This window comes from Homo sapiens, chromosome 1, assembly GCF_000001405.40.
Source record: "Homo sapiens chromosome 1, GRCh38.p14 Primary Assembly".
In the NCBI taxonomy this organism is placed as follows: Eukaryota; Metazoa; Chordata; class Mammalia; order Primates; family Hominidae; genus Homo; species Homo sapiens.
In genome coordinates, this window is record NC_000001.11 from 207,854,845 (window position 1) to 208,429,258 (window position 574,414).

General features: G+C 44.9%; 2 protein-coding genes and 8 long non-coding RNA genes across 17 annotated transcripts, besides 32 other annotated features; 7 read left to right on the top strand and 3 right to left on the bottom strand.

Moving 5' to 3' along the window:
• Positions 13,398-13,447: an enhancer, noted in NCBI's record as "active region_2456". NCBI's record gives its function as "activates an Ori minimal core promoter by ATAC-STARR-seq in GM12878 lymphoblastoid cells {active_cell/tissue: GM12878}" and the evidence as "EXISTENCE:reporter gene assay evidence [ECO:0000049][PMID:35858748]".
• Positions 13,528-13,707: an enhancer, noted in NCBI's record as "active region_2457". NCBI's record gives its function as "activates an Ori minimal core promoter by ATAC-STARR-seq in GM12878 lymphoblastoid cells {active_cell/tissue: GM12878}" and the evidence as "EXISTENCE:reporter gene assay evidence [ECO:0000049][PMID:35858748]".
• Positions 13,978-14,367: a silencer, noted in NCBI's record as "silent region_1776". NCBI's record gives its function as "represses an Ori minimal core promoter by ATAC-STARR-seq in GM12878 lymphoblastoid cells {active_cell/tissue: GM12878}" and the evidence as "EXISTENCE:reporter gene assay evidence [ECO:0000049][PMID:35858748]".
• Positions 18,237-18,296: an enhancer, noted in NCBI's record as "active region_2458". NCBI's record gives its function as "activates an Ori minimal core promoter by ATAC-STARR-seq in GM12878 lymphoblastoid cells {active_cell/tissue: GM12878}" and the evidence as "EXISTENCE:reporter gene assay evidence [ECO:0000049][PMID:35858748]".
• Positions 18,447-18,496: an enhancer, noted in NCBI's record as "active region_2459". NCBI's record gives its function as "activates an Ori minimal core promoter by ATAC-STARR-seq in GM12878 lymphoblastoid cells {active_cell/tissue: GM12878}" and the evidence as "EXISTENCE:reporter gene assay evidence [ECO:0000049][PMID:35858748]".
• Positions 18,637-18,706: an enhancer, noted in NCBI's record as "active region_2460". NCBI's record gives its function as "activates an Ori minimal core promoter by ATAC-STARR-seq in GM12878 lymphoblastoid cells {active_cell/tissue: GM12878}" and the evidence as "EXISTENCE:reporter gene assay evidence [ECO:0000049][PMID:35858748]".
• On the bottom strand, positions 26,128-56,281 carry CD34 (CD34 molecule). Of its 2 annotated transcripts, none has more exons than NM_001025109.2 (8): positions 56,158-56,281; positions 44,977-45,159; positions 44,129-44,382; positions 42,649-42,729; positions 34,621-34,777; positions 34,317-34,369; positions 33,838-34,002; positions 26,128-33,079 (listed from the first exon to the last, which is right to left on the bottom strand). In NM_001025109.2, the coding sequence occupies exons 1-8, from the start codon at positions 56,234-56,236 to the stop codon at positions 32,894-32,896; spliced, it is 1,158 nt and encodes a 385-aa protein (NP_001020280.1). In that variant the 5' UTR covers positions 56,237-56,281; the 3' UTR covers positions 26,128-32,893. The 2 variants fall into 2 exon arrangements, with proteins under 2 accessions (NP_001020280.1, NP_001764.1); NM_001773.3 differs by having other exon boundaries at positions 31,694-33,274.
• Positions 55,524-62,271, top strand: LOC107985253 (uncharacterized). Of its 3 annotated transcripts, none has more exons than XR_001738424.2 (4): positions 55,524-55,713; positions 55,811-55,994; positions 59,139-59,309; positions 60,744-62,271. It is a non-coding gene; the product is annotated as an uncharacterized LOC107985253 (long non-coding RNA). The 3 variants fall into 3 exon arrangements; XR_001738425.2 differs by having other exon boundaries at positions 60,695-61,326; XR_001738423.2 differs by having other exon boundaries at positions 59,139-61,326.
• Positions 63,161-63,792: an enhancer, noted in NCBI's record as "NANOG hESC enhancer chr1:208091350-208091981 (GRCh37/hg19 assembly coordinates)". NCBI's record gives its function as "activates a minimal SCP1, AML or CMV promoter by ChIP-STARR-seq in naive H9 embryonic stem cells {active_cell/tissue: H9 hESC(naive)}" and the evidence as "EXISTENCE:reporter gene assay evidence [ECO:0000049][PMID:30033119]".
• Positions 103,618-104,119: an enhancer, noted in NCBI's record as "H3K4me1 hESC enhancer chr1:208131807-208132308 (GRCh37/hg19 assembly coordinates)". NCBI's record gives its function as "activates a minimal SCP1, AML or CMV promoter by ChIP-STARR-seq in primed H9 embryonic stem cells {active_cell/tissue: H9 hESC(primed)}" and the evidence as "EXISTENCE:reporter gene assay evidence [ECO:0000049][PMID:30033119]".
• Positions 104,120-104,619: an enhancer, noted in NCBI's record as "H3K4me1 hESC enhancer chr1:208132309-208132808 (GRCh37/hg19 assembly coordinates)". NCBI's record gives its function as "activates a minimal SCP1, AML or CMV promoter by ChIP-STARR-seq in primed H9 embryonic stem cells {active_cell/tissue: H9 hESC(primed)}" and the evidence as "EXISTENCE:reporter gene assay evidence [ECO:0000049][PMID:30033119]".
• On the top strand, positions 104,147-113,298 carry LINC02767 (long intergenic non-protein coding RNA 2767). 2 transcript variants are annotated; one of them, NR_167982.1, is made up of 3 exons: positions 104,147-104,231; positions 105,271-105,395; positions 110,784-113,298. It is a non-coding gene; the product is annotated as a long intergenic non-protein coding RNA 2767 (long non-coding RNA). The 2 variants fall into 2 exon arrangements; NR_167983.1 differs by having other exon boundaries at positions 112,613-113,298.
• Positions 108,421-108,520: an enhancer, noted in NCBI's record as "active region_2461". NCBI's record gives its function as "activates an Ori minimal core promoter by ATAC-STARR-seq in GM12878 lymphoblastoid cells {active_cell/tissue: GM12878}" and the evidence as "EXISTENCE:reporter gene assay evidence [ECO:0000049][PMID:35858748]".
• Positions 108,581-108,640: an enhancer, noted in NCBI's record as "active region_2462". NCBI's record gives its function as "activates an Ori minimal core promoter by ATAC-STARR-seq in GM12878 lymphoblastoid cells {active_cell/tissue: GM12878}" and the evidence as "EXISTENCE:reporter gene assay evidence [ECO:0000049][PMID:35858748]".
• Positions 109,327-109,856: an enhancer, noted in NCBI's record as "H3K4me1 hESC enhancer chr1:208137516-208138045 (GRCh37/hg19 assembly coordinates)". NCBI's record gives its function as "activates a minimal SCP1, AML or CMV promoter by ChIP-STARR-seq in primed H9 embryonic stem cells {active_cell/tissue: H9 hESC(primed)}" and the evidence as "EXISTENCE:reporter gene assay evidence [ECO:0000049][PMID:30033119]".
• A 54,099-nt stretch (positions 113,299-167,397) lies between the features above and the next one.
• Positions 167,398-389,540, bottom strand: PLXNA2 (plexin A2). 3 transcript variants are annotated; one of them, XM_005273164.4, is made up of 33 exons: positions 388,799-389,540; positions 361,891-363,158; positions 355,436-355,618; positions 287,485-287,619; positions 248,303-248,403; positions 244,002-244,125; positions 241,886-242,039; positions 241,185-241,281; positions 237,942-238,056; positions 229,536-229,736; positions 227,568-227,664; positions 224,416-224,606; positions 205,842-205,993; positions 199,577-199,694; positions 197,483-197,619; positions 196,412-196,579; positions 196,165-196,258; positions 191,034-191,273; positions 190,223-190,366; positions 189,664-189,898; positions 188,217-188,359; positions 187,254-187,522; positions 185,148-185,214; positions 184,777-184,923; positions 183,981-184,140; positions 183,527-183,630; positions 179,649-179,748; positions 178,475-178,665; positions 177,136-177,330; positions 176,746-176,915; positions 173,986-174,198; positions 173,165-173,315; positions 167,398-172,494 (listed from the first exon to the last, which is right to left on the bottom strand). In XM_005273164.4, exons 2-33 carry the CDS (start codon positions 363,121-363,123, stop codon positions 172,399-172,401), a joined length of 5,925 nt encoding a protein of 1,974 aa, XP_005273221.1. In that variant the 5' UTR covers positions 363,124-363,158; positions 388,799-389,540; the 3' UTR covers positions 167,398-172,398. The 3 variants fall into 3 exon arrangements, with proteins under 3 accessions (XP_005273221.1, NP_079455.3, XP_005273222.1); NM_025179.4 differs by lacking the exon at positions 177,136-177,330; XM_005273165.5 differs by lacking the exons at positions 167,398-172,494; positions 173,165-173,315; positions 173,986-174,198 and adding an exon at positions 175,523-176,494.
• On the top strand, positions 252,046-255,946 carry LOC105372887 (uncharacterized). Its single transcript, XR_007066850.1, has 4 exons — positions 252,046-252,115; positions 254,896-255,014; positions 255,440-255,509; positions 255,903-255,946. It is a non-coding gene; the product is annotated as an uncharacterized LOC105372887 (long non-coding RNA).
• Positions 264,564-266,338, top strand: LOC124904499 (uncharacterized). The gene is made up of 3 exons (XR_007066849.1): positions 264,564-264,651; positions 265,643-265,754; positions 266,254-266,338. It is a non-coding gene; the product is annotated as an uncharacterized LOC124904499 (long non-coding RNA).
• On the top strand, positions 271,678-278,897 carry LOC124904500 (uncharacterized). The gene is made up of 2 exons (XR_007066851.1): positions 271,678-271,787; positions 273,080-278,897. It is a non-coding gene; the product is annotated as an uncharacterized LOC124904500 (long non-coding RNA).
• Positions 304,549-305,061: an enhancer, noted in NCBI's record as "H3K4me1 hESC enhancer chr1:208332738-208333250 (GRCh37/hg19 assembly coordinates)". NCBI's record gives its function as "activates a minimal SCP1, AML or CMV promoter by ChIP-STARR-seq in naive H9 embryonic stem cells {active_cell/tissue: H9 hESC(naive)}" and the evidence as "EXISTENCE:reporter gene assay evidence [ECO:0000049][PMID:30033119]".
• Positions 305,062-305,572: an enhancer, noted in NCBI's record as "H3K4me1 hESC enhancer chr1:208333251-208333761 (GRCh37/hg19 assembly coordinates)". NCBI's record gives its function as "activates a minimal SCP1, AML or CMV promoter by ChIP-STARR-seq in naive H9 embryonic stem cells {active_cell/tissue: H9 hESC(naive)}" and the evidence as "EXISTENCE:reporter gene assay evidence [ECO:0000049][PMID:30033119]".
• Positions 319,786-320,286: an enhancer, noted in NCBI's record as "H3K4me1 hESC enhancer chr1:208347975-208348475 (GRCh37/hg19 assembly coordinates)". NCBI's record gives its function as "activates a minimal SCP1, AML or CMV promoter by ChIP-STARR-seq in primed H9 embryonic stem cells {active_cell/tissue: H9 hESC(primed)}" and the evidence as "EXISTENCE:reporter gene assay evidence [ECO:0000049][PMID:30033119]".
• Positions 324,342-324,898: an enhancer, noted in NCBI's record as "H3K4me1 hESC enhancer chr1:208352531-208353087 (GRCh37/hg19 assembly coordinates)". NCBI's record gives its function as "activates a minimal SCP1, AML or CMV promoter by ChIP-STARR-seq in primed H9 embryonic stem cells {active_cell/tissue: H9 hESC(primed)}" and the evidence as "EXISTENCE:reporter gene assay evidence [ECO:0000049][PMID:30033119]".
• Positions 325,022-325,975: an enhancer, noted in NCBI's record as "H3K27ac-H3K4me1 hESC enhancer chr1:208353211-208354164 (GRCh37/hg19 assembly coordinates)". NCBI's record gives its function as "activates a minimal SCP1, AML or CMV promoter by ChIP-STARR-seq in naive H9 embryonic stem cells {active_cell/tissue: H9 hESC(naive)}" and the evidence as "EXISTENCE:reporter gene assay evidence [ECO:0000049][PMID:30033119]".
• Positions 343,162-343,667: an enhancer, noted in NCBI's record as "H3K4me1 hESC enhancer chr1:208371351-208371856 (GRCh37/hg19 assembly coordinates)". NCBI's record gives its function as "activates a minimal SCP1, AML or CMV promoter by ChIP-STARR-seq in naive H9 embryonic stem cells {active_cell/tissue: H9 hESC(naive)}" and the evidence as "EXISTENCE:reporter gene assay evidence [ECO:0000049][PMID:30033119]".
• Positions 346,480-346,774: a silencer, noted in NCBI's record as "tiled region #4965; K562 Repressive DNase matched - State 8:EnhW". NCBI's record gives its function as "represses a minimal TATA promoter and a strong SV40 promoter by Sharpr-MPRA in K562 cells {active_cell/tissue: K562}" and the evidence as "EXISTENCE:reporter gene assay evidence [ECO:0000049][PMID:27701403]".
• On the top strand, positions 351,946-371,072 carry LOC105372884 (uncharacterized). Its single transcript, XR_001738428.3, has 5 exons — positions 351,946-353,805; positions 354,706-354,824; positions 361,791-361,874; positions 369,805-369,863; positions 370,860-371,072. It is a non-coding gene; the product is annotated as an uncharacterized LOC105372884 (long non-coding RNA).
• Positions 364,820-365,114: an enhancer, noted in NCBI's record as "tiled region #12529; K562 Activating DNase matched - State 5:Enh". NCBI's record gives its function as "activates a minimal TATA promoter and a strong SV40 promoter by Sharpr-MPRA in K562 cells {active_cell/tissue: K562}" and the evidence as "EXISTENCE:reporter gene assay evidence [ECO:0000049][PMID:27701403]".
• Positions 388,078-388,579: an enhancer, noted in NCBI's record as "H3K27ac hESC enhancer chr1:208416267-208416768 (GRCh37/hg19 assembly coordinates)". NCBI's record gives its function as "activates a minimal SCP1, AML or CMV promoter by ChIP-STARR-seq in naive H9 embryonic stem cells {active_cell/tissue: H9 hESC(naive)}" and the evidence as "EXISTENCE:reporter gene assay evidence [ECO:0000049][PMID:30033119]".
• Positions 388,580-389,079: an enhancer, noted in NCBI's record as "H3K27ac hESC enhancer chr1:208416769-208417268 (GRCh37/hg19 assembly coordinates)". NCBI's record gives its function as "activates a minimal SCP1, AML or CMV promoter by ChIP-STARR-seq in naive H9 embryonic stem cells {active_cell/tissue: H9 hESC(naive)}" and the evidence as "EXISTENCE:reporter gene assay evidence [ECO:0000049][PMID:30033119]".
• Positions 389,598-389,657: a silencer, noted in NCBI's record as "silent region_1777". NCBI's record gives its function as "represses an Ori minimal core promoter by ATAC-STARR-seq in GM12878 lymphoblastoid cells {active_cell/tissue: GM12878}" and the evidence as "EXISTENCE:reporter gene assay evidence [ECO:0000049][PMID:35858748]".
• LOC105372889 (uncharacterized) lies at positions 397,898-480,763 on the top strand. 2 transcript variants are annotated; one of them, XR_922508.2, is made up of 6 exons: positions 397,898-397,983; positions 398,285-398,338; positions 399,650-399,777; positions 405,843-405,931; positions 479,517-479,668; positions 480,643-480,763. It is a non-coding gene; the product is annotated as an uncharacterized LOC105372889 (long non-coding RNA). The 2 variants fall into 2 exon arrangements; XR_922509.2 differs by having other exon boundaries at positions 399,653-399,777.
• LOC124904501 (uncharacterized) lies at positions 410,575-415,805 on the bottom strand. Its single transcript, XR_007066852.1, has 2 exons — positions 415,004-415,805; positions 410,575-412,927 (listed from the first exon to the last, which is right to left on the bottom strand). It is a non-coding gene; the product is annotated as an uncharacterized LOC124904501 (long non-coding RNA).
• Positions 415,747-416,328: an enhancer, noted in NCBI's record as "NANOG hESC enhancer chr1:208443936-208444517 (GRCh37/hg19 assembly coordinates)". NCBI's record gives its function as "activates a minimal SCP1, AML or CMV promoter by ChIP-STARR-seq in primed H9 embryonic stem cells {active_cell/tissue: H9 hESC(primed)}" and the evidence as "EXISTENCE:reporter gene assay evidence [ECO:0000049][PMID:30033119]".
• Positions 452,746-452,946: a silencer, noted in NCBI's record as "peak670 fragment used in MPRA reporter construct". NCBI's record gives its function as "represses an SCP1 promoter by STARR-seq MPRAs in K562 erythroleukemia cells {active_cell/tissue: K562}" and the evidence as "EXISTENCE:reporter gene assay evidence [ECO:0000049][PMID:32103011]".
• Positions 519,273-520,038: an enhancer, noted in NCBI's record as "OCT4-NANOG hESC enhancer chr1:208547462-208548227 (GRCh37/hg19 assembly coordinates)". NCBI's record gives its function as "activates a minimal SCP1, AML or CMV promoter by ChIP-STARR-seq in naive and primed H9 embryonic stem cells {active_cell/tissue: H9 hESC(naive and primed)}" and the evidence as "EXISTENCE:reporter gene assay evidence [ECO:0000049][PMID:30033119]".
• Positions 519,500-519,794: a silencer, noted in NCBI's record as "tiled region #8874; HepG2 Repressive non-DNase unmatched - State 24:Quies". NCBI's record gives its function as "represses a minimal TATA promoter and a strong SV40 promoter by Sharpr-MPRA in HepG2 cells {active_cell/tissue: HepG2}" and the evidence as "EXISTENCE:reporter gene assay evidence [ECO:0000049][PMID:27701403]".
• Positions 523,591-523,927: a silencer, noted in NCBI's record as "fragment chr1:208551780-208552116 (GRCh37/hg19 assembly coordinates)". NCBI's record gives its function as "represses an EF-1alpha promoter that drives an FKBP-Casp9 reporter gene in an ReSE screen in phorbol 12-myristate 13-acetate-treated (for megakaryocytic differentiation) K562 erythroleukemia cells {active_cell/tissue: K562(+PMA)}" and the evidence as "EXISTENCE:reporter gene assay evidence [ECO:0000049][PMID:32094911]".
• Positions 558,272-558,464: a silencer, noted in NCBI's record as "fragment chr1:208586461-208586653 (GRCh37/hg19 assembly coordinates)". NCBI's record gives its function as "represses an EF-1alpha promoter that drives an FKBP-Casp9 reporter gene in an ReSE screen in K562 erythroleukemia cells {active_cell/tissue: K562}" and the evidence as "EXISTENCE:reporter gene assay evidence [ECO:0000049][PMID:32094911]".
• Positions 561,667-561,836: an enhancer, noted in NCBI's record as "experimental_1772 CRE fragment used in MPRA reporter constructs". NCBI's record gives its function as "activates a minimal promoter by MPRAs in K562 erythroleukemia cells, with activity observed for the introgressed 1:208589941 or rs1991539 variant allele {active_cell/tissue: K562}" and the evidence as "EXISTENCE:reporter gene assay evidence [ECO:0000049][PMID:34662402]".
• Position 561,752: a transcriptional cis regulatory region, noted in NCBI's record as "Neanderthal adaptively introgressed variant 1:208589941 (GRCh37/hg19 assembly coordinates) or rs1991539 in the experimental_1772 CRE". NCBI's record gives its function as "modulates activity of the experimental_1772 enhancer by MPRAs in K562 erythroleukemia cells {active_cell/tissue: K562}" and the evidence as "EXISTENCE:reporter gene assay evidence [ECO:0000049][PMID:34662402]".
• Positions 564,572-564,741: an enhancer, noted in NCBI's record as "experimental_1780 CRE fragment used in MPRA reporter constructs". NCBI's record gives its function as "activates a minimal promoter by MPRAs in K562 erythroleukemia cells, with activity observed for both the introgressed and non-introgressed 1:208592846 variant alleles {active_cell/tissue: K562}" and the evidence as "EXISTENCE:reporter gene assay evidence [ECO:0000049][PMID:34662402]".

The following is a 574,414-nucleotide window of genomic DNA, read 5'->3' on the forward strand; positions in this document are numbered from 1 at the left end:
TCCTGCTTTTCCAAGAGGCCTGCGAAATACCTCCTCCTCCAGACAGCCCTCCCTGATGGATGAGGACAGCTAAGGAATTCTACAAACCCTATGCCATGGTAATATAAAACTCTAATGACTCCTTTCCACACTCACCATTCCCACAAATGTAACATGCTGCCTCTCTGAATCCATCATTATGGCCTGGGTGGGTATCTAAGTTGGAAATCATGTTACAGAAAAAAACTTAGCATAAGCATTCAATATTTTGAATCAGTAAGTTGTAAAGGTTATTTTTTTTTTATTTTTTCCAAGTAATAGAACAGGTATTTTTGTCCCCTGCTAAGTGGAGCAAACGCTGGATCTCTCCATTTGTGTCAGTGTGCAGACTCCCATTCCCCACTGCTTTCCCAAGCTCCTCGGAACCACTGTCATGCTTGCTGCTTATCAGCGCCCTCCAAACCCAGAATGTCCACTCAGTGCATTTGGGCAAGTCCCAAAGACTCCAGGAGAAAAAGCATCTTATCACCACCATAAGAGCGCAGTGAGCATTTGACGGCTCACCAGCCTATAGCAGGATTTTTTTTGTTTTTGTTGTTGTTGTTGTTGTTGTTTTGTTTTTGAGATGTAGTTTCGCTCTTTTTTGCCCAGGCTAGAGTGCAATGGTGCAATCTCCGCTCACTGCAACCTCCGCCTCCTGGGTTTAAGCAATTCTCCTGCCTCAGCCTCCCGAGTAGCTGGGATTACAGGCACACGCCACCGCATCCAGCTAATTTTGTATTTTTAGTAGAGACAGAGTTTCACCATGTTGGCCAGGCTGGTCTTGAACTCCTGACCTCAGGTGATCCACCCATTTTGGCCTCCCAAAGTGCTGGGATTACAGGTGTGAGCCGCCGCACCTGGCCCCTATAACAGGTTTTTATAACTTGGGATCTGTGAATCCTCTGACGGTGTATGCCAAATTGGGGCTTTTATTATTTTTTTCTCCTGGAGAGACTATAGCTTCCATGCAACTTCTAATATGAACTGGCAGGAAAATAAGTTAAGAGCCACCAAAACCAAATTCTTAGAAAGTTAATCGAGGGCCTCCCAAGACTGCCTCTACCTCTCCAATACACAGCCCTTCCTCTGCCACTTACACTCTCTCTGAACATCCCAACCTCCTTCTGCCAACAAGCCATTTCCTCCTTCAGTTTTGTGGTGGTCTGGCATGAACTTTCAGGTGAAGTCCTCTCATCCTTGAACACTTACTTATTAACAAACACCTATTTACTGAGCACTTGATGGGGCCAAGCATCATGCTAGGCTCTGAGGATACAGCCATAAACAAGATGGATGAGATCTTCCTTGTGTTTCCAGAGACATCCTCCAGCTCCCAACCCCATTTAAGGCTAATACAACAGTTTCTTACACTTCATTTGTGTCACATTTACACACTATTTTAGGTGAAGGTATCTGTCTACCTCACTTATTCCTTCTCCATCCCCACCCCACTCCATCCAAAAAGAGAAACAGACACAGAATCTTTCACAGAGGCCATCCTAAGTAAATGCACATCAATCCATGAATGCTGATGGGCTCACCAGTGGTCCAAGCAGCAAGACTAGCATACCAGGGCAAGCCTGACTCAGCAACACAGGGTCCAGGGGACCTTGGGAGATGTCTCTGTTGCAGCAAAGAGAGCATGGGGCCTCTGTTCCTCAGCCACAGCCTGCAGTTCTCATTCCAGCTGCTGATCTTTCAAATTGTGCATGCAGTCAGGGAAGTTAGAAAAACAACGCCCAAGTAGATGTGTCTGGCTGACCTACCTCCTGGACTATCCAGGTGGAGGAGAAGCATACATCTCAGATATCTGCACCAATACTTTCAGCATGTAAACTGATGGAAGACATCAAACAATGCATCAAAGACATATACCCCTCTCATGAAGAAGAGAGCTGGCTGCTCTAGATACCACAGCCATCTCTTCTAGCAATCTCTGCCAGCTCATTTCCAGAGCATCTGAACACAACCATCTACTTCCTAAATCACAACATGGCAGTGACTAGAGCTGCCACCATCCCTTTCTACCTGTCAGATGCAGAAGGATGCACAGCCAACAGTAACAGGACCACAGAGCTGTTTCTCTAATATCACAAAAGCTTTCAATACTGTTAATGAAATGGCTCTAGCAGCCACCAAAGAAATCTGCTACTGGACTTTGTTGTCCAAGAAATATGACCTTATGGTACTGAGGTCAGAGAACAGGACACTCCTCAGCACTATTCAGTCAACAAATATTAGTGAAACACAGCACTGTCAGGTACTATAAACAACAGAAAAGACAAGACTCAACCTTTATGTCAATCAAAGGTTGTTAGGGAAGCAAGGTTACTATAGAAGAAACAATCAGAGCAATCATCTCTAATGTGGCATGTATAAGCAGATCCACTAGGATGAAGAAGAAAATATTACAATGTTTATACTTTACCAAAATACAAAAAATTAAATTTTACTATTATTTAATACGGGAATTGACACTGACACACTCCTTCAATTTGTGTGTTGGGTGGTTGCTGTATTTAAGGTACCAGAGGAATCCTTGTGTCTGAGTAGGAGATCCAGATGCAGAAGGGTAGACAGTGACACCCCCAGTTGCCTGTTGATTTAGTACAGTTTACATCTGCCCAGTGAAGCAAAGTTAGAGACACCATCTTCAATACAATAAACAACAGTCCTTTGTAATAAGACGGTGAGACCCGAACGTCATCTGACCACATTGTCACTAATTATCTCGTGGTAAAAATATCTAAGAGTTGCTCAGCTTAGAGAAGAATCAGGCCAGGTACGGTGACTCACACCTGTAGTCCCAGTGCTTTGGGAGGCCCAAAACAGAAGGATCTCTTGAGACCAGGAGTTCAAGACCAGCCTGAGAAACACAGCAAGACCCCCGTCTCCACAAAAATTTAAAAATCAGCCGGGCATCATGGAGCACATTTGTAGTTCTCACTACCAGGGTGGCTGAGGATTGCTTGAGCCCAGGAGTTGGAGGCTGCAGTGAGCTATGATTGTGCCACTGCACTCTAGCCTGTGCAACAGAGTAAAACTCTGTCTCAAAAAAAAAAAAAAAAAAAGAGGAATTATACTTTTTTTAAACCAGAAAACAAGAGTTCTAAAATGTGCTGACCTCTTCTGTAATGAGTGCCAGTAAGTAGAATGCTACTTAATGGGTATTTTTAAACAAACAAATAAATACTCTGTATCTTTATGGTGAAAGTAGAATTTTTTTTAATGGGTAAGAAAGCCATTGTTCTTTTAAAACAGGCACTTGGAAATCATTTCTACCATTATGTGATAATGTTGCCAATTTCAATGTAAGGATGTCATCTCTAAAATCTCCTTATCTGCACACACTCAAAACAGAACATCAAAACTTGTTTTAAAATCTCCCAAAATGAAGTATTTCAGGGGTCTTGAACCCATTTATTAAATTCAACATATAAAAGTATTAAATTTTGCAATGAGTTTGTAAGAACAACTGATTGATATCAAGACTGACTGAAATATATTAGCTGGATTTCAACAAAAACCTTTGCAGAAAACAGTGGATGTGACTAAAAAACAAGTTATCAAGATTTCGTAAGTATAATCCAGGATGAATTTCTGCCATGGGCATCTGCATATCATTGTGAGGTCTCTTTTGAAATATCCTGACTCAAAACAGAACTTCTAGCTGCAAATGACACCAAGCTATTCTGAAATAATAAATTATGCTCAATTGCAATGTTCTTAGTGAAAAAGAATCATTCTTAATAGATAATTTCACTTAATTCTTCAACAAATATCCATCTCTTATATACACATGTCAGGCACTATTCCATGCTCTGAGATATAGCAGGGGACAAAACTCACAAAAATCCCTTCTCTCATGGAGCACATATTCCAGTGGGGAGAGAGAGAAAATATACTAATATAAATAAATAGTATGCCAACTGGTGAAAAAAACACTACATGAAAGGGATGCAAGGAAGGCTAGAGAATGCTGGGGGCTTGGGGGACCCTCTGAGAAAGTAACATCTGAGCACAGACCCAAAGGAAGTAAGAGATTTAACCACAGGGCTATCTGGGGAAAAGCATTCCAAACAGAGGGAACTGGAGGTACAAAGGCCCTAAAACAGGAAATGCCTAGTATACCTAAATAACAGCAGGAGGCCAGTGATGCTGGAGCGAAGTGCAAGTTGAAAACAGTAACAGGAGATAGATACAGAAGTAACGTAATAAAGCCGGGTAAGGTCGTATGGACCTGTATTGTGCAAGATGGCAGCCACTAGCCATGTAAGGCTATGGAGTACATGAAATGCAACTAGTTCACATGGAGATGTGCTTTGACTATTACTTAGTACAACAAACAAACAAAACAAAAGCAACGTAACATATCTCAGAAGTGAAAATACTGTTAACATACTGGGCTAAATAAAATACATTATCAAAATTAACTTCGAGTGGTTCATTTTCCATTCATTTTTCCTTTATCAAAAACTTTTAAATTACCTACGTGACCCTCATGTGTAGCTTACATTATATTTCTATTGGGCAGTGATGAGATAAGCTATGAGGTCTTATGGACCACAGTAAGGGTGATTGCTTTTACTGAGAGAGAAGAAAAGCCACTGCAGGGTTTGGGCACAGCAGAGCATGATGTGACTTAACATTTCACGGATTGTTTTCGCTGCGGGGAGGACTACAGCCTCTAAGGGGCAATAAAGAAGCAGATGAGAGAGGATGGTGGCTTGGACCAAGGTGGTGGCAGCGGAAGTAGTTCTGATAGATGAAATTTTGGATATATTTTACAGGTAGAGTCAACAAGACTTACTGATGAACTGGATGAAGGACAGATGAGAAAGAGGGAAATCAAGCATGACCAGAGGTGTTTTCGATAAGCAACTGGAAGAACAGCATTCCCATAAATGGGATGGGGAGACTGCAGGAAGAACATATTGGGGAGGGAAACCAGGAGTTCCATTTTGGACACGTTTAGTGAAATATCTGTTAATATCAAAGCTGAAATACTAAACAGGCAGATGGAGACACAGGTCTACAGTTCAGAAGAGAGTTTGGGCTGCAGACAAATGATTAAGGGTCAACAGCATATAGACTTTTTAACTTTCCATTATAGAAAATTTCTGGGCTGGGCGCGGTGGCTCACGCCTGTAATCCCAGCACTCTGGGAGGCCAAGGTGGGTGGATCACGAGGTCAGGAGATCGAGACCATCCTGGCTAACACGGTGAAACTCCGTCTCTATTAAAAATACAAAAAAATTAGCTGGGCGTGGTGGCAGGCACCTGTAGTCCCAGCTACTCGGGAGGCTGAGGCAGGAGAATGGCGTGAACCCGGGAGGCGGAGCCTGCAGTGAACCAAGATTGTGCCACCGCACTCCAGCCTGGGCGACAGAACGAGACTCCTCAAAAAAAAAAAAAAAAAAAAAAAAAGAAAGACAATTTCTAACATAAGTAAAATGAGAGAGAACCGTATAATAAACCCCCAGGTACCCATCACCCAGCTTCAACAATGATCAGCTCATGGTCAATCTTATTGATCTCCCAGGATTACACTGAAGCAAACTCTGGAGATCACTCATATAGATGGTATTAAAAGCCATACAACAGGAGAGGATCACAGACAGAATGAGAGAAGATAGAGAGGAGGTGCCCAGGGCCTTTAATGTTTAGAGGTCAGGGAGATGAGAAGCCGAGAAGGAATGGCCAATTAGGCAGATGGAAAGCCAGAAATACACACCCTGGAAGCCAAGTGAAGAAACAGCGTCAAGGAAAAGGGTATGATCAGCGGTGCCAAACTGAAGAGCTCCTGTGAGGAAGATGAAGAAGTGACCACTAGAGTCAGGATCATGGGAGTTACCATGGACCTTGCCAGGAGCACTTTCATCAGAGTGGTGTGAGTCAAGAGAGGATGTGAACACAGCAAGGACTGAAAATATGGAGGGACAGATGATGGGGCAGTAGCTGGGAGAGGTGACCAAAGAAGACTTTTTGAAGATGAGAAAGCCTTTGGAAACGATCGAGCAGGGGGAAAAAGTGGTGATGCAAGGAGGAGGGGACAGGCTGGGGCAATGTCGAATATGTGAGAGTAACTGAAATTTAGGGCAAAGTAGAAGGCTGCCCTCGGACAGAACCATGAAGAGTTCATTTAGGAAGAAGGTAGGGAATACAATATATCCTAGCCATTTGAAGTCTTTTGTTTTGTGTTTTATAATACTATAATGTATTTTAGCACAGCACTACTTTTTATAAATTATAAATACACACACAAACAAGGGGAATTGCTCAAAAGTTTTAACTGATATGGGCACACAATCAAAACGATTAAAGACCACTTAACTGAAAGAAAACAAAACATATCATCAGAGGCTGAACATGCCTTCAGTGACAAGGAGATATGTATCATAAGGATACTAGGTTTTATATCTGAAAATATACTTTTATTAACTAAGATTTTTTTAAAGGCTCAGACACTATAATCCAGTAACTACAATACAGTTGCATTTGAACTGAAAATGCAAAAATATAAGAAGAATCATGGACCATTCTCAAAATCAGAGCATCACAGGAGTCAGAGTCTGATTATTTACTTACATAAAGAAATGTAAATCAGTTAAAAGTTTTATCAGCAAGACAGGCCTGAATTGTATCATCATATTTAGCTACTGAGGCAGACTGGCTAACCAATACACAACGAACAGCAAATCAAGAAAGTGGGCCTGTCATCTGAAAGGCTGGCAGGTAGCCTAACTGGAACAGGCAAAAGCCCCAAACCAACCTGAAGTCCACAAAGCCACAGAAACATCCAATTTGCTCAAACATATTAGCAACACTTGGCTTTTGCCAAGCCCTGTAACAATTCAGAGCCCCCCTCTTTAAACGTGTTCATTTAGCCTCTCCACAATCCACCAATTCAGGAAGCTCTCCATTTTAACTTTCAGAGCTATCCACACTCAAGCCCAAAAGTGTTACATGGATACACACAAGGCCCAAGCAGCACCACAGTTAGAATGCCGGGTCGTGTGGCTATGAGACACAGGCCTGCCACAGAAGCCATGCCTGGCTTCTTGAACATTCTAGGCGCACCTTTGTCAACCACATAAAATGACAGCATGAGAGCATGAACACCAAGCTATAAAAACGTGGCAGGTCTGCCTGCACAGAAGTGACGGTTGTGGTCACACTGCTCAGCTGGGGTGAACGCACGGGGAAAACTGCCAAGCAGCAGCTCTCCTGTGGTCAAACTGTAAGCTCCAGGAGTTGGGCCCTGTCTGTCCTTTTCACAGGTGTAGGCCCAGTGTCCAGTACAGCTCCTGAAACAGAGCAGGCTCCCAAGAAACATCTACTGAAGGAAGGGAAAAATGACTAGCTACATTAAACCATAAAGGCAAGAGGGATCATGAAAAAATGCTCAAAATCATAAAAATCATCTAACAAAACTCAGGAAGCTGTTGATGGCAGCTGACTGGGAAGAATCGTGGGTAGCTAAGTAAATCTAAAAGGTAGAATTGCAAAACATAAATTCTTTTAAGAATGACCATAATCTTTATTAACAGAGCCTTGAAGATTTGTCATCAACTAAATGAAACATGAGGATCTTGTTTGGAGCCTGACTCAAACCAACTGGCTGTTTTCAAAAAAAAAAAAAAAAAAGAAAGAAAGAAAGAAATTGAGACATCGAAGGAAAGTTAAACACCATTTGGATATTTGGATGACAGGAGATATTTAGGGATGACTGTGCTTTTTCAAGGTGTAATAATACCACTAGGGTTAAGTTTTTAAAAGGTATTATCATTTAGAGATATATTAAAAAGTATTTATAGATAAAATAATACAGGATCTAGGTCTTGCTGTAAAATAATCCAAGAAGGGAGTAAGAAAAAGGTGGGTGAAGGTATAAAAGAAATGAGAAAAGCCATGTGTTGATTACAAGTCGAAAAACTGGGGGATGGGAACATTGAGGTGTATTACGCTAACTCTATCTTTGTGTACCTGTGAAAATTTCCATTGACAAATTTGAAAAAAAAAAAAAAGACTAACCATAATGTCAAACCATAGTTAATTTCCTCGCATTTGCCGCACTGTTGGAAAATAACTGAGAGGCATTTTTAGTCATACATGGACACAGTGGTTTCTGAGGAGACCAGCAGAACAGAGCTGAGAGTCCCATCTTTTCTTTATCCCTGCCATCATGTTCATCTGAGACTCACTTGTGTCATTTCTGCTTTCATCCTAGGCCTGAAGAGGTCTCCATGTTTCCTCTCACAATGGCTCCTACTCTCCTTCCACTCTTCCCTTCTCTGCCGCTGGTTAGTTCTTCACAATTCTGGTGGCCCTCTGCTATACCCAATGATCCTGACTACCTCTAACCCACCTTTGTAGCCAGGTTATATTCCTTCCTTCTCATGGCCCTAATGCCAATGGATTCTGTCATGCCCATACAGCTTTAACCCTTCTCTTTTCCTTAAAGGCAGTCACTTAAAGGCACTCATCGTCATACATCCAAGTATGTCCATCTTCCCCCAAATTTGTCACACTTGCTGCGTTAAGCACCTCTCTTCCTCCACTTACCCACTCAGATTCCTCCTGCACATTTCCAGGACAGATCAAACAAGGATGGGTCAGCCAATAAATATCTGAGGCCTATTGTGTGCCAAGCTCTCCACTCAGCACTGGGGTGACAGCAAAGGACAAGACAGATACAGACATGCTCTCTTGAAGCATGTGATCCAGTGCAGATGGAATTAAAATTGGTTCAGCTGCCCATAAACCTTCCAGATCAAACTGTGAATCTTTTATTTACCTCTGTATCCTGAGAACTTCACACAGCGCCTGCCATATAATAGATCTTTAATAAATATCTGATAAATGATATTTATTTATCCAAGTCAGTGCAGTTGTCTCAACATAAGTTTAAGACCATATAGTATGGGGTCACCCTAAACCCTACAAATGAAAAGATATTTAAGAGAGAATGTTTTCTTTATAACAGCCTCTGGGGAAACTGTGTCGGGGAGGTATGAAGGAATGCTCCTAGAGCCAGAGTTACCATTACCAGCTAAAAGCAGCTCTAGGTGTGCTCGACTTCTGTCTTCTTTGCTATTATGGATTGTCTGCTCCCTCCTCCTGCTGCTGGCCTCCTCCCTATCAAGTGTAACGAGAATCAACCTCAGTCACCTCCGTTCCCCCTGCTACTTCCAGCAAGTGGTTTCCTCCTGCTACCAACGTGTCTCACTTCCTATCTGAGCAGAACTGCCCCAACTGCTGGGCTGCTGCTGTTCTGCAGCAGCGAGAACTTTAGCCCTGTTCCTAGCTAGGAGTTTCAGCAAGACTCTGGCTTGAGGACCAGGTCAAAAAGGTGGAAACTAGGACACAGAAGGACTCCATGAAGGTTGGCTGCAGGAATAATGAATGCTGATTCCAGTCCCAAGCCAACACAGACACATGTCCCACAAACGCCAAGCCCAGGGCCTTATTCTGACAGAGTGGATGAGTGCCAGGTTCAGACAGACATGCCAGGCTGGGTTGCAGGCTCTCTCTGTGGCGGCATCTCCAGGACCTTGGCACTAAAGGTGCCAGTAAGATCAGAAACAATAGAGATATCAGGGGAAAGATCCTACAGGACAGGCGGAACCAATGAGCCTCCTTTCTCCTCACTCAACACTGGGCTTGGGTCAGTCCAGTATATCCTTGACCCAACACTTGGGTCAGTCCAGTATATCCTCTGTACTGCCCAGGGAAATCAGAATGAGAGGGACAGTAGCTTGTCAAACCCAGTCCTGCTGAGGAACTCAGGCCTCCAGGCTCCAGGGAAAAGGCTGAAAATGAAAGAGCTTTCCTAGATACAGAGTGACTATTTTTGAGCTGACTCTAATAATCTACTATTTCAACTACCAGATCATCCTCTCATGGGATCACAAAGACAGGCCCAATGCAGAATCTTTAAGAACCCTAGAAATCTGAAATAGCCATCATAAGCATCCTCAGTAAAAGGCCAAGCACTTTTCTGGTAGTCTACAGCAGGGGTTGACAAGTTTTTATCTTTTATCCTAAAGGGCAAGATAGTAAATATTTTAGGCTTATGGGGCATACAGGCTCCCTTGCAGTTACTCAACTATGCCCTTGTAGCATGAAACCAGCCTCAGACAATACACAAACAACGGGCGTGTCTCTGTTCCAGTGAAACTTTATTTACAAAAACAGGAATCCGGCCCACGGGCCACAGTTTGCAATCCCTGGTCATTGGGAAAACCTGCTCTTCCAGTATTTCCATGCTCCAAAGAGGAACAGAGGCTCCCATCCACCCGGAGGGCTCCTATCCACACTGAAGACAGGGACCCACTCTGGGGACTAGGCCTCCATCCCTACTAGTCCCTCCCACAAGGTACTAAGAAATCTAGGCTACTTGTTCAAAAAGCCTGGTCTGCATCAGAAACCTGGGCAAAGGTGGAAAAAGCTTTCCAGACATCAAATCAGAGGGCTTCAGAACTGGAAGAAGCTAGATCCCTAAGACTAGACACTTAGGCCTGGAAAAGGAAGTGGTGTGTCCAAGATCACGTAGCTAGCAAAAGTCTCCTGACTCTGTCCAGTGCTCTTACTCCTCCAGGGTGATAAACAGCTTGCTAGAAGAGGCCAAAGACTTGTGGCACATTTCTACAGCACGTCCCCGAGCTATAAGCAAATGGCACAAGACCTTGGGGGAAATAAGTGCATGCGTGTGTGTGTGTGTGTGTGTGTGTGTGTGTGTGTGTGTGTGTGTGTGTTTTTCCAGGTATACCTGGACATAGTTACTAGGGAGAGGAAAACTTAAACAAAAATCCTAACTTTAAAAAGGGATATGGTTTGGTAGAAGATGTGGGTTTTTGTTAGCAGAAATGTCCAGGGTCTGGGCAAGCCCTGGGATAATAAACCAGTACAAGGCATACAGCCTCACTCAATTCCAGGTAATGCCCCAGGCCCTAGGATCTACCTCTACCCACCTTCAAGCTTCATAATCCAATATCCTTCAAATCTTTTCCCAGAACTGACTTCCATTGCATATTTTACTTGCCTGACCATAAACATTTTTATTTGGATACCCTGCCATCATCTTGAAGGCAACATGTCTAAAAGAAAATCAAACATGACTCCCCAAAACAAGTTTGAACTCTAATGTTTCTATTTCTATAAATCACTAAGGTTCAAAATTTCAGCACTTTCTCTTCCCCACGTCCTGTCCTCAAGCCAGAGTAGCACTCCAAATTATCTCTTCTTCTTCATTTCCACAGGCTCCACCCTAACCTATCACCTCCGATCTGGTATGTTGCTAGTCTCCTGCTGGGGACCCCAGATTCCAGGCTTGCAACAATGCCAGATCTTCCCCCATATACTCATCCTCCTTTCATTCACCACAGTCTCTTCAAGGTCAAGGTCCAGTGCTACTCACCTTCGGCTTCCCAGTTCCCAGAACCTCACCTAATATGGGGGGCACACAATAAATGCTGAATGAATGAATCACGGTTTTCATCACAAGATGAAAGAAAAAACTTAAACAAAAATCTTAACTTCAAAAAGGGATACGGTTTGGTAGTTTTCATCACAAGATATCTGCACAAGAAACCTCAGGCCCTTCCTAGTTCCTACTCCCTCGAACCCAGACTGCTGAACTCTGAAGGCCCACCATCATCTCACCCTGCCCACCTCAGCTCCTACCAGCCCAGAAACAGGCTTTTGGCTCCATCTAGCTCATCAATGCTGGACCCTCCTCATGTGCCAGGCATTCCTGCATCCACATCTCTGCCCACGCTCTGCTCACCCTGCCCTGTGATGACGTCCATGCCCTTCCCCCTGCATCTACTCCAACTCCTACGCAACTGCCAACTGCCGAGCTGTGGGGGGAGACAGGGGATGCAGGAAGAGGGGAGATGATAAAGAAGACTGGGGAAAGGGGAGCATGATGAAAACATGCTGGGGTCTCTCTCTGATCCTTGGAAGCATAACCCTCTCAATGGGTCACAGGCGATTTAGAGAAGGAAGAGCCGGGAGGAGGAGCCAAATTTTTCCACTGAACGAAAGGCATGATTTTCATCACTGCTTCTGTTGCCCCGGTAACCAGGGACAGCCCAGTGGAGAGTACAGTAAAAGAACACCATGTTTATCTTTGCTGTCTGATCTACTTCCCTGTACACCCTTCCCTGACCATCCCCTAGCCCCAGGCCTGCTCCAAATCTCTTATAATGCCACCACCATCCTTCTAGTTACCCTTGCTCCTCAAAGGCAGAGCTAATTTCTCCCTCTCTTTATCCAACCCTAAGTACCATGTGTTCTTCCACTGCAACATTTTGGGGTTCATCTCGCCATGCCACCTGCCATGCCAGGGGTCCCCCAAAACAAAGAGCTGGTATCAAAGCACAAGGATGGCTTCTGCTCTACCAGACAGGGCAAGTGGGACTAGTGGGGCAGGAAGGTGAGGAAAACTGCCCAGCCAACCGTGTTCTCATCCCACACAGCTGGTGTGGAGAGGGACCTGGCTCTCCCAGCCCCCCTCCTATGGCTGAGATCAGGAGAAGGAGCCAGGTTGGGGATCGGGGGAGTAGGTTCACCCACAGGCTTCCACAGATCCTGCCTCCCACACGGACACCGTGTCTGCGTGACCTGAGAGCGGAGACACAGTGCTCGCCCTGGAAGATTATATAAGCGTTATATAACATGGTGGCACCAATAAGCACACAGGAGCAGTTGTCGAGTGCCAGGGACAGGCCAGGGGTGGAACCAAACCCAAGGGGCTGGAGGTTCAGCCCTCCTGCCACCAATGCCAAAGCAGCACCAGGCCCTGGCTGCCTCGGCCCTGTCTATACCTGCTCCTTCCAGCCCAGAGGACACAGAGAGAAACTTGCCAGGCTCTGCGCTCTTCTTCCCACTCTGGGCAGCAGGGAGGGGCCGCAAAACCGTCACCACCCTGGGCCATGGCAGCCTCTGCCCATCCGGCCTAAGGCAGCCTAGCTGCCTTTCCTGCAGGGGAGCAGCCATGGGGTCCTCGGCAGGGGAGGGGTGTGGACCAGTAGCCCCCTCCTCTCTGTCCTCCTACCAGAATGTAGGAGCACTTGTTTGGGGAACAAGTGCTGCAACAGCAGCTCCAGGATTGGCTGGGCCAGCCGTTCCTCTGCTCTGTCACTTGCTGTTTCTCTAAAAAACAAAACAAACCGAAAGGGAAAGAAAAAAAAATTAAGCACATTTGACAAATGCCAGATCCCAAATTTTGGTCTACGGTTGCAAAGCTGGAAGGAAGGGGTCCTAAGGAAATTACCCTATTTCCCTACAGCCCCCATCTCCCACCATTCCTGGCCAATTCACCATCTATGAACTTGGGCTGTGAGCCTGAAGATTGCTCCGCAGCCCCTATCTCTGGAGCTGCCTCAGTGGCTGTAGCTCCTTCGGGTAATATTCCCCCTCCCTCTACAGAATGCTCAGAGTCTGCGGCTCCCGGATATACACGCGGGACTAGGCGGCCGGCCTGGGGCAGTTCTGGGCAGTTTGGGCCAGGTCTTAATCAAACTCCTCCACCGTCATCACCACACCCACTTTATTAATTTGGCAGGGGTGGGGGCAGCTGAACAGAGACAGAGCCAAGTGATCTCCCGCAGCACCTGCCCTCTCCTGAGCTATGCCTCTGGCCTTCCCGCCTCCTCCTCCACACGGACCTCCGCGCCCCCTGAAGAAGGGGGGAAAAAGAAATACGCATTAATACCTCGAGCCTTGGCGCACCAGCCCTCGCCCCCTCAACCACCTGTCTCTGCGTTCTCCCCCGCAGCCTTCCTCAACTCTGGGCGCCCCCTCTGCAGCAAAGGGGCACCACGCCCACTGCGGAGAGGAGAAATGCAAGGTGGGGAGCGGACAGGGGCTCACTTGAGGGCCCGGGGGCTGCTCACTCACCCCTGCGCGCAGCTGGCCCTGGCCCCAGAGCCTGGGGCCCGCCCGGAGCTGCTCCAGGCCGCGACCGCTCCCACCCCCGCGGCGAGGCCAGCAGCGCCCCAAGGCCGCGCTGCAGCCGGGGTGGGGCGCGACCGGAGCGCGGCCGGGGCCCTGGGCATCGTCCCCAGGGAGCCCACCCTACCCCGGGACGCTCGGGGACCGCCCTGCAGGCCCGGCCCAAGGTGCCCACTCCCACCTGGCCGAGTCCCGGCTCTTACCTCGGCGGCCTTCCGCCCTCCGGGGGTACTGCGCAAACAGGCTCTCCCCCGGCCCCCGCCCGCCAAGCGCCCCGCTGCAGGCCCGAGATGCGCAGCCGCTGCGGACGCCGGCTCCGCGGCGGCCGCTTCCCGGGCGTGTGAGCTCAGCCTGCCCGCGCGCCCGCGCTTCCCACGCTCGGCGTCCCGCGCGGCGCCACCCAGCGGCCGCGTCGGGCGCTGCACGCTCGTGTCCGGGAAAATCTGCAGCAGCCGGGCCTGCCAACTGATTCGGAAATTCCCAGAATTTGACCATGGGCTTGCGGCGGGGCGGGAGACCTGTCAGGCCGTGTGGCCGTCGCTAGACTCGGGGCAGAGCAGCTCCCACCCACCCTGTCTCTGAAGGGGACTCCAGAGTCTTTGCAAGATATTCTGATTTCCCCCCTGTTCCTCTGACCTTGCCTCGCCATATTTCTTCCAGGGCAGTGGAGACTGTGGGGATGCTGGTGACTCCTTGTAAAATGGGGGTGGAGAATCGAGGGGTGGGAAATGGGTGGGAAGCGCTCGAGGCTGGCATCTCAAGGCCTCCATGGGCCCGTCTAGAGATCCGAGGTGTGCACTGAGTCACTTCCCGAGCTTGTTAGAACACACATGCACAGATGCCCCAGCCTACCTGTAAATTCTAATTCGGAAATTTCAACTGCTGTTTTTAACCTTTTCTTGTACCTACACCCTTCTGAGAATTGCAGAAGAGCTATGGACCCTGTCTTCAAAAAAAGCACATGCATACAGAAATATAATTTTGCACAATATTTCAGGGAATTCTGAAACTCCTCAAAGCTCCGTGGATCCCAGCTTAATATCTCACTTTGTGCAGATACCCTAAGCAGAAAGAGCGAGCTGGTGATTACCTGAATACGCTGCCATCTTATCTCATGCTTTTTCCTCCTTCAGGGATATCTCCACTGGACGCCCAACCTCACATTTCCGCCTGTAGAAATTCCACCTGTCCTTTAAGGCCAACTCGAAAACCTCTTCCTCTCTGATTTTCCCAATCAGCAATGTCATTTATGACCTCAGTTTTCTGAGAGTATGTCTTTTATGGCTGTTAACATGTTATAAACACACCTGTATTTATTTCTGTGGTTGGTTTTCTTATCTCCTTCTAGATAGCAAAACTGTTTTAAGATCAGTTTCTCCCTCTGCAACTACTAAGGGCCTTACATGGTATGCCTTCGACAAACAGTTCTTAAGTAATCAGAGAGATTGGATTGAGAGAATAGGAGGCCCAGCAAATGCCTTTGCTCTACCTGCACCTTTCCTCCCTTCCTGATGCTCCACCACATGGACCTCTAGGCGTCTGGAAAACAGAATCCTCAAGTTGATAGGCTTATCTCATTCATTCCTGCTCCTCCAGGCAAGGCAGCCATAATTTAGGGGTTCCTGGATGAAGTTGCAAGACAAGTTCATGCAGGACACACATACCAAATAGCAGATATTCTACCACCAGTGTCTCCTAGTCCAGTGAGGGATGTCCCCACCCGCCTGGTGCACAAGCAATGTGGATGTCATCCTTGACTTTTCCATCTCACTTCCCTCCTTTCTTGCACATATGCCAATCAATCACCACATCCTGATTCTACTTCCTAAATCTTAAATCTCTAAGATTGGCCCTCTCTTTATTCCTAGCTCATTCCACCATTATTTCTTGCTGGGATTTCTGCATTTGTCTCTAGCCTAACTCGCCTACCTGCCTCCAGCCTCACTAGGCCCAGATCCAGTCTCCACATCTGCTGTGTACTGAATGTCTGTATCTCCCTAAAGCTTGTTTGTGTGCTCTTTCTCTCTCTCTCCCTCTCTGCTTTCCAACACGGGAGGATACAGTGAGAAGATGGCCAACTGCAAACCAGGAAGCAGACCTTCTCCAGACACAGATCTGCTGATGCCTTGATCTTAGACTACCTTGCCTCCAGAATGGTGAGAAATAAATGTTGTTTAAGCCACTCAGTCTGTGGTATTCTGTTGTAGCAGCTTGGACTAAGACAATATCCCATTTAGAAGGATCTTGCAAATATATCAATCCTTTCCCTACGTAAAACTCTTATGCAGTTTCATTCTGGACTAAGGATGAGGTTCAAACTCCTTTGCCTGGCTCACAAGGCCTCCTAGATCTGGGCCCAACTGACTCTCCAGCCTCCTGTCTTGGCACAGCCTCCACTCTTACCTATATGCTTCACTTGTACTAAACACCATGTTTCTCTCCATCTTGATAAAAGTCCTCCCCCAATTTTTTTTTTGAGACGGCCTCACTCTGTCACTGTCACTGGGGTGCAGTGGTGTGATCTCAGCTCACTGCAGCCTTGATCTTCCCGGCTCAAGTGATTCTTCAAACTCAGCCCCTTGAGTAGCTGGGACTACAGGCATGCGCTACCATGCCCAGCAAATATTTTTGTATCTTGTAGAGACAGGGTTTTGCCATGTTGCCCAGGCTAGTCTCCAATTCCTGAGCTCAAGCGATTTGCCTGCCTCAGACTCCCATAGTGCTGAGATTACAGGCATGAGTTGCCGCACCTGGCTGTCCCCGACTTTTTGAGACTTTGTTTCACCTATTCCTCAGGTTTCCCAACTGTCTCCTCCTGCACCACCTGGCCCTTCCTCTGCTATAATATGAAAATCACAATATTGTTATTGTTCTTATATGACGTCTGCTTTCCCTGCCACACTAATACCTCTGCGATAGTATCCTCAATGCCTAGCACAATACCTAGTGCCAAATGGGAACACATAAATATTTATTAAATGAATGAAAGCTTTGAACATGGCACATAGCCCAGATGAGAGACTCTGGGGGTAAATGCAGTGGTGCTTCATAATCTAAAAGTCAGATAGGGTGGGACAGGCCTACTGCTTTTTAATAATAGCACTATTCACTGTTTTCAAGTGAATTTCAATCTTTCTGAGTTTTTTATTTCCTTATCTAAAAAATGAAAATAATAATAATTAGGGTTGCTCTGAAGGTGGCCAGAGATATATGTGTAACAAAGTATTTTGTAATTTTAAAATTCTCTCTCTCTCTCTCTCTCTCTCTATATATATATATGTTAGAAGTATTGTATTACTTCACTTGATCCTCACAATAACATTTTGAATAGACAGCTGACATTTCCTACTTTGCATATAAGGAAACTGAAGGTAGACATGGTAAAGCAATTTGCCTAAGGTCACCCAGATGGTTGCCAAGGAACAGAGGCCTGACATGGGATTTCAAGCTCAGACTCTCTCCGCCACATCACCACTGCTCCTCTCTCCATCCCCAAAGTAGGTATCGATGTTGGGACACGTACATGTTGACATCCTGAGGATCATGCAGCTCATAAATGTCACCACTGACCGCTTCTGAAGGGTTTTTATGTGTGTGTGGATGTGTTTGTTGAGGCACAGGGGGCAGAGGTGAGTTGTTGGTAGAAAATGGACTATATATCAACAGTTACCAAGATAGGAAAGAATGGGGTGGGGAGGAATTGGCCTTGGCCTTGGGTCTGACCCTATGCTCTCTATCTCTGCCCCTTCTCTTACTCTAATGGGGCTACCTCAATTGACAGCCCCCTTTACTGTGTAGTTGGACCCCCGCAGGCTCTGAGCTTCTCAGAAGCTGGAGATCTTCCATTTCCTCCATATTTTCAATTCTGTCCATCAGCAAATGTTTATTGAGCTCTTACCAAGTGCTTTGTCACAGCCCATGGAAGCCTGGCCAAATTGCTTAACCTCTCTGAGCCACAGTTTCCCCATTCTGCAAAATGGGATTGATAGCCCATCACATGGCTGTTGGGAGGATTAAGCAAGATAACCTATCAACTGTTGGTGAGCTGTTGCTAGTGGAGACACCTGCCCCCAAACCCCACCCTGTGTCTGCTATTTTTCATATGAATGCAAGGGGATGTCTGCTTAGTAACTAGGGGACAGAGCAGATCGGAGGAGCTGGGAAAGTGAGAAAAGGAGTATGAAGGCTGCAGTACTCCTCAATGTGCATTTGTCGGGGATATGTAGATGGCTGTGGGGCTCAGAGCTTGTTGGAACTCTTGAAGAATGACTTGTGAGTTTCTGGACCCAGGCAGAGCCCTTTGAGCTTGCAAAACAAGGTCAGGCACGGTGATGAGAGGCTTTCCCAAGCTCTTGGTGGGCGGGGAGCACGAACCACTGAGAGCCACAACAGGAGAGGCAGAGCAGAGCAGCCATCTTTTGGTGACCACAGCTGTGAGGGCTCATCTGAGGTCCCTTTTTGGGAACTCCCAGAAATAACTCAAGGGCATCTGAGAATGTAGATGAAATCATCAGACAAGATATTACAAACATAAAGAACGGAGGTGGTGCCAGGCACATAGTAGGAGCAGAGTGCCTCTGCCCCTCGGTCTTCTGATTATGCTGCCTTGGCACTAAGCATGTTTGTTTCTCACTGTGTCCTGTGCTGTAGGGAACACCCAGTGGAACTGCCCTTCACAGATCCCTGAGTGTGGTTACAGTGGTTTTTCTCTTTAAAGATTAAATCTTTTTTTCCCCTTTCTGCTCAACAAAGACAACAGCCTTTTGGTTTTTGATAAACGTTCTTTTCCTACTAGCAGGTGGATATGCCCGGGGCACTAAGAACTGTGCTTTTAAAACACACACAAGCCCAGCTGTTTGAATCTGCCACTTCTGTATGTCTTACTTCTCTTATCTCCTGCCCCCGGGGCTGAGTTTTCTCTGCCTTGGCAGGCTGATAACATGTGGAAGGAAGAGAACAGTTCTAATTAATAGACTAATTAGTGGTACAAGTCTTTAATAGCTGATTATAGGGAAGTCATTCCCCACCCCCCAAGTGATTGATTTATTTATTGCTGTTGTGCTGCATTATTGCAAAATAGTCAGCTTCTAATTATCTATTGGCTGGTTCAATCAAGCCTTTTCCTTCTCTTCCATCTTGTTCTTTCCCTTGCTAAGGGAAGGCACAGGCAGAATGGGAGAACTCAAGCCAGCTGATGACCAATTCTGGACAGATATAAGTGTTGGGATCCTACTGCCACTCCATCTTGAGTGCTTAGAGCTGGAAGGGGAATATGAGGTTCAAGGGAAAAGAAGGCAAGAAAATCCCACTCATTCTTCTAGGATAACGTCCCCATGGTGGCCATTCCCTCATCATCCCTCTGACTCTGCACGCCATAACTCACACACATTGTCAGTTGCATTAAAAAACAGTATAGTTAGGAAACAAGCATGAGAAGACACAAAAAGAAAAAAATTAAATACAAAATAGTGTAGCGTGGAGCTTAAAAGCATGCACTAGGCCGGGCGCAGGGGCTTACGCCTGTAATCCCAGCACTTTGGGAGGCCGAGGCAGGCAGATCACGAGGTCAGGAGATTGAGACCATCCTGGCTAACACGGTGAAACCCTGTCTCTACCAAAAACCACAAAAAATTAGCTGGGCGTGGTGGCGAGCTCCTGTAGTCCCAGCAACTGGGGAGGCTGAGGCAGGAGAATGGCGTGAACCCGGGAGGCGGAGGTTGCAGTGAGCCGAGATCACGCCACTGCACTCCAGCCTGGGTGACAGAGCGAGACTCCGTCTCAGGAAAAAAAAAAAAAAAAAAAGTGTGCACTGAAATTCAACAGCCTGGGTTCCACCTTGGCTCTCCCACTGGCTAGCTGTGTGATCTGGGGCAAGTCTCTTGACCTCACTGTGCCATATTCTCTAACCTCATTTGTAAAGTAGGAATATAATTGTTCCTCCCTAGGACTGTTGAGGATTAAATTTAAAAAGCTATGTAAAGCACTTAGCACAGTACCTAGTATATACTAAGCCCTCAAAAACATTAGCTATGACAATTACTACTGCCTGAAATTATTTAACTTACCTGACACATCAAAGGACTTTGGTAAATGTTTGTAGAATAAATGAGTGACTATATCGAAATTTTTAAGTAGATTGTGAGCCCTTGAAGTAAAAGGGGTGAAGAAAAGAGGAAATTGAACATTAAGTCATAATAATAAGGGCTATTTTAAGTTGAAAGCTTATCAAGAAGTGGGCTCTGAGCTACTTGCTTTAGTACATTCTCTCATTTAATCCTTATGTAACTTAATTTTTACCCGCGTTCTTGAATCATGTTTTATTAACAACCCAAGTCTGGAAAGTCCATGTTTTCCCAAGATATATTTTTATTTTATTTTATTTTTTTTACTTTGAGACAGAGTCTTGCTCTGTTGCCCAGTCATAGCTCACTGCAGACTCGAACTCCTGGGCCCAAGCGATCCTCCAGCCTCAGCCACCTGAGTATCTGGGGTGAGAGGTGCAAGCCACCATGCCTAGCTAAATTTGTTGTTGTTGTTGTTGTATTTTTTGTAGAGACGAAGTCTTGCTTTATTGCTCAGGCTGATCTCGAACTCCCAGCTTCAAGTGATCCTCCTGCCTTGACCTCTCAAAGTGCTAGGATTACAAGTGTGAGCCACCACACCCAGCCAAGATTTCCAAAAACTCTTGGGGCATGGAGTGACATTTTTTGTGATCACTTTTCCTTATGAATTCCTGCTCCAGCTGAATTTGGGCACTTTCACCTGCCTGCTGACAATGTTGTCCTCTTATCACATCACTCTCATTCATGGCAAGCGGGCCCCTTCTTTTCTTCTTTCCCCAAAGACTCCCAGGACTTAAGGTCATTTTGCCTGGAAGACTTTAACTAAAGGTCAGGGCAACATAGGACTGTGACAGCACCACTCGGACCAGGAAGTGCTGAAAATCGTCACACTAGCGTGCCCAGCACCCTTTTTCCTGGCTGCTCTGCCTCCCAGAGCCCTGCCTGCAGCCATTTCTCCCTTTCCCCAATCCTTTCCCTCCATCTCTCTACTGCCCTCCACCTCTCCCTGAAAATATCTGATTACTGTTACTTTATTATACAAAGGAAATTTAACTCTTTTGAACAAACATCTCCATTCTGGGCTATTCTCACTCTGAGATCAGAGAAGGAGCTGAGAATTGGATCCTCAGCTGCTTTTCTTAACCAAAAAAGTTGAACAAAGTGTTTATTCCTCCACAAATGAGTGAAGCACCTCTGTGAGGAATCCTGCTCCCCCCAGAATGAAGAAATATGGCAATCATTTTTTACATTACATTTTTTTCTTCCTGTTATACATATGGTAATACTATGAGGTGGATATTAGCCCTTGCCCCCTTTTTTTTCAGATGAGGAAACCAAGGATGGAAAAGGTTAAAAAAGTAATCTGCTCAAAGTGACATAGCTAACATGTCAGAGCTGGACCCCAAATGCAGGCATGTCTGACTCCAAAGCCAGAGGGGGTGACCACGACACCATGTGGCCGCTCGGTGCAGCTCAAGCAGGTCTGAAGTGGGTTGCATCCCCAGGGTGAATCTTACTCAGGAAACCTTTCACGGGGGACACTGTATGGGTCAGAGGAAGGTGAATTGATTGACTGAAGGCCAAATACATTAAAACAGAGTTAGAGCTAGGAATAGCTACCTATGTATAGCTTCATGTCTGAGACCCAAGAAGAGATGTTGCTATTAATCACTGCTGAATGATTACCCTGATTGCTTCATTTGTTGATGCTGCAGTTGCTGAATTTTACTGTGCTCTATTCAACCTTGAGTAGGGCCCCCCTCTCTAGGAAGCTAAGGCAGATTTTCTTTTGCTTGTGGAGTGCTGACTTCACATGTAAAACTGCCAATGACAAGTTGGTTGCCCATTGATGTCTAAGAATGCTAGCCAGGTAGCTGAAGCTCTTCTAAGAAGCTCAATAAATAGCTATGGAATGAATGAAAGAATGTCTCACTTTAATTTGTCAGTTCTCTTTCTAAGGACTTACCCAAGGCAGTGGGGGCTGAGGGGTGAGTTAGGCAGAACCAGATGAAGGAGCATCCCAGCTAGGAAGCGGGCTGGGTCACCACAATCATAAGGGATTCAAGAATATCACTGGAAATGGAGCAAGGTTGCAAAAACTGAATTTATCAGAACTCTTCCCAGAAACGGTAATGAATGTAGGTGGAGAGAATCTTTTTTTTCTTTTTCTTTTTCTTTTTTTTAAGACGGAGTCTCGCTCTGTCGCCCAGGCTGGAGTGCAGTGGGGCGATCTCGGCTCCCTGCAAGCTCCGTCTGCCGGGTTCACGCCATTCTCCTGCCTCAGCATCCCGAGTAGCTGGGTCTACAGGCGCCCGCCACCACGCCCGGCTAATTTTTTGTATTTTTAGTAGAGACGGGGTTTCACCGTGTTAGCCGGGATGGTCTTGATCTCCTGACCTCGTGATCCGCCCACCTCAGCCTCCCAAAGTGCTGAGATTACAGGCATGAGCCACCGTGCCTGGCCAAGAATTTTCTTTTTTAAAGACAGGGTCTCACTGTGTTGCCTAGGCTGGAGTGCTGTGGTGCGATCATGGCTCACTGCAGCCTTGACCTCTTTCCTGGGCTCAAGTGATCCTCCCACCTCAGCCTCCTGAGTATCTGGGACTACAGGTATGCGCCGTCACACCTGGCTAATTTATTTTTATTATTTTTTATTTGCATAGAGACAGATCTTGCTATGTTGCGTAGGCTGGTCTTGAACTCCTGGCCTCAAGCAATCCTCCTACCTCAGCCTCCCAAAATGCTGGGATTATAGCCATGAGCCACCATGCTAGCGGAGAAAATTATTTAATATATCACTGGTGGAACGGTCAGGAGGATTTTGCCACATATTAGCAATGTGACTTTGGCTTTCTCATACCTAAAATTAGGATTGTGATACTCATTGTACTTTTCCCCTCAATAAATGTGATAATGGAAAAATTACAGCTTTTCTAATTTGCCCTTTGGCCTACTATAATCTGGTCTCTGCCCTCCCCCACTCTCCTGACTGCTTTCACCAAGGTTATAAATCACCTCTTTGTTGAAAATTCCAATCCTCTGCCATTCAGTAGTATTAGCCACCGTATTCCAGGCTGTCTTCCATGACATATTCTCAAGATCCCAGGCTCATGGTTCTCCTGTCTCGACATATTCCCTTCTAACTCACCTTTGAGGTTTGTCTGTGTTCGTTATCTGTTGCTGCATAACAAATTACCCCAAAATTCAGAAGCTTAGAACAACATGGATAAAATGTGGCACATATACACCATGGAATACTATGCAGCCATAAAAAATGATGAGTTCATGTCTTTTGTAGGGACATGGATGAAGCTGGAAACCATCATTCTCAGCAAACTATCGCAAGGACAAAAAACCAAACACCGCATGTTCTCACTCATAGATGGGAATTGAACAGTGAGAACACATGGACACAGGAAGGGGAACATCACACTTTGGGGACTGTTGTGGGGTGGGGGGAGGGGGGAGGGATAGCATTAGGAGATATACCTAATGCTAAATGACAAGTTACTGGGTGCAGCACACCAGCATGGCACATGCATACATATGTAACTAACCTGCACATTGTGCACGTGTACCCTAAAACTGAAAGTATAATAATAATAAAAAAAAAACATGGATTCTCTCACACAGTTTCTTGATTTTTTTTTTTTTCTGACAAAATCTTGCCCTGTTGCCCAGGCTGGAGCGCAGTGGCACAAACACAGCTCACTGCAGCCTCAACCTTCTGGGCTCAAGCAATCCTTCTGCCTCACCTCCTGTGTAGCTGGCACTACAGGCACGTGCCATCATGCCTGGCTAATTTTTTAATTTGTTGTGGAGACAGGGGTTCTCATTATTTGCCTAGGCTGGTCTCAAACTCCTGGCCTCAAGCAATCCTCCCACCTCAGCCTCCTAAAGGGTTGGGTTTACAGCATGAGCCACCATACCTGGCCTCACGCAGTTTCTTAGGGTCAGCAATCTGGAGCAATTTAGCTGGGTGGAATGGCTTACCTGAGTTGTCTCGCTTGGGATGTCTCATGAGATTGCAGTTGTACTGTTTATGTATTTATTTGTGTTTAATTTAAAACTTTTTTTTAAAGGATACTCTTCTAAGGTTTTCCAAGCTTCCTCACATGGCTGTTGGGAGGAGGTTTCAGTTCTTCCCCACATGGAACTCCCTGTAGCCTACCATGACATGATAGATGGCTTCCCCCAGAACAAGGGATCCACAAGAATGAGCATGTAGCAAGCCTAGATGAAAGCCACAATGTCTTTTATGATGTAATCTCAGGAGTGACATGCCATCACTTCCACCCCTCTTGTCTGACAGGCCAACACTGATACAGTGTGAGAGGGGCTGACTACACAAAAGCCTGCCTGTGAAGAGGTGGTGTCATGGGCCACCTTGGAAGTTGTCTACTCCAATATCCTTCTTTGCTGACCCTGAAATGTCAGTGTCCGCCAGGATTTCATCCTCACACCTCATCTCTTCTCATTCTCCACACATGCCCTTGATACTCCAGGGTCCCCCAGTACCTTCCATTACCATCTAGATTCTAAAGACACCCATGTCTGCATCTTTACCACATTTCCCTCTCAAAAACTTCAGGGTTGCACGTTGCCTGTTGGAGCCCAGAGCACCTCAAAGTCCACACACTCCATAACGAACTCATCATCCCTCCAATTCGATTTCTCCTCTTGCACTTCCCTCTTGGGAAGGACAGTGCTGTCTACTCTGTTGCCAGGCAAGGAACCAGAAAGTCACTCCCTTTCTCTCATATCTAATCAGTGATTACCAAGACTTTTTAAAGTTTTTTTTTTCTTTTCATTTTTTCCCCATCTTTTTATTTTGAAAATTGTCAAACCTACAGAAAGGGCTGGAAGAAGACTAAAATGATTCATCATTTACTAGATTGCTTTCATGTAGATTCAAAATTGCTAATATTTTGTCTCATATTTGCTTTTTCTCCCCTTTCCCTCTCTCCATATATATTTTTTTCATAATACTACTAAGATGCTATTTACCTTTTCACTCTTATTATCTCACAGATATACTGTGTATGTGTGTATGAATATGATGGACATTTGAAAGTAAATTACAGACATTATGGCCCTTCATCCCTAAAGATTCCTGTGTGCATCTCTTAGAAATAAGAACATTCTCTTACATAACCAAAATGCCATTATTACACCTAAGAACCAAATCCAGTTGATTTCATCTTTCCACTATGGTCTCCAATTTATTTATTTATTTGTTTGTTTGTTTGTTTATTATTTTTTTGAGACAGAGTCTCACTCTGTTGCCCAGACTGGAGTGCAGTGGCATGATCTCGGCTCACTGCAATCTTTACCTCCCGGGTTCAAGTGATTCTTGTGCCTCAGCCTCCTGATTAGCTGGGATTACAGGCAGGCGCCACCATGCCCGGCTACTTTTGTATTTTTAGTAGAGGCAGGGTTTCACCATTTTGGCCAGGCTGCTCTCGAACTCCTGACCTCAAGTGATCCACCTGCCTCAGCCTCCCAGAGTGCTGGGATTACAGGCGTGTGCCACTGCGCCCAGCCATATGTCTCTGGTTTAGCCACTTTTCTTCAGGCCACAGTCTTCCTACCCTTCAATAATGCAATCACCTCCTAACCCTAACTGGTTCCTTCTTCAGTCCATGCTCCACACTGAAGCCAGAGTAAGCTTTCTAAAATGCAAATCTGATATGTCACTTCTCTACTTCAGACTTTTCAATGGCTCTACATTACCTTCAAAATAAAGAATAAGCTTTACATGACACACAAAGCCTTCATCATCTAAATTCATCTACAGCAGTACACTCCAGGAGAAATAAAATGTGAACCACGTATGTCATTTTAAATGTTCTATTATCCACATTCTAAAGATTTTAATAAATATAGCTTAAATTAATTTTAAAATACATTTTATTTAACCCAATATATCAAAAATATTATCATAGCAAAAAATACTCAATATAAAAACTATTAATGAAATATCTTACATTATTTTTTTCTAAGTCCCCAAAATCTGTCATGTATTTAACATATACAGCATATCTCAATTCAAATGCTAAATTTTGAAGGGTTAAAGTGAAATGTATTCCTACCAAAACTATAAGGTCATGTTTAACAACAACAACAAAACATTTTATGAGGTTCCAGTTTTTAAATTTGAGTTTATTAAATTACATATAGCTGGAAGTCCTGTCTCTCATTTGCACTAGCCACATTACAAGTGCTCAGCAGCCACATGTACTTAGATGCTACTGAAATAGTAACATATCTAGAGCCGCGGTTCTCAAAGCATGATCCAAGGTCCTCTGGGGGTTCCCTAAAACATTTCCAAGTGGTCTCTGAGGTCAAAACAATTTGAATAATAATACTACAAATCTATTTTCCTTTTTCACATTCATTCTTTCACAAGTATACAGTGGAGTGTTTCAGAGGCTACCCATCATATCACAACAGATTGAATACAGAAGCAGATAAAAGAATCAGCATTCGGGGGCTGGGCGCGGTGTCTCACACCTGTAATCCCAGCGCTTTGGGAGGCTGAGGTGGGTGGATCATGAGGTCAGGAGATCGAGACCAGCCTGGCTAACACGGTGAAACCCCATCTCTACTAAAAATACAAAAAAATTAGCCGGGCGTGGTGGCGGGTGCCTGTAGTCCCAGCTACTTGGGAGGCTGAGGCAGGAGAATGGCGTGAACCCGGGAGGCAGAGCTTGCAGTGAGCCGAGATCACACCACTACACTCCAGCCTGGGTGACAGAGCGAGACTCCGTCTCAAAAAAAAAAAAAAAAAAAAAGAATCAGCATTCTTCTCTTCAGCCAGATATTAGAGAGATTTACCAAAGTCTAAAACAATGACACTCTTTTTCCTAATTGTTTTTGTTTTGGAAAATATAATTATTTTTCATTAAGAAAAGCATTACTTACATTATCATGTAATTGAATAATTATTGTTATTTTTAAACAAATTAATAAATAAAATTTTCTCAATTTTAATTTTTGAAACAGTAATAATTGATAGATGTAACTTTCAAAATCAAAAGCTCTTTGAAGTTCTAAATTTTTAAGAGTGTAAGAGGGCTTTGAGAATAGCTGGTGTAGAACCTGCCTAACTCTCCAGTCTCATGGCTTGTAATTTCCTCTCCTCTCTCTTATATTCGACTTGAACTTCCAGTTCCAGACAAGATGGAGTGGACACACTTTTTCTTATGCCTCCTGTTAACTAACTCTAAAAACCCTGGACATTATATATAAGTCAAACATAGGGAGACTCCGATATGTAGAGAGAAGAAGGCAGAATTGGGAGGGACTTTTGGACTCAAGGAATGACATGGCACCAGGGTGGTATCAGCAGAGATCTACTGGGAAGCCTGAACTTCTAACCTGGGCCAGCAATAATGAGGTACCCCCTTCACCCCATCCCACCTCTCTGCCCTGAAGGTGTCAACAGCTGAATGGGGAACCTGGACCCACCAGTGTGGTATCAAAGGAGGGGTGCTAAACAGAATCTTTCAATAAGATCCAGTCTTTCAACATAAATCCCAAATTTCCAGATGCAATTAAAATCACTGGTAATACCAAGAACCAGGAAAATCTCAATTTGATTGAGAAAAAACCATTAACAGATGCCAACATTGAGATGATAAAGATGTTGAAACCATCTGACAAGAATTTTAAAACAGACAGCCATCATAAACATGCTTTAATGAGCAATTGCAGCATGCTTGAAACAAAAGAACAGAAACACTCAGCAAAGAAATAGAAGGTATAAAGAAGAATCACATGCTTTGCTTGAGCCTTAAAAGAATCACTCACATTTCTGGAACAATCACCCTCACTTTGCTCCTGGGACAAGGCTTCTTCCTCTCTCGGGAACACCCATATCTCTCCTTTTCTCCTCTTTAACTCCTGCTTGACCAAAGGATCAGTCCAGACGTCACTTCTCCTGGGAAGCCTTCCATGGTCTTCCACGGCTTCCATGCCCCTCCCACTCAGAGCTTCCTATACCATAGCACTTACACTCAATGCATATTGTTCTGTCATCTGTCCCTCCCACATCCACCCAATGTAAAGACTTGACAGAAGGGACTATGTCTTATCCCAGGTGCCTGGCATAGTACCTGGCTTATAATAAGCACTCAAATATTTTTTGAATAAATGAATAAATTAATGAATAAATGGAAACTCTTCTGTGGCTCCTCTTCTATTGGATAAAATTAAACTCTGTGGTTTAGCTTTAAACACCCTACACAAACTGTGACACCCGGATCTTTCTGGTACTCGGCTTCCCTTAACACATTCTACTTCTCTGTCATACCAGAAAACACATTGTCCTTTGACAGTACCTTATCTTTCCCCATCACTACATATTGTATGTACTCTTCTATCAGTCTCAAATGTCCTTACTCATTACTATCATCAAAATCGTATTCATTTTTACAGGACCCACTCAGAAACCACCTGTTCATGACCCAGTCTCAGATCTTCTCAGCTGGAAAGGGTCCTGCCCACATCTAGATACAAAGCACTTCATTTAGTCTTTCCTCGTGTTATTTCTCACTTTCTGTTGTGCATTTTTTTTCTTGCTTCTTTGTTTAAATGTGTGTTGTATTATCCCCAAGATTTAAACATTTGGGGTTCAAATAAACTCACATCCTATTCATCTTTGCCTCTGCCACTGTGCACGTAACACAGTCCCTTGTTATTCTCTGAGTTTCAGTTTCTTTTTCTGAGATAATAGAACCTACTTCACAGGGTTTCTGTGAATGTTAAGTAAAATATGCTATTTAAATATTGGCACCATATCTCAATTTTCATACAGTAAGCACTCAAAAACTGTTAGCTACTATCATTGTAAATATGATTATTATTTGAAGAAATAAATAGACTGAGCAAGTCCTGTTACCTCTACTTTGAAACCACTTTTTGAATTCTGCTTGATCTCATCACTGCCAATATGATCACCTGCTCCCAGCCATGATCGTTCTTCTTGCTACGGTCTCCTTCTACTTTCTTATCCCTCAACCTCTATTCTCTACTCAGCAGCCAGCATGATCCTTTTAAAACATAAAGCAGATGATATGACTTCTCTGCTCAAAACCCTCCAGTGGCTTCCCAATCTACAACTAAAAAGGCCCCATGTAGTCTGACCTCCTGCCTCTCCCCACCCCCACTCACTGACACAACCTCATGGCCATCTTGCCCCCTGCCATCTGAGGCTTTCTGCACTTGGCAGCTTTTCATCATAGGGCTTTGCACTTGTCCTTTCCCCTGTGTGGGATAATCTCTCCCAGCTTGGCATACAACCTGCTTCTCCACTTCATTCAAGTGAAGCTGTGCTCTCCACTGTTATTTTTCTAAAAGTAACCACCATATGTAAAATACCAACCATTATTCTCAATATATTTTATGTTTTTCATAGCTCTCAATCCTGAAAACACATGTATATACTTACTGAGATGACATTGTTTACTGTCCTCTTCTGCTAGAATTATAAGCTTCATGAGTGTTTGCTGTATCCCCAGTCTCAAGAACAGTGTCTGGCACATAACAGATGTTCTGGCACATTTCGCGCAGTGTCTGGCACATCATAAGACTTGATGAATGATTGAATGGTGGCTGGAAGCCTCTTCGATGGGGGCTTTAGGAAGAGAAGCAGCATCCTGTTGCACAAAATCGATGACCTATTACTGGTTTTGTGTGAAGAGGAAGTGTGGGATTAATCTACCTAGAAGGGATGAGATGGAAGTGATCTATTTATCTGGACTTAGATGGTATTCCCATTTATCCATTCAGATGAAAATCTGGCTGAAGATAATTCCAGATATGCTCTCCATAGTCAACAGTGTAATACCCTACAGCTAATTTTCCTGGGCTCACTGTGGGCGCCGAAGAAGCCGAACCTCATGGCCTCCTGTGATCTTTGTCCTGGGGCTCCTCCAGGACCTGCTTGGCTGGCCAGGCCTAGGATAGCTTATGTTGATGAAATGCTCCAGAAGTGAAGTCCCAAACCTATCTTCACACTGCCACACTGGCTTCATGACATCCAACTGGAGTAACACGGAGGACTCGGCAGAAGAGTAGGATGATATGATGGAAGGGAAAACTACAGATTCAGGACTTTGGAATTCTGGGTGATTGGGCAAGCCACCTCCCTTCTCTGAGCCTTAGTTTGTCTTTAACTATACCATAAGGGAGTTTAATTAAATGTATCTTTAAAGTTCTCTTCAACAGTGACGTTCTATAGTTATATGAGCTTTGTGTACAAGAGAAATTGGACTAGAGGGTGGGGCAGCCAGGGAGAGAAGCCCAACATGGAGGCGATTGAGCTGAGGCTGAGCAGTAGGACCTCAATAAGGCCAGCAGGTGGCGCCATTGCTGTACCAGGACGCTCAGGCCCACGGTGGGAAAGTTGGATTTTTCCAGAAAGCAGGCAAATTCTTCAGGGCAAGCTGTCCAGCTGTCAGAGGGAACCAGCTGCCCCACCCCACCCCGCAATACACACACAGCCCTTCCTCCCAAAGCATACATACACATTCCAGCAAACTCAGGGTGAGATGCATTGCAGGTTGCTAGGCCTGAAGCTGGAGGTGCATCCAAGTTGCCTTTTCCTCTCCTCCCATATTTCCTAGGAATCTGAACCCTGAACCCACCCCTCCTACTTGATGTCCTAGCTGGGACAGACCCTCACTGGATTACTCTCAAGGCAAGATGTGCAACTAGATGCAAGTGGGCTGGACTTCCCTACTGATTACCATCGTCTTTTGCTCATCATCCTTTGCTCCAACCCTCAAGGCAGCCATCGCCTTTGAGGGAAGACTCTGAACCTCATCATTTCGCCTCCCCTCTGTCCTAGGGAAGAACCTATGATTAGAGGAGTTGGAGAAAAGCAAGAAGGAGATGGGGGTGGAGGAGTGCTGAAGGGAAAGGTCTGGCTTTATGGAGATAAGAATGGAAGAATCAACCTTTGTTTGGCCCCAACTGCCTCTGCCACTGTCGACACACTTGGGAGTGTTTCCTGGAGCTCCTCAGCACTCCCTCCCCAACTTCCTATGGCCTGGTAGGGGTGGGGTGGGGGTTGTTTTGGAAGCTGGGGGGAGGTACATGCTTACAGATTTTTTTTTTAATTAGGCTGCTGTCTTAATCTTGAGGGTGGAAACCAGCCCCCTCCCTGAGTTGGCTGCCAGGTCTCTAGAACAACAGTCCCCACATAGTCCTTCACTGTGTCTACTCTGACCTGGGGGGCTGGGGAGGGGGGTGGCCTGATAATAAAGGGTGCACAGGACATTGCCCCTTCCCTTTGTTTTGCATATTTTGCAGCAGTGATCAGCATGCTCCTCTTCTCAGAAGGGTGTTCATGAAGGGTACAGCTCCTAAGAACCCAACATACCACCCTCCATTTGGAAGCTCCCTGGTACATTCGGGTCTGCCTTTCTACCACTGGAAATGGATGTTTCCTCTCCCCATGGAGGAGAATAGTTGGCAGACTTGGCTAAAGGTCCTTAGCATCCTGGCTGGTGCCTGTGTCTGCTGAGGTGCTCCCTCTTCCCTGGCTGGTCCTCCCCACCACATCACTGCACAGTCTAGCTAGGTCTAATGGAGGGTGTCACTCTTGCATGCAGACACACCCAGCTAAGACAGAGTCACATAACAGATGTGTTTCAGTATCACTTTAATTGCAGTATTTAAACACATCACTTTGTATTCAGAAAAAATATCTACCCAATACTCTCTTCTCTGGAAATTTCTATTTCCAACCGTCATTGAAACCAGGATCCCTGCTCAACCCCTCTGGAAAGAAATCAACAGCAAACAAGGACCTGGGTCACCCACAGAAGAGGCAGCTGGTGATAAGGGTTAGGAGCTGATCTGGGCTATGACCATATGGGGGTGCAGAGCAAGGAAGGGGCTCAGGGTGAGGGAGGCAGAGACAGAAAAGCATCTGTTGGGGGACTGAGGCAACAGCTCAACCCAGGAGTCGGCAGGAGGGAGGAGGAAGCCATGGAGATCAGAGGATAAGGCTAGGATCCAGCCTCAGAGGAAGAGGATTTTTCGGAAGAGTACAGGTGAGAGGCTCAGCTCCAAGACCTGGTCCCATGGTCCTGCCTACTTTGATCCAGAGGGAGAAAAAGGAGCCCAAAAAGAGTTTCTGTGTGGCCCCAGAGAGACTAGAACTGAGCTGTTTGTCCTAAAACTTGGGAGGCCTGTTCTAGGCTCCAGCCAGAAAACTGTGCAGGACTCTGCAAATGGTAGAGGGGGCACATGGAGCTCAGTGGAACTTAGAGAACAAGGGAGGAGCTGGTGACCAAGTCCACAGTGTCTTGGAGGAGAGATGAGGGAAGTGGTTCAAGGCAACACGTTTTTCTGGCTATATCATTACAAGAGAGCAGGTGCAAAAGGTTACTTTGGTTTCCTCAAAGTAGAGAAAGAAAATACAGGGAAGAAACGGTAAAAATCAAAGCTTCCTGGGAGAAAATTGTAGCCTAGAAAAGCTCATCTTTCCCCTGGGGGTTCCTGTATTGCGGCAGAGAGGAGGGGGTAGGGGAAGGGGGTCCTGTGTGAGTGCTGCAAGGCCATCGATTGTTCCTGGGAGCTTCTCCAGACCTTGGCTTTCCCCCGTCACACGTTTACCCAAAGAAGACCAGAGTCTGGCTCCAGGGAGCCGAATGTGTAAAGGACAGGAGTTTACCTGCCCCTCCTCAAGGTGTAGGGCCCCAAGAACAGCCTCTGAGGTGTGTGCAGTGGGGAAGGGTTGGGCGTAAGAGATGTCACCTCCAGCATGGGGGTAGCACGTGGTCAGATGCAGAGAGGGGTGCTCTCTCGGACACTGCCCAGCCTTGCCCCACCTAGCCGAGTCACAATTCGGTATCAGCCACCACGTGTTGTCTTGCTGAATGGCCGTTTCTGGAGGTGGCCTGGCCGGTCCCGTTTTCCTGAGCCCCTCGGTTCACACTGGCCTTTCCCTGAGCCTCAGGGGAGGTCCCAGGTCCTGAGCTATAGCCCTGGCCTCCACCGTTTTCCGTGTAATAAGGGTCTTCGCCCTAGACAGTGTATAAATAAAGTAGCATTATCTGGTAAGCAGGGCTGTGAGACACTGGATGGGAGAGGGGCCCAAACAGGAAGTGGGGGCAGGGGTGGGAGAAGGGGGAGGGGGAGGTGGGAGGAAGGATCGGAGGGAGGGTGCAGCTGCATGTGCAGACTCCTTTCTTCCTGAAGAGTGGTCAGGGTTCCAGCTCCTAGAGGAGAAAGGACATAGGAGAGGCACCACACCATGCCACCGCAGCTCGGCAGCCAGCTCCCGCAGGAAAACGGGCAGTTCCAAGAAGGGTGGGATGACCTCCCCAGGGTAGGGGACAGGCCAGAGGCCAAGATTCAGACCTCAGCCTTGTCCTCCCTCATCCAGAATGGCAAATGGGGATTCTCCTTCCGTATACCTCCTTTTGAGCAAGGGGGCACCCACTGGGCATTTAACACGGTTGCAAATACAGTGTGGCTGATTAAACAGCCTGTTCTGGTGGCCCCAAGCTGAACTATCCCAGAAAACATAATGAATAGATGACACGAATCATCTGCTACCACACCGAGTAGGTGGGCTGGCACCATTACTGTCCCCTCCCCAGTTTGCTACATAATATTTTGAATCTTCCACCGATTACTGTGTGTGCACACATGCATATCTTTATGTAAGCTCACAGAAGGGCTTTTTCTAGTATTTCTCCTCCTGCTCCATGACATCCACTGAACTCCCCAGAAACCCACTATCTTCCTCATTTCCTTTACCCTGGCCCCCAGAACTGACCAGCCTTTCTCCTGTGGGGCTCCAGCTGCGGCGATTCATCAGGAAATAGCCAGTGATGCCCAAGACAGCCAGCAGGGCTCCCGAGGTGACCAGTGCAATCAGGGTCTTTTGGGAATAGCTCTGGTGGCTTGCAACATCTTGCTCAGTGAAATCTAGGATCCCCAGCTTGAAAAGAAGACAAAGAAGATACAGCCTGTCACTTGCCAAAAGTGGAGCCCAGCCCGCTCCAGCCCTCTGTGTGTGACTCAACAGTGAACAGATGCTTGAGGGCATTGACCTCAGGAATTTTTGAAATGGGATTTGAGACTGACGTCTCTTAATTCAGTCATACCCCACCATTTTTGGTTCAAGACTAGAAAGGAGAAGACTCAGAGAAGGATGGTAGGTAGAACTGGGGAAGATAATGACTTCCCCCCTTACTCCAGGGAGCCCCCCTGCCCCGGCATTCCCTCTCAGGCCCATCATCTCAGAGGACTTACCTTTTTCAGGTCAGATTGGTGCTTTTTCATAAGTTGGAGTTTGCTGGAAATTTCTAGAATTAGAAACAAGGGTTGCTAAATCTAAAGAGAAACCAGCTTATCCTGCTCCACCCTCCCATGCTGTTCTAGAAGATGCTCTGATGGCCAGGGTGGTCCATCTCGGGGGGACCGCTCCCAAAGCCAGCCAAGTCCTTCTCCCCAGCACCTGTGGTCTCTCTGGATCTAAGATGCCCCATCTCCACCCAGGATTCTCTAACCTCAGCCCTACTCCTTCCCTGTTCCCCCAGGCAGAGGTGCACCTTACCTGTTCTGTTGGCCAAGACCAGCAGTAGACACTGAGGCCTCACCTCAGACTGGGCAAGGAGCAGGGAGCATACCTGGGCCCCAGCATCAGCATCAGCCTGCTCCTCCCCACACAGCACTCGGGCCAGGCCCTCTCCCCTGTCCTTCTTAAACTCCGCCTGGGAAGACAGAGAAACATGGAGAGCAAGAGATGAAATTACTGCTCTGCCCTAAACTGCACCCAGAGTCTCTGATTACAGTCATACTCTTACCCCGTCCGCAAGAAGGATCCTTGTTTCTAAAATTCCAACAGAAAAAAAAAAAACTGCTAACTGTATATGTGCAACAACACAATAAGAAAAAAACCTAAATAATCTCCCAGGACCAAAATCCATATCTTCTAGTATCTAAGATGTTAGAGAACAAACTTAAAAAAATTGTCTCGTTGAAGCATTGCCCATGTACACATATGCAAATTAAACTCAAAAGAAATGGCCAAAAACAGAAAATATTAATAATGCAATAATAACTAAGAGAAAATATTCTGTTTCAAGATTACAGCAGTCCCCAATGATGGAAGAAAAGCCAAGGGAGGTGAGGAGGAGAGAACAAATCTATAATATACACTCAGTGGAAACCTCAGTGGCCTCCTCCCTCTTTCTACCCAAAGGAGTCTCAAAAAGTGCATTGCTCAAACTGAAATGGCATTTTTGTCTCGTCTTCCATCTCTGTTTTCCATTAAAAGCATGGAACCCAGTTTTAATGAAGTTCATAGATTTTTCTTCAGGTTGCTGACTGGGCCATCAGACCCAGGAATTTGGACTCAGAAGAAAAACTCTGATAATTCTTCAATAGTGAGTCAGAATTTATTCCAGCAGCCTCCAATCAGAGTGTCCTCCTCCCCTGAACAGGAAAGGAATTGAAACTAAGACTTTCTCTTCAGTCCGGATGGCAGATGGCAGAGAAGGAAATGCCTGAACAGCCCTGACAACTTTCCTGTTAGGGGAAAACTGCTGGGGTGTGTGACCATCATCAGAACTGGGTCTCTGTGGAGGAGAAAGCTTCCTGTTTGCGGGCAGGGCCGCTGCTTGCAACAAGGCCACAGGGTCCTCCCAGTTGGAATGGAGCCTGGGTATTTTCCCACTGCTGTGACCCAAGGCAGGAAAACCCAGGCTCCTTTGCTCCTACACAAAGCAAGGTCAAGATTGGCCTCAGGACCCAGCTGGAATTTGAAGCAGCTGAGGGAAAACAACTGGGCTTGGATAAGGCCAGGAGAGTGTGGTTAGCCAAACTCCAGGTCACAGAGACACGAGCCCAAACTGGAGCCTCAAAAAACCCCCAGGAAACAAGGCTACAGAGAAATGAGTTCTCAGGCCACTGCTGCTTCATTCCTCAGGAAAAGGAGCAATTCTGCAGGTCTCCCAGTAAGTCCTTGGATAGACGTTCTAACTCTGGAAAAATCCGTTTTTCTGAACAGCATTTGAACTAAGTAGTCTGAATGCCACACTGAACCAATCAACAGTCTCCACCTCTCTAAACCCAGTTGTCTCAGGGGAGCCTTACATGGCTTCCCCTTGAGCACCCCCGCTCCCCAGCACCGAGAGTCTGGATGAGGAGGAGGGGGTTTCTTGCCTGGATGACTCTGGGCTTCTGAAGTATCTCCAGTTGAAATAGGTCTGCTTCCCAAGAGAGGCAGAGGGACAGGGCTCCTGCAGGTTGTAAACTAGCCAAACCAAATGGCACCTTCCTCCACCTGCTGAGTGCAAGAAGCCACACCTTGACAATGTATCAAGCCCTGAATATAGGACACTGCGTGAAAGCCTCTGTGCAAGTGTCATGTGTATGTGTGTTGTATTCATGTGTCATGTGTAGGGGGGTGGGGATTGGGAGGTATCTATGAATTCCACCTTGTCAAAGCTTTCAGTTTGCATGTACGGCAATTAAAATGATGGATGCCAACCAGGCGCGGTGACTCATGCCTGTCATCCTAGCACTTTGGGAGGCTGAGGTGGGAGGATTACTTCAGCCCAGGAATTCGAGACCAGCCTGGGCAACACAGGGAAACCCTATCTCTATAAAAAATTTAGAAATTCAACCGGGTGTGGTGGCATGCACTTATAGTACCAGCTACTTGGGGGGCTGAGGTGGGAGGGTCTCTCCACCCTGAGAGGTTGAGTCCACTGTACTCCACCCTGGGTGACAGAGACCCTGGCTCAAAAATAAAGAAATAAAAAATAAAGTAACAGATGCCTATGATATCCAGGCACAGTTCTGAGTGCTTTCCATATATTAACTCATTTAGGCCTCACACGACCTACGAGATTGGTAGAGTTATTCTACTAATTTTGTAGATGAAGAAATGGAGGCGTGAAGAGACTCCAGAGGCCAGAGCTACTGCCATGGTAAGCACCATAAGAAAGGTACAACCAAAGTGCTATGGACATACTAAGGAGCGTGAGGACACGTCTGGTTAAGGTTAGCAGACACATGTCACTATAGGCCTTGAAGAATGGCTGGAGGGTGAGCAGAGGAAGCCAGTGGGGAAGAGCATTTGGAACTGAGGCCCCACCTCCAGGAAGCCCAAGATGGGGACAGCATGCATTATTCCACAACCCTCATTTCAAAGAGAATGAAGAACACTACCTTCTCCCTGGTATTCACTATCCTTCAAGACTCAACTCAGTTTCTACCTCCTCAATGAAGCTGGTCCTACCTTCAACCAGACTGGGCATCAATCCTTACTCTGCTCTTTACTGGATTCTTTGCAAGTCATGCAACTAGTCTGAGTGTCATGTTCCTCAGCTGTACACTAGGTTGTTGTGGTGACTAAATAGATATTGTATGAAAGTGTCCAGTTGGGTGCAGTGGCTCATGCCTGTAATCCCAGCACTTTGGGAGGCCGAGATGGACAAATCAGATGAGGCCAAGGGTTCGAGACCAGCCTGGCCAAAATGGTGAAACTTTGTCTCTTCTAAAAAATGCAAAAATTAGCTGGGCATGGTGGTGGGCATCTGTAATCCCAGCTACTCGGCAGGCTGAGGCACGAGAATCGCTTGAACCCAGGAGACAGAGGTTGCAGTGAACTGAGATCACAACACTACACTCTGCACTCCGGCCTGGGCAACAGAGCAAGACTCTGTCTCAAAAAAAAAAAAGTGTCCAATGTGGTGTTGAGAATCTAGTGGGCACTAGATAAATAGCAGCTGCTACTATCATTATTAATAATAGTAATACCTTATATACCATATCATCTAGAGTCTACATATTGATCATATTCTATGCATTGTTATTGTCATTTTTCTGTGACTAGATTGTAAGACTCCTAAGTGTGTGTTGGGGGGAGTGCACATTATAGCATTTACAACCCAGACTGCATGAACCGTGGCACCAAACAAAAGAACTCAGGGAATTGTTGTTCAACTTAACATCCCAACCAGTTGGCCTCCACACAGGGTCCCTCCACCCCTTGCACAGTTTCTTGGACTAGATTCAAGGGAATAATAGCGGCCAGCCTCCCACTCTGGAATCCAACCGCATCAGTGAATTGTGTTTGGGCCCCAAGAGGAGCAGGTGGATCCTGAACAAAGCACAATGCTTCTCCGGACACTTGGAATAAACATCCTCCCCCAAGAGAGGCTGTGGGCAAACATCACGGGAGAGTGGGCAGGAGGAAGACACAGCCTCACCATTTTGTTCATGAGAATCAGATTTACAAGCTCCTAACTACATCAGCTCACACATGTTTCTCTGCAAACACAATAAACCCATCTAACCTCTCTAGAGTAGCATTCTCAAACTTTGCAAAGACTCTTAACATCAAGCATTGCAATGGGGACGGAGATGGGGGTGAGGGAGGGACAGGTATTTTTCTAATGACCTTTAAGATATTTAAGATATTAAGATCCTAGAACGCTGAGATTCTAGGATCAATCATCTCCCCCAACCCCTTTTAATATAATTTTATCTATTTTGGTGTGAGTTTGACAATGCAGGTGAAAACGCTATTTTCACATAGAAAATGGAATAATGAAGGGACCTGTTTCAAGTCACCTAACAAGTGGGGGCAGCTAACGAAGGATGAGAAGTGAGATCGTTTCCAGATTGCAGGCTTTTTCCAGTAGACACACCATCTTCATAAATCCTTCATCTGTAACTTATGTTTTCCGCATGGAAACTGACCTTTAGTGCAAGCTGGAGGCAGCCTGCCTCAGATGAAGTCAATGTGAATAAGAGTAAAGTGAGCTAGCTGAGTAATTACAAACTCTGCATATAAACAGATGTGGTACTAAAGATAGGTATACAAATTGGCGGACAAAGGACTTGACTAGACTTTTCCCCAAAGAAGATATACAAATGGCCAACAAACACATGAAAGAGGCTCAACATCACTAATCATCAGGGAAATGCAAATCAAAACCACCATGAAATACCACCGCATACCCATTAGGATGGCTGCTATTTTAAAAACCCAGAAAATAACACGTGTTGATGAGGATGAGAAGAAATTGGAACCCTTGTACCCTACTGGTGGGAATGTAAAACGGTCTGGTGGTTCCTCAAAAATTCAAAAATAGAATTCCCATGTGGTCCAGCCATTTCACTTTTGGATATATCCCCAAAAGGACTCAAATCAGGTTGCCAAGGAGATATTTGTACACTTATGTTAAAAGCAGTATTATTCACATTAGCCTAAAGGGGAAAAAGCCCAAGTGTCCATCAACAGATGAATGGAGAAGCAAAACAAGGTTTACACTTACAATGGAATATCATTCATCCTTAAAAAGGAAGGAAATTCTGACACGTGCTACAACATGGTTGGACTTTAAAGACATTATACTGAGTGAAATCAACCAGTCACATAACAAGACAAACACTATGACTCTACTCATATGAGGTACCTAGAGTAGGCAAAGTCATAGGAACATAGGAACAGAAAGTTGCCAGGGTCTGGGGAGAGCAGGGAGTTGTTTCATGGGTACACAGTTTCAGTGATGGAAGATGCAGACAGTTCTAGAGATTGGTTGTACAATAATGTGAACGTACTTACTACTACTCAATGGTACCCTTAAAAGTGGTTAAGGTGATGACTTATGTTATGTATATTTTACCACAATTAAAAATATTTTGGTGGGTTTCTCTGGACAAATGGGTGTAGCATAATAGTATAAAGTAATCTTACATTTTGGAAACTATTTGGGGAACCACAACCACAAAAACTAAATTAAGCTGACACTGCTGCCAAAAGAATGACAGTTAGACTCAGGAAGACACATCCTACTAATGAGGGTGCTGAGATATGGTAAAAGGTGTTTGAGATGAGAGTGGTATCACCTTCCCTTCCCCTGGCTGCCTAGAGATGATGGCTGGGGAGCAAAAAAAAAAGAGTGATTGGGATAGACATGTCTACAGAATGCACATACAGAAGACACGCCTACAGAATCCACATAGGGTGAGCTAACATATTGGTACTCACTATGTGTCAGTGCAGAATGAGTGTCTGGATAGCTAGACTCATGCACATATATTCCTGTTATGGGCATATATTAGATGAGGAGCATACCAACATACATCAAGGATGTGATGCTCGGGGAAACCAAATCCTTCCTGCTCTTCACCAGGGTATTAGGTAGGGCCTGAGGCTCCCAACATTAGAACCAATACCTTAAGGCCCTCTGACACCGAAAGTACAAATCCAACCTAAGGAAAATTAGGAGGCTCTGCAGCATTCGCAGCTTTTGGAACAGATTGTTTATCAGACAAGCAGGGAGTAGGGACCAAGGAAAGGTCATCTTGGACATAATCGGGAGCTGTGGCTAAACATTTTGGAACAGGATAGCAAGCTGAGGATAAATTACCTTGGGGAGTAGCAGGAGGCTTTGCCGCATGGGGGCTGAGGATGAGGAGCCCTCAGGAAGAAAGGGGATCAACACTGGTGGAGAGACCAGGGGAACAAAAGCACTCATATGAGCTGCCACAGAGTTGCTTTATGAAGGGGCAGTGTGGATGGAAGTCTTCTTTGGCATAGGAACTGGAGGGGAGCTGCTCTCTTTTCACATCCCCACTCACAGATACTACCTCAATCTTAGAGGAACATGCAGAGACCTTCTCAGCTGTGGCACGAAGTAGGCCAGACAGCAAAGACCACAGCAGAGTTAGGAGGAATTATTTCTAAAAGAGCAGTAAGTTTCTGGCACTTTTCTCATACAGTGACCCAAGTTACATGTGAGCTTTGAAGAGCAACAGAAAGGCAAAGGCTCTGCAGTTAACTCTAAATTCCAGGCACAAAGAATTAGCATTCTGGCACATACCTGTGTGATACACAGCAAAATGTATGCTCCACCAAGTCGATGGGGTTGCAGGGGGAAAGATCGTCATTTTCCTTGGCTACAACTAGCAAAGAACTTGACAATTTTTTTTCTAATGAGTTGAGTTGAAAATCAGCATCAGAAACATGCTGCATGTTACTTGTACATTGTATGTTCATGTTTAAGTTAACTATTTTGCAGACTGCATTTAGTTATTCTACTATGCAAACTCATGTCTTCACTATTTCTGTTGTTTTTAGATGTCCTAAGTTAAATTCTTTCAGGTATAATTTTTACAAATTTGTAAGTCAGAGAGACCCAACTGATGATCGTAGTAAAACTACCGAGTTAGAATGGAAAAAATAAGTAATTTAAGCCCTCTACAGGCTGCGATCTTTCCAGTCTATGCATGCCAGCACATCACATATGTGATTCCCTTAGATGGATCCCCAACTTGTAAGAAAATGTTTTCTTCTGTAAGTAAATACCACTCTTTCCTTCACCTCATCCTTCCTCCAGAGCCATGTTACTGTTAGGAAATTAGATTTACTGAAACAAAGCAAGGTCTGCCAGAATCATTTAAAATAACACAATTCCCTGTACATTCTTTCCAATGCAGTAAGACATGAAACTGAAACAAGAGGCATAACTACTAAACAGGAGGAGAAAAGCAATATATTGTAGTAGATAACAAGATAGCTTACCTTAAAATTGAAAGGAATCAACTAAAAAGCTCCTAGAATCAATAGGCAAATTCAAGAAACTGGCCAAACCCAAAATAATTGTTCAAAACTCTATTAACTTTTTAATCTATCAGTGACAATCAATTTGAATATATAGTGGGAGATCTATGTGACAAATAGGCCTATGACATCCATCAAATCTAGAGAAAAAAGCTAAAGAAACAAGATGCTGAGAGATGCAAAAGAAAACCAGAAAAAATGAAGAAATTTTAGAGCAATTACAATTCAAATTTTAAAGCATTTTTTTTGCATTTTTTTCAAAAAGAAAAAAATAATTTACATTTTTTACAGTGTAATAAAAAAAGATCTGCCTGACTGGATATTACAAATACTGTAGTAAAAACATACAATAATTTTGAAAATTTAAAATAGGCAAAAGTACAGACAAACTGAACAAATAAAATATGTCTGAAGAGTATGCCCTAAGACATATAAAAACTTAATATAAGCTAAAGGATACATCCCATGCAACAGAAGAGGGAGTCATTCAACAAATAATGTTAGGAAAAACGGTTACATGGAAAATATAACATTACAGCAAAATAAATTCTATATGGATTAAAGAGTTACGTGTAAATATTTAATAATAATAAATGAAATAATAAATGAACTGACATTTTAGGTGACTAGTTTATATCTGGTGAGTGAGAAGGACTTTCTTAACCAAAAAGCAACTTAAATCTGACTCTCTCAGATTTAAAAGTACTACAGAGGAGGGGAAAATTTAAAAAGTACTATAGAGGAGGGGGAAAAAGTACTATAGAGGATGGAAAAATAACAAAATTTATTAATAATTAAAATTGTTATTGTCTTTTTTGCCCACCAGATGGGGCCTCTTACTCCCTAAACAGAAAGCTCAGTATTAAAGGCAGGCTGACCAAGCTAAACTCCCCGGACCCCTACTCAAATCCAGTGCAATCCAAGAAGGTTTAAGGGTGTTCAGAAGGGATGGAGGAAAGGGACAGGGGCGGGAGGAAGAGGTTGGGTGGGGGGTTGACTTACACAGCTGGAGGTCTTATTTTGCTCCAGGCAGATGCCCTGAGTCAATTTCACTTCTCTGATGCCTGAACATTTGATTTCTGCCTGTATTAAAACAAAAACAATAACAAAAACAAAGTAAATAAGCCAGTATCTTTGCTCCTCATTTCTTTCCCAACTTTTTCCAGTTTGCTTTCTGTGAGGTGCTCTCTTAGGAGGTTTTAAGGAAAAGGACATTTAAAATTTGTCAGGGGACTAGAGATTTCTAATAGTCATACTCTCGTCTATTTCATATCTATCCTCATCAGATGACAAAACTTTTGTTACTAGCCTGGGCTTACTGGCAAGCAGCTATTTGCAACCTTGGTAAACACTGGCTTGGATGGTGCAGGACTGGGAGAGGGGAGGATCTTTTCCCATTTGGGTTGTTTTCTCTCCAGTCAATCACAAACTTGCAGGAAGGCCATATAGGCAAACAGGGATAATGGGGTGGACCAGCAGATGCTGGGGTACCTGTTTTTTCTCCTGGCCTCCAGGACTCTCCAAATTCCCATTTTGGCTCTTTTATTTATTTATTTATTTATTTATTTATTTATTTATTTTGAGATCGAGTCTTGCCCAGGTTAGAGTTCAGTGGCATGATCTTGGCTCACTGCAACCTCCACCTCCCTGGTTCAAGTGATTCTCTTGCCTCAGCCTCCTGGGTAGCTGGGACTACAGGTGCATGACCACACCCAGCTAATTTTTGTATGTTTTGGTAGAGACGGGGTTTCACCATGTTGCCCGGGCTGGTCTTGAACTCCTGACCTCAAGTGATCTGCCCACTTCAGGCTCCCAAAGTGTTGGGATTACAGGCATGAGCCACCACGCCTGGCCCTGGCTCCTTTAAAAACAGAAAGCAGAAAGATCCCTCGGGCATATCTCATGACTGAGGCCCTCATATTTTCTGTCCTGCATGCTGAAAGCTGTTGACAGTCATAGGCCCTAAGGCTGAGAAGGCCAGGCTGAGCTCACCATCCCTGGTCTGCCCAGTTCCTGCCATTGCCAATGCCCCCCTTTACTGCCTCTCTGTGCCTGGCACAACCACCAAACCCTCTCATGTAGAGGAAATGTTATTTGTCCTAACCATTGTGGGAGAAGCAGCCCCAGCAAATAAGCAATAGTTGCCAAATATTCCCAAAGGGAAATGGTGTCCTGGTCAAAGCCCCACTGATAGGTACTAGAAAGAACCAGAGGATTGGATGGATCTCTGAGAATCCCGTTTACTCTCTATTCCCTAAAATGCAATACCCAAAGCCTGGATGGGCCTTACCACCTAACTCTACCCCTTTCCTCCTCTTTCTACTTCTCCCAGCAATATTTAAACTGTGTATTTCCGTGCTGATTCCCACATGACCCAAATCCCACTGGCAGGGATGAGGAGAGGGGTGGAGGGAAAGAAACAGCTTGCCTGCATACATATGAAGTGAGGGGCAATCTGCCATTTTTGGCCCAATTCACCCACCTTGATGTCACTTAGGATAGGAGAAGATGATGTATAGGGTTTAGTGGGAGATGTTGCAAGGCTAGTGCTAGTGGTTGAAAGGTCTGAAACATTTCCAGGTGACAGGCTAGGCTTCAAGGTTGTCTCTGGAGTTGAAACGTTGGCTGGGGTGGTGAACACTGTGCTGATTACAGAGGTCTGTGACTGGACAGAAGAGTTTGTGTTTCCATAAACTGAGGTTATCACAGAGGTAGATGTGAATTTGACTGTCGTTTCTGGAAGAGACCAAAACATGGGTGTGCATGTGTGCATGTGCTCATAGATACACAAAATCTCAGGTCATGATATGGGCATGCACTTCAACACAGAAAAGGGAGTTTGGGGAGTTAACAGTTACTTCGTGTCCCATCCCTGACCAAACTCATTTCAAGCTGTTGGAACAAGAGCTAGAATCTAGAATGTATTAGAGGTGTCCTGAAACTGAAATAGATGCTGGTCTACCTTAGAGAAGCCAAAGACCCCCAGTTTGGACCTGTACCCACCTTCTTTCCTTTAGAAGAGATCGGAGATCTCTATTGAGTCTTCTGATCCTTATTTTATCACTAAGCTAGACTCAGCATGAGAGAAGGGGTATGGAGGCATTACTGATCAGGATCAGCTCCCAAGACATGGGCCTGAGAAAACTGTCACTGAAGGAAGAATTATCTAGAACTTACTTCAGGGCACCCTAAGCATGATACTCAAGTCATTAATACTAGGGACTTGTATAATTTCCTCTGTGGAGAGGGGAGCGGTCTGAAAACATCCTAAATGCTTTACCCAAGCATCACCAGCATCTCTCCGGGATCTGACACAAATGCTGTTTTTACCTGTGATGTTTGTTGTGGCCTCATTGCCATGTTGAGACACAGGGTGCAGGCTGGTACTTCCAAGGGTACTAGGTGTTGTAGTTTCTTGGTAGGATACATTTGTAGAAACATTTGAAAATGTTCCCTGGGTAGGTAACTCTGGGGTAGCAGTACCGTTGTTGTCAAGACTCATGAACCCAGAAGCTATAGGGAAACGAGGAGGAAGAATCAGAACCTAAAGATATCAGCCTGGTGATATCACCTGATGCAATTTCCTGACTTCAGGTAGAATTCGTCTAGAACATTCCCTGCTGCCCCTTGTTGGCAGCAACAAGAACATACTCCTGGACAGTGGATTAATTTCCCACTACCAAATTTGCCCTGAGGACATAGGGAAGGAAAGATTTATATGCATACAAATGTCTCATACAGTATTATTTATAGGAGGGAAACGTGAACAACTAAATGAATTATGATAGGATAAGTGATATATGCACTTAATATACCATAATCATTATATAATCATATAAACAAACATTAGAAAGAAAAAAATTATAAAAACTGTAGCAACGTGGAACTATGAGGTGATGTTCATAGTATGTTTAGTTACATACTAAAATATAAAATTACACCTGCATAAATATTGCAAAGATCTAATGTGTGCAAAAGGTCATGCTTCTTTTTTCTTTTCACTGTATCCTCTTTTTTGGTCACTCTCCATCCAGTATACTAACTCTTGGAATAATCACTAGACTCACTGTCTCTATGCGATCCCCTTAAAAATCTATACTTCTCAGACTTCCCATTCCCATACTCCCCTCATCCTTTTGCTCATGGCCTTCAAACCCATTCGCCTTTCCTTTTCTTCTTTTAGCATGCTCTGACCTAGGAATTCAGCTAATGAACCAGGGAACACAAGGTCTGGTTTCTCATCAATGTAGTGGGAAGGTAGACAAGCTTTGTTCTGGCTCTTCCAATAACTAACCATGTAATTTAATGCATGTATGTATCTCAGCTCTCTTACCTCTTAAGTAAGGGTCTTTTCTGGCTACCTTACATGGATTGCTGGGATAAACAATGAGATAACAAATGCTAAGTTATTATAGTATTATAGTATAATGTTTTGGATCTCATTTTTCTCTGAAGATCTTCATGAGTGTCTTTGCACATCTCTTCTGTATATCCTGGGATACATACTTTTTTTTTTTTTTTTTTAAGACAGGGTCTTGCTCTGTCATCACAGCACCCAGGCTAGAATGCAGTGGTGAGATCATAGCTCACTGTAACCTTAAGCTCCTGGCCTCAAGTGATCCTCCTGTCTTGGCCTCCCAAAGCTCTGGGATTACAGATGTTACTCACCATTCCCAGTCAGTATCCTCATTAGACACAGGAAGGAGAAGCTTCTTGACTGAACCCTATGCCTCAAAGAGCCCACACCCTGTCCTGCTTCCTGTGAGGACCAATCAGGATGTACCCTCTCTTCTAGGTCATACTGTGGGGACCAGAAGTCCTAGCACTTCTTGATCAAATGGCACTTTGCTCACATCCACGATGGGCCGCTTCTCCCAGTCCATCCTGCTAAGGGGAACTGCAGCACAAGGGTGTACACCCCCAAGGCCCAGTGGTGGCCAAATGATGACTGCTTGCAGGGAGAAGAGTTAGTGCTTAGTGCTTAAGCCTGTGGGTGGGGTGTCCCAGGCACACATGCAATTGCCTTGCAATGTGAGCCAGAGTCATGGGTAGAAAGTAGATGAAGGGAAGTGGGCTGGGGCCAGGAGCCATCTCTTCCTGCTAAGCTGCACTGTGGCAGTGAATTCCAAGAATCTGAGCATCCCAAATTGAAACTTGGCCTTCCAGGTGATCACGAAGATATGTTTGTCAAGGTAAGAGGATAGAAGATATTTTATTAGTTAGTTGGCCTGACTTACAACCTTGAAATGTTTAGAAATATAGTATGTAGGCCTCTGTTGTACTCTTGCCTTGGGCCTTGTAAATGTTAAGGGTGAACTTGGTATCCAGAGTTCATAAAGGCAGTTGCATCTTCAAGGAAGAGCCTCTGAGGGTCCCAGGCCACCCTAAAGCTTGTCTCTAAATTTTCCTGATTGGGATCTAGATCTGTACTTTTCAGCGATTTCCAGGTAAACAGCAAGGTAGAATGACATCTCTTGTTTCCCTCAGGATCAAGAGGGAAGTTAGACTTTTGGCTTCACGGCCATCAACCTGGGGCCAAGAACGGTTTCCCTAAAGGTGATGACAAGGGTTTCACTCTCTCATATCTGCTTCCTTCCACAACCTGCTGCAAGCAGATTGCTATTAATGGTGACTGCAGCAATCGTGTCTTACTGTTATGTGTCAGGTAAGCAGTGGGGAGAAGGAATATCACTATCTCTGTCTTAGAGATGAAGAGCCTGAATCACCAAGGTGCTGCCCAAAAGGAAGGCCATAGTTCATGAAGGGAAGCAGCAATGGAACACTGACGTTTAGCTGACTCTTGAGTAGATGCAACAAGGAGGTTAGGCTGGGTCTAAACTGCCAAAAAATCGGAATTTATTCCCCACATCTCTGTAGAGAAAAGGATGGGCTCCCATCTGGCTTAAACAGGAGGTGGGTTGATCAAAATAAATTGATGCAGAAGCCAATCCAGGCTTCTTTCCTGTTTAGATGGGACCCTCTCACCACTCTGACTTTAAGGTCAGATTCATCTGAATTCATCCAAGGGGGCAGTATTCAGACACTGAATTAAAGGATCACCTTCTCAAGACACCATTCCAAGACTCCTCTTCTTGCCTGCTCTCTTCCTCTTCGCCCCCAGCATACTGATTACTGGGGACCCCATCTGGTCCACCCTGGCCCAGCCCTTTTCTCTCTCCAGAGGAAGCTGGGCCTGACTGAGATGATGTCATGCTTTTGAATCCCCTCCCCCGAAGGGCCTCCTTCACCTAGACAAACACTTTTGAACTTTTCCAGATGTGGAGTGAGACCTGCTGCTAGTTCTGAGGACAGAGGTGCCTGTTCCAGAAGAGCAAAGCAACTCTGGACCCAAGCCAGCTACTGACCCACTGGGGCCAGGCTCGCAGCTGCAGCAGCCCCTCCACCCACCACCAGGCCGAGCGCTGTGGAATGAGTAGCAGGATCCACCTGCAAATGAGAAAGGGACCCCAACTTCAGAGTCAGGGCTCTGACCCCAGGGTGAGCAGAGCACCCTCTGAGACACCAGGGGGACAGGACAAGTGGGAGGGCAGAAAGACCAAACTGAGTGACTGGAAATGCCTGAGCTGGTGCAGAGCAAGGGGACACCTTAGCCAGGGGCCTGGAGCCAATCCTGGCATAAACACTGCGGCACAGCAGGGAGAGTGCATCTTTTAGGTTCACAGTCTCTAGAGCCCTGGAGGAATGACATTTATGAGAGTCAAGACTGACCACAGATCTCTTTTTATCCTGTCTTCCCACACACATCCATGGCATTAAACCATCAAACACTGACCTTTCTTTATCTGACCTTCTGACTCCCAACTCTGTAGGGGAGTAGCAGGAGCCTACCAGTCAGTGAGAGCTTGTCACATCCTAAGAGACAATTGATGAAACCTCCACTCTTTTTCATTCTAGATGGGAGGAACGGTCCCTACCCACAAGGCTACAAGAATTATAGTACAATTTAAAGTTGAATAAAAAGCTCTCTTCTGTTGTTTACTTCTCAGTCCATCCTTATTAACTGTGTTTCCCTAGGGACTCCATTTGACCCTTAGTTACTCTAGTTGATCTCAACTTATGAACTGGGAGCAAGGGAGGAGACAAGGTCTCAAGAAATTAGTAAAATGAGGATTCTAAGAGATGTCACAAAATTCATGTAGTAAAAGTCATGCACTGAACTTTCAGGTACTTCTTCAGAGTCAATTATTCTTGTTTTACACATAATTCTAATAACCCTGGTTATCTGATATCCTAGCTAAAGTTGAAACGTAGGAAGAGCCTATTAGAAGCAAATAATAAGGAGAAGCAACAGCTGAAAACTAAGAAACAGAAATAAATGAAAAGCAGACATAAGTATGAAAACTCACACCAGTTTTCTTGAATCATTTATGGTAGGAGTGAATAGGTTAGATATCTATACCTTAATAAGCATTAATGATGTCACTGAGTTGCAACATAGCCACGACATGTTCATGATACATCTGAGTCATAAAGTCCTTTTCGGGGGGGTATTCTAAGAAAGCAAAGACATGTGCAATACATTTTGAAAATATTTCTACCTGCCACTAGTAAATTGAAGACTCTTTTGTTCTTTAAAGTGAGTTTGCAAATCCTCAGCGATCCAGAAAGCTCTGCTACCAAAATAACTAAATCCCCATATTTTAAGAGACTGAGTTTTCCTATACTTGGTCTTGCTTTTCACAGCCCTCCTTAGTTTTTTCCTGGTGCTGTTTCCTGATCTCCTAGCCTGCCAGTCTTATTTTGCCCATGCTTTCATATTCTAGCACCTGGATCAAGAGGAGTATCTCGAAGGAGTTCCTGGGAATCTTAGTCCATAGAGTTACAGAACTAGGATGAAGGGACATGCCAGCCTCTGCCAGGAAGTAGGCCGTTGGGAGCCACAGACTGTATCACCAGGAAGGCGGTATAGCCCAGAGACAAAGAGCTCAGGCTCTGCAGCCAGACAGGCCACATTCAAAGGCTTCTTTACCATGTTTTAGCTGTGGTTTGGGAAGTTACTTCAACTCTGTAAACCTCACCTGTAAAACAGAGATAAAAGTAGTCCCTATGTCTTAGCTGTTTTGAGGAACAAAGGAGCTAAGAAGTAGAAGCAGTTATCCTGTCTGGTAAAAGTTCAAGAAATAGTGGATATCTTTTGTTTTAGGCCCCTTCCTTCTGCTTCTCAGTGGGCATGAGATACTTATTTCTGTGACTCATCTGCCACAAAATCATATATGCTGCTTCCTCAGGATAGGTCTAACTGTCACCTCAGTAAGAATATAAACTTCTAAAGTGCTGGAGCCATTCTTATTCTTATGTGTTTTACTCCTGGTGCTTAGCACAATCCTTGGAGTTTAGGAAAAGCAATAGGATTGGAGGACAACTGTGGCAGGTGTGTTCCTGCCAGCTACCTCTAGTCATGGCAGTCTTGTTCTCATGTTATATTTTAAGGGGGAATTAATTAAATTGGGGAGTGTTCATGTGAAGATAACCAGGATTAGGAGAGTTCTAGAAACCAAGTCATATTGTTGAGGGTCTAGTGTTATTTCATCTAGATGGGGGGTTGGCAAACTATGGCCAGTGAACCTAACCTGACTCAGGGGTTGTGTTTGTATGGTCAGTCAGTAAAGAATGGCTTTTACATTCCTTTCTTTCTTTTTTTCTTGAGACAGTCTCACTCTGTTGCCCAGGCTGGAGTGCAGTGGCACGATCTTGGCTGGCTGCAACCACTGCCTCCCAGGTTCAAGACATTCTCCTGCCTCAGCCTCCCAAGTAGCTGAGACTACAGGCATGTGCCACCATGCCCGGCTAATTTTTGTATTTTTAGTAGAGACGGGGTTTAGCCATATTGGCCAAGCTGGTCTCAAACTCCTGACCTCAGGTGATCTGCCTGCCTCGGCCTCCCGAAGTGCTGGGATTGCAGGCATGAGCCACCGTGCGTGGCCGGCTTTTACATTTCTAAAAGTGTCGTAAGATAAGACAAAGTAGACCATCCATCAGAAACCATATATGGCCCCTAAAGCCTACAATATTTACTCTCTGGCCCTTTATAGAAAAAGTTTGCTGACCCCTGATATGGAAAAGAAGAATTTGGGGAGGAAAAATAAATAACTTTCTTTAAGATGCATGTTATTTACACTGGTTGAGCACCCCTAATCTGAAAATCAGAAATTCTAAAATACTCCAAAATACGAAACTTTTTGAGTGCCAACATGATGCCGCAAGTGGAAGATTCCACACCTGACCTCATGTGACAGGTCACAGTCAAAACACAGTCAACACTTTGTTTCATCCACAAGTTTATTAAAAATATTGTCTAAAATTATCTTCAGGCTATGTATATAAGGTATACAGGAAACACAAATTCATGCTTAGACTTGGGTCCTATTGCTGAGACATCTCATTATGTTTACACAGATATTCCAAAATCTGAAAAAATCTGAAATTTGAAACACTTCTGGTCCTAAGCATTTTGGATAAGGGATACATTCATTCTGTGTATTCATTCTCATTTTTCTGCAGTGCCAGTGATGTGCAAAGGATCTCGCTCAGTGCTGTGGAGAGTACAAAATGAGAGCTGGATCTCTTTCCTCCATTAGGTGTTAGTGTCATTGTCATTTAAATCAATCCCTCAAGGAGTTTGTAATCTAGTGGGGCCCACTAGAAACATCTTCAGGTATTGTCATGAAGGACCAGATTAAATCTGTACCAGCCCAAAGAATAGAATTAGAACTAATGATTAGAAGTTATGGGAAGGCCAATTTCACTGCAATCCAAGGAAAAAGTGTAAAATGATGTAGCTATTTATAAGAATGAAATGAGCCACTTTGGGAGACAAGTGATCCATCCATGCTTCCTGCAAACACTCAGGAGGCATCCGTGTTAGGGGGCTGTCCAACTCTGAGGCCTACCATGAATTTCAGTCATCCTAGACTAGAACAAGGGACTGAGCAGATGCCTTCTTAAGCTTCAAAGGCTAAGCTAAGGTGTGAGTATATATAAACCAAGGGTCTGTGGCCTGAGGGTTCCCAGTGTACCGAGATTTCTGTTTTATATTCAAATAGCATGTCTTGGCCAGACACCATGGCTCACGCCTGTAATCCCAACATTTTGGGAGGCCGATGTGGGTGGATCATCTGAAGTCAGGAGTTCGAGACCAGCCTGACCAATATAGAGAAAACCCGTCTCTACTAAAAATACAAAATTAGCTGGGCATGGTGGCGCATGCCTGTAATCCCAGCTACTTAGGAGGCTGAGGAAGGAGAACTGCTTGAACCTGGGAGGCAGAGGTTGCGGTGATCCGAGATCACACCATTGTACTCCAGCCTGAGCAACAAGAGAGAAACTTCTTCTCAAATAAATAAATAAATAAATAAATAAATAAAATAGCATGTCTTGGACCCCATCCACTTACTGTGGAACCCTAATTATTTTGAAGATTCTCTGGGCACCTACATTTCTCCCTGTCACCTCTTCCTCCATTTTACCAGCACCACAGACTCCTGGGTTGTGGCTCCATGGCTCAATGGCTCCCTGTCCGCACTAGTATACCACTTCACCGTAAGTTAGCCAAGGTAAAGTAAGTTACTTTACCCTCCCCAGAGAGCCACTAACACAAGGCTAGTGTGTGTAGCCAGTATTTACTGAAAGGTTGAGGGCATGGAACGAGATTACAGGGCAGCCCAGGGGAGACAATGGCATAACCCTGAAATATTAGACATTACTGTGCTAATGAAGCCATGTATTAAAAAAAAATTTCCTCCCAGGTCTTTTCCATCCTCCACCCACCACTGTCCTGCTATGACTCCAGGCACCTCTCCACCCTTTATATGCTCTTCCTGGGCTCTGGAGTCCTATCAGCCTTGTGTCTCTTGTGCCCACCTAAACACAAGGCTTCACTTCATTTTATCATGCTCAGCAATTCAGCCTCCTGCCTACCTTTGCTCATCCAGGATTGTCTGGGGTTCTAGGCTTTGTCACTCAAAGACCTCTTAAGACATTTTCTTAAATCAGCTGCCTAGGGATGCCACTCCTCTCTAAGAAGTATCAGTTTGATTTCATTTTTCCAAATAAAGAAGAAGCCTACTTCCCAATTAAGCCCAAAGGCCTTTTCCGTTGCATCTGAAGGGAAGTAACTCATTCCGACGGACTCCAAGAGCACAGGTACTAAGAAGTACACCTTTATATGCATCCCTATTTGTTTGTCTCTCCATCTTTCCAACATGCACGCATCTTTCTCCTTAGCACAACGTCCAGCTCTGGGACTAAAAGTCATAGATAATATGTTTTCATTTATTAGCTAAGGAGGGAAGAGAATGTTCTCATTAGAGAAGTCCAAGCCCACAAAAATATGGAATTCTCACAGCCCTGGCGACTGTGAGAATTTTCTTCTGGAGGGTGGTGTTGTGTTCTTTTTCCATACCTTCTTATTTTTAATTCTCCACACTGCAAGCCATTTAGTTAGATCAACCAAAGTCAATGAGAGAGGGAGGCCCAAGTACCTGAGAGTGGAGTTGGGTAACCATCCAGCCCTGAAAGTAAACCCAGGCCCTCCAGCTCAGGGTCTAAAGGAAATCAGGCAATGAGACCAACGGTAAGAAGTGGAATTTGTTCCTCATTTTCATTTGTTTTCGTAGGACTCTGCAGCTGAGTTTATCTGCTGCAGTTTGGCACTTCTTGCCCTAAGCTTTTTGAGACAAAGATTGCGAAGGAAGGAGATGAGGACAAGGGAATGAGGAGGCCCAGGAGGTGGAGCCAAAGGGATAAGAAAAAGAGGCCCCAGGCCCCTGTGTGTTTTATCAGCCGAACAGAAATGCTGCTGAAGACATGCATCTGCAAAGGTGGTGCCAACTGGGTTGGGTCTACAAGTGCGGAGCACTGGGGACCACTGAATTAGTCAGAGGTCCCCAAGCCTGCTCCTCCTCTGTCGCCATATGGCAGAGATTCAAAGGGTGGAGTCCTCTCCCCTCTGGAAAATAGCTGATAAAATTCTTTTCCCTTTTATTTTTCCCCTCTTACATGTAGCCCTGGACAGGATATGGGTGTGGGGTCAGCAGGCACGAAGGACCCAAAGGAAGAAGAGGAATGTGACGGGGAGGGCCTGGGGGTGTTGTTAGAGTGAGGATAGGGACAGGCCTTGGAAAGCTTGGAGGAAATAGATACCCTGAGCCTGACAAAGGGGTTCCCTAATTACCTGAAAGGCTTCCTGCTCCAGCCAGCACTCTGGCAGTGCTGCCTGGTGGCCCTTGAGCCCCTTACCCTGACTCTGCTCTGTGATCTCCCCCACTTCCAACAAAGACAGCCCACTTCTGGTTAGTTGCAGTGCCTATGCACATGCCACCTTCTCAAAGGGACAGAAAAAAAGAACTTCCCAAAACAAGCTCTTTGTTGGGGTAAATGATGAGAAAACAAACCACAGAAATCCCCTCTACCCTAAATTTTACAATAATAATAGCATTTCTGCAATGGCCCTATGGTAGCATTTCAAGGTACACTCAGTTATCTCATTTATCCCACAATGTATCCCAGGACTGAAAATGACTCCTAGTATTAACAAAACAAAACAAATCCAAGCAAAAACCCTAGAAAGCTCTTGGGAAGGGCATAAAACTACAATTGGCTCAAGTAGTCTGGCAAGGCTGGGAATGGGGCCTTGTGCCTCATCCCTCCCCACCAAAAGCTGGGATATTCTCAGCATATCAGTCCAAAGTTTTGCCAAGGTTGTGTTGCTCCCCCAACCCCAACCTCGGCAGGCCAAGGCGAGACTGGCACTTACCAGCTGAGGAAATAAGAAAAGGGTGGACCTCATTCGGCTGAGGACCAGGTCATCACAAGCTGTGTAGCCAAAGGAGAATGGAGCATCTGATTGGAATCTGCACCACTGGCCAACTCACCCCTGTTTTTTTGTTTTTTGTTTTTTGTTTGTTTGTTTGTTTTGAGAAGGAGTCTCGCTCTGTCTCCCAGGCTGGAGTGCAGTGCCAGGATCTTGGCTCGCTGCAACCTCCGCCTCCTGGGTTCAAGGGATTCTCCTGCCTCAGCCTCCCGAGTAGCTGGGACTATAGGGGTGTGCCACCATGCCCAGCTAATTTTTGTAATTTTAGTAGAGATGGGGTTTCACCATGTTGGCCAGGATGGTCTCGATCTCTTGACCTCATGATCTGCCTGCCTCGGCCTCCCAAAGTGCTGGGATTGCAAGCGTGAGCCACTGCGCCCGGCCGACTCACTCCTGTTATGAGGGCCTAGTCTAGCACCCACTCTAGAATTTTGAAACCTCATTGATAGCTTTTCCTTGCCCCAAAGCACACATCCAGGACTGCCAAACAGGGCAACCCAAAACTTCTCTCAGAGCTTCCTCCAGCCCAGGGGCAGCTGTCCCCAGCTGGGCGGACCCAAAGATGGACAACAGAGGAGACTGGGAACAAAGAGGTCTAGTCCAGGTCACTCTGCAGGGCCACAGTGGGTGGCCCTTAGGATGTAGTGAGAGTACAGAATTGGGAGCCCTAGAGTGCTGTAAGCAAAAGGGAGAGCAATGTACAAAGTTTCAAAAGTTTCAAACCTTCCAAGTGCAAAGAGATGAGGTGGAGAATGTCATTCCCCAAGGAAAGTAATCGAGTATAAATATTTACCGGGTGCCTATTTTTTTTTTAACCGAAGTGAGAGCAAGACCTTAAGAGTAAGGATATGTGTAGGTGAGTGGGGGCAGTGTTCTAACCCATCCACTAGCTTTAGAACTTGGAGCAGGGGCAGAGGAAGAAAACTCCAAAAGGTGACAAGTTTTGAAATTTGTGCAGGGGTGACGGTTTTTGGTAAGGCGAGCGAGGCTGGGCGCAGAGCAAATTCTGTCTACTTCTACCTCCTCCGCGGTGGGGTTGCTGAAGTGGGAATTCAAACTCAGCTTCCCAATCTTAAATGCAAGGTTTTTGTTTGGTTGGTTGTTTGGTTTTGTTTTTCCTTTTCACGGACTGTTCATTCCGAACACCCCTGGCCTGGGACCTGGAGCCTCATCCCTGATTCGCTTCCCTCGAATTCCTTAATGTCCACTTCTGGCTCTCCCAGTCCCTGTGCAAGGTGGGCACACCGGCCCCTTCCCAGCAATCCGCTCCGTGTCTATACTTTCTGAATCAACCAAGAGCCACAAAACTTTTCCTGCTTCTCTCCTCCCCAGTCTCCCGGTTCTGGCTGCAACTTCGCACTCCGCGCCTCTGGCAACCAGAAGAGACCCTGGCATCTCCAAAGCGCTTTATCTCAGTCCATTGGAACCAGTCGTGCTGACCGATTCACACCTCGGCTAACGCACACTCGCGGGGGTGATGGCCTTCCCTTCCCCTCCCACCCCCGTCAGCTCCCAGGTGAGGCGCTGGCCCCGGGGGGAAGCAGCTGTGGGCGGCAGTGCGTGGGTTGGGCAGGGGTCCCTTCCCTCCGTGAGACTCTGCTCTGCTGTTCAGCCTCCCAGAAAGCCTCCACCCTCCCCGCGGCGAAGCCAAGCGGCCGCGGCGCGCGGGCGGTACTCACGCAGCAAACTCAGCAAGCAAAGCGCGGTCCAGCCCCGCGGCATCCTGGGCCCTGCGCGCGCGCCCCTGCGGACCAGCATCCTTCCCGCGCGGCTCCTAGAGAGACGCACCGAGTGGAAGACACTACTCGGCTTGGCCAGGACGCGCTCTTCCCGCCCCCTCCGCCCGGGAGAGGGGTGGGGGATTCTTGCTTTTTTCCTCTCTTCTCCCCTCCCTTTTTAGTCTTGGCAAGGCAGCGCCTCTCCTTGGCTGCTACTAACTTGAGCTCCCCTGGTTGGTCCCAAAGGCGGAGGGCGTTAGGAGGGAGGCTGGGTTGCCGCCGTCGAGGCCAAAAAAGGTGGAGGTTTGTTCGGGCTCCAGATGCCTCGTTCAGCTTTCTGGAGAGGCCCCATCCCACTTCTTCAAGCTCCACTTCCACTTAACTTTTAACCCCTTTGTGGCAGCCTTGCCGGTGGCCAGGGCAGGGGCAAGTTTCCTCCGATTTTTTCCCCACTTTTCTTTCCTTGTGATTTTCCTTTATTTTTAAGTTGTAAGCCAGTAACAATCTTGCAAAAGGAATCTACTGTAAGGACCTCAGTTTAGAAGTGTGAGCATTTCGTTAATCAGGTAAAACTTAACCACAATGTGGCACATTTAGTGATAGCCTCACCAGATCCTGTGCTGTGTGTGAGTGAAGCGTCAGGAGTGAGCAGGTATACGTGACTATAAGTATTCATTTTGGCTGTCCAAACCATTCTTGGAGACTTTTTCTTTCTTTTCTTTTCTTTTTTTTTTCCTGCAAGACCTTTTTGTGTTATGTTAACTTTTTGCTAACTTGTGTTAACTTTTCCTGTGACCTTCCATATTTCCCCATTTAGTTCCCCATCACCATCATCCTAAAGAAAAAGGACTTCCCTGGATGCCTTCTCACCAGTTATCCCCTCTCCAGCCCTGGGTCTAAGCCACTAGGGATTTCACCTTGCTCTCCCATCAGAAAAAGGACTTTCTGTGACTCCATCCTCCACCACTTGATAGATCCTTGAGCTTCCTGTTCCTCACCAGTTCCTCTGGGTGTTGGTTGTACTGAATAGAAGAAACTCTGAGCCGGGTAGGCAGCCTAGTCTTGGGGACGTAGAGACGGGAGAAAGGAGAAGCCAGCCTGGGCAGATGATGGCACCAGGGGAGGATCAGATAAGGTATAACCTGGGAGAGGCTGCTCTGATATCCAGAGCAGAATCATGAAATTATAAATACTCAGTTCAGGCTCTTCCATGATGTCTGTACCACATAGCCTAAAGGGAAAAAAGAGAAGCCAGACCAGCACTCTGTGGTCCTTTCTGATTTCTCCGCAGACACTCTAGCATTATAAAAGTAGCTTTACCTTTATAGTCCATCTCAAACCTACTATGCGTTGGGGTTGCACAGGAGAAGGATCCAGGTCTAAAAACAAACCCAAAATCTCCTTATTCTGGTCTTGTTGCCTAGCATTCCTTTAAACAGGGAACAAAGTCTTTCATCACACAATAAGAGCAAAGGCCTGATATGCTAATTTGATTGAATACAACGGAATGGTATGAATCTGTTTCAAAGTACAAATGATGATTCAGAACTGATCACATAGTGATGGCAAGGGCCTGGGGACAGAAGGAGTGGCAAACATGCATTTTAAAATCAGTCATTGGTCCTTGGGACTCCCAATTAACAGGGAAAAGGAGTTAGTTCCAACACTGCCAGGCCCCCCACTCCCCTCAACTTCCTCAGCTCCAGGGACCGCTCGGTCTGCTTCAGGCATCCAGTGTGCAGTTGAGAACAAATGTGGGGTTGTAATCCCTGCTAGATATGAAAGCTAATTTGGTCCACTTTAACTTCCATTTCCAGATTTTTTTTTTCTGGTTACTTTAAATACCATTTGTCTCCCATAGCTGGACCACGGGAAACAGGGGAAATAACTTGTCTTTCTTTAGTACCTGAACTTCTTAACTAGCTTTGGGAGCAAAGAGAGAGAGAATGATTCTGTGGAGCAGAGTTTTCTCAAAGCATGGTCTACACAGAATCAAGGGTGAGGGCCAGAATCTGTACTTTGAGTAAGTATTCTCCATGACTCATGCACACTGAGGTTCAAGAAGCCCTGGTATAGAAAGAACACTTGCTGGGTACAAGGAGCAAGGGCGAAGTGGATGTCAGGCTTCAGGGAGGAAAAATAGAAGTAGGGGATATGGGAGGCTGGCAAATCCCTTCCTCTGAGAGACCAGAGCTGTTTCTTCTCTGGCTTGCAAAGGTTATGGATAGCCCCAGAACTACAAAGCTAGACAGTGATTGGCCACTCTTCATATTTTCCAGGGTCACTGAGACTCATCACCCCAAGCACACACACCCTTGCCCAAGCCACCCCCAAACACACGTTCTGGCCACTGGACACAAGGGTACCCAGGGACCCCAGCCTTACATTTCCTCACAGGCCAGGTAGAGTTGAGCTATGTAGTCTCTTCAAAGTTCTAGCCTTTCTGGGCTGCTCCTCAATTCTCTGCTCTCCTGCTTCATAAGCTGTTGCTAGAAGATGTTAGCTACACCGCACAAAATGGAGGATACAACAGAAATACACTGAGTCAGAGGCTGTCTCAGGCCCTTTACAGACCCTTGGAGGTCACAACCACTTTTACTATTAAACATCCCTTACCTCACCCCTCCCCAAAATACACACGCATCATGTCAATCAACCTAAAAGAGGACCTCATCCTATGTCAAATATGTCTGATGTTAAAAAAGTAAGGAAAATGGTTGTTATAATTCTGAATTTTAAAATATATTCATTTTGTTCTTATAATTCAAACTTTATTATATTTACATGAAACTATGAAAGAGTTGAATTGCAGTTTACAAGTTGAGTTGACATTTTTGTAGGCATTTAATGAAAAATTTGTGAATTTTGATTTTCCAATTTTATATTTTGGAACCAAGACTTTTTTCCCACATTGCAAACTTTTTTTTTTTTTTTTTTTTCAGTTTGGCAGGGATCCTTAGCGGTAGAAGTGTTCAGATGCTGGACTGATGCAGTGACAACCTGCAAGTCCCTTTTTTCCTCTTTCCACCTTCTAGTCTCCCTCCAGTGCCTCCTCTTGGCAGAACCTAACAAGAAATCAGCTGACAAGGGAGTCTGGGAACCAGTGTCCTGTGGTAAGTCACCATGATGCAATGTTTGCCTCCATGATAGGCAGGCTATTCCAGAGGCCACAGATCAGGAAGACTCAGACCAAATTATGATGATCAAATCACAAGGGTTATGGAATCTATTTAAAGCATAGAGCCAGAACCAAGGGGACAGATTTACACAAGGTTGATACACTTGGGAATGCAAGCAGGGCAAAAGTCCTGCACAGTCTCACAGCCTCAGTCATGTGTTTCGCTCTGCAGTGGTATAGTTATGAGGACCAGAACTGAGATTGAGTAAGGGGATCAATATGAGGAAGATGCTTAGAACCAAGGTATACTCATTCTATTGAGAGATGTTTAAGGGTAGGTAGGCTTGGCCACAGGTCTTTGTCAGTGTTCTGGGAAGCCATACTTTTTGCCAGTATTTCTTGGGTAGAGCTTATGGGGGGCCAGAAGGTGCCACCAGTAGGTAGTCAATTTAGGGATGACATGGACACCAGCCAGAAGGTGGCATAATCTATACCTCATGGCTTATGATTTGTTTTTTCCTATCCTTTTCTGCCTGTAAGTAGCACTCTTGTTTGTTCCATCCTTTTGTAGTCTATTCCATTTATTCTGTTTTACATGTCTTGCAGGTTACTAACTTACTATAGATTGAGAATCCCAAGTCTGAAATTTGAAATGCTCCAAATTCTGAAACTTTTCGAGTACTGACATGGCACTCAAAGGAAATGCTCATTGAGGCATTTTGGATTTCAGATTTCTGGAATGGGGTGCTCAACATATAAGTGTAATGCAAGTATTCCAAAATCCAAAAAGTATCCCGGATAAGGGATACTCCATCCTGCATTTTTAGCACATCTTCTGAATTCTGCCTATGTCTCACAAATGACTTGCTTACTTTGTATCTATAGTTAATACATCTGATGAGTTTCACCCACCTGCTTTTCTTGTCCTCTGTATGAAACTGAATATTCTCATGTAACAGAGCAAACACACATTGTAGCCAGTATTATAGAGAAAAGTACAGAGGAGTAGGTTGGGGCTGAGGGAGACAAAATAAATAACTAGCAGAAAACCAGTTTTATGTATTTTTCATACAGCTAACCATTTTCCTAGTTGCATTTACTGAGTAGTCTCTTCTTTCCCTTCTGACCTGACATGCCATTTCTGTCGTGTTCCACATTTCATACGTATGTGGGTCTGGCTCTAGGCTCTCTAGCATTGGTCAGTATGGACACCCCAAGTGCCTTCGCCATTGCCTTATTTACTGTAGCATTAAATAAGTTCAGACATCTGTAGGGCAAGTTTTCCTCTCCCAAATTGTCTTCAGAAATGCCCTGACTATTCTTGGCTCTTTGTTCTTCCAAATAATAATAATAATATACAATTTTATAAATGCTTATCAGATTTCCTTCCAAAACAGCCTTTTGGATTTTGATCAAAATTCCTCCATAGATCAACCTGGGGAGAACGGAATCTTTCCTTCAGAGAACTTGGTATATATCTCCATTGTTTGAGTCTTCATTAAAGTTTATAATTTTCCCTGTAATGGTTTTAATTCATTCATTATTGTTAAGTGATAAATTCATTTAATTCATTGTTAGATTTATTCCTAGGTAATTTATGTCCTCTAAGACTATGGCAAATATTATCTTCTTTTTAATTATTTTTGTTGCTGGTGTATGAAATTGCAATTTATTGTTTTATATTAATCTTTTATTGAGCTACCTTATTAACTTATCTTATTAGATTGAAGTATTTCTAGATTATTTTGGGTTTTATATGTAAATGATCATATCACAAGCAAATAGTGATAATTTTATGTTTCCTTCCCAATCCTTCTGCAACTGATTTGTTTTACTTAAGTTAATATACTGGCAAGAACATCTAAGGATAGAAAGGAGTGGTGATCATGCACATCCTCACCTCATTCCAGATTTTGAAGTGTAAGCTTCTAATGTTTCCACATTTGCTTAATTTTTTAAATGTGCTTTTTATTTATTTAGTTATCATTTTTAAATTATTATTTTATCTTAGAGACAGGGGCTTGCTATATTGTCCAGGCTGGTCTCGAACTCCTGGCCTCATGTGATCCTCCCACCTTGGCTTCTTAAAGTGCTGGTATTATAGGAATGAGTTGCTGCAACTGGCCTATATGTGCTTTTTATCATTTTAAGGTTATTCTCTTCTATTCCTAATTGACTAAAAGATTTTTTTCTTTAATAATGAACTAATGATGATTTTTTTCAAATGCCTTATCTATACCTATTAAAATTACATATGGTTTTTCTCTTTTAATATGGTAGTATGGTGAATTACATTTGTAGATTTTCTAACATTAAATCAACTTTGCCTTCTTGAGTTAAACCAAACTTTGTCAGTGTATTATCTTTTTTATACACTGTAGAATTTAATTTACTAATACAATCTTCTATTTATGATTTTTGCTTCTATAGTCATAAATGAAACAGCCCTGTAATTTTTCCTTTTCTTCTTGTCATAGTCTGGTTTTGGTATTGGGGTTACAGAGTCCATATAAAATGAGTTGGAGAGTATTTCCCTTTTTTTCTATTCTCAAGAAAAGTTTTTTATGAGACTGGGATGATCACTTCCTTTTAAGATTTGTGGGAACTTGCCTGTAAAATCATTTGGGCCTAGTATTTAATGTGGGATTATTTAACAATACTGCTTGCATTTTTGTAATTGTTGAATTCTCAGATTTAAAAAAATTTCTTCTTGAGTACATTTTGTTATTTTCCTAGGAAACTGAGTATTTATCAAACCTTTCAAATTGTTGTTGATAAAATTCCTATTTGCTTGTTAATCTGTACTTTATCTAGAGTGTGTTCCCTTTTTAATTTGTGCTATTACTTCTTTGTGAATAATTTGTCTTAATTTATTACAGATACTTAAATTATAAAAGTTTTCAAATTACTTACATGTATATATACATATGTTAAATATACTTATATGTTACTTCCAATGGGTTGGAGGTGATTCTTATGTTGTGAAAACGCCCTTCTCTTGCGCTTGAGCGGGTGGAGCTGTTTCTTAGAAGGGAGTGAGCTTGGACTGATCAACCAGTGCAAGGCGCCCAAGATAATCTGTTGGTGTGTTTCATAGACCCCTTGGGATGTTAGCAAAAGCAAAAATGTAATGATGTTCAGAACAGAGCAGTAAAATGCAATGCCTTGTGTCCCCCTCCCCTCCAAGCATAATTCTAGGGCTGCCATCCCAGTTTTGCCTCCTAAGGGACAACCTTGTGAGTGAGTGAGAAAGATGTGGTGTTTCAGCTAGACTACTACAGAGTCCACAGCTTTTCTGTCATTGCTACAGCTATTAAGACCTAGTGACCTGAAGCCAAGAGCGGTGGTTCATGCCTATAATCCCAGCACGTTGGGAGGCCGAGGTGGGTGGATTACCCGAGGTCAGGAGTTCAAAACCAGCCTGGCCAACATGGCAAAACCTCGTCTCTACTAAAAATTACAAAAATTAGCTGGGCGTGGTGGTACGCGCCTGTATTCCCAGCTACTTGGGAGGCTGAGGCAGGAGAATCGCTGGAACCCAGGAGGCGGAGGTTGCAGTGAGCCAAGGTCGCGCCTCTACACTCCAGCCTGGCTGACAAAGTGAGACTCTGTCTCAAAAAAAAAAAAAAAAAAAAAAGACCTGGTGATCTGACATATAAGTGGGGAAGAAAAGCATGTCACAGTATGACGCTATTTTGTTGTGGCAGAGGTAAAAAGTCAGTGTCAGTGGTAATACATGTCTCATATACACACATAATGATTTGTCTCAGTGTTGGAAGTGTGGGTAATTTTCAGTTTCGTCCTCACTCCAGTATGCAACACATACATTTGTTTTTCACAATAAACATGTGCTACTTTTACAAACAAAAATACATAAAGCTATATTTCTGTGAAAAGGAGAAGATGTGGCAATTATGCATTACCGTAGTTATTTTCTTCGGATTTGTCAGGTCCTGAGCTGTCCACAGGAGCTGTCAGGTGACAGGGGAAACAGCTTGGCCAAAGGGCGAATATGTCAGCGATAAGGGAGACTTAAGTAAAGATTCCTTACACCCTGGGAAGCAGCTCCCTGAGAACAGCTCAGAAATCCATTGTTTGTGGATTTGTGTCTGTAATTCTGGTATTGTCTCTGCTCATTTCCCTCTGTAGTAGCTAAGCTTTCAGTCAATCTTCCTGATGGTGTAGGCCTAACTCAACATTGCTCATGAATACTACCGACAGCATTTATACCTCCATTAAAGCCAGATATCAAAGGGGGTTCAGGTTACCCTGGGGGTGATGTTGTCATTGATTCAAGAAAACTCCATAATGAAGGATTTATTCAGGAAAACAAAAATAGAACTACTTTGCGAAAGGTCCTTCCCCACTTGGAAATTCTCTTTCTGGTGCTACCTAATGGTAGGTATAGGAAAGCAATCTTTTTTCACTAAAGTGTCCAGGAATCTGTCTCAAGGGGCTGGATCTTCCCGAACCCAATATTGCATCAGTTCACGGCCCAACAGGCTGTGAAAGCCAGGGACTTAACAGCCTTTGTCTCTGTAAACCCAAATAGAGAGCTTTAATGGCATACATCTTACGGAAGCCAAAGCAAAGAGGATGGCTATTTTTAACTTGAGGCAGGAAAATGTGGCTGGAAAGGAAACATCTGTCCCAAACTATTCTCTTGAGCTTTATACAGAGGTCCCATCTATCATGAAGCCATCAAAAATAAAATAAGGTGTTGGTCCAGGCCTGGGTCCGAAAGAAAAAGGCAAAGCTTCCCTACGTCACATTTCTCCCACTTCTAGGCTTTTGAGTTGGGCCTATGGCCTGGAAGAGACCACCTCAGAGGCAGAGCATGGGGGCATGGCTCAAGGACAACCTAATTCCTGTGAATTTTATGGACCCCTCCTAGTTTAACATCTTCATCCAAAATGGCCCCACCCTTTAAGGTTCAGATTTTGCAGACTCTCCAGCCAGGAGCCATCAGAGGTCTAGTACTAGGAGAGTAAGACATTCTAAGGTCTCGGTGCTAAGGTCTCAATTTGGAAATTAGGTCTTGGGACCTTAGAAGGTCTTATACTTCTAGCACCAGACCTCTGGTGACTCCTGACTGGGGAGTCTACAAAATTTCCTTGGCAGTTCTGGCTGTTGGTCCTTGAGCAGAGAAGCCATTCTTTCTTCCATAAGCAGCAAGAAAGTTCCTTATTTTTCAAAGACACGCCAGTCACCTGTGTGTCTGACTGAGGTGACAAAGGGGCAAGTGTGAGCCTACCAAGCGTCAGAGATGTTTTTGCCTCAGTAGAAGCACTATACATCATTCTGAGCACATAGAGCAAGGTCAAATTCACCCATCAGAGGCTCAGGATGAATTAAGTGTTGGAGGAGGTAGGGTTGCAGCAGATAGTGCTCAGGTTGTGCACTGCACAAAGCCAGGAGCTCCATATAGACTGGAATCTATGTCTATTCACATAGACAGCAGATGGAGAAGAGGAGAAGCAAGACAGTGTGTTGTTGGCTCAGGTGGTTCTCAGTCTTTGTCTTGGAGAACTGATCAGAATATTCATGGTGCAGTTCTGTGTTCTTTTTCCCATTTTCTCTTCCTCTTTTTCTTTTTATTTGATTTTTTTTCTCTTTCCTGTTTTCAGTCAAAGATTTGGCTAGGAGAAGAACACTTTACTTTTTTTTTCCAAATTGAGTAGAGAGTTGCCAGGAGAAATGACAAGGAAAGAATAAGAGTAAAAGAGCATGTAGGGATCCACTCCCTCCCTCTCTGGGTGTACTCTCTGCAGAGCAGTGTCTGAGCAGCAGGGCTTGGAGGGTGTGAAACAGGGTTGCCAAATTGCATAAGTCTCTAAAAAGATCCATATGTCTGGGCTCTACCAAGCCTCTGAGCTCAGGGAGGGGGCCAATAACATCATCTGCTGGATGGGAGTGCAGTTCTCTTCCTCTGGGGAGGATTAGATGTCAGCTTGAATAGATGCTGTTAGGCTTTTGATGACCCAGATTGGGAATTCGGGGTGTCGGTGTTTGGGGAAGGGAGGAAAGAAGAGGAGCACAGAGCAGAGCAAATAGGAAAGATGAAGTTTGTAAGCTAGAGTCTGTGAAACATTGAGTAGGAAGGGAGTTTAAAAACCCTGGGACATTGAGTTTTCTTTGAAATTTTTTCCCATGCCAGGACATTTTTGGGGAGCCACTGTGCAGATGAATGCCAAACCATTTGCCCACTTCATGGGAAGTCTAGACTCTTTATTCCCACAATTAACTCTCTATAGACAAGGGAGAGCTCACTGTCTTCCCCGCCACTTCTTCAAGCTCTAAACTATAGCTTCCTCTGGGGTAGAGGGTAGCAGATGGTGTACAGCTGTGGGACACATCTGGTCTTGCGGGGATCAGAGGAAGACACAGAGGCCAGTTGAAATCCCAGTGGCTACCCTGGAGGCCTGTCTACAAAGATCAGGGGTGGTACCCCTGACATCTACCCAGATCCCATCTTGGGCAGACTTCACATTTTTCCTTAGTCCCCCATGCCTCCTCTCTACTCCAGCTTTAACTGAATTACAGGGAGATGATTTTGTGAGAGTGGCCAGGCAGCTGCTTCCCAGATGTGTGCATTCTGCAGAAATGGTCATATCCAAACTGGAGAGCTTTGGGAGGATTGGTTGGGGATATTAGGGACAGGGCCTTGGAAATTCCTCTGAGGATGTATTAACCTATGGGGAACAAGCCCAGCGACCAGCTGATGACCCCAGGGTAAAAGATTGGAGCTAGAGAGGGATTGGGAAGGTCCTGGAATGTTCTCAGCTCTCCTTTCCAAAACTCTGTGTCCAAACATATGACTTTACTACATTTGCCAGATGACCTGATTCATTTAGCATGTATGTGTGTGTTTTCTCAACAAGTAGAAAATTATCTTCTCTAGGAAGGTCTTGAACCTACCACTTCTCACCTGGAATATCAGTGGCCTCTACTCTGGTCTCCCTAGGACCATTCTTGAGTTGCTCCTGTCCATTCTTCACACAGCAGGTAAAGAAAAGCACAGTTGGCCCTCCGTTTCTCTGGGTTCTGCATTTGTGGATTCTAAAAATATTCCCCCCAAAATCGCATCTGTATTAAACATGTGCATACTTTTTTCTTGTTATCATTCCCAAAACTATACAATATAATATCTATTTACATAGCATTTGCATTGCATTAGGTATTATAAGTAATCTAGAGATGATTTAAAGTATCCAGGAGGATATGCATAAGTTATATACAAATACTCTGCCATTGTGTATCAGGGACTTGAGCATTTGCAGATTTTGTTACCCACAGTTGGGGGAGGGAATCCTGGAGCCAATCCCCCGTATTTAAAATTAAAACTGGACCATCTCATTCCCCTGCTGAAAACACTTCAATAGCTTCCTTTTTTTCTAAAATAAAATGGAAAACTTTTCTCCATGGCTTATAAGACCTCAAGGGGTTGGACTCCAACCTGCTTCTCCCACCTCATTTGGTAGATCCTTCCCCTCGCTCCAGCTCCTAAAACTCCCCAAGCTCTTTTCCAACCTCAAACCTTTACTCAAGCTGTTCCTTTGCCGAATTTCTTCTCTCCCCTGCTCACTTTCTGCAAAGTGGCTCCCCCTCCTCTTCTGGTCTTCCCTAACCACCCAATTGAAAATAAGCATCTCACCATTCCCTTTATTCCCTCTCACAGTACTTTCTTCTAGAATCTCATCATTGCCCTTACCACATTTTACAAGTGACATTCACTTGTTTGTTGCTTGTCTTCCCCATTTGATTGTAAGCAACATGAGGGTAGAAACCAGGTATATTTTGTGCTCTGGTGCAGTGTACACCAAAAATAGACATTCAACATTTATTAAATGAATGAATAAAGTGTATCTTTATTTTATTTTGAGTATCCTCCACTCTATTGCTTCCTAAATATATATTTTTACTTCACACATCAGTAAAAAAAAGTTTTAGTGTTAGGGACTGTCCTAGGATTGTCATATACTATTAGAGTCATTTCATAAAGCAAGGTCTTTTTTGCAACCTCGAGATAAGAAGAGCATACATTCAGAAAAAAATAAAACCCTCTCCATGAAAGCACAGTTGGTAATATGACACGAGTGGTCTTCGTTTTACTGAGGACCTGCAAAGATGTTGGCATAAATAGCCCCTGTCTGCTGACTGACATTTGGAAACCTTAGCCCAAACGTATAGCTTGTATTCTATGACCCCACCTGGCCCTGGTAGAGTTCTTAGTAGAGTTCTTAGTGACTCTGAATGTCCGTGTGGCCCCATACAGATCATTTCCCTTCTGTGGGGCTCAGTCCTGACCTATGCAGGGTGCTAGGGTTCTAAGAAGAAAGTGAGGTGGTGACTGAGGCCCCACTCAGCTTTAGATATACCCACAAACTGTAATATAAGAGAGAGGCAGAGCTGTGCCTTCTACTAAGGGGACTACGGGTGACCCATATCTGAGCCATGCACTGCTGCTGGTTGCAGGGAGTGGGGTGGTCATTTATTTGTGTGAAGGGCAGCCAAGGGAGAGAGGGGAGGCAGCCAGAGTGGGTGGCCGATTCCTGTCTCTGACCCTTGGGGCAGCGCCTGCAGCTCCTGCCAGGCTCCCACACCTCGGCTAAGAATAGCTCAGCTCTTTCCTGCTGGCCTGCAGTCCTCCGGAGCCCAGAGGAAAGAGAACTGGACTGTCTAACCTCAGGCTAGGCTGTCCCTTCCGGCGATTCTCTCCTTCGCTCTGGGGACAAAGGCCTGCCAGGGATTTCAGTTCTAGCCTCTGATGTTCCCATCTAATAATAGTGCTGTGGGGTACAGGGCAGGGTGGTATTCAGGCCACCCTCTAAGGGGTGGGAAGATGGAGGCCTTCAGACTGAAATCAAATGGTTCCCAGTGCTAAGGGTTGGAGAATGGATGCCTAGGGAAGAGAAAGTCATCGGGGACTTCAGCGTAAGCTGAGGTCAGAGGAGGGAGCATCAGACTGAGTCTCAGAGGGAAAAGAAGTTCCTGGTTCTGAGTAGGACCAAGGTGGGCCTGGGCACTTGTGTGGACACTCAGCTCACAGCTGGCTCTGAAGCAGGTGGCCTGAAAACTACACTAGGAGAAACGCCCTAATGACAGATGGTTTACTGGTCCAGAAAGCAAATCTCTGCATCAGGGACTGGCTCCCGTTCTGACTCCTGAGGTGACATCAGGACCAGCATTAAGCCCCAGTGACTAAGGTGACCATATAATTTATCGCCCAAACAGGGGCACGTTTGACCATGAACAAAGACTGTCAACAATCACACCAGGATGGTGTGCACAGGTGGGGATTGTCCGGGGAAAGCCAGGACTTCTGCTTGCTCTAACCACTATACATTGCTGAGTGTCTGTGTTCCTCTCTCCATAGATTTCTCAATAAGAACACATGAGATGCAATCAATTAAAAAAGAGCTTTAGAGACTGAGGCACCACAGGAATACAGGGATTATAACCAAGCTTCCCTGCATTTCACGGGTCCTGTCCCTTCTGCATAAATCAAGTGGAAGGAAGTTAATTATAGCCACAGAGCTGTGCTCCAGGGCTAGGAAAGAAAGGAGAACCTTTCTCAGGAAGTCCCATTGCTGGGCTGGGCTGGGGGCCGCCTGGGCAGAGAGATAAGCTGCGCCGATGGGTCGGGAGCAGCAGCCTTGGTGGTTTTCTGCCGCCGAAGTCCTGGCCTGCAGGAAACCCCAGGGAGGACCCCTGCATCCTCTTTTACAGCAGAATAATCTTAGCACCCAGTTAACTGCCCACAATCTATACAACTCACTTGAACAAATAGGCTTAATGTATATTAATTAAGGAGTTTGTAAGGGGCAGATACTCTGTTATGTGTCAGATTCTGGGTTAATTTCTGCAGATTTAACAACAAATAGGACAACAGTCCTGTCTTTTAAGGAACTCACAGTTGAGCAAGGGGAGGCAGAGGGCTAAATAATTTATGAAGTGATGGAACAATGCTGTTTTGATGGTGATACCTGTTTAAACCACTCTTTAAACGGATGATAACTGTCTATATAGGAGCACATTTGCCAATGCAGTGAAATTTACTGAGAGGCACGGTGGAATATTTGTGAGGAATATAGGTTTGGAGTCAGTCAGACCTGAATTTGAATTTCAGCTGTTCTAACTCACAAACTGTGTACTCTTTATCCAGTTTCTTTTTTCCATTCTCTCAGAATGTGATCAGTAAGTTTCTTAACCCTTCAGAGTTGCCTACTCTGTAAAAGGTAGATAGTAATAGCACTCACTTTATAAAGCAGTACTTCTACATTTTAACGTATGAACAAATCACCTGGGAATCTTGCAGAAATGCAGATTCTGACTCAGCAGGTCTGACCTAGGGCCTGGGGTTCTGCATTTTTAACAAGCTCCCAGGTGATGCTGCTGCTGCTGATCTGAGGACCACACTTTGAGCAGCAAGGTCATAGGATGTTGAAAGATCAACTAAGTGCTGAGCACACATCTAGCAAATAAGTTTAGTGCTCAATAAATGTGCCCTATTACTACTCAAATGTAATGTGAAAAATGGTCATTTATCTTCATTCAAATATCTCCCCCATGTTATCATAAATTAAAAGAAAATGTCTTAAGTCAGGGAAGCACTCCCTGCCACATCTCTAGGGTACCATATGAGGCCAGTTCTTTTCATCGTCCATGACATTGGGAAGAAGAGAGGAATGGAAGATTCAGAATGTATTTCTCATACCATATAGTTCAGCAGTAACTTTATGACCCCCAAATCCTCCTGATGTGAGGAGTGGTGGGAACTCTTGCTGAACTGTGACATCTCTCCTGCCAAATGTGGAAGCTGTGAAGGCACCACTCTCAGACCCAATATGAACAGTAAATACTAACGGTAAAGTGCAGATATCCAAAACATGACTAAAATCCACATATTTTTGTAAGCTTTGGTGGTTTTAAGATATGGCCCCAAATTTGTCAATGCCCTTATTATTGAGAGGCAGGCTCTAGGTCCCCCACCCCTTAAATCTGAGCTAGTGTGTGACTGCTTCAACTGAGTAACACAGCAGTGCTGCTGTGTGACTTCTGAGACCAGAGCAGAAAGCGCCCTGCAGCTTCCTCCTGTCTCCTTTGGAATGCTTGCTCTCCTGACACACTCCCTGTCTTGGATCCAGCTGCCGCGTGCCACATGAGAGGTCCTGCCTAGGCGCTCTGGTTGACAGCCTCAGCTGAGCCCAGCCTTTCAGTAATCCCAGCTCAGGCGCCGGGCATGTAAACGAAGGAGCTGCCAGATGCTTCCACCTCCCAGTTGTTCAAGTTACCCCCAGCCATTCCAGTTTTCCCAGCTGAGGCCTCAGGCACGGTGGAGCAGGGACAAGCCCTTCCTGCTGTGCTCTGACCCACACACTTCATGAAGAGAATAAAATGCTTGTTGTTCTATGCCAGTAAGTTCTGGCATAGAGCAAGTAATTTGTTCCTCAGCAACAAATAATTCAAACATAAACATTATTTTTTTATTTAGTATAAAAAATAAATCTGGTACTTAAGCAGAATACGTATGGAAAAAAATTTTAAATATCGTATTTAAAAATTAAAGATAATATAAAATTAGCTGGGCATCGTGGCACATGCCTGTAATCACAGCTAGTAGGAGGCTGAGGCAGGAGAATCGCTTGAACCTGGGAGGTGGGGGTTGCAGTGAGCTGAGATGGCACCACTGCACTCCCGCCTGGGTGACAAGAGTGGAACCCCATCTCAAAAAATAAATAAATTAAAAAAATAAAAATTAACATTAACATTTATCTTGATAAATATATCTTATTTACATATATTAAATATTATACATATTATTCAATATTATTTATTTGTTATACAGTTAATAGTCCATTAGGTTTTTGAAAGTAAACATCAAGAGCTGGGCCTAGTGGCTCATGTCTGTAATTTCAGCACTTTGGGAGGCCAAGGCAGGAGGATTGCTTGAGGCCAGGAGTTCAAGACCAGCCTGGGCAACATAGTGAGACCCTGTCTCTACAAAAATAAAATTAGATGAGATTTTGAGGTTACGTTGAGCTATGATCAGGCCACTGCGCTTCAGCCTGGGTGACAGAGCAAGACCCTATCTCAAAAAGAAAAAGTAAGCATCAAATCTCTAACAAATTAAATTTAAATTCCACGATTAAGTATTACATCATTAGCAGAGGGAGAGTACATAGTGGGAAAAAAATCAGGCTTTGGAATCAGACAGAACTGGGTTTGAATTCTAACTTTAAAATTTACTCAGTGTGTGATCTCAAGTGGTTTATCTTTCTATATCTCAGTATTCTAATCTATTAGTTTAATAATATCTACTGCATAGGGGCTGTGGAAGATATTGAATAAAAGTAATTATAGCACATAATATAATTATTGTTGTTAGTATTTCCAGAAAGATCTCTCAAGAAAAATGTGTAGTGGTAATTACAAGGTAGTTACAAGGGCAATAAGTGGTAATTGTAAGATGGGAACCTAAGCAACCTGTCGTGAGGCAGACAGAGAGGTTTCTGAGGAAGCCACCCCCTAAATTGAGTCTCAAAATGAGTAAGAATAACTAGGTTAGATATTCTCAGACTTTAGAATTTTTTAAATTTCCAAAAAATGTTGGGGACAAATCTAGGGAAAAATACTTTTAAAAAATCAATTTTCTAGGATGAGAGCAGTGGCTCACACCTATAATCGCAGCACTGGGAGGCCAAGGCAGTAGAATTGCTTGAGGCCAGGAGCTCAAGACCAGCCTGGGCAATATAGTGAGATGCGCTCTCTCTCTCTTAGAAAAATTTAAAAAAGCAATTTTCTAAAATTTTATGTAAATTCAAAGGGCCAATAATAGCCAAGCCAATCTTGAAGAGAACAAAGCTGGAGGTCTTATATTTTTATAAATCAAGATCTATCATAGAGGTAGTAACTAAGGTAGTGTGGTTTTGGAATGAGGATAGATAAACTGATGAATGGAACAGAACAGAGTCAGGAACACACTTACCTGTGTTTGGTCACATGATTTATGTCAAAGGTGACAAATCAGAGATGATGACGATACAGAAGAGCAATAGACAAGTGTGCAGAGAAGAAGAAAAGAGTGTCACAGAACCCAAGGGATTAAGGAACTTCAAGAAGGAAGGAGAGATCAACAGTGTCAAATACAGTAGTTGTCTATGAAGCTGAAAAGTTACTTTGAATTTGACTTGCAATGCAATGTTAATGTCTTAAAATGGGCTCTTCCAGTCAAGTGGACAGGAGTCAGATTATAGTGTTTTGCAGAGTGAGTAGAAGTGATGGGTTAGACATAGGAAGCCTGGGCTGTTCCTCCAAGAACCTGGATGAGAAGGGAGGCAAAAAATTTACAAGTGTATAAGGAACAGGTGTTCCTTATTTATTTGTTAAGGCTAGCGGAGACTTGAGTATGTTTCTAAGCTGAGGAGAAGATGAAAGTTGAGAGGAAAAGGAAAATACATGTCATTGAAGATGTATTATATTGCTAGTCCAGAGGAAATCCAGTGTATTCCAGGAGAGAGGAAGATTAAGAGTCAAGAATAACAGGTGGATAAACTGAATTTTATGTATCTTTAAATGTCTCCAGAAACTATTATAATAACATTTCAGTTAAAATAGCCTCAATGCTTGGACATTCTCAGTTATGTCTCAAAGGTCTTTTAGCTGCCTAAAAAATGTATTTTGAAATACTTCAGGCATAAAAAAGACTATAAAGAGCATTGTAAGGAACTTATGAACTCTCCATTCACCTTAAGAAATGCGACATTACCAGAAGTGAAGAGTCCTTTAGCTCTCATTTCTGATCATGACTTCCTCCCCTCCCCAATATCTTCAAAGGGAATCCTCATCTGGAGTTTGCTGTTTATAGTTCCTGAGCATTTCTTTATACAAAACATATATTTGCACTTATCTCTAAGGGATATATATATTGTCTTACAATTTTGCATATTTTAAGTAAATGGCATCATGTATATTCTGCAACTTGGTTTTATTCCTCAATATTTTTGTAAAATTGACTTTTGCTGACACATGCAACTCCAGTTTATTAATTTTTACTGGTGTGTGGCATTCCATTATATGGATACAACATAATTTATTTATCTTCTCACCTATTGATATTTCCAGTATTTTTCAATTACAAACATTGACACAACGAACATTCTTGTACATGTTACCACGTACACATATGCAATAAATTATTTATGGTACATACATACCTAGAGGTAAGATTGCCGAGTTGTTGACAAGTGAATATGCTCAGCTTCAGTAAAGCTAAATTCACAAATTGCTATTTGGTGTGGTTGTTCCTATTGATCAGGTCTGGAAAATTCTCAGCAATTATCTCTGCAAATATTCCCTTTGCCCCATATCCTCCATCCTTTCTTTCTGGAGCTCTAATTGAATACTGATCAGAACTTCTCAATATAGCCTCTATATCTCTTAACTTCTCTTTCATATTTTCTACCTCTTTGAATATCTGAGCTGCATTTTAGCAATTTTTTCATTTCAATTTTTTGTTTTTTAGTCAGAGTCATATTCTGTCCCCCAGGCTGGAGTACAGTGGCACAATCTCGGCTCACTGCAATGCCTGCCTACCGGGTTCAAGCGATTCTCATGCCTCAGCCTCCCGAGTAGCTGGGTTTGCTTGCACCACCATGTCCGGCTAATTTTTGTATTTTTAGTAGAGATGGGTTTTGTCACATTGGCCAGGCTGGTCTCAAGCTCCTGGCCTCATGTGATCCACCTGCCTCAGCCTTCCAAAGTGCTGGGATTACAGGCATGAGCCACTGCCCCTGGCCTTCATTTCTGTTTTAATGTTTTATCACTTCTTCACCTTTTGGTTAAGAGCAAGTGTATTATCTATTTTACTATTTACTAATTCAACTAATTATGTCTTCAGTTGTACTTTATTTTGAATCATATATTTTAATTCTAATCTTTGATTTTTATGTTACAAAATACATCACACAGGTAGAGTACTCCAAAATTGGATTGCTTCAAGTGATGTTTATATTTTTAGGGTACAGATTATTTATCAGATGTATGTTGTAATATCTTCTCCCAGTCTGTCATGTGTCCTTTTTAAACATGATTTCTTTTGCTCTGTAGAAGTTTTCAACTTTAGTGTAGTCTAATTCATCAGTCTCTTCCTTTACGAATTGTGCCTTTTGTATCTTGTATAAGTTTTTTTTACATTGTAATCTTAAAAATATCATCTTAGAATTTTATCCAAAAATCTTAAGTTTTTTACATTTTGTCTTTAATTCTATTGGAATTAATATTGATTTTGTAATGATGTTGGTATCCAGTATTACTACTTTACATGAGGCTCATTGGTCCAGCATTAATTAGTTACAGGCATACCTCAGAGATATTGTAGATTTAGTTCCAGACCACTGCAGTAAAGCACATAGCTCAATGAATCAAGTCACACATTTTTTTTAATTTCCCAGTGCATATAAAAGTTATATTTACCCTATACTATAGTCTATTAAATGTGAAATAGCATAATGTCTATAAAAACAATGTACATACCTTATTTTAAAAATATTTTATTGCTAAAAAATGCTAATGATCATCTGAGCCTTTGGTGAGTAGTAATCTTTTTGCTGGTGGAGGGTCTTGCCTTGATGTTGATGGCTGCTGACTTATCAGGGCAGTGGTTGCTGAAGGTTGGGGTGGCTGGGGCAATTTCTTAAAATAAGACAACAATGAAGTTCACTGCATTGATTTAATCTTGCTTTCATGAAAGATTTCTCTGGAGCATAAGATGCTGTTTGACAACATTTTACCCACAGTAGAACTTCTTTCAAAATTGGGGTCAGTACTCAAACCCTGCCCTGTCAACTAAGTTTATGTAATACTCTAAATCCTTTGTTGTATTCCAACAGTGTTCAGAGCATGTTCACAAGGAGTAGAATTCCATCTCAAGGAACCACTCTCATTGCTCATCCACAAGAAGCAACTCAACTCCTCGTCTGTTAAAGTTTGATCATGAGATCACAGAAATTCAGTCCCATCTTCAGTCTTCACTTTTAATCCTAGTTCTCTTGTTATTTCCATCACATGTGCAGTTACTTCCTCCACTAAAGACTTGAACCCTTCAAAGTTATCCATGAGAATTAGAATCAACTTCTTCCAAACTCCTGGTAATGTTGATATTTTGACCTCCTCCCATGAATCACGAATGTACTTAATGGCATCTAGAATGGTGAATCCTTTCCAGAAGATTTCCCATTCACTTTGCCCAGATCCACCAGGGGACTCACTATTTATGGCAGCTACAGGGTTACAAAATGTATTTCTTAAATAATGACTTGAAAGTCAAAATTACTGCTCGATTCACAGGCAGCAGAATAGATGTTATCTTAACAGGCATGAAAACAACATTCATCTCCTTGTACATCTCCATCAGAGGTCTTGGGTGACTAGGTACATTGTCAATAAGCAGTAATATTTTGAAAGGAATCTTTTTTTCCTGAGTGGTAGGTCTCAACAGTGGGCTTAAAATATTCAATAAAGCATCATATAAATAGATCTGCTGTCATATCTGGGCTTTGTTTTTCCATTTATAGAGCACAGGCAGAGCAGATTTACCATAATTCTTAAGGGCCCTAGGATTTTCAAAATGGTAAAGAAGCATTGACTTCAGCTTAAAATCATCAGCTGCATTAGCCCCTAACAAGAGTCAGCCTATCCTTTGAAGCTCTGAGGTCAGACATTGACTTCTGCTTAGCTATAAAAACCCTAGATGGCATTTTCTTTCAATGCATGGTTGTTTCATCTACATTGAAAGTATGTTGTTTAGTGTGGCCACCTTCATCAATGATCTCGCCTAGATCTTCTGGATAACTTGCTGCAGCTTCTACATTAGCACTTGCCACTTCACCTTGTATATTTATGTTATGGAGATGGCTTCTTTCCTTAAACCTCATTAACCAGCCTCTGCTGGCTTCCAGCTTTTCTTCTGCCACTTCCTCACCTTTCTCAGCCTTCACAGAATTGAAGAAAGTTATAGCCTTGTTCTGGAGTAGGGTTTGGCTTCAGGGAATGTTGTGGCTGGTTTGATCTTCTATTCAAACCACTAAAACTTTCTCTATATCAGCAATAAGGCTATTTCACTTTTTTATCATCTGTGTATTCATTGGCATAACAATTTTATTTCCTTCAAGAACTTTTCCTTTGCATTTACAACTTTGCTGTTTCATGCAAAAGGCCTAGCTTTTGGCCTTTCTCAGCTTTCAACAGCCGTTCCTCTCTAAGCTTAATTATTTCTAGCTTTTCATTTAATGTGAGGCATGTGTGACTCTTCCTTTGTACTTAAACACGTAGGAGCCATTATAGGATAATTCACTGGCCTAATTTCATTATTGTCATATCTCAGGAAATAGGGAGGCTTGGGGAGAGGGAGAGAGAAGGGAGAATGGCCAGTCTGTGGAGCAGTGAGAGAACACACAAGATGTATCCATTAAACTCTCTGTCTTTTATGGGCACAGTTCATGACATCCCCCCAAAATGACATTAGTAACATCAAAGATGACTTATCACAGATCACTACAACAGATATAATAATAATGAAAAAGGTTGAAATATTGCAAGAATTTTCAAAATGTGACACAGAGGCAAAGAGTGAGCACATGCTGCTCAACAATGGTGCCAATGAACTTGCTGGATGCAGGGTTGCCACAAACCTTCAAATTGTAAAAAACTCAGTGTCAATATGGAGAGACACAATAAAGTGAGGACTGCCTGTCAGAGTCAGTCTTTTCTTTATCAATCTTAAATGTCATTCCAATCTTAGATAAATGTTCCATGTATGTATATTTCTAGATGCTGTAGTCTATTCCATTCATTTATATTTCTATCCTGTGTCAATACCTCACTATCTCAATTACCATAGCTTCGAAATAAATCTTGATATATAGATGGTAGGGGCAATCCCCTCCACTTCATCCTTTTTCTTCAAAAATATCTGGACTATCATTGAACTTTCACTCTTTCATATAAATTTTAGAATCAGCTTACCCAGAAAAACCATGCTGGCTTTAAAAAATTATAATTATGGCAAATAAAAAGATTAAATTGGAGATGCAGGAGAGTTTATGATATTAAGTCTGTCTATCTATACATGAACATCACAAAGCTAATTCTTTAAGTTTTTTTTTGAAATGAAGTCTTGCTCTGTTGCCCAGGCTGGAGTGCAGTGGTGCCATCTTGGCTCACTGCAACCGCCACCTCCCGGGTTCAAGCTTTTCTCTTGCCTCAGCCTCCCCAGTAGCTGGGACAACAGGCGTGGGCCACCATGCCCAGCTAATTTTTGTATTTTTAGTAGACATGAGGTTTCACCGTGTTGGCCAGGCTGGCTCAAACTCCTGACCTCAAGTGACCTGCCTGCCTCGGCCTCCCAAAATGCTGGGATTACAGGCATGAACCACTGTGCCTGGCCTGTTTAAGTCTTTTTTAATGTCTCAAGACATTTTATCATTTTCTACCCCAAATGAATGCAGTTTTGCTGTTAGATTCATTCCTGGGTAACTACTGCTTGCCATTACCAATGATATCTAAATAATTTGTTGTGTCGTATAGGAAGAAACCCATTTTTGTACATTCATACAATCAGCAACTTGGAACTTGGATTTATTTTAAATATACACAATCAAATCAACAGTGAATATGACAGTTTTATCTCTTCTTTTACATTTATTTCTTTTTCTTTTCTTGCTGCGCTGGCCAGAACAGAAAGCATGATGTTAAATAGAAGCAATGAATCTGGACATCTTTGTTCTGTTCCTGATTTTAAAGGAAATATTTCTGACATTTCACCAGGAAGAATAATTTCCTTTAAGTTTAGACCAATGGTTCTCAAACTTCTGTGTGTTTTAGAATTTCCTTGACCACTCAATCACAACAATCACAGATTGCTGGATCCCAGCTCCAGGATTCCTGATTCAGTAGGTCTAAGGTAGGATTGGAGAATTTTCATTTCTAACAAATTTCCAGGTGCTACTGATGCTGCTGGCCCAGGGGCCATGTTTTGAGACTCACTGGATTAGACATAAATTTTGTTGGAGACTGACAGCTGTTTTCAATTCTCTTACCTATTCTTCCCTTCCCCCTTGGTAATAGAACCCTGAATTTAGTTGAGAACATTGCAGCCCAGGGAAAAGACTACAATTCCCAGACTTACTTATCGTTAAGTGTGGCCATGTGACTAAGTTTGGGCCAAGAAAATTAAAGCCAAGTGTTGTTTGAGATTTCTGGAAGACTCCTTAAAAGGGAGATGTTCCGGTTATATATTGCTATGAAGGAAACTGCATACTCTCAGAGGCTCAAAACAAACATTTTACTTTGCTCACAGTTTCATAGATCAGGAATTCAGAAATGGTCTGGCTGGATGGTTTATCTCTGATCCACATGGTGTCAACTGAGATAGCTAGGGCTGGGGCATCCACTTCCAGGATGACTTCTTCACTCTTATGTCTGGCACCTCTGTGCTCCTCGATCTCTTATCACATGACTTCTCTTCCTCCAGGGCCTTTCTATGGAGCTTGGGCTTTTCTCACAGCATGGTGGTCCCAGAATAATCACCTTGAGCCCGGCTGCTAGGAGGAAGGAAGCAGTAGCCATGAGTCCAGTTAAGGGATATGCCTGGAATTGGCACAGTGTCATTTCTGCCATATTTTATTGGTCAAAGAAGAAAATCCTTCAATATTCATGGGAGTAGAGAAATAACTCCATTCTTTGGTGGGAGAATGGAAAGGTCACATTGCAAAAGAACATTTGGGATGAGAGATATTGCTGTGGCCATATTTGGAAAATAGGAACTGCCACAGGAGGGATGGGAAGCAGAAGTATGATGGCTGTCTTGGACCATGAAATTGAAGCCAAGCATTGTGATGGCAAAGTAGAGAGAAGCCTAGGTCCCTGATGATGCCATAGAGTCACTATACCATCACTGGTGTTTGAGAGAAATGATTTTTTTTCTCTTGATATTTGAAGGAGATTTCTGTTATGTGCAGATGATTCTAATCCTAATTAATACAATACTCTTTTTAACATAAACCAGTATTAACCTTTGTTAAATTTTTTCCAGAATCTATAGCAATAATCATATTGGTTTTTTTTCTTTAATTGGTTAGTATAGAAAATGCTGTTAGTACATTTTTTTTTTTTTTGAGACAGGATCTTGCTCTGTCACCCAGGCTGGAGTGCAGTGGTACCATCTCAGGTCACTGCAATCTCCACCTCCCAGGTTCAAAGAATTCTTCTGCCTCAGCCTCCTGAGAAGCTGGGACTACAGGTGTGCACCACTGCGCCTGGCTAATTTTTGCATTTTTGGTAGAGACAGGGTCTCACCATGTTGGCCAGACTGGTCTCAAACTCCTGGCCTCAGGTGATCCACCCACCTCAGCCTCCCAGAGTGCTGGGATTACAGGCGTGAGCCACCACACCTGGCCAGTTTTCTAGTATTTTGTCTTGAATTCTGTATCTCTGCTTATTAATGGGTTGATATGTGATTTTTCTTTCTTACTGTCCTAGTATGCTTTTGCTTTAAAGTTCTATTAGCCTGGTAAAATAAGTGGTTAGTATTTCTTCTTTGTCTATTATCTGGAAGTATTTATATAAATTGGAATTACTTGTTCCTTGACTGTTTTACAGAACTCACCACTAAAATGTCTGAGTCTTGGGTGAGAATGTATCTGTGTGGGTAAATTTTTATCCTTATTCAACTTATTTAATAATTATAGCAACATGCAGATTTTCTATTTATTTTTTAGTCAGTTTTGATGTGTAATATTTTCTCTTTGATCTGTTTTCAAACTTTAAAGTACATAATTGTTCATACTAGTCTCGGTATTTAAAACTATCTTGTATATCTACAGTTATGAGTTATTTTCAAATTCCAATATTTATTATTTTCCTTCTTTCTTTTTTAAAAAAATTAAGGAAGGAGGCCACCTCTCTTATTGTCTCATACCTCAGAAAAAGAAAGAGGAAGTAAAAGTTAAAGAAAGGCAAAAATGAGATCAATAAACAGCCCTGTGCTGCACCCCAGACCTGGTCTAGTAGTTAAAAATCAACCCCTGACCTAACCACTTGTATTATCTATAGATTCCAGGCATTGTATGAGAAAGCACTGTGAAACTTTCTGTTCTGTTCTGTCTTGATTACTGATGCATGCAGCCCCAGCCACGTACCCCATGCTTGCTCAATCAATCATGACCCTTTCACATGGACTCCCTTAGAGCTGTAAGCCCTTAAAAGGGGCAGGCATTTCTCTCTTGGGGAGCTCTGTTTTTTGGATGCAAGTCTGCTGAAGCTCCTGGCTGAATAAAGCCACTTCCTTCTTTAACCCAGTGTCTGAGGGGTTTTGTCCACAGCTCATCCTCCTGCAAAATCAATCTAGTTACAAAGTGTCAGTCTTTAAAATCTCAAAACATCAACTTTTGGCTTTGTTCTCTTTGTGCATTCTGTTGTTCTTTTTGCAATTTCTTAAGACATTTAACTCATTAATTTCCATTCTTATTTTCTAATATAAATATTTAAGTCTGCAAAATCGCCACCAATATCTCCTTTTCTGTGTTACACATAATTGGATATGTAGTATTTTACTACCATTTAAGCTTACGTTTTTTCCAATTTCCACCTTGATTTATTCTTCAGTACATGGATTTTTTAGAAGCATTTTTAAATTTTCAAAAATCTTGGATTTGTTATCTTTGTAAAGAAACCACTTAGCTCCATTTTGGTCAGAATAGATAGTGTCTATGATATGACAACTTTCCTACTTACAGAGACTTGTTTAATAAACTAATAATACATGTTGATAAGTGTTCCTTTACTTGAGCAGATGTACATTTGCCAGTTGGTAGTTTCAGAGTACTATATACAGCTACTGGAATAAATATTGATTATATCACTTAAATCTACTGGTAGCTGATTGACTGCTTAATCTATTAATGTAATATTGTTGTGATTGATTGCATTAAAATCTTTCACTAAGTATATAGATTTTTGTTGTTTTCTTTTCATAGTTCTATCAATTTTGCTTTGTATGTTTGAAACTATATTATTAGGTATAGAATGGGATAGAATTAAAACAATATTTAATTATATTAATCTTCAGTAAGCTTTTTGCATTAAAGTCGATCTTGTTTGATATTAATATAAATACATGAGTTTTTTTCTATCAGTATTTGCCTGAATTACTAACTTGCCTCTTACTTTTGACATTTCTGCATCTTGTGTCTTTACATTTAAGATGGGTCTTTTGTAAACAGTATTAAGCTGACTTTTTATTTTAATCATCTCTATCGTTTAATTGGTAGGTTTTTAGTCTACTTACAATTATTATAATTATTTATTCATTTAGATTTATTTCTATCATTGTATTTCATGTTTCCTATTTGTCCTACTTTTAAAAACTCTTTTTTCTTTATTTTCATTTTTTTAGATAGGTCATTTTTCTTAATTCAATTTTTTTCCTCTTATACTAATTTGGAAGTTCAGTGTTCTATTTCAATTATTTGAGAGGTTAGACTTAAACTTTTAGCAGTATATTAATCTTAACAAAGTCTAAGATTAATACCTTCATTTTTTTCAAACATTCAAGGATTTCCCCTTTTGTGTTACAGGATATTGTATTCTGTTAATTGAAATCTATTTTCATTCATTTTTCATCAGCAAATATTTATTGAGTGCTTACTGTATGCCAACACTGTCATAGTAGCACACAATACATCAGTAAACAAAATCTTCCAAAATAAGAATTCTTAACCCCCACCCTTATAAGGTCAGCCTATAGTTAAGAGTTCTAGGGGAACTTTTTTTGTCCCTACTCCACCACACCCCCAAAGTCCAGATGCAAAAAGAAAAATTTCCTTGTGATTTATCTTTATATAAACTGTCAGAAATAAAAGTGGAAATAAACAATTAAATAGCACATACATACACATTTGTAAAATATGTATAGATATATGTATATGTGTGCATATCCATGCACGCATATAAACAAAGATTTTATCAGAATATATCCCTGTGTACTTTAAAGACTCCTATTTGTCACAAAGCTGATTATCAAAAATAAAAGGAAAAAAAAGCAGAAAAAGAAAAAAAGCATACCTTCTCCTCATTTCCCCTGTCTACATCAGCCACATTCCTCTCTTTTTACAAATTCTTTTGGCATTTACCTCCATATTTATTTTAAAAACATGCTTATATTACTACTTCCTGATTTTTTCTATTTCTGTCATTACAAGTAAATTCCCGAGGTTGGCAGAGGAGGTTTAGCTGTTTTGCTTTACCTCCTCCATTATACCATTTACTCTCCTGCCCCACAAGGTTAATTCCAGGGATGACAATACGTGGTTCATTTTGCACAGTTATATCCTAATACTGATGTGGACAATCTTTATTTCGCATCTACTATTTTAAAATTATACAAACTCTATAGGTGAACAAAGTAACTTAAATATTTTCTGCCTTTTCTGAACTATTTTTTTATTTTCCCTGCTAATAAACATAGTCTTGAGTTTTTACTTGGTGTGGGTTTTGTTCATCTATATAGCTGAGTGCTTGATAAGTCTTTTGTCTCTGGAAACACATAACTGGCCATTTGGGGGTGTTAAAAGAAAAACTTTAGACAAATTCAATTTAGCAGAGTTTATGTATTTATTTATTTATTTTCAGACAGAGTCTTGCTCTGTCACCCAGGCTAGAGTGCAGTGACATGATCTCGGCTCACTGCAACCTCCGCCTCCCGGGTTCAAGTGATTCTCCTGCCTCAGCCTCTTAAGTAGCTGGGATTACAGGTGCATGCCACTGCACTGGGCTATTTTTTTTTTTTATTTTTTGGTATTTTTAGTAGAGACGGGGTTTCACCAGGTTGGTCAGGCTGGTCTCGAACTCCTGACCTCGTGATCCGCCCGCCTCGGTCTCCCAGTGTGCTGAGTTACAGGCGTGAGCCACTGTGCCCGGCCAGCAGAGTTTGTTTAAGCAAGAGTGATTCACGAATCAGGCAGTAGCTAGAATCAATAGAGGTTCAGAGAGCTCCACTCAGCAAAGTGGAGCTCTCTGAAAGTGGAGCTCTTTATAGACAGGAGGAAGTGACACACAGAGACAGCTTGCTTGGATACAGCATGGCATTTGCTGTATTTGAACATGGTCTGATTAGCTGGCAGCCTGTGACTATTATTTGTTATAAGAATACTCTTAAGGTGGTTTGCCATTTGTGTACACGCTGAGGTTGCAGTTTGCTATGTAAAAATTCAAAATACAGAGGCAGCTTAGGCCAAATTTAATTGAATTTAATAAGGGAAAATATCTTGAACTATTTTGTTGTCTGGGTATTGGACTTTCTGAACTAGCCCTCTGGCTTTCTTTTCTTTTCAATAATATTTTCCATCTTGTGTTTTTACTCTATCCTGGGTGATTTTCAACTCTTTTATTACGTTTTGTTTTCTGAATGTTGTTTCTTTTTTTTGTTTTTTGTTTTTGGCATTCTGGTTTTTTTTTTTTTTTGTAATATCTTTTCTTCTCTCATTCCTTTGAGAAAAGATATTAGTATCTTTCCACATCTCTGTGAGAATATTAATGATAGTTCTTTTAAAAAATGTTTTTTCTCCCTGCATAGTCTCCATTTTTTCTAAGTTGCTTTACCACCCTGTTTACATGTTTGTTTGATTTGGTTTATATGTATCATGATAGAGGCTTTCTTTGATATCTGATGGCCCTTGAGTGTCTGTTCATATTTACTGGCTATGGGAGCACCAGTGACCTGATTGGTGAGGCTCTGAGAGTGAGGGTTTGGGTTGCAGCTGAGACATATCTTTGGGGAACTCCTTGGCATCAGTAGCTTTGGATCTTTCCTCTTGTGTTTGTCAGAGGCTCCAGGAAGTTTTCCATTCTCCTGTCTGGGATGTTTAGTGCTAGCTGCATATGTCCTGGGAACTAGTGAGAGAACAGGCTAAGGATCTCAGCATTCAACTGATGTTCTGTTTTCAGAATTATGCACCTGTCCTAAGCAGACGCTGATGTCTGGCAGTCTAGTGATTCTTACATCCTTCAGTGACTAGATCTCTGGTCATTTTTCTGCATTTGGGAAGGGACAGTTACCTATGGTATGGGAGGAGGAACAAGTAGGAGGTGGGTGGAAATGTGGAGATTAACTGTTTCTTAAAATGACCTGCAATCAATTATTTCATTTTTAACTTTAACTTTACCTTCACTTCCTAGAGGTTCCTCCTGCCAGTTCTAAGCTTTTGGGAGATTTTAAAATTAAAGGTCTGTTTTTGTTTGTTTGTTTGTTTGTTTTAGCTTTCCCCAGTACAGGATTAGGATTCAGCCTTCTACAGTTCTTCTAAGTCAGTTACTGCTCTTCCATATGTTTTTAAGCTTCCAATGTTTTACCATTACTGATCTGTCCTGCACCTCTTTATTCTTGTGAAAAAATTTTCTTTGCTCCCATTTTAGTGGGGTTTCAGAAAGGCATAACAGTAAATGATAAAATAATCCTTTGTATGCATCCAGAAGTAGCATGCATTTTTTCTGATTCTCCTTCAGTGAGTAAGTATGGTTCTTCAGTAAGTGTGGCCCTATGGTTCCACCAATAGTGCTCTCCAGAGGTCTTGGTTCAGGTACCACAGAAAAAAGGCCTTCTTTCTTTTCCTCTTTGTTATGGTTTAAATCAAAACTTCTATTTGACCAATTAAAAAAATTCCTCTGGACAGCTTGGCATGGAGCACGGATTTATAAATCTGATTTCTTGTTCCTTTAGGGATTTCTTTTACTTTTTTGTGAGCTCAGCTTTGTATTTAAAAGGATGGATGTCTCTCAGGACTGGCAATGGTTACTTAGGCAGATAATGTCATATTTATCCATTCATTTTACAAGCAGTATTTAACCCTATATATACCCTGTGCTTGAAGGTATGGAGAGATATGTCCCTGTTGTACATGTGCCCAAGAGGACTAGAGAATTGAACAGAATAAAGCAGATTTGAGCAGTGTCCCTAATTGAGCACAAGAGGGTCGCCAACCCAAGGTGTTGGAGAGAACCACGAAGTAACATATAAGGAAGGGCACGCCCACAGGTTATGGTCAAAGGAGGCTTGGAAACATGGCAGGAATTGGATCACTGGAAGGAGACATTTTAATTTGACACACACACAAAATGGAGAGTTAATGTTTCCTGAACCTGAAGCTGTTATGATCAAATAGTGTTTCACCAGAGAATTTTGAGAGCTTTATATATTGACCATGAGACAAGGAGGGACAGGGATGACTAGAGATAGAGAAACCAGCTAGGAACAACCACAATAGTCCATGGACCAACTGTGGCTTTCACACTCATTTTTTTTTTCTTTTTGGGAGAAAGATAATTTATAAAGGTCTCAACTATTTCAAATGTGTGTGTTGGTTTTTTTTTAATTTGATTTAGGATTCAAACTTTACTTCAATATCAGAGGACTCTGAAGTTCTCTTAGAAACATTATCTAGAGTCATTTGCTTGCCAAATATTTCTAAGTAGCAACAACAAAAACAATTAAATTCTTTGTAGTTAAAAGGCCTTTCTAGATGTGAAAAAGAACATTTGCTCATAATACCATTTAATTCTACTTTCAGTCTGTGACCTCAGGCATCCTGAGACATCCAAATCCAATTTATTCTGGAAAATGTTTTAGATTTCAAAATTTCAGATAACTAGAGCCTATATTTCATTTTTTTAAAATTTGCATACTCTTTTAAAGTTTAACACAAGAAAATCAAAGAAGCCATAATTACTGTAAATAAAAAAATAAAAATGCATTTTTTAAAACCCCAAGAAATTTCCCCAAATTTCACTAAAACACTGTCATTAATCTATGTATTAATCCATAAAGATTTCTGAAAGGTATAAAGGATTTAAAATGTCAATTACATTTAATTCTCATTAGTTCTAATTAGTGAGTACAGACAAATACTACCTTCAAAAATACCATTTTTTTAATATCCAATACAAATTAGGTTGTCTTTTTACCGGCTTATACATTTTTTTTTATTTATTATCCTTTCTCAAAACGCTTTTTCACTCTCAACCTTCTTTTTAGTGATTGGGTTTTTGTTCATATACTTTCTTCACAGGCTTTTCCACTTTTTTAGAAAGCATTTTCACTTAACAATGTGGAGAAGATGACAATGATAACACACAGGTTTAAACAACACAACAAGCAATGCAAGCAAAATAGAAGCCATCTTACAGGCAAAGCAGCTAGATCCAACTACAGGGCACCCTATACCCTCCTGCCCAAACTTGTGTTCAAATTATAAGTTTTCACTGGCCCCAGCATGCAGATATTTTATAGCAGGTTTTCAATTAGGGTACTGCATGTGGGATAAAAATGGACGCAAGCCATTACAGGGAATATTTGCAGAGTGAGAATTCAGGTAGTAAGGGTTATCTATATTGTGCTCTGTGCGTCCACTGTCTTCTCTAAAAAAAACTAGGTGAAAAAAATTTTAATTAACAAAATATATACAAACAAAATACAAAAACACAAAAAGGAAGACAAATTATTATATTTATTTTCTTATGGTTTGCATTCTTTCTTCTGATCAGACAACAAATCCCTTTGTGGAAGTGACCTCATTTTACAATTCAGTCCAACAAATGATGCTGGCCGCCCACGTGGTGCCAGGCACAGCGCCAGGCACTGGAGGCAGGGAGCTACTTATGACGCAGATGGAGCACCAAGGCTGAGCTTGTCAGCTTGCTCCGGAAAATGTTTGTTTCCTCCCAGTTTCCATGTCTGGATGCCTTGTATCTGCCGCTAGGTAACTGGGTTATTTCTCCACAGCACTCCCCTCTCCAAACAAAAGCTTTCCCCAACCATAACCAGCAAGACAAAATAGCAATCTGGTCGTTTATGTTGATATTCACCCAAAACGTGGTCATTAAAATAAGAGCATCAATTTTTACGTCGCTATTAATTACTTATCATTGTTTATAATGCTTATATATTTTAGAGCGAAATATAAAGAAATAAAAACAGGGAAGTGCAAACTGAGTATCTACCTCCCATTAAACTTCAACTTTAGTTCTAACCATTTCTTTATCTAACCCAGTTTTTCTTATTTTGTAAAAACAACCTTTAAAGTGTCCAGTGCCACAAAATCCTAGCTTTTCAGAGTTTCAGAAACTAGAGTCTCTTTCTCTCTCTGCTTCAGGGCTTCTGATAGTTCTTGGGTCAAAAGCCTGTAGTTATTTACGTATACTTACTAGAGAAAGGGCATTCTATTTTACTGTTTGCTGCCATGAATAGACTCTGACGCATTTTAACTGGCCGGCTAGACTTTCAGAGGAAATCTGGCTTTAAGCTTTCAGAAGAGACCTTCCTCTTTCTTTTTCTTTCATAGTTAGAAGAGGAGTCCGGGCACGGTGGCTCACGCGTGTAATCCCAGCACTTTGGGAGGCCGAGGCCGGTGGATCACCTGAGGCCAGGAGTTGGAGACCAGCCTGGGCAACATGGTGAAACCCCGTCTCTACTAAAAATATAAAAATTAGCTGGGCGTGATGGCGCACGCCTGTAATTCCAGCTACTCGGGAGGCTGAGGCAGGAGAATTGCTTGAACCCGGGAGGCGGAGCTTGCAGTGAGCCGAGATCTCGCCAGTGCACTCCAACCTGGGTGACAGAGTGAGACTCCATCTCAAAAAAAAAAAAAAAAAAAAAAAAAAAGGAAAGAGCAGGAAGACAATGGCAAGCACTGAGAAGCACTTATATACACAGTCAGGGCAAAGATTTCTTGCAGTAGTCAGGGTCAGACTGGCTTCTTCCCCTCCTTGCCCTTGAGACAGAGTCACCCAGGCTGGAGTGCAGTGGCGCGATCTCAGCTCCCTGCAACCTCCGCCTCCTGGGTTCAAGAGATTCTCGTGCCTCAGCCTCCCAAGTAGCTGGGATTACAGACGTGCGCCACCACACCTAGCTAGTTTTTGTTTTTTTAGTAGAGGTGGGGTTTTGCCATGTTGCCCAGGCTGATCTGGAACTCCTGAGCTCAAGGGGATCCAGCCCGCCTCGGCCTCCCGAAGTGTTGGGATTACAGGCGTGAGCCACCGTGCCCCACCCCTCCTTGCCTTTTAAAGCCCTTAAGTGCAGTATTTATTGAGGAGGCAATTTGTATATATATATGTATATATATACAGACTCCCCATACCAGTGATCCCTAGAAATATATCACGTCACATTTGTCATTTAAAACTTAATAGTAGCCACATTTTAAACAGTTACCAAAAAAGGGTGAGAAGGGGGATGGTAGGGACTGGGCGAGGTGGCTCACCCCTGTAATCCCAGCACTTTGGGAGGCCGAAGTAGGTGGATCACTTAAGGTCAGGAGTTCGAGACCAGCCTGGCCAACACAGCAAAACCCTGTCTCTGCTAAAAATACAAAAATTCTCCTGGCTGGTGGCGTGCACCTGTAATTCCAGCTACTGAGATACAGAAGGCTGAGGTGAAAGAATCACTTGAACCTGGGAGGTGGAAGTTGCAGTGAGCCAAAATCACTGCCACTGCACTCCAGCCTGGGTGACTCTGTCTCAGAGTCTTAGCGTGAAACCCTTTCTTAAAAAAAAAAAAAAAAAAAAAAAGGTAAAAAAAGGACAAATTAATTTTAATAATATAACTTTATATAACTTAATACACTTAAAATACTGTATTTCAATATGCAATCAATCTAAAAAATATTGAGATATTTTAGATTTATTTCTCCTTACTAAATGTACTTTACACTTAGAGCTCACCAAATGCAGAAGCTCAATTTTTACAGGAAATAATTGAGTTGAAGTGTATGATTTTATAAAATTTACAGTTGGAAAACTATATTCACATACATAAGGTGTTCCAAATATACTTAAAATGTTTTCCGTTAAATGAAAAAACATTCTCCTTTAATATTTGCGTCCATATGTACAAAACTGGTCCAGCTTTTTTTCTTTTAACCATAATTGCTTTAAAGTCAATTTAAAGCAAAAGCTATCAGTTTCAAAACTATCAAAGTTAATTTATTAACTCTTGTGCGAACTCGGCATTATTAATATTGACTCAAAATGATATTGATAGATTGAAAAGCAACTGTTTATAAGTATCCACAATGAGTTCTTTACACTTTTTCTTGCGGTTTTGGTAGCCAATTTAAGTAATGCTATCCATTACAATTACAATCTTCTGCATATTGACTCATATAAGAAAATAATAAAGATTGTTATTATTGATTAAATTATGAAAAGTTTTAATTTCATTTTAAAATCTTGTATCTGTCCAGAGAGGCCACAGATAAGCATTACCTTTCCTTGGAGTTTCAAGTTTAGCTTATTTATATGCAGTGTGATATCACTGTGAAAACTTAAATCACATCGCCATCTTTTGTCTTTGATTTTTGAATATTTGGCAATTTTTCTTTATTTTCAAAAAATATTGGATTGGAATTAACAGTACAGTAAATCTTCGTAAAATTCTTTCACGACTCAACCAAAGAGCACTGTCAAAGAAGGCATGAGGTCATTGAACTCATTGTCTTCTATTTCTTTCAACAGTTCTATAAACTTGTGATGATTCATTGCACCTGCATGTATGCACTGAATGATTTTAACAATGTATCCAGGACACATTTCATGGAGTTTGTTTCAGAAAATGAGCATAAATATTTTTAAGATGTATCATACAGTGAAACAAAGAAGTAAAGAAAATATCAGTCCCTTTAGAAAAATTCCAGTAAGTCCGATTTTTAGCTTAACATAGATGGAAAACTGTTTGTTGTGTTAGAAGCTAATTTTTTAATAACTAGCTGAAATTCTTCAACAGATGTAAAATATTGAAAAATACTCATGCCATGAGTTTAATATTTTAGGCCACGAATAGACAATAATTATTAGTAAATTAATAAGTTGTTAGGGACAAAATATACCCAAAGCATTAATTTGGCAGTGTATTTTATATCTCATGATTTATCAAAAGCTAAAAACAACAACCACAAAATTTGCAGTTTTTTAGATTTTGAATCAGCTGATCTCTGTTGTAGTTAAAGAGATCTGGTATTTTATAAGCAATTTTTTGGTGGCTTAGTTGAATTTCTTACTTTTGTGAAATATCTTTTTTGTCTTTATCTCATAATTTTCTTAAAAAATTATATAACTGAAATAGTTTTTTTTATTATCCTTCCATGTAAAAAATGTGTGTGTGTGTATGTATATGTAAGAACCAAAGCAAAATTATATTTGGCCAAAGTGACAAGCTGGGACCTGTAAAAAGTCTTAATTTTTTCTTAGATATGTAATTCTAATTTCAGGTAATACATTCCATTGGTTCTTTTTTGAATGTTGAGAGAAAATTTATCAAATTCACTATGTAGTTGCCAAAAAATCTCAATATTTTTGTACTTTATTATACTTAAATAAATTTTATACAACAGCTTTCTCATTTTGCGCATTAGCAAATTGCAGTGCTATTCATTGTGAAATTTGCAATATACTTTTTCCAGTCTCTCTTTCTTTCTTTTTTTTCAGTTCCCATCATAGTACTAGCTTCTGCACCTCCATGCAATTCTGCATCAGTAACATGTCTTAATTTGAATTTTAAAATTTATCCATACTTTTTTTTAACCAGACAAATAATTTAAATGTTACAATTACAGTAATAATATTTTCATTTCATTACCGGCTATGATTTATATAGTGTCACTCTAACTTTTTGTGTCTACATAAAATATTCAAATAAGCATATTATAATGTTACATCACTATATAGCAAACAATTATTTAAACTGGATCAATACGTGGACATCAACTAAATTAATGATGCATTTACATCTAATACTAGAAACAATGCATGTGCTCTACATATACAGTATAATACAATAACATCTTTTTTTTTTTTTTTTGAGACAGAGTCTTGCTCTGTTGCCCAGGCTGGAGTGTAGTGGTGCAATCTTGGCTCACTGCAAGCTCTGCCTCCTGGCTTCACACCATTCTCCCACCTCAGCCTCCCGTGTAGCTGGGACTACAGGCGCCCGCCACCACACCCAGCTAATTTTTTGTATTTTTAGTAGAGATGAGGTTTCACTGTGTTAGCCAGGATGGTCTCAATTTCCTGACTTCATGATCCGCCTGCCTCGGCCTCCCAAAGTGCTAGGATTACTGGCGTGAGCCACCGAAATGTTAACCTACAAAGGGATCAAGCTATGTTATTGGAAAACTCTTTTACACAGTTTCAGCTTTTAAATGTAAATTAATTACAATTATGTAAAATAAAAAATTTAGTACCACAATGGAACTATCCATATTTCAAGTGCTCAATAGCCATATGGTAGCTAGTGTTTACCATATTGGATACTGCAGCTTCTAATTATGTGGTAACTAGACCTGGTAGACACCTAGCTCAGTCCCTCAGTCAGGGATTTTGATTCCATTTCCTTGAGTGAATATTTAAAAACACACATGAACAGATATTTTAAAAATATGATTAAGCTATTATTTATCGTGACTCCTCTAAATAAGGATGTAATAAAATCACAATGTAAACTAAGAATAAAAAAAATCTCAACTTGCAGAAATCTAGCTTTCATACTTTCCACATTATTTTTTATAACATAGTATATTGAATAAGATTTCCATGTAAACCATTAAGCACAATGTCTGGAACATAAGAAGTCACATGCTTGTTTGTTTTTTCACTATGTCATCTGATTGCTAATGATTTTGAGCCAAAAAAGGTGGTGGCTGTTGTCCATTTGTTGATGCTGCTGGGGATGAGGGGATTGATGCTGCCCCGGGAGATTGATGGTTGAGAGCCAAGACTGGACTTCTAAGACAGCAGATGTCTCCACCCTCAACCTCTCCCCCAACCCATAAACCCATCTCCTGACTGCCAGGGTGTCTGGGGCTTGCTCACCACATGGGCTTAGCATCTTAAGCTGGTGTCTTCCTGCTAGGCCCCCTCTTCTCTGACCATATATATAGAGAAAGCTGGCCACTGAGTGGAGGGCCTTGCTCAAGGGCAAGCTTGTGGGGAAGAGCAGACTAAGCCTTCATTCAGTGTTTTTTTCAGAAGTAAGGAAGGGAGATCTCCTTCCTCTGCCCCCAATCCCTGTGTATCAGAATGTCCTGCAGAGGGTCAGGGAAGGGACTGCATAGCTTTACTCCCCTGGTCCTAAGGATTACCTTAGGACCTTACCTTAAGGAGAAGCCTCGAGCCCTTCTCCCATAATCACAGCGGTTTCTACCCTGGCTAGTTGTGCCTATTAAAGATTTTTATATGCTCTAGGTTACTGAAGTTTGAGTAAGGCAGTCTCTACAGGAAGCAAAATTAAGGATTTTCCAATATTTTGCATTTGGGGAGGATACCTCATCCCACCTTAAAATTGGTAAGTGTACTATTCAACTTTTGAATACTGGACTTCTAAACATTGTCAGGATACAGTGTTATCATAAATGAGGAAAAGGAAGTTTTAAGAGTAAACATCGGTATTTATTGAGAGCTTACCATATCCTAAATATCTCATTAATCCTCAAAGCAAAATTTATTGAGGTTGCTTTTATCTCCAGTTTGGGGATGATGAACCAGAGGCAGCAAGAAGATAAATAACTTTCCCAAGGACATACAACTATAAAGGGTGGAGTGAAGATTCAAACCTAGGCAGTCTGACTCTAGATTTGAGTTCTTTGCTCTTACACACATGTGTGACATGTATCTATATAAAATATCCCTAGCTTGGTGAAGTAGGAATAATAGTTTAATTATATGCTAGGCTCATGCCTATAATCCTAGCATTTTGGGAGGCCGAGGTGGGTGGAACGCTTGAGCCCAGGAGTTCGAGACCAGCCTGGGCAACATGGCGAAACCCTGTCTCTACAAAAATTACAAAAATTAGTAGGGCGTGGTGGCATGCACTGGTAGCCCCAGCTACTCGGGAGGCTGAGGAGGGAGGATCACTTGAGCCTGGGAGGTCACGGCTGCAGTGGACAGTGATCGTGGCACTGTGCTCCAGCCTGGACAACAGAGTGAGACTCTATCTGAAAACAAACAAACAAAATCCCTATTATTATTATTATTTTTACTTTTAAGCCTTTCTGAAAAGAAATCTTAAATATCTATACAGTGCTTTACTTACGTTTGCTTATAATGCTGATCCAATATTTTTGTTGTTGTTGCTATTGTTTAATTAATTTAACTTTCTTCAATTGAGGTTTAAAAATTGTCCTGTCTCCTACTTTAGAAAGGACTCAAGATTAAGACATAGGGCAAGATAAGATAATTAACAGTAAAGTTCTGCAGACTACATCTGAAGGAACAAGAGAGAGTGGCAATGAGGCGCTGAAATCAAACTGATTGGCACACGTGGGCAATAAACTGACTGTAAGCTTTCTGGCAGCCAAAGCAAAAACTAAACATGTTGGATTGCATAGTTTTTGTTTCCTGACAATAAGATGGATAAAATTCAGCTGCAGACAACTTAAGTAGGAATTGATTGCATGAGGCTTTAATAAAGGGAATTCAACAACAACATGGAAAATATTTAACCCAGGTTTTTATGAGACACAGAAGAGTCATTCAGATACTTGGTTGTCATATTGTTCTTAAATAAGAGCAGATGCCCTTACATACTAACTTGATACTTGTTAAATCGTCTCTCTAAGGCTGTAAAAACATAATGCTGTGTTTTTTTTTAAGACCTAAAATCATGATTAGAACTTGGAGATTCTCTGATGGGTAATTTATGTGCAATTCTCTCAAATACCAGATTCTTTAACAATCACTGGTCGCATGCTAAATACCTGTAAATAATGAGCAAATCCTCTAAACAATACAGATTTTTCCGGTGTTTATGAGAGCTGTAAGCTTTAGATGTAAGATAGCAAAGAAATAAATATGTCATTGTGTGTTGGAATGTTAAGACCTCAACTTGTAATCCTGACCAGACAGACTGACCACTTCAGGTCCTACACCCATGTGATATGTATCTATATAAAACATCCCTAGCAGGGTGAAGTAGGAATAATAGTTTAATTATATGCTAGGCACTGTTTGAAAATATTATCCACATTTTTCAGATGAGATAACAGAGGCTTAGAAAATTAGAAAGTTAAAGGTCCTATGCAAGCAGCCTGACTTCAATGCCACTGTTCTTCCCAGAGCACAATACTGATACCCAGAGAGGCCTAAGAATTCTAGTCCAAACTACTTGGGAAAATGTGACTTTAGTCTGACAAGTCATTGGGTTTGATGTTCCCACCTGTGTACACCTTCTCAAAGAGAACTTCTCTATTGTTCTGTTGGTGTTTTTCTGAAGAAGGCATCTATTAGATGCCACAAATAAGTAAAAGGGTGAAAAAGTAACTTAAATAGCAGAATAATTCAATTTAACTAGTTGCAGAAGATTGTCTGAAACTGCCCTTTTAAATGTGGGTGAATGATTACTTGTTTCTATGATTTAATTATGGCATAATTAACATTATTAATGTTCCTTCTGGCAATAGCTGAACTACAAATTCAATTGCTCCTTAAGACCTCTCTTGACAAAGACAATAAAACAATGCTCCTGGTTCAAAGGAGAAAGGCTGGCCTTCCTGTTTCCTATGGCAGAGACACATGCACCAGCAAAATTAGTTTTCTTAGTACTAGAAAGATTTAAAAAGAAGCAGTGCTAGGTCAATGCCCCATGCAAGGCCATTTAAAGTTGGTTCTGTATCTGCTATGAGAATCTGACTAGTCTAACATTGCTGGTTTGTAGAGTTGCTAAAGAAACAGGAGGCTAGCCTGGGTCTGTATTATGTATTAAATGATGTTATGTTACCAGGTGCCCTTGATGATTTCACAATGTGGAGGAAATGTATTCTTTAATAGAGCTTTGTTTCTATACAAAGCACTTTGTAGTAGTAGCAGTAGGAATAGAAAAGTGGGTGTAGATAGGAAGTCAAATTACTGGACTGAGGGACCATAATGATTGGGGGCTACGGAAAGAAACAAAAAGGACAGGGATTTTAAAATTCAGCAGCTCGGGTGATGCCGTAATCAGCAGCAGTAGGAAAGGTAAGAACCAGGTAGGTTTGGATGGTAGAGGGTAAGGAAACTTGTATATAAATCTATTTGAAAGTGGATGGTTGGGTTCAGCAAAGGTCCTAAAAAATTAACAGACACCCTGCCTTCCTTGTTTGGGACCTATGCCGTCCGTTACTATTCCCTATTAATATTGACACAATATCAAGAGTTCCCTAACAGTCTGATAAAGGTCTGAAGGAGGCAAAAGAGCTGACACTGCCATCTCAAAACCTGATCCAATTTATAGAACCAATACCAGGTTATCCATCCATCTATTCTTCCATCCATTCAGGTTCATTCATACTCAACTAACAGGTGTTTATATGAGCCAGGCACTGCAGGCTAGATACTGGGGATGAAATGGCTAATAGTGCAAGTTGCTTATAGTCTTATTGGAGAGACACATGAAAATGGGCAGTAACACCAGTATGCAATGATGGGGAATAGAAGACAGAGCATTATGCAAGCACATAGGAGCATCTAACTCAGCTCAGGTAAGTCAGAGAAACCTGCCTGGAAGAGGTGATGTCCAAGTGAAGACCCAAAGGATGGAGAAGGGATGGTCAGGTGAAGTGGTGAGGTAGGAGCCTTCCAGGCAGAGCTGTAAGCAGTCAGCAAGGTTGGAGCATAAAGGGTGAAGTGAGGTGTAGTGATAGTTTGGATGAAAGAAGTAAACAGGCAAGATCGTAAAGCACCTTGCCTTATTCAACTGTTTGGACTTGATTCTAAGAGCAGTGTGTGCTGTTTACTAAAGGATTAGATCCATATCTCTCCCTTAAGTTGGAGGGATGGTGTGGGCTTGGGTAGAGCTTCGAGTACTTTGTTGTCTTATGATCATCTGGGGCTAGAGTCAGAGCATCAAGACCTTTGGATCATGTCAGTGGGAGCATCTTAGGAACTCAGAGTCAAGGGTGATAGGAAATTTGGCCCCAGCATCATTTGGCACTCTACTGTCTGACTCCCTCTACCTTCCACTACCACTTGAGCATGCTTATCAAGGGATAACAATACCTACCTGTCTTTTGTAAGCACTTGCTTTGTACCAGACACAATGTAAGCATTTTACAGCTTCTTCTTGACAACTCTGTGTTGTAGGTATTATTATATCCATCTTACAGATGAGGCAACTAGGCTCAAAAACTTTGAGTACCTTGCCCCAGGTGACATGGTAGTAAGTGATAGAGGGAAGATCTGAACCCAAGCAAACTGATCCTAGAGCTCACGTTAATCACTGCAGGAAATATAAAAATGCAAGTAGCGTTCATTTCTTTAATTTGGATGTTATATTGCAGGGAAAGAGTCTGAGATAGAACTACATGATTTTTTTGTGGTTTTATAAATATAACCACATGTTTTATATGTGTAGAACATTAAATATGCCATTTAACAATTTTTAAGTGCAAAATTTAGTGGCATTAATGACATTCATACTGTTGTGCAGCTATCGCCACTATATGTCTCCAAAACTTTTCCATCAGCCCAAACAGAAACTTGGTACCCATTAAGCAATAACTCCCTATTCTTCCTTCCCTAGCTCATGGTAAACTCTACTTTCTGTCTCTATGAATTTGCCTACTCTAGATATCTCATGTAAATGGAATTGCACAATATTTATCCTTCTGTGTTTGGCTTCTTTGCCTGGAACAATGTCATTAAGGTTTATTCGTGTGGTAGCATGTATCAGAACTTCCTTTATGTCTGAAACAGACTTCATTGTATGCACATACCACATTTTGTTTATTCACTCATCTGTTGATGGACACGGGTATTTTCCACATTTTGGCTATTGTAAATAATGCTGTAATGAACACTGGTGTACACATATCTGCTTGAGTCCCTGCTTTCAAGTCTTTTGCGTAACTGCCTAGGAGTGGAATTGCTGGGTTATATGGCGATTCTGTGTGTAGCTTTTTGAGGAATCACCAAACTGAATATTGGCAAAACCACAAAACTTTAAAGATGGAAAGAATCCTGGAGAGAATTTTGTTAGCTCCTTTACTATACAACTGGGGAGATAATTAATTTTTAAATTAATTATCATTTTTTGAGCTTTGACTATATATGGTAGCCATTTAATATACATTATCCTATTTAATCCTCTCCAAAAGCCTATGGTGTGTTCATTATCTTAGTTTTATAGATCAAGAAACTGAAGCTCAGAGAGGCTAGATAACATGCCCAGCATCTCCCAAATGGCAAATGGAGGAGCAGAGCTTTGTACTCAAGCCTGTCCCTATTGTCAAGTTAACTGAAGACCCTAAACGTGGATCTGCTCATGTTGGAAATGGTTCTTAGTTTTGTCCATCTGTAGATGGAGTACAAAACGTTGTGTACTTGTGAAAATGTTTAATTAGTTCTTTAACTATATTTGGCATTTTACTTTTTTTATTTGTGGGTTTTTTTTTTTCATATTACCTGGGTTCACATTTTTAAAATGCACCTTCATTGTCAGTGAATGATGGAAGACGCAGGAAACAAAACACTTTGTTGTTATTGGGTGTTGGTGCTGGTTTTCTCTTTTTTGAATTTTCTCCAAAGTATTTCTCTGTATAGCTACTGTAATCTGATGCTCAGTAAACATCCTCTTAATTGGAATGCTGTTGGTAGTTGGGAGAACTCATCTGACTTTTACATCTTTTTGTCCTCCTTGGGTGTGCTTATCATTCACCTCTTGTCTAATTTTCTTTGTTATTTTATAGATTGAATTTTCAAATGCTGCTTCATAGTGATGACAGCCTTTCTTTCCAAGGATTCCTTTCCTGTTTAAGACGTTTCACACACCATTGTTTAAGCACAAGCACATTTAATCTTGAGCCATTGATAACATCTCCTGCAAGACTTCTGCTTCTCCTCTGCTTTATGGGTGTTTGATTCCATTCATTCGTTTTGTGTAATGTCCTTATTACATAATGTATTCTGTTGTGGCTTCCTTTTTTCTTTTGCTCTCTAAGCAATTTAATTGGCCATTTGGGGGGTCATATTACTTTTTTTCTGCTTAGGATTTTAAACTCTATTCTTGATGAGGCTGAGAATTAGTCTAGCATGTTTCTCAGTCTGCTTTTTCATTTTTACTTGCATAATGAAAGCACACTCAAGAGGAGAACTAGCCCTTGCAGCTATTCCCCATTGCCTTCTCTAAGGGGCTCTACTTACTAATTTTTTCCTCTCTGTCGGGTTTCTAGGTTTTCAAACTGGGACTTTCACTGCCTCTGGCTCACCTGCTGCCCTGAGCATCTTGCTGGTTATTCTGTCTGAATAAAAATAGTAGCTCACATTTATTTATTAATATATACAGGTGTCTATTTTATAAAGCACATTGAAATACATTATCTGACTTGAGTCTGACTTAAATACAGTAAGTAAACATTATTATCTCTATCTTATAGATGAGGAACTAAGATGTAAGGAGGTGAAGTCATTTTCCCAAAACCAGACAAACTAAGTGGCAGATGCAGGATGTAGACCTTATATTTTTCTAATATTTTCTTATTTTTTTTTAACACTTGGGTGTAGTCAAATTCTTTCTGGTTCCTAGTAATCAGATAGTGAGTTTTCAAAAAAAAAATGTATAAAGAAGCTAACGGAAAATAAAAAGGAAATAAATGTGGGAAAAAGCAAAGTATAAATCTAATGAAGATTGACACATTTCTAGCCCTAACTCTGAACCATGTATTTCTTCACTGATTTGAATTCACTTTCTTTTACTACATAAGAAATCACCACAAACTTAGAAGCTTAAAATAACACCCATTTGTCAGATTTGTCAGCTCACAGTTCTGTGGGCCAGGCAGGTTTTGAATCTGGCATGGCATAGCTGAGTTCCCTGCTCAGGGTATCATAAGGCTAAAATGAAGTTGTTAACCAGGCAGGCCTCTTACCTGGAAGCTCTGAGGAAGACTCTACTTCAAGCCCATTCTTATTCTTGGCAAAACTCAGTTCCTTGTGGTTGTAGGACTGATATTCCTGTTTTCTTGCTGGCTGTCAGCTAGAGGCTGCTTTCAACTCCTAGAGCCACATAAATTTCTTAACAGGTGGTCCCCTCCATCTTCAAGCCAGCAGTGGAGCCTGAAATCCCTCTCATGCTTCAAATCTCCACTTCCTCTTCTGCAACAAGCTAGAAGAAACTCTCTGCTTTTGAAAGGCTCAGATGATTAGGTCCAGCTCACCCAGATCATCTATCTTAAGGCTAACTGTGCCAAATTAATATAACCTAATGATGGGAGGAAAATCCATCATATTCATAGTCCTGGGGATTATGTAGGGTGTGTATACGGGGGTCAGTGTGGGAAGCGGGAGGAAACATCTTAGAATTCTGTCTTCTGGAAAAAATACTATTTGAGGTACACAGGCTCTGCTTTTTTTTTCTACCATCTTAAGTAACACCACAGGCTCTAGAACCCCTACTGTAAGGCCTGTAGGGATCCCTAAAACCTCTCCAACACTAATTGTTGATTTCCTCTCTGAGTGGGGCCTCAGACAGCCTCACTGGACTTTCAGGTACTCTCAGGTGTGTAATAGACCATTCCTGACTCTAGCCCCAAGAATTCTTAAATCTGCCTTTCTACATGCTGCCAAAGGTCCTTTGGCTCCCAAATCTTGAAAATCCTACTCTCATTCCTGACCCATCTCTTCCTGTTCTGGGTGGCTTGCCAGCAATCACTAACTGATAACAGTGGTCGTGGTCTCTGCTCCATGGGGAACTTGAGTGTTTTCCTTTAGGGTCCTAGCCGGTAACAGGCCTGGTCCTGGTCCTATCCTACTTTCTATGTAGCATAAGATAATGCATTATACTTGGGCTCGGCTCTGGAAGCTACTGTGACTTTCTCTCCATATCCTGGACAGATCAACATTAATGAAAGTGTCATCCTCCCAACTGCCCACCACCCACTTGGCATCTCCCAGCCATTTCTCATTTCTAATGAGGACCTCACTGAATTCTCACTGAAACCTCATTTGTTGAGCTGGGTGACAGACATCACAGGATCTGGTCAATACCATAGTCTGGTGCTTCTGACCATGATTCCCTCTAAATAGTAAGGTAGAATACCTGCCTCAGGGAAGGGATCTTTTAAAATGACAGCTTTAACATGTTATATTATGTGTCCAACACTTTCTTCACTGACTTACTGTATACAAGGATTATGGCCATACTACGGGGGAAGTATTATTAGACATATTTTACCAATGAACAAATTGAGGCTCAGGAAGTTCAAACCACTTGCCTAAGGATACAGAACTAATAAGTGACAGAAGCAGCATAGTTCACACCTCTTCCACTCCCGTGACAACTTGTTCTTAGAGAATCACACACACTATGAGAATGCCAAGAATACAGCGAAAGAAAGCGGTGTTGTGCTCTCACACTTGGGCTTCTCAACACTTGTGTCCCATGTGTTTTTTAAAACCTTTGTTTTAGGAAACGTTCTGCGGCAGTCGTTTCTTCAATCTGCATCTGGTTCCATCACTGTGGCTGCTGCTTGCACATCCCAACAAAGTGCTGCACTGCGAAGCGTTTCACAGGGACTCAAACAACAAAACAACTCTTAAAAAGTGTCCCATAAAGTGCCATATGCAAACATCATGTGTGGCGTGCACATTTTCAGCAGCGGCAGAATGTCTGCTTCCTGTGAGGATGCATGGGTGGGTGCACTGAAGGCAGGGATATTTTCTGAGTAGTGTGTTTGGGGGCAGCGTTAGGTACCCAGGCACACATGTTGGCCCGACACCCCTTACTCTTGGGTGTGGAACAGATCTACAACAGAAAGGGCTTGTGGTAGGAGTAGATTCCTTTGTTCTGACCCTGGTAGACTCAGCACTGCCATTTCATTGTTTCTAAGAAAGGCTCTGCTGGTAAATCAGTCTTAGTACCTGCCAAGAGCACTGTTTCCTTCTAGGAGAATCTTCCCAGCCCCTGGCCTCTGCCAGGGCCTCAGGCTGAGTGGGGCTGGCCAAGTCCTATATCCACTCTTCTTACCTTAGACAAGAAGGAAGAAACTGATTCAAGGACAGCCAGTCCATAGACTGACCAGCAACCTGTAAGATGGTCAGGTATGGAATCTCTTTCCTACCACAAGCAGTGTGGTTAACTAGGCCAATCAAGTTCTCATTCTTGGAAACCTGAATTTGAGATTATAGAGAGAACCAGGCAACTGGCAGAAAGAGAAAACAGCAGACAGAAAAAGGGAGACTACACGAGAGTAATGGGGCCACATTCATGGTGAAACACTCGGAACTAGGAACTCCTGAGATGGATGAGGGAGATGAGGCAGCCCAATGCTTAGAGTGGCCAGGGATCCCGAATGTCCTCCTGACACCTCCCTCTGACACCTGGCTTGATTTTTGTCTCTACTCTGGTATTACAGTGAGATTTTAGTCTCTTTAATTACATCAATTAGGATGCTTTGGGCTGCAAGTAACACAAAACCCAACTAAAAGCAGTCTTCATAAGAAAAATAAGTCATCTCACTTAACAAGACAATCCTAAGCATTTCCCCCACTCCCTGGGTTGGCTAATTTAGTGGCTCAACAATGTCGTGAAGATCCCACATGTTTCCTGAATTTCTTCTCATCACCCTCTATTTTGCTTGTCCTTCTAGCCTACTTTCTCTCATGGTATCAGAAGCCTGCAAAAGTTCCAGGCAATGACATCCAGAGATGAAAAAGGAAAAAAAAAGGGAATGTACCTTTCCTTTGCCCCTTTTAAAGCAAAAGGAAAATACCCCACCAACTCCCCAGCAAGCTTCTCCCACGTCTCATTGGTCAGAATTGCACCCTCTACCCATTCCTAAATCAATCACTGGTGCCAGCAGGGAGGAATGCAGCCGCCTGAAGTACAGGGTAGCTCTATCCTTTAATCCAGTCAATGTCAGTCCTCTGTTAGCCAGGGAGAAGGCAAACAGCAGTGTCTGCTCCACTTACTACCTCATCTACTGAACAATAGAGCTCCATTTCATGAGATGACCTGGTTACATCTGTTTCCTTCAACTCAGAGAGTTGGCTAATACCCAGATCAGCCTTAGCAAGTTGAAGACATGATCTTCAGTAGGTACTCTTTGAGAGTAGTTGAGAGCTGAGTGGTTATGTAAATACAATATTATACGGAGCCCTAAAATTTCCATCGCTTTCTAATATTTTACGGGGCCCCAAACACACACAATAGACTCCAAGGAATGAACCTATCATGCCACTGCTAACTCTGGGCTTCTCAGTTCATTTCTTGCCTCCTTGGGCCTCTTAAGCAGTGATGGCATTCTGTCTTTCCATGCAGGCTTGCTTCTAGCTGATACACAGGCTTTTCTGGAACAGTGGTTTTCAAAATTTCTTTGTGCATCAGAGAATCTCCTGAAGGGCTCCTTAAAAATTGCTGGGCTCAAAAGGACAACATATGAAGCTTAGGAGTGAAGGGACTTCCTGAGCAGAAATGGGCAAACTTCAGTCTTTTTACTGTGTCTTTGCAGTATTCTATAGATAATTTCCTTAATTTGTAAATTTAGTGACCATTAGCTAGTGATCATTTGATGGGCAGCGATTCTAACAGTATAAAGTCCACAATGTTCTATGTCCCTAGCCTGCCGTTTTTCAGCTGCATGTAAAAGGGGGTAGGATGAGATAATCGACCATTATAAAGATTTAACTATTTTATGCTGAAGCGGCCATATTTTCAAGGGATGACACCATCTTGCACACAACAATGAAGGTACTCGGCCATAGACTTGGAGTGAGACCATATATGGGGATGAGATTCTTCTAGATCCTAATACTGCTGTACTGGCCTGTGTGTACATGGGGTCCTTCAGCTGAGGCCTTGCAAGGCAAGCCAGCTGTGCCATGTTTGTAGATGGGGCAGAGGAAGCTAGAACAATGGAAAAGTAACCTATTTATGCTAGGTCCACCTATTGAAACGAGGTAGGAATGAGGCTAGGGTCCTTAACTTCCTTCAGGCATACTTTTCTAGCTACCTTCTGCCCTGTGTCTGGTACCTACATCCTTGATGATTGTTCTCTTTCATCCATTGTGGAGATATATATATGTATGAAAAGCAAAAAAAATAAATTGCTGGGCTGGCACTACCTCAAAGCTTCTGATCCAGGAGGCCTAGGAGGGGGCAGTTAAGATGCATTTCTTACTAGTTCCCAGGTGATGCTTCTGCTGCTAGTCTGGGCACCACACTTTGAGAATCACAGCTCTAGGGCTAGGGGTGCTAATCTTCATTCCAAATGGAAAGGAGGCTGCTAAGGAGTCCACTTAAGTAATTTTTCCTGCGATAAAGACTTGCTTCCTTGTCACTTGCTGTCAACACCCCTCCACACAGCAGCGACTGCCTGGCTTAATTCTTAAAGTAGAGGCCTCTCAATAGACAGGGTGGACACTTCTTCGCCTCCTGGCAGGAGAGAGAAAGAACGGACTTCAATCTTTGGTTGGCAGGGCCTGACTAGGCAGTCGGGCACAGAACCCTAGGGCTTTCCCACCCCTTTGCTTTCTCACTTGTAAAACGAATAAAGGTACTGGTCCTGCCAGCTTCACAGGTTGCTGTACATAGAGGAATGGTTGGTTGAAAGTGCCCTGCATAACGCAAGCTCTTTAGGACTCGCAAACAGCCTTAATCGCAGTAAGGGGGCACATCAGGGCTGTGAGAAGGCCCCCTTGAGGGCTCGGCACAGGTGATTCTGGGCTCTCTGTGCTTGCCAGCCTCCTAAAGTAGGTGCCCACTTTCAGAAGCTCTGCACGCCCCACCTGGGCGCCTCTGCTGGAGGTCTGCCTGGCCCGGGGCACCCGTGTGCGCGCGAGGATTTCTTTTGCAGAGAATGAAACCACCGTTCCTTTCCGTCCGTGGTCTACTCCGGGGTCCCCATCCCACGTAAGTGCTGTGGAACCCCGGGGTGATGAGCCCCGGGGGAAGCCAGCATCTCTTGCCCTCCAGTGCCGGCGCCCGGCAGAGCCCCGGGACTCCTAGTTTTTGCCGCCGCTGAGGACGCGGCGCGGGCTGCTGGCCGCGTCGCCGAGGGAGGGCCCGGACAGCCCTGCAGCGCGTCTCAGCGGAGCCCTGGGGGCCGCGCCGCTCCTCCAAACATGATTCAGAACCGCCCGTCAGCCTTGGCTCCAGCGCCTGGCGCGAGCGAACCGGGCTTGGCTGTCTCGGCCCCGTCTGAACCCTGCGGGCCGCGGGCCAGGGCGCGCCGGGATCCGCTGCGCCAGGACCCTGCAGACCCGGCCGCGGCCGGGCCGAGTGCCTCCCGCCGGGGCCTTACGCCCACGGTCCACGCTTGCAACACCAGGGCTGTACGGCGGGTCCGCAGCTGGGTCTGCGCCTGGGACTCGGGGCTCCCTGCGCTCCTCGTGCCGCACCCCTTGCCTTAACCCCAAGCGGACGGGTCCTGGGGCTTCACCGGCCAGGCCGGAGCCCCAGCCCCACAACTCCCCCCCTCCCACCGCACTGCCCCCTCTGCGCTGTGGCGGGAGTTGGGGACTGGGGCCGGAGAAAGGAGACGCGCCGGTCCTCAAGTCTCTTGAGCCATTTCGGTTCCGGGCGCGCCCCCCAGGGCTGCAGTCGCGCGAGGTTCCAGATAGTGCAGCTGTGTGGCGCCAGGCTTCCAGCGGGTTCTTGGTGGGGGTTCCCTCTCTGTGAGTCGGTGGGCAGAGATTTGCCTTGGAGGGTCGCACCTGGCTACAGAAGTATGAGACTTAGTTTCCGGGGAGCAGAGGGGCCTTGGGATAAGGAACTGAAGCTTCTGGGGAGTAGTTTGGAATTTTGGTTCCACCAATTATCAGCTGTCCAACCTGGAGAAATCCACTCCCCCTGTTTTCTTGGTTATAAATAACTATAGCTACCATTTGAGTGCTTATTATTTTCCATGTACTTTACGTATGTTATTTTTATCTTTCCAACGATTTTACAGGCCATATTCTGCTGATGGAGAAATGGGATCTCACCCAAGGAAAGTGACTTGCCAGGGTTACACCACTGGTAAGTGGAGACCTATGACTTGAACCTGTCTCTAACTCCAGAGACTGTACTTTCTCGGTAAGTGAGAACATTGACGCCATACAAAGAATTTTAAAACTGTAAGATGGTGACGGATACCATTCTCTTCTGACCTGTCCTCAGGCCACGTCCTGAAGTCCAGGCTGAAAGCATGACCTTTCTTTCTCCCTACCTCCTCAGCCACGCTTCCCTAGGCGGGTCAGAGTGCAAGAGGTAGGGTCTGGGACTGGGGACCCCTGGGTCAGCCTTGCACACCACCCCCACCTGGACCCTTCCCATCCTCATTTCTACCCCACACTGCTCAATGTCCTTGAGAGACAAGGTGGTGTCACTGTTGTGGCATTTCTCCTCCACTACCAGTTGCACAAGAGGATTTTCTCCTGTGCTCAGAGTGGGAAGAAGACCAAGAAGGTCTGTACAGTAACTCGAGAACCCTGGGGCCCAGTTTGAGCTCTTAGGACGCCAGCAGTGCCTCAACTTTCTCATCTGTGTTTAGAATTCACTTTGCAGAGAAAATGAGTGGACTCTTGGGGAGAGGAGGGCCTGGGTGTCAGAGAAATTTGGGTGCCAGTCTTTTGTAAAATGGAATCTATTGATAATGCCACCACCAGTCTTGCCTGACCCCACAAGAGTTGCGGTAAGACTCAAAATGGATAATGGCCACACAGTGCTCTGGGAAGTGTGAAGTGCCTCATAAACATAAGATGGTATTATTCATAGAAGCCATTGCAGGCAACAGGAATACAAAGATGAATGCCATCTTGGAAACTTTCAGGCTAGCAGGGGAAATATGAATGGCCATACAGTTAAAATATAAAACAGGGCATGCAAATGCTCCACCAATATGCCCGCGTGGTGCCAACTCATACTGATTTTGTAATAACAAAGAATATATACAGGTCTATCTGGGTGACCTCTACTACTATTGCAAGAACTCCTCTCCACAATGGCTCTAGCCAATCTGTCTCCCCTCTACAATTAGCTTCCTTCTTACCACCTGCGTGATCTATGGCAGGATTTTTTTTCCTTTGGAGTGTGTTTGTATTAGTTCCCTATTGCTGCTGTGATTGATAACCACACACGTAGTGGCTTAAAACAACACACGTTTGTTATCTTACAGTTCTGGATGTAAGAAGTCCAAAATGTGTCTCACTGGGCTAAAATCAAGGTGTCAGCAGGACTGTTCCTTCTGGAGGCTCTGGGGGAGACTGTTTCCTTGACTTCTCCAGGTTTTCGAGGCCACCTGCATTCCTTGGTCTGCGGCCCCTTCTCCATCTTCAAAGCTATCAGTGACCAGCCGAGTCTTTCTCACATTGAATCACTGCCACCTCTGCTTCTGTGGACACATCTCCTTCTTTCCCTAACACTGTTTTCTCCCCATCTCAAGAATCTTAATATAATTATATCTTTAAAGTTCCTTTTGCCTTGTAAGGTAGCCGTTTCACAGGTTCCAGGGATTAACACCTGGACATCTTTGAGTCGGAGGGAGCATTTATCAAAAAACAAAAACCCTAGGGCCTCAAACAAAACATTTTTAAAAGAGAAATATAAAAGCTTCAACTCTTCTTCAAATAAGTAACATAGCAACTTTTTCTATAAATGTAACAAATTCTGAAAAAAAAAACCAAAAAAAACAAAGAAACAAACTTTCAGTTCCTAACTACACCCATAAAAAATCAGACTCCCTGGTGTCAGGGAAGAAGAAACAATGGGTGACAATAAATAGACTCCACATAAAAGGGAAGGGAAAGGCTCCCTAGGTTGAGAAGTTATGATATGTGCTTCACTGGGAATGTAGGTACAGCCTTTGGAAATGATTAGTTGTTAACAATTGTCCACAGCTCTTCAGCTGCTCTACTTTATAATCCTTTAGTGTAGTGACATCTAAAACATTTTTTAAATAAATCAATCAACTGTATTTTTTAGAAAAATTTTAGTTCACAGCAATATTGAGCAGAAAGTAGAGTTGCTTGTCCCTTCACCCTCCTCCCACTTAAAACATTTTTAAAGCATTAATAGAATTCTTGGCTCCTTATTTTCCCCCCAAAAGAAATTCCTACCTAAAAAATAAAAATCGTGCTGCTCTGGTTCAAGTGGACTCATGGAGTCCCTCAACCTCTGTAAATCCTACTGCATGGTTTAACACCTGTTTTGCAGTTACTTCTCTTGAGTGGAATAATGAGAATAACTCAAGTTAGAAAGTACCCTCCGGACCACAGAAGTAGGGAGACTGTCATGTTGGAAATTATTCTCCAGGCTTCAGAAGCAAGAATTGTCATAATATTCTCCCAGGAATTAGAAAAGAGCAGGCTCTTGTTCTGACGTAGAAGCATAGAGTCTTCTAGGCCATAAATCTGCTTATTTTAGTTACAATAGTGAAAGGGCCAGTGGGCAACACGGTAAAAAGTACATGGGCCCAGAAATTGGGGACTTGGATGGGGCAGCTGGGATGTAGGGGACATATTAATTAAGACCTAGTGTGGGCCTTTCGTATTCTGGGTCAGATAAGTGAACAAGCAGGTGAGGTTCTGTGTGGGCTACCCTGGAATACAGTGTTGCATAGGGTTGTGTGAGAGGTGCGGGGAACGCCTAGAAAACTTTGCAGGGAGAATGTTTTCTAAGCCAACACCTAGAAGACAAGCAAGAGTTTGCTGGGCAGAGAGTGAAGCTGGGCGCGGCTGGGATCATGGAGCCGGATGTGCACAGCCGGGACATGGGGAAGAGCTGCAGTGGAGAGTGGGGTATGGTGGAGAGCAGTCAGGGCCAGACGATGCTGGCGGGCCTGGAGGCCTTGGGAGCGCTGACTTTCTCCAAGAGCTGGGGGTGCCAGGACAGGGTCCCAAGCAGCGGCCCTACGTGGCCTGGTTTGCTCTTCACTGGCAAGCTCCATGGCCCTGGGCAATGTGCTGCTTCTGTTTTTCTTCTCATCGGTGCCTGGCTGAGCTCTGGAATCGTTTCCTGCTCTGAGCCTGAAACTTCAAGCAGTAAGAAGACGGTCCACAGCCCGGTTACTGGGGCTCTGCAAATGCGACGTTCCCAGTGGCCCTCTCCCAGGCTCCGGGCCTCCGGGTAGAGGAACTTCTGTCTGTAAAGGATGAAGGCGACCTTGCTCAGGCTGCAGCGGGATGGAGAAACGTGACCCAGCGGAGGGGCTTTCGGCTGCGAGGTGCGAGAGGCGACCCGAGGGGTGAAAGCAAGGCGAGTGCGGTCAGCGCACCGGGCTGGGCGGCCTCCCAGCCGGCCGGGGAATTCGTTCCCAGCTCCAGCCGCATCTCACCGCCTCTATCGCGCCTTTGGGGCCTCAGAGGGAGGCTGCATGGCCCGGAGGCCTGAAATCCGCCATTTGTTCCCTCCCGGGGCGGCAGAGCCACAGCTCACTGAAGGCTGCAGCCTCGGCAGCCGGAAGCGCTGGCCGGGCGCTTGGCCAGCGACCGCCTCGGGTCGGCCTCGGGTCTGCGCAGGCGCAGGCTCGGGAAGCCGGGCGCGGTGGTGTTTCTGCGGCCCGCGGCTGCCCTCTCGTGGCCGCAAGGCGCCATGGCACGGCCGCTTCCACGCAGCGGAGGTGCGCTGGCCGGAAGGCGGCGGGTCCGGCCAGCCAGGGAGACCAGCCAAGCGCTGTGTTTTTCCAGGTCCGCGCGGGCCAGGGGAACCCTGCGTGTTTGCTTGGTGGGAGTGGTTTACTGGGAAAGTAGACGGAAGGTACCCTGCAAATCGGCGTGCACTGTATTGTTTGGGAGTCAACAGCCTGGAAAGTAAATATCAGGTGAGGGCAGTGCTGGGAACCACCGCCTGCCCCCTCCCCTGGCCTTGGCCCTGACTTTGAGCGGGGCACCGCGGGCCAAACAGCTCGGCGGCCCAGGGGAGAGGGAGGAGGAGGAGGAGGCAGGCAGCGGGGGAGGTGTCAAGACTCAGAAATAGGAGCCAGCTAGGCCCAACATACGCCTGCCACCCCAGGGGCTGCAAACAGGGAATACCATCCCTTCTGCCCACCCCACGAAGACATCGTACACCCCGACGAGTCACCATTCCAGAAAGGCTGGCTTTCTGCAAGCGTGCGGGGGCGGTGAGAGTGGAGGGTGGCGGGGTTGCTCGGGGCCCACCCAAGCATAACTGTCTGAAGGGCACACCTCACAACGGAAGGTTTAGGCGAGAGGGGTGAACCCACACTCTGGCACGAGAATCATATGTTCTGTTCCACCCAGGGAGCCGCACTACATAGAGTTCTCTTTAAATTCATCTTCACTGGCTGGGTGTGGCTGAGTCTTCTCCTATCTCCTGATTCTCAGTTAACTTTTTGCGTCCCACCCTGTTCTTGTCTCAAGCAGTCGCTTTGGAATGTGTTTCCTCTCGTCCGGGGTTTGAAGATTAGTCATGAAAAACATCACTCTGCCCTTGCTGAAGTGCATGTTGGCTACTCGATCATTCCACCTGTGTGCCCCAAGACGGTCTGCTAAGGAGGGCTCCCCTCTTTTCCATGCCCTCTCAGCTCCAGACTCCATCCCATCCATCAACATTATCCTGTGCCCCCGAGGGAGGAGGGCGGGGGAGGGTTTCTGTGCCTGGATTATTGGTGAGAGGAGAGCAAGTGCAGAAATGAAGCTATGACTCTTGCAGAAGTCATGCATTCCGTTCAAGGATATTCCTTTCCGTAGCCTCCACACATTCCCTCTGGCTGCAGGCCCCTGGGATTTTTCTGTGTGACCCCGTCACATTGCATCTGTATAGATTGTCAAAGCACCTCATGACTGTGGAGGAAGAAGTCGGGGACAGAACATGGATCTGGAAGGCTCACAGCATGGATTTGGTAGGGTGACACAATGTCCCATGTTCTTCAAGAAATGTCTAGACTAGGTGATTGATTCTATCGTAGATCTGGCACAATGCTCCTGCCACACAGGGGGCAAATTGAGATCCAGAGAGAAGTGACTGGCCCAGGTCACTCAGCCAGCTGGTAACTTAGCTGGAATTCGTTCCCAGGTCTCCTGACATCCAGTTCATTCATTTTTTGCACGTTTCCTGAGGACTTACTGTATGCTAGGCACTGTTGTAGGTGCTAGGCATATACAAAGTGCCCGTATAGAGCTTGTGTCTTGTAGTGTGTGTGTGGGGAGATTGTGGATAAACAAATAAACAGATTTATCCAGAATGCCACATGGTTAAAAGTTTTTATGATACTCAGTGCCTCTTTTCCTCTTGTTTTTGAAGGGAATGGGTTTGAGGCTTGAGAAGAGATGTTCACTCATACACTGGGTCATTAAATAAACATTAGAGGATGCCCCACTATGTGCCAGATGCTGTGCAGGGCACACAGATATAAAGGCAGGGGTCTGTCTTCAAAAGCTGCCACCAGCTGGGCAGATAAGGTATTCCTCTTAGCATCTTTACATGGATTTCTGTAATTGTTATGCTAATTGTTTTTCTCCCCAGATCTCTCCCAAAAAGGATGCTTGTAGAAAACGATGATTCTGAAATGGTACAAATCCCTTTCCCAAAAGGCATCTCAAAGCCAGCCGCTGCTACTGACTTATTGATGGCTATCACCCAGTGGCCTTGGGGAGGCGGTGGGAAGCCCAACCACTGCCTGTAATAAGGAGAGACAACTCAGCATCCACCCTGCAGTGAATAATAGAACAAAAAGCTGCCGGCGCCTGCAGGATCAAAGCACATGAGCGATCACAGTGTCTCTGGGTTAAATAGATCCGCGAAGGCCAGGCAGCCAGCAGATGTCATGGAACTTTTTGGGGGAGAAGTCTGGGTTATGGAGGAAGCCTCAGCTGGATTTCAGTACCTTACAAGATGCTCTTCTGTGGCTCTCTCCTGCTAACCTTCCTTGGACATGGAATAATCTTCCCTTTATCCTCCCTCTTCACCACTGCTGTTCCCAAAGTCTAAAAAGATGGGGGCAGGAGGTGAGACAGGAGGGGATGGGAAAAGAATACTGGACCAGGAGGCAGGAGACACTGGATCTGTGAGTGAAGGCAATGCTGAATGACTTCCATGGCCTCAGTCTCCCCATCTGTAAAATGGGAAGGTTGATATATGGCCTCAACCTTTCTGCCCACTTTGATAAACCATATTTCACCAAAAAGAGGCAGAGGGGATCTGTTGCTTTTCAGATTCCTGTCCAGTTACTTCTAGGTCAGACAGAATGATTGCCCCAATGATTCTGGGTCCGCAGACTCAGTCTGTGAAACCCCATTTCTTGGAGGAGTTGGGATCAGGACAGGCAAGAAGACTATACTATTCCTGCCTCCTATTTGCTCCCTCTTGCCAGTGGGGAAATCAGTGGCAACCTTAGAGTAATCTTGGAGGGGTGGGGGGATGAGTTATTATTGGGATTTTTATCTGCAAAGAATATTTTCAGATGTTGTTTGTGCATTTAAATGTACATGCAGTTCTAGAGGAGAAGACTCTAGTGGTTGCGGTGCTGTGAGGCATTTTGCATATATTTATCTCACTCAAGAAGAACTGTGGGGTCCTTGTGAAAGTAAGTGTGTATGTGTGTGTGTGTGTGTGTGCGCATGTCCTGAGTCAGCCTGAGTCCTGAGCCTTTTGTCTTTGCTCCTGAGTAAGCCACTGGGGGAGGTAAATATATAATTGGAGGAAGAAATGTGTCAGAAAATAACTTCTTTACTTGTGGAAAGTCATTGAAAACCCTTGGTTTTGCGTATGAGCACAGCACCCTGTAGGCAGGTGAGGAGTCTTAGAACACGGCGGGGAGCGAACCAGACACGTACTAAAGAAACCTCCATGTTTGATATAAACCCAATGCACAGGTCCACACAGACAGGGCATGGAGGTGTGCTCCACAGGGCCACCACACGGACCTCTGTGATGGCAAGCCCGGATGCATGTACAACTAAACATCCTCACAGATACACTTTAATGTAGGTGGAGACCTGGTGTTATGGGTTAGACTATGTCCCCCCACAAAATATATGCTCAAGTCTCATCTGCCATCTACATTATTTGGAAATAGGGTCTTTGCAGATGTAAACTGGTTAAGATAATAAAAAAAAAAATAAATAAATAAAGGTAATGGCAACAATGAAAAAAAAAAGTAAGTCATCCTGGGATAGGGTGGGAGAGCCCTAATTCAATGTGACTGGTGTCCTCGAAAGAAGAGGGGAATTTGGACACAGAGACACAGCTGAACTTACTGAGCAGAGCCTCCCAGATGCTGCAAACTCAAGGAGGCCTCTGTGCTCATATCTTTATTCTCTCTCTCTCTCTCTCTCTCTCTGTCTCTGGTACAGCGTTTATGCTTTTTGGCAGTTCTTTCCTCTTCATTCCCCCATCTCTCCAATTACACATTCATATACACATAAACACTCCGATACCCTCAAACTACCAGAAGCCACGTCAGAGACTTGAGAACTTTGGACCAGGAACTGATGGAGACAAAGATGACCTAGGAAGATGGCTACATTGGGAATGGAGGCAGAGATTGGAGTTATGTGGCCACAAGGGAAGGAACTCCTGGGGCTCCCAGAAGCTGGAAGAAACAAGGATCCTTCCCCTATAGGCTTTGGAGGGAGCGTGGCTCTGCAACACCTTGGTTTTGGACTTCTAGCTCCAGAAGTGTAAGAGAATAAATTTCTGTGATCTCATATTCAGTTCATGGTGCTATATCATGGTAGCCCTAGAAACTAAGATACACAGGTATGTTGGATGTATGGGTCAGGCCCACACCCAGGGTGCATACGGCCTTTGGTTAAAAAAAAACTCTCATTTCTGTGGGGAATCCATTGCCAGTGGTCTGGATGACATGGCCACTGCCTCTCTTCAGGGATGTGCACAAGACCCTGGCCTGGCCAATCAGAATACCTCATGCCCAGGACCACAGTAACTGGGTCAGGGGTTGTCAAGATTTATATAAATGATTTACATAAAATGTTTAAATGTTTTGTTAAAATATTTAAAATAAAAAATGTTTCTAAGATTTCAGTTGCCAATTGTTTTTTGTGAGTATATACAAATACAACTGATTTTTACATATTGGTTTTGTATCCTGTATACTTGCTAAATTCATGCATTAGTTGTATTTTTCTAGATTTCTTAGAATTTTCTATGTACACAAATCACAATGTCTGTGAATATACACGACATTACTTCTTCGTTTCCAAAACTTATGCTTTTCACTTCTTGTTCTTGCCTTGTTGCACTGGGTAGAACCTCAGTTGTATATTAAATATATTTTTTAAAAAGGTAGACATTTGAGCCTTGTTTCCAATCTTGGGAAGACACTATTCAGTCTTTTGCCCTTGTCTGCTTCTAAGCTGCCAAAGCCTGTGCTGTGGTGGGGAAATGTCACTCTGTGGGCCAGCCATGGTGTGAGTGTGCAGATGGGACAGCAGCAGCAGGTGCATTCTCCTGGGAGGCCAGGCCTGGTGGCAGGCATCTGTAATCCCTGCTATTTGGGAGGCTGAAGCTGGAGGGTGGCTTGAGCCTGGGAGTTCGAGTCCAGCCTGAGCCACACAGCGAGACACTGTCTCTTAAAACAAAAAATAAAAAACAAAACCAACAACCCCCACGCCTGCCTGCCAAATTTTCCTGGGGAAGGCAAGACACACAATTAAGAAAGTAAACATTATGTCATCCTTGTCTGTATCTCAGTAGCCATAGTTGTGGATTCCTTCAGTTCTCTCTTGGTAGAAGGTGGGGCCTGAATAAATGACGACATAAAGCCAGCTGAACTTAGTGAGCAGAGCCTCCCAGATGCTGCAAACTCAAGGAGGCCTCTGTGCTCAGATCTTTATTTTCTCTCTCTCTCTCTCTCTGTCTCTGGCACAGCGTTTATGCTTTTTGGCAGTTCTTTCCTCTTCAATCCCCCATCTCTTCAATTACACATTCATGTACACATCAACACTCCGATACCCTCAAACTACCAGAAGCCACATCAGAGACTTGAGAGCTTTGGACCAGGAACTGATGGAGACAAAGACGACCTAGGAATGGTTGCTTGCCCTACCCTCAGGAGTTTACAATTACTGATAGAGACAGAAGTCTTTGCAGGAGGTGGGGGGCGGGGGGTAGGAGAAACTTTACAAACACACCTGTCAGCATACACAGGGATAATAATAGGAAAGGGGGTTTTCATACAAGGGAAGCATCTGGAAACTGGGAGGGTCCTACAAAGCTGTATAATCCAGCGTCTGTTGAGATGCAGGAGACCACCCCAGCTCCCAGGCCTGCCTTGATAAACACCTTGAATTTGCAAGATGAAGTTTGAGGATGGGTAGGAGATGCTAATTATAGCCTATATTAATGAAGCTATAAAGTAAATAATTGTAGCCTCCTATTACCAAGCACGAAGGGAATATTTTGGGTAATCTAAGTGGAAAGTCCAGAGCGTAGGTCTGGCTTTAGGCATGGTGGAGTAGTAGCCTAAGGCTCACATCCTACCAGTTAGCAACCAACCCCAGGAAGAGTAAAGCTCCTTCCCCACTAGCTTTGGCAGAAAAGTCCTATAGGAAGATCTGATTAGCTGGGTTTGGGTCACATGACTACCCCAACCCAATCACTGTGACCAAGGGCATGAGATATTCTGATTGGCCAGGCTAGGGTCTTGTGCCCATCCCTGAAGAGGGGCAGTGGCCATGCCATCCAGACCACTGGCAATGGATTCCCCACAGAAATCTTTTACTGGAAGAAGTAGGGAGCTCAGTTCCGGACAGGCAGCACAATTGCAGCCTATGACACCCTCTAAGCCTTAACTCCATGTATGACTGTATGAAGCAAATGACTTATCCTCATGATGCATGTTTCTTCATCTGAAAGAGCGGTCATAGTTTTGATTTATGTTATATTTACACAATGCATAGCATGAAGCCGATGGTCAAGAATGCACTCTGAGATGTTAGGGGGTATTCTATTCAACTGGAGCCCGTGGCACAGACATTTTCTTTGTAGCAAGCCACAGAGTAAGTGGTTTCATTCCCTGAGCCTCAATACCCGGTGGCCAACTAGGGTAACAGATTACTGTCCTTGGAAAGGCACAGAGCTCATCAGAAAGTGCAGGCAAGCCGGGCACAGTGGCTCATGCCTGTAATCCCAGCACTTTGGGAGGCCATGGCGGGCAGATCACAAGGTCAAAAGGTTGAGACGATCCTGGCCAACATGGTGAAACCCCGTCTCTACTAAAAATACAAAAATTAGCTGGGTGTGGTGGCAGGTGCCTGTAGTCCCAGCTACTTGGGAGGTTGAGGCAGGAGAATCGCTTGAACCTGGGAGGCGGAGGTTGCAGGGAGCTGAGATTGCGCCTGCCTGAGCCATGATCACATGCTTGTAGCTCAGAGCATGGTCCCTGAGGACACAAAGACAGGTGTCAAGTAGGTGGGTCTTGGGACACGCACTATGTGGCCCTCTTTTCTCCAGCTATCCCTGTCCCAACTCAAGCACAAATAAGATTACAGAAAGCCACAGAAGGCAGTATTCAGGAATTTAAAAGATAAACATGCACGGGGTAATTGAATAGCATTCTGCTGAAAAATGAGCTCTCAGAGCTCATAATCGAGGCTATGCTTTAGTGGAGGGGCTCTCCCCGTCTCCCTTTGCAAACCCAGGAGGCCAGCAGCTTTAACCCTTTGGGAGGGCTGTACTAGGGAAGGGCAGGCTTTGGCTTTGTGAAGACTGAGGAGTCGTGGGAAAAGTCCGATGATGGAATGAGGCGTCGGTGTTAGAGGGAGCCGCTTGTTTAAGCTGAGGGTGGAGAAGTGGGGTAGGCCCTGTGATTGCCAAGGGCCCATCAGCTCTGAGATTCCGATTCTACCATTATGATTTTTCAGATTCAACCATCAGAGATCTGCTGAGAGTGTACCATCTGTCTCGTCAGCACTGGGCTCTGCACTGTGGAATAAACATACAAAGAGTGAGAATACAGCAAATAGTTTATCTAGCATTCAGTGTGTGCCAAGCACTATTTTAAATGCTTTACATATAAGAACTAATTTGATCCTCACAGCAGCCACAGGAGGTAAGTTCTATTATTGTCCTAATTTGACCGTCAAAGAGTTTAAAGCAGAGTTTAAGTAACTTACTCAAGTTCATATGCTAGTAAGGAGAGAAGCAGGATTTAGACCCAGGGACAGGAGAAATAATATGATATGCATATTTAAGTATAAAAATATGATAACACAATCCCTGCTCACTTGAATTCACCATCTTGTGGGGAGCAAGGTGTCTGAAGGTTTGAAAACAAAGGGACATGATATGAGACCCAGAGTGGAAGGGCTGTCAGGGCCCTTTTTGTCAATCCCCTGCCTCTAAGGCCCAGCCTTTCTTAGCCACCCTTGGTAATAGCTGAGGACGGATGTTGCCCTTGGAACCATTACTCACGAACGTGCCGCACACCCCTACTCCCCCAAACCCACCTCCCTCTCCCCTTTTCTCCCTTTCTCTGGTTATTGTAATTATTTGGGAATTTACAGAATAATCTGTCACCAAGTCCTCCAGAACAAATTGAATGTCAGGTTTATAAAACAACCTAATAAAGCAGATGGCATCACCCGCTGGTAAATCTCTTCCCCGTTTCCTGCCCCACCCCCTCCCCACTTCAGTGTCTCAGAAGGCTGACAGATTATCCATTTACAGCCAGATTAATCCTGAACAGTATAAACATGGGGAGAAAATTACACTTTCTTGTCTCCATAATTGATAAGAAGGATACATTAATCTATAAAGCCCGGAGGAAAGGCCCATCTGTTTGCCCAGACAATCGTGGGGATGTCTGGGAAAGAAGGAGACCCGTCCATCTCTCTGTCTGTCTGTCTGTCTGCCTTTTTGTCAGAAACCACTTTTTCAGAAGCTGCCCTCCCCTTCCCTGGCCCCAGAAACTGGGCACCTGTAACCTTAGACAGTCCCCTGGCCCTGCGTGGGAGGTAGCAAGGTTCAAGGACCCACATCTCAGGATTCCAGGCCAGGGACAGAGACTCTGCCTCTCTCCAGCTTTCATCTTCTTTCCAGAAGTTATGTCCATTGCAGAGATGTCCACAAGCCCAGCTCTGTGGTGTTTCTAAGCTTGCCTTTGGTTTCCTCAGACCAGCCCTTGAGGAGATTCCAAGCAAAATTTGTTCAGTAAGATTCTCATTCAATTCCCTGCCTGCTCTCTCCTATTGCTTTATAACTTTTTGCAGATTTACACACTTCCTTCCCTGTTCCCCCCCTCTTCCAGCACCTTCTCTGTTAGTGGCAGCTGCGAGGCATTAATTGTCTCCTTGAGGCCTGTCAGAGCTGTCAGGAAATGTCCCAAGGGCCGATTTCTGCCAGTGGAGGGATGCGGTGGAGCCAGGGTTTCTGGTAGACTCTGCTCAAGAATTGACGGTCCCCTCCCAGCTCAGAGGTGATACTGAAAGGGACACATAAACATTGCCCCACTCCCTCTCTGTTTGGAGGATTTCCTAAGGCTCGTCCAGTCACTGTGCTTGGGATGGCTTGAGGAGGAGATGAAGGGAGCATGGCAGGTGGGTGGATTTATCTAGAGTGGGAGAGAGAGCCAGGGAAAGTCCTGAAAGGTCCCAGCTGGCCAGAAGAACCTCATTCGCCAGAAGGATCTCAATGAGATAAATAGAAAATTAAAATGAAGATGGGGGAGGAAGACAGGCAGAGCAGACCTCCGGAAAATGCCGAGGGGCCAGAAAAAAGGGATATTGAGAGATGGAATAAAAGAAATACAGAAGTCTATGGCAAGAGCTCGCAGTTCCTGTCTCCAGCATGGATGGGCATGTTTTGGGGTTTGGGGATCTCTGCTCCCTTAGTCTCTACTGTGTTATTTCCTCCGGAGGAGAGAGGGGGTGCTGCCTCCAAAGTGAGGCACATTCCTGACGCACTCCCTATTTTGTGTGGAGGTGCACTGAGTGCCCAGGGTCTGAGTAAATAGCAGGAATCTCACAGGTGGGTTGTGTTTTACCAAACGCTTCACACCCACCCCCCAGACTGCAGACTACCTTTGGTTAGGCTTTTCCAAAGAGGTGGACTGTGGGAGGAAATGCTGTGGACTGAAGTGTGGGCTCCCAGGGCCACTTGTCTCTGCGGGAATTGGTGGACACAGGAGGACTTCCGACAAATGTTCCAGTCTTTGTCTTGCAACTCCCAGCTCTTTGTACCAATGGTGCACGCTACTCCCGGCTGAAGTTTGAGGATGACGCTAACCAGGTTGTCCAGACTGGACTGTAGCTCTTAGAGCACTGATGGTGCTTGGGCTGTTCTTTGGGTTCCAGAGTTGAACAAAGTTAAACAGTGCTTCTTCCCCTGACTTACTTTTTGGTATTCTTTGCTTTCCATCTCTTCTCTACTTTGGCTAATTTTTCTCCACTTCTTTCTGTTTTTTTTTCCCTCTTGCTCTCTACATTCTACAACTTTGATTGTGGGTTTGATACAATCTCAACGAAATTGTAAATACTAACTCATTTTGGTTTCATGCTTTTCTTTTTAAAATAAATGATTAAGTTCTACATATGTGTATATTTTAAATTGACAATTGTAATTTTAAAGGAGAAAAAGATTAGTGACTCTGATTCCAGGGTTCTATAAACTTGGATGTAATATTCCATTTTCATTTACTAATTTTAATAAAAATTATTACAACATGAATTGTAAAGTAATAATATGTAAATTATCTAGAGAAACCAACAAAGCACTCAATTTTAGCCCCTAAATGTAGTAATTAATTCTGGATGATCATCTAAGGTTTGGAGGGTGAATTTTAATAGGTGTACGTTTGGGTAATAAAATGAAATTTTACTATTATTTGAGAGTCTCAAACTGCTTCAATCAATTAACTTGTTCTGTCTAAAGAGGCAGCTTTTGTGCTGTTTTAACAGTGAAAGCTGAGTTTCTTGGTTCTATCACTTCATTTTCATAGAGCCACAACCAGCATTAGCCTCCCACATGCTGTCCAAAGAGCAGGTTGCTGGGTTTTTTTTGTTTGTTTGTTTATTTAAATTGAAAAGCCTTGTGTTAGACATCCTCAAAAGATACAAGGAAAGTGAGAAATGCTACTTTTGTCCTTAAAAAGACAAGGCAGAGTTAGAAAATGTGCCTGTCCCAAAGATGTCATTAAGAACGTTACAAAACAAAACCAGCTGTTAAAAAAAAAAAAAAGTGACGTGACGTGCGAGAGAATTGGAGAATGGGGAACTGGGTTTTGTATTTGTCATATCTCACAGTTTTTCTCACATTGTCCCCTGTGCCTAGACTGCCTGTCCCATACTCTATGTCTCATACATTCCTGGCATCCCTTCCCCTTCCCCTCCTTGGTAGAAGTGACTGCTCCTCCTTTGGGTGGTCACTGTGTCTGCTCCATGCTTCTATTAACATCTTCTTGCATTTTAATATTATTCCATGTTTGTAAATTTAAGATTCAAGAAGCTCAGTAAACCACAAACAGGATAAACTCAAGGAAAACTTCACCTAATCTCATAGTCAAAATGGTGAAAATCAAAGCAAAGAAAGACTCTTTAAAGCTGCTAGAGGAAAAGCTACACATTACATATACACAGGTTCTGAGGGCTGCAGGTTTCTTCTTGTCCCATGAAGGTCAGAAGATGGGATCAACATCTCTAAAGTACTAAAAGAAGGAACTGTCAACTCAGGATTCTACATCCAGCAGAAATATCCTGCAGGTGTGAAGTCAAAATAGAGCTACTCTCAGATGCAGCAAAAGTGAGATAATTTATTACCAGAATACATTTTCTGTAATAAATGATAAAGGAAATTCATCAGAGGCTAAAAGATAATGATAACAAAAGAAAGTTGGATTTTAGGGAATGAAGGAAGAGCAACAGAAGTGGTAAATATCTGGGTAAATATAAGAGACTTTTTAAAAAAGTTTTAAAAAACACCTAGGACCATTGGAAGCAAAACTTATAACATAAGCTGGTGGAGTTTTTAATGTGTGAGGATATAGTCAAATGACAATTATAACATAGAAGTCATTTGAAGGGAATATTAAAGGACTTTTATGTGGTTGCAAAGCTTCTATATTTTACTTGAATGTGAAAATATATATATATAGTAATCTCTAAAGCAACCACTAAAAAATAATACAAACAGATTTAGCCACAATGCTAATGATAAATTTAAAAAGACTACTAAAAATTATCTAAGTAACCCAAAAGAAGGCTGAAAAAGGGGCATATAGGAAAGAAACTAGAGGGAGGCTGGGCACAGTTGTTCATGCCTATAATCCGAGGACTTTGGTAGGCCAAGGCAGGAGGATCACTTGAGCCCAGGAGTTTGAGACCAGCTTGGCCAACATAGCAAGACTCCATCTCTACAAAAAATTAAGAAAAAAAAATTAGCCAGGCATGATGGCATGTGCTTGTAGTCCCAGCTACTCAGGAGGCTGAGGGGGGATCACTTGAGCTCAGGAGTTTGAGGCTATAGTGATCTATGATGGTGACACTGCACTTCAGTCCAGATGACAGAGCAAGACACTGTCTCAAAAACAGAAAAACAAATAAAAAAAGAAGAGACAAATGGAAATCAAAGAGTAAAGTGGTAGAACTAAATCCAACAATATGAATAAGTACATTAAATGCTGATGATCTAAACCCTTCAATTAAAAGTCCAGGATTGACAGAGTGAATAAAAAGGCAAGTTGTTATTATATGCTGCCGTCAAATGACACATTTCAAATGCAAAGGCACAGATAGGTTTAAAGTAAATATATACCATGCAAATAATAAGCATAAGAAGCCTAGAATGGCTATTTTTAAATCAGCTAAAATAGATTTCAAGACAAAGAGTATCACTAGAGATAAAGAGGGACATTTCATAATGATAAAAGGGACAGTTCATCCAGAAGACATAGCAATTATAAATGTATATGAACCTAGTAACAGAACCATTCCAATCCTGGAAATAAAAACAATAAAAAGGAATGAACCTTGATACATAACCGAGATGAATCTGAAATCATTATATTTAGTAAAAAAAAAAAAGCCAGGCAAAAAATAGCACATACCATATAATTTCATTTATATAAAATTCTGGAAAATACACACTAATTTATAGTGACAGAAAGTAGATTAGTGGTTGCTTACAAATGGAGGTAGAGGCAGGCATGGATGTTGAAGAACACAAATAAGTTTTTGGAAGTGATGGAAATGTTTGTTGTCTTTATCATGGCAATTTTTTTGAATGTAAAATGGTCAAAACTCAACAAACTACATTTAAATATGGAGTTTAGTGTACTTCAGTTATAACTCAGTAAGATTGGAGAAAAATAAATGCCTAAAAAAAGTAATGAGTACTTACTAAACACTTCTAACTTCAATCTAATACTACAGGAGTTTTCCTCTTCTTTTTCCTTTCCTTATTTGTATCTTGTTCTTCCACAATGATTCTCTCCAAAAGATTCTTAGCCTCCCTGGTTCTCAACAACATCAGCATATATAGTCATTTGCCAAAATAGTTTGGGAATTGTTATTGTATATCATTACCAAAACAAAACAAAGTTCAAACTTTCTTTGCAGTTCTTATTTTATTTAGAACATGTCCCCCTGAGAATGTACAGTTCAAATACTATGTTCTCAAGAGTTACTTGGATTGGGGGGAGGAATAGCATTAGGAGATATACCTAATGTAAATGACAAGTTAATGGGTGCAGCACACCAACATGGCACATGTATACATACGTAACAAACATGCACGTTGTGCACATGTACCCTAGAACTTAAAGTATAATAAAAAAATATATAAATAAGGTACATTATATGCAAAGTTAAAAAAAAGAGTTACTTGGATTGATGTTTCCCTTCTGTATAGACACCTTGTCAACTACCAAAGGTATATAGATAAATTCATTTGTTTCTGTTTATACAATTTTCCTCATCAAACATGAGGAAAACATTTGATGATTTAATTTTATTTTCACGTATAGTAAAATATTTGGTGGGTCAAAAAGTAAAACTAAACAAAAGGTACATTTAAAGAACTGTTCCCCTTTCTTAGCATTTTCTTCTTGTTTCAACTCACTCCCTGCCAGAAACCAATTTCCCTGGCTTCTGATTTATCCTTCCTATGTTTCTTTTGCAAAAATGGGAATATATTTTTATTTTACTTTCTTTCATACAAAAATATAACATACTATCTATGATTTTTACTTTAAAATATCCTGGCAATCACTTCACATCAATTTACAGAGCTATTTCTCATTTTTATAACTGTGTATTATGCCTTTGAATGGATATACAATGACTTATTCTACCAATCTATCATTCATATATGCATAACAGATTCTTCCCAATATTTTGTCCTTATAAATAATACTATAAGTTGAGAATCTTAATTAAAACATCTGAAATTCAAAATGCTCCAAAATCCAAAACTTTTTGAGTGCCGACATGATGCCACGAGTGGAAAATCTCACACCAGACTTTGCTTCATGGGTCACAGTCAAAATGCAATTAAAACCTTGTTTCATGCATAAAATTATTAAAAATATCGTATAAAGTTAACTTCAGGCTACATGTATAGGGTATATATAAAACGTAAATGAATATTATATTTAGACTTGGGTCTGATGCCCAAGATAGTTCATTATTTATATGCAAATATTACAAAATCCAAAAAATATCTGAAATTGGAAACACTTCTGTTCCCAAGCATTTCAGCTAAGGGATACTCAACATGTATCATGAATGATCTTGTACATATTTTGTTTCACATTTTAGGATATGGATCTTCAAAGTAAATTAATATATTATTATTTATTGGATGAAAGGTTAAATCCATACATAGTTGTGTTAGATACTGCCAGATATTAGATATTATATTAAATATAGCCAAATCCCTTCTGTAGAGTTCTACCATTTTGCATTCCCACCAGCATTGAAATTGAGTGCCAATTTTTCCATATCCTGTCAACAGAATGCTTTGTGAAGCTTTTGAAATTTTGCCAATCTTGTAATTGCAAGATGGTATCTATGTGATTTTAATTAGCATTTCTCTTATTCTGATGCTCTTTTTATATATTTATGGATGATTTGTATATCTTTCTTTGTTTCCTTGATTTTTATGAGTTGTTTGTGCAACAGGCGTGTTAAACCTTTATCTGTGATATGCATTGCCAATTGCTAATATTTTCCCATTATATAATGTGTCTTTTGACTGTGTTTTTGGCGATTTCAGCCATGTAAAAGTTTTTTTTAATGTAATTGTATTAATCAATATTGTCTTTTATTGATTCTGAATTGGGAGTCATAATAAGACTTTTTAATAAGCCAGATTATAAGATAACTCACCTGTGTCCTAGTCCATGTTACTATAAAGGAATACCAAGGCTGGGTAATTTCTGGGTAATTTATAAAGAAAAGAGGTTTATTTCACTCATGATTCTGCAGGCTTTTTAGGAGAAGCATGGTGCCAGCATCTACTTCTGGTGAGAGCTTCAAGCTGTGTCCACTCACGGCAGAAGGCAGGGGTGAGCCAGCTTGTGCAGAAATCACATGATGAGAGTGGAGGCAAGAGAGAGAAGAATCAAGAGAGGAAGAAGGTGCCAGGCGCTTGTTAACAACCAGGTGTCTCAGGAACTAATAGAGTGATAACTCACTCATTACGGGGAGGAGGCCTCAAGCCATTTATGAGAGATCCGCCCCCATGGCTCAAAACACCTTCCAGTAGGCACCCCCTCCAACATCGAGGATCAGATTTTAACATGAGATTTGGAGGGGTCAAATATCCAAACCATAGCACCCTGTTTTCCTTTAATCCTGTGTGATTTCATGTGTGCATCACACATCTGATCTATTTGCAGTTTATTCTTGGATAGGGTGTGAGGTATGGTTCCAATTTTATCCTTTTCCAAATAGTTATCCAATTGCCTTAGCATTATTTATTTTAAAGTTCGTCTTTTCTCCGGTGATTTGATATGATACCTTTTTCATATAATACGTTTCTTATGGACTTCATCTATTTCTTTATCTCCTGCTTTATTAGTCTGCCTATTAGTGCAGCAGTACCATACTGTTTTAATTTTGGACAGAGCCTCTGTGTTTTAATTGATGCACTAAATCCCTGTATGGGTATTGTAATTCTATTAATTGAGGAGTTATTTCTGCTATGTTATTTCATATTTTATTTTTATTCTACATTTATTTTTTATTTGTTTTCTTTATGGTTTCTATTGGATAGATCAAATTTTCTTATGCTTATTTAAAGGTTTTATCTTCTACTTTTTTATTATGGTGGCTGCCTTTAATCCAAAACCTATAATTATATTTATTTGTCTTGATAATGTCTACAATTTTAGTTTTGAGGGGTTAGAACAGCTAGGGGAGCAAACCAGACAAGTACTAAAGAAACCTCCATGTTTGATATAAACCCAATGCACAGGTCCACACAGACAGGGCATGGAGGTGTGCTCCGCAGGGGCACCGCACAGACCTGTGTGAGGGCAAGCCTGGATGCATGTACAACTAAACATCCTCACAGATACACTTTAGTGTAGGTGGAGACCTGGTTTATGGGTTTTTCTGTTTCTTTTTTTTCTTTTTGTTATTTGGATATGCTTTTTTCTTACATTTTCTTTGATCCTTGCTTTTTTTTTTTTACACAATAATTTGTACCAAGTAATTTGACCATTCTTCCATCATATTTCTCTCTCAGCACTTTCCTGAATTTATTTCTCTTTTTATCGGGTACTCTTCCAAGAGTGTTTTCAAATTGGGATTTTGTGTGGCAAACTTTCTGAGGCCTCATATTCCTGGAAATATGTTCATGGCGTTCTTGCATGTAAGTGACAATTTGGCTGGATATGAAATTCTAGGTTCAATATTCTTTTTCCTTTAATACTTCAAACGTATTTTTCTCCATGTTTTCCTATGCCCAATGTACTCTTCAGAAATCTAATAAATTGTGATTCCTTACTTTTTTAGGTGACTGTTTTATCTTTCTGGAAACTTTTAGAATTTTCTTCTGATTTTTTTCTTTTTCAAGACAGAGTCTTGCTCTGTTGCCCAGGCTGCAGTGCAATGGCTTGATCTTGGCTCCCTGCAACCTCTGCCTCCAAGGTTCAAGTGATTCTCATGACTCCACCTCCCAAGCAGCTGGGATTACAGGCATGTGCCACCACACTCAGCTAATTTTTGTACTTTTAATGGAGACGGGGTTTCGCTATGTTGGCCAGGCTGGTCTCGAACTCCTGTCCTCAAGTGATCTGCCTGCCTCGGCCTCCCAAAGTTTTGGGATTACAGGCGTGAGCCACTGCTCCTGGCCTTCTTCTGTATGTTTAATATTCTTAGTTTCACTGAAGTATTCTAGGTGTGGGTTTTTCTTTATTCTTGTTGGCACTGTGCAAGTCCTTTCCATCTGAAGTCTTTTGTCTTTTATTCTTATTTCTTCAAATGTTTCCTCCCCTTCATGTTTTTCCTCACCTCCTGGGAATCTCATTGTTTGGATATTAGCACCTCAGTTTACTTATAACCATATTGTAAGTAAATGTAAGTCACAACATTCTTAGCCTTTATTTCATATTTTCTATCTTTTCATCTGCTGCTGCTGCCCTGCGGGAGAACATCTCGACATGATCTTTCAGCTTAGAAATTCTGCTTTCAGGGATGTCCATCCAGTAATTTATCCCTTCTGTTTGTTTCAAATCATTCATATACAATATTTCTATTTGTTTCCTTTTTATAATTTATTCTACCTGTTCCATATTTTAGTATCTTCTCTTCTGTTGGGAATATTTATTATGCTTGTTTAAAATCTTGGTGTATCTGTCTCAATTATCCTGGTTCACAGGATGCGTATTGTTCAGTTTGTTGCCTTTCTTTTAAAGTGGTTTTATTCCTTGAGGTCAAATTAATTTGGCCCGTAAACTTATGTTCCCTTGGGGCTGTCAGTTATTCTGCGCAGTACTGTGTAGTGAAGGAGCATCTGAAATCTTAGTCTATTACTTCCTGCTGAATTTAAATAAGAGGGGAGGGAATGAGCTCCAAGCCAGAGAGCCCCTGGTTCCACAGAAACCCTCTTGATATGTTCCAGCAACCTGCTATCCCCCTTCCCAATTTAGGATCCCTTTTAGATGCTACTTTCTTACTGTGCAACCCCTCTGTCCAGTATTTTCCTTTCAAAGAAGCAGACTTGGGAGGTGGCCATCCCTTTAGTAGATCCAGCAGGCTTCAGGGTTAAAGGGGCAGCAGAGGATGTAGGATGGATGAACGAATGCCCAAGGGCAGACAGAAGTCCATTTCTGGTCCCATTAGCTCTTATCCTAATAGGGTTTTTGGTTTTCTCTGATTATATTCTTGGAATCTCTGAGGACTTGGTTATGATGCTGCTTGTTCTAGGTAGACAATGGTCACCTTGTGTGTGTGTGTGTGTGTGTGTGCATGTGTGTGTAGAGGGGGTACAAGACCACAACTTTGGAGCAACTAATATCCCACTGGGGCTTCTCCCTTTTCTATTCCCATTCATCCACCCACCCGTCTCCTTCACACACACTGGATCTCTGTCTTCAGAAGCCTTTGGTCTTCCTGGAATTTCTCACTGTTTTATCTTTGGATCATCAGATCCATGGTATATTTTCTCTGCTGTGGTTTCCCCAAGATTAATTTTGGAGGTGGGAGCCAGTAGCCTATGCTCATTGGCCATCTTGTCAGAAAACAATGACTCATTCTTTTGGGGGGTAAATGCTCAGTCTTCGAAATGTCTTCTCCCTCTCCCTGGTCCTCTTCATTGTGATAGTGAGTTTACAAGACCTTGTGCAGCTGTGGAGAGAAGGATATCTTGAATTTACATCATTTCAAATTGCCCAGCTTTCTCCTGCAGAATGGCTGATCTGGGCTTGTGCTCAGCCTCATGACCCCTGGAGGTTTGGCTGTTTGGGGGATTATGCTGGCACCACTGTCAGAGTTTATGGTCTGGTCTGTGACTCTAGATGGGAAGCAGCTAGAGCCCTTTCATCAGACATCAAGCTTCAGCTGGTCCATGGCCCACCAGGCACCAGGGCATGGGGTGGTCCTATACCGCCCCTGCAGGCCATCAATAGATGTAGCAGGGAAACAAGAGCACAGCCTCATGCTTGCCCAATGGTTGCTTGTATGCTCTGTGCCATGTCGGATGTGCCTGTGTGCTGGACTTCTGTTAGGCTGAAGCTTCCAGCCTCCCCTAACCTACACCTGACAGTGTAGTGCCATCCTTCTAATATTCTTGATTGCCCCACATTTATATAGATGCTTCCACAGTGTTTCCCTTAACTAAAACCTGTAGAGTTCTGTACAAACTTCTGTTACGACCTCTCTCCCTTTGCATCGTAAGTATTTATGTTTCTGTCTCCCCAGCTAGAGAGTGAGCTCCCTTAGGGGGGAAACTGTGTAATATTTTTCCTTGCACTTCTCAGCATCTGGCCTAGGGCTTGGCATAAAATAAGCACCAGGTAAATGTGTGTTGAACCAAACTGAATAATACAAACTAAAAACAGATAAGTGCTTTAAAAGAAGTGTTTGGGGGAGAAAGGCTTTATTTATGGTTTGGGGATATGGAATGGTTTCTTAAGAAGGTAATAGTGGAGGGTTTAGACTGATGGAAAGAGAACATTCAGGGTGAGGGGAACACTGTGAGCAAAGGCACAAAGATGGGAAAGCGCAGGATGTTCATTTGTTCCCTTTCAGGGCAGGAATTATTCCTTGGGCATCTTTGCAAACTCTCTGAATAGTTCCTTGAACGTAAGTGGTGCTAAGAATAAACTGCGCCGAGTGGAATAAAATCCCCATCTTCTCCTGCATCCCTCAGAAGTGGGGGTGCCCAGTGGTCATAGAAGACATTAAATCAGAAAGAAACAGGTCTTTCTTTGGTACAGACACATCCAAGATTATAATATTACACACCCTATATAGTCAAGGTTGCTGCAGGAAAGAAATGACATACTCAGACAAGTCCATTGAGGATAATTTAAGGGAGTGCTATTTACAAAGGTGTGGCTATTAAAGGAAACCAACAAGTGGGGTAAGGCACCTTGGCGAGAGCAAAGTTCCATCCCTGGGCATGCTGGGACCAGGGAAGGAGGAGTTACTCTGCATGAGACCGGGGCTGTCCAACCCTTAGATGCATTGCCAAACTGTGTGTGCATGTGTGTGTGCACGTGTGTGTGCATGTGTGTGTGCACGCATGTGTACACATGCATGCATGCAGCAGGGTGATCAGCCCTCTCATCTTCTTCCTCTGGAGTCTCCTGGAAGACCCAGTTGGAAGCCTCCAGGAGCACAGAGCAGGGTGGGGAAGGGAGGAGAGGAGATTGGCAGATGCAGAATATCTAGTACACACCCAAAGTCTCATTTAAATCTCACAACAGCCCAACGAGGATGACTTTAGTATTAACAACCATGTATTATTGGTGAGGAAGATAAGCCCTAAAAGGTTGATTTGCCCAGGATGAAAATGCTGCCACTAGGAAGACATTGATTTTCACTCCATATAGGACCAATTGTTCGGTGTGTATGTGCATGTGTGTCTATGTGGGCAGGGGCAGGTGGTAAGGACAGTGGGACACACAGCAGTCTGAAGCTCTCATGGGCCACCCCAAAATGGAATCCCTGGAGGGGGCTGGAGTAGTCTGGGCCTGGCATTGTGGTTCAGAAACTTAACCCTGGGACTTGGACACAGGAGAAACATTAGGGCTCCAGCCCCAAAAAAGGAGATAGTGGTGAGGAACAGTGAGCTACAGCAGGGACTCTCAAACTTTTGGTCTCAAGATCCCTTTACAGTCTTAAAAATTATGAAGGACCCCAAAGAGCTTTCGTTAATTGGGTTGAATTTCAAACAGTATTTTCTGTATTAGACATTAAGACAACAAAATTTTAAATACTTATTTTCAATTAATTTAAAAATAACATTCTGGCTAATACGGTGAAACCCCATCTCTACTAAAAAATACAAAAAAAAAAAAAAAAAAAATTAGTGGAGCATAGTGGCCAGCGCCTGTAGTCCCAGCTACTCGGGAGGCTGAGGCAGGAGAATGGCGTGAACCTGGGAGGCGGAGCTTGCTGTGAGCCGAGATCGCACCACTGTACTCCAGCCTGGGCGACAGAGAGAGACTCCATCTCAAAAAATAAATAAATAAATAAAATAAAATAAATAAATAAACAAACAGGCCAAGGCAGGAGGATCACTTGAGGCCAGGAGTTAGAGACCAGCCTGGGCAACATAGTGAGACCGTGTCTCCACAAAAAATGGAAAAAACTAGCCATGGCAGAGCATGCTTGTAATCCCAGGTACTCGGGAGGCTGAGGCAGGAGAATTGCTTGGGCCCAAGAGTTTGAGGTTGCAGTGAGCCATGATCTTGCCAGTGCACTTCAACTTGGGTGATAGAGCAAGACCCTATCACTAAAAAAATAAAAAGTAAAATTGCTGGGCACGGTGGCTCACGTCTGTAATCCCAGCACTTTGGGAGGCTGAGGTGGGAGAATCATGTGAGCCCAGGATTTCGAGACAAGCCTGGGCAACATGATAAGACTTCATCTCTACAAAACATACAAAAATTAGCTGGTAGCATGCACTGTAGTTTCAGCTACTCAGGAGGTTGAGGTGGAAGAATTGCTTGAACCCAGGAGGCTGAGACTGCAGTGGGTTGTGATTGCACCATTGCACTCCAGCCTGGGTGACACAGTGAGATCCTGTCTCAAAAATAAAAGAAAATAGTAAACATATTAGATACTAATATAAATAACATATTTTTATGAAAAGTAACATTTTCCAAAACAAAAGAACATCAGTGAGATGAGTGGCATTGTTATACATCTTTACAAATCTCTCTAATGTCTGGCAGAATTTTCCCACCACCTGCTTTTGCAATCAGTCTGTTGGGATATGTTGTTTTGGTTGAAATATGGGAAGAAAATCTGGCCTCATCCAGATATGTAGTTGCAAAAGGTAGGATTTTTTAATAGTTGTTTCAGATAATTGTGGCTATTTATCTTTGATACTACACTTAAACTCAATAAATGGTAGTTTCTTAAAGATTATTTACAATGTGGAATTTGAAACCATATCGACGAACATTTTACACTTGATTTTATGTACTGTATGAAATGCATGAAAATACACTGGTGGTTTTACAGCTTCCAATGATTCCTTTATCCATGTGTAAATCATGCATTGGACATTTGGAAAGTATTATTTCACTGAGTTATGAAGATCTTCCAAATGTTGACACATTTCATTATACAAATTTTTTTTTAAAAAGCCAAGACAGATTTGTTACTATTACCACTGACCTCATCAGGAAAGATCTTAAGTATTGGGATGCTATCAAGTTCATGGTGGTGAACACAAATTTTCCAAAATTCTAATTTTCATGTGAGAGCTCAAATGTTATCGTTGGCCACAAATCTGTCAATCGTTTTGCTTAAAGTGACAGGCTCACTTTGTTCATTTTCAAGACAATTTCTACCAAAAACACAAGTATTAATAACTGTGGCATGTCAGTTGTTTTTTCAGGTAAGAATGGTGTTCTGTGAAAGGAGTGGCTAGCTCAGCTCAAAGCTCAAACAATTGCACAAGCGTTTCTTCTGTGAGACAAGCATCACGTTTCAGCAAAAACGCCGTGTGTGTACTTCTAAGGTAGTCACACAGAATATTAAAAAGATGTGTACTCAAGGGTTGAGATGGAATAAAATTAGTGATTGCTACTGCTTCGTAAAGAATATTCATAAATAAAAATGGCTTTTAAAAAAACTGTGAGGGTGTAGTGACGAGAAAATAAAATGACTATTATCAGACTTCGTACTCTCACTTGGTTGATGTGGGTGTCAACAGTTTCACCCACCAATGCCTTTGCATCCCCAGTGCAAATGTCAGCACCATGAAAAGGACAAATCATGTGTTAGTATTATCATAAACATATTTTGATCTCATGGTCCCCTGAAAGTGTCTCGGGGAACCCCGGAGTCTTCAGCCACACTGAGAAAATCAGGAGTAGATGGCATGAGACCGGGGACGGCAGGGCCCCCCTGCTGGAGGAGCTGCTTCCGGCTTCTGCCCCATGCCCCTCATGGAGGCTGGGCTTTTGTTGCCCACACAGACGGCAGCATGCAGGAGGGTGGGCCAGTGTCGGGTTTGGGGGTTCTGTGTGTGCCAGGGGCCAGGCCATTCATCTGAAGTCTGTGCAGGTTGGAGGACACAGCCTCAGTGGAGAGTGGGGATTGAAAATAAAGGGGAGATTGTCTGGGGCAGCAGTTGCTAGAAGAGGAACCCAGCATGGACACTGGGTTGGGGGCTATTTTCTTAGAAGATACTCAGGAGCCTGCAGGCTGTAGGTGTGCTGAGGTGGCTCAGGGTGCCAGCCCCGCCGGCCTGGTCCAGGGCCTTCACCCCTCAGCGTCTCAGAGCTTTCATTTCCTCCTTTAGGTGCACAGAAATGGGGACTCTGTGAGTGGAGGAAGTCATCTCCCAATCTAGGCTTGTGGATCTGAAGAGGAGATAGGAATTCGTTTTAGGATCTGGATTCAGTAAAATCTTACGTACATATTACAGCTGGTTGGAACTGCACAAGTCCACTTATTCAAGGACTTTTTCCCACCCCTGCCGCCCTGAGACAGCAAGACCAATCTCTTCTCTTCCTCCTCCTCCTTGGCCTACTCAGCATGAAGATGACAAGGATGCAGACCTTTATGATGATCCACTTCCGCCTAATAAATAGTAAATGTATTTTCTCTTCCTCATGATTTTCTTTTCTCTAGCTTACTTTATTGTATGAATGCAGTACATCATACATATACAAAATATGTGTTAATAGACTATTGGTAAGGCTTCTGGTCAACAGTAGACTGTTAGTAGTTAAGTTTTGAGGAGTCAAAAGTTATATATGAATTTTTTTTATTTCAATAGGTTTTTGGGGAACAGGTGGTGTTTGAGTACACGAATAAGTTCTTTAGTGGGGATTTCTGAGATTTTGGTGCACCCATCACCCAAGCAGTGTACACTGTACCCAATGTGTAGTCTTTTCTATGGATTTTGAATTGTGGGGGAATTGGCGCCCCTAAATCCCTCATTGTTCAAGGGTCAAGTGTTCTTTTTTATAAGCAGAATCTTCATACACACAACCCTAATTGATTCTGAAGTCTGATGACTCACAGTTCCCCCATTCAAGCCAATGTTTGGTCTATTCCTTCCTGCCTCCCACCAGAAATTCCTGACACCCTCCTCTTCCACCCCCATGTCAATCCACTTCCCTCCCCTGCTTTACACTTGGCTGAGAATTCACGTCTTCCAGAAATCTTTCTCCATTACTCTTCCCCTCTGTCCTCCCTTGTAGAAACCGCTCTGTGATTAATTTCTAATCCCCTCAGTGTTCATAATACGTGAAGTAACCATCTTTGAACACCACTGTGTGCTCGGTACTATGCTGCCCACCTTACATGTGTTGCTTCTAATTCTCTTAAATTTTTTTTTCTCTTTTTAATTAGAGACGAGGTCGCACTATATTGCCCAGACAGGTCTTAAACTCCTGGGCTCAAGTGATCCTCCCACCTCGGTTCCCCAAAGTGTTTGGATTACAGGCATGAGCCACTGTGCCCGACTCTTCTAATTCTCATAATAAGAGTTACTCTCCTCTCCCCGTCTCTTCCTCTGGCTCTAACATCCAATCTATCAGCAAGCCCTGCTGATTCTACCTCCGATACATAACTTACATTCATTCTCTCTCTATCTCCACAACCACCTCCCTAATCCAAGCCATTTTCCTCTCCTGCCTCTACTACAGCATGGCCTCTTTCTAGTTTCTCTTCCAGCCTCCCACCCACTAGAATATAAGCTCTATGAGAGCAGACCTTGTATGTCATGTTCAGGACTCTATCTCCAGAGCCTAGCACAATGCCTGGCTCATGGGATCTGTTCAATGTTTACTTTTGAATGAATGAATGAATGAACAAATGGAAGAAGTGAATAAATGAAGGAATGTATAGCCATTATGCAGATCCATGAGGCTTATTAACTAATGGGATCCTGATCTCATGGCCTCACTGTGCAAAGGGGCACACTGAGATTCCAGCTATGAGTCTGGGCCACGAAAAGGTACAATTAATTGTAAGCTCCCTGAGAATGGATGATGGCTAACATTTGAACAGGTCCTTGGACCCCAGAACTGCTCTGATTTTGAAAGAGGAGACTCAGATTTCTGAATAGAGTCCATCAGTAATAGTTGTGTGATCTTTTAAATGAGTAATATCACTTACTAGAGTTACTTTCCCAGTCAATTGGGGATGATGATGTACTCATCTATACCTCAATGTAGCGACAGGGAAGCAGAGGGGCTGTGCCTTGGACAGGGGTGGTGGCAGTGGAGTTAGAGAGAAGGCATGAGGTTGAGACATGTGTTGGAGGCAGAATCAACAAGGCTTGCCAGCGTAAGGGGTGATTGTCATCATTCCTGACTGGGGGACTTGGGCTGGACTGCAGTCCAAGGTGAAACACAGCTTCCATTATTTGTGCACCTTTGTTTCAAGGTGATAGTGTCCCTGGTGCTGCCACTTTCTTGTTTGTCCATGAGTAAAGCCTTGGAGTCTCTTTTGGCCTCCCTTTTGTCCAGTGTAGCCTCAGGAGCACTGCGCCTTCCTGGGTGAGGCTGCCTTCCTTTTCACGCTCCAATTCCTACTCCACTCCCCGCCATCTTCTCCTCCTTCTCTGTAGGAGCGTCTCCTCAAGCCACAGGTCATCAGCCACTCCCTGCTCAGGCCCTGCAAGGGCTTGCCATTGCTTAGAGACACAATCCAAGCTCTTCAGCTTAGCCTCGGCTAAGCTCTCCTCACCCACTCCTACTTCTCTTTTCTAGCCTTGGTGGCCTTGTTCCTCCTCAGGTCCCCTGCACTTCAAGCAGACTCATTTACCCACTTCCATTTTCAGAGAGGGCTCAGTTGTTGTGGAATCTTAAACTCTTCGCTCTGGAAGATATCCGAATGGCACCTAATCCAGCCTCTCATCCGATTCAGGAATCCCTGCTGGAACCATCTGTGATACAATTGTTTTCCCTGGGCTGGGAATGTTGGCTCATGCCTGTAATCCCAACACTTTGGGAGGCCAAGGTGGGTAGATCACCTGAGGTCAGGAGTTCGAGACCAGCCTGGCTAACATGGCAAAACCCCATCTCTACTAAAAATACAAAAAAGTTAGCCAGGCGTGGTGGTGCACACCTGTAGTCCCAGCTTCTCAGGAGGCTGAGGCACAAAAATTGTTTGAACCCGGGAGATGGAGGTTGTGGTGAGCTGAGATCGCACCACTGCACTCCAGCTCTAGCATGACTCCATCTCAATTTAAAAAGAAAATTATTTTCCCTTGATTGAAACAGTCTCCACAGATTCCATCCTCCAAGTAGACACCAATGTCTCTCTTGCATTTTGTTTATTTTGCCACCTTGTCCACCCTTACTCCTTTCATTCAAATTCCCCCACTCTTTAAGGTCCCATTCAAATCTCACCTCCAAGCAGCTTTCTCTGGTCACCAAGCACACAGGAATCTTTCTTCCTTCTCTGTTCCCTTGGCATGATAGTTAGCAACACAAGTTTTATTAAACATTGTGATAAAACACATACAATTTGCCATCTACAGTTCTTTGGCTTTAAGTACTTTGACACTATTGTGTAGCCATCACCACTATCCATCTCTAGAACTCTTTTCATCTTGCCAAACTGTAACTTTATACCCATTAAACAGTAACTCCCCATCCCCTCCTCCCTACAGCCACTGGTAAGCACCATTCTACTTTGTCCTTACAAATTTGCTACTCTAGGTACCCCATCTAAGCAATATACAGTGCTATACAGTATTTCTCCTTTTGTGACTGGCTTATTTCACTGGGTGTAATGCCCTGTTCATCTCTATTGTAGTATATATGATAATTTCATTCTTTTTTAAGGCTGAATAATATTCCATTGTATGTATATGCCCCATTTTGTTTATCTATTCATCTATCCGTGGTGGAACACTTGGGTTGTTCCAGCTTTTGGCTGTTGGGAATAAGCAACACACATTTTGCATCAAACAGAACTGAGTTTAAATCCCAGCTTCGTTAACTTCCTAACTTGGGTAAGATGCCTAACCTTCAGGAGTCTCAGATTTCTTAAATGTAAAACACAATGGTCTGATCTGTCCTTTACTAGTTTTGTAGGCATGTGAAGTGGCTGGTGAGCACGACTGACAATTGGTAAGTTCTCGATGCATGCTAGGAAGCTACTAGACCACACAAGTGTCCCTTACCAATCAGGGCTCTGTATTGTTAGTTCCTCTGTATAAAATCTCAGGCAGTTCTATTTCCAGAACTAATGCTAGATTCTCAAGGTCTCAGTTCCAAGAACTTGACCCTAATAAGTAGCCAGTAACTCTTACTTGATTGTTTGACTTGGAGATGGTTGTATGGGAGTGTGTAAAAGTGTGAGTGTGTAAAAGCATGAGTGTGTGCACTGTATGTGCTCCAATAGGGAGCACTGGAGACGGCGTGAGGGTCTGTGGGTGGTAGGCAGGACTGGCGGCATACAAATCAGTGGGAGTGAGGGCTGGGGTGGGGTTGCAGGTGGGTGTTTTGTGCCCACTTGCTCTGCATTCGCTTGTACCTCAACCCCTTAGGGTTGCACATGCTACATTCTCAGTAGGGCTGGGAATGTGTGCAGAGTGTGGAAGTGAGCTGGGAGTTAGGGAACAAAGTAGGAGCACATACAGTCGCAGATTCTTTGTTCTGTTCAATGACTTCCCCTGCCCCATCTCTATGCAGACCCTAAAGAGTTGTTTTCTGTGCCAGCCTGGCCTGCCCATTCCTGCAGCCCAACAGAAGGACGATCCTTACTTGGCTTTTGCAAACCCCGGCCTGGTGGCAATGCGAGTCGCCTTCCAGCGTCTCTTCCTCCCCTTGCAGTTGCCACTTTGCTTTGGCAGGTGTGAAATATTAATTGCCTCACTGGGGACTGGGCTCTTTCTGTCTGTCGTGTCTGACCAGAATATCATTCTCTCCTGCAAATATAATTATGGGGTAGGGGAGGCGGGCTGAGTGTACGGGGGTGGGGGGTGGGCTGCCACATGGGGAGGTGGGAGCGCATGTGGGAGGGGTGATGAGAAGGGACTACAGCTTTTTTTCTTAATCGCCTCTCGACTGTCTGTTAATTAGGAGCCGTGCTTTGCTACATGCTGTGATATTTTGGTTAATTATAAAGAGAAAAGGACAAATTTGTCACGTCTTTTGTTTTCGTTCCACCACGTCTCCTGGTGACAGCGGTGTGAAGGCTGATGGACTGCTCAGGCAGCAGCACCAGATGCTCACACACACCCTCTGCCAGGGGCAGGCAGGGAGGGGTCCTCAGGGCTAGGAGGCAGCCAGGGGGCCACCAGGCAGGCTGGTGCACATGGGGCTGGTCTGGACTGGGTTCACAAGGGGTCAAATGGAGAGATTCACATTCTTGAATGTGAACGTGAAGTGGATGCCAGGAAGGAGTCCCCAGTCCCACTGAAGGAGAGGAAGGGGGAGATGTTCATTCCTCCGTTGTCCAGTTGGGTGATTGGCCTGACACCAATGCCCCAGGGATCAAGGCTGAACTTGCCGATAGCAATCAGAGCAGACAGGCAGGCTGTGACCCCTCCTAGGATCTTGAGGCAGTGGGGGGCATGTTCACCTTGCAGAGTGGGGCTGAGTAAAATATAGCATAGTATTCTATGAGCCTGTCACAAACGGGCCACCCAGGGATGTGAAAGGATGTGCTAGTTCTCCCTGCTACCATTTATTAGCTAAAGCCTATTTCAGGCTCCAGCTTATACATTATACCCCATCCCCCAACACACACACACACACGTACTGGGTTAGGAGTCACCTTCTCTGGGCTCTGAGGCTTACTAAGCTTCTATCATGTGATGGTTAATTGTATGTGTTAACTTGGCTAGGCTACGATACCCAGTTGTTTAGTCAAATACAAGTCTAGATACTGTTCTGAAGATTATTTTTATTTTTACTTTTATTTTTTGAGGCAGAGTTTTGCTCTATTGCCTAGGCTGGAGTGCAATGGTGTGATCTCGGCTCATGGCAACCTCCGCCTCCCGGGTTGAAGCAATTCTCCTGCCTTAGCCTCCCAAGTAGCTGGGATTACAGGTGCATGCCACCATACCCAGCTAATTTTTGTATATTTAGTAGAGATGGGGTTTCATCACATTGGCCAGGCTGGTCTCGAACTCCTGACCTCAAGCGATCCACCTGCCTCAGCCTCTGAAAGTTTTGGGATTATAGGCGTGAGCCACCACACCCGGCCTGTGAAGATTATTTTTAGATTGACAACCAATACACTGAATAAAGCAGATTACCCTCCATAATGTGGGTGGGCCTCATCCACTGAAGGTCTTAAGAGCAAAGACTGAGGTTTCCTGAAGAAGGAATTCTGGATCAATACTGAAACATAGAAATCGTACCTGAGTTTCTGACTGCTGGCCTGACCTACAGATTTGAGACTTGTCAGCCCTGACAATTGCATGGACCAGTTCCTTAAGATCTATCTATCTGTATTTGTTCTGTTTTTCTGATGAACCCCGATGGATACATATCCCATTGCATCTGGTTGTGGACTTTCCTGCTTTCCTGACCATCTCCTTCACTAGAATGTGAGGACAGAAACTAAACTGGGTCCTGTGTACCACGGCATCCCCTGGGCCTCGTGTAGGCCCTGCTTGTAATAGACCTTAATATGTATTTGTTGCACATTGAATGAATTCATTTGGGAAACAAGAAAGACGTACATCCCCGCACCAATCAAATAACCATCCAAGGCAGTACAGGCAGTTCCTGACTTATAAATAGGTTTAGTTCCAAAAATTCATTTGAGTTAGTTGTCTGAAGCTTTTTCCCATAACAACAAGGATATCAGTGCTGGCAAGCCTCCTGGGCTGGCTGCCAGAAACCTATTTAACCCATAGTATAGATTAAACACTGTGCATTTGCCATGAAAAATAGTAGAAAACAATATTCTTGCAAGGCTAGTAATTAGAAGAGAAGTATGATAGTATTGAATAAAAATAGGTAAAATTTTTCATTTAGAATATTGGAGTTTTGAAGAAAAATGGTTACAAAAGGATGAGCAAGTAGAGAGAGACTAATGGAAAATCGGAATGGAATTTCTGAGTATTTTCCAGGGTTTTAGAAGTCGATGGGACTGATTCTCTATTTGATCTAAGTTCTGCTCAGAACTCATGGCTGCTCCTCCCGCTCCCCTTTTGCTATAGAAGGAGGCCAGCTCTTATTGGTCTCAGGTAAGGGTGTTAGTTTGTTCACACATGTAACAAAAATAATAAAGAAATGGTGGGCTGTTTGGACAGGAGAGAGAGGGGGGAGAAAACCAGCACGGACAAGGATGTATATTTATGTGGGAATGAGATTGTCCAGGGTGAAATTAACTGAGCCATGAGGGGTGATTGCTGAGAAGGAGTGTGGGACAGAGGTCTGGAAGCCCAGGCTCTGAAGGGAGCTTAGGGAATGTGGAGGAGACGCTGAGTTAGACAGATTTCCACATTGGTCACCAGGAGGCACTGTTGCTCTGTTTTAGCCCAGGGCTGGGGGTGAGCAACATTTGAGGGGTTGGTGGGGCAAGCAGCATGCAGGGTGTGTGGTGGATGTTTCCAAGGTGGGGGTTAATCCTGCAAAAATACTCTCTGGTTATTGAGATCCTAATAAGTAGTGTGGACAACAAATGCCCAGAGAGCCATCGGAGGGAGTGCGGACTGTGAGAGAGCCACTGAGGTGAGCCTGGGGCTGGCCTCAAAAGGCGGCATAGTGGGGTCAACAGGAAGGCAGCTAAGAGGGAGGCCCACAGCTAGGAGGGCCAGGAGGAGCTCAGCTCCAGAGGACAGGGGGAGCCTGCTGTGTTGGGGAAAGGGAAATAACTCCAAGTGCTGACTTTGTGAAATAAACCAGCATCAACAATAATTTTAGGGTGGGGAGGGTTTTTTTCATTTTTTATTTTGATGAGGAGGAAGCAAAACAATAAGTTCTTTTTAAAAATCAAAAATTTATTTTGAAATAATGTTAGATTTACAGAAAGTTGCAAAGACAGTCTTACAATGCACCCTTCATCCAGCTTCCCCTAAGGTTTCTATCTTGCAGAACCATGATATATTTATCAAAATGAAGAAATTAACATTGGTACAATACCATTATGTAAACTCTAGACTTTCTGCTAATTTCTCTAGTACTCTCACTAATGTTTTTTTCCTGTTCCAGGATCCAATTCAGGATACCATGTTACATTTAGTCATCCTTCATCTCCTCTGGTTTATGACAGTTCTCAACCTTCCCTTGTTTTTCATGATCTTGACAGTTCAGAGGAACACCAATCAGATAGTTTGTAGACTGTCCCTAGTTTGGGCTTGTCCGTTGTCTTCTTATGATCTGAGTGAGGTGATGAGTTTTTAGGAAGAATATGACAGAGGTGAAGTGCCCTTCTCATTCTATCATATCAGGAGACACATGACATCCACATGACATGACTGCAGAAGCCAGCTCTGCAAGGTTCTCTCTTGGGATAGATTCAGCCTAATTTTCCAGAATAATCTAGCATTCCTGCCTAAGATGTACTTTATTATCTAGATAAACTAGAAAAGATTTCTTGCTTTAGAAAAGCTGCATATTTCAGCCATAAAAAAAGAATGAGATCATGTCCTTTGCAGGGACGTGGACGAAGCTGGAAGCCATTGTTCTCAGAAAACTAACACAAGAACAGAAAACCAAACACCGCATGTTCTAACTCATAAGTGGGAGTTGAACACTGAGAACACATGGACACAGGGAGGGGAACATCATACACTGGGGCCTGTTGGGGGGTGGGGGCAAAGGGAAGGGAGAGCATTAGGACAAATACCTAATGCATGCAGGGCTTAAAACCTAGATGACGGGTTGACAGGTGGAGCAAACCACCATGGCACATGTATACCTATGTAACAAACCTGCACGTTCTGCACATGTATCCCAGAACTTAAAGTATAATTAAAAAAAAAAAAGAAAGGAAAGTTGCATACTTTACCATGTCTGGATCCTCCACTGAAAAGTTACTATTTTCCTTTTCCTTCTTCTGTTTGTTTAGACGCCAGTCACTAAGTCCATCCCATACTCAATGGGATGGAAATTAAACTCCCACTCCTGGAGGAAAGCGTAGTAAAGAATTTATGGAGATATGTTAAAATCCCCAAGTAGTTGATATCTATTTTGAGAGGAGATGCTTTGAGGCTATGTAAATATCCTGTTTTCATGGGTTCATTATGAGGTAAGTTGATTTTGCTGTGACTACAGGACAGAGGACATATTTAGGAGGGAGGGAGAGACACAGGATGAGAGACATATGTGAGAGCCAGAGAAGTTAACTTTTTTTGCCTATGGCGTATCACCTAGCAACTTGTTCCCAGAGCTGGGACTAGAACCGAGTGTTGAGAACCTGGCAAGTCCGTGAAGAGAGGAAGCTATGGAGCTGGTGGAACAGGTGGGGGTGCAGGTAGGGGAGGAGTAAGGTGCGATTAGCATTGGTTTCTAGTGATGAATTCGTGGCCATCTTTTGCAGGGGAGGGATCAGGAACTTGGTCAGCTATAAGGATTCAGGCTGCCTTGTCCCATGACTTTCCCTGCTTTGCTGTGGGACTGACAGGGTTGAAGGAGATGCCCTGTGGCTTCTTTGAGGGCCTTACCTCTGACCTGTAGTGGGAGCCTGCCCCCCTGCCCACTCAGGAACTGTAAGCAGCTTCCTCTTTAGGGCTGCAGCTTCATACAACCCAACTTGCTGGTCCTCTGATTGATGGTCTATTCTTGATCAGCTCCCCCTGCCGCATCTCTTCCCCAGATTTGAAGCATCAGTCAACAGCTGGGATTCACTTTGGACCTGCTGGTGTGTGAATAGTGGCAATAGACTGTGACAGGAAGCTGATAGACCAGCGTTGGAACCTTTAAGGTTTTTCCTCTCCTATTTTGTTTTTCCATATCTCAGCTTTAAACACAGTCGCTGAAATTAGGAAGCTGTTTGTTTTTGCAGAGCTAGGCTTGGATCAGCAGCAAGATGACCCATGAGCTGGTTAGGAACCCCTTTTGCTGGAATCACTAGTTGCTTTAGGTGCACGGCAGGTGCTCCCCGCATATATGTACGTATGTATGTTTGTGTGTGTGTGTGTGTGTGTGTGTGTGTGTGTGTGTGAAGGGAACCATGTATTGTCTCAGTATCTTCAGCCTATCTTTGATTTATTTGATTTCATTGATCTGACCTGGCTCCAATTTACGTCTTCCAAGAAACCTTCCTTGATTAACTTAACATCAACCTAATTTTAATAGAGCTAATTTAACTGCAGTTCTATCCTGTCCTGTAAGTAGTACCGAATTGTTTCGAACGTGAATATTCAGACTCCCCATCTAGGGTGTAAGCTCTTTGAGGGCATCCCTTGTCTTTCTAATTCTGTGTTATTCACAGGCAGACTGAAGAATGAATATGTATGGTGCTTTTTTAAAAAAAAATCTTTTTTGACTCCTAGTGACTTTTAACTCCATTCATCCTCTGGAAGGGTTGAAGGTCTGGATCATACTGGCAGGAATCTAGGGTTATCCTGTCCATCCTTTGCCTATGTATGTGTTGTGAGAATGTCAGGTGCATGGAGAAAAGTGCTTCTTAGTCTAACCACATGGCCAGGCCTCTGTACTGCACTTCTCTATTTCCCCAAAGGCAACAGCAGAAAGCAGAAATAGCCTTCCTCAAAAGAGGTTCAAAGAATTCTTCTTATCTGAGTCAATGCCCCATCCCCAGTCTCTGCAGAGAAAGGGTCCCTGAGCCTGGAATAATGACACTGTGGACAGGCATCTTCCATCTATCAAGAAAGAGGAAAGAAGCACTGTTTCAATCCAGGTCTGTCTTTCTTTCTTTCTTTTTTTTTTTTTTTGGCCTTCTTATTTGCATTCAGTGAGGAGGTGACACATTGTAGAACATAACCTCCCTTTTTCATTCCATGAATCTAATCGTTATTTCTGTGTTTGTGAAAGATAAAGGATTAGCAAGAACGCTTTGCATTAAGTCGACATTTGTAAATGCTTTATAATTATTTATGAAATTATCCTGCATTTTATAGCATGGGAGATAATAACTTAAATTGATGTATTAAACATGCATGATCATTATTTTAACAATATTAAATTCACCTCTGTAGAATAATCATTTGATAAATATGAAGAAAGCATTCAGAAGTGGCACCTTAATTTAAGATATTACAGGATTCGTGACACCCAAATCCACGACCCTTTTTCTTGAAGACAGATGGAGTTTCTTATCTGGCTGCAGTGTTCCTCTTTCTTGAAGTGAAAATGAATTCTTAAATTAAGAATTATATTATCGAGGTAATTTTGGCAATGTGATGAGGCAATGGGAGAGGAGATAAGAAGCAGAATTTCCTGGGACCAGAACAAATTGGACAAACCTTATCTTCGCTTGTCTCCATCCTCCCATGCCCAGGGTACTGGAAGAGTCATCCAGTCTCTGGGTATCTTGCAGGGCTTTGGGGCAGAGGTAAGAGCTGACTGATGCTGGAGATGGTTACGTTATTTTCCCCTAATGCCAGGGCTTTGGGGCTGTTTTGAGCAGGGGAGACCTCAAACCAGAAGACCCATTTTGCACAGCAGGAGATCTCTCCAATGAGGGGGAGAATCCAGAGGAAATTTAAAATTCAGCAAAAAGGAGTGAGGAGAAAGAGGAGAGAGGAAAACTGTGAATCCCAATCCCTCATTTGTGCGAAGCTAGTTGGAGCCAAGCCAGTCTCCCCAGCAGTGCAGCTCCACCGTCTTCTACTGATGGTGTCCTCTGCTGGTCACTGTCAGCTTCAACACCATGCGTTCTAAGAGTATCATCAGTGGGTGTTAACTCCACCAGGAATGAGGCGCTTTCTAAGTTTTCGGCTCTGTGCTAAGTGTTTTATGAGGATGATCCTGTTTAATTCTCACACCAATCACTGGAAAACTGAGTTCCAGAGAGTTTAAGAGCAGGTCCGACCTTCTTAACTAATGGGCTATCTGGAGTCACCAGGCTAAAGAGCTGACCTGTGTGGCCATGTTATCCACCCACTCCAGGCCCAGGAATGAATGAAAATCTATTCTGCATGTAAAGGCCACACTCCAGAGTTTTAACGATCCTATTTGAAGTGCATCTTAGTCTCTAACTTAAATCCAGGAATATCTCAAGTGCACGTCCTTTGGGGTAGTATGGGTCTTAGAAATGGATATAATTTATTCTGAGGATTTAATACTCGCCTCTCTGGCTTCAAGTACTGGAAGCCATGCTGATTCTTCTTATTTTTCTCACGCCTTTTACCCAAGCCCCATCAGGAAAGCCTGTCAGCTCTACCAGAATCCAGCTTTCGTCACTCCCTACACTGTGACCATCTTGGCCTATGGGACCATCCTTGCCTATTTGTGCCCTTGCTATAGCCTCCTGGCTGCTCTTCCAGCCTCTGTGCTCTCCCTCTCTCCCCACGTCATCTATTCTGAACACAGCAGCCACAGTGACTCTGTTAGGACATAAATTGAATCATGTCCCTGCCTCCATCTCATTCCAGGTAAAAAACATCGAAGGACCCTACAAGGGTCTACAGAGCCCCTACATAACTTGACCTCTCTGACTACTTTGGTGCTTTTCTCCCCTTTGCTTGTTCTTTGCTCACTGTGTTCCAGCCCCACAGACCTCCCTGTGGGGCTCTTTGAATATGCAAGTCAAGCTCTGCCTCTGAACCTCGGCACTGGCAGAGCACTCTGCCTGGAATGCCCTTCCCCCAGGTATCTCAGGACTTCTTCCTTCTCCTCCCTCAAACTTCTGCTCAAATGCCACCTTCTTAGTGAGGCCTACCCTGACCACCCTATTTAAAATTGCATCCTCTGCCCTTCATTACCAACCTTCCTTGCCCTTTCATGTTTCTTCACAGCACTTGTCATTTTCTAGTACATCATACAATGCGCTTATGTATCATGTGTATTGCTTGCTCCATCCACTAGAATGTAAGGTCTCTGAGGGCAAACTTGTTTTTTTGCTTCTTCTTCTTCTCCTTTTTTTTTTGTTTTTTGTTTTTTGAGACAGGATCTCACTCTATCACCTGGGCTGCAGTGCAGTGGTATGATCATAGCTCACTGTGGCCTGGACCTCCTGGGCTCAAGTGATCTTCCCACTTCAAGCAGCTGGAACTACAGGTGCAAGCCACCGTGCCTGGCTAATTTTCTAAATTTTTTTTGTAGACTGGGGTCTCACTATGTTGTCCAGGCTGATCTCAAACTCTCAACCTCAAGTGATCCTCCCACCTCTGCCTCCGAAAGCACTGGGATTACAAGGCATGAGCTACCACACCTAGCTCAGGCAACGTTTTGGCCTGCTTTGTAACCTGCTACTTCCTAGCACCTGAAAAGTGCCTGGAACATTGTAGGTATTTAACAAATCCTTGTTAAATGCATGAATGATGGGCTGCTCCCTTGTCCCCAGCTGGTGGCAGTAGGGTGACAAACTGTCCTGGTTTTCCTTGTATTAGCCTGGTTTTAGCACTGAAAGTTCAGCCTCCTGGGACACAACTAGGACAGTTGGTCACCTGAGTGACAGGCAGGAAGAACACTAAGAAGGGACAGCTGTGCTCAGGAACCAGTGAGGCCTTTCTCCCAGCCTAGAGTCTGGAAGAGGCACCTGTCCTCCCCTACATCATCAGAGGATGAGGTGGGGGTAGGAGAATGGCTCCATCTCAGAAAAGGCCTTTTGAGTTATTGAAATTGCAGCTTACTATGAAGAAGAAAGTGAGTTTCTATTGCCCTGAAAGTGGCACAGGAATAGAAAAATGATAGTGTAATGATGTTCCAGTGGAACAATTATTTTCCTGAGATGGAGCAACATAAAGTATCACTTTGATTATGTGCTGCCTTCTTAGCCCACCCTCTCTGGCCTAGTTTAGTAGCCAATAAATCTTTGAGCCTCCCTGACCTGTGGCTGCTATCTCTGCAGGGACTCACTGGCTGGGCCAGTCCTCTCCTCATCTGCCCAATCCCTGCTTCTCCTAACTATGGTTTTGGATGATTAATCCAGGCCAGGGCTGAGGGCAGAGGTGAGAGGAGATGGATGCAGAGGGAGAGAGTGCTGCTTAAAGGCTCAGGCAGTAACTTGAGAGAGGAGCAGGGATCAGAAAGAAATTTTCAAGGCACCCTTGTTAGGATTGTCTGGGCATGAAAACAAAGAAGGATCAGTTATAAGGTGAAGGTGGGTCTGAAAGAGCTGGGGGCCAGAAGGGAGTCATCTGTGTTGCCACCTTGGGGGGTAAACATGAAGACCTTTCTATTATTACTATTATTTTAATTTCACTATTAAATCAGGTTGTTTGGTCCCTGAGTCTGCTGTCTTAGTTTGCATAGGCTGCTACAACAAAATACTTCAGACTGTGTGGCTTAAACAACACAAATTTATTTCTCACAGTTCTGAAGGCTGGGAAGTCCGAGGTCAAGCTGCCAACCGGTTTGGTTCCTGGTGAGGGCTCTCTTCTTGGCTGGCAGACAGCTGCCTTCCTGCTGTGTCCTCAGGTGGCAAAGAGAGAGCTCTGGTGTCTTCTTATAAAGGCACCAGCCCTTTTGGATTAGGGCCACATCCTATGACCTAATTTAACTTTTATTACTTCCTCACAGGTCGTGTCTCTTAATACATTACATTTGGGAGGACACGAACTTTTAGTCCATAACATCACTTCTATAGATCAAATGTTTGCATCCCCCCCTCCCCCCAAATTCTTATGTTGATGAATATGATAGGAGACAGAGGTCTTTGGGAGGTGATTAGGTCATGAGGGCAGAGCCTTCATGAATGGGATTAGTGTCCTTATAAAAGAGACCAGAGGAGCTCCCTCATCCCTTCTGCTATGTGAGGTTACAGTAGAATAGGAAGTGGCCCTCATCATGCAGCACAACTGCTGACATGTTGCTCTTGGACTTCCCAGCCTCCAGAACTCTGAGGAATAAATTCTGTTGTTAAGCCGCCAGTCTATGCTATTTTGTGATAGCAGCCCGAAGAGACTAAGACAACTGCCTCACTGGAATTGTTCCTCCTCAGCCTTCCTCTTGCCCTCTGGGCCCAGAAATTTGGTTTGAGACTAGCCATCTTTCAGCCTGAGGATTATATCTTGTGTCCAGATATTTAAATCGGTGGATGTCCAAGTGTGGTCTTTGGACCAGCAACAGCAGCTTCACCTGGGAACTTGTCACAAATACAAATTATCAGTCTCACCCCCAATCTTCCCAGGCCTCCTGAATCAGGGATTGGGCTGAGATCCAGCAATCTGGGTTTTAGCAAACTCTTCAGGTAGAGTAACTGCTTGAATAAAAGAATGCCTCCCTTGAGAACTGGCACTTTGTTTTTAAGCTTTAGAGTCAGACTTGCCTAGAATGCTGATAAAACACAGATTGCTGGGCCCCATCCTGAGTTTTTGATTCAGGCGGACTGGAGTGAGGCTTGATCATCTGCATTTCTAACACATTATTGGGATGCGATGCTGCTGGTCCTGGTACCACTGCTTTAAGTGAACCCTTCTGGCACCTTCCTGAAAAACTGCTCTTGTGGCCATGGTAGGACCCTCACTTTGGATCCAGTTCCAAAGTGTTCTCTGTTTCCTTTACCTGGATTTGACCGATCCTTGCATCCTGAGGTGACCTTGGGCTGTTGCTCTCTCCCCCATTGTCCAGCATTGGCAGTGGGGTGCCTGCTGTTTCCTGGCCAGAGCTTCCAAAGCACCTGCTTCCTCTCAATTTAGACTCCAGCTGGAGAATAGGTCCACATCACCTGGGCTCGAAATCTGGTTCTCTATCCCTGACTGGACCTCTTTCCTTGCCTCTTTCTCCTTCCAGGTACCTGGGTCCTCCCTTGCACCCAGACCTCACACATCACTGGATCTTTGTTTTAATTTCTATTCCTGAACCTTGATGCTAGAGCCAGAGTGCTACAGGATCCTACAGATGGCCAGACTTCATTGACACCAACTCCTGCTTCCCAACATTTCTGAACATGGCCTGCTGGGAGGTGATTCCCAGCCACTGTGATGTTCCTTGTGGCCTCCTCCCAAATGCATCTGGAGGGCCTGGGCCACTGGCTCCTGCCATTCTCTCCACCACACCCCTGCATCTGCTGGCTGCACAGTCCTCAGCACCAGCGTCAGCTCCAGTCTCTATGGGTTGGCCCATCACGGTGGGCACTTCTAGCCCCAAGTCCTCCCCGCTCTTAGGCTGCCTATCCCGTCATTCAGCTGTGGTACTTCTTCCAGTCTGGGCCACGTCTTTGAATACGACAGGTCTCAGGTTGTCCCTGGGGTGATGCGGCATTTAGAGATGCGGTGGTGCTAAATTCCATGTGGCTGTGGCCACTGAAGGATGTGCTTAGCTGTCGGCCAGGCTGCCAAATCCTCGAGATAAAGGACAGGTGGTGGGCTTTTTATTGCATTGTTATCAATTATAGGGGTCCTGCAGCAATTGCTGGCTGGGAATGAGGGGAATGAAGAAGCCTGTGGTTTTTGTCCTAATTTGTTTGGTTTGGGGCTGGACCCTAAGCTTGGGAACCACGGTAATCAGCCCAGCTGCAGAATTGGGCAAATGTAGCACATGGCTGTCATTGCTCTAAGGGGCTGGCTGGCATTGGAGCCATTGGCTCCAACAAGGGCTTTGTCCGCTCTGGGTTGGAGGGTGCTGTGATTGCGGTGGCGGATGTGGAGAGGGCCGCGGCTTTGATTTCCCAGTCTCTCCCTTCCTGCTCCCTCTCCGCCCCTTTTGGCTTGAGGAGCTGTCCCGTTGCTGAGTCTCAGGGTTGGGGGTTAAGGAGGGAACCTTGGGATTAGGAGGGCAGAGGAGTAGGGACCACACAGACTCTGAGTGTCTGGAAGCTTGTTTGATGGGGAGGTTGGAGTTTGGTGCTTGCTGAGCAGGGAAAAGTGGAGAGAGGGGAGCATCACAGCCACATAACAAATGGAAGCTGTGCATAGGCCCAGAGCTCTGGGGAGAGAGCATCTGCAATCTACCGAGCCAAGCAGAAAATTAAAAGATGACTCCACATGCACGCTAAAGCTCTGGGTGGAAGTGGGTAGGCAGGAGCCAGAGAAGTCATGACACCGGGTCTCTGGAGAGGGGCTCTGGGTTAACCACTGACAGGACTGGGGCTGGGGGCATCCCCCAGGGTGGGGCTCATCCTTTTCATCTGGGAGTGCATTCACAAGGCCTGTCAGTGGAGCTCCGGCTGTGGGAGACATATCCACTGGGATATGTCCCCCGACTATCGGGGTGCCAGGGCCTCTGGGGACCCCTCCCCACCCTGGCTTCCCTCTGTCCTACTTGAGATGCCTCACCCTCCGCTGACCAGTGTGATCGGTGGGTGCCCTCAGGCACGTGGCTACAATGTGCTGCAGTGTCCAGAATCTGTGACATTTGGGTGTGACTCTAGCTCTTTGCTTATAATTATGAAAAAAATAACAGGAGGAGGGATCTAGGGCAGACATCAGGAAGACACTCTCACTTATGAAAGTAGGTTGAGTACTGGAAGAAAGGACCGAGAGTTGACTGGATGGTCCATGCCGGAACTTTGGAATGCCGGAAGGGGAGGAGCTGATAGCCGGCCTTACTGCAGGCTGGGAAGGAGCTCACCAATCTAAGACAGGTAGGGTTCTCTGGGTAGACTTGAGGTCAGTGCCCACCTTGGAGCTATAGACTCCCCAGCTACCATTTTCTTCCTTTGTTGAGAATCTTCCCTGTAGCGAGCCCAGAGAGTCAGCCCCCATGGTTTAATGGGGCACAGGGCCATTAAGAGATGTGTAAGTTGGGAGCAGACGCTGGGTCTCAGTCTATTTTAGGCCAAATGCCCCTCTATGTCTTCCACGTAGAGATCTGTTGGATATAGTTCCTTCTTCTTTCTGTCGGCCAGACTAGAGGATACTGCTCTTTTCCAAACCCATGGCAAACACCAGCTGTTGGATTTTTATTGTACCTTTGACATTTCCAAAGAGTCTGAATGGACGGAAGAAGAGGCAATGACAAGATAAAAAACACCCAAATCCTGAGAGATGGACAGCACAGTGAGAGGCTAAGGGAGAGGTGGATCTGTGAGCAGGGCAGCAGTTGACACGAGACTCATGGGCTGTGGCCCAAAGCCAGGGCTCAGGTTTGGTGTGAGGAAGGTGCATTTTCCCCCACCTATGTCCCCTTGCAGAAGGGCTGCAAGCCAGACCCTGCTTTGCTGGTGGGGTGGCCTCAATCTCTTTAGCCCTACAATTTCATCCTGATGACCGGCCATCTCCCTTGCAAGCTTTATCACACTGATTCCATGTCTGTTATTCTCACTATGGTGAACAGCAACTATGTCTATTTTGTTCATCATTGTATCTTCTGGGCCTAGGCCATAGTAGGAACTCAGTAAAGGTGGTAAAATGCATTGATTCATGAGGGACGTAGTGCTGCTGGGTTCTGAAGGCACAGTGGCCGCTGTGGGCCCTGAGGGCGCAGTGGCCGCTGTGGGCCCTGAGGGTGCAGTGGCTGCTATGGGCCCTGAGGGTGCAGTGGCTGCTGGGGGCTCTTTCATCTTGTTTATTTTCCTCTCCCTTCTCTGTCTTCTACTACCCTCCATTTCTCTTTTCTCACTTTCTCTATTTCCTCTCCATAAACCTGGCCTGGTCACTGGCTATTCTTAACCATACAGGCAGATGTATTTATAGCATAGAGTCTCCACTGGGAATCTCCCAAAAGTCCTAATCCCAGTATGGAAATATGTGGCCAGGGTCCCAATGTGTTCCTTTCATGGACCTTCCCAGGATCCCCCTTCCCCACGGTCTCCCCAAGGCATCATGAGAGGACTGAGTCAGACTTCTCCACAGGGCAGGCTGGGCAGCCCAGAATAAGATTTGACTTGGTGTGTGGTCATCATGACCATACATCACACCCACGTTCTCCTAGACTTGCTGATTCTTAAAATTCTTTTCAAAGAGTAAAGAAACCAACTCGATTTTCCTAATGTGACTGACTGTGCTCTCAGAGTTGCAACTCTGTTCCCAGAAGATTTCTCCATCAAGGTAGCCCTGTGAGCTTTGTGCAGAAAATTTGAAGGTAGTGTCTTTTATAGGAGAGACTAATTTATAGCACAGAAAAGAACAGTGAAGTTTGTTTGTGTTTTTTTGTTTGTTTGTTTGTTTTTTGTTTTTTTGAGGTGGAGTCTTGCTCTGTTGCCCAGGCTGGAGTGAAGTGGCATGATCTTGGCTCACTGCAACCTCCGCCTCCCGGGTTCAAGTGATTCTGCTGCCTCAGCCTCCTGAGTAGCTGGGATTACAGACAGTTGCCACCATGCCCAGCTAAATTATTTTGTATTTTTAGTAGAGATGAGGTTTCACCATGTTGGCCAGGCTGGTCTCGAACTCTTGACCTCAGGTGATCCACCACCTCGGCCTCCCAAAGTACTGGGATTACAGGTGTGAGCCACCGTGCCTGACCTAGAATTTTTTTAAAAGGAAAGGTCAGTGGGGAAAGGGGAACAGATGTCAGGATTCCATCAGTGATTTACTCAAAAAGTCAACTGCTAGAGAATATCTGAGAATCAGTACATGGTTACCCTAGCTGTCTATACCTTCTATCTTGACACCTGCTGTCATGGAAAATAATAACCGACATGGCCCAGAAATTCTGTGAGACTCTTATCCACCAAAGAAGAATTTGGTGCCACATTCTGCTGTCCAGCGTGTGATAGCCATTTTTTGGTTTTGTTTTGTTTTGAGATGGAGTTTCGCTCTTGTTGCCCAGGCTGGAGTGTAGTGGTGCAGGCTCTGCTCACTGCAACCTCTGCCTCCCAGGTTCAAGAGATTCTCCCGCCTCAGCCTCCCAAGTAGCTGGGATTACAGGTATGCACTAGCACACCCGGCTAATTTTTGTATTTTTAGTAGAGACAGGGTTTCACCATGTTGGCCAGGCTGGTCTTGAACTCCTCACCTCAGGTGATCCACCCACCTTGGCCTCCCAAAGTGCTGAGATTACAGGTGTTAGCCACCATGCCTGGCCTGATAGTGTTTTTAATAGACCTGGCATGCCCATGCACTCAGTCCTGCCTTTGGGACCTGAAAAGTAACCCCACTGTGGCTGGCAGCCTTTAGGGTTGCCCTCAGCATTCTCTGCCCCTTGGTGTTCACTCACTTGTGTAATCTCTTCCCCTTTGGTGTGGGCTGAACTTATGGATTTGCTCCTAATGAATGGAATGAGACAGAATTGATGACATGTCACTTCCAATATTAGGTTATAAAAAGACTGTGGCTTCCACCTGGAACACTTGCTCTCTCCTGGTTTCTCTCTCACTGTTTCTTCCTCTCCCTCTTTCTCCAATCGCCAGCTCCCATGTTTGAGGACCCTTAGGCAGCCTTTGGGAAGGCCTATGGGATGAGGAATTGAGGCCTTCCTCAATCACGTGAGTGAGCTTAAAAGTGGATCCTCCCTCTCCATTTAGAGGCTTAGAGGAGGCAGAGCTCCCATCTCCACCTTGACTCAATCCTCAGGAGAGGCTTTGAGCCACTGGCATCCAGCCAAGACATTCCCAGTTTCCCCACAAAAACTGCAAGATAGTGAATGTGGGTTGTTTCAGGTCTGGGGTAATTTGTTATGTAGCAATGGATAATGAATATCCCCAGATGTTGCCAATTCTTGAGCACTGGGGATCTTTCAGACTCCTTCCTATTCACCACTGTCCCTATGTCCTTTCCTCCAGCTTCCTGACTGTTCCCATCCCTCCCGTAGCCTCCTTTAGGCTCCTTCTCTAATGGCTTTAATGGCTGGTCAGGTCTTGGCCTTATCATGTGGCTTTGAACTTGGTACCTCCCCAGACATAATGTTGGGGATCTGCCTTCTGACTTCACACTTCATAATCTTGTGTAAGAAATTACCTACGGACACCAGGCGCTGTAGCTCATACCTGTAATCCCAGCACCTGGGGTGGTTAAGGCTGGAGGATTGCTTGAGTTTAGGAGTTCAAGACCCACCTGGGCAACATAGAGAGACCCTGTCTCTACGAAAAAAAATTAAAAATCAGACAGGCATGGTTGCGTGTGCCTGTAGTCCTTGCTACTATGAGGCTAAAGCAGGAGGATCGCTTGGGCCCAGGTGTTTGAGGTTACAGTGAGCTATGATCTTAACACTGCACTCCAGCCTGGATGACAGAGACAGATCCTGTCTCTAAAAAAAGAAAAAGAAAAAGAAAAAAAAAGGAACTACCTTCTGAATTCCACTCTGGCCAGGCTTGCCTCTCACCTTCCCCCAGGTCTGACCAGAAGCAGGATCAGAAAATAAGCTGACTTACTAGAGCAAGAAAGCTTAACCAGACGCCCTGGCAAGGTTTTCAGTGAAAGCTGAAACAATCTCCTTATCATGAGAAAATTCATCACATTGTAACTTTCACCCCAATCTTAGTGTGCCTATCAATCAGGACTTTCCTGCATTTGTTAGCTGATGGATGGCAAATAGTGGGCCCATTACTTTGTAAAAACAAGATGTTGTTTTCAGATATTTTTCTTTCCTTCCTCGTCCTTCCACCCCTGCCTCACTTAAAAGCTTTCATTCTTTAAGTCCATTCAGCATTTCATTCATTATTATCATTATTTTTGGAATTTAGACATTAAAATAATTGAGTCTGGATTTCATTACCAGGCTCTGGTGACTTAGGGTAAATATTCTGTGAAACTGAAAGAGTACTTGGCTACTTTTTCTCAGAGCTCCTGGTTTCATGATAGGTCAGGCGTTGAAGTAAATTGGAGGTCAAGCCAAGGTTTCAATTCATGTTCACTGGATTGCCAACAGATACTGATGACTCACATTAAATTCCATGTTTCTGTGTGGGTTGGAGGATGTCTAGCCTTGGTTGGAAATTGGACGTGACATTCTTCATCTATTGTCGCTAAGGAAATATTATACTAATAGACGAAAATGCTTGGTGACAAGAGATGAGTGGTTTGCATACAGGAGATGCATGGCGCTTGTGGACTGAAATGATGAACGGAGATTAAGACCTGTGTGGCCACTCCATCCCTTCCTGGATGATTTAATCTATGATCATACTTGAGTCATCATCTGTGACCTGATAATTTCCAAAGCATTATCTCCAGGCCATTATTTCTCTGGAGCTCTGTACTCATGAATCTAACCACTCACTGGACACCTGACCTTGAATGTTCTTAAGAAACTGAAAGCTCTTCATGTCAAAATTGAACTTACTATTTTCACCCAAAACTACTCCCTCATCCTCTCTTTCCCACCTTCTAAAATCCCTCTGCTTTGCTCAAGCCAGAAAAATGGGGTCAGACGTGGCTCCCACCTCTCCCTCACACTGTACTTGTGGTCAGTCACCGTTTGGACGGTTCTATCTCTTGCCTGTCTCTGGAAGGGGCCACATCTCCCCATCCCCACTGTCACTCTCATCTCTCTTGCATGACTCCTAACTGGCTGTTGGCTTCTAGGGTGGCCTCTGGCCAGTCCGTCCTCTACACTCCTGCCAGAGGGATGAACACAAAAAGTGCTTCTGTTCACATCATTCTGCCAAAAACCACTCAAAGATGCTCAGTCACCCCTGGGGTAAGCTGCCTAAGCTGTGAGCACAGCCGCAAGGTCCTGCCTCATGTGATCTGGCCCTTTTTACCTCTCCAGCTGTATAATTTTTTCACAACACACTTTGAATTTTATATTTCAGACACAGTAAACTGCTTATAGCTGCTCTCTCTCTGGTGCCTTTGCACACAGGATTTCCTTGCCTGGAACTCTTTCCCTCAACTCACTTCTTGGCCTGGGTTTCTTCTCTTTGTTCTTCCAAACTCAAATGAGATGCCATCTCCCCTGAGAAATCTTCCCTATTTCCCAAGCCCAGGTTGGATATTCCTTGGTGTGGTTCTGCGGCACCCTACACTTGCTCTGTCGTTGTAAATACCTGCTTGCCTTCTTGAAAGCGGGCTGGCCATCGTATCCAGCACCTAGAACAGTGCCTAACCCATGGGAGGGGATCAGTAAATACATGATTGGCCCACAAGGGATGTTGAAGATCTACTGAAGGGAAGTTTTCCACCATCTAGGTACTGGTCCATAATAAAAATCTGCCACCCATCCAACCCACCCAGCCCATCCATAGTAAGGCTAATGAGCTGCTGTAATAGAATGAATGCTAGACCCAGGGTCCTGAGGTTGCAGGTTTGAATTCGAGCTCTGCTTCTTATTAGGAGAAGTTACTCAACATCTAAGCTTAGTTTACTCAGCTGTGAAGCAGGAACCGTAACACACACTAGACAGGGTTGGTGTGAGGACCACACAAGACGGCGGGCGCTAATGCTCCCACCTCAGTCAACTGTTGGATAGGATGGAGCTGTCCCCTCTGCTCCCACAGAAGCCCAGACCTGGGGCCATGAACTTGTGCTTTCAAAAGCGGGGCTGACAGAGCAGACTTGATAAAGACCCTGGTTGTCGGATATGATAATAATAGTCTCATTTATTAATATAAAGGCCTGCTAATAGAGGCGGCACTTTTAATTAGCCAACACGGCCACGATATTAATTTTTATCCAGTTATTTAAGTCCAGGAGCCTTCCTCCCCTCTCTGTTAGCACTTAGCTGGAGGGTGATTGAGAACACTTGTAATTGGATTTCTGTGCAGGACTTAATTATAAGGAGACAATAAAGCCCCTGAAATGCGGCAGGTTCTACCCTGCTAACTATTATTTTCCAGAGACACGCTCACACCAATGAATGCACAGATTTATCTAAATTATAATTTTTAAACTTAACAAAGCTTCACTTCCCCCTCCCCCACCAAGCCTGAGAGGAGTCTGCAGGGAGTACAGATTTGCAGGGAGGAGGGCACAGAGGCAGAATACTTCATTCCTGTAATCAAGTCTTTCACTCCATGGGCCACTGAGCGGCTTCCCCAGGCCCCTTGGGATCTCCCAAGTGTATTTTCTTCCCTTGGCCAAATGGCTTATTAATAGAATTGGCTTATTTATATCTCACCTAGAAAAATCCCAAAGTGTTACAGCAACAGGGAGATATTGAGCCAATTAGTTGTTGGGCTTGTTGTCATGGGGGGGAAATTTAGTTATTAATTTACTGCCCTTCACCAGTGGCGGAATCGATTCAGAGGAAACCAGAAGGGAAAAAAAGCCACGTGTCTCAGACCATCTGAGAAAACTCAGAGACAAGGCTAAACCATTTATACCTCCAGCGAAGCTGTCTAACTTTACGAGAGCGAGGAGACTGAGGCCTCTGCTGTGGTCAGCTACGTGTGGCATGGGTACCAACCTCTACGGAGCATCTACTGTGGCCTGACTGTTTACAAACATCAAACCACTCTGTGAAACAGGCTTATTTCATCCACTGCATAGAAGAAGAAACTTGTGCATCCATGCATTCAATATTTGCTGAATCCTATATCATAAGATAGGCCTCGGAGACACAGTGGTGGACAGGACAGAACCTGCCCTTCTGGAGCCTACGTTCCTGCTCAATGCAGAGATAGTCCCAAGGTCACTGATCCACATTCATGCTTGGCCGGGCTTAGATAGGAAACCAGGCAGGTTCTACCAATGCCAAAGTCTGGGGAATTGCTTTTCCTTTTCTTGAATGCTAGGTTTTGGGGTCTTGTGGCCTCCTACAAAGCCCACACTGTGAGTCACCATCCACCTTCTTTGCTGGGCAACCTCAGAGGAGGAAAAGACGTCACTAATTTAGTTTAGGACCTGGGAGGTGGAGTGGAGTTTCCCTGAGATAAGGGAATGGGAGAGGACCTTCTGCTATTCTATGAAAGTAATTGTGGCTGATGAGGAGTTTTGGAGTACAGTATTTTTTTTATTACAATTGTCATTACACTTGTAGATATTTGGGAGGGTGATTGGGAAACAGAATAAAGTAACAAGTAAAATTCTCACATAATCCTACTCCCCTATTTAGACCACACTGTAACATGCTGTGAACAGTTTTCCAAATCATTAAAAATTCTCTGTGGACATAATTTTAAATCAGAATATAATATTTCATCTTGTGGACATACTATAATTTATTTAACTCTCCCATATTGGCAGTATTTAATTTGTTTCTACTTATTATTTTAAATAAAAGACATGTACATATATGTTTGTCCTTGTTTTTACCTGCTCAGAATGGAAGTGAAATTATTACCACAAAGAGAATGAATATTTTAAAGGCCCTTGAGACTTACTGCCATCTTGTGTTCTAGAAATATTGTACAAATTTCTAATAGTGTGAGAGGGCCCAGCATTGTAGTACACCTTCCTTCATCAATAATCCACATTGACTTTTACAAGTATTTGCTAATTTAATAGGGCAAAAATTGTATTTCATTATTGTGTTTTTTTCACATATATTGATTGCTAGTGAGCTTCAACATTTCTTTGTGTGTCTAAATAATCATTAGCATTTCTTCTGCAAATAGTCTATTCTCATCCTTTGCACATTTTTCTTTTGGGTTTAGTGGGGCTTTTTATGTGTATAAGTGCTATTTTGTATTTTAAGAACATTAACTTTTTGATGTTTTTGTTGAAGACATTTTTTCTCAGGTTGATTTTGCTGTTTACTTTATTTTCTATGATGTTTTTTATAGATATGGTTTGAATTTATATGCAGCCAAATATATCTATTCTTTCTTTGTGATTCCTCCAATTGCTTTTATACTTAGAAATTCCATCTCCACACTGAGATAAACATACTAATATTTTATTCTAAGTATTTTATGATTTTTTTTTGAGGTCGGGGGACAGAGTCTTGCTCTGCCGCCCAGGCTAGAGTACAGTGGGGCAGTCCCGTCTCACTGCAGCCTTGACCCCCTGAGCTCCAGTGATCTTCCCACCTCAGCCTCTGGAGTAGCTGGGACTACAGGCCCACACCACCACTCCTGGTTAAGAAGGTTTAGAATTGTTTTTTCTTTTATTTTTGTAGAGGTGATATCTCCCTATGTTGCCCAGGCTGGTCTCAAATTCCTGGGCTCAAGTGATTCTCCTCCCTAGGCCTCCCAAAGTGCTGGGATTACAGGTGTGAGCAACCCCACTGCCCAGTCAGGTTTGATTTTTTCACATTTAATTTTTTAGTTTATTTGGGATTTATTTTGTTCTGTGTTGCATCATGGTAAGGATTTAGACTGATATTTCCCCAAATAGTTAAACATTTATCCCTGAATCACTTATTAAGGAATGCTTTTGGCTGGGCGTGGTGGCTTACGCCTGTAATCCCAATACTTTGGGAGGCCAAGGTGGGTGCAAGGCTTGAGCTCAGGAAATTGAGACCAGCCTGGGCAACATGGTGAAACCCCATCTCTACAAAAAATACAGACATTAGCTGGGCGTGGTGGTGTGCATCCTGTAGTTCTAGCTACGTGGGAGGCTGAGGAGGGAGGATCCCTTGAGCTTGAGAGGCAGAGGTTGCAGTGAGCTGAGATCGTGCCACTGCACTCCAGCCTGGGTGACAGAGTGAGACCCTGTTTAAGAAAAAAAAAAACAAGGCTTCCTTTCCCCATTGGCTTAGATGCTGCCTTTGGCTTACGCTAAATTTTTAAACATATATATACAGTAGACTGTTCTGAGCTGTCTTATTCTGTTCAGTTGGTTCTTCTATTACAATCACACTGTTTTAATTACTGTATCTTTATTCATTCACACATTTAAAAATACAACATATTTGTGTATGAAATATAGCATTTTAATATCTGGCAGAAAAATCTCCCATAGTTACTCTGTTTTTTAGGAGGAAAAAAGACTACTTCTGTTCATGTATTTTCCAGATAAATTTTAGAGTCATGCTGTCTAGAAAAAAAAAATCTCATTTGGGATTTTGTAAAGGATTAAATTAAATATATATCTTAATTCATGAAGCATTTGCATCTTTATACTATTCAGTCCTACCGTTCGGGAAAATGACATGCTACTTTCTTTTCCCCCTTATGTTGTTTTTGCAGCTTTAACTCTTTGATCTAAATGGGATTTTAGTGTGTACTGTGAGATGAGAATCAAAATTAATTCCCTTTCAATTAGTCAATTTTCCCAAACTCCAGTTTTTGCATAACTCACACCTTCTCCAATGACTTATAATGTTTCTTTTATCATTTATTAAGTCCTTATGTATAGGAGGGTCTGTTTCTAGGCCATCTATTTATTCTCATTGATCTGATTACTGTCTGTCTTTCCTAGTACTAGAGGGAAGTGCCACCCCCCTCCAGATGGCTCTCGGAGTCACTATCTGCTTTCTGCAAAACCAGGATTCATTTCGTGAATACAGAGTCAGCTCCTTGGTCAGAGGCTCTGCTTGGAAGCTTTCTAGTGCCTCAAGGCACTCAAATGGAGCAGGTTGATGCCAGGGCTTTGGTTTTAGTTCAGAAAACACCCAGGCCAATGGAGACTGATTCCTGATCCCTGCCACTTTCCTTCTCTCAGTTCAGTATGGCCAGATGCTGGCTGAAAGGGGGTCCCAGACTCCAGACTCCCCAGGCAAGAGTGAGGGCCCAGAAAGCTTCAGAGAGGTGTACAAGATAATAATGCTATACTACAAATCTCTGCATTTCTCAGCTGCCTGCTTTGTGCCAGGCCTGTGATGAGGACATTATATACCTTAGTTCTAACTTTTACCATAACTGCCTGAGCTAATGCTAGCCACATTTTCCACATTAGAAGATGCTCAGAGGGAGTAAGAAACTTACCACATATCACCCGACTACAAAGTGGCTTATTTTTCATCCCAGTTGTGTCCAGTTCCAAAATCCACAATCAATACTTCCGAGCCACTGGTAGTTGACTCAGCCAGAACGACCACCACAGCCCCTCCCCTGGAGAAAATGGTTTAGGCTTGTTGAGCTTTGCTTCGTCTCCAACTCCAGCTCTCGTGGTAACAGAATCTGGTGATGTGAGGACAGAGGTTTGAAGCTGGTCACCTGAGCCTGAGCTCAGTGGCCATCTCTCTACCCAGGGTAGTGGGGTCCATACCACGCTTGGTGGGGGTGGGAGCTCTGCTTCCCTTCCTCACCCCAGACCACCGCACCTTCCTCGTCCCAGTCAGGCAGGCGAGTTTCCTTGTTACCTGCAGATGCTAACTTCTGTGGTGTAGGGGAGAGAGCTTGTGTATGTAGCAGGGTAAGGTGGGGCGGGGTGGTAGGAGGAAGACAGGCAGAAGCCCATTGCTTTAAAAAGGGTTCTGTGGGACTGGCCACCTTCTATCAAAACAGTGGTTGAGAGGGCTGAAACAGCCAGAATCTGAAAATAATAAGCACTCACTTATTGAATATCTACTAATAAAAACCACAATCTCAATTTACTTCTAATCTTGGTCAGTAAATAATGTGCACATGTTTGCTTTTCTACACATATACACAACTGTGTACTCCGTATGGTGGAGTCTCCACGTTTCCACTTGAAGTTACCCCATACTCACATGTTCACATATTGACACAGTTGTCCCACTCAGTTTTTAATGGCCTGTAGTTTTCCATCATGTGAATTCATAAATTAAGAAAACATATTTTAAATGCTGTCTGAAAGGGTCAACATATGAACAGATTTATAGGGAAGGGTCTCGTCGTGGGAGTATAAGGCAGATCCGCTTTGTGGGGAAATTTATCACTTTGGGGGGCTTGGGAAATGAAATAGCACAAAGTATTATTCTTACAGTCTTCCATCTATGCAGACAGAACCTTGGGCTAGGGATCTAGGCACCTGGCTCTGACTTTGACTTTTTCTTTTGTTTACTTTGAGTTTCTTTGTGAGATGCTTTCTTTCCCAGGTTCCCAAATTTTATTTGTGCTGTTCTGATAATCACAGGAGTCACAAAAGCACAGAGATGCAGGGCTCCTCAGAGGTTGAGTGACTTGCCCAAGGTCACAGAGTCAGCCAGTGCCTCTGTGGACATCACCTCCACCAGCTTCCTAGTTTTGGAGAATTAGGTCAGAGATGGAGGGTTTGGTCCTCTGAAGAAAGGCCCGGAGGGAACCTTCATTAAGACCCATGCCCAGCCCAACCTTGAGCCTTCGGCATGTTTTTCCATCTAGGGAGTTGCTGTGTGCCTCTGCTTCTGGATGCTCCATGGGGTCTATTTGACCTTGCTTTATAGAAGGGAGAGGAAGGGCCATGAGGGCCCCCGGAGCCCCGAGGCTGTCCTGTTTCTCACTCACAGGACTCCTTCCTCATGTCTTTACCTTTCCCATCTGTTTGAGCTGGCCCTTCCTTTCAGCTGCTCTTGGAACAGGCCAGAGTCATCACCATGTTGCTATTCTGTGCTGGCAGAGTCTGTGGACTGTTTGACCTGTCGTAATTATCTCACCACCTTGCTCTATTTCTGTCTCAGTTCACAGAAGACTCAAAGCAAACCAAGACACAGGCACAGGGGGCAAGTGTAACCGGGGCAGGGTGCGGCTTGGAACCCTAGGACACTAATTCCAGTTTGACCTGGACACTTCTCGTAATGTGGCCTATATCTCAGCTGTGGTCAGAGGCCCCCTGCCTGACAGGGAGGGTGGTAGACTTTCAGAACCAGGTGGGACCTTAGAGAACCAGTAGCATTCCATGGAGCCGTAGGGTTGTGCAGAGGCATACAGGGCCCAACACAGGGAGTGGGGGCAAGGTCAAGGGAGGCCTGGTGTGGGAAGGGAAGGTGGAGTGAGTAGGGCCTTGCCTTCCCATCTGTTTCCATCAGTGTAACTGCACTTGGATCTGGATTCTGTGTGAGCCTTTCTTTGATACAAAGTTGGAAACTACTGATCTTTTCGAAGTCCCTTCAATTTATGAAGGAGAAAGCTGAAATTGAGCAAAGAAAAAGGCTTTGCCAAGGCCACTCAAGTGGTTTAGTAGCAGATAGGGCTTTAGGAGGAGACAGGCCCAGTGGCAGGGGCCGATTGCTGAGGACATTGACTCAGCAACAGGACCCACTTCTCCAAGAGTCTTGTGGATTTCTGTGTCTTGTCCTAGCTCTGGCTGGGAGGGGCCAGAGGGCCAGTGCTGCTGTCACAGGCTGGCTGTGAGCAGGAAGAGCCATTCTGCTTTGGTCACTATGTGCTCAAACAGGGAACAGCCCTACCCTGAGCCCCAAAGAGCAACGGGCCTTTCTTCATGGCCACTGAATCCACAGCTTGTGAAGATCTGGTCAAATCCTAAGGATGTCGCTGACCTCTGTGTGATTTTAGATTTGTTATATAATCTCTCTGAGCCTCAGTTTCCCCATCTCTAAAATGGGAGTGAATGCCAGTTGTTTCCTCTGGCCTTCATAGGAGACAATCAGATCATGTCTGTGAGGTGCTAACCACAGTGCTGGTTACACAATGAAAGTGCAATAGACACACTAAATCATTGCTACCAGATGAACATCACTGCCAGGGAAGCTCACAAGAGTAAGAGGTCAGGTCCTGGACCTTTCTGCTTAGCACACAGCAGAGCATATAAGTGACTCGCTAAAGATTTAGTTAAATAAACAAATGACCAGGGAGACTCCTTAAGGTGGAAGAAAAACATTTTTGGGGAAATGGCCAAGAGGAGTGACAATGTGTGCTTCCATTCTCCCTCAGCATCCTTACCATTCGAACAGGGAAATGGAGTTGAAATGAAAACCAAGGGCTGCCTCAAATGAGGAGGGGCACGAGCTGGGTTCCCACAGCCACTGAAGCTCAGGGTTCATGAAGTCACCCACATCTCAGCTCTGAAAAGATCCTGTGGCCTTTAAAATCACTCAGGGTCAGTGCCAGGCAGAGGAGAAGTCAGGTACCGTCAGGCTGGGGAGCCTCCCTTCTTACCCTCCAGTGTGTGGCACTGTAGGCTCTTCTGTGGGGCCAGGGGCACTTTTGGGTGCTGCAGCATGCTAGAGGATGATGATAATGATTGTGGCAAAAGGAGAGTTCCAGGTGAGCTTTTCTAAAATGGGTCATGGAAGTTAGGGACACCTGTGATGGCAATTAGAACCTGCAAAATGGAGCCACATGAAGATGGGAGAACCAAAGAGAGAGGAGCCTGGGAGGATGGATCAGGAAGATTGGAGTACTGCCCAATTCAGGAGGATTAAATAACCAGCCATATGTTTTTGTTGTTTACTGGTTTTCTGGTGTTTGCCTCTTAGGTGGGGCTCTTCTAAATGGGCTGGGATAATTCAGACATTAATGATTTCTGGAAGAAAACCAGATGGGGGATGGCTTCCAGATTTTCCCTCTTATTATTTCCCATGATGAGTCCAAGAGTCGTCCACTTCCCTGATCTGGAGCCAGTACCCTCTCTGCCTCTCAAGGGCCCTCCATACCCATTGATGTCTGTTCCTCTTCTTCTTTGGTTACCCAGTAAAGGTTAGGATCGTTCAAAAGCATCTTCTACTCAGAGACTAAGGGCAAAAGAAACCAGACAAGAAATCATCAAAGTGAATAGATTTAAGGATCACAGGCACTTCATTTAGTTTCAGCGTTCGATGAACGGATTGACTGGTCTTTTCCTCCCTGTGATGGTTAATTTTATGTATCAACTTGGCTAGACTACAGTGCCCAGTTTTTTGATCAAATACCAGTCTAGATGTTTCTACGAAGGTATTTTTTAGATGTGATTAATATTTACAATCTGTAGACTTTGAGTAAAGCAGTTCACCCTCTAAAATGTGAGTGGGCCTCATCAACAGTTGAAGACCTTAAGGGAAAAAGACTGAAGTTTCCCGAAGAAGAAATTCTCCCTCTAGACTGCTTTTGTACTCAAGGCTGCATCATCAACTTTTGCAGGAATTTTTAGCCAGCCTGACCTGCAGATTTCAGACTTGCTAGCTCCCATGATTGCATGAGCCAATTCTTTAAAATCTCCACCCCCTTACACACACACACACACACACACACACACACACACACACACACACACACACACCCTATTGGTTTACTGGTTTTGTTTCTCTGGAAAACCCTGACTAATACACTTACCTAAAACCAGCTCAGTGTGGAGGTGCCCAGACTCCTCCTGAGGGGAGATAGGTGAATCCCCCTCTCAGGTCTGGTGAGTGCTCCAGCCCGTTTCCTACTCCACTTCCTTGACTTCTTGCTGGGAATAGTCCTTCTGGGGTCCTTCTGTGCCCTCTGCCTCCAGCCTCTTTGCTCCCCTCTGTTGCTGTTATCCTCTGCCTGTGGGCTGGCCCTGCCCTCTGGCTCTCAGGGTGAAGAACTACCTTTCCTAGTAGGCCCCAAATCCTTTTCAGACCCTTGATCTGGGCATGCTTTCAGGAGGCCATCAACAGACTCTTGTAGCCAACTGAGCCCTGTCTGTGGCCTTAGCACATGGAAATTAGGCTTGATCCACTTCTGTCTGCCACTTCCCATTTACCTATAGCATGTTCACTGGCAGGTTCATAGCTGGTTCTGCCATTGGGTGAAACCTTGATTCATCTTCTATTTTCCTATGTTAGCATCCATGACTAGTCTCCTAAGGACTTAACTCTCAGGCACCAACTTTCATCTCCAAAACTTCTATTAATTCAACTTCTTCCCACAGTCAGATGGAGATGCTCATCAATTCCTGCCTGTAGGTCCTCCTGGGCTGCCTGTAAAAGAAGGATGTATGGTGGCTGGGTGCAGTGGCTGAAGCCTGTAATCCCAGCACTTTGGGAGACCGAGGCGGGCGGATCATGAGGTCAGGAGATCGGGACCATCCTGGCTAACATGGTGAAACCCCGTCTCTACTAAAAATACAAAAAAATACAAAAAATTAGCCGGGCGTGCTGGCGGGTGCCTGTAGTCCCAGCTACTCAGGAGGCTGAGGCAGGAGAATGGCGTGAACCCAGGAGGTGGAGCTTGCAGTGAGCCGAGATCACGCCACAGCACTCCAGCCTGGGTGACACAGCAAGACTCCATCTCAAAAAAAAAAAAAAAAAAAAGAAGGATGTATGGTTCATTCTCTCTCCTGCTCATTTACCTATTGTAATACTTAGTCCATTACATACATTACCTTATTTAACCCATATAAAAACCTTATTGGATGCATATTATTATCCTCATTTTATTGATTTGAAAATTGATGCACAGAGAGGTTATATAACTTGCCCCAGACCATACAGCTTGAGGATGGAATTCAACCCGAGGCAATCGGAATCCAAAGCTTATGCTCTTAGCAGGGGATACATGAAACCTAGCAATTAGAAAGGAGTAGGGGTGAGGAATCAAGATAAATGAGACAGAGACATAAAGCAAAGCCAGGAATAAGATGAATGCAATTACATGCAGTAGAAATTTCTGTGCATGTGCTTTGGTGGGCTGCTCATTTGGCTGCTGACAGGTGGAAGCCTCCTCTGTCTTTCAGCTCACTTGCTGAGCTGAGATGTTTGGCAGCTCGTGGTGTTGATATGATCAAGCGCAGACAATCAGCAGCACCCATCTCCCTAAATTCTCTTGAGTGTCTTATCATGCAGGTTTTACCCTCAAATTGAGGAAAATAGGTCTCTGAGAATTCTACTGACACAGTTTGGCAAAATTATTTTGCATTTGTGGTAAAAATGAGATAGAAATACCCCTAATAAAAGGGATGAATCTTTTTCTTATAGAATAATGATTTGGTATTGGCATTAGAGTGTAAACCCAGGGAAAGCTGCAACTTCAGGACTTAGCTTTTCCCTCCCTTTGTGTTCCTAATAGTACCTAGTCTAGTGTCATGCTCATAGCAAGTGAGGAAGAGATATCAATTGCATTGAACAAACATGACTATTGGTGAATGAGGAAGAGTGTCTCCATAGGATCTTCTTGTTACAAGAGGAAGGATCCATTTCTGGGGTGGACTTCCAAGTATTCAATGGTTCTAGAGCTAATGAAAGGTAGTGTGGAAAGTGCAGTGGAAAAAGCCTGTGCAATGTGAAGTCTGGAATCAGACCTCTGTGGCTCTACCACTTTGTAACTGTGCAGTCTTAAGTAAGTCCCTTAACCTCTCTGAATCTCAGACTAAAAAATGGAAAACTCTTATCATGTGAGCATGAGAAGCCTACAAGGGAGGATGTTCCAGAGCCTGGCATTTGGTAGGTGGTTCCCAAGTTCCATTCATTCCATCATCTGTTTATTCAGAACATACTCAAGGGGCATCTGCTGTGGGCCAGGGTCTGTGCTCTGTTCTGGGAATACGACAGTGAACAAGACAGACCACCTGGTAGCTTCCATCCTCTTCCTTTGCTTCCTTGCCAGAGGATGGTAGTTTCTGCAGCAGGTATTTAATAATAGGGATACCCTAAGTCCAAGTTGTTGAGGGGACAGATGGCGGTGGGGTGAGGGGAGCAGCAAGAAGATTGGAGAAAACTCAGGGAAGTAAGGATCCTGTACTGAGAAACGTCCTCCTCTGTCCAAATTTCCCTGTATCCCAGCCTCTTGTGAAGCCAGGAGCCCAGTCAGGCAGTGACAGAGGCAAGACTCATCTAACTGCTCTGTCCCACATTGGAGCTCACCAGGGCCATATTGTTGCTTTTACTGAGAAAAGACACATTTTTCACTGCTAGACACTCGAGTGCCTCCAGGGTTCTAGGTTTGCATTTCAGAGAGAAGAGGAGGATGGTTTAAAGTTAGTAAAAAGCTCTGGTGCACTCCCCAGGCCCAAGGGTGCACTCCCCAGGCCTGAGGCCCACTGTGTTGTTGAAAATGACACACTAATTACATGCAGACCTCAGCACTGCACTCTTCTCCTCTCCTCCTGACTCCTCATGGTGTTATGTTTGCATTTTTCTCACCCTCAGGACCAGCTTTTGCATCTCTCCATTCCATCTGGGAAGGGTGTGTGTGTGTACATGTGTGCGGTGTGGATGGGGGACCCACAAACACTGTGAACTCAGAGGCTGCTAAGTCGGGACTAACAATCTTCCCAATTATGATCTCTTTGAAGCTGTAAGCACACACTATGTTTACCAACATGCACTTGTTTACATGTTTTGTTTTACAAGTCCCAGGCCCCATTCTCCCTTGTGTGTTGGCTGTCCATGTTAGACTGGAGGCACTCTGAAGGCAGGGCCTGCACCTCATCCTTCAGGAGGCTCTACTCTTAGTGCCTGGTATAAGGTTGAAGACCCAGAACTCTCCTGGTCCCATTATCATGGAAATAGTGAGCAGCAGTTTGCTTGCATGCTCAGTTGAGATGTCAGATGGATACTTGAGTTATTCTCATCTATTTCTCTTACCAGAGAGAAGAAGTGTCACCCACACATGTTGGAACACCAGAACGTAAAATAGATGAAAGTACAGAGGAGGGGAGGAGGCATGACCTCCTAGGGTTAAGGGACCCCTAAGGATTAGGAGTCCTAAGATCAATTCCCTACCTCTCAGGCTTACTGTGGAATTGTGATGTTTCTGCTGCCTCTGGACTTTGTCTGCCCAGCTACTGTTCTCCCCTAGGCAGGGCCCGCCTTCTTGTCTTACCTGCACTGGATCTAAAAGCACACACTATCTGGCATCTTTCCCTTTATTTACCTTTAATCCTTTAACTGAAAATGACCAAAAAAAAGCAACCATAAAACCCCTTCTCAAGGCATGGTGAAACATTCCTTTTTAAGCAAGCCTATGCTTTTCACTACACTAAAAGGTTGATGAGGACAAGGATCATGTCTTTCTCACTTATTATGTTATCCCCCAGCACTTACCACAGTGCCAGGCCGTGCTTAATACGTTTTGTACAAGCACAAGAATGCACTTTGTATACATGAATGTACAAACACATGAAGAACATGTATTAAGCATGGAGGCAGAGGAGGATCTCATTCTTCTGAGACCTCCCTTCTCTCCTGGGAAGGGGTCCTAACTCATGGAGTACACTAGCTGCCTCCAGTTGGAGGAAAGCTGTATTCTGAGGTCTTGGGGCTAGGGGGCAGTGTTCACCTGCTGGTATAAGCCACGGTATCTCGTGTGTGTGTGTGTGTGTGTGTGTGTGTGTGTGTGTGTGTGTGTGTGTGTGTGTGTGTGTTATGTTGATGATGATGACTGGTACATTAATAAGCTCTGGCTCCAGAGAGAATTCTAAAACTCCCTCAAAACAACTTAGCTCATATTTCCATGAGTACCATTCTTAAATATGCCCTTAAAATGTTATTCTGCATATATGCTGCTGAACAATCGGGTTTATTTAAAGATTTAAGGTTTTTTTAATTCAGTAAACTTTATTTATATATAACAACAGTACAAATTGTGTCCTCAGCTTGCAAAATAGGAGTGTTTCATATTTACAATAGGTACACAATAATATATTAGAATAACAAAAAACCCCACTTTATTGGAACATTTTAAATACTTAATTTTCTTACAGTTTTTATTCCACAACACCTGTAAAAACAACAAAACCAGACAACCATCATTGTATTTTCTTAAAAATATATATAATACAGATTCCAGTGTGTCAAGAGGAGTGGGTTTGAGCAGGAAAAGTTGTGGGGAAAGGCAGGTGGGCTCCGGCCCCTAGTCTCATGGGATAGAGAGCTTGTCCCTTCTGCCCTTACACACGCAAGAATATCTGTTCTGTTTGGGGGGAGTATTTCCATTCTGCCTGCCACCTTCCATGCCAAGATGAAGGCCAAATAAGTCAAAGTGAGGACTTTGAAATGCAGAAGATGTTTCCTACCTTCCTTGAGGCCAGGGTAGGAGGGAGCAGGCTGCACTGCAGCAGAAAGAAGACAGCTCAGGCTGAAGGGAGAGCTTCTCTGCTGTGAGAAGAATGAGATGTGGGTGTCCACGAGAGGCTGAGGAATCTCCAGTTTGCTTATTGGGTGGAGGCCCTGTATGCCAAGCAGTGGCTGTGATCGTGTCTCAGGACTTTCCCTAGCACTAGTTAGAAAATACCAAGAGTGAAACTTTATCCCTCATTCATGGGGATCACTGAGCTCCAGATACTAAAACGTCACACTTCAGGGAAACTAGGGAAGAGAGACTGAGTTATGGAAAGGATGCTACCATTTTTCTCAAAGCATGTTCCTGAGACAAGGCGTCGGAAGGCCCTGAAGTTCATCTCCCAAGTTCCCCGTCGATCTGCTCCCACAGCCCTGTGTCTGTGAAGCCACTTTGCATTTTCTCACCCACTGAGCCTCCTGAGTCTCAATTCTTTTCTCTCTGTGCCCAGGCCCCAGGAGTCTCATGCAAGACACAGCGTGGCTGGGAAAAAAAGACGGCCTCTCCTGGAGCAGCTGCTGGATCAGTATTTACCAGGAGCAGGTTAATGGGGGCAGGCGTGGCAACCGGGATGCACCTGGAGATTTATCAGCCAGAAGCTTTCAAATGCTCCCTATTTGTTCTGCCCAGGCCATTCTTCGTCCAGCACTCATCCATTGCTTCTGTTTCACGCTCAGCAGGGCCAGGGGTCTTGACTGCTATTTCCTGTCCTCATTTGGTGGAACTGAAGGAAGGTCAGAAGCTCAAGCAGCAGGTGAAGTGCAGCCAGAAGAGATGGTGGCAGTAGAAACAAGAGCAGCTCTCATCGCTGGGGGAATGGCCCCAGAATAAGGTAAGGCAGCTGGGTTGGTCTGCTTTCTTCCTTTGCTGGACCACTTTTCCTACAAAACTGGTACCCTGTGCCACTAGGGGAGGAGAACTGTTGCCTGCTAAGTTGGTGGCAGGAACCAGCTTCCTGAAGGATATAAATTCGCTGGAAGAAAGACCTTGGTTTTGTTCCGTGCTGTTTTCCCATCTCTAGAGCAGTGGCTGGCAGACAGTGGCTACTCAAGAAGGTTCCCAGATGAATGAATGCAGGAAACAGTTCCCTCCTCCAATGAGATTAACAGCTGATCCATGCTTTTAATGACTGAACTCTGTAAAGAGGGGAACCCTCTGCCAATGGGGGATCAAAATGGTTTTGAGAGCCCTGCTGTGGAGAGAGGTAGGACAGCAAGCACAGAAGCACCTGACCCCATGCAGAGGACGGGAGGCAGCAGCAGGGGCCAGCTGGAGGGAGTGCTCTCCATTGCCCATTAGCATCCTCTGTCTTGCCAAGCACCCTTCTGGGGTCCTCTTCCTTTTCCAGAGCATTGTCTCTTGTGCAGATCAATGAAACGAAGCGAAGCTGGATAGACTTTGGAGAGAGACTTCCCTCTCTGCCTCCCCCAAGATGAATGGCTTCTTGTGGAGAGGAGCTGTGGCTTTAACACTTCATCCTTACCCAAGGTCAAAATATCCTCAAATTGGATAACAGGGAGAAGAGAGGCCAACCAACTCCCTCTTTTTCTCATCCAAAGGGTGTGGACTTCATTGGTTCTTGGTGGCCCAAAGCGAAGAGGTGTGGAGGAGGAACAGGTGGGCAGCTGGAAAGGGGGCAGGGCCTTATAACCTTTCACCCTCATGGCGTGGCTTGAGTCCAGCTTTTTCCCTTTTCTTAATTCCTTCCTTAAGGATGCCCCAGGCTACTTCCTTTGTCAGCCCAAGTTCCCCAAGTCTCTCATGGAATCCTGAGAAATGTGGCCAAACCACTCACAGCCAGCTCCGGCTCTTCACTCTCCACCCTCCAATTGGCCATTGCCCCATCATTCTCCACGCTCTCCACAAACCTTCAAGGAAACGCCCCAGGGGCAGTGAATCGTCTCCAAAAGTAACTGCTGGGAGATGCCAGGTAGATGCATTGAGTTAAGGGCTGGTAGAGATGCTACTGAGATGTCCGACTGCCTTTAACTTCTTGGTGGAGCAAAGCCTGGATGCCAGTCTGAGCAGCCATGCGGCCAGAAAATCTTCACCCAAACAGAGCTCAGAAGTTAGATGGGGTGGGCTGAACTTTTTTACAGGTAGCATAAGGTCTCCTGGTCACACTCTTCTTACCTATATCTCCTTTCCTTTTATCTCCATAAATTATGGGCTCTGCGCTGATAAGCTTTGAGTGCTATGAAGAGCAAACACTTTGGCTTAGTGCGGAAGGCCAGTCATTAGTATTTCCTTCAGGCTACTAATAGGGCCTGAGAAACTTTAAAGAAGTGGATTTTCAAAAGAAAGTGGCCTTGGCATGGCTGGTTGTGAATTATAATGAAAACAGCAAGTTTCCTGAGTATTTTGCTGAATGCTTTTCTCTTCCCATTTGTCAGCCGCATTCAGGCAAGAAACTAGAGCTGGGGAGACCGGGCAACGTCTGCTGTGTGGTTAGACAGCGATCCAAAGCTACACGCCAAGGATGGAAGCCAGACCTCTGCGCTCCCCTCCCCCAGCCCTCTCCTGGGAATCACATGTGGTCAGCAGGGCCTTTGGAAATTGGAACCACTTGGAGGTAAAGCAGGGCACGGAGAAGCTGGAGCCCAGAGTTAATAACAGAGAAAATGACCCTGGTCTAGTCTCTCTTGGAGGAGCTGGTCTAGCTTCCCAGCATCATAGCCTAGGATTCCTGACCCTTTGAAAAGTGAGGAAGGGCAGCTTGTTCCTCTTTGTCTTCCCCAGTCCCACACCTTTGCTTCCACTTGTCCTCCTACCCCCTGACTCCAGTGCTGCTTGCAGAACAGTTGGAGCTGGCTGCTCGGATCCAAGGTAATGTGGGAGGCCTGGACACTCTGATGGCTATCCTGGCCACCAAGGTCCTGACACTCACAGAGCGCCTTTCCTCTCGATGACTCCCACTGGCTTCTATGGGGCCTTTGGACCTGGGCATGGAGCTTTGGTCTCTTTGTTTGGAATCTACACTCAGGAGAATTGGTTATCCATAGTTTTAGGCATCATCAGAAGAGACAGAGAAGGAAAGTCCAGTGAGAAGTCATCCACTTGTCCTTCACACTCACAAGTCCGTGAGAGGCAGAAAGAGAGGCAGAAGGTAGTAACGTGGGCATGCCACAGTCATTTCTACTGAGGAAGTGCTGTAGGCCCAGATGGTCAGGAGCTTCCGTATATGAGCGAAGGGTGGTCTCCCCTCTCCAGGCACGAGAGAATGAAAGAAAGAAAGCATAATAATAAATACTGCAGCTTCTGTAACCTATGCTCTTCAAGTATTGCTTGCTGTAAACAGTGTTTGATTTTTGTTTTCTTTTTAATTGCCAGGGACCACTGGATGATTGGAGTGAACTCCAAAGTCAAACACCTATGTCTCCAAATCAACTTTCAAATGGAACCTCGTGGAGGCCTGGCCCACACACCTCCAGGCCGTTTCCCCAGGGTGCCTGGTTTATGACAGGGATTGATATGAGGCAGGGCTGCCAGGTGTCTGGTCTGGGAGAGGCCCACCTCACCCCACTTCTCATAGTAACTTTAGGGAAATTGAAAGGAAACATATCAAAGACCAGCTCCTCATTTGTTGAGGTTTAGGATTAAATAAAACAAAACAAAAAACAGTAGCAAAAAGCATTGGTACTATCTAGGTACACATCTCCTCTCAAAAGATGAGAATATACAGGTGTGTGGTAGATAAAGCTCAGTTTCCAGTCAGCCAGGGTGAGCTCTTGATGGCTTTGCAATTTGTGCAAAGTTCTGGAAGTTCCATACTCCTCTGGCTGCCGGGATAATTCCAGGTTTTACTGGCCTCTGTTTTTGCGAAGTGTTTGGTGCATACTTGTGCTCATCATTCTTCTTCTCCTCTTTCTCTTTTTTTTTTTTTTTTTAATTTCAAGGAAAAGGAGACAGTCATTTTCTCTCCAATGTCTCTCAGCATCTCTGCTTTCTCTGGCATTTGGAAATAGGCATTATATAAAGAAGGAGGAATGGGAGAAAAGATGGAAGGGAGACAGAAATCAGAATTAAACAAAAGTTGGACGGGATTAACAGGGCGGCTTTTTGTTTTATTTCTGTTTTTTTCCCTTTTTCTTAAAAAAATTAAATAAAGTTCTCATTATTTCCCCAATATACATCAAATGAGTTTTCATGCAAAGCAGCAGTCACAGAGGCAGAACTGTCCCCAGCTCGTGCCTCTCGGCTTGAAGAACCACCTTCTCCCGGCCCCGGGTTCTCTGGTGTTCTCACTGAGGATGGACGACGCCCACTGTCTCTCCCAGCTGGAACTGGCTATGACGAAACTTGGCTGGCGTAGGGAGAGGAGTCCTCCCCTCTCCCCAGGATGGGGTCTCAGGGGACAGCAAGCTCTGGGGCCTGATCCCCATCACTTGTCCTTCCATCTGAGACTCCCAGTGTGACAGCTTGGACAGGTCCCTCTTCCCAGGAATGCGAGGCTCCTCCTCTCAGCTCTCAATGGACATGGCATTAATGAGCTGCTCCACCTTATAAGCCAGCCGCTGCCGCCGTGCCTGCTCATCCTGCTCTAGGGCCCCGATGAGCTGAGGAGCAAAAACAAAGGCAGGAAGACTTCAGGACTCAGAATAGAAGACACCATTTTCTGGAGTCGTTCCCTCTTTGCCCTCTGTCTACCTTTCCATTCTGCCTTCATGCACATAACCTTAAATAATTTAAATGATTAACTGAATGAATACATGCACACACACCTATATATATGTATGTATGTATGGTGTTTCAAACATTCTCTGGCATAGGAAGTGCTATGCAAGTGTTAATTATTGCTACTACTACTACTACTTTCACGTTCAATGCTAAAGAAGCTTTGTGAGTTTTCCAAAGGTATCCTAATCAATCTCTATTCATATTAGGGTCCACCTGTCTATCTGAAATGTAACTGACAGGATCTGCCCGAATGCAAAGAATAGTTTGATTCATTAAGAGAGAATGAAATTAATTATACCATACTTTGAACTGAAAAACAAATGATTAAAAGTGTTATTTATTGTGTTAACAATGAGTGAAAGACAATGAAGTGTATAAAGCCTTCAGTGAATCAGGAGTTGAGTTGCCTCATAAAGGAATGATAATTTTCGAGCTCATGGGCTTCTGACTCCCTGAATGTGTTTTCTAAATTGCCATCTATTTAAGGACTGAGTCAGGCTTCCTGCTCCTTGCCTGTTGGTTTCTGTCCCTGCTGGGGCCCTGTCTCACCTCCTCACTATACTTGCTGACATAGGAGTAGATCTCATTGAGGGCACTCAGCATGTTGAACTCCACGGCGTGCAGGCGGGACTGCTCGGCGAGGTAGGCATTCATGTCCTGGTCACTGATGGCTGGGAGCTTGGCGATGTCTGCGTAGTATCTGCCAGAGACAGGATAGGCGCCTTGGTGGAGGCCTCAGCAAACATTTACCTATAGCTACCCCGGGCCCAGGTCCTTCGAGGGCACTGATGTACCCAGTTGCTCCTGCCTCCCTATTTCTCTTCTGATGTGGCTTCCTCTGGCCTCTTGCTTCATGCTGAGGTTGAGGCTGAAGGCCAGAGTTTCTTCAGTAGATTCCATCTAGCCGAGAGCTCGTGGCTGCGGTGCCCAACAGAGTGGTTAAAAGCCCAGACTCTCACCAGGCTCTTTGTGTTCAAATCCCAGCTCTGCTACCTGCTAGCTGTGTGACGCAGGGCAAGTTATTTACCCTCTCTGTACCTCAGTTTCCTTATCAGTAAAATGGGGATAATAATAATACTGGCTTCACAACTCTGCTGGACATTTTAATGAGATGATACACACAAAATCTTTATCAGAATGCTGAATGCTTAGCACATGCTCAATGAATAGTAATTAGGATGATAATCATCTGACTTCCACGGGCACAAAGCCACCCTTCCTCCCGCAGCAGGGGGTGTGGCAGGGAGGGGAGTGGGAGGTCCTGAAGAGATGACAGACACCGTCGTCTGAGTCCTTAGTCAGTGATGACTATAGAGCGGGGAATGGGCAGGGAGACAAGGGCATGGGCCTGTCCTGAGGGTGCTACTGACCTCTCCACCCAGCTCTTGTAGCTGGGGATGTCCTTGGCATAGAGCAGCTTGTTGGAGGGGGAGTCCTTGCCCAGCCGGTGCTCTGACGTTGAACAAGAGTCCATGAAGGTCTGGGCCACCACAGAGAGGCAGGCGTCCGTGATGCTGCCCTTGTGGATGTCAAACACGAACTGGGGGTTCTTAATCACGTTCACCCAGAAGCGCAGAGGGAGGCTGTGGGGAAAGGCAGAGAAGACTTGAGAATGCATGCGGGCCGTGCCCCTTCTGCTGCCCACTGATATTCTTCCCCATCAAAGGTCAAATTGTCCACCTGAAGGGGCAAAGGAGTAAAATGGAAGAAAATGGGTCCAGCCAGGGTTAATTTAGCCAAAGCTGTTACTGACCTGGGAGAAATGGAAGGAGAGGCACTTTGTACCCTAATGGGGGCACTGACCCTGATCTCTAACATCCGAGGGGTGGGCCTGGGTGTGTTCTGTTCCCTTCTGGGAGACTTTTCTAAAGGACTCTGTGCCCCTAGGCAAGCCCAAGAACAGAGGACAGCACATTTTCTCAGGGCTTCACACAAAGCCACCAGGCTCCTGGAGTCCCTTCACAGTGCCCGTGGCCATTGTCCGGAAGAAGGCAGCCAGGAGCCCCAGGCTCAGCCTCGGAGCAGGCACAAAGGGCGCCACCTGCGCTCCCCGCCCAGCCCGGCTGCCCAAGCTACTTCCCAGGGCTGGCCTGGCCTGGCTGGGCCGAGGAATGGGCTCCCCTGGGGGAAGTTCTTTCATGACTCTCCCCAGGGCGTTCTTGTATCTGGGCAGGGGCAGAGGGAGAAGTGGAGGCCATTGTTGGCATCCTGGGAATGACTCACTGTAGCTCAGAGATTTTCCCACCCCAAGAGGAACCGATCAGTAGTTAGGAGACTTCCTTCTGCAACTCGGGAATTTATAACCAGAGGAGAATGAGTTTTCTCTGCTCCTTAGACCATAAAGCAAATAAGCCCATTTACTCTCCTTCAAAATCAGAACAGCTGCTGCTTTTACTTCCTTTTCCAGCTTTGCCTTCTCTTCCAGCTGCCTTCTGGGCTTTAACTCTTTTGACTCCTCTGTGGAACCGGTCCTGTCACAGGCTTGTCCTCCAGCCTGAGATGATGTTCCCAGCTCCCCAGCTTCTTCTTCTCTCCCCTCCTTCATCTTCTCTTGACTCTCATGGGCCCCAAACTTTCCCAAATGTCTCAGTAGTGCCAGGTCTTGGGGAAGATCTGCTTTACCCAGCCTCAAGCCCTTCCACGATGATTTCTGCCTATCTTCCAAAACACAACAGGATCCCTCACTTTCCTCTAGCCTGGGAGAAGCTGCTGCAGCTGAGAGCTGACTCATCTCTTCTACCCTCCCCTTCTTCTGGCAGCCTTGGGTAGTTTCTGGTAATCTTTCCCTGGACATTTGCTATTGAGGTCTGGTTAAGGAAACTCTCTCCACACCACGATGCCAGGGTAGTCCATTTCTATTACTTGGATCTGGCCAGCACACAGAAGGCACAGAGATGCGGATAACCCTGGACTTTCTCTTGATTTCCCCTGAAGTGCCCTCTCCCAGCGCTGGGCCGGGGATGCTCCAAAGCAAAGGGGACAGGCATGTGCTGTCCAGGGAATGCAGATGGAAGGCCTGTCCTGGCAAAGTGGACTGTGGGCTCTTAACCCCAGGGCCACCCCAGCCTGTTCGTTTCACTCCACTGTGATCAAAGCTGCAGACTGAGGAAGGCTCAGCGACCACAAGACCCGGGAGGAGGAAGGAAGAGATGGGGCTGGGGTTGGCTTTTTCCAAAGTGTTTTGTTGGTTGCTAGGACTTTTGATTCCCAAATAACAGCCTGGGCCCATCTGTGTCGGCTCTGTTTTCTGAGGAGACCGCTAACTCCAGACAGCTGCGTGGGCTGCCTGCCCAACCCAAATGCCTGGACCTCCCCTCTCCCCTCTCTGTGCTCTTTCCCAAAGGAAGCCTTTTGATGCCAGCTCTTGGCCGGGTCCTGTCTGACCTGAAAGCCAGTCCTTAGCTTGGTCTGTGGTCCAGGTTCAAAACCCATGAGGATAAAGTCTCATACCAGGGGCCTGAGGGCTTCTCCCACTGCTGGTCTGGTTGCAGAGATGACTTTAGGGGAGAGAGTCATGCCTGCAGGGCATTCTGCCTGCTGCTTCCTGAAAGCTATGGCGCCAGGATAATCACTTGGCCTTAAGAGATCAAGTTTGCAATGAAATCCTCCCTGTCAGTGGGCTCAAGTCTATAGCAGGTGTGAACTCCCTCTCCGGTGCTGACCAACTTCACCGGGCGTCTCAGTTTAATTCAGGGATTCCCCATCTCAGGAAGTGCCTTAGAACTGCCCCACTCAGAATGCCCCACGATGTCTGGCTGTGAAGCTCTGCTGCAGGCTTCAAATGCAGCTCTTTGCATAGGTTCCCCCAGCTCCCTTCTCCTGAGAACCAGAGATCTCAGAGCCAGGGGAGGAGGCTCTTCTTGGGGTACTGGTCACAACCTGGAGGGGCAGAATTCAAGGGTGCATCCTATTGCTGTGCCTCAAGCCAGGCAGGCCCCACTTGGCACAGGCAGCTGGGGACCGTGTGGGCTCTGCAGAGCATATGTGCACTGTTTGTTCCAGGAGCTTTGGATCACCCAGCCCCAGCCGAGAATAGGCTATCCTCCCACCCTCCCATCTCCTGGTCCTCATCCCTCTTAGCTCCAGGCCTCTCCAGGCTGCACCTCCTGCTGAGCTCCCCGAGGGTTTACCAGTTGCTTTTCCAGGTGTGCCGCACATCTGTGTCATGGATGCTGTGCCTGTCTGCCTGCTCATCTAGGAAATCAAACATGTACTTGATGGCCAGGGGGAGAGCGCTGCCCCGGTGCACAGTGCTGAACAAGGTCTCAAACAAGTCGTCCACAAACTTCTGCAGGGTGCCCTGGAGGAGGGGTGGGGGAGAGTAAGATGGAGGGGGGTGACGGCAGGTAGCAGACAGGCATACCAGATGGTGCCTTGGACCCATCCTGCCTTGGAAATTTGTCTGGGACACGAGGCTGTGCAGGCAGTGTTGCGGGGTGGGGAAGGGTACTATTGGTTAGCTGGGGAGGTGGGAGAAACTGGGTGGGCTGTGAATCCTGGGGAAGAATCTCTCCTCCAACCTGCAGCCACATTCCACATTCCACACAGGGTGTAGGCTCAGGGTCTTTGACAGGAAGACAGGAAGTGCCCCGGGTCCGGGCTTCCCATGGGTGAATGAGGGGGCACAGGCTGCAAGCCAGTCCGGAAACAGTGTCCGAGGAACAAGCTGGAGGACTGGGTGCCTCCTGGCAGGAGCACAGCAGGACCAGGAGAGTCTGTTAGGAAGGTATGAAGAGGCTTAGGATGTTAGTGACCTGAGACAAGTGGTATCTGGAATGTGGAATGTGGGTGAAGGGTCTAGACTCAAGAACCACCTCCCCACAGGCAGAGTGCTGATCCACAGGGCTTTGGAGGGTCTCTGGGGCAGGAATAAGACTGGGCCTGGCTCCCACAGTTTACAGGCTCATGGCACACCTCTGAGGGTCAGCAGAAACCTCTAGCTTTTTCTGTTATCTCTTTGTTGGTCTCTTGTTGTTATGCTGAGCATATTAGGCAAAGCTAAAATGGAGACATGGGGTCTCGTGGAATATTTCTGGGCCACTCTGGGAGCAAGTGTGAGAGCTGTAAGTTGGATGCCACTGTATTAAAACTTCAGTGCCATTGTTGGAGGGTCCATCGGGGAGAATATTTGAAATCTAGCCCTGCGTGGAAAACATTGGCTCTTTGATTGTCATACTTACAGGCTTATTTTGCTACCTGCTAGGAAGGCTAAAAGATGAAGCCTCACTTCCATCAACATTTGGGGGTAGCTGGGGTGGGATGGGATGGGAAGAGGAAGCCTCCCCTTGGATTACTGGCAGGGCCAGGCCTCTGTGCTTTCCCTCCCATTGTGGCCAGAAAGGGGATAGAAAGGCCAGCATATCTATCCAACTAATATCAGCAAGAAACCCCACTGCCTTCCTAAAGCTTAAGGGGTCCAGAGGGAGAGAGTTACTCCTCTGAAGTGAAACAGTAGTCTCAAGAAGTACGCAGAAAGCAAAGATATATTTGCTATTTTTGCCAAAGGGTAGAGAACAGCGGTGGCCTGATCCTTTGGAAGCCCTGCCCAGGGAACTGGACTATCTCTCTCTCTCTCTTTTTTTTTTTCCAATTTTGTCCTCTTTTTTTTTTTTCGTTAGTGGAGATCGGGTCTTGATATGTTGCCCAGGCTGGTCCCATACTCTTGGGCTCAAGGCATCCTTCTGCCTTGGCCTCCCAAAGTGCTGGGATTATGGGCATGAGCCACCAGGTCTGGCTGTACCTGGACTGTCTGAATGGGTCCTCTTGAAGGACACACTCCAGACATCCTTTCTGTGTTGTGGAGGGGCAGGATGTGCTCCTTTAACAAGCACTCCCTGGTCTGGGCAGAGGGGGAGTTACCTTGGTGGCCAGTAGCCGGGTCAGGTAGATCTCGGACACCATCTTGCTGCCCCGGTCACCCTCCTTCTGGTCACCGTGGTCATGGTTCTTCACCAGATGCCACACCTTGACCCCACTTTCCAGGTCTGGGGTGATCATCGGGGCCCGGGACCGCAGGCTGTCGGGGCTGCCCGTATACCTGAAGGAGGAGTCTGAGGAGAAGGGGTTGGTGGAGGGCTGTGAGTAACAGTCACCAGCCTTGCTTGTAGAATCCTTCCAGAATCCCTGCCCGCCTGCTGCATCCACTCAGAATAAACTCATTTCAGCTGAAAGGGGACCGTTGGGACCTCATATATGGTAGGTTATTTTAGGGATCCTTGGTTGGCATGAGGACGGAAGAGCTTGAAGGCTTTTTTAGAAAAGGATTTATAAATTTTGTGAATTAGAGACATCCTTGGGAATTTGGGAGTCCCCTCTACTCTGACACTCCCAGCAATGAATAATTAATAGGTAAAATGTCAATAGGATATTTTCGTCGGTGTTTTAATAGAAATCTGGATACTAAAGAGCTGCAAGTTGTAATTCTCCTCTTGGGAGTTAAGGGTCTCTTCTTGCATGGGGCCTGGGGTATGGGATTTCCTGAGCCCTTTTTGGTGCTGCTGGGTTCAGTCCTGTGGTGCCCTTTGGTTGAGAAGCCCAAGGCCTTAGTGCATACATGAAACCAGAGCAAATAAAATAAGGGACAAGGAGGTGCCATAACCTCATTGCCCGGAGGGCCTGGGGGCCCCAGTACTCCTCGGACTAATTTATTGATCAAACTGGGACACTTCTGAGAGTAAAAGGGGGCACTCTTAATAATTCAGCCAGGACAACAAGCATAAACTGGACTGGCCCAGGCAACCTGGGATATATGAACCCCCAGCCAGGTGCCTTCCTGGTTCTGGGCCACTCCGACTCCTCTACCAGGCTGGGATATCAAACAAAGGGCACATGGTGCCACCTGCTCCCACGGCTCTGAGGGCGCAGGCTGCCTGGGAATGCCTGGACTAGGGAGGACAGAAACCAACTGGCAGGAGCCTGTGATTGGGCCAGCAGCAGCAAGGGCTGCCTGCTGTTAGAAGGGGTAGCGAGTGGGCCCTGCTAGGTCTCAGAAGACTCTGCTCTGAGCTGCCCAGTCTGCCCTCGTGGTTCTCACCGTATCTGCTGATGGACGTCCGGGAGATGCTGGCAGAGGCAGGGATGTTGTAGGAGGAGGTCTGTTTGGGGACCAGAGCCACCACCGACCTGTCTGACACCTGAGAAGGGTACAAAAGGTACAGTACAAAAGGTGAATGTAGGTGTCTTGGGAAGTTGGATAGTCAAGTATTTCTAGAGGGTTATAAGATAGCTGTGGGGTAGAGAGCAAGGAGTACAGGAATACCAGAAACAACCATTACTGCTGTTTTTTGAGCTTTTATTGGGTTAGAGCTGCATAACCCAATCAAATAGCTACTTGCCATGTGTGTGGATTGAGCATTTGAAATGTGGTTAATCCCAACTAAGATGAGCTGTGTCTAAATTGAGATGTGCTATAAATATACATTACATGCTGGATTTCAATGACAGTATGAATACAAATATAAACTATCTTATTGATAATTTTTAAATTGATTACATATTGAAATGATAATCATTTTAGACCAGTTAGATTAAATAAAATATGTAACATTAATTGATCTTTTTATTTTTACCTTTTTAATGTGACTAATACAAAAAGTTTAAATTACACATGTGGCTTGCACATGTGGCTTGCATTAATTTTCTACTGGACAGCACTGGGCCAGACCCATTCTCCCATCCACTTGGCGAGCTATGCACAAGTATTCCCATTTTACAGATGAAAAAAAAAAATGGAATCATAGGGAGGCTAAGCAACCTCTTAAAGGTCACATAATTCATACATGGTAGAGCCAATATTTGTAGCCAGGTATGTCAGGCTCCAGAGCACATGTTCTCTTCATTATATATTCTAACTTGGAATTTTATTTCGAGTCACACTGGTCTGAAGCCCATTTTCCCTTTTGGCTCTGCTTTCTTTCTGACCTGGGTCCTATAATGCCTGGATCACTTCAAATAGTTTCATCAAAAGGGCAGCCACTCTTGGGGACTGAGCGAGAAAGATGGTGTCTTGTCCCATCCTCTATGAGGGTACCCCAGCTCAGCACCCAGCCTGCAGGAGAGGGCGGATAAGTGAGGAGCCATACTGAAGACATTTGGGGCCATTTTGATTTAAGATTGCCCTCCATCCAGTAAAAACAGAGAATCCCCAGAATCGTGGTGATCCAATTAAACCCCTAACGCAGAGGGAATAAAACAGCTATAATAATGTTATGGGCCATAAAACATTCCTATTAAACCATTTTTTATTTTAACAATTTTTATGAACTTTATAAGTTTGATTTATAGCTGCACCAGTCATAAAACCATCTTTCTGGGTCTTAAATTGTCAGTCCCTCTCTCCCACCAAAAAAGAATTAAATGTGGGGAAGTCAAACTATAAATGAACATTAGTGCTAACGAGATTCCCTGATAGCAGGTTTTAGTGGTGGTGTTTAATTTTACCCTCCCTATAAATCTGCAGAAGCCTGGGAAGTTTTTTAACATCTCTTTGTTAATTAAGATTATGCAGATTTTCTTCTGCAAGGGCTCCAAGGACCTTTGACTCCAGAGAGGGTAACAAGAGGGCAGTGCATTGACTTGATGGTATAAAGCTCCAAGGTCCTGTGCCTGGAAGGTGCCAAGGCTCCATTACTTCCCAGCTAGACCAGCTCCCTGGACTTGTCAGCTGTTGGTACCATCAGCACTAGGACTGGGAGGGGGGCAGTCTCTACCTCCGTCTTTCAGGAATTCTCCTTACAACTGACAGCCCAGAAATGATACCTGGAAAGCTTGGCAGGGGCAGGAGTTCACACTCCCAGGGAGAACAGATTACATTATCATTTATAGTTTCTTGTCACCTAATGAAAGATTCACAAGGTGACTCAAATGACCACAGTTCAACTTGATTGCAGGTCTAGTCACTAAACCGCTCCTGTCCTTGGTTTTTCTCTGTCTTAACCAACAGGTGGTGCAAGTCCATGGTCAAGATGCCTGGCTGGGTCTGACCTTGACTCTGCTGCTTACCCGCTCCAGGACTTAACCTCTCTGAGCCTTACCGGTCAGTGGGGATAATAATTGCATGTAGTTTGTGGTGAGAATTAAAGAAGTTAAAACACGGAAAGGCTGCGAGCAGTGCCTGGGATCCAGTGAGCACGCAGTAAGTGTTGGTATTAGCGTTGCTATTATGAGCATCATCATCATCATCATCACAGTCTCCCAAAGGGAAGAATACTCCCTGCTGTCCCCTGTCACTCAGGGCTAGCATGTGGGAAGTGACTTGCACTCAGTAAAACTCAGTAAATATTTGAGGACTGAATGCATACATGAATGATAAATGACATCAGGGAATTGAAAGTGCTTTGTATGATCAGCACCATGAGAACAAAATAGTCCCTTCTTCTGATTGGGAGCCGTAGGCTGGAAAGCCCAGTAACAAGCATTAGAGTATCAGAGACAGAAGCAGAAAGACCCCACTCCTGCCCTTTAGAAACTCATGATTTGGGGGCATCATGCTATTTTCTTTTGTACTTTCTTATTCAGCTTTAATTGGTTCATTACAATTGTTCTACTGGATACATTAAGCACCATATGAAATGGTGGTGTTTGGGCATGTGTGTATGTGTACAGAATTAACAGGGAGTGATGACAGCTACCTTATCTGTAAGTACAATCCTGGGCACCTCACACTTTCGCAAGTCAGGGTTGTTATCTCCATTTTACAGATGAGGAGCCCAAGGTGCAGAGAGATTAAAGTCACACCACCAAGGAGTGGGGAAGCAGGGCTTGAATACAGCTTCTAAAGCCTCTTCTCTTCCCATTACACCACACTCATGTCCTCTGGGCAGGGGTCTAGGCAGGGTGTCAGGATGGGAGGTGCAGGCGAGTCAGGGGGATGGAGCCTGGAGAAGAGCATTTTTGGGGACCCCTGTGCCACAGCTTCCTCTGTGCCCATGGAGGCTCCTGCCAGCTCCAGCGCCTGGTGGTTGGCAGCTCAGTGCCTGAGAGCCCAGCCTGCCAGCCCCTCTACAGATCCTTCTTTCCGAGACAGGGACATGGGAGGATGTTATTAATCAGACGATCCCACGGGTCTTGCAGCCTGAGGCGCTTCCTCTAGTTGGTTTAATTTCCCTTGGTGTCTCTTATTTCCAGTTTCTATTTTAGTATTTTTTCTGAATCCCAACCTGTCTACCTGTGCTTAATCTTACAGAGACCCCCAGCTGCGAGTGGTTACCATGGGAGGGGAGAAGAGGCGGGAGTAGATACCTCCTTGATCTTGTGTTCTTTTGCTGGGATTTTTCTTTTTTTTTTTTGACTGCTCATTCAATGTGTCTGCCAGTGTGCTAAACACCTCACCTTCTATCTTGAATCTATTCTATACAACTGTACGGAGCAGGGTTCACCAGGAGCCCCATTTTACACATGAGAGACAAGAAAGCCTGAGTAATTTTCCCAAGGACACCAGCTACTAAGAGGAAGAATGTAAGACCTGAAGAGAAGTCTATTCAATTCCCTGCTCCACTGTAAGTCAGAGGTGTGGGCTGTGTTAGTAAGATGCTAAAGAGAGAAAGTGCCAGGTACCTTAAGGTAGTTGTCCATGTGGAGGGCTTTGCAATATGCATTTGATTTTTGTTGTTGTTGTTGTTTTGTTTTGTTTTTTTGCAAATGTAGAGGTACACAGAATAGAAATGCCTAGGCCTTACCCCAGACCTGTTAAATCTGTTTCTGAGGGTGGAGTTTGGTCACTCACGTTTTTTATCAGTTCCCTCAGTAATTCCAATGGGCAGCCATGGCTAAGAATCCCTGTTCTATGCTCCAGCAGGAGGAGGAAAGCAGGGAGAGGAAAATCCTTTTTAGACTTTTGAGGCCTTAGAGCAAGGCTTAGCGGGAAGGGAACATTCTGGGAAGCTGAAGAGGGGAAAAGACACCCCCTCTCACCTGATAATGCATCAGTGTGTTGAGCCGCTTCCAGTCACCCTCAATCTTGGTGGTGATGTCCTCATCTTGCAGCACGACCCGGGCGATCCGGCCTTGGCGCCACTCTGGGTGGAGGGGGTGGTGCAGGGAGCGGCGTGAGAGGGATGAGGGCTGTGAGCCAGTGTCTCCCGATTGCACCTTCTCTAGGGACCTGGCAACCCGGCCCCCTCAAGCTGGTACCAATAACAGAGGCTAGAGACATCTAGGGCTCCATGGGCCCAGGCAGCAGAGGAAACACGTAGACCTCCCCAGAGACAGCCACATCTGAACAGGCAGCGCTCAAAGCGGGAAGCATTTCACACGGGCCTCAGCTGGCCAGGACACAGTCATGCCCCTGCAAGGGTTGTGTGCATGGCAGCTTCCCTTCCTTCACCTCTCAACCCCTGCCCTCACACTCTGAGTCCAGGTTTCCTACCCAAGTCCATGTCCACTGCCCTCGGCCGCTGGGAATAGGGCACATTCTTATACACGGCATCAAGAATCTTCTCCTTGACCTGTGTGATGGTGTCACAGTTTAACACCTTCACTGGGATCTCTGGACTGTTCTCGTTGTCAGGGTTGACGCAGTTCAGGATCTACAAGTAGGGGACAGAGGGTGAGCAGGACAGGAGTTGAAGGAGTAGTTTGAGGGAGAGGGTCAGGACCTCAGAATCTTCTTTTTCCAAAGTTCACCCTCCTTATAGGGGAAATAAGGGTACTTTTCTGGTCTGTGACTCAGTTTCCCTCACCTTCATAACATCTGCCAAATGAGAGTCTGAGTCATTGTGTCCAATTCTTCTTTCTCAAAGCACCAGGACTCTACTTTCTAGCTCCTGGACAGCTTAGGGGAGACTATAGTCCTGGAATGAGGCACCCTCAGTGTTTAGAGATGGCTCTACATGTATCAGAGACTAGTCATGCACTTCCCCAAAGCCTCTATGTTAGGAACCAACATACATCTTTCTCATAATACCAATTACCCAATAACTAATGATGGGTGAACTTTTTTCTCCCCCAATATTATCTAGGATAAACCGAGGCATAGAGTGCTTGGGATGGGTGGGCGGGCCTGCCACCTTGCTCTTGGTACACTTAGTTGTCCTTTGGGCTCACCCCAGACCAGCCTCCCATCCTCTTTATTGACCCCCTAGACTGCTTTTATGGACAGAAGGCAGAGCAAGGGGCAGAAGTAGAAGATACACAGGCGGGCCCGGAGCTTCCGGCTTCCTCACCAGGGTCTTGTACTCGATCTGCTGCCGGATGAGCTTGTCCTCGCTCAGGGAGTAGCGGGCCTCGCCCGTGATGGCATCAATGGGGCCCTTCTCCATCTGCTGCTTGATGGCACAGTATAGCATGAAGAGTGGCTCCCCTGCGCACTCCTGTGGGCACAGACAGGGCAGGAGGTGTGGGCACGGCCTCCTCAGGTTTGTACGTTTTCCCTTTCCTCTCTCGGAGCGAGGCCAGTGGAAGGAAGGGCTTTAGCACAGCCAGTCCAGGTTCCTGCTCCCGAGGGAGGGGGTCCCCATGCAGCCCTGTGGCCAGGATCTAAGCAGCAGTGCCATCCTGCCCTGGACGCTAGGCCCCGTCTCACTCCCTTTCTCACCTTTAGGAACTTGTGCAGGAGGAAGGCGAACCAATTGGTCAGCATCTTTTCAGCCACAGACTCTGTCCTGGGGAAGGGACAAAGGGTAAGGGGCAGTCCTTCACAGAGGGGTCTCCGTGGTGGGGCCTGGGCTTGCCATGAGGTCTCCCAAGAGAACAATGGAGCATGGGAGAACGCAGGGCGGGAGTCAGGACACCTGGGTCCCAGCCCAGCTCACCCAGTAACTAGACTGTGACCTGGGGGTAGGGGTGGCTTCTTTCTGGGCCTCAATTTCCTATGAAAATGGAGAGGTTGGCCTTTTCAGCCCTGATGGTCCGTGGTGCTCTGAACTTTGGCTGCATCTGAGACAGGGTCTGTGGATAAAGGCACCTCACTATCCCACAGGGCTATAAAGAACCGGTTCTCCCAACTCACTTCTGGCCTCAGGGTGATAACTAGAGAGTTTCCCAGTCCCTCTGGGCTTTCTTGCATGTGTGAGTACCCTGTTTTGCCTATCTGGAAGGTGCCTGGTCCCTTCCCCTCCAAAAACACTCAAGGTTAGACTTCCTTGGGTTCAAATCCTGATTCTGCCATACGTTGGCTGTGTGACCTTGGGCAAGTCATTTAACCTCTCTGGTTTCAGTATTCCTATCACTAAATGGAGACAGTCATAATAACATCCAACCCCAGTGGTTGTTGTCAGGGTTGAATGAGTTAATATTTGTAAAGTGCTAAGAAAAGTGCCTGGCACCTGCTAAGCACTATCCATTAGCTGTCATTATTGCTGTCATGTGGGGTCTTGGATCCCAGCCCTCAGGTAGAGAGCAGTGCTTAAGTGTTTTGCCAACAGGGGATTTGCTCATGCAAGGGCTGGCCCCCCTCCCCTTCCCATCCCAGGGCTACAGATCTGGGGATTTGGGAAGGAACAAAGCGGCTGTGACAGACCCTCAGTGAAGGGGATGCCGGAGGGGTATTTTAACTCCCTGCACGTGGTGCAAATTATATCCTCTGGTTGCAGTAAATCCCAGGCATTTGCCAGGGCTGCTCAGCAATCTGGGCCTGGGAGAGAGTGACAATGGCAGAAAAAATTGTAGCTTTCTCCCGTGGCTCCTCCCAGCACCCTCTCCCTGCATTGTGCTTGAGATTAGCTCTAATTTAAATACAACAGTTCTTAATGAGAGTTTCTAATGCTCAGATTGGCAGGATGGGGGCTCAGTACTCATAAAGCAAAGCCATTCTTCCTCCCTCCTCACCCCACGTGGGGCCTGGAAGCCTGAGACCTTGCTAGAGGAAGGCTAAAGAGGAGGGGTGGTGAACGGAGGTGCAGCCCTCCAGCCCCTGCTGCCCAGAGGACTCCAAAGCTGTGCCCGGCTCCCCACGGCCTCTAGAGAGGGTGGGCTCAGGGGATACTGAGGTCTCCAACCCTCTCCCCTGCCAGGAAAAATGCAGTGGGCATGTGTAGTGGATGCTGTGATTCAGATCCAGGAAGCTGAGCTCAGAAGGCACGGCCTTCTAGGCTGTCCAAATCCCTAGCTCAGTGCTGCGCAATAGAACCTTCTGCGATAATGGGAATGTTCTCTATCTGTGCGGTCCCGTATGGTGGCCACTAGCTGCAATGTGGCAACCAAGCACTTAGAAAGCGGCTAGGTGCTAGGGCAATGGAGGAGCTGGATTTTACATTCTATTTCATTTTAATTTGTAGCAGCTACCTGTGGCTAGGGGCCGCTGTGCCGGACAGCACAGCTCTAGAGGCACCGGGAGGAAGAGACTGTGAGATAGGAATTATTTTTCTCATTTTGTCTAGGAGGAAACTAAACAACAGAGTGGTTACAACACTGGCCAGAAATCACAGAGCTAGCAGGAGGCAGAGCTGGGACTCCAGCTGAGATCCGAGCAAGGGTCTGAGCTCATCCATCACACCTGGGTGACTTCAGACTCTGTAGTCTCCCTGGGCTGAGGGAAAGTCAGATTCTGCCCTGCAGAGACGTGAGGACACAGGCTGCTCTGAATGGGTGCCCCTTCTGGGGAGTGGGCCTTCTCATGCTGCTTGTGGGGCCTGCTATAATGAGGTGCTCTGTCCAGGTTCAGACTCCTGCCACCCTCTCCACCCACTGCTGCGGGCCAGACCTCCGGAGTAGCAGCTTGGGGTGGTTCTTGTTCTCCAGGTTCTTATCGATGAGGTCAGAGAGCAGCTGCTTGAGGACATCAGTGGCATATTCCAGGCGGCCCTGCAGGCCGGTCATGATGAGCGAAGCCACGTTGCCCCGGTCGCGCATGGAGAAACTGCGCTGCAGCTCCAGGGTGCGGATGAAGGTCAGCAGGAACACCTTGTTGTTGATGAGCTGGGCAAAGAGCTTCAGGGCCTTCTCCACGTGCTGCTGCCCGTTTCCTTGTACCTGGGGTGGGGTGTGGTGGAGGCGACGCCCTCAGAGGACAGGCATCGGGCCTCCTACCTGAGGGTCTCACTGAGGGCCTGCTGGCGATGACACTAGCTGTAGGACCCTATGTTTGAGGCCTATAACCAACCCCACCCCATTCCACTCACCCGTGATGATGTAGGAACAGCTGGCTCTAAGGTCGACAGTCTGCTCTGACCTTGCACTGGGCCGGGGAGGCTGGGCTCCATGCGGAGCTCTCAGAGGGGAGGCTGCCTGATTTTCCCAAGGATAGAATAGGAGATGCCCCCTCAAACTTCTTCAGTTTACTAGTCTCCCCTTAATCTCCTCTGCCTGATTTATTATCTTTAGTAAAACAAACCAACAAATGAACAAACAAACCTCATAGAATCCTGTGTCTTTCTTTAAGCCATCTTAAATCCATTTTAGAATGAGGCAGGATCTTAGTTAATTAGTTCAGTCATTAATTAAAAAATGACAAACAATGAGCTTTACCCTGGAACCATCCCAAGGAGCCTGGGTGCCCCCTCAGCCGTAACCTTCCTGATAGCTCTGTTGCTGAGATGCTGTTACAAACTACTGACCCCTCTTCCCTGCTAACCTTACTCAGTACTGCTGAGTCTCATCTGGATTTCCTAGGATACCCTGGGCCTGCATCCCTGCTGGGTGGCTGGGCCCAGGAGGCAGGCATTACCTCCAGCTCCCGCAGGACGGGGTGGTCCTCGATGCCCGGGAACAGGACTCGCATAGCGTAGGTACGATAGTCCAGGTAAGGGATTCCTGAGCGGTCCAGGTCACTGGTCAACTCATTGATATCCGTCTGGAGCTCAGCAAAAGCTATGAGAATAAGCAGACGGAGAGGCTCGTGGGGAAGCCCCAGTCGGGGGAGGAGAAAGAGGGAGAAGAAGTTTGCAAAGGACGAGGGGAGGACCTTTTGTAGAGACTCTGAGGATTACGGGAGTGTGTCTCCAGAGGGCGGGGCTACTCCCAGCTGTTTTTAGGTGGTGGGGAAATGGGTGATTTTTATGTTATTTTCTCCTCTATACTTATCTATAATTTCAAATTTTCTCTTTACATATTACAAGTGTAGTTTCAACAAGGAAAAAAAAGTATCATGATTGGGCCGTTTAGTAAAGATCACGGAGATGCTGGAGGCAGGTGAGAGACCATGGCTGAGGGGGTCCAGCAAAGACCAGAACAGGCAAAGTGCTGCCCTTTTCTAATCAAGGTAATAAATCAAGATGCAAAAGCCTAGGGGAGGTCTGGTCATGAGACGCTCAGCTGAGAGCCGAGTTTGGGAAGGCAAGGGCTTCAGAAGCCTCACCTTGGTGGTGGCACACCTGTCTTCCTGGCTCCTTCCTCTGCCAAACTCACCAGCCCTGTTGCCAGGAGGAACCTTGGCTCCACATGTCCTATTTCCCAGCCCAGCTCTTCCCTGTCATCCAGCAGAGGGCTTGTTTCTGATCTTGACATTTGCAGCAAAAGGAGAAATGTTTTCATTCCTAATTGAGCTGTTTACCCAGAGAGCCTGCCAGGTCCTCAGCCTGAGAGGACGCCAGGTACACTCGTCACCTCGAGGCTGTGGTTGCGTGGGACATGGGAGAAAACACAATCTGCACTCCCACACACGTCCACAGCCAAGGACACCAGCAAGTGGCGGCCTTCAGAGCGCTCAGCCTGCAGCACTGATGGAAAACAAACCCTGGGGGAGATGAGGCAGGTGCTTGTCTGCCTTTGCTGCCGCTGCTCCCACGTGCTGCGAAGACAGTGTGCAGAAAAACAAGAGCTGGACACTCCCATGGGGGATCTAGAGTCTGGGGCTGTGGAGCCTGGGGACTCTGACTGTGGGGACATTGAGGCCCTGAGAGGGAGAAAGTGTTTGCCAGATTGTGGGATGGGTCAGGGCAAAGAAGGGACTAGAACAATGCAATTGGACCTGGGTCCTCATGCAGTGGGCATTCTTCATTGGACATCTCTGACCCTATAAGCAAAAGAAGTTCTGGGAAAACAGGGGTGAAAGTGGAATGCAGAGGCATGGCTGGCAGCGATGGGAGTAAAGATAGGAGTTGTCTGCAGGGAGAAGGGCAATAAGGCAGGTGGAGAAAGAGGGACCCAGCAAATGAGGGTGTGCTTCCACTAACCTTCCTTGCACTCCAAGGCCACACGGGACTCCAGATTGTCCATCTGCATTTGCAGCCGCTTGAGAGTGAGGTCATTTTCTCGAGACTTGCGCTTGTAGGCAATGAGGACGATGATGACGATGATGAGGAGGAGGCTGCCGCCGGCCGCGATGCTGACGATGGCTGGCAGGGTCAGCAAGCTGTCTGAGATGACACTCACCGAGCCAGGCGAGAACACCATCCCGCCCACGTGAACCTGTGCATTGTACACATACAGACGCACATGGATGCACACAGGTGTAGAGCCCGGGCATGCCAGCAGATCCTTACAGTGCGAGGAAGGACATGACAGACCACAACCACACAGTGCAGCTCTAGATAAAAAGCAATTTCCTGCCTCGGCATCTGCCTTTCTTTTCTTGTGTTCTCAGCTTATACCCAATTTGATGTAGGACCCAGAGATGAGGAGATATGGAGGGGGTGAGTCAGGCAACGAGACAGAAGAGAGCCTTTCCTTAGGACAGATCACACATGCACCACGAGGCGGGAAGGAGGCATTACAGACGCAGGGCTCACTCACCATGACCTTGTGCTGCCCGGTGAGGTTGGGAGGCTCGCAGAGAAGCTGGGTCTCAGATACGGTGACAGCACAAGGGGTCTCTCCGATGAGCACAGTGTAGTTGAGTTTGGCCCCTCCAGAGGCAGGAGGGCAGAGGTTTTTGCCCTGTAGAGAATAGCAGTCTTTATAGGCATAATTGACACATGCACGCACAAGTTAATTGCCTACTTAAAAAGAGATTAAGGAGACGGGGAAGGGCAGCAGTGCAAAAACCAGGAAATGACTCCTTGGCAAGTTTTTGTGGAGGGGACTTCTAACAGCCATGATCTAGAGAGAAAGAGAGAAAACAGACGCAGGAGAGAATGAAAATGAAGAAGAGAGTGGGAAAAATGCAGAGGAGACAAAACACTAAACAAGAGAAAATTTTGGGGGAGGATGCATGGGATTTCACGAAAGTAGTGGGGCAACAAATCACTTGGATGGACAGTGCCAGGGACTGTGACCTCTGGAAATGTGTGTGTGGGCTCCTGTGGCCACAGAGTGGACAGAAAAGGAAACAGTTACTCCCAACTCACTGCAGTACCTCTGGTTCCCAAAGCTCACAAGAACTAACAGAAATATTCTAAAGTATTTCTTAAGAAGCCTGGGTGCAAGCTATATCGCCTGATGGGTCGATATCTACCCATGAGCTCCTTCTGTAGGAAGGAGACAGCTTTGCAAGTTCAATTGCATAGAAAGGAGAGCCAGAAAGAAAGAAAGTCAGGCCAGGAGCGAGGGGCGCCCTCTGGCATTGCTGCCCCTGGTGGCACTGCCCTCTGGCGGGCACTCCTACCTTCAGAATGATGGGCGATCCTGGCTTTTGATCCAAGACTCCAGTAGGGCTAAGCAGTTCAAAGGTCGGGTTGGGGTAGTAGATAAACTTGGTGTCGTTGTAAATTAGCAAGGATTGGACATTGTTAAAGACAAATCCAAACTCATCTGGGCGTTCCACAGTGTCCAGGCCAGGGCGGTAGTCCGTGGTCAGAGAGGGTGCCAGGCAGGTGAGGGTGGTTGTGTTCACAACTTTACACACCTAAGAGATCCAGAGCGCAGCATTCACACACGGAGTGCCTGGCACAGAGCCCAGGGGCCCACAGCCGCTCTCCCACCCTCTCTCTGCTTTTGTGCCTCGTCACTGGGTTTACTTGCTTGTCTCCATTCCATGGGAAAGCCCTCCAGGAAAGGGCAGTGAAATTTTGGGGGAGTGGGGGGCATTTTAGCTTCTTCATTAATTCATTCACCAACGCTATTTGGGCATCTAGTTTCTAGTTTGTGCTGGCACTGTGCTAGGAGGTGGGGCTATAGAGCGGCAGACACAGTCTGGAGGGAAGACAAAGAAGCATTACAATCTAGTCCTGGAAGAGGGCCTGGGGCATGGGGGGCACACAGCACTGTTGGATGCATGCAGAGATGTGAAAAATAAATGCCCTGGTAGGGAAGTACCAGCTACTCTAGGAGTGTCTGTGTGTGTGCATGAGTGTGTGTGTGTGTGTGTATGTGTGTGTGCATGGCCTGAAGCAGGGTAGGAGTGACTCATGGAAGTTTTCCCATGGAAGAAATGAATGAAATTTAATCTGAAGAATGAGTAGGACTTACCTAGATAAGGAGAGGGAGGGGGAAGGGAACAAGTTCCAAGCAGAGGGAACAGCACCAAAAGGCCTGGGGACAAGGGAGCATGGGATGTTTGAGAAAAAAGTAGGACAGAACAGCATAGTGTGTGTGTGTGTGTGTGTGTGTGTGTGTGTGTGTGTGTGTGTGTAGAGTGTGGAGCAGGAAGTGGTACGAGATGAGCACTTTGCTCAGTATGTAGTAGGTGTTCAGTTAATGTTGATTGAATACTGATGAAAAATAGGATTCTGCAACTCTCTAAATGTTTTTTGTTTTTTTGTTTTTTGAGATGGAGTCTTGTTCTGTTGCCCAGGCTGGAGTGCAGTGGTGCGATCTCAGCTCACTGCAGCCTCCGCCTCCCGGGTTCCAGTGATTCTCCTGCCTCAGCTTCCTGAGTAGTTGGGATTACAGGCACGTGCCACCACGCCCAGCTAATTTTTGTATTTTTAGTAGAGACAGGGTTTCACCATGTTTGCCAGGCTGGTCCTGAACTCCTAACCTCAGGTGATCCGCCCGCTTCGGCCTCCCAAAGTGCTAGGATTACAGGCCTGAGCCACTGGGCCCAGCCTTCTTCAAATGTTTTATGTAGGACCTCTCTCTCTTCTCTAACCAAGTGTCCCCTAACCCTGCACTGGGACAGAAGCTTGGTTTTGACACAGAGTTCATGATATCTTTTTTCTCTTGGAGGTCTCTGGTGCCAACTAAAATCCTGGCTGGGCTGGTCCAGTCCCTCCTTAGCATGAGCTGTGCCATTCTCTCCTGTGGAGGTTTAGTTCTGGGGCTGCCCAAGACAGCAGCCAGACTGCAGAAACCACTAAAGGGCCCACGTGGGGCTTGGGAAGAAAAACCCAGACTCCTACTCCCTCTCTGCCTGGCTCCCACCCAGCACAGCTCAGTTTCAGCTTTGGGAGCAGTGGGGTCCCGGCAACAGCCAGGGCATCTCTGAGAACTCAGACTGCTCAAGTACACACTGTCCTGGCAGGTCCACACATGTTATGCGTCTGGCCAACATACACACACACGAGCTTCATGTTCAGAAAACAAGACTGTGTGTGAAATTGCAAAAAAAGCTGACACTTGCATAGAGATTATGTCAGAGCTTCAAGTCCAAGTCTTAACCCTTCCTTTCCAAAGGGAATTTAAGAGTTTAAACAAAGCGGCTCACTGCGGCCTTTATGCTGTAGTGGGAGGGAGTACACATTCCTGCCCTTTTTGTGGTGCAATTCAGCAGCCCCTTATGAACCTAATGCCCCTTTCATGTTCCAGCAGGGTACAATGAGGCATGGGGAGGTTGAGGGGTGTGGTGAAATGGGTACAGCTGAGCCAGGGGGTCCCAATTCCTGGGTTCTGCAAGAAGACACCGAGCCTTGGTGAGCCTCACCCCAACATCTTCCTCTCTGCTGGTCCCAGTCTAGCTTCCCTAGACCAGGCTCCTCTATGAATAAGCAAATCACTCCCAAGCAAGAGGCCTCTGGACGCTGCCTGCCCCGTGCTGCGTCGGCACTTTTGTTTGCCAAACATTCCTCTGGGTTTGGCGGCTTCACTCTGGCCCTCCTAGCTATCCACTGGGGCAGCTTCAAAACCCAAAGATGAGGGGTAGGCCCAGGTGTGCTGAGGATGAGCTGGGGCCCAACCAGGCAGGGCTTCAGGGGCAAAGTGCCTCTCTCCTACCATTCCTGAAAGCAGAAGCACAGGGCAGGGGTTCTGAGCCTCCCATTCTGGAGCCAGCTGATGGAAATCTACATTCCTGCATCCTTCCCTCTGGGTCTGCCAGCCTGTAGATACCAGGCAGGTCACCACTGAAACTGAGGGCCCCCAGCTCCCCAGAGGGCAGAACTGCTTCTTAAGTCCTTGGAACATTGAGATCATGGTGCATGGGGCTGGAGGAAGCGCTGAGAACATTCCTGCCCAGTACTGTAAATGAGTCCTGGTGAGGGAGCAGGGGGCTTGGGACCTGAGTCTTTGGCCACAGGTGTCAGGTGTGGGGAAGGGGAGGGGCTTCCCAGCCCAGGCTTCTCTTCAATGGCTTCCTGAGGACTAAGGCTGAAGCCTTTGGAGGTCACGTACTCACTCTCCAGAATTTTCTCTGGACTGTATTAATTACGTCTTTTATTTTCTGTATGCTGATGCTTTGACATCTGGGGCCTTGCTGACTGGGGAGGGAATGTCCCTCCCAGGGCAAAATCCTAGAGATAGCAAATAACTTGCCTGTGAGCGTGCCTTTCATATGCACGAACCAATCCAGACCCCACAGCTCAACTGCCCCTTTCCACACTATCCTCATGCCCTCATCATTCTGGGACCAGGCACCAAACATCTAGGGACAGCCCTGGGCCCCAGAGCCTGCTAAAATGACTCAAACTAGCTGATCCTAAACTTGCTTACCCTGCTATGCCTGTTCCTTCCTGCAGAAACCACATAAAGACTCTTGCCACGGTTTCTCCCTCCGCCTCCAGGCAGACCAACCCTGGTGCTTCCCCCTGTGACCCCTGGGGCATGGACTTCCCTCTTCTCTTGGGATTTGATCTATGAGTAGAACAAGTTATACTCTGGCCTTGCCATACCTGAATAACAATAAAACCTATATTTTAAAACATGTACCTAATTTGCTTGCTTTTTTTTTTTTTTTAAATCCTTCCTGGGTGTGAACTTACCATTCTTGTTCCCATACCTCACCCTAGACTCTGGAGTTACCTGGGAGTTTCTGGGGACCCTGAGCTTCAGTCTGGAAATGGAGTGGGGGCCTAGGCTCTTTTACCCATGGATCAAGTTCTACACCTGGCAGAAGGAGGCATGCGCTCACCTAGCCCAAAAAGGAGTGACCATGGTGGATACTGAAGGTGTGGTACAAGTGCTCCCCAACATCTCCAGCAGGATGGTAATGTCAAGCCCACCAGCATTTCATGTGGCCTAGTTACGAAGAGTCTGGATGTTTGGGATCCACCTTGGCCCTTCCACCAGTCACCTGTATGATTGGGGGCAAGTCATTTAACCTTTCTGGACTTAGTTTCCTCTGCTACACAATGAAGGGGTTGCATCAGATGATCCCTGAGACCTTTCTATATCTAACCTTCTAACACTCTGTCATTTTGTGTATCTCTGTGTTTCTTATGGAAGCCTCAAGTACCCTGGAAATGTGTCAGGGGTAAGAGGGGAGACATAACACCATCTTCTCCATCTCCATCTTAGTCTAGTCAAGCCCCTGAAGGTCAAAGCAGTAATGATAGTAATTTCTATGAAAAATAATGGCCATAGTAGCATCTGCTATAATATAATTACAAATACAATCATGTTTCAAAAAATATTGGCTGAAAGAGTGAGATGGAGCCTAGAAAAATGATAAAAAATTGACAACATATCAGACATTCTATCCCTACGATACAGACAACTTTTTAAAAATTATAAAAATTACATGGCTATGCATGGAAGACTAATATAAAATGTCCAAACTTATCATCTTAGCAACCTAGGTGGAGTTATCTGATGCAGTGACTAGCATTTATCAACTGCCAACCTTATGCCAGCCACGGGCTGGCAGGTTATGAAGCTGAGGCAGGTCTGCTTGTCACCATTCATAGCTGAGAGGTGGAGGATCCGGAGGTTAAATGACTTGACCATGCTTGTACAGCTAATAGATGGCAGAACCCTGCTTCCTCTCCAGACATGTCTGAATCTGGAGCCAGAATTTCTCCAACCACTTCCAATATGGGTTTTCACTGGACCTCAAAGTCAACCTGTCATAAAACAGGAGTCCTTTTGTGCTGTATCATAAACTCAGAAGCCAGTACTTTGATACACTCACTATATCACCTTCTGACAAGAAATTGTACTGTCATTATAATATAAAAATCATTGTAGGGCTGAATATGGTGGCCCATGCCTATAATCCCAGCACTTTGGGAGGCCAAGGCGGGAGGATCACTTGAGCCCAGGAGTTTGAGACCAGCCTGGGCAAAAGAGAGAGACCTCATCTCTAAAATAATAATAATAATAAACTAGCCAAGCATGCGCCTGTGGTCCTAGCTACTCAGGAGGTTGAGGCGGGAGGATCTCTTGAGCCCGGGAGGTCAAGGCTGCAGTGAGCTGTGGTTGCACCACTGCACTCCAGCCTAGGTGACAGGGTGAGGCCATGTCTTAAAAAAAAAAAAATTATAAGGTTTAGGTATTTGGACCATGATTCCAGGCTCAGAGTCTTAAGCCAGTTTTCCTCTCCAGTATTCAGAGGCTCCAGTGCCTAACCCAGAGCTCATCCCATTGCAAAACATCAACACAGAGCTGTGTTTACCAAAGGCTGGGGCAGACCAACAGTTACTCACATTGACAGATTCTTTGCCATTGAATTTGACTCGGATCCTTGGCTCCTGAATGACATCCAGGTTGAAGCCTGTGATGGTCAGGGGTGTGTGGCCACTGAAAACAGGCAGAGGCTCGGTTAGGTAAAAAACCCCCTCAAATCTGGCATGGTGAACCTCCACCTTAGGGATCCCTCTCATGAGCCAGACTTGGGCTGCAGGGATCATGCTGGGTGGCTTCCAGGTGCATCCCTCCCACCTTCCACCTCACCTGGCAATGCTCCACTCTGGCTCGATGCGCTGGACCCGAGGGTCATCTATGTACTCAAACTGCAGGTTGCTATCCACATGGGCTCGGTCGACACTCACAGAAACAGGGACCGGGCCAAGGCCATTGGATGATGGGGGTGAGACACACACGATCTCACTCATTGACCTCCTGACAGGGAGACAGCAGGAGGGTTGAGAAGAAAGGCATGGGCAACAAGAGGTGCCCACTGGCTTGACAAGGGGCTTTCCTTGGTCTGCGGGTAAGGCCACAGAAGTGTTCTCTCATCCTTTTATATTCTACAACAATGGAACACATCCCGCATCAGTATAGATCAGTGCCCCAGTGGATTAGGGAGGCAGCAAATTGGAGACGGGGGTTTGAAAATGAGGGGCAGGGATAGGGTTTCATGGGCTTCGGGGAAACTCCTTTTTTCTGGATTTTTCTAGAATGTAACTATTTAGTCAGTGCTTAGAATCTGGTCAGGCAGTCAACAAATATTCACTGAGCACCTACTGTACATAGCAGTGAATGCACAGTCCTTGCCCTTGTGGAATTTACGGTCCAAGGAGATTATCAGGTAGATAATCCTGGGCAAACTGGGTTCTCATCCATGGATTCTTTCCAAATTCTCTACATCTTCAGGGCTAGGGGAGTGCTGGCAAATGGTAGGTGTTCAATTTTTTATGTACAGAGGATTCCCTAAGCATAAGTCTGTGCTTTCTAAGAACTGAGGCTATGCAATCTCCGTGTTTTTCAAGTCACCATAGTGAGGACTCAATGAATGCTTGATCCTAGTGGTGACTGGGGAGCTCCTAGGAGCCTCCTCCATCTGGTGTTCTCATGGCCCTCACTTCTCATTATTTTTAGAAGTATCCAGCCCCTTTGATATACGGGATATAAACTGACAAGTGGCATATATTTCTCACAGTGACCGGTATGGTATTTGGGTCTAGGTGTAGCAAATAACATGGAGGTGATGGGGCAGGCCTATGAATGAACATGCACAGTAACATGTGAACAGCACATGTCCCAGATGTGCAGTCTTCTGGTGGCCCTTCAAGTTTATCTCACCCGTAGAACTCGCAGGTCTGGTTGCCCAGGTAGACTGCCACGCTGCTCCCAGCCCCAAGGTAATGGCCGGTAATGGTCACCATAGTGCCTCCTGACTCGGGACCTCGGATTGGGTTGAGTGACAGCACAGAAGGGTTCTTTGGAAAGAAGCAGAGAAATGACTACAGCTTAGGTTTTCTCCAAAAGGATGGACCATGGTTAGATCTAAGGATGGGAGAGATTGTTTTCATTCTGGGCGTGGTGGTACTTGTCCTGTCCTTTTCAATCCTAAATGCTCTCTCTGCTTACCCCAGAGGTGAGACTCTTTCTAAGAATCATCTCTGGGCATGTCCGGGAAGGCAGAAGAGTCATGTGGGGTGAAATTAATTAACTCCCCAGAGTCTCATGCTCATAACAATGAAGGGAAAGCAGAGGTGACACTGACTAATCTATCAATTCGTTTACAAATTGAGAACAATTTGAAAATGCTTCTCTATCTAGAGCCTTTACTGATTTTTTGGGCACAAAATCGATAGGGCTGAATAAAGCATCCCTGCCTGGGTTGGGCCACCGAGAGGCTAAAGTCCTCCATTAATGGCCCATGCACATGCCCTTCTGTCCTTCCCTGAGCATAAGAAGGGCACAGCAGGGCACCTGGTGCAGAGAGCTGTCAGTAAATGTTAGGATGGCTTCTCAGACCCTCATCAGGAGGATGGCGCATCACTGGCTGGGGCTTTCTACTAAGCTCACTAAGTAGTAAAATTCAGCCTGAAGCTTAAAAGAATTGCTTAACCTAAAATGCATCAGGTGGCTGACCTGAATCAGAAAAGAATTGCTTCTGCCTGGAGGGCAGTGGAGTGGAGTGAATTGGAAAATGCATTTAACTGAGCAACTATACAGGCATGAATTCTAGTTTGCATCAGCCATTCATCCGCTGTGTGTCCTGAGGCAAGTTCTGAGATCATTCTTTACCCCTCTGTCAAGTGAGGAGGGTGGGCTAGGTTATCTCTAAAGCCCCTCTCCGCTCTGACTTGCTCCAGATTGTCAGAGTACTGACATTCTCCCCAGCTAGTTCTCCTGTGTTTGCTTCTCACACAAATGCCCACTGCCCCTGCCCTGGGTAAGAGATGGAGTAGGTTGGCTGCAGATAGGGCAAGGTACTGTCCAGTCTGAGAGAGGAGAGTATAAGAAAAAGGTGGAGATGCCAAGATAAGAAGGCAGAGGCTAGAAAACCTGAAACAATCAGCAAAATGCTTTACAGAAAATAGAATTTTGTGCTCCAAAGATTTTTTAAAACTCTCAGCAAGGCTGGTTTGACCCCATCTGCTAGTGTTAATGCCTTTTAATGAAATATTCGATGTAGCAATGTAGGTGTCAGAAGAGAGACTTCGGGGCCGAAGAAGCCAAGTTACTGATTCAGTATGAATATAGCCCTGGGTGGCTCCAGGGCCCCAGAAGCAAGTTATTGATTCAGTATGAATAGAGTGCCATTACAGAAAGAAAGTCTTTGCAATTTGACTACCTGTTGCCTGCGCATAAAGAGATGTTTTCAGGTGTGACTGTGTGAATGTGTGCGTGTAACCACAGTAGCGAGTTACACATACAGAGTGACTCTGGTGGTCCTGTGCAGATACACATCCCTGCCAGATTTCAGTGACTCTTCTAAACTCCCACTTAAAATATCCTTGGCAGAAAACAAAGCATGCGGATAAATATAGACTTATTTAATTAGGTCCCTCAGGCTATGCATCCTCATTAGGCTAGAATTAGACTAAGATATTACACTGGTGGGACAAGAGGCAGTTCCTCCCCGCCCCCAGTCTAGGATCCACTTTCTAAGAAAGGCTGGATTTTGCCTTATTTAGAACTCTGACCTGTGGCCCTCTGGGACTCCCAAGACTCCACAGCTTTGTTTATCACATGCCCATCTCATCCCGGAAAGACAGGCTCTCAAAACAGCAAGACCAGAAGTTGCCTTATCTGGAGGGTCCTTTTCTCCTCCTTGGTCTGCAAGAAGCCTGGTGGTGGAGGGGAGTGGGGGCTTCCTGGGAGGAGTCTGGAGCATGTGTGTCTCCTCCCTGGGCACCTGCACCTGGCCCTGGACCCAGTACTCACCACGAAGGTGTACTGCTGATGGGACTTCGTCATGAACTCTGGCTTACACTCGCCAATACACAGGCGTACTGGCCCGGAGGTGGTTCCCACGAGGGCATGGCCCATCTCACAGACAATCCTGGGGAGAAAGCAAACCTTCTGGTGAGGGACTGGGCAAGGGCTGGCATCGCTGTTCACTTGCTCTCCCAGTCATGGCAAATGACTCATCACAGTCTTGCAATAATGCCAGACCAAGACTCAGCTTGGTCATCCATCTTGCTGTGTGACCTTGGGTACAGTGCTTTCCCTCTCTGGGCTTTGGTCTCATCTGCACAGTGTGAAGGTTGAACCGGATCATCTCTAAAGCCCTGTGTGCCTCTGATATGCTCTGCTGCCTAATTCTGTGGCCATTTCTGTGGTTCCCCATGCCTAGCGCAGTGCCTGGCATTGGGTAGGGACCCAGAATTTATAGAATAAAGGGAATGTCTAACAGAGATCTCGGGGCAGCAATCTAGCTGACGCTCTCTCCTATGTAACAAGCAGACATTGCTACACTCCCTAAAGGAGTGGGTGAGGGCATGTTTGCCAAGCCGATTCAGTTGTGGTTTGCTTCCTGTAGTGAGTTTTAAAAAGGGGAGAGATAATCTGGTGAGATAGTGAGAGCTCAGAGAAGGAGCTCCCTGCAGAACGGGAGGGGTGGAGTCCTGCCGCAGTAGGCAAAGGGGTGGGAGCTGGACAAGTTCATTAGGCCAGCAGGTGACACTGGCCTCTCACTTCATCAAGGGCTGAGCACACCCGGTGGGAGAGACAGTGACACGGCCCTGAGCGAAAGTCACGTCTCACACTAACGGGAGAGCTGGAGGGAAGAAGTGTGCAGCGCTCTCTCTCGAGCAGCCCAGATCAATACCCCTAGTGATGACTTCCCTGGCGCCTGAGAACAGTTACACAAGCACATTTAGATACTGGTTGCCTTAGCCACGGTACCCTTCTAGAAAGGGTGGGCAGCTGAGGATGGGGAGAGATGAAGGCATCAGGGACTTGGGGAAACTCTTGCCTGGAATGGTCGGGCCTGGGCTGGGTGGGAGAGGGCCCTGACAGCTCAGCTAAAAAGAGCTTGGGAATGGAGGGAAGGATTTTTCCTTTCCTCCCAACATCATTTCGGAGATTCAGAGCAGTCTGGTGCTCCTGGTAGGTTTGCTTAGTGGGGAGTCAGAAAAACAGACCCCATCTCCACTAATCCCCAGCATTATCCTGGCACGGTGGGGAAGATCCGTGTTTAACCGAGCGATGCTTATCTCAACAGCTTCTCTAGGAAGGAAGGTAACTAAACAGAGATTTCATTTCGATGTAATAAAACTTGCATTAAACAAATACGCTGCATGCTCACACACATGGCACGCCACTGATCTCCATCTCCTTCATAACAGTTAATCCCAAATAACTACTTTCACTCCTAGCGAATATTTACTTAACATGCAATAACTGTCTTATTACGTTTTAGCATATTAGATTCAACAAGAAAGTACTGAACGCATATGGAAGAATAGTCTCTCTTCCCTTTCTCTATGAATCAATCAATTAATTATAAACCCAAGGAAACATGATAGTGATGATCAATTAATATTTTACACGTAACTGTCTCCTGAAACCCCATTAGGGGAGCATTCGAGAAGCTCAATTTAAGGTACTGTGTGGTTATCTTCATGCTGCTACCTGCGTGTGGTTAACGACTCTCTCATCCTGTTTCCCGGACCCTGGCAACCCGCTGCTGTTTCAGGTCCCTGACATCCTGCAAACGATGCCCACCATGCTCAAGGAGCTCCAGGGGAGAATCAACTAGCTATTGTGGGCAGTGCTGGGGAAGACAAAGGAAGAGAACAGGAGGGAGTAGGTAAGTTTCTCTCCCTCTCTTCTAATGAGGGTGTGCTTGTTACTCAGTCATCACCCTCGGACACTCTGCTGGAGTGATCTTAGAGAAGAAAAGGAGGAAGAAATCATCACAGGCTTGAAGTTAAGGAAAAAAGAAAAAAGAGAACATGTGAAGGTCACGGGCAGCATGGAAATGTTCTTCCCTGGGCCCTGGGTCTGTGTAGGAAAGGAGAAGGCCTGGAACAGCCCTGGTCAGCTGCCCCTGTGTGGAGCTAATGATGGGCCAGGGCCTCTTGGCACACTGTCTCTTCTAGGACATTTTCCTGCTTGGGGCTCATGTTTCAAAAGAAAAGCAGTATATTCAAGCACCTAGGAGAAGAGTGATGACTGAGAGATGGATGCCACTCAAGTGTGCAAGGAAGGGCACCTGTAGTTGGAAAGGCAGGATGCAGGGGTCCAGGGGCTGCACTGGGGAGAAATCAGAGCTGGCCATAGGTCTCTTTCCTCGGGCATCAGCCGAGCCCCCTTCTCAGCTGTGGAATGAGTGGGCAGAGGGCTGTGGTCAGCAGTGGGTTGTAGAAAAGGGTCTGGGCAGGAAGATCTAAGAACTGGAGAGTCCTAAGAAAATCAGGCAGCATTGCAGACAAACTCTAATCTCCTCAACTCTTCTTCCCTTTCATTCCTGGGACCCAGTGCCTGCAGGCCAGGGTGGAAAGGGCTTGAAAATATTTGTTGCAGGCACTTGTTCTTTGAGTTCAGGAAGATAGGGAGTTAAAGGAAGAAGCTAGGGCAGCTGCAGGGAGTGGAAAGGGTTATATTGAGGAAGGAGTATTATGCCAAAGCAAATTCTAGCCCTTAATAATAATAAGAACTACAGTTTACTGATTCTGCCAGGCACTCTACAAGACAGGATCTCATGCCATCCTCAGGCTCTGCTACAGAGCGGGTCTTATCTCCATTGTACAGACAATGAAACTAAGGCTCAGGGATGCTAAGTGACTTATCTATGGCCACAATTCTGGTAAGTGGCAGAGCCCTGATTCAAATCCAGGTCAGCTCGACTCCAGAGCTCATGCTTCTGACCACTCCCCTCTACTGCCAATAGATTTAATGGGATGCTCTGTATGTCTTTCAAGGAAGGGACAGTATGGATATGGCAGCAATGGTAGAGGTGAGGTTGTTGGCAGGGGTGGTGAGAAAGGCTGAGCTGGGTTCCTCAGGTTCTGAGAGCTAACCACTTGTCCCCTCTACCTTCTTGGTTGTAGACAACCATAGGCAGTGGTGTGTGCACCACCACCTCCTTCAAGCCTTGCAAGTCAGCAAGGTTGGTTGATTTCTTGTGGTTTGATTTCTTGAGGCCTCTTGTCTTCCCTGTCTCCTCCCTGTGTCTCTGGTGGCTCTGGGGTCCCTATGTATTGTTAGGAGACAATCGCTGGAGATGCCTAGATTCTCTCCTTATAAAATGGGAAGTTGGACCAAACAGCCATCCAGCTTTGACATCTGAAGACCTGACTCCTCCTGGTGGCAGGGGGCTTCCGGAGGCACCTTAGTGCCACAGATAATCTTTACAATGGGAGCTGCAGATTCCATGGGGCATACCATTTACTGGTTTGGACATCTAGAGGACCACCAAAGCAAATGTAGAAATCATCTATTCCTAAATACCTGTTTTCCAGATGAGATGTTTGAGAAGCAGGGAGCAAAGTGACTTGCTCAAAGTCACCTGGTTCATCCACAGCTGAGCTAAGGCTTGAGCACCAGTCTCCTGGAATGCAACCCAGTACCCTTGCCCCACACTACACCACCTCCCATAGACTTGCATAGATGGTGCCTCGCTCCCTGGGGCGGAAGCACACACACATCTCACATCCATCCCGCAATGGCTGAGTTCACAGGTACAGCAGATGAGAGGGAAGCAGCCTGAGGATCTAAGGGGAATCTGCTCCATGTGGAGCCCCTGTCCCAGGAGGGGCTGAGCTGCAGCCTCAACATGCATCCCATGGTCCAGGAAACTTCCTGTGACTGAATCATCCAGCCCTCCACAGACCTGTGGGGTGCTGATTGCAGGACTAAGCGGGGCCCTTTAACCGACATTAACCTAATTGCTGAGTGATAGATGGCGCAGCACAAGCATATGGTGAATCATTACCGTGCTGGCGAATCCTGCCCGCGCCCAGGACTCTGCACCGGGTCCTTTTAGCCAAATTCATCTCTCACAGACATCTGTAACGATTGTGCCTGCTGCTCACTGCCCGGGATGGAGGCTTTAATGATGTTAGCAAACTCTGAAACCTCGGGAGTGGTAATGAGCCTGGCACAGCTGGAAACCAGGGCTGCATCCAGCGAGGCATGGGGTGTGCTCTCTGTCTTCTGCCTACCCCATACCTGAAGTGGTGGTTTTCTGGGGCGACCACCAGCCTCTGCAGGAATGCATGGGGATTGTTCCCCTCCCCAGGCTCCTTTCACAGCCTCACGTGCAGCTTCTCTCGACACTTTCTTCCCCGTGGCCCTGGGTGTGGGGTGAGTGCAGTACATTTCCTTTCATAAATAGCACTGAAATTCCTTACATTTGGGCAGCACATTAGGCTAATGAAGGTCACAGAGACTGAACAGCTTGCTAAGGTCTTGGGGCTGGTCAGTAGAGGAGGCAGGTCTAAAACACGGTTTCATTCCAAACCTCATGTGATTCTGAGGGCCAGTTGCCCAGGAATTTGCACTTCTCAGCTAAAAGCCTTACCTCCCACCCTCACCCCATACCCTAGCCCTTTCCTTTGGATTCCTGTGGCATCTCACCAAGTTGGATACAGGTCTGTGTCCAGGGGCCCAAGGGAGGTCCTTGAGGTTGAGGTGGATTTGGGGTCGTGTAACTGAGCACCTTGCCTAGTCTGGCAGGGTGCGGGGCTCTGTAAAGATGGTCTGCCAGGAGGACCTCTGTGGGTGCCCTGGCTCCTGCCACAACAGCTTTCACCTCTTTTTTGGCTCAGAAGCACTATTTGTTTCCTTTCCCTTTTTCCATCTTCCTCATCTCTGTCCTATAGGCCCAGCCAGCCTTTCCTCCAGGACTCATTCCTTGCAGGAATAAGGCTGTCATTGAAGGATCAGACCTGAAGGATCTGAGAGATCAGGCCAGCTCTTTCTTCTCCCTGCTGTGGCTGGCAGGCATCACACAGCCCTCAGAGTCTGGGAATTCACCCCTTTGGACTCTGACCCTTCTCTGGGCCCTGCGAGAATCACGGCCTGTAAGCCTCAGAGCTACACACTGATTCGTGGAATTTCAGACTGCTCCTGTCCAGGAGTCGTGCCCCATCACTGTTATGGAAGGGAAGTAGCCCTGCATTAGGGGTCAGGAGACTCAAGGTCTAATTCTGCCTCAGCCACTTATGCCCTGAATGAACTGGGGAAAGTCATTTCACTTCTCATGAGTCCTTTGCTCTCTCCTGCTTTGCAGAATGATGATAACAATATTTACCTCTCAGAGTCCTTACCAATTAAAAATGAGATAGTGGATGAGAAAGTGCTCTGTTAACTGCAAAGTGCTGATGGAAGATAAAGCGATGTCATTTTTATGGTTGCCACTAAAGGCTGGCTCCGGTGGGGGGGATCAGAGGAAACAACCTGACCTGGCAGAGGGTTAGGATAAGGGAAGGAAGTCCCTGCCCCAAAGTCATGCTCTTGCTCATGCTCCCAGTACCCCCTGCAGAGCTGTGTTCACAGTGGAATCAGAATGGTTTGACCCAACTTCCCTGATAAATCATGCAGAATGATTTGGCTGCTCCCCCGCTTTCTCCTTTGGAGGGGTAGCCTCCCTTTTTCCATCCTCTGACCCCCAGCTTCGTGCCCACCTCCTGCCCACCAACTCCACAGCAGCCACCACTGCCAAATGAACACCCCAAATTGGAACATATGTCACTCCTGGAGCCCCGTTTGCCTGTCCGCAACTACATGCCTATTTTCTAATTTCCAGCTGACATTTCCCTTAGTGAAATAAATGAATTTGCTCCAGCGGAGGCCCTGCTCGGATTAAGCTGCTGTCAGAGCCCCACGCACCAAACAAATTGTTGCCTGCAGCCCACCATACAGGATGCATTCCAATGGGGGCTGACAGGGGAAGGGCTGGGGGAGACCTAGGAGGAAATGCTCAGTCACACTGGCGGGCAGGCAAAGACTGAATGAGGGACGGTCAGGGCCGGAGCCCTGATGCCAGAAGAGTCAGGGAACAGGGAATCAAACAGGATGAGACCCCCTGAGGGTGGAGGTGAGGGAGGAGGGGGCCCTGGGGAGGCTTCTGGGGCAGGTCCATGGGAGGAGAATGTAATGGGAGATCAATCATGGAAAAGGCCCAGGAAGGGAGAGGGGAGAGTCTCCAGTCTCCACTCTGAAGCTCCCATGGGAAAAGGGCTGGCCAGGGCGGACTCACTGCTCAGCGATGATGTATTCCCCTGGGAGGGGCGTGCAGGGCACCCCAGCCACCTGCACATGGTGGGCGATCTCGGAGAAGTCCAGACCCAGGTTCACGCCATGGATGGTCACTCGCGTCCCTCCTTCCGGCGGTCCAGACACCGTCAAAATCTGCAGGAGGGAAATGGGATTAGCAATTTGGTTTGGTCACAGGAACAGAAACAGCAGCACCCTTCCCCCTCCCCCAGGGAGGTTTAAGAACCTCCATAGGTTCTTAAATTCCTCCACCAGGAATTCTGGTGAGTGAGTGCGTTTTGTCCACTTTTTAGCTTATCTCGGATCTTGACATCATGTTCTGTTTTACACTGCTTCCTCGGTTCTTTAAGTCAGTCATTCATTCATCTACTTATTTAAAAAATTATCAGAAAGAATACTAGACTCAAGGCAGAAAACCATGGTTTGAGACATGTCTCTAATTCACTAGTTGCCTGATTGCGATCAGTCACGTAATCTCTCTGAACTTCAGCTTTCTTAGTTGTGAAGGGGGTATAATCATTTCTGCCAACCTCAAAGGGAGTCTGGAAGCACCAAACAGAAGGTGTGCTTGAGAGCACTTTGGAAACCAGAGGGCTTTGTAATTGTGACAGTGTTATTATTGCCCCTGCTGTGTGCTACAGCCTGTTGGGGGTACAATGATGAATATGACAGGAAATTTGGCCTCAAGAAACTTAGAGTCGAGGATGAGATAAAGGCAGTTCATGAATACCACTGATTTGGGGTATACACGGATAAGAGATACAGAGGGAAAGCAGTGGGAGTGTGGGGAGTAGAGACTAGGTGTGGCTGCAGGGGAGAAGATCAAAGATGGAAAGTGCACTTGACACTGTTCTGCAAAAAACATCCTATGACACATGCTAGGACAAAGAAGAAATAACTTTAGGATTTTCCAAATCTTTGCTGGCTTCCTGTTGGCAAGGATTGCTTATTTATTCATTCCTTAATTCAGACCCCAAACACTGGAAACAGAATAGCAGAATCCAGGTCTCTCAAGATGTAATAAAGTTCTATCTGGGAACAGACCAGGCTCTTGGAAAAATGTAGCTCTTTGGGATCCAACAGATCCCAGTGAGTAAGTTCACACTTTGTGGCCAATAGTTATCTGAAGTAGGAAAAATAACTCGAAGTGAACTCAATCCTAGATAGCAGAGGAACACAGAATTTCGTAACTGGAAGGGATCTGAGAGTATCTTATTCTAAGATACTTACTTTTTACAGCAAGACGAATGAGACCCAGAGAAGTCAGGGATATATCCAAAGCTTTGAACAACTTGTATACACAGTTGTAAAAAGGTCCAGTGTTCTTTTTACTACACCATAGGGAGGGCAGGATGGATGAAGGAAGGAGCAAAAAAAAAGGGGACTTGATGAAGATCGAGCGTCCTCTAGAATCTCCCAGAAGAGGATACCTGGGCAGAGCCACAGCCTCTCTGTTTTTGGACACTTCTGGACAGTCTCCCTCTTGACCCTGTATGTGCTGGTGGAGTGTCCGATGGGGTGGGAGGGTCAGCGTACCCTCAGGTGGAGATGATGGATGAGTACAGGTGAGCATGCTGTAGAGTGATCTGGAGACCCTTCTTATCTCCTGGCTTCTCGGCAGGTGCACTGCTCCCTTCCTGTGATGTGGGCACCATGAATTGTGCTGCCAATTCAGCCACCAACCACCAAGTGATAGTGAGCAGAGAAAAGATGCCTCCTTCCCTCACTGCCCAGCTGATATGCTGTTCAGACTCCCGGTCTCTCGGCAAGTTGGCTGCAGAGCCGGGACTTGAACCCAGACCTCCTGCCTGTCTATCCTCCGTAGGCCAAAGATGGTGCTGCCTCCTTCCCTCTGTCCCATCCAGGCCCTGAATGCTCTTATCTGGAGGCTTATTTTATCCAAGTCACCTTGTCTATGGCTCTGACTCCCTTGTCTGAAAATAAAATATCCCCCTTATGAATAAAAATAAACAGCACACATGAAATGAATCAAGGGAGATATAGTCAAGGGGGCTCAGAGGTGTCTCTGTATGCTGGGGGTGAGGGTGGGAGAAGGAAGGACAACTTGGAGAGGAAGGAGCTGGCAGGAGGAACTGACAGCCACTATAGCTCATCTGTCCCTGCACTCTAAAAATATGCAACAATAATCCACCCTGGCTGTTCCAGTCTCCCCTGGCACAGTTTCCTCAGGGACCTGGGACTCCTGGGCTCTGGGAAAAGAACCCTTGTTAATGAGAAATGGAAAGGGCTGCTTCCTTACCTGCTGCAGGAGAGCATCAGCAGGAGACAATTTGCTTTTAGTTCCTGGTTCTCTTTTAATCCACTTGGAATGAGCTTCACCAGCCCCTCCATCCCCTTCCCTAGCCACCTGGATGGCATGAACCCACCTACCCAAAGGAACTGACAAAACCTCTCCTTCCCCTACTTTTATTTCTTAAAAAACATTCTTTTGCTCGCTGCAGTTAATTACAACCTTTCAGAAAAACTGTGAAATGAAATCTTTCTGGAAAGCCTAAAAATATTTCTGTCTTGCAGGTAGCATGTGGGGACCGCATTGTGGATCCTCAGAGGCACTGGCAGGTTCCACGGGGTAGCTTCCTCCTGCTGGTAAATCACTGTAGTGTTTCCCTTCCAACATTCAAGGATCAGTGGCAGACACATGGTCGTGGGCACTGGGGTGCTGTAGGGTCTATTTGTTAGCACAGAGCTGCTCAGAGGCATAATTCAGCTTATATTGTTTAGAGAAGAAGACTTTTTTTGGGTAAATTATTGGCAAGCATTATAATCTTGGCATGAAGATACAAGTGAGATGGGTAGTTCCAGCTAGCAGCTGGGGGAATCCAAGCCGGGAGAATGAGTGTCCTTGTGGGTCATTAAACCAGGTCCACAGGGCTTGGAAAGTGTCTGGGGAGTGTAGGGTCTTTATGGGGGTCTTCTTTCTATGCAGTGTACCATGCTGCCAGCACCCAGGGTAGGTGGCAAGGGAGTTCAGGAGACAACTAAGCAACTATCATGCTCTGGGGCTTACAGGAGACACAGCTTATAGCTTCCTTGCTTAAAGCAAAACTGACGTGTAAAAGCCTGAATTTCCAAAACATAGATGAAGTGGTGATTATTTGATTTGCAAGTGGATTCCCAACGCCTCCATTACTGATGACTTCCAAATCCATAAGGTTGGCGCAGGCCCCTCTCCTGAGCTCCACAGCCATATATCCAATTGCTACTGGGCATCTCCACTTCCCCATGTATCTCCCTCAGGCGCCTCACATTTCACCACGTCTAAAAACGAACTCTTAATTTTTCCTCCTCCCACCCCCAAGCCAATTACCCTCCCAGATCCTCTTTCAAGGTTAATGGACTCACCATGCACCCAGCCAGGAATTCTGTAAGCACCTTCAACTGTTTCTTTCTCCCATCTACCACAAATAATAAAGAAGGTCGCCAGGCCCTATCAGTTCTCACTCCCAGGTGTCTTTTGAGTCCATGTGTTCCAGAGTAGGTGTTCAGGAGGACTCCATCATCTCCTACCCACACTAACCCCAAGGGTTTGCATGTAAATCTACTTTCCAGTAGCTGCCAGGGTGACCTTCATGAACACATACTTGACCAGGTTACTAGTCACTTGCTCTAAAAACCTTCCATGGCTCTGACCATTGCCAAGGCAAAGTCCCTAATTCCTAAGGCTGGCCTGGCAGGTGTGGTCTTTCTGGTTCTGATCCCTTTTACCCCTTCTGCCACACTTTCCATTCAATAGCACATCCTTCATGCCCTGCCCTATCGGTGGTTCCTTTCTACATCACGCTGTTTAAAAATCCCTGAGCCTTTGGACATGTTACCCATTCACCTCCAGCTTAAAAATCAGAGTGGCTCAAGGTGGAGGTCTGTGTGCAGAGTGCAAAGGAACAGAGAGAGGCACCCTGTAGAAGGCAGCTTCTGTAAGCCTTCCAGGCAGCTGAGAATGAGTCTAAGGGCCATGCCATCTCTGTGTTGGGCCCGGGAAGCAAGGACCCTGCATCCTGCCTTCTGTATTTCTTCTTAGGATCAAGGATTCGGAGATGGCCAGGGAGGGGAGGCTTGGTGACAAAGAATTTCTTCTCCAGAGCGGGAGTGAGCAGGATCTTGCAGGACACCACCTTAGACCAGGAAGCTGCAGGGTCCCAATCCCCCGACCCCCACCAGCCCCGCCCAACACACACAGAGACTGTGTCCCCAGGGCTCTCTCTTAAAAGCAGCTTTTGATTGCAGGGCACCCAGGGTTGCATTCCACAAAGTTGGCTCTCCTGGAAGCCAAGTCTGGCCTTTCTACATGGATCTATAGAGGGGCAATTTGGCTGAATCCCCAGCTACTGCTTGCAGGACTTTAAGCAAGTCCTTCTAGATCTGGAAGGAGCTGAGAGGCTGCAGGGGAGGGGAGAGCTTGTCTCCCACAGAGGTGAGGATGAGAGGCTGCGGTGGAGTCATACAGAGTGCCCCAATGACAGAAGGGAAACCAAAGTATGGCCAGCATGTTAGGCAGATCCATGTCTTGGTCAGTTTCAGATAGCTCTATGCTGCTGGCTACAGTCGGATAGGGAAGAAAGACCATCTGATGCTGGGACAGTGTCTGCAGAAGGAAGAGAGTAACCTCTGGAATCAGACAGACCTGAATTTAAATACCAGCTCTGACACCTACAAGTTATGTGACCTTGAATCTCAATATCCTCATTCAAAAACAGATAATAATGCTTGCCTCACAGGGATGATGTGAAGATTAAGTGAGATAACATCTGGAGAGTTCTTAGTATGCTGGTTTAGAGAGTAGGTCTTGATAATTGGTAATCTCCTTCCCTGTGTTTCCCTGCACCTCTGTCTTCCTAGATGACTAAAACATGGGATGTTAGAATTGGCAGGGTTAGAGATGATGGAAGTCTTCCTATCCGTCTGGAAGGGCAGCACATGGATGAGGGAGCGCATCACAGACACTGGGGTGACCCGGGGTACAAAGAGCTGCTCATGGGCCGTTTGGAGAATGCCCGAAGCCTGAGCTTGGGCAGGGAGTAGTGATGCCGCCAGAGCAGGGCCCTGGCTTTGGTGAGTTCTGGGCCCTGCACAGAAGCAGATTCAGAGCGAGACATCATCCTTTCACCCAAAATAAGTTTGGAAGAACACTGGCCCTGTACAAGATGTTCTTTATTCTTTCCTCCCTCCCTTGTGGCCATTTCTTCTTTCCCTGGCTATCAGCCATTCTGGGGTAGGTGCAGCATTCCACAATGAACTCAATTAATGCTTTCAGGGAAGTACTTCTGAATGAGACACCCACACAAACAAATGATTTGACAGTTTGGGGGGTGTATGTGTGTGTGTGTGTGAGTGAGTGTGTGTGTGGTGGGGATGTGGAGAGAGAGGGAAGGGAAGTGAAACCTGTCAAATCAGCAGGGAAGATCTTTGGATACTGACTCATTTCAGCCCCAAGCTTTTCTCCCCATATTATACTGTGGACTAGAAGTCTATCTGAATTCTCCCCATGTGGACCTCAGAAGTGAGAGCTAGAAGGAGGGGATTGGAGAAAGAATATCCTAGAAGCAGCCTGCTGCTGTTGGGTTGGGGCGAAAGGGGTCACTGAGGCTTTCCCCTCTGTGCTGTGCTGGCACTGCCTGTGTGCCCCTCCTCTGCCCGCCCCTCACACTTGGGACCCCCAGAGTCCTGGCCCTGTCCTCTTATGGACTACAGTCTTGTGCTGCATATTGACGTTTTGGTCAATGACGGACCATATATACGACGATGGTTCTTTAAGATCATAATGGAGCTGAAAAATTCCTACCACCTTGTGGCATTGTGGCAGTCATAAGTCATAGGAAAGCCTAGCATATACAATTATGTACAGCACATAATACTTGATAATGATGCTAAATGACTAGGTTATTGGTTTATGTACTCACTATATTTTTTATTGTTATTTTAGAGTGTACTCCTTCTACTTATTTAAAAAAAGCTAACTGGAAAACAGCCTCAGGGAGGACCTTCAGGAGGGATTCCAGAAGAAGGCATTGTCATCATAGGAGACGACAGCTCTATGCATGCTATTGCCCCTGAAGACCTCACAGTGGGACAAGATAAGGAGGTGGAAGACAGTGATATGGATGATCCTGACCCTGGGTAGGCCTAGGCTGATGTGTGTCTTTGTGTCTTAGTCTTTAACAAAACAAATTTAAAAAGTAAAAAAGTGAATTTCAAAAATAGAAAAAATATTATAGAATAAGGATATAAAGAAAGAAAATATTTTTGTACAGCTGTACAATGTATGTGTTTTAAGGTAAGTGTTATTACAAAGAGTCAAAAGGTTAAAAAATTAAGTCTATAAAGTAAAAAGTTATAGTAACTGGCCGGGCGCAGTGGCTCATGCCTGTAATCCCAGCACTTTGGGAGGCCGAGGCAGGCGGATCACCTGAGTTCGGGAGTTTGAGACCAGCCTGAGCAACATGGGGAAACGCTGTCTCTATTAAAAATCCAAAATTAGCCAGGCTTGGTGTTGCATGCCTGTAATCCCAGCTACTCGGGAGGCTGAGGCAGGAGAATCACTTGAAGCCGGGAGACAGAGGTTGCAGTGAGCCGAGATCGCACCATTGCACTCCAGCTTGGGCAACAAGAGTGGAACTCCGTCTCAAAAAAAAAAAAAAAAGTTATAATAACTAAGGTTAATTTATAATTAAAGAAGGAAACAATTTTTTAATGAATTTAGTGTAGCCTAAGTGCATACTGTGTTTATAGTCTATGGTAGTGTACAGTAACGTCCTAGGCCTTCACATTCACTCACCACTCACTGAACTCACCCAGAGCAACTTCCAGTCCTGCAAGCTCCATTCATGGTAAATACCCTATATGGCGTACCATTTTTAATCTTTTATATCATATTTTTACCATCCCATTTTTATGTTTAGATACACAAGTACTTACCATTGTGTTACAATCGCCCATGGTGTTCAGGACCAGTCACATGCAGTACAGGTTTGCAGCCTAGGTGTGTAGTAGGGTACACTGTCTAGGTTTGTGTAAATACATGCCATGATGTTCACACAAGGATGAAATCGTCTAATGACACATTTGTCAGAATGTATCCCCATGGTTAAGCGATGCATGACTGTACATGTGCTCGCTGGGAGAGCTCAAGGGCCCCCACAGCTATAGCTTTATAGGGTGTAAAGCCTCTATGCATTTGACATGCTGTTCCCTGTGCTGGTCAAGCATGTCCACTGACAAATGCCTACCCATCCTCAAGTCTCTACTCAAAAGATGCCTCCTCAGGGAGGCCTCCCTGGACTCCCTTAGTAGATTTACTAGCCCCTTCTTCTACCCTCCCACTTCCTTCTATGAACACCTCCAGGACCACAATTGCCACACTGCATTGTAACTGCTTATTCCCTCAATAAGACGATAACTATCTTGGGACAAGGGACTATCTAGCTTTTCTTAGGAAACTAATCCTTAGCACGCTGCCTGGAACGAGTAACTGTCAATAAATATCCCCAATTCTCTGTTAAAAGGAAATGCTGGTCTCAACCAGACACTAGAACAGACTGTATTCTTTAATGATGACTGGATGAGTGGAGGTACCTAACTGTTGCTTGAGAGTGATGTAGTATTTTAACATCAGGATCATTAAACAGCTCTTCCTGCAATCTCCCTTGCTTTAATTTAAGCCAATTTCTGGTTTGATTCCTCATCGAATGGAGGACTGAACAGCTGCCTCCTCATCAAACATCTTTTAGCTACTGAAGACAGCAATTAAGTCACCCCTGGCCTTTGCTTCTGCAGTCCTTCCAGCCTTTTCACCGAAGATCTTGGTTTCTAAACCCTTTGATCATTTTGGATGCTTTTCTGTGGACTCTCGGATTTCTATGCATCTTTTGAGAGTGTAGTGACCCGCACTCGGGTCGTGCCTTCAGCAAAGGCCTGATTGATTGATGTGCAGTAAGGAGGGCCTGCGAAGATGACTTCCTTTGCTTGTCACACACGCCATTAACCAGGCTGGCCCTGGGCAAAACCCAGTGGAGGATAAACATTTGGTATCTTTCCCATGTTCTTTTGTGTTTTCCTCCCTGGGGTTCTTTCCCCCACTTTAGGCACCTTTCATTCAGCTGTTCCCTCCTCCCTTTCTGTATTTGTATACAGCAAGTACGGAAAGCTGTATTTGCGTCTTAATGGGACTTTTAAGTTGTGTTATTACTTGGCCTTAAGAGCACTGATATCTATTGACTGGTTGTAGAATAAAAAGTGTGTATATCGTTTGCAGGATTCAGAAGGAAAACAAGGGAAACACTTTAGGGTAGAGAGCTCAGGCTAGCAGCCCTAAACCCTGCCCCAGGAGCAGTCAGTGACCACGCCCAGGTATAAAGGTGGCTAGTTTAAGTCCTGGCCATGCACTTCTTGATCTGTACATCTTAAGCCAGGAAGACTAGGTCAGCAGGATGTGGGATTAGGCAGGCATGCCTAGGTCATAGCACATATGACGATGGCAGGGGACTAAGTAGCAGATTCCTATCTTCTGCTGAGGCCCTCTCAAAGCTTCCAGGAACTTCTGGTTTAGGGAGTCACTTCTCCACCTGCTCAGACCCCACCTTGACAGCTGCACAGCCCAACTGAACCCAGGAGAGCGCCAGGGCACCACAGCTAAATCTGTATTCCTGCCAGACCCTGTCATGTTTGTTTTCCTCCGTGGGTGCCATGACCTGGAAAGCAGCCGCGGTGATGCTGCACCCGACCTCATTCTTGCAGCCACTAATTGAACAGTTTGGAGGGAACTGTGCCACAAAGCAGCCCAAGGGTGAGAGCAGATGCAGCCAATTAATTACAGCTGGGGAGATGCGAAGGGCTGCACTGGGGAGGCGCTGGAAGGCCCAGGGGCTTGGCAGCCTGGGGAGTGAGTGCTCAGGTGGGCTGTTCCTAGGTTCAGCCTCAGGCAGAGCCTTGTCAGGGCAGGGTTGGGGCCAACTTCAGAGTAGGGGCTTATCGGGGCAGAGGAGCTTGGTGGGAGCTTCACAAAGCCCAGCTCCCGTTCTAGAGACCCTATCTTCCTCTGGTTATATCTCCAGGCTGATAGAGATAGCGGGAAAGAAGCCAGAAGCAGGGCTTCAGCTCCAAGGTATTGAAGATTCTGAGAATGATGGCTGCTGCTTTCACGTTTGTTAAGTGCTTATAATGAGTAAGGAATTGTGCCAGGGGCTTTACATATTTTATCCCACTAAGCGCTCAAAACAAGCTGTGAGGTGTTATTATCATTCCCATTTTTCGGATGAGAAATAGTGTCCCAGAGAGGTTAAGTAACTTCTTGAAGGTTCCACAGTGAGTGGGGCAGAGCTCAGCCAGGTTTATCTAACCGCTGCTTTTTGCCTTACACAGCACTGCCCCAGGGGACACCCCCATCCTTGGTCAACCACCATGAGAATGCATGCCCTGGCCTGCTCTTCGCTTCTGTCTGCTTAGGCACTCCAGCCCCTTTCCCTTTCTTCCCATCTCTGCAGCAGGCTTAAGATGTACAGATCAAGAAGTGCATAGCCAGGACTTAAGACATGGCTAAGGCCATGCCTTGCTGCTTTCCAAGGAGCTCTGGAGTTGGCCTTGCTGGTCACTGCCTTTACTCCTGCTCTCTCTGGCTCCCTGAACTTCTCAGCATCCATCCCCACTCCTCTCTGACCTCACCCAGGCAATATCCACACTCCCCTCTTGGCCTTGCCCCTTTGTCTCTTCCTGTGCATGTCTAGTCTCCCCAAACAATGCTGGGATTGGGGACTACTGGCTTTCTTCCCATTTCTGCAGCAGGCTTGAGGAAGAGCTAGGTGCCAGCTCCTTTCTCTCCTCTGGCTCTGCAGATTGACAGTTCTAATTTGTCCAAGTGAGCTCAGGAAAGAGATGAAGGACTGGTTTGACACTGGTCAAACACAGGGGCTCTTGAGTCAAGTAGCTAGCTGCAGGTCAAATTTCAGTGCTAAAACTTATTCTCAATGTCACTTCAAGAAAGTTATCAGACCTCATAGTGCTTCAGTGTTCTCATCTGTAAAATGGGTCTAATGACAATACTAACTTCTATTTCATAACAGTTGCTTTGAGGTCGAAATGAGATGATATATGGGTGCTGAGCTAAGTGTAAGCTAAGCATTCAGTGAAAGTTAGCTATGATTTTTCTCATGACTGTTTTATGATGAAGAAATCCAGAGGGAAGCTGGGTTAGCTGAGGTCCAAAGGAAAAGTAGCTTTGTTTTCACGAGCGTCCTGTGCAGGTGGAGCCTCTGCATATTGTTCTTGGTGGGGACTCAGGGCAGGGGCAGGCAGGCTGACTCGAGGAGGGGAGGTGGTTGGTGGGGACATTGCCCAGCGTGGCATTGGCTGCCCCTCTATGGGCCTGCACAGCTCTCACCATGGTTTCCAGCAGGTGATCAGTCCCCAACACTGGATTTGTAAAAGGATACAGGAGAAACTAATGTCAGAGCCTCCCAGAAGGAGAAGAGGTGCCGAAGAAGCCACTCCAGAATGGTCTCAGTCCCATCAGCATCCTCAGCGGATGTTCATACTCTGTATTAAAAGCTTTTGTGTCTGAGATTGGGATTTCAGGAGGGTTCTGCCCTGAGGAGCCCCCTAATCAGGACCAACGAGTGAGGACAAGTCGAGGATGTGTTGACAGCTTCTCCTCTCTTTCCTAATCCTCTCACTCCTTTGACTTTACAGGGCAGTGATGCCAACTTCGTGGCTGCACATTTTCATTCCCTCCTGGCTTCTAAAGACACCTGGATGCTGGGTCTGAGAAAGCAAATTGTGGCATTCTTTTCCACTTGAAGTGTATGTGTGTGTGTCTGTGTGTGTGTGCCTGTGTCTGCACTCCTCACAGTAGGCTAGAGCCCAGCTGACGAGCTCTGTAGGAATCTATGGCATTGGCGGTGCCAGCTCTCCTGCCCGGCGTGAATCCTTGCTGGCTCTGTCTTAGCTGATAGTACATTCAAAACCTAACTGTTATCTCAGCAGAGTAACTCCATTATTCATCCTGACACCATCCCCTGTTAGCTGTTTGTTGCAGTGATGTTATATTAATGAGGCCTGCAAATAAATGAACGAAAGATCAGAGTGCCGGCTTGTTTCTCAGGAAAGCTGGCTGACTTATTTATTTATTTGTGGGGGACTTTGCAGTGAGTCACTCTGGTCCTGGGCAGGTGGCTTTTGGCCTTTCCTGCAGAGATTTGGTGCAGCCTTGCAGATAAATACTTTTAAATGTCCCACAGTTTCCCAAACAGTTTCACAAATGCATTTGCATCTGAGAGAATCTAGGCGAAACCAATCTACTTTAAATTATTTGTGAAAGTGGAGAACAGGAGCCAGCAGGAGTGATGGATCATCTCAAACTATTAAGGTATCAAAAATTATTTGAGCTTGGTTTTGGAGGCCAGTGTACATGGTTTTCTATAATTGATTTTCTTTCTCAGTTACACGTACCTAAGATGCGTAAGATAATGTTAAAGAGAATTTATATTCCCTAAGCATGGACTAGGGAGGTGTTGGAGAAGTTACTGAGGCTGAAAAATTCACAAAGTAAAAGCTACATGGTGGTCATTGGAGAAACAGCTGTTAAACTAACACCCCCACTGCCTGGCATCAATGTGGCCTTATGGTGCAATGTGCCAGGTGACTTCAGGAACACACAGTCATGTTCTTTCACATCTTAAGGGTGGTGGGTTCCTGGTCACACCAACTCTGGTGTTCATCTCCTGCATCTTAAGCCTGATTTGCCTTGGCTTCACCCTGATCTCTGTTCTTGCCTGCAAGTGTGAACTACCTGGGCCCCATTGTCTGGCCTCTCCCATTAGGCTGAGATGCTTGAGAGGTCAGAGCTGCCAGGCCAGGGAATCCAGCTTTCACTTTAGCTTAATGGCCATCTCATTGGTGGGCATAGCCAAAAAAACAACCCAACTGAGTGTGATAGCTTCAAGAAATAACTGGGGTAGAGGTTAGAATAATGCTTCCCCCAAAAGGCAAGAAATGACTGCCCCAAGCTCACATGCCCCAATATCCCCTTCTTGTTTTTCCTCCCACTCATAGGAGTAAGTGTGGACCTCATTACATTTAGGAAGACAGTTAGGTGAAGATTACTTTAAGGCTCAGTACAAAGGGTAGCCAATGTTCCCAATTTATCTGGCATCTCTTGGTAAGTTCCAAGAGGATTCTGATCCTGCACGCAGAGACATTTTAGGTACTCTTGGGGTGGGATGAGGTGGGGAAATGTATAGCCAAGGAATAGCCCTCCATCCCCCTCACCATGGTGTGGTGGAGGAAGTCGGCCTTCTGCTCTGCCACTAACCAGATGTGTGTGTGACACTGGGCTAATTCTTTACTTCTCTAAGAACTGTTTCCCCAACTCTTAAGTGAAGATAATAATAGCCAACTTGCAGGGTTGTTTGAAGGAGTAGGCTCAGAGCCTGGCACATGGGAGAGTCTTATTAAAGAGAAGCAATTATCATGAAGACTCCCAGAATTAGAATGTTGGCTGGTCTGCTCATGTCCCTTGCCTGAGGTCCTGAGGTTAGTGTCCTCATTAACAGAAGACCTGTATCCCTGCTTCAGTCCTTCTACACAGGACACAACTGCAGAGGGTGGAGATTAGAAGTCTGCCCTAGGCCTTTTGGAGGAAGCACAATGGCCTGCAGGGCAGTCAGTTTCCAGCCTCTTCCAGGTGGCCAATGTTCAAGCATAGGCTGGGGCTACATTGGAAGAGGCTGCATAACCTAGCCTCCTTAACCAGGAGTCACATATACATGTGACAGACAACTTCCAAGCCCAGCATAGTTCATGGCATACAGTAGTCATTAATTAAATATTCATTTAATGAGTGAATTAACATATTTGGAATGGTGGCATCTCCCCCCTCTGATCAGAATGCTCACTCTTATGGTTTGACTCTTGTCTCCTCAAAATTCATATGGTGAAGACCTAATTCAGTGCCTTAGAATGGCACCTTCTTTGGATATAGGGTCTTTAAAGAGGTAATCGTATTAAAATGAGATAATTAGAGTGGGCACTAATCCAATATGACAGGGTCTTTATTTAAAAAAAAAAAATAGGGAGACAGACACACACACAGAGATAGAATGCCATGTGGACATGAAGGCAGAGGTCAGGTTGATGCTTCTACAAGCCAAGGAACAGCAAAGATTCCCAGCAACCACCAGAAGCCAGGAAAGAGACCTGGAACAGATTCCCCCTCACAGCGCTCAGAAGGAACCCACGCTGCTGACACCTTGATCTTGAAGTTCAGACCTCCAAATATATTCAGGTTGTTTAAGCCACCTGTTTGTGGTTCTTTGCTAGGGCAGCCCTAGGAAACTGATACACTCGCTTGGAGTGAAGAAGACCTCTGTTATGTGAGCTCCAAAATCCCTTTACCCTCCCTGAGTTTATCTTCCTGAGAAAATATTCAGTCTCTTCCTTTTCTGCTGGATCCTGCCTACTCATGGCCCCTTAAGAAATGTTTTTCTCTGGGCCTTCCTTTCCAGTCTGTGGCTCCTAACACCCTCCTCTTTGAGGTCCCAGCAGGTCCTGAAGCATAGGCTGGGGGAACGGAAACGTGGCGGGCCAGCCATCTCATGGGCTTTCCAATCCTCTGCACGTCTCCTGTTCCTAGGGTTGAACAGGTGACACGTGCACAGACACCCACGATGACAGCTGGAAATGGGAGCAGCTCAGGAGGCCTCCCATGGGGGACAGCATCATTATCACACCACGAGCTGGCTGAGGAGCAGAAGGTAAGTCCTGAGGGGGTCCTAACCTGAAGTTTATGCAAACTGTGAAATTCAATAGCCTGTACAACTTGTTCTACATGAAGCTGCCATAAAAGATGGGTCCCTCGGGTGGGCCTGGTTGCCATGGAGAAGATGGGGTAAGGAGGGGTTAAGGAATAACACAGCTGTTTATCTAACTATGCGTGAGCCCACTTCTTTTTCTAACGTAGAACTCCTTTGAGATCATCTCATTTATTTCTCTGCTGTCCCAGGAAGGACAGCATCCATTCCAGCTTCCACTTATTTCCAGGACTGGAGATTCTGCCACCCCCAACTGCCATCACAGGCCATCTTAGAATCCTTCTCTTTTCATCCTTCAAGAAGGATCTTTGTAGTAAATGGCTTCTATTTACTGCACAGAGTGGCTGCACTAAGGAGGACACCCATTCTGAAGATGAAGGCTGGGGACAAGGAGGTCTGCATCAAAGGGTATGGGCCTCATGGAAGTCCGATGATTCAGAGGTTTGGGGAAAACATCTATGCCAGTGCAAAGGGATTAGCCAAGAAAGCTGAAGTAAAGAAAATGAGTTGGCCGGGCATGGTGGCTCATGCCTATAAATCCAGCACTTTGGGAAGTTGAGGTGGGCGGATCACCTGAGGTCAGGAGTTTGAGACAAGCCTGGCCAACATAGTGAAACCCTGTCTCCAGCAAAAATACAAAAATTAGCTGGGCGTGGTGGCACGTGCCTGTAGTACCAGCTACTCGGAAGGCTGAGGCAGGAGAATCCCTTGAACCCGGAGGCGGGGGTTGTAGTGAGCCAAGATCACACCACTGCACTTCAGCCTGGGCGATAGAGTGAGACTCTGTCTCAAAAAAAAAAAAATAATAAGAAAAGAAAATCTCCTTAAAGGTTGCTTTTAGCAAATTACATATTCTTGCCAAAAACACCATAGAAATGAGGTTGTGTCCTTCTCAGAGCATTCTATTGAAAGGTACATGAGGTTGATTTTTCCCATTACTGGCTTTGTTTACTTTCATCAATTGGTTTAGGTGAGGTCTACCACGTTTCTTCACTGCCCAGTCACTATTGTTCTTGTCATAATTAACAAGTATCTTATGGGAAGGTAGCTTAAGGTTATGTAAATATCCTATTTCTCATCATACTTTCATCTACTAATTTTAGTGTTCATTGACCATTCTTTGCCTGAAACAATTATTACTTGTGTACTGTGCCAAATGGTGATTTCTATTTCCGTAATTACTTCTACATTTTTTAGTTGGAATCTAGTGTAAAGAAGAGCTTTTCTCTCTATTTATTTATTTAGAGATAGGGTCTTGGCCAGGCATGGTGACTCAAGCCTGTAATCCCAGCACTTTGGGAGGCCAAGGTGGGCGGATCACTTGAGGTCAGGAGTTTGAGACCAGCCTGGCCAACATGGCAAACTCCACCTTTACTAAAAATACAAAAATTAGCCAGGCGTGGTGGTGCATGCCTGTTGTCCCAGCTACTCAGGAGGCTGAGGAGTGAGAATTATTTGAACCCAGGAGGTGGAGGTTGCAGTGAGCCAAGATTGCGCCACTGCAGTCCAGCCTGGGCGACAGAGTGAGACCCTGTCTCAAAAAAAAAAAAAAAAAAAGTTAAAAAAGAGACAGGGTTTTGCTCTGTTGCCCAGGCTGGAGTGCAATGGCATGATCATAGTTCACTGTAGCCTCGGACTTCTGGAATCAAGTGATCCTCCCACCCCAGTCTCCCGAGTAGCTAGCACCACAGGCATGCACCACTACACCCAGCAAAATTTAGAATTATTATTATTATTTTTTAGAGATCAGGATTCTGCTATGTTGCCCAGGCTGTTCTTGAACTCCTGGCTTCAAGCAATCCTCTCAGCTTCTGCTCCCCAAAGAACTGGGATTACAGGTGTGAGCCACTGCAGCTGTCCCCCCATTATTTATTTACTTGTTTGTTTCTTTTTTTCAGGAAGAACCATGGATTCTTATTCTATTGGTGAAATCCACGGCTATCAATTTTTATGTTCTTGCTCAAATTGCCCAGATTCGGCTTCTGAGATCCCCTTCAAGTTGTGTCAGGTGCCCTGTTGATAGGTACCATACAGGTATTTTTGGTACTTTTGCCACAGTAATATGTAACCTGAATTTGATCATGAGGAAGCATTAGACAAATCCAAATTGAGGGACATTCTACAAAATAACTAGCCTGTACTTCTCAACAGTACCAAAGTCATAAAAGACAAAAAAAGACTGAGGATTAAAAGACTAAGGAGACATGACAATAGAATGCCACATGGGATCCTGGATTGGATCCTAGACCAGAAAAAGGACATCGGTGGGACAATTGGCAGAATATTAATAAGGCACGTTTATTAGATGGTATTATTGTATCCATGCTAATTTCCTGATTTTGATAATTATACTGTGGTTATGTAAGATGTTAACTTTGGAAATCTGGGTGAAGGGTATATGAAAGTTCTTTGTACTATTTTTGTACCTTTTTATAAGTCTAAAATTATTTCAAGAATGAAAAGTTAAAGAAAGAGACAATGACTTTCACAGGGAAAGGAGGATGGGGTAGGGGTAGGAGAAAATGAAAAGAAAAAAAATATTGAAATGAAAATAATGAAATGAAAGAAAATATTCCAGATAATCATGAATACAACATTCCAGGCCTGGATGCTCCCTCCCCCATGTCCTGTTCAGAGTGACCTCCCCCGAGTGGCTTGGGACACAGCATGGATTTGTCTCTCTCCAAAGATGCTCCTTCATTTCACAACAGCCTTGACTTGAAAAGTACCAGCAGGAGATTGGGGCCTCTGATGCCTGCTGATATGTTCACTGGGAAAATCAATTACAGCATAATTACCTCGGGGGGTTAATTAGCCTCGCGTAGCCTGGGTGTCCTCTGTGAACAGAGCAGCCCGTCAGCCCCCGGTCAGCGAGCAGGGGCGGCTGAGGCAGAGGTTTCCCAGTGAGAAGCTTGCCTTCGGCTGGAAAGGGGCCCCAGCCAGTTGGGGAGTGGATGGTGCAGCTGCTGGGGCTGGCAGAGGCGGGTGGTGCTGATAGAAGCAAGTCTCTGCCTAATTTAAGCTCCCCCACACCATGGGTGCCCACAGATGTAGAGACTGACAACTGCAGCAGCAAGAATTACAGAACAGTGCAAGTTCTCAGGCCAGCAGTGGCCGGAAATCACTCGAATCAGGGGGAAGGCACGGAGCCCTGAGCAGCTCAGGAAGCTAGCTGTCTGAGGGCAGAGGCTGGGGCACCACCAACAGCCCCTGCAAACATTCTCTTCCAGAGACATAAAGACACAGGAGAAAGTCAGGAGGCACCATCCCTGGTCACGATCAAGAATAAAATGGGATTGAAGTAGCTCTGTCTTTGAAAGGCAGTGTCTGTGCTCTCCTAACTCCTCTCTGCACAGATGAATGAGGGCCTGGATGCAGTAAGAGCTCTCCCACCGACAGCCCTGCATTGTCCGGGATATGGTGTCTTGTGGATGGATTGCATCTATCTGGTCTATGAAAGGTCCGGATATGAAGGAAGGGGAAGCACCACTTCTTCTTTTATGTTACTTGGGAATATTGTAAAGAATTTAAAAATGGTTTTATAATTAAATATGAGTTCAAATGTTGGCTCTGCCACTTATCAGCGGTATAAACTTGGGCATGTCACTCAATTTCTCTGAGCCTCATTTTCTTCATCTGTACAGTGGGGGTGAGAATACTTATTTCCCATGGTGGTTGTGAGGATTAAATGTAATTTACTCACATTAAATAAATAATTTCTACCTCTTCAAATAACCTATCTGTAGGTTAGCAGCACCCATTCTATCTTGAGGGTTTCTTTTTAAAACTGATCTGGGGTTTTGATATAATCATAGAGACGTTCTAGAAGTTTCCCAATATTCTGTGACATAGGTGAGGACCAGAGTTGCTTTCCTTGGCCAGCAGGGAAAATGAAGCAGGGAAAAGGATGGTGCAGCAGCTCAGGGAAGAGGCAGAAAAGGAGCAGCCTCTTCCTCCTTTCTTAAACATGCAGATCACTGGGTACCTGCCTGGGCCTTTATTCCTAGCCACCACCAGGAAAGTGCAGTTAGTTTCAAAGCATGAGTGACAGTTATAGACTAGGGAGCAGTGAAGAGGGAGCACAGAACACAACCAAAGTTAAATACAGCAACTCCTCTCCCAGGCCATTTGAAACCCAAGCAATTGCATTTTCATCCACATCATCTTCCTTTGGAATTTGCTATTTTGGAAACATCATTTTTTCCCCAGGATAATTAACTTCCTTTTCTTTCCATTAAAATGCATGAAAAAATTGGGACGGGGAGTAAATCCTGGGAAATGGCACGGTGGCTAATGTAGTGCCTGCCTTTACTCTCTTCTTCCATTTTCAGCTTTGCAACTCCGAGCTAATTGCGGCTCCTGAAATCACATTTCTGCTGAGAAAAGCTAAACCTGTTTTCTGAAATGTTCACCCACCATGGAGCCAATTTCTCCTCCTCACTTGGCTCAGCCAGCCTGGCAGGGAGACTGGGTTGGCTCTGCCTCCCTTGTCGTGTGCACGTGCACACCAATGCGCTTGTACATTCATGCGCAGGCATGAGGATGCGCTTCCATACACTTACCTCTTATACCTAGACAGGGGCCGTTAAGACACACGCGAGAGGTTTCCTACACCCCCCCACATTAAACTCACTGTACGCCAATAATTTGTCCACAGAGTCTCAATTTGCACTCCTCTCCCACTGTCTTGGGGTCAGCTCTTGGCCACCCCTTCCTGCTCTAGAGACTTGCAGGACTTACCTCGGTGATTTGAGGGTTGGAGCACTTGACATTGTGGCTGGACCAGTCGAGCCAGGGGCTGGAAGGGCTGGTACAGTGCTGGTGGAGGGTGCACCTGCGCTCGCCGCTGCACCAGCCACACTCAAACTTCCGGTCGGCCTTGAGGCAGAGGCCGCAGCTCTCCCGCTGGGCTGCACACTTGTAGAGATGGACTGCAAAGAGAGCAGGTGGTCACAGATGAAACCAGAAAGGGCTGCTCACAATGCACCCTCCTCTTGCAGGTGTGATAGAAATGATAGAAACTCTTCCCCACCATGGATAACACCACCAATCATCATTATCATTGCAAGAATGACTGAGGAATTAGTAAATTGAGCCTCTTACCAGTCACTTAAGGGCACTAGGAAGAATAATATTATTTAAGAATTCTGGCTCTAGATTGAATCAGATTAGGGCTTTAATTGTGGCCTCACTACTTCCTAGCAATGTGAGAGAGGATTCCACCTCCTTGAACCTCACTTACCTAATCTCTAACATGAAGATAATCGTTGTTTTTTTTTGTGAGGTTGGAATAAGATAATGTATATTAAGTGCTTAGCACAGTGCCTGTAACATATCTGATGCCCTATATATGTTTATTATGTTTTCTTTGAACTCGTGCTATATTCTTATGCTGCCATCTCTCTTATTCTCCACTCTCACATATGGTCCTCATGCAGGAGGTAAGGGCTGCTTTCCTCCATTGAAGGAAAAATGAGGCTCAGGGAGAGATAATGACTCTTAGAGCTTAGTAAAATTAGTGACCCAAACTGGAATCTTCAAACTCCAACTTGCTTTGCTGCTTAATGGTAGGTCCTGAGAAGTGAGGACTGTTGTCTGGCAAACTGGAAATTGCATGGGTTTGAGACGGGAGTCAGCTTGGGGTTAAAGAAAGGCCAGGTGGCTAGCAGTGAGGGAAGCATTGCTGATTAAAAAAAAGGGGGTGACACAGTCTGTTCCCAGCCCTTATGAATGGAGAATATGTCCCCAGAGAGGGCAAACTGGCTATTTAAATAGTAACATTTGGAGTGTGCAAACCCTTTGTCTTTTTTTTTGTCTCCTGCTGACTTAAAAGTGCTAGTATAACCAGCGAATTAGTGAACTGTGCTTCAGGTTCAGGAACCTGGTCTTAGCTCCTTGCCTGCTGAGATTTTGAGTTACAAGTAGAATTCTCCAAAAGCAAAACACGTAAAAGTCATTTTTCCACTCTTTTGGTCAAGCACATGTAAGCTTTCAGGACCAGGTGGTATGCCGTTGCTGAAAGTGAGACACATGCCCCAGGGAAAGGGTAATTTTAAAATTCTTCCCATAGGTCCTCATCCTGTTCCTCTGCTATGTCCAGCATCCTTTAGTCCCAGCTGCAGGGCCTATATTTAAATACCCTCATGCTTATCGCTTTGTAAGGTAGAGGGCAGGAAATGGGAATCTTAAAATGAATGAGTACACACTGAGCATCTATAAATATGTACCACATGGTTCATACCCATGAGCTCATTTGATCCTCACGGTGACCCTGAGAAGTGGGCATCCTTCCCTCCACTTCACAGATAAGGAGACTGGATGTAAAGGGGAACAGTCATTCATCTGAGTTCACACAGCTGTAAGTGAAAGAGCCAGCAGGTGAACCCCACTTTGCTGGATTCTAGAACCTGAGTCTTTAAATGGTGTGGTCCTCTCCACCCAGCCCAATGCGCAGCCGGCAGAGACACTCAGGCTAGTGGGTGGAGGTGATACGAATGTGAAGACAACGCTGTCTGTGCACTCTCAGAGCTTCTTCAACATTGCAAGAGTCACAAGTAGAGTTTCCGATGCAACAGCTCGGATGTGGCTGCTCTCTAAGCTCCAGGTGCTAAGGCAACCTCTGGGATCTAAGCCCAGATCCCCAGCAGGGTAATTGTCTCCTATGTTTTAGCAGTGAGAAAGTTTGGCCTGGGTATGAGGAGAAATAGAAAAAAATAATCCTCCTGGCTCCGTTCCTTTCTCCCAGTCTAAGTAGCCTTGATTTTAATGGCAGCATTTGGGACAGGGAGCTACAGCCCTAAAGATGCTGAAAAACTTGCAGCCCCTGCTATGGCCTTGCCCCCTACCCCATCTCCATTGGCTGATCCGTCAGGTGGAAGCAGAGGCTTGTGACAACCCTAGCTACTTGAAGTGTGGCAAGGCTTGTGGCTGAGGGTAGGAGGAGTGTGGGGGATAGGAATATATTCCAGGGGGGAAGGAGTTTAAATCCTACAGTGGCCTAAGTAGTAGATCCTCACAGTGATGTGGCTCAGTTTGCGAGCTCTGAAATTAGACTGTCTTGGTTCCAATCCCAGCTCTTACTATCTGACTCGTGGCCCATTTCTTAATCTCTTTGGGTCTCAGTTTCCTCATCTAGAAAATGAGAATAATAATAGTACATACCTCTCAGAGTTATTGTGATGCTTAAGGAAAATAATCTCTAATAAATTACTTAGTGAGTGTCTACCCATCACGAGTCCTCATCATATTGGAGTCACTTTTATCATTCTCGAGAGCAGGGTGGAATCTTGGCATTTGCTGCACTGAGGGTCGGGCCTAACTGGCACATGGGAGGAGCTCGACATGAGTTTATAGGACGATGAATAAGGGTCACCCTCATGGAGCACCCCTCCTTCTTCAGCCAGATCCCCTTCCTGAATTCTTTGCTCCCGATGTGAGCTGGACTCTGCATGCTGCTCTCTCCCGCCCACCTCAGGAACTGGAGAGCAGCCTTAAAAACCCTCTTTGTGCAGTGATTGTGACCAGGGCCAAGGACAGGGGAACAAGAGCCTGACTGGAAACAATATCTCCATTTCCAGGGAAACTAGCCGGACGTTCCTGCCTGCTGTTCTCCTAGGTCAGGTTCCACAGACACTTCAAAGCCTGCAGGAGCCAAAGAATAACGTGGATGGGCCGGCGGCCGCCCAGCGGATGCTCTGGTTGTAATAAAACAGGGCTCCCAACAGGACTCCTTTGATGACTCCAAATGTTGCTTTAGGATCCTCTGAAGAGTTCCGCCGACAGAGGGAGTGTATTATTCATGGCACAGCGGCTGGCTGGCTCTGATCCCTCTAGCCCCAGTCTTTCCCGGGGTCGTGAAAAGATCAAACTTCTACCCGGAAGTAGCCGCTTACCTTTCAGGTCCTGAGGGTTGTCAATGATGAAATTGCCGTTCCACACCACAGCGAAATCCACGGCCAGATTGCTGATGTCCATGCCATCATACTGGTACTATAGGGAGACGGGCAGAGGCATGGGGCTCATGTGGCTCTCTATCACAGGGGTCAGGGATGCAGACAAACCCTGCATGCTGCTCAGATTATTATGACGCTCTTTCCCTGAATCCCAGTCACTAATGCCAAGAGAATCCCACCCAAGCCTCCTAGCTTGGCATTCAGTGCCCTGCATAATCGGATGCAAACTGACTCCTCCAGCTTTCTCCTCCACTGCTCTCCCGTGGAAAGCTTTGAATCTACCTTTCTCCAAACACATCTTCTTAAGCCCCTCTCTGTCTTTGTTGAGTTCCTATCTCATAAGGAATGCAACCGTCTCCCTACAACCTCCATCCTTTTAACCCACCCGTATTCTTCTAGCCCAGCTCAGCTCTACTTTCCCCAGGAGTCCTCTCCCACAACCCTGCAGATCTGCCTCAAACTGTCCATCCCCTGGTGTTGCCACTTTCTGTCTTGCACTGGCACTTTCCAGGATCTGCTGTGCCTCTTTTCACGTGTCTCCCTAAAAAGTCCATGTGTCTCCAGAGGCAGAGCTAATGCCCTCTTACTACTCTTGTAAGGCCGAGAGTCTCATCGAGCAGTCACCTGGCCAACCCCTGCGGTGGCCCTCTATTTCCGCACGAGCCTTACTTTAGCCAATGGTCCACTAGGGAGAAGTGCCCACAGCTTTCCGGACACAGACCTCATCAGCCCACAGCTTTCCGGGCACAGATCTCATCAGCCCTATCGTTAAAGTCCTCTAGCTGTGGCCAGGAGTCTATGACTTTCTCTCTTGTGCTGATCCCACAGAAGACATTTAGCCCCTTCACACTTCAGAAATAACACCCCTGGGTGGCCAGTCCTGGCACCCTGTGATGGAGACCTCGGGGCATCTTCCCGACCCCCCACTCTTCAGCTCTGAAGGGCATGTCACTGTCAGCCTTCTGCTCCCGCCCTCCCCTGCCCACTGCCTCCCTTTGTTGTGTCCCTTTTCTTTCTCATCCTGCCTTCCCCTTGCGCTTGGCGGCCTTCCACCGATTACAAATTCTATCTATCAAGCGCCTGTGACCTGGGAATCTGACAGCTCCCTGATAAGAGGCCCAGATTCCCTTTATCTCTCCCAGGCGAATTAGCTTCCCTCAACACCTTTGTCACATCCTCCCCTCCCTCATCTCCAGCTGACCCCCCACAGTCAGAGACAGGGAGCTGGCAGATAAAAAGATCTTCTTGGGGTTAGTATTATAATTAAACACCTCATGCTCTCTGTCTGCCATTCTGGATTGGTTTAACCCTTGCTGCTCCTGAAATTCACTGCTTCCTCCTACCCCTCCCCTCCCACCTCCCCTCCTCCCATCTCACTTCCTGTCCCTCTCTTCTCCAGCTTTTGCCTGTGGAGCACCCTCCTGGTTATTCACTCCCTGAATGGGGATGTGGAATGGGGTGTAGGGTGGAGTTGACTCGCTCTGGTTCAAGTTTCACTGAAGACAAAGAGGTGCTCTTTCAACTTCAGAAAGGTCCATGATGTGATTATTTGACATTGCACGCCTGTATCAAAACATCTCATGTAGCCCATAAATACATACACCTACTGTGTTCTCACAAAAATTAAAAATAAAAAAATTTAAAATTTAAAAAATCAACTTCAGAAAGGGCACAAAGATCTCAGTGTCTGCCATGAGGGTCCTCACGGAACTGTCTCCTCTGGCACCAGTCACCTGCCCTGCTCTGGCTGAGCGGCTGGGGTGCTGGCTGGCTCCTGCATCCCTGGGGATGTGGGCTCAGCCTGTGAACCTGGAAGGCTCCGGAAGCCAGGGCTGGCCATACTGAGGCCCCAGCACGAGTGTGAGAGGAAGCCCTGCTCCAGGCAGGGCCCAGCCTGCGTTTTCTTACCGAGCTGTTCTGACACTGAACGCTGGAGCTGTTGAAGCGCAGAGCGGGGACCCGGTGGATGGCTCCTTGTATGTTGAGGACACACTCATAGCCTCGCTGGCCGGACTGCGGCTGGGGCAGATTTCGCGCCTTAAGGGTGATTGGCTTTACCTCCCCGACTGGAATCAAGATCTCCTCTGTGGGCACCAGCTGGGGACAGTCCTGGGGGAACAAACGAAGAGGCTCCATCTGTCCCCTGTTCATGCTGTCCTATGTGCCTGGGACAGGCAGGCCCCTCTTGTATCAGGTGAGCTGCCCAAGAGCAGGATATTACCTCATGTAAGGCCCGTGGAATGGGCAGGGAAAATGGAATCGCTCTTAGCTCCTGGGCTTTGATATTGTCATCCCCGTCCCACAAGTTGTCCTGTATCTGCTGTGTGTGTTACAATTCAGGAATTAATTTTCAAGCACAGTGTGGCAAGCTGTGGATTTTATCTCCTGAGACACTGGATAAAAGAGCCTCCACGTGTCCCTGTCCCCAACCTGGCACCCCTACCTCTGGGTTTCATCTTGTTCCCCAGCTCCAGATACTCGGCCCCTTGCATTGTCTGATGCCGATGCCTGGGGCATCCGTTATCAGCAGCTTCAGCTTCCCAGCCCCGACTGAGCTAGGCTTTCCAGAAGGTGGATCAAGCCCTCCCAGCAATACTCTAAACACTTGCTCTGTTTTTTTTTTTTTTTAATCTCATTTCATTACCAGGCCCTGCGTGAATGCCATGTTGCTTTGGAAAACAAAACCAAAAAAGAAAGTCTTGGTAGGGAGGGGCTTTGGGAAGGACCATGAGAGAGAGACAGTGAGAAAGACAGATTGATTTATGGAGCTCCATGACTAGATGCTGATTTTCCACCAGAGGTCAAAGGGCCACCCCACTGTGCCAATCTCCTCTTTCTCCTTCTCTCCTCGGGCAGATGAGCCTGGTAGCCCCTGGCAGTGATGATGTGGGAACCACCTCCACAGGGAATCACTAGGGGAATTCTCATAGGAGGCTCCCCTTTCTCTGTCCCCTTCTCCTGGGCAGTGGTTCTTAGGGGGAACTTCTGGGAATGTCTGGGGGCTGATGCTGCTACAGGGCCTGCAGAGGGTGTTACTGGCATTGATGCCAGGGGCCAGGATTGCTGGATTTCCTACAAGGTGTAGGACATGTTCAATGACAAAAATATTGTCCTCCTAATGGCAAATGCAATAATTAAGAAGCCTTGTGCAATGCCGGCACAGCCTCACACAGGGAATCTCCTGTGGCCACCTCTTGTCATGGTGTGGCTCGGGCTGTTGCCTCTTTTCTCTGGGCCCCACTTGCAAGCCGTTCAGCATCTGGCCCTTGCCTACCTCCCTCTGAACTCTGTGGTTCTTGCACATAATAGTCCAGCCATACTGAATGTATGGTTAACTCTGAGATGCCCTCTCCCTTACAGGATCTGCCTCTGGCCCTTTGAACATGCTTTTCCGTCTATTAGAAACACACACTCCTGCCTGTCTTCCTCCTGCTGCTGCCCTGCTTCAGCCCCTCTTTTAGTTGATTACCTCTTCTTTTACTTTTTTGGTTTTTTTAAATCATCACCTTCTCTGAGAATTAATAATTGATTACCTCTTAATCAGCCTTCAAACTCAGCCCAGTTTCTTCTCTGCAAGGCCGTCCCTGCCCCTGCCCCTGCACTGGCTTCAGGATGAGTTATGAATATTCACCCATGATTGCTTTTGACACACAGAATTACAATTTCTTGATTTGCTTTCCTCACTGGGCTGTGAGCTTCTTGAGGATTAGGCTGCATCTTACTCACCTCCATCTCCCCAGTCTTTCTGCCAGTGCTTGACATGTAACGGACATGTCAAGCATGTCATTGCTTGTGGGAGGGTAAATAGAAAATAAAATAAAGCAACCTGTGAAAAAATCTTTTTTTTTTTAGCTCCAACTTTGTAGATTCTTTAGAGATGAGGTAAAGCCTGCCTTCTGGGCTTGAAGAGACTTGAGAAGGCATTTGGTTCTCAAAAGCTGGAGTTGGAAATAGTCATGGGTTTTGGAGTCACATGATTTCTAAAGTGGCATGTCCACATTTACTAAGGATAATTTACTACTGACAATTTCTGAAGAGCCGGATCTGGGGGAAATTCTGCACAGAAACCCACCTAAGAGGGTCTGGACACACCGGCAGGCTCACCAGTGTCATCCCTTGTCAGCTGGCCACCTGCATGTGAGGACTCCAGGCAGGCACGGCATCCACGAGAGAGAATCACAAGGCAACCCCAGAACAGATGGGTCCCTGTTTAGGAGCCAGTCACTCAAGCTGCCAACTCATAAACTTGCTCTTTACTGCACTTTCACTTTCATTCCCTGCAGGCACTCTTGACAGACTCTTTCATATATTTATAGCCAAAAAAAAAAAAAAAAAAGATGAGCACCACTTTAGGGAAGCCCAGGCATCTCATAGAAAAGGAGATAACACTTCCTGTTAGCAGCTAAAATATCTGCATCAAATCTAATGTTAGAATTTAAGTTAGAAATAAGGCTGGGGTATAATGGTCTCTCTCGCACTCTCTCTCTCTCTCTCTCTCTCTCTCTCTCTGTGTGTGTGTGAGAGAGAGAGAGAGAGAGAGAGAGACAGACAGACAGACAGAGAGACAGAGAGAAAGAGAGAGAGATTTTCTTACTCCGAACCAGCTGATGAATTGTAAATGACGAGCAGTTGTTTTTCATCTCTAATGAGCTTAGACAACAAATTCAAATTTCAGTAGCAGGATCTTAAAGATGTGCTTTTGGAAGTATGATGTCTGGGGTTAGTAAAAAAAGATTGTTGAATCCTTTTAATGTGGACCAAAAAAAGTATACTTTTATATAGATGTTATGTGTAATACCTATATATAACACATATGTTATCTATATGTAACACACACACACACTTTCATCTTTTAGGCTGGGCTAAGTCCAGTCCAGCCTGGAGGTTGGAGAATCATGAGTAGACTTTATGAGTACTATTACATGAGTTTTTTTTTTTTTTAAGGGATTCTAGAATTTTAGGAAATTTCCCATGGTCTGCTGTTTCAGACTTTTTAGAATCAAATGTAAGGGTAACAATTAGGGTCTTCCCAAATGCTGAACCAGGCCCCAAGATTGCCCTAGTAGAAAAAGAATGTCTTATGCTTTGTTTCTTTATTTGGCAATTGCTCTCAGGTCAGACAGAATAGGATTTTTTCCCTTCTATTCTCTAAGGCAAAGGAAAGAAGCGGTTGGTGCCCCAGGTATGCTTTCTTCATCTTGGGAAATGGGAAGATACAGGCCTTTTGGGTTATGAGATGATTCTGGTGAGTATATTCATGAAGGATCTGTGAATCTTGGGTGGAAATTGCAGTGGTAAGGGCTGAAAGTGGGTGGAGGAGACTGGACCCCAAACAATTGCCAAGTTGTTGAAACTTCAATATCTGTGGGGCTTGAGGATGGTGAAGGGTTTAATCAGATACAATAAGGCCACTTCCAACCTGTTTGCTTCTGTGGGTATACACACACACACAGGCACACACATGTGTACATACACATACAGTACCTGTCTTATGAAAAAGAAAGCAAATCATCCTAAGATGCTTTTCCTGCAGAATGTTAAGACTGTTGTTCACATTCTTAAAATACTGATTGCTACCGCGGATCCTCACAGCCTTCTGAGTGATCTCTTTGGGTCATCTTCTTTCTCCTCTGTCTCTAGGCCAACTGGAGCCAGGATCACCTTCTCAGCAGCAATCTTAGTTTAAACCAAGACTTAAACTTGTAGGAATACCCCAGGGGTGGCGGTAGGCTGGGGAAGAGGAAACACAGCTGCAGGGAGAGCAGGGACCTGGTTTAGGAGCCCTATGAGTCTTGGGCTCACATTGCCCACCTGTTCAGCTGTGCTCTGCCAGCGTTCTGTGCTGGGGACCCTTTAGCCCTCTGAAGCGACTTCTCCCATGTGGAAATGGCATTATCTTCACCCACTGGACTTCAAAGAGAGAGCAGCCAGCATCCTGGGAAGCTAATCGGATTTATTTGGTTCTATCTTTCCCCTGGGACAGGGCATAAAGGAGATATTTATGTATCTACATCTCACTAGGCCTGGCTTAGCCATGGAGGGAGATGAGCTTTAAAAGCTGAAAGCCATACATCCTCCCGTGCACACCCGCTTGCTAACACCATGTCACAGCCTGATCTGACTCAGGGAGGAAGAGATTTGGGGGGCCCCCATCAGAGATCTGCTGTGCTCTGAGTGCTGGAAAGGTCTGACTCATTACCTTAAGAGAGCTTGACAAATGGTTTAATTGAAAGTCAGTTTCCTCCTCTATAAAATGGTGCCAATAATATCTGACAAACCTAGATTGCATGAAAGAGGAAAATCAATGTGTGTTGTAAGTGGTAATATGCTGGATTGACAATTGTTAATATTACCGCCTATTTGTGGTGTGTGTGCGTGTGAGTGTGACTGCAGAATCAGTGGACTTTCACTTATTCAAGGTCAGCTTGAAAAATTGTCTCTGAATCCTAATTTCTGCATTTATTTGATGATCATAGGAAAGCTGTTTAACTTATTTAAGCCTCAGTCTATTCATCTATAATATAATCCACTTCATAGAGTACTTAAGGTTAAATTATATATATGCTGCATATATAATAAGTACTAATATTTTTATTTTTGAATTGCATTCGTTCTAGCACAGCTGTTCTTCATTGTCAAGCCTAAGCATGGAATTGGTCCATCTGCCTTCTGGAAAGATGTGGGCAGATTTACCTCATATGCTGGCTGTCTTTTTATCTGGAAATGGCACCACTGACCCATCTTCTATGGGCAGTTTCTCCATCTGTGGAGATGGATTTGTGCTGGCCCATCCATAGCCTGAATCCTCATGACCAATAGCAAAGGACCAGGTTGAAGTCAGGCCAGCAAGTGTGGCTGTGACCATGGAAACAAAGCTCATGGGCCCTGATTTTCTGTAGAAAACATACTGTACTCAGCTTTTTTGGATGCCTGAGTTCTCTGTAGCCTTGGGCAAAAACCCGAAATTTTTAGCATTCTGGTTACTACAGATGTCAAATATAAATTATATGAAATTGCAGGGCTGTTGCAAGAATCCATTGAAATGCCAAATGTCAGTGGTTCTCAATCTTTAGCCTCATCTGGGATGGGGCCCAAGAATTTGAATTTCTATAAGTTCCCAGGTGATGCTGATGCTGCCGGTCCCTGGGCACACTTTGAGAACTCCTGGCACATGTGAAGAAATTATAAATGTGTGATATATTAATGTTGCTATATTAATCAATGGAGCTAATCAGTTATATATTGTTTCTAGGAAGCAGACAGACATAAAATTTTGATTCAAAGTTGGGAAGGGAGGCTTACTGGAATTCTAAAAGAGATATTCTAGGAACCCCTAAAGAGATAGCTAAGGGATTTCCAGTTAGCTGGAAATCCAGGGGATTCTAGTTCCCCAAACTACATGAAACTATCAGCTGGGACGCCTGAGAGAGTAAGGGAAACCTTACCCAAGTTGGGCATGTGCATCTTTGCTGTTCCTCAAATTTTCAGGGATGGGGTTCTCCTAAAGCAGAACTTTGGACAGAAAAGAGGGGGGCCTGGCTGCTGTTTGCTGAAAAGGAACATGTGGCCAGCTGTGGTTAAGAGCCAAAGCAGTATTTTAGGAAGCCCCGGAAGTGGCCCTGGCAACCTCGCTGGGAATCTGCACCCTGTTTCCTTTCCTGAGCAAAGTTGGGAGCTGGATGGAGTCTGGGCTTCCCTCACAGTCCTCCGGACAGCCAATCCCTGGGGCCATGCCAGGGACCAATGCACACGAGCATAAGAGAGCAGCCGTACACCATTCCTACTCAGGGCAATGGGGAGATGAAGGGAGACAAAGGGGACTGCTCTTCTCTAACCCTAAGCCACAGACATCAAGGACAGAAAATGAAACAAAAAGGAGGTGGGGAGTCTCTGAGTTTGCCCCTAGGTCCCTTTTGGTATTAATTTAATCCCGAGTTGCAGGGAGGCAACAGCTTCTCTTGGCCCAGCTCCGGAATGTTGAATCTCTCATCCATGGCTGAGAGGGAGCTGTATTTCAGTGACTTCCGAATGGTGTGAGGAAGGCCGGGCCTGCTTCCAATTAGCCTGCAGGGGCTCAGCTCTCTGGCCTCCACACACACCCCAGCAGAGTTTATTTATCTTGCTTTGAGTGACACTCGCATGCCCTTGCTTCAGCTGCAGGTCGCTTTCAGGCTTGGCTTTGGGTTTCTCTTGGCCTGAGGTGGGTAGCCTCAGGAGAAAGTGGAGCAGCTGCTCTTTGTTGTCTAGATTTGTACTTCATCCAATCTCTCTGTGTCCTGGGGGCCACCTCAATCTATTTTATTAAGGAACTTTCAAAGTGGCCCATGTCAAGGTTAGTTTCTGAGACTGTGTCTCATACTCTCTCACTGCTCAGTCTTCACCCCTGCCCAGGCCTCCCATGGTGGCTCTGCTGTTCCTGGCTAGGTCTGCCCCTCTAAGCGATTCTTTCATTGGCTCCAAGCTGTGGTGCCCACTCCCACCTCTCCCTGCAGCTCTGTGTGAAAGGACTGCCCCCAGAGCAGTTTCATACTGTTGCAGAATTCCAGGGCTGGAGTTAATCTCCAGTGTCCAGGAAGGCTGGTGTAGGGTTTTTAGGCCAGCTGCATCAAAGCATACCAACTGGCTAGAGGAAAATGCTTTTCTGAAAGGTTCTCAGGGCACTAGATGCCTGGTTTCGTCATGCTGAGGCACCCGTAGATGGGTCTGTTTGAAAAGCCACCTGTGGCATCTATGTTTCTCCCTTTCAAGACAGGCAAATTCCATTTTTCTGACTGAACATAACACCTGTTGTTTCATAAACTAAGAAGAGTTCAAAGGGGTATGTGTTTGAGAAACCTTTCAGAGTCTATTTTCTTATGTTTAGCCATGGAAGCAACCAGCACTGCTATCAAGATTAGAAGACACAAGACTCCATTACTTGAAATCTTAGACAAGTTGACACAATTGCCATCAATGGGATTTAAATAGAAAGGTCATTCGTTCATCCATTCTTTCATGCATGCATTCTACAAACATTTGCTAAATAAGACATTGAAGATTTAAAGATAAGATGTAGTCCTTGCCTTCAAGGAGCTTGTAGTCTAGCGCAAGAGGAAGATGTGTATAGAAAGGCTATAGTAGGCCGGGCGGAGTGGCTCACACTTGTAACCCCAACACTTTGGGAGGCCGAGGCGGGTGGATCATGAGGTCAAGAGATCGAGACCATCCTGGCCAACATGGTGAAACCCTGTCTCTACTAAAAATACAAAAATTTGCTGGCATGGTGGCATGCCCCTGTAGTCCCAGCTACTCAGGTGGCTGAGGCAGGAGAATTGCTTGAACCCGGGAGGCAGAGGTTGCAGTGAGCGGAGATCACGCCATTGCACTCCAGCCTGGCGATAGAGCGAGACTTCATATCAAAAAAAAAAAAAAAGACTGTAGTTGTATATAAAAATGCTACATTGTCACTTATTACCATTTTTGGATTTTCTAAAATATAGAGTAAGAAATATGTGTATATGCACACGTGCATTTGGGCAACTATGTAATGTCTCTATAGTTGTTCAAATCCAACTGGCCATGCTGGGGTATGAAAAGCTTTCGACACAAGAAAGGGAGACTGAGCAAGCAGGCTTCACTGTCCTGAGACATGCTATGAATATATAAGAAAGTAGACTTCAGTGAATAACCATTGAATGGAATACCCATTAGAAAGATAAGCAATTTGATATTTCACTGTGTTAATAACAAAGGTGGGTCAGGCTTTAGGGATGGAGTTTCGACTGTATAATAAAACAGGACTTTTAGCAATGCCTGGTTCTTTTCACTAGCTGATTTTTTCTCACTTTCTACAAGGCCACCCACCCAGTTATACATCAGAGTCAAAGAATCATTGAATTTTAGAGTTGGAAGAGAAGTTGGCATGAAAGAATGGTTGCGAGTGAAAGTTCTATTGAACTAGACTATGTCTGCAGCCAAGCAAAGGGCTAGACTCAAAGAATAAATGCCATTCACTACACTCTTCTAGACCAGGGAGTCTGTTTGGTTGAATATGTTTCCTCTAAGCTTTCAGTCTCAACCCCCAGTTACCTTCAAGCTTTTGAATGCATAGAGTCTTAGGAGTCTAGTAGACATAGCCTCTGCCTCTGGGGTCATTTGCTGCTACTTTTTTGAGCTTTATAATAACAGGGCTTTCTAGCATGCAGAATTTCTGGCAAGACGGCCAAGATGGGCCAGGGCAAGAAAATGGCCAAGCCATTGGACTGACCATCTAAAGAGGGAGGGGCCACTCAGACTCACTGGGAACACTGCCATGTTAGGGTAAGCCCTTCTTACCTCTGAAATATTGATCCGGCCCTCCTGGAAGGAGCAGGTGGTGGGGTCATGAGTGCAGAGGTTGCGGTACTTGCACCAATGGCAGCGGAAGGCGCTGTTGACACAGGACAGGCACCTGCAAGGACAGAGATGGTGAGAGGCAAAGAGAAGAGAACAAAGAGGGAAGGTGGCATGTGTCATGATAGAAGTCTGTTAACCTGTGTTTAAATCCTAGTCTCATTCTCAGGAGGGAAGACTGGTGGGCCATCCTCTAGCACCAAGAATTGTGGATTCTCCATCCATGATATTCATGGGAACAGAAAATTGGAAAGAAAATGAGACCAGATAAGAGTATAACTGACAAAGCAGGGGTGTGCTTCTATAAGCTCATGAGAACTGATTATTCACATTTTCAGGAATTTTGCAAGCTGATAGACATCATGGTGGTAGTTTGAAATCGGCCATGGTGGAAATAGTTGCGCCACAGAATTTGGCAATGCTGCAAACTAGGTTTTCTTCTGAATGCTGGTAGCTAAACAGTTCCCAATATTTCACTGCTTGTAAAGACAGGGTAGCCGGCAGAGTACAGGGACAGGAATTGGGCATATCTGATTATAGACTTGCTTCTGCCACTGCCACTGGGGTCACACTGAGTAAGTCACTTCACCCTCTGAATTGGAGTATCTTCATCCGCCTGTAATAAAACATTCCTGTCTATGCCACAGGGCTGTTTGGTGTCAAATGAGATAATGCATAGAAAATGGTTTCGAAAAATGCCATGCTAAATGTGAGTATTATTGTCAAGCGCTTAAATTACCTGTTATTTCAACCTCTTAAATAACATTTGAGTGTTAACAATTGGTTCATATCATCTGTATTATTGGGCTTGGGGGAGCTAATAGTATTAAGTAGTAACTTTGTCCCACTCCCCCAGGCATGGAACAGTAGGATATGTGTGTGGTATGTGCTTTTCTTGCCAGGGTGAGCACTTCTTTCCTTCCAATTTCACCTGGAGACTGTGTATATTCTTTTGGCTCTCTGTGTGTGATCAGGTCATTGTAATGGAAATGGGTTTTGTAGGGGGGATTAGTCTTGCTCCTCCTCGCAGCCCCCTTACTCTATCTAGTCTTTCACAACTAGGCCAACCTGGAATGGACAGGACCAGGTCTGCAGTCTGGCGCCACCTGGTGGGGCTCTGATTACATTTGGGTGGTTGGGGCTTGATCCAGGGGTCACCGGCTCACAGGCCATAGTATGTTGGGTTGGTTAGCCCATTTACACTTCATCTTCCCATTCAGAGCATTTTTATCCCATTCTCCATTGCCCAGACTTTTTTAGTTTCTGAGCTTCATGCTATCTCATGTACTCTCAGATAGACTGGTTCTTGGTAACATCTTATGATTCAGCAAGTAAATAATGAAAATGGACCAAGGGCCTAAGGAGGATGGTTATTGGGGCTCTAGCTAGATGTGGCTCTTCCGCTGGCTACTTTTGTGACCTTCATTGTAGCACTAATCTTTCTGTGGGCCTCAGTTTACTTTTATTACAGCAAATTATTAAAAGGAGGGGACTATACTTGATTCCATGAATTTTAACTGAATTCCAGTAGAGAAGGGCAAGAGAGGCAGTGTTTGGCATTAAAATGGAATCTTTGCTGTCAAGGAGACCTGCTTTTTTTTTTTCTGTTAAAACTTGCTGCCTGTGACAGCATCTGTGTTGCCATAGCAATACATCTTTGAAAGTGGTGACATCATACTCTGTTGCCATGGAGATAAGATTGCTCTCACAAACAATGGATTCCATCACCACCATGTTGGAGTTTGAGAAGGAGGTAAGAAGTTCTGTTGCCCAGATGCTTGCCATTCCCAAAGCAGGGTTTGCTGGGATTCAAATGCAGTGGTTAGAGGGCAGCTTTGTCTATTTCAACTTCAGTCCCTTTCTGCCCTCCCTGGTTCCCACCAGGCCATTTCTATCACTTGTTCTGTCTTTCTCAGCACATCTATTTATTTGTCCCAATGGGGCTCCTTCCTTGACTAATGTAGAGACCAAAGAACTCCAGAAGATTATTCTAATTATGAAAATCAAGTTCAGAAAAATGGAGAATAAGGAGGACTAGCTTATTTGCCTCTTCTAATGACTAAAGATTCCTTTAGGGTTTAGCTGCAAACAGACCCTCTTCCCATCTTGATTGCTGAGTCCTTCATGCCCATAGCTTGGACCCTACAGACTGGATACCCCTGAAGACCTGACTATGATGTGGATCCCAAGTGGTTCCTGCCTTGGACAATGGGAAGGATGAGTCCGTAAACATTCCGAATCACTGCCTCCTCTGATATGGAGCTGTTGATTGACCTCTCCCCTTGCTGAATGTCTAGGGTTTTTGGTCCTATGACCCTTATGTGGCTCTATTACAGAGGCCTGTGTTTCCTTCTTTCTAAACCAAATGGTGTATGAGTTCCCAGCTTCTGTGGAAAGGGTCTCAGTTTCTCTACCAGGGAGGATCAGCAGAAACTAAGTAGGGGTTTCACTCCCTCCATTTCTGCTTTTTCCCTGTGAAATGTTCCCAGCTTCTCACACAGTTGTGGGGTCTCATAGCGTGTGGGCACCAACTGGCAGGCATTCAGCTGCTGGAATGGCTGGTGAGGTCCGTAGAACTAAAGTCAAGCCCCACTGAAGGCTGTGGTTTGGCCTGTCTGGTTTCCCTTCCTCTTGAAAATATTGAAGGATGGATTTAAAAAATGATGGAGTGAAGGCCTCTGCTCCACCTCCCCATCCAGGTCTTTTTATCATGTGCTGAGAGAGGCTACTTTCCCCCTTCCCTGCTCCTCCTCTGTGGGTGACTGTGTGCATAGCCGAGTCGCTATCTCGGAGTCCCTCTTCATCTGGTTGTGGGTGACATGTCCATACTCCACTCACTGTCAGCCTCTACCTTCAAAGTCACCACCAAGTGATGGAAAATGAAGAACTTTTTTTACGGTTCCTGTTCTCTGACTCTCTTTTTACTATCTTGGCCTGAGAGTTGGGGGTTAGGTGTGTTGGGGTGGCATCCAAGGATTCAGAGACTATAGAGAGTAAATACCATTTGGTTTAATATGGTAGTATTTATGTACAGTGTACTCTGTCCAAACAAAGTGTCAGGCCCCATGGGGAAACTGTGAGGTGACTACAACGTGGTTCCTGCCCTAAAGGAGCTTAGCATCGAGGGGAAGAAAGCCCATACCCACATCCAGACCCAGAGCAAGACCCTTTCTAATAAGCACTTACAGTTGGTGGGCACTGCAGTTGTAAAACTTGAACTCGGTGCTGACAAATATCTTCCCTGTCTCCTTGGACCTCAGCTGTAGCTCCAGCCCAAACCAGTCTGGAAAAACAAACAAAAAAGGATGGGGTTGGGTAACAACGTGGGGGACCCAGTGGACAGCCACAAAAATAAAATGTAAGTCATGAAGCCACCACAGGGCTCTCTTAGGATGTAGATACTATGTGGAACCTGCCTGAATCGTCTCTTCTCCTCCCAAGGAAGCCTCTTTGGGTAAATACCAGCCCACCCCTCAGACCCAGACTTCCTCTGCCTGCAGGGAGGAAGAAGCAGATTCCACGGAGCCCCTTGCCTTTGTCAGTCATGTTCCATTACTGAAAGGATTTCAGAAATATTAGGTCTGAGCCCCCAGTTCTGTGGAGAGACCTGCTAAAAAACTACTGATGGAAGCCACTCCATTCCTAGGAGGGACGGGCTATCTGGAAAGACGCTGTGTTCTGTGCAGCCTTAACTCAAAGTGGAGCAAGTGTTTTCTTTCCTGAAATTCACTTTGGGGCATGACAGTTTGCTTTCAAACGTAAACAAGTTGTCTAAGCCAATATTAGTATCTGGTATAAGAAGACTGTGTGCCTAGTTCTTGTGACCCCCAGCTCCCTCAGTATAGAGAAGCCCCTCATTTGTGGCTCTCATGGCAGATATTTCTTACCTTGATCCAGCGGGATGACAGGGACATCCTTGGGCCCAGGTGAGATGCAGATGACCTGGCTCCCGGACACCTGCCCCTCCACCTCTGTCAGGTTCCCAAAGGCACAGGCGATACCCGCAGATAGATCAGGAGCATCACTCACTACCAGGCTAAGCTGTGGGAGGAGCAAAGAGATGATGCCAAAGAAATGCCTCAGGAGACCTGGACTCCAGGTCCAGCCCTGCTGTGACCCACTTTGCTCACTGATCTCCCCTGACCTCATCTATAAAAGAAGGATGTTGGTCTAAGTGGTCTTCCAGCTTTGAACACTGAAGTTACAGTCATTAATTATTCAATGTGTGTAGGGTCAATGGTCTTTATTAATATTATTATTAATTAATGTTTCCATCTTCTCCAGCATTAGAAAGCCCTAGGGGTGGGGGCGCTAGAGGGAAAGGTACCAAAATCCATCTAAGCCCCTGTTCATTTTGACATGAAAATTAATTGCAAGGCACCACACAAACTTGAAAGCAAGTCCTGAGCCGAGCCCTTCACAGACAAGGCCTTAGCCATGGCTCATGGGAGTAAATATCACCAACCTGGAGGTTTACCAGGAGCTCACTAGGTTGGTGGAAGATAGCTAGCTCCTCACCTTGGCTGTCATTCATCAAGAGGCTGCTTCTAAAGGCTGCGTGTTCCCTAGAGTTTGTGCTTCTCTGTTCCATGTGGGCTCTCTGTTCTCTAGCAGCTCCCTTGAAATGGACCAGTAGGTTCATAAGGAGCTCAGGGGATCAGAGAAGTGGCCACCAACTGCTTGATGTCTGCTATTACCTATGGGTTCCAATCATCTAGGCCAGCGGTTTTCAGCTTTTTTGAATTTGAAGACCCTACTTTTAACAGTAAAAATATCACAGACTCTCTGAGGAATCTGTCGATTGAGAAAATATTCAATGGCAAAATGCTGCTCTAAATCCATTGCACTTTTAAATGAGTTTGTACTCAAATTACCACAATACAGCATCTAAGTGGTATTTGAATAGGTAAGAAAGGCGACTGGTTTCCTCTGCCCATGAGGTGTGCCCATAGGGTTCATGGTGGTGACATCTCGGTGGCCTCCAAGCTGAGGACCATGATGGCGTAGGTAGGTTTCCCTTTGTTTTATTTTTTAAATTTTTAGTAAAGACAGGGTCTCACTATGTTGCCCAGGCTAGTCTTGAGCTTCTGGGCTCAAGCAACCCTCTCCACCTCAGCCTCCCAAAGTGCTAGGATTACAGGCGTGAGCCACCGCGCCCAGCCTGTAGGTTTCCCTCTATCTTCCTATCAATACCCAGTGGTGTTATTTGCAGTGGGTTTCTCAGTCTCAGTGGGCATCACCTAACCTTTCCATACATTTGTTTGCTGCTGAATCTCTGCCCCAGTTTCGTTTCCATGGGGCCAAGAGACTTAGGTACAAACTCCCCTGTTTGTTTCCTCAGCTCCCTTGGAGCCAAAAGCTCCTGGTGGGGATGAATGAACTGAAATCTTGGAAGGTTCATTAACTAATTAACATTCGTGAATGCTCATAAAACCTTCAGAATGAAATAATAATGCAGGGCCTGAGGACATGAAATATTTTGGGTTGTACCTTGATAGATAGTTAAGGGCTATTTTATTCTCTTTAATATTCTCTTTAAGCATACACTGACTTCGAATTGAGGCAGTCTCTTTCTTGCTCTTATTCTTTCCTCTCTCTCTCTCTCTCTCTCTCTCTCACACACACACACACACACACACACACACACACATGCAACTCACAGATTTCTTTAAGAGTGCAGTGAGTGGAGAATTGTAAATGCAGCAGATACTAAAGAATGTGTTATTTGGTATTGGACTGCATTATGTTGCAGATGTTTGTTACTAAATGCAAAAATCTAGATTTACAAAACAGATCAATGGGTAATGAATTTGCAGGGAAACTGGAGAATGACTATGCCCTTTACAATAGGCATTGCCATACGTTTGCTATAAACATAAAGTCTCCTTACTGGATTTAAAGTCTGATCAATTTACAGATACTTGTGCAAGCGTGAATGGAGCACACCCACACAGGTGCATGCACTGTATTCCCTCTCCCCATGCCCCTGGATGAGTTACTTACCAACCGGCTGTGCTCAGATACTGAGATGCTGCTGGGATGCACTGCAAGGCTCACACACTGGCTGATGCTGGCAGCAAATCGATTAGGTTCCCAGGCCTGTTGGCATTTGTCCCTGCGGGAGCACCTGCCATAAACACAGATTCACAAGAGGTCAGGCCTCTGGGACCCATCTGTTTGGCTCCATTGTCCCCTGGGCAGGATGGGAGTTTGCTGCCCTGAGGCCTGTGTCCTGTCTTCTCAAGAAGACTTTTACTGTACTCCGGAGGGCCTTGGTGACTCTCAGACAGTCTCCGTCGCAGTTAAGGACAGACTGAGAGGGAAGAGGATTAATCCCCAACATGAGAGATCCAGTTTCGACACAAAGAATTAACAGTGGAGGGTGTTCAGGTTCTTGATGTCTTGAACAAAGAATTGGACAAAACGCACAAACAAAGCAAGGAAGGAATGAAGGGATTTATTGAAAATGAAAGTTCACTCCACAGTGCGGGAGCGGGCCTGAGCATAGGGGCTCAAAGGCCCTGTTATAGAATTTTGGGGGAGTTTAAATACCCTCTGCTTGGAGTATGTCTTATGTAAATGAAGAGGATGAAGTAAAGTTACAAAGTCATTTACAGCCAGTGTACGCCTATGGAGAGGATATTTTCTGTCAGAGCTGAAGTGTGAATCAGCCTTATGTTCCCTGCCTCCAGACCCTGTTTTCCTGCCTCAGAATGACTCTGTTATTTTTGTTTGTTTGTTTTTTTGAGACAGAGTCTTGCTCTGTTGCCTAAGCTGGAGTGCAGTGGCAGGGTCTCAGCTCACTGAAAACTCCACCTCCCGGGTTCAGGCAATTCTCCTGTCCCAGCCTCCTGAGTATCTGGGATTACAGGCGCCCACCACCGTGCCCGGCTAATTTTTATATTTTTAGTAGAGACGGGGTTTCACCATCTTGGCCAGGATGGTCTCAAACTCCTGATCTCGTGATCCACCTGCGTCAGTCTCCCAAAGTGCTGAGATTACAGGTGTGAGCCACCGCACCTGGCCCTAGAATGACTCTTTACAGCACTGTGGGATGCTGAGACCACAGAGTGAGGGCAGCCTGTGGGACCTGAGAAGCAGCACAGCCATGGAAAAGCAAATGAACTTTGGGGCCAAAGAGCCTGGGTTCCAACCTCAGACCTGTTACCTACTAGCTGCGACCCCTTGGACAAACTACTTAATCTCTCTCTGCCTCAGTTTCCTCAACTGTAAAAAAAAAATAAGGATTGGCCAGGCATGGTGGCTCACACCTGTAATCCCAGCACTTTGGGAGGCTAAGATGAGGAGGATTGCTTGAGCCTATGAGTTCAAGACCAACCTGGGCAACATAGTGGGACCCCATTCTAAAAAAAAAAATTAGCTGGGTATGGTGGCACACGCCTCTAGTTCCAGTTACTCAAGAGGCTGAGTTGGTTAGATTACTTGAGCGCTGTAGTGAGCTGTGATTGCACCACTACACTCTCACCTGGGTGACACAGTGAGACCTTATCTCAAAGAAAAAAAAAAGGAGGAGGAGGATGATAATACGTATTTCACAGGGTTGGTGTAAGAATTAAAGGAGTTAGTGCTTAGAAAATGGCCTGGCGCATAGTAGGTGCCATGACAGTGTTAGCCCTTATAATATTAATATTAATGATGCTGATAATGATTCATATTATCATTTTCCTCCAGAGAAATTTTTAAGAAAATAGGAGAGGGTCTTGGCAGTGTGGGACAGTGTGCATATGATCTTGTGGGTGGATTAATGGCTATTTGAAGGCAGTGGCCATGTTTTATTCATTGGGATATTCTACCTGTCACATGGTATATTTTAAATAAATGTTTGTGTCACGAAATAATGCCTTGAGACAGAGAGACAGACAAGGCGCTGCAGCCAGGGCTGCCTCTGTCAGAAAGCTTGTTTGGCTGTTTCTCCCAACATCTTCATCTCGGGCTCTAGGCTCCCCTGCCCACAGTAGCAGGTGGGCAGGTGACACCAGCACTCGGGAGCTTCAGGTTACTGTCTGCCTTGTCACATGGAAACCCGCTCCACGGCTGGTGCCAGCGTGTCCAAACCAAATAGCCATCGGGACACTAGTGATTCCACAATCAAGCAGTGATTCGCACCCTAACTCCCTCCAAACTCCTCCCCCTCTTCCTTTTCAGGCACATAATGGATCTAAATATGAATGCTGTCAAAGAAAAGAATTATTGAGGTTTAAGTGAATCCTTAAGATAGCTCTAAAGTGAGCTCTTGACTGGAGCCTTTATCTCATTGACTCACTGAAATGGCTCTTTTTTATCATACTATTTATGGCAACAGCCCTAACAGAGATAAATAGCCTTGGAGACAATAACACACTTGCAAGAGCAAGGCATACAGAAGAGACAGGAAGGCTTCAATTCCCCCCAACCCCTCAGAGGCTCCTCAGCCCTCGGCCTCCATTAAAGAGGCCACCGTGGGGACCCGGGAGCTGCAGCTTCCCCCATCTCCTCACGCCTGATACCAGGCTGCTGCTTGGCAGGTGGGAGAGCACTGCAGGAGGGTCTGGTGAAGAAGAGAATGACCAGATGCAGAGAAACCTCTGGGTATAAACAGCAAAAATCTTGTTCTCCGCGAGCTCTTGGGGCGGAGAAGCTGGGAGATGAGTGTCCTGGTAGGTAGGGAGGATTCTCTAAAGAGTTAAGGAGTTAAGGGGACAGAGGAAACCTGGGACTATTCTGATGTGGCTAATTCCAGCAGTCACGGCTGACCTGCACCAGGAGGAAGACCAGGTGGTTTGCGGCAGCGGGGAGGCCCAGGCATTGCTGATAGATCTATAGGCACTTGTTCAAGATGGGGAAAACAGACGTCCTTGCTGTTGAATAAATGATAATCCCCGATCTATAATTTTGGTGTGTTCGACATGGGAGAAGTGCCACAGGCACTGAAGCTGGGAGGACAGAGTGGCGGAGGCATGGGGAGTAGGAGGTACCGCTGGACATGACCACTGCAGAGCTAGAGGGCAGGCTGCCCAGGGCCCTTTGCACAGAGCTGGCAGCAGGCTGTCAGGTTCTTTGGAGAAAGAAATTCTCTCGAGGAAAGACCCTGCCTGCTGGCTGGTGGGTCAGCCTCACTGCAGGGAACCAAGATTTACCCCCTTTTGCCATTCTGGGGCACAACATTAGCATCTTTACCACTTGTCTGACCTAAATGGAGACACACTGTCCAGGTCTGCTAAGAGCATTTCTGCAAAACTTTCTGAGCAGTCTTTTACCTCCAAAACCCAAGCAGGGAACCCAGTATTCACGGGCTCAAATCCAGTCCAGATTTTGCATCTGTGAGGCACCAGCTTCCCTCCCTCCCTCCAGAGCCCTCCCAACACCTGCCGCAGAGGCTGGAAGCCAAGAGCTATTGTGCAGGACCCTGAACTCTGGCCCTCCGCCTCCGCCTCCACCCCAAACCCAGCTCATTTCATGGAGATGCTTTGCTAGCTGGCATGGAGCCCTGGAGTTTCCAACTCCATTGGGCAACAGAATTCCTAGCCAGCTCCTGTCTTTCGGGGTTTTCACCCTTTCTCTTCCCCTGGGGCTCTTCAAATTAGGAAGTTTAAGTGTGATTTAGCATTTATATTGAGTTGGTATTCAACGGCAGATCATGAGGCCAGTTGAAGTGAGATGTGAACTTCTTAGAATCATAAAATAATGAGACCAGAAGGGTCCTCCCAAGGGTATAGGGTCCATGATAATTATTCTGATTTGTGTAGCCTTTTCTGGGCTTCCTTATTACCAAAGCATTTATTATTTCATTCAGTCTTCACAATTCACCTGTGAAATAGGCATTTTCCCTAAACAGCAATGGAGAAACAGAGGCCTGGAGTTGTCAGGGGACCCATCCAGGGTCACACAGCAGCTAGCTGGAGTCTAAACCTCCCAATGCCAGTGCACCACCATCTGCACACTCTTGGCACAGAGGGGCACCCATTTCAGGCTACACTGAAGAAGTTTTGGGGAAACCTAAAGACTACAGTATCCCTTGTGAGTTCTTTCAAAGACACAAGGATATAAGCACCTCACTTCAGAGCAGCTGAAGGGCTGAATTTGGAAGTAAAATGGAAGAAGAGAGGCAAAGACCCTGCACTTAGAAAGAAGGCCCACCCATGGCCTCTTTGCCTCTTCCTGCTCTCAACACTGAAGCCACGATTAGAATTACTGCTCTGAAGAGGACAATTCCTCTCTCTGCAAAGTACTGTCATATCCCATCATTCCCGGAAAGCCCCGGTCTTCTGCATGCCAAACCCTTTTCCAGTATACCCCAAACTTACATGTTGTGCAGGGCACACCAGCCACAGTGAGGGTCCCCAGAGCTCAGGCACTCCCCACAAGTCGTATACTGCTCACATGACTCCACGGGGACCCTGGTGACCTGGCAGAGAGAGCAAAGAGGGTACAGTGAGGTTAGGCTGTGACGACTAGCAGGTGTGTGTCACACAGTCCTGTGTGTACTCACACTTGCACTGTCAACTCCCCTAAAGAGGTGATACTGGGCGGCAAGTCATGGCCTCAATGTCCCCAATCTCTTTACCTGCATAAGGCAGGTAGGCTAAGCCGAGTGTGTCTCTGAGTGGCAGCCCTAAGACTTCTTGCCTTCGCGAGAGGTAGCAGCAAAGGCTCCATCTATTTCTGCCCTCCACTAGCATCCTCCCGAGAGCTGGGCAAGCCAGTGGCAAGTACTGAAAATGGTTAACTCTGTTGAAAGGCTATTGAGTGGCACAAACTCATCTCTGAAGAGCTTTCAGCTGGGCTTGGGCTGAGACATCCTGCCTACACAGAAAACATTCAAAAAGGGAAAGGAGAAACTTTTCCCATCAAATAATATTCATAGTATGGTACAGACTCTTTACAGCCAACCAAATATACCACCTGGATCCAATTATCCCATTCTCTGATGTCTGCATTCAGTTTCTCTAGTAAATCTCCCATCCTTTGAAAAGTCTGGCTAAATGGGAACATCCACAGAAAAGAGCTGCCTGATTCAGTCTTGCCTGGAAAGTGGGAATTTGTAGATCAAGACCCTGCCCCCCAGAGAGTGTAGCCCTTGCACACTCCTCCTGGTCTTCTGCTGGGGCCCTGCAGGGGCTTGAGCTGGGCCTGTCTGGATATTACTCACCCCTACTTGCACAGCAGGGGTGAAAATAAAGACCAGGCAAGGGGGCCAGAGGACTGAAGTGTTCCAGTTGATATGTCCTAGGTATCTGTTGCTGGCTGGGGCAGGAGGCTGCTGGGCTGCAAAAACATTTGCTGTGCTGGGAATGGGTTCTTATTTGTTAGGGCATAGAGGTCCCCCACCTACCAGATGTGTAAAAAGTAAAAACATAACCTGTGGTCCAGTAGCACAGTGTTCTGCCTCTGGCAGGGGGACAAAAGATATGACGGAGACATCTCCACGGCATCCTCCTGAGAGGTTCAGGATGGATCCTAACACTGTTCACTCAGCAAATGTTTATCAGATGTCAACGCTGTGGAGCTCTGGTGCTATGCAACAGAGAAACGACAGCGAACAGCACACAGATTCTGCCCTCCCAGAACCCTACGGTCCAGTGGGAGTTGGTAATGACAAACCGAGACTTGCTCTACATTGTGCTGAGTTTTTGTTGTGTGGGATTGCTGTGAGTGCTGAAGGTTTGGGGAACTTAGCGAAGAGGTGACCAGTGGTGTAGGGGTGCCTTGAAGGGTAAGAGGGGGTCAGATGCAGAGACCTGGAAAGACATGCCAATCTGAAGGATTGTGATGAGCGAAAGCGATCATGGATAAGTTCAGTATAAACTTAAGTGTAGGGTGTACAGTGGGTGGGAGGGGAGAGAGATGAGCCTGCCTTTCCTCTCTTGGGTGTCCCCACCCATCCTTCCTACATCATCACACTTAACATTGCATATATGAGGCTTTTCTGTAAGTCAGTGACATGATCAGCTTTAAACATCCCTCACCTCCCTTTAATAATAAAAACATGAAATGCAGGGAGATGAGTGTAAAATCTTGCAATTTAGCTTTAAAAAAGACTGGTACTATAAGTTTAAGACGGGGGATAGCTGATTTGAAATAGTTCAAGTGTGATAGACCTAAGGGTTTGAGTTGACTCAAAGTCAACTCAACTCAAAATCTGATGTGACCTGATAGGGTGAGGTGATAACGAAAGAAGCTAATCTGACCATGGGCTGCATAAATAGACACACAGCATCAGGGTCGAGAGAAGCCACCCCCCACTGTGGAGTCCGGAGTTCAGGTCTCCGCAGCCTGCCCTAGGAGAGGCGTTGCTCAACCAGAGATCCTTCCTGGAGGGTGGCCAGGATGGGGTGGGATGCAGCAGATGAACCTGGGATGTTTATTTAGTCCAATGAAGAGTCTCAAAGTAGTCATGCAGGCTGTTTTCCAGTGTTCGAAGGGGAGCAGTATGGCTGCAGTGGGACTCATGGGTGAAAAGCTCAGAAAAGCTCAACATCATGCAACCGCCTGGCTTTCCAAAGGAACGCCTATCACAGGGATGCATAAGCAGTCAAGGTGACATTCGTCCCAAAGGCTGGAAGAAAGGATTTCTGCCCTCAGAGGAAGGCTACATTAGTCCCTGCCAATTCTGACATTCCAGCCTTCTATTTCCCACAGTTTCCCTAACTCCTCCTTGAGACTGTTGATGATTTTTGTCCTGTACAACTCTACAGTTAAAAGATAACATGCAGCCACCACCACCACCACCAATTCACACCGCCTTAAAGAATAACCCTTGAACCCTGCCTCATGGCCCACGATGCCTACAAGAAACACCTTTCAGACAGGTATCTGCCGGAGACCTTCTAGTGTACGTCTCCCAGGCCTGGTGACTATCAGCCCTCTGGGATAACAGAGACCCTGGCTGCCTGGGAGGCTTCCGCTGGCCCCCTCCAAACCACTCTCTGAGGCCTGAGAATGGTGGTCCAGTGCCTAGCCTCCTTTTCTTGGGTTTCGGGCTCCTTGTGAGGGATGTCTGCATCTGGCTGCAAATTAAAACAACTGTCTGCATTGCATTCGGCCCGTCTGTCAAAACACAGCCCAGCCCTCAGCAGCTGGGAAAAGGGGCCCTGAATGGGAGCAGTGTCTCCAGCAACAAAGCCCACTTTCACGCCAAGTGCCACGGAGATAGTGAAACCCTGTTCTTCTCCAAACATGAAACCAATAGCACAACTATTTTTCCTGTTTCCTGGGCCCTCCTGGTGATTTTTTTTTTTTTTAATGCACTGAGTTGAAGAGCAAAGTGAAACAGGAAACTTGTAAGTTGGCAGGGGTGGAGGGGGGGTGGTCTAAAACTTGAATTATTCTGTCCTCTAAGATGTAACAGCCACACACAAACCAGAGGAAAGAAATGTCACAGTGACCGGGTGGAGACCCTCAAAGTCAGATGTTCCCAGGAGCCTCCTCTGTCTCTTATATTCATGTGCTTCTATATTCATTTGTCAGTCAATATTCATTGATTGTGTCCTCCATCCAGGCCAGTGCTAGGCACTTCAGAATAAAAACAACGACAGCATTAAAACACAACTAGCACCTTCAAGTTGCGAACAGGCTAGCAATAAAAAGAAGAAAGCGATACGTGTTCTAAGACAAGTATTCAAAGAGGGCTGAGGGAATTCAGAGCAACGAGAAAACACTGCCTGCATCTGTGCTGCCCAGTACAATAGCCACTAGCTTCATGCGGCTATTGAGTTTGAAATGTAGCTAGGACAAATTAAGATGTACTGTAAGTCTACAATACACACTGGATTTGGAAGATTTAGAGAGGAAAAGAAAAAAGGGAAAAAATTACATCAATAATTTTTATTGACATGTTGAAGAGATATTTTGCTTATCTTGAATTAAATGTATTATTAATTTCACCTGTTCTTCTTCCTTTTTGAAATGTGGCTACTAGAAAAGTTAAAATTACACATGTAGTTCATGCTTGTGGCTCATATTTTATTTCTATCTGACAGTGCTGCCCTAAACGGAGTATACACAGTATGTGTCCGGGCCTTAAAAGGTGAAGAATATTTAGACAGATGAAGAGCATTCCAGGTGGAAAGAACCATATAAGCAGACACTGGAAAGCAGGGTTTCTTCAAACACCTTTGGTGAGGGCAAGGGAGGGATGGTGCAAGTCTGGATATGTGAGTCTGGGTGACCATGGGAAGAACTGCAAAGACCACAGAGCTGGAATATGTGATGCCTCCAAGCCTTCTAGCCTTGGCCAAAACAATGTCCTCCATGAGGCAGGTCTGGGGCCCTCAAGGAGCAATGGCCCTCAGTGTATGGTTCTCAAACCAGCACCATTGGTGTCACGTGTGAGATTACTGAACATGAAAATCCAGGGTGCACTAAATCAGAAACACTGGGGAAGAGGTCCAGGAAATGGGTCTTAACAACTCTCCAACCGATTCTTACGCAGGCCAACCACTGATATAGATGACTCCAGCTCTCCGAGTGGGTCTTTTTAAATGTTAGGTCCTGGGGCCAGGAAGAAACAGAATATCACTCTTCCTTGGTGCTATGGAAGGAATTAGAGGGATTTTAGGGGTGTAGGGGAAGGCAACAGTGCTCTGGGGACTACTTTATGCCCAGTGAGAAATTGGTTCTAATCATTCTGCATCTATGAAGTCCATAAAGGACCAAGTTCAAGCCTCCGCAGTCAGGAGCCACTTCACTTTGTACCCCAGGTGACAGCCCAGCACTTGTTCTAGGGCTGGGTCGGGTGGGGAGGGAGATGTCTTCAGAAACTCAAGAAGGAAAGGGAGCTTTCTCCTGGAGAGTGTCCACCGCGTCGGGCGCCCTCTGTCAGGGCTGACTCAGAGTTTAACGGGACACTCTATGACACTTTAATTAGCATTTGTTTACTATTATTGCATTTTAATTATGCCTGAGGCTCCTTGGCCCCCTCCACTCTGAGTGCTGGGATCTGGGGGTGGCTGGGCTGGCAGGTGAGTGTGGCAATGGGAATTATACAATGGGAGGCCCTTCTCCTGCCCCCTATGGCCTTCTCCCCAGGACCCGCAGTGCTGCTTCAAACTGGATTCCACCCTCATGCTTGACATTCTTTTCTGCTTGATCTTATGGCTTGTAATTACACCTTTAATGAATATAACTGTCCTGTTAAGTCATTTACTTAAGAAATACTCTTATTTAAAGGTGACTCACACTGTGTTCTTGGCTCTCCTGGCCCCGGGGCCCCGCGTCTCTGGTGCCTTCCTTGGCCTGATTCAGCGGGGCTGAAGATACATGTGGGAGGGACTTGGCAGGGAGTGCAGAGTGTGGGGCAGTTTTCCTTCCCTGACCAACTCTCTCAATTCAGCACACGAGTAGCCCACAGAGTGTCAGGCCCAGTATAGCCAGACACATTATCAGATAATTATTAGAGGCAGTGGGGACAAGTCACTGAGGGAAGCCACTGGACCCAGCCTCTTTCCTGAAGGTCTTGAAAAGCATGGCACACCTGTAGTGTTTGGACCATCCAAGGTAAGGCCAGGAAAGCCTCAGAGGCCCTAAGAGTGAGTCATCCTGGACAGAGCCCCTGGGCAGTTACTCCCATCAGGAGCAGACACATCACCCTTTCCACAGAAGAGTTTCCCAATGGTAGGCATAAGAACAAGCGCCCTTTGCCAAGTGAGCCTGGGGACAGAGAATCAACACTGCATCTCTGCCACCCTATATGGACACCTGGAAGGACCCACATGGTTCTGAGCTCTTCTATGGCTCTTCTGGAGAAACGCCTGAGGTGAAAGCAGAAAACCTCACATGATTCTGACAGTGGATCATGCCGGAGGCCCATTTAGTCCTTAAACATCTACTGAGCACTTACATTGTACTCAACCCTCTGTTAGGCATCAGGGCTACATTCTCTTCCCTCCTGGAGCCCATGGTTCAGTTGAGAACAAAACCAAGGAAATAGATAATCTCAATATGGTAGGACAGATGCCACAATAGAAGTAGAACCAGGACCGTCGTGGCTCAGAGGACAGAGAGTGGCAGCTCACCTCAGGGGGCTCTGGCAGGAGCACTCAGTGTTCAAGCGATCTGCAAGATTTCTTTGCAATCATGCAAGAGAGACACAGAGGGATGAAAGGAACAAGGGAAAATTGTTCCCCAGGCTGGTGGGCCCCTCCAAGATTGAGAATTTAATCTCTTTCTTCCCTGGAATCTTCCCTGGAATCTTCCCTGGAATCTGCCCTGCCAGATGGTACACCTGTCCTCACACGTGTCCCCTGCTCCTGACACAAGGGAAGAAACAGAGGCCTTCTCAGTGGCTGGGAGCCAGGTGGCAGGGGTGGGAGGTGGCACAGATGCCCGAATGGAGCACCAGTTGGCCTCATCAACAGCCTCCTGGTCCTCAGGGCTCAGGGCAGAGCACACAGCAGCTGAAGCTGATGGAGCTGGCTCCCTGGGCCTCTCTCCTTTCCTTTTTACCTTCTCTTGGTGGTCCCTCCCTGCAGGCCCACCCCTTCACCCCTTCAGGTTTATAGGGTCTCAGAGCCACTTTCTTCTCTTTCCCCCAATCCAAACCTGTTTTCAAGAAAAGATCTGACACTCATTTACACACACAGCTGATGGTGGATTGAAGAGAGACCCCTGCTGGGGCTGCTGTATGGACAGAGATCAATAACGCAGTCACAGCAATCCTGGCAGAGGGTTTTGGCATTTTTGAAATGCTTTCACACACATTATCTCATTTGATCTGCACAACTCCCCAGAGAGGAAGAGAGGACAGGTATTGTTATGTGTTATGATTTTCACTGGATCTACTGAGAAATTAAGGCCCCCAAAGAGCGCTTAAGTCCTCACTTGCAGTGAGTGGCAAAGTGGCCAACTGGAGGAGAATCCTCCACGGCCCATGATGGGACTGACTGTTCGCTCTTCTCAGATATACTGCAAGGGCTCTTTCTGAAGGATGAGGAGGGAGAAGGTGGCCCAGGAGTCCACTGCGAGATCCGAGGCAAGAGCAGAGCGGGGATCAGGAGGCTTGAAGCAACCTGAAGGCAGGTGAGGCTTCTGCTTCTCTGCACCCTACAGCTCCTAGTACCCAGTAGCTGTTAACTGATGGAATAAATGGGTGGGTGGAGTTTTTCTTCTTCACAGGCTTGCACCAAATCTTGTAAGCCCTTCTGTAAATGGGTGCAATTAACATGGAGATGTTGATTTTCTGTAGATTTTCTGCCTGGCAGCCTAGTGTACTATGCTTCCCTTGACACTCATTCAGAGTCCTCACAGGGAGAGAAATGTGGGCCAATGTTTGGGGAGGCCCAGTCCTGCCCCTGACCCTGGCCTTATTCTCTCAGGCAGAGAAGCCAAGGTAGACCCTCTGGGGAAAGTCCAGGCCCCCTCCCTCCTGACATGCCTCTTACTCCATCCCCTTTGGCTCAGCAAGTCTCCAAAGAAAAATTCCCACACCACTTTCTGTCCTTCAGCAGGAAAGAGCTGATGTCTACTGGATGCCTGAAGCAACACCTTAATCTCAATCTCCCCTGCTGGGAGCAGGTGAGGGAGGCAGCAAGGAAATCATGTCCCTTTGGATCTGCTGCCTAAGGTTCTGGGGGAAGTGATGGGCACTGAGGTCTCCTGACAGCTGGCAGGCTCCTGGCTGGCCCCACCTTGCCCTGAGCTGGGCAGTGGACCGAGCTTGTTGAATGGATTGAAGCAGCAGGAACAATAATAACAACAGCTGCATGTATCCAGTATTTACCGCATGCCAGGCACGTCACATAGATTACCTCATTTAATCCTTACACCAACCTTTCCAGGGAGGTATTCTTAGTCCCATTTTACCTATTAGAAAACTGAGTGTCAGCTTAAGTAACGCAGGTAAGGTCATATCCTTTGTAGGGTAACAGAAACAAAATTGGTGTCTAAGTTTGTTTAATTCCCACACAGATGCAGCGGGGTCCAGACAGACAGAGGCAAGGACTGCAGAGGGAAGGCCCCTTCTCCTGGAGCTGCCCCAAAAGCGGCCACCGGGGCCATTCTTCTTCCTAGAAAGAACATCTTTCTGCTTCCTAGTCAAGCTGCTGGACACTGCAGGTCAGGTTCACCCGCCTGACCACTGCAAATCTCTTAGCTCATTTTACTCCCCTCTGTTTTCTAACAGTGATTCAGCTGGGTGAATCAGGAGCCAGACAGCAAGAGAGGTGATACCAGAAGGTGAAGAGGGACATAGATTGGGAAGGGTGAAAGATTCCCTAAGGGATTTTTTTTTAAACGACAGTCTTGTTCTGTCACCCAGGCAGGAGTACAGTGGTGCAATCACAGCTCACTGCAGTCTCTACCTCCCGGGCTCAACGGATTCTCTTGCCTCAGCCCTCCTGAGTAGCTGGACTACAGGTGTGTGCCACCACACCTGGCTAATTAATTTAATTTAATTTAATTTATTTTTTTTGGAGAGACAGAATCTCCCTATGTTTCCCAGGCTAGTCAAAAACTCCTGGGCTCAAGGGCTCTCCTACCTCTGGCTCCTAAAATGTTGGGATTACAGGTGTGAGCCTTTGCACCTGGCTGGACTTCTGTTTTTAAGCTTACTAGGACCAGAACGATAATGGAAGAGGCTGTGAGCAGGCTCCACGTTTTCCATCTGAGCTTCCTACAAAATGTCACCAAGCCCTCTGTTAGCACAGCTTGGGTAGTGGCCGCAGCAGAAGTTTTCTGTCCCGGTCTTGCCAGTGATCAGCTGTGTCGCCATGGGCACTCCGGTTATGCCTCAAGCCCTCATCTCCTTATTTTGAGATAAAGACAATATCTGTCCCACCTATCTCTGGGGCTCATCAGGAAGCAGAACACCTCTGAGCCCACACTTTCAGCTTAGGTTTTTCCTATGAATCAGCTTCACAGTAATTAATGTGAAGAACTCATTATTGTTTGTTCTCAGTGTTAGATCCATTTCTTTAACAATCAATAGTCATGCATTCAGATCCCCTTAAATTCTCATAAAGTAAATACCAACCCAGCCTCCTGCCTGTCCTCTGGGCTGTGAAAGTCACGTGATCAACACCATTAAGGAAAAAGAGGCACAAAAACCCCAGAAAAACAGCTGGAGGTTCCGGAGACTGTGATTGCAACTAAAGCAATGCACAACCTTCTGACCAGAAGCTGACCCCGGTGCTGTCTCCTAAGAACTCCTGACTATCTGGAGACCTGAGGGCGGAGTGCAGTTCAAAGAGAAAATCTATTTTTAATGACTTGGGGGAGAAGAGTAGAGTGGTTGAGTAATTCAGAGTAATTAAACCTATCTATCACTCAGAGAGAGGAGACCAAAGTTGGTTGAACTTTTCAATGACATTTTTTTTCCTCCTCATTCATAAAAACTCAGCAGAGGTCCTGCAGGAGTCAAAGGGGAGAGGACAATATGAAAAGAAACTTCTGGCCCCATACAGTGGAATTCAACCCTTGGATGAGTGCTGGGGCAGTGACTGCTCCTGAAACCTGTTTTCAGGTAGAGGCCATATTTTGTACTGGTTTTGCACTTTGAAGGGGACAGCCCTCAGTTTCCAATCCAGCTTCTGTGCTTATCAGCTGTATGACACTAAGTAAGATGCTGGACTTTCTTGAGCTTTAGTTTCCTTCTCTGTAAAATGGTGACATTGATATCCATTTCACAAGGTTGTTCTGAGGCTTACGTGATGTCTGTACATACTGACTTGCACACAGCTGGTGCTCAATAGTGGTAGTTACCATGCTCAGTGTCTAGATGCAGACCCCACTGAAGGTGGCAGTGCTAGCATGGAAAAGCTGCAGAGGGCCCTGGCTTTGCTCTTCTATGATGGGTGACCTTGCTGAAGCCACCCGGCCTCTTGGAGCTACGATTGTTTATCTATGACATGGGGAGAATTATGTCTGCCCTTTTGCATGAAGAGCCATCCAGCCCCTGTAACTGCCGTCTTTATTAAATAATCCCAGTGTTGGAAGTGTGCTGAAACTCAGGATCCTTGGCTGAAAGAAGTCAAATTAAGCTCAGCGTGCTAAGGATAGAGGTAAAACTTGGGCAAGGTAAAACTACAAAGAGGGTAGGAAATCTTATGGGCAAGGCAGATACTCCAAACATCAAACCATATTTTATCAGAGAAGACTCCCATGCCAGAAATACTAGGGAGGTAGAAGTAGGACCCTTTCTAGGAAGTTCTGGTTTTTGGAAGGACCTACAAAAAAAAAAAAAAAAAAACAGAGATGCTGATACTGTGTTGTCTCCATGACAACAGTGGATTTATTCAGTTAGAAAAAGCAGCTGGGATAGGAAATGGGGGATGAGGAGGCTTTGGGAACTAGGGCCTAAGAAATAACTAAAACAGACCTCTCATCTGGGGACCAGATGCCTGGGATTAGCCAGGTCCTACAAAGCTCCTTATAGGGTCCACATTGACTGCCCTACCCCAGGAGGGGGAAAGGTGATGATGGCATGGGGTGGGGTGATAAGGCAGGGATGCCCCCTACCTACTCATTCCTACTCATTCATTCCACAATGGTTGTTTGCCCAGACATGGTTCCAGTGAGGCCCCAGGACACACAGAGCCTGAGTCTAGCCTTACCACAGAGCTTGACTTCTTCCAAGAACTGGGCATCTGCCTAACAGGACCCCATCTCAGGGCCCTGCCCTTTTGATTTCTACTTCCCTTGCCTTCCAGTCTCCAAGAGAGCATGAAAGAAGGGTTTGGAATTCCAGTTAATCCCAAATGCTCTCTCTCTCTTTTTTTTTTTTTTTTTTTTTGAGATGCGGTCTTGCTCTGTTGCCCAGCCTGGAGTGCAGTGGTATGATCTTGGCTCACTGAAGCCTCAGGCTCCCGGATTCATGCAATCCTCCCACCTCAGCCTCCTGAGTAGCTGAGACTAGAGGCATGTCATGTGCCACCATGCCTGGCTAATTGTTTAAATTTTTTATAGTGATGGGGTCTTGCCATGTGGCTCAGGCCGGTCTTGAACCCCTGGGCTCAAGTGATCTGCCCGCCAGAGCAACTCAAAGTGTTGGAATTACAGGTGTGAGCCACTGTGCCCAGCCCCAAATGGCCTTTTTTAATGTAAAGTGCTTATGGCCTTTTTAAGCATAGAAGGTGAGGTTTGGAGTGGAAATCATCAGGGGAAGGAGCCCAAGAAGAAGCTGGTCAGACAGCTCGGGTAAGAGCATCTTTGCTGTTGTTGAATAGAAGGTTGAAGCCACCTTTAGTGTTGTCTGAGATGAGGATTCAGAATTTATGTTTGGGAGAATACTTTTATAATAGGGAAAGTGGGGCCTTTAGGACATCACTGCTCCTGAAAGATACTATAAAAATTAGCTCCCTCTGGCAAAGTCCCTGGCACTGCCTCCCAACAGAGCTCTAGTTTTTGCCTCTTGGTCCCCAGCAACACTTCCTGCTCTGCTGTTGGCATTTGTGGTTATTGATAATACGTGTGGGTTCTTAGGGATTCCTTGTTTTCTAATCTTCCATCCTTGATACTTCCCTTAGAATCTGTTTCCCCAGTTATGAAGGGACCCCACGTTGATGTTCCCAGGTCGTCTTTACATAAGGAGGACAGTGTCATCAAATGGTATGACACAGAATCAGATTTGGCAAAGCCTGACTGCCCAAGGCCTTCTTCACTGCACCAGGTCAACAGCTATGTACACAAGGAAGCAGGGAGCTAGCTCAGCATTATCCATAGGTGCCGGATCTGAGACCAGACTCTACCTCTCTGCCTAAACTGTTGTATGACTCTGAGTAGGTAAGAAGCCACAGGAACCTCATGCTGTAAAACAGAATTTTGGTTTTCAGCAAACACCATGGAATGCATCTTCTCCACTATCTCGCAGCTTTCCTTTCTAACCATCCAAAACTTGGGCATCTTGTCCTCTCTGACACATCAGACCCCCCGATAGTATTCTCTCTGACTTTTCTTGGTATGCTGAGTGACTGGTTCCCTTGGGCAGAACTATAGAGAATTGTCTTGTCCATCACAGCTTCCTAGAAGGCAGTGAGTGAGTAGATGAGTGTGTGTGTATGTGTGTGAAAGAGAGAGAGAGCGAGAGAGGGAAGGAAGGATAGAGGGAGCGGGAGGGAGATGGAGGATAAGAATATGTATTAAATCTCTGCCTAAGGGGAAACAAGAGTCTCCTATACTTACATTGGAACATTTTAATTTCCTTTTGGTATAGAGCTCATTTATTCATTCCTGCCATTCATTCATTCAACTCTGGCAAGGTGGTGATATGAGGCAGGAAAGCTCCTAGGCTTTGCTGGATCCAGTGCCTCTGTGTTGGTTTGGGAACCTTTATAGACTGGTCAGTTGGATCAAGACCATTCCATGGAGGCAGCAATGACCACATGGCCTCAGTGCTTTGTACCCAGGGGTTAGTCAGTGTGGGTTGATTGGCGTGACCTTGTGAATCTGCATTCTGATATATTTGATTTATCACCAAGTCAACCTGAATGTGGTAGAAATACACCGGGCACATATACTTTGTGCATTTGCTTGTTTATTCATTCATTTACTCAATCATTAGTCTATCCGCTGAGTTCATCCATTCATCCATCCATTCATCCACCAGACTGCTATATATATAAGTTGTATAAAAGTTATCTGCAGCTGAAGAAGAAACTGAGGAACAGAGAGTCTCAGTGAAGTTGTTTAAAGTCATGTATTCAGTAAGTTATACAGCTGGGACTCGCACTCAGGCAGGCTGGCTACAGAGCCCATGTTCTCAACTTTTACACCATACCGCCTCTTAGACATGAAGGATGGCATGGGTTAGAAAATGCTAAGCCCTGTACCTTGCTGATAGCTGATAGTTATTATTAATAAATATGTATTAAACACCTACAATACAGTCTGTGTAGACATTAAGTTCACAGAATGCACAGATACAACCTTGATCCCAAAGTACTCATAGTGTTGTCAGGAAGACAGACACACCTCCCAAACTATAATGAAATATTAGCAATATGATTGAGACATGGTAAAAGCTATAGGAGCAAAAGGGAAGTACAAATCAGGGAAGGCTTTCAAGAGTCAGTGTTTTGTACCAATAATACAAAACACAGTTTCTTTCAGCTAAAGAAACACAACAATAAAAATAAAATATAAAACAACAAGAAAACTCTGCCTATCTCAGGAAGTTTATAGTCCAAACACCTCAGTGTGACATTTCAGACTTCTAAATTCTGCTCCTCACCCAGGCTGACGTTTCCACTCCTGACCCCTTTGGTCAATGTCAACTGCACTCCTGCCAGGCTGGCCTCCTCTCTTGCTTTGTGTAGTCCTGCCTCCATGCCTTTGCTCATACATTCCTGCTAATCCAAACATCCTCCCCTCTCCCGCTCATGTGCAAATCCCTGGGCCCTCCCTCCTCCAGGAAGTCTTCCTTGATCAACCTTTGTTACTTCTCTCTCTGAACTGAGAATCTGACTGCCTGCCCAATTGGCATGAGTCTAATGCACTTTTTATACTCTTCTTAGGTAGGTAACTTTTTAGATTACTTATAGGGCTCTTCTTTTTATTTCTTCTTATGAGACATCTCTGTATGCTCCCACTTCAGTTTCTTGTACGAAATAGGTCTATAAATACCTGCTGAGAAGCTAATTATACTTGCCCAATGATCCAGGTTTTATTTTAAGCTCTTTAATCAAATGCACTATGCTAAAGTTCTCTAGGTGTGGCTGAGGCCCCCTGGTATTCTGCGAGTATCCATTCGGTGACTTGAGGGCTTTTAAAATTTTTTAATAGTCAATGTTTACAACACAGCAGAGGCTTTTGGTGTCACGGAAAGGACATAGCTGTTAGGGTCAGAAGAACGTAGCTCAGCCTCACCACATACTCAACTGTACCGGGCAAGTCCCTTAACCTCCCTGGGCCTCAGTTTTCACATTTGTTAAATATTATTGGATGTTAAAATTAAGGCATCCACGAAGGCACCATGATACAATAATGCTGTGTTCTAAGGTAAAGTGCAGACTGCCATACAATTTTTCAGAGTAGATTCTCAAGATTCAGGTTCATGATTCTTCTGCCCCTGACCCTGGATCCCCTGACCCAGATGAATGGAATGAAAGGATTAAAGGGGCCAGGCAAGGTGCTTATGCCTGTAATCCCAGAACTTTGGGAGGCCAAGCTGGGCAGGATCATTTGAGTTCAGGAGTTTGAGACCAGCCTGGCCAACATGGTGAAACCCCGTGTCTACAAAAATACAAAAATTAGCCGGGTGTGGTGGTGCATGCCTGTGGTCCCAGCTACTCAGGAGGCTGAGGCAGGAGAATAGCTTGAACCTGGGAGGTGGAGGTTGCAGTGAGCCGGGATCACACCACTGCACTCCAGCCTGGATGACAGAGCAAGACTCTGTCTCACATAAAAAAAAGAGTTGAAGGAATGAAAAAGAAGAGACTGTGTGAATTATTGGAGGGAGGGCTTGGAAGGCTGAAACCTAACCACCCTTCAACAGGACCACCTGGAAGTGGATAGGAGGATGCAGGAGGAAACCCAGAGGGTAGGCTGGCGAGCCCGCAGGAGGCAGAGCGAAGCAGGAACTTGGGAGGTCACCGCTCCCACCCCAGCTGCACAATGGTGGCAGGCTAAAAAGATGGGCAAGTACTTCCCTTGCAGCAGATGTGGACACCTTAGGAGGGAGGGCTGGCCTGAAGCATTTTACAACCTGTCCAAAAGACCCCCTGGAGGTGGTGCTGTGACCCCACTGCGGACATCTGTATGGAGAGAACTGGAAAATCACGGCCAAGAGGACAGTGTCCAGTCAAGAGGAAGCACCACCCTCTTGATGACAGCTGCAGCCATGGAATGGTTCAGCAGGGGAGTTTCGAGGCCCAGGAAGAACCCAGCCCTGTAAGAGTCAGAAATATCCACCAGGCCTGAGAACAGAGGCTATCTGCTGCCAATTCCAGTTCATGTGAGAAAGAACTCCTCTGACCCCTCTCCTTTCTACAAAGTGGATCCATTTGGGGGAAAGCAAATGAGAAAGAGAGAGACAGAAGTAACTGGAGACCATGCAGCAGGCTCAGGCAAGGGGAGGAAAAAAATCTGCACATCAGTCCATAGGTTAAGTCTGGTCTGGAACTGGACATTATCATTCCAATTTGAGGCTGTGTTTGAGACTGGAGTGACGAAAGGCCTTTCATTATCTACAAGTGTGCAGAGAAGCTATGCCACCTGCCTGAGATCCAGGCAAAACTTTACTCATGATAAACATCTTGAAGAGACAGTAGGAGACAGCAGAAAGCTGCCTTGTGATGGTATCTCCCAGCACGTGGGTTGGGCACGATGATGTTAAGGACTGCTGTTCCTCACTAGCATATTGTCATGAGGTTCACAAGAAGTGAGAGCTTCAGCACCGCATTGTTCACTATCAGGCTTATTGCATACAGATGGATAACTTACTGATAAAATTGTTTAAAAAAAGAAAACTGTGGACACCAATCCTCAGATGGTTCAGCAGACCATTTTTCCTGAAATCCTGGTGTCCTTCCAGGGAGTGAATAGGTCAGGCAGTCTCTTTTGCAACGAAAGTGGCCAGAAGAATTTGAGAACAGCCACACAGGGAAGCCCCTTGACCCACTGGCCACCCTCTTCCAGGAGATGCAAGCGTGATGGTTAAATGTGACAACTGAAGCTGGTCTGCTGAAGATAAGGCTGCAGTCAGGAACTGGCTCCAGGTTAGTAGCCCTCTCTGGGTGCTTCTGCCTCCCCCACCCCGGGGTCTTGTCCTGCCTGGGCAATCAACGGGGATTAGCACTTTGCAGCCTCCCCTCACCTGGAGGTTAGTGTGGGGACTGTTCAAATCTACCTTCCTCACAGCTTTCTATTCCTGACCTCCCTGAATGGCTGCCTCAAATGTAACCAATGTCATCGAGCTTCTGGGGGTCACAGAGAGGGGAACCTGGGGGAGATAGAAGAGAGACAAAGATACATTTTTTTTCTTTTTTTTTTAAAAGAGGTGCTTAGGATATTAATTAGAGCAAATAATCACCAAGTTGTCTGAGTCTCTATTTTATTTGGTGCATGCCGGGTCCGGTGGAAAAAAAGCGGAATTTTAAATAATTTTGGAGTCATAACTGATGTAATTAGGTGCTCACTGAACACTTAGCATCGAGCTGTGCTTATTAAAATTACTGTTTTAATCAGAACATTGCCGGAGAATCATTAATAATACAATGGCTTGATTCCCTGGAACTCTAATTAGACCTGGACTTTTAACCACCTGAGCGTAATCTGGCTTCGTCTGGATACACACCACGGGTGATGCATTATCATTCCAGGGCATGTGGGGATGGGGCATCAATACTGCTATTTAGTGACTGCCTGAATGCTTCTTTTTTTTTAGAGCAGGAGAGTGTGCTGAGGTGGCACAGGAGTACGAGGCTGAAAGGTGAAAGTGGAGGAGGTCAGCCAGGGGCTTGGGGTTGGAGGTCTCCAGGAAGAAGTGGCAGGAGATATGTTCCCTGATGCCACTGGCCAGGCATGCCATATATATTGTTGTCTAGGAGAGCAACAAAGCCACCATATCACAGACCCAGCGAAAGGTGTCCGGATGCTCTGTCCGCAAACAGGCCTGTCCCTGATCCAAAGCAAACACACCTTCAGGGAGGGGTGAAGCTCTAGTCCCTGCAAAGCCCTTGAACACAAGAAATCAAATCAATCCTTCACTAAGTGATACGGAAAGGTGAGTCTGGTGAAGGGCTAGGGCCACTTCTTCCTCTTCCTGTCCAGCACTTTATGTCATCACAGAAAGAGACCAAGAGATTGGCTGAGTTTCTCTGGAACTTCCTTTTTTTCTTTCTTATTTTATTTTATTGAGACAGTGTCTTGCTCTGTCACCCAGGCTAGAGTGCAGTGGCACAGTCTCAGCTCACTGCAGCCTCCGCCTCCTGGGTTCAAGCGATTCTCCTGCCTCAGCCTCCCAAGTAGCTGGGAATACAAGTGTGTGCCACCATGCCTGGCTAATTTAATTTTTGTATTTTTAGTAGAGATGGGGTTTCACCATGTTGGCCAGGCTGGTTTCGAACTCCTGATCTCAAGTGATCCACCTGCCTAGCCTCCCAAAGTGCTGGGATTACAGGCATGAGCCACCGCACCTGGCCTTCTCCGGAACTTTCTAATCCTTAGGGACATTTCTTTGGGTAATGAGGTCCAGAACCGGAGGGAGGTGAGTGGATGGATTTGTGTCCCCTGAGGCGCCTGGCTGAGCTGGCTTTTGGGGACAGGGGTCACTGGCCCAGCTCCTAGCTCTAAGCACAGGGCTTTGGTGTCTCTGCACCTTTGGCTGGTGACTCAGTGTGTCAACAATACTGATTTAGCCCCGGCTGGGTGCAGAGTTTTCTGATGGATGTCACAAAGGTGGCCAAAACCAAAGGAAATGAAAACATGCTCTCTGCCCTCCTACAGCTTGCTAACTAGTTGGAAGAGCATAACAAAGATGTGAAAAAAAGATTCAGGACTCTTAAAAGGCAGATACTGAGATGTGAAAATTAAGCTGGAGCCAGACAAGGGCATGTGGAGTTAAGTGGTGATTAGAGTGGGGTGGGATTAATCAGAGAGGGGGTGAAGCTTTCTGAAGACAGACTGTGAGGCCAGACTTCATCTTTGACGCATGGGGAGGGGCAGGCAGCACTTTTCGGGTTCTTCATTAAGCATTCCTCTGGCTGCTACTACAGGCCCTGAGACAAGAAGATTGAACTCTCTGAGACTCCCTTTCAGGACTACCACTTGCCAATGCGGTACTTTGGTGCAATTTGAAAGAGGTGCCCCATCTAGGCACATGCCTTGGTAAGATGAATGAGGACTTTTGTTTCAGCCCCTACTTGCCCCTCAGCCAGATGCCTTTATGTAGTGCATTTCCTGAACCATCATTTCAGCCTTGAAGTCCCTAGGGAAGTAGGGAGTTGAAATATAGCTGGTGGGTCTCCCAGAGTTCTGGCCTGGTGGACTCAGAGACAGAATGTTTTTAAGTACTAAATATTGTGGGCCCTCTTATAATGTCTGTGAGGGGAGGTCAGAGGGTGCAGAGAGATGGGAATCACCTTTGGGTCTGAGAGCAGGCAAGGCTCCAAGGAGGAGGCAAGATTTGAAAAGGGGCAGGGTGAAAAGTGGCCTGGGCATGAAAACGCCATAAACCAAAGCAGAGAGAATGAGCTATGGGTGTGCACTGGGGCCAGCGAAGGACACAATATGGGATGTCACCCATGTAGATTTCCTTTGTTACTCATTCCTTAGCAGTAGACGCTTAATAACCGAAAAAGTAAAACAAATCTAATCCTCCCTCAAGGATGAAGAGCCCAATGGAAGAATTTCTCTGTAAACCAATGCTGCTGGGAAGGAGATTTCCATCCCCGGGGAAACCTAAGTAAGGTCCACCATGAGCGAGAGCTGGGCTCCGAGACTGCCTTAGGAGAGGGGGCCTGGTCAATCGCTATCCCTTTCAGGATTCCCTAAAACCCTCTCACCCCAGGAGGATTTATACACCAGGGAAGGTCAGATGTGAGGCGAAATGGTCTCTGTGTTTTAGAAGCAGATGGTTAGGTTTCCACTCAAGAATTCTCGTGCTTATGAAAAAAGAATACTGATATGGTTTGGCTCTGTGTCCCCACCCATATCTCACCTTGAATTGTAATCAAAGGCAGGACCAGGTGGAGGTAATTGAATCATGGGGGTGGTTTCCCTCATGCTGTTCTCGTGATAATGAGTGAGTTCTCATGAGAACTGATGGCTTTATAAGCATCTGGCATTCCCCCTACTGGCACTCATTCTCTCTCCTGCTGCCCTGTGAAGAGGTGCCTTCCACCATGATTGTAAGTTTCCTGAGGCCTCCCCAGTCATGCAGAACTGTGAGTCAATTAAACCTCCTTTCTTTATAAATTACCCAGTCTCGAGCATTTCTTTATAGCAGCATGAGAACAGACTAATACAAATATCATGAATGGTAGCCCCTGACACACACACATATGTACTCCATTACTCCACAAACCCATACCCATACTCGTGTACACACACTCATGAACACAAACACACATCCATACCACACACTCACAGTGCACACCAATACAGTGACACCATGCACGAACTTCACACATGCTCACATCACAGCTCACACGGATACTCCATACACACATTCATGTCCCACACAGTCATGGACAGGCAGGCCCACCACACTCATCTCCCCTCATACCCCCACCTGCACACAACTGTGAGAAGAAAAGAGCCATCAGGAGCTGTCTCTCTCTGGCTGGTAGTGAAAAAAGATTAGGGCTGCCCAAGATTAAACAGGAGAGTTAAAAATGACAAACAGACTTCTAAACAGGATTAGAGTCTTAATGAAAACCATAATGAATGGAAGAGCCACACAGATATCACCCATAAACGGCTATAAATATCAGACCAACAGATGAGATCCTAGATACTGCAGTTTGGAACCCCATCAAATTACTTCTATTATAATTCATCAATAAATAACCAGGCCCAGCCTCATATTTAAGGTTCTATCATGCTTTGGAGAATAGGCTCTGAGGCCAGACAGACCCTGGTTTGAATTCTGTTTTTGCCTCTGATTTGCTGGGTTTTCTTGAGCATGTTAGTGTTATTTCTTCATCTTTATCCATAAAAACGTCTTAATCTATAAAATGTGGATGATTATCTCCCTAATAGGAATGTTGTGAAGATTAAATTAAGTTCTGGACAGCTATAATAATAATTTTTAATAATATTAACGCTTTATTATTATGGTGATTGTTAAATTTCACTCTCTCTTGTTCCCTCTTCCATGCCCCTTTCAGCTTCCTAGGGTTAAGGAAAGCCCGTGAGATGCACCCATTGGATGGTGAGATCAGTAGGAAAATAAGGAAAAAAGGAGAAGGGAGATAGAAGGAATAGGAAATAATAGGAGAACAAGGCAGGGGGAAGAAAGCAGGAAGAAGGGAAGAGGAACAGAGAATAAGGATGGCAGAACCCTTAGATGTACACATTGATGTCATCCATGGTGCAGCATCCACTTCCTCTTTGGGTGGTGGTTGCCAGGGGAAGGAGAGGTGCTGGAATAGCCAGACAATTAGGACATGATCTTCCCAAGATTTTTAATATAAGAGCTTTAATGAGATAATTCACACACCAAAAAATTCACCAAACTAGATTGCGCAATTCAATGGTGTTTTGTATATTCAGGAACTGTACAACCATTAGCACAATCCATTTCAGAATACTTTCATCATCCCCCCAAAAGAAACCCCATACCCATTAGTAGTCACTCCCATTCCCTCCTGCCTGCCCCAGCCCTAGGCAACACCAATCGACTTTCTGTCTGTAGGGATTCACCTATTCTGGGCATTTCATAGAGATGGAATCATACAGTACGTGATCCTTTGTGACTAGCTTCTAGCATGATGTTTTCAAGGTTCATCCATATTGTAGCCTATGTTAGTAACTTCCTAAATTTCCTAATTCAGAGGCAAGAAGGTGAAAGAAAGGAGCTTAATATCCTCCCACATAAGCAAGTGTCATGATGGAAACTGTCCCACTGTTCACCCCAAGAAATCCCACTGATCCAGTTTAGTCATTAATATACACACTTAAGATATCAGGCAGCTGGATTCTTTCATTTTTACCATCAGGGAAACCGAAGCACAGTGAAATGATGTTTTCGAGTGTGGGCCTTTTGCACCCTCCACACACCTCTCATGAAAAAAAGAAAATGAAATAGGCTCCAAGTGTAAGGGTCTCTTGTCTCTTGGTTTTTATGATTTAGATTTAATGTTAAGAGACAAATAAGGGTCTCCTGGTAGTCTGTCCATATGTCTCTCTCTTACCTCTCCAAAGTGACAATTCCCAGTTCAATTTTTACAATGTAAAAGAATGACTCTCCTCTAATGGTTATCTGTCATTGTTTATGTTTAAAGTAATTTTATATGTTAAGACTGTAGCCTTAGGATGCGGGAAAGCAGAAAGCAGTACCCTTGGGCCAAACGCAGTTTCTGAGGTTGGAGGAGCTTCTAATCTGGATTGAAAAGGACGCGGCTAGTCATTGGACTTAGAAAACATAAACCACCTTTCTTCTATAACTGAAGTGAGATGTGTCCCTAAGGGAAGCTACTTGGAGAGTTACGGGAATGACCAGGTATCTATTCCATCTAGTTGACCCCAGAGAGAGAAACTATTTAAAGCCTATGTTGTGTGTGCAGCTTCACTCTGCACTGACGTCTACCAACATTGCCCCGTGGCCACTAGATGTTAGTCTAGGGCCACTGGTAAAGAAACTGAACTTCATAAAAAGTAGAACCAATCCAGTGGTTGTCAGAATAGAAAACCAAGTATCACACGTTCTCACTTACAAGTGGGAGCTAAATGAAGGGAACTCATGAACACAAAGAAGGGAACAACAGACACTGGGGCCTACTTGAGGGTGGAGGGAGGGAAGGGGGAGAGGAGCAGAAAAAACAACTATTGGGTACTAGGCTTAGTACCTGGGTGATGAAATAATCTGTACAACAAATTCCCATGACCCGAGTTTACCTAAATAACAAACCTGCATATGTACCCCCGAACCTTAAATAAAAGTTGTTTTAAAAAGTAGAACCAGGCCAGGCACGGTGGCTCACGTCTGTAATCCCAGCACTTTGGGAAGCCGAAGCGGGCAGATCACCTGAGGTCAGGAGTTCAAGGCCAGCCTGGCCAACATGGCGAAACCCTATCTCTACTAAAAATACAAAAATTAGCTGGGCGTGGTGGCGGGCGCCTGTAATCCCAGCTACTTGGGAGGCTGAGGCAGGAGAATCCCTTGAACCCGGTAGGCAGAGGTTGCAGTGAGCCAAGATCATGTGATTGCACTCCAGCCTGGGCGACAACAGCAAAACTCCGTCTCAAAAAAAAAAAAAAAAAAAAAAAAGAACCAGAGATACCCTATGTTTTAGGCAAGCCCAACTAAAGAGGGTTGAGAAAATAAATTTCCTATACATGTGAGGCCTTCTTTCTTTCCTATACATTCAAATATTGATTTAGCTTGAATTATAGGGAGAGGAAATTGTCCACAGCTAGGCCAAGCTGGTGTCACAGCGTCCTTAGTGGCCAGGCACGGCAGTAATGGTATAGGCCACAGCTAGAGAACGAGGGCAGAAGCTCAGAGAATGGGGTATAGCCATGACATTCGGGTATAAACACTGGTCACTTTCTATTTAGGCTATTCAGTGACTAGTATCTCCGGTTTTCTCAATGGATACTGTGAAAGTCTCAGAACCAAATTCATTATTAGACCCAAATTCACTTCAAAATGTAACAATAACTATACCAAATGGCCTTTTGTGTAGGGCCATATTTCATGAAATAATATAATGTTGCCACTCTAAAAAGGTCAGGCATTGTTTATTAACGATGCCCAAGAATCTCATTAAATCCGGGAGGTGAGGATAACAGGAACTAACACAATGCGTTTGAAGTGATCTGTATACCAGTGAAGGCTGGTCTGGGACCAGAGGAGCAGTTTGGACTTCCCATGGCTACTGCCCTGAAGTCCCCATGCTCTTTGAAGGGCTGTCATCCACTGCTCAGCATCTCTCTTCATTCCATCTGCCATGGGGAAGGCACTGGTTAGATTTACCCAGCCCTCAGATTCCTTCCTCCATCAGAATTTACCCCTTGGTTCATCCTTGGCAAACAAATAAGTGATCCCAGGTGAGAGAAATCGCATTCTGAGAAAAGCAAGGTGATGAGAATTTTCTCCATTAATCTGGGCATGCTCCAATTTGCACTAGGAGCATACATTTGCATGTTGAATTCCAGAAGCCCAATTCGAAGCATATTAGATAAAATAAAATTAATTCTTGTAATCCTCTGTGATCATATTCAAACCGAATATTCTCAGCTTGGCACACAGAACAGGTTTGCCTGCCCGCTTTCCTCTGTACTTTTCTATTAAAATTATTTTCTCAAACACCTGATTGAGTTCTGGCTGCACAAATGGCCCTGGGAGGGGATAGGCTGCTTCCAACCTGCATCCGCTCCCCAAGTAGCTTAAAGCCTGATGGGGGAAGACACCACATGGATAGATCCGGACAGGCAGTTTTACCATAAGAGTTAGAGAAATTCAGAGGACTGAATTCACTGTGATTGGGGTGGATTGAGATGGTTTTGAGCTCTGTTGCGGTCACAGGAGGAAAGACAACATGGAGATGGCAGCAGGCAGATATTCTGACCTTTGTGCAAGTTCAAAACACCTGCATGCTCTTTAGTCTGTACTGCATCCCCTCCTTCCAGGGAGGCTGGCAATGAGAGAGACAGCTCCTTAAGATGAGATGGTTAGCAGCTGAGCCCAGCAGGCCTCAGGGACTTGAAAAAAGGCCCACGACCATGAACGATTGGTGGGTGGGTCTCAGAGGGTGACAGCAGTGAGCAGGAGGCTAGCTTACCCTAACTCTCTGCAGAAATCTGTTAGACCCTGGGAAGCAACCTTGACCCCATGGGGTGGTTTGGTTCTTTCTGGCTCCCCCATGAGGAAACCACAGGCTTTTCCTGTGGTTCTGGAGATAGGGTCAGTCACAGACTATGTGGGCTTAGCTTGCCTGGGGGAATCAAATAGACTTTCTGCACACTAGTCTCTAGTGGTCCATGATCCAATGACTGCCCAGTGCTACCAAGGCTTGTATTGGAAAACTGAAGATCTTTTTAAAAAGATGTTCAATTTGTTTGTTGAATGTTTGCTGTGTTCTAGGCACTATGCTCATGAAGCATCTCATTTAATCCTTGCAAGAACCTGATGGAGTGGATTCTAGCATTATTGACAGTTTTTCTAAGAGGAAACCGAAGGCTTAATGAGGACAGGTAACTTGGGGAAGGCTGATGCTTAGGAAGGGTAGTGCCAGGACTCCAGATGTGCCTAACACAGAGCCTATCCTCCCCACCATGCCATCCTGCCTCCCAACAGTAAGCAGGCAATTTGGAAGCGTGTTCAGAGCCTATGGTATCTTCCTGCCTGCCCTGCCTTCCCAGAGCACAGGCCCTGCTCTCACTCTCTCTTCTGCTACTCTCCTCACCTCCCTACCTCAGAAGCACTCCTGAAAGGAAGCACACAAGAAGAGAGGCAGGCACACTGTGTCCTGGGCCCAGGGACAGGTGACCTTTCCAATTCAGCACCTTTATAAAACTTACCTAATGAAGTTAAGAGGAAAAAGGAATTAATGAATAAACGAAGGTTAAATCACTCCCTGCAGAAAATTGATGCTGACAGCAAGGGCCAAGAAGAGAGCTTGGGAAGCAGGGAGCTGACTTGCACAAGAGGCTTTTAAAACTCCTTTCTCCAAATTTGAGGGAGGCATAAGGCTTGCCAATTCCAACATGGGCAATGAAAACTTTGGGAAGTCCAAGGAGATGGCCTGAAGAAAATGGAGTGAGAAAGCCATACTCTACCTTGGATGATTGTTTTTGCAGAAGCTGATTTGGGTATGATACACATATGTGTGCATGTACACACACATACATACACATACTCCTTTTATTTACTCACAACCAGTAAATAAAAGGTCACATTTATGCTGTATACACCATTAACTCCTGCAGCCAATCAAGACATAGTTTGGGTCTGCCTGGCTCATTCCTGGCCTTCCAGGGACCAATGTGGCATGTCTTCTTGTCAGCACACACTTGTTAGCCTCCTGTCTCCTTGTCACCACTACAATTGTCCCTATTCCCAACAGCCACCCTCCACTTCCCGAGGTGCACACCTCAGTCCAATTGGCTCAGAGGAGCTGCAGAGAAATGCATGGCTGGTCCCAGGGAGAAAGAGAAGGAAAAGCAGAAATAGCTGCTGGCCATGGCCAGCCAGCCGGGCTGGGAGCTGATGTAGGGAGTAGAAGAGGATGAAGGGAAAAGGATGAAAACAACCTGGTAAAGCTCAAAAAGTTGGATGAGGGGCCAAGAGAGAGAGTATGCTGCTGACTTACGGAGTAACTCCGGGGCAGCCACTCGCTAGCCTCAAGCTCAGTTTAGCTGCTCAGTAAAACGGGGTGAGAAGAAGAGGCCTGCAGGAGAGAATCTGCAGTAGAAATCCCCCCTGGCGGGAGCAGCGAGTAGGGAAGATCAATAGCTCTGACTGCCCCTCCTCTCTGTGCCCACAGGTTTTTAGGAATCTGATCATGAAGACAGGCAGGCTCCGAGGGCCCAGCACAGCCTGCCCATCTTGCAGCATGATTCTGCCTGGGAGTCAGGGAACCCACACTGGCTGATGGAGGGCTGGGAGAGCTGCGGGGAGCCTGAGGGGCGGGCAGAGAGATCCGGAGCCAAGAACTGACTAGATCAACCAGTAAATAAAAGGTCACAATGATTTTTCCAGGCACCCAGGGAGAAGCAGACAAGAGAGCCCAGCTGACGGCAGGAGCTGACAACTGGCAAATGAGCCTCCACAGTTATCTGTTTTCCTTCCTTATTCTTGTCTCATAAGACAGAGGCTAGAAATAGATGCAACTGGCAGATGACTTAAGGATGAAAAATGGGCAACGTGTTAGTTGTGGGGGACTCCATGGTAGTGAAAGAGGGAGATTACCTTGGAGGCAGGGAGAAAACACAGGGCTTAGCTAGAGCCATGGCTGAGGGTTTGGCTCTCACACTGTCCCAGGCATTGTATAGGGATTTCACCTTCTCAGCAGTCCTATCAGGTAGGTATTATTGTTATCCCCACTTTACAGAAGACAAGACCAAGGCTTAGAGAGGATACGCTAGGCCATATCAAAGAGTGATAGAGCCAAGATTTGAATACAATTCTAATTGCCTCCCAAGATGAGGCCTTACAGTAAACTAGAATGCCTCCTTTTCATAGATATTTTCCTTTGTTTCCTTTTTCCCCCTCCTCTCTTTCTTCCTAAGCTCCAACAAGTGTTTCCTGTTTCTTTCTTTTTTTTTTTTTTTTTTTTTTTTGGGATGGAGTCTCTCTCTGTCCCCCAGGCTGGAGTGCAGTGGAGCGATCTCGGCTCCCTGCAAGCTCCATCTCCAGGGTTCACACCATTCTCCTGCCTCAGCCTCCCGAGTAGCTGGGACTACAGGTGACCGCCACCATGCCTGGCTAATTTTTTGTATTTTTAGTAGAGACGGGGTTTCACCGTGTTAGCCAGGATGGTCTCCTGACCTCGTGATCCACCCGCCTCAGCCTCGCAAAGTGCTGGGATTACAGGCGTGAGCCACTGCGCCCAGCCCTAGTGTTTCTTGAGTACCTACTAAGTACCAAATGCTGTGGTATCTCTTGGGGAGACAGAAGCAGCCCAGACAGGCAAGGTCTCTGCCTGTAATAAATGCTGCAGAAATGATACAATGAATGCCTGAAATGGGTGCACTATCTCATTTCCTTTATCCTCTTTCCATGAACCTGGGATGGGCAGAGATCTTCCTTGCTGTACAGTCAGAGAAATGGCTGTCCTGAGGGGAGGGGATTGGCAAGGTTACAACGGGCTTCAGCACTGGAGCTCTGCCAGAGCTAGCATCTTTTTTCCTGATGATGTTACTTAGATACAGGGTATGTCCAGAGGACCTGCTGGTGAGCTTGCCACAGAGAGCACCAGGGGCTGGGTGCATGATGGCTTCCTACCAAGTTCTATGTTGTAGCAGCTGGGGCTGGGGGAATCCCTCTTAGGAAAGGTGGGTGGATTGAGCCCCCCTGAAGGCTGCTCACCTGCATGCTGCAGAAATTCTGTGAGGATGGATGCCTCCTAATCCTTGCCTTCAGCTCTGCCAGTATCAAGTTTTGGGAAATAGTCCTTGAATATACCAAACTCTCTCACACTCCCAAGCTTTCCTTAACTTGAACAATATTTCTTTGCTTTTTTATTCCACTGGGTGAGCCCCTCCCCTCTCACGATTCACCTAGAGCATCACCTCCTCCAGGAAGCCTTCCTTGACTCACAGGCTATATTGGGTGGTGCCCTCTCCTGTAATCCCAGCACTCTGCATACTGTATTGTAACTCACTACTTACTTGTCTATTTTCCATATGTATGTGTGATAGTGCAAGGATAAGCTCTTTGCTGTGAGCACAGTTGGTCCTCAAAGGCTGTTTGATGAGCTATTTAATGGCTAAGTGGCTAGAACATTTTTTTCATCTCAGTTCATTCTTCCCTCTCCTGTCTTCCTTCTACCTGGCTTGCATCTCTGCCCACCTCTTTCTTATAATTAAATATTAGTTGAGGGACAGAGGCTGAACCCAGACTGTTTGCTAAGTCACCAACAGCTGATGACACAGTCAGCCTTCTCATCACCTGGTGGGAGTTTCAAACCCCAACCTGTTTGCAAGGTGGGGACCAGTCATAACTGGGGGGAACAAGGTGAGGTGAGGGAGGTAACTTGAGGCACAGTGGCAAAGGCTCAGGGAACTTAACCACAAGGCATGCACTCTATGAAGTGGAGATTGCGGCTGAAAAGCTGAGTCCCTGAGCTGGCCTGCTACAGAAAGATCAAAGGGCCAGCTGGAAATGCAGCCAAGCTGGGCTCTAAAAACAGTGTAAAGCTGGGAGGAGAAGGGCTTGAACACACATTTCCCCCAGTGGGTACATGCAATGGCATATGAAAGAGCCTAACACTAACATAGTGAAGACACTAACACTAACATAGTGTAGACACTAACACCCCCAGAACACACAGGAACGTTTGCTCTCATCTCACTCACCAACCCCACCAACTTCTGTTCTCACAAGCACATGCATACTCGAACCCAGGTCAGCCTCCGAGCGCTGTGCACACAGCCTCCATTCCATACACATTCATGGCTAGAAGGAATGCACCCAATGTCATTGCCGCAAGGGGCATTCAAACACATTTTATCAATGGGGAAAATGAGGCTCCAGTTGACCTTGACTCAGATGTGTGGTGAGTGACTCTTGATGATTGGCACAGGCAGACTCTTACCTACTCCTCCCCGGCCACTCTCCCATCACCCCTCTGCCATCCTGCCACCTCCCTCCCGCAACAAACTCCCTGGCAGTTCAAAGTTGGATTCCAAATTTTGTCCCTAGGATCAACCCCATTGAGAAACCTTATCTGACAGACAGCATGTGCCAGTGGCTGGCCAGAACTCACAGGTGGTGAGAAAAAGCCCCCCACATATTTCTGTAAATGAGTACAGCTGGTCACTTCTGGCTGAGGAGTTCAGAGGCCTTCACTAAAGAAATCAAAAAGTGGTGGTCAGCTTCCCACTTCATGGGAACCCTGTGTTCACAAAGATGTCCCTGGATAAAAGGCCTGAGAGGAGCTGTTCAAGCCTGAACCATTTGTATGAGAAATCTGCTGGGGTGGAGACCAACACCTTTCCCCTCCCTCAGGGGCACCCAGAGCCCTGGCCCACATACAGAGGGACCTTGCCAAGTCCCGGCCACGCACCCCAGGACTTCCAATTGCGCTTGTCTCCAGGGGTTCACTGACTTCCCCTTTGCCTCTGCCCCTCTTCCTGATGCATGGTGCCGCTCTCGACACCTCTGAACCTGCATCTTCACACTACAGAAACCGTCCTAGTCATCAGTGGATGGCAGTAACTTTTCATGACGGCTCCTCTGATGTTGCCATCTTTCGTGTTGATCAAAACAACAAAACGAATCAGACTCTCGGCATCTGATTGAAGCCTAATTGGAAATCCAAAGTGGCACTAAATGTTATGGTCTAAATAAAACACATTCAATTACTGAAACTCAACGCAGGGAACACAAGGGAGCGCTCCTGGAAGGAGCTGAAAAGCAGGCTGCAGAGCTCTGGGGTGTCATTCCGGGGCCCCCTGTGTCTGGCTGGATAAGACTTAAGATGGGGAACACAGGAGGCTTTCTTGAGTCTGAGAACCTCTTACTTAGGGCCAGGGATTGAGCTGATATGGGTTTGCATGGTTCACACTTGAAACAGCACCAGAGAAGCTGAATCGGGGCTTCAATGCCTCACATGTGTTCTGCAGCTGCCCTCCTTGAAAAGGTTTTTCCTTTGCCAGACCGACGAGCTTTGGATGGGGGTAAGAAAATATGCAGAGGAGTCATGATGTCTCCCGCTGGGGTCTCTGCATGGGCTCTCCTGGTGCTAGGGGAGGGCGAGCAGTCCAGGAGCTTTGCAGCCACACAGACAGGCTCCTCACTCCCGGCTATGCCTCCTAAAAGTCATAGACACACCTAGCTCAGATCCCTCAACATTGCTGCACCTGGCCTTCCTCATTTGTCAAACGGGGGAGATAATACCTGTCTTCCCAGGTTCTTGTGAAGAGGGGAGATCATGCTCGTGAGGCGCTTGGCTGGCTGCGCAGGAGAAACTCCGCGGTAACTTCCTGGGGCGAGGTGCTTTTTCTCCCTGCATTCTGACCACCTGCAGAGGCATTTCCCCTGACTGTCCATGTAGGGCCCGGGGCAGTGCTTGCTTTCCTTTATTGGTTTTTTAAACTAAACAGTGCACTACTCCAATCTCCTTGAAGGTGTCAAATGAGGAGTTACTGAGTCTGTGCTGGCCTCCTGGAGCCCAGAAAGCCGCCTCTGAACCCTTTTCCTAACTGGGAGCCGGGTGTGGGGAGAGCAGGAGGGGAGGAGCCTTCTGCAGCCACAGGGCAGCCAGGGGGCGCTGTCTCAGGAAGCTGAAGAGGTGTGGATTTGGCTTCAGAGGTGTGGGGTGGAGTCCCAGCCCTGCTGTTGGACAGCTTGGTGGCCCTGGGCAAATTACTTAGTCAGTTTGAATTTCAGTTTTGTTATCTGTTAAAAAAAGGCAAGGACAATAATACTTATCTCATAGGACTGGTGTATTAGCTGAGGCCATGTTTGTAAACTAAAATAAGAAAAACACGGCAAAAATATTAGTTAGATTTCAACACAGCTTAAATAAGGTAGGGCTGAGAGGCAAGGCAGGGTGGTTAAGCTTTTTTTAGGTGTGGCTGTTTGCAAAGCATGACCTGCAGGGCTTGGCCTGATGATGATGTATGGGGGCACAACTGTAAAAATATAATTACTACTACTACCATTTACTAAGCGGGTAGTAGGTTCCTGGTACTTTTCAGAGTGCTTTTTATGCATTAATTAATTTAATCTTCAAACAGATGCCATAATTATGCCCATTTTACAGGTGAGGTAACTGAAGCACAGAAAGGTGAAGCAACTTGCCCAAGGTCACATGGCAGTAAGCAGTAGAGCCAGGGCTTGAACCCAGGCTGGCTGCTCCCCATGGCTGTCAGGAAACTACTGATAGTCAATCATTGTCTGCTTCTCCACATTCGGCTTGGTATACCCTTTCTTCTCCGGAGTCACTGCCCCCTCAGACCTCTCATCTCCTCTTCTGTAAAATAAAGGGCTGCTCTTCACTAGAGAATCTCTGGATAAACCAGCTCTGGATTCTTGTGTTAGGGAGAGGGTGAGTCCCCCGAGTGACCCCAATTAGGGAGGGAACCAGGACAGGTCCCTTCCTGGTGGTATGCGTTTATGAGTTACTTTAATCATTGAATACATAGTACATCTCTTCTACAGCATTGCTCTGATGTACAAATAAATAACCTTATCTTGTGATTTATCTATACATCATTGCGCTTCTCCAGAATTTGACCACCTTGAGGGCAGGGATTCTATTTTATTTTTTGCTATACAAAAGCATACGTAATAGTGCTATTGTTGCATTGAAAACAGCAAAAAGAAATCAAGAAGGTACTTATCTTCCTGGCAGCCCTATTTAGAAGGAGACTTTTGCTGGAATATTACTTAGAAAGACAGCCCTATCTATATCTACATATGCAAATGACTTGTCAGTGGACAGCTCTATGCATTATACATGGTCAACACTTAATGGTCTATTGAATGAATGAGTCTGCATATGCAAACAATATGCAAATCTTTCCCTATTTTAATTTGACCCTTCGGAACATCTTCAGGAACTCTCTTGGGCCTAGGTTGTTTTAATGTTGCTAATTAAAAGTTTTTAAACACAGTGTTCACTCTTGTCTGTGCTGAGTGAAACTGTTGTCAAGTTGGGAAAGGATGCTGGGCTAGACCAGGTTACTCAGGATTTACCCTGATTCTTCTGGTAATTCAGATGATGGCCTAGGCAAATGACTTTCCTCTCTGGAGGCATCAGTTTCCCCATATTTAAAAGAATGAAGGAGGGTAAGTTTCCTTCTGGTGAGACACTGTAACTTCCCATCTCCTGGTCATAGGAACATGATTCTGGGCAGTCAGTGTCATCCTTCAGCAATACCTATCTAGAAAGAAAAATCAAATCCCTCATCAAGGATTAGAGAGTCTCCAACCCCCTTGCCCATTTAGAGAAATGAGGTTTTTGGCACCACTTCTCCCAGCCTGGGCATTGTATTCAATCATTTCTTTCCAAACCAAAGGATTTCAAAATAAGAGGCTGGAGTTTTCTCTCTTAAATACAGCAAGCCAAGTGTCTGATTAATAGGGTGGGTTTGCATTGCCTTTCCCTCATGTGAAAATATTTATTTAAAAAAAATACTCCGATGAGAATATTAATAGCCAGAGAATCAGCTCCCTATCAGCCTCTTTGTTCCTTGACATTTGAAATGGGGGAAAGAAAGAGGAAAAAATCAAAACCCGGGTTTGAGGTGGTCATTGTTGCCTGCACCCACAGCCCCGGGAGGTGGGAGGCAGGACTCCGCCCTTTCTTTGGGAAAGGCACTGATGTGAGTGCTCAGCTCCTGGGCCACACTGGGGTCCTGCATCCTTAACCAGAAACACATGTGCATCAAAGCCTTGGATTGAAAGTGACACATTTTAAAACAAAAGTGCAGCAGCAATTCGCTTATCCTCACTTTCCTAATCCGCAAACTCTGTAATTCTCCCCAAAGTCCCTCAGGCTCAACTCTCCTCCCTGCCCCCTCACATTCCCTCCTCCCCAGAGGCTCAGCCAAGGCCTCCCAGCCCAGGCAGAAGGGAGGTCTCCTGTTACTGAGTCCTTGCCCGCCTTGTAAAAATACACCTTGGCATGCTCTGCCTGCACCCTGGGAAGCCTTATCGCCTGGACTAAACAAATGTGCACAATCAAAATAATAGTCTGAGATGTCAAAATAAATGAGCAGGGGACATCTGGAAGTGTGACTCCCCACGTTTTTTCTTTCCCTTCCCCAAGGTCTTTAGGTGCCTTAGGGACTTAACAGTTCAGTAGCTTTGGCTACAGGTAGAAGACTTACTGCCCCATGTATCACAATAGCACCTCTGAAAAGGATTCTTATTTTTGGTTCTAGATCCGGGTTAGTAGTTGACAGGGCCTCCTCCAAATGGAGGAAACCACAATTAGTTTTCTGGTGCAGCTGCTGGACATTGGTGGATGGTATGCTAAGGGTCTGGCCTGTCCTTCCATCTCTCCCCAGATACTGCGTAGGGTCTTCAAACAATGCAGAGAATTTCTTAGGGGGTGGTGGGGGGTCTCTCCTGCATTTAAGACCTTCAGGAAAGGGTGGCTTTACAATCTTTCCAAATAATTTTTGTTTCTGAAACTCCAAGCTGACAGTCTCCTTGCCCCAACTCTTTTAAATTACGTTAAACAGATGTGGTTAAAAAGCCAGTTTCCTGTAATCCATGGGGATGAGGTCCCACTCCCCCACATACTGAAGGTAAGTCACTGAGAGGCCTGCTCCTGTGCAAGATGAGACAATATTGCCACAGGAAGACTGCCTGGAGAGCTATTTATAAGCAGCATACCCTCCATGGGAAAATTTCCAGGCAGTGTGATCCTGCTACTGATGGATTCCTGCAAACCCTTCCTGAAAGCATTTTCAGGGCCCACAGGCATTTGATAGACCTCAGGTAGGACTTACACAACCTTCAGCAAATCAACAGCAAGCTTTAAAGTTGTCAGTACTTCCCCACATGTTTGAAGAAATCAGTCCAGCTTTGATGACTCCAGCTGGGCGTTGGGTGTTGCACAATGCTGATGGGGCAGCTAAACAGGGTGCTCTCTGGGCCTCGTCTTTCTTATCTGGGGTCAGAATGGGTGCTCTCTACAGTCCTTACCAGCTCTGATGCTCTGTGATTCCATGACCTTGGTAGCTGGGGAATCATGTTCTTAATGTGTGTTCATGGACCACACGCATCAGAATCACATGGGTGTTGGGCAGCAGAGGGAAGAGGCAAGCAGACCGACTGCGTGACTGCCAAAGCCAAGTCACAAAAAGGCGATGCAATTTCTACCTCATTATAGGGAGTACTCACTCTTGGAGTCCTCAGCTGCCACAAGCAAGAATTCTGACTGTCTTGGGGGCCGCCTGCTGTCAGGAAGCCCAACACACATGGCAGGGACTTGTCTAAGGCACTGTGGTCAACAGTCCCAACTGATCCCAGCTTCCACTTCCCAGACATGTAGGGGGAGAAGCTTCCAAATGATTCTAGCCCCTTGTCCTTCTAGTCAGTCCCAGCCATTTGTGTCATCCTAGCAGAGGCTGCAGACATTATAGAATAGAGATGAGCCGTCTTCAGTGCACCGTATCTGAATTCCTGACTTACACAGTCTTTGAGCATAATAAAATGTGTTTTTAAAAATATCCCCAAACCTGGGGGTGGTTTGTTACAAAGCAGTAAATAACCAGAACAGTGTGCCAACTACTAGTACATCTAGGACATTCGGAACTGGGGTCTGAATGTTCACTACCTGGAGAGTGGCAGACCCATCTTTCACAATGAGCGTGAGACTTTGTTACTTACGTGGAGAAACCAGAAATGAAAAGCCCCATAGGTATTCCCTTTCTGGCCCGGTGTCCATGCATGCAGCCCCAGGCTCACAGGTTCCTCCTCCCTTCTCTCCACAGATGCCTGCTATCCTGGCCTTCTGGCCTCACACATCGGCCTGGGGCTGCCTGCCTGTATATTGAGGGGAGCGGGACTGTTTAGTCTGCCAGGCACATTCCTGGATTTTTAAAATAAATACCAGATTATGGGAGACTCAGCTCAGTGCTGTCATTTGGCCAGGCCAGAGGCTTCTGAGGCAGCGCTTGGGAGTAAGCAGGAGGAATGGCAGTTGGAGGCCACTGCCTGAAACTGGGAACTCTGTGCCAGCCATAATTTGTGGTGGAGATGTTTCTAGCCCTTTCTGAAGTTCCAAAGAAGTTCTAAGACTACTACTAGTAATAATAATTACCACCACCTTTTGAAAACACTATGTGTCAGACATGATGCTGGGTGATTTATATGCATTCTCTCAATCCTCACAACAATTGCATTAGGCCCATTACACAGATGATCAAACTGAGGTTTAGAGAAGTTGAATAACATTATCAAAACCATATACTTAGTAAGTGTCTATGGAATGGAGGTTGGCCTGACTCCCACGGGCCAGCTCTTAACATCTATGCTATTTTGCCTCTCCAGGCCTTGAAGTAGAGAACAGAATCCCATGCCCCAGCACCCACTCCAAACACACACACCCATCACCATCCTTTCTGCTGTTCCCAAGGCCCTTTCCAGTCTGTACGGAGCCATTCTCCACTGTGACTCCCTTTTTCCATTTCACCCTTCGCTGGATCATTTCATGCCTCTATTCCCTCTGCTAATGCAAACTAATTAAAGTATAAAATAGAATAATTGCTTCCATCCCTATACTCTTTTCCCATCCACCCTGTGTATAGATTTATACTCCTTTTCTAGGAGTGGCCAGCCTGACAAGTTGGGTGAAAACTGGGGCTATCAAGTTTCTTTTCATCTTGTTGCTTGGTTTTTCACTTGGCTCATAGCCTGATTTTCCCTTGACTCGCTGTCTGACTTCCATTACACACTGAGGATATGGGAGCAACTTGTATGCATGCCCATAACATCTGCTGATTCGCTGTCAGTGAAGCTGGGGCAGACTTTCTAGGAAAGAGCCAGGCATCCTCTCAGTGGAGCACCTGGGCAATTAATAGGATTGGGGAATCAGTTCCCAAATTTTCCCCTGGGACTGGCCGGTCTTAGATCTATTAACAGTACATTACCATTGACTTGTTAGGCAGTGACACTAACGACCCAACACTTACTAGTCCTATTTCTTAATTACATTTAATTAATTAATTGAGAGTGAAAGAGAATACATGAGTGCTATATTGGATTGTTCTAGCTCTGTGGGGAGATGAAAACCTCTCTAGGCAGAATGTAAGACCAGAGACTTGGTTTTACTCTCACTATGTGTTCCACTCTCACGGCCCCAAGAATATTACATGTGTCATGTTTGGAGGATGGGTGGGGGAACAGAGAGGCAAGGGTTGGGGCAGGGTGGAAGACAGGGATGAGAGTAGGTTGCCCAGAGATTTGTTTTAGAGCGAAATGATGAAAAACCCATTCCCATGATATCTTAAAAGGTCTCAGGACTTTTAGAGAACTTGAAAGTCTTAAATTGCTGTCTCAAAGTAGGAAAATAGACAACTTACGATGATTCAACTTATGGTTTTTTTACTTTACAGTGGTGTGAAAGCAATACACATTCAGTAGAAATTGTACTTCAAGTATCCATGCAGCCACTCTCTCCTTCACCTTCAGTACACTCTTCAATTCATTACATGAGATATTCAACACTTAATTATAAAGTTGGCTTCGTGTTAGATGATTTTGCCCAACTGTAGGTGAAGATAAGTGTTCTGAGCATGTTTAAGGTAGGTGAGGCTAAGCTATGAGCTTGGGAGGTTAGGTGTATTAAACATGTATTTGACTTACAATATTTCCAACCTACAATGGCTTGAGTAGGAGGCAACCCCATCATAAGTCGAGAGCATGTGTACATATCCATAACCAAACCAGCATTCCAGCTTTCTCTACAATGTTGACCCTTCAGCGAAGATGCTCATATGAGCACATGTGGCCTCATAAATCTCTCCTTAAGAACATTATGCTGACCGGGCGCAGTGGCGCACGCTTGTAATCCCAGGACTTTGGGAGGCCGAGGTGGACGGATCCCTTGAGCCCAAGAGTTCGAGACCAGCCTGGGCAACATGGTGAAACCCCATCTCTATTTCCATAAAAAAAATTTTAAATTGCTCTGGCATGGTGGTTCATGCCTGTAATCCCAGCACTTTGGGAGGCCAAGGCAGGTGGATCACTTGAGGTCAGGAGTTTGAGAGCAACCTGGCCAACATGGCAAAACCCCGGCTCTACTAAAAATACAAAAATTAGCTGTGTGTGGTGGCATGTACCTGTAATCCCAGCAACTCAGGAGGCTGAGGCAGAAGAATCGCTTTAACCCAGGAGGCGGAGGTTGCAGTGAGCCAAGGTCATGCCACTGCACCACAGCCTGGGTGACAGGGCAATAGTGAGACTCTGTCTCAAAAACAAAACAAAACAAAATAAAAAATTTTAAAATTAAAAATTGAAAAAGAGAACACTGCTTTTGGTTTAGTCTCAGGCCCATCTTTTGTGCTTTTGGTATCATCTTCTGGAGAGAGACAGAGCAGAGTCCCAATCCTAGGACCTTAAACAAATTTCTATAAGATCTGAAAGAGACTTTAGAGTTAGATTTATAATCTCCATCTTTACAGATGAGGAAACTGAGACTCTGAGAAGTTGAGGGCCCAGGTTACCCTTGAAGTCAGAGATGGGGCCAGGCCTAGAACACAGATCTCCTGGCTCAGGCTGAGGATGACTGGGTGTGTCATGTCCCCCTGCCCCCTCTTCATCACACACCATCTCTATACTCCTGAGAAATGGGATCATGAGGCATGAGAGCTAGAATGGGCCATATAGAATGTGGCATGTGGGGCAGTATAAAAAGAAATTCCCCCTTTATTGTCTCAGCTGAGCCTCACACTGACCTTGTGTGAGAAACACTGAGGTTAAGTGACTTGTGCAAGGCCATTCAGATAGAGAATGGTGAAATGAAGTCCAAATCATACCCATGGACTTCAGATATGGTGTTATCTGATGCAACTCCTCTCAGCTATAAAAGAGGAACCAAAGCTGTCAGAGGATTCTACTATCAGTGATAACACAAGCTGGACTAGAACCCAGGACATCTGACTTCATTTTGACAGATTATTCTCCTGCCACACATTCAACTGCTTCCTTGGAGACATCTGAGCTGTCTGTGAGTACTTAACTCACAGCCGGCCTCAGACAGATGGGCCTCCTGAGCTGTTCTTGGCTTTCAGCTTTGGACTGAGCCCCTGGTGAAGTCACCTGGCTACCTATTTCTACACAATTTACGGCTCTCCAGGTGACAGGCCTCAGAGCTCCACCACAAATCCCCCTCAGACTTTGCCTCGTAATCACAGCTCCATCTGGTACAGGGAGCTCCCCCTACTAATATTTCACTTGACCAGAGGCAGCCCATGGCATGAAACCCAAATTCTTCCTATCTCTGCTCATCGTGGCTGGCTACTGCTAAACCCCTCTGTTTGGTGTAGACTGTAACAAGAACTGGGTACCTGAAGCAGAAGGTGGGACAGAGGAGGGGTATTTACAGATAAGCTGTGTGGACACTTGGTGTGGCCAGGCTGATGGTCTCAGAGATGGCATCAGATATGGATCTAGGAGGTGATTATATTCTCTGAAACCCACTCATCTGCCTCCAGCCCTGACCCAGCCCCTCTTCTTTGGATACATTTTGAATGCATTTTCAGAAAGCGTTTCATTGGATAAAAAGATATGCAGCTAAAATATATGCCTTGGTACCTTCTCGGTCCCACTAAGGTCTCATTGGTCACTTCTTCCTTCCCACTTTGCTGGGCTCAGAGAATCTAAGAAAGAGCTCTTACCCAGAGCTACCCGCCTGGTCCTCTGCTACACACAGTGCCTCTTGAAAACATTGCATAAAATGTGAGTCTATTTAACCTCTGCTCATCGTTTTATCCACCAATATAGGTTGTCATCTATCTACCTGTCCTTTTTTCTGTATCTATATCTGCATAAGTGCCTGGAATGGTGCTCATCAAATGTTAACATGGTGTTATATTTTGGGTAGTGAGATTTGGTGACCTTCTGCTGTTTTCTTTTCTGTATGCATTGCTTGAATTTGTATAACAAGCGTCCACAATTTTTATTAAACAAATAATGTTTTCCCTTAAAGAAGAACAGGATAAAAGAGCATGTATAGAATTCAATCTGATGTTATTAGGCTATTTGGGTACCTGTCTCTCTCTTGTTAGATTGCAATCAACTTAAGGTAGTGGCTAAGTCTCATTCATTTTGATGATTCCCAGCACTTTGTTCCCAATAAATATGTGCCCAGGAATAGTTCTTTTTAGGCCCACTGACTGTTTCATCGGAATGATAGGTCAGTGTTTATTTCCAAGACTGTCTTACCCACTCTAGGTTAGGCAAAGCTGTCTACAGATCCACAAAATTCCCATCTGGACCTGTTTATACTTCAACGGCAGAGGCCACATGAAAGAAGGTGAAAAAGACAGGTGGGTTCAAGAGGATCTGGATATAATTGGCATGCAATTATCGTATGATTTACGTCATCTGTCCTCAAGAACTAATTTTCAACTCAGAACTGCATCACTGCTTCCCTTAATGCTGTCGTGTGCACACTTATCTCTTCCTTACTTCTTCGCTCATCCCTCATCCCCTGATTCAGACTCCTTTTAAATTAGAAAAGAAAGGAGGTAAGGAGAGCTCTGGAAAGGGTAAGTTTGATCAAGGACACCTGGAACTCTTGCAGAATTCTCTGAGAATGACATGAGCTGGGAAGCAACTTGTGAAAGCTCTCTGGACCTTCAGCTCTACCAGCATCCTTCTCTAGCCTAAGTCAGTGTCCTCAGCTGCTGGGACAGACTGGCAATCCTTTTCCTCATTTCTTTGGCCTTTATTTTACTTACCCTGTTAAGAAAAATGACAAGACCCCTGCTGCTGCTGCTGAACAACTATTAACCCACTGACCGAGTGAATGGAATGTGTCCGGCTTGGCTAAGGTCTTTGCCTAGCTTTCTGGGTCTCTGTCGATCTCATGAATCCCCTGCCTTCCCTGCTTCTCTTTCCCTTCACCATGGCTCTCTCTGCATTTGCCTTCTCTCTACTCACACATATTCACAGGAAATACAGTCTCCATCCATCCCAGAGGGTGGAAGACTTGCTCAGCTGTTTCCCTACAGAGGGTAGAAGTCTATTTCTCAGGGCTTCCCATCTCCATAGGCCTGGTTTCAGCTTCCCAGAGCTGACCAGCTTATACTCTGCACCAGTCTAAGACTCACGCCAAGATTTTTATTTCCTTCTGGGGCCCTGTCTTGGGTCTGCCTCTCCCAGGAGTGGGCCCAGCCCAGAGGCCTGGATTATTTACACCTCTTTGGCTCCCTTGAGCAGCAGACTCTGTGGGCCTGAGAGCAGTAAATCTACCTCCTAATCACACCAAGCTGCTCCACGCAGTCTGGCCTGTTCTTGCAGGGCTGTTCATCACTTACTGAGACAGGGGCTGTGGCCTAGAGTGAAGCCTCCGGGAAGTGGCTGGCCCCCGGCTGCTTCTCTCTAGCTCCCTGCAAAAGCCTACAGGCACTCTGCCTCTCTCAAGACCCCTGTGCTGCAAGCCCAGAGGTCTCTCTTCTTGGACTGAACAGTTTCTGAACAAAGGTGACAGATTATCAGCAGTTTCTTGGAGTTTGGAAAGCAGAGATGGATGTTAGCACTTACCTGTCTCTCAGACATGACGTACAGGTAGCGCTGATCAATGGAGAAGGCCATGTCCCGGAGGATGGGGCTTCCGTCCTTGAGCACAGAGACCATCTCGTACTGGACCCCACCATGGGGGGGACCGTCGGCCCGAATCTGTATGAGAAACAAGGGTGTCCTCAGCATCTGCCCTCAGTATTCCCCTGTGGGCTACCTGCCTCTGCCCAGAGCAGGTAGCTTACAGAAGACCATTGCTAACCCCCAGTCACTACTCCATAGACTGAAGTGCCACTTCTTTTAAACAGCCCAATTTCCACCAAAAGGAATCCTTTCCCAAGCAGTCTGAGTGTTCTGGGCCTGGGATTTCTGACAGTGGATTTATTTGTGTGTGCATATACGCCCTTGGGAATGATTTTGAATATCCCTATGCAGTTATCCTTGTGTGCATGTACATCTATTTATAGCACTGTGTATTGTATGTGTGTGTAAGTGAGTGTGTGCTTATGCACACTCCTTCATGGTGGCTGGGGTGGGAAAGTCAACATCTGTTCACAGTATCTTAGCCTCAGACAAGTATGAAGGAATGGTGAACAATTTATATAAATCATCAAAAAGCTGCTCATTAAGAGATTAAAGATTTTTGGATCCCAGGAGGGTCTTTCAGCCCCCAAACATATGCCCTGACTGTCCACAAATCCACCCTGTGAGATGTGGGGAGCCAGGAATCCTGGCTTAGCCTCTCCAAGCCCATCCTAGGAAAATAAGTCAGAAAGGACTGAGATGTCATCTAGTCCAGTGCTTCTCAGCCCTGGCTGCACATTAGAATCATCTGGGGAGCTTTAAAAAATATGAATGCCAGGGCTACATCCATTAATCACAATCTCTGTGGGTGGGGCCCAGGCATCTTCTTCAGCTTAAAAGCTCCCCGGGTGAATTTAATGAGTAGCCAGGGTCGAGGAGCAGCGAGGTAGTCCTGCAGTTCTCACACTAGTGTGTCCTCAGAATCACCTGGAGGGCTTGGTGAATGCACTGCGAGGCCCACCTCCAGAATTTCTGATTCAGTGGGCATGAGGGCTGAGAATGTACATTTCTAACAAATTCCCCAGCTGATGCTGATGCTGTTACTATAAGGGTTTGAAAAGTACTATCTAGGCCCTTATGTTCAATGCTGACCTCAAAGAAAAGAGGTCCCTAAGGTCATACAAAAAGTTGGTGGCAAGGAGCCCTTGGTCTGAATGTGCCCCATCCCCAGTTTTTCTAGTTGTTAGTTTTCTAGTTTTCTAGTAGCTGACTCCTGACCAATATTCATGACCCCAGCCTGTTTTCACTGTCCTCTGCCCATCTCTAGCTCAAGCCCCACCTCCTCCATGAAGCCTTCCCCATCCTCTCTAATGGCTAATTAATTGCTCCCACTTTGATGCCTTTTTTTTTTGCCAGACATTTTGTCCTAGGATAATCAATTGATTTGTTCATTGTATATATACTAGCTAACATGTATTGACTACCTACTCGAATTGTTCTCTAATTGCTTCAGATGTGCGTAAGTCCTGTCAACATTTTGAAGGCAGGGATATCTTTTCTATTTATCTTATAACCCTCTGAGGACTAGCATGCGACTGGGAACATAGCCGGCAACGGATAAAAGGGAATGCTTGTGAAATGCTTGTTGAAAGAGCGTGAACTGTGCACCAACTGACAGCATATCCTAGACTCCTTAGGGCTGAATCAAAGTGAGGTCAAAAGACATTTTCCCTGGAAGATTTTAAGATTAAGGCTTCTTCTCCCTTACACCCTTTGGATTCTCTCTTGGGCCCTTCATCATCTTCTCCCTCTGCCTGTTTCTCCCTACACCACACTGAGAGCTCCTCAGGCCAAGGCACCATGACTTATTCATCCCAAGTGCCAAGTTCAATGCCTGATGCCACAACAAGTACACTAGCATGGATGGATGGATGGATGTGTTTTCAGTTCTTATTGGCCGAGTGGGGAAGGTCAACAGCACTATTGATTGCAGAGCTAGGGGAGTGGGAGAAGAGCTTCCATTCCTATTTCTCTACTGTCCTGAGAATCTGCATCCTTGAGGAGCTTGAACCAGGGCTTGGTCTGTACCTGTTGGGTTGGGATGGACTCGATGTACATGGGAAACAGACCATGAGTCCATCGTGGGGTGGGAAGCTCTGGCCCGGGGGTCCCCGGTGGTAGAAACAGCAGATTCTTGCCTGAGGCCCTTGTGCTATACCCCACGGATGAAAATGGTAGGTCAGGGTCTAGAGGCAAGGACACCATGTTCTCCTCCTCACCTGCTTTGCTGGGCGACTTGGGGGCTTCTGGGCCTGAACTTAAGGAGGTAACCTCAATGGAACCAAATAAACTCTTCTCACCCATTCCTGTGCCTCATCACTCCCCTTGTGGGACTTTCCCCTATGCTCCGCTCTTGCCCTCTTTCTCCCTAGTGAATGGGCTTCCTGCTGTTCAAGGCTGTTGCCTTGTCATCTATCAGTAAAGCCCCTCCTTCCAGAAATGTTGTTAGAAGCCCATTTGTTTCATTTTCACAGGGTCAAGGGGATTCTAAGAGTCAGCAATGGTGTTACACGGCTGAGACCACCAGCCTGTAACCTGGAGCAATTCTGATGATGAGATTCAAGCAGAAGGAAGAATAAGAGTCTCTGTGTGGGAAAATGCCCCACAGTTAAAATGGTTCTCCTTGACATTCAAAGCAGCATTCTCCCTTAGATAGACAGACCCAAATTTCCATAAGATTCTTACAGAAATATCATAGCTTTTAGTCACAAAAGTTCTTGGGCTATTGCAAGAGGTAGAGGGCAGATGTGATTGCCATGACTTCTGGTTGGCCTGGTCTCAGTTTTCTGTCTCCATAAAATGGGGATTTCAGGCCCTGCTTCTTGCCTGAGTCTGAACTGTGCCCCTCCTCTGAAGGGAAAGTGTCCCAGTGCTTCTCCCACCTTCCCTGTGACAGCTACTCCTCTCCAGGGAGATTTAAGCCTCCTCAAGGTGCTGGCTGCGTCCCAGCAGCTGCAGGGCTGGGTCCCAGGAGCTGCAGAGCCAGGCCCCTCCCTCAAGCCTGGTCTGGGATCTCCTGCCCCAGAAGGCCAGTTAACCCTCTGCTGGCTGGAATAGTCCGCTGTTTTCATGCTAATGGCACTTTAATATTCTTCATCTGCCTTTTCCTACATGTTGGCCTCTACCCTCTCCCAGAGCCTGGGCACTTGCGTGGATTCAGCAAGGCCTGCACACCAAGTCAGAAGAGAGAATGAATGCCATGGTGAGGGCCCTTCCTCTGTGGTCCCTGGGACCAGATGGTACCCGTGGCAAGATTAGAGCTGGAGTTGAACCAAAGACAACTTATCATCACATTGTCTGCTGCATTCGGTCAGGACCAATCCCAACCATTAATATTTTACTGAATCAGAGACCTAATCTGAAGGTTTTTCTTTTTCCCTGTCTGCAACCCCAATCTTTTAATAAGCCAGTTGAAGCCAGAATCAAACCTACATAAGTCTCAAATGTCAGAGGTAAAACCAAACCAGAACAGAAAATGTTGTTGGTACTGAACCCGAACTAAGCTATCCTATTTCATTCAGTCTAAATCCCGGAGAGAAATGTGGTATTGGCCAAGAAGTCTGTGACTCCCCCCACTCACCCCCGATCCATGCTATCTGCCCCAAGATGGAGTCACCTTTCAAGATACGTATAGGGGGTCAGAGAAGATGGAGAGTAGGGGCCAGGAGGCCAGGTCAAGGAGAAAAAGGTGGGGCAGGGGCTGGCAGAGAGAAGGCAGCAGATCCCCTGGGCAGCAGAGGTCTTTCCCCTCCCTTGATCCCCTTTGCTCCCTTAAGGCAACACACCAATGAGTGCAGGGTTTAAGTCTGGGCCTCAGGCCTCCTGGGTTTCCATTCTGACTCTGTTCTTCCCTGGGGCTTGATTTCTGCCTAATGGCACACTTTTAGGTGAGTTACCTCTCTGAGCCTTAGTGTTCCTCTCTGAATAACTGGAAGAAGCAATCTGCTTGGTGCCTATCACAGGAGAATCATAGACTTATAAAAATTACTGGAGCTAATCTTGTCTAAACTCTTCCATTCAAAACTTCCAATCCATGGTGGAACTGGGGTTCAAACCAGCCCCAGCTGGTGGGGTCCAGAGGAAAGCACATGGCTGAGGGGGAGAATGCCTTGGAAGTGACTAGGAAGAAGGCTGCTAATGTAGTTTAAGTCTGTGATTTTTCTCATGTCTCTGTCTTGGATAGGAAATTTTGGGTTTCAAAGCTGTCCTCTGTCTTTGCCAGAAACAGGATGGCCAGTGGTGAGGGGAGTGTCAAGGAGTCCCAAAACAAGAGTGGGATTTTAATAGCCAACCAATTGAGTTTATTCTATGGTGTCCCACAAAGTGACAGCAATAAACTGAACCAGCCCTTGCATGCGGTGCAACACCAAGATGCACAGGTCCCAAAATCCAACCAGGCAGCGGAGGATACTGGAGATGGGGCAAAGGAGGGAGGTGACAGGGACAGGTGGAATGAGTCACTGGAGTGTGTTTTTCTATTTGGGATCTTCTTCTTCTGGGAAGGCTTGACCTCGGTGGAAATGCAGAAGCTACTGGGGCTATTTTGCTTGGACAAGGCTCAGCAGCCAGATAGCACAAGGAACAGAAGAGAGTGACAGTCTTTACTGAGACCAGCAAAAGACAAAATGTGCCTAAACTACTTATTTATTTTAAGACAGGGTCTCACTCTGTGCCACCCAGGCCAAGTGCAGTGGCGCAATCACAGCTCACTGCAGCCTTGAGCTCCCAAGATCAAGCGATCCTCCTACTCAGCCACCCAAGTAGCTGGGACTACAGGTGTGCACCACCACAACTGGCTACTTTTTAATTTTTTTTTTAGAGACAGGGTCTCATTATGTTGCCCAGGCTGGTCTCAAACTCTTGAGCTCCAGTGATCCTCCCACCTCAGCCCCACGAAGTGCTAGGATTACAGGTGTGAGCTACTATGCCCAGCCTAAACTCTGACATGAGGACATTTAGTCTAGCTCTAGTAAGAACCAAAGACTTTACTATAGAATGGGTGACTATAGGAGACTGTAATCTCCTTCTCAGGAGGGTTTTAAACCCAGGATAACCCCTTTTTTTCATGGTTAAATGTGGCCCTGCCTGAAGGCAGTAGGATAGACTTGGATTCTGAAAGGTTCTGTTCACCTAAAGAATTTAATAATAGCTACCACAGTGCTACGTGCTGTCACAGTACTTAACAAAAATGAACTCATTTAACACTTCCAAGCATTCCTGAGGTAAATACTATTTTAAATCCCATTTTATAGATAAAAACTCAGAGGCACAGGAGAGTTAGGCAACTCTCTCAAGATCACACAGCTGGAGAGTGGCGTAACTGAGATTCCCAGCTAGAGCCTGAATTCTCTGAAGAGGGGGCTAATAATGGGCAAACATAGCTGCCCTTGCTGCTGAGCAGAGTAGATGGGTCATCTAAAAGTCCAAATTTCCCCCTCATCCACTCTTCCCCCTTTAGGATCCCAAGTTCAAAGTGGGACAATCTCCTATTTCCTGGGGACAACAGTAAACTCAGAACCTAATTTTTGGGGGCCTTACCTGGGGGATAAAACTCAGTTTATCAGGGCTGGCTTTGGGGCAGGAGCGTGTGAGGTAAAATCCAGCAGAGATTTAGCGTCCAGTCCTCCAGTTGAAATGAGAATGAAATAGTAACCCCATTAGTACCTTTCCTTTAAATCACAGCTATATCTGGACAGAAATTAATGTCAGCTTCTTTTCTTGAATATCCAATTCCAATCAGCATATCCAATTAACTCGCTTACCTGCAGCCCCCTCTAAACTCCTTTTCTTGTGCTTCGATTTCTTCTCTAGTTAGCCCTAATTTATGGAGCCCTTTGGTACTCTAATATCACATTATTATTAGTAGTAGTAGCAGTAGCAGTAATAGTATATATAGGTTTTCTGCAAGAGCTGTGGAAGAGCAGAATTGGGAATCTTCTTCTTGGGTTTCTTAGTAGCAAAGAGATTGGTTTGAAAGGCATCACCACACAGAAGGAAGCACTGGATCATGTCTGCAGGGCTGGGATTTAATCCCAAGGTTTTCTTTCATTGGCTGTGTGACTTCAGGCAAGTCATTTCACTTGTTTATGTAATAGTTTCTGTAGCTGTCCCATAATGGTGGGACATAATGGTCCTTAGCTCAAAAAAGATATTGTGAATGTAAAATGAGTTATTAGCTATGAATGTCAGTACTGTCCAATATTGATTTATTATGTGCCTACCATGAGCTAGGCCTGCGTTAGGAGCTGCAGATACGTGATAAAGGATAAGGATCCCCTCAGGAAGCCCGGTGATGGGGAAATGGACAATTTGTCTGGTCTTCATGAACACAGGGGTCACCCCTTGTGAGAAGAGGTTTGCATGGGGGTCCCAGGGAGACCAGCACGGGGGGCGGAGCAGCATCTCACCTGGCCTGAAGGAGGCCCTGAGGGGGTACTTCCTGGAGGAGGTGAGGCCTAAGCCAAAATGCAGGAGTGGAAATGTGGGTTCTTTGGAAAACGTACAGTGTAATATAAATATAAAGCTGTTCTTGTTATGCCTGAGCTCAGATTTCTTAGAAACTTGGTCTCTCAGACCTAAGCATTTGGAGAGGATGAGACTTTTGACACAGAGTTATTGAGCGCTCAACATCACTCTCAGCAGGTCTCAGCATCTGGCGTCCTCAAATTCACTTCAGAAGAGGCCTTTATCACTCGCTTCTACCTCTGTTCACCTAAGGACCCTATGCTTTTGTGGTCTATTAACATATATGTGGCATGTGAATGTGTATGTGTGTGGCATGTGTGGTGTGTGTACATATGTGGTGTGTGTATGAGTCTGTTGTGTGTATGTGTATGATGTGTATGTGTTGTGTGTGTATGAGTCTGTTGTATGTATATGATGTGTGTTGGATGTGTGATATGTATGTGTGTGGTGTGTGTAAATCTGTTGTGTGCATGAGTGTGGTGTGTATGTGTTGTATGTACATGGATGTGGTGTGTGTATATGTGGTATGTGTGTATGAGTCTGTTGTGTGTATGAATGTGGTGTATATGTGTTGTGAGTGTGTATGAGTATGGTATGTGTTGTATGTGGTGTATGTATGTATGGTGTGTGTAAGTCTGTTGTATGAGTATGGTGTATAGGCACTGTATGTGGTGTGTGTATGCAGTATGTGTGTATAAGTGTGGTGTGTGTATAAGTGTGGTGTGTGTATATTGTGTGTGTGTGTGTGTTCAGACCTTTAAGGAGGTGAAAGGTGGAGAGGGCCTGGTGCTGCTGAGGCTGACCCTGGGAGTGAGTTAATGAGAGTGTATCTGGAGTTGAGCATTTGGTGCTGCGAGAGAAGATTCAAGCTGAAGATTATTTTTGTAGAGCTTCATGACCCGAATTATTTATAGATTTAAGTCTTTGGTAAATTCTGTCTCTGAGACTCTTCCTCCCTCTATCCTGTACATACATTCACACACTCACATACACATACACACACACTCTCTCACATACGCATTCAACAGCAGCAACAGCAGCGGTGGCAGTCCAGGGTGCCTATTGCTGGCCCCGCCCTCTGAGCTGTGAAAACATTAACTAAGCTTGCAGAGTCAAAACTCAGCAGGCTGAGGCTCCCTGGAGGACAGCTAGGAGCCTGGCCCTAAATGCTTGGCTAATTGGACGGGGACGCAGGAGCCTGGAAAACTTGGCCCGTGGTTTGCACTGAGCTAGCAGAGGAGAGGAAGAAGGGAAACAGGGATAAGGGTCTCTCTTTTCCATGAAGGGGAAGGAGGTTGTTAAGATGTTCTAAGATTTGAGAATTTCTGCTGCTCCCACCCTTACACACACACGCACATGCACACACACACTGCTTCCAGCACTGGTCCCCAATGAGTTGTTGGTCAATCTTCGGTTAACACTGGAGATTGACATTTCCATGTACAATTATTTCTATTTCTGTCCATGTTAAGAGTCTGCCCTAGATATTCAACTAGGGGTGGGTGGAGCTAACAGCGGGGTGCATGGGGCTAGAGAGTCCTGGATTTCAGGGGGCCAGGCCATGGAGATCTTTCTCCTGGAATGTAGGGAGGAGTCCCCAGAGGACTCACTTGTTCTCTGGACTTTTGCATCTTGGGACAGTATGAGAATTAATAGCCTGGCTAGTAAGGATAGTAGCTGTAGTGACTATTTATTGAGCATTTACTATGAGTAAGGTCAGCGTTCAAGGGTTAGGGTGGGGAGATTGGCTGGTGAGGATCTCCGGAGACCAGTTTTCTGTTTCTAAATTGTGGCGTCTCTGCTCCCTCATCAGACAAGGGTGGATGAGGATGGCCAAGCCATCACTGGTCTATGCTGCTCGTAGAACTAAGAGGAGTGGCCCCTGCTCCATGCCTTCCTACAGTTAATGACAAACTACACTCACAAAGGCACCAAGCACCCCATCTCTGGGGCCTCTCCCTTTGCTACTCATGAGAGAATGACACAAAGAGCTAGAAGCAAAAAGAATCCAGACCTCTGGGTTCTACTCTTGGAGAATTTTGAACTCCAAGGGCCAGGACAAGAGCTTATGAGAGGTGAATTACACTGGGTGATTCAGGAACACGGGGCTCAGGCCTTAGTCCAACCCCACCTTTAAACACTGCTCCAGCTTTAGGCTTGGGCAGGTCAGGAGGCTGAGGGAACAAGACGAAGCTGCCAGGGGCGGAGGAAGCATTTGATTGTTCTGGGAAACAATAAGATAAACACAGTGGAGACAGCCGAAGCATTAAGCAGCCTCAGATGAAATCAAATCATGCAGAAGCAAAGCAATAATTCACATGGAGCACACAGAGTTGGGGGTGTGTAGCTGGAGGGGTGGTAGGAGGAATTAATACAGAATAACGAGGAACTTCTGCCAAATCTGAACCTTTGTTTACCCCAAGTTCTAGTAGTGTGGGCACTCGGAATCTCCATTCAAGGCACTGCACACAGGTTCCTTTCCTGGAGATGCCCTGGTTGTTTCAGGATAGAATTGAACCTCTTAGGCTTTTTGAACTGGAATGATTTAGAGCCACTCTTTCAGGTCTGTGGGGAGTGCAGGGCAGCCTTTCTCACCAAGCTCTGGAATAGGGTGTGGTGAGAACTGATGGAATTAGGCATATCGACAGGTTAACTACCTTGGAAATGCCTGTCTCACTCCTCAAAAGGGGGCAGGACAAGGAAACTAGCACTTCCTGGGACTGGATATACATGGTGCTTTCGAATAGCTTCTCTCTCTTTATAAGTTTAGTTCAACACATTTATTGAGCATCTATTCTATGTCAACCCGTGTGCAAAAATTCAGGGATATAAACATGAATACTCTTCAAAACTCTGAGGTAGGCATTCTCATTTTATAGAAAAAGACATGTTAAGTGTCTATTGCAGGATCACACAGCTAGAAAGTGGCAGAGTGAAACTCGAAGCTGAATCTGTCTGATTCCAAAGCCTGAACTCTTTTATTCTGCCTCCCTCCAGAGCCTACGCTTTCTCTAAGTTAAACAGGAGGACAATGCCTACATTAGGACTAAAAACTACATTTAAAAAGCACTGGGTGCCTCTGGAGATAAGTCCTGGGGAACAAAATAGATCATATAGCTGTCTCCTCCACTGTGACAAAGAAGGCCACCTGCAGTCTGGAGAAAGGAGCAAAGGATGGGGTGTTTAAGAGGGTTATTACTCTCTTTAATTAATTCATTCTTTTCTTTTCTATGGCCTGAGATTGCCCTGCATTTTATAATCTGGAACAGTAATCTTTGCTTTCATTAACACTGAGGATGGCATTTCCAGCTGTAGGGATGGGAAGGGAGGTCGAGAGCGCTAAGCACCATTATCTGACACTGGACTTGTGCCTAAATGCAGGAGACTCCCAGAGATTTTAAAAGAAGTCATTAAAAACACACACACACGTGGCATGTGCCCACCATGGTGCAGAAAAGCCATGGTAACCGAGAGAAATGGAGCCTACAACCATGCCATCGAATCTCTCTTCCCATTGCTAGTGCGCTGGGGCTGAGTCTTTATTGCCTCTTATCTGGGCTACTGCAATAACCTGAGAAATCTCCCTGCCTCCAGCATATTCTTGTTCTAATCTATTCTACCAAACACTGCCAGATTAATCTTCTTAAAACACTTGTTCGATCCTGCCTTTTCTGTATGCAAAATCCTTAAATTTCAGGTGTTGGTAATTTTCTTTCTCTTGCTTAACTCAGTCTCCTAATTTTTTTATGATGAACATACACTACTTTTGGAATAATGAAAAAAGTAAATCATGGCATGTATTCATGCATACACATACACACACACACACGCACACACACACACACACACACACACACACACACACCACCTTCAATTGTCCCCTTTAATAATTTAGAAGAGTTCATACTCCTCAGTTTGTCATTCAGGAGTCTAGCTAACATGGCCTTCTCACCATTTTCCAATTGCATCCCCAGCTTTTTCGTCTTCACGCCTTTGCTTGACAATTTATTCTACCTCCTAGATCCTAACCATCCTTCAAGGCCTTATCCAAATGCTACCTACTCCACGAAGCCTGCACCAATCTTTCCTTGGAACTCCCATAGCACCTAGAATGTCTCTTGGCACAGTTACTTGTAAACATATGCAGTCATCTTTCCTAAGATATTCAGGCTCCTGGAGAAGAAACCATGCTTTGTACAGCTTCGTATGCCTTACTACACTTGGTACTGCCCTGCACACAGTAGGCTCTCAGTAACACAGGCTGATGGCATGAAGGAATCCCTGTTGCTGAGACTGGGCAGGAGTAGAACTTTACTCATGGCTCACATTGACTGAACTCCTATTATTGTTTGATGTCATGCTAAAGGCTTTATGCACATTTTCTCATTTAATCCTCACAACAACCTAATGGGGTAGGCGCTACTATTATCCCTAAGGCTGAGATGAGGAAACGGAGGCATAGTAGGGTGAGGTAACTTCCCCAAGGTCACAAAGCTGGTAGGCAAAAGAGCCAGGATCTGAACTCTCTTGGGTCTTCATTTCTCTAGGCCTCTGTTTTTCCATCACTAGAGAAAAATGAGTAGAGAAAGAGGGAATCTTGTTCCATGCCATCCCAACCACCCGGAATCTTCTGGAACCTGGCGTGTAAACACCTATCCACATTTGTTTCTGTCGAAATGATCTTTTCTGGCTCCCCAGTGGGCTGGTGAGAGCTCTTAGGAGGAAAGTAGTATAAACACTCAAGGTACTGCTATGAAAAGGACTCCAGGACCACTAAGCGGAAAGCCTGCTGGCTCAGACAGGTGGAAAGCAAGAATTGAGGTTACGAAGATGAGGTCAGAGTTGGGGTCTGAGGAACAGGGTAAGAGGAGAAGGGAGGGAAGGGAAGTCAAGCCAGAAAGCCTCCATCCCTTGCAGTCCCCGGCAGCCAGCCCAGGGGTACCCTGTGTGCTCTGGTCTGCCTGACTGCTTGGCAGAGCCCAAGGGCAGAACAGACAGCTGGGGGAGGGTCTACCTCTTTTAAAAGATTCTGTTTGAATAGCTGTCATCTTCACACCTTTTCCCATCTCCCCTCCCAGGAGAGGGGCTTTAATAATGAGCTGCTTCATGAAAACAGGCCCCTAATTAATTCATTGCTATTCTTCTGGGGCCAGATCATTCTAATCAAGGTGGGGTGGGGGTGGGGTGGTGAGTAAGGATTGTCTCGATCTGCTTGTTCTTCCATGGACTCTCTTTGCTCCCTGCCATCACTGCTCCAAGACCCTCCCCGGTCACCTTGTTCTCTTTGGCTGGACACCTGCTTGTCCTCAATGCCCACCCCCTTTTTGTGCTAACGCCCCACAGCTGCTGGGCAGAGTGCCAGCGTGAAGACTCTGCTGGTGCTGGGTACAGTACAGCAGGTGCCCGGATCTCACCGCAGAGTGGGAGGAAGAGAAGCAGGGCTTGGCCCTGTGAGGAAGGAACTTTGTCCTGCCTTTTCTCTGAGCATTCTCAGAATATCCAGTGGGCTCAACGGTAGGCAAAGTGCAGCCTCTATTCTTCTCCTTAGGACTCCCCAAGTCCTCCTGGCCCCTGAGAAGTTGGCACTACCTAGGATTCATGTGCTGTTGGGCCTGGACAGCCACATCATCGCACCCAAAAAGTGGCAGTGGCTGCAGAGGATGTGCATGGATGACCAAGGACTAAGACCAAGGGAGCTACACTAGGGCCAACTCAAAACAAAAATAACTTTAAAAAAATTCTCCCCTCTCCAAGTCAGATCACAGCAAGAGACGATGGAAGTGAGAGATTGTACAAGTCTCGCCTTGGGCAGTCTCTTCATAGATTTTTTTTGATTTCCTTTCTAGATCTTCCAAGCTCTGCATTTCCATCTTCCCTTCCAATAGACATTGATTGTCCAGCGAAGGCTGATGTCTAGCTCACTGGGGTGGAGGCCACGCAGGGGCACTCAGCCAAGGGAGTTAATTCTCACTTTCCTCATCTACAAAACTGGTAACACAACATGCCAGCATGACAAGGCAGCGGCGGGAACAAATGAGATAAGGAATGTGAAAGCATTTGGGAAACTGGAAAGGAAAGCATGAAAGAGGGATTTTGGATTGATTTATCTCTGATTCATAGACTTGGGTGGGACCAGACTGAGGAGGAAAATTGGGCTGGGAGGAAATTCTTCAGGGGGACATGGGGGAAATTAGTACCTCCTCCTCTGTCCTTTCCAAGGGAGCAGGACTGCGGGGAGGAGGAGCGGGAGGCAGCAGAGGGTTAGCAGGTGCATGGAGCGCGAACCCCTTGCATAGTGGCCGTTCCAGCCTGCTTTTGAAGGCAGCCTCTCTCAGAGCAAGGAGGAGTCGTTTGACTAGGGTCTCCACAGGACCGGTGCTGGGGACACAGAGGGCCGCAGTCACTGGGCCGAAGGGATGGCAGCCTTCTGTCTCAGACCCTTTTCACTTTGTGAAATAGAGAAAAGCAAGGGGGAGGCTCCAGTCCTTCACCCACAGAGAGAAGGCAGCTCGGGGCAAACCTACCCACTGCTAATATGCTCCTTAAAAAGTGCTGAAAGGAGCTATAGCCTGGCTTTTGTGTAAAGTACTAAAGCATCCCTCATTCTGCCCCTCCCACACCCCCACTCTTCTAGGATTTTTTTCTCTTAAAAGAGTGCTCCACCTCTCCAGGGACTGGAGTCATTAACTGAACAGCACTTTGCCTCTCATAGCTTTTGACAATTTGGCAGTAAGTTGGAAAGTACCAGAGAAACTGCAAAGAAGCGGAGGTGAGGATGGGGAGGGCAGGACCAAGGGGATGTGCCTGGAGGACCCGCCTGGGGCCTACCTGACTCCTGGCCCAACACCCGGCTGCACTGGACTTGTCCCACCCTCCCTGCCCAGCTCTGGCTCATGGGATGCTGAGCTCTGGCTCATGGGATGCTGGGCTCCAGCTGTCACAGGGGTGTGGTGGGGTGTGCAGGGGAGCATCACATGGCTTCCCATCTTCACCCCCTCTTGCTATAGCCTGGAGGCTGCCTGGGTCTGGCTGACAACCAATCTGGACAAAGGGATCCCTCCAGGAAATGTGGGAGTTAATGCCCTTCATTCTGCCTGACACCAGGACCTCCCCATGAAGCGCAGTGAAGGAGTACCTGAGGCTTAAGGAAAGGAGAGCCTATGTGGCTGGTGAGGGAGGATGGCCTAAATAATGACCCTGGGGCAGCAAAATCCAAGTCCTGGGCATTTCCTAAGTGGGGAAAGCAGGGTGAAAGAAAGGAGGGTTATGGATTTCCCAGTCAAGTTGTGATATAAACAGATCAAAGGGAGAGGTTTCTCGGGTTCCTGAGATGACCTATGTTGGAATATTTCCAGTTCAGCTTTAGACATCCTGACTATTAGGAAGCGAACGGCTTTGGGGGCATTCATCGAAAGAAGTAATGAGTCTTCAGCTTCCCTGGAGTGGATCGGAAGACTCTTGCTCCTCTCACCCCACTAGGAACTCATCCCTATTTAACAATCCTAGAATGTGAGCATAGCTATACTATTGAGCACATGCTACGAATTGGACATGACGCCAGGCATCTTATGTAAATGATTTACATGCAAATCATTTACAAAACCCATTTCACTGATGAAACCCAAAACCCATTTCACTGATGAAGAAACTGAGGCTCAGAGAGGTTAAGTGACTGCCTTAGGCCACACAGCCAGCCAGTAGTAGAAAGGCATGCAAACGAGTCAGTTTGATTATAAAATCTTTTATTAATCCATTTACTTCCCTAAAATACACTCACCTTTGTCTTGTGTATAATGTTAACATCTTACTGTCTGTCATTTTAATGCTCTTATTCTGCTGTCTGAGCCTCATCTAAGTGCCAACATAAATTATAAATTCCCAGATGTAGAAGTTGAATCTATATAGTTCATTTTATTCAACTTTTAGCAGAGTGCCAAGCATGACAGGGTGCTTAAAAATTGCATTCTATACTTGAATCAAGTGAGAGCTCCAGAAAGCCGTAAACTTGGACCACAAAAGCCAAACCAGCAAGCTTCCTTTTCCCTCACAGCCTCATATACTTATTTTTCAGCATTTGTTACTCCATAAGAATAACACATCGAATGCTGCTTGTTGCATGGAAGTCACAGCCTTGGCACTTTGTCAGGAGCTAATACAAGAAATTGCCATATAAAAGAAGCATCTGATTTGGATGTCAAACTCTTGTCCTGGTGTCTGTACAGGTCTCACATGATAAATAATTTACAGAATGTAATGTCTGGGAAATGTCCTGAAAAGTAGGGACACTGCCTTCTCTCAAAGTGTAAAGATTTCTTGCTCATTTCATTTCCCTTTATGACTTGGCTGCTGGGACACTCAGGCCAAATCTCATGCTGGATCCTGGTGCCTATGTTGACCTTCTTGGTAACATATGTGTTTCTACTCCCTTTATGGCTTGGCTTTTCTAGTTCTAAGACAGTTATCATTCCATGTTGGCCAAATCTTTTATTGTAAGTCATCTTAATTCCTTCTTTGGAAAGAAGTGAGATATGAATACACACAAATAATTATGCTCAGGTCTTTTCTTTGTACCCTATGAATCTGTACCTGTTGTACATTGCCTCAAAATATTCTCAGGTCTTTTTACTCTGTGCTTATATCATTTGCCTCTTTAAGGAAGAGTTGGCCAGTGGATGTTTCTGAGTGAGGGTCTGGGCTACTCTCAGGATGTTGTAAGTGAGGGGCTGGATGACAGGGGTGAGGTGGGGAGATACCACTCAAAATGGAAAGCCAGTGGTTGATTTGTATTCCACTGCACTAATAAAAATTCATAGACTCCTGGGAAGAGTAGCTGTGTAAGGTTCCGGGTTCAAGTTCTGGGTATTTGAGAACAGTGTGCTTGTAAGGAGAGCCACGGGGGTGGAGGAGAAACTCCTATGGGTCTGGCCCATAATAAAGCTCTGTAATTATTTGTAAAATGGAAGAATGAATGAATAAATTAATGAATGAATGCTTTTCTGGCCAAGAGATTCTTCTCATAGGAGAGAAGGCAAGACTGTTTGGCAGAAAGCCCCATCTTCAGGCCACAGAGGAGACTCAAGATCACTAGGAGCCCAGCGGAGTCCAAGCTTTCCACACCATCCTTGTCCCCAGCCAGGCCAAAGCATTCCTCACTGGCACCGTGTGCTGTGAAACCAGGCCAGTGTGCTGGACACCAGGGGAAAGAGAGTGGGAAGTGGGAAAGAAGGAAGGTAGGAAGGAGGGAGGACAGAAGCCTAGGTACAGCTTCTGATGCCTTTCTCTTCTTCCCCGTTGAAAGAGACAGTCACATAAATACTAGTCCACAGTGAGTGTGGGGAGAGAAATGGTGGTCTCTAAACCTGTGTCCCTCTGTCTGTTTTTACTCAAAATCTCCTCTTAACACCCACCTGCGTCTCTCTTTCTCCTTCCCTTCCTTGTCTCTCTCCCATCAATCCCCAGATCTCTCCATATACATTGTTTCTTTCTCTGTGCTGTCTCTACTTCTTTCTCCCTGTGTCTGTCTCCTCTCTCATACATACACATGACCTCTCCAAGATTCCCAAAAGAGAAGCTCCTCAGAGACCTGCATTTCCCCCTGTCTGCCCCAGACTCCAGAGGCAGTTAAGGGCAGAAGACACCAGCCCCAGAGCATGGGGGCTCTACCACCTCCCAAACTGACCTGTGCCCAAACCTGGACTTTCATTCTAATCCCAGTGGCCTTGCCGACATCAGTTGGACTAATTTTTTCCTGTAATTAAAAGGAACACCCCCCAACTCCATCTCTAATCCCACATAATTAGCTCTCTGATTGCCAGTGCTGGGCAGGAAACCTCCTGTTTGGAGAGGGATTTTGGACAGAAAGATTAGGCAAACACTATGCAGGAAGCTGCGCTGGGAAAACAGGCTGTTCTCAAAGTTTGTTGTTAAAAGAGATTTGTGGTGGGCAAAAGGGCCTGATTCCCTACAGGTGGTCTGAGCTGCCTCTGACCCTGTCGGGTTCTCCAACAAATGGGTCGCTTTTCTTGGCTTTCAAGATCCTCCCTGTGGTGGAGCCCTGCAGTGGGCTCTATCTCCAGCACATGGGGCAAGGAGTATTCCCAGGAAGCACATTCCTTCCTGCTCCCAGGGAGGACTGTGCTTCTCTGCATGGGAGAGGGAGGGAGAGCCGCATAGGCATCTACCCCCACAGGCTAGCTGGGCGATGGTCAAAGGTTACTGAAATATGGCAGGTGACAACAAAACCACCATGACTCCAATCAACCTAGGGAGTGGGAGAAATGCCAGGAAAATGGGGAAACCCCTTCCCTAGAGGCTCTGGGGAGGGCTCCTCAGAGCTGGGCATTGATTCTCCCAGCCAATGTTGTCCTTTGTCCATCTAACAGGCACTGCATTATCATCTGCTAGGCTGAGGGTATGCTGAAGGTAATGACATTTTGTTTGTTTCTATCACCTAATTTTTCTTTTTTGATCTTCATGATCATCCTGTGGGGGGAAGTACCTTCCCATAGAAGAGGAACTGAGTCCTGGTGAAAGCACACAACTCCCTCAAAATCACCAAGCAAACAGCTGGGGAGCCTATGCTAAAGTACCAGGCTCCAGGAAGACGGCTGCCCCTGCTCTTTGCACAATCCCACGTCCTCCAGCTCGTGCTCTTTCTGTCTTGAGAGTCTGGGCATTTAGGATGTTGGAGTCAGAGGAGACTGGGGACACCAGCCATCCAAGGGGATTTAGGACTCTGACAGCCAAGGGCTGGTCAACTCCTCTGTGAAGATCTGAAAGTCTGGTGCTACCGTGACGCCCACTTGCAATTCTTGCTGACATGGACTGGAGCTGGCATTCTCAGGCCCTCTAAATAACCTCAGGAGGGCCGGATCTCTGATGCTGCTTCGCCATCTCTGTACTACTCAAAGCCGTAAGATTATTCACTCTGGTTCTCAGAGAGGAAGGGGCAGGAACTGAAGCCAGGGGCTGGTGAGTGGGAGGGTGAACCTGTGCTTCCAGAGCCAGGGAGGGACAGCAGGGGCTGGTGGGCTGGCACTTGGGGGATTTTACAGCCTGCTGGTTGAGGTGCCTGGCCCTGCTCCTCCACCATGGCTTCTGCAGTGAGCTCAGGACATGGGGGAGGGAGCCAGGCCATGGATGGATTCCAGATGGGCTATCAGGTTTGCCCACAGTCGACTGTAAGGCTCCTCTGGTCTCGGCAGCTCCCTCAGCTCTGATTCAGCTGCACTCGGAAGGCCTGCTATGGAATGCCAGTGAAACCCAACCCGTCTCTCCCACCAGAGCCTCCCTCACTCCTTCTGCTACCAGAGATAGATAGCATGTTTTTTCTCTGTCCCTTCTTCCCTTCATTAGTACAACCCCCCCCGCCCAGAAGTAGAAAGGGTTATTGCGGGGAATTTAGTTGACAGCTGGGCCTCTGGCTCTGGAGCTCTGAACTATTTCCCCCTGGGAAGAGTAGCTGTATAAGGTTCTGGGTTCAAGTTCTGGGTATTTGAGAACAGTGTGCTTGTAAGGAGAGCCACGGGGTGGAGGAGAAACTCCTTGTGTCCCTCTGATTGCCAGATCAGTCTAGCTGGCCCTGACCCAGGCATGGGAGGGAGGAACACAGAACTAGGTAGAACACGGCAGCCAGATATCTGATACTCAACAGCATCTCATTGTTGCGTGGCTTCCACACAGGAACGTCATCTCATTCAATCTGCCCAACAGGCTGGAAGAAAGACAAGCCTTCTTTATCCCCAATCTGCAGACAGATATACCAAGGCTCTGAGAGGTTTAGAGCACAGATTTGGTTTTGGTCTCCTGAATCTTGCCATAAACATTTTTGAGGACCTGCTATGTGCTAAGGATAGCATTCATGCTCTGGGGCACAGAAACAAATGCAACACAGATCATGCCACAGAAACCAGTGCTGTTTTCCTATGTCACATAATTCATAGATTAATTATTCTCAGAGAGGGCCCACTGGGCCTTGTACTATAATAGACTTTTACACGTCCCCATCTCTCCACTGCTATTTTAAAAAGATCAAGTTCATTTCTACCTTGTAGAGACAGGAAGGAATTACTGCAAGTGGCATGAGGGAATCACATCAGGATTTCCTGCCTCAGTTTCCCCTTTGTTATCAAAATTCTGCTTTCTGGTGATTTGCTTCTGGAGTTTTCAGAATATTCCATCTCAGCCTCCTCCACCCAGAGCTGCTGCTCCTAGTCGCCCAGGTCTGCCTTGGATCCTTTGTTAATGACTGGCAGGCTGGAGGTGATGTTGCCTTATCAGGGTTGATTAGTTGGGCTGAAATTTACATTTTGCTTCAGAAAACCAGTCTGGAATCTCTGGCAGAAAGCAGCAGGGATCCAGCTTCAATAGAGAATGCCCCTGAGGCCCAGGCATTTGAATGAACCACAGAAGCCTTTTCTACCCTCTCCCTCTCCTTCCTCAATCCCCTTCTCACCTCTCCCCTCACACCAGAAGGCTGGTGAACTGCAGCAAAGGGCTCTCTGAATGTGCTTGCAGAAGAAAAGGCTTTATTTTATTTTTTGCTTCTTCAAAGAAAATATGAAGCTCCCTCCAGCCTCTCTGGAGAATCAGCTAGGGAACAGTCTGTCTCAAAATGCCATTAAAACATCTCTCAAATTAAAAACAGTCCTGAAATGTGCAACTTCACGAGAGAGTAGATTACTAATACGCAAATGGTGGACTCTGACCACCTGAGGGCACGGACGAGTGGCCAAGGCTCTGTCCTATGGTGCACGAGTGTCCTTGGGCAGGACATTTAGCCTCTCTGAGCCTCAGCTTCATCCCATTAATAATAATAAAAAAATTGTTATCTTCCTCCTCCTTAATTTCAGGGTGCTTTGGAGGGAGAAGTGGTCCTGTTACTCTCAGAGATAACGGTCTTGGTTCTCATCACATTCATCTCCAGCCTCTCTCCCCTGCCCTCCCTTTTTCTCCACAGTCATGGTGCTATTTTAAGTTGAGGCTTCCAGCCAAAATCTGTACTTTATTAATTACGCGTCAACTACTCTGTGTCATGTTTAATGCATTTTCCAGATTGTATTGAATCCACAGTAAAAGGAGGAGTCTGAATGTGGCCTGGGTGCCTGGCAGGGTAGGTGCTGGGAGGAGAGGGGGAGCAGGAGCCAGCCTGTGTGTGCCTCAACTTGATCTCTCCCCTTCTTCGCCCTGGAGTCTCCATTGAGGCCAAGCGTAAATCCTGCTTGTAGCTCCTTAGAGCTCTCTATTTAAAGAACACGCAGCACCCTGTGTAGAAGCACAGCACCCTGATGGGAAGGTAGAAAAACCTGCCTCATTAGGAAAGGCCAAAGGGCTCAGGACAGCTGACATCCATTAGCAGGAAGGGCAGAAGGCTGAGGGTGATTGGAAAATGTGACTCAGTGATATGCCAAGGGAAGACTGGAGATGACACTGACCATCTGTTCTTCTCCAAAGAGGAGGTAGAAATAGCATTTGTATTGGAGCAGGAGAGATGTGAGCTAGACCTGGGTATTACATTCCTGACTGCTAGGTTTCCAGAGCTGTTTCTAGCTGTGTGATTTGGGCAAGTCCTTCAGTTTATTGGGCCTCAGTTGACTGATATATAAAATTAGCATTTACTCAAGGTGAGCCCTGAGGTCCTTTCTAGCTTTGGCCCTTTGTGCTTCTTTCTTTGAGGAGACTATGGGGAGAAGCAGAATCTTTTTAGGGGAGTACAAAGATGAATCCTGCATGCTTCTTGATCTCCAGGAGTTCACAATCAGGCAAGGAAGGCAGATAAACTATGAAATAAACATAATAACAAACAGGTACTGTTCCGTGTGCTTTACCTGTATGAAGACATTAAATGCCTACAATAGCTCTATGAGGTAGGTCCTGTTATTATCTCTGTATGCCTGATGAAGAAAGTAAGGCATTGAGAGGTTAAGTAGCTTGCCCAAAGTCATACTCCTAGTAAGAACAGAGCCAGGTTTTGAGCTCAAATAATCCCACTCCAAAGTCTGTGACATTCACCACTGTGCACACTGCCTCTAACAAAGAAATACAAGCAACTCACATACAAGGCTGACTCTGCTAAGTGCTGTAACCAATGATAAGAAATGTGGGATTATAGAGGGGCAAATCAGGAAGGCTTCACTGAGGAGGTGTGATATAACTTAAACCTGAAAGGACAGGGCACTTCATCAGGCAGAGAGAGGGAGGCATGGCAGGGACAGCTTGAGTCAAGACATAGGCATGGACTGACCCTTGAGCCAAGGCACAGGGGCACTTAGGGAAGAGGGAGGGATTGGCAAAGCTGGAAGAACAGGGTGTGAGTGTGGCAGAAGTGGCATGGGGAAGGGATGTAGGGAGGGATAAACTGTTTCTGGTGGAGGGATGCCAAGACCTTGCTCAAGAGACTCAGCTATACCCTACCTACAAGCTGCGGAGAGCCATTAAATGATATAAAAAATGTGAAAGCTAACTTAGAGAAGGCAGGGCAGGAGCCAGCACAAGTTCAAGAATAGATAATAAAAGTCTCAGCCTGGGCTGGGGGAGGGAGGTGGAAAGGAGGGCAGGTGAGGGAAAAGATGAACAGACAAGATTTGGCAGCAAACTCAATGTGGGAAATGAGAGAGAGGGAGCAGTATGGGAGTTAGAGAGCTCACCTTTGCCTGGGATGGCTGGTGGGAAATGTGGATGGGTGGCCCCAAGGGGCATGGGGTAGGGAGCTCTAAACTGTGCATATTAGGGATGAGACAGAGAGGCTGACAAAGCATTTACAATTCAGCTTAAATATTGCTTCCCCAGGAAGCTTTTCCTGATCCCTTTTCTCCCAGTAGTTCTGGTTCCCTAGTTACAGGTTCCCATGCTGCTTATTGAACTTTGGACATCTCTACAACACTGGCCAGCCATGTAATAAGCAGTTATTTGTGCAACAACTTGCTGGTGTCCTTTCTCCCAACCATCCTTTGTTTTGTTGAGTTTGGTGTCCCCAGTGCTGAACACAGTGCCTGGCAAGTCGATGCTCCATAAATTCTTGCTAAATGAATTGATGATCTCTGCCTCTGGGCCAGATGCCCTTCTCCCACTCTTGGATGTCAGCATGTGGGGGGCTTCTCATCACCACCCCCACAAAGGGGCCGCTTCCCCCCATGGAGCACAGGAAGGCAGGTGTATTCATGTGTTCACCTGTCCACTCTGCCCACACTTGTGGGTTCTGACGCTTCCATACAGTGTTGCCGCATGGCAATAATGAACAATTTAGCATGGAAATTGACCTTAGCAGGAAGGGGCTGGCATGTGTGTGCCCCATTAGAGAGCATTTGGTTAGGGGACACCTTTAGCCCTGCAGGCTACAGGGGAAGACTTCTGTGATTCCCCTTCCTGGGCAAGCCCCTCCCAGCCCAATCCACCTCTGCCTCTTTTTTGTTCCCCAAAACCCTCTTCTGCTCCATTCACCACCAACATCTACCTGAGGAGGCGGAAGAGGAGAAACAAGAGCTCTGCCCCTACTCCCTGAACCCTGTTCAGGACTCTGCAGTTCTTTGCTCCGCATGCCCTAATGCAAAAGGTAAGAGCAGAGGTGAGCCTTCCTTCCCTTCCCTCTCATAGGGAGGTTTAGTACCAGTTGCTTTTTGGTGGTGTCTTCCATTGAGGGCCAGTTCCAGACACCTTCTAAGAAATACTTTCTTTCCAAATCCCCACAGAATTTGGAGGGAAAAGGGAAGATGAAAGTATCTGATACCCTTAGAAGTGGAATAATTTGGCTCCTTAAAAAGCCAGGGCAGGGACCATCTTTGAAAACACCTAAGATAGAGAAAACAAACTCTGTTTTAGAGGCTGGGCTGAGTGAAGAAGCTGGAGCTCCCTTCATGCAGGTGCCAAACCCAGCCCTCCTCGCCTTCAGATCCCTGGGCGTCAGTCCGGCAGCGGCTCCCTGGGGGCAGAGGAGGGAGCTCCTGAGGAAGTACTTAGCAGGCGCTGCCTGACTCTAGCGGCACTAACGGATTCTCTTATCTCGCCGGGACCCTTGTCTGCAGATCGGCAAAGCTGCAAGGAGGTGGCAGGTTAAAAATACTCTGTTAGCAAAGAGGCTTAGGTGGGGGCCTTGCCAGGGGAATTACAGTGATGAGAGGCCTCTGAGGCGGGAAGTCAGGGACGGAACCAAAGCTGCTGGACCCTCCGCTTCTCTTGTGCCCCCTGTTTGAATTTGCCGCAATGATTGGCAAAGGCCTGTGGAGATGGAGGGATTAATGTTGCCTCTTTTCTAAGGCCTGGGGAGCCATGTAGCAAATGAGGACCATGGCAGTCACCTGGCCTCCCTCCTTCTCAGCCTGGAGCTTGGGCATCCTTGGCATGCCAGCAGATCTCTGGTGGGTGCACCCAAGCCCTCATTCATCTTATAGCTTATGTTCTCTTACCCAGGAAAAGGAAGTAAGTCTCAGAGGGGAGGAAATAATAGTACCCTGTGTTTAGAGAATGTTTGTACTGTGTCTGAGTGTTTCTACATAGAATACCTCATTGCACCCTCACAGCATGCCTGTGAGGTGAGGATTACTACCCCGGTTTTATATTTGGGGAAACAAGGCTCTGAGAGTTTATGAGACTTGCCCAAAGTCACACATCTAGGAAGTGGCAGCGTGGACTTCAGTAAGGGCTTTCTGATGTCCTCTCTAGGGCTCTTCCTGTATCCTCCATTCTCTCCACGATTTTGTTCGCCTTAACCCTCCCATTAGGAAAACAACAACGGGGCAGCTTTCGTCAATAGCCTCTTTCAACTTCATCTGTCTCAAAACCCCGCAAGCCCAGCTACCCCTATGTGGTCTGGGGCTGGTCCAACCCTAAGCTGGTCTTGGGGTCCCTGGTCTCCACTCCCTCAGGACCAGAAGGCAGCTTGAGCAGTGGCGTCCCTGCCTCACCTCAGAACTACAGAGTTCCAGGACTGAGAGCGGCCTCAAGCCTCCGGTGACTTCATCCTCTCCCACGTGGGCCAGGACATCTGGGTCTCATTTTTTGATCAGAGAGAACAAATGTTCTACAACTCCCATTGGCAAGCTGATTCAGTGCTTACTGTACTCCTCCCTCCTGCTCAGAAAGGTCCCCACTAAGGTTTGACTTCCTGCTACAGCTGAGGGCTCTTTCTTCCATACCGATGAACTGAGAGTTACTTCCCATGCGTAGGCCTCATCTCTAATTGTCCAAGGAGAGAGAACTCTGAAAAGGGAACCCCTCCTTCCCCACCACCCCACCTTTACAAAGAAATCATAAGGGCAGATTATGTTTCTCACATTAAACACAACACAGAAAGGAATCAACCACAATAGTGAGATTTTGAAAAAGGGAAAAAAATCTCGATAACATCAGCAACTAGTGATGGGAGTTCCATTCCCAGTCACAGATTTGCTACAACACACCTTCTCTCCGAGAGATTTCTGGCTTAGGTGACTGTCCTAAGAGCAGATGTTAGGCTGGCTTGGACCTAAGGCAGCCAACTGGTCTGCATTGCTGGAACCCTCAGCAGGCTCAGCCCACTGAGCTGGCAGCAGGGATCCCAAAAGACAAAAAGACATGATCATTGACCTGCAGGTACTTCCTGAAGATCCAATAAGGAAGGCATTCAAATACAGCTTGAATGCCTCCTGTGCAAAGTATGGTGCTATGCACAGAATGCTGAGTATGATCTAGTCTTTGACCTTAGCAGCTTGTTTTGAGAGGGAGCAATACAGGTAACTAAGAGGCTTAATGACAAATGCACATGGAGCAGTTTGGAAAATGCCTCTGAGTTCAAAAGAATGAGAGATAAAGTCCATGGGTTCCAGGGTGAGGAAAGGAAAATCAACAAATGTACAAAGTTTATAACAATGAAAACCGCAAAGAACACAGAATGAGAACTTCATGCATTGATGTAAGAATTAAAGGTGCCATGTGGAGTGGGAGGAGAGGGGAAACACATATTGAAAGAAACCTAGAAGGAAGGGTCTCTTTGTAAATAGATGGATTCTAAACCTCTGGTTTCGGTTCCTCACACTTCACCTGGCTTAGGCATAGCACTCCTTCCTCCTCACTCCAAACCATGAAGCTCTCAGCACAATGGAATTCTGTGTGTTGCTGCAACTCCGCACCTGAGTCTGCACCTGGGGCTACTGAATGAGAGAGGGAGTTCCCAAAATAGAGAGCAGAGCTTGGGGCTACGTTGGAATGTCAGTTTGCTGACTGCCAGCCTCTCTAGGTTGCTGGGGATAAGCATCAACTAGGCAAAGGAAATCCATGTATGATTTCCAAGCTTCACTTATCTCAGTGCTGAATTTTAACCTTATTCTCTCAGTAAATCTTGGACCACAGCTCCTAATGAGGACTCCCCTGACTATGGCGATTTTATATTTTCTGGAAGAAAAGGCTGAGAGGAAGAGAGGAACAGGAAGGGAGAAAAGAACACCAGGAAAATCTCTGCCCTCTCTCCCACACCCCCCTCACAGCAAAGTGGGCCGCTAATGCATTAATTAACTAAGTAGTTTTGAATGTACTCCATTGCACCTCATTGTCTGCAGCTGCCATTCCCTGGAGGAGCCATAATATGCTCAGTGCACACTATATAATTAAATATCAACACGTGTCCCCTGCCCAGTGCTGGGATGCGTATTTACTTGCGTTAATGAGAACCAGAATGGCCTTACTGATGAGAGGCCCATAGAGGTAGGAGGCAAGGAGCACGTCTCCTGAAATTGAGGTCCATATGCCCTAGCGCCCTGCTCTTCTTACTCCCCTACCACCTCCTCCCAATATCCTGTCCCCAGAAGGCCATCTCAGGACCCCTGGTGGAAGCTTTTCACAAGACCACAGGCCAAAGTGCCATCAGCTGCGCTCTTCCCTAACGGGAGTGAGCAGCAGCAGCCCGCACGTGGTGCATAATGACTATGTTTCTGCTTAATACAAATTGTGGTTATTTAGCAGCCCAAATACCAATTCCCTACTGAGATCCCTGTCGTTGAAACCCCACACACATACACAGACTCAGCAGACACAAACACAAGCACCTGCATGCTGACCCCCCATTTGCCACTCCTCACCCCACCCAACACAAATCCATTACAGAATTGCTCTCTGGCTTGGGGTCCCAGAGTTATTAATACTGAGATGGGTGACAAAGTGAATGTGCTATATGCAGCAGCTTGATGGAACCCAAAGGCAGGTCTTTAGAGTCAGAAGACTGTGGTTCAAATCCTGGTTTTGCTACTCATGGGCTGTGAAACCTTGGGCAAGTTCCGCAAGCTTCTAGGGCTTTCATCTACTTATGTGGAAAGTAGGGACAGCGATACCTACACCATTGGTGAGAACTAAAAGGTGTAATTTAGGAGAAGTGGTTCTCCTTAAATGTTCATATTTGTCTCCCTCTCTTTTCCCCTCTTCATATATAGCCACATCTGGATAGCGAGTAGAGGTATTCTGTCCAGAGAAGAGGAATGGACTATGAGGATGTAGCAATACCTTCCCTCAGATTTCAGTTAAAATACACACATTCCAATTTAAAACAGGGCACTAGAATGCAACAGGTGCTGATCTGTTTTGTTCACTGATGTATTCCTAACATCTAGGAGGGTGACCAACACATAGGAGGTGCTCAGGAAATATTTACTGAATAAATGAATGATATTCCATCTCTTATTCAATTTGTATAATAATGCCATGAGGGGGAGTCTATTGCCCCCACTTTGCAGAAGAACAAATAGGCTCAGAGAGCTTAAGTGCATTGCTCAAGGCATACAGCTAGCCTGGGATATAAACTCAGGTGTCTGCCTCAAATGTTCTATCTGCTGCTTTCAGCAGGCCCTCAGAGACTAGGGAGTCTCTAAAAGGGAAAATAAAGACAAAAAGAAGACAAAGAGTATGCGGGGTTTTTTTTTTTTTTTTTTTTTTTTTTTAGAATGACAGGTAGTGCTCCTGAGAGACTGATGGCTCAACACAGTTCTAATGAGCCATCTGTGGCCAGGTCATGCTATCCCAGTGAGACCCAATCTCAACCAGGACATGAGGCCAGAGAAACAGGACTTCTCAGCAGGCACAAGAAGCAGGACCTCTGGGAGTCAGAATACCAGGCTTCTCCAGGATCACGGACTCTCAACTCCACCCCCATATTCATTTCAAAAGATACCCTGCCCTTCGATGGTTTTCTATAAGGCCAAGCTGATCATCCACCCGGCTTGCACTCTTTTTCATGAACTCCCTAGAGAGGGTCTTGATTGTCCTCACTCTGGCCTGTGGATGCTCTCAGACCAAGTTATTGAACATGGAACAGCTGGGCTGGGGTAAAGGCAGACTCCTCCCTGCACTGAGCTCCTCTGTGTGCCCCAGAGAGAGCTCAAGGGAAAAAGAGGCTCTGAGGCTGACCTTTGGGAGTCAAGGGCAGGCAGGAGGTGACAGGCACACGTTGTAGATGCAGACAGGACACACATTCAAAAACCGATAAACAAGTGCAGATTAACGGAGTGATGACAAGACACAGGGAGAGTTCGGACGGGTCACACATGATCAGCAAGTCTGGACCATCAGCCTTGTCTGTGGGCATAACTTTAACTCGTCATGAATATTTCTCTGTCTTCCATGGCAGACTTGATGTTGCTGGGACCTAGCCCCAGGGCAAATTACTGCTGCACCCAAAAGTCTATTTTGGGTGTACGTGGCCCTGTTTGGGAATAAACAGAGCCCCTGTCCTAGAAGGTATGCCTGGTGGGCAAGTGGACAAAGGGCTGGAGCACCAGGAAATCAGAAGACTTGGATGGGAAAGTCACACTGGGGTCCACAGGGAGAGATTCTGGAGTGGAAGAAAGATTGGGGCAGAAGAAAAGAGACAGCATGTTCAACAGGTGAGAAAAGGGGCTTCTATCAGCAGACAAGATAACCAATCTGAGAAAGCCAGGGAACCTGGATTCTAGCCCCGATTATGGTGCAAATCAAGTATAGCCTTGGGCAAATCACTTATCTTCTACAGTCTTGAGTTTATAAAATGAAAAAAAAAAAAGATGACTTAGATTGGATGAACTCTAAAATCTGTATTGACTATTAAGAAAAAGTTTCAAAGTCCAAACTTAATGCTCCCTTCCTAAATGTCTAGACTTTTCTAGTCACTGACAACCACAGACACCAGGACCTCCAAGAACTTTCCCAGCTAGGCGTGGGGTGCTCTGTGCATCCCTCATTAGATATTCACCACCTCTTCTCAGTCCTCAGCCCCCCTTCATTTCCCCATATGCAGATGGCTTTGTTTTCCAAACCTGATAGATGCTGATAGGTATATTGTTCTCAGCATCACCAGACTGCCAGAGGCTGCTTAAGTCAAATGATTTTCTTTCCGCTAATAACTTGGAGGATTTTTTTTCTTAAAAGGCAAAAAAATAGGCCATTTTTAATGCCTCTATTTTACCTTAAAGAGACAGAGTGTCATTTATCTTCCTCTTAGCCCAAAGTCAAATGAAAGAAGCATTAAACAAAGACCAGCCTGCCTTGAAGCAGTCATTTGTGACTGGAGGCTGGGGAGAACTAGCATGGGCCTTGGGGACCATCTCCAGAGACTGGTGATTGACAGGCAGGGGGAAGCAGGGGCGGGTGGATCTGAACCACGGCCAGGAGGAGAGGCACAGCCACCCACAGAGGCAGGGGAGCAGGAGGCCCTGTGGGGCTGGATGCCTGCCAGAGCCGGGGCATGAGGCTGGCTAGCAGGCAAGAGCTGTCTGTGGGCATGTTCATAAGGGGCTAGTTCAACCAAGCACAAGAAAATGGAATGAATCCGATGTGATCAAAGCCCAATAGGTTTCATGGTATGATTTCATGACCCCAGTGTTATTCTGGCCTTTGAAGTAGGAATAAGTACTGTCAAAAATTGCCTTTTACCCTATAATCTACATTGTTTTTAATGAACAATTAACCATTATTGGTTGATGCATGAACCAACAAGTGTTTTAAGTGCCTCCGGAGTGATAAATATCCTGGCAGTATAAACAGAAATAAAATAAATAAAATAAAATAAAATAAAATATAGTCCTTGCTCTCAAGAATCCTACAATCCAGTGCAGAGAGCAAGACAGAGGAAGAAAAATAACAAGAAGTAATGCCAGTGAGCAAATGCTGAATATTATAGAGGATGGTCTTGCAGGAATTCAGGGATATCAGTGGAGGCTGAGGAAGGAAGACTTCCTGGAGGGGGTATTATTCCCAATGCAGGCTGTAACGAGTGGTAACATCTCATGATGGGCTCCAATCTGAACCAGGGGACATAGATTAAAGGTAAGTAGGTAAGCTTCCTTAGCATTTGATAAACTTGGGAAGAGGCAAGTTGTCCTTATCAAAGAAGAGCAGTGTGGTGGTAGTGCAGGGTGCCATGTTGGCACTGTCACAGCTTGAACCTGAAGGACTAGTGAGATTTGAGCATGCTGGGGAAGGGCTGGGGTACTTTCAGTCAGAGGAGATGGTGAATGCAGTAATGATAATAATAACAGTTAACTTTTACTAAATGCTTACTACAGCCCAGATACATTTTAAAGGTTTGATATGTACTCTATCATTTAATTCTCAAAATACATTTAATCCTCAAAATAAATTCTGAGTTAGTCCCCCATTGTAGCAGAAGGAAAATGGGGGCAGTAGGAGTTTAAGAAACTTGCCTAAGTTACCTAACCTGCTCGCTAACCTCTGATCTCTTTAACTATTAAATGTTGGTAATAGGCCTAGCAAGATGGCTCATGCCTCATCCCAACACCTTCATGCCTCATCCCAGTGCTTTGGGAGGCCAAGGCGGGAGGATGGCTTGAGGCCAGGAGTTTGACACCAGTCTGGGTAACAGAGTGAGACCCTGTTTCTGCGATAAATAAATTTTTAAAATTAGCCAGGCATGATGTGGCATGCGCCTGTAGTCCCAGCTACTTGGGAAGCTGAGGTGAGAGGATCGCTTGAGCCCACGAGATCCAGGCTGCAGTGAGCCATGATTGCATCACTGCATGCCAGCCTGAGTGACAGTGAGACCCTGTATAAAAAGGAAGTTTTTTTTAAGATGATAATAATAGCTCTTACCCTAATAGGATTATGTGGTGAGAATTAATTTAAGAAAATGCATATGATGCATAGTGCCTGGGGCACATAGTAGGTGCTCAGTACATCTTAGCAGTTATTACATTGGTGCAGAAGTAATTGTGGGTTTTGCCATAAAAAAAAAAAAGGCAAAACCCGCAATTACTTCTGCACCAATGTTGTGCAGTGAGATAAGCACAAAGCAGTGTCAAAATAGAGAGCTGGGGGGAAAACAGGCAAAAACCACAAAGACTTTTGCACCAACGTAACAGCAGCCTGAAGAGTGGCTCCAAAGGAAAGATGCACATATTGTTTGCAGACCTATGTGAAAACCACTGTTTGGGGCTCTGTTATTTGCAGAGGTAATGTTTTGGGTTGGAGGAAGTACTGTGGAATTGGAAAGGTTGGTGGGGTCATATTGTGAAAGACCAGGGATCCCTGGACTTTGCTTTGTAAAAAGTGTGTTCTGTTCTTCCTTCAATTTCTAGCTCTCTACTTTGACATTGCTTTTAAAAACAACTCCTAAGTACTTCCAAGTTACCGCTGCCCCCTCCTCTTCCATCTCCTCTGCCTGCTAGTTGTGCCCACAGCACTGCCCCCATCCGCAGATGACACCTGGGGGTCACAAGGGTCTGACCTCAGCTCTGGGCAGGCTGAGCCGAGCACATGCCCTGACACTTATCTCACCGCTGGAAAGCTTGGCTTCTGAGTTCTTGGGTGGCAACTATCCCAAGGAAGCTGCTTTCTCTTTATAACAGATTCTGGAGGGCTGAGGGAGCTGATCTCATCATGTCCTTGGATGGTACTATCCATCTTGGCAGAAGGGAGGGCTGAGAGTGCTCAGGCCTTACCTGGGAGTCCCTGCAGGAGCCTGCACAAAGCTGTTTTTTTGTGTTCAGGGGACACTTTTGGGCAGCATTAGAGAAGAAAGGAGTAACTGGGATACTCTGGGGACGGCTGGCTGGCTGCAGAAGATGGGTCCTTCTAGCAGCTCCCAGTGAATATGACTAATCAGTTCAACATCACAGAAAGAGCCCAGGCCTGAGAGGGAGAAGATTAACAGCGAGGTGACTGTGAGCAAGTTACTGCCCTCTAGGCTGGAGCTGCCTCACTGGCATATCTGAGAGGCAGTGTTGGGTAGTGATTAAGAGCAAAATCTACAACCAGTATTGCTAGATTGGACTCCTGGCTTTACCACTAACAAGAGCAGGGCTCTCAGCCTCTATAAGCCAAATGCCCTCATTTGTAAAATTTCCTTATTTCAAATCCTGTCGGTGCAAGATTAAGAGTTAATATATACAAATAAAGTACTTGGAACAGTAGATGGCACAGAAAACATTATGTGTGTTTACTAGTATTACGGCCACTAGTATTAATGCCTTTACTGCCATATCGAGGATGTTGGATTAGTGAGCCTTTGAAGGTCTCTTAAAAAGTCTGCAGTTCTATTTCCCTGCACTATGAGCCCCGTTTAGATTTCAGACTTAATCTAGCATTTGCTGAGTGCTTACTATATATGAATATATTATCTTATTTAATCCTTGCAACAAGCCCTGTGCATCCCATGTTATTATGTTCATTAAGAACTGAGAAAATCGGAGCTCAGAGAATCTAAGTGAAGTTCTCAGAATCACACAGCTAGCACACGGCCAAGCAGGATTCACCTGCAGTCCAGCCCAGCGTTCTTTCCAGTCTACCAGCAAGGGGACAAAGGATCAGTTCTTTGCTACCAAGCTGTCATATCTGTCCAAGAATAAGGGCCAAGGCTTCTGTTCCCAGCAGATCTCGTTCTGGGGCTGTGCATGCTGAGCCTGTCTCAAGGGTGAGTGGAGGATTTGCCAATGAAAATGTTACCAGCTGAACTAGCATTGGCCAGCCATATTGGGGCCAAGAAGGAGGAGAACTAAAATTAATCCTCTCATTACCAGTCTGACCTGCAGAAGGATGAGCAGCACCAAGCCAGGAAGAAGAACTCCAGCAACATCTGCTGCTGCTTGCTCGACTTTCATTTCCTCTGCCCCTCCTGGGAATGCCATGCGGGTACCAGGATGCTGAGATGTGGTGCATGTGCGCACCCCCACTCACACAGAAGCACATATGCTGGAGACAGAATTAGGAGCCCGCTGAGATAGCGCTTTGAAAAGAAGAGAAGTTGGTGGAATATGTGGGTTTTCTCCCTTGTGCCAAGTCCCCTCTGAGAAGGGTATTTGGATCAGAGGTAGAATCTCTGAGTCATGACGTGACTGGTTTTTGCAAATGTGTCTAGGCCACTTGCCTGGTCATGGAGGGGTCCTGCCCACTGGCAGACCTCAGCTCCTGTCGGTGAGGGGCTTTGAGTATGGAAAAGAGAGGAGTGGGGACTTGCTATGGCCTGGCAGCCAATGGTTGTGTGTGGGGTTGGGGGCTGGAGAGAGAAGGGCTAACTCTTTGGAAAGCCTGCCTGCTTGTTCTATTCTTGCAGAGGCGCCTGGGGGAGGGAAGGAGGAACACAGAAGGCAGAGTCATAAGGAGACGCCGCGGGTGGGGGTGGGAGGAGGTAAGGGCTGTGGAGGGAGGGAAGAAGGCATTGTCAAACTCTCTGGATGGTCATCAGCCAGATGTGGAGACCATATGGAGGAGGCAGGCTGGAGGTGTGCAGGGAGGGGAAGAAGACAAACTGAGGGGAGGAGACTGGGAAGGGCAGAAGAGGCAGGTGAAGGCTGCTGACCTAAGCCATCAGAGTGGGAAGCCGGAGGAGCTCCCATGCCCCCAATAGGCTGGTCCATGCACCAGGGCCACAGGGGTCACCAGGCACTTCTGCTCAAGGCTCAGCCCAGTTTCTCTGCTTTCAGTTCTGAAACTCAAACCCCACAATGCACTCCCTGCTCCACACTAGCCCTTAGGCCTTCTCTCCTCCTCATGTGTTCCCCCCACCTGTATATCCTCAAGTTCACGACTGCAAAGTGACAACAGTGGTGGATACAAGAGAAATTCCCCGAGGAAATGAGCTGGTGTTTCCTGGTCTCCCTCAATGCCTCTGGAATGCAAGGGAAATCGGATTTGGCCCCTGCTGATCTGATACCTCCCTGGTGCTGGGAACTCTGTCCAGCCCTGGCCATTTGCTGCCTCTGGGGGAGCTGGGACAGGTGGGAGCCAGCTGTTGTTAGGACTTTGCACACTAGTGGCTCGTGGGAGCTCCTGTACCCCTTAGAAAACAGAACTCAACAGCAGTGAGCAGACTGGCTGATCCTGCAGGAATCTTTGGGGGAGAAGGTATATGATGAGTGAACCGGAACACCTGGAGACCCTGTACCTGAAGAGCACTCAGGAGCTCCACTAAGGGAGGATGAGAAAGAAGGCTAAAGGGTGGAGGGGGAGAGGGCAGGGATGTGATAAGAACAAAGCGTGAGTCTTCCTACATTCCAACTGGGTCCACTCATCCCAGCTGAGCACCAGACAGTGAACTGTGGACTCCAGTATGGAATACAGCCAGTCACTGGGCAAGAGTCCTTCCTTTCCAGGGGAGGTCTCTTCTTGTTCCCCCACTGTATCCCTCCAGGGCTGGCACATCCTCTGAACATGGACACAAAGGCTCCAGCATTAAAGTAAGAAGAGATAGAGGCTACCTGGCCTGGAGGAAGAGGAAGAATGTAAAATGGCCTCCAAAGGATTCTCTTAGGGTAAAGGAGACCAAACTTTGCCTGTGTCCTGGACAGTCTAGGCAGTCTGATTGGAACTATGTTCTTCTTCTTGGACCAGTCCTTTGTTGAGAAGTCTGAGCTGGAGTCCTGGGGCCAGCTGTCTCCACAACAGGAATCACTGCTCCCCAGGGGAATGGGCTGGAAATCTGGAAAGGTCATCCATAGCCCCAGGGAGCAACAACCTGAGGCCCTGGTTGGCAGAGGTCAGGCTGGAGAATGGCAGTCTTCCTAAGAGAGTGCCTCAGAAAACCTGATAGCCAGAGAAAGAAGACAGGCTGGTTCAAACCATAGTTAAAAGATGCCTAGGGACTCACTAGGATGGTTATAGGGTTGGACACGGGCCGGCTTCCCATTGTGTGGTATCTTGGGGTTTTGTCTGAAGTGAATTGATGGATGGCTCAATTCTGTTTCTGTTGGAACCAACCAGCCTTACGTACCCTCCTTCTCTCTCATAGTTGTCTGGTGCTTTACAGTTTATAATAGGCTTTCAAAGTCAGGTTTGAGTTAAGGTCACAATAACTGTGAAATAAACAAGTAAGGAATTGTTGCCACTTCACAGATGAAAAAATAAAGGTCCCAGGATGGTGCTTCTAGCACTGGTTCCCATCAGCCTTTCCAGTGAGATGACAAGAGCTGGGTTAGACAGGTAAGCCCTGCAGAGGGGTCCCAGTGGCCTGCAACTAACTCTAGACTCATTCATTTCATTTCCACGGGCATGGGTAAGAAGAGGCTGTCACCCCTTCTTTACTCCTCAAATTATGCCTGTATCCACATCTGCCCTTACCTACCAGAGCAAGGAGCCATGGCCAACTTAAGCATGGGTTTCCAGGCTACAAACAACATTGCTACAGATTTTTTCTTGGGGTCATGAAGAATAAGATGCAAAATTAATGAATTACAGGGTCAGAGTTAGGTAGGTACAGGTTGGAAAAGCCTGGAGAAGAATGGAAAATATCAACAAGAAAAAGTCCCACAGTGAGAAACAGACAGTAAGGGGATGCTGTCCAGGTAGATAGAAAGTGCCAGGGAAAGAGGGTGATTTTACCCAGGGACATATAAGTGACTGAGGATGCAAGGGAAGGCCAGCTCCTACTGTGTCTGTTCATGTAGCCCATGCTGAACTAAAAGCTAAAACCTGGCATTATCTTTCAAAATGACACATCTGATTACGTCCCTCACTTGCTCCAAAGACCTTAAAGGGTTTCCCCTTGATAACCAAAGTCCAAACTCTTGAGCACTGACAGTGTAGCCCTAGCCTGCCTGTCAGCTGCTTTCCCTTTTTGCCCTACTCCCTTCCTCCTTGAGTCCTGGGATCCTCTAGCACTGAACCACTCATAGTCCCCTGAACCTGCTGTGCCCAGTTCACCACGGTGCCGGTGCCTTTGCACAGACTGCTTTGGCTGCTGCTAGGGAATGGCCTTTTGCCTCTTTCACAGCTCAAAACTCCTTGCATTACAAACCAAGCTCCATGCACACTTTTCTTTGATGGCTTTGCCGACTCTCCCAGACCTATTCATTCTGCCTGCTTTAGGGCCTCAGCACTGGATACATATTTCTGTCTTGGTACTATTCTATGATGTTCCAATTGTTCATACAAGGAAAGGCTGTAACTGTTAAACACTGTTAATTGTTAAAGGAAAGGCTGTGACTTATTCACCTTTTTGTATTTTTCCTACCTGATGCATTCAGAGTCCAGCATAGTGCCTATCTCAAAACAGATACTCACCAAGCAGAGGACTGATTAGCAAAACAAATTCTGGAACTAGACTGCCTGGTTTGAATCCCTACTCCACCTCTGATCAGCTGTGTAACCTTCAAATCTCTGTGTCTCTGTTGCTTCATTTGTAAATGGGGATAATAATTACAGATACCTCAGGATTATTTATGAGGATTAAAAGAGTTAATACATGCAAAGCTCTAGGACAGTGGCACTTAGCACTAAATGAGTGTTTACTATAATGATTATTATCTTTTGAATAAATGAATAAACAACATGGAATTAGCAAGCTGGTCACATTTTTCCTTAGTGACCTCAAGGGATCGCAGAAAGAGTATAATCTGGTCTAGAGGTGGGAATACAGTTCTGATGAGTGAAACATAAAACAACAGCCAGCAAAAGTCTAACCAATGGGCTGTAGAACTAGATAAGTGGTTCTCAACCGTGGTCCCCAGAGCAGCAGCATCTGCCCCACCTAAGAACTTGTTAGCAATGCAAATTCTTGGGGCCTGCCCCAGCCCAGTGCTAATGAATCAGAAACTCTGGGGGTGGGACCCAGCAATTTGCGTTTTAACAAGCAGTCAGGTGATTCTGATGCACTCTCAAGTCTGAGAATCACTGGGCTAGACTTTGCCCGTCTCTGGTTATCTGTGTACAGTGTGCACCTGGAGATTTCAAACCTCTTACTGCAAAACAGGGGCCTTACCCTGAGGACTTGAACAAACATTAGGCAGAAAACACTCCTGGTAATAGAAGATGATGTGCAATGCATTTAGCACAGCCTCTGCCATTCTATAGGAGCATAATAAGTGTCCATTCCTACCTTCTTTCCTCTTTATCCTACCGAGAGGAGAAAAAAAAAGAGCAAAGGTCACGCTCCCATGGCACTGTTTTTGTGGAATTCCTGAGCTCTTTGGAGTAGAGGGGAGGAGAAAGCTATGGCAAAGAGTTATGAGAAGCCTTGCTTTGAAAATTAATGTACACAATGTGCAGCCAGGTGCCTGTTCCCTACAGGGCATGGGGACAGTGTGCACAGGGACATTGTCACTTTCTGCTGAGCCTGAAGCTCAGCTAGAGGAACAGGTGGGGAAGAATGAGGGTGGGCCTAACTGAGGGAGGAGAGCTTGGCTGCAGCCCAGTGTTCCTGAAAAAGGTTTACACAGTGAGTCAGGCTGGCCCCAGCACCCCCTTGAGGAAGGCCTAAAATACCAAATGAAAGAATAAATCTTCAGGGGTAGGGGCGGGGGTGTTGCCTGCCTCTGCCTTCTCTCCAAGGGGTTCCTATGTGTGCGAGCTAGCAGCACTCCCCCATCTCACACTGCACCTGGGCCCTTGGCCTCCTTGTTGGGAACCCAATTTGGAAGGTATCGAATGAGGGACAATGTAAACACCTGTATCCAGGAGGATGCGAGGAGAAGAAGAGTTCCAATAACTCACCCTTAGGGGAGTGGTTTGCAAAATGTGGTACTCAGATCAACAGCATCAACATCAACTGGAAACTTACAAAATCAGCATTTGGAAAATACAAATTCTCAGGCTCCATCTCAGATCCATTAAATCAGAAATGCTGGGCGTGGGACCCAGTGATCTGTATTTTAATAAGCTCTGCAGGTGATTCGGATGCAAGCTTAAGTTTGAGAACAACTAGTTTAGGGTGTGGGTTGAAGTCTTTTTCTTGGTTTAAAGAGGAGGGACATGTGCTACCACACAAAGGGGCCTTCCCCCTTGCCCTAGCATGTAAGCCCTGACACACAGCATCCCCACAAGCATGACAGCACGCTGGGCCTGGGCTACGGAGAGTCTCTGGTGATGAGGACAGGGGCAGAGGCCCTGTGGGTGGTTATGGGGAGGAGAGAGGCGGGGAGGCTGCCACAACTCATTTTCTCTTAACATGAAAGCCCAGAGGAAGCCTAAGCATCCTCGCCATTGAAGCTGGTAAATTACAGGATGATGATGGTGATATTACCAATAATGATGATAATAGCACCAATAACGTGAGGTCAGACAGGCACTTTCCCGTCCTCGGTCAAGGGGTAAGGTTGCAGCTTTGGTGCATTTGCTTCTGATTTAGAGGAAAACCTGGCTCACAGCCAGCTCCATTTCCCTGCTAGGAGGTGCAGCCGGGGCTTTTGGCTCTTTGTCCTCCCTCCCTTCTGCCGGACCTGTCCTGTGGTCAGGAACCTCCTCCCTCCTGGCATAATGGTCTGCCAAGAGGCAGGCAGCACTCACTCCCCTTCTCCCCCACCAGACCAACCCTTGGTTCACAGACTACACGTCAGCCCTAGAGGTCAAGATCAGAGGGAGAGGCTCAACCTAGATGCTATCCACAGGGTGGGGCAGATGAGGGCCCTGGAGGCTCTATTAGCCTCTCTCAGATAAGCCACAAAGAGAAACTGGAAGGCAAAAACTGTGTGAGTGTTAGGGTAGGAGGCTTCAGCAAATCCATAAATACCTTGAGCTGAAGCCTCCCCTTGGAGATTCTGTACTCTCTCCTGCTGCCCAGGGAAGCCAGAGCAGGGATTCAGAATCTCAAGGAGAGAAAAGGTCATCTGGTAGCATCTTCCTTCTACAGTATCCCCTGCCACCCCCCAACCCCTGCCTAAGGCATCTTTCTTACTCTTCTTTGAGATTTCCCAGGATGAAATACTTCCCCAAATGCTACAGCATTTTCTAGGAGGATCAAAGGGAACAAGCAAATACCCAAGCCCTGGGTCTCTCCCCTCTGGCTGCCTCCTGCCCCGCCCCCACCCTGGGGCTTCAAACACGAGGAAATTAGCACAAGGCCCCCTGTCATCACATGCAGTGACTTGTGAACATGTGCTTGGGTTGTTCCTCCTCCACAACAGGCGGTTTAGAGCAGCTCACTGGGGGCTTGTATTTTTTTTTTTTTTTTTAAATAACTGTGTGTATGTTAAAGTCATTAAGGCTGGGAAAGGGGGTGGAGTGGTAGGAGAGTAAAGGCCATTATATGGGAGGAGAAGAAAAATGGCCTGTCTTCAGGCTGTCAGCAGAAGAAACGCCTCTGCATTCAAGCGGTGGGAGAGGGGCTCCGGTAGGAGGCCTGAGTGGGCACCTCTGCCGGGATGGCTGGGAGCAGGGGCAGAAGGCAGAGAAAACAGGTTCATCACATAGCCTGAGCTTTGGCTGTGGCAGTGGCAGTGGCTATGGCTGCCTGGGTATGGACTGTCACTATTCATTAAAGAGCCACCAAGAGAGAAGAAACCTGGGAAACAAAAACCCAAGAGCTCATGCTTAACTTTCATGTATCAGGCACCGCGTTACACCCTCTGCATCTGCTTTATGTTGAATCCAAACAACATTGGCATCCATCCTAGAAAGGCACTATTATTTACTCCGTTTGGCAGACGAGGAAACTGAGAGTCACAGTGGTTAACTTTACACAGCTAGCAAGGGGTGGAAGAAGTGTGGAGACACGGGTGAGTCTTCAGAGATTTTGTCTGAAGTTGTTGCCCCTCATGAGTATTCGCTGTCATTGCCCCACACCCTAAAGCAATCGAGGGGAACTGGGATGGAAGATATCCCAGGAGGGGTAAAAAGGACTGTGATGAGGGAAATGGGGGTAGGAGGGAAAGGGAGTAACCGCTATTGGCCCTGGCCATGTCAAGCTTCTGGGGTCTCCCCCTGCCCAAGTTTGAGAGGGGATGGCGGAGGCTGACTTCTCTGCGACCCCAAACTCCAGCCTTCCAAGCCTTCCAAAGTTCACTCAGTGAGAAACCTCTAGTGTCCAGGCTCTGAGCCTGTGACCTCTTCCTTCCTTTCAGATTTTAATTTGCTGGACTGGGAGACAAATGCATGTGGGAGGTTCTCTGGAGTGATAGGAACACACTGAGGGCTATAAGAAGCATCAGAGAGGCTTCATGCTGGCTGGGGCCCTGAGGACAATCCCATCTACCACTTCCCGACCCAGGTAGGCAGACCGAGCCTTTTCCTTCTGAGCAAGCCCCTTTCCAGGCACTGCTGTCACCTCCTAAGGCTGAGGAGGGTGGTGGCAGGAGGGTGCAGGGAAGGCCCTGTCTGTTCTCTGGTCTTTCCTTCAGGGGGCCAGACCCTGAGGGGTGCAGCCTAGTTCCCCAGAGCACATGCTCCAAATCACAGCTCCAGTGACAGCTTTTGCTTTCCCAGTGAGGGGGCTAGCTCAGGAGATGAAAGTCTGATCCCACTGGCAGCTCCACAGGCTTCCTTTGCCAAAACACACTGTGAAAAGACCCCTGACCTCCACCTCATACTTTCTCTGCTCCACCTCCCGTCAGCCCTGTTTGCTTCCCTCCTCCCTAGAGAGGGTTAGACAGCCCAGTAATTTAGGGATCACTAGCAAGAAAGGTGCAGAGGTCAGAAGTCAGAGAGGGGCTGGGAGGGGAATCTCACCCCTGCTCTCTGGCAAAACCTCCCACCTCTTTCCGCCATCTGTAGACCAGGCCGTTGTGGGCCCGAGTTCACTGTGAAGGTAGGGATGAGGTCCAGGGATGGGAAGTGGCGGAATACAGAGCGATAGGAGGAGAAGCTGTAATTTTAAATTATGTCCAGAAAAATAGCTTTTGGGAGGCAAATGTTCTCCTCCAACTTTCTTATTTTGAAATTTTGCTAGGAAAGAAAATGTTACACTCCCCTGAGACCGTGTCCCATTTAGGAAGTTCTTTCTATTATCTCATTTCAACTCCTCCCTGCTCTAGCTGCTATACAAACAAAGGCAAATTGACTTAGTGTCTCTCCTGTCTCTTTCACCGTGGCCTGTTCAGTCTAGCTCAGCTCAGCTCAGCTCCAGAGCTTAGAACTCAAGACAAAAGGAATCAAACCAGTAGAAGGAGATGAGCAATGGGTTCATCTCTCTTCCTTAAGAAATCAAAGGCCGGGTGCAGTGGCTCACGCCTGTAAACCCAGCACTTTGGGAGGCTGAGGCGGGCGGATCACAAGGTCAGGAGTTCGAGACCAGCCTGACCACCATGGTGAAACCCCATCTCTACTAAACATACAAAAATTAGCCGGGCATGGTGGTGCCTGCCTATAATCCCAGCTACTTAGGAGGCTGAGGCAGGAGAATTGCTTGCACCAGGGAGGTGGAGGTTGCAGTGAGCCCAGATCGCGCCACTGCACTCCAGCCTGGGTGACAGAGTGATACTTTGTCTCAGAAAAGAAAAAAAGAAAGAAAGACAGAAAAAAGAAATCAGAACCACCAAAAAACTGCAAGAGAATTTTTTGGCAGTTCCATAGCTACTGAAAGCGTCTTGCTCTGCCCATGCGAGTGGCAATGTTGGGACACTGCATTCATGGAATGGAGCTCCGGAAGGGCCTTATGAGGCCGTCTCCTCATTTTGCAGATAGGAAAACTGAGGCGTATTTGCCATCACTCTGCTTGTTTGTAGCAAAACAGGGGCTCTCCTGCTTTCCCCTGTAGTTCTGAGCAAGAAAAGGGGTTTGAAGGGCAGCCTTTCAGCTGGGCAGAGCTGTGCGGGGAGTTTGCATCCAGTACTGCTGGGTTCTAGCCCATTCCTAGGTTGGGCAGCTCAGCCTCTCCTAGAGGAGACTCTGGCTGCTGAGTGACCCGGTGAATTAATGCAGCTTCTGGCTAGGGGTAGGGGACAGTAAAAGCCAAGGAGCCAAGATCAGAAAAAGGAATAGCTTCTTCCCATGTGGAATCAAGCTGGGGCTGCCAACCTCCTAGTCAAGAAAGAAAGCTTTTCCTCTCTCTTCCTCCTGTTTACCCACAGCGACTGGGGGAGGCTGTACAGAGAGGCAGGTTGAATGTATTCAGTCTGGGATAGGGAGGGAAAGTTCCTCTGGGGCTCCCCCTTCGTCTAGGGGAGAGGTCAGAAGAACAAAGGTCACAGATGGACCTGCCATGATATGGGAGGAGGCACATGTGTTGCAGTGAGCCATGGAGGGTGGGGGCACAAGAGTTTGGCAACTCAGACAGGGGAGAAGCCACTGATGGCTTATAAACCAGACAAGGTTCATCCTGAATCCGGAGGGAGGGCAGTGAGAGCCCCATGAACTCACTTTCTTGAATGTCACTAACATTTCATTTCACCCTCACTCTGCCTTCCTGTCTCTTTTTTTCTCTTTCTCCCTTAACCTTCCTCAGCAGGGGATGGGGGAGTAGAGGGAGCCGGAAAGGAGGTCTGCAGGCCTCGTTGACTCTGCTGACCATCCACAGCCAGGAGCTGTTGCTGACAGAAAAGAAATGAAGGGGCAGAGATGGGAGGGAAACCAGATGTCCGCAGTTGCAGCACCATTCTGCGCAGCGTCCCCACTGGGGTCCCTGCTGTAGACGAGAAGCCAGAGCCAGGTGCCAGAGAGGGAGAGGGGGGGGTCTTTGGGGGTGGGGGACGGTGCTGGGCCCCACTCCTGCTTATCTACCCCTCAGTTTCTTTTACCTGGGAAACAGATCACCAAGAGAGGCCCGTCTGATGCTTTAAGCTGGGAATTTGGTTTATTCTGGGGCAGATGAAAAAGAAATTGCACTGTAGCATCTTACAAAACTGCCCCCTTTTCAACTGGGACTGAGAGTTGGAGACTTTTCCTTTAGGCTTTCATGGTACCCTAGACTTCTAAGTTATTTCTACTTCATATTCTAGAACTGTACCATCCAGTGTAATAGCCACTAGCCACAGGTAGCTATTTATCCTTATATTAATTAAAATTAAGTAAAATAAGAAATTCAGCTTTTCAGGCACACTAATATATGTCAATCTCTCAATAGCCACATGTAGCTAGTGGCTATTGTATTGAACAGCACAGATATAAAAGTTTTTTCTCATCACAGAATGTTATCTTGGACAGTGCTGTTCTAGGAAGTTTTTACTCAAGTGTAACTTTCATTCTTGATTTCCCCAGATGTTCACATGATAGCCTGCTCCTTAGGAATGAGGGCTAACTGGCCCAGAGGATAGATGTGGGGTGGGTTGAGACAGGGAGGAGGGAAGGGACGGGTAAGAATGTTTATTCTGCCAACCCGAAGGTTTTCTTTAGACTCTGAGTCTCTTTGCCAGTCCTAAGCAATTTAACTTGCCTGGGGAGGAAGGGGGACGCTGTCTGTAGCAAAAGAGGAATTCAGGTGGTAGCTACAGCCAAATAGGTTTTGCAATCATATTCTGCCTCCCTTCTCCACCCCCTGCTTAAAAAAAAAAAAACCAAGGAAAGTATACCAAGGCCAGCCCTAGATAATGTGGGTGTGGTGTCATTACCCTGACTTACTCATCACACCCCAGGGCCTCTACAGGGTTGGGTGTAGGCAGGGATGGAAGGGGCACACAGGCTGGGGATGAAGCAAGCAGTTATGCTTCAGTCAATCTTGAAAGCTGTTGACATGATGGAGATGGAATGAGAGATGTTAAAGCCAGATATTGGGCACACCCAGCAAAGCCTCCCGCCCAGCTCACCCTTGAGCCTGCGCTGCTTTACTCACATTAAGAGATCCGCTGGTGCAGAGAAATCACAAAGAGTACACACACACACACACACGCCTCATGCAGTTCCAGGGAGATTTCTGGAAAGAATCTTTAGCCCAATTTCTCAGTAAGCCTCAGCTGTTCCCCCAGGCTTAAGCGGGGGGCCAGCAGATGGTCCCAGCTAAATAGGCAAGCCTCCCAGTTCCTCTAAAAGCAGGGTCTGGGCCCTTCCAAGCCCAACAGTCCAATTAAGCTTTTTGCCCACAGGTGGAAGCAAAAATGAATTTGGGGCCATTCTTCCCTTCTTTTAGGCATGGAGCACTCAGCCCTCCCATCAGCCCCCTCCCTACTCCTGGCATTGGCCCATAAGGAATCCCTGCCTCTCACACTCTGCTCTGAACATTAGGTTCCTCAGGGATCAAAGACTCCCAGAAAGATTTCCTTCTAAGGTGTCTTCTAGGCTGCAGGGATTTGACTGAACCGTTCAAAGGAAAACTCCTGGCTTGGCCTTGTTAAGGAGGCCCTCTCAGTCCAGGAGGTGGGGCCTCTCAGGATTAAGGCCACAGATCCAGGTACCTTCGATGATGTTCTTATTTCCTTTTCCCAAGGGCCAGAAAGTGCTGCAGGGAGATCCTGGTGCCCTGCTCTTCTCTAGAGGCCTCTCCTCGCTGCAGAGCTCATTGGCATGACTGGCATAAATATATCCATATATCTCTCTATAAATATACATGTCTTTAGCTATATATATCTTTTCTTCTAAAGACTTGGCAAGAATTCCCTACAATCCTTTTCCATGACACTATAGAAAATCAGCAGAGTCATCAGTTTGATGGTTCCCACAAAGACTGCTTGGGGTTGACCTCTGCAAAGCTCCCTTGAATCTTGCTTCCAGTAACCCAACCTCTTCAGCCCTCGCCAGCCCCCAACCCCCTGGCAACACAAAACACAACTCGATTTCCTGAAGCTGAAGCTGCCCCTTTATTCCTTGTTGGTCTCTGAAAGCAAAAAAAAAAAAAAAAAAAAAAGGAAAAAAAAAAAGAAACTATCACTTTTGAGCTATTGTCTTAAGAGAGTAATAAGCTTTGTGTTCCTCCAGCTGGCTGCAAAAGGGAATTAGTTGTGCAGTGGGATCCAATGGCACTTAGAGACAGGTGTGGCAAGGAAGAGGTGCTGGTGGTTTCAGAATGGGCCACATCTCTGTGGGTGAGCAGGAGGGCAGGGCAGATAGAGGTGGTGTCTATCAAGACTTAGCAACCACTGGGGCAGCAGACTAGATGTAGCCCTCCCTGCAATGACTCCTTGCATAAACAGAAGAAACACCAGTGTACACGCACAGGTGGGGAAAGCATCCCCATGACTTTCTGAGGGAGTTATCACTAGGCACAGATTCTGAGAGCGCTATCTTCATCACCCTGCATCATCATTTGTTGGAAGGAGGCCCAGGAGGGTAGGAGGAAAAGGCTGGCTCCTCCGTCTTTTTTAAATCCATCTTTCCTTCTCCACCATTAAAGGCTTGGGTAGGTGGAGACAACCCCTGTGACTTCTCTTTGAGGTATTCAGATCCTAGCCACATGTTGACACCATATTTAATCCTGAAACAGGTTTCCTTTTCTTGATTTTTAAAGTGGGGGTTGGGAGAGGGGGTTCATAAATAGAGAATAGAAAATGCAAAGGAATAAGAGAATCAACAGAGAAATGTACAAAATGTAATTTGGCAAAAAAACAAACAAACGGAAAAAAACACAATAAAACCAAAACCCACAACCACACCTCCCATAGCCTTTCTTGTTTTGTATTCTCTCTTTTTAAAGTTGGGTTGTTATCTTTGCAACAGAGAATGCCAGCAGGTGTTGCTGGCAGCTGTTTAATGACAGTGTCAAGAACATCTTTCAGAAAGGTAGGCTTGGAGGCAGGAGGCGGTGATGGAGAAAATGGGATAGGGGGAGAGTAGGTGGCCCCACATCTGTAGAGAAGTAGCTAAGGAATGAAGGGCTGTCCTGGGAATTGCAATGTTATTTTATTTTTTTTTTTTTTTTTGAGACGGAGTCTCGCTCTGTCGCCCAGGCGGGACTGCGGACTGCAGTGGCGCAATCTCGGCTCACTGCAAGCTCCGCTTCCCGGGTTCACGCCATTCTCCTGCCTCAGCCTCCCGAGTAGCTGGGACTACAGGCGCCCGCCACCGCGCCCGGCTAATTTTTTTTGTATTTTTAGTAGAGACGGGGTTTCACCTTGTTAGCCAGGATGGTCTCGATCTCCTGACCTCATGATCCACCCGCCTCGGCCTCCCAAAGTGCTGGGATTACAGGCGTGAGCCACCGCGCCCGGCCTGCAATGTTATTTTGTACAAAATCCTTCCTGTAGGAAGGTGGGGGAGGGACAAGAGACATTTTTCAGTTTTTTTGCAGACCTAAGAATTTTGAACCAGAATTACATGCAGCTTGCTGTGTCTCTGGACAAATATCTTAGCTCCTCACTCAGCATCTACCACTTTCTTCTTTATTGTTAGTGACTGTCATGAGGATTAAATGAAAGGACCTGGAGACCCTTAGAGAAGGGTCCCAGCAGTCTCCAGGGGTGATTAGCCCTGCAATTATTCCACATCTGGAAAAAGTAATAGCTCCCAGACTGGCAGGGTTATGTCATGGACCAGCAAGAGAAAGATGGTTTTTGTTACATAGCCCAGAGAGGCTGATCTTGGTTCTGTGTGTGTGAGAGAGACCGTAGGGAGGCTGGATTTGGAAGGGAGGGAAGCAGGAGCAACAGCCTGAACAACAAATGCGCTCCAAAGAACACCACCTGAACAACTCGAGCTCTGAAATCTTTTCTGCACTGTGCTTTCAGCTTACTTCCCTAAAGCTGACTCATGAAAGCAAACCTGAAACTCTCACAAGATAAAAAATTTTTTAGAGACAGCAAACCAGCCAGTGCTATGCGAAGACGTCTGCAAGGTACTCTGTCCTATCTGGACTGTTGTTTCCCTTACTGTTAGCACAATGACCAGGATCTTGTAAAAGTCCCTGGCAAGTATTTTCTCCACCTTCAGAGCATTACCAGGCCATGTACTTGCGGGATAAAACCTGCAGGTGTTAGGTTCTTTCTGATGCTGCTGATCAGATGGGTCAGGTAGCAGAGAGAAGGCAGCACTAACCCTTACATTTGTGCAGTGGTGTGCAGTTACTGTTGCTTTCACACGTATCATCTCACTAAATTGCCCCACGATCCTGTGAAGGAGGAACTGAAATGATCAATGTCTCCATTTTAGGGATAAGAGAACTGGGGTGATTTCCCCAAGGTCAGTGGCTGTAGAGCTGGGACTGAGCTCAGCCCACCCGATTTCTGGGCTTCTCTCCCCCAGCTCCACATTGCACCACCACCAGTGACGCGCACCTGAATATTTATGAGAATGGAGCCCCCAGATCACGTCTTGAGGGGAAGAACAAAGGAGGCAAGCTTATCTCATGCCTTCAACTAGGCACCTGAGGAAAGAACCCATGTCCTATTGTCCTTTACACCTACTGTAGCCCAAAACCTACAGAGATTACATGTCACGAGGTTCTAGCAAGATAGGCTGAATGCCTGCTTTAGGGTAGGATAGAAGAAAAGACACAACAAAGGTATGGAGCCCTCATGGAGGCTGTGAACTTTGAGCCACAAAACTAGGGATTTATGCCTAGGATCCACTGCTTACTGACTCAATAATCTCAGTTCAATCCATTTGCAAAATGGAGATATAGGCTGGGCGCAGTGGCTCACGCCTGTAATCCCAGCACTTTGGGAGGCCAAGGCAGGAGGATCACCTGAGGTCAGGATTTCAAGACCAGCCTGGCCAACATGTCGAAATCCCATCTCTACTAAAAATACAAAAATCAGCTGGGCATGGTGGTGGTTGCCTGTAATCCCAGCTACTCGGGAGGCTGAGGCAGGAGAATTGCTTGAACCTGGGAGGCGGAGGTTGCAGTGAGCTGAGATGGCACCACTGCACTCCAGCCTGGGCATCAAGAATGAAACTCTGTCTCAAAAAAAAAAAAAAAAAGAAAAAAAATGGAGCTATGAATCCCAACCTCTCAAGCTGCTATGAGAACTAAATGAGAGGAGAAATGTGAGAGTATACTGCATACTGCAATGTGTAAAGTTGGATCTTCTGGACCCTGCAGTTTCAGAAGTCACCAAAGATAAGATGGCAGAGGGTTGTGGAAGCTCCTCTTCTTCTGTAGAGCAATGCTTATGTACTCCAGCCCCAGATGGGCTGGATGTAGTGCACCCAGGAAAAGGGATAAGCCACCTTAGGATGGAAAGGACCTGGTGCATGGCAGGTTCTCTATGAATGAGTTTCCCTTCTGTCTCTAACCATTCCAAAACATTCTCTACGAGAAGCGCAAAGAAAAGGGCAAAAAGACAGTCATGAGGACAATCACAAGGACAAGGCATCTTGGGGATCCCTCCAAGCCTTAAGATCCTGAATGATTTCAGGCTACATTTTTAACAGGGTGAACCAGCACCACTGCTTAACACTTCCAGCCACGTTGTGAATCTCTGCTAAGTTAGGGATGAAGTGGGAGAGTCTTATGGTGATGACTGTCACTCACATGATCATGCCTGGGGAGGTGGTGGCAGCTGTGGTCTGTGTTACCTGACTCTAAACAGAGGCAGAGCAAAGATAGTGATCTTGTGGTTGACTCAAGGGCCTGGGCTGAGCTATACACAGGGCCCCACAGGAGGCCCAGAATAGGGAGGGAAGCATGGTCCAGCAGGCCCACCAGAAGGGAACCCTGACTCCTCCTCCCCTTCTCTTTGAGCTCCTGAGAAGAGATAAAGAGAAAAAAAAAAAAGCGAACCTGGGGCTGAGGCAGAAGGATGAGCATACTGGCTAGCATTTCCTGAGTATTCCCTCTTTGCCAAGTACTGCACTAAAAGATGAACACAACTGACCTCACTTAACTTTTGGAGCAACGCTGCAAGGTAGGTATCATCATTCTCATTTTGCAAATGAAGAAACCAAAGCTCAATAAGGCTAACTGATTTACCCAATATAATCCTCTTAGATGATAGGATTTGAACCAAGATAGTCTGATGCCAAAGTCCCTACTCTTCCCACTACACACACAGCTCCTGTCCAACAGCCCGCCAGTCAGGAGCTACAAATAAAATCCCACACCTCCTACAGCAGGCACTAAATCAGCACGAGGAGAAGCTGGAGGTTGGCAGAGAGAAGATCTTTATGAAGACATTTCAGGAGCAGGAGAAATATCTCCACCCTCTTCCCAGCCAAAAGTGTGGTTGTATGTGTAAGATGAGAAACATTTTGGGGTGGGGGAAGGAGGGTGGAATCTCAAGCTAAAATTACCACCCACACCGAAGTCACCCTGAAGGCAAACTGGGGCCTCAAGGATTTTGTTCGATTGTGTATGTGTGTGTATATGAGTATAGATGGTAGACTGGGAGAGAAGGAGGCAGAAAAGGGATTTTTTTTTCATTCCCAGTGGCAGTTATGAACAACATTTTCCTCCCAAAACTCATGCTTCTCCATCACTTACTTACGTCATGTTTTCTCCTTTCTGACCTTGTGCAGAGAGCTAGCATGCTTTTGTAGATGAGTAGACTTTGGGGCTAGAAGACCTGGGTTTGCTTTTCAAATCCACTACCCACTGAGTTGTTTAATAACTGCATATTATGTGAATAAATGGGAAAATAATTTAATCTCCCTGAGTCTTAGTTTTCTTATCTCAAAAAATATAGTACCTATGTTGCAGGGCTGTTAGAAAGATCAAATGAAGAGTGCTTAGCACAGTGGTTGACACATGGTTGACGCTCCAGAAATGTTGGTTGCCTTGATCAGGGTTTGTCAACCTCAGTACTATCGACATCATGGACCAGATAATTCTTCATTGTGGGGAGGAAGTCCCATCCATTGTAGGATGTTTAGCAGTATCCCTGGCCTCTACCCACTAGACGCCAATAGCTCTCTTTGCCCAAGACATAGCAATGAAAAGACATCGCCAGATACTGCCAAATGTCTGCAAAATCACCTCCAGTTGGAAACCACTAGCTTGATGTAATTAATACAGATATTAGCAACAAGTAATATGTTTGACAGCACATAGCAGGCCCATATGTAATTGTCATTGTTTTTGAATGAGTGAGTAAATAATTGTATGAATGAACACTCTAATAATGGGCGTTGCTCTGCATCTTCGAACCTTTGGTGGCAGGAGTACAGTCTACTCAGTCCTGGACCCCAGAAGGTTGATGGAATCCTCTGTAGTTGTCTTTCAGTGCAGACCTGCCATCTGCTGGGATTTGCAGGTGGGGCACTGACAGGTGAGGGAGGCTATGAGCTAAGTGAGGCTAAAGGATTTTTCCCTCTGGAAAAGGGCGGTCCCAAAAGGATTCGGCTGCAGCACTGCTGGCTTGAATTTCTGTGTATGAGATGTGACTGCCTGAATCATGTGCACTCCCCAAGAACCTTGTTCTTTGCCCATGGCCAGCAACAAACATTGGTAAGAATCCCGGAGGTCCTGCCTCACGCGGAAACACAGCACACATCTGCAAGCGCCTTTGACTCACATCAAGAAGGTGCCTCAAAATTGGGGCAGAGAGATGGCTCCTGTCCTAGGATTTCTTCCCCCTCCCCACTTTTCTCATCTCCTTTTCTTCTTTTAAAACATTTATTGAATGTCTTTTATATTAGCTGTTACTATAGATAGAGAGATAATGAATGCAGCCCTTATCCTAAAATCGTGGCGCGTACTGAGGGGAGGGAGAGAGAAAAGAAAAAGGACAATTATAATAGTACATACAACAATAATATTACTGTTTCCTGAGTACACACTCTATTTTGGACACTGATCTATATGCTTTACATGTATTAACTCATTTACATGTCCCTCACAATGAGCCTGGGAGGCAGAAATTATTATTATTTCCAGTTTGCAAATGAAGAAACAGGCACAGAGAGGTGAGGTTATTGTCACTATGTCGCACAGATATTAAGGGAGAGAATCAAGAGTTGAACACAGATACTTTGGCCCCAAGGCCTGGACTCTTCTTAAACGCAGTGCTCTCCTGCTCTGACAGCCACATAATTGGGGTGCTATGAAGCACATGGGGGCTTCCTAGAGGAGGTGGTGTATCAGCATGTGGAAGATGAGGAGGTGTTAGCTGGGCACGGGGCAGGGCGAGGGGTTCCTAGTCTGAGAACACTGCACACAAAGCCCCGAGGTGAGAACAAGCATGAAGACGTGTCAGGGTCAGGGATCCACGAGGCGATTCTTACCCTCCCTGAGTGGACTCCCTCCCCTTGCCTCATGGTGGGAGTAAGACCCACCCAGCTGATGGGACTCCTACCTTCTGGCCTGATTTGGTTCTCTCAATATTGATTTGGAGCTACCTCTTCAGCCTCCTCTCTCAGCCCGTGCTGCCTGATTTGGTGTCACAACAAAGACCATGACCCTGACTTTGTCTCCCAGGTGTAACCTTCGAGTCCACTCTTTCCATCTGCTCTGATCCATTCTCCTGGTCTGGGCCCACTGGCTCCTCTGGCCCACCTCTGGGCCCTGATCTGAATTCTTCCAGGGTTGTCTTGTCCTGCTGCCATGGACACCGGGTTTGGGGATGGTGTGTGTGTGTGTGTGTGTGTGTGCACGTGCACACATATGGCAGGTGGTGACTGTGGTGCAGGTATGCCTATTACCCAGGGTACATAACATGTGATGATCAAACAGACCTAAAATGTCATCATCTGCCATTTGAACCTTTTTTTTTAAACAACAAAAAAACCATACTCCTAACCCTACTAGAAGAAATAGATAGATGAAATAGATGAAAGTAAGATACTTTGATTGAAGAAGGGTGGAGTTGGGAGTTGGGAGTGGCCTAGAACTCAAAGGCACACTTTTTAAAAACCATTAGACAGGCCAGGTGCAGTGGCTCATGCCTGTAATCCCAGCACTTTGGGAGGCCAAGGTGGGCAGATCACTTAAGGTCAGGAGTTCGAGACCAGCCTGGCCAACATGGAGAAACCCTGTCTCTATTAAGAATACAAAAATTAGCCAGGCATGGTGATGCATGCCTGTAGTCCCAGCTACTTAGGAGGCTGAAGCAGGAGAATCGCTTGAACCCAGGAGGTGGAGGGTGCAGTGAGCCGAGATTGCACCATTGCATTCCAGCCTGGGCAACAAGAGCAAAGCTCCGTCTCAAAAGAAAAAGAAAAAGAAAAAAAAAAAAACCATTAGACAAAGGGTCTTAATATTTTAGGGTCATAGACAACTTTGAGAATCTAATGTAAGCAATGGGCCCGCTACACAAAAAACTAAATCTACAAATGTTTGTAAAACATTTTTCTGGTAGATCACAGACCCCCTGAATCCTGGAACATAGATGAAAACTCTGTGCATCCAACTACCGCAATATCCTCTTCTTACTGATTTTGTAAGGGAGGGTCATAAGGTTTTGGCTGCTGCAGCACAGTGAATGATGAAACCCAGACAGTCCTGGCATTGCTTCATTTGCTCAAAGACAGCAGAGGCCCAGGGTTTGGAAAGCACAACCCTTTTTGGGCTCACATTTCCATGACAAGGGCATTGGTGTTAACATTACTCCCTCATAGCCCTAGGGCCCCTTGGTGCCAGAGATGATTTGTGCCTCAGTTTCCATACTCGTGTAATGCTACTTAGCTCACACATCTAGGCAATGATTAGTGTGGACAAAGGATGGACATCCATGTTCTAATCTCAGTGTCATTACTGAGTGATAATGACAAATCACTTGACCACTCTGGCCAGTTTCTTCACCCATAATATCGCAGCCCATGGGGCTGTTAGGATTACAAAATGAGATAAAAATGGGCAATATATGTATATTTATGAAAGCTCTTTATATAACTGAAACCAATGAATAAGTTTAAGAATGTTATTATTATCTTAGCATTTAAGAGACTGACAAGGAGATTCATACCAAGAGAGTTGCTCTCAGGCCTTGGAACCAGGGAGGATAATAAAGATCTCTTTCACTTAGAAAAGGCAAATTCATGCCCAAAATATAAAAAATTTGTCTGGGCTGGTCACAGTCGCTCACACCTGTAATCCCAGCACTTTAGGAGGCCAAGGCAGGAGGACTGCTTAAGCACAAGAGATTGAGGCTGTAGTGAGCTATGTATGATTGCACAACTGTACTGCAGCTGGGGTGACAGAGTGGGACCTGTCTCTAAAAAAACTTTTTAAATGTAAAATAAATAACGAAAAATTTTATTAAAAAAATTTTTTTTATTTTTAAATAAAAAACACTTGTCCAGGATCATTCACCTATGAGTCCTGGGGGTGGGAACTTAAGGGGGTTCATAGCTTAGGGCGCATAGCTCTGGATAATCCAGCAATGGTTTGTAATCCTGGAGTCGTTTACTCCATCTTTTTAGGCCTATCCCTCAGCCAAGGAAAGAGACTGTGAGAACAGCCTCTTGCCACAGTTCCCCTGGTATGTTGTGCTCAGGTTGGGAGCCCCTGTCTGCTACTAGATGCAAATCAATTTCCAAGTTCACAGTGATGGGAAAACTAGAAGGCTCTTCATAGGTTCTGCCTGCTGTTAATGAGCTGATCTGGGGGAAAGGGCCGAATGAAAATGAACAATCACTACCTAGAGTCACCGGAGTGCTCCATGCAGCCCACCCGATGTATGTGTTTTATGCAGTGCTTAGGCTGCTGGTGCCTGAGGCCTGAAGGCAGGTTTATGAGATTAAAGCCCAGTGCCCAATAAATAATTTAGCAGCTTACTGCAAAAAAAAAAAAAAAAAAAAGAAAGAAAAAAAAAACATACATGCAGTATAATATCTACCATCTCCAGCAGTCTGATGTGTACATACATTTTAAATGCACGCCACTTTCATCTACATGTCTCCATTTGATGTGGAGTCCAAAACCAAATAAGGAAAAGAAAAAGAACACCATTACCTCCATCCTATCTATACATCCTGCCACCAAGATGGGGCAGATGAGAAACAAAACCCCGCCATGCACTAATTATTCAGGGCTTTGCTGCTGTCCTTCTCCACCTCCCAGCCCCTCCATCTCCTTCTTTGCTTTTGAATGCTGTTTCGTGTGTGTAGGAAGAATCAGAAATCTCCACTGTTCTAGTATTCATTCAGAATTTGGTTTTCTTTTCCCAAGGGCACCTTTTCTGGAGCAAAGCTGGCTCAAGGTGCTGTTTCCTGCAGTGTCCTATGTGACTTGCTTGTGGGTACAGCTCAAAAGGTGGTATAAATACATATCACCACCATGGCCACCAGAGTCCACGCTGAAGTTTTAATAAGCCAGAAGTAGTGGTGATGGATTGGTAAGACTCGAGCTTGACAATAAGGGAGCAGAAGAGCATTAGAGAGTGGAGCAGGAAGAGGTAGGGGTGGGTGTCACAAGAAGAGTGAGTGGGAGAAGGCAGAGAAACTTCCAAGAAGTTGCTCCAAGATCTAGAAGCATCCGTGGGAGATGAGTGGCATGTAGTAATCTAGGTAGCAGCATGAGCTAGCAGGAGAAAATGATGCCAAAGCTCACCTTCTCCTTCTGATTGGAAAGTTGACAGGTTCTGATCACAGTTAAGGGATGCATGGCTTCACTAGGGAAGACAGGCATGAGGGAGAGTGGTAAGATTTCCCTCTAGCTTTTGTGGAGATCCGGGAGGGTGGCAACCACTTTGGCCCCAATCTCTTGACTCTCCTGTGAGTAGGGTAGACCCACAGACCCACCAGGCACTGTGCTTGTACAAGACTCCACCAAGCTTATCCCACCCCCTACTTTTTGCACCTCCATGGCCTTGGCTGCATTTACTGCCAGTGGCTGTGGTTTATCTCCCATTGTTTATGGCCTGGGACAGGCTGCCTACAAATAGCTCCCCAAAGAGTGGGGAGATTCAGGCATCTGCCATTCTGTGAAGCTTTTTCCAGAAATGAAAAGGATAGTCATAAAATGTTTTTTGGGGGGGGGGGTTAGGGGTGGGCAACATGCATCATAAAAAGCGTAATGGACTAATGCTAATACACAGACTGGCTGCAGCCCAGGGGTGTCTGCTGAGCTCAGACATAAATACTGGGGAGGCATCAAGGAGACAGATTTTTTATTTCTTTGATTTGATGGTGGGGGGAGGTTGGGCATATTTTTTCCTTCATTTCTCTGTCTATGACCATTCCTCTGGGGATACCACCAATCCGTCTGAGACTTACATTACCCAACATTTTACAGCTTCAAGAGGGGCAGCCATTAGACTACGGGAAAGACTGAAGGTACAAGGGAGGTGGGGGGTACATTATATGGCCTCATGGGGGAGTCTAGTTTTGGGGTTTGGTTGTGCCATACAAGACCTTGCTAGTGACAAGATAACTGAAGGGGGCGAGTATAGTTATGTTGGGCTTATGACAGAATGCACCTACGAGTAACCATGAACTTGCCCAACATCAGGCACATTTCCAATACTGAAGAAACTGATTAATGTTTTCTATTTAGTAGGAGCCAAAACAGCACCAACACCAACAATCACCCAACAGGAATCCCATCCCTGCCCAGCTTCAGGAATGAAAAGTAAAATACCTGTTTGGTAATTAATAAAAAGTTCACGTACTTGAGGACTCAACCAAACACACTGTTTCCTAGGGTTTTATGTTAAAAAACAAAAAACAAAAAAAAAACCATGTTCTCTGCTAATATTGACCATTAGCCAATTACTTTCTAGCCACACACTTGCCTTTAAGCATGCACTTACACAGAGTGGGTAAATGTACAGTGTATTTGTGGGGCAGACAACAGAAGTGAATGCAAATCCTGTGTTCAAGTAGCCTTGGTTTTGGGTGGTGCTGAGATGCTCTTGCTCCTTTCTCCCTTTCATGGAGGTGCTGAACACCTGTGAGTTTGTGGTAGGGTCCTGAGAATTGAATTGGAGAATGGACTCAGTCCACCTAAGACCCTGGGTTAACTGAGAAGAAAGAGAAACAGTAGAAACCATGGCAGTGGGGGCAAGAAGCTCCTGTTCACCCTTGTAGCGGGTGGGGAGAAAAAGACTGAAGGCATTTGGAATTCAGATTCCATTGCACCATTTGCTTTGGAGAAATTAATTTTATGTGTGTTGTCCCTGAGAATGGGTGGAAAATAATGTGGTATTCAGAAGAATGGGTGGCAAGGGCGGGGGTAGATGTTGGAAAAGAAAGCTATCTCTTTTGTCCTCTGTATCTGGGTATATGTGAGGTGAAAGAAAAAGGGGAAGGCAGGGAATCTTATTAGGTGTACTAGACCTGTGCTAAGAGATTTAGATGCTTATTGAACCTTATTATAATCCTTCTGAAGAAGGTATTATTATGACCTTTTTAAAGACAAGAACTCTCAACTCTGAATTGCTGAGAAGTTAAATAACTTGGCCAAGGTCACGTACTTAGTAAATAGTAGAGTTAGGACTTGAACTCAAACCATTGTCTTATCTCAATGATATAAAACAATGAAAGAAAAAAATCAATCAGTGATGGTTTAGAAGAAAAATTATTTTCAGTCTGAAGATCAAAAGAGCAGGGACTAGTGCATCCCTTGTGCCAACTGGTATAAATTATTATTCTAAGTGATAAAGGGAGGTCACCACATGTGCCATTGTTGGAAAAGGGTTAGATAACCCTTGTGCATGACGACACGTGATTACTCAGGCTGAGGGTGAATGGGGCACTGACAGTCACCGAAGCTGAACTGGGGGCTAATTGCCGGAAGAGACCGGGTTTCCCCGTGACTAAATATGCTGCAAATTTACCTGGAAAAGAATCTCAACATGAAAGAGAGCTAACCCTTGTGTGTGAAATTAACGGGTTGTCTGTGGCCCAGGGAGCTCTCTGGATGGGGACCCTTGGAATCAGTTGTCAGTAGGGGTCTTGCCCAATCATCCACCTAGAAATGAGGCCCAACTGGGCCCATCAGTAGGAGTTTGGCTCAGCCTCTTTCAAATAAGCTTAGGGTATGAGGAAAATTCCTCTTCCCTTAGTTGGCTAGTGTCTTAGCCTAAACTGACTCCCATTAGGTTAGACATAAAGCAGAACTTCCTGGCTACGAGCTGTCTGAAGCTTGACCATGAGCGACCAACATTGGCTCTGGCATATCCTTTCCTAAAGACTTTAAAGAGCAGCAGAGACACCTAATTGCTGCCCACAGCACTGGGTAGGAGAGAACCCTTCCTCCAGCCTCACCTTTGCTTGCTGGTATTTCAGTAAAAGGCCCAATACAAATATAGAATGTATAATTTTCACATCATTCTTGGCAAATCCCAGGTGCGCCCCATTAGCAGAGTTCCAAGGATGCCATTTTCTATCAAGAAAAAGACACGCCACATCGGAGTGCTTAGCTCAGGGCCCTATTAATAGCAATCCTAATTATATGGCTGCAAATTTAATTCATAGCAATGATTAGTGTCAGAATCAAAGGCATCAGGCATCAATATTGATGGAATTGCATAAGCCCCATAAACAGAGAACAAGCATTTGGGCCCATCCCCCCAGCAGTGGTCGGCTGTTAACTATTGCCTTAATGTCTCTTCCAATTTTGCCAGATCAAAATGACTCCATTTCTCAGTGTGCTCCTCCTCCCCACTGAAACCTTTGCCTGGCCAGCTCTGAATGGGTATGACTGGCACACAAAAGATCCCAGACAATGTCTTTGAAGAAGAGCCCGGGGGCTCCGAGGGATGCATGGGTGATGGGCCCTGGCCCCACGCTTTACCCAGCAGCTTTTGGCCTTGTCAGCAACACTCCTTTGTCTCTCCTTCAGAAAGCTCACAGCAAACAATGATGCCTGGAGAAAGGGGAGTCAGCTGGGGACTGTGTGTGGCACAAAAGGCTGCCACCCCGCGCATTGTGACCCAGGCCGAGAGGGATGGGAAGGTGGAGGAGGAGGCCTGAGGAGAGGGACACAAGGAAGACAGCGTGTGCCGAGGTGACAGCTGCCATGTCCCGAGTTTCCAGGGCACCTTCACTCAAAAGGGTGCAAAGAGGTAGCCCTTCCCCTCTTCTCTCGTGCATCTTCTTGCAGCTCTCCATCAGGCAAGTGGTAGTCTACACGTGGACATATGGAAGCGTAGAGAAGTTCAATTGAATGCTAAAAAGCTAGTGGTTAAAAGCACAGGTCTGGAGTCAGAGAGCTCTGGATTCAAATCCCAGCTCTCCAATTAGTAGCATTGAGACTCTGCCAAGTTACTTAGTTTTGTTGAGCCTCAGCTTGTTATATGTAAAATGGAAACAAGACTAATGATTTTTACAATTTGCAAGGGTTGATGAGGCTTAACTGAAACAAAACAAAACACTTAGCCCAGGGCTTAGCATATAGTAAGTGCTGAATTTATAGTGGATCTTTTAGGCCTATCCCCATTCAAAAATGTGGCATTCCTAGAGAGAAGACTAACGTGTAAGACTTGAGGGTCCCAATTCAGTGTTCTTCTGATTTGTCAGAACTTCTTAGCCCTGAGGCCAGAAGTGAAGTAGGCCTCCCTGCTGGGCAGGTTCTGGTAAGATCCCTGAGATGTGTGGACTGAGGGCTCAGGGATCCTGGTCACCCTAGATCAAGGTTGTATGGTCAGGCCTGGTACAAGAAGCTCAGCTGGATTCTTGCTCCAGGGAAAAAAATCCCTAGATCAATTTTAAGTTCGGCATAGGAAATGCCTGCATGCTAGAGAGGCCGAGGTCAGTCTGATGTTTTGTGCAGAAAGAATGTTCTTTAGGCCGGGCGCAGTGGCTCACGCCTGTAATCCCAGCACTTTGGGGGGCCAAGGTGGGTGGATCACAAGGTCAGGAGATCGAGACCATCCTGGCCAACATGTTGAAACCCCGTCTCTACTAAAAATACAAAAATTAACTGGGCGTGGTGGCATGAGCCTGTAATCCCAGCTACTTGGGAAGCTGAGGCAGGAGAATCGCTTGAACTAGGGAGTTGGAGGTTGCAGTGAGCTGAGATCACGCCACTGCACTCCAGCCTGGTGACAAAGTGAGACTCTGTCTCAAAAAAAAAAAGAAAAAAAAAAGTCCTTTAAAATGATATAGGGAAGGGCCCCAAAATTGGAATTCAAAAACCTGGGTTCCAGTCTTGCCTCCGTGGGTAAGAACCTGGGTGAGTTTCAGCAGATCACTCCACCTTTCTAGGCCTCAGCTAACTCATTCATAAAATAGAACAATACGCATCTTACTTGTCCAAAGTCAGTAGACCAGATCAGTTTTCTGAGGTCCCCTCCAGCTACTAAATCTATGATACACATTTAAGGGAACACTCTTGATCTTGCTTGATAGCGTCAATCTTATCCCCTGGGGGCCTTAACCCCAATTCCCCAGCCTCTTCCCCTCAATTGTCAAGCGTGGGAATTCCAGATTTGTTATTAAAGCCTGTTGATGCCATTTCTCCTTCCAGATTAGCTGGGGGACACTCAGCCTTTGCCATAGAAACCATAACACAGGGTAGGATGGGGATGGCTGATTGGGACAACCCAACGGCACCAGCTCCTGAACTTCTTTCCCACCTTGGAGCCTAGAAACCTTTCTGGAGGCTGAGGCCAGGAGAAGAATAGAACCACAGGAAGAGACTCAGAAGGCCAGAGCTCCAGATTCATTTTCACCACATTCATCTCCATGTATTTCCTGCCTCCCTGGACAGAGAGGCACATGCTAGCAAGAAGGAAAGAGACATTAAAGTAGCCATAAGCTCTTAGCTTGATCATCTTGGGCTACACAAGTGACTTAGGTATATGCTGGGCCCATCTCCACCCTGAAGTATTTGTCGTTCTGGTTCCAATTTCCACATCTTCCCTTGATTTACAACTTGACCCCAAGTAAGTCCATAATCTCTGAATTTCAGAATCACCATCTGCAACAGAGCAGTGAAATATCCCAATCCTTCTTTTTTTTTTTTTTTTTTTTTTTCTTTTTTTGGAGACAGAGTCTTGCTCTGTCGCCTAGGCTGGTGTGCAGTGGTACAATCTTGGCTCCCTGCAACCTCCGCCTCCCGGCTTCAAGCGATTCTCCTGCCTCCTGCCTCAGCCTCCTTAGTAGCTGGGATTGCAGGCATCCGCCACCAGGCCCAGCTAATTTTTTTTTTTTGTATTTTTAGTAGAGACGGAGTTTCGCCATGTTGGCCAGGCTGGTCTTGAACTCTTGACCTCAGGCAATCTGCCTGCCTCGGCCTCCCAAAGTGCTGGGATTACAGGCGTGAACAACCGCGCCTGGCCTCCAATCCTTCTTGATCATCTGAAAATTATATGGGACTAATGAACTAATAGAATCAAAGAGAATTTGGGACTGTGGCAGAAAAACATGGTAATAGTACAGGAGTGGTAGTAGTAATACTAGTAGGAGGAGTCACTCTAGCAGCAACAGAGGTGGTAGGCAGCAATGACTGCCATTTATTAAGCATCTCCTATGTCAAGATCTGTGTTAGACATTATATATCCTCCATGTCTGATACGCATAGCAATCTTGCCAGGCAGGCATGGGTGGTCCAGATGAATAAACTGAGGTCCCCTCAGATCACATAATTCATCGAAGGCAGAGTTGTGCAGCACAGGATACTGTGGTTGGTGTGGAGACATGCAAAGGGGGAGAATGGGCCTGTTTTAGTTAATTCTGCGAAGCTACAACAGGGCAACTGACACTTCCTTCAGCCCCACCCTGGGGAGGGGGTCAGTACATATTGTTTGGTGATATGAGACTGGGAAACCTCTCACTGGTGACTAATGCAACTGGATGCCAAAGTCCAGCAGGATTAGATTAGTTCGGCTCAGCTGGTCCCGTCTTCTAAGTATTTTTTTCCCATGACTCAGGGCTGGGAGTAGGGGACAGGATTCTCTTCCTCCGTCTGACCTTGCAAACATGTCACTGAAAAGGAGCCTGATCTGACAGCATCACTACCCCAGGGAGCCAGGGAAGAAGTGGGGTTTTGGGGAAGCCTCAAAGATATCAGTAATAATAGAAAGCACTTGCATGCCAAGCACCATATTAAGCACTTTTTACACATGATTTTATTTAATCCTTACAACAAATATGCAAAGTGCTTATTACTACCCCACTCCACAGGAAAAAAAAAATCGAAGTTCACAAGTTAAGTCACAATTGTAGTAATATTTAAATGCACATATGCCCATGTGCCCAAGCTCTGCACTCCATCCCTTCCATGAATTATTTCTTTATGATCTATTTTTTCCTTAGCACTTATCACCCACTAAACATAATATATATTGTGATTACTTACTTTGTTTGTCTGACTTCCCACATTCAGATAATTTCCATCAGGGCAAGAATTTTTTTTTTTTTTTTTCTTTTTGAGATGGAGTCTCTCTGTGTCCCCCAGCTTGGAATGCAGTGGTGCAATCTCAGCTCACTGCAACCTCTGCCTCCTAGGTTCAAGCAATTCCCCCACCTTGGCCTCCTGAGTAGCTGGGATTACAGGCACAATGCCGCCATGCCCGGCTAATTTTTGTATTTTTAGTAGAGATGGGGTTTCATCATGTTGGCCAGGCTGGTCTCGAACTCCTGACCTCAGGTGATCAGCCCGCCTCGGCCTCCTAAAGTGCTGGGATTACAGGTGTGAGCCACCATACCTGGCCAGGGCAGCCATTTTTGACAGTTTTATTTTCTACTGCTTTATACCAAGCTCCTGGCACACAGTACATATTCAATAAATATCAGTTCAATAATGAATTATGTCATTTAATCCTTACTGTAATCTTATGATGCCGGTACCAGAACTGTCCTCATTTTACATTGAGGAAATTAAAGCTCAGAGGTCACACAGCTAGTAGGATGGAGTCAGGACTGGATCTCTCCAAAGCCCCTATACTCTTTGTTATGCAAATTGGTCCCTACCCGAAGGCAGGAGAGTGGACCAGGTGGTCTTTGTAAGTCCCTTCCGACTCAGAGATCCAGGTCCATGTACAAAATCCACAGACAGGCAAGGCTTAATGGTGTAAAAGGGTCTGTATTTTCCTAAAGATAAGACCTCTGTAAACACCAGCACCTTGGCCTCTTGAAAATTTTGCATAGCCTATTTAGGTCACCTGTATTCTGTGAGCTTGAATCATTACGCCCATCCCACCCATCCATAAAACACAGTTCTCTGTGTTTCACCTGCTTGGCAATAAAGCCCCGAGCTGCAGGAGCTCAACCTTAAGACTGCAAAACAGCCAGCTGAATACACAGCCTGAGGCCTCATACAAGAATTGTCCAAGATTGAAGTATATTAGAAACTACACAAAAAGTACAAAAAATAAATGAGTCTTTAGTTTCTCCCCTTTCAGAATGACTCTGGGAGATCAGGACCTCCTTCCCTGGGGTCTGCTGGGGATCTGGACAGAGCCGACATCTCCTGTCTACACCTGCCATGGTCAAGCAAGGAGATGTGCTGGCCAGAGTGTGTGTGTCAAGACGGGTGGGAGTGGGACATTCTGTAAATATGCCCCTTTCTTGTGCCAACCAAATGCAGCCTTTCCCAGCTTTCAGAAGACCAGTTCTGGGGACCCAAGAGGCCTATAGAACAACAAAACAAACAGCGAGCTTGGCGGCGGGAGCCCGGGCAGGGAGCCAAACTCATTACTAGGGATGTGGTGGTGAGCTCCCTGAACCACCACCCCACCCCTTCCATGCAGGCTCTGGGGAAGGGGAGAGGGTCTCTACTCCCCACCACCCCAGTGTCCAGCATTGCTGAGACGCCTGGGCGAGTTAGGGTATCAGATGGGCGGTCTCAGGTCCCAGGAGAGCCACTAAGTCTCTTAGATGTGGACCTGCAGCTCCGGCTGTTTACTCAATCAAGGGTTCATACTGAGAGACAAGTGAATCATTTCCACTCAGAGGAATGAGTGGCTATTGTTTGGTGGGGCTGGCACAGAGAGAAAGGCATGTTTCTCAGCTTTTCATCCAACTTGGCCTTCCATCCGCCAAGGCAACTCCACCCCACGAGAGGAGCCAAGTAACAGGTTAGTGTGTTTGGGGAGAAAGTCTAAATGCCAATGTCAATATTGGCATTGGAGGGTGGGGGTGAGCATATAACCTTGGGCAAGACATTTAGTATAGCTACAGCTCAGTTTCCTACATCTGTAAAATGGGGTAAAGATGCAGGGGCGATCAGCACCCTCAGTTGAAGTATTTGAGGAAGATGAAAAGAACCACGGAAACGTATCTTGTAAACAGTCAGTGTTATCAAATAACTGAGTAATAACCCCAGGGCTGAGGAGAGTTAATACTTTGGTGCTCCTGATGGATTCTTTCCAATGCCTAAGCTGCTACTGCAAGAAGCTCACAGTTTTCCTGGCTTTGCTTAGTAAATCGTTTGTGCGATTACAAAGAGAAGAATAGAATTGGGACGTCAGGGCTTCCTGTGGGCTGGGGACTGGAGACCTTGGGTTGGTATGTCCCTTAGGGAAAGGCAGAAAGAATTTTCCTTTAAGAATTTCACAGGCATTTCAGCAGCCACCATTAGCTAATGGGAAAGAAGGTAGTGCCAGAATAGGCCGGGGCCCTCCCCAGAGCTTGGAAAGTCTCTGAGGATTTGCAAAAACATCCCAAGAGTCATACAGAGACTGGTGGGGGAAGCAGTGGTTCCCTGGGCATTCTTTCCTGCTTCCCCTGTTATACACAAGCCTGCATCTGATCCAGGTGAAGCAGATGGCTGTCTGTACTATTCTGGGGCCCTCCAGGCAACAGTGTAAATGCTGTCCCCTTCCTCCAGCCAACATTTCTGAGATTACCACCCCACCCTCTTCCAGATGTTGTTAACCAGAAAACAAACTCCTTTCCTGTTACCCACCAGAAGTTGTCCTGTTTCCTTGACTCCTCATGCCACTGCCACGCCAACCCTCCTCCTCCCCTCACTGACCTACCCAACACATCATACCTTCCTTCCTTCGCAACCAACCACATCAACAGGAGTCACCGTTGGTGTCTGATTCTATTTCAATTCGTACAAATAGATGTCTGGCATAGAATAGGCACCCAATACATTTGAGATCACTTTCATGAGCACCTAATGTGTATCTGGCAGTGGGGATGGCGTGATGAATGTGAAAAGGAAGGCCCCTGCCCTCAAAGATCTGTGAATCTCAAGGGAGGTAGACACCTTAACAGCTGCTCCCTTGCCAGATGCTGTGGGGTCTAGGAGGGTGCCATGCATAGTGGTTGAAGGGACAGAATAAAGGACATGTCACAATGCTTGAGCAGCAGAAGAGGTTTCTGGTGGGGATGGAAAAGAGAGCCAGCAGCATCTGCTGCTGTTTAAGGTCCCTGGGACTAAGAGGCTAGAGAGCCTCGGCAAAACACTACCCCCCAGCTTCTGTGAGGAGCCCTGCAGGGATGTGAAACCTGGGTTGAGGCGGCAGTTTAGCAGCTGCAAATGGAAGGAAGAAACCAAAGGAACTTCACCCTAACCCAAGATAGTCCTTCCTTCCATTGTCCTGGCATCTTTCACTTGCTCAGCTTGACTTCTTCCCTCTTTTGCCCCATGGCATGAGCTTGATTTGCCTCCTGTCTCCGCCCTGAAACCTGGAAAATCATGTAAAATGAGTTTCCAGTTCCTGTTGCCACTCTTCCTCCATCTCCATCTGCTTTGGTGTTTGCACTTAATCTCTATCATCTGGACTCCCACTGCCTATTCTTAACCAGGAGGGATGCTGTCATGAGGAACTGGACCCAGACCCCAGGATAACCTGCTTTTCCCTCCCCTACATCTGGCCCTAGGCCTGCCTGTCCTCATCATCCAGGCCATGCCTTGCCCTGTCTGTGCCAAGCCCCTCCTACCTGACCCTGAGGGGCTTTCTGCTACACTAAGGGCAGGCTCAAAACCAGCCTCATTCCAAAGCCCACACCCAGGGGACCTTGGTCTTCCCTTTTCTGCTCCTCTTCTCTGCCTCAGCCTGTCCTCCTTCATCGCACGCTTTGCTGACAGAGCCAGAGAAACAGTGGCAGTATCATTGAGAAGATCTGAGATTTGATGCAGGAATCCCCTTGACAGCACCCTGGTTGGTGACCATCCAGTCTCTGCTTGCATATTTCCACTGACTAGGACCTCATTCCTTCCTGGGTCAGCTCTCACCATCACGGGACAGTCTGGCTGTAAAAAACGTCTTCCTTATATGAAGGGGAAAGCTGCATTGCTGTAACGCCTACCCAGTGGCCCTGTTCTGCCCTCTGGGGCCACACTGAATAAGCCTAATTCATCTTCCATAGCTTAATGGATAAGCCAGCAGATTGTAAAACCAGGTAATCACATTTCAAGTCCTAGCTCTGCCATTTTATTTGCTGTGTGACTTTATTATTATTTTTTAACCTTTCTTGACCTCCATTTCCTCATCTTTAAAATGGAGGTGATAATAGCACCTACCTCATAGAGTTATATAAAGAGTAAATGAGTTAACAGATATAAAGCTCTTCAATAGCATGTGACACATAATAAGTGCTCAGTAAATTATGTTATGTAAAGACAGCTGTTCTATGTCCTGCTTTATTCACTTTTTCCCTTCACATAGCATGATTCCCACATCGATCCAGCTCTTGTTTATCTGGCACTTGAGTTTGCTTAACACCCTCTTGCGATGTTATCTCCAAGGTAAAGTGGAGTCACTGTGTCTCGTGACATAGAAGCTGTTCTTCTATTATCATGATGAAGACTAACTTTGTTGAAGCAATATATCACAGAGTTGGCTCATGTCAACCTCACGGTTCGCTAAAATCCCAAGATCCTTTTCACTTGATCTCCTTAGGGCTTAAAGCCTCACAGGGCTCTCCCTCCCCTCTTACCTGTCCAAGTCTTCTGAGCTTCTCTGAATGTTGGACCTTCATTGCATATGCTTTGTACCTTCTCAGTGTGGCACCCAAGGTCTAGAATGCCCTTCTCTCCCCCAACTCATCAGTTCATCAGTTCTTCTGTCTCATCTAGTCTATAAGCAGACCCTGGTAATCTTCCTTTTCAGTAAAGCTTTGCAGATTGATCACACTATAGTTGCTGTTTTGTTTGAATTCTTCCACCCTTATGGTGAATCTTTGCATGTCTTCTTATCACCTGCAATGCACTGACCCTTAGCTTATGCAGCATTGCACATATAGGTTTTTTTTTTTTTTTTTTTTTTGAGACAGACTCTTGCCCTGTCGCCCAGGCTAGTGGCGCGATCTGGGCTCACTGCAACCTCCACCTCCCAGGTTCAAGCAATTCTCCTGCCTCAGCCTCCTGAGTAGCTGGGATTACAGGTGCATGCCACCATGCCCTGCTGATTTTTGTATTTTTAGTACCGACAGGGTTTCACCATGTTGGTCAGGCTGGTCTCAAACTCTTGTTTTTGTTTTGCTTTGTTTTGTTTTGCTTTTGAGATGGAGTCTCACTCTGTTGCTCAGGCTGGAGTGCAGTAGCATGATCTTGGCTCACTGCAACCTCCACCTCCTGGGTTCAAGCGATTCTCCCACCTCAGCCTCCCAAGTGGCTGGGACTACAGGCATGTGCCACCACGCCTAGCTAATTTTTGTATTTTTAGTAGAGACGGGGTTTCACCATGTTGGCCGGGCTGGTCTTGAACTCCTGACCTCAGGTGATCCACCTGCCTCGGCCTCCCAAAGTGCTGGGATTATAGGCATGAGCCACCGTGCCCGGCCTCACATACAGGTTTTGGGGACTTAACCTTATTCTGTCTGTTCCTTCCACATGTTTGCAGCTCAGAAGGCAGTGGTCTTGTCTAGGGTGCTCTCTATGCATCTTGCAGAAAGCAGTGTATAAGCAGCTATGTGGACACAGCACATAAGAGCGCCCTGTGGTCCTATCACTTCTAGCAAGTCTCTGCTTCCTCTAAACTTACATACACAGGGACATCCTGTTCCTACAGACCACAGTAGATGAGGGCTGGACAGCCTGACAGACGCCGGGAGAAGTGAGTAGTTCTGACGCACCCGGCTTCCCTTCCCTTTCCAAACTCTTAGCTATTTTTTTTCTTTATTTTCCTTCCTGTGTTGAAAGAGCTATGGGGCCTGGACCATAGTAGGGTTTCCTGGGGACATTCCATAAATTCTTCATGGGTTATTTCTCTGGAGAGGGGTGGGAGCAAGTAAGCTGGTAGATGGGAGGCCAGCAGGGGCCTGGGTATGAATGTCAAGTACCTCAAAGCAGCGTGGGTGGGAAGGAAGGGTGAGCTGCACAGAGGAGGAAGGAGGGGTGTCATGAGCTCATAGAAACCGCCAAAGAAAGGCCAAGCAAAGAGTGAGAAGAAGCAGCCAAATCACAGGTCAGAACAAGCTGTGGGTAACCACGCCCCCAGCTTTGCCCTTGAACCTGCTGACTGGTCTCCACAGTAACTTGTCCGTCAGGGTTTCAATAAGGCCAGGAGAACTTGGCCAACTCAGGTGTGTGACTTGGATAGATGCCAAGCAGCCCCTAGTGTGTGCTGTGCACGATGCATGGAGATATGGGGAAAGTCAACTCAAGGTCCCTTTGTATCTGGTTGGGTCCCTTTTCCTTTATTCACTTCTCATCCATCCATCCATTCAGCAAACACTGATTCCTTAATTCACATCTAGATCTGAAGAGAGTGAAAGCACTGGCCCCTAGCTGACCTCTGTAGCAAGCCTGGACCTGAAGATCATTCTCAGTCTCCCTCCCTGGGCTCTAGAGCTACTTCTTTAAGTAAAAATGGTGCCAAATTGGGTGTCAAGGCAAGAAGCAACTTGTCCTAGATCTCTATGCTTGGGCAAGTCAATTTTCTTCTCTGGACCTCAGTTTCCCTGTCAAATAATGAGAGTATTGGGCCAGGCAATCTCTAAGGTTCCTTAAAGAATGGTTCTATTTTTCAAAGCAGTTTTGAAGCCTATCCCATGAGTGAACACTCGGTGACAGGATTAAAGGGGAAGAAGGGAACAGTCCAAAAAGCATGACCCCTGCCTTTCACAGAACTTTCAAGAGAATCAAGGAGACAGAATGACACACATGACCTGGAGCAGTGACTGAAGGTAGGGGAAAGGTGCTCACGCTAGCCTGTGTGGTTTCTGCTGGCCCTTAGAGAGCCTGTGTGCCATTTAGGAAAAGGTGGTCCCTATGGGTAGATGACTTAGTAAGAGAAGTCCCATGAGCAGATGTTTATACCACAGGGTACATGATGTGACAGGGAGAGCTCAGGCTGGATTTCAACTCCCACTAGGCCCGTTAACACAATCCTCCTAGGCCAGGCACAATTTGCTCAACTGGATATGGTGACCCTGGCTGAGCAGGGAAGTAGCCGGCCTCAGGGTTCCAAGCTGAATTGCTTCTTGGTAGAAGCCACTTTTAAATCTTAGCAGAATTTCACACAGCAACTCCTTCCCTTCCCATTTTGGAAAAGCAAATGCAAGGACCACATTCTTTCTCTCTTCCATGTGCCGAAAAGCCAAGCTAGGGTCCCTAGTCCCAGGCAGAGTGGAGGGCACAGAAGAGGAACATGTAGGAACCTCTACAGCAAGTGAGGAAATGGTTAAATATCTTTGGTATCATGAGAACCAGAAGAAGCCTGGAGGGTTTAGCACTGCTAGGTGAACCCAGACCAGTTCTTCTCACCTCCCCTGGCAGTAATTCAGAACAAGCAGAACATAGAAATTCTTCCTTGGGCTCACTCCAGGTTACCCTCCTTCCACATTTCCAAACAACATCCCTCCCAAGGCTCTAAATGGATTAGGAGGAAAGAGCTCCAGGGTGATGTCAACATCAAAGGGTGAGATGCAGTGAGGTCTTGCATGTTCCTTGATCCACAGGTGCTGGGACCAGGGAAAGGTGGCAGGAGGGTAAGCTTGGGAAAAGGGATTAGCTGAGACCGGAAAGAATGTGGCTGCTCTAATCCCACATAATGAACCAGATTGTGCGCCCTCTCTGCACCCTAGGCACTAGACAAGCTGGTACAAGCTGTTGGCTTCAGCCTGCTGCACAAGAGGCCTCCCATGCTGCCATCCCCAGACAGCCTGTGCCCTCCAGCTGGCAGAAGTACCCTGGGAGGCGCAAGGTAAAATGTCTACTTCCACCTGGCAGCTTACATCTGGGTGGGGAGCTGGGAAGGGAAGAGTCTGTGATTGCAGGAAGAGGAAAGACTGGAGAATGGTGTTTTCTTCAGGCATCATATACCATCAGAGAGCAGCACCCACCGTTTACCCCAGGTCTTAGAATTGGGACCAGTAATCTGCTTCAACCAACTTCTCTGAATTCAACAAAGACCAGTATAATCAAGTTTACAGGTTCTAGGGAGGGATTTGCGATTTTGGAGATTTATAATGCACATAATCAAAAACTTAGTTTTGCTTGATTTGGGAATGAAGAGCAATTTTTTTTTTTTTTTTTTTTTGCTTTTGCAGATGTACCTTCTTAAAGTTTTTTCTTAAAGTTTGGGAAATATTGAAATACGCTTGCATTCCTTACATACCCAATGACTGATGGCTGGAGGAAGTAGCTAGAAGCTAAGTCACAAAATTAACCCCTTCTTACCTCCCCATTTCACCTTTGTTCCCCAAGAAAATAAAGTTGCCTATAGTTAAATCTCCACCAATAGCTACCTTCCAAGAGGGACTCTTTGCTGAGGAGGTGAATGGCATTGGAGCATCTGAACTCATAGACTCTTACCTTTTTCAGCTTGCCACTCTTAGTCCCCACAAAAACCACGCTGTAGCCGTTGTAAACGTAGGAGGCCACAGAGGTCATGCGGTCCCTGCTGGTGGTGTACAGGGTCAGGCCCTCCACTGGAGTTGAGCCTCCCAGGGGCTGGTTGATGTCCAGTCCACAGAAGTTATCATCGATGGGGACAGGCTGGAGGGAAGCGGAAGGAATTGGGGTGAGTAACAGTGGAGGCATGGTGAAGTCTCTACACGACCCATATCCACAACTTCCAGCCTTAGGACACCAGGCCTCAGAGAGGCAGACATGGGAGTTCAGGGGCCCTAATACAAGCTGCAGACAAAAACTTCTCACCAGCTCACCCACAAATTCCATGTTGGTTCTTATGAAGCCAGATGAAAGAACAGGCAGCAACCTTCCACTCAGCTGGCGTCACCTGTATCTACCTTTCTGCCAGGAGAACCAGGATCAATTTGTAAAGCTAAGTGCCTGAACTCATTTTCTATTTATTTTAATGTTCCTCAGGACCATGGCATTCTGTGGGATCTTTCTATTTCAGACAAGAGTTCCTTCAGTGGATAATCAGTCTAAAGGCAACATTACAGGATTTCTACCAGCCCAGAAAGGGTTTCTTGTTTGTTTCTTGGGCTGTAGGGTCTCCCTTTGGGTGCAAGAAATTTTAGGCCATTCAACTATCCAGTTGTTTAATATTTACCAGCACGTCACTGGAGCCAACCATGGGAATTCTAGCTCCCTACTATCTTTCCATACTGGAAAGAGATCAGAAGTGTCATAATGATATCGAACAGTACCTTATACTTTGGAAAAGTTAATCTACCTATGCCTCAGTTTCTTCCTTTGGAATAATACCTGCCCACCTTTCTGATAGAATTGTGAAGGAACAAATGAAATAATGCATGCAAAAGATTTGTGTTAAGTTGTCCAACTCTTTCCACTATTGTGCATTATAGATCTTCAACAATGTTTGGGTAAATATAATTAAGAGAGAATTCTGGAGGTGGTGTCCTTCATATTTCCAGCCTTTAAGGAGAGTGGTGGTGTGGCTCCATAATGTATCTGTCAGCAGCGACTGGAGCATGTTTGAAAGAAGATCACCTTGAGCAAGTGAAAAAAAAATTGTGGCCGGGCACGGTGGCTCACGCCTGTAATCCCAGCACTTTGGGAGGCCAAGGCGGGCAGTTCACGAAGTCAGGAGATCGAGACCATTCTGGCCAACATAGTGAAACCCTGTCTCTACTAAAAATACAAAAAATTAGCCAGGCGTGGTGGTGTGTGCCTGTAGTCCCAGCTACTTGGGAGGCTGAGGTGGGAGAATCGCCTGAACCCAGGAGGCGGAGGTTGCAGTGAGCCGAGATTGCGCCACTGCACTCCAGCCTGGGCGGCAGAACGAGACTCCGTCTCAAAAAAAAAAAAAAAAAAATTGCTGGAAAGAAAGTAGGAAGATCTTGATCCTATCCCCTGTTCTGCTACTAACTGGTTGTGAAAACTTGGACAAGCAGGGTCCTCTTGTAGGGCTCTTAAAGGGAATGTTAAATTGATGATTTCTAAGGTCTCAAGAAAGATCTTAGGTCTCTCATCTAAAAAAGAATGAAAGACAAAGACCATAATGCTTCCTGAGGCAGGGGCTGCTGAGGGGTTTGCATTCTGTACACAGTGCTCAGCACGGGGCTGGGTCAGAATGAGTGCTCTGACATGGCCCAGTTAATGGCACAATGTGGAATCCTGTGGCAAAGGCTGCAGGCTCTGGGCCAGAAAGAGCCCCGCATCCTGTGGCAGCTGTTCCTTCTGGGTCTGTGAAGGCATCCCAGAGGAGGAAGGAAATGGCTATCGTAGAAATCATAGAAAGCAGCAGAACAGCCTGCCCCCATGCTCCCTTCAGCCTCCTCTCACCCTCACCAGGGAAGAGCAGGCTGACACACCATCACTCGTTGACAGCCTCATTTCTTTGGAATAATTGGTTTATAAGTTATGGCATATGATTTTTTTTTTTAAACCAGGGACTTCCGTTCCTTTCTCTTCTCAGTCCCAAAAGGAGCAGAGACTCATTTTTTGTGGTTCCACAGTGTTTTGTAGAGAGCTGCTGCTCCTGTTACTGGTAGGAATGATGGTGCTGCACTTGTGTGTGTATATTCTTCAGGAAATAAAACAAATTTTTAGGTTAAGATGACTTTTGAACCCGGGATAATATTGAGCCCCACAGAGCAGAAGGAATGAGTTTCTCAGGAAGGGAGTGAAGCTGTGGTGTGCTGAAGCCAGCTGTTAGGGAATAACTGTGCATTCAGTGACATCCCATGATGCTTGAAATCAGCCAGGATAGGTGTATTTATACCATGGCAATTGGCAGAGGCTACAAACCAGAGCACTCCTCTCCCTCCCCTGCCTGCATAGAGCCAGTTATTTAATATTTACCAGCACACCACTGGAGCCAACCACGGGAATTCTAGCTCCCTAGAAAGGCAGGTCAGAGTTATCAGCTACACTTTTTACATTGTGTGCTTCTCTTCCTCATCTCATCCCTACACTACACGCAGCTACTGCCCTGGCTAAGATGAAAGTGATCCAGATTTTAGGCCTTTCTCTACTGAAACCAGCTGTGTGACCTTGATATGTCATGTACCATGTCTCAGCCTCAGTTTTCTCATCTGTAAAGTAAAAGTATTGGAACAGGTAATTGTCAAGCTTCCTTTGAGCTCTAAAAGTCCTTAATTTCATGGCTTCCATTTCTTTCCCACTTTCTGCAGGGCTGGTAAGGCCACAGAGTCTGGGCACAGGCGTAGCCCAAGTCAGCTTTTGAGAAATGATGACAGAAGCAAAAACCTGGTAATCCTAGATTTTGCTACTGTCTTATTGATTCTAGTATCTCCAGAACTATTAAAAAAAAAAAAGATTTATTCTCAGCCTAAGCCCTTAGGATTGGCTGGAATTTCTTTCCTCCTCAAGTTGTTTTTCAATATATTGTTAGATATTCCCAAACACCTGATGCACCTTTACTTTTGCTCAAATGGTGAGAGCTTGGTGTATGGCTTTCCTTGGAAACAGAAGGGCTCAATAGAGAGAGACTGGACTAAGAAGTAATACAGCCGAACTAAATTCAAATCCCCGCTTTATCACTTATAGCTGTGGAGATCTGAGCAACTTACTTAGTCTTTGTGAGCCTTTGTTTTTTAATCTGTAAAATGGGGAAGATAACTCTTGCTTTATGGGGTCATTGTGAGGAGCAAGTGAGATAACACTTAAATTGCCAAGCTTAGCCTTTAGGACTAGCTGCTATTCAATGAGTGATAGCCCCCTTCTTCCTCTCTTTTCTGGGATCAGAGCTCAAATTTTTGATCTGAGATTTCCATGTTATTCCAGAGTCATGTTAAAATCAAGCTCTGGGACCACAGCTTCTTTCATTTATCCTTATTCCCCTCTAAGGCCACCAAAATATTTCTGGGTCCCTGGGTCTTAGTTCTTTGGAGTATCAGGGTCTTTAAGGGGCCATTCCTCTTGCAGCCCTTGCACCAGAAGGGTGTGGTGCTGAAGGGGTGGAGGCAAGGGGCTCTCCACTCTAAGGTCCTGGCCCCACTCACTGTCACCTCTCTCCCAGTGCCTTTGCTATCCTTTTGTAACTAGCCCAGGCTTGTCCCTCTGCTCTGGAGCAGAGAAGAGTGTCATCTTCCTCTTTCCTCTGGCTCAGAAGCAGGCAGGAATCAGCAGTTTCCTCCTGACAAGGCCCCCTCTGGGTTATGGGAACTAGGCTGGACTCTGCAAGCATTTAACCCTTACGGAGGGTTACATTTCCTCTCCACCTCTCCACATTGGTTACGGCCAGTGGCCATAAAATTTTGGCGTTAAAAAAAAAAAAACCAAAGACTATCTAGTCTAGCTTCCTCATTTTACAACAGTAAGATAACTAAGAAAATAGCTGGCTCTTTACTACTGTGATTAATATTAATAATCATAGCGGCCCATTTATTGAATGCTTATTATGTTCCAGGTATTGTGCTAAGCACTTTACATAAATTTTCCATTTGATCCTCATAATAACCATGAAAAGAAGACAATATTATCTCTATTTTAAAGACGAAAAATTTACAGCTCAGACCAGGTACATAACTTGCCCAAAGTCACACAAGGAGTAAGTGGTAGGACTGATTTTTAATCCCCATCTGGTTTACTTCAAAGCCTTAACCACGACTCTTCTACCACACCAAGCAAATGATGACAGGAATAGAAGCGTAGCCTTGGAATGATGTTTTCTTGCTTCAAGTACTGGTGCTTGGTCCCAACGGCAGGCACCTTCAATTTAGAGTACTCAGAAGGTAGCCGTATGGGCCCCTTGGTCTCATATATTTTTTTCTAGGTTGCAGATCCAGAGCCCTCAGCACTGTGTACAAGAAACCTACTTTTGCACTTCTCACACTCCCTGTTAACTCCCTGTGTAATAATAAACCTAACATTTCCAGGCATGGTGCTAATCTCTCCATGTATTATCTCATCTGATCATCCCATGAGCTAGGCATTATTATTTCCATCTCACAGATAAGAATGTAGAGATGCTAAGGTGCTTCTGAAGAAGGCAGGAAGAAACACAGATGGAATTTGAAGCCTGGCTTTTGTCTCAGAACCTCAAACTCTGAGCCACTACATTATGTTGCCAGCTGTCTCTAGCTCTCTCTCTCTTCCTCTCTCTCTCTCTCTTCCCCCTACTAGATTATAAGATCTGTGAGACTAGTGATCATGTCTTTTTTTTTTCTGAGACAGGGTCTCACTCTGTCACCCAGGCTGGAGTATAGTAGCACAATCTTGGCTCACTGCAACCTCCACCTCCCATGCTCAGGCCTCCAGAGTAGCTGGTACTACAGGTGTGCATCACCACACCCAGCTAATTTTTGGAATTTTTGTAGAGACGGAGTTTTGTCATGTTGCCCAGGCTGGTCTCGAACTCCTGAGCTCAAGCAATCTGCCTACCTTAGCCTGCCAAAGTGCTGGGAGTACAGGTGTGAGCCACCGCACCCAGCCGATCATGTCTTTTTATGTTTGCAACCCCAGTGCCTAGTACAGTGCCAGGCATTCAGAAGATCTTCAATACTACTTGTAAATGAATAGAGGGATGGGTAGATGGATGATGGTGGATGAATAAAGAGAGGGATGAATGGATAGATGGAGGGCTAGGTAGACAAATGGATGATGGATAGATAAAGATATGGAGACATAGATTAAGGGAGAAAAAAGAGGGATGAGTGGATAAAGAGATGGATGAAGGGATGGAGGAAGGGATGGAGGAAAGAATGAAGGGAAGGATCAGGGACAGATGAATGGAGGTTTAGGTAAATAGGTGAATAGATGGATGGATGGATGATGGATGGATGGATGGATGGAGAGATGCATGGAGGGAGAGAGCTAAGGAGGATGGAGGGATAGATGGATAGGAGAATAAAAGGAGGGAAGGAAAGGGGATGGATGAAAGGAGAGATGGGTGGATAAATGAATGGATGATTGGATGGTTGGATGAATGATGGAAGAAGAGTGGATCATGAATACTTTGATGGCAGCACCATGAGCCGCTGACAGGGCAGTGCTTGCCACTGATTTTCTTGTCTCTGCTTTCCTCAGGTCTGGATTCTGAGCTTTTCATCCTCTCCTCTTTTGCCTTTGCCCACACTCCTGATTCTTCTCCAGTTTTCCATCAGTTGGTCAAGCCAGACTCCCTTCCCTCTCCTCTGACTTAGATTTCTGATCTCCACTTGACCCCCTCACTGGGAACCACAGTGGCCTACAGCTCTGTGTGTACATGACCTGGTCCCCATTACTTCTGATGGACCCCATCACCTGCTGCTCTTTCTCTCACATACTCTGATCTGGCTGCAGTTGCCTCCTTACTGTTCCTCAGACACTCCAGGCATGCCCTGAATTCTTTGCACATTCTCCTCACCCTTTCTCTCTCTGGAATGCTTTCTCTGGACACTTGTGTGGCTCCCTTTCTTCCCATCCTCAGTTTTTGCTTAGACACCACTTTCTCAATGAGTCAGTCCTCTCAGCTACTGCCTCTCCCCCTTTCCTGTTTATTTTTCTCTATAGCCATTATCACCATTTGGCAAACTAACATGTATTATGTGTTCATTTGTCTCACCCAACTAGCGTGTAATCTCCATGAGGGCAGTGAGCTTTGTAGGGTTGTATGGTTCACAGCTGAAGCCTGCAGCATTTACAATAGCACCTGATGTGATGTAGGCACTCAATACATATATTTGAAATGACAACAAATCAACACACATATCTCAAGTATCTGGTGTACGTAAGACCCTGCGTTATTGGTTACCACCTGATAACCTGAGTCTGAAAACCTCTTTCATTTCAGGTCCATGGTGGTGTGGGAGCAGATGTGCCCCAGGGCATGGACAGGAAGGTTGGAACCTGTGTCATGGAGCAGGAGCAGAGCGAGGTGTGTGCCTCCTTACCGCCTTGGTGCACTGGACGTCCTTCCCCAGCAGCCAGTTGAGCTCCAGGTTGCCCTCGCCCTGGTAGCAGGACTGCAGGCGCTCCTTGATCTGCAAGTTGATGGCCCGGATAGGGAAGGCACACAGGGCAGAGTCATCGGGCGGGTGGTGATACTGCTTCTGCCCTTTGGAGAAGATGGCAAAGAGTACATCGTCCTGGCTGGTGATATTGAAGGCCTGGGCCAGTGAGTCCCCAGGCTTGGCCAGGTAAGCAGCCTGCAGGAGGCGGTATTCCACCCCGGCCCGGGTGCAGCCGAAGGGCAGGGACACGTATGAGTGGAACTTGGGGTCATCCTTGCAGAGCCGCACGATGCGTGAGGTGTAGAAGAGGTCTCCAGCGGAGTTGATGGCCACACCCTCAGGGGTCTCGGGCTGGACAGTGAGAAAGTAGACAAAGCCCCCACTAGCAAAGCCGTAGATGTAGAAGATGTCAAAGTGGGAGACCAGGGCCAGGGTGTCTGAAGGGATCTTGATGAGAGAGGAGACAAAATCGCTGTGTAGCTCATAGTCGAGCATGGCTGAGGACTCAGGGTCTCGGGGCAGCTTCCGGCTGGACAGGGTCGGGAAGTAATCCTGCTTCCCATCCACAGCCGTGCCGATGAAGAGCTTGCCATCCTCACCCTCAGAGCGCACAATCACCCCGTACATGGTGCCCGTCTTGTTGACACTGGACAGGTAGTGCTCCTTCTTGTGGGATGGCTCCACCAGGATGAAGAGGTCATCCAGCCGCAGCAGCTTGCAGACCCCCTGGTAGAGGCTCCCACAGGCCAGCAGGCGGTTCTCAGAGTAGTCAATGATGAGCAGCTTGTTGACATTGTTGGTGAGGGTGAGCACTTCGCTGCAGGGCTGCACGATGAGGGGCGGGTAACAAGACTTGTTGTCCTCTTCTGGCCCTGTCTTATGAGCCACCTGGATGGTCAGGTTGCCTGTCAGCTTATAGACCCGGTTGATGGCCCCCACATAGACGGCCCCCGTCCCTTGGTGGACGGTCAAGTGGTTGAAGGTCCAGTCACGATTCTCAGAGTGGAAGGTGCTGAACTGAGGCATGCCGGCTGCTGGGGGGGCCAGCAGCACCCAGACCACTGAGAGCAGGACCACAGAGCGGCTGTCCACCTCCAGGGCCCGGGGCCAGGGCCGCCTCTGTTCCATGCTGAGAGGGGCGGCGGTGAGGAGACGGCTCCTGTGTGTGCTCATCTGCTCCACCTTCCCCGGTTGGCCCTCACATGATTCTGCAAAACACAAGGCAGAGTGGTCAGACCAAAAATAATTTCCGGGAGGAGCAAAGAGGCTGGCCTGACCCAGGGTCCCCATCCTGGTTTAGCTCTGTGAGTCTCCTCCTTCTGCATTTTGGTTTTTCTATTTTTAACATACTTTCTCCCTCTTAGGAATGTTCAGGGAATCCTGTTATCTATTTTGGTCTCTAGCCTTTATGCTATAAAATACTTGCTTTTTTTAAAATTTTATTTTACAAAGCATCTCTATTTCTGGCCCCTTAAGCCATCGTTTTCATCTCCCAGAGAGGTTAAAAGGCTGTTGAAGTTCACCCAGCCAGTCAATTTGATATTAGGACTAAACCCAGTCTTCCCTATCCTACCGGCACGTCTTATCCCAGCCCAGTGGAAGTCGCTCCTGTTTTTTGAAAGCTTGTTAGGCAGGCCCTCCCCCAGGCTCTCCAGGTCAACTGCTCCCAGAGTCTGATATTGCACACAAAATTCCTTCCTATTTTAGACTTCCATCACCTCACTCCGCTGCATCTCTTCACTTTCTCATGCTCTGTTATCCACAGAGAGGCAAGGAGCTGGTCACCCTGAGTGAGAGTGCCCTGCTCTGCCCTCAGCCCTTTCTTCTCCAGCAAGAAGAACCCCTGATCACTAGCTGTTAGAACAGCTGTTAGAACTTGTTAGGAAAGGGAAAAATGTTGTAGCCAACAAGACTGGGATTCCCACATGTGCCATTCCGGAGCCGGAAAAGCCCTCGGGAGACAGGCAGATCTCTTGAGATTCCCCCATCCTTCTCAAGGTGGACGCCCAGCTGCTGCCAGGTAGCCAGGTCCTCGGGAAATTGCTTCAACCTCTGCCTCTCTGCAGGCAGAGCACATGGGAAGCCAGGACACACAGAGAACCAGTCTCCTTGCTAGGGGTTACTGGCTGGCTGAGTCCAGCTTCAGCCACCTGGGGCAGGGGTACCAGATTTGGGAGAATGTGGGGAGCAGCAAAGGGTGGTGAGGTGAGATTCAGTCTCATTTCAGGCACTGCTGGGGCCTCCTGACTGTTTCAGCATCCATGAAATCACCAGCGGGCCTCAGTGGGCCATGCTCGAAGCCCAGTCTCTAGCCCTGACTCCTTTACTCTTCCCCCTGCCTCCTGACTCCCAGGCTTTAAGGCTCCTCCACTTCCAGAGCCTTGGTGCTTATTCTTCCCTGTTCCAAGGAAGCTGCCCAGAGGGGCAAGGTGGGGCTCCTGAGGACAGCCTGTAGCCAGGGGCAGTCTGGGCCAGGGGCAGGAAGTCAGAGAGCAGAGCCTGGAGGTCAGAGAGCAGGACCTGGAGGTCAGAGAGCAGGGCCTGTTCCATCACTATCATGGTACTGTCCTGACTTATGGAGAGGGACAGTGGGAAGTGACTGCGGCACCAGGAGAAGGCAGCGAGCTGTCCGGCAGAGAAAGCTTTTCTCAGCTGGAAGATCATCCAGCAACCTTCTCAGGCAAGTCCAGACAGAACTCTGGGCACATAAGGTGGCAGGGATGGAAACACCCGAAGGATGGAGAGTTTGCTCCAAGGCAGCTTAGGAGAGGCCTTTCTCCCTCAACTCCCCATTCTGGCTGGATTGGGTTATAATTAGAACAGACACCACTTAGAGAATCCCCTAGAGTTTCTTTAGGAACGACCCTTCCTCTTGTTCAGTTCTGCATCCTCGGCCTGGCAGCCACCGTGGTGCCACAGTAGGTCCCACCTAACTCCCTCCTCCAACCCGACTCCCCCAGGGTGTTCGGGGTGACTCATGAGGCCCTGGGCTTCCTTGGAAAGAGGAAGGCAACACCGGCATGAGACTCAGGCTGACCTCAGCTACTCCGACACAGCCCTTCCGGCCCCAGGCGCACACCGGCAAAGCCTCCCAACAGACAGGGCTTTCAGTTTGGAAACCAGAGGTTATTTTTAGCTATGTCCTGAGGCCGGTAGCAGGACGTGAATTCCTGAAGAGGAGCTGTGGAAAGGAAATAACAGAATCCTTAAATTCTCCAGCTGGATGGGGAATTGCAAGAGGCCATTCTCTGCCCCTGTCGCTGGGAAGAAAATCTCCTTGGGTTCCAGGTGGAGAGTGGTTCCTCCTTGAGGAGCCGCGAGGGGAGGAAGGGGGTTCTGGTAGCAGAGATAACATGGAAGGACTTAGTATGCGGTTAAGATCAGCCACCTCACCTCCCTGCTTGGTATCCTCCCAAGACACAGTTTGAATAGTGAGTGGCTTTTGTTGTTGTTAGACAGAATCTGGGAACAAATTTGGGATTTGAGGCAAGTCAAGTCTCATGTCCCTTTCTGGTAGAATGGGAATAACTACAGTATGTACCTTTCAAGTTGTCATGACAGTAAATGAGACAATATAGAGACCAACCTCTTAGCATGGTTGCAGGCACACAGTGAGCACTTAACTTATGTTAGTTTTTGTTATTATTATTATTATTGAGACAGAGTCTTGCTCTGTCGCCCAGGCTGGAGTGCAGTGGTATGATCTCAGCTCATTGAGACCTCCGCCTCCCTGGTTCAAGCGATTCTGCTGCCTCAGCCTCCACAGTAGATGGGACTACAGGCACGTGCCACCACACCCGCCTAATTTTTTTTTTTTTTTTGTATTTTTAGTAAAGACAGGGTTTCACCATGTTGGTCACACTGCTCTCAATCTCCTGACCTCGTGATCCACCTGCCTTGGCCTCCCAAAGTGCTGGGATTACAGGCGTGAGCCACTGCACCTGGCCTGTTATTGTCTTTGAAGACTCCACAGGAGATGGCACTTCTGAAATCCTGCCACAGCTCTTGACTTCTCTTTTTGCTTATATTCTTCCTTTCCCACCCACAATGAGATGAACACTGTGGGTGTGCCTTTGATCCCTAGGCCTCCCCGACCCAGTGACAGAGCTCAGTCTGGGAAGCATGTGGCAAGGGGAAAGAAATAGATCCAAGGTGATCTTCTTTGTCATACTACTGCACAAGTCCCAATATAGCCTCTCCGCAGACTGCAGGAAGGCTGGTGGAAACACAGGATCCTGAGAGTTAGACTGAGAATGAGAAACGTCCTGATGTCTAGAAGGCATGAGGTCACAGGGCAGGAAGAAAGGTGGGAGACTCAGGAACCCTGGGTTCACATTCTGCCTGTGTGACTCATGAATTATAGTGTCACTCACTTTAGACCAGTCTGGCATTTCCATGAGCCTATTTCTTGATCTTAAAACAAAAGGTATTTGAATTAGTCAACCTATAAGATTTCCTTTTTCAGATAAAATGCTACCTCGAAGCTTAGTTCCTTCAGTTCCTGGAGTCTGTGATTCCAATAGCAGCTGAGGTTTTTTGCTCCAACCTGGAGAGGCTGATTAGGTCAGGAGCTTTTTTCTTTTTCTGTTTTTTTTTTTTTTTTTTTTTTTTTTCAGGCCAGTAGTTCTAAACAGACCACTCCAGCTGGGCTGTTTTCCTCTCACCCTCATGCAGCATTTGCTTTGGGACAGGCCACTCCTGATAACCAGCCAAGTGAATTCATCTCACAGGACTCAGGGACTGCCCGCCTGGGAGCAGCTGTCATTGGACACTGGAGTCAAGAGGAGGCACAGTCTCCTGCAGTGAGGGGAGGTTTGCACCCCACCTTGGGAGTGTGGCCTTCATGAAGACAGCTGACTTCAAGGGCACGTTGAGAGCCTTCATCTTTCTATGCCAAATTGATGTGACTAAGTGGCTGTTCCAAGCAGAGCCCAGTGGGCAAAGATCAGGACTCCTATCCACATTCTGAGTAAGGGAGGATGGAGCCCACCTTTGTGCCTCTGGTGAGAGGCAGTGCGATATAACAATTAAATGCATGAGCTCTGAACTTAGGTGCCTGGACGCAAATGGAGCCTATAGCTGTGTACACTTGGTCAAGGTACTTAGCCATTCTATGATGTTATCTAACTATCTATATAAAATAGGTTTAGTACTAGTAGCTACGTCATAGGATTATTACAATGAAATCAGTTAATACATATAAAAGCACTTAGAACAGTTCATGGCCATCTTAAGTGTTTAAGATACATTAGCCTTTGTTATTAGCAATTTATTTGTCATTATTTCCAGCTCCTCACCTCCATCCATCCCATCATCTGTCTTAGAATGAATTTCCCATCCTCAGTTTGGTAGACACTGGTAAACAAACATGCATTTGACTTTGCATACCCAGTGTGACTTCCTCCTATCCCCAATTTTCTGCTAGTGTCAACCTCAGGAGTTTTCTCTTAATAATGATGCTTTCTTCTTTCTGTCACATCCCTCTCTGTTTAGTGCATGAAGTCACTTGTCACATGCATTCTCAAGAGCCAAAACTTGCCTAGTCTCTGTTCTACCAGTTTCCCTCTCTCCTACTCCAAGTCTCAAACCAGGTATGCTGCTCCAGGACTCTCGCCTGAACAAGAGAGTCTCCCAGCACATGTAACTCGGAGCGTTCCTGATGCCAAGGAGAGGCCACGCTTGCCTCTTTGGGAAGCAAGTGCCACTAAATATTTTATGTGGAGGGCCCGATGACACCATCTCCCCGATCAGGATTCAGGAGGCAGGTGTTAGTGACAGCTAGTGAAGGCATCTGATACCTTCCTGATCAGCTGCTGCGGGCGTCAGTGGCAAAGCAGGGAAGAAATGACAATCAGGCGTTTCCAGTTCAGCTCAGTAGAGGATTGTCTCCTCCCTGCTACCCTCTCCTATTGCCCTTTTCAGGAGATCTGGGTGCACATGCCTCTACGTTTCCACTTGGCTTTCCCTTATAGCAAAAGGAGCTGGTGGAAAGAGAATTTAGATTTGAAATACGATTTTGCCAAATTGAGTCAAAGTTCCTGTTAGTAGCTCTCATACCCGTGGGCCCATCTGTAGCTCCACTTGCCACTAACTCCATTCCTAACAACCCTGTCATCAACATCATCGTCACCTCCAGCACCATCCTGGAGCTGACAGTTTTCATAACAATAACAGCAAAGGGTGCCTACTATTACTACTGCACCTACTAGGGAGCTCACACACTCTGAGGAGCCAGACGGTGGTAGGGAAAAGATGAGCATGAAAATGAGGGCTGTGAAATCAGGGAAGTTAGCAGCTGTTCCTGGAAGTCACTTAGCCTCCTTCCTTTCCCATGATGGAGAGGAGTCCGTCTTCTCCTTCAGCTCTTCCTTCTAATGAGTAGTGCCTTTAAAGCAGGAGAATGCTGAGGGAGATTATAAGATTATTCCAACCCACTGTTTTTTTTTTTTTTTAATATGAAAGACACCACAGCCCACAGAAAGGAAACAAATTGACCAGGGCGACTCAAAGTGAGTCAGAAACAGGCTGCAGTCAGAACCCAGACCTCATGACAAAAAGGCAGGCGCTTCCTCCATTGTAGGTGGAAGGGTCCTGGGAGTTAGTTACGTTTTGCCTTCAGGCTGTCCTGTTTTCGGGAAAGTGGATGCCTTTGATAATAGCCCCATGATACGCAGAAGTGAGTGTGGCATTGGGCCTGGACAACGAGGTGGTGCTCAGGGCAGATTCAAAGAGGGGCGGATTAAGGGGCAGAATGAAAGAAAGACACATGTCCGAATGGCTCCTTTCCCCCTTGGGGAGAATGATTGCTTCTGTCCTCTTCTAGGCCCAGGCAGGCCCAGGCAAATGTCACACTCAGGACCGTCACCTATGCTGTAACTTGGGGGCTATGGTGTCCTCTGCCACAACCCCACGGACAGGTCAGATTTAGTCTATGCACAGAAAGCTCCTTCTTCCCAAAGAGTTAGAGCTACAGCAGAAGGGATTAAAGTTAGATATTAAGGGGGACATTCTGCCTAGAGAGGATCTGCAGAGCATCCTGCCAAGGAGATTCTGAAATTTTCTGATATTGAATTTTCCTGGAAGCTGCCTAGGAATCAGTTTACCTAGAGGCAGGGGATTGGTCCCAATGATCTCAGAAGGCTCCTTTTGGTTTAAGATTTCTGTGAGAATAAAATTGTCTAAATGTGAGAGTCTGAGGCCCCATCTTTTCCCCGTGGGTGGAATGCTACTGAAGGACCTGTCTTCATATCCCTTGTGCAGCTGTACGTGCAAGCATTCTGAGCATCGCTCTGTCTAACACCGACCTTAGAGGTAGTCCAGGCACGTTGGGTAGCACAAGGTGAGCAAGAGGGCGAACGCAAAAGCCCCGGGTAATGCCGACGGCTGAAAGTCCTCAATTAGAGTGAAAGGAGTTATCTGGTATTTAAATAATTATTAGAGTGAAGGAATAATCATGGGTTTGAGCTGATTTTTTCCCCACTGTCACTCTGATGGCGTCTATAATATTATTATTCAAATGCCCATGATTCTCATTGAGAACCAAGAGAGAGGAGAGAGTGGGGGTGAGGGGGTGGGGAGCAGGGAGAGGGTGGGGAGAGAGACTCATTTAATCTCCATGTGACAGGGCTGCAGGAGGTACGATTAGTCTTTTTCTTATTTCAGCTGTCACTCATGCACAGACACCGAAGATTGTTATTAGTATATTTTATGCACGCGATTTAAAGGGAAAAGGGGGAGGGGGGTGAGGAGAGAAAGAATTTCCTATGGAAAATAGCGGGACCAAAGGAACAATTTAGATGTCACTTCTGTACCAGCTGCGTTTGCTTCATTAATCGAATGTCATTTTTTCCCTAGACTCTGTGCGGTTATGTGAAGCGAAGTGGCTATACCTTGCCCCAGAGTGAAGAAGGAAGGTGAGAGGAGAGAGGGGAGGAAAATAGGTCTCTGCCTGCATGTACCCTTGGCAGCCTTCTCTGAGAAGGTGACACAGATGACACTGTGGCCCCTCCAGGAGGTGTCAAGACAAATTTGGGTGACAATTTCTACCCAGTCACCCTCTCTTACTATGAGAAGGTGGATCTCCTGCTTATCTTCATATATGCGATTCGTTTCACAGGTGGGATAAACTACATCCACGCTCCAATAACCAAGGAGTAAGAGATGGAAATTTGGGGAGGCTCTCAAAATCTCGATCAGTAATAAGGAAAGAACCCATACTCCAGGCGGTGAGGCAGCAGGGGCTGTGAGAGGGGAGCTGCGTGCGGCTCTCAGCTTTGGACAAGGCCCTTAGATCTTACATATGTGCGTGACAGTGAGGGACCCTCCATCTCTGCAGTGGTGAACAGAGGCAGGGTAATGGGGCACAAGTGCAGGGGCTGGATACTAGCAAGAAAGCGAGGGATTGAGTTAAAGGCTGAATTGTGTCCCCTGGAAATTCCTGTGTTGAAGCCTAACCCTAAGTACCTCAGAATGTGTTCTTATTTGAGACGGTGTCTTTTGTTACTGTTGTTTTGGTTTGGTTTTTTTGAGACGGGGTCTCGCTCTGTCTCCCAGTCTGGAGTGCAGTGGCGCGATCTCAGCTCCTTGCAGCCTCCATCTCCTGGACTCAAACCATCCTCCCACATCAGCCCTAGGAACCACAGGGATCTGTGGGGCCACAGGCACCTGTCTACACCTGGCTAATTTTTATTTTTATTTTTGTAGAGATGAGGTTTCATGATGCTAGCCAGGCTGGTCTTGAACTCCTGGGCTCAAGTGATCCTCTAGCCTCGGCCTCCCAAAATGCTGGGATTACAGGCGTGAGCCATGGCACCCGTCCCTGAGACAGGGTCTCTACAGAGGTAATCAGGTTAAGATGAGGTCACTAGGGTAGGCTCTAATGCGGTGTGATCTGGTGTCCTTATAAAAAGGGGGAAATGTGGAGCCTGAGACAGACACTCACAGAGGCCAGGTGATGTAAAGAGACATCCACATCCTCATCTGACCATCTACAAGCTCAGAAGAGAGGTCTGGAACAGCTCCTTCCCTCACAGCCATCAGAAGGAATCAACTCTGCCCACATCCTCATCTGGGACTTCCCAGTTTCTGAACTTGGAGAAAATAAATTTCTGTTATTTAAGCCACCTGGTCTGTGATACTTTGTTACAGCAACCCTGGCAAACTAATACAACAGGGAGGAGAAAGGCACTCAAACTTCATGGTTCAGGAATTGTTCTTTTAAAGGAGAGGGGTCTGGGTGTGCAGGCACACGAAAATTTGCAGAGATAGGCGGGTATCTCTGACTCCTGCTGCCTTCACCTAGCCCAGAAAACAGTAGCCCAGAGAACTCACTTGCTCTGCCCATGATAGCTTTGGGATGCGAATTAGGATGTGCTGATTTCTGCTGTTCCTGCAGAGTGGACCCTACCCTTTTTTTGCTTCTCCTGCCCAGAAGAGTGAATCTGCCACTTGCCAGACCCCAAGGAGAGATCTCTCTCACTCCCACCCCGGCTCCTCCTCCAGGCACAAGCCCTGTCCTGGGACTGCTTTTAACGTCAGGGAGAGATTTCTGTTGTTTTTTTTTTCCCAGGTCTCCCAGTAGGCTCTGATCGAGCCCTGGAAACCACACCAGCTCTCCCAGGGCCTTAGCAAAACATGTAGTGTTTGTCCTCTCCACTCACAGGCTATAAAAGTTTGGAGTTGTATCCCTGAATTATGAAGGGTTCCAAGATGTGCACTCATCTGAGGGGCTGGCGGGGGCTCTGTTTCTTTCTGGGGCACTGGCTGAGCTGGCTTTGCAAAGTCAAAACAAGATTCATTACCCTGGGGCCGGGAGCAGGGAGATACACCGCCTGACCCTGCAGACCTGCCCCATATGTCATGGGCCTGTCAGAAATCTCCCAGAATTCCCTTTATTATCTAAAGGTCGCCACCCGGGCAGAGCTGAGAGAGCCGCATGGTATAAACTAAAATACAAGAACAATCAATTTCAAGCAGCTGCCTTCCCTGCCACCCCATCCCCTGCTCCCCCTTCCTTAGGCTCTGCCCTCTTCAACCCCCTTTGGGGGAGGGTCAGGAAGGAGCCCTGCTTTGCCATGGCCACCTCCCCGCTGGGTCAGAAAGAATTTCTCCAAATTAGCAGGGCTCTGATGCTATGAGAAGCAGGCTGTGGGAGCACTCCAGCCTTCTGTGCAAACGGAGTCCGAGAAAGGTCATCCCACCTCTTCCCTGATTCTAACAGGACCCTATTTAAACCATCTTATCAATTGAGTTGCTGTTCTGGTAGACATTATGGGATTAAAGGACAAAAAAAGGAATTCTCAGGCTCCTTCCAAAGGCAGGAAAAGGAAATAAAAGTAGGCATATGGCTTTGCCAAGCCAAGTCAAGATTCATGTTAGGAGACCTCATACTCTAATGACCATGAGTAGCAAATTACTAGCAACTCTCACTTATTTTCTGGAAAAAAAACTATGAAGAGTAGCTACTATTATTATTATTTATTAACCACCTGCTACATGACACGCTATGCTACATGCCCTGTATATGCTATCCATAGTTGTGTGATTAGCTTGCAAGGTGAGCATGACTATCCCCATTTCACAGATGAAGAAATGGAATCTCAGGAAGCCTAACGTGACGAGCATCAGCTAAGAAGCCAAGATTCTCGAGGCCCATGCTTTCCCTACTATTCTACACTGCCTAGATTTTTAAGACTTATTTTTCAGCCAAACCTTCTTATCACTGGTCTGGGAGAACTCACCAGAATGTTTAGTAAGACTTGGCAAGTACTTTATGTTAAAGGTCAAAACTTGAGGCTCCACAGTTCCATTTATGTCTACCCTGAGCTGATCCTTTATTTTGGTAACCAGGCAGTGCTGGGGTAGGGCACACAGGAGTCCTGGTTATCAAGCACCAGGTGGAATCCAGGGGTGTTTTGTGGCAGGAGCTTTGCTAGCTTGGCAGCCGCCTTTCAGAGCAATTCCAAATGATATTTTCAAAGAGCCTGGAAATGTCTCTCATCCAGTCTTCACTGTACAAGGGAGAGCCAGGGACTCTTCGAGGTTGAGATGGGGCAGGAGAGCAAGCTTAAAAAGTACTCAACTAAAAGGTTAAATAAATTACAGTTACTCCATATAATGGCATATTGTGCTGCCATTAAACATAATGTTTTCAAAAATAATGACACTGCTCTAATTTATACTACTGGGAGAAAAAAGGAGGAACAATGAGGGAGTAAGAAAAAGCCAAAACAAAGCAGTAGGCATTCATCTCAACTCTCGGTCCATGAACTGACCCTAAAATCCCACTTACTCTCCTTTGAAGCTGTCCACATCTTTTTCTTCTTGAAGAAAAATGTTAATGGCTCCCAGGAGACCCAGGTGAGAGAACTTCCTGCTTTCTTTTGCAGACCTTCCTTGTTACCTCCAGTGACCTCACATGGCTGGCCACTGAAGTGCTCTAGGGACAAGGATCACTCCCAATCCCTGATGCTTCATCTCTATCTCAGGGAGAGTGGCCATTAGTGCCAGATGATGTGCACTTTTTAGCACTGCTCATTTCCAGAAGCTAGGGTTCCCAAAAGTTCAAAGGGCGGGGCTCTTCACCAGGAATCCTCGTGCTGCCTCCCTGAAAATAATGCTTGTAAGACAGTGACATTGTCACCATCCAGGCCTTCCTCTGAGATGGACCCTGGTGAAACCCATTGGCAGCCAAGATCCAGCCACAGATCTGCAAGTTGTGCCTTGTGCTGCCTCATTCCTTGTGTCTCAGACCCATTGTCTGACTTTGCCAGGCACATGGCTGAAGTGTGAAATTCACCTATGGAAACACCTTCTGTGTTTCTATCTGGGCTGTTGCCCAGATAGACTCAGCACTGCTAAGCACCCAAGTTCAAGTCCTTTCCCAGCTGGCTCTTCTGTCTTTCTCTAACCTCACTGCCCACCTCTCCCAGAGTGACTCCTCTCCCAACAAACTGGTTGGTCTGTTGAGTCCCCAAAACGCCCTGCCCTGGAATGCTTGTTTCCACTCCCTTCTTTGCCTATCCATACCCAGCCCATCCTTCAAAGCCTCATAAACCCTCTAGGGCCTCTCCATCTCCAATCTCCTTTCTCTCCTCCAAAGTCAATTAAAAACTGCTGGTTTTAATGGTTTCCTCTCATGGCCCTCGGGTGATTTAGGACCACTTGTGTTGCTCTTGCTGGTTTGTCCAGGCACCTGTGGCAGCACAGAAGGGCGTAGAGGAGGAAAGGGGAAAACCGGTCCTGAGGAGGAGGAGAAGATGCTGAGATACCAGCTCCTTAGGCTCAGCCCCGCATTCTCTGGGCCCTTCCCATACAGGTCTGCCTCAGTACACAGGCTAAATTTCCTCTTCCTTCCTTGTCTTTCCCTGCCTCTCTTTCTCTCTAAAAACTGCTAGTTTTTAATTGACTTTGGAGGAGAGAAAGGAGATTGGAGGTGGAGAGGCTAGAATCACACACTGATTCTAGCACACACTACATTGCAGCATTGAGCTGTCTTTTTTATGTGACTATTTCCTATCTCCCCACTGAATTAGAGGCTCTTTGAAGGCAGGAACAATATCTCGTGCTTCTTGGTATCCGTGCAGGGCTAGCATGATAACTTTCACTCAGTATTGTGTTCAGCCTGAATTGTCAAGAGCAGCGCGAGGGGGTGCCCAGGTGTGCTCATTTGCTTTTTCTCAGTGGACACTGTCCCTACTAGTTGGCCTCAAGAAATGATTTGAACTAATACACTTGGCTCAGGGATCTGTCATGACTGATCTTCAGGAGGTAGTGAAGAAGGAGGTAAATGATTTAGGAAGGATCCTGGCTATTATTTGCCTTGAACCCACTGGGTGAGGCTAGATGGGTGAGGTGGGAAGAAAGATGGAGAAGAATGGGAAGATACCAGCTCTGTCTTTGAAGAATGTATAATCTAGACTTGTGCAGGAAAAGTCTTTGCAAGACAGCTCCAGAGCCGTTAACCATATAATATCATGGATCACATAAAAAGCACATAATAATAAAAAATGACAAATTCACAATATAAAGTGATGAACAGAGTGGGGTGAGGGAAGTCCCCTTGGAAGGTTCCAGAACAGGGTCTTCAACAAGGAGGTCAAACTCGCAGCGCTGGATGGCGCAGAGAAAAGACCTTGGCCTTTGGAGACGGACCTGGGCTCAAGTCTCATTCTATCACTTACGAGTCTGGTGACCTTGAACATGTTATTTAACCTTTTGGAGCCTCGCTTTCCTCAGCTGTAAAATGACACCTCACAGGGTTGTGGTGAGAATCAATGAGATAATGGATGTGAAATTGTTTTGTAAACTCTAGAGCTCTAAGTAAACACCAGTTATTCTTGTTTCTGCTTTTGGAGAAACACTGTACAAGGACATCATCTCCTTGGCTGCCTTGTATGATGGTGACAAACTCCGAGGGTTCTGTTTTAGCTCGAGAGATTGGTGATCATTGTGCAGCAGAACCTGGTGACCCAGCACCTGCCTCCCCAGACCCAGTCCTCTCGGAAGAAACAAACAGGGTGCTGCTAGTCCCACCTTCTCCCCGTGCTGACCTGAGGTCTTGAGTTGTCATTCCCACCATTTCTATCAGTGGTCCCATGATTTCAGGCCACCCTCCTCTCATGGCCCTTGGGTGATTTAGGACCACTTGTGTTGCTCTTGCTGGGTTGTCCAGGCACCTGTGGCAGCACAGAAGGGTGTGGAGGAGGAAAGAGGAAAACCGGTCCTGAGGAGGAGGAGAAGATGCTGAGATACCAGCTCCTTAGGCTGGGGCCTCGCATTCTCTGGGCCCTTCCCATACAGGTCTGCCTCAGTACACAGGCTGAAGTTCCTCTCCCTTCCTTGTCTTTCCCTGCCTTTCTTTCTCTCTAGTGCTTTTCTGAACCAACAGCCAGCCTTCCAATAAAAAAGCTTTAACTCCTTTTCAGGAGGAAGCTTCTTAAGCAGGCTATGTCCCCACCCTGTATCTTCCTACCTGCAGTTTCTATTATTTTTCTCTCTTTGTCTGAGACTCCCAGCTCTTGCAGTAGAGATCCTTAGCTGTCAGACAGCCTCTCCTAAGTAACAGGCACGCTCACAATTACACACACCAAGCAAGGGGAGTGCCATGGAGCTGGATTAAAGGGGCATGCAGAAACTGAGGGGTGGCTGGAACTCTGGGCAGAGGTCTGACCACTTAAAGGTCTTTTCTGTGCCAAGATGTAGAGACACTCGGCCTGAAGGACCCTTAAGCACCTGGAGTGGCATCAGTCCCTTGGTGAAGGAGCACAGTTAGTAGACATTTGAGACCCTTGAGGCGCTATCAGCCCAGCCCCGGACCTCTTGGATCCCTCAGCCCACTGTGAGGGAGAGTGACGGGCGCAGTTTTCTGAGAGGTTGAGACAGGGGGAAGAATGTGCTGATGGGGAGCAGGGTGGGAATGGCAGGCCGGGGAGGGAGGACCTAGGGCAGGAGATGAAAAGTGCTCCCTGAGTGAGAATCTGGCCCTGGATGATGAATGGGGTGTGAGAGAGAAGCCGGGAAAAGGGTAAACAGCCAGGAGGGACCCAGGAGGGAAGCGGGAGGGAGGGGTGAGGAGAAAGAATGTGGAGGTCAAGGAGCAAAGAAAATGCTCCTGGAGTGATTGACTCAAGATCCAACATGTTCCGCACCGGATGAAGGCACATGTGCACACAGATGTGCCTGGTCACCCGCCCTCCCCTCCACACGCCTGCGAAGGTGTGAGCACGTCTGTCTGCTCTCCTCCCAGATGCATTCCATGCCCTTCGGAAAAACCTTTCTTCTGATGTTTGGTTCTGAGTGTGCAAGGGACCCCACTGTAATACGAACAAGTATTTGTGCAATGATTTTATAGTTTCCTAAAAATTTCACATGCATCATCCCGCTAACGTACCCCTTACTCAAGCTGGTGAGGTTGAGAGCAGCATACGCATCACCAGTTTACAGGTGAGAGGACTTAGGTATATTTGAGGTTGAATATTTTGGCAAAGGCACCAGATGTGAAAGTGGGACTTGGACTTGGGGGGTCCTGGAGTTAAACATGTCACTTGGCTTCTCTGCTGCCTGACGTTGCAGATGCCACCAACTGATATATCTTGGAAGAGATCACTTACTCAAGAGGATACTCTCTGCCTGCACATAAGCAATACTCTGACCATAGTTGGGGATATCCTGTTACTACTCTTTGCAAATGGATATGGGGTCTAAGGAGCTGTGACTCAGAGTTGAATTCTTGGGCCCTGTGAATGTTTAGAGGAAAAGGCCTGGGGCTGGGAGCTGCTGGCCATCCACTGAATGCCATTTGGCTCTTGCCCAGTTCTGGCGGGTGGGAAGGAGGGCTGGGGAGGGGCTGAGGCCTGGACATGGCCCCAGGGGCTTGCACAGGTGGTGGCAGATGGAAAGGATCCAAAAGCACAAATCTGTAAGGAGAGACCACTGTGCCAGTCTCCCTCTCCCCAGCCGGCCCTTTATTGTGGGAAAGAATGCAGCTGCCAGCAACCCCTCTGAAGACCAAGCACCTCTGCAGTCCCTGCAGCCAGCCCAAGAGTGCAGAAGGCTCCTATCTGCCTTGACTCCTCTCCTTACCCATCTCCTCCCAGCTCTCAGCCCTGGCCCTGCTGCTCTTCAATTCCCGACAGTGGCAGATCACTGATTAATTCAGGCCTGTTTAATAACCCTTCTATTTCGATGAAACAAGCTGTCTTGTTTTCTTTATTTTTAACACTGACTTTCGTTTCTTTGCTAAGCATCTTACTGTCATTTAAATTTCTCTGTCTCCAACCAAGCTGATAATAGACTGGAGTGAGCAGCTGCTTCCGTCCCGTTTATGACAATGATTAGAAGAAGTTAGAGCTGTGCAAGCAGAGAATTGACCAAATCTCAGTTCAGAGGGGTCTGCTCCTGCTTGTAGAGGGAGTGTTAATTTTAACATGATTAGGAGAATTCTGGCTCCAGAGGAGACCAGGGCTAATCCCAGCCTAGCCTTCCTCGCACCCTGCTCGGTGGAGACTGCCATGGGCCTGAAGGTGTGAGAACCAACTTTACTTACTTTGGAATTCAATTGTATGGACCTGACACTCCACTTCATAACACAGCCTTTTCCTCCACTGAATTTGGATTTACTTAGCAGCAAAGAGGGAACTCAAGCTTAGAAGATTTAGGGTGGGTGGAGACCTCAGCTATCAGCTACGATACCTTTCTGCTCTATGCAGGAATCTCTTCTTGAGACCTGGCCATCTTCTAGCCTCTGCTTGAATTCCCTAAATGTTGTAGAGCCCATTCCCTCCCTAAGTAGCCTTTTCCAGGCTGGGATAGCTCTGGCTAATCTCTCTCCTTCTGTCTTTTTGCAATACTTATTTGTGACTTGTAGGACGATGATTTGCGTGCATACCCTCTCTTGCCAGGTTGAAACCTCCTCAAGAGCCTGGACAATGACTTGTCTCCCCTCTATCATACTCGGTATATGGATATTCTATAAACACTCGTTCAGTCAAATGAAATTATGCTGCACCAACTTTAAAATTTCTTGCAAGGAACGTATCTTTTTTTCTTCTCCCAGGTGAAGCTTTCTATTTTTCTCTATGCAGACAAATGTTGCCTCTTCCCATCCCCAGGCCAGACATGGCTGCTTCCCCAGGGCCCTGCTTTTTCTTCCTGGCCCCCAGGGACTGCACAGTTGGTGGAAAATTTGGCCAAGGAAGCTGGGGGCCCGCAGTGGAAGTCAATCGGGTGGCCTAGACCAGGTTCTCTGGATCCCAGCCCTCTTCATTTCCTCCAGGTCAGCCACAGCTGCCTGAGAATGCTCCCAGGTGCATGGTGTGCAAATCCAAGCTGGGGCGACCCTCCCTGCCTCTCATTCCCTCGCAGCCTTGTGAGACTGGAGCTCTCTGCGCCTCCCAGCCAGCACAGTTTGCAGGCAGCTGCTTGGGTCATTGTCTCAGCCTCTTCAAGCTGTGAATGCTGAGTCTATAGAGACTGAAACACAAACAGTGCCCACAGTGCCTCTCGGGGAGGGAGGGGCAGCTTGGCCTTGCCAGAGCCATTGACTGTGCAAATATCAAGGCTTGCTGTGGATGGAGGAAAGCTGGTTGGAGCTATTTAAAAGGGGGGGTCTTTTGACACCACACTGCGCAGCACCATGGAAGGGCTGTGGTGTGTGCTAAGGGCCGGCAGATGGGAAGAGAAGAGGAGAGGTCAGTTCTCACAGGGAATACTGCTTCATCGTGAGATGCCTGTCTGCTCTAAACCAAGGAAGAGAGAGATGGGGGAGGTCACTGGGCACAGTGCAGGGGACAAGAGACCGAAAAGAAAAGGTAGCTAAGTGGGCAGATCAAGAGAGTGTGGTGAGTGAGGCTGGGGCAAACAAATATCCTAGCAATTGGAGGGCAGTGAATGGCAGCTTGCTGTGTGACTCAGGGCAATACACTTACCCAGTTTGGACTTGGGTTTCACATCCACTGTGTGGGCCCGGGTAAAAGGTACTATTAAACACTCAAAAACATTTCCCAAGTATTCTACACCAAACACCTATTTATTCTGCAGTTCAAACTCTTTCTTAAAAAATAATATTTAGAAAGGAAAATCAAGGGCTCTTGCTGACCCCATTTTCTGCAGCAGGCTCTTGGACAGTGCTATGGGATGTTTAGGACTCTCCTCTCACAGGCCCCATCCCGCACTCTGCATTTCCAACAGGGACAAAGCTCCTTGTGTTGCTTGGGGAGCTTCTTGGCCTACTAGAAGACAGCTAATGCTTCTCCCCAGACATCCTGCTAGGTTTTGACCGATGATCAGTGCTACCAAGGATCTGATCCCTGAGCCCCAGCGTCCAGCTTGGGCTCCTGGACTCCACTCCTGCTAACACACTCTGTGATGTGTCTGCTCCATCCATGTCCCTGCCCCCAGGAGCTCTCGTGAGATGCCTGTCTGCTCAAAACCAAGGAAGAGAGAGATGGGGGAGGTCACTGGGCACAGTGCAGGGGACAAGAGACTGGAAAGAAAAGGTAGCTAAGTGGGCAGATCAAGAGAGTGTGGCGGGTGACGCTGGGGCAAACAAACCTCCTAGCAATTGGAGGGCAGTGAATGGCAGCTTGCTGTGTGACTCACGGCAATGCACTTACCCAATTTGGACTTGGGTTTCACATCCACTATGTGGGCCTGGGTAAAAGCTACTCTGTGCAGGAGAGATGCAAGCCCTGTTGCAGCCAGGCAGCCAGATACCCATGAGCTCTGCGTTTTCTTATTCCATGAAGGGTTGACTCCCACAGCAATGCCAACCTACCAATCCTACGACAGTGTCATTCATGTACACTCTCAGAGCTCTGAAGGCACCAAAAACCCAAGGGCGGCAAAGGCAGAATTCAAATTCCAATCCCACTGGCTAAATGCTGACCACAAGCCCTGAATGTGGTCTCCTTGCAGGGCCACTATTGGCTTTCTTCTCTATGTCCCATCTCCACCAAGTCTTCAGCCCTTTATTCTTTAGCATAGAGATTTTCTTTAAATAAAATCTTACTTTTCTCAGAAAATTCCAAACAAATTTGGAGAGAGAGGGGGAAAATAACCCTAGTTTCGCTTCTTATACCTGTCCCAAAATTTAGAATAGTTTTCCTTGTTTCCAGCACTTGTCGTTTTTCCAACTTTCCTAACACCCTCTTCCCGGGCCTGGCTCCAGAAACAAAGACAAGTGAAGGTGCTTGAGTATTCATTCCATTATACAGATGGAGAAACCGAGGTGCTGGGTAAGGGGCAGGAGCCAATTCTGCCAGAGCGTAACTAACCTCTTATCTCCCTCCTGGGACCAGGGAACAAACGGAGGGTGAGCACCGGTCAACAGGTGAGAAATCTTTAGGAAGTGGGAAGGGCTACAAGTGTGAAGGCAGGCACTTAGTTCCTGTTTGATTCTTTGACACCAGGCTCTTCCTGACCATCTGCTCTCAACCATCTCAGTGGGGCCTAAACCTCCTGCAGGATTGTGCTGGGAGGGGCTTCCAGCTCCCCATGCAGTTCAGATCTTTCTCTCTAAGTCTGTGGGCCAAGAAAGCTGAAGAACTTGAAGAACTTGACCCCCTGTGGGTCACTCAGAGTGGGGCGGTAGACTCAAATTTTGTTCATTTACAGATAAACCTCAGGGGGTGGGGTGTTTGCCTTACAGAAAACCTCGTAGCCTGGGTTTTAATGTCACAGAGAGTGAAGGGACTTGTTAGAAAGTTTTAAGCAGCTGGAGTCAGGGTGGGGCATCAGTGTTGTCAGGGCACTGTGAAATCCCAGCCGGCCCTGCTCCTGGAAAACACCACTGCCCTAAAACGTGGAGTGGAGACCTGGAACGAGAGCTTTGCTGACTCACGAGGGGCCTCCTGCCTGTGGACGGGGAAGGAGCCTGGGTCTTCCTGTCTGGCTTGGGCTGGGCTCCCGCTAAGAACGCTGTTCTCAGTGAAATTCAAAAAATTGGCTCTTCTCCTTCAGGTATTTTTGTTCCTCAGGAGAAAAAAATGGGAAACCGGGGAGCAGTCAGGGGAGGTGGGAGGTCAGAGGCCAACGTAATATTTACCCAGCCTAGCCGAGGCCTTTCACTTTTATGAAGCAGGAAACCACTTCAAAGCAGCAACATCCCCTCTTGCCACTTCTGTCTGCCCGCTGGTCCTGCTGCCTCTATAAGGCAAGGCAGGGCTTTTCTACACACCCCTTCCTCTGCTCCTGAACCTTCCACCCTCTCTCCCTTAAAGGGTGGAGCACACTGCCTGGCCGGCTGCTCCCTCTAACCCCTGCTCAAAGGTAAAAAGACCTGCCCATAGTCACAGAGCAATCACAATCCATAGGCTCCGCTGACATTCTGAGCTGTCCCTGGCGTGTTCTCGTTCACTCAGTGAGTTGTCTACCACTCTCAGAAGCACTGGGGTTACAGCTCCTCATCCAAAGCCCTGTTCCACCACCAGAGCAGAAGCGGAAATGACGGCTAGGAAAGGCTCTAGAGACTGGAATCTAGTGGTTCTTTACATTGTGGAGGGGGCAAGAACTCCTTCTCTTCGGAAATACAAGACTACACATACCCACATCATTCTTGAAGATATAGAATCTCCAAGGTTTCACAGGCCTCTTGAAGCCCAAGTATGGCCCTAGCTCTGTGCTTCCCAGTGCAGGGGTCAGTTCCCTGACAGCATCACTGATGTGGCTCCCCCAGCCTCAGACGAGGTGCAGGGAGAGCATGACCTTCCTTTATAGGATTAGAGACAGCCTTTGAGTTGAAATCTTCGTCCTTCTAACCTTTCTCCATTAGCATCCCTTACCCTCTTTATGGACAGAAAGCTTAAAGCAGAATGGCTACCTTCTCTTTGAGTTGAAATCTTCATCCTCCTAACCTTTCTCTATTAGTATCCCTCTACCCTCTTTATGGACAGAAAGCTTTAAAGAGATTGGCTCCTTCTCCAGGTAGCAAGCACATGGCAGAGGCAGCCCGAGGAGTGGACAGCCAAGGTGTAGGGATAAAATCCAAATCTTCCCTCTCAGGTCCTTCCATTTAATAACTTCATTCAGATAAGAGTAGATGCATAATAGCAGGATTCTGGACACTTAAATGTGAATGTGGATGAGTAATAATATTTCCTGAGGCACCACACTGGCCTCTACACGCCAGCTCCAGAAGTACCAGAAAGGGATGCAATTTACATAGAATACAACACGAAAATCCTTGGGAGTGTGCACCCTGGAGTCCTTGCCGTAGGATATTGACTAATAGAAAACAACTCCAGCGCTGTCCAGTTTAAAATCCTCAGAGAAGAACGAGGGGAAAACTGGGTAGGTACGGGTAGCTGTGAGAGGCTGGAGACTGCGAGAGCATTAAATAGTCATCCTTCTTCACAGGAAACTGTGAAGTTCTCCAGCACCTCTGAGTCTCTCCTGGAAATCTTCACCTCCCATGACTTAAAGCAAAGGCTTTGAGGAGCTGTCTGCTCTCACTTCCTCTGACCCCCTAGTACACACTGTTAATGCCATTCTGCCTTTTACTAAAGGTATTTGGGGGTACTTGGCTATGCAATTTCTTCCTCCACTCCCTGAGTGTACTGTAAATGCCCTGAAGGTAAGATCTATTACTTTTTCATCCTTGTATTAGGAGGGAGCTACCACATTCTTGGCACCACACAGGTGATCGATCCCTATTTATTTAAACTTAAATGAATTCCAATTCCCGCTTTCAGTGTCATCCTATTTGGTTCAGTGCAAAGGGTAAGAATCTCTCCTTCTTCTATCCCTCTATACTATGGTTGAGAGGGAGGCTGTTTAGACAGAACAAGAGAAAGCCTGGGAGAACAACTCCTCCAAGAGGGCTGGGAGGTGCTAGGGTTCCTCTGTCAGAAGCTTCCGTCCTCTCAAAGCGTCGGAGAGAATATGTGTGTTTTGCGGGGATCAGAGGAGACAGGCTCATTCACCAGCTCTTCACTCGGAGCCCTGGGATCCCTCCTCCTCTTCCCTCTGAAAGACAAGTTGAACTTTCCAAGGGCAACTCTACTACCTTTTATCTTTCACCCTCAAAGTAATTTTAGCCAAAGAAAAGCAGAATTAAACTTTCATAACACGATACATTTATCTTGTTTTTCTTCTTTCTTTTCTCTATCCTCCCTTCCCCCTGCCCTGACGTCCAGGTACATCTGAGCTAAAGCAAACCAAGATGAACTATCAAGGGATGCTATCAGATTGGAAGAGACGGGGCTAAGCTCTCTGGTCTCCTGCCCATCCCAATACTTCAATATTTTTCCATGCCCCTGTTAGGCAGTTATTATCTCCTTAGATAAGAAAAGCCTCTGGACTCTGCTGTCTCTCAATATTGTCCTCTGCTGAAATGAAAGGGGGAATTATAATTCAGAGAAAGATTCCCACAGAGAATATGAAGAAAAAGATTAAATCAGCGATACAATGTTGACATGCATTCAGTTCCTGAAAGCTCTTTTAAAAAAAAGTCTCCTCAGGAGCAGTTTTGCTACTACCTGAGAGTCTCAAAAATCTGTATTTAGGGAGTTGGGAGATGGGAAGCATGTGAAGGCCCCTCGGGGTTGGGTCAGAAACTTCTGTTGCTGATAAGAACGGCAAGGGCCTTTTGGCGGGCCAGCCAGCAGATTGGACTCCCTGTTAAGTTGAGAATGCACTCCCTCCCTGCCACCCAGCCCTAGACGTGACCTGTTGGGGCAGGCCTCTCCGGAGTTGCTCACAACCCATGCATCCCAGCTTAATGCTGCAGGCGCCTTCTCATCCTCTGCAAACAGACAGAGGCCCAAAGGTCCCACTGGCAATAGGACCCTACCAGTTGTAGTCTCTGGGAAGTGACGGCTGGGAGTTTCGAATATATCTCATCTATTAATATTTTTTTTCTTCTAAAAAAAAAAAAAAGCACAAAAGCCACTGTTTTGGGCCAAGCCTGGCTTTCAAGAGTCCCCTCTAGTGGAGATAACCTGCTACTTCGGCTTCTCAGTTCAGCCCAGAGCCTCCCTGGCCAGTGAAGATTCAGAAAACCCCCTTCTGCCTGCAAGGCTCTCTTTCCCACTTTTCTCTTTGTGTTCACTCTGAGCTCTGTCCACCCCCATTCACACTGTTAATCTCTCTGTCTTTATCTTCCCTTGCTGTCTTCCTCCCTCTCTCCATTTATCTGTGCCTGTGCCCACATCTTGACTTCTGTCTTTCCATGTGTGCCTTTGCTCCTGCATCTTGATCTACATCTTCCATCCACCTGCTGGTTTTCTTTGATGTTCAGGATTCCAGGTCTGACTTGTTAGGAATGCCTTGGTCAGGCCTTGGACCACATGGACTCACTTCAAACGGCCAAAACAGCCACCCACAAGCCAGATCCACAGTGAGAAGCACTAGGAAAATCCTAGTGGTTATAGAGCTGTCTATAACCTGAGCTCAGAGCTCCTGCTCCGAATCCTGTGTGAAGCCGGCTGCTCCCTTCAATAGATTCTCCCCACCTCTGTGCCTGCTTCCCAGTCTCTGACACACGCCCTGCCCTGCAAACAACTGGCAATGCCTGGGTAAAGGGACAACTGGCAGTGCGTGGGAAGAGTATGCTGGGGTAGGGGAAGAAGGTGAGGAAGAGGTGAGTGGGGGTCAGTGGCTGAGCCTGGGGCTGTGGCAGGACAGTGGAGACACAGCAAATGTTAAGCTGGGGTGAAGGGGGGTATGGGGGAACACCTGCTGGTCCTCTGAGTTTCCCAGAGATATTCTTTCACCCAAGAGAGAGACAGAACCAGAGCAGGGAAGGCGGTTAATGGTTAACCAACTGTAGAAGCAGAGAACTTTTGCACTGCTCAGGCCTCAGCCATTTCTTTCAGCTCTGTGCCCTTCCTTCCTCCTCTCCCCTTACACTCTTACCCCGCAAGGACCCTGCTCCCCAACAAAGAACTTTCTCGCCTCTATTTATGCCCTCCAATTCCAGATGGAGCAGTGTGGAGCTAGATAAAGAGGTTCCATATGCCCAAATGCCAGGGAATGAGGCCCAGGAGAGCCTGAGGGCTAAGCCCAGGAGGACGGGGATATCCTCTTCTTACCAGCCATCCCTCCCTCGTGCCTTGAGACCAGCTGTTTGACCCTGGGAAGAACTGCCTTTCTCTCTGTCTCCATAGGGCTCACCTTTAGAAATGACCGAAAAAGAAGTGGATGCACACCCACCCCTCATTTACTCTAATCAGGCATGAAATCTTTGTAACGAAGTGAAAAAACTGTTCAGGGAACTGGTTCCATTCATCATTGTTTGAACTGAGCATATGTGAAGGGTAGAAATAGAATATTCACATATAATGAATTGATAACAGACTGCCCCTGGGTGGGGCGGTGGTGATTGGGGCTGAGGGGGGAACGCACACGAGCTGTAAAACTCCCAGCACCTCAAAGCCTGTTTCTACCAGTTTCCCTATGGACAGTCAGTCCTGAATTATTTCTAGTTAACAGACTGTAACACAATGCTCCAGTCTCTTTATGATCAGAATGGGGGTGGGGGGTGGGGGCTTGGCTAGGCGCTCCTTGCCTCTCCATTTGCCATGATGGACAGAAGTATATTGTGCCTCAGTTCGTGTGTGTGGAGACAGCTGTGTGGCAATGCAGGGAGACAGCTGGTGGTGGTGGGGAGGTGCTGCTGGAGACAGGAATTGCCTCCCCCACACCAAACCCTATATCTTAGGGAGGCAATCATAGAAAATGAGGTAGGATAGAAACTATAAAACCCCCAAACAGTGACAACTCCAGCACCATAAATATTTCATAGCACCTAAAGTGGTGAGTTTAGGCTGCTGTCAGCTGCTGCCTTGTATATTTAACCATGTCACTGGTTTCCCCTCCTGTTCCTATGTTTTCTTGTAACCTGCCCATGAAATAAAGATTAGCTGAGTAAGCAGAAGTATTGGTAAATGGGAAAGGGACCTAGGAAACAGGTAGCTGTTCTTTGAGGGCTTTCTTTTTAACCTCATTTTAAGTGCAGACTTCAGTAAAACAGATGGTGAAGGAACTTTTACATTCACCGCATCTGCAGCTTTTGATGGTCAAGAGAGTTGCAGGGTGAATGTTCCCTGGTGCTCTGAAGACAGGGATAGGTATTCAGACTAGCTCTGAAAGGGGGGCCACCAACCTTGTAATGACATGGTTTTGGGCGATGGACATAAGACACTGCCATACTCTTCATTTAGACTTGGGCTGAAAAGCTAGCCAGCCCCCCTGTCCTGCTCCAGGCTTTGAGGGACCCCTGTCCTTATGCCCTGCCAAAAAGAAGGACCAGCTGGGATTTCCTTGGCAGACTCATGGTCCCTGGATAGAGATCTCCTGGTACTTTACCACTGCTGCTCCTCAGCATCTTCCCTGCACATCGCTCCAAATGTCATTTCCATTTAACTGCTTTGCAAGCCAGTTTGCCCCCATCCTAATGCAATTTGCTGAGGACAGTGAGGGAGCAGAGAGGGTAATCTGCATTGCCCTCCCTTTATCAGCAGGTCCCTGAAGACGATCGGCTGCGGAGTGGAGGGAAATAGCTCCTTTAGGTAATGCTGGTTGGTGGCAGCAGGGGCAAGTTCTGGAATGAGGAGGGGTTGGTGGTGATGCCAGGTGGAAGAAGGGGAATGAAAAACAACCTCGCTATGACAGATTCCACTGTTTCCTTGGTTCCCTACCCTTTCTCTTCACTGCCCCTTCAGCCTCCAGGCCACCACCAAGGAGAGATCCCAGGTAATTAGTTCAAATGGTGCTCCGTGAAGAGAGAGGGAAGTTAATGAATTCTTCTCTTTTCTTGCCTGGAGGTCAGAGGGGAGAGGGCTGCAAGCAACTCTGGGAGCTTTCTGGGGTTATTGCATAAAAGTTGTGCATTTCAGTTAGGAATAGCTGAATTCCTCCAGCCAAGGTTATCTCTTCCTGGGGCTCTGTCAATCAGTAGAAGGCCCCAGAATCCAAAGCCAACCCAGAGGGAAGAGTGAAGTTTCAAGATCTGGGAAAGAAGCCCAGCAAAGGAGGGAGACTGCTATTGTGTGGGGAGAGGGGAGAGCTAAACCTGACTCCTGCTCTCAAAGCCTCCAGCCCAGGCCAGCCAAGATACTCATCTTGGCCTGCCGCTCATAAGCCTTGTCCACTGTGCGCGTGAATGGAAGGAAATGAATGTGCCCCCAAATTTCTGTGGGTTCTTCCAAACTGATGGGCCCCCAAGTGACTGCCTCAAGCTATGACTGGCAGTCCCAGTCCCCTCAAACTGATGCTGCCTTCATGTCCCTTGTGCACTTTCTACTGGTGTGCCACTGTCACTCTAAGATTCCTACAGGGGACCTGTTCAGATTTCCATTGCCCACTTCATGGGGCTCTCATTTCTAGACCCTTACTGACCTAGAGCCCCAAATCTTTTATCCAACTTCCTCCCCACCATTATTTCTATCCCTCCTGAGCAGAGCTGAGTTTGAGTAGGTAGCTCCCACTAGGGCAAGGGTCATTCCAAACAGGTGGACTTTTTTCGGGGATCTAAAATGGTAGTTTCTGGTGACTCTCTGGGCATCTAGACCATGATTGGCATTATAGAGACTACCTGTGGGATGGATAAAAAGGGCTAGAATTTTCTAGGATCCCTACCTCACTTGTGGGGTGGGGCAAGAAAGAGCACATGGAAGGAAACATTCTCAAATGGTTCATAAGGAGCCTCTGGGACCCTAAGCAAACTCCCATTTCAACCCCCAGCACTCCTGTGGTGCTCAAACTAAGGGGCTGGACCCCTGCTGGGCGATACACCGCAAAGGGAGCCCCGGGAGATGAAACACTTAGACCCATTCAGTGCCTAGGAATCTCTCCCTGAGCCTTATGGAACCCGCGCAAATGATGTTTTCCCATTCCCCTGATCTCCAGTCCCCGATCGGAAGGGAGAGCCGGCGGCCACCAGGGACCCCGGCACTGGAGTGAACGCCCCCAAATCGATCGCTGGCCAGTGTGGCTTTGGGCTGTCTCGCTGGTGCCACCGAGGCCCTCTTTGGGCTCCAGCTCTCAGGACAGCCTTGCCGCCCCGAGCTCCCCAAAGCCGCAGAGCGCCGGCAGGTGCGCGGTGGAGGCGCGCCGCGGAGCGCTGCTGCCGCCCTCAGCCCGCATTCGGGAAGCCGGCGGGCTGCCGGCCGGGAAGCCCTCGGCGGGAGGCAGCGGCTCCAGTGAGCCTGCGATCGCGCGCACGCCGCGCTCCAGCCCGCGAAAGTGGCCGAGCCCACGCGGGGACTCGCCCGCCGCGGCCAAGCCGGGTCTTCTGGGGCCGGGACCCCAAAGAGGCGGGCGCGGGAGAAGCCGCCACGGGTGTGCGCGCCTGTGGGGAGAGGGCGGAGGGCGCTGCCGACTCCGAGCGCCCGGCCCAGCCGCCGCTTACCCAGCTCGGCGACGTCGGTCTGTCCTTCCGTCCCCGCTCGGTCTACCTCGGCCGCCGCCGGCTGCTGAGGGCGGCGCGAGGCCCCTCTCCCTGCCCGCAGCTCGGAATCAGGGAGACGACCAAATCCACATGGAGTCCAAATTCATTAAAATCCACGTCAAGCCACCAGACACTTATCTGTATTCCTGAAGTCGCTCCTCGGTCTCCGCTCCGCGCGCCCCTCAGTCCTCCGTCGCCCCGCAGCAGCCCGGCTGGGCGCTGTCGCCGGCTCTCAGGGGGCACCCGGAGGCGCCGAGGGGGCGTGTGGGGGCGGCCGGCGGTGTCTCTCCTGAGGAAGAAGCAGAGCCCCGGCTGTCTTCAGATTTTTCCAGCGCGACTTTCCGGGCTCCTCTGACATCAGCAATCCCGGCGCTTCCTTCCCTTCTTGCTCTCCGGTTCGTTCACAGTCCCATTTCCTCCGGGAGCCTGGCTTTCCAGATCTATTTCGAGGTTTGCTCCGCTGGCTGCGGCGCTCGCACGCCCTACCGCTCCCAAGCTCTCGGGGTCTCTCTCCGGATCGCTCGCCCTCTCGGCTGAAAAATTCCCAGCAACTGCCCTCCGCCGCCCTCCCGCTCCAGTCTGGCGCGGATGCCGCTCCTCCCGGCAGCTCTGGCTCCCGCGGTGGCGGCGGCGGCGGCGGCGGCGGCGGCGGCGGAGGAGCCCTGAGCGCCGGCCTCCCTATTTCACCATGCAGCTCATTATCATAGAGGCCGCGCGCGTTAACCCCCTCCCCGCCGGCCGCGTCCGCCCGGGCTGGGGCCGCGCCCGCTGCTGGCACCGCCCGCCACCGCCAGCACCCTGCCCCCTCCCCCGCCCGCGCGGACTTCCTCCTCCGCAAGCTGTCAACAAAGGAGAAGCAGGTTTGGCATCCGGAGGCCGCTCGGCTGCCTGTCCTGCGCCCAGCTCAGCCCGGACCCATCGGCCACCTTAAGTAGCCAAGGGGGCAAGGAAAATGCTGCCAGGGCCCGGGAATTCGAGTCGGGCCTTGCGAGCCCAGCTGGCTTGGCCCCCGGGGGAATAGAAGGTCTAGCGTTGGGGTTAGGGGGGAGCTCAGAACACAGGAAGAGTGGGTGAGGGCAGTAGGGACAGGGAATCCCCCCCATTCGCATCACCTGTCACCGCACACATCCTGCACACCTCCCTCTTCATCTGTAATTTGAGTGAGGGGTGAGTGGGGAGGAACGGGGCTTGTCTGGTAGGGTTGAGACTAGAGTCTTGGAATTTGTGGGAGCAAATTTCCTCTTCTTGTAAATTAAAAAAAGAAAAAGGCCAACAAGCTGTCAAATAAGGCTTGAAGTTGTTGTTATTATTATTATTGCAATGAGAAGATGAACCTTGCTCTGAATTGAATCTCAAACTTCCAGCCCTGATAGGGATCCTGGGCATCTGGTAAGTCCCGACTTGCATGGGGGCATTGGGGACGGGAGAAGAGCTTTCTATATCCAATTCAGAGAATCTTTCTGGCAGGGTAATCAGAGGGGTGGCAATAAGATAACTTATTTTAATAACCTAAGGTGAGAGGTTTCGGGATTCTGGATGACAATGTCTCGGTGCCCTCAAGGCCACTGATTCCTCGCCACACAGTCTCAGTAACTCCGCAGCCTCTAGACACGGCTTTCCGGAAGCGGCCTGCAAGCTGGACCCCAGCGAGTTCGCAGGATCTGCGTAGTCCCTGCTCGCGATTAGAGCGCACACGAGTTTACTCCTGTCCAAGTATTCTGATAAGCTTCCTCTACTGCCCTCTCGTGGCCACAGTCCTCAGTGGTATAAATCTAAAAAACAACAAAAATCACTGCGAATACCTAAAAGCAATTGCACCAAATTCTTAGAGCAGTAGCGGCAGAAGAAACGAAGGGAGGGAAGGATGAAGAAAGGGAGCCGGAGAAAAGAGAGAGAGAGAGGAAGAAGAAAAGGAAATCTAGACTAACCAGTCATCTCGAACAATCGCACATTCAACACAGGACTGGGGGATCTAGGCTTTACTCCAACATCTGCAGAAATCAGCGAATTCTTCAAAAGTTCTTCATTGTAATTAGCTGAAATTTGTGTTCCTGTAACTTTCACTGGCTACTGCTAGTTTTGTCCTGTGGGACCACAAAGAATCTGTCTAAGCTGTGTTGCCTGATCCATACCTGTTCTTTCCTTCAAACTTCTTTAGCATTCATTGTTGGTAACACACCAATAAATTATCATATTTACCCTGTGTTATTATTTATTTATTTTTATAAGTAGATCTTGTCTCCCCATGCAGACAGACTAGTCGATCGTTTTATCTCTGGGTAGACTGAATCTAAACCACAATTTATTAAAAAAGATGATTTGAAGAAGATGCTAGAAGATTTTGGAACACTTCCTCCATTTGTTCATGGAGTTTGGCCAGCTACACCTAAGACCAGCCGTGGTAGGATTGGAGATATCTAATTGATAAAGCTCCAAGCTGAAAATTAGGGCCCTCTGGTTCTAAATCAAGTGGTGTCTGACTCTGGAAGAGGTCACCTCTCTTCCCTATGCCTCAATTTAATCACACCTTGGGAAGATTATGATACAATTGAAATAATTTTCTCATATGCCACCCTCCACTCCTGTGGTCCAGAAATAAATCTTAGAATGAAGAGCAAGGAAGCATAAAATGAAACAGACTCTTCCACTCACCCCATCTTTTATCCCCACACCTCCCCTCTCTTTCCTGAATAAAGGGAGAGAAAGAGGGAACACAGGCGGGAGGACACATTGTGGCTGACAGGGTGGCACGACGCCATCCAGATTCCACATTGCCACTGAACAGGGTCTAAGATCTGAGTCCTGTGAGACTATGGAAGAGCCTGTGGTCAGCATAGCAATGGAAAGAGCGCTAACTTGATCTACTGGGAGGTACAGTGGATGAAGTACCTCTAACTTCTCTAGGCCACAGTTTGTCCATCTGTAAGATGGGAATTTCTGTCTTCACTCTCCAGACAACTGGGGGAATTAAAATAGATATATGTAAGCGTGTTGGAAGAAGTAATAGTATCATCAAAATGGAAAGATTGTTGTTATATTTAGTCCTAATAGGCTAGAACAAATATGGATCTTATTAGCTAAACATCTAATTACCATAACATGCTCTGAGAATTTAAAAAAAAACCAAAACCTTGGGTTCATGGTTCGTATTTAGATTTGACATCCTCTGAGGCAACAGCGGTATACCTGAACCTCTAGTCTTTACATCTGCTCGTTAACCTTCTCCCTTTGATCTGGGTATTCATTCATTTATTACGCAAATATTTATGAAGAGCAAATTTACTAAATTTCTTCCTTTAATGGAACTATATACAGTCCATAATTACTGCTTTGGCACATATTTTTAAAGAAAGCATGGCAATAACCCTACAGATTCTATAACCTCAGATCTATCTCTTTCTGAGGTTTCTGGTTTTCTTGTATGTTTCTGCCCTTCACTATATTCTTCCTCATTCTGTCCATCTGATATCAGGCCCACAGCCCCTTGGGACTGACCAGTCCTCTGTCAGGGCCTTGTAGTTCGTCCTCATTTCCATCTGGAAGGATAGATGTAGTGCAACATATTTGTGAGCAGGCTGTCGATATTTAACAAATATTTATCAAATGAATGAACAAATGAATGAATGGGGAAATGTTTATCTTATGCCAAATCCTCATCATTGGAAAATCATAGCACACTCAACAGGGTTCTCCACTCACCCCAACCTACCTACCTTCCCTAGTCAAGATATTCCTGGAACCTCACCTTGAAAGTCATTTGTCACTTCTGCATTCTTGTTCCAGGCCCCAGGCCTCTTCTTTGCTTGTCAAAGAAGCAAGCTAAGTAACTAGATGGGTTACTTAAGCAAGAGAATGAGAGAAGTGGGAGAGGACAGGGCACCAACATTCTGGAATGCCACAGAATGTTTCCTGTGAAGAATGAATATTTCTCCTGTGGAAGGCAGGTTTGGCTAAGATGCTGCCACCTGCATTTTCCAGGCTGGGAGCAGGCCTTGGCCCTGGAAAGCAAGCTCTTAGACTTTGGGGAGCACAGGCCCAAATGGGCAACTAGCCCATCCCTAGGGGAAGTCCTTTATGTCACAGCAGCAGCTCCAGCCCCACAAATAGATGCCAGTACAGTAGCCCCTCGGATCACAGGAGGTATTTTTGGTGCTGGAAGCCAGCCACACTTTGGCAGGCTTTCAGCATCAAGTCTGTTCCCTTTAGAGGCGGGGGGTGGCAAGCTATCAGTGTTTAGCATGGGAATGCTGCCTGAGAGTGTGTGCATGCATATATTTACGGTGCCTTGAGTCGGCTGGGAGGTGGGCTCAGGAGGATGTGTGCCTGGACCTGTGCTTGGGAGCCAAGGGTGCTCCTGCTTGCCAGTGTCAGAGGGCAATGTTTGGATGGTGCACTGGCTGTTGCCCGGTTTGTACCTGGCTCCCAAAGCTGAGACCACTGATGCCACCACCAAGTTGATTGGTCTCTGCTCTAAGATGCATGTCATCTTTCACTTGCCCTGAGCCCAGGCTTGCCACTATAGACAGGCAGGAATGTGGTCCCTTCTGTCTCCCTACCAGGTACCTCACCTTCATCCAGCAGATGCTGTCAGGCAACCCCAGCAGCAGAGCAGCCTCCCCTTAACCCCTACATTGTTAGGAACAAAGGGATTGGTCCAGACAGGCCAGCCTGGAGTGTGTGGGCCAAGTCCTGTGAATGGAAGAGAGAGACTGCGGGATGCCAGAGTGGTGGGTCTCAGCCCAGGCAACGGGGCTGGCAGCCCAGGACACAGGAACAGGGCATCTGCTCCGGGGTTCTCAGTACCATTCATAAAGACGTCACCCTTCCCTCCCCTCCCCTCCCCTCTCCTCCCTTCACAAATCCCACTTTCCTGTGTACTTTAAACAGTAGCAAGCCTGTTAAGGCTCCAAATCAAACAAGGCAGGATTTCGCTCCTTTCTCACTAAACCTCCCACGAGCAGAGCTTATGTCCCTGTATACCTCGTCCTCTTTCCCTAACCCTCCCTCCCCTCCTCCATCCATCTAGTGTGTTGCTCTGGGAGAAGAATATTCTCTGTGAAGCCCAGGCAACTGCAGTCCCAAACCTACTTAAATAGGTCCCTGGAACAGTTTGCAAGGCTCTGGCATTTGCAAGGTCAGAAGGCTTCAGAGGAGGGGTGGGGTAGGGGAGTGTGGACAACTGGGCTCCAGGCATGGAAGGTGAAGGCTGAGGCTCAGGACTTATTTTTTTTTTTGCTCTATTCCTAGCACTAAGGGTCAGGAAAAGGGCCTTCCTCTCTTATTTTTTCTAAAAGAATCCCCCCAAAGGAGAAACTAATCATTTGGTCACATAATCCCTGGGTAAATCTCTTGGTGCCTCAGTTTCCTCCTTTATAAAGTGGAATAATGTCCCTTGCATTTCATGTCTTGCAAGATGCTGACTATGAAAGAGCTTCACAAGCCAGAAAGCATTATACAAATCCATGGGAATGTTCTCTTAAAACCTGAAAGTTCCATCCGGAGGCAAACCTATTTCCCAACTGTACAACTGCAGTTCTTCTCTTGGTTGGTTTTCTAGGAAAAACAGCTGGGCTCACCAGAAATATCCCTTTGCTTATGGGGTCATTGTTGTCCATCACCTCGGGGTCCCTCCTTCTCTCCTACTCTTCCACTCAAAAATGCTGCAGAGAAAAAGAGATTCTGTCCACAAACCTTCATCTATGGAATCACAAAGCACACCCAGGCTGGAGTTGGTCCTCATTACTAAGCAGCCCACGTACACACCCACACCCTCCCAGGGAGCAAGAGAAGAGAGGGGCGGCTGAGGTGCCTTGGAGAACACGCTGTGATTGCATAGAAATTAGCATGGTCCCATTCCCTGTGGGCTGAGATGTATTATGTGAATGTGCTTTTGGGGTCCACCCCTGCTCAGCAGCCCTCACTGGCCAGGAATCCCCTGCCTGTTCTGAGTCACTGACCTCCTGTCTTTGCTGCATAGCCTGGTTCAGAGGACAGTTGCTGCCAGAACTACAGTTGGGTTCTAAGGCTTTCTGAGGGCTCAATGTCTTCTGGGCGGGCCTGCCAGGGCTTTCTCGGGGTGGGGGGGGGGGGTAAGACTGGACAAAATCAGCGCCATTTATTTGCTTTGAGATCAGAAATTCACAGAACTGGTAGGAAGTAATCATTTTGTCCCATCGTCTTCATTGAGACAAAACAATACTTTTTCTTCAGTTGCCCATAATTATCAAAATATAATGGTATAAGTTAAAATATATTGAATTCCTACTCTGTGCTAATCCTAATCCTCACAACTCTAATCTTACAAGGTAATTAAGTAATTATTATCACCCACTCCCTCTTTTTTTTGAGTCAGTGTCTTGCTTTGTTGCCCAGGCTGGAGTGCAGTGGTGCGATCATAGCTCACTGCAGCCTCAAACTCTTGGGCTCAACCAAGCCTCTTGCTTCGGTCTCCAAAAGCTCTGGGATTACAGGTGTGAGCCACCATGCCTGGTTTATCATCCCATTTTACAGATGCTGAAACCGATGATCAAGAAGTCACATGATGGTCCTAAGGTCACACAGGTAGTGTGTGGTATGGCCAGAATGTAAATGCAGGCTGATCTGGCACCCATTTTCTCGAATTTTGCCCTTTTCTGATGAGGAGAAAGTGATGAAAGTGTGGGGGCCCATCAATGTGGGAGTTTGAAAGCCAGTAAGTGGGAAGCAACAGGCCTCAGCCTGCTTCTTAGCATTTCCCCGGCCAAAGACCTGGAGCCCCTGCCACAGGAGAATGCCCCCAGACTCATCACGAATCAGGCAAAGCATCGCAGAGCTTTAGTTCTGCCGAGGGTCAGGAGCATCGTTTTCTCTTACAAAGGAGAGCATGTTGTTGTAATTGTTTTCATGATTTTTTTAAACGATCATACTAATGAGCTCAATTCTCCTCTATTTTATAGTGGGTGTGTGTTTAATAATGGGAATTGGCCTGTAGGAAAGAAGTTGCCAATACATGCAAATCTCTGCTAGCTTCTGTCACCTCTGCCCTGTACAACACCACATATGTGGCCACGCCTGCCTTTCAGAATAATGGGATAATTGGGTGCAACCCGTGTCACCCCCACCCCTTAAAGAGAACATGCCAGTCGGTCTTTGTGGAAATCCACGGGGAGCTGGGTGAGCAAAACGCCAGTGTCTGACTTCGCCTTGATTGCATCTGTGCCCTACAAACCCCAACAGAATTGAACTCACAGCTCCTCCTAATTAGGGGAGAAAGAAAGACAAGAATGATAGCAGAAGAATTTCTTCCTGCTTCTGACTGCAAGCTCTTCAGGGACAGCCCATTAAGCCCCCAGCCTCCAACTTCTGTTTCCTGACTCATATCTGGAGTACCTAACACGGTGCCAGGTTCTCCCTGGGACTATAGCCCCGAGTGTGACAAGAGTGATGAACAGGGGCTGGTTTGAAGAGCCAGTCCCTGCTCTGGGGGCCTGTCTCTGGTATACTGTGAGGCAATGCCAAGTGGCGGCCCAGGGGGGATCTGGGAGGCCTCAAGCCAGACAGGTGAAGGCTGGTCCAGGGCCTTGCAGGGGTGGGTGGGACCTTGCCCGGGAAGGAGGCTGGGAGAGTGAAGTCCACCACTCCATGCAAAAATAAACAAACACGCTGTTTAAGCAAATCAAATATCCTGACATCCAGGTGCAAACCACAGTGCCTGCCCCATGCTATAAATTTAGGACAGGGTGTGAATTGCTAGTGTCTGAAAAGAAAAATCCAGAAGTGGCACAAGCGCTGGGCAGGCAGGGATCAACTGCATCAGCGCTGACATCATGAAACAATTAATAACCACATTAACAATGTTTTCCATATTCTGAGTTTCGAATTCCTAGAAGGAAAGGTCCACGTTTAGGTTTCCCCTCTTAGTCAGTTTAATATTAAGTTCATTATGATTCCTTTTGTGAAATACTCTCTTGCCGGGGATTATGAGTGCTATATGGGACAGAAAAGAAAGATCAGCAAAAGCAGTTCTCTTTTTCCATCATTCCCTTCTGGCTTTCCTCCTCTTTCTCTCTGGGGCTGCAGCACTGATTTTCTGGAATGGCTTCTTTTGACTTAGAATCAATCAGTGCTGGTAGGATGAAGGCTGCTGTCTCCATTAACAACAGCAACAACAGAACTAAAAAAAAACTCCACCTTGGGAGTCGGGAGACCTGGGTTTGATTCCTGACTCTGCACTCCCTGGCAGTGTGACATCACATAGGTCACCTTCCCTCCTCTGGCCTTGGTTTCCCCACCTGTAAAAAGCAGGAATTAGCTTTGATGCACCCTCTACTCCCCAGCACAACCGCCAGCTTGCTATGCTGCCGCCCTTCCAACTCTCTCCTTGGAGAACGGTGGAAGGATGTTGACGCCAAAAAAAAAAAAAAAAAAAAAAAAAGGCTTCTTTTAATGCCTAAGAAACTCACTGCCTAAAAAATCAACGAGGGAGTGCAATCCAGGGACAGAGCTGAGAAATAGGATTTTGCCTTTGAATTATCCCAAGTCGGATGATTTCTCTCTCTGCCTGTCTTTGATAAACGCTCCCATTCAGGGCTCTGGTGTTATGAATCTTTCTGAGTCATGGGTGGCTATAGCCCCTTCGATCCATTCAGCTGACAATATTTCCTGACGTTTCAAAGGCCAAGAGCATAGGACAATCCCGTAGTGTCTCTTTACCTTCTCTCTTCTTCCCCATCCCTCAAGCTCCAGCCTCCACTTTTTCCTGTGGAATTCCTACTTTGGCATTGTTGCACAAGGTCGTGATATGACAGCAAACCCAGCCTTGGCGATTGCCCAGGGTGCGGGAGCCCCAGCTCCTGGTCTCCTGGAGAAGCCGGCAGAAAGCCTTCTGTGGTCTCTCCAGGACATCACCCACCCCTGGTGGAATGACAGGGAAGTTTCCTGGCTTCAGAAAAGCAGGGCAACCTGGCAGCCGCCCCCTCCTCTGCAGTTATCAGTGTGGTTAATAATTATTACCCTGTGTTAATCACGACAGCGGAAGAGTAGCAGGCCGTTATTTCGAAATGATCGGCTCCAGTCAATGACTACTTATGACAGCAAAAGGGAAACATCAGCTCCGGGGAGCCCCCATGTAAATGGGGAGTTGAAAGAAAGATCAGGAATAATGGAACGTGTGTTTAGTTCCATTTTCCTCCCTAAAAGGGCCCTGTCAGAGTAATTTCCCCTTCCATGTACTATACCTCTCCATTATTTACAATATCTTCTTGGGGGAATAAAACAACGCAGAACCGCTCCTCCTCATCTCCCACCCCCTGCCTCACCCTCCCCTCTCCCCACCCCCATCAATTGTGTCTCTTTCTGGAGTTTGGCAAACACAGCTACTTTCTCCTGCTGTGCTTTCAGTGGAGCTGAAATGACTGTGGCTCTAGTTATTTTTTTCCCTTAATCATTCTTTTTCTTTCTTTTTTGCAGGAGAACATTTTCACGAAGCACAATCACAGAAGAACAGAATGTCCTGATGTTTGGGTGAGCAGCATGCATTTCTTTTCTTTTTTTTCTTCCCCTTGAATAAAAATTACACTCCACAACCATAATATCAGAGGGCTAAAGGCCATCTTTCAAACTTTCTCATAATCTTGCGCTACCCTCTGTGCTCAATCTTATTTCTGACAGCCCCCTCCCTACCACCCCGGGGTGTAGTGGTTCCTTGAAGATACTAAGTTCATTTCACTCCCCTGAATCTACGCTCATGTTAATCTTACAGTCTGGAATGTGGCATTCCCCTGCCTCACTTCCCACAGTCATCCAATGCCTGAACAATCTTTAGGACCTTCTCAAGGTCCATCTCTTTTAAGATGCCATGGCGCTTTCTGTTTATACAGAATTTTAAGGATTTGTACACTAGCTTCTTTTCATTGTGAACTTGTAACAGATAAGTCATTTAATAAATATATGTTGAAATATTTTCACTAGTGGTATCTGCTTTTTCAAAAGAAACTCATTTCAGAAATGAGAGAAGCAAGGATACTCAGAGAGCATAAGTGACTTGTAGATCACATGTCCAGGAAATGGCAGAGAAGTTACTGGAACCCAGGTGTTTTAATTTCAAGTCCAGCATTCTTTCTCCTCTGCTGCATTCTGACTGCAATTCCCTCTGACCTCTCCTTTTGCTAATCAGTGTGCTTAATTTGGGCACTTTGCTTTCTTTCTTTTTTTCTTTTCTTTTTTTTTTTTTTGAGACAGAGTCTCATGCTGTCGCCCAGGCTGGAGTGCAGTGGCGCGATCTCAGCTCACTGCAACCTCCGCCTTCCAGGTTCAAGCGATTCTCCTGCCTCAGCCTCCCAAGCAGCTGGGACCACAGGTGCCCACCACCACGCCTGGCTAATTTTTGTAATTTTAGTAGAGATGGGTTTTCACCATATTGGCCAGGCTGGTCTTGAACTCCTGACCTTATGATCTGCCCACCTCAGCCTCCCAAAGTACTAGGATTACAGGCGTGAGCCATTGCACCCCACCGGGGCACTTCACCTTCATCTTTCCCACTAGATTGCAAATTCCTTAAAGGCAAGGGCTATGCCTTATGTTTCTCTTGCACCTTCCATCTGAAGTGAAAGTTTTGTATTAATTCCCTATAGCCATTGCCCATCCCAACTTTTCTTCTCTCTGTCAAGACTGGCACACCATCATGGAGTCACACTTTGGAAGATCTTTGTTCTGATGCTGGGACCCCTGTGGGCCTGGGATGGAAAACACCCATGATCTCTGTTTCTCTCTAAGGCTGACACCAGGACCCATCCAGTTCTGCTCCACTAATCTGGATCCCTCTTTCATACACAGAAGCTGACCACAGGGAATGTCAGGATGCCAAAAATCTCCTTTGGGACATTAGATATGCCTTGAATTTCACCACTACAAGTTCTACCATCAGGGAAAACCACTAACATCTCTGGCCCTGTTTAAACAAGGTACTATCTTCTCTTTCCTTTTGACTGATGAGCTCAGAAAAGACCCTATGATAAAGGAATGTGCCAAATTGCTCTGCAGTTTCTATATGTACCTCATCCCAGGACCTATGAATCACCTCTGTGCTTTTGATGAGCTTTAAAGTCCAACGAATGCTAACTTCTCTTAATGTCATAATTACATTTAACAGTTAATATTAATAATGAATGTGGTCATGTGTATAGCAAGTTGTCATTGACAAAGTTTTCATGTACATTAGAAGCAGGTAGATACATACTAAGAAGACTGCCGGGTTCCATTGCTATTGCTAAGAGCACAGATTTCAGAGTGGGTTTGATTCCTGGCTCCAGGGCTCATTCCACTGTGGTTTCAGCAAAGTTGCTTAACCTCTATCTAATGTCAGTCTCCTCAATGGTAAAATGGGAAAAGAATGTGAACATCATAGAGTTGTTATGAGAATTAAATGAGAGGCTTGTAAACCACAGTGTCTGGCACAAGAAAAACTGCTACTTACAGGACAGTTTCTCTGTGACAGTCATTGTTCTGTCACTAACTGGTGATGTGGCTTTGGGAAATCAGACAGCCTTATTTTCCTCCTCTGGAAAGCAAGAAGCATGGCATCCTGGTATATTTTGGTTTTCAGGCCAACACATTAAAATAGGTAGTCACAGTTTTGATCCCTGCCATAGGCACTATTGTAATTTCCATATATTTGCTCATAATAGTTATTAAATCCTTGGTTCCAGTTTTGGACCTGACCTGAAACAATGCACAATGATTGCTAGAACACAACCTCTGACTCCCAATCCTAACAAAAAATGATGTATTCCTTTCCCTTACTCTGCAAATCTTAGAAAGCAGTGTAATTGTCTCTATTTTCTTTTTTCTTTTTCTTTTTTTTTTTTTTTTTTAGACGGAGCCTCACTCTGTGGCCAGGCTGGAGTGCAGTGGCATGATCTTGGCTCACTGCAACCTCCAACTCTGTGGTTGAAGCAATTCTCCTACCTCAGCCTCCCAAGCAGCTGGGATTACAGGCGCACGCCACCAAGCCCAGCTAATTTTTGTATTTTTAGTAGAGATGGGGTTTAACCATGTTGGCCAGGACGGTCTCGATCTCTTGACCTCGTGATCTGCCCACCTCAGCCTCCCAAAGTGCTGGGATTACAGGCATGAGCCACCGTGCCAGGCCAATTGTCTCTATTTTCAAATGTGGAAACTGAGGCTTAGGAGAGTAAGTGCCTTGTGCAAGGTGATGCAGCTGATATATGATGGATCCAGGGTTGAAACAAGACCTATTGATTCCTAGTCCCATGCACCATTCATGAAGATGCAGGGCTTCTTCTACAAGTCTCTGGATGATTTCTTGTCCTCTGTGCAGATTCCATCTTGGTTTTTGACCCTGGTTTCTAGAGAAGGGAGCACTGCTGTCCACCCCTGGGAACAACAGCATTGCCTCAGAACCATCCCTCTCAGGCAATTCAGTGGAGGAGGACACAGTGACCTTGAGGCTGAGTCCACTCCACTTTGTCTCCCCTTCTGCTCCTCCCAGACTGCCCTGGGAGATCTTGCCTTTAATGGCATTAGTATGTGCCTTCTGCAATGCTGATTAAATTATCTAATTGTTTGGAATTGGATGGAGCTCCTGAGTCAGGAATGCCACTTGACAACCCTGGGGACTGGGGTCTGGTTTCTGCCTCAGGAGCCAGCACAAAGTGTGCAATTATTCTTCATGGGGGTAGGAGAAGGCAGCACACATGCAAAGAACCAGTACCCTTCTTGAGGAGGGGAGGGTCCGGTTGGGACTCTGCCTCAAGGGCCTACAATGGCTTTCATTCCTCTCTACTTCTCATTCACAGCCACACTTCTCTCTGTCACGATAGGACAGTGTGGGGATCAGTCTAAAAAGATGTTTCTGTATGAACTCCCAAAAAAGGAACCCTCACCAATTTAGGACTATAGCTTATCATAGTTGGAAAAAACCTTCAGGCCATTTAGTCTTACCCTCAGTTTTAGTTTCCGAGGTTGCATACCAAATGACCACAAACTGGGTAACTTAAAACAATAGTTTTTGCTCTCATAGTGCCGGAGGCCAGAAGTCAGAAATCACGGTTTCAGCAGGGCCAGGCTTCTTTTGAAAGCTCTAGGGAGAAATCTTTCCTTGCCTCTTCCAGCTTCTGGTGGTTGTCCGCAATCCTTGGCATTCCTTGCCTGGAGCTGTTTCACTCCAATTGGTACCTTTGTCCTCATATGGCCATGGCCATCTTCCGTGTGCGTGTGTGTGTGTGTGTGTGTGTGTGTGTTCACATGGTCTTCTCATAAAGACACCGGTCATTGGATTTAGGGCTCACTCAAATCCAGTATAACCTCATCTTAACTTGGTTATGTCTGCAAAGACCCTATTTCCAAATAAAGTCACATGCAGGGGTACCAGGAGTTAGATTTGAACATATGTAACTTTTCGGAGAACACGATTCAACTCCACTCCACCCTCTGTAAGAATATCTTCTACATCAACTCAGCAAGTCGTCATTCTTTATTTCCTTGGATCCATCCGATAACAGGACATTCACCACCTTATAACTTTTAAAGGGTCTAGAATATATTACCAATAACCTTGAATACTGTCATAGTTTTAAAATCCTCTTAGCAAGAAGATTCTTAAATTCTAGACTAAGTTTTTCTTATGAACCTTCATCCAGTGAAAGCAATGATTTCTCCGAAAGCCTTGGGCAAAAGGCTTTTTTCTACCACTGACCTCTTTTCTGATGGCAATACAGTGAGCAGCTGGGAGGCTCCCGTTCCCCATTGCAGTTTTGTGTGCATCCCAGTGAGAGAAAGAGACCCAGCATTATCACAATAAAATACTTATGATTAGCATCCCTATAGGACTCTTTGCCTTCAAAGCCTTTCAGTCCCCTTCTTTGGCACACATTCAAGCATGTTTGCCCACCCCCTTGGGTTTCCTTCCTCCCTCATAACCTTGGCCTTCTGACCTGAATAGTTTTTTGCCCTGCTTCACACTGTGGAAGCCAGGGAGACCAGAGTGAGCCGCAGAGAGTGCACTGAGACAGGCAATTGTGTGTGTGTGTGTGTGTGTGCGTGCACATGTGTGTGTGCGTGCACACGCGTGCACAGTGCCTATGATTAAAAGGGTCTGTTGGGTTTAATGGATGCATTTGATTACCATGATGACTCCCTCCCTGGAGCTTTCCAAAACAGCCAGATGTACCAGGAGGACCACCTCCAGTTTTTGCCTTTGGTTCAAACTGTGGGCAGGGGCACAGGGAATGGTGAGGATTATGTGGACCTGCACAATGGAAGAAAAACTTAAGCCTTATTTCTATAGAACCCAACTGCCATCTCTTTCCACCAGGACACCAATTAAAGGATCTCTAGCCTATCGAGTCCTGGGGATAAAAGTGAAAAGAGTGAAAAGGCAGACTTGGAGGAAGCCAACAGTGCTGCTACTCCTGGGGACCCCCTGCCCCCAGCCTTCCCATCCACCCACTGCCTCCTTTCACTGCTAGATGGATGATCAAGAAAAATCAAATGAGAGAGCTCATTTAAAGTTGTTGTTGTAGGAGGAGATAATCTTTTCTTAGCCCACTCCCTGCTCTCTTTTCAACTTGCACTGGGTGTAATGTCCTGGACCCAGGTCTGGGGATGGCCATTGCCACTAAAGCTTAGGCAAGCGGAGTTGAGTCTGATTCTTGCCTTCTACATAGCTGCAGAGATGTGATATTAGGCTGTTTGGCTGCGATTAGATGCCAGCAACTCTAACTTGGCTTCATTCTTACCACAAGGCTTCAGTGCACTGACTATCAGCTCTGATGACATGAGAATAGGTGAGACTGTCACTGCTGCAGCACAGGAAGTGAAAAGCCTGATTGGTCAGGGAGGCAGGTGACTTTGAGTCTAGTCCTTTAACTGCTGCCTTTAACTGTCTTTCTGAGTCAGGCCACACTTTTCTCACCTTAGGGATTCAGGAAAATCCCCAAGTTTCCTTCTGGCTCTAAAGTCCTGCCTGTGGGTGGAGAAAGTGCCCTTAGAGAGATCGGAAGATTGGTGTCATCTCTGCTCCAGGGTGATCTTAGGATTGGGAAAGGGAAGCAGCTGCTTTTCTAATGGTGGACAGCACTCCAGACCAGAGGGTCACAAAGCTGGGTTCATCCCAAGTATTGACCAACTGTTTGACCTTGAAAATGTAGTTAACCTTTATATGCGACCAATTCTCTTTCAAAAGCAGAAACCACACCCTCCACAGTTCTTAAGTTTTCTCTGAAGAAAACCATCAGGATAAATAAAATGATAAGCTAAATTTTCCTTTGGACTGTGCTAGCAGCATTGCACCATCTCAAGCAGCAGAGGGGAGAATCTATTTAGAAACATCCACTGAAAGCGCCTGTGCTCTATCAGTACATTTATACTGAGTGGCTATGATTTTGATCAATGGTGCTCAAACTGGCTGCATAATAGAAGCATGCTTTATCATTTAATTCGGATTCTTGTTGATCACTTTTGAAGATTTACTGAGTTTTGGGTATAATTTGGCAACCTGTATTTTTAACAAATCTGAAAAAGCTGTAAAGGTAATTTGGATGCTTATCCAGGGCTGAGAGACACTGATTTATGCATTTAATTTAGCAAATTTTCATTGAGGCTGTGGCTGCGTGGAATGTAAAGCTGTGTAAGGGTTGGTCTGGTTTCGGCTTTCTAGGAAATCCTAGTAATTTTTGCTACCAAAGGAGGCAGGCATGAATGCAATGAATTGTAATCGGGTAAGACTCAGGCACCAATAACTACAACAGAGGAGTGAACAATCAGAATGGAGGGTAACTATGAACAATTAGTGTGTCCATTCCAGTATATTGTCAGGCAGGGTACACCTCTGGCTGTAATCAGTTTGATGAGTACTCCATTCATGGTGGTGATGCCTCAGAGGAGCAACACTGGAACTGAGCCTCGAAGAGTCAGAAGGATACAAATATATCTCTGAATTTGCTTAGAGTAATGTGTGGAAGAATACAGTATTGAAAGATAAATCATAAAAATAACAAATTTACCCACAGAAAGAGAGAAGGAATAGAGACCAGGATAGAGATTAGACTTTAAATATGCCATGGTTTTATGGATTTGCTTTTGAAGCTATGCAAATATTTTTACATAATTTTGTAACAAAAGACAAAAAAGCAATTCCTAAAATTTTATAAAGTAAAATGAAAGCAAAAGGAAAGTACTTAAATGTATTTCCAGTTACAGCTTAATCATACCAGGGAAGTATTTCAAGTACTGTAAAAAAATAAGTATTTTTTTATGTCCTTAGTGGGGTATACCCTAAGAGCAACAACAACAACAAAAACAAAAACAAAAACAAAAAATCTTAAGCTATTCTTAGTAATCATATTGTTGGTGGTAGTGAAGTGATAGTGTCTGTGAAGTATGTTAGGTATGTATATTGTTTTATGTGTATGTGTTATATATGAGTAATCATATGATTGTCATAGAGAATGAGGATTTTTTTCTTTTTCTTTTTCTTTTTTTTTTTTTTCGAGATGGAGCCTTGCTCTGTCACCAGGCTGGAGTGCGGTGGCACAATCTTGGCTCACTGCAACCACCAATTCTGTGGTTCAAGCAATTCTCCTGCCTCAGCCTCCCAAGTAGCTGGGATTACAGTCATGTGCCACCACGCCCGCCTGATTTTGTATTTTTAGTAGAGACAAGGTTTCTCCATGTTGTCCAGGCTCGTCTTGAACTCCCGACCTCAGGTGATCTGCCTGCCTCAGCCTCCGAAAGTTCTGGGATTACAGGCATGAGCCACCACACCTGGCCGGGATTTTTTTCTTATGGGAGAAAGATACAGATGTGAGATTGACAAAGTGAAGAAAAACCTGTGGTTCTGTATTTGCGCTGGAAGTATCATTATGAACTTGAGCTCTATATTATTTTTAAAAAATATGTGTTTACTGGCTCTATCTACCAAAAAGAACAAAAATAATGAACAACCTAGTATTACTGAACACCTCTAGCTCTCAGACTATGTTTTCTAAATACCATTTTCTCTTAAAAGGAACCAGAGTTTCTTGAAGAAATGTCTGAGTCCAGATTCATGGAAGGAAATATACAAGTCTGGAAAGTCTTGTTATACCAGAAAACAGAGTAAGTATCAAACACTACTGTCATGTCAAAAGAACTCAGGAATGTACTTGAATAGATTCTTACTGATCAAACATGAAATACTTTGAGAATAAGAAAGGATAATAACTGCAAAGGATTGAAATTCACAACAAATATGTTTACTTTTTGAGTTTATAATGATACTTGTATTAGTCATTGAAAAAACTTTCATTATTTTAAAAACTAAGTAAAACGAGAAAAAATCAAGCATTTATTTTGATTCTCTTATATGATCTATATCTTGGGATGATCAAGTAGATGAGGGGAAGTTGCTCTTTATAAAAATATTTCAACTAAAAAACAAATAAGGAATAAAGCAATTAAAATGTGACAATTTTGCAACCTCCCTAATTAGGGTTGCCAGATATAGCAAATAAAAACATTAGGACCCTTGCTTAAATATGAATTTCAGATAAACAACACATAATTGCTTAGTATATGTCTCATGAAATATTCGGGATATAACAGAGGACTTTAAAAAGTTCATGGAAAATGGAATTAAATATAAAAATAAAAAATAGAAACTTTATTTCTCAACATAAGCCTTGTCAAGTTTAATACACTTTTGTTGGTGATGATACCAGCCATTTAGTCCATCCCTAAAGAACTGAGGGCCCTGGAAATTTAACCATGTCAATGCAGTCTTTTTACATTATTAACTAAAGAAAACGGGTGCCATTTAAAGATCTTTTTAACATTAGGAAACAAAAGGAAGTCAGAAGGAGACAAATCAGGACTATAAGGTGGATATGTAATGGTTTTCCATCAAAACTCTCACAAAACTGCCTTTGTTTTATTTGTTTGATGAGAGGAAGGAGCAGGTATATTGTGGTTGAGAAGGACTTGCTGGTGAAGCTTTCCTGTGTGTTTTTCTGCTAAAGCTTTGTCTAACTTTCTCAAAACACTCTCATAACAAGCAGATGCAATTGTTCTTTGGCCCTCCAGAAAGCCAACACACAAAATGTCTTGATCAACTCAAAAAACTGTTGCTATGAACTTTGCTCTTGACCAGTCCACCTTTGCTTTGACTGGACCACTTCCCCCTCTTGGTAGCCATTGTTTCGAGTGTGCTTTGTCTTCAGGATTGTGCTGGTAAAGCCATGTTTTATCTCTAGTTAAGACTCTTCAAAGAAATGCTTTGAAGAAACGAGGGGGATCAAGATCCACTGAGCTTTACAATTTCCATTGAAAACTCTGCACTTGTTTGCAGCTAATCTGGGTGCAACGATTTTGACACCCATCAATGGTCAGTTTGCTCAACTTTAATTTTTTGGTTAGAATTGTGTAAGCTGAACCAATTGAGGTATCCATAGTGTTGACTATTGTTTGTGCTGTTAATCATTGGTCCTCTTCAATTAGGGCATGAACAAGATTAATTTTATCCTCAAAAATTTATGTGGATAGTCTGCTGCTGTAGGTTTCAAATTGAAAATTGTCGCATCCCTTCTTAAGACGAGTTATCCATTTGTAAGCTACTGGTTTCTTTGGGGCATTGTCACCATAAAGATTTCATAAAACAGCAATGATTTCACCATTCTTTCAAGCCTCCCCATAAATTTGATGGTTCTTGCCTCAATTTTAGCAGAATTCATGTTGCTCTGATAGGAGCTCTTTTCACACTGATGTCTTATCTTTCTTGGTGCATCAAACTAGATTCTGTTCAGACATGTTATAACAGATTAGAATGAGTGTTTTGGTGCAAAAGGTTTTTGAAATCCTTGCGTTGTTTTTTCATAATACACATTTTCCATGAGTTTTTGAAGGCCCCCATACTTATTCTAAATGATCATTCATTGTTTATCTGAAATTCAAATGCAACTGGATATTCTATATTTTGTTTGGCAACCCAACAATGAATTTATAAATCTAGGCAATGATCATTGATATTGTGTGACATCACATACATGCACATACAAAAGAAATGACCAGACCTTATGACCCTCCTGATAGAAATACCATGACCCATGAAGTAGCCTTATCAAATTATTGAGCTTGAATCAATCAAGCTGGCAGATCTAACTACAAGTTTATGGGAAATACAGGGGGATAGAGGGACACATTAAATGATGTGCAATCAGGAAAATATAGGCTGTCGGAAACTCTATACAACAAATGCCCTAATTTTATAAATAGAATGAGAGAGAGAGAGAGAGAGAGAGATAAAACAATCATTGATATTTATTATTATAGAATTATTTTTATATGTTTGACGAGTGCGATATTGCTATTGTGGTTACTATTTTTTAAAGAATCTGTTTCTTGAGATACTTGCTGAAATACTGAAAGTTTAAATATGATTTGCTTCAAAACAATCAGAAGTGTGGGTAATGTGGATGGGGTGTAGCCAAAGCAAGAATGACCACACACTAATCATTGTTGAAGCTAAGTGAGGCATTCATTATACTATTTTGATATGTGAGAAATCAGTATGTTATTTTTGCTTTTGTATATATTTAAAATTATATATAGTATTTTTTAAACAAAATTAAGGAAGATCTCAGTTGATTAGGTAGGATAGACATTCCAAGCACTATTCTAGGTGCTTTATTTATATTATCTCATTTTAATCTCATAGATACCAAATGAAGTAGGTATTACAACATTACTCCTATTTCACATATGAAGAACCAAGTCATAGACAAATCAAGTAACTTGCCTAAGGTCATCTAGGAGTAAATGGTGAAGCTAGAGTTTGAACCCAAGAAGTCTAACTTCATACAGTCTAAGCCCATAATCTTAACCACAACACTCATCCTCTGAACTGGCAAAGTTGGTTTATCTGCTTTGATATTTGTGGCTGCTACTTGGGGTCATCTGGCCCTGTGCAGTCCTGCTTCTCATGTGGTGCACTTGGTAGTGATGGTCTTGTCATTGGCAGTATGCTGTGTTTTGTAGGCATTCTAGCATGAGATGGGTGATCTGACTAAATAGGCTTTAAGGTCATGTCTAATTATGTGATTCTATGATTCTAAGTAGGTTTTCTCCCCCACAAAAGTGAGTGTCCTGAGAGTGTGGTGTGGCAAAACTTTACCTCGAGGAGATATAAAGGCAACTAGAAGAGATATCAGTAACCCAGGATGAGGCAGCACAGGGAGCCTTGAGCTCTGCAGATTGGCAGACGAGTCACAGGGCCTGCCATTCCTCAAGAAAGGCTGTCTTCTTCCTTACCAAGCCTCTGCCCTGCAAAAGGCTGCACATAGAGTGGATACCTCCATTTTCCAGGTCACATACTTGGTTTGGATATTTGCAAAATGTTTTCATCAGCTTCTCAATATAAACATGATTATCTTTACAAAGACCCACTCCACTCCCCCAGGAAGTAGACAGTGCCTGGAAATGCCTTGTTTTCTAACACTGCAGCTCTTCCAAGCTGGACCAAACCTTCCCCAAACTGCAATCTTTCCAAGAGCTGAAACGCGAATGCCTCTCCTTGAAGAATGCAACTGAAGTTCTCTACATGCCAGCTCTTCCTTTTCATTCTAACATCTCCTGTTCTTTTGCTACACACATCTCTTTGAATAGAAGCAACTTGAGGTCACATCCAGAGGAATTGTGCAGGTGGCTTTAAAGGCCAACATAGCAGGCTCTGAAGTTGTAAGAGGTGCATTGGTTTTTATCAGTTTATTGGAAGGAAAGATGGGTCCATGTGCAAGGCTACTTTTTTCAGATTGGGGACAATCTCTTAGGTTGGCAGACACATATGTATTATTTTTCATAACTCAAAACTATCTATGGAACTGCCAAGAGTCAATTCCAACTCTCTGTTTGGATAAGATAGAGGTTTCAAAGGAAAGTTTTCCTTGGCAAAGTGTATGTCTTGGCGCTAACAGTCCTATGATGAAAATACCCAAGACCAAAGGCAATCCAGGGCTGCTTTCAATTACTGGGGTTGAGCTCATTGGGAATAGGTCTCATGATATTCTTTGGATTAGGAGCAGACACTGTTTCTATTGGCAACCAGGGGAAAAAAGAAAGAGATCATTTCTCTGCTATTTGGTGGACTTTTCCAATTATGGAAAGGTAATTCAGATCTTTGGTGACTTTGGAAATCTTCCCACTGGAAAATTCCTATTGATTTTTGGTGTTTGCCTTATTCTGGAGCACTGAGAATATGCTGGAGTGAGCAGAGTCTAAATTGTCCAGGGGCTTGATAAGAATTCTCAGGCAGTGGCACTGGCAGAAGTGCAGCTTGGGACTTACCCAAACGCCTCAGAAGCAGGCTCTGGCTTTTCATGTGAATTGAACTCATTACTAACAAAAGAAGAGCATCCCAGGATGCTGGCAGAGAGCAAATCAGAAACATCTTCAAGGCCAAGAACCTAGAGAAACTTAAGTAAAGTCAATAGAAAATGAACTCAGTAGGAGAGGGTGGGGAAGAATGATATTTCTCTTTTTGGATTGCAAGCCAATAACTTTTTTTTTTTTTTTTCACTTTGCTGACGATCTTCAGTCACTAATAAGGAAGCTGATGCGCTCTGTCTAGACAACTCATTTCATGAAGGTCAAAGAGGGTAGGCCTTGTCCTTTGATCCTTGACACTACTCTGCAGTCTGTTTTGAACTTCACACTTGCTGAGAAATTTGGGTGGAGATGAAATGAGAAAACTTTGACTAAAATAAGCAGTGCCCATTTTTAAATTTTTTATTTTTTTGTCTTAATTTTCAAACAGCTGCATTTGGCTCAGCAGCTGCATGTGGCCCTGCACCCACCCAGGCCCCTATCTCCTTCAAAAAGCCGTGAACCTTCCATGCTGGTCTAGACCCATGGTTCTCCTAATTACCATCTGTCTGATCCTGGGCAAGCCTCAGTCATCTCAGCTGCAGAGAGGACATGCAGTACATCAGTGCTTTGGAATTCCTTTTCCCAGTGACTGAAAATATACTGAATGAATGAATGGCGATTTTGAATACAACATAAGATACACCTTTGGTAAACCCAGTGCATACTAAAAACACAATCCCTTCCCTTCCCTTCCCTTCCCTTCCCTTCCCTTCCCTTCCCTTCCCTTCCCTTCCCTTCCCTTCCCTTCCCTTCCTCCCTCCCTCCCTCTCTCTTTCTCTGTCTTTCTTTCTTTCTCTCTCTCTTTCTTTCTTTCTTTTTTTTTTTTTTTTGACAGTCTCGCTCTGTTGTCCAGGCTGGAATGCAGAGGGCTGATTTCGGCTCACTGCAACCTCCATCTCCTGGGTTCAGCAATTCTCCTGTCTCAGCCACCTGAGTAGCTGGGATTACAGGCATGCACCATGATGCCTGGCTAATTTTTGTATTTTTAGTAGAGACAGAATTTCACCATGCTGGCCAGGCTGGTCTCGAACTACTGACCTTAAGTGATCCACCCACCTCAGCCTCCCAAAGTGCTGGGATTACAGGTGGGAGCCACTGCACCCAGCCAGAACACAATTTCCTTGGTCCCTTTGCAAATTGGAAATGTCCAGGTGAGCTGTTCTCCTGACCACTTCCACCTGAGCCATGAATGGCTTGGCTGTCAGTTGTATCAGAGTTCCCAGCCCTGTCCTTGGAGCAGTAGCCATGTAATCAATATTCCCAATGACAGTCTCATCACAGCCTCTGCCATCTCGATGAGAAAATAGAAGGGGCCTTCTGTCTGCCCTTCTCCACAGACTAGAGGTCCACATACTAGGCTTCCGTGCAAAGAATCACCAATGCAGAGTTGCTGGGATCCATCTCTCCATGACAGTCCCACCCATGGCATTCCCTCCTCTCCCACCTTTCCCAGCCATCCTCAAGCTTTCTGCAGCGGGAGTGGAAAGTGTCTGGAAGGGATCAAGCACTGGCAGAGCTGAGCAACTTCAAATTTAATTTCCTGGAAGGACAAGAGCAACGGCAGTGTGCAGTGACAGAGTACCTTGCCAACCACCCCCACCATGGAGAAGGGGCCCTGAAAGCTACGGTCTGCTTGATGCAGATGGGAGGATGTGGGGGCAGCAGTCAGTCTCCCCTGAATGTGATATGAAGATCTCACCCAGCCCGATGACAATATCCACTCCTTCTTCCCCATCTTCTCTCAACTTGGACAAGGGCTCTGAACAAAAGTCACCTTCCCTGCCTCCTCACCCTTTGCCTTTCTATGTTTCCCTAGGTTCCTCTTGGAACATGCTTGATTGGGACTTGCTCACTCCAAACTGGGGACTTAGCAAGGTTGATTTCTACATTTAGAATATCCTGCCAATATTTCCTTCCCCTCTTCTAAAATCTTGCTCTATTTCATCTCCTTCTGGAGCTCAGATCACTGGTTAACATTTGCATCCATATTAGGGCTCAATTTATCTAAGCTTCACAAAAAGCCAGAGCCAGAGGTGGCCTTAATAGATTACCCAACTGCCTTATGTTCCTTTGGGGAAACTGAGGCCCAGGGTAAGGAAAGAACTTGTACAACTCATGCATTGAGGGAGGGGTAGATCCCTGGTTACAACTCAGCGCTGACCCCTCCGAGTCCAGAACCCTTCCCTCTGTGTTGATTTGTCTTGCTTCTCCTTTTCAAACATCTGACCCATGTTTTCTATTAATTTCTAAACTATCTAAGGGCAGTGACCTCTTCTTCTCCTTTTAGAGCTTCATGGTGCCTACCAAAGCTAATACCTTATACTTTCAGCACATTATATACTTTTAGAAGTTATTTACATTATTGCATTTTTTCCTCATAAGATTACTTTCCAGCAGCAGCAGCAGCAGCAGCAGCAGCGATGTAATTGACCCCCATTTACAGATGATGCAGCTTTAAGGCAGAGAATTCCATGGCTGGCCCAAGGATAGCTAGACATGTGGGCTTATGTGGGAAAACAGAAGGCCCTGGCACAAAATCACAATGCAGACAGTGAAATTGATTGTTACCTAACAAGACCTGAAGCCAAGGGAGCTCTGATGCTCAGAGAAGATGATGGGGTGCTCATGGATTAGCGCACGGTCCGATATTTCCCTGTGGTTCTCCGCTCACTGGATGCCTGATTCTCTTGTACTGTGCTTTAAAAACAGCAATGTTCAGAGTCACAGTGGAGTCAGGAAGAGGGAGCTTGCCATTAGTCCTGATTATTTAAGCAAACTCCCGTTCTTTCCTCCCGCATCCTGCTCTCAAACCTCCAATGTGCTGTGTGCAGATGTGCTATGGGTTCCTAGGAGAATGCTGTGATACAGACAGCGGGACTGGTCTCCTCTTGCCCCTCCCCATCCCATTTGTGCTGGGGGAAATGTAGTCACATCATTTGCATTTATCAGGAGAATATGCCTCCTTGTCTGTAGCCTTTAGTCTGACTGAATTGCTTTTCTGCTTCATGAAACACACAGCGCGGCAGCCCAGTGCTCCTTTCTCCTCCTCACTTCACCGGCGTCGGGCCGTAACCCACTTTGCTCTCCAGCGCATTTATCATATTGATCGTATAAGAAATAGATCATAAGCAGAATGAAATTACCGAATGCAATGATCTGGGGCATCCTATGGACCAGATCAATCTTGGGGCAGCCAGGAAAAAAAGTCCCTTGCTGTGACGTTTTCCGAAGTTGATTTTCATTGCAGATAGAAATTTCCATCAGCTGAGGCACCCTGGAGGGAAAAGTCTGCTGTGCTGACAAGGGGTGTGTGTGTGTGTGTGTGTGTGTGTGTGTGTGTGTGGTCTGAGAAAATGAGGAGGTGGGAGGGAGGGAGAAAGAGGGAGAGAGAGAGGGAAAATGGGAGCTTGAGAAAATTCATTCATTAGAAAGAGGACTTCCTTAGCTAGATCTCATTTGAAATGGATGTTTGAGGCTCTAGCTGTAATAAAACCCATTTTTTCTTGCCTATCTCAGATTCTCTAAATTGTTCTTGTATTGTGTGTGTGTGTGTGTGTGTGTTTGTATGGAAAAAATGGAAGAAGGTAAGACTCTCACTTGTTTAGAAGGCCCCTCAAGGACCCTTTTGAATCTGTACTCCTGGGCTGAGAGCCACCTGTCTTTTCACGCTGGACCTGGTCTGGGAATGTGCAGTGTTGGCAGGAGGCTGGAGTTTTAACAACATAGTTGGTACAGGACAGTGTGGAATTTATTTATAGACTGTTCCTTGAAAACATAAGCTTAAAGCCCCTCTCTCCTAAACCTGAGGCTCCAGACATGACCTCTGCCATCGTAAGAATATTCTCCCTGTCTGGAGACAAGGCTGGTGGGTTCAGCTGAGACTGGAAACCCAAGTGAACAAGGTCTCTGGCAGCCTGCCACCACCTCAGACTGAGGCAGAAACCCACAGTGGGAATGCGGTCCGAGGCCCCCATCGCCCCCTTCCCGCTGTGAAATCCATCCCCAGACACTGAGACTCAGTGTTATTGGCTTTGGCAACATTCATCATGCCAATAAACTCATTGAAATTGAAGAAACCAGAGTGGGGACGGAGATCAGGGAATAGAAGGGGGTGAGGAGGGAGAAGGGAGGGAAGTGTGCAAAGGACAGCAGGGAACAGGAGCTGCCCTCAGATTCTCCGGTGAGCTGAAAGTGAGAGACGTCATGGATGCCAAATAGCTGAATTCATGGAGGAGAGAAGGCACAGGCATGAACAGACCTCCTCCCAATCCTCCAAAGCTGTCTCTGCCTGCTCCCTGTCACCACTGAAGCATCTGTGCTCACGGAAATATCTCTGGAAACCTTCCTGTAGAGCAAATGGCCAAGGAAACACACATGTGCGCCCGCACACACACACACACACACACACACAACCGTCAGTGAGACAATGAGAAATAAAACACCACGAAATATATCTGCCAGGACTATGGGGAAATATACCAGCCACTCATCTGAAGCCAGAGGAGAACCAGGCTGGGTTGAGGAGCTGAGCAGTTTCCTGCTAGCACTACTCTGTCCACATCCCAGCCCTACTCCGGTGCTAAATTCTGCCCTGGTATATGCTCCTAGATGTGCAGAGTTTTCTAGAGTTAGAAATGCTACTCAGAATTCATCCAGGATAGCTCTGTATTGTTTTCCCTGGATAGAGGACTGCCTCTCCTAATCCTGAAGACCCCCAGAAGTGGTGAAAGCCATGTTTCACAGCCCTCACCGTCAGGAAAGTCCCCTCATTACCTGATATTGTAGCCTTGGCTGTTTCCCTTGTCTCTGTCATGATTGGACACAACTGTGCAGGGAAACATCAGAGCCCTGAAAGCCAAGCATTTGAAAACGGAAAACTACCAGGCTGCTCTCTGGACAAAACAGCTCCTCCTTCCATAAACTCTTCTTCAGTTTGTCTATTTCTAGCTGCTATTCTTGCATAGCTGAAGACTGTCTTTACTTCTTAGCGGTCCTGTTGCATTCATTCTTCTGTCTTCCTGTCCCTTGCTAGAGATGTGCCTGTGTGGTCAGTGGAGAGCTGGCTTGTCATCTTAGCTGCTGTATTTCCTCACCTACCGTCCTTTCCATCTTATCCATCAAATATGCAAAAAATTTTCGGAGTTTCTTCTAGGCAAGGAGAGGCAAAAGGATAATTGAAGAAAACTGAGGCTGATTTGAAGTCTGCAAAAAGGGAAGGAAGGATAAAGAGCTCTGATAGAGAGGCAGCATCAGTAATCCAGGAATGTAGAATGAAATTTCAAAGACGTCCTTGGCTTTTTGAAAGCTGAGTTTCGTTCAGTTGTCTCAGACTTTTAAAAGAAGGAGCTAAAATAAGAATGATCATTTGAATTTAGGAAAGACTTTCTTACTTTCCAAAGAGAATTTATTTCATAATCACAGATTATTCTGTTGATGTCCAATCAATCATCTAATCTATGTTGCTAATTGTCACAAGGCTGATCAAAAGCGTGGCTGTCTCAGTGCAACGCCATCCTGGCTACTGGCAAGCATGGAAAAGTCATGTCCTTTCGGCTGAGAGTAGGTTCCTGGATATATGTTTGCAAATTACAGCAAGTTGCTGAGGGAGGGAGCATTCCATGTAGGGACTTGTGGGGGGAGTTGGAGAACATATGTCATGTGTAGGAAGAGAACTGTAGTGTCTGCAGGGCTTCAGACAGCTGAGAAAAACTATGTGGATTCAGAGACTGACAGCAAGAAAGGAATGAAGATGGGATACAGGAATGTTCTCCCAGTGACTCCATGGGAACCTTTTTTATCAGCCAGGGGTTAATTTGAGACAAAAGGCTGGTGCTGTGAGCATGGGATTCCTGCCCTGTCCTGAGCCTGATGGATCCATTCCCTTAATTAAATGCACACAGTTTATTTTACCAACTCTAATTACTTGAAGAATGAGTATCAGGTTTCTTTATCCTTCTGTGGGTCCTGAATCCCCGCCAACCCCACAAGCCTTACGTGCACTGAGGCTAATGGAGCTTTTATTCCAATGAGTTGAGAGCCAACCCACCTTTGTGGAGAGAGGAATATTAAAAAGAAGGAGGAGGAGAAGAAGAAAGAAATGCTTAATGTTTGTCTGGTGGATGAAAAATTTCACAAGATAAATTAAAGTGTTTTCTGGCTGAATGGAGAAACGGGGGGCAGGATGGTAGAGATAATTTTTCCAGGACTCAGAATGATTTATCTTATCGCTGTGTTCTTTAGACAAGAGGTTCCATTTATTTAGTCATTTATTTTATTAGTTTTCTGAAGATACCCCCTATTCTTCCCCCACGTCCAACACAAAGACATAGCACTTGGCACAAGGAGCATGGGGCTGGGAGACAAGACTGGGATCCCTGGATCCAGGCTGTCATTCATTCAGCCCCATGCCAGGCACCAGGCCCTGTGCTGGAGAGACAGCTGTGCTTGCATGGAAATTGTTCCTGTCCTCAAAACCAGCATCAAATGGGAGATAAAGACTCATAAACCAGTGAATATAATTCTCTGTGATAAATGCTGTGCTATCAGAACCTCTCTGCAACCCACATACCCCAATAATGACCTTTGATAAGCCTTCAAGAGATCATCTAGTACAGTAGTTCTCAGGGTGATTTTTGCCCATCAGGGGCATTTGCAATGTCTGGAGATGTTTTTAATTGTCACAACTGGGGGAGAGGGGTGGAATCTCTACCTACAGGGATCTTGTGGGTAGAGGCTAGAATGCTGCAAAGTATCTTTCAGTCCTACAGTGCGTGGGACAGCCTCTTTCAGCAAAGAATTATCCAGCCCAAATGTCAATAGTGCCACTGTTGACAAACTCTGCTTTAGTCTATCCTTCTGCCTCAAGACAGGCCTGTGCTGAACCCATCCTGAGAACTATCTGGCTTCTCTCAAATCTTCGTTTCATGCTGCTGGGCTCTGCTCGGCCACTGCTGAATGGGCTTGAGAGAGGGAATTTCCTTTTGCCCTGTTCTGATACCTGGAGATAGAACTGTATTTTAAAAGTAGCACAAATGGATACAATTATTTATGTGAGGTGGTAGGAATATCTTTAGGAGAGCATCTCAAATTCAGGGTGGAGTAGATGAAAACATAAAATCCTGCCTGGATGCCTTACATTTCTTTTTTTGTGGAACTCTCTGTCACATACAGAACTCCTCACTCGTAGAGTTCTTGGCAGTGGAAATAATTTGGGACTAGGTTGAGTCCTTAAATAGTTTCCCTTTTGCATGCCCCAACCTTTATTCTGAATGTTTACAAAAAAATACTGCCAAGGCTTTTTCTTCGGATCTTCATGTAACTGTATGTTATGTACCATGGAGTTATTTTTGAGCAATTAAGCCTCCCCATGCCAGGTTTTCTCATCCTCTACCAAAGCCATAAAGATGGGGCCTTGTGTCTGGCTTTTCAGGGAAAGCAGATGGCTCTTTGGGTACTGGCAGGAGACAGGTGTGAAGTTTCAGGGGCCGGAGGGCTTGTCTGGCATACTATGCAAATTTGGCTGCATTTTGCATCCCTCCTAGGAGCTACAACCAAATGGAGCTTGCTTCTACATCTCTCTCTCTCTGTCTCTGTCTCTCTCTCTCTCTCTCTCTCTCTCTCATGTGTGTGTGTGTGTGTGAGAGAGAGAGAGAGAGAGAGAGAGAGAGAGAGATTGACTGTTGTGTACATATGTGTACTGAGGTAGCAACAAAAGCTGTCATTTTATCCTGGTCTAAATTGTATAAAAAAAGATGAATGAATCCATCAGGGTCAGCTTTCTGGGAGGACAGTGTGTAATTCTCTTTTTAACTTGATCAACATCTGAGTCTGCTTCTTGTCTCCAGATGCTGAGACCTCAGAGTGGCTGGCTTAGTGGCTGACAGTCACCAGGAGGCTCAGCAGAGGAGTGCTGATGAATTCTTCTTACACGTAGACCATAGGTTAGTGATAGTTGCAGTTGGAGATTTGCATTAATTGGTCTATCCTGGATTATGGCTACTGTCCTTTCCTTTAGAAGGGGCATTGTGTGAAGGTGACTACATGCCAAAGATTTTGTCAGAGGCATGTCTCAAGTTTAAATGCTTTTTTCTTAGATCTCCCAAAGTACTTATCAAACCATAATTTTTACATTTTAAAGAATATGTTTCCTGTAACTATCAGATTATTTATTTTGTCATGGAAACACCCTCTAGTCCCCAATAACCCAGAACCAAGAAGAACAAAACCTTATTTCTACTGACTTCCAGTTTCTGCCCCAGCTTCACCCAAGCCTAGTAACCCAGAGATTTCGGGCTGGAGGAGAATTTGAATGTAACTAACTAGTAATATATTCTATATTTCCTTCCTCTTTAAAGAGTAGATTGGCTACACCACTACTGATTCTTGTCTCTAATGATTAATTTTTACTTGCTTTCACCAGAATGCCCTTAAGTGCCAAAGATGGGTTACCAGTGGCTCCCAACAAGTTAACACATGTTACCATTTGGGTTGGATAAGGGAGCCTGTGTGGCTTAGTGGAAACCCATCCCTGTGGTTTGGTCAATACCATATGTTCATAATGAAAAGGACTACACATTCCTGAGGAAGCAACACACCCTCCTTGGGGGGCTTTCAGGGAAGTAGGAGAGTACGCATTACCAATGAGAGGAGATATACCGTACTTGCTGGACTGGAGCCATCTAGGGACCTGAGTGTTATTAGCCAGAAGGCTCTGCACAGACTGGCCTGTTGGTCCTCTCACTGGGGGCTGATGCAACCGCAGCAATGCATATCTGTGGCTCACCTGCCAGTATTCAGTGTCTACTCTAGTATTTGGCATTGAAGGCCCTTAGAAATATCTGCACAAACACCGAGTTCTAGGCTTTCCGATAGAGTGTAGACCACGGAGGTGGCAAAGGCTTTCACTACCTTTTAGGATAGAATTAGATGAGAACCCAGGTCCCAAGAAAGCCAACAGAGACCTGAGCAGATCAAACGACTCTTTAGCAGCCTCAGTGGCAATGCTGTAGGCATGTCTAGGTGAAATTTCTTGCCTTAGTGTTCATAGCAAACACACTCGGATCCCCAAATCCTTTGGCAATGTTGCTTCCCGTTATCCTCACTTTTTTGCTCTCTGTTTAAGCCATGTGGAAGTATTTCCCATTCCTGACTTGTCCTGAGAGTCCCCCTATTTCTATAAAATGCTGCTCCCACCTTGATACAACTTCTTATTAAAGTCCCTGTATTTAGATTTGATACCAAGACTGGGAGCAGGGACTGGCACTGGGAATCAAATTTGAAAGTAAATATTAAGGAGTATAAAATGATGTTGGTTAAAAAAAAAAAAAAAAGGTGCTACCACATCATTTCATCCAGGCACTGTTTGAGGCATTTGATGTACATGTTTTCATTTCATATCTTGAGTTGTCACAATTACTGAGTGAGTTGGCATCATTTCATGGAATGCTTTAGTGGACCAGGATCTCCCTCAGTTCCCAAACAGACAGGAACCTGAACCCCTATACTCTGCTTTTGGCTTTCTGATTGGCTTTTGCTGCTCTTGAGAAAGCATACTAGTCTTGTCCAAGTTCTTCCCTGGAGTAGAGGATTGTGCCAATGACCTAGAGACCTAGGTAAGTGCCCCATGGTGGCCCTCATGCCATCCTTCCAGCCCCGGCCTAACTCACATATACTTCCACCAGGGGTGCTGATCCCCTCCAGGTGGAATTAATCTCTCCCTTCCCTTAATCCCAAAGCATCTTTATATTAGGACTTTTTACTGCCTCCCTAACTTTTTTTTTTTTGAGACAGAGCCTCGCTCTGTCACCCAGGCTGGAGTGCAGTGGGGTAACCTCGGCTCACTGCAACCTCTACCTCTTGTGCTCAAGTGATCCCCCTACTTCAGCCTCTCATGTCACTGGGATTACAGGCACCCACCATCACACCCAGCTATTTTTTGTATTTTCGGGAGAGACAGGGTTTCAACATGTTGGCCAGGCTTGTCTTGGACTCCTGACCTCAAGTGATCTCTGCCTGCCTCGGCCTCCCAAAATGCTGGGATTACAGGCATGAGCCACCATGCCCAGCCCCTCCCTAACTTCTATATGGATTTATGGGATCCACTTGACAGAGCTCTATGCAGGCAGAAGTCATGTTCATTCACGTTTGCATCCCCAGAGCATTGCTGGATGCATAGGAAGCCCTAATAGATGACTTCAATTTAACTGATCTGTACAGATGGCTGAGAAAGACCCAGGTCACAGCACTGTGATAGATGTTTGAGCTTGTGTCTGTGTGTATGTGTAAGAGAGAGGCCCCAACTGGAAGATGGATTTGGAGTGAGGCTTTATGGAAGTAAAACCAACTGCAACTGGGCTTTTGTGTATAGAGAAAACAATTCCCCATTGAAATATATGCCTTTCCTTGGCACTGCTATCACCCTCCTTCTAGAGGCCTCAGTGTAAGTCACTCTTAGCATAGCAACTTCTTGGAATCTACCACAGTAAGGTCATGGCTGGAGATGTAGCTGATGCTGCTCCTGCCATCCCTCCTCCCTCCGCGGCCCTCTCGACAGTCCTTCTTCCCTCCATTCCTGTGCCGCAATCCCTATCAACCCTATCAACCACCCTCTTCTCTGTGTGGAGTTTCCCCAAAGGCTCTTGGAGTAGCAGTACTGTGGCGTCCTCAGGACTTTAGATTCAGAAGTGAGGTGCCTCCCTTGAGCAGTAACCACTCCATATGCTTCTGTCTGATGAGCTCTGGGGGAGCCTGTGTGGCTGTGATAGTGCAAGTGGGCCAGGATCTGGTCTCTGTGGGACGTTCCCTCTTCCCTTGGGCACAACTGTCATTCATTCAACATCTTGAAAATCACATATATTTATTGCAAACTTCCATATCAAGCACTGTGCTAAAATCTGGAGTAACAGAGCTGAGTAAGACATGGTCCTCGTTCTGGAGGAACCTTCAGGAGGACAGAGATGCATAAGCAAGTAACTGTGAAACAATTTATTAAGTACAATAGTCAAAGTGCGAATCAATAGCACAAAGGAGGAAGGAGAGACTGTGCAGAGAATGTATACTTGGTGCCTGAACCCCAGATAAATGTGTGGCACATCCACAAATGGAATGGTATTGATATGGAGTTAAGATGAGGAAAAGCATGTTGGCAGCACAAAAATAGTTTCTCCACAGAAATGTCAACTGGAGAGCTGAAAAGTGCTGGGGACTGAGTGGCTGAGTCAGGCAGCAGGGGTGAGCAGGCCGAGCCCTAGATGTGGAATCCGAGGGCCTGGGTTTGAACCCAACTTACTGCATACCAGTTGTATAGCCTTGCATAAGTCTCTTATATTTTCAGAACTTCAGTCTCCACTTTCAGAAACTGTGGACAATAATACCCTATGTACTGTGTTGATACGGGGGCAAAATTAGGTTATGGATGTAAATGTACTCTGGAATCTATAAAGTGATATGCACATGTTAGGTATTATTTTTATATTGTGGGAAGGGAGAGCAAAGAAGAAAGCTAGGAAGTTAAAAACAGGTAGGTCCTACACAGTGGGGAATGGTGGGGACAAGTGGGAGGGGTTTGTGATTAATGTGGACGCTGAAATTTCACAGTTGTAATGGGCCAGTGGAGAGCTCAGCAGCACACATACACATCAGCCCCGACTAGGCTGGAGAGCTCAGAGTTTCCATGCTCTAAAGTTGGCAGTATGGCTGTTGACAGTTTAAAAAATGGTTGCTTAGCTTGGAGATTGAATGGCTGTTGAAAAGTAAAGTATCATTTGATTTTTATTGTCAGAAAGACTTAGACCAGGAGAAATTTTCTGTAAAACACGTGTGCAATTTGGGGACAGTTTGTCATCATTGTGGCTTCTGGTTTTTACATGTTTTGCTCTTGTCATATTGATGTACAAATTCAAGGTTAGTGCTGACATTCAGAAGAAAGCAAGGCATAATTGTGTGTCATGCTCTTTATTAGACTTGTTCCCTGATGGAACTGAGAGCTTATTGCTATTGATTTAAATGTGTTCAGGTATTATTGATAACAGGGAATGAAGATGCATTCAGGGGCTTCACTTCCTCGTAGGGTCCATGTTCCCCTAGAAGGGCCTCTGTGAGCCATGTAGGGTGCCTGTGGGGGCTGTTGCCAGGCAGGGGAGGCTGGTATCCAAGTAGAACTAGGTGACACGCAGCCCCAGGAGACCAGAGAGAGAGTGGGAAGGAGAGCCTGAAGTGGGAAGTAGAGCCTGAATTGCCAGCAAGTAAAGAAGCAAACTGGAAAAAAAAAAAAAAACAGAAGAAACAAATGGAAGGGTTATGGGCATCTTAAATCCATAATGGGACATGAACTAGGAGGTAAAAAACTGGAAGGACTCACTTCAAATTGTGGTGCAGAGTGTGACACATGCAAAGAAAATAGATCCAAGTGGACTAAGCACCAAGGCTGTGACAAATACAAGAGGCATGGGGGTCTGCTCTGTACATGTTGGGGTGGACCTGACCACCTAGGACACAGGTAGGGGTGGATAGGCAGGTTCTAGAGAGTATTTGAAATTCCTCCATTAGAAGTGTGTGTTCCTTTCCTTTATCATGCATTCAGCCAACATTTCTTGAACGATTATTATGTGGCAGACATTAGCCTAGACATTCGAGATTTATCAGTGATGAAATAACTCAAAAATCCTTGCTCTCATAGGTTTACTTTCTAGCAGGGTGTGAAGACAAAGGAAAACAAACAGTTAACCTAATAAACAAGTAAATTATACATTATGTTATAAAATGCAAAGCACTGTGGAAGAAAAAACAAGTAAAGGGCAAAGGGGTTTTGGGGAGAGCATGAGGGCAGGTTGTATTTTCATTTGGTGCTTGGGGAAGGAGGAGACCTCCGTGAAAGGTAGTATTGGAGCAAAGACCTGATATAATCAGGGAGTGAGCTGAGATTTCTGAAGAAATATTATTCTAGTCAAAAAGAATAGCCAGGCAAAATACCCTAAGATGGAAGATGCAGTAAGAAGGCCATCTGGGTCAGAGTGGGGTGAATGGAGGACAAGGGAGCCACCAGGCAGAAATGGGATCAGAGAGGTGGGGGTGGCAAATTGCAAAGTGTCCTGTAGGACATTGTAATGGGGACTTTGGCTTTTCCTCTGAGGCTATGCATTGCCTGGTTTGAGCATCCTTTCTTTCTTTAAAAAAATATTTTCATAGCCTGGTTTTTAATGGTTAAGCTTCCTTTCTTAAATGCAAATTCCCCTTGGACAAAAACACACCTTTTGTCACGAATATAATAGCTAATTGTGAAAGCATTAATCACAGAACATCTGTTGTTGTTGATAGGATAAAAATAGACTATTCAGGGCTTCCTGCCTGTGCTAAAATGCTGAAGAAGACATAGAACGGCAACCCTGGGGTAGCCAAACTTACATGCATCTAACTGTTCTGCAATTCTGTGTCAGGGACGATAGGGTTGAAGCTATGTTTAAATCTCTTTTCATGACTGATCGGCTATGGCAGGATCCTGAATGATAGACTATTACCTGGGCTGTCCTCTTGTAGATGTTGTCTTCTCTCCTCTCCCTCTCAGCTAGGGCAGTCTCAGATGCCTTCTGGGAGGAAAGGAAGAGGAGAGAAGGAGCACCTCTCTGAGAAAGGAATGGTGTCCAACCTCTGCCAGTCCCAGGAGTGGAGCAGGTCGGCACCATTTGTCTCTTCCTCTGCTGGAGGTGAGCTCTGTCTACACAGCAGGAGAGCAGAGACAAAGACAAATAAAGGCATTTGGGTCTGCTGTTTGCTTTCAAGGAATTGTGTTTGGTAGCTTGTCAGGAAATGATTTCCTATAAGGGTTGATCCAGGAAGACACAAAGTCAACTTGGGTTGTAATTGGAGACTCCCTGCAGAGAGATCTGGAAGCCTGAAAGAGGGTGGCAATTGAATCCCTAGGCATTGTTGGTTGGACAACTCATTCTTTCCCAAGTCTGAGAAAATGTTTTTCTTTTCAAAGAATGTGCTGGAAGTCTCTAGCTTTGCTCGTCTAATGTTGTTTTAAAGACAGAAAGCATCAACTACATCTGGATCTCTAAGAAAGTCCTGGGAAATAAAATGAGATCCTCCAAGTCAAGGTTAAGGGTTCCAAGTTGAGCCAAGAGTTTTCTTAGCAAATCACCTTGTTCATCTCCCTGTGACCAGGCAGGACTGAACCCCTCCCAGGCAGGAGAGTGATAGGGGTGTGTGTGTGTGTGTGTGTGTGTGTGTGTGTGTGTGTGTGTATTACAGTCATCTACCAAACTTCCATGGGCTCCCTCACTGATAAGCCTTTCTTATATCCAAACAAAATTTTTCTTGGTTCCAACTCCGAATAAGCAGTTTCTATTGAAATAAATGCAAAGCAGTAGCTTCGACATTCCTTCAGAAGAACCTGGCTTCATTCTATGGAGTTGAGATAGACACCGTTATTTGAGATGCCCCTGACCCCATGTGTTTCCTCTGTGACCTATTACAGTGCCCCAAATAGCATTACAAGCAATTCATTTCTTTGCTCATTGAAGCCTCGTTAAGAGACAGGCTATTAAAATGTAAATATCTCCGGGGTAGAGAGCTTCAGGTAATGCTTTTTGGCTCTGTTATGACAGCTAGTTGAGGTTGAAGAGATTCTTTAGGGATAAAGGATTTAAAATTATATAGACCTGGTTTGAACCTTGGCTCCACCGTTTAAGAGCTGTGCTATCTTGGCAACTTCTTTAACATCTCTGTTTTCTCTTTTGAATAATTGGGAAAATAATAGCAGTTTTCAGTTTTGCCTGAGGATTAAATAAGAAAATGAGTATAACGCATTTTATCCAGGACTTGGCACATAATAAATATCGATAAATGTGTATGGTTTTGGTTGTTAAGGGGTCTGGGATGAAATCTAGGATGTCTGGAGGAAAGAGTACTGAAAAGTACTGCCAGCAATACAAAAACGCCCAAGGGAAAGAGACCTCAAATAATCTTTATTACACTTTCTTGGCTGGCCCTACCCACTTTCCTCTGCTGGAAGTTGTACACAGGAAAATAAACTAGCAGAGAAGGATATATTCATGATTGTTTCCTCCAAGCGTCTCAACAACTTTTCCCCTGATCATTTTCATTTTTTCCTTTCTCCCCACTTTATCATGAATTTCTTTACCTGCAATCCAGGGTGCACTAAAGAGATAAACTTGGCTTTCAGCATCAGGCTCCCATCATGTGGGCAGTGGGGCAACCAGATGCCATTCTGAGTGCTGCATCAGAGCGGGTGAGACTCGGGCATCATGGCCCTGGCACAGCCCAGACTCCGGCGTGCCAAGGCCCATGCTGCGTGTTCACGCCGCTTCCTCTTCTGAAGTCTGCTGTATCCACAGATTTAGGAACCAGCTTGATGGAAGGGAGTGGGCACTGGGGAGTTTTGGAGCATCAATCCTTCCAGGCCATCTGTAGCTAGCTTTATATAGTGCAGGGTAAAGGGACAGATCAGGATGGAATGGTTTGCTTTGTTTGACTTCAATGGGAGGGAGGGGGACAGAAGGAGTGGGAATGCTAAAATTGCCTGGGAGAGGGTGATGCCAATTTCCACCCCCCCACTTTTCTCCTCCACTATTTTGGAACAAAATTAACCTGTGGTTTATCTGGAGAGGAGAGCTGAGAGGCAGTCACATCTGGCTATCTGATGGTCACAAGACACAGAGGTGCTAGTGTGAACTTGTGGATTCCGAGACAATAGAAGAGGTTGCTATTATTGCTGAATAATAGGGAGAAAGATAAGCAGCAGGATGCTGTTGCTAGAGGTTATCAGTTCATCCTCTGTCTCCACAGGTGTGAAACATATCCAGATAGGTGGAGAAAGCTTGGGAGGAGATCTCTCTTACTCATGTACTGTAGGAAAAGGAGGCATGCTGTAGGGATGCCTTTCAATGTGGTAGATTTGCTTTTTAGTCTCAGGGCTACCTAATCTCGGCTCGATAAATGAAAGTGTTAATTCTTGCCACACAGGAGATAACTACTCTGCCACTTTGGGCGAAAGATAGCCCAAGAGAAAGAGTTTCAGAAACATGTTTGAGATCGCATAGATAGAACTGAGCTTTACGCTCATCCTCAAAACTCTGCTTCTATGCTTCCTTTTCTGTGTGGTTTTCTCCACCACTGACAGTATTAATCACTCTCTCCCCCTTCTGTAGGACTGGCTGCACGCTTTTGTCATTGCACATAGTACTCTGGTTTCTGCCTGTTTCTAAATATGCCTTCCCTACTAGACTGTGAGATTTTTGAGCACATGGTTTATCTTATTCATCTTTATCTCTTCTGTGTCCAGTTCTGTCACTGAAGGAAGGCAAGTGGTCCTCACCCACGACTTCAGAGTTGAGTCCAGGGCAGAGGCAGCTTCTGTCAAAGTTAGGAGCAGCTTGTGCTAATGACATCTCCATCCTTTGGGATCTTTCTCCCAACAGATATTAAATCAGGATGGTTATTGGTAAATGATTCAGTGGTGGCTCCTCTGGGGGATTTTTCTGAAGTTGGAGGGTCCTCCTGGTGTCTACAATAGAGCCCTCAGTAAGACTCAGCTTGGAAGGAAGCCAACCTAAACTGGAAAACTTCAAAGTCTAATCTATTCTCCAAGGTGATTAGTTCATTCTTGTAACCTTCCAAACCTACTATGAGAAGCAGAAGGGCATCACGTTAAAACTTCATGGAAAGGGTTCCTACTCTCTGTCATTATTTCTAGGAAATATGTCACTTTTCTCTGGAAGATTGCTTTTCTAACATTGCTCTTCTTCTCAGAAAGATTAGCAAAACTCTAAGCCCTGGTGTGTGCCTCCTGTTTTAACAGGCTTCCAAAGGAGACAGTCACACTCAAAGTGCAGCTCCAATATCTGTGGAGGTATTCAGTTTCTAAGTCAATAGAGGTAAAACTATTTTCTCTTTTCCAAAACATACCCTTCTGGGACCATCAACTTCTGTGCCTGCTTGGAAAGAAACTTGGGATTCTGTCCAGGAAGAATAAATTCTATCAGCTTGCAATGAGTCCTCTTAGGGCCTTTTGGTATGAACTTCATTGGCTTTCTATTTCCAAAACTATCCTTTCTATTGGATGCTTGGTCAGTGTGGAATAAGAAGTAGGTGTTAGTATGAGGAGGTTATGTTCATATCTTAGTGCTTTTGCTAACTGGCCTTGGGTAAAGCCCCTTCATTTCTCTGAACCTCAGTTTCTCTTTCTTTCTTTCTTTCTTTCTTTCTTTCTTTCTTTCTTTCTTTCTTTCTTTCTTTCTTCCTTCCTTTCTTTCTTTCGGAGTTATCTTGTCACCCTGGCTGGAGTGCAATGGCACAATTGGCTCACTGCAATCTCCGCCTCCCAGGTTCAAGTGGTTCTCGTGCCTCAGCCTCCTAAGTAGCTGGGACTACAGGCACCCACCACCATGCCCGGCTACTTTTTTGTAGTTTTAGTAGAGACAGGGACCATGTTTGCCAGTCTGGTCTCGAACTCCTGACCTCAGGTGATCCGCCTGCCTCAGCCTCCCAAAGTGCTGGGATTACAGGTGTGAGCCACTGTACCCAGCCCAGTTTCTTTATCTACAAAACAGGAAGAGTAAGTGCTAAAGCCATTTGCTATCACCACTTGCAGAGCTTTGGGGATTAAATTAGGTGCTTCCCATAAAACTGGTCAGTGCTCTAACAGAGAGGAGACATTTAGTAAATGTTGCTTGGGAGGCAGTGTGCTGTAGTGTACTGTGCATGGGTTTTTAATTCAGTTCATTATTTTCCTTGCCTGTAAAATGGGGATAATAATACATATATCTAAGGATTGGTGAGAGGATTAACTGTGGCAGTAGATGCCTTCAACAAGTATTTATTTTCAAGTACGGTCCCAATTGTACCCATCATTTGAACTCAAATTCCACTAACTCTTTAGATTATAATTCACTTTATTGTATACAGAATATCCACCACTTTGACTGTTTAGGATTGATGGTCAAAAATCTGCAGGGCATTCAATTGGGTTCCTCCTGCATTCTTTTAGAAAGCACTTTTGCTTAGAACCACTATTCTTCTCTAAGTCTAAATTCATAGACTTTATGAATCACAGAAACCTCCAACTCTAATGCCTACAAGGGCCAGGCAGATAACACATAACATAAATGTGTGGATTGGCCCAAGCACAAGACATTAGGGAACAGTGGGGCCTATGGTAGACTGAAGAGTGTCTGTCCATTTAAAGGCTTTCAAATTCAAAATTTTAAAAAGCTAATAAAATACTCTGTAAGATAGATGAGCTAATTTGGCTCAAAGGATGCGAATTTGAGACCTAAGTTTCTCACTCTTAGTCATTTGTGTCAACACTATCGGTGGATAGGATACAGAGTGATGGGTACTTCCATACTCTGCTGGCAGGCATGCAATTTGGTACAACCATTCTAGGAAACAGTTTGACATTATTTTAAAAGTTAAGCATTCACTCTTTCTGTCCCTTAGCAATTGCACTGTTAAGTTAAAACCCAAGAGATACTCCTTCTCATATCTACCAGGATGCATATACAAGAATGTTCACAGCAGCACTGTTCAATAGCAAAAAAATGCAACAACTCAAGTACCCAGTGAGGGAGAAGTAAGTGAGTAAACAGTCAGTTGGTAATATTATGATATTACCTAGCATGTAAATCAAATAACATTATGGATGAAACTTAGCAATAAACTACTTTTTTCAAAAAGTAAGGCCCAATTATCTCATGTTGCATTATGCCCATTTCATAAAGTTAAAAAACTGAAATAAAAAATATGCTTTTAAGAAACATATATGCCAGGTGTGGTGGCTCACGCCTGTAATCCCAGCACTTTGGGAGGCCAAGGCGGGCAGATCACGAGGTCAGGAGATCGAGACCATCCTGGCTAACAGGTTGAAACCTCGTCTCTACTAAAAATACAAAAAAAATTAGCCGAGCGTGGTGGCGGGCACCTGTAGTCCCAGCTGCTCAGGAGCCTGAGGCGGAAGAATGGCGTGAACCCAGGAGGTGGAGCTTGCAGTGAGCCGAGATAGCGCCACTGCACTCCAGACTGGGCGACAGAGTGAGACTCCACCTCAAAAAAAAAAAAAAAAAAAAAAAAGAACATATAAAGGAAATAAAATGGGTTCCTTCAGCATGGTATTATGGGACGTGAGATGAAGTAGATGGAATCCGAGAAGATCACAACATACATAGGCACAAGTTTTTGTCAAACTTTCCATTTTTATATTGTTTGTGGGTATATTATTGCTTATTACATCATTTAAATATTAAAAAAAAAGATAAAATACTCTTCATACTTTCCCGCATTTTGTGAGAAACAAATAAGCCATGCTAAAGTGTTTTGTAAACTCTAACATGCAAATTAAGTGTTAGGGTATTGTTACGAAAGGATTACGGACACTGATAGATTGTTGTTAAATTCCTGGGGTGCAGGCTTGTGAGCCATCTGTTTGGTGGATTGTATGTCTATGGTCAGACATAGACTAGACTCATTTCTTTCAACTTCTTGCCATTTTCTCCCCTTCACTCTTTTTGTTGGTAAGAGTGCTTTCTTGGAACAGGCACGTATACAGTATCAGCAAAAATAAAGTTTAAATTATAGGAGTAAACCTCACACATAATTGCACATGCCCCTTGCGTCCTCATACGCATATTCATACCTATGCCACATCCAAGGCCAGCTAGAAATGACTTTTGGATCATCTGTTAATTTGGGTTATTGATGCCACTCTTTTTCTCTGATAAATCAGGTGATAATCACAGTCAGAGTAATTACACAACTGGTTGTAATCCTGTTTTTTCCTAGGTTTTAATAAAATAGGCATGCAAATCGTTATGTATACAAAATTATTAAAGATAAATGGGACCTACATTAGGTGAGGGAGAGGCATTTGTTAGCTCTATTAGATACCGAGCAGGCTGTGTACTAAGGGCTGGGGATACAGACATGACCATTTCCAGCCTCTGCCCAAGGGGCGCTCACGGGCAGCCTGGCAGATGGTTAATGTAAAAGGTGGTGAAATGTCCTGGTTAGAGGGTGTCCTTGGAGAGCACTGATAGGAGACCCTCTTTCAGATTGAAGGTGAGGGAAGGCACCCTGGAGGAGGTAATATCTGAACTAGGGAGGAATTGAAGTTGAAAGTTGAAAGGGATGGATTGGCACTGTGTAGCATTTTTAGCACCTCAGAGAAAAGAGAAAGAGAGAGTATGGCTACTGGGGACAAGTGGGCAACTTCTTACGGGTGGAGCATGGAGTGTGTGTTGGGGTGGGCAGGGATCAAAGCTGGGGAGGGAGGCAGGTGCCTGCAGATGAATGGCCTTATTACTAGGCCTTTGGATTTCATCCTGAAGTCAATGAGGAGTAGCTTAAAGATTTGACCAGAGGAGTGACATGAGCAGACTTGAGTTTTAGAAAAAGCACTATGGGATCAGTACTGAATTTGAGGAGAAGGGACCAGAGGCAGGAAGACCAGCTAGGGGCTGCTTTCCCTACTCCTGCCAAAACATTGTTGCTGCTTTGGGTCAGGCAAGGGAGTTAACCAGAAGATTCTGTGGGGAGTCACTTTTGCCTCTCCTTGTTTAAAAAAATAACTTAAGAGCCTGCCTGAGCAGCTGGGAGTCGCACAGTGGAGTTCTGTTTCACGCCTTTCTAGTGCATACAACCTTGGACAAGTTCTATGTCTTTGGACCTCAATTTTCTATTAATAGGGACAGGCATTTGCGATGCTGCTTGTGTCTTCTGGAATGAGTTAAGATGGAGGTTGCTCCTGAAGACCTCTGAGTTTGCTAAATAATGGACTCACCTACATGTCATTTATCATTCACATTTTGAAGAAACATTCACAACTGTACTAAGGAAGGGCAGACTTCTCGGCAGTCTTCAGCTCCCTAAGCCAGGCCATGAAGTCTCAATTCTCTTCCTGCCTCCCCCAACAGCCTCCACTCCTGGCTCTGAGAAATGTGGACCCCTAGTGCTTTGTGAAGTTGTGTCTCTTCTTTTTTAATGAGGCTAATGGTTAATTAATGAATCTTTGGCTTTATTAAGTAAAACAAACTTGGGAAGAGATTATTCTGCTCCTGAGTCTCTGGAATATTGATTGGGGGACCAGGGCTAGAGTAAGCCCTTTAGGTAGCTTTTGATGCTTGAACAAAACCCATCAATGGTAATCTTTTGCCCAAATGGGTTTTTGATGTTGTTTTCATTTAAGGTGGCTGTGGCATCCACAAGTTTTCCTAGTCAAAGGGGACCTCCTGGTCACATCATTCAAGCCCACCAGCTGTGAGAGTAGCCATGGAAACCAGACACCTCAGGGTGCTTCCTCAAACTATAGTATGTGGGACCAATTTCTATCTCTTTGAGGTAGTTTAGACAAAGTTTCCATAGAGTCAGGAGAACAGACATCCTGATAGCCTAAGGATCCTTGAATTGAATTCTTTGGAGCCAAAATAATAGGGCGATTGGCACAGAAGATTGGTTTTCAGAGAAAACATATCTAATATTTATGGAGCAATAACCAAGCACCAGGCACTATTCTAAGTAACTTACTTGTATTAAGCTATTCATTCCTCATAATAACCCTATAATGATCTGCACGTTACAAATTAGGAAATTAAGATACAGAGAAGGTAAGTAACTTGTCCAGGGCCACTCACCTGGGACACAGCAGAGCTGTTGTATAAACCCAGTGTCCATCCTGCATTCTCCATCAGGTGTGGTACTGCCTCCTGCATAGAATTGTAGGCCCCGGAGCTTGAAAGGACCTCTTGGTCATTTGGGCCAGCCCCAGTCTCCAGGTAACTAAGATTTTATTACATGTTTTTCCTTTCCATCTTTCCTTACAAAACAGTGAAGTCCCAAGGGGTTAAGTAATTGTCAAAACATGGAGATTTTAAAGGCTTGAGGGGAAGGAGCCCCTGTCTGAAGGGTCAGAGGGGCACCCCTCCTTCTTCCTGGCTCTCTCCCTTTTATCACAGGCCAAACCAAATGCACCCTTCCATTCTCTCCTCAGTGATGTTGTTGTTTTTTTTTCTCCCATCTAAGGTTCTACTCCATTTTCCCTGGTTTCCCACTGCAGATCACTAAAGCCTAGCTCTGGGTTTATATATATATTTTTTAAAGAAAGGTTTTAAAAGACCTACATCTCCCCATACCTAGGCTAATTGGCTTTGACTAGGGCATAGAGGGGCAGCATTTCCACAGATTTCCTCTGGCCCAGGACCTGACCTCTGTGAAGCAGTAACCCGGCTTCAACATGCCAGGGTCTAGCCGGAGGGGGCTGCTCGGAGAGGGGGCTTGTGGTACTAGGGGTGAGGTGAGCTGGGGTTATAGAATAATGTTTTGGTCAAAACTTTTTTTTTTACCACTTCCCCACTTGCAAATTTATACTGCAGATCAACAAAAGTTCAACTCTCTAGGATTTGGATGTATTTATTTTCTTACTGTTAATCCAGTATTGCCAAATAGTACCCTTTCTAACTAATGACCATAGCAAGCCTGCCTCTGCTATCTGTCTTTCCCGGCTGTAACCTCAGCTTCCCTGTGCAGACATGTGCACACACACACAGAGCATGCTCATCTCCATTTTTTTTTTTTTTTGAGACAGGATATCACTCTGTCATCCAGGCTGGAGTGCAGTGGTACAATCTTGGCTAACTGTAACCTCTGCCTCCTAGGATCAAGCAATCCTCCCACCTCAGCCTCCCAAGTAGCTAGGACTACAGGCATGTGCCACCATGCCCATATACTTTTTGTGTTTTCAGTAGAGACAGGATTTCACCATGTTTCCCAGGCTGGTCTTGAACTCCTGAGCTCAGGTGATCCACCTGCCTTAGCCTCCCAAAGAACTGGGATTACAGGCATGAGCCACCACACCTGGCTTGTTTATCCTGATTTTCTTGCCCATTCCTCATTGATGGGATGAGCTCAATCTAAGATGACTGGCATGGCCATCTTCCAGTGTTCCATCCTCAACACTATGCATCGTTGGATTCCTGTAGGTTTTACTCTCTTGTTGAAGCAAGCCAAAAAGTTGATTATGCTAGGAGGCTGCAGGTCCAGGTAGTAGATCGTTCAGGCCTTTGGCTTCCTCTCCTCCCTCCTGGGGTTTACCTTTGGGCATGGTCATCTGCAGGAGAGAGGAGTGGGAGAAGCTCAGACTGGTCACTTGTGCTTCATACATGGGGACATCTCTATTGTATGCAGCTGAACTGGATTTACAAAGGAGAGCTTCAAGTACAGAAAAATTATGGTATAAAGGTACACATATGCCCTTGTACTCATCCCCATACCTAATCCAGCAGCAAGACCTATCAGTTCCACTTCCAGAATAGTTCTTCAATCCCTCCACTTTTTTCATGCCCCCTGCCTCCACCTTAATCCAAGTCACCATCATCTCCCACTTGGACAACTTCAATAGTCTTCTAATTGGTCTCCTTGCCACTGTTCTGGATCCCTACAATTTATTCTCTACACTGCAGCAGAGGGATCTTTTTCACAAAGCAAATCAAACCACTCCTCTGCTTAAAATGCTTTGCTTGCTCTTAGAATAAAGCCTACCTCTTCAGCATGGCTCAAAAAGCCCCGTGTGAAATGGTCCTGCCCTGGCCTCTTCTCTGACACATCTCATCCCACAGGCTCCCCAATCACACATCAACCATAGTGGCTTCCTGTTGGGTCTTCAGACAGGCCACACTTGCTCCCATTTCAGAGGCCTTTGTACTTGCTCTTCGCTCTTTCTGGCACTGTCTTCCCCCGCTTGGTACGTGGATTCCTTTTCATCCTTCAGGTCTCAGATCCAAAGTTGTCTCATAATAGAGCTTGATCCTCCCCACCATATTTAAGTGTGCGCCCTCCCTGCCACTCTGTATCAAATCATCCTGTGTGTGCCCTTTATAACGTGTATCACCATCAAAAACTGTTGTGCCTAATTATTATTTTATCTATAGTTAACAGGCTCGTTAATTATTTTCTGTAACCAGAAATAAGCTTGGTAAAGGCATGGTCAGTTTTTGTTTGGTTCTTGGTTCAATCCTTTGGGTCTGGAACTCAGTAGGCATTGACTAAATTTTTGTTGGATGAATGATTGAGCCACTTTGACTCTGGACAAGTTGAAGCTCTCAAATTTTGGATCATCCAATTCTATAAGCCAAAAGGTCGCTCATGGTCTAGGAAGACTTTTTATCTTAGGAAGTTCTATAGGGTCTGGAGATGCCCCACCCTGGTGTCTACCCTAACACCTCTGCCATCCCTCTCTGGCACCTTGCCATTTCCCTCACCTGGGGTCTTGATTTCCTGCTTGATAACACTCCTTGTGGAAAAAATGAATTCATTTCTGAGTCCGGTAATGAGCATGATTAATGTTATTCTCCTTTTAGTTCAGGACCTCAATTTAAATTCTTTCCTGTTCATCTCGATCAGGGAAGGTTTCTGGATCTGTGGTGAAACAAATCCCTGTGCTCACAAAGAGTCAATTATTCCCTGCACCTTGAGGTCTCTGAGCTACATAGAACACCTCCATGCAGTGCTCGGTCTGGGCCCACATGGGGGCACAGCCCATCCTGCACCATCAGCCACAGATGAGAGAGCTAGAATCTGCTTTCCACTGCCACTGCACATGGAAGCCAAATGGATTTTTTCTGTACCACAACTTGAGCTTAGGTTGTGGCCTTTTCTTCAACCTGTCCCTTATAGTCTGTTAGCAGACATAGCTGGTTCAGATATAAAACTAGGCTATAAATTATATGAGATTTAGAGAATGCACAGGAATGTCAGAGGACATTCCAGAGAGACGTGAGCTCAGAGATTAACCAGTTCAGTCCCCTGATTTACAGTAGTTTATATCTTAGTCCGAAGGCAGACTCCCTGGGTCTAAATCCCTTTAGTCTCTTTGAATCTTAGTTTCCTTATCTGTAAAATGGGAATGATAGTAGTAATTATCTCATAAGCTTGTCATGAGGATTATGACTTAGAGTCAGCTCTTAACATTTTTAGTTATTACTGCCATGGCTGTAGGAGAGGAAACAGACTGAAAAGTCACCATAAGTCATTCTATAGATTGGGGGCATGACCGTTAGAGTGTAAGTTCCATTACAGCAGAAAAAAAAATTGTCTTTTTATTTCTTCGCCTCAGCTCCCACATCTAAAAAATGGGTACAAAAGCACTACTCACCTCAATAGACCCTTCTGATATTTAATGTATCCAATAAATTTAAGAGTAAATATGGGCAGTACTTATTACAAATTAACTGCTCGATATGTTATCATTAACATTATTATTGTTATATCATTTTTGTTATCTTATTATTATTTTAAATTCTCCAGAACTTAGCACAGGGTGTATAATCAGGTAGGTACTCAATAAATTTGTAATGAATGAATAAATGAATTGGAAGGAGAAGCCAGATCTCCTGATTCCTAATTCCACAGTCTCTCCTCCAGATCACACTGCCTCAGGCCTTCCAAAATGATGTTTTTCCCAAAGTCAAGTTAGCTTGACTCGAGTTTAAAATATTAACTAGCCACCCTACCTATTTTCCCTGCTCCCATCCTCTAGCTCAGAACCAAACCCTTGCCTTCGAGATGTATTGCTGTTGGTTTCTTTCTGGTGAGAAACTAAATTGGTGGCCATCTCCCTTATCAACTTGACTGCTATCCTCAGGCTTCTCCTAGGAAGTGGCATGTGTTCTCTAATCTCTGTGCATTTGGTCAGAAGCTCTTGGTTGATTCTGGTCTATAATTGTTAAGATTCCGATCTCATGTTGTCTTTTTTCTCCCTCCCTCTAGCTGACCCTGTACTAGCATGCTCTGTGCCCCATCTCTCCCAGAGGTCCTGCTAAAAGGAGGGTTTCTCCCTATCCAGGATATTTTAGCTAGCTCTGACGAAGCTCTAGCCTCCCCAGACACTCTCCTGGACCCTTACTTCTTCCTCTGTGTGTCTTTATTTCTCTAACCATGTACCTATTAGCTTCATATCTAACTCCGGGGCATCACTCAATCTTCTGACCCAAGCCTTTTCTCCCCACAAGCCTAAACGTCACTTTCTTCCCAAATTCACAAGAAGCCATGTGGAAAAAAAAAAAAGTAATCCCCATCTGGCTTTGGAAAATTTTCAGGGATTTTCACTTAAAATATTTAAATTACTTAAAATTCCATAATTCACAGTCACTTTGGGTAAGGAGATCCTTTCGCTGTTTGGTCCCTCCAGTCTTTCTTATCTTTTACTCTTGCTATTCGAGATGAGCTCTGAGGACCAGCAGCAATGACATCATCCAGTAGCTTGTGAAAGATGCAGAATCTCAGGCCCTACTCCAGATCTGCTGAACCAGGATCTTCATCCTAACAGGGCCTCAGCTGGGTCATATTATTAAAGTGTCCCAAGTGATGCTCCACCCCTGTTTCTCAAACTTCAGTGTGAATGAGATCCCCCTGGTTCTTGTTACAATGTAGATTACTGGAGTATGCACTTAGAGAGTTTGACTCAATAGGTCTGAGATCGATAGCACCCAGATGCTTGCCTTTTGTCACACAGTCTGCAGGTAACGCTGATCCAGCTGAGGAACACACTTTGAAAAACACTGCTCCAGTCTGTAAGTGTCCTTTATTTATCTAGCTTTTGGATGATGTGAGCAAAAAGTAGGCATTCAATAAATCTTCATTGAATTGAACTGAATTTCTCTTGTTTATTCCTCCTTTTTCCCGAAACTAAAAAACGGGATGTGAAGGTGGCTATTTTTGTACATTTTCTGGCTGCTAGTTGAGTGTATTAATCCTGTAGATCTCAATTAATGAACTAAACTACTGCAGCTCCCCGAGATCTTTATTAAACACCTATTTTGTGTGGTTTCAGTGTTGTGTTGAGTCTTTGTGTTTTCTGCAAGATAGATAATATCAAATAATCAACCAAATCCTTACCTTTTCTTCTCCAAAGCTTACCAGAAAGCTTAAGAGTATTGAAGAGTTTCTATTTCCAAATTCCTGCATGTGGCAGACAGGCTGTTGAGTAGCCCCTGTATTCCCTGCCTCCTGGTATTCACACTCTTTTGTGATTCCCCTAACCTCCAGTGTGGGCAGGACCCACAACTTGCTTCTAACCAATAGAATACAGCAAAATGGACGGGCTATTTTCTCTGGAACCACAGATCACATACTGCGATTGCATTATGTTATATAAGACTCTGTCTTGATGTCAGACTCTAGGATACTCTCTTTGCTGACTTGCTGAAATAAGTGCCCATGTTGGTGAAGCCCATGTGGCAAGGAATTGTGAGCAGCCTTTAAGAAGTATGGCTGAATGCCAGCACAAAGCAGCTGCAAGGAACTGAATGCTTCCAAAACCACTTGAACAGGGAGCAGATTCTTTCTCAGCTGAGGCTCCAGATGAGGACACAGCCTGGTCAACACCTTGACTGCAGCCTCATAAGACCGTCAGCAGAGGACCCAATTAGGTCATGCTCGGACTTTTGACCCACAGAAACTGTGAAGCAATAAATGTGTGTTGTTGTAAGCTTGTAAGTTTGTAGTCATTTGTTACACTGCCATAGAAAACTACTACTCCAGTAATGGCCATTAAGCTGACCCATAAGGAGACAGCTCAATCAGCTCTGGGTAAGAAGAAAATAGCAACTGATGAGAGTGAGGGTGCCTGGATTAGAGTGAACTGTATTCCGTTTGGCATTTCCATGGCAGTTCTCATGAGATGAATGAGATTGGAGTGGTTCAAATAAAGGTGACAGCTCCCTTCACTTCTTCGTTGACTATTTTATCAGTCCTTCCACATTGCCTCAGTTTCCCCACCTCTAACAGTAATCAAACTTGATTTTTCCACTTGGGTTAATAAAATGAAAGTGACAAGTGATGCATGGCAACATTTAATTAATATCTACAACTTATTTAGAGACTGGGTAAAAACTGCTATATAAGTGAAAAGTGGGTCTTTTTTTTTCAATTAATATTTTTTGCGTGGCACTCATCATTTCTCTAAGCCTGTCAGATGTTTTGGCTTTCTCTTGAAATCTGCTGATTCAGGCTTTCTTGGAAAACCAAACAAAAGGAGACACACAGAGATGTAAACACATTTCCCATCCAGCAAATAAAAGGGTTTAGAGCAAAGAGGTTATCTTTCTTAACCCTGTGAAGACCGCACAAGATGCAATCTCCCCTGACTGGGAATGCTAGACCTTTGTACCCATGTAAGTGTTTGAGAAGAATCTGGATCAATAATTCATCCTGAAATGCATCTTCTTTCTTGGTACTCCCTGTGCACATCTTTTTAAGAACTCTCCAGTCATGGTAGTATGTATGTTTAATTGGTTCCAAGATAAGAACTTGCTCACCTTCAAAGCAAGTGGCTTTTAGGAGTGAAGGTCAGATGGGGACCAGAGAGGAGCCTGTTTTTAGCTACACCTAGATTTTCCCGAATGAAAGGATGGGTGATGGATGAATTTTCTCCCTGGTAGGGCTGTGAAGCTATAGCCTGGCTTGACAAAGAATAAATTCAGAATCTGCTTTTCAAGTGGAAAAGGTTAAGTGGCTGAATAATGCCAAGCAAAAGGCTTTGTAATGGGTATGTTAGGCAGGAACATACTTGTACCTTTCCTGTCTTTTGTCACCATCTCCCAAGCTGATGAAGAAGGCAGTCTGAGTGGGTCCTTCCTTCCTCCCTCTTCAACCTGGAGGGTTTTGAGATAAGGAGAAGAGACAGTTTAAAATCCAAGCTTTCCAAAAATAGTTTTATAGGTCTCATAGTTACCTTAGGACTTCAGGGTGGTATTTTATATTATGAGTAAAATTTTATTACTACATGGACATAAAGAGGGAAATTAACTGGTAGATTGTGGGAAGGAGATATTGGGGAGAGTGAGCAACTGACACATTCATCCTCCCTCCCGCCTGCCTGAGAAATGTTTTTTGGTTGTGACTATCACTGACTTTTAGCCCAGTCTCTCCCTGTCCTCCATCCCAAGAGGCAAAGCAAGCTCAGTTCTCTGACAGCTCCCACCACTGCAAATGCACTCAGAACCCCGATCTGCTCTTTCAGTCACAAAGTTTCAATAGAACCAAATATAAAGGCAGTAAAAAGCAGCCACCCTTCACAAGCTCTGGGCAAATTTCTGCCTGTGTCACTGCTGGAGGCCTGCAAGGCTTCAGGGTGTCCTGAGCTCTGCTGTATGGCAAGGCTTTTGTAAGGTTGTGTGTGGGATGAAAGAGCAGGGGATGGCAGGAAAAGGGAGAAAGGTATGAGAATGTATCTCGATATGTAGCTTAATTTTGGCCACAAATGACAGGTCTCAGATAAGAAGGAACGATTGTAAGATATCATTGAATATATTTTTCCCCATTGTTCAGATTAGATAACTGAGTCTCACTTTCTCACCTTAATTCTTTCCCTGTAAGAATTTGCACTATGAAAAGTTTTGCAGTTTTCTCAAAGATTAACCTACAAACAAATATTTATTGAATATGAATTGCTTATGCCAAATTGGGCTGGGTGTTTTATTATAGAGAAGCATATGGTATGGTACAATCCCTGGAATTCATTCCTACCCTGAAGAAGCTGGTAGTTTTGGGGAATAAGTCTTACGTAAGGTAAATCAGGACAGTACAAGACAGAATAAGATGGAGAGTCCCATTTTCTCATTTTATTTTAGAGGCTTGAGGAAGGAAAGAGTAAGAATGCTGGCTTTGTTAGGGAATACTTGTGGAGAATGGAGGATGGGAAGACACAGCAGTTAATTCCAAACTTACACCCCAGCCTCCTCTGGAGCTACACGCTTCTTGTGGGGTAATTCCTCTTCATTATTCACCTTCTATATTTTGTCTTCGCTGCCTTCATTTCATAGCTGTGTACCAGACCAGCTTTCAAACACACTTTGATGGTTAGTTGCCAGAAATTTCAGGCAAGTTACTTCCTCTGGGAAGTTTTTCTCATCTGTAAAGCCAGGGAATTAACTGATCTCTAAGGTGCCTTCCAACTCCAACAGGCTTCAAGTCTCAAAACCAGAATGGATCAAGAAAAAGATGAGTGACCAGAATAACTCTAGAAAATATATATCTCAGCACTGAATTAGTCCTTTCCTTTTCCTCTTCCTTCTCCTTTCTCCCATCTTTCTCCCTCCTCTTCCTCTCCAGGGGGTATCAGTGACTTGAAACTTGGCTGGGCTTTGTAAGGTGGAGAGAGGTGTGGCTGAGTCTAGGGTTACAGAGCTCAACATTAAGGATCACAAGGCCTCTGTCTGAATTTGTTCAGCTCTGTCAGTAACTAGCTACGTTACCCTGGACAAGTGACTTAATGCCCCCATCTGGACCCTCCATCAGGGTCCCTTATAGAAATGAGGTGACCCTGCATTCTCCATTACTCAAAATCAATATCAGCCCCCTTTTCCACCAAACTGCAGAAAGTCAAGCTGTCTACCAGGTTCTCTTCTCCAAGGCTCTGTGTGTGTGTGTGTGTTGTGTGCGCGTGTGCACACGCGCATGCACACACGTGGTATGTCTCTAGGAATGTTTACATTTTCCACAAATCCATCTTGGTTGATCTTCATCATCTCTACCTCCACCTTGCTCTGGATGGCTGATCATCCTTACCTTCTTGTAACTATTTTTTTTTTCCAGACTGGTCTCTCTCATGCTGAAACATTGAATGAAACTAAGGTTTAAGGGTAACAGAAGAAAATTGTAACTGGGAATAGAATATTTAAAACAGGATACTAGATCACTTAGCTTCTATTATTTCTAAAACAAGACTCTTGTGGCTTGCTCTGTCCCTTTCTTCTCCTCTCTGTCTCCCCCCCTCGCCCTTATGTTAATGGGGCCATGCACCTCCCTATCACGTGAGTCCCTTCATTCATATTCTACGCTGAGGTTTCAAGGGGGAAACAAATTGACCACCCCATGACCCCCAAGGAAACATAGTAGTAGTTTCCGGAAATACAGTAAAGGCAGAGTTTGACATTATTTTGTAAAACAGGTTAAAATTTCTTTGTGACAAGCATCTCCCCATTGGCTTTTTCCCTATGCAGTAGAACTAAAAGTTTAATACGGTATCTACTCCCTATCAACAAGGATCTCTCAGCCCCAAATATGAATATGTAAATATCTAATTTTATCTAATATGAATAATTCCTTACAGCTTTGAAATATTAATTTCCTCTGCTTCTGACCATCAATCAATCAAAATATCAGGGTCCTTTCACAGGGCACCCCTTCATTTCATAGCTGTGTACCATCTTCAAGGGTTCTTTCCAGCTCTGACAGCCTACAAACTCTTGGCTTCTGTGAGGTTGTCCACTCGGAAGAGTCTCTCCTTTAGTCTCTTTTGAGGCGAGCTTCTTTTCCTAGGGTGTGTAGAAAAGTAACAGAGGATGCTTGCTGGTGAAACGCTACTGGTTACTCTGCCCAGGGTCAGCCTATATGGGATGCAAATATCCCAGCTGCCACTGGTGACCATCCATTCGTGGTCATGGAGGTGGGGTAGTCATTCAGAGGTCTTGGGTGCCATATTCCCCATCAGTTGCCTGCTTTCATTTTCTTCACATTTTTACCTATTCTGGGAGCAGTCAATCTTAGCTGTATTTGCAGCTCCAGCAGGGAGCCCATTTCCATTGAAGAGAGGACTCCTTTAATAAATCTAGCTCATTTGTGCAGGAGTAGTGCAGCCATTGATTAGAGGGCTGATTGGAGCTGTGACTTTCCTTAGGAAGAAAATTAAGAAAACAGATTAAAGCAAATGATGGGCGGCTTTGTCTTCTGGAGAAGGGGGTGGGGAGTGAGGCTTCCTATATTCTGTGTCTCACCTATGCTAATGCAAGGTTTGAAACATTCTGCAAGATGAATTAACTCCTTCAGGTCACCGTAGGGCTCTCCTATATGGCAGAGGATCACAGAATCTCTTAGCTCAAACGGACCTGGGTGGTCATTTGGCTCAAGTCCTTTATTTTATAGATGAGAAAACTGGCTCAAAGAAAGATACTGACAGGACTGTGGCCATGCAGGCCTTCTGCATGACCTCTAGGCTACAGCAAGTCACTGTTGCTGATGCAGGAACATCTAAAATAAAGTCAGATTGGGTCTAAAGGAAAATTTTTGAATGGTGGCTCCTCTATATGGGACAACAACTCTCTTGAAAACTGCTATTGCCCACTTCCATATGGATTACAGCACCAGGGAACGGAGAAGAGTCAGTGAGTGGGTCAGTGAGTCAGTGAGGCGGGAAATCCTCACGAGCTGTGGGCTACACTTCTAACCTGGTGCCACCTTCACTTCCTTTCTTAAACTTTCTCTTTGTACTCTTCATTCTGCCCTCTCTGTGGTCCTCATTCACCCTCTCACTTGTTCATTCTCTTTTGGCATTCATTATTAGAGTACCTAATGACTTTTCAAAGCGTTTTGTGGACACATGGGAGGCACCTAGCCTCAGCGAGCTCTACAGTTGCTCTGCAGTTGTCATTTGGTTATAGCAGATCTAACTATCAAGTAAAGAAATAAGGGAAAAATAAATGTTAAATGTGTAGTCATGATCCATTGTAAGCTTTTAAAGGAAAGGGGCTATATTGCATTTGACTCAGTATTCCCTGAGTCTGGTAGCCTTTGGCTACCAAATACCTCTAGGTACTCAGAGGACATTTGTTGAATGAGGGAATGAATGAATGAATGAAATGTATAGATATGAGTATGGTCATTTAAAGTTATCTCCTTCTAAACTCTACAATAAGGAGACATGTTATTATTCTTGTCCCTATTGATCAATGACTTTTAAGTTCCTGTATAGAAACTGCCTTCAGATTTAAATTACTAGTCTTTCCACATCTTTTGCAAGAAAAATTTTTAAAGTTGCCGTTTAAAATTTATGGCCCAGAGAACTGTTTTACAGACATTATCTTTTTATCATAAAAATCCTGTAAAGAAATTGTTATCATCCCCATTTTGTAGATGAGGAAATAGAGACTGAGAGAGGTTATAGACTTACCTAAAATCTCAGGACCAGTAATTGGCTGAGCAGAGAATCAATCAAGATCTTCTGACTTAGAATCTTGAGCCCTTTTTAGTATGCTGCCCCCTGCCTCCCCATACTCAAAACCAATGTCCCAGGCTTGTTTCCCATCTCTATTTCCCATGGTTCTGAAAAACTTTTGGCTGTTATTAAAGATCAACTCAATCTACACACATAAAGTGAAGATTTCCTATCCTTGCAATTACAATAAATTTGTTAGAGCCCCTAATATCATCCTCAAGGATGAGTTAACTCTAAGAATAATGGCAGCTCTATTGTTGTAAAAAGTAACTTCCCAACCATGTGTATTATTTTTCATAGATATGAATGTACAATCGGTTGTGTGCACACACACACCTGTGTGTGTGTTCTCTTTGATTAGTGAGAAACTGTCAGAAGGCCAAGAATAGGGACATAAATGTAACATATTTGAGATCTTTATTTTTTATTAACCCATTTATTCCTCACATCACTGCAAATTAGTCAACTAAGATCCAGAGAGGTTAGGAAAGAACCCAGATACCTTGTCTCCTGGCCCACTGTTCTCTGCCCTATGAGGTACCTCATACATAACAATCCAGCCTTTATTTCTGCTGGAGGGTCAGCAGAGAGAGAAAAGGAAGGAGGAAATCTCCAATACCACTCTTTGCATGTGTTGGAGTTACACAGTACTCCTCAGTTTGGCCAGGATGCCTGAGTTCTATTTGCCATCTGCTAATTATGCGCATGCTGGCACCGAGCCTGTGTGTATGTGTGACAGAGGAGTGAGAGGGAACAAGTTATCCTGATTCTGTTTATATTGGATAAAAGCTTCGATGCTTGAGAGTAATCTGTATCTCAGCTCTATTTACTTTGCAAATAGAATAAAAGTCTTACCGCTTGTGCTTAAGAGAGATGGGGCTGGGGGAGGGAAAGGGGCTGGGAAAGTAGAGGTACAGATGGGTTTTAGTGTGTTATAGGCAGAAAGGTGCTGGCCCATGAGCCCTGAGGTCCAGCCCTGCTTCTGTCACTGCGTATGTGTGACCTTGTGCAAACCCCTTTCCCTCTCTGGGCTATAGTTTCACTGTCTGTAAAATTTTGGACTAGAACCAGGAATCCCATATTGGCAGTCCTGCTCTTGAAATTTGGCCTAAGGACTTTTTTTTTTTTAATTATTAGCAAAGTGTTTTAAAAAGTATTTTTAAAAGTATTTAAAAAAATAACTTTAGGCTGCTGTCACACTCTACAATCCACAGGCCCCACTTCACTTTGCTGAATTTTTACATAGATGTTACCTGCCCACTTATAAAATAGTCTCCCCTTATTTGATTTAAGGTTTGTTTTCCACAGTTTCTGTTACTCAAGATCAACTACAGTCCAAAAGTATTACATGCAAAATTCCAGAAATAAACAATTCATAAGTTTCAAATTGGCACCATACTGAGTAGTGTGATGAATTCTCTCCTTGTCCTGCTCCAAGGTTGGGGATCATTCCTTTGTCCAGCATATCCACCTGTACACACTCCTCGCCCGTTAGTCACTTAGTGCCCTCTGGGTTATCAGATTGATTGTCATGGTATCACAGTGCTTGTGTTCAGGTGGCTCTTATTTTATTTAATAATGGTCTCAAAGTGCAAGAGTAGTGATGCTGGCAATTTGGATATGCCAATGAAAAGCCTTAACGTGCTTCTTTTAAGTGAAAAGGTGAAAGTTCTCGACTTGATGAGGAAAGAAAAAATAAATCATGTGCTGAGGTTGCTAAGGTCTATGGTAAGAACAAATCTATCCATGAAATTGTGAAGAAGGAAAAATAAATTTATGCGTAGTACATACAGCTGGACTAGTTTCTCTAGAAGTGCTCTAATGTTATAAACGAGCCTAAGCTTGTTTGTTTTTAATAGAATCTTGATCAACGTATGTGCAAGGGGGAGCGTGACATTGTGATTAAGTATCAGGGCTCCAAAGTTGGTCTGTCCAAGTTTGAATCCTTGCTCTGCCACTTACTACCACATTACTAATCTGCTGTGTGCCTCCATCTCCTCATCTGCACAATGGACACACTCCTGGGAGGATTAAATGAATCAGTGTCTCTAAAGAGCTCAGAACACGGCCAGGCACATCTTAAATGGACAGTATTGTTAGCTGTCACTGTGACTATTATTAGAGATTGCAATGGAATATTTACACAATCTTGTCTTGAGTAGCAAATGATCTTAGGATGTTTGAGGGCCTGATATTGTGAAATGTGTTCATTATAAAACACAAGGGCCAGGCTTAGAGGACCATTTGAGAAAGGCTCTCTACACTAGTTATGCAAATAAATATCTAAAACCAATTGGTCTCCATAATTCTTTTTATCTACACATTTTCATTTGCCAGCGTCTCATTCGGTCGCTAAGAAATTTGGAAAGGCAGTGCTAGGTCTGTTGGCTGACTTCATGAGATCCATTCCCCATTTCCACAAGGAGCTGGCACCTCCATTTCTCCCGGGCCGCAGGTGTTGGTTTTGTCTTCCTGGTTGGCCTGGCCTGGTGTGAATGGGTGGAACTTGGCTCTGACTTCTTCTAAGAACACAGTGTCACTTCTCATTAAAGCAGCAGGTGGGGGAAGAATACTTAAACAGAAAAGACATCAAAAATAGCAAGTAGTTCCCTGTTCATTTTTCATGTGGCATGAAATAAAAGTAGATAAGATTAGGAAATGAAGGCGAAAATGATGTGTGGGAGCTCTCTCTGCATGTCGTTGCATCCCTCTCCAAGTTGCAATAATAAGCATGTTTATTTGAGTAAAGTTCTCGACTTGATGAGGAAAGAAAAAAACATCATGTACTGAGGTTGCTAAGGTCTATTGTAAGAACAAATCTATCCATGAAATTGTGAAGAAGGAAAAATAAATTTGTGCATTACATATATATATATATATATATATAGTGTTTGGTACTATCTGTGGTTTTGGGCATCCACTGCGGGGGGCGGGGTCTTAGAATCTATCCCCAGCAGATAAGCAGGGATAGATCACATTCGTTAATTCTAAGCTTCAGACTCCTACCTGATATTTTTATAACCTGGTTAATATGGCCAGACATAGTAATATGTGTAGAATCAGATAAGCGGGTAAAGATTCTGGGGATACGTGCCTAAGGTCCCTCATCCCCTAAAGGACAACACCAAGGGAATACTGGCCTTTTGTGAAGATAGAAAACAAAAACAAGGGGGTGAAGACATGAGTCTACCATTAGTAGAAATTCTCCTTTGACACCTTTGGTCTTTAAGCAGAGGGAGCTGACAGGGAGAGTCCTGGGCACAATGACAGGTAAAAAAAGTAATTACCCTTACAGAAAAGAGCCGTAGTCCTCAAGAAAAGGAAAAGAGAAAAGGGAAGGAAGAAAAGGAGGCGGGAACTCCCAGGTTGCTAACTGCAGCTTTCAGCCCATATGACCCTCAGCTCACCAAGCTGGCTCTTCTATTTTGTGTTCCTCTCAGGAAAGTCTACAGGCCACCTGTCCTCTGATCTAATTCCAGAGTTAGGAGCTCGATGAAGTGCATGGAACAATGGCTTGCTCTACAGGGGTCTGTGTCCCCTGGGTTTTTGAAGGTTGTGAAACCGGTGTTGCTTCTCTGTGATTAACTCTGCTGAGTGTCTTGTGCTTTGCAATCTATAGGTAATCAATAGTGTGTGTGTTTATGTGTGAAGGTGAGAGGAGCCTCCATGCTCCTTGTCTTGTGTTTCCATGTAGAGGCACTTCTGTTTCTCAAGGGTTGTTATTGACATTTGGGGTGGAACCATTCTTTGTCATATGGCACAGTCCTTCATATTGCAGGATGGTTAGCCTTCCTTGGTCTTGCCCACTAAATGCTGGCTGCACTCTGCTCCACTGCATTTTCGAATGCCCACCCTGGGGAAATTTAGTAATAATAGAAAAAATTCAAAAGCACTAAGAGAGTAGCACTGTCTCCATCTCTCCATCTTTCCTCCCCAGGGGAGAAGCAGTAATTTCTCTCATTAGTGAATTTGGGTGAATGCTGAGCTCAGCCTTTTCTCTCTCACTTTTGAACCTGCCTGCTTCTAGAGATAACACATTTTTTCCTGCTTTCCACTGAGTGGGAAGCTTCATGAGAAGCCAGAGGTTGACCTGCATAGTCTCTTACTAGGTCCATAAGATGTATAGTTCACGGACGAAGTGTTATCAAACCATTTGGGGGGAAGGCCTAATATGCTGTGGAGCATATCACAGATGAAGCTAATATTTCGATCTCTATCTCTCTGTGTTCTGAGTCTTCTTTCTCCTGGACTTGAGAGGAGAAGCAAGGGGTGTTACTACCTGAGCACCTGGCCCCTCAGTGACTGTACATCTGATGGTGGCCAGGATGTCCTTTCCAGATTTTCTGCCTTAGTCTGTTTTTATCACCTGTCTCATAGAAGAATGTCCAGGAGGATACCTGTTAATGGAAAGGAACAATTCACTGCCCTTGTCCCAGCTGTACTGAGGAGGGAATCCTTAAAGGAGATGTCAGGACAGTTTAGTGATGGGCACAAGAGATTCAGGCTGGGCTTGACCTCTCTACCACACAGACATGGGCACTCTGCTCTTTTCTGCAGATTCTCCAGGAGCATGAAGAATAGCAGTGGTTTTGTCAGGTTAAAGATTCATTTCTGAACTCTGAAGGTGAACTCATGAGTAGGCTCATTTCATCCAACAGAGAACACAGTCCTGATGGAATAAAAGCTATCTTGCTTTCCTCCTTTCCAAAGGAGGAAAGCAAGCCTCCTCTGGGGTCCTCTGTGAGTGTCCCTGCTTAGGGCATAGTACAGGTCACACCACTCTGCTCACAGGGGTGGAGTTGGGTGGAGCAGGGAGGGGTCAGTGGGGCTGGAGAGGTAGTGGGTGTTTCCCCTGACACACCCGGAGACAAGGCGCTGGCCTTTTGTACCTCTGGAGAGGGTGGGAGAGGGTGGCCTCAGAGTCAAGGAGGCTCCTGCTTCAACACAGGCAATTCTGCAAAGAAGGGAGCTGTGGGTTGATGATGTCAGGCAAATGCTCTGCAGTAGGGATGGCTGCATCTACACTCAAAGGAATCTAGTCACGCACAAATAGCATCCACTCAATGGGGACCGCAACAGTATTCACAGGAATGGCTCAGACCAGAGTGTGTCTTTTTACATCAGGCAGCTCCAAGAAGAGGGCCAAAGGGGTCCTTTTGTGGGGCTGTAAACTGGATATAGCCATGACTCTTATCAAGAGCTGCCAGGCATTCATGCCTGGACCACAAATGCACCTATAACCCATCAATGCCTCCAAATTGTGTCTCTAAAGACCTCTCTCACATTTGTCAAACACAGCACTTGCTCCTAAACTCAAATCATGATGGTTACAAGTAAATTTGGTTGTCTTGTTTATAACTTGAAGCCCACAGGCTTTATCCAGGACAGAAAGGATCTGGGTGACTCCCAGGAGAAACATCTTGAAAGCTAGCATTCGCTTAGAGGATGCAGACTCCAAGAAGGAGATCTTCCCTGGCATCCTCACTAATATGAACAGACCCCTCTTGTATGTTCACCTAATCAGTGTAGATGCAGGCCTAAGTGGCGTGAGAAAACCAAGAAATTATGTCTGCTTGTGGTAGATCCATGACACTCCTTAGATGTCCTCTTGATTGGCAACTTGATTAGATTCAGTGAGTGACCCAGGTCCTCTGTGATCAATGATATCTCCCATGAGGATCCCATTCCAGTTGTATCTTCCTCCAATTCCCTTGTACATTTTTTTAAAAAAAGATAAGTAATGGTAATGGTATTTGAACAAGAAGTTGCAGTTCACTATTCATTTTTTCAAGCAGTATGCTCATTACCTCATTTGGCTCCCTTCTCTTTCAGCGTCCTGGGGCTCCCAAAGCTCTTTTGTTGTTTGCAGTCTACCTCCCACAGCTGTGCTTCCCGCCCATCCATGCGCTGCCTATCACAAACCATGCCTTGTACATCGTTCCTACTTATCCTATCAAACCTGGTCTGTCTCGTGTCCCATCTCCTTAGGGTCCTACTTTTTGTTAATGTGATGATATGTGACAATGTATTTGCATTTGAGCAAGACCAGCTCCTAAATAAAATGCCCCTTTAGCCCCATGCTTAGGACTTTTGCCTTGGTTAACATTCTGTGAAATGTGACTGTGGAAAAGAGATATGCAAATGTAGTTGCTCTGTAAATGTAAATAGAATAAACATACATATAAACATAAATTTACATGGGGCAAATCACTGCTTAAGAAAGAAAAGGGGGAAACAAGTCTTTTTTTCTGGTAAAGGGTAGGAGATAGAAATAGAACCCACTGTCCAGATGGAGACGCCTGATGGGAGAACCTACATGAGAATAGGAAAAGGAAAATAAACAGAAGACTGAGAAATGGAATGTGAGGCTTACTAGACAAAGCAGAAAGATTGGGGGTTATGGATACAATGTGTATAAAGGATGAAAACATGACTTTGGAATCAAAGAAAAATATGTGTGAAATTTTCAGTCTACCACATAGTAACCGTGTGATCTTGGGCACATTATTTAACTTCTCTAAGGCTCTACGTTATGTTGTACTTTTTCTTTCCCTTCCTTTTCTTTTCTTTTCTTTCTTTCTTTCTTTTTTTTTTGAGACAATGTGTAACTCTGTCAACAAGGCTGGAGTGCAGTGGCACAGTGTCAGCTTACTGCAGCCTTGACCTTCCGGGCTCAAGCGATCCTCCTGCCTCAGCCTCCCAAGTAGCTGGAACTACAGGGACATGCCACTATGCCCAGCTAATTTTTATATTTTTTGTAAGACAGAGTTTTGTCATGTTGCCCAGGCTGGTCTCAAACTCCTGGGCTCAAATGATCTGCCTGTCTCTGCCTCCCAAAGTGCTGGGATTACAGGTATGAGCCTATCTTATATATTAAGGGGATTCTAATGACCACTTAATGGGTTATTAGGCAATTGGATGAAATGACATATGTGAAATGCTTATAGCAGTGGCTGACACTTAAGGGACTAAATACGGTAATACTATTTCGTTCCTCCCTTTCTCCCCCATTAAGTTCAAGAGGCACAATGACCTTGGTAAAGTTGATGTTGGTTAAAAAAAGAGAGAGAAAGAGGGTTATAGAAATCTAGTTAAAGAAATGCTAGATGTGAGAACTAAACAGAAAACCTGGTCAATCCATAATATCAGAGTGTTGAGAATAAAATAACTTCTGTCTGAAATTTGGAGTCGTCTTGGAAATCACCATTAAGGTATTGTACCTTAGGAACAGAGCTTAGGTAGACTAAGAAGGAATAGGGTAGGGCTAGGATCAGAGAAAAGTCAACTGGGAAAGCTGGTGCCTGAGGCTGAGAAAGGTGGAATACTCCAGATGAGGTGCATGAGTGTTGGAATCAGGCCAAGTTTGTTTTAATGGTGTCAGTGCTTAGCTGCTGTATGGCTTCAGACACAGTGCCTAATACAGGTATCAATTTGCTCATCTGCAAAATGGGGGACAGCTAAAGTTCTTATCTCATAGGACTGATGTCAAGGATAAAAAGATAATATACACCATTTTCATAATTCACTGCCTGGCATATTTTAAATTATATAACTATTAGCCAGTGTTATAATTTGCAGTATCCATGGGCATGGTGAGTCCTGTGCATCTCTTCCCTCAGCTGCATTGTCACGTCTGAGAATAATCCATCACTTCAACCTGCTGGGTGAGTGCAGGGCCTGCTAAAGAATCATCAAAGAGAAGGAATTCCAGACATGAGGGTCTGGAGTGAAAAAGAAAGGGAATCAGAAAACACGATGATGGAAATGGAGATACATAGTGAATTCTATTGTGGACAGCCAATGTCTGTCTACTCATCTATGCATGCATTGATTCAACAAATATGGTTGCATATATATTATGTGCAAGGTGCTGGAGATGAAGCAAAGAATAAGAGAGTTGTGATTTTGAGAGAAAAAGAAGCAGTAAAATTTTGATCAGGGCCATAAAGGGCATGAGGGAAAAATCAGGGTGATATGAAAGTAAAAGATGAGGAAACTCTTTCTGCAGAAATGACAGGTAAGCAGAGACCTGAAGGATAAGTAGGAGAAAGCCAGGCAAAGTTTGGAGCAAGTGGAAACAGCACATGCGAGAGCTCTGGGGCAGGAAAGACCTTGGGATCATTGGAGGGACTGAATTAAGACTGACTTGCCTGGAGCAGAGTGAGGGAGAGAGGGAGATGAGAATACAGCTGGTGATGCGGACCCAGGCAGATCACATCAGGTCATGCAGACAATGTTAAAGATTTAGTATTTATTCCAAAGAATTGTAAGACGGTAATGAAAGGAAAGCTAATAACATTTTTTAACAGGAAAAGAAGATCCCCTCTGTTTAGCTTTATTTACATGGCTAGATTTTCTTTAGCCAAGCGTTTGAGTGTTGCCCCAGAAGTTTCCACCAGCTAAGGTACCATGAGTGTCGAGGTCTTCACCACTGATTCCCCAGCACACTTATCTCTGGGCCCTGGGCACCCAGGAGATGTGGTCAGTGAAGCTTCTGGGGAAGATTCTTAGCCTCAGGATTGGATGCGGATGGTGCCGGTGGCAGGTGGTATGGTCCAGGCATGGAGTAGGGAGCAGCTGGAACTGGATCTGAGTTGGGATATCCTCATACTTCTATTCCAAAAGGTCTTAAACAACCCCAGAGAATATTTTGGATATGTGCCAATAAACGTATCACCAGAACAGCCAGTATTAATAATTATTGCAAAGCTTCCTCTGTATCCATAATTTGTTTTTCAATGACCACCTCTGTGATAATAGGCATAAAATTATTTAATAGCAGGTTTGAAGAGCTACTAACCAACATCTGATTAAACCACTTCTTTTGACAGGCAGAAATAACTACGCAAGTTTATTGAATGCGTACTATATCCCAGGCATGGTAATAATTGCTTCATATACATCACTTTATTTAATTATCACAGAAATCTTACAAGTTATTTATTTTTAAGCCCCCTTTTTTTTTTTTTTTTTTTTTTGAGACGGAGTCTCGCTCTGTCGCCCAGGCTGGAGTGCAGTGGCGGGATCTCGGCTCACTGCAAGCTCCACCTCCCGGGTTCACGCCATTCTCCTGCCTCAGCCTCCCAAGTAGCTGGGACTACAGGCGCCCGCCACTACGCCCGGCTAATTTTTTGTATTTTTAGTAGAGACGGGGTTTCACCGTTTTAGCCGGGATGGTCTCGATCTCCTGACCTCGTGATCCGCCCGCCTCGGCCTCCCAAAGCGCTGGGATTACAGGCGTGAGCCACCGCGCCCGGCCAAGCCCCTTTTACAGATGAGAAAACTAAAGACTAGAGCAGTTAAATAACTTACTGAAAGAGAAATAGCTCATAAGTAGTTAAGCTGTTTCTCTGCTTCTCCCACTTTCTCTCGAAGGACGAAGAGACCATGAAATTAAAGGGCTTAGAGTAAGTGGGGACTTGAAAGCAGGCCACACTAACACAAACACCACCACCACCACCACCACAACAAAAGGTGAAATTAATTTTAATCATATATTTAGTTTACTTGACCCTTACTTCCAAAATATCTTTTTGTGTGCCATCCTTATAAAAGTTATCCGTAAGATGTTTTACATTTTACATTCTTTTTTCATGCCCGCTCTTCAAGATCCATGGTATATTTGGTCACTTCCAACACATTTCGATTTGGCCTAGTCACATTTCAGGTGCTGAATAGTCACATGTGGCCAATGGAGACCGCACTGAGCAATGCGTTTAACTAGTAACCTATCTACAGTAACACTACTGAGTTTAACAAGTCATGGAAGTCGAGTGAGAAAATATATGTAATAAGTACACAGTCCTGTGTTTGGCACCTGGTAGGCCCTTTGTAACTCTCTCTCTTTTTGATTCCTTCCCTTAAATCACAAAATATTGAAGATATCTACTTGGAAATCTGGTCTTTCAATGATCCACATTAAATTCAGGAAAGTTACCATGTAGCATTTATCAACTTATTTCCATTTTGCTTTGTTATGCATTACATAGTTATGGGGCAGCATATTTCTTATCTAATTATGCTGTGTAGATTTTAATTCTGAAGTAAATTTTCCTTTTCTGACTTACGAGCAAAGAAGGCCCTAAAGCAACCTGGATGGCAGGGTGAATTCAACCTGAGGAAATAGATAGGCTTAATCATTGACATCGAGAGCCAATGGCCCATCTACCAGTGAGGATGGGGCAGATAAACACTCAGTTCTATGTGCACCAGGGGGAGAGCTAATTGGTTGTAGGATATTATTGGCAGAACAATTGGAAAGAAGCAGATGATTTCTTAGGGAGGCAGATCTGTTTCCAAAGTGGAAGATACAGGGAATAGGTAAATATCGCCCCCTTTATTGCATGGTCAGCTTTTTAAAATTATAGCATAATATCAATATGGGAGCTGGCTTAGATTAGAAACTGAGCTTGAACATGCTTCCTTTGATCTTTCTACTTCAACTTCCCTGTGCAGTACCGCACACTACCCTTCATTCCCACTTTCCTCTTTCATCTCCCTCCTTTGGAACCACCTCCAGTTCATTTGCCAGCCGATTTCATGATGGAGCAGAAGTGCCAATCAATCATTTGGCCATCAGTAGGACAGCATTCCCAATCTGCATTAGCCTGCTGGGCTGACTTCCAGAACATCATCTACTATACATGAATTATTACAGAAACATTATTGCTGTCAGCATATTCCACTCTATACAACTACCTATTATTATTTTTTTGGCGGACAACACTGAAATTTTAAACAGTTCAATCTTGCTTAAGTAATGTGAATTTGGTGGCTCCAGAAACAACTTTTTGCCTCATCAGTGAGAATCTGCCTGCAGCAGTGGTTGGGCTTAGATGCAGGGGAAGGGATGGGGGTCTAGTGCAAATGGAGACTTGAGACAGCTTGGATTTACTTTCCCCTCTCTGATTTCACCCACTTCCCAGTGTCATTTCTCGTCTCCTTTACTGTGGATGGTAAGGTGAGGTTTCTGGGCTCCTGATGTTTGGGTAACAGAGTCGAGGGAGCTGGGGATAAATCCGCTGGACACCAGCAGGGTCAAGGAGCACTGCTTAGGACTTCTCTCACCAAAGAACCTATGTGCTGAAGAGCCCTGGGTATAGCTCAGCTGTCTCTGCGACTCATGCTGTGATGGGGATCATAGATCTAGCTTGAAAACTCATGAACAGAATTAGATGATTTTTGTCTCTTTAAAAACTCGTCACGGCCTGGTACAGTGGCTCACGCCTGTAATCCTAGCACTTTGGGAGGCCGAGGCGGGCGGATCACGAGGTCAGGAGTTCAAGACCAGCCTGGCCAAGATGGTGAAACCCTGTCTCTACTAAAAATACAAAAAAATTAGCTCGGCGAGGTGGCGGGCGCCTGTAATCCCAGCTACTTGGGAGGCTGAGGCAGAGAATTGCTTGAACCCAGGAGGCAGAGATTGCAGTGAGCCAAGATTGCGCCACTGCACTCCAGCCTGGCGACAGAGCGAGACTCCGTCTCGAAATAAATAAATAAATAAAAGCAAGAAAAGAAAAGAAATAAAAGAAAAACTCTGTCACAAAATGGGTCATTTATCATTCTGGAGTGTGTGTGTGTATGTTGGGGAGCCCAGGGTCAGAGTGGAAATTCAGGTGCTGATACCTGGTGGGAGAAGGTTGTTAAATCAGATGAATCAGACACAGTCAGGTGATTCCTGACAAAAGACGGCAAGGGGAAAGCCCAGGGCCACAGCCAGTCAAGTGGAAAAGAACTAAGATACAAAAAATACAAAGAAGAAGGTAATTTCAAATCCCAGAAACCAGTCAATGTACTAAAGTTCAGAGATAAATAGAACCAGGAAGGGGAAGCAGAGACACAGATGCGTGGCAGTAGCAATAAGGACTCCAGTTGCTGACGCAGTCCTTGGCCTTAATACCTGGGCTCTTTATTTTCTTCCTGTGTGGGCGTGAGCCACGGTAAGGCTGGTCTAGGACAAGCAGGAAGATGCAATGAGAATAAACCGCCCAAGGCAAACTGAGGAGGTGGAAAGAGAAATGATCCTCGCTGCTGGTGTTTGCTCCCATCTGCATTCTGCTGCTTCCACCCAGAGGACGGTGGGGTTGAACATCAGACAAAACTCTGGAAACCACAGCCCTTCCCTTTATTTTTCTTCAGAAATCCCACATATTTAGTGTTTTACCATGAAGATGCTTAGGCAACCATTTGGGTTGCAGAAACATTTTCTGGAGCATCAGGGATTTCATGGTGCAAACTTGATCTAGGAGTCTCTGTCCCTTTTGCTACTTTTCCCTTCCTCAGACAGGTTCGTCTAGTGAAGGGTCCCACTCCAGTTCCTGAGCCAAATTCAGGACAGGTAGGTAGGACCTACACCAATAGTTTTTGTCCTGCATTGAGTGGAGAGTAGAAGCAATCCACTTTATGCAACCTTGGATCAAGAAGTTCAGGTATGCAAAGACTCCTGTTTTCCGTGTATTATATTTTACTCCTTGGTGGACCTCGAATCCCATGACCTAGGAGTAATCTCTACGGATTCAGTAAGCCACCAATTCATGGAGCTTCTTATTTCTTGCAGTACAGACTCGGTTCACAGGGCAGTCTTCTGTCTCTGGTCCCAGGGGCTTCCCTGAAAGCAGCCTCACTCTTACCTGGCACCTCCGGGATTACATCAGGGAGAAGGCGTTCTTAATCTTGAACTAAACTTTCTTCTGGCAGTTTTCACTGGGGCTGTGGGGCAAGGAGGTTGGAGGTGGAGCCTGTCCTCTAGACTGGTCTCCAGTTTAACCTTCAAGTCTAAGGCAAATTGCTGCTCATTGCCTTTGATAATTGTTCAGATTTCAATCACAGATATTAATGTTTTCTATTCAAATGCATAATAATGCTTGGCCAGTTTATCTGGTTACTGCCTTGGTAATCCTAGAGTCTTTATCGCTTCTGTGGAAAATAGATCTTGTGGTAAAACTTATTGCAAATGCTTTCCTGTGTGTATATGGAAGGGGCAATCCCAGCAAAGCACGACTGAGGTAAAAATGAACTGAGACAGGGTAGGAAGAAAATCAAATACAAGGTAGTGCATTGTCAAGCTAGCCACGGTGTCAACAGAAAACACAGCTTGGGCAGGATCAACCAGCCCAGATCCTACAAACTAAGGGTTTGTGTGTATTAACATACATGTTAAAAGAATAAAAAGGGCCAGGGGCAGTGGCTCACGCATGTAATCCTAGCACTTTGGGAGGCCGAGGTGGGCAGATCACGAGGTCAGGAGTTCAAGACCAGCCTGTCCAATATGGTGAAACCCTGTCTCTACTGAAAATACAAAAATTTGCCAGCGGTCGTGGTGCACGCCTGTAATCCCAGCTATCTGGGAGGCTGAAGCAGGAGAATCGCTTGAACCCGAGAGGCGGAGGTTGCAGTGAGCCGAGATTGCGCCATTGTGTTCCAGCCTGGGTGACAGAGCAAGCAAGACTCCATCTCCAAAATAACAATAAAAATAATTTTACATTTTTTGAATACTCACTATTAAGCAAGCATCATTCCCTATCCTTTATGGAGACTGACTCATTTGGTCTCTATAATAGTACTATTAGTAGCCCTGTTTCATGGCAGAGAAAACAGATGTACAGAGATGCTTGAAAGTGGCTGTGATAGTATTTAAATCCAAGGGGCTTTGTTTCAGAGCATACATACCCCAACCCTCCATCATATTGGCTTTCAGTATAATGAAGTGTTTTGCATATTAAATATTCCTCAGGTATTTATCAAAGGTCTCTGGAGCCATGGTGAGGGGATGCAGGACCCCTATAAAATCTACTGTGCATTTACGTCACAGTTTTTTCAAATTAAAATGCTTAGGAATTAAGTCCCATCAAGAGGGTATGTCTAAATTTTGGTTAGGTATATACAGGTTGAAATGTTGTAATGTGATAGAGGCAGGTCTTCCTAACCCTTTGGGTTAAATTCTATAGCCTCTCTGTTAATCTTCTCTTTGACAGCAGCCTTTTGGTAGTGCTGTTTATGTGTGTGTATGTGTATCACACACATACATAAATGTGTGTGTGATAGGACTATAGATGTGTGAGGTTCTTCAACCCACAAAAGTCAGCTGTACGTTGTGCCAGGTCTGAAGTTATAGCAGGAAAAGTCGGTGGGCCTGTCACTAGAAACCAGGTCTCATGTATGAATACTTTAGAAGATCAGAAGAGACCTTGTCAGTCTGGGTCAGATCTGAGGTTTAATGAACTTAATAATGATCCTCTCAGAGCACCCCAAAATATGCTGCTGAAGGTCTCAGACATGAGGTGAGGGAAGTCCTGAGACATCCCTTATTAAATCTGAAGGATCTTTCAGCCACAGGTTGATTAAGTATGAGCCTGGGATTACGTTAAAGTAAAAATTGCCAAAAACTAGACAATTACATTGCATTTTTGGTGCTATATGTTTATTTTCACTTTCTCTATGTCAGAAAATGAGGAACGGTCTGCTTTGTCTTCTTTCTCAAGGCTTTCTAGCTTTCTTCTGTTTTGCTTATTGCAGTCCTGGTTGGATAAACAGATATGCCCTGGAATGTCTCAGGAAACATAAATAGGGTGTGTTGGATTTGACAGAATATCACAAGCTATTTCTGTTCACATTGGGTTTTATTATTCTTCTTAAAAATATACATATATGTTAATATACACAAACCCCTCAAACCTTACTTTCTTGTGAAGTTATTTGACAATGTTCCTAATATTTAATAAATATTATCTAGGTCCAGTGATGTTCTCTAGTAACATATTAAAAAGAAAGTCTTAAAAGGCATTAGTAATACATTCTTGACAGATGATGTTGAAACAAGCTGTTCCTAGAGAAGATTCATTATAACATAGATTTAATATTAAAACAATGGACTTTATTCTCATCAACTGGATGCAACAGAAAGAGAAACAACTTATGAAACAACTTATGCTAGTGTGTGTGTGTGTGTGTGTGTGTGTGTGTGTGCAGGCTTGTGCCCAGAAGATAAATGAAAATCTTACAGCTGTATAGATCCTCCAAAAAGGGGTGATGGTGGGGGTGGTGGAATCGGACCTCGTAGGTAAAGCCAGCTACCTGTCTGGTCACACTTAGCAACTAACCTCTTATGTCATTAAAACTTAGAACTAGAATAGATTCCATGATTTTATAGATGAGAACAGTGAGGCTAGGGAAAGGAATCGCTAGTTGGAGATACAGCCAGGATTCTACCTTTATCCTAGGTCTTCCAGTAGCCAGTCGGGCCCAGATCATAAATCCTTAAAGTGTTCAGAAGAATGCTTGGAGGCTTAGGCTCTGCTTCTCTCTTTGGCTAAGGAATAAGTTTTAAAAATGCGTATTTATCAATTATTTGGACTCTGAATTTAATGCATTATTATATGTTCTTGGGCAATCTTTATACTATCCTCGGAATTCATAAGGAAGACTAATAAGCAAATGCTGTCCTCAGTTTCACAAAGGGGGAATTATAAAAACTATAGATTTGTGATCTTGATATACACTCTTGGAAAAATGCTGGAGTATGTTATTAAGAAGCTGGTCGATGAACACGTAAGAAAAGAAAGAGGTGATCACTAGAAGCATCCATGATTTTCTAAAAGCAAGACATGCCAATTAACCTCAGTTCTTATTTTTTTGGGGGGTGGACAGAGTCTTTTTTGGGGGGGGGTTGGGGACAGAATCTTGCTCTGTCACCCAGTCTGGAGTGCAGTGGTGTGATCTCAGCTCACTGCAAACTCCGCCTCCCGGGTTCAAGCAATTCTCCCGCCTCAGCCTCCTGAGTAACTGGGATTACAGGCACATGTTACCATGCATGCCACCACGGCTGGCTAATTTTTTGTGTTTTTAGTAGAGACGGAGTTTCACTATGGCCAGGCTGGTCTCGAACTCCTGACTTCATGATCCACCCACCTTGGCCTCCCAAAGTGCTGGGATTACAGGCATGAGCCACCACGCCCAGCCACCTCAGTTCCTTTTTTGACATCTTTACTAGACTGGCAGAAGGAGGGTGGTGATGGTAGGGCAGGTAGTGTAGACATAGAGAATGGCAATAGTGTAAGTCCTATGAAAACATTTCCCCAATAGCCTCCAGAATGACCTAGAAAATACAGGCTGTGTATATGTATTTGCAGCTATTAGGACAATGCCATTCAAAGACAGTCGATCTCTGGAATGTTATCAACAAAGAGGAAATTGTTTAGTATCAACTTATAGGTTTTTGTTTTTCCTATCCCTGTCGTGTTCCAAGTATTTATCAATGACTTGAATGAAACATTGACCATCTGCTTATCGAATTTGTGATGACACAAAGCAGAGGTCAGCTAATGTGACAAATGATATAAACAAGTTTTAAAAGAGCTTGCTATCTGGAAAGATGGATTGAAACTAACAAGATAAATTTAACAAGGATAAACGCAGAATCTTGGTTTTAGGTTTGAAAGAAAGCTTGATTTCACAAAAAGAGGATGAGAAAGAATTGGTCTGAGGGTAGTTCACTTCATAAATATCTGAGTGGATTTAGCTGACCATAGACTCTACCAGGCCAACATGGTATTAGGTTGGTGCAAAAGTAATTGCGGTTTTTGCCATTCCTTTTAATGGATAAAAATGTTAATTTTAATACATATACATTTTAATTTAATAGATAACAATGTTATATACTCTATCTATCTATCTATCCATCCATATCTATTAAGAGGATCTTATCTTCAGAGCAATCTGTCCTCTGCTGGAGAGGAGATCATCAGAGCACTGTAGTCAGTTCTGGGTTCCATGTTTACAAGAAATATTAACAAATAGAAGAACAAAGACCACTCTGAAAAGTGTTTGGACATCTTGTCAACTGAAGATTGATTGAGAAAGTCGACAGTGCATTTAGAAAAAGAACAGTTGGGGAAGTAATAACAACTGTCCTAGACATTTGAAAGCATCTCAAGGAGAAGATGAATGGGATAATTCCACTGTGTTCTAGAGGGCAGAACTTATGAATGGTGTGACAGGGAAGCAGATACTGACTCAATGTAAAGAATATTATTTTTTCAATAGTTAGAGGTATCTATATGTGGATAAGACAACTTTTGAGTTAGCCGGCTCCTGATCACTCGTGGGCTTCAAAGCAGAGGTTAGGTGACCACCTGAGAATCAAGATGCTGGTAAGAAGATTCTAGCACAGAATGGGTGGATAGACCAGAAGATCTCCATACTTGCTTCCAACTCAGAGATTCTGAACCCATTCCCTGGGTTAAGCTTTCCTAACCACCAAATGGTGCTTGGCCTTGACTCCCATAGCCACTGTTCACATTGTCCCCCGGCTTCCTCACTCCCTGTAACTCTGTAGAAGCAGATGGGGAAAGGAAAATAAACTGCTCTAGGGAGGATTGGGGTTGTCTGAAAGTTCTATGTGTTCCAGATCTCAGCCCTGAGACCTCCAGAAAGCAACTGCCCCTCCAGACAGCCCAAATGCAGGAAAAGATTTCTGAACTTCAAATGAAAAGGAGAACCACCACTTCTTTGAAGTGCATGTATCAAAGCTTTAATAAGAGCTAATAAAATTGTTATGTTGGGTTCACATCTCCTGAGAGCATCAAGTCAAAGCCTCCCTGGGGAAAGAAACTGTTATATAACTATTCTTACAATTTTTATTTTTTTTTGAAATGAATCTCTGATTAAAAGACCACAATAATTATTTCAGTTTAACGTAGAGTACTAATTCAATCGCAATTGATTTCTTCAGGTTTTATTTGCAACAAAGAAAGTGTCAAGTAGTCACTAAACACTGAACAAAAGATAGAGCCACCTAAGTGAGCAACCTGGCTGTGGGCAGATGGCTGTGTGTCCTTGTCTCCTGGGAGTCCTTCCTGTCCCAAAGCTTCTAACAATGGCAATAGTTAATTCTTTCATCAGTGAAGGGTTTAAATTTCCAGAATGATTTTACGTAGACAAGGACAAGCCGCTTCTAGGAGCCTGCAGGTGCACTGACCACTAGTCTTTGGAACCAAGGGCTGCCCATGGATGTGGAGGAGCAAAGGGTGAGGTACGTCACCTGCATACTCAGAACCAGTGCTGACAAAATAAAATGGTACCCAGCACCCAGTCAACCAGTAGGAGTTTTGGCAAGGAGCAGAACCCAGGAAAACTGATAGGCTATGTGCCAGTTATCATCCTAGAAAGTGGGTATGATTATCTCTAATTCCCAGCTGAAGAATAAAAACAAATTGCATCAAATGATTGCTCATGGCCACGCAAATATTAAATGGCAGCGCTGGGACTTGAACTCCAGGCAGTGTGATTGGTTCTCACTACACCTCATAGCCCCTAATGGAGTATAATTTCAGTCCATGAAGGGGTGGCCAATGAGATTCTTTCCAGCTTGGAGCATATGCACTCACCTGTGAAGATGCCTCAGACACCAAGCTGACATCTGCCATTTCTGATTCCCCAAGGAGAGGAGGAAGGGGTGTGCAGCCAGGAAAGAGAGGGGTTAAAGGCAGCAGAGCGCTAGGGAGGGCAAGTGCTCTCAATGACAGGAGAATGTACTCACACACAGCCCAGAGCTCTGGAGCAGCCTCCGGCAGAAAAAGGGCAACATTGGGGGAACACATGGAAAGGAGGGACCAGCTTCTGAAAGCCATCTGGAGAGTTGGAGGCAGGGAGGACTCCTTCCTGGTCTGAACCATTCAACCAAACTCTTAGAGGCACGGAAACTCCTTCCTATGACTTGCCAGGGTTCTTTGCCAGCAACGTTTCTGAGTCGAGGAAAGGGGCAGAAAGGGGAAGAGGGAAAATATGGGGAAGATGGAGCTGAATGGGATGCTTGTGAGAAAGCAAGGGGGAAGACACAATAGATTCTGCTCTTCCCTTAAAGGAAAGAAGCCATTCTTGGTTTTATTTTTGATGCATGGGGAAATTTTGAGCTTATCTTACTTACCTGATGTCTGTGCCTAAGAATTTAAATATTTGTGTCCTTTGGATAAAGCATAAATGCAGGTTCTGCTCCTGTGCAGCGAGGGACATCTAATCAGGGTGGGGGAGAAAAGGATTTCAGTGAGAAAATCCCAGGGAGCTTGAATCCTCATTAGCTCATCTCTTTGTCCTTGGCCAGAATAGTAGTTATTATCCCAGTTGGAGGAGGATCTAGTGTCTGGGATTTCAGCAAGTTCACGAATCACCTGGGGATCTTGCTGATGTGGAGTTTCTGATTTGGGAGGCCTGGGGATGGGGGATAAGATCCTGCTTTTTCTGCCCTTTCCCAGTGATGCAGCTGCTGCTGTTTCTGGACCACATTTTAAGTAACAAGGGGTCAATCAGTTCTGCAGAAAGGGAGCCTGCACTCCAAGGTCTCACTGTATTCACAGTCAGGAAGTTTATCTATTTGACGGAAATGCAGCATGGACAACTAGCTCTTATCACTCTGCTTACACCAAAGGTGCAAAATAGCTGGCGAACCTTCTCTTCATGTTGATCCTTTGATTCTTTCCAATTTTGTGGTGGAAGCAGGAGACAATACAATTCTTGGCAGGCTAGGAAGGGTTGGTTCCTGAGCTGCCCCTGTAAGCGTGGCTGGACACCACTCTAAATGACTGATTGGAAGGACAAATGTGGATGGAAATAATGATGATGGAGAGAGTTGGGAAAAGTCTACAAGTTGGTTTGGGGTTTTGCAAACATATGCTTCTTTTGTGTTCCATATTCTTTTCCTAAGGCTGATTCCTGTGTTGCTGTTGGGGGAATATGAACAACTGTGCACATCTGTCTCCTGGGCTATTCTTTGTGCTTAGCTGCCTTCCAGTCAGAATTGGGTTCTTTTCAGGCAGAACCCTTGGTAGGAGCATGTGGTGTGTACTTCTGTATGGGGAACCCCCAACTGGCTTCAGTGCTTTTAGATGGGTTGAATTAAGGGTCCATCTGCCCAGGTGGAAACATTCTGTGCTAATTTGGAGCAGAGGTTGAACCTGCATCGCAGTTCCTGCTTTCCAAGCCTTCTGGGAGGAATGTAGCAGGGACCTCTTCCCTTTGATTCTGCCCCTCACCCTCAAATCTCTGGTCATGATAATTTTTTCTCCAGCCCCACAAAACTATATATCTTCTCTCACAGGTCTCAGTTAGAACCTAGCTGGCCCTTTTCAGCACTAGGGCTTATGTGTCCTGTGAACATGACAGATTCTGCCAAGAAGAAATGACTTCTGTTTTCCTGAAACGGAAAGGTTCCTTAGATGACACTTCTCCATAAGGGCAGATCATGTAAACCCAGGCAGATTGCAGGGTATTAATGTGCTGGTTAGTCACCAAGCAATGGCCCCTTCTCCTATGGGTGCTCCCACCAGCCTTCTTTGACACTTACAGGGTAGGAAGCTACTCTGCACTTAGCAACTCATCCTTGATGCCTCAAACATCTAAACCTCAATCCTAGGAAACAGCTGGAATGAGAAGGACTTGACTAATGAGCACTTAGACAAGGATTCTAGACCAGACTTAGCTAGTCGTGAGGTTTTAGGTAAGTTACTTAACTCTGTATGACTCAGTTTCATTTCCTTGAGTGTGAGGGTTTTTGACTCATTCATTCATGTATGCATTCATGCAATATATACTAATTCAATGTATATTTTACATTCACCATAGAAGTGCTCTATGGGGCTCTGTAGAAAATAGAAAGGGAAAAAACACAATACTTTAAAGCATCCACTCAAAAAAGAATACCTTCCTACTGAAACTATGCCAAGAACTGGCAGCATTGGCATCATTTGGAAGCTTGTTAGAAATGCAGAATCTTGGGTCCCACTTCAGACTATGCATCAGAAACTACATTTTAACAAGATCCCCTGGGTGATTTGTGCACCCATTAAAGTTTGAGAAGTACCAACTCCATGGGTAATATTGTGTTCTCTGCTTTAGCGTGTATTGTCTCGTACCACACATCCTTTTCTTTAAGGAGCTCATAATCAAGAAAGAGAGCAAGAGATTTTGACAAATCCCTACTCTACAATGTTCTGAATGTCTTAACAAAGATGGGAAGAGAATACTATGGAAATTTAGATGAGCCAATAATCGACCATGCCATTCATTCATTCATTCAAGAAATACTTGAACACTTGCTATGGGCCAGGTACTCTCCTACATGTTGGAGAAATAGAAATAAACCCGGAGGAAACATCTTTATTTTTATGGAGCTTACATATGAGTAGGGAAAAACATAAAATAAACAACTTTAAAAATTTATAATTCCAGATAGTGATGCGTGCTGTGAAGGCAATGAACAGAGCAATGTGGTGCCTAAGGAGGGGGGAGTAGGAATTACTTTTGGTGAGTTGGTGTAGAGAGGTCTCTTTGAGGAGCTGAGACCTAAGTGATGAGGAAACAATAATAGGAAGACCTGATCTGTGGGGACTGGGAGAAGAGGATGATAAGGAAGGAGGACAGCAAATGTACATGTCGTGGATAAATCTGACCTCTTTTTGGTGTAGCAGGAATCAGATGTGTTTGGTAAGGGGTGAAGGTATAGGCTCAGCAGGGGCTGCTCAGGCCATGGTCAGTGTTAGATTGAACTTCACTCAGAGTAATCATAGTAATATATACAGATATAGATTGAAAACAATTAATTCTGGTTGCTGTGTGGAGACTAGATTGTAGAGGGTAAGGCTGTAAGAGGCAGACTAGGCAGAAGGCCTCTGCAGTCATGCAAGTGAGTGACGATGGTGACTTGGACTAAGACGGTGGGGGTGGCATGGCCAATGGATTGGGATACACAGTGTTTTGGGGGTAGGATCAAAGCACCTGGGGAAGATCTTTTAGAGGAGTCTATGATGTGATGAGATGGGCTTTGAAGAATGTGCAGGAAGTCACTAGACAGAGATTCAAAATTCCAGGTTTTGAAGACCAAAAGTGTGGAGTCATGTATTTTGGAAGCAGAAGTTAGTTCATGGTATTCTTCTGAAAGAACCAAGACAAAAGAAAATAACCTAAAGTGCATATCTCTCATAGAAATGCAGTTCTTTTCATTTTCAATGGCAGCCCTAAAATGTGTGGTGACATTCCTGATTTCTATGCAACCTCTCCAAATCCCTTTACCAAGCTCTATATTACAAAGGTCTAATCATCTGGGAGAAAAGAAAGGCTGCTCTCCTTTTTTCCAGTAAATCAGACTTGGTCCTGGATCTGCTCAGCTTTGCCTACTCTTAGAGAATAAACTATTTTGGTCTTCTGAGCAGTACGTTTTCAGCACCAAATTCCAGATTGCCCCAGAAACCATTCAATCCAAGCAAGAAAATAAATGTGAATATCACTAACTCAGCAGCCTGGCACGGCAGACGACCCCATTACGTCAATCACCATCAGCAGATCACTGTAACTGGTGGGCTGTCATCCACCTGGAGATTAATTGCTGAGGACCTGTTGTATGTATTAATAGCTCATTTATTCAGATTGATCTTTCACCCATTGATCTTCAATCCCTGCATATGGCCAGGTAGCTATTGCTCTTGTGATCTGACTTCTGGAGCCAATCTTTCCTCTAAAAACCCCTTTGGGATTTCTTAGCAAGCGTAGCAGCCCGCATGTAGATGCTAAGTCCACAAACCACAGCTGCAGTCAATCTTGTCTCATCTCCAGAGAGTCAAGGTATGCTGCTGCTTCCTACCTTCCTACAATTTGATTGATAATATCTCAAGTTCCAAATCTGTAATCAAAGCACTACTGTCAGGCTGCAATCTGAATACTTACTTGAATAGCTTCAGCACCTTGCCCCTTGGAAATTTGAGCTTCCTTCTTATCTTCCTGCCTTCCCTGTGCCAGCTGGCATCGTTGGACTGGATAGAGAACCTGAGGTCAGCTTAACCCTTTAAGTGTCTGCCCTTTAAGTAACAAGGTGTCAATCAGTTCTGCAGAAAGGGAGCCTGCACTCCAAGGTCTCACTGTATTCATAGTCAGGAAGTTTATCTATTTGACCAGCTAACCCTTACTCGTCTGTTATGGGCTGAATTGTGTTTCCCTAAAATTCCACTCTAGTGGAGTTACTTCACTCTAGTAAGTGGCTAAGTCTTACTCCTCTGTTATGGCTGAATTGTGTTCTCCTAAAACTCACATGTTGAAACCCTACTCCCCAATACCTCCAAATGTGACCGTATTTGGATATAGGGACTTTAAAGGGGTAATTTTGGTGAAATGAGATAATAGGGGTAAACCCTAACCCAATATAATGGGTGTTCCCATAAGGAAAGGAGATTAGGGCACAGACATGTAAAGAGGGAAGACATTGAACAAAGATGACCACCTTCAAGCTAAGGAGATATGCTTCACAAGAAACCAACCCCACAAACACCTTGATCTTGAACTTTTCACCTCCAGGACTGTGAGAGAATAAGTTTGTTTAAGCCACTTAGTGTGTGACACTTAGTTATGGCAGCCTGATCGGACCAATCCACCTTATTTCAGGTCTCACCATACCTGCACCTTTTCTGAGAAGATTTCCTTAACTCGCCAATTAGCTTAGGTCATCCTGCTATCTGCTGCCATTTCTGTCTTTTCACTGCCCTAACATTCATTATGTTACAATTACTTATTTAATTACTCATTTTTAAGAGCTTGTCAGCTCCATAATGCCAGGGATGCCTGTCTTGTTCACTGCTTTATTAGGTAAGGAAACTAACTAATTGATATTTATTTGTAAATAATACAAATAAACTTCCAAATCTCAGTTACAGCACAATAAGAATGTTTCTCATTCATATCACAGTCCAATGTGGGCCCAGGATTCAAGCACTCAAGTCTTTATCTGTGGCTAGATTTTCCTCTGCTTCTCTGAAGGGCTCCAAATTTAGCTGGTAGTTGTGGAACAAGAAAATGATCATTGGTGGGAGGTTTCCATGAACCAGACCTGAGAGTGGAGAACCTTACTTTTGTTCATATTCCATTGGCCAAAACCTAAGTCACATAATCTCAGCAAACTGCAAGGAAGGCCAGTAAATGTAGTCCAGTTGTGTGTCTAGGGAGCAAAGGAGAACATGGCTATTGGTGAACAGGAGCAATTTATGCTATGACCACTATATCTCCAGCACCAGTCATACTGCCTGACTCATAGTAGGTATTTAATAACTATTTTAATTAATTAACTCATTAATTTTCACAAGTCACACACCTAGCCTTAGGTGGAACTAGAATGCTTTAGAATTGTAGTCCCTGCTTTCTCTATCCAGGGGCTTTTCATTAGACAATGTTATCTCATTTGTACACACTTGGAAGAGGAAAATCTCTCAGTCTTAAAAATCCCCTTGCAAGAAACAATCTCAACCAAGGAAGTTATTTCATAAAAAAACTCAACCAAGGAAGTTATTTGTACTGAGCAGGCAGCTTGGTATGTGTTTTTGCCATCTTGCTACAGTTATTCATCTCTATTAGACTCTAAGCTCCTAGAAGGCAATGCATTAACCATCTGGGTATCCCAACTTCAAGCCCAGTGCCTGGCACTTCTGTAACGTTCTTTCAGCCAGCATTATTGAGCATTTACTATATGTTGCACAAAGTGCTTCACATCCGTGAGCTCGTTAAATTGTCCCATGAAGTAGCAACAATAATTGTCTGTTTTTAATATATTGAAACCCAGTGCTCAGAGAGCTTGAGATAACTTGCCAAGGGTCACAGAACTAGAAAGTAGTTAAAGTAGGACACAAAGTCAAGTACCTAGGTTTTCAAAGCCCATGATCTTAATCGTTATTCCAAGATGCCTTTCGCGTGCATGCTGTTTAAGTTGAATGGAAATTGGCCATGGGCATCAGAGCTGAGTTGGCTGCTTTTGTGAACCTGGTCTTATTCTTGATTTCAAGATTATATGTCTCTCATTCTCTTGACAGCAGAGGATGGGCTGTACACAGCATGCCTAGCACAGAGCCTGCTGCATAGAGGATCTTCAATAAATGTGTGTCTCTGCTCTCTACAAGGTTAATGAACCACAACATAAGGAAGAAAAGGAGTAGTCAACCTGCCTATACTGGTTGGTGCAGGCTTCCCCAAGTACCCACCCACACACTGCCTTCACCTGGCCCCCTGACAAACTACTCTGCCCAGAGCTCTTCTTGGTGGGTCCTAGCATCCTTTGGGAGTGAAGGACCCTTGTTTCCCTCTGTGAGATTGATGGTGGTGGTAGAGAGAAGGAACTAGAGGTTTCTGATGGAATTTTCATCTTGAAGATAAGATAGAAAGGAAGAAATATTCCTAGTGAGTCCAATTCTCTCAGGAAATAAGACAGATGTCTTTTCCTCTGGTCTTCCCCCTCCATTCTTCTGAACCCAGCTGCACCACAGCATCCCAGGTCCCTATTCTTTACAGCCTGTGGAGCTCAGAAGTAGCAGTGTTCAGATTCTAGTTCTACTATTCTGGCTTCTGGGAAGCAGAGGCTGAGGCCTAGCCTCCCAATCTCTTCTCAAATCCATCCCATAGACTGCATCAGAATGAAGAAATTCAATTGCATGCAGGTAAACTTCTCTTAGTGCATTATTTAAATTTTTTTGGTAATCCTGAAAACGGCATTTTACCCAGGATGTGTTATCAGTGAGCTCTCTGGGCAAATAATACACTAAAAACAAAATAAATAAAATAATGTTCTTTTTGTATACATTTGGCACAAGTGAAGACCCCTTCCTGTGTGGGTGCTTAGCTGAATTATTTTTGCCTACTGGCATTCCTGCCCCTAAAATGAGCAAGGCTGAACAGCTCGTCGAATGTGAGGAGGTCAGGCTCCATCATCTCGTGGATACATGTGGCTCTCTCTTCTCCCTCAGGTGGATGAGATGCAACTTACATAATAAAAATGGAAGCATTTCAGGCAATATGACAGAGCCATGTGTAGATGAAGAAGGATTTTCAGCACCTCTGCAGGAAACTGGAATTGGCTAATGGTTCCTCAGTATATGGAGAGAACTGATTTCATCATCCTCAGCAAAGTTTCCAGTGCTGCAGGAATTCGAGCTTTACAGCTTTGCTCCTACAATTGTCAGGAGCCTCTTGCGGGATGGCAAGTACAGAGAAGACTGAAGAAAGACATATTCCAGTCACCCCCAAGTTCATTTCCACTTCAGGCTGAGGGCCTGCCGGCCGAGGGAAACTCTGTCTCTTCCAATTTGGTTTGAATTGAGACCATCCATCCCGGTCGAACTGCATTCCAGGCTTTTTTCTTGCTGATGTCAAAAGGCTGAATGTGGACTTCAGGACGGCTTGAGGGCTGTCTTGCCTGCTAACACTGATTTTATGATATGCTAAACATAACATTCAATAGCTATTACTTCCACTGTCAGAAAAACAACTTGAGCTATCTATCTTCCTCTTCAGACTATATTACATTTCTCCCTGCAAATGACAACGCATTATAATATCTTTTATTATAATATTACTTATTTATCGCCAAAGGTTTTCCAGCATTAATGCTGAGGGCTCTCCTTCTTTATCTGCTTTTTGGTTTGTTTGTTATGAATGTCACATTTTATTTATCAAGATAGGCTCTGTTCAGAATTTGTGGAGCCACAGTCTTCTGATTTACTTCTTATGCAAATCTGAGCTTTTATCTCATTAGATTTCTCAGCACGTAATGAGCACAGGATGGACAAAGTGTTCTCCATTTTTCTTTTTTTTTTTGAGACAGAGTTTCACTCTTGTTGCCCAAGCTGGAGTGCAATGGCGCTACCTCGGCTCACTGCAACCTCCGCCTCCTGGGTTCAAGTGATTCTCTTGCCTCAGCCTCCCAAGTAGCTGGGATTACAGGTGCACGCCACCATACCCAGCTAATTTTTTGTATTTTTGTAGAAATGGGGTTTCACCATGTTAGCCAGGCCGGTCTCAAACTCCTGCCCTCAGGTGATCCGCCAACCTCAGCCTCCCAAAGTATTGGGATTACAGGTGTGAGCCACCGTGCCTGGCCTCCACTTTCTTGCTTTGTCTAAGGACCCAAAGGGAAAGCATCAGGATTTAGGATTATGGCACTTGAATGTTGAAAATGAGTTCCTGGGGTCATCTGTGCGAGTGCCCCCCTCTCTTACGACAGGACTTTAACCTTGATAGTCCCATTTTAGCAGGAACTCTGCCAAATGAGCTCCTGTAATAGTTCTTGGTGTCTTGTTCCACAGTTTAGCAGCCTTCCTTCTGAGAAACTCTTCCTCCACATCCCCCTCTAAATTAAAGCTATTTCCTTAAGTCCAGTAAAAAATGTGATATTCTACTGAGACATTGTTTCTCTAAGAAGGATACTGGAAACCCCAATATAGAAAATCTCTTAAATGGCATACACACTTGGAGGCAGTTATTTGTTTTACAATAAAAACAAAAACCTAAAATCATGCTTCCTTGAAGAATATCTTCCTTAGTTCTCTTAAGTGACTGTGTATACATCATTAATGAATAGACAGAAAAGCTTTTTTGTTTTTTCTTTTCCCTCTGTTGGGATTAGGTAGATGTGCAGACAGAGAAGATAAATTAAAGTGCCAGCAAACTAATGTTTACTGAAAGTTTGACAGAATTGCTGATATGGTCCTTGGAAAAAATAGAGATATCCTTACATTGATACACTGGTATAAAAACATCAATTTGCATTCCACTTTTCTGGAAAGAAATGGGGTTCAATTGTACTTGAGAGTGAACCTTTGCCTTAAATTTCTCTAGAAATTTCTCTAGCACCTAAAATCTAATGGAGGCTGAGCCCCCAGTTAAGTCTGGCCTTGAACAAGTGGATAAGTGAGGGATATAGGAGTTGTTTACTCTCCTGATTTACGCTCTTTTTCCATCATAAAATGACCCCATCCTATCCTGCCTTTTCTCACCTGGGCACCCAGTACTAAAACAATGCTAACTTTTTCTGTCCTGTTCCAAAGATGATACCTGAGAGGCTAATGGTTGATCAAAGCCTGAGGCATTACTCCCTCCCAGGCTGGCTTACATTTCAATAGCAGACTATGGGAAAGCAAAATCATTATTCAAAGAATGATACTACCATGGTGGAAATTCAGACATCACAGAGAACTGAAGGAGGATATACTTAAACTAGTGGTGGAAGCAGAGGGGACTGTCAGAAAAGGATTTCAAATCAATCCTTATCAGGGATTCAAACCCTTCTGTCCATGAGACCACATCAAAATATCCAGTTGAGCAATCCTTCCTGCACGCCACATCTTGAGGCCCTCCCATTCTTTGGCAACATGCCAAGCACAGGACAAAGGCAAAATGCAACACCTTAGCCAATGCAGAGGAGTATGTTGAACATCCACACAGAACAAGACACCAGGTACTTTCAGCTGTTTTCCCCAAAACAGGTGCTGATGAGATGAAAGGCTTGCCCCTGATTGGAAGACTGTGTTGGCAGGCTTGTAGTTGCCATTCTTACACCCTGGCCTGCCCACCATCCTCATAAGAAGAGAAAATGGTGCAGCTGAGAAGTTATGCCTTATCATGGTGGGGAAGAAGGAGTGGTTTCAGTGTGACGTGGCTGACTGTAAGTTCTTGGGTACTGTCAGAAACTCATATTCCAGTCTCAGAGTCCTGCACTCTCCATTCAGCCCTTGAGCTAGCAAGGCACTGAGGATGTTAGCAGGCTCTGTGAATTATTCACAATGCAGAGGGACTCTTCCTAGAGCAGCATAGGCTTGTTTCTGAAATACAAAATGCAAGATTGGCAAAGTAGAAAAAAAGGATATTGAGACTATATACTTTGTTAGATTTGATGGCCTTTCCTATACCTGACTCTTTGGTGTTGTGCCCGCCCCCGCAACCCCCCCAAAAAAGATGATGAATTGAAAACAAGGGCCCTATATTCAGATGAACAGTTTCCTTGAATTTCCCCCTTGCCCCATTTTCCAACAGTCCACCTTCTATCCTTTCTCCTCCTGTCTATTATAATAAGTTTGGTTGATTTGGGTAGATTTGTTATCTCAAACTACCTCTGAGTCACCTTTTTAATCTTGGAGGAAGGACAACAGATCTAGTCATCTTATTTTTGATGAGTCTTGGGCATTTCCTGCAGTGACCATGGCCACCAGATGTGTAGACTCTTCCTCCTTGACACTATTCTCTCATTGATGGGCTTAGTTCAAGATGTCTCCAAAAGACTGCACTGCTGGAAGACTGGTAATCTTTTTAGTACATTAAGGTGAAAACAATCATTTACGAGCTGTGATTTGTGAAATGGTGCAATAACTATTTGCACATTGTTTTCTATTGACCTATAGACCCAAAAACTGAGCTCTCTGAAGCTATTGGTGAGTTCTGTGGGGATGGAGAGGAAGATCCCCCTAAATGCCTTACCCTCTTGGCATCTAAGTCCACCTGGGGTATAGCCTACCTGATTCTTTTGGATTTTTTTTTTAACCAGGTAAGTTATTTACCCCTGTTATTTATTAGAGGTGCCTCTTGCAATGTTAAATTTGCTTCTTCAAAACCATGTAGTTGATGACTTCTAGGTGAATGAGGTTGACAGAGTATAGGGGATGTGATCACCCCAATCTACTTTATCCTCTTAGTGTCATGGCTGTCAGCAAACTTTTTTTAGGGTCAAGTCCCAAGGGAGAAAATCAATGAAATGGTCTCTACCCTGGTCCAAATAACTCCAGATCCCATTTATCTCCCTTTCCAAGTACCTGCTTCCCCAAGTAACTAATTGGGATGGGATTTTTTTGATACCCATCTCTCTTTCTGCTGCCACAGATTCAATTCATGCTTTCAATATATATACATATATTTGCCTGGATGACTAAAAGAGCCCCCTGGCTGTTTCCCACCCCTGCCTCCAGTCTTGCACTTCTTCAGTTCATCCTCTATAATTTAGGCACAACAACTGTTCCAAAATGTGAATCTGATCATTTCCGTTTCTTGCTTAAAATTCTCTTCATTTATCTTAGGATAAAATCTAAGTTCTTAGCAAGCCGCAAAAGACCCTTTATGGGTCCCGATCTCACATTTTACCATCATCCCCATTGGAATTATATGCTACTGAGAGCACCCATCCCTCACCAGGGATTCCTTTCACATGCACTCCCACCTTTTTGGAATATTCTCTCTGAAATCATCTAGTCTTTTTTGGTTAACTTCTATTCACCCTTTAGGATTCACCTGAGAGATTTCCTTTATCTTGAGGCCATTTATAGTTAACTGCTATGGATTAGGTTAGAGCTAGGTATCCATTCTGGGGGTGCCCAACAACCTTCGGGTTTGTTTCTGACAGAGCAGTACCTCCCTTTGTTTATGTTTTCTGTTTGCTTGCCTTTTTGTCTACAGACATTAAGTTCTTGAGGTAAAGACTGTGTCTTAGTCATCTTTCTAACTTGGGTACTTGATCAATAGACTAGAAGATTAGCAAATACTGGGTGAATAAATGCCTGACCTATGTCAATATAGACTAATTGCACCCAATTAAGTTCCTCCCTCCCTTGCTTCCTTCCTTCTTCCATTCTTCTTTTCTTCCTTTCCTCCTTCCTCCTACCCCTCTTTATTTCTCTTCTCTCTCTTATGGTTTGGAAGGTTTTTTGTTGTTGTTGTTGTTGTTGTTGTTGTTTTTCAGTCCTACATATGGTGTTACACCGGGCTTATCAATGGATCATTTTTTGGATGAATGTCATCCCTGATATTTCTTCCAGGTAACCCTGGTCAGAGTTAGAGCCCTTTCACTGCCTCCTCCTAGATTTTTCTTCTCTTATCATCATACACACACACACACACACACACACACACACACACACACATGCACACACATATGTACATGGGGATTCCACAGGGGAATATATATATAAATAAATATATATGTATTTATTATACATGGCCATGAGTATTATCAAACAACTGGCACAATACAGAAAGATGGTTACCAGCTTCTAAATCAAAGACTCTTAATTTTGTACTTCACTTTCCTGTCACACACTCCTGCAAGATGCTGAACCAAAAGTGCCCTTAGAACTAGCTGGGCTCCATAGAAGAACATAATATATGTTATGTATGTATTATGCACATACACATATCTGCTACATATATTATGTATAGATATACAGACACACAAACATACATATATATATATACGTACACATATATCTATGTTAATATCATATCATGGCCAAGATAGTCCTGTTCTCTGTCACATTTGCTTCCAGTGGAGTTGGCGCAAAGCAGTGAAGATAAGGGATAGAGGAGTAGAAATGAGCCCCAAATGCTACATTCCTTAGGTAGAGTCTAGTAGGGTTCCATTATTTCCTCTCTCAATTCCCGTTACCTCTGATACTGGGACATCCCCAGAGTCTTTGGTAGTCATTAGCATTGTCCATTAAATATTTTCCAGATGCATGATAGGACTTCATTTACTTGCCTAAATAGAAGCAAAAGGGCCACTTTCAGACAGATGCTCCTAGAGCAGAGATGTGATTCACCACTCTCAGAAAGCAGCTGCTCCATCAGCTTGGTCCCAGAGTGAGGACAATGATGAGCAAGCAATGACGAACAGGAAGGGAGGAAGGGACTAGCTTAATTGGGTGCAATTAGCCTACATTGACATAGGTCAGGCATTTATTCACCTACCGTCTTGTACTGCCATGCACTAGGGTTGTGAGATGGAGCTTCATTATGTTAAGTCACTAAGATTTGCAGGTTATTGGTTACCACAACATAATCTAGTCTTCCTCGACTGATGCAGAGCCACTGAAATCGAGTTTTCTCCTCACTAAATCCTCCGGGTGGGGATTCCACAGGGAAAGGTGGCCATGATATGATATTAACATAGATATATGTACATATGTGTATGTGTTTGTGTGTGATTACATATATATGTGTGCGTGTGCGTGTGTGTGTGTATGTGTATGTATATATATATATATATATATATATATATATATATATATATATATTTCCCTGCTGCTCCTGCTGCCCTGAGCTAACCTCTGTGGGTGGGGAGACATGGTTCTTCATCCTTACCTGATTTGTTCCTGACACTCTTATCAGTTGGAGCTTGAACCATTGCTTCGCCACCATGTACACCACTTCCTTTGGGGAACTGCTCCTGCCTCACCAGCCTTGAATGCAGGCAGGCTTCCTGCGGCATGAAGAAAGTCCATCTGCAGTAGAAGTGGGTGCTGTCAACATACACAGCAGCAGAAACAAGAGCTATGGAAAGAGAGAAACCTGACAGTTTTGTGAGCTAAGAAATCTCTCCCGGTTCTTAAACTCATCTCAGGTGTTTATCTAACAGTCGTAACAGAAATAATTCTTACTAATTCATCCAGCAATATTAAATCTTCTCTCTCTGAGTGATCCTGCTTTCCCATTTTTCTTCCCTTTATGCTATGGTGGCAAGTACACAAGTGACTCCAGGTCCTTGGTCGAGATCTTCTTGGTAAACAGGCACTCAGCTCTGAGAGCCTCAGGGCTATGCAATCATTAAATTCTCTTAGCCAGAAGTCAGATAGACACGCGCTTCAACTTCCTGAACACAGCTGGAACCAAAGTAAGTAAAAAGACCTATAAGCAGATAAAATGCAGTCCATACAACTCATACTCAACCTCTTGAATATTACTCTAAGGATTATCTATTCATAAAACCTCAGAGTTAATTTCCTCTCATTGTACTTAAGATGATAATACTTTCTCAATTTTCTTCTACCTTGGAATATAAGTAGTCAATTCAAAAGGATGGGGAGGGAGTGCTTTTCCTCTCAGTGGTGGAAAGTGACACTGGCTAGTCCATCAAAGAAGAGTCAGAAAAACTACAAATGACAAGCTAAATGCTTCAAGACTGGGGCCATAAGATGTTAGAAAAACAGTGTTTTATATAACTAACACCTTCTGTATCTCACTGAACATCATTGCTTTTACAGCTCCGTGCACAAGAAGACGCTACTAGTGGTGACCCTAAGTCAATATAATGTTAAATTCTGTTTGGGATATTTGGTTTATTAAGGCAGGGGGCTGTTTAAGTTAATTAAAAAATATGATATGATGAATTGTTTCAAATGCTTGGCATTCAAGAAGTTAAATCCCCATTTTTTTCCTTGGCAAATTTATTTATGTAGAACAGTCTTTCTTTGATAGTGCTGAGTCCATGAAGTGAACTGTATTGTTTATCAATATAAATAATTTACAGTACGGACATATTTATCTTGTTTGTGTGCACACTGTTTAGTATGAGATAATGTTTGTGGATGTGTTTTGTAATCGGTAGAATACAATACAATGTGCTTTATCATCGTACTCCCTGGAAGTCCTGAATGACATTGATATTCATTGGCTTCTTCTTCCTTAGGAATCCCTGGATGAGCCATTCTCAATGTCTAGTGTACATAAAGTTCCACTGGGAAGCTTGTTGAGAGTGCAGATTCCCAAGTCTCATTCTTAGTTATACTGATTTAATTGATCTGGGGTAGAATCCAGAAACCTGGATTTTAAATAAGGACCACCCCCCTCCCCTGTCCTGCTGTTCCAAATGATTCTCACACAGGCAGTCCAAAGTCTAACCTTTTACAAAATACAGCTCTCTGCTGGTCTACAGCCCCCAGTTGCCCTGGGATGGTTCCCTTTTTCCCACTGGGCCTGAAAGGAAATCTTCCCCTCTATACAGTGTCTGTGTCAGAACCCAGACCTGAGTCATTGAACAGAGGGTGGAAATCATAAAATAAAATAGGATCTGGTTGAGGTGACTGGAATAAGTTGGAGAAAAAAAAAATAAAGACTTCCTAAGTCAAGTTTTAGGTGGTGGTATAATTAGAATTATTATCCATTATTTATGTGGCAGATGATGTTCATGAGGTGCTTGATGACTCTGTCTTAATAGGCAGTGGTTCTGCTGAAGGAGAAGGTGACATTGGTCTGTTCTTTCCCCCTGCTGCTTCCCTCCCGCTGTCTCTACTCTTCTATTGAGCCCAGCTAGTTCTAATGGCAGTTTTGGTTCAGCACCTTACAGGAGTGTGTGACAGAAAAGTGAAGTACAAAATTAAGAGCCTTTGATTTAGCAACTGGTGGCCATCTTTGTGTAATGTGCCAGTTGTTTGATAATACTCATGGCCATTCCTTGACCACCATCTCTGTGTTGGACATTTGTCATCTATGATCTCATTAAATACTCATAACAGCCTTTCAAGTAGACTTTATCTCTTTAAAGATGAGGAAACTCAGGTTCACAGAGGTTAAGTGACCAGCCCATGGCAACACAGCCAATAAATAGTGCAACCAGGTGATCTGAATCTAACATGCATCACCTTTCCACTACTTGTCCCCAAGAGCTCTCAAAGAAAAGAGCACGTTAGGGCTCTTTTGTTTCTGTAGGTCATCCTGGATCTCGTTAGTGCTTTGCCCTTATTATGGTCAATAGTGACCTTTGCCCTCTCTTGCCAAATTCATTTAGTCTTCTCTGCTTTTTCCCAGTGTCATGGCCTAGATTGCTCTATAAAGGGGCACTTTTGGCAGAGCAGGGATCCGTCTTAACCCGAAGCTTTCTGAGAACAAAAAGCACTGGGTACGTGTCATCCTTCCTCTGTCAATGAACCCCATGAGCTTTGCTGTTGCCTTTGCTATGACAAGTAATTTTTTCCTTCTTTCACCTGAACATAGCCTTTCGAAAATCAAGACCTATTATGTAAGGCTGGCATGTCCTAGGAGAAAGGGAAAACACAAAGTTAAGCATAGTCTGTCAAAATCAGGGGCAACTGGGCTTGAAAAATCCTTGCTCTTCAGGGGCAGTGATATCCCAGTTTAGTGTAATGAAAGTCATCATGCCCAGTGTCGTCTAACAATCTGACTTTAATGGGGTTACTATAGCTGGGGTAAAGCATTTTATATGGAACCAGGTTTACATTATCCTACTCTTTAGAGATCTTGCTTGCAATGCTGTTCAAATCCTTTAATCCATAAATAGGATTCCAGACAGCACTGGGCTGCCTTCCAAAACTGTAATCTTCCAGTATATGAATTATTACCAAAAGATTAGGGTGTTTCTAGTAATAACATTTCAAATAAATCAGCTTTCATGGAGGAACAACAAACTAATATTGGAAATAACAATATAAAGACATTTATATAGCCACTTGCTAGAATAACTTCCCTAACCAGGGGCTTCTTTTCTCATTTACATTCATTCTGTTCGAAAAGTCTTTTTTCATTTATTGTCAGCTGCTGGCTTTAGCCTTAAAGCATGCCACATGTTCTCTTGTCCTGGGACTCTTTGATGCCTGTGAAATCAGCAGTTCTGTCTACCTAGGGATGGTCAGAGATGTTGACTACTCTCCCTAGAAACTCTAGGTCCCTTTGGTCTTTCTCTTTGACTCTGAGGAAGTGTGTAGGAAAAGCTACATTTACATTTCAGGCTGGAAAATACTCTTTCGGGGCTTCATATCAAAGATTATAAATGAGATTGTGATGTAGAAGAAAGAGTTCCTTGCATGGCTTTAGGGATTGAGTCCTTTTTGGTGGCACAGAGATCTGTTGACAGTAAAGATTTACTCAGCATGTATACACCATGGTGATGACCCCAAGGCTGTGTGATGTGAGCAGACAGGACTTGCCTTATACCTTGATGAATTCTGGCTACATTGCTCAGCAGTCTTAGGAACACTGGGCAACTTTCTTCACCCCTTTGTTCCTCTATTTTCTCATCTATAAAATGGGGATATGTACTACCCTATGGGGTTATTGAAGTTAAATGAAGTATCAGTGGTAAAGTCAGAACTCCATACTATGAGTTTTTTCGTCTCCTTTTTACTGTTCTTTTAAACCATTTGAGTTCATGGTGATGCGGCTGATAGATAGTGAGGAGCTTGCCTCTCTTAGCCACAGATGGCTGCTTTGAGAAATACCTCCAGGCTAGAAGCAAAGATATTTGCTTAATGCCCATTTCTGTGACTCATGTCTGTGACCTTGAGAGAGTTGTCACACTTCTGGATCTCCATTCCATCTGCTATTAGAGAAAGTGTCTAGCTCCTTTCTACCTTGTTAGGTGAGAAGGCAGTAAAGTCAGTATTCATATATGAGCTCACATTTTAAGGAGACATTTCATAGTCATAGAATTTTAATGCTAGTAGAGGTTATCTAGGAAGAAGAGGAATTAACATTTATTAAAAGTACTCACCATGTTCAAAGTACTTATATGCTTTGCCATATTTAATTTTAACAACCTCATTAGGGAGGTGGAGTTATGCCCAATTTACAGATGTGGAAGCTGAGGCTCAGAGAGTCACTTTTAGTTAATTTACTCCAGATTGCACAGCTAAGATGTGGTGGAGACAGACCTCAAAAATTATATAACTCCAAAGTCTTCCTATTGCACTGTTTTTACCCTCCATGATTCTTATTTTACAGATGACCAACAGAACTGGACTTAAATCATTCATCCATGGACTTAGCTGGTTAGTGAAAAATGCAGGACTAGAACCTGAGTTTCCTGACGGCTATTCCTGTGCACCAGCTCCCCACCCAGCCCTGAGAATTGGTAGACATCGTCTAATGTCACCGTATGTCTTATATTATTATTTCAAAGACGTTTTGTTTTCATTTCTGATGGCTTTTCTACAGACACAGGCTCCTGACATTTTAGTTCTAAGACTCTCTTCTTATATGAAAAGGTTGGAATAGTTGATTTCTTTGGTTCCTGCTAGCTCAAAAATTCTATTATTCCTATGACCCTCCATTCCCCATAGTAGTTAATGATCTGTAAAGAAACACTTAAATGCACCGGTTTACTACCTTCTCACTGCAATCTAGAGGGAAGCCAGCTATTAATTTTTTTTTTCAAAAGGGAGATCTGAGACCCACATTGCTTGAGCAACTAACTCAAGGACATAGCTCATCAGTGGCAGAGCCAGGCCTGGAATGCTCGAAGGAGATTGTGTTTTGTTCACCTGTTAATCTCAACCCTTAGCAGAGGGGCTACTTGTTTACAGTAGAATAAATATGCTCATGCATTAATGAGCCATGAGTGAAGTTGAACCCAGGCTCCCCAACCCCCAGTATAGGCTTCCATTAGCAGGTCCCTTTTCCCCCAAACCTTTCGTAATGAAGGAGATTTGCCTGTTTGCTAAGTGCTTCATATGTTAGGTTTCCTAAAAGCAAAGTGGCTCCACAGAGTACATTTCAAAAAGTGGAGGTCTTATTTGTTATTTGCAGATCACTGGGGTGGCAGGTCTGAATTCAGACCTGGGAGGATGGATGAGTGAATTTGCACACACCACTCCAATCTACTTCTACTCTTTCAATTTAAGGCAGCATTATTATATTATTAATGGGATGGGAGAGGGGATGCCTGGAGAAGAGATATTTGTGAAATGTCTCTTCAGATTAAAGGAGCTTTGAAATGGAAAGCATTAGCCCTCTGATTAACTGAGCCCTGCACTTTACATTTTGGACTTTAAAATAAAAAAGAAAAGAGAAAAATCACCACTGTGTTTTTGGAAGCTTGTGTCATTTTTTTTTTCCTTTCCCTTTCCAGCCTTCCGCTTAGCTGCCCCGAAAGGCAGGCAATGATGAATGGCGCCTACTACAAAAGAAAGCCGCAGGCACACATGGGCCCGGTGTTGTTTCTGTCAGGGCAGCTCAAAGGGAAGGCCGCACCACACGGTGAGTTCCCCTTTTCTCCCTAAACAAATGTTGTTTTTACTGAAGTGGGGCCGGTCTGATTTACTTACAGGGGGAGAGAGAAAGAGACCATCCATTCTTCTGCTCCATGGAGAAGAGACATTGGCAGGCTTGGGTGGGATGAGAACCAGAATGCACCAGTCCTCAGGGCCCCTGGCTCAATTACTCTTTCTGCCTTGGTTTCCCCATCTGTCAAAACCAAAACAAAGCTTTCCTAGCTGTCTCAGGGGGTGTGGAAGGACTGCTTTTATAAATTAATCTGATGACACAAAGTGTGGGAAAGGGCAGAAAGGGGCATGAGAGGGTCTGTGCCAACCAGCGGCAATGACTTCATACATTTGTTTTCTGTCAGTATGAGAGGTGGGGACAGGGCTGGGTAAATGACAAGGGCTGAAACATATTTTTCCTTGGGGATTTTTTGGAATAGACCAGGTGCCACTCTTCATTTCCCCAAACACAGGCAAAGATACTATTGTTTAGATGATATTTAAAATCATGAAGGCAGAGGAATGGACTTGACCTCCAGAAGACCTTTCTCAGATCAGGATTCTGGGACACAGATTTTCGCAAGCAAGTCTGTGCTCTGGGCACTGAAGACAATGCATCTTCATTGAAAGGCGCTCCATCCTTCTCCCAGCTTGCAGCACAGGGCTGGTTCCACTCATTAGCGGGCAGGCCCGTTTCTCAGGCGCTGGCCTGCTCTTCTTAAGCAACTATTGTCTCCTTTCCTATTCAGCTGTCAGCTCATTCCCTATGATGCTGCTGACTTTCAGCCTGAAAAGGGTCTTTTCCCTGCTGGGCAGTGAGGCAAGCTCCACCCAAGGGGTTGCAGCCCCTCCTCTCTGCTTCAGAGAAAGAGCCGGCATCCTCCTAATACCATCCAGTGATCTTAGCTGGCCCTAACCCAGTGAAAATAAGGAGATGTGAAGATGAGTACATTAATAACTCTTATTCATATTTCTAGATACCTCTAGGGTTGGGTAGACAGCTTATGTGGAGGCAAAATATATTAGTTTAGGAGTAAAAAACATGAAACATGATGACAAATCCACCAAGGGTCAAATGAACCATGCATTTATTTTTAGAGATTAGGCAAAACCCCAAAGATTCCATGCAATATTACCTGGGAGAAGTACTAAGGCTAAAAGGCCAGATTCTGAGGTTCTTGTTTTCACTGTGGAACTGACCAGTTAGTTTATCTGAGTCCAACATGTTGCAAGGCTAGTGACTGATGATAAATCACTTGGCCAGAGGGTGAGCCTAATGCCTCTCTGTACCAGCTTAAAAACAGATCTACTCATAGACGTATTGTGTTTTATGGTACATAAAAGAGTAGCAGTCTTAAATTTGGAAAATTGTATTATTCTCTAGACACACCTCTCACTAGTTTGCCTTCTGGATTCCAATTTATATTAAAATAGATTGAGAAAAGAGGAAGCAGAAAAAATATTGTAATTCTTTTTTTTTTTTTTTGGAGCAGGGTCTTGCTCTGTTGCCCAGGCTGTAGTGCAGTGGTATGAACATAGCTCACTGTAACCTTGAACTCTTGGGCTCAAGAGATCCTCCCACCTCAGTCTGCTGAGTAGTTAGGACTGCAGGTGCATGCCACCACACCCAGCTAATTTTTTAAAAAAAATTATGTAGAGACAAGGTCTCGCTTTGCTTCCCAGGCTGGTCTCAAACTCCTGGCCTCAAGTAATCCTCCTGCCTGGCCTCACAAAGTGTTGGGATTACAGGCATGAGCCACTGTGCCTGGCTTTGTAATTCTATATAAACTGGAGTTTTAGTGATCATTATTGAGAAAATATTTCCAAAAAATGAAAAATAATATATTGCAACCCCCAAACCAGTCATCTTTCTCTTTCCTCCTGGGGTGGCTCCAGGTAAACCTTGTTTGGAATGCCCCGGACAGGACAGACTGGCTGCAGCATTGCTATAGCATCTCTCCTGGGCTTGCTGGTGATGGAGGCAGGTGAAATCGTGGCTTGGGGAAGATAGAAAGGTGAAAAGTTCATGATATACTTGAAGCTGAAACAATGAAAATTGTATATCCATTAGAGGGAAGAGAAGAGGGAATTTCTAAAATTGCTAATGGGACTAATTTGCCCATTTTCCCTTGAGAGGCAGGTTCATCCCACACTTCAGGATGTTATGGATCTCTTGCAGTTTCCTGCTGTCTTACGAATTTTCTGTCACGTGGCATCTCTTTTCTCCCTTGCTTTATTCTTTGGCATCCCTTTTCTCCACCTCAGGCTTCCAGATAATCAGCCTCATGATGCCAGGTGACTTGCTCCCGTTCAGCATAATTGAGTCTTCACATTCACTTGAAACTTGGGGCCCTTTGGAGCTGGCCAATCCTGGTAATTAAAATGTACCCTTCATCTTTAATTGCTTCATTTAACATCTAGTGCAATGGTTTAGGAGGGCATGTGCCCTCTGCAACGATCTGGTGTGCCCCAGATAACTGACAAGCAGCACCTCTTGCCCCTGGCTCAGGAAGATTAGTCTGTTTGGGGGCTGGGCATCTTCAAATTCCAGCCATCCTTTGACCCACTGTGCTTTCTCACTTGCTTGGGAAATGTAATTTTAATTTCCTCTGCCTTCCTGGGTGTCAAGTGGGGACAGTGTCTGCCCCACCCTCACATACAGAGAAGATATTACATCTCCCAGGAAACTTATCATTGCACAGACCACACACTCTTACCTGAATCAGGGTGCAAGGGAGTGGGGAGAAGCTTAGGGCTGGAAGGGAAAAATCTGAGTCTGAGTTGCAACTCTGCTAGTTCCTAAGGGGGATGTGGGGGCCAGGCCCTTGCTGCATTCCCTCAAGTCTCACTCTCCTTTCTTGCAAATGGTGCAGTGACACCCACACCACAAGGTTACTGGGGGGACTAAATGAAGCAAGTGAGAGAAGTTTGGTAATGCCTTAAACAGATGAAAAAAAAAATGTAAGTTAAGATTGTGGCACAGAGGCCATCTGGGATCATGAGTGTGACTAAAAGAGATGGCCTCTCCCTTGCATCCTTTAAGCATGGCTGTGGGAGGGACAGCGGAAGAACCAGGCATGAGTTGGGTATGGCAGGAGGGGGTGATGATGCTTACAGGGGGAGTGCTGCTGCAGGTGGCCTCAAGGTCATGATTCTTTGCCTCCTCTTCTCTATATTGATTCTCCTAAAGAAAGTTTGTTGGGTGGCAGGGGCAGGCCCCTTCCTGCCAGAGGGATTTCATGGTGCCACTGGAAATCATGGATGAGGTGGCAGGAATAGGGAGCAGAATCTCTTGCTGGTAATTTGAAGAATTGGTCAATGTGAAAAGATAGGATTACATTTTCACAAATAATTTCATATGTTTAAGTCCCTTGGAGAAAGTCTAGCAAAGTGGTTGAGCATTCCTGGGAGCAGAGAAAATTATGTTGGTGTTACTAAGACGTCTCCAAGTTGAAAGTGTAGAAAAAAAGGTAAAAGTACTGCCATGTCCCTCTGAAATTTTAAACGAGCTTAACGATACTTTGAATTGAGCAACTTCTACCTCTTAAGCATCAAAAAATATTAGAGCTTCCATTTGTAGAACATGTGTGCGTTTGTGTGCATTCCTGTGGGTACCTGTGCACATTTGGGTGGATGGGATATGGGGAGAGGAGAATCCTTCATCTGGATGGGGATGAGATGATATGGGAAGAAAATGCTAAGAGCTGGGCATTTTGAACTGGCCTGGTGATTTGGAGAAAAATTGACCCTCGGTGAATGACAGATTTTGCAAATAAAAATACAGGATGCCCAGTTAAATTTGAATTTCAGATAAACAACAAATACCTTTTTAGTATACATAAGTAGCATGAAATATTTAGAACATACTTATAGTAAATAATTATTTGTTGTTTATCTGCAATTCAAATTTGGATGGGCATCCTGTGTTTTATCTGGCAACCCTACTTGGGGTAGAGTGGTGTGCAATAGCAGTGTCTTTGGACTATGAAAGAAGTATACAACTATTAGTGTTCTTCCAGTGTTTATGGTGTCTATAAGAACCAGAAACTTGGGAGCAGAAGGTTTAAGACCTTGTACCCAATCAAGTGTTTGGAAAATATTTTGTCATATACTGGAGAATAATGAATATGTTGAGAAAACCACCTGGTTATTCAGCACAGAATCACAGAATTCTGCATTTATTCAACACCAATCTTTTTAAATCCTTTCATTAACAAAGCATTTATTGAGCACCTAATATATCCCAGACATTCTGTTTGCTGCTTGAGTAACTAAGATAGAAAGCCAATTGTTATACTATGTTAGTTGGACTGCTTAGATTATAAGGAAAAAGGGGAGATCCATTCAAGAAAATCGAAGATGTCTTTTTCTCAGATAGTACATGTTTATCTCAGATTTCCTCTAAATTTCTGTTCTGTTCTCTTTTCTGCCAGCCAGCGTTTTCTGCTTACTCATTTTCCTCATGATCCCAAATGTCTACCATGGTAGCTAAAATTATACAGCCTTCCAGTTCCAACACCCACCCTCAGTATTGGCAAGTATGACTACTTATTTTAAATCCTTGGAGAGAATTGAGTTGGCCAGCTTGTCTTTTAAATACTCTGTCATAGGGTGCTCTGCAGATTTTGCTTTCCTGGCTCTTGGGTCAAGTGTCCACCCCAGTTCAATCAGCTGTGACCAGGAGAAGGGGCAAGATGGTGCTGCAGATTGTCTAGTATATTCAAAGTAATTGTCTAGCTCCTTACTTTCTCTTCTTCTCACACGTTTAGTTCCAAAAATGTCCCTGCCTCAGTAAGCAATTATTTTTAAAGCTTAGTGGTAAAAAGTATAGACTATGGAGTCAGACTGACTGGATTTGGAACGTGGTTCCATCATTTTAGTTTTATTCTGCCCTTAAGAAAGTTATTTAAACCTTTCTATGCCTTAGTGTCCTCACCCATAAAATTAGGATAAAGAGAAGAACCACCTCATAGAGTTGTTGTACAAATACATGGAAAGCACTTAGGATGGATCAGAAGGTGAGCACTTAAGGAATAGTGGCTATCATTATCAGCATTTTCACATATACAGGCACGCATTGACTCAGCCTCTTCCCATTAGGAGAAAATACGATGTCGTGACCTGTATTGCATCCAGAGTTTAAGTCAAAGGGCCACTTCAAAGGCTTATTTTCTAGGTGAACTCCATTTATTCCCTGGTAGCATTCCAATAGACTTAAAATGGTATATTTAATCAATATAAAATACCAGAGCAAAACACAAATTATGATAATAAAGAAACAAAATATAATAAAATTGTAATACTGATTCTTACTCAGAAAAAGAGGGAGAAAAACATTATAGAACACCCACCTTATCTTGCAGGAGAGTCCTTCAGCCTTGCATATACGGTATCGTTTTGTTCCTCTAACAGGATCCATTTGTTGGTGATAAACTATTGGAAGAAGTTTGGGTAGCCCAGGCCTCTTTCTAAGACCTATTCCAGTTGGTGCATGCAAAGGCCAGCATCTGTTAAAATAAGGCTGAGTCTTTTAAGAACAGCCTAGCACCTTTTACAAAAAACAGCCACTTGCCCACAGACACAGCTATAAAAAGCTGTTACTGTCCTGCAAAGGTCAAATCCCATGTGGCCCATGGAAGCCTCAAGCCTCTGCCTCTGCTACACAGAAGCATCAGCCTCTGCTACACAGAAGCATCAGCCTCCCCATGTGTTACTTTCATGTACAAATGTCAGCCTTTGTGCCTATCTCAAAGGCCTCTCAATCAGTGCATTAACTGTTGAGGTTTTGGGGCTGCTAATTGCTCTCACTCCTTAAATCCCCCTTTAAGTTTGTAATCAATTGAAAAATAGAAGAATAAAACATGGAGTTAAAACAATAGTAATACTAGAGTTGAGAATGCATGGTTTGTATTTGTAATCAGACTTATTTTAAATCACCCTTTCTTGCCTGTTAATCCGTAATATTGGAAACAGAGAGACAAGAGCCTCCAAGCCCACCACTGTGAGACCACCTGAGACCTCCAATTCTCTTTTGGAATTAGGAGTGGAAGTGAGTGCCTTCACCCCGTGGACAGGCAGTTTCAATAACCCAGAAGGTGCTGAGTGAAGCATGCCCCGTTTATTTATCCCCAGTGTCACCCATCATATAGTCCATTATATTTGCTTTGGAAGGAATTAATGATATGGAAGGAAGAACAGAAGCATCTTTTTGCCAAAACTTCAAAAATAACTGACCCTTCTATTTTAATGAGCAAGATTAAAACCTGGGGAGAAGGAGAGGATAGTTTGTTGACTTCCTTTGCAGAGGAATGTGTGCCTTGTTCAGGGGGCACTGCTTGAGATTCTATTACTATGTCTTAGTCCATTTTCAGTTGCTGTAACTAAGTAGCTGAGACTGGGTAATTTATAAATAAAAGACATTTATTTTGTATAGTTCTGGAGGCTGGAAAGTCCAAGGTTGAGGAGCCACATCTTGTTGGCTTCTGGTGAGCGCCTTGTACTATATCGTAGCACAGTGGAAGGTATCACCATGTTCCCATCTCAGTGGAGCACTGAGAGGTAAACTGGTTCTTTTTTTTTTTTTTTGGTGGTGGTGGTGGGGGGATGGAGTCTCACTTTGTCGCCCAGGCTGGAGTGCAGTGGCACAATTTTGGCTCACTGCAACCTCTACCTCCTGGGTTCAAGTGATTCTCCTGCCTCAGCCTCTCGAGTAGCTGGGACTACAGGTGCACACCACCATGCCCGGCTAATTTTTGTATTTTTAGTAGAGACCGAGTTTCACCATATTGGCCAGGCTGGTCTCAAACTCCTGACCTACTGATCCGCCCACTTTGTCCTTCCAAAGTGCTGGAATTACAGGTGTGAGACACCACACCCAGCTGCAAACTGGCTTTTATAACAGACCCACTCTTGTGATAACCTATTAATCCATTAACCCATTAATCCATGAACGCATTAACCCATACATGAGGGCAGAGTCCTCATGACCCAATCACTCCTTAAAGGCCCCACCTCTTGATACTGTTGTATTGGGGATTAAGTTTTAAGAATGTGTTCGGGAGGGGAGAAACATTCAAACCACAGCTGACTCCAAGGCATTTGGAGGAACCTTGTCCTTGATTTGGTACCTACAGAATGGCATTTATCTTCTACCTGAGGGAAGGGATAGGAGTAAATACCTGGGACAGAGTCAACACTGGATATTGGGATAAAGGAAGAGAACTCTGGAAGCACTTTTTGGACTTCCTAAGTCCCAGAGTCATTGACAAAGGAAAATGAGAATAAAATCTCTTAGTTCCTCCAAGCTTCCTAGGATTCAACAGTAGACGTTTGTGGGGACTAACTAAAGCCACCTGAGTTTGATCCAGTATTCACCTCATCAACTAGCTTTTATTGAGATCTATTATATGTTTAAAGAAATTCTCCTGCCAACTAGACCTCAAGAAACTTTGGTTCCAGTGGAAGCACACACGTGTGCCCCAATCCACAACCGCCCCCCTACACAACATGCATGTGCTAGCAAACATAGAGCAGAATTGTAATGCAGTAGGAGTTCAAAGAGGAGACAATGCTGGTTTTGTTTTGCCAGAGCCTTCGGGAACGTTTAATGGAGAGGACAACATTTCAGCATAACATTGAATGCCTGACAGGTTTTACGTAATTTGGAAGAAGAGAATGAGCATTACAAGCTCAGGTGGGGACAATTTAGAGAAAGAGAGCAAAACCTTAGTTGTTGGGAAGAGAATGAGCAAAATGTGTGTGTGTGCATGTGTGTGTGTGTGTGTGCACGCACGCACATGCGTGTGTGTTTAGTGAGGCATAAAAGAGGAAGTGTGTAAGGATACCAGACTAGAAAAACCTATATATTTTTTCTTATCTGTAGAATAAGAGCCTTTTTGTGCCTTCCCTACCTGACCTGTCCTGGGCATCTGTGGTGCTGCTAATGTAATTTCCATACTTAAGGAGAACATAAATTCCACAGGTGCCTTTTTTAAAAACACATAGGCTATCCACACCCATTCCCAACCACAGAAAATACTGTATTAACTTGATTCAGGAGCACCTTTTATGATAGCATCTTTCCAAAAGATACACACAAACACAGGCCTTGTCTCCTCTTCCTCCTTTTGAAGTATCAGCCTCCAGAGACTTATGGGAAAACAGTCCCCTCTGTAGCCTCAAGGACCCCATCTCCATCCTGTGCCTCCTTCCCAGGCATGTAATACCTTCCTTCCCTTCTCCAAGTAGCAATTCAGCTTGCTTCCCCATGGAGAGAACTTTTTTTTGCCTTTATCAGGAGAAGGCATGCCTACGCAACAGATACTCAAGGAAGTTATACATCCCACCCCTTCACCCCACCTCATCCAGACACACCCTAATAACTGGTTTTCTGGAGGCAACTATATCAGTCTTATAGTCCCCACAACTCTGGACTCTGCTCTTGAGAGGGGCATTGACTAATAAAAATCTAGGCTTTGTGGTGGTGATCATAAGTGAAGATAGATTTTAAAGAAAGAAGAGGGTAGGATAAAGTGGCTAAGGTGAGCTACACCGGGTGGGAAATGGGATCTGAACCGCATTGTTCAGGTTGAGGAGAATTTTGGTTAGTTGTTAAAAGGGAGAGGAAGGAGTGCCTGATGGAAATTTTGATCGTGCTTTGGGCATTGATGATACAATATTGGATGAGGTCAGTAGAGGTTAGGAATGAATTTCCCTGCAAAGTTCTTGGCTCAGATACCTTGATTTTAAGGCTGTGTTAAGTAGTTTTCTTTCTCCTATTTCCCATTCCTTCCTGGACTAGTCATATCACAAACATCAAGCTATAAAGAGATTTCTTTCAGCAAATAAAACTCTTTACTAATTCTAGTCCTTTCGGAAAGGCTGCTGGTGATCAGCCAACCACCCCCTCCTCCCCTCTTCTTCCCTCCCTAGGGCTTTTTATTTTTTTGTCTCTCTCCAGGTTGATAGATTCCCTTGATATAAGAGGGAAAGGGAGCCGCTAAAGAGTTGTGTGTTGTATATCTTCATCAATGTCTGGGCAGGCGAAAGTGAGAGCCTGAGTCAATTAAGTGGAACACCGATGGGGAAGGGGGCGTGGTTGGTACAGTTTTAGGAGAGGACGGCGCTAAATCAAGCACATAATTTCCAAAGTGCCACCCATCAAAATCAGCTCTAAACAAGTCTGTGGTAAATTTTTAAAAGAACGTTTTAATGAAGAAATGACCATGTTTGAGATTATTTTGCAAGTAATTGAGTAAAATTCCCTAGTGGAAAATGTTTGGCGTCAAGTTCTTAAAAATGCTTCCTCCTCTTTTTTCCTAATGGACAGAGGCACAAACAGTCTCTAATCACATGAAACACAGCTCTCCTTTCCAGCCTGTAATTATCATGGGGATCCAGAGGGTGCTAGTTAAGGACTCTGTCAACTTATCCATTAAAAGAGCTGGAGTTAGGTGGGAGTTTGTGTGTGTTTTCCTTCTTTCTTTTTCCTTTAATTTTTTTTTTCTTTTTTTCTGAAGGAGTTCAGATCACAACCATTTCCAGTGAGGCTGAAACTTTGACACAGATTGTCAATGGGGGAGCAGATTATCCTCAACCAACCTTAAAATACATAGAAACAAAATGAGAGCTGCTTTGATTTGGAGGGGACCCAGTTGTCTTTCCGGCCCTTATTGTTTTCAAGGTTTCTGCTGATTTGGAGACTGGGTTTATGCTTGCTTTAGAATTGCCAGGAAAAACAGAGGGGCTTGGTCTCTTGCTTTGAGGGGACAGGGAGGCAGACGCCAATGGTTCATGCCTATCCATGGAGTTACTTACCCGCTTCTCTTGCTCCTTCTCTTGTTGGTTGCCAAGAGAAGTGGGGGTAATGCTGGGCTTTCCATTGAAATGTTCCCCAATTAAAGAAAAAAGGCAACAAGAATGCTAAGAATTATTATTCAAAAGTATTTTTTCTTTCAGTTCTTTTCAATTATGGCTTCTGTTCTAGACCCAAATGGGGAACTTACGTATTTTAAGAAGAAAATGGCACAGGAGCAGGGCCGGAATGGGCTTCACAAAAAGACTAATCTCTGTACACTCCACTCTGGGCTTACATGGCACCCAGTCAGGAAGGCAAAACCCAAGCATGAGGGAAAACTGTAAAATGTTTGTAACAAGTAAAGAATTAGATAACTCCTTATGGAAGGTACAAAGAGCCAGTGCAGATCTTTTGGATTATGTGATGCCTGACTTTTTTCCTTCTTAAAAACTTCAAGTCACTCCCTGTTTGCTGAGTGACATATAAATTCATCCTAGTGGGTGTTTAGGACAATCCAAGGCATGGGACTGACTTGCCTTTGCAGCCTAAGCTCTCTGTGCTCCCCTAGGTATACCCTGCGCACCTGCTAAACTCATTTTCTCTGCGTCCTGGGCCAATCTTCCCTCCTCACTCCATGACTTTGTTCATGTTGCTCTGCCTGCCTAAAATGCTTTTTTCTCAACTTTTAGTTGTTACCAAATATCATCCGAGTATTTACCAAATATCATCTCTCTCACATATCCTTTCTTAATTCAACCAACTCTAAGCTCCCCTCCCTCCTCTGAAAGCCCCCGGTACTTTGTTCCTCTTCCATTGACAGTGTGTATATTTGGGTATTTTTTATATTTCCTTTCTTTCTAGGTTATGAATAACATTTGTATAATCAACAGGGACCAATTCCCCAGATTTTGTCTGATACCCTACTATGGAAAGCTAATTCTGTTTCTTGCCCATTTGTGAGTGCTCTGATTTCTTTTCACTTTTACTGGGGTTTCAGTTGCAATGGAAGATCAATTATATTCAAACATCCCAGAGAGGTAGGAGACTGCCTCCTCCTTCGTGCAGTTACAGGATTTGGATGAGTCTTTTCCAGAGAAAAACTCCTTATTTTTTTTGCTGGCATTTTGAAATTTTTTTGACCAGAGAACCAGGCCTCTGGTTTCCCAGTGAGAGTCACAGCTTATATGCAAATTCAACTGGAAGGGAGAGAAGAAGTGATTTAAATTCATACTAGGCAGTAAATGACTCCTATAAATTATTTGTTAGGAATGCATTGTGATGGAGACTGTGGCTCTGGATATCTAAAAATGAAAGGAAAACAGGAGTATCAGAGAGGGTGCAGGATCTGGGAGTCACTGATGAATAAGCTAGATTTCTCAAAATTTAGCCTTGAACGAGGTTGCAATGAGAAATTCCTTAAATCAGTAGGATTTCAAATCTAATCTGTCCATTTCCCAAATCCAGGCATGTCCTTACTTCTCTAGGCAGAGATGGACTGAATGCAACACAAAACAAAACTATGAGCTACTTTGTGGAAGAGACCCTTGATAATCTACCTCCTGCTTTATTCACTTACTGGAAGGCTTTGGTCTATATCATAATGAAAACACCTCCATTGTTTCTATTTTTAATGAAAATTAAAACGGAGAGTTTGCCTGGAAAGAGGTGAAAGAAGAGAGAAACTCCAAGGCCATCAGGTACCCAAGAGGAGAAAGGAAATGAAACCTCATTTTACCTCTGGCTGACTGAATCCCTTCCCTCTCCACCCCCATGGAAATCTCATATGCCCATTTATGACAGCTCTACCGTTTGTCTGTCTTGTATCCCTCATTGGCTATGCTTCCATCCTTCTGTCAAGTTCCCACTCCGGATTCAATTTCAAATTGAACTCCCTCCCACTTTCTCTTATTCTAACCCAGAGGAGATGGAGAACAGCTGGTCACCATCTTCCTTATGATAACCCTTCATATGGTGTAATTTTATTTCCTTAAATTAATGACAGTGTGTTGGGTGCCTTCCATCTCAGACACATTTTAATAGATGCTTTTAACATACGGATAGCTGAGGGAGAGAAAACAATGCCTCTGTCATGTTTGGGCACATCCTAGATTTGAACGTGGTTAAACCCCAACAAAGCTGGCGTCTTCTGATTGGAAGCAGAATTTAGAGGAATTTACACATCTCAGAGCCCCTTTGAGCAGTTAGGATGGCGTGGCCCAGTGCAATGTGACTTTGGGTGAGGTGTGATGGGTTGTACAACATCAAACTCTGCTTATTTGTCTGGGATCAATTATTTACTAACTTAATAACATTGCTGTCATGATACACGAGCCCTACACTGAGAAAAAATCATTTCTCAGTTTTCACTTGCCAGAATTCTTTGCTCATGAGGCAGGAAGAAAACTGCATCAGAAGGGTTCTGGTTACTCATGAAGACTGCTTGTAATCTGTGATGGTACTGGGGAAAGAAATAGCATGCTTAGGAAATTACAGATTTCTGAACTATTCTCAGAGTTGTTTCCTAAGGTTGAAATTCTGGAATTCTACTCACCCTCCATCTTACCACATTCTGTTTTCAAAGTCTTTTAACCCATCCTTCCAGAATTATCCATCCCTTCCCATTCCTGTAGCTATCACCCTAGACCAGGTTTTCATTATGTTACTTATAGGCCTTTGTAGTAGCTTCCTAAATGGTCTACCCTCCTCTGAGATTTTCTAAAGGTTTTCTTTTACTTTATTTCCTCTTTCTCTCTCTCTGTCTGTTTCCGTCCCTCTCTCCCCTTCTCTCATCTTTCTTTCCCTCCCTCTGTTTCTATTGCTCCTTAGTCTTTTGCCTAAAGTAGATTCTTGTCATGTCACTTTCTGGTCAAAGTGTGGGCTGTGGAGTTTGTATCCCAGCTGTGCCAGTTACTAGCTAAGTGATCTTGAGCAAGCTACTGACTCTTGGCCTTGACTTCCTCATCTACACAATGAAGAGGTTGAGGGTCGACCCTCTAAGGTCCCTCAAAGCTCTAGTTTTCTGAAAATAGCTTTTCTTGCATAATGTCTGCCTCCTGAAGCCTTTCAATTCTTCATGCCCAAACTCAAATGTCACTCTTTCCTGGAGACTTTGCTGAGGCACCTATTAACGAAACCGCTCCCTTGTCTGAATTGCTGTATCACTTTTTAGTGTGTATCTCTCGAATCTTTTCATTTTCTGCTCATATTGTATTATATTTTCTTAGGGGAGAGACTCTATACCTTGCCCATTATACAATTCATTCCCCTTCTCTGTAATGTCTGGTCCTATGCCTGACTTGTAGCTGGCACTCAAAATATGATTTTCCTGGATAGCAGATAGTAAGCTTGGGGCTTTGGTGTAAACATCAGCAAGGTGAGACAGAGTTCATCAAGCATGGATTCACTGGCTTAGTCCATGGCGGGAGGTTAAGTACAGGGCTGAAGAAGGCTGAGACAGTGAGTTCAGCCAGGGAAGCTTCAAAGAGGGGCTTCATCTGCACCACATAGAGCCAAGCACACAAAATGTGCTCAAAAATGCTAGATGAATGCAAGAGGAAGCCAGAGATACACAATACCTGATATTAATAATTCATTTATCATTGTGCATTTCCAACACTTTCCAGTTATGCTGTCATATTTGATCCCAAACCTTAAAACTGGAACATGTAATAGGGCATATATGACTACCTCCACTATATAGACTTGGAAGTTGCATAGCTCAAAAACTTGACGGTACTGTGTAGTAACCATGTGCTGGATACCGAGGAGAAAAAAAGGAATGGAGATGGTCCTCACTGTCTATGAGATCATAGTCTTGAAAGGGAGGCAGACAGAAAGGCACACAAGAAAAAGCAACCATGACCAGGTAGTATTATCCTGTATTGCAAAGGCTGCTGTAATGGGAGTGTACCAGGAGAAGACGGCCTGTGTGGATGAGGGAAGGAGTCCAAGCATGAGAATGCTTTAGGTGAATATTAAAGGATGAGTAGAAGCAAGAGTAAGAACTCAGGAATCCTCAACTCCAAGCATATACTGTTTCTTTTTGGGCAGATAAATGCCCAAACTCAAAATACTTTTCTAATTTGTTGCTCAAAGAAGTTATTCTCCCAGCTGCAAAAACGAGTAGGTCTACTTTTGGTGTTATGGGCAAAGGCCAGTGCCACATACTGAAATACATATGTGTGCAGGTAGCATTTTCATGGAAAATTCATGCCAAAACTTGGGACAGAAAGGGCCCTCCAAGGCTGGGCCCCCTTTGTAGCCACAGCCTGCCTTTGGAGCCCCCGATGTGGGCGACAGCTGTTAAAGGTTGGTCTCCAGCTGGTGCATTTCTGTTTGCTGGGTCTGGGTTGCTGCAGTCTGGGCTAATGAGACAAAGGGATGAATGGTCTGAGGTCTGGAAAGGTGGGAAAAGGGAGGCAGGCAGAGGAGGGGCTGGGTGGTGGGGTGACTGACTAATTGCTTTGTTCTGTGGCAGGAGGCCTTTCAGCAACAACAACAGCTACTTGAAGGCCCATTGCTTAAGTGCTTTTCATCATCATTACCTCCTGTCATTAGTCCCATCAGCTGCTTCCATCAGCTCATTGCTAGTCGGGGGCCATGGCCTGTCACAAACTCGCTCCGGTCCGCAGCTCTCTCTCTCTGCCTTCATCCGGAGCCAGGTCCTGTTCCTCCAAACTGTCTTTTTTTCTGGCCGTTGGTGCCCAACCTGTTCCTATGTTTGATGGGTCCATCTGTTAGGGGCCTGTTGACGGCGGTCCTTGCCATTTGCGCTGCGCCTTTTAGATTGAGAGAGGAGGCATGTCTGTCGCTGCCCTGCAGGGATGAGTAGCCCTCCAAGTCAGAGTTTTGACTTGCACCCTGCCCTGTGGCTTGGCCCTGCATCTCTCCCTACATAGGTTCCTCCTAGGCCTTAGTGTCATGAGGACCCAGGAGGGGGTTGCTTTCTCTAGGATCCCAGCAAGAATGGCTCTTTCTCTCTTCAGTCCTAGTGTGCCTAGGCTGTAACGGAACTGACATGGATGATACTGAGAGTTACCATTAAGTGCTGATATGTGCCATGCATTGTGCTAGGAACTGCAATCATTTGTCGCATCACAGGCTTTTTGGTCAACGATGGGCCATGTATCCAACAGTGGTCCTGTAAGATTATAATCTGGAAAATTTCTTTGGCCTGGCGACACCATAGGTGTTGTAAGGTCATAGAGCACCGCATTACTCATGTGCATGTGTTGATGCTGGTGTAAACCAACCTTCTGAGCTACCAGTCCAATAAAAGTCTAGCACATACAATTATGTGCAGTACATACTACCTGATAATGATAATAGATGACTATGTTGCTGGTTTATGTATTTGCTATGCTATACTTTTTATCATTATTTTAGAATGTACTCTTTCTACTTGTTAAAAAAAAAGCTAACTGTAAAACAGTTTCAGGCAAAACCTTCAGAAGGTATTCTGGAAGAAGGCATTGTCATCATAGGAGATGACAGCTCCATGCCTGTTTTTGCCCCTGAAGACCTTCCAGTGGGACAAGAAATGGAGGTGAAAGACAGTGATCTAGATGATCCTGACCCTGGGTAGGCCTAGGCTAAATTGCTTGTGTCTTAGTTTTGAACAATAAAGTTTTAAAAGTAAAAAAAAAAAAAAAAAAAAAGAATCGTAAAAGGCATATAGAATAAGAATATAGAGAAAAAAACATTTTTATACAGCTGTACAATATGTGTGTTTTAAGCTAAGTGTTATTACAAAAGAGTCAAAAATTAAAAAATAAATTTATAAAGTAAAAAAGTTACAATAAGCTAAGGTTAATTTATTATTAAAAGCAGGAGTTTAAAAAATCAATTTGGTATGGCCTAAGTGTACAGTCTTTATAAAGCCCACAGTTGTGTACAATAGTGTCTTAGGCCTTCACATTCACTCACCACTCACTCACTGACTCACCTGGAGCAACATCCAATCCTGCAAGCTCCATTCATGGTAAGTGCCCTATACAGATGGACCACTGTTTATCTTTTCTTTTCTTTTTTTTTTTGAGATGGAGTCTGGCTCTGTTGCCCAGGCTGGAGTGCAGTGGCACGATCTCGGTTCACTGCAAGCTCTGCCTCCCAGGTTTATGCCATTCTCCTGCCTCAGCCTCCCAAGTAGCTGGGACTACAGGCACCCACCACTACGCCCAGCTAATTTTTTGTATTTTTAGTAGAGACGGCATTTCACCGTGTTAGCCAGGATGGTCTCTATCTCCTGACCTTGTGATCCGCCCGCCTTGGCCTCCCAAAGTGCTGGGATTACAGGCGTGAGCCACCATGCCCAGCCCTGTTTATCTTTTATACAGTATTTTTACTGTAGCTTTTCTATGTGTAGATACACAAATACCCTTGCCTACAGTTGCCTACAGTATGCAGTACAATAATTTGCTGGCTGTATAGGTTCGTAGCCTAGGAGCAATCAGCTATACCATATAGCCTAGATGTGTGGTAGGCTATACCATCTAGGTTTGTGAAAGTAAACTCTATGTTTTTACAATGACGTAATCACCTAACGACGCATTTCTCAGAGGATCTCCCCATAGTTAAGCCAGGCGTGACTGTATATGTATATTTAATCCTCTAACAATGCTGGAGATAACGTTATCTCCATTTTACAGATGAAAAAACTAAGCCTCAGGGAGGCTAAGTAACTTAATTCAGACCACATTAACATGCCCTGGGTTTTTATGAATTCAGAGTTGTAATCAGCCGTCGCCTTGTGTGGCCAATTAGTTTATTCCTTAATTAACCCTGTGGAAGAGTGTTGGGAAGGCAGGACTTGGAATCAAACAGAGTAAGTTAAATTCTGCTCTTGGAACTTAATAAGTAATGGCCATTTAGCAAATTACTTAACTTCTTTGGCTCTCAGTTTTCTTATCTGTAAAATGGAGATTTATATCTAGCTTATTACGCTTGTTGAAAGGACTGAATAAGATAATATATGAAAAATGCCTAGTACAGAATCCTCAAAGAATGGTAACATTATTTAGGCCACAATTGCTAATAAGAATCACAATTGGGAAATATCACTAGGCTTATAGCAAGTTGTGTTATTTGAATATCAGACCGATCAATTCATGTTTCTTTACTTCTTGTACTTGCAACCAGTGAGAAAAAAAATGTGTATATTACAGTAACAAATGGCCTCCAAATCTTACTGGCTTGCTGCAACACAGGTTTATTTCTCCCCCTACGCTACGTGTCTTAGTCTGTTCCAGCTGCTATAACAAAATATGTAAACTGTGTAGCTTATACCCAACAGAAATATATTCCTTCTGGTTTTGAAGGCTGGGAAGTTTATGATCAAAGCACCAGCGATATAGGTGTCAGATGAGGGCCTGCTTCCCTGTTCATAAGGAAGCCTCTCTCTGTGTTCTCACATGGAGGAAGAGGAAAGCTAGCTCTCTCTGGCCTCTTTCATAAGGGCACTCATCCCATCTGTGGGGGTTCTACTCTCATGACATAATCATCTCCCAAAGGCCCCACCTCTTAATACTATTACCTTGGGGATTAGAATTTCAACATATTAATTTTGGGGGGACACATTCTGCCCAGAGCACTCTGTGTCCAAATGTCGAGTGGGTTGGGCTGCGTCCCATGGTCATCTCTACTTTAGGACTCAGGCTGAAAGAGCACTTCCTGGCTGGGCTACTCTAGTGATGACAGAGGGAAAAAGACATGGTGGACCAGAAACTAGCTCTGAAGCCTCTGCTTGGAAGTGACACCTATCACTTCTGCCCACGCTGCACTGGTCACGCAATCCCATGGTCACTCCTGAGTTCAACACTTGCAGCTCAGTATAAATAACCATTTCACGTGGAGACACACTGCAGGGAGTTGGAAACCAGAGTATTTAGCACATGCTAAGACAATCTGCCCCAAATTGTAAATGGGGCTGCAAATGATTTTGATAATCTTGAAATTTACCGAGTTTGGTCTTATGTACTGCTTAGATTTGCCTAGGGATGTTTAGGTTTGTTTTTGTCAGTTATAATGAACTGATGTATTGCCTAAAATAGCAAAATACACTTAGGCCTAGTAAAAACATTTTTTATTACTGGAACTCTTGTAGGAAAAATGACTTTGTTATGGCATGTTTAGAGATCTCTAGCACCAAGACTTTTTTTCCCTATTAGAATAATTGTTTCTGTAATGTTATTTTTGATAATGTGATATTTCTTAGAAATACAATCATTATTTTATAGTACAAAAGAATGCATTTCTGTATTTTTCAGAAATCTGAGCTGTAATAGCTTTTGATTGCCCCATGTTCCAGAGAAAGGAAGCATCAGAAGACTGCTCCCATAAACTTAATTTTCTCTATTTGAACATTTCCTTGCTCCCATCTCTACTGTAGCATTTATCCTGTTTCTGCTTTATATTTGAGTTATTTATTTACTTGCTGATCACAGTCTGCTACTAGAATATCAGTTTCTAGAAGGCACCAACTATTTCTTTCTGGTCTCTGTGTCCCTTCTGCTACCCAGTCTTGCTTTGAATAAGGTTTCTTGAATTGAACTGGGTGATACACCGTGGAATACTATGCAGCCATAAAAAAGGATGAGTTCACGTCCTTTATAGGGACATGGATGAAGCTGGAAACCATCATTCTCAGCAAACTATCACAAGGACAAAAAACCAAACACCGCATGTTCTCACTCATAGGTGGGAACTGAACAATGCGAACACTTGGACACAGCAAGAGGAACATCACACACTGGGGCCTGTCATAGGGTTAGCGGGGTGGGGAGGGATAGCATTAGGAGATATACCTAATGTAAATGACGAGTTAATCGGTGCAGCACACCAGCATGGCACATGTATACCTATGTAACGAACCTGCACGTTGTGCACATGTACCCTAGAACTTAAAGTATAATTAAAAAAAAATACAAAAAAACACAAAACAAAACAAAACAAACAAAAAAAAAGAATTACCCTTAAATATAATATAAACAAATAGGCTATCTCCTTCTGCTTCTTGGGTTTAAAAGCCGTAAGAATGTTTTTCCTTCTATAGAAAATAAAGTAGAGCTCTTGCTAAACCATTTCTAGGGATCATAAAGTAGAATCTTGCTAACTATTCCTAAAGATCAAGGGTTTAATTTGTTCCTTCTAAGTACAAGGCCGACTATGCCAGTTGGAAGCTAATTTTTTTTTTCTTCTGTTCTCACCCCACTAAACATTTGCTTGTGCAGATCACATTTAGAGATGTTCTACCTATTGGGTTTTGTAAGATGGGTGGGAGCTGGCGGGGAGGAGAGTGAGAAGGAGGGAGGTTTGGGGAGAAATGACAGGCAATTGAAAAACAGGGAGAGGCTTGTATACCTTTCTATTTGAAAAAAGAGGGGCTATATGCAGTCCTGATAGAGTCTTTTATATTAAATTGAGGGGAAAAAATTCCTTCTCTGATTTTTCTGGCTGAGACCTAGGGTCAGCACAACAAAGCATGATGTTACCTGGTAGCCGATTCAATATTCAGCTTTTTCCTAAAGACAAGGGAAAAAGACAAAGGCTGGGATAGTTCCATACAAAATGATTCTATTACCCACCTCTAAATGGCAAGACTTGAATAAGGAGAAGTCTACTTACTTAAATGATAATGAGTTTTTTACAGCTTGCTTAAGAGTCACATTGACTGCCTTGTTTACCAAAGCAATGGTTGAAATACAGCACAGAATTCTAAGGACTAAATGAGTGCACACAGGTCTTTTGGGTGCCTAACTAGGGAGCTCGCTTACCTTTGCTCCTTGGGATGCCTGGATGTCCACAGGATACCAGATTCTCTACAGGTGTCCAGATTGTATACCCTATTCACTGTGTAGCCTGGTTCTCTTTGCGCAAGCCTTCATTTTGCTTCCCGCTGATCATGAACACATGTACATTCCACTTTGTATTTTTGGGTTCCTGAGTTACATAAAGTAGACCAGCACTGCTGATGAGCTTTCCCATTATCTAAAATTGTTTTGGCAGCAGGAGGCAGGAAGGAGATAAGAGAGGGGCACAGAAGGGGAGATTTTGGCTGGCATCTTCTGCCTTTCCCCACATGGTATTTTTCAGTTTGACAAAAGCCCTTCTACATTCATTTTATTGTGATGGTATGACAGGAAATAACCTTGCCTTGTGATCTGTAGACCTGAATTCTAGCCTTACTTTTGACTCTTTTAACTCATTTATTAAATATATTTTGAGTGCTTTCTACCCTGTGCAAAGCCCTAGGGGGTACAAAGATGAAAAAGTCGTCATCCTTGCCTTTGAGAGATTCAACATTTAGTGGAGAAGCATGTAAACACAAAAAATGTGGTAAAAATACAACAAGATAATGTGTGTAAAAAGGTATAGTGTATGGTTTTAGATATTCATCCAATAAACGTGAGCTACTGTTAATATTCCTTCTATTATTAGTGTGCCAACAGAGGCATGTTCAATATGCTGCAAGATCACTAATGAAAGTTTGTGCCTGGGGTGTTAGGTGGGGAACAAGAGGAAGGCTTCCCAAGAGAAACTGCTTTTGACCAGAGTCTTAGAGGAAGAACAAAAGAGCCATAAGGGAGCAGCTTGGGGTGGGAGGCTGGATGGGGGAGGGAGAAGTTAGGGAAAGAATATCCTTACGTAGAGGACTATCTGGTCAATGCAGGAATGTATGGGAGTGTGTGTGTGTGTGTGTGTGTGTGTGTGTGTTCAGTTTTGGCTTGGGTAGGGTGCAACAGTGAGGTTGAGTGATGAGAAGTACGTGAAGGGCCTCAGATCCTGCTTGGGAAATTTAGATTTTATCCTCTAAAATGTAAGACCAAAGAGAAAACACTTCATATATTTCAATGAGATTTTTGTTTCAGGAAGCTAACCATGCCCCCTGGATAATCACATGTCAATGCACAACTGACGCACATCCATTGACCTCAGTTTTTTCATGATAAGCCATGATCTGCTTACCAAGTAAACATTCTACATTCATCAAAGTAAGAAATAGGAAGGTGAAGGTCTTCTTTGTCATGATATTATCTTAAACATATCCTATCATGCACTTAATTACTTCAGGGCCTTTGCTTAACCACCTACCTTCTCCTTATTCCCCTAGTATCACTGCTTCCTACCTTCTTTGAATTTTTTCAAGTTGTCAGCATCTTCTTCTGGGCCCCACTCAAGTTATTTCTGCTCTAAGAAGCCTTCTGCATTCATTCTCTACTGCTTTGTAACAAATGAACACAAACTTCATGGCTTAAAACAACACCCATTCATTTTCTCACAATGTCTGAAGGTCAGGAGTCTGTGAACAGGTTAGGTGGGCTCTTTGTTCAGGATCTCACAAGTCTGAAATCAAGGTGAAATCTAGTCTGCATTCCTTTCTAGAGGTCAGCGTCCTTAAGCTTGTGGATTCGTTGGCATTATTCAATTCTTTGCAGTTGTAGAATGGAGGTCCTTCCTTTTGCAGTGGCCATTGGCCAGGAGGCTCTCTCTCTGCTTCTAGAGGCTGCACACCATTTTCTGCCTCATAGCCCTTTCCACAACACAGCAGTTTGTGTCTTCAAGGCCAACAGGAGAGCATAGGCTGCAGCTTGGAATCTCTTTTGCTTCTTCTAGACCAAACTTGTCCAACCCGTGGTCTGTGGGTCCCAAGCAGCCCAGGACAGCTTTGAATGTGGCCCAACACAAATTCTTAAACTTTCTTAAAACATTATGTGATTTTTTTAAAGCTCATCAGCTATGTTTAATGTTAGTGTATTTTACGTGTGGCGCAAGACAATTCATATTCTTCCAATGTGGCCCAACACAAATTCTTAAACTTTCTTAAAACATTATGTGATTTTTTTAAAGCTCATCAGCTATGTTTAATGTTAGTGTATTTTATGTGTGGCGCAAGACAATTCTTATTCTTCCAATGTGGCCCAGGGAAGCCAAAAGATTGGACACACCTGCTCTAGACTCTCTTTGCAAAAGACCCGCCTGATTAGGTTGGGTCCACCCACACTCAGAGGAAGGGGCTGATACAGGACATGCGTGTCACGGGGTGGAAATTTTGGGAGTCACCTCAGAATTCTGCCTACACACCTTTCCTTACTACCTTATAAAACAGTTGTTCTTCACCTTCTTGAAATTCTTAAAGTTCCTGTGTGGTCTGTTCCCATCCACTCTGTGTAAACACTCAGTTATATACTGCTTCCTATTACATTTGAGCTGTTGCAGGACTAGTCTCTTCAACTTTCAGAACCAAGAAGATGCCTCCTTTTTTTTTTTTTTTTTTTTTGTATCTATTTGTGCCCCCACTCAGTGCTGGGAGACTGGAAACTTAAAAGGTACTGCTGTTTTTTCTTCACTTTTTGATCTTGTCCTGAACTTTTTTGTGCATATGTTTTTTATTGCCATGCTAATAACACGCAGAGCAGTGGCCTTGCAGTGAAAGAATGCTCGGGGCCCCGGGAGAACTCGCTGAAATTCCATGCCACACGATATCTCTGTGGAGGCAGTGAGTGCAGTCCTGCAGATTGGAGATACTAAATTTTGGAGCCTCAAGGTAACTAGAGAAACAGCTTTGTTTGTGAACAGGAATAAATTCTCTGCTTAAAAATGAAATCTTAACTTTCAGTTAATGTCTAACAGAAGCTTATAAGCTTTCTCTGATAGGTGATCTACCTTTGAACTCAGTTTCTGTTTCTCCTTTGGAGACCTGGTTTTAAAAGGGGAGTGACTTGGTAAGCTCCAAATCTACCCCCAAACGTTTTATCTGTTAGGATAAACCTTCCAAGGAAGGTGTAGTGTGTTTGGAAAACAAATGCATAGCAAATGCTGTTTGAGGCAATCCATGTCCACTCAACTAACCGAGCTTGACAGGTTCTAAGAGATGATAAAGCATATGAACTACTTTCCACACAGAGAGCAGAGCTTAGAGCTTCTCTCTATTAGCACCACCTCTGGCTATGGCATAGCAAAATCACTCAATAACTTTTGATGTTGAGTTTGAACAACAACAACAACGGAAAAGAGTTCTGTCCCCATTTGTTTTTTTCATGCTTGCTGTAATGGCAGATTGTTAAGACAGGGCCATTAAATATATAAGTGCATGGCCTTGTCCTGGTCAGGTCCGAACCCAACCCACCCACGTTGTATATACAGACTGATGTTTAAAGTTGGGAGATGGCTGTGTATATCCAGAACAGACAGATGTATTGTGGATATAAAGAAAATGTATACAATAGACTGAATTTCAATGTATACAAGGGAAATACACGCTAGACATGGTTATTGCTTGGAGGAGCAGGGCTGAGAGTCAGAGGACGAAGGACTCCAACCTTCTAAAGCCTCATTACTGAGCTATTCTGAGAGGCAGAAAATATCTGGTGACTAGAAATCCATCAACAATTCCTCCTAAACTTAATGGTTTTATTATCTCCCCATAGTCGCTTACAACAATCCAGAAAATCTAGGACAGCATGTGACCCATTCCGGCTGGTCATAGTTGTAATGCTTACTTAGTTCAGAGCCCCAGACAAAGGCATGGGATTGTGCATGCAGAGCAAATGTGATGAAGCCTGATTGTCTAGGGAGGATGTACCATTGCTCCCTTCTCATGAAGATTTTATTAGAATTCATAGGAAATCAGAACTGAAAGCAATCCTAGAGATTGTCTTACCAAATCTCTCATTTGCAAATGAGAGAACAACTGAGATTTGGATAAGGTAAAAATAGCTTGTGTAAGGTCAAACCATCAGGTGGTAGCTAAGAATGGCCTGGGGCTTGCTCAGCTCCTCTGATTCCTTGTTCATATTAAATGTTCTTCTGTAATCACGGACACAGAAAAGATTTTAGAACCTTCACTCTCAGACTTCAGAATACTCACTGTTTATTGAGTGGCCACTGGTTGTGGGGCTATGTACTTGGCATGTAGAAAGTAACTAAAAACAAAAGACTTTTCCTCCACATGAAGAGGCAATTTTCACAGATTTTTAAGGAAGTTTCTCCTACTCCTTGGTGTTACCAGAAACTCTGCCATAAGTGCTCCATTCTTCTTGTTTTTTTTTTTTTTTTGAGATGGAGTCTCGCTCTGTTGCCCAGGCTGGAGTGCAGTGGCGCGATCTCAGCTCACTGCAAGCTCCGCCTCCCGGGTTTACGCCATTCTCCTGCCTCAAACTCCCGAGTAGCTGCGACTACAGGTGCCCGCCAACATGCCTGACTAATTTTTTGTATTTTTGGTAGAGATGGGGTTTCACCGTGTTGGCCAGGATGGTCTTGATCTCCTGACCTCGTGATCCACCTGCCTTGGCCTCCCAAAGTGCTGGGATTACAGGCGTGAGCCACCGCGCCCGGCCCAAGTGCTCCATTCTTTAGCTTAAGACTTATGTATCTATTAAGATGCAATTATCTTCAAAAGAGGCATCCCCTTCCATCTACCCATGGACTCTCAGGATGAATAATTTCACCATAGCCCCTCCTGATGAGGAAGAAGAGAAAGGCCTAAGAGAGCTAGAGTGAGAAGAAAGGCCCTTAGAAGAAGGCTAGCGTGAGGATGGGGCTGAAAAACAAATTTCAATGAATCATAGTCTTTTCAGGGTCAGCCTGATGGTGAAAATAGTAGAAAATCCATAATGTGTTATATAGATTTCCCTAAGGTGCAAGAATAGGAAGAAAGGAGAGTGGCTGTAGTCAATTTCAAAAATAGACACAGTTCTCCACCTGTGAATTTGGGCTGTTTTTGTGACTTGCTTTAGATAATTGAATGTGGCAGGAGTGCTGTCATGCTGATTTTGAGTTCAAGCCTGGAGAGGCTCTACATTCTTCCTCTTTCTCTTGGGATGCCTATCACCACTGCCCTGTGAATAAGCCCAGGCTCGCCAGCTGGAGGATGAAAGACCATGTGGAGCAGAGATGAGCCATGCTAGTGGAAACTTCTTAGACCACCCACTCACTTGTCACCTGTTATAGGCTGAATTGTGGCACCCTCAACCTCTAGTTCATACATTGAAATCCTAATCTCTAGAACTTTAGGATGTAATTATATTTGGAGATGAGGCCTTTAAAGAGGTAATTAAGTTAAAATAGGGTGTGTAAATTGGACTCCAATTCAATATGAATAGTTTCCTTGTAAGAAGAGGAAATTTGGACACAAACATATGCAGTCACAGAGAAAAAAAGAACATCATGAAGACAGAGGGGAAAATGACAATCTACAAGCCCAGAAGAGAGGTCTTAGAAGAAATCAACCCTGCTGATACCTTGATTTTGGACTTCCTTCCAGTCTCCAGGAAATAAATTTCAGTTTTTTTTAAGCACCCAGTCTGAGGTACTTTGTTATGACAGCCCGAGCAAGTGAATATACCACCTAGCAAATAACTATAGATGCACATGCAAGTTTTGCCAAGATCAGCTGAGCCTGGCTCAGATTAGCAGAACGACTCAACTGATCCCAGCCCAAATTACCAACCCATTGATTGTGATATAAATAAACCATTGCTCTTTTAAGTCTTTTAAGTTTTGGAATCATTTTTTACATGGCAATAGATAACTGATACAGTGGTTAAAGACTCATCAGACATCCTACTGCAAATGCATGAATGTTGATTTTGCATGCAGAATTCATAGCATTCCCCACTGGTCCTTGTGGGGGTGGGAGGGTATAGAACAGAGTTTATTCTGTATTGATGAGACCCACCAGTCTTCCATTCCCAACTCTAACACCATCAGCAAGAAGAACTGTTACTGATGCTGCTCTACTTGTTCTCTATGCTTTCTAAATTGTGCCCACTCTCAACTGGTATAACAAACTCCCCAACTAGGAGTCAGACAACTTATTTCAGTTAGTGCCAGGGCAACCATCAGAGGCCGGGTTATCATCCGTGAGGACCATAGGAAGAGCAGCCCAACATGGTGGTGCAGGGAAGAAAGGCCACACATATTGGTACTAAATGCTTCTAGGTTGAATTTCTAGGTCTGCCAACTTATATGTCTTGGGGGAAGCTCTTCAAGGTGATGTTTCTTATGTATACAATGATGTGGATAGCAACATGTTCTTCCAGAATTGGTGTTCCATGTGTCAAGTTCACATAATGGCAAATAGCCCAGCATTCTGAACATACTAGGCAGTCTATAAATGTCAGTTGCCTAACAGTATCGGGAGGCTACGATTCAGTTATTTGCTAATGTTTGATTAGTGCTAACAAGTGCCAGGCACTATTTCAGGCTCTAATAAGACAGTGGGTGAGCCAGATAGATAATGTCCCTGCTCTCATGGAGATGACATTCTACTGGGGATATTAAGGGGTTAGAAACTATCTATTTATCTATCATCTATCTATCTATCTATCTATCTATCTATCTATCTATCTATCTATCTATCTAATCATCTACCTCTCCTATCTCTATCTATCCATCTATCTCTACCAATCTATCATCTATTTATCAATTGTGGGGTACTTACAAGGTAGTGAGGCTCTGCTCCCATCCAGTTACCTGTAATCAGAACAGTGTTTCTTCTATGTGTTTTAGATAATGGGCTTCCGAGTAAGGATTGATTTGAAGAAAGGGTTATCTAGTTGGAAAAAAAAGAATTTGTAAACTACTCCATTGGTACATCTGCCATCAGGGAATTCCATATTTTTCCTCATGTAAATGATTTTACAAGTTAACTCAAGCTTACTACTTTAATTTGACAATGTTATAAAAATATATAGCATATAAAAAGGAAATTTTAAAAATATGGCACACTTCTCTTTCTTAAATAGAGTATGTTAAGCACAGAGTCTGTTGAACAGAATGCACACTTTTCTGGATGCTTCCAAATTCTCAACCTCTCCAAAGCGTTTGACAACACTGACATCCTGCTCTTTGAAATTTTCCTAGGCGTTCACAACACTGAATTATTTTTTTTTATACTTTTGGGACTACTTTCTTCTCAGTTTCCTTAACCAACTCCTGTTTCTCTTCCTACCCCTTAAATGTCACTGAAATTCTTCTTTTGTTGTCTTCATTCTCTATGTAGAGTCAGCAATCTTCTTCTTGCAGATGGAAGATGACTCCTGATTTCATATATCAAAACCCATTTTTTTTTCCATGGGGAATAAAACATTTTAGCTTCTTATGCGGTAGGCATGGCTACCACAAGGTCCCAGGGGGCACAACAACACAAGTCCAAATCTTGGCTCCTATGTCTCTAAAAAGCAACTCCTACTCCTGCCTTCCTTAGCTGTGGTGTGGTGCTATCTGTCTGCCAAGCATCCTATATGGAACCTCAGGGTCTTCAGCATCTAATCCTGTCTTTTCATGCCTAGCCTACAGTGGTTCTTAAGATCTGTTGATCGAGTTCTACAAATTCTGACTTCTTTTTATGATCCTAGTTCAGGACCTCATTTTCTCTCACTTGGACTGTTGAAATTGTTTTCAAACTGATCTCCTTACCTTTATTATCTGGCCTTCACAACTATTTATGTATTGCTTTGAGAGTACTTTAAAGAAGAGCTTTGATTGTATCACTTGCTATTGGAAAATCTTTATGGCTTCCCACTGAATATAAAATAAATTCCAGATTTCTGAGTATGTCACCCTCCCTGACCTGACTCCAACTTGCCTCTCCACATTATTCTCTATACAACTCTGACTTTGAATGTTCCTTGTACTTAAAGTGTTTGTTTTTTGCTTATATTTATGTTTATTCTCACCTTTTTCCATTTGTCTAAATTCTACCTACCTCTCTATTCATGTATAATTTTAGGTATTTTCTTAGGGAGAAATGAATAAACAGTGGTTTGCCTATAAGCTACAGATGGAGAGAAAGTATTCACACTATGCATATTTGACAAATGACTTGTTTTTATCCAGAAGAACTATTACAATTAAATAACAAGAGAATCCCATTACTGAGTATACACCCAAAGGAATAGAAATCATTCTATTATAAAGATACATGCATGTGTATGTTCATTGCAACACTATTCACAATAGAAAGGACATGGAATCAACCTAAATGCCCATCAATGATAGACTGAATAAAGAAAATGTGGTACATATACACAATGGAATCTACACAGCCACAAAAAGGAATGAGATCATGTCCTTTGCAGGGACATGGATGGAGCTGGAAACCATTATCTTCAGCAAACTAACACAGAAAGAGAAGACCAAATACTGCATGTTCTCACTTATAACTGGGAGCTGAGTCATGAGAACACATGGACACATGGTGGGGAACAACACACACTGGGACCTGTTGAAGGGTCAGGGGTAGGAGGAGGGAGAGCCTCAGAAAGAATAGCTAATGGATGCTGGGTTTAATGCCTAGGTGAAGGGATGATCTGTGTGGCTATTCACCATGGCACATATTTAACTATGTAACAAACCTGCACATCCTGCACATGTACCCCTGCACTTGAAATAAAAATTGGAAATTAAAAAAGATCAAAAATTTTATTCACAAAAATATGTGTAAATGGCCTATAGGCACATCAAAATATGCTCAGCAGCATGAAAACTGCAACACAGTATATATCATATACTAAGCCAATTAGCTAAAATTAAATCTGACAATCCCAGGTGTTGATGAGGTTGTGGAGCAACTTGAACTCTCATATGTTTCTGATGGGAATGTGAAATGATCCAATAACTTTAGAAAACAGTTTGGCAGTTTTTCATTAAAATAGACATATACTTAACACAGGACTCAATAGTTTCACTCTGAGGTATTTACTCAAAAGAAGTGAAAATATGTCCTTACTAAGATTCATACCTGGATATTCTCAACAACTTTATTTATAGTAGCCCCAAACTGGGAACAATCGAAACGTTCATCAAGTGGTAATAGGTTTTACCTGTGTCCCCACCCAAATCTCATCTTGAATTGTAGTTCCCATAATCCCCACCTGTCATGGGAAGGAACAGGTGGAGATAATTGAATCATGGGGGAGGTTTCCTCCACCCTGTTCTCATGATACTGAGTTAGTTCTCACGAGATCTGATGGTTTTATTAGCGGCTTCCCCCTTTGCTGACCACTCATTCTTTTCCTTTCTGCCACCATGTGAAGGAGGATGTGCTTGCTTCCCCTTCTGCCATGACTGTAAGTTTCCTGAAGTCTCCCCAGACCTGTGGAACTGTAAGTCAATTAAACTTCTTTCCTTTATAAATTACCCAATCTCGGATAAGTCCTTATAGTAGGTAGAGAACAGACTAATACAAGGGTGAATGGGTGAAACAATTATAATATATTTAAGCAATAGAATTCCACTCAATATTAAGAAGAAATGAACTACTGATATACACAATAGCATTGACGAATTTTTTTTCTTTTGTTTTTGAGATGGAGTCTTGCTCCGTCATCCAGTCTGTAGTGCAGTGGCATGATCTTGGCTCACTGCAATCTCCGCCTCCCAGGTTCAGGTGATTCTCTTGCTTCAGCCTCCTGAGTAGCTGGGATTACAGGCGGGTACCACCATGACTGGCTGATTTTTGTATTTTTAGTAGAGACGGGGGTTTCACCATGTTGGCCAGGCTGGTCTCGAGCTCCTGACCTCAGGTGACCTGCCCACCTTGGCCTCCCAAAGTGCTGGGATTACAGGCATGAGCCACCTCACCCAGCCTCACTGACGAATCTTAAAATATGCTAACAAAAAGAGACACAAAAGACACATATGGTATGATTTTATGTATATGAAATGCTAGAGCTGTCGAAACTAATATATCCTGAGAGAAAACTGATCAGTGGTTACCTCGGTCTGGGAGTGGCAGGGACTACTTTTCAATGGAACATGAAGGAAGTTTTGGGACTGATGGAATTCTTTTATATCTTTTTTGGGGGTTGTAAATATGTCAGAGTATACATTTGTCAAAGCTAACTGAACTGCACACTTAAAATCGGTATATTTTGTTATATGTAAATTATACCTCAATAAAACTGATTAATAAGTAAAAGAATAATATTTTTGATTTCTGGTACTTACCTATAAGAAGACTTTTCAGGCCCTTACTCAGACACTTCTTACTTTATTTTAAATAAATTTTAAAATATATTACATAATTTCCTAGTCTAGATGAAATATATTGCTAATGGCAACAACTCTTAAACCAGACTGCCTGGATTGAGGGCTCTGTAACTTAATGATTTTGGGGAAATTGTTTAACTTCCCTATCCCCCAGTTTTCTCAGCTGCTAAATGTGGGGATAACAATACTATCTGCTTCATTGTGTTGTCACAAAGATTAATATATGTGAAATACTTAATGCAATGTTTGGTGTATAGTAAGTGCTATATGCATCTTTTTCCTTCTGTGGAGTACCCTTTTCAAAATGTTTGTCATATTCTGAGTTGAATTTGAGCTACTTGTTTTTACGTGCTGTTGCCATTTGATTGTAAGCTGCTTGAAAGCAAGGGACATGTTTTGTTCTTAATGTCTCCTAGAGAATCAACCATGGCACAACATTTAGGATAGTTGGTTGAATTTTTATTCCCCTATTAGAATGTGTCCAAATATTGAGATAATACTAGAACTAGCAATCTGTGAGTGTCTATTGCACACAAACACTTATTTAATTTTCAAAACAACCTGACAAGATAGGCATTATTATTAATTCAATTTCAGAAATGAGAATTCTCATTTCTTGATCAGAGAGGTTAAGTGACTTACCCAGGGCCATGTGGCTAGGCAGGGAGACTAGATTTTTTTTTTTTTTTAAAGATAGGATCTTGCTCTTTTGGCCAGGCTGGAGTGCAGTGGTGTGATCATGGCTCACTGCAGCCTTGAATTCCTGAGGAGGTTGGATTTTAATGCTGTCTTAGGACTTTGATGTTTTATAGAACCATTTGCTTCTATGCTGAGAAGCCTGATGTGGTTCTGTTTTGTGTCATCTTGTGTCTGATTTTTATGTTTTTTTTCTTTCTATTCTCTCTACCCTCCTGTTTATGCCAGACTTTTCACGTTGTCCATGTACATGAGACTGATAAAATCTACCACTGCTCCCTCTTTACCTCCAGTAACTTCCATTGACAACTGTTAACGGCCAAGAAATTATAATAACTCACTTTGCTTAAATTTTATGTAAAGCAAGAGTAAATAGGCTCTGAAGGAGGATATGTCGGGGGTTTCCTATAATTGTCGTTCAGGGCAGGAGCTTTTCTGCAAATTTTTTAAAGAAATGATGTATAATACAGAGTCAAATGGACAAATCATAGGTGCAAAGCTCCATGAACTTTTACAAAGTAAATACCCATGTAATCATCACTTACATCAAGACATAGATAATTACCAGTAGCCCAGAATCCTCCCTGGTTTAGGGCAGACACATATGATTCAGAGTTCTTCTTTGCTTATGCCTGTGTTCTGGATGGTTGCACTTCTGAATAAGTTAATATTATTCATGAATTTTCATAGTCTGATCTTTGCAAATATACAATATATCCCTGAAGTACACAGACAATGCAGCAATGCCTTAGTCTTCTCCTATGTCTGGAAAGCGAGCTGCATAATGGTTAGAAAAAGGAGACAAGGATGGTGGGAGGATTATGGAGTTGATGAGCTCAGTGCTCCCAGCATTGGCTCTTTTCTGCAGAACCAACTCACTCAGGGCAATATTGCCCCGAGTTCCAAACTGCACTGAGTCTGTTTGCAGAGTTCTGCATCTCTGAAAGATAACTTCAGACCACTGTTTCCCAGCCCCCAAGGCATCCTAGAAAGCAGCTTGTGTTTCTCTGTGGGTATCACATCTCCTGCTCCTGCCCTGTGACAGTGTTTCTTTTAAGCTTGCTATGTCCTTTTGATCTGCTGAAAATGTCCTTCTCTATACTTCTGATTAAAATGAAATTAAACCTGGGGAGTAGGGCAGGGGAGGTTGGGGCCAGAGCATGAATGTGTTGCCCGAGGCCCTGGCTGGGCCATCTTCCAGCTTCTGAGAGACTACTCTGGCCAAAGGGGTCTTCGGAGAGGCAGCCCCAACAAAAGGCTGGCTAATGTGCACTGAGAAAGAGCACTCTCGCCTGCCCCCTCCCCAGCACTGCTGGGGCTGGAGATGTGGGCTGCATTTGGAAGCTTAGCTGCCAAACCTACTGTAACAGGGGGAGGGGAAGAACTGAGGGAGCTTCAGCGAGACTTTTATCACCCATTCTGGCCTTCTGTAGATAATGGGCTTGATGCTTCTTTTTCCTCATTTTATTCGTCTGGTGATTAGGTGATGAGACTAGAAGCCCTGGGCAAACTCCAGTGCGTCTTAGTAAACCATCTCTGTGAAATGGTTAAGTTTACTTAGAAGGTAACTGGAGAGGTGCAAGTGGAAGAATCACCCTTATGAATTCAAACCCAAAGCCCTGAAGATGAGCTCTGGAGGGGGAATCTCCAGGCAGGAGAGGCCCCGGGCCAAGTGCTGCTCATGTGGCCAATGCCTGGGGTTCTTTGGCTCCGGGATCTCCTGGGATAACAACCCACGTGGCTGACTTGCTCTGCCTTTCTTCCTTGGCCCAATCTAAGCCTAAATGCCTTCCTTGGAGGCCCTGTCTTGACCCAAGCAAAATGGATCTTTTTGAAAGACTTTACTGAACTGAATAGTAAGAGAAAGCAAGAGTGAAAGAAGCCCAGGAAATATGAGACATATATTAAATATCCTGGCTCACTTCTCGTATGGGTTCCTGATGCTACCACATCCTGCCTGCCCCAAAGGCTGAAGGTTATATCTTCTTTTACCAAAGGTCTTGCAAACTCAGATGGCTCTTTGACTGGGATTCTTACTTCTTACGTTTCAGTCTATATCCATGTGGGCATGGGGGTTCACGAATGAGGAAAAAAAGGCTGCCCTGTATTAGCTTCTAATGTGTTACAGACACTCTGCAAAGTGGTTTACGTGCATTATTTTATTTCCTCTTTCCAACAATCCTATGCAGTGAGTACTATTAATCCCATTTTACAGATAAAAAAACAAAAGCTCAAACAGATTAATTAATTCTGTGGCTCAAGACCACAAAAACTGGTAAATGATGGAGTCAAGATTTGAACCCAGGTTTTATAATGCATGACCCAAGACTACCCTCTTAAATGCTGTAACAATTCAAGGTCAAACCTGAGAAAAGACTGTTCTATTGTCCTTCAGCCTCTGGACTAAGTAACGGGACTTTTCTCTTGGTAATTGCCCTATGAGGTATCTGGGTCTTTGCAACAGGTGTACAGTTTTGTCCATGGGTGCCAACCATATAGTCACATTATTATGCATTATCATACTTCAGCATTCGTAAAAGATCTACACAAATTAAATAAAGGGAGGGTCACTACTTCACAAGATGATTTTGTGTCTTATGAAAGGCTTCAACACAAGATTCTTTTATCCGGCAAACACAGCCATGCATTTCAAGCATTAACTGATTTGCATACAATCACCCAGGAATACATCTCCTCTGCATGAATAATCACTGTTACAGTTAGAGCAGCTATCATTTACTGAATATCTACTATGTCCCTCAAACTTTATTTACACATTTTCATTCATCTATCAAAACTTGGCAAGGTGGTATTATCTTCCCCATTTTAGAACTGAAGCTGGCACTTTCCCATACTTACAGAGGTAGGGAGGAGCAGAGACTCTAAACCCCGTTCTGCCTGACTTTAGAGACTTTATGCTTCTTACCATTCCAGATGGGCACATGAATGAGAAGATGCCTGCTCTAATTCACTTCAACAATCTAGCTCACCATCATATCGTTAGTACAAATTACTTTTTTTCTTTTTTTTTTTTGAATAGGGTGGTAAACTTCAAATACTTCTCAATCCCTGATAAAATCTTCTTATTATGTGAACTTGCTTCCTCTTTTGCTTTCACTAAAGTGCTCTCCAGAGTGACCTTGTCCCCTTCAAACTTCACTTCCTCTTTAGTCCTGTCCCCTTGTCACATCATATCAACCACCCTCTATCCCCCTCAGTATTCTTAGTCAAATAAATTCAATTTTCTCCACAAATACTTTTTGGTGGCTTAGTTTCTGCCATTCCCTTTGAATATGAAGAAGAAGGTGATAGACGACCCCAGGCTTTCAGGGATCTTCTATTCCATTAGATTGGAGCTGTCAGGAATTAAAGAATTGATTAAGCAATTATTTAGTCAATTAAAATAGTGATAGATGCTACTGTGGGGAAACAAGTGTTAAAAAGCAGGTGCAGTTTCAATTCATTTAGTACCTATGGAATACTTGGACTGTGCAATGCACCTTACATACTTTAACTTATTTAATTTTCTTAATAACACTTTGAGGCAGGCTCTGTTCTTACCCCCATTTAATAGCACAGACAGGTGAAGTAACTTATTCAAAGCCTTATAAGCAGTGGGTGACAGAGCCAGGATAGAATGTCAAGAAGTGTGGCTCTGGAGCCTGGAATATTAAAGCACTGTTAGAAATGAATATGGAGAGTATCGACCTAGGGAGTAATGTTTTGTTGACATTAGAATGGATGAAAGGAGATGACAGGAGAGTGGAAAGAAAGCACACGTGGCAGAGGCAAGTTCAGTTGCAAGGCCCTGAATAGGGGTTGGGGATGGGGCAGGGTGAGCCTGTGAGGCTAAGGAGACAGGTGCCATCCCACAGCCCTTGTGGGCCATAGGCAAGGGCTCTAGTTTTCATCCTGAGAGCTATGTAGATCCCTGGAAATGTTTCAGCATGAAGTGTGGGTATTTTCATCTGCCGTGCACTTTTTAATCTGGTCCTGACTACTGACTGCTGCTGAGGGGCATCTCTTAACCTTGGCCTCTAACTGAAGCTGAGCCTCAGGGAAGTCCCCTCCCATAAGCAGGGGTTAACATGTCCTCACTGGCCTCAAGTCACCCACCTCATCACTGCTGTCACCAACCAGCCCACCAGGAGGGCACACACGCACCCCACATTATTCTTGGCTGGTGATCCTGCTTGCTCATCACAGAAATAACTGAGGCTGTGAGGCTGTTAGGTATCGTGCCTTGACTTTACAAACATATGTGTATGGGAATCCCACAACCACCACTTACTAACCCGTGACTGGGGGCATGTTGTTTAGCCTCTTTGTGTCTCAGTTTCCTCATTTATAAATAGGGAATAAAAAAGGTATTGCTTTATGAATTCTTGAGAACATGAAATAAGTTAACATATGTAAACATATATTAAGTGTGCAATATTTTTGAATGTATGTAAAGTGTGCCTGGTATATCAGAGTGCTTATTATTATTATTATTATTACCATGACTCTTACTTCTGTTGATTTGCACCTGCCTCAATCAGTTCTCCTAGTCCCTCCTCTGTCTGTACGAAGCAGTAGGGGATGATGACTCACTATGTTGCCTAGGCTAAAGTGCAGTGGCTATTCACAGGTGTGTTTATAACACACTACAGCCTCCAACTCCTATGCTCAAGGGATCCTCTTGCCTCAGCCTCCCAAGTAGCTAGGACTACAGGCATGTGCCACCAGGCCTGACTTACCTGTACTCTTGACCTATCCTCTCTCTCTTTTTTTTTGTAAGCCTTATCCACTGTTTTTTTCCTCTTGCTTACAGATTTCCAAAATTTCTCTCACTTCTGATACAGTTCCCAAACCTTGAGAAAATTTTCGTGTGTCTCTTAAACAAACAATTAAAAAAGGCAAAACAACAATGAAAAAGGCAGAAACAATAGCAGCTTTGTCCTGCATCTCTCTCCACCCCCGCCTTTCCAGGCATCCCTCATCACCGAGCCCCCGGAAGGGCATCTCCTCTGGTTGCTTTCACCTGCTCAGCCTCCTGTTCATCCCTCAGCTTCCTGCAGTCACGCTCCTAAGCTAATTTGCTCTGAGAAAAGTGCTCTCATAAATCTCGCTAATGACTTCCTTGTTTTCAAATCCAAAGGACTCTTCAGTTCTTAGTGCAGCAGGTAAACTTTGAGTTGTCCACTACTTTCTTTCTGAACCCCTGTCCTCCCTTGGCTTTGGAGATGACTGTTTCATTGGGTTTTCTTCATCATCTTGACATTTTCTTCTCAACTGCAATTGTGTGATGGTCTTTCATGTTCTCTTCCTTTTTCTACTCCTTAAACTCTTGTGTTTTTTTGGTTCTCACTTGATCTGAGAATTGCATCTGTGTTCAGGTTTCTACCTATTTCCTATGTCCTGGTTCCTCATGTGTCTGTGTCTCCAGCCTGGATCTTCAGCCTGAGCCCCAGTCTCATATCCCAGATACGAGATACCTGGATGCCTCACAGGTTGCTCAACTCCATCATGTCCCAAACACAATCAGTGGTGATCTTTCCTCAAAACAGGATCGTTTCTTTTTTATCTCTCTTTTGAATAAATGACCCCAAAATCTGCTCATTCAGCTAGAAATCCAAGACCCATCCTTGCTCTTTCTTCTGCTTTACCATGTGACCATCTAAGTGGCTATGGAATTCTGTAGACCCTGCCTCCAGCCTCACTCGTTTCTCTCCCTCTTCTCTCCTGACATTATAAGTCACTCTTGTCCCAGCTCGGGCTGTTCTTCTCTTATCTGGTCTTTTGTGATAGACCCCTATATTGGTCCATTTTCACATTGTTGATAAAGACATAACCTGAGACTGGGTAATTTATAAGGAAAAAGAGGTTTAATGGACTCACAGTTCCACGTAACTGGGGAGGCCTCATAATCATGGTGGAAGGCAAAAGGCACATCTCACATGGTGGCAGACAAGGGAAGAGGGCTTGTGCAGCGAACTCCCCTTTATAAAACCATCAGATCTCGTGAGACTTATTCACTGTCACAAGAATAGCACGGGAGAGATGTTCCCCCATGATTCAGTAGTTACCTCCCACTGGGTCCCTCCCACAACACATGGGAATTGTGGGAGCTACAATTCAAGAGGAGATTTGGGTGGGGATACGGCCAAACCATATCAACCCCTAATTGATCTCCCTACTTCCAGTGTGTTCCTCTGGCATCCATCACACATTGGGCTGCTTCTAGGGTGATTCTTCTGAAGTGCAAACCATGTTGATCTTTCCCTTGCTTAAAATTCCAAAATAGTTGCTGAAGAATGAGTTTCAACCTTCTCAGCATACCATGTATGGCCTGTTACACTCTGGTCCCTACTTGCCCTCATCATGGGCCCTTCACTGTGTGCAAAACTCCCTGCAGTTCTTAGAACGTGCTGGATTATTTGATATACCTGGCCCTTTGCCTATCCTGCTTGCCCCCTCTGCCTTGTGAGCATCTCCTCAACCTAGAATCTTGGTCTTCTCCACTTTTTTTTATATAGGCTTCTATTTTAGCATCTGTAGAATTCTATATTTTTCACTTATTTGTTTGCCAAATCTTTAGTTCTGCTCACTCTCTGAGGGCAGGGTCTCTCTTTCTCTCTCATCTCTAATGCCACATGCTGTACTGGGAGTGTGGTAGCTGATCTTTAAATGTTTGTTGAATGAATGAATATATCTTGAATGAGTAGAGAGTGCAAAATGTCTCCCTTTCACAATAGGCATTCTAGTGTAGGATGTAGAAAACTGTAACTTTTGGTAAGTCAATGGACCTCTCTGAAGTCAGTTTTCTCATCAATAAAGTTTGAATTACAGTATATCAGCTTCAAGGCTGAGAGATGAGCTAGACAGTATTTTGAGGTCTCTCTAACATTCAGAACACTTTTAGATGAATAGGATTTATTAGTCTAGTTTCCTCTCCTTGCCTAAAAATGTTTTTTTTTAAAATGCATTTTAAATACTACTGGAACTTACTGAGTTTATTAGTTGTATTAAATACTTATATATTAAGTGCTTAAAAACGTAATTGGGTGGGGTATGGTGACTCATGCCTGTAATCCCAGCACTGTGGGAGGCTGAGGCAGGCAGATCACTTGAGCTCAGGAGTTCGAGAACATCCTGAGAAACACGATGAAACCCCATCTCTACAAAAAATACAAAAATTAGCTGGGCATGATGATGCATGACTGTACTCCCAGCTGATTGAGGAGGTGAGGAGGGAGGATCACTTGAGCCTGGGAGGTAGAGGCTGCAGTGAGCCAAGATGGAGCCACTACACTCCAGCTTGAGTGACAAAGCGACAACTTGTCTCAAAATAAATAAATAAATACATAAATATGTAATTGTTGTGTCATTCTATCAGTAATCCACTGAGGAGGTATTTTCATTATCCCCATTTTGCAGTTAAAGAGGCTGAGGTCTAGGGTCATTGGCCAGTGGGTGTTGGAGCCAGGTTTCAGACACAGTCACATCCATGGTGATGAAGTGTGATTTACCCCTGTTCTACACTATCTCAATTTTTGAAGCTGTGGTTGGGAACCAGGTTTCATTTTATTATAATATAGGCCAGGGATTGGCAAAGTTTTCCTGTAAATGTGCAGAAGGTAAATATTTTATTCTTTGCTATTGCATATTCTTTTTTTGTGTGTGGTGGAGAGGAGGGGTATTTTAATTTTGTTTTGCTTTCTACAATCTTTTAAAAATGTAGAAATCATTTTTCATTTACGGGCCATACAAAAACAAGTCATGGGTAGGGCAAGTGGCTTTATCCTTCATAGAGTTAGCCTTTTTCTCCCTGAGCTTACCAAGTCAGGACAGTTTTTCTATTAGAACATTGAAGCAACACAAGAATCAACGAATGTTTCAGTAAGTCTTGTTAGAGAAGATCAGCCAGATTCCACAGTAAACAGACTGACAGTCACAGCCTCCTTTGCAGCAGCCTACAAGAGTTCCATTAAATGCTGACCAGCCAGGCCCAAAATGTCAATGTCTGCTCTGTGAATAGTCCCTTTTTATAGAATGGCACATCCTGTAGAGAGCCAATATCTTAACTTCATCATTCTGGTCTCAGTAACTTACATAAGATCTTCCCCCCAAAAGATCTGTGATAAAATAGGGAAGGTGACTCAAGATCTTTGACTGCCTGGTCTTAAATCTAAATCAATCAACAAGTTAAGAGTCTATTTAACACCTCTTCCCTAACCTCTAGTGTTGCATTTGGGATACAAGAGAACAAAAGCTCCCCGATGAAATTTTAAATACACAAAGAGAAGACAGGAAATCCCGTGTTTCTTAACCATTTTGGAATGAGAGACCCCTATGAATACTGACAAACACTATCAACCACATACTCAGAAAAATGCCTGGGTGATGATAGGAAACAATTGGCATTCATTATCAGGGGATTCTTGCCCTGCTGGAAGTCTAACCACAGGCTCAGTTTCAAAAGTCCTGTTTTAAACAATTAGAGAAAGATAAAATGCTGAGATGTGTGGGGTTGGGTGCAGAATCAGCTCTCCTGAGCCCATTGTCCCTCTGGAGACCTGTGTTCTTGAGTTGCCCACCCACCTGTTTCTGGGTCAATGCCACCCCTCAGTCACCAGTAAGAAAGATCTGCTTCCTTGGGCCTGCGGTCTATGTCATTTGAGCTGATGTGAGATGCAGCATGGTGCCCCCGAGGCCTGCTCCCCTGCGGCCTTCCTACTCCTTATCTTTGTGTGTCATGTTTTCCAGCCAGCGCATCTAATGGGAGGTCATGGTACTCTAGCTCGGCATTTTCCTCTGAGTGTTTTTCCATGAGTCAAGGGCAGCCCTCTGGGAAGCAGGACGTACATGCTGCCTTCTCAGACTCTTGTTCAGTGGAGCATGGGTTCAAAATAAATGTTATTCTCACTTCAAAATGTGAACTTTGCCATATGCCCACCTGATCCATGGAGAGAGCTAAGGCAGGCAGAACGGAAATGTGGGTGAACTCTCAGGTCCTGTGGGGCCAAGAGTAGGCACCTGAGGGCTGCCATTGGCTATGCTTGACAGCTTGGCAGTGGCAGCAGAGGTGGCCACGAAGCTGGCTCCTCAGAGCCCGATGTTTGGCTCCTGCATGTGTGGTCTCATGGCTGCTGCAATAAGTTGTAAAGTGTCTCCCAAATTTTCATGTTCACCTGCCACCTGGGAATGTGGCCTTATCTACAAATAGTCTTTGCAGAGGTCTTCATTAAGGATCTTGAGATGCAATCATATTGGATTTCAGGCAGTCCCTAAATTCAATGACTGGTGCCCTTAAGGAAGAGGAGAATACCCAGGGAGACAGAAAGAAGAGTGCCATGTGAAGATGGAGGTAGAGACTGGAGTGATGCTACCATAGCCAGGAAACACCTGGAGCTAAGAGAAGCTGAAAGATGCAAGGAAGGGGTCACCTCCAGAGCATGGCCCTGGAGAAACCTAAGATTCCTGGCCTCCAGAATTGTGGAAGAATAGATTTCTTTTGTTTTAAGTCATCAGGTTGTGGTACTTTGTTATAGCAGCCCTAGGGAACTAGTACAACTGCCTTCTAATTGCTGTAGATGACAAATGGGCTGACCCCTGCGTGAGTGGAGACCCCTACTCGAGGCTACCCTGGATGATGCTGATGGAGGAATGACTGAGGTCCCAGAGCCTCTGGTGTGAAGAACCTGCAGGTCTTGGAGGTGCTAATTTATTGAAATATTCAGCAAGTTGCCTGACCTTTCTGTGTATTGGTGTCTGTGGCCAGATAGAAATCCACATCTTCCCAACTTCTACTTGCCCACCTGAGTTCCCACCTGAACTGAAGAAATGCTAGCTCTCAGTCCAGCCTTGTGAAGAGAACCACATACTACCCTCCAAATTCACCCTGCTTTTTTCTTTCCTCCTCAATGTCTTTGCTTGAAGTTTCCTCTCCATCTGGGATAATCCTTCTCATATTCATCCAGTGTTAAACCCAAAATGAATTAATTATTATGTGTCATCTCTTATACTAAACTATAAGTTACTGGAGGTAGAGGTCATTCACACTCATCCCACAGCCAACCCTGAACACAGCATTTTGTAAAATCCTCATTTGTAGTTCATGTTACACAATATCCAGTATAAAGGAAGAGTTTAAATTCATTGCAAATGCTAACGGTGATGTGCTCATTTTGGTATTATTAAATGGCAAAGAACCTCATGTTTTTCCTCATGAGATTTTTCTCTTCAGTTCTAATCCCAAATGTCATTGAATTTGGTTAAAATTACAGAAGATTGTATCATGTTTTTGTAGGTAGAAGTCAAACCTTAGAGTCAGATAACTTGGTTTCCATCCTCCACCATCTACTTCTCATGCAGCTCTGGGTACAGCTAATGCTTGATGTGCATGTGGATTCAGATGACTCTGTCGATAGGGATAGTAAGGCTCATCTCGCTGAGTGTTTAAAGGATGTACGAGTCCTGTCAGATGGATGGTGGCCATTGGATGTTAACTCCTTTATCCCCCTATTTTTTTTTTTGAGACGAGGTCTCACTCTGTCGCCCAAGCTGGTGTGCAATGGTGCAATCTCAGCTCACTGCAACCTCTGCCTCCCAGATTCAAGCAATTTTCCTGCCTCAGCCTCCTGAGGAGCTGGGACTACAGGCTCACACCACCATGCCTGGCTAATTTTTGTATTTTTAGTAGAGATGGGGTTTCACTACATTGGCCAGGCTGGTCTCGATCTCCTGACCTTGTGATCCTCCCGTTTCGGCTTCCCAAAGTGCTGGGATTACAGGTGTGAGCCACTGCGCCCGGCCCCCCACCCCCCCATCTATTTTTATTGGCTCTCTTTTATTTCAAGATGGCAAGTGAAATATATTCAATGCAAGGTATTTCTTCACATCAAGAAATAATGGCAAATACATACATAGTTCCTACCATGTGTAAGGCAATGTGCTAAATACTTAAATATATTAATTCATATAATTATAAGATTATTCTTCTCATCACACAGATGAGGAAAAACTTAGTCATGAAGAGGTCCAGTGACAACTTGTCCAGGTTTTCTTAGTTAAGGGTGGAGTCAGGGCTTGAAATCAGGCAGTCTGGCTCCAGAGTCTGAGATCCTAATTACTACACATACTGCATTCAGCATTCAAGTTATTGAAATAAATGGGCAGAGAACACATGGGCCTATTGAATAGCCCAGTTGGAACCCAGATGTGCTTTGTTTGTTTGTTTGCTTTAATCAGTGGCAGAATCTTGATAGCTGACCTCCCTGAGCCTTTTATATCAATAATGGGAGCAATGGCCAAAACTCAAAATAATTTAGCAGTGGTTAAAGCTTCCTTCCTTTTAGGACTACTCTAGAAAAACAAGTCATCGAGAATAATGATTAACTGTGTTGGTTTTTGTACAGAAAGAACTGGGGTTGAAGCCACTTACTAACCCTAGGATTTGGAGCTGAGTCTTAGTTTCCTCTCTGGTAAATTCCTCATAGGAATTTATTGAAGATTAAGTGAGCTACTGAACATAAACTGCCTGGCCAAAAGTAACAACTGATACGTGGTGTTTTATCATTATGAAGATCATCTAGTCAAGGGTTTTCAGTTTATTACCATAATATGCTAGTGTGCCACTATCACTTAGGAAGTTTTTAATTCCATCTAAGTAATAATAAAAACATCAAAATTTGTAAATGATAAATCCTTTATTTTTTATAGGTTAAAGTATAATAATATTTTTCTCTGCATTAAGGTCACGGTTGCTTGCATTTTTCACATTGTTTCTTGAGGACTGAGGAAGGGGTAAAGTCAGTTGGTGAGGAGGGAACTGTGCACAAACTAGGTATATGCAAGGAAATGTCAGATGTCAAGTGGAAGGTGGTGGAAAAACAAATCGAGGCCCTCAGCACTCACCAGATTCCCTACCTTAGTGGTAAAGAATGTACCTATGAGATATAGTCACCTGGGAGGGCTGAAGTTTAATTTATATACAGTGTGCTAAGCACTGTTTGCAGGAGTAAAAAATGTGCCTTGTTCTTATTTGTACAACTTATTTCCAAATATGTGTGTGTGTGCATGTGTATGTGTTATGTGTGTGTACACCATTGGGGTTAATACAAGTAAAAAGTCATTTAAAGGCATAACTAAATTCATAGTAGCTGCTTGTCATTACATATTTCATAATTAGCAAATACTAAAAGTGTCATAGATGTAGAAGTAAGAAATATTTTTGAGATTTACAAAGGCATCACATACTCTAAAAGAAGGAGAAGCCCCAAGTAACTGATGAAAGTGTGTGGCCCAGGGTCTGTCACGCTCAGCTGCTCAGTGATCATTTCTGTCGGTTTTCTCGAAGTGGTGGAATATGCTGGTGCCTCTTGTCAGGGAAGGGGCATCACCCAAGGCTGCAGGCCAGGAAGAAAAAGAATCAGAACTCTGGGTGGATCTAGACTGGAGTAAAATCCAAGGCCATGAGAACATGGCACTGTAGAGGGCCTTCTTGTAGAGGCAATGATTCTTGTATTTGTAGATATGTAGGTTGTTTTCAAGAAGATCTGTTCAAGTTTGTGTTGAGGCTGTAAAGCCAGGTCTAGCTCCAGGGAAAGGGCTGGCAAGGGTAAACTAAGGGGAAGTTTCTGGTCAGTTGGGCTAGGGTTAGAGCTTCCAAGGGGATGTTGGAAATGGAATGAAGAAGCAAGGACCAGACTAGAAGGACACAGAGATGCTGCCCATGCATAGTTGGGGACAGTAAGGGGATTGCAGCCCAGTGTCCAGGGGGCACCTGGCAGTGAAGTTTGTTCTAGACACAATTGACACAATTTATTTGGGGAGTGGGTTCCAATTTATATGGGGAGAGGGCCCTTTATTTCAGAAACTAATGGTGCTGGGTCTGTAGGAATAGATCGTTCCTTACAGCTTGGAAGGTCAAAGCCAGTCAGAAAAAAAATGTATGATTTTCCCTCTCTCAGCATCCTACATGAGTGGTCATCCATTCTCTGCTGATACATCTTTAGTGATATCAGTCCCTTTAGGGTGAAATGGGTTCATAATCCACTCAGAAGAAGAGACACCTGTTGTTTGTTTTATTGGAGATGGGATACCAATGGGGTGTTACAGCTTGTCCCAAAAGGCTATTTGCAAGGTTGTGATGTCGTATGGGAAGTTTGTGAGGTTCTGAGTTAGGATCTGATTACGTTTGCAGAAGACTGCAATGGCATATTTGAATACAAATAAAATAGTTATATGGGGAGTGCGTGTGTGTATGTGTGAGAGAGAAAGACAAGCACACAGACAGACAGACAGATATAGACTAGAAGAGAGAGAAATTTATCCTTCAGTGTTGAAAATATGGCATCCTTTCAGGAAGTAGGACTTAGAGTACAAAAGTTTTCTTTCAACTCTATACTTCTGGAATTCTCTCAGTGTCCCTTTTTGTCAATTTGTATTATTGTTTTAACTGGTAATCATTGCACACGTATGCTATACCAGGCACTGGGTTCCGTGATTTTTATACAATGTAACACCTAATCCTTGCAACACAGGTAGTGTCTATAAAAACCTCAAAAGGACAGGCTTGGCAGCATTTCCAGGATAGCTGAACACGGGGAGGTTCCTGGAGGGTGGCACACCCAGGGAGGGCATGGAAGCTCCACGCCCCCTCCCCTATACGCACCCTGTGCAACTCTGCATCTGTATCCTTTGTAATATCATTTATAATAAACCAGTAGACATGATTCCTTGATTCGGGAGCCACCCTAGCAAACTAATAGAATCCAAGGAGGGGGTTGCGGGAACCCTGATTTATAGCCGGTCAATGGTAAGCATGGGTAAGACAACCTGGGACTTGTGATTGGCATCAGAAGTCAGTGGAGCCTTGTGGGACTGAACCCTCAACCTGTGTGATCTGACACTATCTCCAGGTAGACAGTGTTAGAACTGAATTAGGGGACACCCAGCTGGGTGCCACTAAATAAATAATTTGCTGCAGAATTGATAGATTAGTGGTTGCTGGGGGGAAAATCCCCACACCCTTCTGGGTGACTACAGGTTACAGAAGTCTTCTGTATTGACTATTGAGAGTACAGTAGGAGAAACTGACTTTGTTCTTCCTGCTCAAGCCCCTATGCAAATTTCCTTATTTCTATACTTTCTTGAGCCTAACATTTACATTCTCTTATTGGACTCTTAGAAGCTAGAATCAAAATCTTAGAATTATTGTGAAAACCTTTCTCCCAAACTGTGTGTAATGGAATCACAAATTTAAGTTCCTACCTAACACAGATGTGAAAAGAATTAAATCTGAAATTTCACTTTTGCCTATGATTAATTTGGTTTTTCTCCTGAACTTCCGCTTAGTGGGAAAATAAATTAAGGACATGTCGAGTCTGATATAACCTTAGTCCAATTTTGAAAGTTGGGAAGTTAAATAATCCCTTCAGGTAGTGTTCAATCTCTCCCTAGAGAGAAAAAAAAGCCTCTAGCATTTGGGCATATGGGAGAGGGGTGCACGTCACTTGGAATGATGCAGACATATAAGTTAGGATATATAATGCTGGCTTCAGGGCTGGACACAATGGCTTATGTCTGTAATCCCAGCACTTTGGGAGGCCTAGGCAGGAGGTTAGCTTGAGGCCAGGAGTTTGAGACCACCCTGGGGAACAAAGTGAGACTCCATCTCTACAAACAACAACAACAATAATAACAATAATGCTAGCTTCTGTAACAAACAACCCTCCAAAAATCTCAGTGGCTTAACGCAAAGGCTTATTTCTCATCCACGTCACAGTTGGATGTGGAAAGGGTAGCTTTCCTTAAAGTGGTGACAATCATTCATGCTCTCTTTTCATCTCTTTTTTAATCTCTATCAAAATATCCATCTCCCTCTCTGTCCCTCTTCCCTCAGTACATGACCTGAGTGTTTGCTGTGGCGGAGGAAAGAGAATGATGAAGAATTGGGTATGGGGTTGATGATGACCAGGCCTGAAGCGGTGGCCATCAACACTGCTCAGATTCCATTTACCAGAACCTGGTCACAAGGCCCCAGCCTCACTGCAAGAGCAGCTAGTAAATGTAGTTTCTCTATGAGCTCAAGGAGAGGAAACCAGATTGGTGGGATCTGGCCATGGTCGGCTACAGTGAGGAATCGCTCCCCAGCCCTCCTGCTATTTCCTCCTATGAGTGCTGGCTGGCAGTGTCCCTTGTCTGCGTGGTCCTCTGTTTCTGACACTGAAGTGGGTGGCTGGTGCACTCAGGCTCATTTCTCTTGTCTCAGCCAACACTGCCAGGGGAGCTCCCTGCCTGACTTGGCCTCACCTTGGCTGCCACAGGCATCTTACTACTGGGCCTCACACCATGTCTCCTGTCAGTCTACTGGCCAGAAAGTCCACCCCCAGGCCCTCCTGTGGGGTCATTTTGCTCTGCCATGGACCTTTCTAGGGGGGCACCAGTGGCTCTCAGCTCAGCAGCCATATCATCCAGGAACTGGCAGTGGTTTAGTCAACCTAAACACAGGCTTCCCTTCAACCACACGCCAGTGATGACCTCTGGCTAAGACCCAGGCTGCTGGGAGGCTGCTTGTTAGCAGGGTTCTTTCCAGAGTCTCCAAGAGAAACAGGATGCATGGTCCTCCCATGAGTGCTCCTATTAAGTTATCTAATTTACCTTCTGTTTCTGAGCCTAAGTCCACAAAGAGGAAGGGGAAGAACTGCTGTTCTCTGTGCCTCATCCCCTTCCTTTCCATGAGACCCAGGATCCAACAAAGGGTGGGATTTTCTTCCACATCCCTCAGCCACAGCCTCTACCTCGCAGAGTGGGCCTTTGCACCAGAGAATAAACACTTGTGATTGAGTCCTGGTGCTGACTGAGATCAGGTGTTGATGTGTTAAAGAAGATAAAAAGATTTGGATAATCCTTTCTCAAGATAATTGACTGGCTTGCCAGCAGTGGTAGAGCTTTGACAATCTACATTTTGACTTCCATAATTGAATATCATCTCATTTTTTCTTCTTTACATTAATTCTATGATAATTTCTAATCTTTCCCAGGTAGGCATATGCATAGGGTAGAGGGGAAAGGAATGTGTACTTAGGCAAAAGAGAAATGACATTAATTTAAGCATGCTTCCGTTTAAGGGGGATCCTTTTAGGAATATAGGCCAGGATGCATTCATTTAACAAATATTGATTGAGTACTTTCTGAACACTGTTCTAGGTAACGTGGATACTGCAGTCAACAAGGCAGATAAAAATTCTTGCCCTTAAGAAGGTTGGGTTCTAGTGGAGTAGAGGGACATAGACATAATCACAGCGTAAGTAAGTATAGAGATATATTGTTAAATATTGTTAAGGGCTAGGGAAAAAAAATGAAGCAGAAAGGGCGATATGAAATGCCAGGTGAAATGCTAGATAGGGTGAACAGAAAAGGCCTCAAGAGGCTGGGTGTGGTGGCTCATGCCTGTAATCCCAGCACTTTGGGAGGCCTAGACGGGTGGATCACCTGAGATCAGGAGTTCGAGACCAGCCTGACCAGCATGGAGAAACCCCGTCTCTACTAAAAATACAAAATTATCCGGGTGTGGTGGCACATTCCTGTAATCCCAGCTACTTGGGAGGCTGAGGTAGGAGAATTGCTTGAACCTGGGAGGAGGAGATTGCAGTGAGCCAAGATCACACCATTGCACTCCAGCCTGGGCAACAAGAGTAAAACTCTGTCTCAAAAAAAAAAAAAAAAAAAAAAGCCTCAAGAAGGTGGTTTCTGAGTAAAGATCTGAAGGAAGTGAGACAGTGAGCCATGCAGATTTTTGGAGAAAGAACATTCCAGGAGGAGGAAATTATAAGGGTAAGGATCTGGAGCAGAAGCCTTGCTGGCTTCCTGGAGGAATATGAGGAAGTCAATGGCCAGACATGTAAGTGGAGAGAGTGGAAGGTGATAAGATCACAGAGCAATGGAACTGGGGTTGCAGATGAGGTTGAGCCTTTGCCTTTCACTCTTCATAAGATGGGAAGCTGTTGGGGGCTTTGAGCAGATCAGTGATCTGATCCACCTTTGTTGTAACAGAGCAGCTCTGGGCCAGCATTATCCCTAGGGTTAGTGCTACAGTGGCCCATCTACCTCTGCTTGAATTGGTACAGGGGTAGGAATGTGTGCTTTCATAGGAAAATCTGTAGAGGCTGGCAGGCTTAATTGTCAGGCGACTCTGTCCTCTTCTTTCAGTTCCTATAGGACAGGGGTTGGCAAACTACTGCCCACAAGCCAAATCTGCCCTCGTCTGTTTTTGTAAATAAAGGTTGATTATAACACAGCCATGCTTATTCATGTATATATTGTCTCTGGCTGCTTTTGTGTTACAATGGCAGAATTGAGTAGCGGTGACAGAGACCAAAGTGTACGCAAAGCCTAAAGTATTTACTAATTAGACCTTTTAAGAAAATGCTTTTGACCTCTGTTATGGGAGACAAATACTGGAAAAACAGCTAGGAAGGAAAACCAAAGGCATATGAGGTGTGGGGCTAAAATAGATTTAAAACTAAAAGACATCAAAATAGGATACGAATTATTTATACCAAAGAAATACCACAAAAGGAAAACAAAATAGAAATTTAGTTGAAATATGATGTCTTAGAAGTTTGGAGATTTTTGGATGTGAGGAATGAAGGTCATAAGTTTGTTCCGTAGGTAACAACATTGAAGAAGAATTTACCTATTGAATACCTGCTTTCCCCAGGAGGGAACCCAGTGGATCACAAGAGAGGCTCAAAAATTCCATCACGAGTTAGCTTGACTACATCTATATTTGACCTGATTTGCTAATTGCCTTGCCTTCATTTTAAGTGTATTGCTTAAGTATATGCTGATTTAGTATAAGAGATCATCAACCCCTTTTCATTATCAGCTTCTGTATATTAATGTCAGATAATGGCTAGTAATAGCCTTAGTACTCTTAGAAGTATGTTTAATTTTGCAAAAATAATGGGGGCTTTCTTGTCCTTTCAGCCCCCGTTCTATGCTTCATTCCATTCTGCCTAACATCACCAGCTCAGCTGGAGGCAGCCTCTCTGAGAGGATACTTCTTGCTAACACAGGACTACCAGGCCCTGGGTGGACACCTCGCAGCTCCTTTTTTACCTGAGCTATCCATGAAGCAGCTGCCTGGCCTCCTAAGTGCCTGACTTCACCAGTTTAATTGGTTCCACTCAATGCACACACAGTCACTAAGACATTTTCCAAATTACTTATAATTAATGCTCTAGTCATTACAAATGAGCTGTCTCAGGCCAACTCCAATTCCCTATTCAATGGCCCGCATAGGCAGTACAGTCAGAGTGGGGTCACAGGTACCACAGTCACCTGAAAGGAAGGAGCTCTTTCTCTCTGTTTCCCAGAGTCGTGTCTGTTGCTGCTAATGAAGTCATGCTGGTAAATGGTTTGGCATAAATGACAATTAATTAAGGTGCCTTTTGCAGTTTGGTATACTTGAGGACTTACCAAAATATCACGCACCTAGGGCCTTTAACACTGTTCCAAGAATATGCAGTTTCACGGCAGCAGCTCATATACCATGCCTTGGAGTACTTGTGGCCTCTGGAAAGTTAACATAATCGCCCACTCACCCAAGTACGTAAAGGGTATCTGTTGCCAAGGCTGCACCAGGTCCATGCAATGACTTTGTAGAATTTTCTTATCCCTGTGAAAGTTGAGGCTGCAGGGCCATCTCTGGCCTTGATTTAACTAACTTTGTAGAAGCTTTCGGTGCTACCTTTCCAGAGCTTCCTGCCTGGAGCTGCACTAGATGAGAAACAGAGTGCTTTCTTTCTTTAAGAGGCTTTGTGTCAATGTTAGAGGAGTTGGTTATTCCTTCCTCATGGCCACCCTGGTCTCATCTGGCCTATACCTTCACAGGTTGGTAAATTTTAAGCCCTATGAGTATTCATTTACTTAGAACCACAGAAAAATGGACTCATCAGGCAAGGAGGAATACGAAATTTTCAGGGTTGCAACCTAGTGCTCACAACCCAGTGTGAAGAACTAAGTCTGGCCCAGGGCACACTCAATGCTTAATACTGACAGCTGAGATGAGATGATGTTGTACCACCACTGACCGGATGAACTTACGAATAGTAGAAACCATTATAGTCACCAAGTGATGTCTAAGCTGGGCTGTGAAAGATAGGAAGGAGCAGAGCGTGTAGAAGTGAGGAGGACATTCCAGGCCCAGAGGACAACTTGGGCAAAAGCAAGGAAGTAGGAAAGAAATAGAGATGTCCAAGGAATAGATAGTGGTTAAGGTGGCTATAGTCCTGGTACATAAAAAGGAGAAATAGAAGCTAGTTCTAGAAAAAAAAAAATCTATTGTGTGCCAGGCCCTATCTTGGTACTGTGAATGACATAAAGAGAAATGAGACAATATAATAATAAAAAGGATATGGCCCCCTCCTTCAAGGAGCTTAATGTCAAAATGAGCTTCCATATAGCATCGTGGCAGCAGCAACAGTTTGCTGAAGCAGTAGGTTTGCATTCTGGGTGAAGTTCTAGAAGAGATCCTATGTGCATTTTAGCTGGGAGATCCTCATGGGATTCCTATTCATAGTAGTTGGTGCTGCCACAGTAGGAGAGCTGGTAGAAAGGAGTTCTAAGTTATGATGATTAATTTTATGTGTAAACTTGACTGGGCCATGGGGTACCCAGACATTTGGCTAAACATTATTCTGGATATGTCACTGAAGGCATTTCTGAATGACATTCCCATTTGAGTTGGTAGACTGAGTAACACAGATTACCCTCCCTAATGTGGGTGAGTCTCATTCAATCAACTGAAGACTTGAATGAATAAAAAGCCTGAGTAAGAGGAAACTCCTCCTGCCTGACTTCTTGACCTGGGACATTGATGTTTTCTGGCCTTTGGACTTGGACATTGGCTTTTCTTAGGTCTTGAGCTTGCTTTCTTTTATACTGGAACTTACACTTTTGGCTCTTCTGGGTCTCAGGCCTCCAGACTCAGACTGGACCTACACATGGGCTTTCCTGGGTCTTTAGATTTGCTGACTACAGATTTTGGGACTTCCCAGCCTTCATAGTTGCATAAGACAATTTCTTATAATAAATGTGCATATTGTATTTTATTTATTTTGTTTATATCCTGTTAGTTCTCTTTATCTGAATGTATTAGTTCATTCTCACATTGCTATAAAGAACTACCCCAAACTGGGTAATTTATAAATAAATGGGTTTTAATTGGCTCACAGTTCTGCAGGCTATACAGAAAGCATGGGTGGGGAGGCCTCAGGAAACTTACATTCATGGCGGAAAGTGAAGGGGAAGCATGCACCTTCTTCACTTGGTGGAATGGGAGAGCGAGCGAGCTAAGGGGGAAGTGCCACACACTTTTAAACCATCAGAACTCTTGAGAACTCACTCACTATCACAAGAAGAGCAAGGTGGGAAATTCACCCCCATAATCTAGTCACCTCCCACCAGGTTCCTCCCCAAAGATTGGGAATTACTATTCAGCAGGATATTTGGGAGGGGAAACAGAGCCAAAAAATATCACTGGAGAATCCTGACTTATCCATAAGACCAGTTGACATTCAGGAACAATCCATTAGTCTCTACTTTTCAAATTCCATGATGCAGTATATTCTCACCTTTGAAAAGTTCAGGTCATGCTTCTTTTTGTCCTCTGCCTAGCCTGGCAGGCTGAGAGTTCCTGCTGTAGAAAGACGGGTTGAAGGTTAAGAGGACATAAAGTTCCCCATTCCTGGCTTTCAACCACTTCAGATCACCCCTAAGCTTTTGGTGTATCCCTGGCTCAGACTCCTTCTACGGGAACTCTGTGGCTTCAATTTCAGGGCACAGTGGGTCATCTGGAAAATGACGTCTTATTTTGCGGTGTTGCAGGGAATTGCTATCAGATACACACCATATAGACCAGTGCCATTAAAGGGAAGGAATTATTACCCTTCACCTATTCTCTTCTTGTGTCTTATCAAAAGGATTTGCCATTAACTAGAAATTTTTCCTTCAAGATTTTCACTTTGCACCAACTGCAGTGAATGAAGCTAAAGGAAAAGGCAACTCTCCAGGCACAGGGGTATCGTGAACTACCCACACAGCTCTGGCTCTTTCTGGTGAATCAAGCTGGATTCGTTTGTTCTCAGTCTCATCCATGCATATACACAGAAATGCACAGGGAGGTGTGGAATCACACTGAAGAATATTTTTATACAATGTCAAAAAGATGCGGTCTCTATGCAGTGCAATACGAAGATAAAAACTCTTTGTACTTACAGATTATTTCATCTTAGCCCAAAGTGCTTTCCTGTATCTATTCTAGCTCCTTTATCTACCTCCCAGTTCATGAAGTCAAAAGTAGAAGGGATGATCCTCCTCTTGGAACATGAAGAAATTTAGGGTAAGATGGATTAAGTGATTTGCTGTCAGTCATGTGGTGCAGAGTCCGGATCGGAAACTTGGTTCCTCTCTCCTTCTCTCCATCCCTTGTTCCCATCTTTCTGTCTTCCTTCTTTTCCTCCTTCATTAGATATTTGTAAGGAACCTAGAGGTAATTTCCTAGGTGCTGGTGATATAGAAACGAGGAAGACAGAGCTTCTGCCTCTAAGACAGTCTCCGTGAAACAGGAAATACAGACATGTAAACACATAAGTAGAACGTAATACTGAGAAATAACAGTAGAGCTTTGAACAAGGCAATGCACGACATCCCATGTTAGGGGAGGCTAAATTCTCCTAGACGATTTGTAGAAGATTTTACCCTGGAAGTAACACTTGAGTTAGGGATGGAAGGAAGTGTAGGAATTTTACAGGTGAAAGAAAAGGGACATTTCAGACAGAGGGAACAGAGCGTGCGAAAACATAACCATGTGCAAGGGCATCCTATGGTCAGGGAGCTGCAAGACTGACAGTTTTATTGCAGCACAGTGGGCTCTCTTCTGAACAGCTGATGCTGACTTCCAACAGGAAACACTAACCCTCTAATCATGGCCCTGCCACAAGAAGAGAGTCCAGGAGACGTATCGTAAACACTGCCTGACATAGATTAATCCTGCCTGCCTGTTGCCAGCTTTTGATGACTGTTCCTCTTTCTTCAACAATGAAGAGAGCCATGTCAGTCTAATGACTGTCATATTATCTCCCATTAACTTCATTATTGGACACTAACTGTTTCTAGTAATAATTCATTCACTGGTAATGACTTGGTGTCCAATGCCTGGATAATTACTGTCACAAATGCGATCAGACGGGTGCTTGGGGTTGTTTTCTCCATCTGGGACTAGGGTGCAAATCAACTGAGGGCTCAGAGCTTGTGGGGTTTTCCTGGATGTGACAAAGGAAAATCCCCTCCTGAGTGACAGGGATGGAGATTTCTCCTGAGGACTGAAAACTCAGAAAAGCTTTTTCCCTGCCCTTGGGCTTGGGAATAGCCACGTGGGTCTGAGTGCTATGTGCGTGTGTGTGCATGTGATGCATGTGTGGGTCACATGTGACGTGTGTGCTCAGTGGAAACATGAAACCCTTCTCATACTCTAAGGCCAGTAATTCATATCTGGCTGGAAGCTTCTGGTGAATTAAGTTTTATAATCCATGACATACAGAAACCTCCACTCCCATATTACTCAAATTCCACTCTAATTATCCACATTTATTGTGAGCAGAGATATGCTGCTTGTTTGGAAGGCCAAGAATGGGGTTTCTCAAATTGCCAGTGGTTGAGGGTAATGTTAGAAAGAGGAATTAAATCTGCCATAGAATTTAGGGGTGGGCTGAAATGAAGTATTGCAGTGTAGAGAGAAGGGACCAGCTGGGGAAGGAGAGAAGATGGACAGGGGCCAATGAGGAGAACTCTCAGTGGGCCAGAGACCTCAGATCACCCTGCTGAGCTACCCCACTACCACTGTAGGGAAAGACAACTTCTATCAAAGCAAACTCTCCAAATCCATAGGCTAAGGAAGTTGGGATTGTTCAGAAAAGGGTTCAACTTTATTATTCCATGAAAAATTGCACCTTGCTTATACCAGAGAGCGTTCTCGAAAATTGCAAAAAGTTACCAAGTTTTTTTTACCTGCATAGTAATTTTTTAAACTTTCGTATTTTTAATTTTTGTGAGGACATGGTAGATGTATATATTTATGGGGTACATGAGATGTTTTAATATAGGCAAGCAATGCATGATAATCACATTATGGAGAATGGGTTATTCATCCCCTCAAGCATTTATCCTTTATGTTACAAACAATCCAATTATACTCTTTTAGTTTTTATTTTAATTTTATTTTATTTTAGACAGGGCCTGGCTCTGTCACCCAAGCTGGAGTGCAGTGGCATGATCTTGGCTCACTCCAACCTCTGCCTCCCATGTTCAATCTAACCTCCCACCTCAGCCTCTGGAGTAGCTGGGACTGCAGGTGCACTACCATGCCCATTTAATTTTTGTATTTTTTTGTAGAGTTGGGGTTTCCCCATGTTGTCCAGGTTGGTCTCCAACTACTGGGCTCAAGTGATCTGCCTACCTTGGTCTCCCAAAGTGCTGGGATTACAGGCATGAACAACCATGCCTGGCCTCTTTTAATTATTTTAAAACATACAATTAAATTATTATTGACTATAATCACCCTATTGTGCTATGAATTAGTAGGTCTTATACATTCTTTCTATTTTTTTTGTATCCATAGTCATTTTTTTATTTTTTGAGATGGAGTTTCACTCTTGTTGTGCAGGCTGGAGTGCAATGGCACGATCTTGGCTCACTGCAACCTCCGCCTCCCGGGTTCAAGTGATTCTCCTGCCTTAGCCTCCCAAGCAACTGGGATTACAGGCGCCCACCACCACACCTAGCTAATTTTTGTATTTTTAGTAGAGACGGGGTTTCACCATGTTGGCCAGGATGGTCTTGAACTCCTGAACTCAGGTGATCCACCCGCCTCAGCCTCCCAGAATGCTGGGATTTTACAGGTGTGAGTCACCACCCCCAGCCTCTATAGTAATTCGTGACCTCAGATTCACAGAATTGAATTGATTACAGTCCTCAATTTATGATACAATATTAACATCAATCCATGCAATAATTCTCTTTTATTCTGTTATTTTTGCTGCTGTTTCCTCTCTTCACTCTATATCCCTCCATCTATCTGCACCACCACTTGACTGTTTCATATATATCCTGGATGACTGCATTGGTTTTCTATGGCTGCCTTAACGAGTTACCACAAACATAGCAGCTTTAAACAATGAACATCTATTATCTCACAGTTTGTAGGAAAGAAGCCCAGCGGACTTGACTGGGTTCTCTGCTAAGGGTCTCCCAAGGTTGAATTCAAGGTGTTGGCTAGCCTTGGCTGTTTTCTGGAGGTTGTGGGGAGAGTCTACTTTCCAGCTTATTTGAGTTGTTGGTTGCATACGATTCCTTGCTGGCTGTTTGTGGGAGTCATTCTCAGCATCTAGAAGCTAATGTATCTCTTGGCTTGTACCCCCTCTACCTTCAGAGCTTGCAGTTGTGTGCTAGATCCTTCTTGTGCTTAATCTCCCCAGCTTCTGCTTCTGCCTTCCTGTCTGCTTTTAAGGGGCCATTTACCAATCCCAACAATACAGGATAACCTTCTTATTTTAAGGTCAAATGGTTAGTGACCTTGATTACATCTACAATTAAGTCATATAAATTAACATAGTTACAGTTCTGGGGATTAGGGTGTGGAATCTTCATGGAGGCTATAATTTGGTGTAGCATAATGACTCAACTTTTATTTGCCTATTTTATTTGCTTATTTACAAAAATAGCCTTGAAATTTGTGTGGTTTGTACTAAAAAATTACAGAAACAGTTTTGTGCTCTCATTATTTTTTGCTTTTCCTTACTTATAGATTTTAAAATTTATCCTGTTCATTATTTTTGACAAGTATGTAGCATCCTGCCATATATGTATATTTAATGGATCAAATACATGTATTAAATATATTTCATTTAATTTATCCATTTCCCTATCTGTGAATACCTGCAAACAGAGCTGCAGTAAATATATGTGTCTATATATCCTTATGGACTTGTGTGTCATTTCTCTGGGATATACATCTCGGAGAAGTGCGATTGCTATAGGTAGTAGGGTGAAGCATATCTAATTCCACTAAGCATTTCCAGATTTCCACCTTGAATGGTTGTACCAGTTTGATCTCCTAATAGCAGTGCATGAATGTTTCATTTCCCCACATCCTCGTGAGTGCTTGGTATTAAACCTTGGCTCTGCCACTTTCCTGCTATGTAACCTTGGGTTAAGATACTTAACATCTCTTCCCCTCAGTTTTCTCAACAGTAAAATGGAACGATACTAGCATCTTCTTCATAATGTCCTGTGAGGAGTAAATGAGTCAATGTATGTTTTACTCAGAACATAGTCTGGCCCATAGTAGGTGTTATTATTGCTATTCTGTTATTTTATTTTCAAATGTTTACCATGTACCATGGACAGAAGGTAGCATTTTTTTTTTGTTTTAACGTATCCATTTTAATTGTTAGAGAGGTAGAGCATAACTTCATATACCTCTTAGCTATCCAGATTTTCCTTTATCTTCTTGTGACATGTTTGTTCTATCTTTAATGAACAATATTTTCTAGCGTTTCATGTCCTGTGCCCATCCCCACAAATATTAAAGCCAAATCCCCAAACATAACAGATGTTTAAATTTGTTTATGTGCTGTGAACTGTGCAGGATGATTTTGCCCATGAAAGAGAGTTACTGACGAATATTAGCTCTTGCTTCATGCTGGTGTGTCTAACAAGCACCATCACTATGAAATCGTACTCAACCTAGCTCTCTTTTTGTTCAATCCTTATGGGTGTTTAACCCCAATGCTTAGACAATATCACTATCATTAAGATTGTAGATTTGGTTCTGATCTGGTGTGTCCCAGTTCCCCTCAATCTGTGCTCAGGGCTACAAGTCTACACCCTCACCATCTATTGGTCCCGAAGGGGAAAGTATTACAGAGGTGAAAGTCTGACCCCCTGTAACTCCATCTGGGCCACGATAAAAACAACTGAAGGCAGAGGTGAGCAACAGAAGTCATTTTTGTATAGGGCAAGGATCATTATAGATGGGCTAGTCCATCTGCAGAATGACAAATGGAACTTTATTATGGGTAGAGGAAGCATAATTCATGACTTAAAAACAAAATCAATTTAATTTAGTAATGTATTTTATGGAGTTGGAAATCAGTGACTTCAAACCCCAAAATAATAAAATAGTCTCTATTTAAACTCAACTGAATTGTTATTCTTCATTTCTTATTTTTTCACCTTGTTAATTATAAAGGCAGTTGAAATATTATTTTTGAAATGTTGCAAATGGGCTATAGTCTCTGTGTGGTATTTGACATACCCAAGGGACAATGTATTCTTACTGTTATTCGGCATTCTTTTTTTGTACAGTTTTTAAAGTTAATGTTTCCTGCTTTGGAAATCTTTAATTAAAAATGGCCACATGGCATTAGAGGCAAACTCCCTAGAGACTAAGCCCTGCAGGTGAGATTGGATGATGTTGGAGCAGATGGCAAGATGTTGTCTGCTGGGATGGGAAATCAGGTTTGTGGTTTGAAAAGGCCAGAGGGAAAAAAGAAGGAAAGAAAGATCTGCTGTGTTCAAGAGTAAAGAGAGCCCTACTAGACCAATCGGTGTTTAGAGCAGGAGTTTTAGCTGATTCTGAGTAATTGATAAAGAGGCTCTCTCCTCATCAGGTATGGGCAGTGCAACACTCTGCTTGGGGTTTGAATGGTTTCCATGGAACAGCTTCTGACTTGAAGGTGAAAAGCAGAATTGTTTTGAATCATGTTATTTTCTAAGCCCATAAGAGTAGTTTTCCTCCCAGGCTTTAGTGTCTGGCCAAAAAAAATCTGCATCTATAGATTATGTACACATCATCTATAAAAATAGATATAGATAATAACCAAACACCATGGAGTGATGCATTTTTCTTCCCCTCTCCCCCGAAATGTTACAATGAATTATGAAAAGGTTAATCTGTTTCACCTAAACAGAGGGGAAAGCCATCTGTAGCAGGCCCTGCCTCAGGCTTCCCGTGAAGACGTCTACCTGTGAGCAGCTGGGTGGGTTGGTGAGTTGTCTCAATGCTTAACACATTTCCAATATCAATGACAGTGGGTCTTATAATCCATGTGATGGCTTTCCAGTCACTGGGGCAACAACTTGAATTCAGGAGCCCTGTCCTGAACAGAAACACTGGATAATTTCTACTCTGGTCAGGCATGTGCCTGACTGCTGTGTCTTGGAGGGTTTCCATATATCATAATTTTGCTCAAATTTTCCAGAGACATTCTTCTGGCCAACTGTATCACAATATGGTAACAGGAAACTTCTGCTTTTATTTTCCATAAATCCAGCCCTAGGTACAATAATTTCCTGAGTGGAGTCACTCATGTGCCCCAGAAAGCTCCATCAAGGTAAAAGGAGTGTGGGTGGCAGGCTGCAAAGCAGCAAAGGGAGTGTCCATAAATTACCATCAAGCATGATAATAACAACACTTACTGAGTGTTACACATATTTTTGAACATTGTGCTAAACCATTCATATGCATTATCTCAGTGACTTCTCAGTGACCCTATGAAGTACATATTATGATCATTATTTCCACTTTGCAATGAGAAAACTGAAATATGGAGAGGAACACCGACGTGCTCAAGCTAGTAATTAAAAGAGTTGGGGTCGAACTGGATTTTGTATGATTTCTGAGCCCAAGCTATTAACCACCGCTGCAGTAACTGCTGCCCTAGCTGAGAGAGTTTAGGTTTTGATCACTTACTATGTGTAAAGTGCTGTAAGAGGTACAAGAAGCATAGCACATGTTTACAATGAGGGTTAAGAGAGTAGTGGTTCAGATCATGAGTACTTAGTGTTTGGAAAAAGGGAAGTATCTGTGGGCTGGAGTTACCAGGGGAAGTCATTATGGAGTAGGTGGACCTAGAAAACTGGGAGAAGGTTTGGGCCTGACTCTAGGATAGAGAATGCTTTCCAGATAGTAAGGAAAGCTAAATAAAGTCCCTGGACCTTCCTGAAAACATAAAAAAGACAAGAGTCATGTAGTAGAAAATCTTCTGACCTGTGGCTAGAGTGATGTAATGAAGTCCTATGACAATCCTTGCTTTCTCCAGAAAGGCCGTTATTACTATCTGCTATTCCAGGAAACAGGGAAAGACCTGTCTCTGAAAGACTTCCCCAAAGACCTCATTCTAAAGCCTAGTGTAATGAAGCTAGTTGTATTCTAAGGTTCTTTTTGCTTTCTAACACTTGGGAGGATTCCAAAATGGCAGCTACTTTGACAAACTCATGAGGCATTGATGAAATTGTGTCTAGAAGGGAATAATCTGGCATAGGCATAACTGCTTAGCAAGGATTGAGGAGAATTTGGGCCACTGATAGGAACACAGGTCCCCTTCTAAATGAATAGGCAATATCATAGAAAGATGAGTTTTCCCTTTGATGGTGGGTTGTATCCTCCAGTCCATGACATGATCTTCTCCATCTTGAATTATTGGGTGACATAACTTGCACTCCAGCAGAACACATGATTATTATTCAGGAGTGAGTGACTTGAAATTGAAATGCTTGCATGGTCGTGAACTCCATCAGTGTTAAAAATAAATCTTTTTATCTGCTCTGCATTCCTGGGCTGGTACTCTTTTCCATTGGAGCCCCCTTTAAAAGATGTGTGGACTGCACGTTGAACAAGATCGAATGTGACTTTGCAAAAATAGAATGCTTGGTCTCTCCTCTTTTCCTCTCCACTCGACAATGCAAGATAAATTCACTCCACGGGAACCTTTTGTGGGTTGTACTGCTCAGGCAACTTGCAGTTTTCTGGGGGAAAGTCAGCTCACGCTACATTTATCACCCCCTGCTGCTGGCTACAATTCAACCCACTTCGAACCACTGAGCAGAGGTGCTGATGGGGGCTCTGGCATTCGAATTTCACATCATAATGGAAGTGCAGGGAAGCAAAAGACAAATGTATCAGGGCCGCTCCAGGTGTCCACTAAAAAAGAGGTCAAAAAGTATGACACTGGGTGATGGGGACTAAATATGAGTATATTTGCAATAATAAAAATATACAGTTGCTCCCCCCACAACTTTTATATTTTTTGCCTCTGGTAAGCCTGGCTCAAATAGTGAGTTTCCTATTGTGATATGAGAATCATCAACTCTTATCAAGACTGGTAGCCTCGATTTCACTTCGTAATCCACGCACAACTCAACATAGTCAAAACAAATTAATAATAAAAGAACACAACATGCCTTTCCTTTCTTCCTCTACCCAAGGGCATATTCTCTGAAGAAACCAAGAACACAACCACAAAATAAATGTAGTGGATAATTGAGTGAAATTAATATATTAGTCAATATAAGTTAGGTTATGCTGCTGAGATGACCAGCCCCTAAATCTCCCAAAACAAAAGCATATTCCCCATAGCAGTCAGTGGAGGACTCTGCTTCACAGGCCACTCAGGGACCCACGCTGATGGAGTGCTACTTCATCACTGCGCCATCTGGAACACATGGACTTCTGGATAGTTCTGGCAGGAGAGAATGCTGCAGGGTCTCCCACTGTACAATGCAATTCTTTGACTCAGAAGTGAAGCACATCCTTTCCATTCTCAGTGTGTTGGCCAGAACCAGTCACATGATCCTAACTGCAAGGAGCCAAGGGAGCACAATCCATGTGTGCCTGGAGGCAGAGGAGGCTGGGTTAGAGGCGAGCCCTGGATGTTTCTACTTATGTTGTATGAATTCTCTACTACACGTTGGCTTCTTGAAGTAGATCTGAATGGAATAGTAGTGGCTTTTTGAATTTAAATAAGCCCAATATATTTATCATTTCTTTTAATTTCCAGGTTCAGTGATGTTCAAAAATAGTCACAGAGTCACAGGTTTTCAGTACTGAAAGAACCAAATCAATCTTTAATTGAAAGGATGAAAAAACTGAGACCTGGAGAGTTTGTGAGTTGTCCACAATCTCCCCATTGTCAGCAGAGAGAGTTGATTCCCAGGCCCAGTTGATTCCAACAGACAGTTGATTCCCTACATTGAGTTGTCTTTGTTATTTCCCTTGGATGGCATCAGAAGGTAATGTCTGACCAACAACAAAAGTGAAAAGCTGTGAGAATCAATGACAAAGTAGACAGCATATGAATTATTTTCAGTATTAACACCCAAGGTATTTATGCTGTGTTTAGAGCTGATATGGTTTTACATTATTCATCCATTTCTCTACCTGTTATTATTCTTTTTGACTTGTTAATCATAACATTAATGACAATTTTTTTTCCTTCTGATTCAACTTTAAGGTTCGTATTTGGTTCCAGGGCCATATGTTTGTGTTGATCCATGGCATTGTTTCCTAATGTTTTTATGCCATGGCAAACACAGAATATGTTAATATTGGACAGTATATTGGAGTAAGACCACCGAGACTGCTCAGTCCTAGAGATAGTAACTCACAAGTTCTGGCTGCCTTAGGCCCCAAGCCTGGCCAACTAAGGAATTGGAGATCAGTGCCTTGGCACACAAGTAACCTTGTGATGCATAGGTGGGAAGCCTTCACCTTCAGAGAAAAGCACTGAGCTGAGCTGGGCATACATTTCTCTTTCAAGCTGGTAGAATTTGGGGGAAGAATTATGTCCGTATTTACCTCTGCTGATTTGAATACTTGGAGAGATGTTGGTTGAAAAGATTATTAAAAGGAAAAAGTCACCTCACTTGGACCCCACTTGATCAGGGAAGCCTTCTTGGAAGAGTCAGATTTTTAGCCGTGTTTAGGGAGTACGAATGAATACCCATACCAAGTTAGATAAGCTTGTAACCCTGGAGTGCTATTTAAAGACTTTCTAGAGGCATAATGAAGCCATTTTAAATAAGGGATATTTTCAGCATAAAATGCTTAACAGAACAAATACCTCTAGGCTTCTGCAGGTTTCAGAGGAGGCAGAATGGAAAGCCACACTGATGAAACACCACTAACAGGCAAATGTTCTCTTTTGCCATGAGGTGAGCAGCTCACAGGGTTTAACTTAAGGGAAAACTCTTTGGTGGCTGGCTTGGGTAATGAGTATCTGCTGGGAAGACCTTGTGAGCATTATTTGTGCCCATGTCTGTGCAAAAAATGTCTGTTCCCTTTATGGTATGAGGTTTGAAAGGAAAATGGATTGCATCCCATTGGAAGAAAATAGTTTGATCACTGTCTGGCCCTAGCTTTTTGGTCCTTTATAATTCTTTTCTGTGTCACTGTTTGACATCTATCATTACAATGCTGCCAGACCATTTCCTCCCCTACTTTATACCACGTGGAGATCTCTTTGTGAAAAACAAGGATGCTAATGTTGTTTCCATTGTGTGCATGTACATGTACGTGTGTGTGTGTGTGTGTGCATGTGCGTGTATGCACATGCGCATGCTGAGCATGGACGTATTTGTCTATGGAACATGGACAGGAGGCAAAAATTTCATTCTAACACATTTACTGGCTCTGCCCAGCAATCCAAATGCTGTGGAATAGACAGAAGTAAGTCAGGATGGGAATTGTCCTATCTCAGCATATTAAAAGGTGGGTATGACAAGTAAGTGAGCTGTCAGTTCCAAGACAGAAGGAGGAAAACCCAGAGATGGGTAGGATGATCATATAATTTATCATCCACATTGGAACACTTATAAGAATAAAAGGGGGTGCTATTAATAATTACACTGGGACAACATGTGTAAATTGGGACTGTCCCAGGCAATCTGGGATGAATAGTTAGCTTGGGGGTGGGCTAGGTGTCAAAATGCCAGGAGAGGAATAGCCACATACTAAAAATGGGTCTTTCCATTGGAATGAAGTCAGGAACATGGCCAAGGTTACATGCTGGAATAATGTAATGAAAAATGCAAAAACTGAATGGGGCAGGTGTGAGAACTAAGGTCTTGCATGGTTGATAGAGACTCGTAAGCAAATAAGAGCTAACAAGAATCCTGCTTGGGGAGATGTGGGGCATGCGGACCTGGAGTAATCTAGGGCAGTAAGTTGTTTGCTCCTTTTGAAGGCCAGCAATGGTCTCCCTTCCCCTTGGAAATCTCTTTATCTATCTAAAAGGCAAAGTTCTACCAGGCATGGTGGCGCACACCTGTAATCACAGCACTTTGGAAGCCTAAGGCGGGAGGATCACTGAGCCCAGGAGTTTGAGACTAGCCTGGGCAACACAAAGAGACCACATCTCTACAAAAAAAAATATAAAAATTAGCTGGGTGTGGTGGTGTTCACCTGTTGTTCTAGCTATGTGGGAGGCTGAGGTGGGAGGATCGCTTGAGCCCGAAAGGTCAAGGCTGTAAGGAGCTGTGATTACACAACTGCACTCCAACCTGGGCAACAGAGCAAGACCCTGTCTCAAATAAAGTAAAATAAAATGAAATAAAGTAAAAGGCAATCTTCCTCACACTTGACATCTGTCAGAAATAGGCAATTCATGTTAAACAGAAGCAGTCCAGTACTGCCATGTTTAAAGTTGAAGGGCTAAGGGCACAAAAACATTTCTGGTGGACGACTGTCAGTAATGGATAGGGGGATTCCATCTGAGGGATACCCCCATATATTTACTTCTGATTTGTATTCTACACACAAGACTGCAATAAAGGGAAAAGATAAAAGCCCAAGGATGTCTATATGTAAGATGTTTTTCTTTAAGATGATACATTAGGTGAGGGAAGGGTATTGCTAAGAATCCTAGGAGTGCTGAGCTTTTAGAAGAAAGCATCTGATACTCAGCAGACCATCATCCATTCATTCATTCATTCATTCATTCACTTATTCACTTTTATATTAAATGAGTACCTACTAATATGTAGGTGCTATATTTGGAACAAGGGCTATAGAGATAAATGAAGCACGGTCCCTAACTTGAAGCATTCAGTCTAGCAGAAAAATCCTAAGAAATTACGCTATAATACTAAAGTGCTGAATCAGGAAGAGATAATGTGTTAGGGAGTCAGGAAAGTGACCTTTTGAGCTCAGCTTAAAAGGTATGTGGAGTTTGACAAGTATATAAGGTTAAGAAAGAATTTTCAGGCAGAGGAAGCAGGATGAAGAAAGGAACTAAGACATTAAAAAGAGCATGGAGTGCTTGGGAAAGGAATAAATGCTTAGCTGGACTGAGGGGCCCAGTGCAGGGAAGAAAGGAGTGAGTGGCAAAAAATTCAGTCTAGCCAGGCATGGTGGCTCATGCCTGCAATCCTAGCACTTTGGGAGGCCGAGGCGGGCGGATCACGAGGTCAGGAGATCAAGACCATCCTCGCTAACACGGTGAAACCTCGTCTCTACTAAAAATAGAAAAAAATTAGCTAGGCGTGGTGGCGGGCACCTGTAGTCCCAGCTACTCAGGAGGCTGAGGCCGGAGAAGGGCATGAACCCGGGGGGCGGAGCTTGCAGTGAGCTGAGATCGCACCACTGCACTCCAGCCTGGGAGACAGAAGGAGACTCCGTCTCAAAAAAAAAAAAAAAAAAAAAAAATTCAACCTGGGCCTCTGTTGGGCTGCTGGTCCAGATGCTGAAGTACAGCGATGGCAAAGGAGGAGAGACTCTAAAGAGCTGAAATGAGAAAAGAAGGGTTTGGGGAATTACAATCCAACAAGAAAAGAGAAAACATATACGGGAAATGCACAGATACAGACACCAGTGGGAAGAGGAGCAAAATTCTCAAAAGAACCATTACAAGGTCTAATAGATACGTGCAGCCTGACTTCCCCTAACTGCTTTTCTGGGCCTTGGAGCGGTGGCTGAGCCTCATGGTTACTGGGCCGCCGGGACTCAGCACAGATGTCAGGGTAATGACACCACAAAGCCTTCCATAGAGGGACAAACCCAGCCCATGTCTTGCCTCTAGTAGGCATCTATGGGTAGACAAAGCAGTGGGTTTTTCAGTTGTTTTTTTAAACTGTACTTTTCAAAGCAAAGACAGGGACTCAGTGCATGGGGTGGGCCAGTTGGGCTCTGCAGTCAGAGGCTTTGATAGGAGCTCAGAGTCTACCCCCCTGGCAAAGTCTGTGGCCAGGACTTGAGGAGGCAATGTAGGAAAACACTTTACTAAAATGCCAAGCTACCTGCTGGCACAGATAAGCCTGAAATAAGTCTGTTTTTATGTCAGAAAAACATGAGCCCCTAGATCCTGAGCTGTGTATTCAATAAGAGGCACTCATTCCCACTGCGGTTCTGTTCACTAATTGTCCCTCCAGACTGGCTCCCAGGCAATCCAGATGAAGAGGGGAACTTGGCTCCAAAGCCTAGCTCACCTCTGTCATTATGGTAATGAAATATACAAACCCAAATCATCAAACAAACACACAGACAGAGGGGTGTATTTCTTGTTTATTCATTTTGCAACCCTGCTTGTTTTGGGAAAGTGAGCGCTGCTGACTTCAGCTCAGGAGCACATGACTCTGCTGAATCCCACAGGGAACACACCAATCAGCTCTTTCAAGCCCTACCCATGCCAGCAGTGGTTGAGTGCAAGCAAGGAGGTGAGGTGGGTTAGCACCAGAACCCTGCAGCCTTGTTTTTATCCTTACTTCTCCATTGAGACGTAAGAATGAGGTAGTCACAGGTATATGCCTCCTACCAGCAGCCTTGTGCCCAGTCTTTATTAGAGGGGTCAGAACAAATGTCCCATTCGTTTGTTCAATAAATATTTAAATCTTTGTAAATATTAAGTATTTAATTTAAATGTAAATCTTTTTAAGTTTGAAATATTTAAATTTTTGTAAATATTTATTGAACAATGGCTGTGTGCCAGGGACTGTACCAGGTGCCCTGCACAGAGTGACAAAGAAGATGGCCAAGGTCCATCTAGGGGCTTCCATTCCACTGTGGGGTATAAACAATGAATGAATAAACAAAATAAGTAAGCTGGACATGGTGGCTCATGCCTGTAATCCCAGCACTTTGGGAGGCCAAGGCAAGCAGATCACTTGAGGCTAGGAATTTGAGGATGCAGTGAGTTAGTTGTACCACTGTGTTTCAGCCTAGGCAACAGAGTGAGACCCCCATCTCTAAAAAATTTTAAAAAATAATAATTACAGATTGATTTGTAATACCTAACACCTCTATTTACTGCTTACTAGCCCAGTTCTAAGGCCTCACATATATTTCAGGGTGATCCATATGAAATTGTTGATAAATGACCATACTGACTTACCAAAATGGCAATTTCATAGGTTCAACCTAATGTTTAGCTAGTAAATCTCCACAACAATCCTAGAGATAGGTCCTATAATGACAACTTAATCCATGGAAAGTGGACAAATAAATATTAATAAGTTGCCAAAATTCACAGAGCATGTTTGTGACCGAATCTGGACTTAAATCCAGACAATTTGACCTCAGGATTCATGGTCTCATCTGTTAAGTTCTATACATGAGATGAGTCAGAAACTAGCAAATCCATTTAAGAAGAGATAGCGAGGAAGGGCCTCTCAGAGGAAGATATTAGAGCTGAGACCTGAAGGATGAGAATGATTCAGCTGTGAATTAACCTTGAAGAAATGTCGCTATCATTTGTGACACACTGTCAAACCTATAAGGACAACTGAATTTCTTTTCTTTTCTTTTTATCGAGATGGAGTCTTGGTCTGTCACCCAGGCTGGAGTGCAGTGGCAGGCACGATCTTGGCTCATTGCAACCTCTGCCTCCTGGGTTCAAGCAATTCTCCCGCCTCTGCCTCCTGGGTTCAAGCAATTCTCCCGCCTCAGCCTCCCAAGTAGCTGAGATTATAGGTACATGCCACCATTCCTGGCTAATTTTTGTATTTTTAGTGGAGATGGGGTTTCACCATGCTGGCCAGGCTGTTCTTGAACTCCTGACCTGATCTGCCAGCCTTGGCCTCCTAAAGTGCTGGGATTCCAGGCATGAGCCACCATGCCTGGCCACCGGAATTTCTTATTTGAGGAGTGTAGAGCACATCTCCCATGGTGTTGCTTCCTACTGACCGCCCTAGGGGTGGGCCTCTCCTTTAGGCCTCCATACTATTTCCTGGAAGGAATGTGGCCTGGGAGCTGACCTGATTTATGATCTATCGCTGCTGGTCTCTGTGGATGCAGCAGCTCTAAAGGTCCTTTCTCACCCACGACCTTCGTGTCCTAGGCCCAAGTCAGAAAAACCTAGTAGCAACATAGACTTTTCAGTCCTTCTTCAGTTGAACATACCTTCCATACAAAACAATTGCCTCCTCAAATGCTCATAGCCTTGTGAGCATAAGTTTGAACTTATGATCACCACCCTACGGACTGAGCCATTCTCAATGCCTGATTCTCTGTAACTAATGCAAGTGTCTCCACTGAGGTTTCTAAAGTGACTGTGACAGGGCATCTGGGGCAAAGAAGTCCTTAAGATCTTCATTTCTACTTTTCCACAGCTGGTCTACTGTCTCTGTTCCTGTTATTCCAGGCCTGTCCAGGCTCTGAGATCCTGATCTTAAGCCATCCTAGACTGTCATATTGTGGGCTTAGCACTGAGTCATTGTCTCTGTTATTCTGGCTGGGGATATGCTACCCAGTCCTGACACCTGGACTTCATTTTTCTCTTCCATCCACCACCTCCTTACCAATGGCACACCTGTTTTAGAAACAGGCTGTTACCTTCATCTTATCCCCAAATTACAACTTATATTAGAAAAACTACACTTTTATTAGAAACTTATATTAGAAAACTATAATTCTATTTTGATCTCTGTCCAAGTTTTTATTCTGCCTTTAAATCTTACCAAGTTTTTCCCAGTGATGGAAAACCTGCCCTTGGATGGCTGTCCTGTGGCTTGCAGCCTGGCTTTCTATTGAAGATCACTAGATGGGACCACCAGGCATCACTTGGTAGATCCCCATTTCCAACTTTAACTTCCTAACTGGGATCTGGAGCTGCTTATTCACATCCTGTTCTCTTACCACCCATGCTCACTACTAAATGGACTAGGATTGAAGAAGTAACTGAGTGCCTGAGTGTGGTCAGAAGTGGACCTCAAGTGAGGACGACTTGGGGTTGGTCATGGGCTAGGTAAGCCTACCTGTAAGTGTTAGGAGGGTGTCACAAACCTAGAGAGGCAAGTCTGATGATAACTCGGAGCACAGACTCTGGACTCACACAGATCTAGGTGTGAATCCTGGACAGCTCACTTAATCTCTCTATCCTTCAAATTATCTTTCTAGAAAGTAAGCATAATTCTAATATGAATTTAGTGCTTACAGAGTGGTTGTGAAATTTGAAAGATGATGTAGTTAGAGGCTTTTACCTCTGGACAAGATGGAGTAAGAAGGTCTGGATTTACCATCCTGTTTGCTGCAAAGAAAGGATAAACAGACAAAATATATAAAACAATAGTTTCAAGAGATTGGACATCAAGCAACAAAGGGCTGTGATCCCTGAGAGAGAGAAAACAAATGAGGGGAGCCCAGCTTACTCCACTGAGGGGTTTTTAGTCTGTGATGTAAGCAGAGGAAACTCAGGCAGAGCTTGGCAAATTTCATGACTTGAGGAGACAGAGGGGAGGGTTCAAGGAGTCCAATGTGGCTGGAGTTTGTGAGACCAGAGACCAAATACTACGAAGGAGAGCTACACAGAGAGAACCTCAGGATCTGCAAAGGGTCTGTCTCAAGTATTTGGCAGAGTACTGATCAACCATCTGAATGTTAGAAAAATAATTGAGGCCTGAGAAATAGTCATCTAGAAGGATTATAGAGAAGAGTTTTGTTGGCTATGACAGTGCTACAAATAGTGCCTGTTCCACCACCAAGACTGGAGAAACCAATAATAAGTGAGACACAGGGTGGCATACTCAGGAAGGTCTGGCCCCAGTAGTGGAGAACACTTGGCCCTAGTCTGAACACTTCTCTAGTCCCACCTAACACATCTAAAAGCAAGACTCAAAAGGATCACACTGTTTCCAAGTAACTTAACTATGTCCAAGAACAAAGCTTAAGAATATTTCTGGGACTACAAAAATATCCAGCGCCCAATAAGGTAAAATTCATAATGTCTAGAATGCAATAATTATACGAGAACACAAAGAAGCAGAAAAATATGAGGAAAATAATCGAAAATGATCAAGAAATGATGCAGATGTTGGAATTAGACAAAGACATTAAACAGTTATTATAACTGTATTTGCATGTTCAAAAAATTAAATAGAGCCATGGAAGATATACAAAACACCCAAACTGACTTCTAGAAAGAAAAAGCAATCAAATAATGTCTGATATAAAAAATGCACTGGATAGGACTAATGGCAGAGTAGACAGACATTGCACAGGAAAAGATTAGTAAATTGTAAGATATAGCAATAGAAACTCCCCAAAATGAAATACACAGAGGAAGAAAAAAGAATTAAAAAAAATGGGAACAGCCATGTGACAGCTTCAAGCAGTCTGGTATACATGTGATTGAAGTTTCTGAAAAAAGGGTGGAGAGGAGTCAGAAAAAAATATTTTTAGGTACAATGGACAAAATTTTTTTCTAAAGTTGATAAAAACTATAAAGCCGTAGTCTCCAGACAGAAAATCATCATGGATATAGTAGACTTGAATAACACTATCAACTAACTTGGCCTGATGACATTTATAGAACAGCCTCACCCAATAACAGCGAAATGTATACCTTTTTAAGTGCACATGGAACATTAAGTTTTTGTCAGGGATAGAAGCCTGCCTTTGAATGGCTGTCCTGTGGCTGGGAACCTGCTTTTTATTGCGCATTGCCAGATGGTTCCATGAGCAAGATAGACCATATCCTGGGCCATAAAACAAGTCTTAATAAATTTAAAAGAATTCCAATACTAGAAAATGTGTTCTCTGGCTACAATGAAATTAAATTAGAAATCAATAACATACAGATACCTAGAAAATAACCAAGCATTTACAAACTAAAATACACTTCTGAATAATCCATCAGGTCAAGGAAAAAAAATCAAAAGTATTTTGAATTGAAAAAAAGTATAATATATTAGACTTTATGGGATGCTGCTATGGCAGTATTTAGGGGAAAAATTATAGCACTAAACATATTTCTTAATAAAAAATAATCTCAAATCAATGATGTCACCTTTTATGTTAATAAACTGGGAAAGTAAGGGCCCCTAAACCTAAAGTAAAAAGAAAGAAAATAATAACTATTAAAGCAAAAATCTACAAAATAGAAAACAGTCTGGCTAGAGGTTTTTCAATTTTATTTATCTCCAAGAACGAACAACACTGATCAGGAATCGAAGAGAGAAGAAACAAGCTACCAATATCAGGAATGAGAAGTGGCATCACTACTGATCCACTGATATTAAAAAGACAAAGAGGAAATACTGTGAGCAACTTTATAAATTTCACATCTCAGAAGAAACTGACAAGTTTCTTGAAAGGCATAAACTACTGATGCTTACTCAAGAAGATATAAATAACCTGAATAGTCCTACAGCACATGAAGACCTCGAATTTGTAGTTAAAACATCTACAAAGAAAACTTTAGGCTCAGATACCGTCACTGGTGAGTGAATTCTCCCAAATATTCAAAAAAGAGTTGGCCGGGCACTGTGGCTCACTCCTGCAATCCCAGCACCCTGGGAGGCCAAGGGGGGCAGATCACGAGGTCAGGAATTTGAGACCAGCCTGGCCAATATCATGAAACCCCGTCTCTACTAAAAATACAAAAATTAGCTGGGCTTGATAGCACATGCCTGTAGTCCCAGCTACTAAGGAGGCTGAGGCTGAAGAATCGCTTGAACCTGGGAGGCAGAGGTTGCAGTGAGCCGAGATCGCACCACTGCACTCCAGTGTGGGCAACAGAGTGAGATTCCATCTTAAAAAAAAAAAAAAAAAAAAAAGCTAATATCAATTATATATAAACTGATCCAGAAAATTGAAGATGAAGAAATAATTTTCATCTCATCCTTTGAGGCTGGCGTTATCAAAATCAGATAGAAAAACCAGATGACATTAGAAATAAAACCACAGACCATCTTGTGAACATAGATGCAAAAAATTTCAAAAAAATTATCAAATCCAATCCAATCTTACATAAAAATCAAAATACATCTTGAACCAGAGGGATTTATCATAAAAAAGCACATGTTTAATATTTGAAATGAATCTATTGAATTTACCATATTAGTAAAATAAAAAAGAAAAACTATATGATCATCTCAACAGAGACAGAAAAAGCATGTGACAAAATGTAACATCCATTCCTGAAAAAACTCTTAGCAAACTAGGAATAGAAAGGACATTTTTCAACCTGATAAAGGGCATCTACAAAAGTATCTACAACTAACATCATACTTCATAGTGAAAGACTGAATTCTTTTCCTCTAATATCAAGAATAAGGGAAATATGCCTGCTTTCCCCTCTTCTATTCAACATTAGAAATTCTGATTAGTGCAACCAGACAAGAAAAAGAAGTAAAAAAAAAAAAAATTGGAAAGGAAGAAGTAAAATTGTCATTTGTAGAGTACATGACTGTCTATGTAGAATGGTCTTTTTCAACCTCTGCTGGACATTTTTTTCCTGATAATTCTTTGTTGTGGGGGACTGTCCTGTGTATTGTAAGATGTTTAGCAGAATCTCTGGCCTCTGCCCACTAGATGCCCATAGCACTGCCCCTCCTCCCTCCAAGAGGTGACAACCAAAAATGTATCCAAACATTGTTTTCTGTCTCCCCAGAGGGGTAAAAACCACTCCCAGTTGATAACTTCTGATAACAGAAAATCTGATGGAATCTACAAAAAAGCTATAATACTAGAACTAATAAGTGAGTTTACCAAGATATTATACAAGATCAATATACAGAAATCAATTGTATTTTTATATACTAGCAATGAACAAATGGATATGGAAATTAAATAGCAGTACCATTTACAATAGTTTCAAAAGTATGACAAATGTAACAAAAGATGTTAAAAACTATACACTGAAAACTATAAGATATTGTTGAGAAACATTAAACAAGACTGAAATAGATATACCCTATCATGGGCTGGGAGAGTTAATATTTGTAAGATGTCAACTGTCCCTAAATTAATTTATAAAATTAATGTAATCACAATCAAAATTTCAGCAGGCTTTCTTGCAGAAATTGACAAGCTAATTCTAAAATTCACTGGAAATGCAAAAAAAAAAAAAATCTAGAATAGCCAAAACAACTTAAAAAAAGGAACAAAGCTGAGAGAAAACATTACCTGATTTCAAGACTAATAAAAGGTACAGGAGTCAAGACACTGTGGTATTGATATAAAGACAGACAAAAGTATCAGTGGAAAATAGTAGAGTCCAGAGACCTGCAGATACACGGAAAACAGGTTTTTGACAAAGATGTAAAAGCAATTCAGTGGAGAAAGGATGGTCTTTTCAACAAATGGTACTAAACAATTGGATATTCTTATGCCAACAAAACAAAGCAAAAGAACTTTCAATTTGCATAATTTTGCAAAATTAACTCACATTGATTATAGTTCCAAATGTAAAATACTTTTAGAAGAAAATATAGGATAAAATATTTATGATCTTGGATTAGGTAAAAGTTTCTGAGATAATTTTATACAAAAAGCATAATCTAAGAAAAGTATTGTTAAATTAAACTTCATGAAAATTAAAAACTTCTGCTTTTCAAAAGCAGAATTCATTGAGAGAATGAAAGGACAAATCAGACTGGGAGAAAATATTTTCAGAGCACATATTTAATAAAAGACTTGCATCTAGAATATGCATAGAACTCTTAAAACTCACCAATAAGAAGACATCAACAAAATTAAAACTTTGAGCTTTAAAGGATATCAACAAGAAAATGAAAAGATAACCCACAAAATGAAATAGAATTTTCACAAATCACATATTTGATAACAGACTTTATATCTAGAATATATAAAAAAATTTAACAACTCAATAACAACTCAATAATAAGACAAGTAAACCAATTTTAAAATGGGCAAAGAATCTGAATAGGCATTTCTCCAAAGAAGGTATACAAATGGCCAATAAAACCGTGAAAAGGTGCCCAACATCATTAGCCATCAGAGAAATCCAAATCAAAACTACAATGTATTACCACATCATACTCGCTACGATGGCTCTAATAAAAAAGACAGACCATGACAAATATCTGAAGGAATGTGGAGACATCAGAGCCCTTATACAGTGCTGGTGGGAATATGAAATGGTACAACTCTGGAAAATAACACATCCATGTCTTGAAAGATTAAGTCTAGAAGTACCATATGACCTAGCAATTCTACTCCTAGGTATACACTCTAAATAAATGACAGCAAATATCTACACAAACACTTATACACAAATGTTCATAGCAGCATTATTCATAAAAGCCAAAAAATGGAAACAACACAAATGTCCATCAACGGATGAATGGATAAATAAAATGTGTGCATTCTAGTCATACAATGAAATATTATTTGTCAATAGAAATAAATGAAGCACTAATATATACTAGAACACGAATGAACCTTGAAATCATTATGCTACATGAAGGAAGACAGCGACAAAGGATTACTTATTGCGTGATTACATTTATATGACATGTCCAGAATAGGCAAATCTCTAGAGACAGAAAGCAGATTAGCGGTTGTGTAGTGCTTGTTAGGTGATGGATGGGAAATGGGGAGTGACTGCTAGTGTGTATAAGGAGACGAAATGTTCTAAAATTGATTATGGTGATGATTTAAAATCTGTTAATGTGCTAAAAAGTACTGACTTATATATTTTAATTGGGTAAATTTGTGATATCTAAATTATATCTCAATAAAGCTCTTATTAAATACACACACACACACACACACACACACACACACACGTAAAAGAATGGGCCCTCTAAAAGAAGGCAGGACTTTTTGTAGTGATGGAAATCTTCTGTATCTTGACTGTGGTGATAGTTACCAAAGTGAATACATTTGTCAAAACTCATTGAGATGTATGTAAATTAATTCTCAATAAAGTTGATTTTTAAAAGCCTCAATAATAAGGCAAAAATAAATTAAAAATGGGCGAAAGATTTGAAACTTACCACAGATGGCAAATAAGCACATGAAATGATATGCGACATCATTAGTCATTAGAAAAGTGCAAATTAAAACCACAATGATATACCACTACCTGTTAGAATAGCTAAAATTAAAATGACTAAGTGTGGTCAAAGATATATTGGATCTGGAATGCTCCTTCTCTGGTTTTGTTAATGTAACGTGGTATAACCACTCTGCAGAATGGTTGACAGTTTCTTAAACATTCAGCAGGCATCTAACACGTGATCTAGGCATTCCACTCTTAGGTATTTACCCAACAGAATTTAAAACACATGTTCATATAAAGACTTGTATACAAATGTTCATAGCAGTTTTATTTGTAATTGTGCAAAGCTGAAAATAATCCAAATGCCTATCAACAGGTGAATAAATAAATTGTGGTATATACTACTCAGCAATATAATGGAGTGACCTGCTGAGTACAAACTGTATGAATCCATTTATTTTAAGACATTAGAAAATGCAAATAAATCCACAGCAACAGAAAGCAGATCAATAGTTGTCTGGGGAGGAGTGTGAGGAGGTGCAGGAGGGAGAGTAAAAGGAAATTCTGGAGGCTGATAAATATGTTCACTATATTGATCATGGTGAAAATGTTATTGGTGTATAGATGTCAAACTTTATCAAATTGTGTATTTTAAATATGTGTGGTTTATTGTATGTCAATTATACCTCCATAAAGCTGTTAAAGATAATCCATTTAAAGTGCCTGGCTTGCAGTAAGAGGCCGTTTTCTCTAATTGCTCCCTGGCTTCACACACTGAAATTACAGGAAGGAGAAGTCTCCCACCCTGGCTTGGATAGGCCCCTGGGACACAGGATTGACTTGCCCTCAGTTCTGCCCAGTCCCTTCCCAAAAAACTTTTGTTAGGGAAAGGAAGTAATCAATGGCTTCTTTATCCTTTCCAAGAAGAGCTGACTTACTTAGTCTGTCATATTTCTTTACTCACACTAGGCCTTCTTGGGGTCTTGGCTTTAATAACTATTTCGGTATTATTTTGTTGTAAATTTCCATATAGCCAACCAATGCAGATCAAACCATCTCAATCAAATCAACTGTACCAATATTTTTTCAATGTAAGTTTATGTGAGAAACATGGTAAGTCTACAGGAAGATAAAGAAACAAAGATGAGTGAGAAAGCAGTGATGTCTACAAGGACACCACAGTGGAGCAGGATTTAGGGGCTAAAGTGGGAACACTAGTGACTGCATCCAGCGGGCAGAATGAGATTGGAATATGGGGAGCTGCAGAAGCACCAACACGGGGGTTTACCAACACCAGAGCACTGTCTGCGTCTTCCTCTGTGAGCTTTGTGGGCTCATCCTAACATCCCAGATGCCCTCTTTTTCTTCCACTGCCTGGGAGACCACATATCATCCAGTGGAAGGCGGGAACGTCTCTCCCTGCTGATTGCCTGCTCTCTCTGCCTGCACCCAGAGGAATGGAAAGATTCTGAGCTATCAGATAATTGGGGGAGTCTGGCATTTTCTGTCTTTGCCTGTGCTGCTATCTGCCACCTCCCAGAGATCTGCTAGCTGAGCTTGTAGATCTGATTTTTGGAGGGCTTCTAAAGACAACTTTCAGCTGTGTATTTGTATGCAGCTCTCTGTATGGGCTATTCGACAGGCATTCAGATTTAGGGGGAGAAGCATATGCATGTCAGAAGAAAGCAGATGCTGTATAATCAAAAGTAATTTAGAAGGAAAGGAGATAGTGATAAAAGGACAGACCCCATACCCAGTGTCAGGAGGTTTTGTGCCACTGCTGTACTCTTTCTGAGGCTCCTCGGGGCTCTTTGTGTTCCAAGCAGCTGCATCAAAAGCGATGGGAACCCTTCTGATGGCTTGGTGTACAGCTATAAAAGAAGCAGCCATAAGAGATGGGAGTTATGGGCTCCCAGATGCCTCAGAACCCAGCCAGTGCCATTAGAGGGTTCAGATTGTTAGAGGGTGAGGCAGACTAGGCCTTCAAAGAGAGGTTACAAACCCATAGCCAATAAGTGAATGCAGTGGGGTGAAATGTGAAGATCACGGTCTTCGAAGTCTCCAAACTCTAAACATCACTCAGGCTGAGATTCTACTCCATCCTTTTCTGATCTTGGGTGATCTTGGAAATGTTATTTACTCACTCACAGCCTCATTTTATCAGCTGTAAAATGGAGTGATGATAATAATAATAATGCCTGTCTTTTCAGGGTTGTTTTAAGGACTAAGTGGAATGCTATTTAAGTGCTAAACAGGGGAGTACACTAACATACACAAAGATAAATTTTTAGACGATTTTATGTATTTTAAAATATTTTTTATTTTAAATAGGAGGTCTTGCTATGTTGCCCAGGATGTTCTCAAACTCCTAGGCTTAAGCGATCCTGCCACTTCAGCATTTCAAAGTGCTGGATTTACCAGCATGAACCACTATGCCCAGCCTTGGAGGTTTTAAATATAAGAGGCATTGTATTTGGGTGAGAAAAGGAATCTTTAGCTGCCAAAGATGTTTCCTTGGACTACAGAAGCCTGAGGGTCAAGTCTGGGTGCTAAATGATTGAAACGAAGACCATGCCCACACTGAACGGGACATCCTTTCAGATTTAAACCGCAGGCCCACTGTCAGCCCTGGGCTGCCATGGCCTACAGCCAGGACATCAGTGAATGCTGCCTCTCTTTCCTTCTTGTTTTAGCGAACATGAAATGTTTGCTGGCTCAGAAAGAAGGACTTGACCTCAAGCAAAATAAAAAAGCACAACTTCCAGGTATCAAAATGACTTGAGTTCACAAACTATCCTCAAAAATGGATATCTCACACAAAGAAAGAAAAGTGGAGATCTCTGGGTACAATGGTTTCTTTAGTCAGGGGTAGGGGAAATAAAAAATTGAATATCACTGGAATACCATGTTGCTCTTGTAGGAAAGTAGAACAGTTTCCTTCAGTGCCAAAGAAAATGTCTCTTTACAGGACCCTGACGGTCCTATCAGTAGGTCATGTATCTTTGTACATAAGGAAACAACAGTTATTTAATCATTCTCTTACCATTTGAAGAATAATGGGAAGATTCAGTCCCCTAAAATCTCTACCTGAGTACAAAAGGGAAATTCCCTATGGTGTCTTGTAACTGGTGTCTTCTCCAACTTCCTCTAGTGCTTCTAACTCCACATTTTCAGATAAGTTCCCCCTTGTTTCATAGTTACCGACTGGCTCTGTTCTTGGAGGCCATAGAATCTGCAGTGTGAACCTCCCAGCCTCAGCCACTATCCCTTGTCCTCTTGTTTACTTAATTAATATGATGTGTTCATTTCCGCTGCTGCTGGTAGTGCTCTTATTAGGTCCTATCTGGACTCTTGCCCACTTTGGACATACTTTTTTTCCCCTTTCATGGAAAATCCAAAAACACAGAACCATGGAAACAGTAAAAAATAAATAAATAAAAAGGAGGGGAGGCTTGGTAGGCCCCTCTATGCAATACTACTCATATTTATCTTCACTTTCAGTTTCTGTTAATTGATGAATGAACGTTAAATTATTTAGAGTAGTCCTGGCACATACTAAGCATTATATATACATGCCCACTATCATCATCATCATTTTTATAATATAAAAAATAGAACCATGACACATGCTTCACAATTTACAAAAGTGATTTCACAGAATCCGTGTTTCATGCTCTAGTACATTTCCAAAGGTTACCAATGTTTTCCTTACGGAATATAGAGATCTTACACTGGGACACTGTGAGGCAGAGACAGGTCCTGTAGCATAGACGAGACAGCCTGGGCTGGGAGGGGAGCGTAGATTTTCCCATCCTTTCTGGATGCATTGCTGATGAAAGCATCCTCAGGAATCACCCCAAACACAGTGGCTGGCACATTGTAAGTAAGTATCTAATGTACATTAACAGATTATCTCCTTGAGGTCCCCTCTGCACGAAAAAGCTATGCTTTTAGCAGTTGTACTTGAAAGCAGCCCCAGGCCTCATCAAGCAGCCCTGCATAGGGGCCCAATAAAGTCCCTTCTCACAGTCACGCTGGGGTGTCTTATCTTTAGCTCCCACTCCTGGAGGAAGGGAGTGTACTTGCCCTCAAAACAGCAAAGGGACTATGCTTTTCTTCTCCAATTTCTTATCCTGTGCCCAATCTGAGTTGATTATTGTTTTGCTCCTTCATCTGCCTTTCTCTCTGCTGGATAAGCAGTTTGTGCTAATACTATTTTCCTTTCCAAATCTTTTGTTCTACAGATAATGATCATGATAATAACAATCTTTCTCTTTTGTACAATGCTTCATAGTTTTCAAAGCACTTTCTCTGCCATTTTCCTATTTTTCCCTCAAAACAACCAGGATGGGTAGGCAGGGATGTGCCACTGTCATTCTCATTTTACAGGTGAGATTATGACACTCAGAGAGGCACACACATTTTTAAGGTCACACAGCCAGTAAGGGACAGAACCAAAAGTAGAATTCAAGGCCTTGCCTTCAGGGCCTCAGAGTTTTCACTGGTGCATATGATTTCCTGTGGGTGAGTGGCAGGTGTGGAAGCTCAGAGACGGGGATGAGTGAGCTTTAGGATCATGAACAACAGTAACAGCTGTGGTGGTGGTGGTGGTGGTGGTGGTGACGTGAGAAACAGCTAAGGAGATGTAGGAAAAAGCCAGCATTGTGAGGCTTAAAAATGGATAGAGTTAAGGATTCCGAAATGAGAATTTAAATAACCAAGAAATGTAGCCAACATCCAGTAAGAACTCCATTAGTTGAATTAACAAAGGGATGAATAGTATCAAAGAAAAATATATTCTTTAGCTCCTCTCTGAGGACATGCATGTGTGTTTACAATCAATTTACTCACCTTAGGTAGAGGGAATTGGAACCTCCTAAGACAATGGTTCTCAATTTTGATCCCCAGGGCGCATTGGGAAATGCCTGGGGAAATACCATTGGTTGTCACAACTGGGGAGGGGTTCTATGGCATCAGGGAATAAAGGCCAGAGATGCTTCTGTGCATCCTACAAGGCACAGGACAGCCGCCACAACAATTATCCAGCCTAAAACGTCAGTAATGCCAGCGTTGAGAAATTCACCCTCAAGGAATAGACATTCCACACTTGCCCTATTTTCAGCATGGAGACACCCTTGGCATTACCCTTTTTTATGGGTCTATAAATATGACTATTGGATTATGGAGTTCTTAAGAGAAAAAGAAGGACTTCAAGAATTAAATCTGATTCCAGAATCAAATAATGGCTCAGCTCAATATTTGTTCCCTCTTTAAAAAATTGACCATACTCTCCTGTGTGGAGAATAAGGAAGTGCCAAAATAAGTGCCAAATGATGCTTTACAGGGCTGTGTTCCCAAGTGTTGGCAAAGTTAGGTCTGAAACATTGATAACTAATCTATACAGATCTTGAGACTAGGGTTCTCTGTTGAGAGTTCAGCAGGAAAGGACTGATTGGGAAAAAAAAAATTGTGAAAGGACGAGAAGTCCATGGAATGTCAGAGCTGGAAGAAGACTTAGAGATTATGTAATACTGTCCTTTTACACGTGTTAAACTGAGGCCTCACAAAGTTTGCACTGATAATGGCATGATGAGACCCAAACCCAAGATTCTGTGTTGTTGAGGTAAAACAATGCCCCAAAATATACTTTAGTGTCATTCCACTTTGCACTGGGCCAGCTCTGGTCGGGGTATTTCCTTGGGTTTACTGTGGCATTGTTAATTCCAACACGGAGTAATCTGAGGAATGTTCTCTTGGAAGATATGGATTCTTTGGTACAATATTGACCAAATGATACTTACACTCCTACTGAACATTTACACAATGTCTGATCGTTTCTGAAATTTTTTTGCATGTGCTCTTTCTCACCTTCCAGCCCCTGTACTTGCTGTTTTATGGATGTGTGTGGGGTGCTCTTCTTTTCTTCTTTCCATTTTCCTAATCATTCTTTCTTTAGCAGCTCGTCCCCCACTTCTGTAAGTCTTCCCCCGACTCTGCACACACACACACACACACACACACAGACACACACACACGCCATATAGAATAAATCTGTCCATGCTGCATACAATTTCTATGCCTTGCACATACTTCTGCTGTACAATAACCTGTATCATGTTGGATTTTGTGGAAACCAATAAATAACTCCCCCTTTCTTCCCCTATTGAATTCAGAATCAATTGAGAAATAAGACACAGTTGTCAAACAGATGGAAATAAAAATACCAAGTTTATTGGTAAAATTTATTACAGAACATGGCTTAGTTCTGCAGCCAAGTGTGGCTCCCTAATAATTTCCTCCAGAGTGAAACTCACCCATCTAGCCACAGGCAGAATTAGAAACGTGCTGTGGGGAGTGAGTGAGACGATGGAAAGAAAGAGGCCCTACAGTTTTGCCTTCCTGGAGATTGCTAACATTTTCCTTTCTTTAGGACTAAATATTTCAGAGTTGACATCAAAATACACAGTCTGTCTCCTCTCTTAGATTGTGGGCGACTTGGGGGCAGGGATAGCATATGGTCTATCTTTGTTTTCTCAACTCCAAGTTTAGTGTCTGGTACATAGCAGGTCTGTTAAATGGATGACGTTAAACATACTTCATACCTCTTTCTTCTGCCTCATTTCATTCCTTTCAAACAAAAATTTGATGCTTCCCCAGCCAAGCCCCACCCCACCCACCCCATACATGTACCAACTAATCTCCCAAAGCCCCTGTGAGGTAGTTTTGCTTCCCGTTTTGCAAAAGAGAAAAATGAAACTTGGAGCTGCTTAGTAACCTGCTCAGTTGTCAAAGTCAGCCAGCAAGCAGTGGGTAAAGCCATGTTCAATATGCCACCTCCATAGCCTTCACATAGGGTGCTGTGGGGCTTCTTGCTCATTAGATTACAACTCTCCTCTTTCTGCAACTTCGCCCAAATTCTTAGCTAGTCCTGACCAAGGCAGGACTTTGGATAGACTTAATTCTTAATCTAGTGAGTTTGTAGGCTTAAGACTTAACTATGTTCAGTCACCCAACTACCATTAGAATTGCTCCTGCCAAAACATCATGAGATATCTCTACTCAGGGAAACCACTGGACCCTGTGTAGTCCCCAAGCCACAGCTCATCCTCCTCTCTGCCGAGGTCTCCCTTTCAAGGTTTTCACCCAACCAATGCTCACCTTCAAGTCAGGAGGCCTGCCCTGAGTTCAGCCCTGCTGGACAACTGTGTCCCAAGGACATATTTCAGAGTAATGAGTGCCTGTTTGGTGTCAGTATTATTCTCTACAAATGTGTTCTGACTAGCTGGTCAGGCTCTCAATACCCTCTCCTGGAAGACCCATGGGCTTGTCAAGACCTTAGACACTGTAGCCATCCAAGCTGTCACCCAGAGTTGGCCCCTGGTATAGTGTCCCCGACTTTTATCTATCTGTCCTGGTGGGCAGGGCCCAGGTGAGATTCCAGCCCATTCTTTTCTCTCTCTTCTGTCATCTCCTTGGAGCCAGGGGCAGAGCATCATGCCTTAAAGCTAAGGCTCATTATTTGTGAAGTAGGTGGGACAGGTAGATTTCATTAATTGTCTCCATTTTCAAAAATGAAAGCACAGAGATCTAAGGAAGCTAAGAAGCCTGTCCAAGGTCATGCAGGTCTGATGCAGGATGAAAATCAGGGCTTAGAAAATGTAGATCATTGTGTCTCTGCATGCCCAATCTGTCTCTTCACTATATAGCCAGACTGTCCCTCCTGGCATCTACAAGCCCATGCCTCCCTATTCAATCAGAAGGACATACAATGAGGGGAAAGAAAGAATTTTTAAAAAGACAAAATTTTTTCACAATTCAGCACAGCTCTAATCTGACATGACAAGGCCAAGTCCATCTTTTCACACTGACAATTACTTAAAGGGCATCGATGCCATGGCACCATTAAAGTAATAGCAAAGATGGATTGTACGACATTGTGGATCAATGTGCTAAGTGTTGTTCAACTTGTTCAATGAAATAAAGCATTGAATCATTAACCTTACCAATGTCAATGTATAGTCACTATCAAATTCCACTAAATGAACATCCACGACCCTCATTAAAAAGTGCACTTTGAAGCAACTAATATATTAATACCTTATTGGCCAATAAGAAAAGGAGAAGCTCTCCAGGGCAGGGTAAAGAATCTGGACAGAAGCTAAGAACATTTGATGGAGAGCGGAAGAGTGACAAATGCAAATGTGGAGTTGTGGACTGGATCTGTGATTGAGAAGGAGGTAGAGGGATGAAGAAAGGATTGCAGAGAGCTTTGTGAGCACTTGCTTCCTTGATAGGCAGGCCTGGTTACAGTAGGCAGAAATTGATGGTGGACTGAAGAAGAAAACTGTAACTTTCCATTTTGTCTTCTTTCAGGATATCTTTCTGGTTTAGAAAGGGTTAAATCACTGGGTTTGACCTTAATCCAATTCAGAACCTCAACAAAATGAGAACATATGTACAAAGAAAGCAGTGGGTAAGTGCAGGGTGCATTAGATGGCCTGCCTAAGAAACAGCTGCTGCCTCCTTTTGCCACCTTCCCCACTGTCCTGGGGTGGTGAGAACCCATGAAGTGGAGAGCCTCTGGCCCTTTGGTGTGGAGACAAAGGCAATGAATGGAATTCCAGGGACTTGAGTTCTGCTTCCAGTTCTGCTCCATTGCAAGAAGTCAGGCAGGCAATTCCATTCTCTGAGTCTCAGTTTCATTGCTTGTAAAACAAGGGTCTTGGAGGGAAAAGTGGTTTTTAAGCAGGTTTTCTTTTTCTGGGTCTTCAAGCGTCTGTGGAGGTGATAGGAGCCACTGAAGAAAAAGAAGGGCAAGGAGAAGCAGGAATCTGATCTCTTTCCCTACTCTTTCCAGAGCAGCTCTACTTGCATATATTGTGTATTAGGCTTCTGCATAACAGCTCATTGGAAAAATAAACCCCACAGCTACACAAGACAAAACAAACAAGCAAACAAATAAATTTGGAACAAAAACTCTGAAACTTGTAATCCCCCAAATTCAATAATATTTAACATCAAAATGTACTAGCTGAAAAGTGATAAATGCAGTCCATCATTTAGTCTTTGTATCTACCGACTGTCAATCAGACTGATTTTTCCCTTCTAACAAGGCTTCTGATTATCTTGGCACCATGTAGAAAGAACTTCATTGTGTCTCCACCATCAGAACATGCATTAATGCCTCATGGTCTGATGATAAGCTCCCCAGAGTAGGGTGAGAACATTTGAAAGGGAGCCAAGCATAGTGGGTGAGGAAGGGAAGGGTTCTCCAGAGGAGGGGTAATGGTGGCTAAAGAGGCAGAGGTGCCAATGCAGAGTGGTGAGGGAGATTGGGCAGCTGGTACGGTGGCAATACACAATTTACAGCCAAATAGGATTTTGATTGTCCAGTAATTTCTGAGAACTATTTGCCCAGCTACTCCAAGTTCTGTATTACTTATTGGCTGAATCGGGGGATTTGTTTTTTGTCTCCATAATGTGTACTAAGTGCCTCAATTATCATTAACTTCTGCTGGGGGTGGCTGATTTTTACTCTTATTCATTCTCCAAACTACCTGCAAATATTCCTCAAAACCCAAAGAAACTCTTTTAAAAGTTTACATTTTTCTTTCCTGAGCCCGGCTCTGCAGAGGGTCCCCTGAAAGGGCCCATGCTCTCAGTAGCACTCTGGAGCTCTCTCTTTGGTTACCTGTCTCCATTTGGGGATTTCCAAGTCAAATCTCACAAGAAATGCTTGCACAGAAATCACACAAGTGAACATCATAAAGCTAAAAATGAAACTGTAGTTATTTATATGTGTTATTTTAGAAAGCAAGTTGAGTATCTTTGAGTCAGGAATGATTATTTTAAAGAATGCTCTTTTACCTGACTGTGTGCTCTTTGAAGGCAGGAATCATTATCTTTATTTAATTAATTTATTTATATGATAAATATTATTGTTATTGCTATTATGTATTTCTGCCAGTGTTTCCTAGACTTATCTGAGGGTATGAATTGCTTGGGGTGCTTGGACAAAATACATATTCTTAAGCCTGTTTTCTAGAGTTTAAATTAGTAGATGTAGAATGGTTGCCTAATAATCTGTAATTTTACAAAATGTGTACTTCCATGATTCCTATGATCATACTGATCTATGTAACTGATTGACCAGTTCCAGTTCCATGATAGTCCTCAGCAAACGTTTGCAAAGAGTAAGGACATCCAAGGTGCAGGATTAATGACCCAAGTGTAGCCTAATGAGGGAGAGAGGTACCCATGGAAAACACCCAAGAAGTCATCTGCATTTTCTGAGAGCCCAGTACTGGGTTAGGGGCTGAGCATATTTCATAGACTCGTATCACCCCACCCCCATCTGCTTCCCCAAACTAGACACATAAAGCCTGGGTCTGCTGTAAGCAGATGGTCAATGGATTCAACAGACAGAAATTGAGAACCCCCAAAATACTGCTCCTCTGAGAAACAAGCCGTAGATCCCAAGTAGGTAACCAGACTGCTATCCATTTTAGGATGTTTCCAGCTTCTGCTTCCCTGCTTCATCCTGCTTCCTTTCTGCCTCTCTATACAAGTGGAGTCACTTTCTTGTCCTCCTTTCACCTATAGCAGTCTTCACCCTCATAAGAATCTCTGCTTCATGAAAGAGTAAGATGGTCTGAAGTTGTGCTGTGCTTGCCTCTTAGGAACACGTTTTAGTAGCGACTTACCTCCCTTCACTCTCCTGTTTGTGTGCCTGTCTCAGCTTGTTGATAAATTACCTGGCTCAGGCTCTGCTGCACACATGCCCCCTTGCCCTTGTGATGGCTTCCTGGATCCATGAGATTTTGCGTAGTTTAATGAGATCTGTCTGAGCACTGTGCAGTGGGCTAGGGGTTGGGGATACAACCATGAACAATATACATCCTTCTTGGCTTAGCATCTGGGGAGGAATAAAAGACCAAAGAGCCAGCACAGGATAAATGACGAAAAGTACTAGTTTAGGATTCAGCACAGAATGCTATGGGAGCTCACAGAATGGGCCTTAACTTAACTCTGGGTGCATCAGAGAAGGCCTCCTGGAGGAGGTGCTATTTGACCTGCTTCTTAAGGGGTCCGCCAGTCAAAGAAGGGAGCTGGATTGCTGTCTAGGAGAAGGAAACAACATCTAAAGAAGCAAATATTTAAGAAGCTGTACTCCCTAAACTGCTGTCTGGCATCTTTGGTCTTGGGCTTTATTGCATTTAGGGAAAAGAGTTCTGGGGTTCAGGAGTCAGAAAACTGTATTTTAATTATTTTTCTCTTTTTAATTCATTGTATGGTCCTGGAAAAGTCATTTCTTTTCTCAGTGCCCCAGGGTTATCTTCTGTAGGGAGCTTGGAGAAAATAATCTTTAAAGCATTTTCCAGTTATTCTACTCTGAATCTTCCTGAAATACATGCGTTGTCACTTAGCATGGTGAATTTTTCCACTCTCTGAGTTATGTGTGTGTGTGTGTGTGTGTGTGTGTGTATGTATGGGTGCACATGTGCCTTCATGAATGTATGTGTTGGTAAGGCCTATCTATGTATGGGTGCCTTTGTTGTGGAATTAAGACTATATGTCTGGGGGAAGACACATCTGTTTTTTAAACAAGACAATACAGTGCATCACACACACACACACACACACACACACACACACAATCCTCTGCAGAGTCCACAGCCCATGAGGAGTAGGGGGAGTGAAGAGTGGGTGAAGGAGAGCAGAGCATGGGGCTGTCACAGCCCATGGCTTAAAAATGGCTTGAGTTGCAATTAAAAAAGACAGAGGCCAAAGGTTACTCCCTGGCATTTCACTCAGGTTAGATAATTTTAGAGGGTGATGTGTCTCATCTTGTAGAGATATTCTGAGAGACTTGCAACAGCTTATGTCTAGCTAGCCTGAAATGAAAATCAAAGAGGCCGACACATACAAAGACACTAGAGAGAAGTAGTGCTTTGGCAGACATTGAATGGAGGCAAACTCCACTTGATTGGCATTGCTCTTGCATCCTTACTTCTTGATTAATAGTAGAGATTAGATAATTTTTAAATTATTAATTTTTCCAGAAAGCATATATTATATTAGGTAGTCTTAGGCAGTTTAGTCACTGGGAAGGTTAAATGCTCTCTTTACTTGATAATTACCTAATCACCATTACTCTTTTACATTAATTCTGCCCCAGAATTCATTATGATTGGGCTGGGTTATTAAAGCTTGCATGGAAAGAAATAAAGCATCCTGTTGTTTGCATTGATTTAGTAGCAAATGAAATACCCTACTAATACCAAGCTTATCCAGAACAATCTGGAATAGTTTCTCCTGCCAGTTCGTTAAATTTGCTCCTGGATTCACCTTTGTGTGTCCACTAGCAAGAAGTGCAAATGGAAATGCAGATGAGTCCCTACCTAGGGAGGTCTGAGGCCAAGAGGGAAATAACCTGCAAGAGAGGAAGTTGAAAGCAATTAAAGAAGGGCTTGCCTCTCTCCAGAATGTCAGAGGCTCTTCTGGAGAAGCTGCTGTTTTCCCTCAAACCCTCTTCATGGTCCACTGCTAACAGGTCTCCCAAGTGAACACATCTGTTATCTTTGTCCTTTTGGCAAAACTGTTTGCTGAATCAATGTCAGTGCAGCCAAGTGAGGGCAGAAACCCCTCAGATGGCCTTGGTCAAGACAAGAATTCGTGGGAGCTGCAAACGGGGACAAATAAAAATCGCAGTCACAAAGGTAAGCTTGGCTTTTGCAAAAGCTCCCCTTGGCTGAAATGACGATGAATGCTAACCCCTTATGTGGGCAATGGAGTAGGAAAATAGGGAATCTCACAGGCAGCTTTGGGTTATATAAATTGGAATAAGCCTTCTGGAGGGCAATTTGGCAAAATGTGTTAATGACCTTAAGAAGGTGCTCATCGTTTGACTTAATATTTTTATGTTTGGAAATGCACAAATATATGTGCCTAAAATATTAAAATATTAGTAACAAACTTGCCCACTGAATTATAGAGAGTTGATTACATTAATTGTGGTTTATCTACATGATATGATACTTCCACTCTTCAAAAATCAAATTATGTTTTATTTATTGATATTGAAAAATGTTTCTCATCTATCTGCAAATTTTCTTTTAAAAACAGCGGCTTCAAAAAAGTTACTTTCATCTTAAAAGTCTCATAATAACATGCACTGCAAAAGTATGCAAAGAAAGACATAAGCTGTGATATTAACATTGATTATCACTGGATGGTGGATACTGAATAATTTTAATTTCTTTGTTGTTTTTGTTTGTTTGTTTGTTTTAAGGTGGAGTCTCACTCTGTTGCCCAGGCTGGAGTGCAGTGGCACGATCTCGGCTCACTGAAAGCTCTACCTCTGGGGTTCAGATTCTCCTGCCTCAGCCTCCCGAGTAGCTGGGACTACAGGCACCTGCCACCACATCCGCTAATTTTTTTGTATTTTTTTAGTAGAGACAGGGTTTCACGTATTGGCCAGGCTGGTCTCGAACTCCTGAGCTTGTGATCCGCCCGCCTCGGCCTCCCAAAATGCTAGGATTACAGGTGTGAACTACTGTGCCCGGCCTTGTTTGTTTGTTTGTTTTTGAGACAGGGTCTCACTCTGCCACCCAGGCTGGAGTACGGTGGGATGATCATGGCTCATTGCAGCCTCAATTTCTATGGCTCAGGCAATCCTCCCAACTCACCCTCCAGAGCCGCTGGGACTACAGATGTGTGTCAGCATGCCTGACTCATTTTTATGTTTGTTTTTGTTTTTTGTAGAGATGGGCTTTCACCATGTTGCTCAGGCTAGTCTGGAATTCCTGGGTTCAAGCCATCTGCCCTCCTTGGCCTCCCAAAGTGCTGGGATTACAGGCATGAGCCATGGAACCCAGCTAATTTTGGTTTCTCTGAGTTTTGTTTTTTCAAGGTTTCCAAATTTTTGATAATTAGGACACATTGCCCTTTTAGTTAGAAAATACGCAACAAACTTTATATTTGTCTTTTCAGGTTTTAACTTAGCCCAATAAATGCTGAGATAAACTCATAGAATGTCTGCAAGAGTTAAACATAATCTAAATTATTTAGGAAATATCCAGATCATCTGAACAATAGCAATACTGGAGTTCTGAACAGTTGGTTAGCACATATCCATTTTAGAAGTGGATTAAAAATGTAATCCCAGCACTTTGGGAGGCCAAGGCAGGCAGATCACTTAAGATCAGGAGTTGCAGACCAGCCTGGCCAACATGATAAAACCCTGTCTCTACTAAAAATACAAAAATTAGCTGGGCATGGTGGCACGCGCCTGTAATCCTAGCTACTCGGGAGGCTGAGGCAGGAGAATAGCTTGAATCCGGGAGGTGGAGGTTGCAGTGAGCCAAGATATCACTGCTGCACTCCAGCCTGGGCAACAGAGTGAGACTATGCCAAAAAAAAAAAAAAAAAGATTCCAGGGCTTTTGGACACAGAATAAAAGTAATAAATTGTTATAGCTCATTTTTTGCCTTTTGGAGAAATCACACAGGGAAAGAGGAAGGGGCGGGGTCATCAGGGAAGCAAGATTCTAGTCCTCGCTCCAACTCTAACTGGGCTCGGGCTTCCTCATTTGTGATGTGAAGATTCTGGGCCACATGATTTTTCAGGTTTCCCCACATCTAAAGTTTTAGGATGCTATGGTTTAAATCTACATTGAGAACTGCTGCTCAGAGGGTTGAAATTCAGCTTCTCTAAGCATGAAGATGTTGTGGCAAAATTGAATTCTCCCAAGAAAGAAATAGCTACAGTGAGTCTTTGAACTCAGACAAGAATTCCTTTTGCCCGTAGGAGAATCAAGATCTCAAATGGAACTGCTTTGATTCCCTGAACCAACCCTTACTTTGGTTTCAACTAAGAGATTATATTTAAATAGAAATCAAACTTGAATATTTTTAGTTCTATTGAATATTAAATCTACATAGTCTCTGAATTGAATCATAATTTTCTTTGTCATTATAGCAGACACTATCAGGTGACTACTCCCAAATCCATATCTTCTGGTCATGGCTGTGTGAGGAGATGATGCTGAAAGTGCTTTAGTCATCTTGGACCATGGACCAAAAAACCTTAGGGCAAATGCTAATATTCTGGAAATTGAAAAAGAAAATGAATGTGAAAGCTTAAATCTCTGAGCAGCCATATTAACAAATTCTAGAAATGCCTGGCTATAGCCTTATTATTTGGGATAACAAACACCTTTTTTTAGCTGACTTTTCTGTAACTTAAAGCTTGAAGGATCTGAACTGGCCTCTACCTTTCTTAATTACTTCTTATTTAGCTAGGGAAATAGTTGGTGGTCAAAATATTTAAAAATGTCACATGATAAAGTGCTAAAAATGTACTAGGTATCAAAACATACTTTAGAGCTATAGTATTTAAACAGTGTGGTACTGATGGATAGGTAAAGACAAAATCCAGGTATGCATCCATGTATATATAGGAATTTAGTGACAGAGTGACCTCATGGCAAGACGATTAAAAATGCATCCTCTAAAATTATACTGTCTAGTTTTAAATCCTGGCCCCAGCTGATTATTAGCTGTACAATCATAAAATAGTCATTTAAATTTTCTAAGTTTTACTTTCCTCTTCTATAAAACATGAATAATAATATCTATCATAGAGGCTTGTTGTGGGGATAAAGTAAAATATGTAAGGATTTTAGCAAATCAAAAACGTGCTGAATTTTTTGGTACTTAGTACATCGTAGAAGGTATATTGGCACCATGTAGGCGTCACTTCAAAATTCTCTTTAACTATCTCTTATTATGGACTCATGCTCTCTCATAGGTAGCCACAAGTCACATGTGGCGATGTGTGTTTAAATTTAAATTAATTAATCAAATTTAAATAAAATTAATCAAAAATAAAAAATTCAGTTTCTTAGTTTTGCTAGCTGCATTTTGATAGCTTAACAGGTATATGTGGCTAGCAACTACCACACAGGACAGCTCAGATCTAGACCATTTCTGTTTTCATAGAAAGTGTTGACAGTGTTGTTCAAGAGCTTTCTGCGCAGCCATTTCAATGTGTTGTAAATTTTGGCCGGCTTCATGCAGATACAATCAGACAGCACTTGCTTCTGGCCCCTATTACTCACCCTTTCTGCAGGACATTGTGTGGAATGCAGGTGAGAATATATTATGCACTCATACATGCCCAACCTGGAATTGTAGGGAGTTAGCGTCTGTATGGCAACCCTTGAGCAATGAGGGATGGGAGTCAAGGGGTAAATGCTTTGCTCCTATTATTCCAGTGTATTTAGTAATATTCCCAGAATATTTAGTAAGGCTTCTCAGAAGATCCAGGGTAATTCTGCAAAGGTTGCCCATGGGAGTGGTTGACTTGAAAGCATATTTATGTATTGACTTTCTCTCCTCCCAGGTGTCACTTACCACTTAAGAATGCCTGTTTCTTGGGCTCACATTTCCAAATACATTCAAGCTTTTATCCCAGGTTCTGCTTTCAGAGAATGCAGGCTATAACAGAAAGTATATAATAAAATGTTAGCTCATATCTTTACTGCCAATTAGTAGGAAAAATGACAGAACAATTGGTAAGTGGTATTTAAGTATCAGCAGACCATTCTGCTTTTCATTTTCATAGATGAAAAAATTACATTTATATCAAGCTCACAGATATTCTCTGTGGATTAAAGAAAAAAATTACAATGTTACAAAAGTACTAGAAGAAAATATCAGAATACTCTTTATAATCTTGGACTATGAAAAGCCTTCTAAACAGACATTCAGAATAAATAAAATATATATAGGACTAATTAAATTAAATTTTAATAATTTGTATAGGGCAAAATATAACACAAACGGAAACCTAAGAATTTAGGTATACTATAGACAATGGATTAATTGCTTTAATATAAAGATAGATTCTAAAAATTTACAAATCAATTTTTAAAATACCATATAAGCAACCTAGCACTCTGACTGGCACATCGTGGATGTTTTAGAAATGCTTGTTGGATGAATAAACAACCCCACAGAATAATGGGCAAAGCATTTAAAAATTCACTGAAGCAAATGGGGTGTAAACATATTATCTTCAATTCCACTAGGGATCAGAGGAATAGCTATTAAGCAAGATACAATTTTCTTTCTACCCCCCCGAGATTGGTAGAAATATAAAGGATTGATGATTTCTGGTTAATGAAGGTGTAGGGGGAAACAGCGCTGCTATACACTGTTAGTGGGTGTAAAAACTGATAGGACTTAATGCAGGACAATTTTGCAATATTCATCAAAATTTAAGACGAACACATCCTTTGACCCTTACATTCTACTTTAAGGAACCCATCTGTCTTCGTCTGTTTGGGCTGCCATAATAAAATACCTTTAACTGGGTCATTTATAAACAATAGAAATGTATTGCTCACAATTCTGGATGCTGAGAAATCCAAGATCCAGGCACCAACAGATATGGCGTCTGGTGAGGGTTTGCTCTCTGCTTCGTAAATGGTGCCTTGTTGCTGTGTCCTCACATGGAGGAAGGGATGAACACTCTTGTTGCTGTGTCCTCACATGGTAGAAGGGAAAAACTCTGTGTCCTCCAATGGCGAAAGGGGTGGGAGGGACTAGGGGACTGCCTTCAGCCTCTCTTATAAGGACACTAATCCCATTCATGAGGGCAGAGTCCTCATGACTTAATCACTTTCCTTAAGACCCCACTTCTCAATACCCTAACATTGGACATTTGTTCCCAAATATCAATCTGGGGGAACACCATCTTCCAGACTATAGCAGTATCCTTAAAAAAATTGCAAAGGTAAGTGTACAATAATATGTATAAGAATTCTTAGTACTGGTTAGCATATCAGAAAATTGAAGAAGACTGAATGTTCAAGTTTTAGGGAATGAGAAATTATAGCATAACAAAACTATAGAATATTAGGTAGCTATTAAGAAACTGAAGTAGGTTCAGTAGGATGCCCATTGTTATGGGTTGAATTGGATCCCTCTAAAAAGATAATGTTGAAGTCTTAATCCCCAGTACTGCGGAATGTGGTCTTACTTGGAAATAGGATCTTCACAGAGGCAATTAAATGAAAATGAGGTCATTAGTATGGGCCCTAATCCAATGCAACGACTGTTCCTACAAAAAGGGGAAATTGGCTGGGTGTGGTGGCTCATGCCTGTAATCCTAGCACTTTGAGAGGCTGAGGTGGGTGGATCACAAGGTCAGGAGTTCACAACCAACCTGGCCAAGATGGTGAAACCACATCTCTACTAAAAATACAAAAATTAGCCCAGCGTGGTGGCAGGTACCTGTAATCCCAGCTACTTGGGAGGCTGAGGCAGAGGATTGCTTGAACCCAGGAGGTGGAGTTTACAGTGAGCCAAGATCGTGCCACTGTACTCCAGCTTGGGTGACAGAGCAAGATTCCATCTCAAAAAAGAGGAAAATTTAAACAAAGAGATAGACAGGCATAGAAGGAAGATTATGGTAAGATGCACAGGGAGAAGCTGGTCATGTAACTGGAGTGATGTGTCTACAAGCCAGGGAACAAAAGAAGTTAGAAGAGGCAAGGAAGCAGTCTTCCCTAGAGCTGTCAGAGAGAGCTGGCCCTGCTGCCATCTTGATTTCTGACTCCTAGCCTTCATTACTGTGAGAGAATACATTCGTGTTGTTTAAGCCACCCAGATTTTGGCACTTCGTTATGGTGATCCTAGCACACTGATACACCCATGATCTATTATGAAACAAAATATCAAGTTGTAGACCAATAAATATAATGCAAATTTATTTTGTTAAAATGTTGCCATTTTAACAATATGTGTAGCTAGAAAACTACACTGTGCTTATTTGTAGCTAGAAAAGTGCCTAGAAGGATATCTAAAGGCTGTTTATCAAGACTGCCCCTGAGGAGGGGACTTGTTGGGTCACTATGGGAAAGCCTTTGCTTTTTGCTTCACAAATTATCTATTTATTTTTTTTCTCCAGTGGGCACATACTACTTTCTAAATATATTCTCCTTCTGGAAATCCAAGTTCTTGTACAGGGGCCTTCTTCTTAAGAGGGAGAAGAGAAACAAGAGGTAGAGGAAGAGGAGAAGGAATTCTACCCAGAGGATCCACTATGGGGGTTCCAGTGTCTGCCAAGCTGGGCATCTGAATCTTTTCAGAGAAAGTGTCAGTTCCTAGTCAGTAAAATAAGCAATCGACGTAACTCTCAATGCCTTTGAACTACAAAGAAGAAATCAGATTTTGGCATGGGAAGAGGGGACACCCTCTTTTCCAGTGGAGATGGGGGCCCCTCCCTTAGCTTCTGGCTGGTGGGTTTTCTCCTCTGTGCCTCTGCACTAAGCCCTGATGTCAGGATGCAGGTCCAGGGTTCATCTGAGCACTATTTGAATGTGTCTGTAGGCTTATCCCTGAATATCTAGGAATCACCAGCAGGGCTTGGTGCTATTCATGGTGGCCAGTACGTCACGTGAAATCTCATCTCATCCCATCTCCTTCTTTTTCTCAGCCCTGAGTTGCCTCTAGGGAACAGGCTAGGGTGAGGCAGGCCGTAGGAGGAGAGGGTGTAAGGCAAGAGGATATGGCAGTTTCTGATGACAGATGGGAGAAGTGCACAATCAGTGGGCCCAGAGAAGCAAATGCGTAAAACCAACGAGGTTTTTTGCAGCTCTCAAAGCAAGCCTATTTTGGCTCCCTTCTCTTCTTCCTTCCATTTTCTCACCCTGTGTTTCAGAGCACTTAGTACCTTCTTATTTTCTTTCCTCTTTCTACCAAACCCAGCCAAGATTTGATCTCGCTGAGGTAGTGAGATCGCTGTAACGTTTCTCTGTGGCCACAGACAGAAATTAAATAAATCCCTCAGGTGAGTTTCAGTTGTCCGTAAGTGTCTCCTCAGTAGCCCCTGATACAATATGCCCTTGCCTGATGAGGATGAAGTACAAAGTAGGAGGTGTTTTATTTTAAAACTCATATTATCCTTCCCACAACCTCCTAAGTATACTATATTTGATTTCTCATTTTTAAAATGGTGAGACTGGGGTGAAAAAAATGAAGTAATGTGTGTAGGTGACACAATTGGCATGACAGATTTGAGGCTTGA

Excerpts from the sequence above, each read along its gene's own strand:
- CD34 (NM_001025109.2), bottom strand. The coding sequence starts at position 56,236 with ATGCTGGTCCGCAGGGGCGCGCGCGCAGGGCCCAGGATGCCGCGGGGC. Across the intron at positions 44,383-44,976 it reads GGCCACAACAAACATCACAG|AAACGACAGTCAAATTCACA; the intron begins GTAAAAACAGCA and ends GGTCTCTTCCAG. Across the intron at positions 33,080-33,837 it reads GCCCCACAGGAGAAAGGCTG|GGCGAAGACCCTTATTACAC; the intron begins GTCAGTTCTGGG and ends TACACTGTCTAG.
- PLXNA2 (XM_005273164.4), bottom strand. The coding sequence starts at position 363,123 with ATGAGCACACACAGGAGCCGTCTCCTCACCGCCGCCCCTCTCAGCATG. Across the intron at positions 241,282-241,885 it reads TGTCATCCCGCTGGATCAAG|ACTGGTTTGGGCTGGAGCTA; the intron begins GTAAGAAATATC and ends TTGTTTTTCCAG. Across the intron at positions 178,666-179,648 it reads GACGTCCATCAGCAGATACG|ACTCCTCCTTCAGGTATACG; the intron begins GTGAGAACCACG and ends CCTTCTCCTCAG.